This window comes from Giraffa tippelskirchi, chromosome 10, assembly GCF_054371585.1.
Source record: "Giraffa tippelskirchi isolate mGirTip1 chromosome 10, T2T-mGirTip1v1.2.pri, whole genome shotgun sequence".
NCBI lineage: Eukaryota > Metazoa > Chordata > Mammalia > Artiodactyla > Giraffidae > Giraffa > Giraffa tippelskirchi.
The window spans coordinates 46219933-46796648 of NC_137284.1; the positions used below are offsets into that span (position 1 = coordinate 46219933).

Below are 576716 nucleotides of genomic sequence, written 5' to 3' on the forward strand. Positions count from 1 at the left end.
ACCGAACATTGTAAATCAACTACTGAGAAAGTCAGTTCCTAGGCAGATTGACAAGTCTGGGGTCCCTGAGGAGGAGAGAGGGCTTTCGAAGAGGACACGGTCTGGAATTCTCAAGGAGGAGGAAAGGACAAACATCTTTTTTTTTTTCCTCTACATTCCTTAGTCTTTGTCACATAAAACGTTTTTATCTTTAAGCCTGGAACTGGTGATTACACAACAAACAACTCAGTTTAAACTTGGTACTAAGGATTATATAACAACAATGTATCCTGCTTGAGGACAGTTTCTCCTTCCTGCCAGCATTCTGGCTAATCCTGTTCTCTCAAAATGTAAATTATGGGAGTGGGTCTAGTAAGATCTTTACAACCTTGAGACACTCTTTTGATTTATTGTAATAACTAATTAAAAAAGTGTATAACTTCCTTGCTTAGACTAGCAAGGGGGGCACTCACTGTCCCCCTTCTGGTGACTATGTCAGAAGCTTTCTCTGTGCCTTTTTATACTTTAATAAAATTCTGCTACACAAAAGCTCTTGAGTGATTAAGCCTGGTCCCTGGTCCCGAAGCTAAATCTTCGAAGATCACAAATCTGATATCGTTCACTGTAAGCTATCACTAAACTACAATGAAAAGTTTATTTTAATTAAAAGCAGTATAAATAGTGGACCCAGTAACTGTGTTCTCAAGGGTTGGAAAAGCTTACAGTGGGGACGGGTGATGGATGTGCAGACAGGCGCACGTGCTGGAGATTCACGTCGTTCCTTATCAGAAGCTGAGCTGTGGATAGACACACTGCCCATAACCACAGGGACATACTCTGCCTTCAGCAAACTAGAAGCATCTGAGTCTTGGAAACTGGGCAGGAGAAAGAAGCTGGATATATAAAGGCTGATGATGGAGAGAGGGTTTTCCTTCACCCAAGGGCCCTGCCTGCAGTTTCACTCCATCACATTTGGCTCCTCGTGGTTCCATCCCCTAGCATTCTAGTCTGCCACCTCTTCTCTGCCCTCATTACAGACACCTAGCTTTTCTGAGCCCGATCTTCTCTCAGGGCTTGTCTATGCATCCCTGAACTGAGCCAGACATGCAGATAACCTTCCTCTCTCACTGCCTGGGCTCCTCAGCTGTGTGTGGCTTGATTTCAAATCGGAGCATGAAGTCCCGCGGGGTGTTTAGCGTCTCCCTCGGACTCCACAGGACCGAGGTTCTCCTGCAGCAATCCTCGCCCATCTGGAACATCATGAAATGAAAGAGAAGCGTACACGCCTTCTGGGTTTCTGAGATCACAGTCTCAGACAGGACATTCTGCCCACAGGGCACGTACGTTCTGTCCCACATCCTATGCACCATTGATCAGGTGATACACCTGCCACATCCTCAATTTGGCCCCTTCCAGAAGCAGGAAGGGCTCTACTGAATTGTAAGTCACATTCTGGAAGCAAGAGCTTCAAATTAGTCTTCTGGTTATAATGCAGGGGAGAATAATGGTGTTTTTCTGAATTGCTGAAGAATGTTTATGGTTAGAATCAATGTGATTAATTCCAGTGTCATTTAAAACTCTGCCAGGCCCCTGGCTCTGGCTGAGGGTTTTGCTTGTCTGTGGCTGACGGAAACCTCCTCCAAGCCTCTGAGTTCTCTGCAGGGATAGGCTCACAAATAAAGGATCAGCATTTTATTTTCAGGTTTTATTTCAGCCTTTAAAACAGTTTATTTTTTTTCACAGCTTGAAACATAACTTACAGTTTAACATGTTCAGTGGCTAAACCTCTATGATTTAATATTTTCTTTTTTGGAAAATAGAACTCCCAGGCTCAAGAATCAAAAACTTTCCACAGGAATATTCAAACTGGGGGGAGCTTTCAAAGTGAAAAATAGAAACATGGAAAGCTGAAGGAACAACCTTTGGTGAAGATTTGGGGTGGGGGAGCAAATTTAATTTATATCTGGATTGGTACCTCTCGCTGGGTATTCTTTTCCACTTCTCCTTTTATACAAAGATTACCACCCCTGACTTCTGAGAAGCTGAGAGGCAGAGTTTGGGAAAGCAGGTAAGGTGTCAAGAGGACAAAGGTTCTGGCAGCTAACTAGATTTAATCCGATTTCCTGATGGGCTTGCTGTGCGAAAAAGGAAGAGTCAGGTTATCCTTGGTCTTTTCTGGTGTGTCTCATCCTGCTTCCTTGTGGTGCTGGAGAATAGTGCAAGAAACCGGTCCTCCACGGCGGAGGTCTGGTTCCGGGGCTGCTGCGTGGGGAAAGGGCACAGGTGTATCTGTGTACACCTGTGTCTGTCATGCGCTTGGGCTATAAGCCAGTCATGCAGATTAGCTGCTATCTGGCATTCTGAATCAAGTAATGCCTTTGGATCGATGATAGCTCCCGTAACCTAAAAGATTCCTTCCTGTAACCCTGGAGACAGTATGTAGGCAAAAGCCTTATACTAATGTCTCTAGGTAACTTTCTGGAAGCAATGTGGACACTGGGGACTTGGAGGGAGTGAGAAGAGAATGTTCTAGGTCTCCTTCATTTGTGCATGGGTGAATCTGCAGCTGAGGGCTGGGGACACAGCTAATAAGGTCAAATCCCACCAATAAATGGAGTGGTATCTTTGATTTGTAGCTAAGAATGTTGGAGAGAAAAAGGAGAACAGAAGATAAATTCAGGCCTGCTTTAGAGCTTGCTGAAAGGAGGCTGGCATGGAGAGATACAAGTACCCACGGTGGCCAGTGACTTCGGAGTCTAAGGGCCGGGGCCAGCTGTGGCCCATCCCCAGTGTCACCTGGAGCCCCAGTACTCCAGGGCGCTTGACTTTCTCCAGGACCCAGCATAGCGCTCATTGCATCCTAGACTCTGGAAGATTCTTCATAGCTTCCTTTAATTGCTCTGAGTGCTCTGTGTTACTGTGGGCTTCGCTTGATACTCTGAGGGTGAGGTAGGTGAGGGCCAGGTGTTCCCCAGCCCGCTGGGAGCCAGCGAGGCCCTGACGTGCCAGGAAGCGTGAGTGACTGAAGGGGCAGGTTCGAAGCCTGCGCTGACTTTCCTGCCCATCCTGCAGCCACAGCCTTCACACAGGTGGTGTCCCCAGCTTGTCAGGGGGCTGCCCGCATGGAGATGAGCTGCTCTCCTCACAGTGGCCTCCCCCGGGGCCTCAGGAAGGAAAGTCTAATTAACGCTGGAGTGAGAGAGGAAAAGAGGCGATTCTCTCTCTGTCCCTTGTTCCCAATGGTGGTCCCCCCCAGAACAAATTTAGCTCTTCTCCCTAAAGCTCCAAGCCACAGGGAGGAGGGGGGTGCTCTGGGAGGTGCTCCCAGCAGTCCCCACGGGAGAAGCGGGAGGCGGCCACAGGCAGAGAAGACCAGAGCACAGAGAGTGTGTTATAGCACTGCACGCTTGGTCTGGAAACACTCCTGCCTCTGCTATGGGGCTTCCCGATGGCTCAGGAGGTAAAGACCAACCTACGAGGCAAGGAGCCACAGGAGACCCGGGTTCGATCCCTGGGTCAGGAAGACCCCCTGGAGGAGGAAACGGCAACCCTCTCCAGTGTTCTTGCCTGGAGAATCCCATGGGCAGAGGAGCCTGGTGGGCTACAGTCCATGGGGTCACAGAGTCAGATATGACTGAGCACAGAGCACACAGGCATGGGGACCCCTCCAGTGCCCCCCGCCCCGCTGGAGCAGGGTGCAGTGAGGAAGCAGACCGGGCACTGGGCCACCATAGCCCCACGGCCGAGCACAGTGCCGGCTCACAGCACCCGCCCTCCCAGTCTTTGACCTCCATGCCACTGGGACTGATGTGGTCCAATCCAGAATCCAGCTCCAGGCAGTCAGCTTCGTCAGCATGCAGCTACCCCAGCAGCAATAGGTGGCTACGGCAGAACAAGAGGCTCGGGCAGGACTGGCCACGTGTGTTCCTTTTGTTGGAAAATCACATCTTCCTCTTGAGGTAGGAATGTCACTGGGTCTGGCCTTGGCTAACACTCTACATCCTGCAGCTCAATCTCCTCCATTGTGCTTTCTGCAAAGCAAAAGACACACTGACTGCAAGTTGCCACTCAGCTGGGGGTGCTTTCTTGGTGAGAAGAAGGTAACATAGGCCTTGATCATCACAAGGCCCGGAGAATTACCTTTGAGCTTGTGTCTTCTCTTCCTTTGGAATTTATAGGCACACTTATTACAAACCCACATGAGGCTGATCAGCAGTGCGGCCACAGCAACGAGAAAAGCAAGGAAGACAGCAACAAAGTGGAGGTCTTCATAGAGGATCTCTACAAGGCAGGGGGGAGGTAACGTCTCTTAATATCAAGTTGGCCTCCCACACACTCCAATTTTCTAGAGGCCCTGGGGGCCCCGGAAGCGTCTCACCTGACACGTGCAGCACGATGGTGCCAAATCGGCTGCTCCCAAGGCGCTCGGTCACCGTGATGATGTAGGAGCCGGAGTCCCGCACGCCCACGCTGAAGAGCTGGATGGAGCCATTGTCAAAGGTGCACACCCTGTCCTTGTGGCTCTGGGAGATGTTGGCCTGAGTCCCCGGCTGCCACTCCACGATCTTCTGCACTCCCCAGCTGGACGTGTACTTCCATTCGATGGTGGGGATCCCATGGCAGGAGTAGTCAACTGAGAGCAGGATGTCCTCTGCCACCGTGGCGTTGATGGCTGGCTGGGGAATGTACAGTGATACGCCCTGACCTGCGGGATGGAGTGCTAGACGTGGGGCCACTTACACAGGCTCGAAGGGAAGTCAGATTCTCTCCTGCATTCCTTTACTCAGCAAGTATTTATTGAGTTACATGTCAGGGGCTTCCCAGGTGGCGCTAGTGGTAAAGAACCCACCTGCCAATGCAGGAGACATAAGAGACACGGGTTCGATCCCTGGATTGGGAAGATCCCCTGGAGGAGGGCATGGTAACCCACTCCAGTATTCCTGCCTGGAGAATCCCATGGACAGAGGAGCCTGGTGGGCTACATACAGTCCATAGTGTCACAAACAGTTGGACACAACTGAAGCAACTTAGCACACATTACACGTCAGGCTCTCTTCATTACATGTCAGGCTCTCTTCTGGGTTCTGATGCTAACACTACCAAGGTGAATATTACGGACTGAATGTTTGTATTCCCCTTCCCCACAATTTCTATGTTGAAGCCCTTCCCTGCCCCACCCAGGTGGCTATATTTGGAAGTGGTGTCTCTAGGGAGGTAATTAGGGTTAAATGAGGTCATAAGTGTGGGGTCCTGCTCCAGTAGGTTTAGTGGTTTGGTTTTTCTGGGTTTTTCTTGCTGTTCCACACAGCATGTGGAATCTCAGTTTCCCAACTAGGGATCAAACTCACACCCCATATACCGAAAGTGTGGAATCTTAACCACTGGACCACCAGGAAAGTCCTCAGGGATTAGCGTCCTTGTAAGAACAGTCTCTCTCTCTCTCATACGGAGAAAGGACCATTTGAGGTCACAGTGAGAAGGCAGATGTCTGCAAGCCAGGAAGAGTGCTCTCCTTGGAAACCAAACCCTGCCAGAACCTTGATCTGAGACTTCACAGCCTCCAAACTATGTGAAAATAAATCTGTGTTGCTTAAACTCCCCAGTCTGCCATATTTTGTTATGGCATTCCAAGCTAGAACACTGAACAAAACACAAGGTTATCCCTCACTATTTCCTAGAGCTTCCATTGTATAAGGGAGACATACAAGAGTTAAATAAACACACAAGAGCACTTTATAAGCACTTTAAAGATAATGAAACAGGTAGGTGGGGATGGAGGCGGTACACAACATTAGACAGGATGGTCAGAGAGAACCTCTCTGTGGAAATGAACTGGACCCAAGGGACAGAGAGGAAAAGGAGGTAACCATGTGAAAACATGCATTTCAGGCAGAGAGAGCAACTGAAAGAGTGAAGTGAGAGTGAACAGGCGCGTCTGAGGGACAGAAGGAAGGCCAGAATGTAGAGTGCAGGTAGCCAGGGGTAGTTCAGGAGGCGAGGCTGGAGGGCTGGGCGGGACTCAGGTCGTGATGTGAGAGTTGAGGTGATGGGAAGCCGTAAGAAGGCTGAGAAGATGGAGAAGGAAATGGCAACCCACTCCAGTGTTCTTGCCTGGAGAATCCCAGGGACGGGGGAGCCTGGTGGGCTGCTGTCTATGGGGTCGCACAGAGTCGGACACGACTGAAGCGACTTAGCAGCAGCAGCAGCACACTGTGGGACAGCCAACACAGACTGGTTGTTCTTGCCCAGTAACTTTTCTCACACGAGGAGGTTAATAACTAGCTGAAAGAAGCAAGTAGCAGAAAAAACAACCATGACCTTTAGAAAGAAGAAAGAAGTTGTTTGTTTCTAAGATAAATCCTTGATGATGTTAAAAAGTTTAATGTCTTGGAGCCCAGCAATGGAAGACATTGGGACAAAAAGGAAGCATCTTACTGGCATAGAAAAGGAAGCCTGGAACATACTGAATTGCAAAGATTATATTAACTGACTATTAGGTATATATACCATTTTTTTGGTCATACTTCAGTTAGTTTTGGAATCTGCCTTGAACCTAATATTTAATTAACTTATTTATTCACACTCATAGAAACTCTCAGTGGTAAATTTTAGCTGTATCTTGTGCTTAAATTCAATGGAACCTAATATTTCCTTTTGTAACTAATCCATGTAAAATGTTAGATCACCCATGGAAAGGGGAGAAATGGCAATAGCTGCTCTTAAGGTATTACTTGCCTTCCATCTCTTCCTAAAGAACAGAATTTGAAGTTTCTCCTTTATATAGAAGTGTAAGTTAGAGTATTCATATTTGCAATTAAATATTCATCAGTATAAGAAACCTATGTTTACCTGGAATACAATCCTGTACATTAAATATGTATATTTAAAAAAAAAAAAAGAAGGCTGAGAAGAAAGGTGACATTCTCCACTGAGCTTGAGAAAGCCCACCATGGAGAACGTCTTGGGGTAAGGGAGTCACTGTGGAGGCAGGAAGAACAGTCAGGCGGCTGCCGCAGGGGCTAGAGCTGGAGACAGCCTTGGAGACAGTGACGGGGGACTGACTTAGGATGCATGTGGGAGCAGAGGACAGAACCTGCTGATTACAGCTGTGGGGTGGGTGAGGCAAAGAGGCATCAAGCAGAGACTTCTGCGTGAGTGTACAGATGAACAGCTGAGCCACTGGCTAGGATGGAACATGTCATGATACATTATTAAGTAGGTGCCATGCACAGGCCCTGTGCTAACTGCTTCACACACAACCGTGTCTTTAAAGCATCATACAACCCCCTGCAAATCTATCCAGGCTGTAACAAACTCCAGCGCCAACAGGATTCACTAGCTGGTCCAGGTTCACCCTGCAAGGCTGAGATTCTCACAAAGATTGCCAACTCCAAAGCTCAAATATTTAACCTCTATGCTCAAGTCAGTGGGGTTGCTGGGAGTCAGACATGACTGGGCGACTTCACTTTTACTTTTCACTTTCATGCATTGGAGAAGGAAATGGCAACCCACTCCAGTATTTTCGCCTGGAGAATCCCAGGGACGGGGGAGCCTGGTGGGCTGCCGTCTATGGGGTCACACAGAGTCGGACACGACTGAAGTGACTTAGCAGCAGTAGCAGCAGCATGCTCAAGTCAAAGGTCAGTGGTTGCCAGTGGAGGGCACAGAATGTGACAAACCTGTACCAGCCCCCTCTCCCCACCAACCACACACACACACAGAATGGTCAGGGCTGGCTGGAGACGGGGTAGGGTAGGATTCAGGCTTGGAGCCCATGCCTGGGTTTTCACCTCCACTTCCTGTTTAACCCCTTTACTTGTTGGGTGCCCAGTTGCCTCAGGGCTCCTGCTGTGTGGCTCCAAGTAACCACATCTGTTACTTATCCAGACTTTTCTCATTGTCCTCTCCTATCCCCAAATATGGGCTTCCCCGATGGCCCAGTGGGTAAAGAATCTGCCTGCAATGCAGGAGACACAGGAGATTCAGGTTCTATCCCTGGGTCGGGAAGATCGCCTGGAGTAGGAAATGGCAACCCATTCCAGTATTCTTGCCTAGAGAATCCCATGGACAGAGGAGCCTGGTGGGCTCATGGGGTCCATGGGGTTGCAAAGAGTTGGACACAACTGAAGCAACTTAGTACATGCACACGTATCCCCAAAATATGCTATTACCATTCCTCTCCTAAATCTTCACTAAGTGGCTGGGGATAATCCTATAGGTTCCATGCTAAAAAACTGGGAGGTAATAATAGCTTTTAAGAATTACAGCTGCCAAGTAACAGAAAAATACTTTCTCCCCAACTTCATTTTTAAAAATGTTAAACTCACAGAAAGGTTGAAAGACAAGTATAATTAATATCTACGCACCCTCTACTAAATTCACCAATTACTAACATTTTGCCACATTTGCTTTCTCTCTCTCTCAGGAAGGAAACAGAGGTTAAGTTTCAGGTCAGCCCTTGGAGGGTAGGAAGTAAGTGCTTTCTTCATCTCAGTGTTCCCTGTACCCAGCATAAGGTCTGACACCCAGCAATTGGCCAATAAATGTTTGTTGAATGAGTAAGTGAATGACTAATTATTATACGAACAAGGAGGTGAGCCTTGTTGAAATGTTCTCATAGAAATGTTGCTGCTTGGGTGGTTTGGCTTCCCTGGTGGTCAGTGGTAAAGAATCTGTCTGCAATGCAGGAGACACAAGTTTGATCCCTGGGTTGGGAAGATCCCCTGGAGAAGGAAATGGCAACCCACTCCAGTATTCTTGCCTGGAAAATCCCATGGACAGAGGAGCCTGGCAGACTACAGTCCATGGTGTCACAAAAGACACGACTTAGCAACTAAACAACAACAACAAACAAAAGCTTCTACACACATAGAAAAAAAGTGAAGTGTGTTAGTCGCTCAGTCGTGTCCAACTCTTGTTGACCTCTCTCCATGAGATTCTCCAGGCAAGAATACTGGAGAGGGTTGCCATTTCCTTCTCCAGGGGATATTTTGGACCCAGGGATTGAACTCAGATCTCCCGCATTGCAGGCAGATTCTCTACCATCTGAGCCACCAGGGAAGTATTTTAATAGGGACTTCAGGAACCTCCATTTCAAGCCTTTCAGTTACTTTGGCTCAAGAAACAGCAAAACTGAAAAACAAAAATAGTAAGCCCAAGTTTTTCAGATGCTGACACAGCTGGAAACTGCCCAACTGGTCCTTGTTAGTTTCTGTATTTTCTTTTGACCAGAGAAACCTCCTAATCTGACAAATGAATCAGGCATTTAATTAGGTTTTAGGAACAAAGAGTTCCTCCTCTTCCTGATACATAGAATTAGGAATAAACTGTCTATGGCAAAGATTAATAGGAAAATTAATAGTTCTAAGTGTTTAAAGGCAAACTGTTTGTCAATTGTTTAAAAAGTTGAATTAATGAGTAACCACCCCTGCACCATATGTCAAAATCATTCCAGAACAAGTCCAGAGGAACTGAGTGGCCAGGCCAACATTCAGACCTGGCTCAAATGTTCTACTCAAGGAAGTTGATGCAGTAAATTAGATTTTACTTGTAAAATGGATGCCAGGCAGCCATGAGCAAGAATGAATTTTGTGTGGACGAAAGAAGATATCTATGACATGTTATTCAGTTAAAAAATAAATTTACAGGCCTTCCCTGATGGTTCAGTGGTTAGGAACCCGCCGGCCAATGCAGGGGACCCGGTTTCATCCCTGATCCGGGAAGAGTCTGCACGCCTCAGGGCACCTAACACTGAGTACCACAACTATGGAAGCCTGCATGCTCTCAAGCTCATGCTCAGCAACAAGAGAAGCCGCAGCGACAAGAAGCCCATGTACCACACTTTGAGAGAGCCCGTGCACATCAGTGAAGGCCCCGCACAGCCAAAAAAATGTTCTTTTATATTTATAAAACAGTATGCTATGATCTTATTTACATATGAGTAAATATGTGCTAATATGTATATATTCTGTATTGAAAAATGTTGGAGTAATATGTGCTATATTAATAGGGATTATGCACTAGAGATTGGATGGCAACAGAAAATTTAAGTTATACATTTACATTATTTGGAACTTTCACACTAATTAAATTGATAATAAAAAAAATGTTTAAGAAATCTTTTAAAGTTCTCCTGATTAGACCAAACAATCTGGTGAGCAAAGTTTAAAAGTTTACCTTGCTCTTCATATTTACTTGAATTCTATATGGAAAGAAGAAAAGAACTAAATTCTACCAATTTCCAAGATAGATGCAGATGCTTCCTTTGAGGAAGAGGTCATGAACTGACGACATCAGCAGGACAGAAGTCAGTGGAACCTGAACCAAGGGGCTTCCTGAAAACCTGACTTCCTAAAGCTGCTGACGCCCCCTGGAGACCAGTCAAAGAGAAAGACCAGGCAAGCGCCACCAGCTCCCGAGCAACAGGCTGGAATATAACAGGATTTGTCCTTATTCCTTTCTGTACAAGTAAATTACAGGGTAGTGCTTTGCTGCCTTTAAAAACTGATTATTTAAGGAGGATATATTCCCTTAAATATATCCTCCTTGTGAGAAAGCCAAGCCAAATCACAATAAAGGATAATACTGCTTAGTATTTGGGCCACAGTTTTGGGAAACAAGAACATGAATTAATGGGGAGATACATATTACCCATTATGCAGGATGCACTTTAATCAGCACAACTCATTTTCACCTCACTTATCTGGAAAGCCACCTATCCAGCCTGTGTAATCATCAGGAGAGACCCAGGAAACAAGCGTCATCGTCATGAGCCTCCTTATCAAGACTGTATGCAGCTAAGGGGCTTCCCCGGTGGTTCAGTGGTGAAGAGTCCACCTGCCAATGCAGGACCCATGGGTTTGATCCCTGATCTGGGAAGATCCCACATGCCTTGGAGCAACCAAGTCATGTGTCACAACTATTGCCCCTCTGCTCTGGTGTCTGGGAGCCACAGCTACAGAGCCCATGTGCCCTGGAGCCTGCACTCCACAACAACAGAAGCCACTGCATCGAGAGCAGCCCATGCAGCAGTGAAGACCCAGCACAACTAAATCTAACTGAGTAAAAATTAATAAAATTACATTTTAAAAAAGACTGTATGCAGCTAAACCATGAGTCAGAAAGCCACATCTCGGAGTCCTAACTTGGAAGGACTGGAGCAGGGTGCTGGAGCGATGAGTCCCATCACAGAAGGGTCATTCCAGGTGTGGTGAGGTGTGGTGGAGACACCTGATATGGGCGGATCTACAGGAGCTCACGGGAGGGACCTCCTAGCTGTGAGACCTGGAGACAGAGCCTTCACTACTAAGAGCCTCGCTTCCTCCGCTGTGGAATGAGGACTGGAACACCTCCGGAGGAGGGCTGCAAGGATGAGGCTCAGCACACGGAGCCTGCTCCGGGCCTGCAGCCCCCCATACCCTCCCCATTAGTTGGTCACTGGCCTTGGGGGACCAAGACTCCTGGTTTGCCAAGGCTGCAAGTTTTCCCAGGTTCAAGAGCTTCAGGGCTAAAATCATGGTCATGGGCAAAACAGGACAGCCGGTCACCCTATCTGAGATTCACAGAAACACTGAAGAATAAACAAGACAGCAGCTGCTTCCTGAGGTGCTCAAGAGGGCTCGACAGTGGGTACAGAGGCAGCCAGCTCTAGGTAAGCGGGACAGAGTCATCTGCCCTGTGTTCTCTCGGCCGTGCTGAGTTGCGGTGCGTGGGCTCCAGATGCGACGGTTCAGTACTTGTGGTGCTCGGGCTTCTCTAGCTGAAGCTGTGGGCTTAGCTGCCCTGCAGCATGTGGGCTCTCAGTTCATGACCAGGGGTCAAATCCTCATCCCTGGCATTGGGAGGCAGGTTCGCAACCACTGGACCACCAGGTAAGTCCCAAGTCATTCTTCCTTAACCCTCTGTCTCCCAAAGGCATCTCCACAGCTCAGCAATCTCATTGCATCCCCTTTTTAGTGATCAAGCCCAGCCCTGCACTCCCCATGCCCCCTCCACAGCAGGGCACTGGCTTGTGTGTGTTGGCCTGGAGGAAAGTATACCATCATCCCCATTTTAAAGAGAAGGAAAGGCACTGAGGTTAGGTAATTTGTGCAATATCACAGTTTAAGTGTCAGAGCATAGGTGGAAATCTGGGGTACTCTTCAAGTGTCCCGGTAATAAGCCAGGATATTTGCAGGAGCTGGGGAGAGGCAAGACATCATTAAAGCTGAGGCTTGAAGACTAAGATTTTGAAAGGGAGGAAGGGTCCAGCTGAGAAAACAGCCCACCAGAGGGGCATGATGGATGCTTATGTTTGAGGCCTGGTGAATCAGAAGCACAGACAAGCTGTACCACGAGGAATCTGTCACAGGCTGGGATCAACTGAACGTGTTATCTGCAGGCAGTGAGGCCCCAGGATGGTATTCAAGAGGAAGCATGTGCTCAGTTGCTCAGTCATGTCTGACTCTTTGCAGCCCCCTGGACTGTAGCCCACCAGTCTCCTCTGTCCATGGGATTCTCCAGGCAAGAATACTGGAGCGGGTTGTCACCTCCTCCTCCAGGGGATCTTTCTAACCCAGGAATTGAGTCTGCATTTCTCATGTCTCTTACACTGGCAGGAAAATTCTTTACCACTAGTGCCATCTTCACGACATATCGAAACTGGGCTTCAGGAAGGGCAATCTGGCTGCAGAATTCACAATCTTATCATCTATGCACCTCACCTGCACTGCCCTGGGCCCACCACATGTTCCTGTCCTATGCACCTCCAGGAGAACTCATGGCTGGAGCCCAGTTGGGAGCACCCTGCAATGCTGAGTGTGGACAGACCTGGACCCGCCTCTGACCAGGACTGGGGAGACAGCAGTGGGGGTGGGGCAGGAAATGCATACACGCAGGGCAGAGCTGCCTTGGAGAGATCTCTGCTGGGATAACTCATCCTCAGTTCATTTCAGAAATACTACTGCCCAGCACAGGGCCTGGTACTTCGTAGGTGCTCACAATATATTCATAGGAAAGAACAAATAAAGGATAAATAAACACACATGCTCTTGCCTGGAAAATCCCTTGGACGGAGGAGTCTGGTAGGCTACAGTCTATGGGGTCGCTAAGAGTCGGACACGACTGAGCAACTTCTCTTTCACTTTTCACTTTCATGCATTGGAGAAGGAAATGGCAACCCACTCCAGTGTTCTTGCCTGGAGAATCCCATGGACGGCGGAGCCTGCTGGGCTGCCGTCTTTGGGGTCGCACAGAGTCGGACATGACTGAAGCAACTTAGCAGCTGCAGCAGCAAACACACACGCCCTGCCGCTTGAACTGCTGCCCATTTGGAAAGATCAGGAAAGTGTGGGGTTGGACCTGTGCTGAGGCACAGTTCTGATTGAGGGAGGTTCTGACAAGACTCCTTTCCCAACTAGAGTCAAATAGCTAAGACGAGAAATAGCACAATTTTAAGTTGGAACTGAAATATGCATGTCCCCTTCATTCTTGAAACAAGCAAGCCTGGAGTTTAAGAAACATAGCTTCATGAGGGGCCAATACAGCAACCCCAAATACTGGCTTTCTGGTTTAGATGCCATGAATGGTGTTAATGATTGACATCCACACATAATTTATAGGGTACCTATCCCTTCTGTTAGCTCAGGTAGTAATTCCCCAGCTTGGTGCCTGATTACTCAGAGACCAAAGCTCACCTCCTCCCTGAGGGAGCTCCTCCCATCCCCTTGACAGTGCTGTATAATGGCCTTGGGAAGTCACCCAAATGTCAGCCAAGCCCAAACAAAAGAGATGCAAGCTGAGATCAAGGCTGGCAGGCTGCTTTCCTTCAGGTTCCTGTGTTTGTACTCCAACCAGAAAAATCACTCAAAAACAGCAAGAGCCACCATTTCTAGTGGCAACACTCGTTAAGTACTACCTGTCATATACATTTATCCCAGTCCAGTGAAACCTAGGCTGGGAAAGCTGATTGACTTGGCTGCTATCAGACTAGGAACAGTGAGAAAGTTTGATAACATTATGTTGTCAGGAGTGTGTAGAAGTTATACTGAATCATTACTGTGGTGATTATAAGTGGGCGTGATCTGCTTGAAGGGCAATATGGTGAAACCTATAGAAATATTAAATAGCACATATCTTTTGACCCATAAATTCTATTTCTAGGAACTTATCCTACAAGTAGTAAGGGCACAGAGATGCAAAGATACAAGTGCAGATATTGTCACTGAAGCATAGTACAGTCAATTGCAGTAGCCAAAGACTGGTGACAACGTATGTGTTAATTGGTAAGGAACCAGTAGATGAAAACTGTTTCTTACTCTATAAAGAATGCTTCTGACACTTACTACCTGAAGTTAGTGTAGATCCCACAGGTTAAGGGCTCAGTCTCACAAGACTGCTCCCCACTTCAAACACCAATCATAAGTCCAAGCTTTCTGTACTTCTGACCAACTGGGTATAAACTGGAGGTTTCCATGGTTCCTCAGGTTTGATAATTTGCTAGAACATCTCACAGAACTCAGGAAAGCACTTTACTTACTATGAGCACTTTATTATAAAGGATACAACTCAGGAACAGCCACACAGAAAAGATACCACAGGGAAAGGTATGTAGGAGGGACATAGAGCTCTCATATATCCTCTCTGGCCACACCACTCTCCCAGCACCTACATCTGTTCACCAGCTCAGAAGCTCTCCTTTTCCAACTTATTCAGTTAGTGTTTTAGGGGGAGGTCCCATAATGCTCTCTGGTGGCTCAGACGGTAAAACGTCTGCCTACAATGCAGGAGACCTGGGTTTGATCCCTGGGTCAGGAAGATCCTCTGGAGAAGGAAATGGCAACCCACTCCAGTATTCTCGCCTGGAAAATCCCATGAACGGAAGAGCGTGATGGGCTACAGTCCCTGGGGTCACAAAGAGTCACATGACTGAGCGACTTCACTTTCCCTTTCGACTTTCACTTTTACATGAGCATGATTAAATCATTGGCCATTAGTGATTAACTTAATCCCCAGTGTTTCTTCCTTCAGGGGTAGGGGCTAAAAGTTCAGATTTTCCTTTTTTTCCTTTAAGCTATTATTTACAGCTGAGCTGGGTTTTTGTTGCTGAGTGGGCTTTTCTCTAGCTGTGGTGAGCTGGGGGCTACTCTCTAGTTGTGGTAAGCAGGCTTCTCATTGTGGTGGTTTCTCTTGCTGTGGAGCACAGGCTTTAGTAGCTGCAGCACATGGGCTTAGTAGTTGCAGCTCCCAGGCTCTAGAGCACAGGTTCAATAGTGGTGGCACATGGGTTTACTTGCTCTGTAGCATGTGGGATCTTTCCGAATCATGGATTGAACCCATGTCTCCTGCATTGGCAGATGGATTCTTTACCATTGAGCCACCAGGGAAGCCTTGAAAGTTCCAACTTTCTAATCCGTGCCAATGAGCCCTCATCTTCCAAGAGTCACATCATTAACAAACAAAAAAACCATTCATAACTCTGGAGAATCCAAGGGTCTTAGAAGCTTATATGTCAGGAACCAGAGAATAGACCAAATATGGTAACAAAAATGGTCCTGGGACTTCCCTGTTGGTCCAGTGGTTAAGACTCTGCACTTCCACTGCAGGGGCCTTGGGTCTAATCCCTGGTCATGGAAGTAAGATCCTGCATGCCACATGGTACAGCCAAAAAAAAAGAGAAGTTCCTATCATTGATATCACCCAGGAAATTGCTAGGTTTTCAGGAATCAGGAGCAGAAAACAAATACATATTTCTTATTATGTCACAACCGATTAAGTAAATCATCAATATTCATACTTTGGAATATTACACCAGCACTTTAAAAATGAGATAGATCTGTAAGCATTGATATTAAATGATCTCAAAAATAATGAAAAAGCACAGAGCAGAACAGTGTGTACAAACTGTTCTATTTGAGTAAACTAATGATATGTATATATGCATGTGTGCACACACACAGATATGCACATTTATCCATAACATGCACAAAGTATCTCCCAAGGGTATTCTAAAAATCAGGTGTCTTTGGTTGTCTTCAGCGAAAGGACTGAGTGTCTGGGATAGGAGAAAACTTTACATTTCACTTTATATCCTTTTGAACAGTTAGAATATTTTAGTGAGTATGTGTATTATTTAAATAAAAACAATAAATAAACAAAATGCATGCTAAGATTGGGTCAGAGTCCTAGATTTTTCACATTTGAAAATGTTAGCAATTCACATTTATATCAATACAATTGACGAAGTACTTCACAAGTACTATCTCAACTTGTGAGGCAGGCAGGGGATTAGGGTAAAGGATTCATGCTTTTTGCTTCACAGGTACTTGCTTATTTGATCACTAAATATATATGCACTCAACACAGGAGCACCTAAATATAAAGCAAATATGAAAAGACATAAATGGATAAATTGACAGTACCACAATACAGTAGGGTGCTTTAAAACCCTACTACATCAATAGACAGATCATCCAGACAGAAAATCAATAAGGAAACACTGGCTTTAAATGACACATTAGACCAGAAGGACTTAATAGATATATAAATAATATTCCACCTCAAGGCAGCAGAATACACATCTTTTCAAGTGCACACAGAATATTCTCCAGGATAGATCACATGCTAGGCCACAAAACAAGTCTCAGGTAATTTAAGAAAAGTAAAATCCTATCAAGTATCTTTTCTGATACAACACTATGACACTAGAAATCAACAACAGGTGAAAAACACTGCAAATATCACAAACACATGAAGGCTAAATGATACACAACTAAACAACCAATGGTTCACTAAAGAAATAAAAGAAATACCTGGAAACCAAAAAAAAAAAAAGAAAACATAATGATCCGTATTCTATGGGTTGCAGCAAAGGCAGTTCTTAGAGGGAAGTTTATAGGGATACAAACTTAGGAAACAGAAAAAAATCTCAAATCAACAATGAAACAAAAAAAATCTCAAATCTACAACCTAACCTTGTACCAAAAGGAATTAGAAAAAGAATAACAACTCTCTCCCAAATTAGAAGGAAAAAATCATAAAGAACAGAGCAGAAATAGAGACTAAAAAAACAATAGTAAAAAAAACAATGAAACTAAGAGCTGGTTCTTTAAAAAGACAAACAAAATTGATAAACCATTAGATAGAGTCATTGAGAAAAAAAAGAGAGGGCCCAAATCAGTAAAGTCAAAAATGAAAAAGAAATTACAACTGACACTATAGAAATATAAAGACTCATAAGAGATTACTACTAACAACTATATACCAATAAAATGGATAATCTAGAGGACATGGACAAATTCTTAGAAACATACAATCAAGATTGAGATAAGAAGAAATAGAAAATATAAACAGAATTCACAGTAATGAAGCTGAATTATTAATTTAAAAAACTCTCAACAAACAGAAGTCCAGAACCCGATGACTTCATAGGTGAATTCTACCAAACATTTAAAGAAGAATTAATATCTATCCTTCTGAAACTATTCCAAAAAACTGCAAATGAATGAACTCTTCTGAATTTATTCTACTAGGCAAGCACCACCATGATATTAAAGCCAGACAAAGATACCACAAAAAAAAGAAAATAGGCCAATATCACTGATGAAGAACACGGATGCAAAATTCCTCAAAAAAAAATACTAGCAAACCAAATCCAACAATACATTAAAACAATCATACACCATGATCAAGTGTGATTTACCCCAGGGATATAAGAACAGTTCAACATTAGAAAATCAGTATGATATGCCACATTAATAAATTGAAGAATAAAATATGATCATCTCAATAGATGCAGAAAAAGCTTTTGACAAAATTCAACATTCATTTATTATAAAAACTCTCTAGAAAGTGGGCATAGAGGGAACATATCTGAACATAAAAAGGTCATACATACATAAAAAAGGTCATACATGACAAACCCACAAATAAAATCATACTCGATGAAAAATTGAAAGCATTTCCTCTAAGATAAGGAATAGGACAAGGATGTCCACTCTTGCCACTTTTATTCAATATACTATTGTAAGTCCTAGTGTCAGCAACCAGAGAAGAAAAAGAAATAAAAGGAATCCAAATTGGAAAGGATGAAGTAGAACTGCGACTGTTTTCAAAAGATGTGATACTATACATAGAAAATCCTAAAGATGTCACCAGGAAAACTACAGGGCTGATTAATGAATCTGATAAGATTGCACATACAAAACTGATACACAGAAATCTGTTGCAATTCTGTACACTAACAACAAGCTATCAGAGAAAAATTAAGGAAACAATCCTATCAAGTATCTTTTGATATATATCATGATAAGATGGACTGAAAGAGCTAATATTGTTAAAATGTCCATACTATCCAAAGCAAGCTACATATTCAATGCAATCCCTATCAAAACAATGGCAATTTTCCCAGAACTATAACAAATAATTTTAAAATTGGTTCAGTTCAGTTCAGTCACTCAGTCGTGTCTGACTCTTTGCGACCCCATGGACTGCAGCACACCAGGCTTCCCTGTCCATCACCGACACCCGGAGTTTACTCAAACTCATGTCCATTGAGTCAGTGATGCCATCCAACCATCTCATCCTCTGTCATCCCCTTCTCCTCCTGCCTTCAATCTTTCCCAGCATCATGGTCTTTTCAAATGAACCAGTTCTTCACATCAGGTGGCCAAAGTATTGGAGTTTCAGCTTCAACATCAGTCCCTCCAATGAATATTCAAGAGTGATTTCCTTTAGGATAGACTGATTGGATCTCCTTGCAGTCCAAGGGACTCCCAAGAGTCTTCTCCAACACCACAGCTCAAAAGCATCAATTTGTATGGAAACTCAAAAGACCCTGAAGAGCCAAAACAATCTTGAGAAAGAGAACCAAAACTGGAGTATCATGCACCCTGATTTTAAACTATACTACAAAGCTACAGTAATCAAAACAGTGTAGTACTGGCACAAAAATAGACACAAAGATTAACAGAACAGCATTGAGAGCTCAGAAATAAACCCATGCACCTATGGTCAATGAAGAAAAGGCAGTCTCTTAAGTAAATGGTGCTGGAAAAACTGGACAGATAGATGTGAAAGAATGAAATTAGAACATTTTCTCACACCATACACAAAAATAAGCTCAAAATGTATTAAAGATCTAAAGGTAAGACCTGAAACTATAAAACTCCTAGAAGAAAACATAGGCAGAACACTCTGACATAAATTGTAGCAACATTTCTTTAATCTAAGGTAAAGTAAACAAAAATAAACAAAGAGGATCTAATCAAACTTAAAAACTTTTGCACAGTAAAGAAAACCATTGACAAAGTAAAAGGACAACCTACTGAATGGGAAAAAATATTTGTAAATGATATAACCAATAAGGGGCTAATATTCAAAATGTATAAACAGTTCACATAACTCAGTATAAAAAGAAAACCCAAAGAATCCAATTAAAAAGTAGACAGAAGACTTGAATAGACATTTTCCCAGAGAAAACAGGCAGATGGCTAACAGGCCCATGAAAATCAGATGCTCAACACGGCTAATCAGGGAAATGCAAATCAGAACCAAAATCAGTTACCACCTCACACCTGTCAAATGGCCCTAATCAAAAACTACAAATAAATATTGGTGAGATGTGGACAAAAGGGGACCCTTGTACAGTGTTGGTGGGAATGTCAACTGGTACAGCCATTATGGAAAACAGCATGGAGGTTCCTCAAAAAACTAAAAATAGAATCACTATATGAACCAGCAATTCCACTCCTGGGTATGCATCCAAAAAATAATAACACTAATTTGAAAAGATATGTGTATCCCAGTGTTTACTGAAGCATTATTTGCAATAGTCAAGATATGGAAGCAACCTAAGTGTCTATCAACAGATGAATGGATAAAGAAGATGTGGTATAAATACACGGTTTATACTGAAAATTACTCAGCCCTGAAAAAGAATGAAATTTTGCTGTTTGCAACAACACGGATGAACTTGGAAAGTATTATGCTTAGTGAAATAAGTAAGACAGAGAAAGACAAACACTGTATGTTATCACTTACATATGGACTTTAAAAAATTAAACCAACTAGTGAATATAACAAAACAGAAATAGACTCACAGATATAGAGAATAAACTAGTAGTTATCAGTGGGAAGAAGAAAGTGGGGGGAGGCAAGATAGGGGTAGGGGAGTACAAGATACAACTACTATGCATGAAATAAATAAGCGACAAGGATATATTGTACAGCACAGGGGATACAGCCAATATTTTAAATTATAATTGGAATATAATCTATAAAAGTTTTGAATCATAATACCTGAAACTAATCAACTATACCTCAATTTAAAAGATAGCCTGTGATCAGAATGTTTTACAGCAGAATCTTATTAAACCAGCAGTACATTTATTCATTGAAAAGAAAAAGAAAAACACGAGGTATGATATGTGTCCAAATTCCTGCCGAGTAGATCAGAGCTGGGACTGGAGCCCAGCCCTCCCTTCACCACTCCACAGCTTACTCTAATAAGACAGGCACTCAGGGTACAGAGGTGGAGGTTTTCACTCTCTCGTTTCCCACATAGCACATCGCTCGGTGCTGGTACAGACTTGGGAGGCAGATGTGACGAGAAGCAGGAGTCCAGGCCTGGGCTTTCTGAGACAGGAGCTGCACATCACAGTACCTACTGAGGGCTTGAAATTAGCCAGTCTGACATGAGATGTGCTCTAAATGTTAAATGCACACCAGATTTGGGAGACTTTGAAGATTCTGTCTAATGTATTAAGATATGTTAAACAAAACGTAAAACAGCTCATTAATAATTTTTATATTGATTACATGTTGAAATAATATTTTAGACATATTAGGTAAAACAACATATATTTTAAAATTGACTATGCCTGTTTATTTTTTTTCTTTCTTTTTTTAAGGTAACCACCAGAAAATTTACAATTACATATGTGGCTTGTGTGTGTGTGGCTCACATTATATTTTTTTTGGATACCACTTGTTTAGACCATCACTCTTCCACCCTCTCCAGAAAAATCCTATACCTTTGAGTTTGGTCCATCCACCCTCATCAATGTAAGTGCTCTGTTCCCCCAGACTTTCCTCTTCATTCTTCCAACAGGCAGAAATCTACTGCAAGGTCAGGCATCAGCCCCCACGCCTGCAGCACCCTCATCTACAAGAACCTCCTCCCTCTCCTCGGCCAAGATTCTTCAAACTCTAGCAGCCTCTCTCTTTTCATCATCTGTGCCTGGCAAAACCCTCACCCTGGATCAACAGTTCTTCACTTCCTCTCTGCCCAGACCTGAGGCCTGAGCAGTCAACACGGCGGGACAAAGTCCCACAGCAGACGGTCTCCAGAGCAACGGAGCACAGTGTACCCTCGAGATGGCCCTCCATACTGCCCATCTTACTGTACTTCTCATGTAAATTCACTCCTCCTTTCTCTATGATTATTATGAGCAGGTTCCCCCAATCTGTCAAGACCTCCAAATTCCTCCTCATTCCCAGCAGATAACTTTGTCCATCTGGGACACTGCAGAGCACTCTTTCCTGCTTGAAATGCCCTGTGGCTTCTACACCGTATTCACCCGGGGCTCTTCTCAGTTCCATCTCTGATTGCAGAGTGGAAATGCTGCCCTTCTCTCCAGATGACCACAAGGCACACCTGCCTGTAGAGGCAGAGGGTGGCAGAGGAGTTCAAGATGCTGGCTGGGGAAGCCCTGGAATCTGAAGACCCCGGTCTTGTTTTGGCTGTGCTGTGCCCTATCTGGGCGACTGTGCAAATCCCCTCCCTCTCTGCATCATCCTTTCCTCATTTGTAACTAAGGATCATCATGGCTTGGCTTCAGTGCTTCAGTCTTTTAAAAAGCCCACACACATGTGAATGAGAGAGCTTGAGTGCCAGGACAATCCCAAGGGCGCAGAGGAGCTCCCTTGTGTGATTTTTCATCCAGACTTAATCCAGTCTCCTCTCATTCAACAAGCATTCGGGAAGGAAGTGAAGGGGTCTAACACTGATAGAGCAACAACCCAGAGTCACACACGCCACATGCAAGTCCACCCTTAGCTACTTCGCTAATCAACTACTCTGCATCCAACCTCTTCTCAGAGCCCCGCAGAGAGGGCCCTGCAAACCCACTTCCCCTGTCAGAGGAGGCTGAACCCAGATGAACCACCTGACCTAATCTAATTATTATCAATCTGTGAATATCAGACCATCTGGGGAAGTTTTTAAAAAGCCTACCTTGGACTTATGAGTTCAGAATTTTTAGGGGTGAGACCAAAGCCTCTGTGCTTTTTAAAAGTCCCTATGTGATCCCAGTGTGCAGCCAAAACTGAAAACCACTGAGTGAATCCATACTAAAGACTTAGCAGCTGAAGTGCAGACCCACTTCCTAGGGGCATTAACAATGCCTAAACCAAAAGAATGAAGGGCCATTGTGTGAAAAGGAATGCTTGACACCCTTTGACAGCCTTTCAGCAAGATTTCTGGGGGAAATGGACTCTTTCTGGCATCAGTCAAATTTGATTGCATCCAGTCCTATTTCTAGAGATGCTTTGGGGTTAGAAAGGAAGAACAAGTGAGCTAAGCAACTTCCTTTGCCTCCTTCACACACTGCAACTCTGTAAAGCAAAGGTTCTCAACGTCTGTGTGTGGGCTAAGTCTCTTCCGACTCTTTGTGACTCTATGGTCTGTAGCCTGCTAGAATCCTCTGCCCATGGGATTCTCCAGGCAAGAATACTGGAATGGGCTGCCATTTACTCCTCCAGCGGATCTTCTCGACTCAGGGATCAAACCTGCGTCCCCTGGGGCTCCTGCATTGGCAGGAGTATTCTTTACCACTGAGCCACCTGGGAAGTCTGAATGAAGTTTAAGGGAGGCAATACATATAAGGAGCTTATCATAGTTTCTAACACTTGGTGACCATTCAATAATATTAAAATGAATATTATTTTCTTTAAAGATAGTTTCTCTTTTATTAAAGAGAATTCTTTGAAGATGCATTGAGTTGCTTATTGAGGTAGTGAGCTCCCCATCCTCAGGGGTATGTAAGAAGAAGCTGGAGTTGTACCAGGGACTAAAGCAGTAAAGCTGAGGCTGGGAGCTGGAGTGTTGAGTGAAGGGGGCTCATTCTTCCAGCCCAAATTACATAACAGGTTTAGAACTTGAATCAGCATTTGTAAATCTGTGATTCACTTGCAGAATGTGGCAAGAATTGGGTGACCTGAATTTCCACCCTGTGGAATTCCTTCTGGAATCTTTTTAACTTAAGCAAGAGCCACCCTTACTGGAAAGTGGAACACTTTTGGGGACAGCCACAGGCTACAGTCACATCACTGCTGTGTCTCTACTTGGAGGTCAAGAAAGCCAGGTATGGCGGAGGTGGCTGCCTGCCCTTGCCCAGTCTTGGAGAGTGAGGTGCCCCTGGGTTTACCCTCCGCAGAGCTGGGCTGCAAGGACTTACGGTGGGCCTGAGCCAGGGGCCAGCCTGGGAAACTGGGAGGTGGGCGCCTCCTCGGACACTTCTGTGGAAATGTGTGTGCAACAGGAGCATGAAGGCAGAGATGAGGCGCTGACCTCCAACAGTTCTTCTGGGAGGACTTCCCAGGATGCCTGAAGGCACTTGGGAGACGGGTGCAGAGTGAGCAAAAGACGATTCAGACACATAAGTGACTGGGTACCGCGATGAGAGTACAAAGCTTCTCCTTCAACGAGACTGAAGTGTCAGCCCCTCTCCAGCCTACAGGTCTTAAACGTCACTTCTTCCAGGGAGCCTTCCGCAGTCCTTCAACACCAGAGGAGTTCCAGCTCTGGGTTCCCAGAGCTCCGTGTTCGTCTCTATCACCTTAACCCAGGCCGTTGTAATTTCTCTTTTTTTTTGGCCACGTCACATGGCACGCGGACCTTCCTCGTTCCAGGATCTATCCCACACCCCCTGCAGTGGAAGTGCAGTCTCAATCACTGGGCCATAGGGAAATCCCCTGCTGCAGTTCCTCTTGATCATGGAGAAGGAAATGGCAACCCATTCCAGTACTCTTGCCTGGAAACTCCCATGGACGGAGCAGCCTGGTAGGCTGCAGTCCACGGGGTCGCTAAGGGTCGGACATGACTGAGCGACTTCACTTTCACTTTTCACTTTCATGCATTGGAGAAGGAAATGGCAACCCACTCCAGTGTTCTTGCCTGGAGAATCCCAGGGACGGGGGAGCCTGGTGGGCTAGCGTCTATGGGGTCGCACAGAGTCGGACACGACTGAAGCGACTTAGCAGCAGCAGAAGCAGCAGTTCCTCTTGATCAATGGTCCATCCTCCCAGATCAGCTGTCAGCTACGAACCCACGGGGCTAGTCTGCCTTGTTTTCCATGGAATCCCCAAGGCCTGGCACAGTACCTGGCACTGTGGGCTTCCCATAAACACATGATGAAAGAATGAATGTCTTTAGGCAAGTCCCTCAATCTCTCTGAGCCTCAGTTTCCCCATCTATAAAATGGGGACTAATAGTCCCCATTGGCAGGATTACTATGAAGAGTGCTTCCCAGGGGGCATTAGTGGTAAAGAACCCACCTGCCAATGCAGAAGACTTAAGAGACACAGGTTCAATCCCTGGGTCAGGAAGATCCCCTGGAGGAGGGCACAGCAACCCACTCCAGTATTCTTGCCTGGAGAATCCCATGGACAGAGGAGCCTGGTGGGCTATACAGTCAATGGGGTCACAAAGAGTTGGACACGACTGAAGTGACTTAGCATGCACGCACGCATGCATGGAAGGCAGCAGTTCATAGTGCTTGGTACAAAGTATGTGATTGATAAATAGTCACAGGTATCATTGTCTTATTGTTAAAAAACAATTATAAATACTTGGGAGGTACTGGCTTTTCTTCTCTTCGTTGGCTGGAGGCTATTGTTAGTAATCTTTCTAAACCCACCTGGCTGTGTCTCCTCTGAAAGACCCAAGAAACCTGGCCTCACCCCCCTTTTCCTGCCCCATCCCCCAAGACTCATCACTTCTCCCCAGTTGCTGTTGCACAGACTGTGGCCCACTCCCCCCTGCGGCCTCTCCTCTGTAACTCAGCTCAGACCACCCTCCCCATTCTCAGTCTTCTGCCCACTTGCAGGGTCCATCCTCAATGTCCCCTCCTCCGCCAGGCCCAATCAGCCCACACAGTGCAGCTCCCAGCGGGCTTTCCATCCAGGCTGGGTGAGGGAGTGCCTGTTCCACGGCTGGAAGGAGCAGGCGAACACACAGTTCGGTCCAGATCGCCTGGCAGGGTGGGATGTGATGGACGGTTCACTCAGACTGAGGTGGTCACGCTGAGCTGACAGTCTACCTGCATAAGGGAACCAGTTCTGGTTGAAGGACCCCTGGCCGCCCATCCCAGAGCATGTGGAGGGCTTGCTTGATGGTGAGAGGAGAGGGAGGGTCTGGTGCCCCGCTTCTGGGCACCGGCTTACAAAAGGAATGCGCCCCAGCCCCACAGTGAGCCTGGGCTTGTAACCCTGCCACAGGACCGACAGCCGGGGTCCACTGCGGAGGACGCACGTCTCCCTCCTGACCCCCTGGCACTGCTCTATCAGAGGAACTATTCTGGCACCTAAGATCCAAGACTTTGCCAATCCCATTTCTCTAGACAGTTTATCAGATTGAATTTGAAGAAACTGACCAGAGCTGAAAAACCTGATCTAACTAAGGCACTGCCACCAGCTACTGGCCCCAAGGGCGAGAAGACGGTGCAGCATCTGTGCTCATCATTCCTGTTGCTCAGAACCTGCTCCTCCCCGCTCACCTGGCTTCCTCCTACTGTGACTTCGAGGCTGCTGCTCCACGAAGCCTCCTTCCAGCTCTCAGCTGAATGCCCCTCTCCTACTCCCCGGGCATCTGACCGCCGAGTGTCCAGGCAGGACCCGACCCTCCCCACAGGGCCACATGATCCCTGCTGCAGGGACCATGCTCGTTGTCCCTGGCTCCCGGCACAGTGCCCCTTCCTCACTAGGTGCTCAGGAACCATTTACTAAACCAAACCAAACTTCAAAGCGAAACATTCTTGTCTCCTGACCTAAGCCTGGTGGCAGAGTTTCCGTGGGTTTGTCAGGATTAAACTGACAATAAGGGAGAAGCGAGACTCTCCTGCACACAGTGGTAGATGTTCTGAGAATGGAAGATGGGAGAGAGGTGCGCATTTCCTGCCAAGCTGTTTCCTTGAGACAAGAAGGAGGGGCGTAGGCATCTGTAGGTCTTACAAGCCTTCCAGGAGGTTCTTATGTGCAGCCCGGGTTGAGAACCATGAACCCAGCCCACCCTCCTGACCCTGTACACTCAGAGAAGGAAGGTGACCCAATATATAGGGCTTACTGCCAGCACTGGGACCAGACCTCGGGCCCTGCCCTTCCCAGCCGTGGGGTTCCTCTGGGGTCCAGATGGTATCAGCCTGAGCTGCCCCCAGGGATGTGCCTCCACAGGGGCAGGCCATTGAGCTTCCTGGACCACAGTGAACAGCAGGAATATTCTGTGCTCTCTTGATGGTCTGGTCCCTTCCCCTTTGCCCACAGGGCTGACTGGTGCCTTCCAAGCACGGCAAACCAGTTACAGAAGAAAATCATTGCCCAACGTTGTACTTGCCAACTGTGCCTCTCTCCTATTCCCATTTCTGCCGGATAGATAAATACTTTAACCCGAGCCTGTGTTCTAGGAACAACCCAGGTGCAGGCAGACGAGGGTCCTGAGAGCACAGGCTATGGGGGTGCAGTGTCAGTGGGTCTCAGATGAGGGAACCGGTTAAATCTCCAGTAAGTGCTTCCTGAGGCAACACCCTTACTACTTCTGTCACTTAGCACGCCCAGACCGTGTCAGGCTCCATGAAGATCTGTTCTCCTAGCTTCTGAGCACCTGCTGTATGCCTGGAGCTCTCTTCTCCACCCTGTCCTGCTGTATGCACTGGCTCATCCTCCAAGACTCAACCTCAGTTTCTCCATCCCACCCTCCACGGAGGAGGACGCTTCCTGCTGACCGGGACCGACAGAAGCAACACGTGTTCTCTTGGGAAGAACTCAACTTCAGTCCAGGCCACAGAGATTACAGCAAAGCTGATTTATAATATGCACCATGAGTTTAGATATATCAGAATACTAAAAGGAAAAAAAGCCTGCGAGCAGATGGAAGAAATAAGTGGCCTGAAGCCCTGGGGATGATAGCAGGGTCTCCTGACTACAGCCCCTTCCCAGCCCAGCACGGAGTAGCCTCAGGACTCTCTTGGAGACCAGGGATGAAGCCATGAAGGTGACTTTCTGGTGATGCTGCCCCTCCCTCAGTAACTTCAGTGTATGCCCCAGGCATTTCTGAGCACCACCCCCAGGGGAGGCATGTGGAGAGGGCACCCATCAGCCTGGCTCGCCCTCCACACGATGTCACATCAGCAATGCCGCATTCACCCCATATCAGGGCTCTGCTCTCCCCACAGAAAGGGCTGCAAGCTGGAAGAGGCCATGTCCCTCAGGACGGGCTAGTTAAGGAGAAAGTAGATATGGATACGACATACGCGTAGTACCGATAGTTGAGAGGAATGAGCAAGATCTTGGCTATCAACGTGGACAGAGCTAAAAAAAAAAGATTGCTGTAAAAAGTAAGCTGCTGAGTAACAAGCACAGCATGATTCCATTTTTTATTGCATTTTTTAAAAGCATACCCAAGCACCACTCTTCTGGGTGGGTAGGTTTATAGGTATGCAAGACCATTGTCTATAAATCAGAGAGAGCCCACGCCTCATCGGTCGGTTTCGCCTGGGTCAGTGGGGCGCACCTTAAGTGCTCAGTAATAATACTCGTGTGCCAACATGGATGGCCGAGCAGGCGCCAGTGGGACTGTGTCCTGCGGAGATGGATCCTGAGGTCTCCCCAGGGGATTCTCCCTAGGCCGGCCCTCCCTCCTGCCCGCCCCATGCCACCTCCAGCTAAGCTGGAACCACGGCTCCATGCGGCTGTGGCCGCCCCGGCCTCCCGGCCGGTCCCCAGGCCAAGGCTCTGCCCCCGCTGCTCCTCCATTCTCCTAGGCTCCAGCCAGGAACGACTCAGCAGGGCCAGCTCCTCCATCTCAGCTTCACCTGGAAAAGCAGGGATGCTAAATACTTGTGTGTATGTTCACGTGTGCATGTGTGTGAGTGGGTGTGTGCGTATGCTAGGGGAGCAAGCTGCTTTTTAGAAGCTGGGGTTGAAATGCAGGCAGTAAGCTGACTTGGCTCAGGCCACCAACTAAATTGTTCTACTTAGCAACAGGTCCTACTATATAGGTTTATATCCTAGGATAAACTACAATGGAAAAGAATATTAAAAAAAGAATGTATATATATGTATACATATATATATGTATAACTGAATCACTTTGCTGTATGGCAGAAATTAACACAACATTGTAAATCAACTGTACTTCAATTAAAAACAACCAACCAACAACGAAAAAGCCCAAGGCATTCCTACTTGAGTCTTGGATCATCTGTGTCCAGATGAGCATGGCACCGATACTCAGAGGCCTGATGGCTAACTTCTTGTGCTGAGAGCTGAGAAAGGAGATGGACAAGGTCCTGGAAAAGCACTCCACCTGGCCAGGTGCAGGAGACCTGCCAGCTTTCAGGGCTTTTAAGGCCCTGTCGTAGTCAGCTGGAGCTGCTGTAACAAAATACCATGAACCAGGGGCCTAAACAACAGACATTTACTCCTCACAGTTGTGGAGGCTGGAAAGTCCAAGGTCAAGGTGCCAATAGACTCAGTTTTCACTGAGGGCCCTCTTCCCGGCTTGTAGATGGGCATCTTCCTGCTGTATCATCATATGCAGAGAGTGGGATCAGTGGTCTCTTTCTCTTCTTAGAGAGACACTAACCCCTCACAGAAGTCCTACTCTCATGACTTCAACTCTAAACTTAATTGCCCCCTCAAGGCCCCACGTTCACATACCATTACATTGGGAGTTAGGGCTTCAACATAATGGCTTTCTGGGGGGACAGAAACATTTAGGGACATTCTGTCCCTGGTCCCCTAAAATTCATGCAATGAATTCCTGCATGCAAAATATATTAATTCCATCCCAACAGTTCCCAAAGTCTTAACTCATTTCTCCTTCAACTCTAAAGTCTCATCTATAATAAATCAGACTGGGTAAGACTTGAGGTATGATTTTTCTTGAAAGAAAATTATTCTCCAGCTGAGAACCTGTGAAACCAGATAAGTTATGTGCTTCCAAAATGCAGCGGTGGAACAAGCATAGGATATACATTCCCATTCCAAAAAAGGAGAGAACAGAAGGAAGGCGTGACAGGTCCCAGGTGAGTCCAAAACCTAGCAAGGTAAATCCATTAGCCCTTAAGGCTCACTCATAATCCTCTGTGGTGCCAGACTCTGCCTTCAGGACCCACCGAGGCAGGGGTCACCTCACCCCTGCAGCTCCGCTGGACATCCCCAGGCCCCCCCGCAGGGCTCAGCAAAGCCTGTCTTGCCTGTTGAAATCAATACCCCGCCCCCGCCCCCCCTACATTTGAAACCAAGGAGACAACTCTGATGCTGGCTGAATTGCCTTCATTCTTTTCTTATCCTGAAAAATAGCATACACAGCTAGACAGTGATACAGTCAGCCCTGCAGGATCCATCAAGTCCGACAGCCTCCCCTCACTTCCCTCTGTCTTCACCCCTTCAGTTACACTGGAGTTGTTCCTGCTGGGCGGCTGATTAGGCCCATGGTTCACACCAGGCTAATCTTATCAAACAGTGGTTTGTCACAATCTCCGTGCTCTCTCTGAACATGCTCTCTTTTTTATAACATAGACAGGTTGACAATTTTCCATATCTTTAAGTTCCTGTTCCTTTTTGCTTAAGAATTCCTTCTTCAAGTAATCTTTCTCTTCTTGCATTTTACTCTAAGCAGACAGGAGGAACCAACCTGCTCCTTCAACACTTTGCTTAAGAATCTTCTCAGTTTATTATCTAATTTCATCATTCCCAAGCTCCACCTTCAACGGGAACTCTGGAACATGAACACAGCTCAGCCAAGTTCTTTGCCACTTTTTAACAAGGATCACCTTTTCCCTATTGTCCAATAATTTGTTCCTCATTTCCATCCGAAACCTCACTAGAACGGCCCTTAGTGTCCGTATTTCTAGCATGTACTTCAAAACTCGTCCAGCTTCTACCCATTACTCAGTTCCAAAGCTGCTTCTACATTTTGGGGGTATTTATGACATCAGCACTTTTTACTTCTGTCTTAGCTTGGGCTGCTGTAACAAAATACTATTGACTGCGTGGCTTAAGGAGCATAGCTCTGGAGGCTGAGACAGCCAAGATCAAGGTCCTGGCAGATTTGGAGGACTCTTTCCCTTCCCTGCAGACAGTGGCCGTCTCGCTGTGTCCTCCCGAGGCAGCAAGAGAGGAGGGGCTCTCCGGTGTCTCTTCCTCCCCGTCAGGGGACCGCAACATCATGACCTCCTCTAAACCTAATGCCTCCCAAAGGCTCCACCTCCAGATACCATCACTTTGTGGGTTAGGGTTTCCACATGGAAATTTCAGGGACACAAGCATTCAGTCCGTAACAGTCTCATTTACAGAGAAAAGGCTTCACATGCAGGGGTGTGTGTGTGTGTGAGCTTGCGGCACGTGCTTTCACGCAGGCTTCAGTGTCAGTGATGCGTATCTGGCTTTCTGGGTGGAGGCTTTGGGCAGAGGCTGTAGAAGAAGAGAATGGAGGGAGCTGGTGAGAGGGCAGACCCCTCTCCCCGAGTCATGGGGGCTGGCCTGGAAACACAGCCCCCCCTCAGACAGGGGCACAGGGCAGATGCCCGCTGGCACTAGGCAAGTGCTAGGGACCTGCCTTCCTGTTTACAGCTCTGCAGGAGTTGCTCCTCAATGGAGAAATGCAAAACGTTGACCCTTCCTCCCAGTTTTGCATGCGTTTCCTCTTCATCTAGGAGGCCCTGTGTCCCACTGTCCCATTCCCGGGCCTCTCTGTCCATCTGTCATTGGGTAGGCACAGCTCCCTTTGGGAGTCTTGGTCTAATTCCCGTCTGGGTTCTGATCCTCTAGAGCTTCCAGAACTTTGGCACTCCCTGCCTCTCAGGACTGGCCACTCCCAGCCAGCACTCTTGTTTGCTTGTCTGAGGGCAACACTGTGAACCACAGAATCCCCAGTACCACTGTGGCCTGCTTCCTGGAAGCAGAGGGGGCAGTGAATGACTGAGTGAATAAATGAACTCCACACTGTGGTGAACAGCTGACACCTGAATGTCAGGGACAGCTGTACAGATATTACATGAAAATGTCTGGTTGGAAACACCTTGGAGGGGTGCAAAATGATAGAAGAGGTCACTGCGACGCCAGACGCACCCACTCATCTGATGGACTAACCTACTTCCTGGTCCACAGACAGCTAGAGGCACATGGCCCCTACCAATCTTTGTGGGTTCCTGAGATTCGCAGCCTTCGAAGCTGGGCTGTAGCTGGAGAGGTGTAAAGGTCAACCGTGCCAGATTAACCCAGGTTTAAATACTAACTCTATCACTGCTTAGGTGGCAACAGCTGTGCCTCAGTTTCCTCACTTGTGAAACAGGCATGAGAGCGGCACTTTTTGATTCCCTTTGCTGTACAGCTGAAACTAACACAACACTGTAAAGCAACTACACGCCAATGAAAATTAAGGGACAATAAGAAGAGGGGCACTTTTTACATAGAGTTGCTCTGAGATTCAATGATAGAAGTGCCATCAAGCCCTGGGGACAGTGAGCGCAAAGGTGCTTAGTAAGCACCGGCTCTTTCTAGAGGTCCTCCCCCGCCAGCGGCCCTGCGCTGGTCATTCTAGAAACCTCGGATGACTAATCTGTAAAATAGGAGTGATCATAAGGAGAATGACTACATGAAAAGGTGGAGCTGCGCTCTGATCTGTGGTCTGGGTCCCCGGGATCCAGCCATCCGAACCCTCCGCCCGCGGCAGAGCGGTGAGGACCATCTCCAGCCTGAGGAGTTCAGACCCCGACCCCGGCCCCGACCCCCTTTCCTCTTTGAGAGGGTCTGCTGGGGGTTCCTCTAAGAGGTGGGGGGCCTAAAGCACGAGGGATCAGCGCTGGAGACCCGAGAAGGCGCGGAGGGAGAGGGGCCCCACAGCAGGGGCGGGGCGTGCGTGCGCCGGGGGACGAGGATGCCAGGGCCGCAGCCGGGTTATTCCAAGATAAAGGAATACAGAATGCAGCGGCGGAGGCGGCCACCCAGCAGCCGGCTCTCCCCCGGCGGCTTCCGGCTCCGATCGCGCCCGGGGCCGCTCCCCGCTCCAGGCCGCGCCCCGCCCCGCTGGCTGGATGGCCACGACCCCCACCCGGGACGGTCCGCCGCCCGCCCCGCCCGTCCCGGCCCGCGCTTACTCTGCAGACAGCGGGCGGCGGCCACGCAGAGGGCGAGGACTCCCAGCGAGAGGCCGCGACTCCGCGTCCTCCCGCCCGGCCGCGGCCTCATGAGCGCGCCCGCCGCGCCGGCCGCCCCGCACCGGCGTCCCGGGCGCGAAGGCGCGGCCCGCGCGCGCCCCGCCTCCTCGTCTGCGTCCCGCCGGCTCCGGGGGCAGATGCCGGGCGCTGGCGGTGCTCCGGTTGAACCAGTTCCCCGGGAGCAGGGAAGGAAGAAGAGCGAGGAGAGAGGGAGGGAGGAGAGGAATGCACACGCTCGGGGGTAAATCATAGCAAATCATGTAGTCTCCTTCCGTTCACACCCACTTTACTGGTGTTGATACAGGATTCAGCTGGGCGGCAGAAGGGAGGGAAACTATTAGCTGTTGCCTGAGGACCGAGAGGGACCATCTAATGGCTCCATGTGAAACGAGAAGGCTTTCAGAAAAGTGAAATGACAGTCTGAAATGAAAGGGATGAGAAGAGGATGAGGGAGCCTCAGGCTGCTCTGGGTGGAGCCGTTGGGCAGTGGTGATAGCTGTCCACCAGGTACCATCTATGCATCTGAACACCATCCATCCATCCACCCATCCTCCGTCCATCCACCATTCTTCCATCCACTATTTATCCAGCCACCATCCACACCTCCATTCATCCATGCATCCAAGATGTGTTCACTGAGAGCCTATTTAGTTGCACAGGGCCTAACACATGGTTAATACTCATAAAACACTGATGGAATGAAGCTGGGCACTGTGCTAAAGGCTGGGAATACAACCATGAACAAGATAGAAGATTTTAGAAATCCTAGCAAGAGGTAGGGGCTAGAAAAACAAACAACTGCTGTACAGAGCATTTGTGTCTTTGATGAGGGAGGCCCAGGAGGCTACGCAGACTCAGAGCAAGAGTAATTACCTGCCGGCGGAAGAGTACAAGGTGAGGGAGGATTGGTCCTGGTCCCAGCTAGTCGTGAAATTCAATTCCAGTTTGTTTAAACTAGATTTCCTCGGCTCCCTTGCAGCTGGGCGTTCATCACTGGCCAGTGATGTTTAAAGGGAAGTCTTCCTGGGGTGTTTCTCAGAAAGTTTTGCTTTCTTGATTAAAGTGACGGGTAAGGCTAGGGCTGCTCCTCTCCCTTTTTCCCCTGCCCTGAAAACATATTGTTTAGATCTGTGGCACTTACCTTTTTCTTTTCCTTATTCATTATTGTAATTATATTTATTTTGATTTCAAAGAGCTCTTCATGAGCCTCTCCTGCAACTATCATGGCCCCCAGACACTGTGATTCCTGGGCCTTGTGCCTCTCTTGTATCCATGAAGTTACATGGTGGTGGTGGTTTAGTCACTAAGTCGTATCCAACTCTTTTGAGCCTATGGACTGTAGCTCACCAGGCTCCTCTGTCCATGGGATTTCCCAGGCAAGAATATTGCAGTGGGTTTCCCTTTCTTTCGCCTGGGGGTCTTCCCGACCTAGGGATTGAACCTGAGTCTCCTGCATTGCAGGCAGATTCCTTACTGAGAAGCTGCGGTGAACTTAAAATGGATGAGGACAAAAGCCATCATGCCAAGTAGGATGATGGAGCAAAAAGATGGAAAGATAGAAGACCATGGCAGTCTGGCACACTTTCCTATCTCCTTCTTCTGGTTCCTAAGGGGGACTCCTTGCCAGTTTCATGTGTTCTTGGTGAGGCTGACTGTTGTGGTTCCCTGCCAACTGCCCCTGGGTGGGCTTGTGAGCCAGGCTAACCAATCAGAATACACTTTCAACCAACCAATGTTTGGTGCAGGGACGGGTGAATTGAGCCCTCAGAGTCTTTCCTGAGAATGATGTGTGGTCATTGTTGGGATTGCTAAAATCAGAGGATACGAACCTGGGAATGCTGGGAATATTGGAAAGGCCCTGACTTAAGCATGAAGCCAAGATGGCACAAACTAAGGTGGGAGCTGAGAGGAGAGATAGAGGCCCTGTGACATGGTTTGAGCTCTGGGATTCTACACACTTGCGTTTGCCAGTTATGAACAGATAAATACCCTCTTTTGCCTCAAAAAATTAAAGCTGGATTTCTATGACATAAAAATGAAAAAGTCCTGACTCATGTAAGGGATCTTCTTGACAGTCTTCTGTTCTTTTTCATTCCATGTAAGGGGATTCGGGAACCACTTGCATTCATTTACTTATTCATTAAATTTCCATCACCGCTGCCCCTGTTCCAGGCTGCCCCTGCAGCTCCAAAGATGAATGACTCGTGGCTCCTGGTCCTGAGAAATTCAAAGTAGATGGTATGATCCAGACTGGGAAAGGCCTCCAGATATATGGGCTCTTTCTGCTGAGGCCAAGATGGGAGCAGACCGGCTGTGTTGCTCACTGCCGTTTACCTGGCACCTAGCTCGTGGCTGGTGCTTAATATGAATGAGAAAAATTGCAGTCTGAAAGATATAAGAGAGAAGGAAGAATGTCATGAGAATGAAGGCTGATAAAGGCTAGAGTGACTCAGTGATGCTCTGAGTTCCTGTCCTATCCCTGTCACCCACCAGCTCTCTGGCCATGGAGAGGTAACATCCGCTCTCTGCACCTCGGAGGGGGTCAGGCTGTACCAGAAATGCTCAACCCTGTCTGCACATTAGGTAGGAAAAAAGCACTACGACCTGGGTCTCACTCTACTTCAATTCAATCATATTTTCTGGGGTGGGACCCCGGCATTACTGTTCTTTGAAAGCTCACTGGATGATTCTAATGTGCAGCCAGGGTGGAAAACCACTGCTCTAGGTTAGTTAGAAGCTTCTTGTGTCATATTTAATGACACTTTGATCTGAATCTATCAGATCCTTTACTTAGAGTAGGATTTCATAGAGGGGAGGAGCATGATAGCATGAGTCTATTTAAGCCGTGATTATATCTACTGTTTCATTTGTTCATTCTCTCTCTCCATCCCTCCTTCCCTCCCTTCCTTTCTTTTTACAATTACTAGTTAAGTGCCTACAAGGTCCCAGGCATAGCAATAAATCTGGTTGAGGCAGAGAGGAAGAATAGGGAAGAAAACTAGAAAAGCATGTTGGAACTAAGATTTGAGAGGTCTATATACTGATACTGGGGGATTCCTTGGTGGCTCGGTGGTAAAGAGTCTGCCTGCAATGCAAGAGATGCAGGAGATGTGGGTTTGACCCCTGGGTCAGGAAGATCCCCCGGAGGAGGGCAAGGCAACTCACTCCAGTATTCTTGCCTGGAGAATCCTATGAACAGAGAAGCCTAGTGGGCTACAGTTGGTAGCCAAAGAGTCAGACATGGCTGAAGAGACTGGGCACACACACATACCAATACTGAGGATGCTTGTTTTTTCTATAAGGATATAATTCAAGATTCATAGTGAGTATGAAATGTAGTCTTCTTTGCAACCTTTGACATATACTTTATCCCTCAGGTATTTGGTAATTCTTCTCACCAATCAACCACTTGGTTTAAAAAGAAAACCCACCAGAGTTTATTTTCTCAAAACCTTAGGAGCCATTCTTCACTTCCAACAGAAGCAAACGATGTGTGTTTATAGTGACCTAGCTTTATGATAGTCATATATCCTTAAACAATTCTCATGTTCAGAGACAGTTCTGATTTTTAATATGCTATTCTGTTGTTCCTGTAAGGACATATGAATTTGTGGGACATATGAATATCTTGGTGTTTGGCTCTGAAAAACTGGTCATCACATTCAGATAACCTGTAAGTTCTGGGGTTTGTTTGTTTTTTGGTCTCCTTTGAAAATGTACTTGTTGTTTATTGTGTACATGGTGTTAGGGTGCCAGGCAGGTGGTTGAACTGGGAGGGAATTGTGTTGAATGCTGCAATATGAAAGACCTGTACAAATCTTTATTAAAATTGGTTGCTTTGAGCTGAGCTTTTATAGTGTCTTAAGGTTCCTAAGCTGAGCTGATACATATTCCCCATGTCACCCTGCAGACCCATGTAGGCCAAGACTTCTAAGAGGGTAGATCCAAAATGAAATTCTTTTTCTCCCTTGAACTTGGCTGGTCCAAACTGCCTGTACCTCACAGCCTGTGTTAGCCTCTATGACAAGAAGTTGTGGAGTTATGATGCAGACAAGCCTTGTTCCCTATTAGCTTATGGTCCCCTTAGGGATGAATACCAAAGCTTAATCTCTTAATATCCCTTCTGCATGATAATAGTACATCTGGGGAGTACATTGGGTAAGAACTCTGGCTCTGGAGTCAGATCCAGGAAAAGCCCAGCTTTTCCACTTCTAGCTGTGTGACCTCAAGCAAGCTGTTTAGCATTTCTTTCCAGCAGTTTCCTTCTCTGTAAAATGGGATTCTGATATTCCTACTCAGTAATGCTGCTGGGAGAGTCAAATAAAACACAATCATGAAGTGGGACAGTTGCAGGGGAACCCCTGATTCACGTCAGTTATTATCACAGTGTCTAGCACTGTGATAATAGATGCTTGGCAACTGAACATATTTCTCTGGTGAGTTCATGCTTTTTAGTCTTGATCTCTAAGACTATACTTCTTGTCGGGGGAAGGTGTAATTTCCTCGGCTCTGTCTTGCCACAGCAAAAATCTGAAGCGATGGATGGACCAGTGTTACAGCTCGGTGTTACAGCTCAGTTTGATTTGGCAAGCAAAGGAAAATACGTCCTCAAGGCGTGAGGGTGGGCCGACCCAAAAGATGCGAAGAGAAGAGAGGCAAGAGGCCCAGTTTTGGCTCCTCTTTTTATATGTTTTTTCTCCTCCCCCTGAGCCTGCCCTATGTAAACTGGGCTAGCCAGGAGGGGTGTTTGCTTCACCTGAGGTTCTCACTCCAGTCCTCAGACCTTTCTTTATTCTATTTTCACGGACTTGTCCCTTCTTTGTCTTTTAGCCACCACCATTCTGGACTCCTTTTTCCAATTCTAATTACCTAACACTTCTCAAAGGCAGAGATCATTTCTTCCACATCTTCTCTGGGCTGTCTTCCTGCACAGTGCCCAGTATATAGAAGGTGTTCCACAAATATGTGGTGGACGGGAAAAGTCTAATCCTAGTTTAGCTGTTCTATTACAGAAATGATTTCATATCTCTGGGTCTCAGTTTCTTCATTAGTAAAAATGAAGGGTTAGCCATTGAATACAAGGTCTGGAGCAGATGCCATGTGCTTGATTCCAGAATATGATCTGCAGGAGGTTTTCAGTCAAAAATAACAAAACAAACACATGGATTAGAAAAACAAACAAATAACAGTTTTTCTGAATTAGCTAGCATTTTTGAGCTAGTTGACTAGCAGGATCTGACATCATCGTTAGGTATCAGGATGAGCTGGATATCTCCTATACAGGATGGGAATTGAGCTAGTCAAGTCTAATTTCAATAAAAGTCAATGAAAAAGCCACAAAGTCAGGGCACAATGAAGGAAATTAAAACAGGCATGATGAGGGACTTTCATGGTGGTGTATTGGTTAAGACTCTGTGCTCCTAATGCAGGGAGCTCAAGTTTGAGCTCTGATTAGGGGAATAGATCCCACATACTGCAATTAAGAGTTCACATGCTGCAACTAAAAATCCTATGAGTCACAACTGAAGGTTCCGAATGCCGCAACTAAGATCTGGTATAGCCAAATAAGTAAATTAATTAATTAATTAATAAAAAATAAAACTTAAAAAATATAATAGATATGATGAAAACTTAGCAGTCATATTTTAAAAATCATGGTTTGCCATCGTATTAAAAAAAAATTAAGGTGACCTATATGCCATGTTGTATGGATCTCCTGCCATTTGTGTCTTCATTCACCATTTAGGTTATTTTCAGTCTTTGCCTATTGACGTCAGTCTGTTTCATTATCTTCACTGCATTGTCACTGCCTGAAATTACCTTCTTCATCTGTTGGGTGGTGTTTGCCTCCTCTCTTCTCCCCCAGCTGAAACCTCTTCCAGTTCTCCCACTTTTTCTGTAGGGTTGCCATCCACTGGAGTAGGAAATGGCAACCCACTCCAGTATTCTTGCCTGGAGAATTCCATAGACAGAGGAACCTGGCAGGCTACAGTCCACGGGGTCACAAAGAGTTGGACACGACTAAAGTAGCTTAGCATAGCACACACAGCATAGTTCTTCACTTTATCTGCAGTGCTTGACACATGACGAGAGCTCAGGAAATGAATAATACCAGGAATTTCAGTGTTGAGCTGTGCTTGGAGCATTCTTGAGTTCAAATATCAGCTCTGGCAATATTAGCTTTGTGACCTTGTGCAAACTGTTTTCATGTCTCTGATTTTCTGTTACTTCATCTATAAATTGAGCATTATCACACTGTCTCACAAGGTTGTGCAATATAAAGGTAGATTATTAACCATGGAAAGTCAGTGCTGTCCTAAGTGCCTTAAAAGTAATAATTCATTATTTCTTTAATCAGTTCATCAACCCCATGAGGAAAATACTATTGTTATCATTCAAACCATTTCACAGATACGTGCTAAGTCTCTTCAGTTGTGTCCAACTTTTTGCTATCCTATGGACTGTAGCCCGCCAGGTTCCTCTGTCCATGGGATTCTCCAGGCAAGAATACTGGAGTGGGGTGCCATGCCCTCCTCCAGGGGATCTTCCTGACCCAGGGATTGAACCTGCATCTCTTAAGTCTTCTGCATTGGCAGGCAGGTTCTTTACCAGTAGTGCCACCTGAGAAGCCCTGATTCACAGATAAGAAACATTTGAAAATATACATGTATGTGTTTGGCTGTACCTGGTCTTAGTTGTGGCATGCAGGATCTAGTTCCCTGATCAGGGATCAAACCTGGGCCCCCTACATTGGGAGTGCAGAGTCTTAGCCACTGGGCCACCAGGGAAGTCCCCAGATGAGGAAATTGTGGCACAAGTTAGTAAGAACAGAGCTTCACTTGTACCCAGCTGTTGAGTTTATGAGACTGTTCTCCACATCACTGTTATTCTGCTTCTCTAGGCTGTAAAGCCAGATAATGTGTGAAATGTCCAGCACAGAATCTGACACATACTAGCTTCACAGTAAATATTCGTTTCCTTCTTTCTTAAGTATAAAGTCACAGAGCAAGATGCCAAACATCTCACCATTCACTTATAATTTCAGGACCATACGCACAAAGTTGCAGCAGGTAAAATTCAATGGAATTTTGTAGACTGTGATTTGTTGTTGTTGTTGTTGTTTAGTCATGTCTGATTCTTTGCGACCCCATGGACCGCAGACTGCCAGGCTCTTCTGTCCATGGAATTTCCTAGGCAAGAATACTGGAGTGGGTTGCCATTTCTTTCTCCAGGGGATCTTCCCAGCCCAGGGATCAAAACTGTGTCTCTTGCATTGGCAGGTAGATTTTTTTTTTCCTTTTTTTACCATCTGAGTCACCAGGGAAGATCATAGACTGTGCTACACTGCATTATTTTCATCCTCTAGACAGTTCAATTTCTTTCATCTCATGAGACCTGATTTAAGCACTTGCAGGATAATAAATGTGCCAAGTAGATGAATTTGATTACATACTTTTCCAGTACATTATGAATTTTTGTTCATACTTTGGCCCAGAAGTAGAGTTCCTAGTTCCTTTTAAAGCACATCTAGGGGCTGGCCTGAGAGTAGTATCTGATCCCGAGGGTGTCCAGGTTAGCATTGTAAGCAATTCTTAGGCAACCACAGGAAACCAATTGATGTCAAATGATCAGCTAGAGCCTCAGGGAAGGAACAGCTACTTTCTTTTCTTTTCTTCTTTCTCCCAGTTTTATTGAGATATAATTGACAGACAGCACAGTATAAGTTTAAGGTGTACAGCAAAATGATTTGACTTCATACATCATGAAATGATTACCACAGTTAATGTAGTGAACATCCACAATTTCATACAGGTATAAAATTAAAGGAAGAGAAAATATTTTTTCCTTGTGATGAGAACTCAGGATTTCCTCTCTCAGTATTTTTTATATGTAACATATGGCAGTGTTAATTATATTAGTGATGCTGTATTAGCTCTGGTAGTAAAGAACCTGCCTGCCAATGCAGGAGACATAAGAGATGCAAGTTTGATCCCTGGGTTGGGAAGATCCCCTGGAGGAGGAAATGGCAATCCACTCCAGTATTCTCACCTGGAGAATCCACATGGAGAGAGGAGGTTAGAAAGAGTCATACATGACTGAAGCGACTTAGCACAACACAGCACGTTGATAATAGTACATTACATCCTAACACTTATTTTATAACTGGAAGTTTGTATGTTTTGACTGCCTTCATCCAATTCTTCAGCCCACTACCCCTGGGAACACCCTTTTCTGATATAAACCATAAGCACTCTGCTGAAAATAACTATTGAGGAACATCTTTGGAACTACAGGCTCCAACTCGGTTCATAGCCTGTTATTGGGGTGACCGATCTGGGAGAGGCCCACAGATCCAAGGAGGGGATGGAGGGAGGGAAAGCAGGCTGCTGTAGCTCAAGGTAGCACAGATCTGCCTTGGCACAGGGGAGACAGGTGCAGGAGAGGGACCCAGGCCAGGCCAGCACCCTGGCGGACTGAACAAGGCACTCCCAGTCTGCTATGAGACCGAGTGGGTGGGTGGGGGGATAGCAAAGCAGTGTCTGCCCTCCATCAACTTCCAGTCTCACTGAGGAGCAGCCACAGGAGCCAGCAAGACCAGTGCCTTATGGGAGGAGAAGGTGGGAGGGAGCCCCGAGCACAGAGCAAGGCAGAGGGGCTGGCACAGGGGGTATCAGGGTCACCAAAGAGAGTCTCTTGGAGGAGGTAAGTCTTGCTTTTGACAAATCTGTCCCAGAGTGTATGACTCATGCTCAGAGGGCCTCCCACCCTTGAATTAATGCTCTGCTCTCACCATCTTGGAATTCTTTATTTGGCTGTACTGGGTCTTAGCTGCAGCATATGGGGTCTAGTTCCCCAACCGTGGTCAAACCCGGGCCCCCTGCTTTGGGAGCACAGAGTCTTAGACACTGGACCACCAGGTAAATCCCTTGAAATTATTAATAATTAAAAAAAATTATTTCATTGAAGTGTAGTTGATTTACAATGCTGTGTTAGTTTCTGGTGTACAACAAAGTGATTCAGTTATATATATATATAATGTATATATATATATATATATAACTGAATATATACATGTTATAACTGAATATATATATATAACTGAGAATATATATATATCTTCTTTTTCATATTCTTTCCATTATGATTACAGGATATTGAATATAGTTCCACATGCTATACAGTAGGACCTTGTCTATCCTTTCCATATATAGTGTTATAGTTTGCATCTGCTAATCCCAAACTCCCAGTTCATCCTTCCTCCCCCCCACCCCACCCCCACACCAGGCAACCATATGTCTGTTCTCTATGTCTCTGAGTCTGTTTCTGTTTTGGAGATAAGTTTGATTGTGTCATATTTTAGATTCTGCAGAATTCTTAATAATTTTGAACAAGGGGCTCCACATCTTCATTTTATACTGGCTCCCATAAATTATGTCTTGATCATATATATCAGGTTGCTTCCATCATGGATTATTTTTTTCTCCCAATCAGACTTCTTTTAAAATTCCTCATCTCACCTAAAAATGCCAGCTTCTTCCCAGTTCTCTGGACTTCAAACCTTAAGATAGCTGCCCTCCTTGCCTCCACCCTCCAAGCCCAGTTGATTGCCAAGACCTGAGGAACATTTCTTCATGCACTTCGCACCCTCCTGCTCCACACTATTTCCAGAGTCATACACTGAGCCCAGGCCTGTCTTATCCTGTGTCTAGAGTCTCTAGAGCTTTGCTGCTTTGTGTAGTCTTGGGAACCATCAGCATCAGCATAACCTGGGAGCTTGTTGGAAATGCAAAACCTTAGGCTCCACCCTGTGTGTACATTTTGACAAAATACTTAGATGACTCCTCTGCACTTTACTGTATGAGAAGAAGCCTAGTCAGTGGGGTCTGGCTATATATTAGAATCACATAGGGAGATGTAAAAACTACCAATGATTGGGTCCTAACCTTAAAAAAGAGTTGGACACAACTGAGCGACTGAACTGAACCTTAGAAATCCTATTTTTGAAAATTTTAATTTTATTGGAATATAGTTGATTTACAATTTCATGTGTACCACAAAGTATTTCAGTTTCACATATGCATATATTCATTCTTTTCCAGATTTTTTTCTCATATAAATTATCACAGAATGTTGAGTTTCCTGTGTTATTCCTTGTTGATTATCTAACTTATACACAGTAGTGTGTAAGCTCCTGATTTATCTCTCCCCCAACCCATGTTTCTTCTTTGGTAACCATAAGTTTGTTTTTGATATCTAGAAGTCTGTTTCTGTTTTGTAAATAAGTTCATTTATTTCATACTTTAAAATTACATTCCACCTATGAGTGATATCATATGACATTTGTTTTTCTTTGTCTGACTTACTTCACTTAGTATGATAATCTCTAGGTCCATCCATGTTGCTGCAAATGGCATTATTTCATTCTTTTTGTGGCTGAGTAATATTCCGTTATATATATGTACCACATCTTCTTTATCCATTCCTCTATTGATGGACATTCAGGTTGCTTCCATGTCCTGGCTAATGTAAGTAGTGCCGCAATGAACATTGGGGTGCATGTATTTTTTTGAATTATGGTTTCCTCTGGATATATGCTCAGGAGTAGGATTCCTGGGTCATATGTTAACTCTATTTTCAGTTTTTTAAGGAACCTCCATACTGTTCTCCATAGTAGCTGTACCAATTTACATTTCCACCAACGGTATAGGAGGGGTCCCTTTTCTCCATACCCTCTCTAGCATTTATTGTTTGTGGACTTTTTGATGATGGCCATTCTGACTGCTGTGAGGTGGTATCCCTTTGTAGTTTTGATTTGCATTTCTCTGATAATTAGTGATGTAGAGCATCTTTTCATATGCTTTTTGGCCATATGTCTTCTTTGGAGAAATTTCTAAGAAATCCTGATTTAACTAGTTAGTGGTAGTATGTATTTAAAAAACAAACTTTCCCACTTGTTTTCGCTATTTGTTGCTGTATAACAAATTACCCCAGTACTTAGTGGTTTCAAACAACATGCATTTATTATCTCACAGTGTTTGTGTTCATGAGTCCAGACACAGCTCAGCTGGAGCCTCTGCTTCAGGGTCTCTCACAAAGTTGCAATCAAGGTGTTGGTCCAAAGTCTCTCAGAGGCTTCAGTCAAGGTCAACTGAGCAAGGTCTGCATCCAAGACGAAAGTCACGCTCCTTTCTAACCCATTCATGAAAATGACACTCCATTATTTTTGCATATTCTATTCACTAGAAACAAGTTACCTAGTCCAGCCCACAGTAGAAGGGAGAGGATTACAGAGGGACATGCCCACCAGGAAGTGGGACTCATTGAGGGCTATCTTTGAAATCTGCCTACCCCTCCTCCCAGGTGATTCCAGCATGTACCAGGGTTGAGAACCATTGCTCTAGAACAAGGATGTAAAGAAGTCCATCCCTTATCTCAACTTTTAAAAAAATTATTTTCTTTCTTTATTTTTGGCCATGCTGGATCTTCATCACCGCTCAGGCTTTTCTCTAGTTGTGGCAGGAAGGGGCTCCTCTTCATTGAGGTGTGCAGGCTTCTCATTGCTGTGGGTTCTCCTGTTGTGGAGCACAGGCTCCAGAGCACGGGGGCTTCAGGAGTTGCAGTTCCCAGGTTCTGGAGCTCAGGCTCAATAGTTGTGGCACACGGGCTTAGTTCAGTTCACAGCATGTGGGACCTTCCTGGATCAGGTCTTGAACTCATGACTCTTGGGTTAGCAGGTGGATTCTTTACCACTGAGCCACCATGGAAACCCCATTATCTCAACTTGATTGAAGATGAATGAATCTAGAGTGATGAAAGGGATTATGAGGCTATATCTGGGCTCCAAGGGAGCAGGGTCGTAGTTGAGCAGTAACATCTGCCAAGGTCAAGGCATGTGGCAAATGTGGGTGATGCCATCCCTAGTCTATAGTCTTCCAAGCCAAATGTAGACTTTGGGGGTAGTCTGAAAACTCCAGTCTCCCCTCGTCCAACAGCAATAATTTTTAAAACTTGTTTGCAATATCAAGTACTCTAAGCCCAGTTGTATTTGTTTCCTGATAATACTATGCACATGCTAACTCACTTCAGTTGTGTCCGACTCCTTGCGACCCTATGGACTATAGCCCACCAGGCTCCTCTGTCCATGGAATTCTTCAAGTAAGAATACTGGAGTGGGTTGCCATTTCCTTCTCCATGGGATCTTCCTGACCAGAGACTGAAGCTTGGTCTCCTGCATTGCAGGCATGTTCTTTACTGCTGAGCCACCAGGGAAGCCCTGGGAGTTAACATATTGGATTTTATTTGGCTTTCCCCCATCCCCAGAGATAGAAAGACTAGGAAGTCCTCATTAGCTGGTGCAGCTGGGCTTCCAGGCAAATTTAGGGGAAAACCAACCAATCAAGTTTAAGTGGGAGAGAGTAGGGAGGGGTTTGAGGGGAAAGAACATTACCCATAATTCTCTGAGGTGGTTTTCTACCTCTTGCCTGTAACCCACTTGGGGAACTTCAGTGTCTGTGGGCGTGCCCTAGCCTCAAAGCTCAACTTTCTCCCCTTCCCTCCATCTGCTTCAGACCCCACTCTCAGGGCCCATCTCCGACTCTGCTTTCACCAAGACCACCCTACCTCTGACATTTTAAATGACTTTCTTACCTCCAGAGCCTGTAGTCTGGGCCCTGATCTCTCGGTTACACTTCGTTTGTCAGTGTATATTAACAGAAATTGTCCAGTGTGGGAACCCAGTTTATGCTTGCTTAGAGAAGAAGTTTTGCTGGTTTTTTTAACTGGAAATGGCAGAGGTACAATAGGGTGAGAGGAACTTGTCAGACTCACGGTTCCTGCATACAGTTGTTCAGGTTGTGCACTGCACAAGGGCACTGCATCTTAAGGAAGCACCATTCCCAAGGCATTGTATGTGAAACACATGTCATTCACATACTCACCTACATGAGATCTGAAACTATCTCAGCTGGGTCCTGGCGCAGTGAGCGAGAATCCCCTCTTTAATAAAGCCACATTGGCATAGGAAGCCCTGAACAAGCTCAGGAGAATATGTGCACACAAGTGCAATCTGTGCCCTGACCCAACTACTCCCTGCCTCCTCAACGGCTGCTTCTGTCACCTATGACTCTCAGAGGTGTGTTCCTGTCCCCCTACTCTCCAATTCCAGCCTTCCTAAGATGTCAGGATGACCCACTGGGGCTGGAACACTCCTTCAGAGTGTCCACGAGCAGGGTTACTGAGCACAGCAGAGGGCATTCACCTTTGTTCCTATTTCCAGGGCCTATGACTTAGGGTTGTTCAGGTTGTACTCTGATCTCTGTATCTCTGTATCTATATCTATAGATATTTATTTATTTGCTTAGTTTTCCTGAGTTCTACCAGGATTGACGGATCTTAGTTCCCTAGCCAGGAACTGAACTCAGGCCCATGGCAGTGAAAGTGCTGACCCCTAACTGCTAGACCACCAGGGAATTCCCTGTACTCTGATGTACAAACAGCTTTTTAAACCAGTGGTAAAGGTGCTTTTCCCTAATTCACACGAAGGTGCTGTGTAGTCTCGGATGTCCCTGGATAGTGTTTCACTCAGCTCTCAGCCCACTGCTGTCGAGGGGGTTTCTCTGTATGGTGGGGAAGATGGCTGCGGGGAGCCCAAGCCTCTCATCCTCCTGGTATAACTCTACAGGCCTAAGGCCACCCTCCAGCTTCCCCGCTGCAGCCGGGGAAGAGCACGGACAGGCCTGCTGTAGTTACGTTACCCTCTCAGACCTATCCCTGCGTGAGGGAGCTGGGGAGCGCTGATTGGCCAGCCTGAGATCACGTGGTCACGTTTGTGGTCAGGAGAGTGGGTGTGTCTTACTGAAGACACAGTAGAAGAAGGAAGTAGTAGAAGAAGGAAGAAGAGGCACCCTCCCTGGGAGTTAAACCCGTGTATCCCTCCACTCACCATTCCGCAGAAATGTACTGAGCCTCACTATGTGCCAGGCACTGTGCTAAGCTCCCTCTTCCCCAACCTGCACCTTGTGGTGAGTCCTCAAAGTTAATGGCTCACAGGGGCTTCCCTGGTGGCTCAGTGGTAAAGAATCTGCCTGCCAATGCAGGAGACACAGGTTCGATCCCTGGTCTGGGAAGATCCCACATGGCAGAGAAACTAAGGCCGAGTGCTGCGACCACTGGGTCTGCGCTCTGGAGCCCAGGCGTCACAACTGTGGAGCCCACGGGCCACAACTACTGAAGCCTGAGCTCTCTAGAGCCCAGTGCAGCAACAAGAGAACCCAGTGCGATGAGAAGCCTGCGCGTGGCAGCTAGAGCCTCTGCTCTCTGTGACAAGAGAAAAGTCCGTGAAGCAATGAAGACCCAGAACCGCCAAAAATAAACCAATAAACCTTTTTTTTTTAAAGTTACTATGTCATCAACACCCTTCACTATCAGGTCTCACATGGCAAAATTCCAACTCTGTATCCATCTCACAGACGTGACTTTTTGCTGCTTACTAGAGAAAATGACACAGCGGTGGAGGTTGACGTCATTGCAAATTCGTGATTTGTCATCTCAGCTGCATCCTCAGTGCAGCTTGACAGCTTTTCTCTTTGTTCTAGAATAACTCTTCTCATTCATTCACTCATGCATACTATGTCATTGGATTTGTCCATTAGAAAGACCACTCTGGAACCTAGTAGTTTGAAGGTAGGCATATAGAAATTGATGATACCTGTTGCAATTTGGGACTCTATAAATCGGCCGTACCCCTACTTAAAGTCTGTTGGGCCTCCTTATAGCTTATAGAATAAAGTCTAACCTGTTTACTAGTTTGATCACAGAGCCTGGCCCCTCCCTCTCACTACTGGCCTTAGCTCCTTGCCCTTCTATCTTCCTATTTTCTGACCTATGAACTCTCAGCTTGTTTCCTTAACTCACCCATGCTGTTAATGCTTCTGGGCCTTCACTTACACCATTGTTCCTGCCTGAATGTTTGTCTCACTTTCTTCCATGAGTAAATTCTTTTTAAAAAGTTAAATTGATTCATTTTTGGCTGCACTGGGTCTTCACTGCTGCTCGGGCTTTTCTCTAGTTGCGAAGAACGGGGGCTACTCTTCGCTGCAGGGCACGGGCTCTAGGGTGCACAGGCTTCAGTAGTTGCGGCACGTGGACTCAGTAGTTGCGGTTCCCAGGCTCTAGAGTGCAGGCTCAGTAGTTGTGGCACACAGGTTTAGTTGCTCCACGACTAGTGGGATCTTCCCGGATCAGGGCTCAAAGTCATGTCTCCTGCATTGGCAAGTAGATTCTTTACCACTGAGCTATCAGGGAAGCTCTCCAAGAGTAAATTGTTGCTCATACTTGATCAGCTCAAATGTCAATTCCTTCCAGTAGCCAGACTCCTTTGTGGGATGGGGTGTCCTGCCACCAGGCTCCTATGGCACCCTGAGTATGTTTCTCTCGCAGCACTTGCTGTTATTGATATTGTCTATTTCCCCCACCAGTCCTTCCGTTCTGAGACGACAAGGGCTGTGTCTTGTTTATCTGTGCGCCTCTGGGGCTGGTACATAGAAGAGAATTGATCTGATTGGAAGTGACCTAGGATCCACTAAGCTTTTCTAGCCATCTCTCTCTGGAAGAGACAATCGCTCACCTTTTCTCTTTCATGCCCTTAAGAGCTGTGGCCCTCACTCCAAAAGGACAAGCACATCTCACTCCCACTGGCTCTGCATGGCGTTTCCTGCACCGCCACAGAGCAGATGTCCTACAGAGGTATTAGACACACCACTCATTGGCTTCTTGGTCCACACTCCTCATCACAGCTCCCAATGTACGATCTGAGAGGTAGGCGTCACCCGACATTGAGATTCATGTCTCTCTCTATTGTTGCTGAACCACCTGCCCCCAAATAGGAGGGGTTCTTCTATTAGGATGAATCATTTCCCAAGATGCAGTTTGTTCCTGATATGAAAGAGGTCCCTGGCCAACAGTGGCCCAAACATGCTTGATAGGTTTGAACCCACAAGTGGTTGTGGCTTAGCTTTTCTAAGCAAGGGACTCTCCTTCACATGTTGTTCAGTTGCTCACTTGTGTCTGACTCTTTGTGACCCCCATCAACTGAAGCACACCAGGCTTCCCTGTCCTTCATCAGGCCACTAGAAACATGGGAGAGAGAAGGCTTCTCTCTGCAGACCTTCGAGCCACAGGATGACTGGTGGTTTTTATGTGCCCAGAGAGAAGGGAGGCCATTTATGATACAGGAGATTGCCTGTTTTAGCATTAAACATCCCCAGTATAGTTCTCCTCAACAGTCTAGTACAAAGAAATTAATTTCCAACACAGTTCATTATTCTCATTAGGAGGGTGAAACAGGTCAGGGCTGTAAGGCCCAAGTCTGGCAAGCTTGGGCTTAGTGCCTGGGCCACCCTAGAACAGAGGGAAAGTGAGGAGCAGCTACAGAGAGTGGTGTGGCTGGAAGGAAAGAGGCAGGCATTGGAATCTGGAGATGGGGCAGACCCAGCCTTGATGCTAATTACTGAGACAGGTCAGTCAATATGGCCTTGCCTCATTTTCCTGGCTGTATGGTGGGAACAGTAATGTCGCCATGCTTCCTACCTGAGACACCTCCTAAGTCAACTCAATCACCATATGTTAGGCCAGTCTGTCAAGGGGAGGTGGGTCCTCATGTCCAGCTGTGATGGTTAATTTTATGTGTCAGCATGACTAGGCTACAGGGACTTCCCTGGCAGCCCAGTGATTAGGATTCAGGGCTTTCAATCCCTGGTTGGGAAACTAAGATCCCACAAGCCGTATAGCATGCTTCCCCTGCCAGAATCCAGCTCCAGCAGCCAGGGAATTGCCCTGAAGGGATGAACGGTGTCGGTGGAGAATGATGCAGCCTCTCACTCAAAGTACTGGACTGCATGTTTATTTTAAACATCAGGTTTTCCTTTATACTTTTACAAAATCATTAGGTCAGAGGTTTGACATCTTCAGTTTCCCCTCACTCAGATTTACTGTCTCCATAAATCATTGCTGTCCTTCAGAGTTCCCTCTTAAGTGTCCTTGTGATTACATTGTAACTCATGCTTGTCTCTGGGCTGCATACCACATTCCTCAGTTTATTTCTTATCTTTCTAAATCCTGCTATCTCCTAGTATCCTAAGCTCATTCTCTCCTAAAAAGGCTTCTAGCTATTAGTATCTCTAAAATTCCTAGTCTCTATAAGCTATAGTAAAATATGCCAACACTACAACATTCCTTAAACTTTTAGCTTCTAACTATTCTTAATTATTCCTAAACCCTAAACTCAGCAAACTTCTTTTGCCATAAACATTTCCCTCACAAGCAGGTCTCAATAACAATCTTTCCCTTGGCCTCAAGCTGCAGCCTATGTGCTCATCCTGGAACATTCTTTGTAAAGATCCTTGAACAAATGTAACTTTATGGATTATTTCCTGGGCATAACTGCAGAAGGCTTTGTGCTTTCTCATGCTCCTTGCAAGAACAATAAGCACCTTAACATTTTTTTTCCCCAACCAATTCAACTGAAGGAAGGAAAGGACAAATCAGAATCACAAGACCTAACTCCTTCATCCCGGGATTGTGCCTGCTGGATGAGGAGAGGGGGTTGGGGCCGTGCCTCCATTTTGTCAGTAATGCCTAACACAGCTCCCGACATCTCCCCCTTTCTTATTTTTTACAGCATAAGTGTGAAACTCAGTGGATAAAGCAGAAACACTTCGGTTGAGTATTTGGAAAAGGCACGGGGCTAACAGACAAATCAGAACCAATAGGCATAAGCAGATGGCCGCACTAATCATCATTGTAAAAAATGATCCATGGGAAAGATATTCCTCCAGATTTTTAAAAAGGGAATTAGAAAGCCAGTGAGAGGAAAAGTCAGATTCCACCTGCCTCATATTCTGGATATCCTGATGTAACTTAGAAATATCAATACTAAAATCTGAGTGATTCCGAATGCCTAAAATAGGATTCCTAATGCGTTCCTAAGAATGAACGGAATCATTCACTTGTAGAGGGGTAATGCACATCCATTTAGATTCAGCATGGCACCTTAAAGGCAACTTAATTTTTAAATTTGTAATTTCTTGCCCTATAAGCATGACTGCTTTTTCTAAAGCATTGACCTTATTTTCTATCTTCCTATCTATAATTTCCTGTGCACTAAGAGCTACGGAGACATTTTTGGACAGGTGATCAACAAACGAGGCAGTATGCACTTCTTTTGACAGGGCAACAGCAGAAACCATAACTGAAGCAATTATGGCAATCAAGACAGTTATTCCCACAATCAGAGCTGCAATGAATCTCTTAGGTCAAGAAATTAAGCCATTAAATTCATACAAAACTTTCAGTGCATAATCATCAAACCATTGTCCCTCTAATTTTACAGGAACCATCAAATATGGTGGTTGCTTTACAATCATCACAGCCTTATAATTACTATAATCATTCCCATCAACACAATTTGATATAAAACAATTCACACCTTCAACATTATAAACAGTTTCTCCTTTAAAAACTCCCAAATCATTCTGATTTTTGGCCAACAGAAAGGCATGGGGAGAATGTACGCAGGCCCGTACAATATATCTTTGTTCATTTAAAGGTCTGTGTAAAATTGCATGTGCCATAGCAGCCAATGCTCTCCATAATTCAGGTTGCATGGGACCTGTTCCATCGAAACTCACTAAAGGAGGAACCCATCCATTAACATGCCACCTAGTAATTGCTAAAGGATAAGGGATAAATGAATCATTCCATATGGATCTATAAGATTCTTCAAAAGTTAAATTCAATCATTGATCTGAAAGATAGGGGCACCCCCATTCAATCAGAAAATGTCTGGTGGCAACAATGGGAATAAATAAATTTAGGGCATACATGCATTCTTTCTAACGAGGAAAGCCAGAAATTCTGCTTATGCTTTCCCAGGCCTGTAGTCCTGTTCATCAGAATCTGGGGGGTGGGAGGTTGGGGGGGGGAGTGTACAGCTCGGAAAGTCCTTTAAATGGAGGGCTGCCTGTTTTATGGCATCATATTGTTTTACTTGCACCCCCGGCATCAGCATCTGTAAGGACCAAAAGTCTCTCTTGCCATTGCTTCTCGGAGAATCAGTAAGCATGCCTTTCAAGGAAGTGCTAACACATCCATTCAAAACCGGAGCTGATCCTTGTAAGGAGGAAGGTATAACAAAGCAAATAGGTGGATAAACAGGCACACCTGAAAAATTGAAGGGAGTGCTGACCACTGTTTTAACATTATTAGGATAGATGGAAACCCCGCCCCAAAGATGAGTATCATTAACAAAAACACGAATGGGCTCATTCATCCAATCTACAGGCTGGAAAGAAGGTGGATTAGGCAAATAGGCCCAATGAACTTTTTCTACGCTGGAGGGCCTCGGCCAACAAGCCAACACAGCAAGCATAGCCACAAACATTACTATAGGAGTGACCTTATATCTCCCCCTTTCTATTAATTCTTCAGCCTGCTGAGCGAGGTGTTTCAGCTGGCCCCATGTTGGCACTGTGCTGGAGGTAGTTGCTTGAGTACGATGATGGCGACAAGGTGCAGCAGAATACAGCTGGACTCGATCAGCATGTCTCTCTTGAAGCACTAGGTGTCTGAAGTGATGTACTAGCAGTGAAGCCTCAGGTGAAGGGTCACTCGCCCTTTGGCTTCTCCTTGGTTTCCTCAGGTCCAGACTCGATGAGCTTCTGATCGCCCCATTTTCCCTCGGTCCCGGACTCCAGCACTCCAGGGATCTCAGTGACCTCAGGGGTCTTTGTGATCTTGGAGAGCTCATGGGGTTGGACATGTCGAATCAGTCTGTCAGGAATCTAAACAGGAGAAGTGGAATCCTGCGGAAACACACAAGCATACCCTCTCCTGCAAGTTAACAGCACATCTGGCCCTTTCCACTCTCCAGTAAGGAGGTCTTTCCACTTGACCAGGGGCCGAATCATAGCTCCTTCAGGAATCCAGAGTCTCATCATTGCAGTCTGCCCCTGTGTGTCTACGTTTAAATGATTAATTACAAACAAAGCGTGGTGTAGAACATGATGTGGAGAGGAATACTTAAATTCTACCTGTCTTAATTTAGCTATCTGATTTTTTAAAGTCTGGTTCGCCCTTTCCACTATGGCTTGGCCTTGGGGATTATAAGGTATTCCTGTTGAATGCAGTATAGAAAATTGTTGACAAAAATCTCTTAAAGGCCAGAAGTATAAGCTGGGTCATTATCTGTTTTTATCTGTTCAGGGAGTCCTATTTGGGAAAAGCATTGAAACAAGTGCTGAATTACATCTTTTGCTGCTTCACCTGATCTAGCAGAAGCTATAATAACATGAGAAAAGGTATCCACGGTAACATGCACAAAGGACAGTTTTCCAAAGACCGGGGTATGAGTTATGTCCATTTGCCAGAGAGCATTAGGCCTAAGGCCTTGGGGATTTACTCTTAATGGTAGAGATGGATTAGATGTTGGGCAGTTTGGACATAACTTAACTATTCGTCTAGCTGCCTCCCTAGGGATTTGAAACTCATACCTTAAACCAGCTGCATTTTGATGATGAATTTTGTGAGAATTTTTAGCCTTGTCAATCTTTTCATGTAAGTTTAAAGCAATTACTTTAGTTAATGCATCTGCCAAAGCATTTCCCTCATGTAAAGGGCTGGGCAAGCTGGAATGGGCTCTAATATGTCTCACAAAATATTTTTTATCTCTATGCTTAATCTCCTTCTGTAAATCAAATAACAAGGAGAAGATGGTAGTCTTATTTTCCAGAATATTAGCTGTCTCAATATGAGGAAAAACCCTACAATATATTGGGAGTCAGTCAAAAGATTGAAGGCACGGTCTTTCAAATGTTGAAAAGCCCAAATAATTGCTCTTAACTCAACTCTTTGGGCAGATGTCTCTACAGTTATCTGGACATGGGATTTTCCATTAATAATTGTGACTGCTTTACCATTAGAGGAACCATCTGTGAAAACTAAAATTGCCCCTTCCAAAGATTGATTAGAAAATTTTCTCGGAAAAATCACAGACTGTGTTTTCAAAAAATGCAAAAGGGGGCTTGAGGGTAAATGAAACAAAATTTGTCCCCCAATCTATCAGGGCAACTTGCCAATCATCACTATTTCTAAACGAAATTTCACAATTTCTAAAAGAAATTGCAGTTGATAATTATTGAATGGAATCACTATATTTGCTACCTCCTTTCCAAAAATTTCCACACTTTTTTTTTACCTTTTATAATTAATTGTGCCACCAAGCTGAGATAAGATAAAACTATTTTTCTTGGGATCACTGGTAGATGGAGCCATTCCAATGGACCTTCTTGCCACAAGCATCCTGTAGGTGTATGTTCTGTGGTGAGAATAATTAAATCCCATCCTCTGGTAATATTAATTCTAGTTAACTGATCATTCAAAGCCTCATCTACTTTAACAAGAGCCGATTTCGCCTCACTAGTCAATTCTCTCTTAGAACTGGGATTAGGATCGCCCCTTAAGCAATCAAATAAAGGCTTTAAATCTGCAGTAGTCAGTCTTAAGTGTGGGTGTATCCAATTAATATCCCCTAATAATTTCTGGAAATCATTTAAAGTTAGTAAACGATTTCTTCGCAGCCGTAAACGAGCATGACTCACAGTATGGGTATTTAACACCCTTCCTAAATAAGAAAAAGGAGGATTTATTTGTATCTTATCTGGAGCTATCTTTAAACCCCAGTTTTTCAAGGCCTCAATCAATTTAGATAAGATTTGTTGCAATAAGGCTCTATCCTTATGGGCAGCCAAAATATCATCCATATAGTGTATCAAATATAAATCTTTATACTTTCCTCTAACATTTTGTACAGCTTGATCCACAAATTTTTGACACAAGGTGGGGCTATTTTTCATTCCCTGAGGCAAAACCTTCCATTGAAACCTCTATAGGGCTGTTTAAAATTAACTGAAGGGAGACTGAAAGCAAACCCATTACAATCTTGAATAGCCAGGGGGATGGTAAAGAAACAATCCTGTAGCTCTATGACTATCACATTATATTGAAAGGGCACAGCTACTGGGGAAGGGAGACCCGGCTGAAGAGCCCCCATGTCTTCCATAGTTGCATTTATAGCTCTCAAATCTTGTAACAATCTCCATTTTCCTGATTTCTTCTTAATGACAAAAATGGGAGTATTCCAGGGGCTATTAGAAGGCTCTATATGGCTGGCCGCCAGTTGTCCATAATTAAATCCTCAGCTGCCTGCAGCTTTTCAGCTGTTAAGGGCCATTGCTCCACCCATACTGCATCATCAGATTTCCAGGTAATAGCATCAGCAGCAAGAGCAACAGCCTCTAGGATAAATTTGAATATCCTAAACCTTTTCTATTCTTGTTAGGGACAGTTTTTAATGGAGAAACAATGCACTGCTGATCTTTACCAAGCCCCTTGTCAGCATTATACCTCATTTGCAGCATTTGGCTAGTAACTTTTCATCTGGGCTATATAAAAGTATTTTCATCTGCGATAATATATCTCTCCCCCATAAAGAAAAAGGCAGTGAAGGAATCACATATGGGAAAAAGGTGCCTTGTGCCCCCTTCTCATCTGACCATGTCAAAATTTGTGAGCTCTTAGCAACCAAGGGCACTGACCCTATTCCTACCAAGCCGGCATTGGTCAGACGTGTTGGCCAGGACGAGGGCCAATCTTTTCCAGCAATGCAAGAGGCATCTGCACTAGTATCCAACAGCCCTGACATTTTATTTCCTTGAATTAAAAGATCTTTTAAAGGCCTTGAAGCTGTAATTCCCTGCACCCAAAAGGCTAGATCACTAGATCCAAATCCTCTGGGACCCCTAGCTTGAGAAGTCAAGGTTCTTCCTGTCTGATAATAGGATAAAAGCAAAAGCTGTGTTATTCTTTGACCTTTATTAATTTGCACAGTTTTGGCAGGTGGCGACATCAAAACTTTAATTTCCCCAGTATAATCAGAATCTATTACACCAGGCACCACCAAAATTCCTTGAAGGGAAAGCGAGCTACGCCCCAGCACAAGTCCTACAATGTCCTCAGGCAGGGGGCCAGCCACTCCCGTTGGAATCGGAGTAACCGATACATCAGGGGTTAATATTGTTGCGGCAGTGGAACTGAGGTCCAGTCCTGTGCTACCTGGGGTTGTTCTGAGGTGTTCCGAGACAGAACAAAGGGAATAAAGGGATTCAACGTGACTACCCCTATTGTTGTCTGGGGCCAGGGCTGCCCCTGTTGTCTGTTTCCCTGAAACTGGGGAAAATTACTTCCTTGTACTTGGGGGGTGAGCATAGTCCCATCCTTATGGAATTTAGATCTACAGTCTTTTACCCAATGATACCCCTTCTGGCATCGGGGGCAAGGTGTCTTTGGAGGGTTAGTTTTAGTCTGTATTGGCACAGCTTGTTGTCTCTGCTTGGGAGGACATTGTCAGCAAAAATGCCCTATTTGGCCACAAGAGAAACACTTTTTATTTGTAGAATCGTATCCATCAGGGTTAATCTTTTTTCTCATTCCCTGAATAACTTGGGCAGCAGTTTCTCCCCTCAAGGCTGTGGCTAAGGCAACCCCCTGCATAAAGGAAGTTTCTACTTCCTGGCAGGTCTGTATGTAAGTCCAAAGACTTCCTTTACTTCTAATAGGTCTAAGCAATGCCTGACAGGTAGAATTGGCATTCTCATAAGCCATTTGTTTAAGAACTATCTCTGCTGGCTCAGTACTCTTAATAGTTCTTTCTACACCAGTTTTCAATCTGGCCATAAAGTCTTCATATCTCTCATCAGGTTCCTGTTTGATATTACTCAAAGTGGATAACTTTCCATCTGAAGGGGGCAAAGATTTCCATGCCAAGATACCTATGGCCATAATCTGATTAAGAGCTTCTTTAGACAACCTTGCTTGGGCTACGTTAGATTCATATTCTCCATCTCCTTTTAATGCCACAGATCCCGCTGTCCTGAGCTGTGCATCATTAGAGGTTTTGTTTTCTGCTGACTGTAGTCTAGCCAACTTGTCACACTCTGCCAACTACAGGAGGAACTCTCCTCCAGGAAGGCAAGCCTTTGCAACCGTTCTCCAATCATATGGTGTCATCCATATTCCAGCCAAGGCATCTAGCAGGGTAAGTATATAGGGGGAGGTAGACCCATAATCATGACAAGCTTGTTTAAGCTCTTTCAGTAGCTTATATGGGACCGGTTCCCATTTTTCCTCTTCCTCGCCTTCCCTTTCTGTTTTGGTAAAAACTACTGGAAAGGCCATAGAGAATTCTAAGTCTCCCTGTTGCTTCATTTCTCTTCTAGCCTGGGTGAGGCCCCCCTGAGGGGGCTTTCTCCAAGGAGCATGCTCTGTATATTGTGCATGCGTCTGTTTCAAAAGCTTCTTTGTTTCAGAAAGCTCCTCATCTTCCTCAGCCTCAGGCAATGCTCTGGGAGGCTTTGGGAGCAAAGTGGGTAACTCCTGGGCCCTGGGAGGTGCAAACGGAGGTGGCTGCGATCACCTTAAATCAGAAAGTGATGGATAAATTTTTAAAGGTTTGCATAGAAGAGAAGGGGTCTCACTAGGGCACCCGGCCACAGCGCCCTGCAAGTCCTCTCCTTCCTCAGGAGGTTGAGCACAGTCTCCTTCCTTTTCTTCGTCAATGGCAGAAAACATGATCTGCGTGGAAGGTGGAGGCCCACCATCCACCGTTGCAGCCTCTCCCATAGGCTGTCTAACAGTCTCATGCTGAGGGTCCAGGACGTCCCTAATCATATTCCACAGAGCAAAAGCATCTACAGGAAGCTTTTCTGGCCCATGCAAAGTATAAAACAAATGTAACTGATCTCTAACCTTAGTGCAGGTTTCTAGATTTATGGTGCCCTCCTCAGGAAACCATGGGCATTGTTTTTGGACAAAAATTAGAAATTTAGACAGTTTTCCTTTGTTTACTTTAATGCCTCTATGGGCTAACATATGAAGTAATATTTCATTAAACATTTGTCTATTCTTGGATGCAGAGAGACCCATTTTCCTAGAGAATATTCTTATTGATTCTGTACCCTCCTCACCCTGCCTAAACTGCAGAGGGGCGCCAGCCACCCATAGGTACAATCCTAACTGCTCCACGTTACATTCATGAAATTACTTACCCTTCAGGTGTCCCTGTTCGGGCACCACTTGCCGGAGTCCAGCTCCAGCAGCCAGGGAATCAGCCTGAAGGGATGAACGGTGTTGGTGGAGAATGATGCAGCCTCTGACTTAAAGTGCGGGACTGCATGTTTATTTCAAGCATCAGGTTTTATTTTATACTTTTTCAAAGGCATTAGGTCAGAGGTTTGACATCTTCAGTTTCCCCTCACCCAGATTTATTGTCTCCAGAAAGTGTCCTTGTGATTACATTGTAACTCATGCTTGTCTCTGGGCTGCATACCACATTCCTCAGTTTAATTCTTATCTTTCTAAATCCTGCTATCCCCTAGTATCCTAAGCTCATTCTCTCCTAAAAAGGCTTCAGGCTATTAGTATCTCTAAAATTCCTAGTCTCTATAAGCTAGAGTTAAACATGCCAACACTACAACATTCCTTAAACTTTTAGCTTCTAACTATTCTTAATTATTCCTAAACCCTAAACTCAGCAAACTTCTTTTGCCATAAACATTTCCCTCACAAGCAGGTCTCAATAACAATCTTTCCCTTGGCCTCAAGCTGCAGCCTATGTGCTCATCCTGGAACATTCTTTGTAAAGATCCTTGAACAAATGTAACTTTATGGATTATTTCCTGGGCATAACTGCAGAAGGCTTTGTGCTTTCTCATGCTCCTCACAAGAACAATAAGCACCTTAACATTTTTTTTCCAGCCAACTCAACCAAAAAAAAAAAGGACAAGTCAGAATCACAAGACCTAACTCCTTCATCCCGGGACCATGCTTGCAAGATGAAGGGAGGGGGTTGGGGCCGTGCCTCCATTTTGTCAGTAATGCTTAATGTGGCTCCTGACGAGGAGGGAGTGTGGAGAGTGAGGCACAGAAAGGGTACAAACTGCTCACCATTTCCACTGTTCATGCTGCTCCAAGCTGCCTTGTCCCACACTATCAGTCCTGTTCTTTCTTTCCAGTGGCCCTTCCAGCCTGTCTGGTGTGTGTGCTTTGGTGGAATCTGTAGAGTGACTTCCCAGTCCCAGTTCCCATCAGGACCAGAAAAATTAGGCAGCCCTCTTGCCACTGCCCATTCAGGTATGACCTAGATCAAATCCCTTATGAGTATACAGTGGAAGTGACAAATAGATTTAAGGGACTAGACCTGATAGACAGAGTGCCTGATGAACTATGGAAAGAGGTTCATGACATTGTACAGGAGACAGGGATCAAGAAAATCCCCATGGAAAAGAAATGTAAAAAAGCAAAATGGCTGTCTGAGGAGGCCTTACAGATAGCTGGGAAGAGAAGAGAAGCAAAAAGCAAAGGAGAAAAGGAAAGATATTCCCATCTGAATGCAGAGTTCCAAAGAATCGCAAGGAGAGATAAGAAAGCCTTCCTCAGCGATCAGTGCAAAGAAATAAAGGAAAACAACAGATTGGGAAAGACTAGAGATCTCTTCAAGAAAATTAGAGATACCAAAGGAACATTTCATGCAAAGATAGGCTCGATAAAGGACAGAAATGGTATGGACCTAACAGAAGCAGAAGATATTAAGAAGAGGTGGCAAGAATACACAGAAGAACTGTACAAAAAAGATCTTTACGACCCAGATAATCACGATGGTGTGATCACTCACCTAGAGCCAGACATCCTGGAATGTGAAGTCAAGTAGGCCTTAGAAAGCATCACTATGAACAAAGCTAGTGGAGGTGATGGAATTCCCGTTGAGCTATTTCAAATCCTCAAAGGTGATGCTGTGAAAGTGCGGCACTCGATATGCCAGCAAATGTGGAAAACTCAGCAGTGGCCACAGGACTGGAAAAGGTCAGTTTTCATTCCAATCCCAAAGAAAGGCAATGCCAAAGAATGCTCAAACTACCGCACAGTTGCACTCATCTCAAATGCTAGTAAAGTAATGCTCAAAATTCTCCAAGGCAGGCTTCAGCAATACATGAACCGTGAACTTCCAGATGTTTCAGCTGGTTTTAGAAAAGGCAGAGGAACCAGAGGTCAAATTGCCAATATCCGCTGGATCATCGAAAAAGCAAGAGAGTTCCAGAAAAACATCTATTTCTGCTTTATTGACTATGCCAAAGCCTTTGACTGTGTGGATCACAATAAACTGTGGAAAATTCTGAAAGAGATGGGAATACCAGACCATCTGACCTATTTCTTGAGAAACCTGTATGCAGGTCAGGAAGCAACAGTTAGAACTGGACATGGAACAACAGACTGGTTCCAAATAGGAAAAGGAGTCCGTCAAGGCTGTATATTGTCACCCTGCTTATTTAACTTCTATGCAGAGTACATCATGAGAAACGCTGGGCTGGAAGAAACACAAGCTGGAATCAAGATTGCCAGGAGAAATATCAATAACCTCAGATATGCGGATGACACCACCCTTATGGCAGAAAGTGAAGAAGAACTAAAGAGCCTCTTGATGAAAGTGAAAGAGGAGAGTGAAAAAGTTGGCTTAAAGCTCAAGGTTCAGAAAACTAAGATCATGGCATCTGGTCCCATCACTTCATGGGAAATAGATGGGGAAACGGTGGAAACAGTGTCAGAATTTATTTTTTTGGGCTCCAAAATCACTGCTGATGGTGATTGCAGCCATGAAAGTAAAAGACACTTACTCCTTGGAAGGAAGGTTATGGCCAACCTAGATAGCATATTTAAAAGCAGAGACATTACTTTGCCAACAAAAGTCCATCTAGTCAAGGCTATGGTTTTTCCAGTGGTCATGTATGGATGTGAGAGTTGGACGGTGAAGAAATCTGAGCGCAGAATAATTGATGCTTTTGAACTGTGGTGTTGGGGAAGACCCTTGAGAGTCCCTTGGACTGCAAGGAGATCCAATCTATCCATCCTAAAAGAGATCAATCCTGGGTGTTCATTGAAAGGACTGATGTTGAAGCTGCAACTCCAATACTTTGGCCACCTCATGCGAAGAGTTGACTCATTGGAAAAGACCCTAATGCTAGGTAGGATTGGGGGCGGGAGGAGAAGGGGACCACAGAGGATGAGATGGTTGGATGGCATCACCAACTCGATGGACATGTGTTGGGATAGACTCCAGGAGTTGGTGATGGACAGAGAGGCCTGGCGTGCTGCAATTCATGGGGTCGCAAAGAGTCGGACACGACTGAGCAACTGAACTGAACTGAACTTGCCACTGCCCAGTGCTGCTTCTAACCAGGGCTTCTCTGGCCCAGTGGATACCTCACCTTTTATTTCCATATGTTTGGACAGGACCAGCCTCCTCTTTCCTCAGGGACATCATCCGCGCTGTTCCTCTTCCATGTTGCTTGAGCAGTAGGTCATCTGACTGTAGGTTTCTCTTTGGTTGTTTCCTGTACTGTTGTCTTTGTCAACCTCAACTTCAACCTTATTCGATACTGTCCGAACACAATATCCACAGGAAAATGCATAAAACATAAACACACAGTTTGAGAATTAACAAACACAAACACATGAGTTAACAAATAATGATAATGCCAACACCTCTGTTACCATCGTCCAGGCTGAGAAATAAAATTTTGCCAGAGCCCAGAGGTCCCTTTCAGGTTACAGTCCCCTCCCTCACATGTAAATGTCCATGATCCTGATGTGTATGGTAACTACTTTCCTGCATTTCTTTGTGGTTTTAAGGCCTCTTTGTGCATTTCTAAATCCTATAGTGTCATTGTGCTTGTTTTATGTGAACAGAAGTATATTTTTGTAGGTTTTGATTATGATTTTCTATATATGATTTGTATATATGTGCATATTTGTGTTTTTCTTTAGCTCAGTGTCATGTTTGTAAGAATCATTCACAGGGTTGCAGATAGCTGTAGTTCACTTATTTTCAATGCTGTGTAGTTCTCCTCTACATTAAGGGTTGGACCCTATGGTCCATGGGCCATGTTTTCATATAGCCCACGAGTTAAGAATGCTTGTTTATACTTATAAACTTGGGGAGAAAGAAACTAAGATTTTGAGACACAGACATACAAAGCCTAGAATGTTTATTCTCTGGACCTTCACAGGAAATGTTTTTCTGAACCCAGCTGTATATGAATATACCATCATTTACTTTTCTTTTACATTCTTGATGGGTATTTGAGTGGTCTGCAGTATACGTGAAGAAGGCAACGGCAACCCACTCCAGTACTCTTGCCTGGAAAATCCCATGGACTGAGGAGCCTGGGAGGCTGCAGTCTATGGGGTGGTGAAGAGTCGGACACGACTGAAGCGACTTAGCAGCAGTAGCAGCAGCAGTGTTTTGACTCCTGAGAAATGCTGCTGTGAATATTCTTATACATGTTTTCTGCTACAGTTGTACATATGTTTCTCTAAGAAATGTATCTAAGAGTGAAAATATACATGTTGTTGTTCAGTCACCCAGTCATGTCTGACTCTTTGGGACCCCATGGACTGCAGCACATCAGGCCTCTCTGTCCCTCACCATCTCCCGAAGTTTGCCCAAGTTCATGTCCATTGCATCGGTGATGCCATCCATTCATCTCATCCTCTGATGCCTTCTTCTCCTTCTGTCCTCAATCTTTCCCAGCATCAGGGACTTTTCCAATGAATCAGCTGTTTGCATCAGATGACCAAAATATTGGAGTTTCAGATTCAGCATCAGTCCTTCCAATGAGTAGTCAGAGTTTATTTTCCTTAAGATTAACTGGTTTGATCTTCTTGCAGTCCAAGGGACTCTCAGGAGTCTTCTCCAGCACCACAGTTCGAAGGCATCAATTCTTCAGTGCTCTGCCTTCTTTATGGTTCAGCTCTCACGACTGTACATGACCACTGAAAAGACCATAGCCTTGACTATATGGACCTTTGTTGGCAGATTAATGTCTCTGCTTTTAAACACACTGGCTAGGTTTGTCATAACTTTCCTGCCAAGACAATATACATACATTAAAATTTAGATATACAATAAAACATACATGCATTCAAATTTAGTAGATAACTCATTTTTCCAAAGCAGTTGTACCAATTGTATTCCCAACAGCAATGTACGAAAATTCCAGTTTCTATACATCCCCAACAACACTTAATAATACCAGCTTTAGAAATGTTTGCCTGTTTGGTGGGTCTGTAGTATTGTATCATTGTCATTGTAACCTAGGGTTTCCCTGAAAAGGTTATTATATATTTAAAAATACTGATTCCACACCAATACCTTTACTATTTTTCTATGGGATTTTTTTTCTCACTGATTTGAAGGAGTACTTTATTTTGAATATGAATCCTTTTGTTAGTTATGTATGTCTTAAATATGTGGCTTGTCTTTTCATTCTCTTATTTTGATGAATAGAACTTCTTAACTCTGATATAGTCAAAATTTATCAGTGCTTTCTTTAACAGTTAAGGCTTCCCTGGTGGCTCAGATGGTAAAGAATCTGTCTGCAATGTAGAAGACTCAGGTTAAATCTCTGGGTCAGGAAGGTTCCCTGGAGAAGGCAATGGTCACCCACTCCTCTATTCTTGCCTGAAGAATTCCATGGACAGAGGAGCCTGGCAAGCTACAGTCCATGGGGCCCCAAAGAGTGAGTCAGATGCGACTGAGTGACTAACACACACACACACACACACACACACACACACCTATTTTATACTTATTTTAAAAAGCTTCCTGCTCCAGAGTCATGGAGATATCCTCCTATATTTATCTTCTTAAAGCTTTATAGTTTTGCCTTTTACCTTAAGGACTTGGATACACCAGGAATTGATCTCTGTTTAACCTATGAAATGAAAGTTGCTCAGTCATGTCCGACTCTTTGCGACCCCATGGACTGTGGCCCGCCAGGCTCCTCTGTCTATGGAATTCTCCAGGTAAGAATACTGGAGTGGGTTGCCATTCCTTTCTCCAGGGGATCTTCCTGACTCAGGGATTGAACCTGGGTTTCCTGTATTGCAGGCAGATTCTTTACGGTCTGAGCTACCAAAGAACCCAGTCATAAATTTAAAAAAGTCGCTCAGTCGTGTCCGACTCTTTGTGACCCCATGTCCATGGAATTCTCCAGCCCAGAATACTGGAGTGGGTAGCTGTTCCATTCTCCAGCAGATCTTCCCAACCCAGGGATTGAACCCAGGTCTCCCACATTGCAGGCAGATTCTTTACCAGCTGACCCACCAAGGAAATGCAACCTATGTGTTTAACTTATATGGGGAGTTAATTGTCCCAGCAGTGCTCACTGAAAAAACGGTCTTTTGCCTGCCTCTATGATGTATCAAGTGCTCATATATTATAAAGTCCTTTTTCTGGATTTTATTTTGTAGGTCTGTCTGTTGACCCCATACCAATACATACTGTTTTAAACATTATAGCTTCACAACAAGCCTTGATACCTGGTAGTCCGAGCCCTCCGTTTTCCCCTCTTCTGGTTCTTCTTGTTCTTGCTGTCCTTCTTCTCCTCCTTCCTCTTTTTCTTGCATCTTGGCTGTCCCTTTCCCTTTGCATCTCCACAAAACTTTGGGAATTAACTTGTCAAATGTTACTAAAAAACCTGCTGTAATTTTGACTGGAATTGCATCAACTCTATAGTTGATTTGAAAGAATTGTCATCTTTACAATATTGCGTCTTCCAATCCATGAACATTATCTATCTTAAATTAATTCAATTAACTTTAACATGTCTCAATAAGTTTGGTAATTTTCTTTCTTTCTTTTTTTTTGATGGTTAGAAAACCCTATTATACAGTTACAGACGTAAGGCAAAATAGTCATTTAACCAAGTTAAAATCAAAATGAAAAGTCACATGATGTCCATAGTTACATCAGTCCATCTTAAGGTTGTTAGATATCATCAGTTGAAGAAGAGGCATTACATATAATTGTTGTTGAAGGTATTCGCAGACTTGGAGAAAATCTTTTCCTTGAATTGGAGATGTCCACCACGGGAAGCCTTCCACTGATGAAGAGGGGAATGAGTGCTCCACAGACCCAGCAGTTAGACCGATTATGAAATGCTGCATAGGCGTGAGCCCAGGACAGGAAGGCATTGTCTTGAGGATCAAACAGCAGACTCAGAATCTTTGGCGTCAGCAGAAGTAGGCTCACATAGATTATCAGGCCCATCTTTTGGCTCGTCCAGACAGTCCCATTACGGAAGCGGGTCGGGAAGAAAGTGGGCCAGGGGCTTCAGTAAGCACTGAATAAGTCGCCCCCATGTCTAAAAAGAAATCGACGGATTGGCCTCCCACAGCTATTAGTACCCGGGGTTCCTCAGGTGTAATTAGGACAGGAGCTTGTGTGGGGACCCCCGGGCACCTTCAGTCCTGATTGTCTTGAGAGTTTGACCCGTGAAACATACGCCTCTGGGGGCAGTCTCTCTTCCAGTGTGGTCCTTTGCAGACGGGACATGGAGCCGGGGGGGGGGGGGTGCTTAGATGCCTGAGGGCAATCCCGTTTGAGGTGCCCCTCCTTTCCACAGTAATAGCAAGCCCATCCCTTTTCACCTGGGTCCCTCTGGGCATTTTTCTCAGGCTGTTTAAGAACGGTTCTTACAGCCATTGCGAGGGCTTCCGCCTATTCCTTTGTCTTTTTCTGCCTTTCTTTCTTTTCCTCATATTCCCTACCATAATCGACTGTCTGAGCCAGTTGTAACAGATTATCTAAAGACTGGTTAGGTCCATATGCCCGTTTTAATAGCTTAATAGTTTGGTAATTTTCTTTGTTAAAACCTCGCACAACTTTTATTTATTCCCAAGTGCTTCATATTTTTGATGTGATTATAAAAGGTAGACTCTATCTGCCATACATACAATTTTTCTATGTAGTTTTGATTTTTTTTGTGAAATGCAAACATTCTTAGGACTTCCCTGGTGGTCTAGTGGTTAAGAATTTGCCTTTTAATGTAAGGGGCATGGGTTCGCTCCTTGGTCCAGGAAGATCCCACATGCCACAAGGCAACTAAGTCCATGTGCTGCAGTTACTAAGCCTGTGAGCCCTAGAACCCACACGCCACAACAAGAAAAGCCACAGCAATGAGAAGCCCATGCACTCCAATGAAGAGTAACTCCTGCTCGCTGCCGCTAGAGAAAGCCCTTGAGCAGAAACATAGACCCAGTGCAGTCAAAATTAATTAATTAATTAAACTAAATAAATTTGCAAAAAATCTTTGATAAGATGTTCACAGCATTGACCTCGCCTTTCCTTCATTTATCTGGGTCAGTGATAGCTCGTCAGTGAGAAAGGGATGCATTTTTCCTTAATGGAAGGTACACTTCTATGGACTCATACCAGTAATAACCAAATTTTGAGCACTTTGAAGTGTGTTTCCTGCCTTATTACTTTATTTAATCCTTGTAACCATCCCGAAAGGTAAATATTTTAATTTTCATTTCACTAATAAGGATCCAAGCTCAGAAACGTAAGAAGCCTTTCTCAGGACTTCCCTGGTAATCCAGCAGTTAAGAATCTGCCTTCCAATGCAGGAGACGGGTTCAACCCCTGGTCAGGGAACTAAGATCCCAAATGCCAGGGGATAACTAAGCCCGAATGCCACAACTACTGAGCCCACGTGTGCAGCTAAGACTCAGTGCAGCCAAAAAGAGACTTGCTCAAGCTCACTTTTCTTTGTTTAGCTCAAGTTCAGGACTTTTGTCTTCAGTTGGTTCTCCCTCTTCTGCCTAGAGTTGCCTTGCCTGTTAGCACCTTTGAAGATGTGGGGTTTTGTCATACCTGGCTGGAGTAAAATTTGGGGAGACAGAGGAGATGAGAGTAGGCTCAGAAACCAAAACAGTTTACATGGATGGACTAGACTTTTTATTTTCTGTTTAATAGTGGACACTATGTTCTCTTCTATAAGGAATCATAATTTAGCCATCAGGTCTTCAGGTCTTAGTTCTTATTAAATTTGAATTCGTATACACTTTCAATTTATAAATTAATATAAGTCCTAATAAACTATTACATTTTTTCTTATTAAGTTGGAAGAAACTTCAAAGTACCTATTTGTATTTCTTGTGACTGTTACAGAGTTTTAGGAAATAAATATTGCTGAATGAATGTACTTTTGTTCTCCTGGTCTTATAATCTATGAATAGAACCTTTTCCTCTGGAGGCTAAATATGTAATACCTTGAAATCCCACCTGGAGAAGGAAATGGCAACCCACTCCAGTATTCTTGCCTGGAGAACTCCATGGACAGAGGAGCCTGGTGAGCTACAGTCTGTGGGGTCGCAAAGAATTGGACACGACTGAGCGACTAACACTGTACACTGAAATCTCAGCAGGTGGCGTTCCAGGACTACTGAGTGTCAGTCATATTTTCTGAAAAAAAATTCCAGACATGAAGACAAGGATGTGAATTTTGGTTTAAAAGGAGAATGAAAAGGGAGAAGAGAAAACACCTTTGGTCTTTGCATCCTTTGCATTCATAATTGAGTCGCAGTTGAGACTTCCCGTGGTTTTACTTAGGCATTTATGACTCTCCCGTACTTGAAGCATTTTCGAGCTCCTCCAAATCTAGACCACTCCAATTTTTCTTTGTACTCAGTGAGCACGTTTAGCACATAGTAGGAGCCTCACAAATTCTTGATCTGAGTTGACTATCTCTATCTGCAAGTCTTGCCCCTCATTACTCTTCCCGGAATTAGGCTTTGTCCCCTCTGTTCCCTTTCTGGGCTGATGGCATCTGCTGCCCTGGCATCATGGTTGGCTGGGCCACTGTGCTGCCCAGGAATCCCTCCACGAGGCTCTAGTGTACACTTAGTCCACTCTCCACAGTAACTGTTTCAAACCTTCACTTCTGTCCTCAATCCTCTCTCCTGTTTCTTGCCAGTCCTCCCTTTCAGGAGACAACCCCTCACCCCCAATTCAAGATAAAGAAAGAGACATCTTGTGGAGACTAACTCTGTTTCCTAGCTCTGTCCCTTTGAATTTGCCCAGATTCCCACCTATCGCCCTGTGCTCTCCTCTCATGATACTGTTGATAGAAGAGATGTCTTTTCTTTCACCCCCACTTTCATTCTTTCATTTTTGTTCACTTATTCATTCTTCAAAAAATTCTTTTATTGTTATTATGTGCTAGTCTCTGGGAAGGCAATAGTGAGTAAAACTGACAAGGTCCAGTAGGAGACACAGTGGTAAGTGAATAACCCACCCTCTCTTTGAGGTGGGGTCAACGTTTTCATACTACACTAAGGTGTGCTAAGAAGACATGGTTTTTTTAGTTCCTAAAACTGATAAATCTTTATCACCAGCTAGTTGTGATAGCTCAAGTTTAGACTGAGGAATCAGACCAGACTCACTTGGGCAGGCAATGCTGTCTGACAGAGTCAGCTTTACCTAGGGACAGACCCTGTACTGTGCTGTGCTCTTTGAGGTGGGGTCAACGTTTGGACACATTTCAGTCGTGTCCAACTGTTGTCACCATATGGACCAGGCTCCTCTGTCCATGGGATTCTCCAGGCAAAAATACTGGAGTGGGTTGCTGTGCCCTCCACTAGGGGATTTTCCCAATCCAGGGATTGAACCTGAGTCTCTTATGTCTCCTGCATTAGCAGGTGGGTTCTTTACCACTACTGCCACCTGGAAAGCCTGGGGATAGGCCCTACTTGACCTCAAAAGAAGGGCTTTGCTGGGTATGAAGACAGGAAAACCCACCAAATGGCTGGTGACTTGAGTTTCATGTGTTTGTGGTTCAGCTGCTCTCATAGGTTGTGGATGGGGAGCAGAGGGGAGATCTGGGTGGGTCAGAGTAGACGTGTGGTACCCAGGGATTCTGGGAACAACAGAGGCAGGGCCCAGTGGGTTTTCAAGCAGCTCCATGATCCGGTTATTAAATCCCAGGTGTTACAACATAAGGATGAGTGTTAAAAGAACTTTCCTGGCAGGCCATAGCTATGACTCCACTTTCCTAACTCAGGGGGCCTGGGTTCGATTCCCACATGCCACAACTGAGAGTTTGTATGCCACAACTAAAGATCTTGTACACTGCAATTAAAAAACAAATCCCACATGCAACAGCAACTAAAGATGCCATATGCCACACTGAAGATCGAAGATCCTATGTGCCACAAGTAAGACCTGTGCAGTCAAATACATAAATATATACACATACATATATTCTAAAGAAGGAATGAAACTTAAGAGGGAAACCAAGTGAGTCAGTGACTGAGGGATTCAAGGGTGAGGAGATTGTGAGCAGAGAGTGGGAACACTATGCCTGGCTGAAGGGCATGGACTGAGGAGTGAGGATCTGTTTCATAGCTCCTTAGTAACATGTAATCCACATTTGCAACTCCACCAGCAGCTACTTGTTCTGCCTCAATATTCCCCCCTATGGGAATTGGAGATTTGGGGGAAAACTGCTCTCAGCTCTTATTTTCTTACCATCAGATTCAAATAACATTTGCTGAGCACTTTTGAGATGCCAGAGACCATGCTTGTTTTTCCATCCTGCTATAGACTGAGTGTATGTTCAGTTCAGTTCAGTTCAGTCCCTCAGTAGTGTCTGACTCTTTTTGACCCCACGAACCGCAGCACTCCAGGTCTCCCTGTCCATCACCAACTCCCAGAGTCCACCCAAACCCATGTCCATTGAATCGGTGATGCCACCCAACCATCTCATCCTCTGTCGTCCCCTTCTCCTTTTGCCCTCAATCTTTCCCAGCATCAGGGTCTTTTCAAATGAGTTAGCTCTTCACATCAGGTGGCCAAAGTACTGGAGTTTCAGCTTCAAAATAAGTCCTTCCAACGAACACTCAGGACTGACCTCCTTTAGGATGGACTAGTTGGATCTCCTTGCAGACCAAGGGACTCTCAAGAGTCTTCTCCAATACCACAGTTCAAAAGCATCAATTCTTTGGCTCTCAGATTTCTTTATAGTCCAACTCTCACATCCATATATGACCACTGGAAAACCCATAGCCTTGACTAGACAGATCTTTGTTGGCAAAGTAATGTCTCTGCTTTTTAAAATGCTGTCTAGGTTGGTCACAACTTTCCTTCCAAGTGTATGTGCCCCCTCCCAATTCATGTGCTTAATCATGAGCCCCAGTGTGATGGTGTTAGGAGGTGATGATAAGGTAATGAGGGTGGAGCCCTCTTGAATGGGAGTAGTGACCTTATAAAGGAGACCCCAGAGATTTCCCTTGCCCCTTGCACCATGTGAGGGCACACAGAAAGAAGGCAATCATGGTTCAGTGGTAAAGGATTCGACTGCAATGCAGGAGATGCAGGAAATGCAGTTTTGATCCCTGGGTTGGGAAGATCCCCTGGAGAAGAAAATGGCAACCCACTCTAGAATTATTTGCCTGGAAAATCCCATGGACAGAGGAGCCTGGTGTTCTACAGTCCATGGGGTTGAAAAGAGTCAGACATGACTTAGTAACTGACCACCCACATGCATAAACCAAGAAGGAGGCTCTCACCAGACACAGAATCTGCTGATACCTTTATCTCGGGCTTAACCAGCTTCCAGAACTGTGAGAAGTAAATGGTTGTTGTTCAAGCCAGTCTATGGTACTTTTGCGATAGCCCCCAAATGGACTAAAACCTATGTTAAAATAATTAATTCCTGCAACAAGTCTGTGAAGATGGCATCATTATGTTTATTTTGCAGATGAGGAAATTGAGGTCAGAGGGGTTGCCCCAGTCACATGGCTGGAAAGTGGTGTCAAGTTTCTGGCTCTGAGTCCAGAGTTCCTTCTCCTGTATCACATTGCCTTTATAGCCAGAATGGGTCAAGTTGTCATATGTAGAAAGAAAGTCCCAGAATGTGGGGCCAAGATGAGGCAAAAACACCCCAGTGAGAGACCAGGTAATAAAACCTGACACACAGTGATGAGTGCCCCCCACCCCCAGCCTCTTTCCTGGAACACACTTCAGGAGACAGTTCTCAGTCTGGACAGTGTGGTGTGTAAGGCGTTTAGAGCTGGTGTGACCCAAGAGAGGGTGCATGGGAGTGGAGAAGAAGAATGGGGGGCTGTGGGAAGGCTTCAAACCACAGCTCTCTGACACCACTGTTTCACCCACTGCTGGCCCCATTCATGCCCCTCCGTGGCTCCAAAAGTCCTTTCCACTGACAACTCTTATTACACCCACAGTTCCCAGACTCAAGAATTTCATGGAAATGTCAAAATTTTAACAGGTAGGTAACAGAAGGTCAACAATGTTTTATTTTGCTGAGAAACAAAAATCAGCATTAAAAAAATCAGATAAACTCTAAAATCTACTCTTTCCAGCTTGGCATTAAAATAATTTAACACTGAAACTGGCGGGGCTAAGATGGCAGAGGAATAGGATGGGGAGACCACTCTCTCCTCCACAAATTTATCGAAAGAACATCTGAACGCTGAGCAAACTTCACAAAACTACTTCTGAACGCTGGCAGAGGACGTCAGGCATCCACAAAGACAGTGTATTATCTTCGAAAGGAGGTAGGAGAAATTATAAAAGATAAAAAGAGAAAGAAAAGAGTTAGGGAGAGACCCGTCCCGGGGAGGGAGTCGTAAAAGAGGAGAAATTTCCAAGCACCAGGAAACCCTCTCACCAGCGGGTTTGGGGGAAGATTTCGAATCTCAGAGGGCAACATAACTGGGAGAAAAAATAAATAAAACCCACAGATTATGTGCCTAAAGGCAACTCCCAGCAAAGAACCCCAGACGCTCGCATCCGCCACCAGCAAGTGGGGGCTGAACGGAGAGGAGCGGGCGGCACTGCTTAGGGTAAGGACTGGGCCCGAACGCCCTGAGGGCAATCTGAGGGAGCTAACGTGAGATAGTAACCTAAACTGTGGGACAGCCAGAGAGAGAGAACTATCCCACAAAAAACCCAAATCTAAGGCACTGCCGGCCCGCTCACAGAACAAAGGACTGAGCGATACCAGAGGAAAGCTAGCCGGCTGCGGACCACCCCATCCCCCGCCGGACACAGAAGGCAGGCGGGGCCAGCCAGAGCCGGAAAGGGGCAAATTCGGCCCCAGAGAGGGCATCCCCTACCAATCTGCAAACAGGCTCCCAGTTTCTAAGCAAAGACTGCCTGAGATCCCGGAGGGTCGGCAGCCGCCGGGAGGGTCGCAGCCAGAGACCAGCTCCCCAGAACCGATACAAAGCACACCGGAGCCAGGCGCGCCCATAAACCGAGGCAGGGACCAGGGAGGTGATAAGCCGCATCGCCCCAACAGAGGAGAGTGCGCTCACCAAACTCCTGGCTGCCTGAGCTGCTCCGACCGGGAATGGCACAAACCACGGGCGCAACCGAGTCTGCGCCTTTGTGAAGTACCCAGGAACCTGAACCTGAGCAGCTTAGACCTGGGAAGTGCACGCAACTCAGGGCCCACTCCCTGGCCGAGTAACCTGAAGCCTGAGCAGGGTAGACGGGGGAAGCACACACGCCGTGAGCGGGAGCGAACCCGGTGCGGCCAAGACACTGCGAGCTCTGCACACACACGCCAGTGATATAGGTTTGCAGTGTTCCTCCCTCCCCACAGCACGACTGAACAAGTGAACCTAAAGAGACCACCTCCACCCCTTTGTGGCAGGGCGGAAATTAGATACTGAAGAGACCTCCAAACAGAAGCCAAATAAACAGAGGGAAGCGCCTTGGAAGTGACAGGCCAACAGATTAAAATCCCTGTAGTTAACACCAACTGCATTGAAAGGGGCCTATAGATCTTGAAAAGTATAAGCAGGAACAAGGATCTATCTGAAACTGAACAGACCCCACACTGCTCACAACAGCTCCAGAGAAAGTCCGGGATATATATTTTTACTATTATCACTTTTTTTTTTTAATTTAAAAATTTTTTTTCTTTCTTTTTTCTTTAAGTTCTCTATTACACCTTTAACTTTCATTTTCATAACCCACTATTACCTTGCAAAAAAAAAATCCTATTTTTAAAGCAAACTGCATATATATATCTTATACCTTTTGTGTTTTCTTTTTTTTTTACTGTTTTTTTCCTGTTTTACTTTTTTTCCTGTTTCTTTTTTTTTTTTTACTGTTTTACTGTTTTTTTCTTTTTACACTGTTTCCTTTTTTTCTTTTTTTTATATTGTAAGTTTTGTAAGAGTCTAACCTCTACTCTAGATTTTTAATCTTTGTTTTACATATATGATATCAATTTTGTACATTTAAGAACCCAATCTTTAGTACCCATTTTTACTCAGAAGTGTGATTACTGGCTTGATTACTCTCTCCCCCTATTGACGCTCTTTCTTCTCCCCCAGGGAACCTCTATCTCCCACCCTCCTCCTTCTCTTCTCAACCCAATTCTGTGAATCTCTGAGGGTGTTCTGGGTACCGGAGAACACTTCGGGAACAGAATACTGCCCAGATCTCTCTCTCCCCTCTTGATTCCTCCCTTTCTACTCATGCTCACCTCTATTACCTTCTTCCCCCCTCTCTATGTATCTCTGTGAACCACTCTGAGGGTTCCAGACTGTGGAGAGCACAGAGGGAAGTGCTTACTGGCTAGACTGCTCTCTCCACATTTGAGTCCCCCTCTTCTCCTCCTGGTCACCTCACACCGCCCCACTCCACCTCTCCATGTAACTCAGTGAACCTTTCTGGGTATCCCTCACTGTGGAGAATCTTTTCACCATTAACCTAAAAGTTTTATTATTGATGCTGTATGGATGGAGAAGTCTTGAGGCTACTGCAAGAATAAGACTGAAAGCCAGGGGAAACATTAATTAATAAGAGATCATCCAATAGCCTCCACATATACACTGAAACCAAGCTCCACCCAAGAGCCAATAAGTTCCAGGGCAAGACATATCACGCAAATTCTCCAGCAACACAGGAACATAGCCCTGAGCATCAATATACAGGCTGCCCAGAGGCACACCAAATCCATAGACATCTCAAAACTCAATACTGGACACTCCATTGCACTCTGGAGAGAAGAAATCCAGCTCCACCCACCAGAACACCGACACAAGCTCCCCCAACCAGGAAACCTTGACAAGCCACCCGTCCAACCCCACCCACAGTGAGGAACCTCCACAATAAAGAGGAACTTCAAACTACCAGAATACAGAAAGGCCACGCCTAACACAGCAATCTAAACAAGATGAAAAGGCAGAGAAATACTCAGCAAGTAAAGGAAAATGAGAAATGCCCACCAAACCAAACAAAAGAGGAGGAGATAGGGAATCTATCTGAAAAAGAATTTAGAATAATGGTAATAAAAATGATCCAAAGTCTTGAAAGCAAAATGAAGTTACAGATAAATAGCCTGGAGACAAGGATTGAGAAGATGCAAGAAATGTTTATCAAGGACCTAGAAGAAATAAAAAGGAGTCAATATATAATGAATAATGAAATAAAGGAGATAAAAGACACTCTGGAGGGAACCAACAGTAGAATAACGGAGGCAGAAGATAGGATAAGTGAGGTAGAAGATAGAATGATGGAAATAAATGAAGCAGAGAGGAAAAAAGAAAAAAGAATCAAAAGAAATGAGGAAAACCTCAGGGACCTCTGGGACAATATGAAACGCCCCAACATTTGAATCATAGGAGTCCCAGAAGAAGAAGATAAAACGAAAGGCCATGAAAAAATACTCGAGGAGATAATAGTTGAAAATTTCCCTAAAATGAGGAAGGAAATAGTCACAGAAGTCCAAGAAACCCAGAGAGTCCCAAACAGTATAAACCCAAGGCGAAACACCCCAAGACACATATTAATAAAATTAACAAAGATCAAACACAAAGAACAAATATTAAAAGCAGCAAGGGAAAAACAACAAATAACACACAAGGGGATCCCCATAAGGATAACAGCTGATCTTTCAATAGAAACCCTTCAGGCTAGAAGGAAATGGCAGGACATACTTAAAGTAATGAAAGAGAATAATCTACAACCCAGATTACTGTACCCAGCAAGGATCTCATTCAGATATGAAGGAGAATTCAAAAGCTTTACAGACAAGCAAGAGCTGAGGGAATTCAGCACCACCAAACCAGCTCTCCAACAAATGCTAAAGGATCTTCTCGAAACAGGAAACACAGAAAGGATGTTTAAACATGAGCTCAAAACAACAAAGTAAATGGCAATGGGATCTTACTTATCAATAATTACCTTAAATGTAAATGGGTTGAATGCCCCAACCAAAAGACAAAGGCTGGCTGAATGGATACAAAAACAAGACCCTTATATATGCTGTCTGCAAGAGACCCACCTCAAAACTAGGGACACATACAGACTGAAAGTGAAGGGATGGAAAAACATATTTCATGCAAACGGAGACCAAAAGAAAGCAGGAGTCACAATACTCATTTCAGATAAAATAGACTTTAAAATAAAGGCTGTGAAAAGGGACAAAGAAGGACACTACATAATGATCAAAGGATCAATCCAAGAAGAAGATGTAACAATTATAAATATATATGCACCCAACACAGGAGCACCACAATATATAAGGCAAATACTAACAAGTATGAAAGGGGAAATTAACAATAACACAATAATAGTGGGAGACTTTAAAACTCCACTCACACATATGGATAGATCAACTAAACAGAAAATTAACAAGGAAACACAAACTTTAAATGATACAATAGATAAATTAGATTTAATTGATATTTACAGGACTTTCCACCCCAAAACAATCAATTTTACCTTTTTCTCAAGTACACACGGAACTTTCTCCAGGATAGATCACGTCCTGGGCCATAAATCTAGCCTTGGTAAATTCCAAAAAATTGAAATCATCCCAGCCATATTCTCTGACCACAATGCAGTAAGATTAGACCTCAATTACAGGAAAAAAACTATTAAAAATTCCAACATATGGAGGCTAAACAACACGCTTCTGAATAACCAACAAATCACAGAAGAAATCAAAAAAGAAATGAAATTATGCATAGAAAAGAATGAAAATGAAAACACAACAACCCAAAACCTATGGGACACTGTAAAAGCAATACTAAGGGGAAGGTTCATAGCAATACAGGCGTACCTCAAGAAACAAGAAAAAAATCAAATAAATAAACTAACTCTACACCTAAAGCAACTAGAGAAGGAAGAAATGAAGAACCCCAGGGTCAGTAGAAGGAAAGAAATCTTAAAAATTAGGGCAGAAATAAATGCAAAAGAAACAAAAGAGACCATAGCAAAAATCAACAAAACTAAAAGCTGGTTTTTCGAGAAGATAAACAAAATTGACAAGCCATTAGCCAGACTCATCAAGAAACAAAGGGAGAAGAATCAGATCAACAAAATTAGAAATGAAAATGGAGAGATCCCAACAGATTCCACAGAAATACAAAGGATCATAAGAGACTACTACCAACAGCTATATGCCAATAAAATGGACAACTTGGAATAAATGGACAAATTCTTAGAAAAGTATAACTTTCCAAGACTGAACCAGGAAGAAATAGAAGATCTTAACAGACCCATCACAAGCACGGAAATCGAAACTGTAATCAGAAATCTTCTAGCAAACAAAAGCCCAGGACCAGATGGCTTCACAGCGGAATTCTACCAAAAATTTAGAGAAGAGCTAACACCTGTCCTACTCAAACTCTTCCAGAAAATTGCAGAAGATGGTAAACTTCCAAACTCATTCTATGAGGCCACCATCACCCTAATTCCAAAACCAGACAAAGATGCCACAAAAGAAGAAAACTACAGGCCAATATCACTGATGAACATAGATGCAAAAATCCTTAATAAAATTCTAGCAAACAGAATCCAACATCATATTAAAAAGATCATACATCATGACCAAGTGGGCTTTATCCCAGGAATGCAAGGTTTTTTTAACATCTGCAAATCAATCAATGTAATACATCACATTAACAAATTGAAAGATAAAAACCATATGGTTATCTCAATAGATGCAGAAAAAGCCTTTGACAAAATTCAGCATCCATTTATGATAAAAACCCTCCAGAAAGCAGGAATAGAAGGAACATACCTCAACATAATAAAAGCTATATATGACAAACCCACAGCAAACATTATCCTCAATGGTGAAAAATTGAAAGCATTTCCCCTAAAGTCAGGAACAAGGCAAGGATGCCCACTTTCACCACTACTATTCAACATAGTTTTGGAAGTTTTGGCCACAGCAATCAGAGCGGAAAAAGAAATAAAAGGAATACAGATAGGAAAAGAAGAAGTAAAACTCTCACTGTTTGCAGATGACATGATCCTCTACATAGAAAAACCTAAAGATTCTACCAGAAAATTACTAGAGCTAATCAATGAATATAGTAAAGTTTCAGGATATAAAATTAACACACAGAAACCCCTTGCATTCCTATACTCCAATAATGAGAAAACAGAAAGAGAAAATAAGGAAACAATACCATTCACCATTGCAACAAAAAGGATACAATACTTAGGAATATATCTACCTAAAGAAACAAAAGACTTGTATATAGAAAACTATAAAACACTGATGAAAGACATCAAAGAGGACACAAACAGATGGAGAAATATACCGTGTTCATGGATTGGAAGAATTAATATAGTGAAAATGAGTATATTGCCCAAAGCAATCTATAGATTCAATGCAATCCCTATCAAGCTACCAATGGTATTTTTCACAGAACTAGGACAAATCATTTCACAATTTGTATGGAAATATAAGAAACCTCGAATAGCCAAAGCAATCTTGAGAAAGAAGAATGGAACTGGAGGAATCAACCTGCCTGACTTCAGGCTCTACTACAAAGCCACAGTCATCAAGACAGTATGGTACTGGCACAAAGATAGAAATATAGATCAATGGAACAAAATAGAAAGCCCAGAGATAAACCCACGCACCTATGGACACCTTATCTTCGACAAAGGAGGCAAGAATATACAATGGAGAAAAGACAATCTCTTTAACAAGTGGTGCTGGGAAAACGGGTCAACCACCTGTAAAAGAATGAAACTAGAACACTTCCTAACACCATACACAAAAATAAACTCAAAATGGATTAAAGATCTAAACATAGGACCAGAAACTATAAAACTCCTAGAGGAAAACATAGGCAAAACACTCTCCGACATAAATCACAGCAGGATCCTCCATGACCCACCTCCCAGAATATTGGAAATAAAAGCAAAAATAAACAAATGGGACCTAATTAAAATTAAAAGCTTTTGCACAACAAAGGAAACTATAAGCAAGGTGAAAAGACAGCCTTCAGAATGGGAGAAAATAATAGCAAACGAAGCAACAGACAAACAATTAATCTCAAAAATATACAAGCAACTCCTGCAGCTGAATTCCAGAAAAATAAACGACCCAATCAAAAAATGGGCCAAAGAACTAAACAGACATTTCTCCAAAGAAGACATACAGATGGCTAACAAACACATGAAAAGATTCTCAACATCACTGTTATTAGAGAAATGCAAATCAAAACCACAATGAGGTACCATTTCACGCCAGTCAGAATGGCTGCTATCCAAAAGTCTACAAGCAATAAATGCTGGAGAGGGTGTGGAGAAAAGGGAACCCTCTTACACTGTTGGTGGGAATGCAAACTAGTACAGCCACTATGGAGAACAGTGTGGAGATTCCTTAAAAAACTGGGAATAGAACTGCCATATGACCCAGCAATCCCACTGCTGGGCATACACACCGAGGAAACCAGAATTGAAAGAGACGCGTGTACCCCAATGTTCATCGCAGCACTGTTTACAATAGCCAGGACATGGAAGCAACCTAGATGTCCATCAGCAGACGAATGGATAAGGAAGCTGTGGTACATATACACAATGGAATATTACTCAGCCATTAAAAAAAATACATTTGAATCGGTTCTATTGAGATGGATGAAACTGGAGCCCATTATACAGAGTGAAGTAAGCCAGAAAGAAAAACACCAATACAGTATACTAATGCATATATATGGAATTTGAAAAATGGTAACGATAACCCTATATGCGAGACAGAATAAGAGACACAGATGCATAGAACAGTCTTATGGACTCTGAGGGAGAAGGTGAGGGTGGGACGTTCTGGGAGAATAGCATTGAAACATGTATATTATCATATGTGAAACAGAACACCATTCCACGTTCGATGCATGAGACAAATGCTCAGGGCTGGGGCAATGGGATGACCCAGAGGGATGGGATGGGGAGGGAGATGGGAGGGGGGTCCAGGAAGGGGAACACATGTAAACCCATGGCTGATTCATGTCAATGTATGGCAAAAACGAATACAATATTGTAAAGTAATTAGCCCCCAACTAAAATAAATAAATTTATTTAATAAAAAATATAAAATAAAATAAAAAGCAGACCTTAGAAACTAATTTTGTTAGGAGTAAGATGAATAAACAACAACAAACAAAAGGAAAAAAATGCATGAAAAAAAATAATTTAACACTAAGGTGGGAGGGATTAACAACAAAGTAGCCTTATACATTGAATGTATTTCACTGAATGGACATTAATACAATGTCCTATTTTTCTCATTTTGTTGTGAATTGATGGAAACCCTTGTGGATGGGTGTTTGAGAGTCTCTGCATTAGACAACTCCCCATAGAAAGATAACTGAGTCCCACTCTTCACTGATCATCCAATCCATTCATTTGATTGATAAGTAATGTGATTAAACATGGATATGACAGATACTTAGCCTAAAAAGGATTTTTCTGAAGTGCAGGCCATTAAAGGCAAGTCCTTTTTGGGATAACACGTGAAATCTTCATGGAAAGTGGTGGAGACAGGTGTCACATTTCTCAGATGATGAACACCATCCATTCTGCTCCCAAACCCAGGTCTAGAGTAAAAGACTTCTGGGCAAGTTTAAGGACATGTACATGGTAAAGAATCTGCCTGCAGTGCAGGAGACTTGAGTTCGATCCCTGGGTCAGGAAGATCCCCTGGAGAAGGGGATCTTCCCTTCCCTCCAGTATTCTTACCTGAAAGATTCCATGGACAGAAGAGCCTTGTGGACTGAAGTCCATGGGGTTACAAAGAGTTGGAGATGACTGAGTGACTAACAGTTTCGCTTCAGTCTCATGCTCAACCAAAAGTGATAAAGTGATTGAAGTTTATTTATTTATTTATTTATTTTTTCCTTAAAAATTTTTTAATTGGAGGCTAATTACTTTACTTTATTGTAATGGTTTTTGCTATACATTGACATGAAGTTTATTTAAAATGGGGACCAAAACCCAGGGCCTGGACTTCTGATTGAAGGAGGCAGGATGAACCCACCCATTCATATCTGTTCCCTCTTGAAATCTCTCTAAATTAACAATGATAAGAGGATTTTTTAAAAAGCATGCATTCTTAAGGATTACTAGAAGAGAAAAGAGATGATAGAAACAAAATTTTGGAAGATGGAATGGAATGGGGCTAATTCTGGGTGAGCAGAAGAGAAATTCTGGGGAAAAGTCAAGGGCCTGTTTACACTATGGGACCCTTTACAGACTCAGACAGGGGTGGTGCCAAGTCCTTCTGGAGAGAGGGGTAAATGTGAGGCTAAGCATTGGAGAACAGGCTACAAGTTTGTTTAAGCAGGAGGTAGACTCCAGGTGCATCCACAAAGTGAGGAAGATTGTAGATGCATTCTCTGAAGAGTTCAAAGAAGAGAGTCTGCGCAAAAGAGTAGTGGCAGGGTTACCATGTAGAAATTGGAGGTGTAAAAATACTATTAAAACAACTAGGACACAATGTCTGTCAAAAGTATGTGTAATATGTTGACTACGGGAGAGAATATTTGAAACTGGGAAGAACTGAGAACATTCTAGTTTTACTGTTGTTTTTTTTTTTTCTATAAATGGGCCACCCTTTATATGAATATAAAGAGCCCTTAATTCTTTTTCTGTTTTAAACTGTTGCCTTCTTCCAGTTTTCTATCACCCTCTGTGTTTCATTCCAGGGTCTCTTGACTTCTGGCTCAAAGATGTTCTATTTGGAATATTCAAAGTCTCAGACACTCACAGTCATAGGAGAATGCGCCTGCTGACATCTCTCATCATCCTGTCCCTCTTCAGACATAGATTCTCAGTGTAGCAGAAGTGACTCTGCTAATAGTAATTTATAGACTTCTCTGTAGTTAGGATTCTGCCTGTGACCTAGACATGCCTTCAGAGACCTGGATGACAAAATGCAGGTGGTGAGTGAGGAATGCAGATGGTGGGTGAGGGACGCAGGCGCTGGATGAGGGATGCGGGCAGCGGGTGAGGGGCGCGGGCAATCTATGAGGGATGCCAGTGGCGGATGAGGGACCCGGGCAGTCTATGAGGGACGCCGGTGTCGGGTGAGGGACGTGGGCTGTCTATGAGGGACGCCGGTGGTGGGTGAAGGACGCGAGTGGTGGGTGAGGGACGCAGGCAGTCTATGAGGGATGTGGGCGGCGGGTGAGGGACGCGGGCGGTCTATGAGGGACGCCGGTGGCGGGTGAGGGACGCGGGCGGCGGGTGAGGGACGCGGATTGTGGGTGAGGGACATAGGCGGCGGGTGAGGGACGCCGGTGGCGGGTGAGGGACGTGGGCAGTAGGTGAGGGACGTGGGTGCTGGGTGAGGGACGTGGGCGGCGGGTGAGGGACGCAGATGGTGGATGATGGATGTGGGCGGTGGTTGAGAGACACGGGCGGTGGATGAAGAATGCAGGCGGTGGGAGAGGGATGAAGGCGGTGGGTGAGGGATGTGGTTGGTGGGTAAGGGACATGGTTGGTGGATGAGGGACGCAGGTGTTGGATGAGGGATGCTGTGTGGATAGGCTAGATCTTCCTGGATGCTGTGGTGGAGCATCTGTTCTCTGGTCCCTGCTTCATAGATGCAAATTGCAGGCAGAAGCAGCAGTGGGGTTTCTACAAGAATAGTCTCACGGTGTAATTGTGTGTATCTCTTGGATGACTTGTCTGGAATTTGTAGCAGTCAGGCTTAATTCTATGTCTCCCAGAAATAACTCTGTAAGTCACTCTGTAGCAAACATTACCTTTCTGCTTAAACTAGCTGGATGGAGGAAATCTGAGGACTCTCTTTTCCACCACCTCACCTCATGTTCTTGAATCTCTTGCTCTGAGAAAAGCCAGCTGCCATGCTGTGAGCTACCTTCTAGAGTGACCCACGTGGCACGGAACTGAAGCTTCCGGCCAGTAGCCAGTGAGGAGCTGAGGTCTACCAACAACCATGAGAATGAACCTGGGGGCAAAATCTTCAGCCTTACCCAGTCCTAGAGGTGACAGTCGCCTGCGCTTTCAGTTTAACTAGCATCTTGTGAGAGACCCTAAGTTACTTTCAGATTCCTGACAGTCTGAAACTCTGTGAGATAATAAATGCTTAATAAATAATTAATTAATGTGCTGAGATTTGGAGCAATTTGTTCTAAAGCAGTAGATAATGAATACAGATTTTAGTTCCTGGGAATGGGGTGTTGCCATAAAAAAAAAAACCTAAAATGGATGTGCCTTTGGAAGCAGGCCATGGGTTTTGAAGAGAATGTTAGTGAACCATTAGGTGCACATGACTTGTAGAATTGAGGGCTTAAAGTAAGGAAAATCTTTTATTTATTTATTTTTTTTTTGAGAATTCCTCGAGCATAGAAATTTTTAAATTTTATTTGGAAAATAATTTTGACTTACAAAAAAATTGCAGAACAGTTCCCAAATAGTTTTCACTCAGCTTCCCCCGGTGTTAACACCTTATATAATCATAATACAATTATCAAAACCAGGAAATAAAGTAACATTGCTCTAATACCAGTAATTAAACTATAAGCCCTTTCCACTGATGTTCTTCTTCTAGTCCCAAGATCCAGTCCAGACCCTGTGTTGCATTTATTTACCTGTTGTTTCTCTTCAGTTCCTCAGTCTTTTCTTGTTTTTCATGACGTAGACACTTTTGAACAATACTGGCTGTTATTTTGTAGAATATCCCTCCATTTGGGTTTGATTTAGCAGGTTATGCGTTAATATTACAGAAGTGATGCACCTTCAGTGCATTTATCAGTGGGCACATGAAGTAAGAAAAATCTTATTGGAAACTTGAAGAGGAAAGGAGATCTTCATTATGTAGTAGCAGAAATCATTAGCAACATGGTTTTCAGCAGCAAGGTGGAAACTAGAAAATATACTTAATGAAGTAGGTGATCTACTCAAGGATTTCTAGGTAAAGAGTGGAATGTGCCTCCTGATTTTTCCTGGATGCTTGTTGTGAACTTTGAGGAGAGAAGGGAAAATCAGGGGAGGGATTATTAGGCACAAAGAAGCTGGGATGTATGGGTTGGAGGATTCTCAGCCTCTCCAAATGGCAAATGGTGCTAAAGCTAAGAAATGGCTTCTAAGCAGAGATCAGATCCAGAACATTGCTAGGAAAACCTGAAGGTGAAGCCAAGGGTGTGACCATAAAACTTTGGTTATTGCAGTAGAAATAGCAAAGGTGGTGCCTCACAGTACCTTTTTGTCAAGCCAAAGGCCCTCTAGAAAGACTAAGAGTGTGCCTTACAGATCCTCTCAACCAAACAATAGGAAGTTTAAGAGTACGGTTGCTCAGTGGTTTCAATAGAAGCCAAAGATAGATAACTCATCTCAGAGATTTGTGAATGTGGCTTTTTACACTAATGGGGTAAGCCCTACTCCTGATACCAAGTTCAGAATGTGTGTGTGTGTGTGTGTGTGTGTGTGTGTGTGTGTGTAAAGAAATCTGTTATATGAACATGACCGCATGCAGTTGTGGGAGCTAGTTAAGCCATCTCTGTAAGGATGGTCTGTGAGGATCCTTTGCCTTGGATGCTCTTGCTTGAAGTCTTGAGGGCAGCCAGTGAGGACAGGCAGATAGATTTAACAGGGGTGAGAGCACGAAAAGGCTGGCACTCACAGAAGCTGGACCCACAATGGTGGGCTGCAGCCTAGGAGTGCCTGTTGCCTTTGATCTCGATGGAATGGGTGTCCTGCAGAAGCTGGGGCTCTTCTTCACGGACCCCAAACACACACCTGGCCTAGGAGTCAGAGAATCTTAAGGGAGTCTAGGGTTGGTGGAGCAGCTGACACTGCTGCCTCACGCCGGTGCGGTGACCCGACAGACAAGTAACCAAGTGGGCAAGCTGACGACGGCCACTGCTCCACTGCCACCCTCCACACAGTGCACTGGAGTCTCCCTGTGGCCCATCCGTGCTGGGAGTGTACAGGAAAAGGATTTCTGGGAAATGTAGTTCAGCTGAGCCAAGTTGGAACATCACAAACCAAACACATCAACATCTTATTTTGAAGAATTTCAAAGTGAAGATGATTTTTAAAATACAGTACAATGAACACCAGCATGCCTTTCATCTAGACTCATTAATTGTTTTGATCTACTCACGTCTCAGTATTTATATGTTGCTGAAACATTGGAATGTAAGTTGTGGATATCAGACATTTGCCCTCCTAAATACACCATCCTCTGTCTCCTAAGAACAAGGACATTCTCCTATATAACTTACATAATTACATTCAAGAAATTTCATACTGGTACAGTAATATTATATAACATAGAATACATATTCAAGATTTCCCATTTGCTCATTAATGATCTTTATATCTTTTTTTTTGTGAACCAATTTAAATTAGCTAAAACTGAATACTTTCCCTGCACAAGGCACTGTTTAAATGATTTTTTCAAAAAATATTCATTGACCACCAGTATGTACTAGGCCCTGCTCCATTGTAGAGAATACAGCTAACTGGTAAGAATCCTGGTTTCATTAAGCTTATATTTTAAAGCTCTCCAGGGAGTACCACATAATCTGTGGGACTAAAGCCATCAAGAGCTATGAAAGAGGGGTTGGGGAGGGAATGGGAGTAAGAAGGTGGGGTGGATGATGCTAAGGTGGGTTGGCAGTGTAGGCAGCAGAGGAGGCTGCAGTTTTAAGTAGGTGATTGGGAATGGTGATTCGAAGATGACTGTAAGCAAAGGCTTGGTGAGGTCATGAGACGGGAGCAGGGCTTGCTTGAGAAAAGAATAGCCAGAAGGCTGAGTGAGGGAAGAGGGTGCGAGAGGAGGGCAGAGAGGAGGCGGGGCGAGGTCACGTGGGGCGTCGGAGCCCGGCCTGGTCTCCAGCTCGCACTGCCAGTGCGGCGGGGCTGCTGGGCTCCAGCAGAGGAGCCAGGGGTCTGACTTCCGTTTCAGCGGGAGTTATCTGGGTGCCCACTGAAGATAGACCATAGGGTGCAAGGACAGAAGCTGGGAGACCAGTCAGCAGGCTGTGACCAAATCCAGGAACGAGATGGTGACTTGGCCCCAGGTGGTAACAGCCCTGTGACTGGACCCAGGGAGGTAGCCCTCCCTCCTTCCCTCCCTCTTCCCCTCCCTCTTTCCCTCCCTCCTTCCCTTCCTTCTTCTGTTGCTCCTTCTTTCAAACAATTATGTACGAGGTATCATGCTAGTCCTTTTGAAAAGACACAGTTTATATAGTTCTCTAAGAAAGCCTACTTTAAAAAAATTAAATTATGATTTTAATACAATGTTGTGTTTATTTCGGGTGTTGTTCAGTTGCTGAGTTGTGTCTGACTCTTTGCGACCCCATGGACTGCAGCACGCCAGGCCTCCCTGTCTTCACCATCTCCTAGAATTTGCTTAAACTCATGTCCATTGAGTCGGTAATGCCATCCAACCATCTCATCCTCTGTCGTCCCCTTCTCCTCCTGCCTTCAGTCTTTCCCAGCATCAGGCTCTTTTCCAGTGAGTCAGCTCTTTGCATCAGGTGGCCAAAGTATTGGAGCTTCAGCTTCAGCATCAGTCTTTCAGTGTATATTCAGGGTTGATTTCCTTTAGGACTGACTGGTTTGATCTTCTTGCTGTCCAAGAGACTCTGAAGAGTCTTCTTCAGACCACTGTTTGAAAGCATCATTTCTTTGGTGCTCAGCCTTCTTTATGGTCCAGCAATTCAGGTTTTTGCATGCTATGTTTTGTTATATGTTATTACAAGCTATTTAATATAGTTCTCTATGCTATAGAGTAAATCTTTGTTGCTTATCTCTTTTATGCACGGTAGTGTGTATTCTATTAATCCCATACTCCTCATTTGTCCCTCACTTTCTGCTTTGGTGACCGTAAGTTTGTTTTCTTTTTTTTTTTTTTTTTTTATAAATTTATTTATTTTAGTTGGGGGCTAATTACTTTACAATATTGTATTCGTTTTTGCCATACATTGACATGAATCAGCCATGGGTTTACATGTGTTCCCCATCCTGAACTCCCCTCCCACCTCCCTCCCCATCCCATCCCTCTGGGTCATCCCATTGCCCCAGCCCTGAGCATTTGTCTCATGCATCGAACATGGAATGGTGTTCTGTTTCACATATGATAATATACATGTTTCAATGCTATTCTCCCAGAACGTCCCACCCTCACCTTCTCCCTCAGAGTCCATAAGACTGTTCTATGCATCTGTGTCTCTTATTCTGTCTCGCATATAGGGTTATCGTTACCATTTTTCAAATTCCATATATATGCATTAGTATACTGTATTGGTGTTTTTCTTTCTGGCTTACTTCACTCTGTATAATGGGCTCCAGTTTCATCCATCTCAATAGAACCGATTCAAATGTATTTTTTTTTAATGGCTGAGTAATATTCCATTGTGTATATGTACCACAGCTTCCTTATCCATTCGTCTGCTGATGGACATCTAGGTTGCTTCCATGTCCTGGCTATTGTAAACAGTGCTGCGATGAACATTGGGGTACACGCGTCTCTTTCAATTCTGGTTTCCTCGGTGTGTATGCCCAGCAGTGGGATTGCTGGGTCATATGGCAGTTCTATTCCCAGTTTTTTAAGGAATCTCCACACTGTTCTCCATAGTGGCTGTACTAGTTTGCATTCCCACCAACAGTGTAAGAGGGTTCCCTTTTCTCCACACCCTCTCCAGCATTTATTGCTTGTAGACTTTTGGATAGCAGCCATTCTGACTGGCGTGAAATGGTACCTCATTGTGGTTTTGATTTGCATTTCTCTAATAACAGTGATGTTGAGAATCTTTTCATGTGTTTGTTAGCCATCTGTATGTCTTCTTTGGAGAAATGTCTGTTTAGTTCTTTGGCCCATTTTTTGATTGGGTCGTTTATTTTTCTGGAATTCAGCTGCAGGAGTTGCTTGTATATTTTTGAGATTAATTGTTTGTCTGTTGCTTCGTTTGCTATTATTTTCTCCCATTCTGAAGGCTGTCTTTTCACCTTGCTTATAGTTTCCTTTGTTGTGCAAAAGCTTTTAATTTTAATTAGGTCCCATTTGTTTATTTTTGCTTTTATTTCCAATATTCTGGGAGGTGGGTCATGGAGGATCCTGCTGTGATTTATGTCGGAGAGTGTTTTGCCTATGTTTTCCTCTAGGAGTTTTATAGTTTCTGGTCCTATGTTTAGATCTTTAATCCATTTTGAGTTTATTTTTGTGTATGGTGTTAGGAAGTGTTCTAGTTTCATTCTTTTACAGGTGGTTGACCCGTTTTCCCAGCACCACTTGTTAAAGAGATTGTCTTTTCTCCATTGTATATTCTTGCCTCCTTTGTCGAAGATAAGGTGTCCATAGGTGCGTGGGTTTATCTCTGGGCTTTCTATTTTGTTCCATTGATCTATATTTCTATCTTTGTGCCAGTACCATACTGTCTTGATGACTGTGGCTTTGTAGTAGAGCCTGAAGTCAGGCAGGTTGATTCCTCCAGTTCCATTCTTCTTTCTCAAGATTGCTTTGGCTATTCGAGGTTTCTTATATTTCCATACAAATTGTGAAATGATTTGTCCTAGTTCTGTGAAAAATACCATTGGTAGCTTGATAGGGATTGCATTGAATCTATAGATTGCTTTGGGTAGTATACTCATTTTCACTATATTAATTCTTCCAATCCATGAACATGGTATATTTCTCCATCTGTTTGTGTCCTCTTTGATGTCTTTCATCAGTGTTTTATAGTTTTCTATATATAAGTCTTTTGTTTTCGTAAGTTTGTTTTCAATGTCTGTGGATCTGTTTCTCTCAGGGACCTAGATCCCACATGCCACCATGACAGCACCTGCATGCTGCAACTAGCACCTGGTGCAGCCAAAAAAAGAAAAAGCTCCTTGCATTCCTCATCCTCATGCTCTCGCATGTCTAGAGCTCCCCGCCCCCTCTGCCAACTTGCTCATGCTCTTCGTTTGGGCTCTCCTGGAGTCTCCAAGGCTAGATCAGACATCCCTGCTATGTGCTCCTATGGTGTGGGGTTGGGGACCCAAAGCTGAGGAGCACAGAGGGAGAAGAGGGAGCCCTGGACATAAGGAGGAGCTGCTACAGAACATCTGCTTATTCAGATCAACTTGGACACCCTGTGCTGTGACTCCATTGAAAGGAGCATCTTTGTCACAGCCCAGGACAACTGAGTCGTAGTCTGAGATGTGTCTCAAACATTCCGACAGTCACTGGCCACCTTTAGCCTGAGGGACAATGCCCAAAGCATGATAATATTCTGCTTTTATGCTTTCCATAAAGAGGGCACTTTTCTTTTTTAAGAGTGATCAATCCCATCGGCCCTTAGAAGTGGTACCATAATAGCATCTTTGATTCTCTCCCAGAGCCCAGTCCTTTAGAGGGAAGCGCCAATGAAAACAGGGTAGCCTAGGTCCTGACCTGGGGCTGAAATTGCTTACTCTGCCACTGGCTTATGTGTGGCCCCAGATAACTTGCCCCTCCTCCCCAAGTAGTCCTTTATTCACCTGTAAAATGAGTATATTAGTTTTCACCTGCCTCAGAGGTATACTGGGAGGTATAATTAATGATGATTAAGATACTTTGAGAGGCACAGATTAAAGGCCCCATGTAAGTACCCATCATGATTAATGGTATTTTTTCCTTCGAACACACTGGGAGATGCCCCTCTTAACTTATTTAACTGCATCTTAGCTCCCCATGCAGACAAGAGACATTATAACCACCAGGCTGGCCCCACAAGAGACCTTTAATGCCTTGGGAATCTGAAGACCTCCTAAAAGTGATTTGAATCTCTCTTATCCACCTTCTTGGGACATACCCTCAGAATGAGCTGATTTGAAAAGTGGCAGTTTTATGTATCATGAATAATCTGCTTAATTCCAGGCATTTCACTAAGTGCAAAGGGGTGGGGAGGGGGAGAGAAAAATGCTCATTGTTGATAATTAATATGCACTGATTAACTTAACAGTGGTGCAAGCTTTTCCCAGGCCACAGAGAAAACCCAGACATCTGTGAGCCACCCAAGGACCCATTTCTCAAGATGGGGAGAAAAGTGACTTATTAGAGGGCAGGGCTGAGACCCTATTGGGTCCTGGGATTCCTGGGCATCAGGGCCTCTGCTCCTGAGAAAGGGCCTGTTTGGTGATTCCCACTAGAACACCCAGCCTCGTCTCACAGGGCAGATGTTCAGCACAGGCTGCCACGGAGAGTGCTGACCACCTGGTCTCCCTGGTGGGCCTGTCGTGAGAATGCGTGACCTTGGGCAGCAGCGTTCTCATACCACCTGCTTCTAACCAGCTTCAGGGCCTTGGCCTTACATGCCCACTTGAGCCCTTTCAGGACAACACGCATCCCTCAGAGATGGGGAGGCACTAGGAGACAGAAGGCATGGAAGCCGCACAGTGCCTGCCGTACACTAGAGCTCAGCACATGCTCCTTCCCTTCCTCTCAGAGGCCTGAAGAGAGCGGACTCTGCTTTTACAAAGTGGCTGAGCAAGTGCCCAGGAGGTCTGAGCTCAGGGCCTGCCCCCAGGAGAGGCTGAGTCCTGTTGCTGCTTCATCTACACAAAGTCATTACTGTGTGTCATGGAGTGAGGCAGACCCTGCCTCCCGGCCCAGTACCCCAGTGGGGAGAGACATCCCTGGGTTCAAGCAGGAGGACCTGGGGCAGCTCCTGTCATGGCCCTGAGGGTCTCTGAAATCCCAGAATCTTTCAACCAGCTGCTGCCGTGCTCATGATGCTAACCGAAGTGGGAGACAGAGAGGAGCATGGGAGGGGTGAGGAAAAGCCATGTGTTTTTAAATCGTTAAAAATATTTTTTGAGTATTTAAATATGTTTTTTATTGTTTAATAGACTCCTGGTATTTAGAGTTTATTTATATGTGTGTATTCAGAAATGAACTCTGGGGACTTCCCTGGTGGTCCAGTTGTTAAGGCTCCATGCCTTCGCTGCAGGGGGCACAGGTTTGAGCCCTGATTGGGGAACTAGGATCTTGCATGTCACACTGTGTGGCCAAAAAAAAAAGTTAAAAAAATGAACTCTGTTTCTGTGACTATAAAGACACATCATGATGGCATTAACTATATTTGTATCAGTCCATCAGCTGGGAGGGGATTGCTTTGTTCTTCTTCTTGATCAGATCTGTCCTGGAATATAGACTCAGTTTTGGTTACCACATGTTAAGAGGGACACAGACAAAACTGGGGTGAGCTTGGAGATGATGCTCAGCTGGTAGAAGGAATGGCAGAGCTGAGAGCTGGAAGGAAGGCTTGGGGAAGACATGCTCACCGTTTTCAAGCACCTGAGGATAAAGTGAAGGACAGATTAAACCCAGGGGTCAAAGTATGAGACTTCAGAGAGATAGCCCTTGGCCCATAAGAATGAAGATCTTTCTAGTATCTGACATGGAATGGACAACCATGGGGATGGATTCCCATCAGTTAATGTCTGAATGAATGACAGACCAAGACCATGATCAGACGACCCAGGGAAGGTGTCTTGACTTAAATCAGAAGGTCTCTTTCAAATCTCCAAAATATATGCTTTATGATTCTGGAATTTTTCTCAAGTAACTCTCCATGGATAGGACATAGGCAACTTTCCATGAACCAGACATTTTGGCTAGTGGGAACAGTCCTCGGTGATTGCTTCTGCTTTGTACTAAATACTACTACATACTAGCTAAATATTAGCTAGTAAATATTACTACTAAACTACTACTAAATATTAGCTTAATAATTAATATTTCGTACCATGCTCTACAAGGTTGGAAAGTGGGGTCAATGCAAACTCTAAAAGCAATCCACAGTTCCCTTGAACTCTTAGGTCAGTGTAGGTGGGAGCTGCTGAAATAGGTTGACCAAATTACTTGGTTTAGTGATGCTGGCAGCACACCTCTGAGGGCTCACAGGCCCTGGGGGAAATTACTCTGGAAGCAAACACACCCAGCAAGCCACAGCCAGCGGGGGCCAGTGAAGCTAGATGTGGTCCCTGGAGGACACTTCAGTCCACCATGGGTCCAGTCAGCCTTCAGGACTGAGGCCCAAGCAGCTCATAAGTTAAGAGAAGGCCCTACAGGCAGTACGGTGGTGGGGGTTTGACTCTGGAACCAGGTTCCCTGAAAATGTCTTCATTTCGTTGCATTGCAGTTTCCTGATCTTTGAAATAGTGACAATAATAATCATACTTGGATTATGGGATTTATAAGGATGAAAGGAGCTGATAGTGGGTGTTCCAAATGTCTTAGTGCCGTTTTAAGCCATATTGTCTTCAAAAAGATAAACACTACGAACTTAGGAGAAAAAATCACTTTAAATGAAATCGAACACATGTCATTAAAGCACTTTAGAAGAGTACCTGGTATATAGCAAGTGGGATTCACATTTTGAAAAACTCTGGTTTGCTGAGAAACCAACCCTGAAATCTCATAAGTGGAATCTCACAGGTGCCGGAGTCCTGCTCCAGCTGGTCCAGGGGTTCCCTCAGGATGGACGGCGTCGGCGATGTGAATGAGAAGACACAGCGGGTATCGGTGTTTCCAAGTGTCTCCTGCCTTTATTGTTTTTTAAGACAGCTTTTATATCTTTAGTGGTACATAGAAACAAATGTATAGAGTCGTATCAAATCAGCTTAATGGGTCAACAGTGTTGACCTTTACCGACATCGTTTGCATATCTTAGTTCATTTTGTTTACATCATCTTCTGGCCTGGGGGCCTGCCAACATCTTGTGACTCTCCTATTGATAAGGGTTGATCAGTCAGAACACTTTTGTATCAGGCACAGAGGAAAGAATCCATCAATAGAAAGTTTCAAGGTAAAACCTGTTTTCGGTAATTTACTTTACGCCTTGAGCTTAACAGAAAAGAATGTGGTCCCATAAAGTCATAGAACAGCAAGCTGAAGGTCAGCTCTAAGTAAGAATCTTCAGTTAAATCAACAATTGTCTCACTATTTGTATTACAGCTAAACTTCTATTTATATAAATCTTCAACTATTATGCTTTTATTATATAGGCTAAATACGTTAAGAGTAAAAACATAGCGAGTAAATATAGACTAAGCAACAGTTTCACAAAGCAACATTTCCTTTATTTCCCAACAAGCCTTTTTTCCTGCGAAGGGTTTTGTGCCCATAGGGGCTTTTCGTGTGGAGGCTCTCAATGCTGTTTTATTATTAAGGAACAGTCATGCACATTAGCTCCAAAGGCACAGGTACATTATTAAACCAACCAATATGTTAGCAAAAGGAATTTAGATCAGCATACTCTATATCCCAGATAATTTTATTTAGGGTGCTACCGTTCAGGGGCCTTGTTGATTGAGGTTTCAGACTGATCTATTTCAGAAGAGAATCAGGAAAAGCCTTTTGTCCAAGTCACAGAAGACAAGAAGAGGTCTATTATAGCAAGCGTCAGAAAGAGAGATCTAATTTTTAAGGTGAGCGCTGAGGCAGCCTCTCGAGAATCCCCGAGGCCTGAGAAGCTGTGCTCAAATCAGTCCTCTTTCTCATGACTCTGTCATGGGTGGGATCTCGTGAGCTGGCTCCCAGCACACAGGCATTCACTAGGTGGTTCAGAGTGTATCTGGAAAACGAGTAGAACGCTGGGGGCCCAGGAGCTTATTTCCTACAGCACCTGTTGGACTTGTTTCTGCTCTTAAGCCAGTGGTCTTGAGTGTGTGTCAGAATCCCCTGAAAGGCTTTTAAAAAGCAGATTTCTGGGCCCCACCCTGGAGAATCTGAACCGCTTTTTCAGGTGATAACAACATTTAAATCAGTAGACTTTGAATAAAGCAGAGTAGCCTCCATAATGGGGCTTGCATGCTAAGTTGCTCAGTGATGTCTGACTCTGCGACCCCATGGACTGTAGCCCGCCAGGCTCCTCTGTCCACGGGATTCTCCAGGCAAGAATACTGGAGTGGGTTGCTGTGCCCTCCTCCAGAGGATTTGCCTGACTCAGGGATTGAACCCGCATCTCTTAAGTCTCCTGTATTGGCAGGTGGGTTCTTTACCCTCTTCCGATTAGTTGAAAGTCTTTCTGAGAGAAGGGGGAATTCTGTCAGCAGATGGCCTCAGGCTTGAACTGTAACTCTTCTTTGGATCTCCAGCCTGTCAGCCCACCCTGTAGATTTGGGGCTTACCAAGCCTCCATAATCATGTGAGCAAATTCTCTCTTTTTAGGCATCCCTGTTCGTCCTGTTTCTCTGGAGAAACTTGACCTAATAGAGCACTCACTGCAATATGGCCATGGATATATTAGGATGCATGTTTACTCTTTTATTTTTGCCAAAAATTTGAAAGCACATTGAAAAAAATTTTGTTTGAAATACTCATTGCCCACCTGAGCTGGAAGTGAGTGATGGATGGCAGTGTGTCATATGTTGTTAGTCACTCAGTCGTATCTGACTCTTTGCAAACCCATGGACTCTAACCCACCAGGCTCCTCAGCCCATAGGATTCTCCAGGTAAGAATTCTGAAGTGGGTTGCCATTCCCTTCTCCAGGGGTTCTTCCCGAGCCAAGGATCAAACCCGGGTCTCCTGCACTGCGGCAGATTCTTTACAGTCTGAGCCACCAGGGAAGATTGTGGTATTATTTGAATTGATCTCACTTAGCATTAGTCAAAGAGGGATATTGCTGCAGGGGCTATATCTCTGGTGACAAGGGCAGGCACATGCTTGATGTTTTTCCCAGAGATGTTTGCCTAGAAATATTTGCCTAGAAATGTTTTGGTAGAAATGATATACTTTTTTTTTTTTAAAGGCACTGCTCATTCCAGAAAGATTCTTTTTTATTATTAAACTTATATTTTGTATCGGGGGCTTCCCAGGTGGCCCTAGTGCTAAAGAACTTGCCTGCCAGGAGATAAAAGAGCTGCAGGTTCCGTCTCTGGGTTGGGAAGACCGCTCCCCCCTCAACCCCGGAGGAGGGCATAGCAACCCTCTCCAGTGTTCTTGCCTGGAGAATCCCACGGACAGAGGAGCCTGGTGGGCTACAGTCCACGTCCACAAAGAGTCGGACGTGACTGAAGTGACTTAGCACAGCATTTTGTATTGGAGGATAGCTGATTAACAATGTTGTGATAGTTTTAGGTGGACAGCAAAGCGACTCAGCTGTACATATACATGTATCCATTTTCCCCCAAACTCCCCTCCCATCCAGGCTCCCACATAACTTTGGGTGCTAAGTAGGTCTTTGTTGGTTACCCATTTTAAATATAGCAGTGTGTACATGTCCATCCCAAACTCCCTAACTATCTCTTCCCCTTCATCCTTCCCCTGCCAAACATAAGTTCATTCTCTAAATCTGTGAGTCTGTTTCTGTTTTGTAAACAAGTTCATTTGTATCATGTCTTTTTACATCCCTCAGTGATGTTTCTGCTTCTCCATCTGACTTATTTCACTCAGTATGACGATCTCTAGGTCGGTCCATGTTGCTGCAATGGCATTGTTTCATTCTTTTTTAATGTCTGAGTAATATTCCATTGTATATATGTACCACATCTTCTTTATTCATTACAAATGTTAAATTTTCAATTTTCTATCTTAGAATATTTAGTCAGCATTTTCAGCTTCAAGGGGTCTTGCAAAAAGTAACTAATATATTCTGACAAGAGCTCTAGGAGGCAGCAAGTGTTGTTCCTATTCTATATCTGGTGAGACTGAGGTCGTAAGATTGACACACATCTGAAGATGCAGCTGGAGACCATACTTGGGACTCCCGGACACCTAGGTCTGTGTCCTACTTACTTACTACTGGCCTTACTTCTTTCTGAAGAGATTCACAGTTAGGGGATCAAAATTATTCTTATTAGCAATAACAGGTACCATTTATTGACAGCAGGCATGTGATGTGCATGCTCAGTCCCTCAGTCATGTCCAATTCCTTGCAACCCCATAGACTGCAACCCCTCAGGCTCTTCTGTCCATGGAATTTTCCAGGCAAGAATACTGGAGTGGGTTGCCATTTCCTACTCCAATCAGTGACAAGCACCATATAAAATACTCTGCATACATGACCTCATTCAGTTCTCCCAGCAACCACATGTAGCTAATGAGATTGCCATTGATACCTTGCAGATGAGAAGGACTCAGGGAGGTTAAGACATTTTGTTCAAGGTAGCTCAGTTGGGAAGTGATGGAGTTTGAACTCTGGTCTCATTTGCTCTAAGTCTCACCCTACACCATCAAACCCAAATGCCTTTTATAGTTCCTGAGGATCCACCGGAGAACAAGAGCTTTGAGGCCAGAGACTGAGCGTTAAAGCTTTTGAGTATCAGTGGACTGTGAACAACACAAGGGCAAGGCTAGTTCATAATACAGCCCAGGACTTAGCATAGACCCTGACTAGCTCTAGGAATGCTCACCCAGTCTGTTTCAAAGAGGAAAGGGCAAAGGAGAATATATATAAATGTCATCAATAGACCAGCTTCTGTTGGCCCAACCTAGTCCATAGAGGGAAGGCCCTGATGGGTTTTATCATGCTTCCCTTTGGGTTGGATTTGGTTTATGGTGGTAACAGCGACTTCTGGACAGTGTTTTGTTTGGATGAGTTACCGTATTTTATCTCCCAGGAAAGCTGGAGAAGTACTATTAGGATTTAAGATGTCATGCCAACAGGATGGGGTGATGCCTACTTACAACATCACAAGGAGTGAACTCTTTTGACAGTGCTTCTCCCCAGTTTCTGTCCATTAAAGCTGAACAAGTTCTCTGCCCTTTCCCCTCCACCAACTTGATATCTTAGAATCCAGAAGCTTAGCTCTCATTGTCTTCTTCCTTCCTACGGCCCAGATAGTGAAGAGGAGGCCTTCTTGTTATTGGCTCCAAGATACTATCTTACCAGGAAGTGCTGAGTTGAATAAAATTATTTCAAATTAATAATGTATTTTGATGAATGATATTTTAAGTCAATGAATCTTTAAATTGTGGTACAATGTACATAACATGTAGCTTACCATTTTAACCATGCAGCTCAGTGACATCAAATACATTCACACTGTTGTGCAACCATCACCATTATCATTATTATCTACTTCCAGAACGTTTTCATCATCTCAAACTGAAATTTCATACCCATTAAACAATAGCTCTCCATCAGTCCTCTCCCCAGTCCTTGGTAACCACTATTCCACTTTCTGTTTCTAATTTTATCTCTCTTAGTCTCTTTGTTTTTAATGGAGACTAGGAAGTGCCAGCCCCCAGTGAATGGCCGTGGAAGTCATCCATGCTGTGAAGAGATGGGAGACTGTTTTTCTCCTGCTCTCGGGGAGGAAAGAATGAGTGTAGCTGGTGGAAGAGGGAGGGGAGAAGAGAAGGTGCCCTGGGAAACCTCCCTGAGCCAGGCCTTGGCCATACAACACAAGATAAAACCTGTCTTCCTGATGAACTTTGAAGCTAGCTTCATATCTGGGCATAAAATGGTGTTTGAAATACACTTCTCGCCTCAATAGTCTGAATGGATCCTGTTACAGTTCTTGAAGAAAACAAGACCCAAACGGCTGCGAGATGTTCAGAGCTTGTCGTGACCATGAGCTTCATGCATCGGTCAACCACGTCTGCTATTGCTTCCCCACCGCCCTTCTGCCCAGAATGTTCCCTGCACGTCTCTGCACGGAGGGCTGGGCATGGCTAGTTTGGGGTGGTGACCATAAGCCCCTGGGTTGTGGTACCGTAAGGCCCTCCACACGTACGGTGGTTACCAGCATGGATCTGGGTCAGTCACACGTCTATCGAGTCTGGGCTCCGTCACTTATATTTAGTGGCCTTGGTAAATGACTTGATCTCTGAATCTTATTTCCTCATCTGTAAAGAGGATCTGCTGCTGTGCTGTGCTCAGTCACGTCTGACTCTTTGTGACCCCATGGTCTGTAGTCCGCCAGGCTCCTCTGACCATGTTATCTTCCAGGCAAGAATCCTGGAGTCGGTTGTCATTTCCTTCTCTAGGGGATCTTCCTGACCCAGGGATTGAAATCACATCTCTTGTGTCTCCTGCATTGGCAGGCCGATTCTTTACCACTGTGCCACCTGGGAAGTCCAAGTGGTCTCAGATACTTGTTTCATGGTGTTGTGGTGAACTTTAATATTGGTTAATATTTATTGAGCATTTAAATTGTGCTGGGCATATGTTAATTAACTGCTTCACATGAGTTTATTCATCTAATTCTCACAACAACTCTTTGTGATTGATAGGATTATTATTTCCATTTTACAGATGAAGAAACTGAGGCTCCAAGGGTAACTAATCTTGTTTAAGGTCAAATACCTATTTTAGCAATAGCTATTTTATGAGGAAAATGCATGCACCCACATCTTTCTGATTCCAGAGGTAATCTCTTAGGCAGATAATGGAATGATGTCTGCAAAGCACTGAGAACACAGTAGGCACTCAAACAAGCGCCTTACTATGATGAATAGAAAACATGGAGTGTGGTGAGACAGATGCTTCTTTAGCCTTGGGGGATGAACAAATGCTCTGAGGATAAAAGCCAGAAACTCACCTCAGTCTGTGCTACTCTGTTTAAAAGTTTTTTGTTTGTTTTTTTAAATTGAAGGTGTAATCACTCACCTGGAGCCAGACATCCTGGAATTTGAAGTCAAGTGGGCCTTAGGAAGCATCATTACGAACAAAGCTAGTGGAGGTGATGGAATTTCAGTGGAGCTATTCCAAATCCTAAAAGATGATGCTGTGGAAGTGCTGCACTCAATATGCCAGCAAGTTTGGAAAACTCGGCAGTGGCCACAGGACTGGAAAAGTCAGTTTTCATTTCAATCCCAAACAAAGGCAATGCCAAAGAATGTTCAAACTACTGCACAATTGCACTCATTTCACATGCTAGCAAGGTAACGCTCAAAATTCTCCAAGCCAGGCTTCAACAGTACATGAACCGAGAACTTCCAGATGTTCAAGCTGGATTTAGAAAAGGCAGAGGAACCAGAGATCAAATTGCCAACATCTGTTGGATCATTGAAAAAGCAAGAGAATTCCAGATAAACATCTACTTCTGCTGCATTGACTATACTAAAGCCTTTGACTGTGTGAATCAGAACAAACTGCGGGAAATTCTTAAAGAGATGGGAATACCAGACCACCTTACCCACCTCCTGAGAAGCCTGTGTACAGGTCAAGAAACAACAGTTAGAACTGGATATGGAACAATGAACTGGTTCAAAACTGGGAAAGGAGTACACCAATGTTGTATATTGTCACTCTGCTTATTTAACTTATCTGCAGAGTATATCATGCAAAATGCCAGGCTGGGTAAAGCACAAGCTGGAATCAAGATTGCCAGGAGAAATATCAATAACCTCAGATAGGCAGATGACACCACCCTTATGGCAGAAAGTGAAGAGGAAGTGAAAAGCTTCTTGATGAAAGTGAAAGAAGAGAGTGAAACAGTTGGCTTAAAACTCAACATCCAGAAAACTAAGATCAAGGCATCCAGTCCTATCAATTCATGGCAAATAGATGGGGAAACAATGGAAACAGACTTTATTTTCTTGGGCACCAAAATCACTGTGGACAATAACTGCAACCATGAAACTAAAAGATGCTTGGAAGAAAAGCTATGACTAACGTAGACAGCATATTAAAAAGCAGAGACATTACTTTACTGACAAAGGTCTGTATAGTCAAAGCTTTGGTTTTTCCAGCAGTCCTGTATGAATGTGACAGTTGGATCATAAAGAAGGCTGAGCACTCAAAAACTGATGCTTTCAAGCTGTAGTGTTGGAGAAGACTCTTGAGAGTCCCTTGGACTGCAAGGAGATCCAACCAGTCGATCCTAAAGGAAATCAGTCCTGAATATTCATTGGAAGGGCTGATGCTGAAGCTGAAACTCCAATACTTTGGCCACCTGATGCAAACAACTGACTCATTAGAAAAGACCCTGATGCTGGGAAAGACTGAAGGGAAGAGGAGAAGGGGACGACAGAGGATGAGATGGTTGGATGGCACCACCGATTCAACAGAAAAGAGTTTGAACAAACCCCAGGAGATGGTGAAGAACAGGATAGCCTGGTGTGCTGCAGTCCATGGGGTCACAAAGAGTCAGACACAACTGAGCAATTAAACAGCAACAACATAATTGATTTATAATGTTGTATGTGTATACACATACACACACACACATATATATTTTTTCATATTCTTTTCCATATCATTTATTACTGGATATTGACTATAGTTCCCTGTGCTATGCAGTAGGACCTTGTTGTTTGCCTATTTGATACATAAATAATCATTGGTGTCTGCTCCTCTTTCTTGTTGTGTCTACTCTCCTGCAGATCATCGTACACTTCTTAGAAAAGAAGGCCACTCTGCAGGAACACGGCTGCTTCCTTGTAAAGATGGCACCTGGCTTGCTCCCCTGAGGGCTGTAAAGAAGAAGTAGTAAATGAGTAGAGCAAAATACTTAATTAGATCCTACTGGAAGGAGGCGATTGTGTGATTGGGCTGGAAGAGATACAGAGTTCAGTTTATGGCTTGTGTTGGGTTTTCCAACCACTGCCTATGGAATGGGGTTGGGCCTAATGAACGTTTGCAAAGGGTCTTTGAAATTCCTGAGATGAAAGGCCATGGCCCATTTTTCAAGGAGTTTTGCCAGTTCTCATTGATCTGTTTGTCTGCTATTGCGGATGCAGGGCAATTAAATAATCTGTGAACATCAAAGATATGTTACACCGCACAGAGGTGTGTTATCCTCACTGCCTAACCCAGTCTCCCGTGTGTATAATGGGAGGGATCTCTATAGTAGTTTCCTTCATTAATGTAGATGGGGGTCATCTGGGTTTTCTCACTGGCTCTGGCTTTCTTCATTAAGCCAATCCCCTCTTCTGTTAGCTGGGTATGCAACTGTGAGGTGCTGTGGAGGGATAGAGGGGTGAGAAGGAGAGGACTAGAGTGTTCTTCTTTCTATTTGCATGGCAATCAGAGCTTATAATAGTCAATGCATGGGTGTTCCTAGCACTAGGGGCAAGTGTGTGTGTGTGCTGGTGTTTGGGTGTGTGAATAAAACCAAACACAGAGCAAAAATGAAGTTGCCAACTCTAAAGAAGTCAAAATTCAGTGCTATAGTGAATGTCAAGAGGTCAAAATTCAGTGCTATAGTGAACGGTCTTCTGAAGAGTCTGTGAATCTGAGCAAGGCATTTGGACCAAAGTTAAACTCTCAAGAAACCAGTCTGGGAACCGGTCTGCACCTCTGAGGCAATGCTTGGGAGAATTCCATGCATCTCTCAGAAGCCATGGCACTTACTTGGCCAAGGTTAGATAGATTATATATATACATAATGTGTGTATATATATAAGTATATATAATCTATATAATCTATACAACATATATACATATATTATATATATACACACATATTTGTCTACATATTTACTGTTTCTATTGGCTGAGCAATGTCATTGTTGATACAAAGAAGCCTGGGTGTTCTTTCAGAGAGCTCTCAGATTTTCTTCATCGTGAACATGGTGAGGCTCTCTGTTGTCCTTAGTTTGCTAGGAGGCTGCCCAGCATCACCTTCCTGCAGCATTTCAGGTGAGATGCCATCTGTATTCAGCCAAGAGAGGCGGCCTGGCTGGCTGTGTGCACTGATGTGGGGCTACAGGTGCCCTATGCCTGCTTGGGGACAGTATGGAATAATTTCTGACTTTCCCCCAGGAAGTCTACACCATCAGCCAATCTGATACAGTAATTTGTGCAAAAGGCATCCCGGTGTGGTGGGCAGTCCTGAATATTAAATCAGAGCACCTGGGTATAAATACTAATGGCTCAGCTTCTTACAAAGCTGCATGAGCCTTGCTTTCTTCGCTTAGTGACATAGGTATATTTGAACCTCTCGTTCCCACAAGCCATTTTGCGGGTTGATGAATGTAAATGTAAGGGACCATATGGAGGAAGGGGTTGTGGATAGTGTTGGGAGAGCAGTAGAGGACGAACCAACATGCCAGCTCAAGTCAACATTTCAATTATATTTTCTGGAGAAAATACCCTTTCCTTCATCATCCAACCAGAGGAACTCCATTTCAGATGACTTGCTCCTTGAAAGAAAAGCTATGACCAACCTAGACAGCATATTAAAAAGCAGAGACATTACTTTGCCAACAAAGGTCGATATGGGTTTTCCAGTAGTCATTTATGGATGTGACAATTGGATCATAAAGAAGGCTGAGCACCAAAGAACTGATGCTTTCAAACTGTGGTGCTGGAGAAGACTCTTGCACTGCAAAGAGATCAAACTAATCAATCCTAAAGGAAATCAACCCTGAATATTTCTTGGATGGACTGATGCTGAAGCTGAAGCTGCAATACTTTAGCCAGCTGATGCGAACAGCCGACTCATTAGAAAAGACCCTGATGCTGGAAAAGATTGAGGGGAGGAGGAGAAGAGGGCTACAGGGGATGAGATGATTGGAGGGCATCATCGACTCAATGGACATGTGTTTGAGCAAGCTCCAGGAGATGGTGAAAGACAGGGAAGCCTGGCATGCTGCAGTTCATGTCACTGCAAAGATTTGGACGTGACTGAGTGACTGAATAACAACAACTCAAAGTCACATAGCTAAGAACCCAGAACCCAGAATAACAGATGATACAGGATAAGCACTCAAACAGTTGACTAGGTGACAGAATAATTGGGCATGTAATGAAATGTGATTATAAAGAGCCTCTTGATGAAAGTGAAAGAACAGAGTGAAAAAATTGGCTTAAAACTCAACATTCAAAAAACAAAATCTTGGCATCTGGTCACTTCACTTCATGGCCAATAGACGGGGAAACAATGGAAACAGTGGCAGACTTTATTTTCTTGGGCTCCAAAATCACTGCAGATGGTGACTGCAGCCATGAAATTAAAAGATGCTTGTTCCTTGGAAGGAAAGCCATGACAAACCTAGACAGCATATTAAAAAGCAGAGACGTTACTTTGCCAACTAAGGTCCATCTAGTCAAAGCTTTGGTTTTTCCAGTAGTCATGTACGGATGTGAAAGTTGGAATATAAAAAAAGCTGAGCACTGAAGAATTGATGCTTTTGACCTGTAGTGTTAGAAAAGACTCTTGAGAGTCCATTGGACTACAAGGAGACCCAACCAGTCCATCCTAAAGGAAATCAGTCCTGAATATTCATTGGAAGGACTGACACTGAAGCTAAAACTGCAATACTTTGGCCACCTGATATGAAGCACTGACTCATTTGAAAAGACCCTGATGCTGGGAAAGATTGAGGGCAGGAGGAGAAGGGGATGACAGAGGCTGAGATGGTTGGATGGCATCACCAGCTTGATGGACATGAGTTTGAGTAAACTCTGGGAACTGGTGACGGACAGGGAGGCCTGGTGTGCTGCAGTCCATGGGGTCGCAAATAGTTGGACACGACTGAGCGACTGAACTCAACTGAATGAAATGTGGTAAGTAGACACCTTCCCGGTATTATTGGAGCATATATTTACTAGTCTTAAAAGCATAACGTTAACTGTAAGAACTCAGATCCGTTAACGATAAATAAAAGATGCTCTAGGTTTCTCAATAGATAAGTTTAAAAAAACTTCATTATGTATTATAGATTACATACCCAGTATTGTGTTTTAGCTTCAAAATAACTGTGTCAGTTATTAAGCTATTGTCTCCGAGCTTCAAGTACACTTTTCTGTACTTGGCTCCGACACTGCTGCTGCTGCTGCTAAGTCGCTTCAGTTGTGTCCGGCTCTGTGCGATCCCATAGATGGCCCTGTCCCTGGGATTCTCTAGGCAAGAACACTGGAGTGGGTTGCCATTTCCTTCTCCAATGCATGAAAGTTAAAAGTGAAAGTGAAGTCGCTCAGTCATGTCCGACTCTTAGCGACCCCATGGACTGCAGCCTACCAGGCTCCTCAGTCCATGGGATTTTCCAGGCAAGAGTACTGGAGTAGGGTGCCATTGCCTTCTCTGGGCTCCGACACTGGGGCTCTACAAATCACCTTCTGCAAAGCGTCTTCGCCAGCGGCTCCGGGTAGCGCCAGTAGGGGGCGTTGGAGGCAGGCTGGAAGGGACGCGGACATGGCCCTTCTGCTTGGGTCTGGCTGCCTCTCAGAATTGCCGCAGCGGTGCTGCTTCTCCAACCGCCAGGGCAAGCGACTCCAGCTTGCAGCGCTCCTGATGCCCGCGGCCTCAGCCTCACGGCCGCCCCGCCCTCCTGCCTGGCCGTCAGCCCCCGTTGGCCCGCGCCCCCTCCGCAGAGGCCTGGCCCCGTCTCGGGCGCCGCTCCTCCGCGTCTTCCAGGGGAAGACGCCCCTCCGCGTCTGCGTCTCAGCCGTTCCACCCTCTTCTCCTTGCTTCCCCACCGCAGGGGCTGAGACTACATCTGCGCTTGTTATCTCTGCGGTACCTTAGCCTTTTCTTTTTGGCTTTTTCAGGCTTTCAGACGGCTAAACATTTTTTTTTTTTGTATCTAGATTCTTATACTTAGCATAATGTTTTTAAAAATATATATGCATATATATTTTATTGAAGTATAGTAAATTTCCAATATTTCAGGCACAAAGCAAAATGATTCGGAATATGTATATTCTTTTTCAGATGCTTTCCGTTATAGGTTATAACAAGGTATTGAATTTAGTTATCTGCGCTATATAGTAGGTCCTTGTTGTTTATCTGTTTTATATATAGTAGTGTGCATCTGTTAATCCTAGACTCCTAATTCATCCCCCACCCCTGTTTTCCCTTTGGGTAACCACAAATTTGTTTTCTATGTCTATGAGTCTTTTCCTGTTTTATAAGTTCATCTGTATCATTTTTTTAGAATCCATGTTTAAGTGGTATCATATGATATTTGTCTTTGTCTGACTTCACTTAGTATGCTCATCTCTAGGTCCATCCATGTTGCTGCAAATGGCATTATTTTGTTCTTTTTTATGGCTGAGTAACAGTTAATTTCCCTGGTGGCTCAGGCGGTAAAGAATCTGCCTGCAATGCAGGAGACCCAGGTTGGATCCCTGGGTTAGGAAGATCCCCTGGAGAAGTAAGTGGCAACCCACTCTAGTATTCTTGCCTGGAGAATCCTATGGACAGAGGAGCCTGGTGGGCTACAGCCCATGGGGTTGCAAAGAGTTGGACACAACTGACTAACACTTTCACTTTCAACAGTTCATTTAGCTAGCCATTTTTCATATTAAGTCATCTCTGTTCAAATATTTTTCCAGGTGGTACCAGTGGTAAAGAACCTACTTGCCAATGCAGGAGACATAAAAGAGGCAGGTTTGATCTCTGTGTTGGGAAGATCCCCTGGAGCAGGGCATGGCAACCCACTCCAGTATTCTTGCCTGGAGGATCCCATGGACAGAGAAGACTGGCAGGTTAAGAGTTGGACATGACTGAAGTGACTTAGCGTGCACACAACCATTCTTAATAGTAAATTGTCTCTGTTCAAATAACTGGTATGTTAGCTGATGTGTGTGGATCACACTTTGAGGGATACCCTGAGTCTTAGAAAACCCTGAGAGCTCTAATGAGAAATCTCTCCCTCTGTAAGGGTTGGTGGGTCCTCTCTGGGTAACCACCTTTCTGGGAGGGAGGCACAGGGTGCAAGGAACAGTTAGATACATGAACAGACACTGCTTGTTCCTGAACATTTGGAGAGAGTATTTGGCAGATATTTCCGTGGGGATGGAATTACAAGTATCTCTCTTCTGATGGCTCAGATGGTAAAGAATCTGCTTGCAGTGTGGGAGACCTGGGTTCTATCCCTGGGTTGGGAAGATACCCTGGAGGAGGGCATGGCAACCCACTTCAGTGTTCTTGCCTGGAGAGTCCCATGGACCGAGGGGCCTGTCGGACTACAGTCCATGGGGCTGCAAAGAGTCAGACATGACTGAGCGACTAAGCATAGCTCTTTCGGTCTTTAGAATTTTTTCTCTAGGATTTTTAAAATAAAAAGCTGGAAGAGATATTAAGGACCACTTTGTTCAATCTCTTCATTTTATAGATGAAGAAACTAAGGTTCAGAGAGCTTGATATTTGCTTGAGTTCAGTTAATTAGAGCCATTGTCTGGACAGGAATTCACATCTTTCTTCCCCCTGGCCGCACTGCCAGTATGTGGGATCTTAGTTCCCTGACCAGGGATTGAACCCTTGCTCCCTGCAATGAAAGAGTCTTAACCACAGGGAAGTCCCAGGAAGTCACAACTCTTGGTGCCTCTTTCTATTCATTTGTCACCACAACATGCTATACTTTAGTTACACACACACCTTGGCCCTGCCTGGGCTGATTAGACGGGTGTCTGGCACACGCGGGCCGTGGAGGCTGGTTGTACTTTCTGGCGTTGTTGGCATAAGATATGACTCTTCGAGGCTGCACTGTGACATGTGCCTGGATTCTGGAGCTTTGTAAGATAGTAAGTAATTAAGGACAAGCTCCCAGTTTCTCCCCGAACAGTCCAGCTCAGAGAGTTTGATTTGGCTTGTAAGAGGTTCATGAGAGGCCAACCCAACTTCATCTGGGCATGAAGGAGGTGAGTCAGGTCATCCGGGCTGGCAGCTGGGCTGGTTTCGTTTTTCCTCTGAACTTTGCTTGTTTTGCTGCTGCCTTGTCACACAAGGCCACCGGATTTGAGTTATGAGAGTTACTACAGCAGGCTGGTGTCAGCATCATAACATGAGAGCATGATAAAGACACTCTCCAGATTGGAAGGAATGCTCCCTATGGGCTACGTCTAGGGCACATCTGGCTCATGGGAAGCTCCAGAAAACACCAACATTTGAGGTTTATCAGCAGCCCATGCAAGGCAAAACAGATGCCTCTGTTTTCTGCAGATTAAATGAGAAAGAAAGAAATTATCACCATTTACCATTCTCAGTGATGAAGGTTTTGGAGACCCAAGTGACAAAAGGGATTTCTGTTTGTATTTCCCAGATGGTTTGCACTTGATAGAAATGTGCTTTAAAATCAGATACACTTGTCATCTCAGTGACGGCTGTATCATTGTGCTTCTTTTCTCCAGGCCAGCCTGATTCTGATTACTATTGGCAGTGGGAGGGAGCAGAAGCAAAGCAGGTCAGACCCCTTGCTCCCTGAGAATCTCTGTGAACGTGAGAAAACTCTGGCAGCTATCGTATCCATACCACTGCTTACAGGTCATTTTTATTTTTTTTACTGAAGTATAGTTGACCCACAATATTGTATGAATTTTATATGTACAGCACAGTGATTCACTATTTTCATGATTATACTTCAGTTAAAGTTATTACAAGACAATAGATATAATTCTCTGTGCTGTACAATATGTCCTTGTTGCTCATCTGTTTTATGCATCATATTTATATCTATTAATCCCCTCCCCCTTCCCTTCTCTCCACTGGTCATCACCAGTTTGTTTTCTTTGTCTGTGAGTCTGCTTCTTTTTTGCTATATTCACTATTTTGTTGTATTTTTAGATTCCACATATAAGTGACATCATACAATATTTGTCTTTCTCTGTCTGACATCTCACTAAGCATAATGTTCTCTAGGTCCACCCATGTTGTGGTTTATATAGGTCTTCTTGATGTGACAACATTCCTGGGGCTTTGAACCTACTGGACTTCTGTGTCTTGCAGCCTAAGTCCACTACCCACCAACCCCAACTAAATTAACAAAAACTTCACAAAATTTAAAGAAAACTTAAATAGTTTAAACTTTTAAATTTCAAGAAGTTTTATTGGCAGCATTTTCATTGTGTTTAAACTTACAGATCTCAAAGAATCACTTCTTCATTTCCTTTAGGTCTGTGATCAAAGCCACTGTATCTGAGAGGTCTTCCCGCCCTCTGATTATGATTACCCATGTGTCTTTGCTCTGCGCACACCATTACTGCCTGATTCAGCTGCTCTGTTGTTTTCCTCCATAATACTTAACAGCACCCAATATGTATGTTGGTTGTTCATCTCACCTTACTAATTAAAAGCTCCAGAGGGCAGGGGCTTAACTTTGTTCACTGCTCTACCCCCAGTATCTAGAAGAGCTCTTGGTACATAGTAGATGCTCAACAAATATTTGTGGGGTGACTGAGTAAGTAACCACTAGCTTACTTTTTTAAAAATTTTGGATCATCCATGCTGTTTGCGGGCTTTCTCAGTTTCAGTGAGCAGGGCTGCTCTTCGTTGTGTTGCGTGGGCTTCTCATCTAGGTGGCTTCTCTTGCTGCAGAGCACAGGCTTCCAGTGCATGGGCTTCAGTAGTTGCAGCACGCGGGCTCAGCGGTTGTGTCTCATGGAATGAGTTGCAGCACAGCATGTGGGATCTTCCTGGACCAGGGATCTAACCTATGTCCTGTGCATTGGAGGTGGATTCTTATCCATTGGACCATCACGGAAGTCATAGTCTACTTCTAATTACATTAGTCTAAGGTGTATTCAGTTCAGTCTCTCAGTTGTGTCTGACTCTTTGTGACCCCATGGATTGCAGCATGCCAGGCTCACCTGTCCATCACCAATTCCCAGAGCTTGCTCAAACTCACGTCTATTGCTTCCAAGGAGCAAGTGTCTTTTAATTGCATGGCTGCAGTCACCATCTGCAGTGATTTTGGAGCCGAAGAAAATAGTCTGTCACTGTTTCCATTGTTTCCCCATATTTGCCATGAAGTGATGGGACCGGATGCCATGATCTTCGTTTTTTGAATGTTGAGTTTTAAGCCAACTTTTTCACTCTCCTCTTTTACCTTCCTCAAGAAGCTCTTCAGTTCCTCTTCACTTTCTGCCATTAGGGTGGTGTCATCTGCATATCTGAGATTATTGATATTTCTCCCAGCAATCTTGATTCCAGCTTGTGCTTCACCAAGCCTGGCATCTTGCATGATATACTCTGCAGATAAGTTAAATAAGCAGAGTGACAATATAGAGCCTTGACGTAGTCCTTTGCCAACTTGGAACCAGTCCGTTGTTCCATGTCCGGTTCTAACTGTTGCTTCTTGACCTGCATACGGATTTCTCGGGAGGCAGGTCAGGTGGCCTGGTATTTCCATCTCTTTAAGAATTTCCCACAGTTTGTTGTGATCCACACAGTCAAAGGCTTTGGCATAGTCAATAAAGCAGAAATACATGTTTATCTGGAACTCTCTTGCTTTTTCGATGATCCAGCGGATGTTGGCAATTTGATCTGTGGTTCCTCTGCCTTTTCTAAATCCAGCTTGAACATCTGGAAGTTCATGGTTCATGTGTTGTTGAAGCCTGGGTTGGAGAATTTTGAGCATTACTTTACTAGCGTGTGAGATGAGTGCAATCGTGCAGTAGTTTGAGCATTCTTTGGCATTGCCTTTGTTTGGGATTGGGATGAAAACTGACCTTTTCCAGTGGCCACTGCTGAGTTTTCCAAATTTGTTGGCATATTGAGTGCAGCATTTTAACAGCATCATCTTTTAGAATTTGAAATAGCTCCACTGGAATTCCATCACCTCCACTAGCTTTGTTCATAGTGATGCTTCCTAAGGCCCACTTGACTTCAAATTCCAGGATGTCTGGCTCTAGTTGAGTGATCACACCATCATGGTTATCTGGGTCATGGGAGATCTTTTTTGTATAGTTTTTCTGTTTATTCTTGTCACCTCTTCTTAATATCTTCTGCTTCTGTTAGGTCCATACCATTTCTGTCCTTAATTGTGCCCATCTTTGCATGAAATGTTCCCTTGGTATCTCTAATTTTCTTGAAGAGATATCTAGCTTTTCCTGTTCTGTTGTTTTCCTCTATTTCTTGGCATTGATCACTTAGGAAGGCTTTCTTAACTGTCCTTGCTCTTCTTTGGAACTCTGCATTCAGATGGGTATATCTTTCCTTTTCTCCTTTGCCATTTGCTTCTTTTCTTTTCTCGGCTATTTATAAGGCCTCCTCAGACAGCCATTTTGCCTTTTTGCGTTTCTTTTTCTTGGGGATGATTTTGATCACCACCTCCTGTACAATGTCGCGAACCTCTGTCCATAGTTCTTCAGGCACTCTGTCTATCAGATCTAATCCCTTGAATATATCACTTCCACTGTATAATCGTAAGGGATTTGATTTAGGTCATACCTGAATGGTCTAGTGGTTTTCCCTACTTTCTTCAGTTTAAGTCTGAATTTTGCAAATAAGGAGTTCATGATCAGAGCCACAGTCAGCTCCCAGTCTTGTTTTTGCTGACTCTGTAGAGTCACTGATTGACTCTTGTCATCTCCTGTTTGACCGCTTCCAATTTACCTTGACTCATGGACCTAACATTCCAGGTTCCTATGCAATATTGTTCTTCCAACACCAGTCACATCCACAACTGGACGCTGTTTTCATTTTGGCTCAGCCTCTTCATTCTTTCTGGAGCTATTTCTCCACTCTTCTTCGGTAGCGTATTGGGCATGTACTGACCTGGGGAGTTCATCTTTTAGTGTCATATCTTTTTGCCTTTTCATACTGTTCATTTATTAAGGTGTATTAAGTTAATGCTAATCTTCAAGCTGTTTGTTCAAAAGCTGTCCCTTTTATTCATCTCCTTTCAGGTCCTGCTGGTTGCCAGACATTTGCAATGTTCCCACACCTCACACATTGTGGAATTTTCTTCCATTTGGGGAATCATTTATGTTGTCAAAGACTCAGCCATTAGAATGTGCAACATTATCCTTTTCTTTTCATTTTAACCTCCTTTGCAATCTTACTTTTTTCCATTTATAATGTAGGATATTTTTCTTAATAATCTTAGTAAATTCTTGAAATGATCTGAGCCCAGCAATATGTCAGAGGGTAAAACCATTGCTGAGACCTCACGCTGGTCAAAGGCACTTTGGCTCTGGAGTTCAGCTTTGCTTTTGTGGGAAGACTTGTACATACCAAGTAGACAAATAGACGAGCCTCTCCACCCCCAGGAATGCACAGGGTCACGCCACTGTCTCTGTTACCTGCCTTACTTTTGGTGCCTCCACGAGGCCCCGGGACGTCCTGTTTCTTTGCTCTGCTGCTGCTGTTCCCTCTGCCTGGAAAGGCCTCTTCTCTCCCCAGCTCCAGCTCCTCTCCTCCTGCAGCCCCCCTTACTAGTCCAGCCGGTAGCACTGTGCCCTCTGGGTCTTTCAGCTGTGTCTGCTTAAGCAGATTCGTGGAAGGAACCATGGACTTGGAGTCAAAAGTTCATATTGGGGTCAGAAGTTGAGCCTCGTGTCTGCTTCATCTTGGGCAACCACCTCTGAGCCACGGTGTCATCCTTGGTAAAAGGCTGATAACAGTTTGTCCTTGGACTGTGTGATGTTCCTGTTTTAGTGTCAAGCATGACCATACAGAAAAAGGGCTTTGGAAATGATTCAGCTTATGTAAAGATCCCAGACACCATTAGAGGATTTTCATGTGTTATGCTTATAAAGAGAAGAAAAACTCACTGATTTCCTTCACTCTATCCCATACCATGCTCTGAATGCTTCCATTCTTGTCACCAAATGCGTGGTTATTTCCCCACACCAGGTAATTCTGGGACACCAGGGAGGTATCCTGGATCTCACTTGGCTCTGACCCTGCCTGGAGGTGGTGTGGGATCCTCAACATGAATCAGCCATAGGTGTACATATGAATCTCCCTCCCATCTCCCTTCCCATCCCACCCCTCTAGGTTGATACAGAGCCCCTGTTTGAGTTTCCTGAGCCATACAGAAAATTCCCATTAGCTATCTATTTTACATATGGTAATATAACTTTCCATGTTACTCTTTCCATACATCTCACCCTCTCCTCCCCTCTCCCCATGTCCATAAGTCTATTCTCTATGTCTGGGAAACTGAGTTTTAATTTTTTTAATTTTTAAAATTTATTTATTTTAATTGGAGGCTAATTACTTTACAATATTGTAGTGGTTTTTGCCATATATTGACATGAATCAGCCATGAATGTACATGTGTTCCCCATCCTGAACCCCCCTCCCACCTCCCTCCCCATCCCATCCCTCTAGGTCATCCCAATGCACCAGCCCTGAGCACCCTGTCTCATGCATCGAACCTGGACTGGCTATCTGTTTCACATATGGTAGTATACATGTTTCAGTGCTAGTCTCTCAGATCATCCCACCCTCACCTTCTCCCACAGATCCCAAAAGACTGTTCTATACATCTGTGTCTCTTTTGCTGTCTCACATATAGGGTTATCGTTACCATCTTTCTAAATTCCATATAATGCGTTAGTATACTGTATTGGTGTTTTTCTTTCTGACTTACTTCACTCTGTATAATAGGCTCCAGGTTCATCCACCTCATTAGAACTGATTCAAATGTGTTCTTTTTAATGGCTGAGTAATATTCCATTGTGTATATATGTACCACAGCTTTCTTATCCATTCGTCTGCCGATGGACATCTAGGTTGCTTCTATGTCCTGGCTATTATAAACAGTGCTGTGATGAACATTGGGGTACATGTGTCTCTTTCAATTATGGTTTCCTTGGTGTGTATGCCCAGCGGTGGGATTGCTGGGTCATATGGCCATTCTATTTCCAGTTTTTTAAGGAATTCACACTGTTCTCCATAGTGGCTGTACTAGTTTGCATTCCCACCAACAGTGTAGTAGGGTTCCCTTTTCTCGTCACCCTCTCGTTTACTGTTTGTAGATTTTTTGATAGCAGCCATTGTGACCGCCGTGAGATGATACCTCATTGTGGTTTTGATTTGCATTTCTCTGATAATGAGTGATGTTGAACATCTTTTCATGTGTTTGTTAGCCATCTGTAGGTCTTCTTTGGCGAAATGTCTGTTCAGTTCTTTGGCACATTTTTTGATTGGGTCATTTATTTTTCTGGAATTGAGCTGCAGGAGTTGCTTGTATATTTTTGAGATTAATTCTTTGTCACAAACTGAGTTTTTAAAGAGCTGGGCATTCTGTCTGTATAAACTACTTTATTTAATTACATTTCCGGAGCCTTTTCCCTTTGTAGTTTGGAAGGTTTACTCATTCATTCTTTGGTTTATTCACTCACTAAGCATTTATTGAGAACTTATTATGCCCTGGGCATGATAATTAAGATGCATAAGCTACATCTTGAATCATAGCTAGGTTGAGGGATCGTACAAGGGTGCAGCAATGGAGATCTGTCCAGGGACAGAGAGGGAACCTACTTCAAGCCAGGGGGTTACCAGTTACTCTCAGAGTATGTTTGCAAGGAGGGTAGGAGGCTACAGTGGGCGTCAGACAGCATGAGGCGGGGCAAGAAGACATGCAGGATCGAGGAGTCCAGCATATTCTACTGTTGTACTCACAAGGATATGAATCCATTTTCTCAGCTACTTTAGGGCTGAACTGCTGGTTCATCGGGAATCAGGTGGCATGGTCCTTGGCTCCATGGCATGACACAATTTCTTTAAACCTACTTTTAGCATAGCCTTGGAGGAAGAGGCCAAGTCAGGGTCCCTACATAAAAAGCCCTGTGTTTCTTGACAGTTTTACTCATTTTAGGCATCTGTGGATAAGGTCTGCTACTTAAACACAGGGAGAGCTAGTTGAATCTGTCCATGAGGAAGAAAATTTCTTCTGCCTTTCTAGGTCTTTCTGACTTAAGGATTAAAGTGATACAAGAGAGATTAACAGGAGAAAATCAAACAGAAGTTAATAACATGTATACATGGGAGAGCCCAGAAAAGCAATATCTTACCAAAATGGCTGAAAGCCCTTAAATATCACCATCAACTAAACACAAAGGATGATTTTAGGGGTAGTGGCTTGGAAATTTGGATAAGAAGAAGGTAATGCACATGATGATGAAAAGGCAAATGTTTGGTAAATAAATGTTAGCTGGGCCACACAGAGACAATGGGACACAGAGTGGACTTTGATCTCTAGGTCCTGCCTAAAGTTTCCCCACCACTCCTGGATGATATTCTTTGCAATATTCTCTAGTGATAGGTCTATTCTGGGAACAGAACTAAATTCGTTTAGGAATTTAAGGTGAAAGTCAAAGTTTCTTCCCGCATCTTTCAAGGCCTTGATTTTTTCAGTTGGAAATAATCCACATGCAGAAGAGACATTTTGGGGTGTAAAATTTTGCTCCCCTGCAAGTCTGTGTCCAATTTTGGACTGCTGCTTGGATAGGTTGGGAAGCTCAAAGCCTCTTAGTCAAAGAAACCCATTTCTTTCTTTCTTCCTTTCTTTTTTAATAATTTTAATAAAATTTAAATAATAGATTATTTTAAAATAAATAATAAAAATGAGCACTGGGTGTGCTCATTGTTACTGGGATATCATTGCTTCTAGCTCTTTCAGCAGACACACCAAGGAAATATATATGCAGTTATCCCTTGGTATTTGCCTAGGATTGGTTCCAGGACTCCTGCAGATCTCAAAATTTGAGGATGCACATGATCCTTACATAAAAGTGGTGTAGTATTTGCATATGACTTACACATATCCTTCTGTATACTTTCAATCATGTCTAGATTACTTATAATATCTCCTACAATGTAAATACTATGTAAAAATTTGTAGCCACAGCAGATGCAAGTTTGCTTTTTGGAACTTTCTAGAATTTTTTTCCCTAAATATTTTTACTCTGAGGTTGGCTGAATCTGTGGTTGTAGAACCTGTGGACATGAAAGGCCAAATGTATATATAATTAACCCATGCATATACACACATTTGAATTTCTGTAACTATTCTTGTGTATCTATATTAAGCTAAACATGAGTTTATACTGGTGTCTCTACTCATTTTAGAATAATTTTAGAATTATAGAAAAATTGCATCAGTAGTGCAGCCAGTTCACATATTCCCCTCACTTTTTTTCCCCATGTGAACATCTGACATTACCATGGTAATTTTGTCACAATTAAGAAATTAATGTTGGTACATTTCTATTAACCAAGCTCTACATTTTATTTGAATTTCACTAGTTTTCTGACTAATGTCCTTTTTCTCTTCCAAGAACCCATCTAAGATCTGATATTGCATTTAGTTATCATGCCTCATTAGGCTCCTCTTGGCTATGACAGTTTCTTATATTTTCCTTGTTTTTAATGACCTTGATAATTTTGAGGCATGTTGGTCAGATATTTTATAGAATGACTCTCAGTTTGTTTGTCTGATATTTTTGTCATATGGATTTTGGGAGGGAGATCACAGAAGTGAAGTGCCCTGCTCATCACATAATATAAAAAGTACTTGTTATCAACATGATATATTACTGATGATGTTATAGTCACTTCAGTCGTGTCCAACTCTTTGTGGCTCTATGGAGTCCTCCAGGCTCCCCATGGGATTCTCCAGGCAAGGATACTGGAGTGGGTTGCCGTTATCTTCTCTAAGGGGATCTTCCTGACCCAGGGATCAAAGCTGCTTCTCTTATGTCTCCTGCATTGGCAGGCAGGGTCTTTACCCCTTAGTGCCACCTGGGAAGCCCCCTGTTAATCTCAATTAAAATGTCACCTGGCCAAGGTGGTGTTTTCTAGTTTGCTGCACTATGAAGTTACTTTCCCCTCACTTTTCACACTCTATTTTTAGAGCCACTGGGGTGGGTAGCCATTTCCTTCTCCAGGGAATCGTCCTGATCCAGGGATCAAACTCATGTTTCCTGCATTGCGGGCAGATTCTTTACCCACCAAGCCATGGCGGAAGCCCTTTGGAAGCACAGTCCACACTTAAAGGGGTGGGGGACTGAAGTCCATTTCATAGAGACAGGAGTATCTATAAAAATTATTTGAAAATTTTCTTAAGGAAGATTGGTTTCTTTCTCTCTATTTATTTAACCAATCATTTATTTTTATCAGCATTGACTTATTGATATTTATTTTATACTTGGGCTCTAATCTGATACTTACTTATTTTGTTGCTCAATTTGTTTCTGCTTTGGCTCTTGGGAGCTATTTCAGATTGGCTCCTGTGTCCCCTTAGTTTGCTTACTTCATGTTCTGTGTTTTTTCTTTTTGAGCATTTTCTTGCTTTCTGGCACAGTGATATGCTCCAAGCTCTTCTTTATTCTTTATCCTCATCCTAGGATCAGTCATTTCTTCAAGGGGCCCTAATTGCTTTTAGTAGAGAATGGGATTAGAAACCAAGATCTTGGAACTGGGTGTGCTCATTGCTACTAGGGTGTCACTGCTTCTAGCTCTCACAGCAGGAAATACACACGTGTATAATAACCCATGCATACACACATATCTATATTTCTGTACCTATCCATCTTTATGTATGTTAAACCAAACATGAGTTTCTATTGATATCCTTGACTCTAATCCAATACTACATGGATTATTCTAGACTTCCCCTCTTTGCTTATCTGTGAGAATTATTCCTACAGCAGTGGGAAACCTGGCTTCCACCATCCACCATTCAACTTCATTATACATGGATAGCAGTTCCAAAATTGTTCATTCATGTTCCTGCGAGAAGCAGTTTTAGAGGACAGTGTTTATATACAATTCTCTTCGTCTTTAGCCTTATAGTTTCTAGTCAAAGAAACATTTCCAATTTTTCCAAAGCTACCTAGATCCCCTCCACTCCCTATATTACATCTCCCTCCTTTAAAATTATATCTTCCCATTTGACTTGGGAGAAATACTTGATGCTGGTTTGTCAATGAGCCTTTGAACCATGATGTTTCTCTCAAATCAGTGTCAGAACTATAAGAGCTTTTTGCCAGACACAGCAGACAGGTGAGTATTCTAGAAGATTTTCATAAAATGGTAAAATCTATTTTCTCACATATTTTATAATTATTAAAGTCAAAGTTCTCATTCTGAAAAGTGTGGAAACTGTTATACTATAGCAAAGCATAAAGGGTAAAGAATCTCTAAAGTCATCATGAAGAGCTATTTTCTATATATTTTCAATAACAGACGTTTCATGTTATATGAACACTGTAAATATCCAGAATATGAGTTTGGAAAAAACGATGTCAGTTAACTCTGATCTGGAAAACATGTGGCTTTTCTTGAGAGAGTAAAGAATTATAAAAAGTGTCATATGCTTGAAGACACAGAGATTGAAGTAGAAGTGACCATCTCCCCTGCTTCTGCCTTACATCATGGTGGCTGTGCACTAAATTTCCTTCTGCTTAAACCCCTTTTCCAGAACTGAGAGCCCTGACCATCTCTCCTTTCTTTAGACACTTTGTTTTGCACATTGTAAAAACTTAGGAAATAATTGTCCTGTAGCTGAAGTAGACCTAAGTCAGCTTCGAAAATCAACTGCTTCTATTTAATTTCAGAGACTTCTTCTTTTTTTAATTAGTTTATTTTCTATTTTTTAACTTTACAATATTGTATTTGTTTTGCCATACAGAGACTTCTTTTCCATTTGGCAATAAACACTTTTTTTAGTGGATTGATCATGAATCATTATCTGGCTGGCCCCACCTTTAAAACATTGGTGGTGCTCTTTCTGCCCTCCAAAGCCCTTGATGGAGTGCATTAGCTGAACTCTGCTGTCTTTATGAGCTGGGGCCACACCCCAGGGCAGCTCAGTGCCTCCTCCACCCTCTTTATTGGCCACAGAATGTTTGTGTCTTTAACTCCAAGTTCCTTTTACTCACCAAAGGAAGAACCACAAGAAGGACTTTTGCTGGAGGCAGAAAACCTTTCTCCTCCCTTGCTTCAAATCCATCACTTTACACAGAGGGTGTTTTAATGGAGAAAAGCTAATAAAACTTTTTGCTTTGGATTTTTTCTCCACCCAGGGAAACAGTATTTGGGCCATATAGAGACATTCAATGTGATGGACTGACTCTTTTAAAGACATTCCCTCCCTAAAGCCCGTTTTCCCAAGGGGATGACACCTCAGCACTGTCAGGGCTGAAAGCACAGTCTCAGGGGCCACGCAGTGCTGGGCTCATTGCAGGTTCTGGGTACCTCCCTTTCTGGGGGCTGTGTGTCTGCTTCACGTCAGCGGGAGGGCTAAAGGGAAGCTGAAGGAACAGCCTGGGGTAGCAAGGCAGACAGGCATTTGTGACATCAGCAGAGCCCCCTTCGTGTGGGTAGGATGTTTCTGTACAAGGCTATGAGAGATCCAGGTGAGTGGGGGCTGGAATGCAGCCTGTGCCCACCTTGCCTGCGCCCTAGTGTGGGACAATGTACGTGTATCTGAGAGCTGCTATACGACTAACTAGTTGACTTAAAACCACAGAGATTTGGGACTTCCCTGTTGGTCCTGTGGTTAGGACTCTGTGCTTTCACTGCTAAGAGCCTGGGTTCAATCCCTGGTCAGGGAACTAAGATCCTGCAAGCCACACGGCATGGCCAATCTCCCCCAGTATAACCACCACCAAAAAGAGCAGAAATTTATCCACTCATAGTCCTGGAGGCTAAAATTCCTGGAGGCTCAGGGGGAGAATCTGTACAATGTCTGTCCTCTAGCTGCTGGTGGTCCCTGGTGGTCGCTGGTGGCTGCTTGTGGTTGCTGGTGGTCCCTGGTGGTCGCTGGTGGCTGCTTGTGGTTGCTGGTGGTCACTGGTGGTTGCTGGTGGTCACTGGTGGCTGCTGGTGGTTGCTGGTGGTCACTGGTGGTTGCTGGTGGCTGCTTGTGGTTGCTGGTGGTCACTGGTAGTCACTGGTGGCTGCTTGTAGTTGCTGGTGGTCACTGGTGGCCGCTGGTGGCTGCTGGTGGTCACTGGTGGTTGCTGGTGGATGCTTGTGGTTGCTGGTGGTCACTGGTGGTCATTGGTGGCTGCTTGTAGTTGCTGGTGGTCACTGGTGGTTGCTGGTGGTCGCTGGTGGCTGCTGGTGGTCGCTGGTGGTCGCTGGTGGTCCCTGGTGGTCGCTAGTGGCTGCTGGTAGCTGCTTGTGGTAGCTGGTGGTCGCTGGTGGCTGCTGGTGGTCGCTGGTGGTCGCTGGTGGTCACTGGTGGCTGCTTGTAGTTGCTGGTGGTCACTGGTGGTCACTGGTGGCTGCTGGTGGTCGCTGGTGGTCACTGGTGGTCCCTGGTGGTCGCTAGTGGCTGCTGGTAGCTGCTTGTGGTTGCTGGTGGTCGCTGGTGGCTGCTGGTGGTCGCTGGTGGTCGCTGGTGGCTGCTTGTAGTTGCTGGTGGTCACTGGTTGTCGCTAGTGGCTGCTTGTGGTTGCTGGTGGTCACTGCTGGTTGCTGGTGGTCACTGGTGGTCACTGGTTGTCGCTAGTGGCTGCTTGTGGTTGCTGGTGGTCACTGCTGGTTGCTGGTGGTCACTGGTGGCTGCTGGTGGTCCCTGGTGGTCGCTGGTGGCTGCTGGTGGCTGCTGGTGGTCGCTGGTGGCTGCTGGTGACTGGTGGTGGTCGCTGGTGGTCACTGGTGGCTGCTGGTGGTCGCTGGTGGCCGCTGGTGGTCACTGGTGGCTGCTGGTGGTCACTGGTGGCTGCTAGTGGTCGGTGGTGGCTGCTGGTGGTCACTGGTGGTCCCTGGTGGTCACTGGCGGTTGCTGGTGGTCCCTGGTGGTTCCTGGTGGTCACCAGTGGCTGTTGGTGGTTGCTGGTGGTCACTGGTGGTTGCTGGTGGTCACTGGTGGTCGCTGGTGGCTGCTCGTGGCTGCTGGCCATCTTTGGCATCACTTCATTTGTGGCAGCACAACTTCATTTTCTGCCTCCACCATCACGTGGCCTTCTCTGTGTGTTTCTTCTGTTCTCACAAGGTCATTGGTCCCATTAGATTTAGTGCATGTGCTAAGTAATTTCAGTCATATCTGACGACTTTTAGCGACCCTGTGAACGGTAGCCCACCAGGCTACATGGGATTCTCCAGGAAAGAATCCTGGAGTGGGTTGCCATGCCATCCTCCAGGGGATCTTCCCGACCCAGGGATCGAACCTGCATCTTTTATGTCTCTTGCATTGGCTGGTGGGTTCTTTACCACTGGTGCCACCTGGGAAGTCCATTAGATTTAGAGTCTACTCTAGTATGACCTAATTTTAATTAACTACTTCAACAAAGACCCTGACTACAAATAAGGTCACATTCCTGTTAAATATGAATTCTGGGGGGTGGGGGAGGGGGAAGACATTATTCCACCCCAAATGGGCATTAATCTGTAGAGAAGGCACCTCTTACAAATTTGCCATCAGCTCTGTCTACTTGCCAACTGTAACATTGGCTTTGTTTCCTATTAGTAATTGGTACAAATGTGTCATGTGGGCTAGCAAGGGCCCTGGATATGATCATTTATGGGAGCAGTCAGCTATGCAAGGTCCATTAGTTTGCTTCCTAAAGCAGAAACTGATGCCTCTTTGGGAACTGCCATGGCTTGTATGGAAGACTGAGATCTTAAAAATGTTTGTTTCATGTGTACTTATGGCTGATTCACGTTGTTGTATGGCAGAAACCAATACAACATTGTAAAGCAATTATCCTCCAATTAAAAATAAACTAAAAAATGTTTGTTTTGAGAAAGATAAATATATGATATCACTTATTTGTGGAATCTAAAATAGATGTAAATAAACTTACCTACAAAATAGAAACAGACTCACAGACATAGAACATAAACTTGTGGTTACTGAAGGAGAGGGATAAAAAGTTACGAGTTTGGGATTAACAGATATACACTACTATATATTATAATATAAAAAAGATAAACAACAAATAAACAATAACCTACTATATAGCATAGGAAACTATATTCAATATTTTGTAATAACCTATAATAGGAAAGCATCTGAAAAAGAATATATGTACATACATTCAGATATATACACATATATGTATATCTGATATACATATCTGAATCTGAAAGTGTTGCTGTACACCTGAAGCTAACACAACACTGTAAATCAACTATACATCAGTAAAAATTAACAAATGTTTTCTGCAAAGACAGCAAGGAAGTCTGAAAAGCAAACTTCTGATTCTAGCAATTATAGCAAAACTTTTTTTCTTTTTTTAAAACACAGGAGAGCAGTCTACCTAACCTGTTTTGTCCCATATTTTCTTCTGTTCTCTGGTGGTTTGGAAGAGTCTCATGAGGTAGAGATGAGGTAGATCATACCTCATACAGTCCTTTTCAAAGTATGCTCCATGGAAATATTAGCCCCGTTAAAATTTTTTCTGTAGAAAAGTGTTTTGTGGTCAAATAAGATTTCTTGGAAATTGTGCATTTGCTATTCTCCACCTAGATGTTAGCTCTGCACACTGGCTTTATAAAGGTTCTGACAAGTCTTGCAGCAGAGAAACCTATTACACATTGCTTAACTTGGTCACAGAATCTCCTTCACCCTCTGTTTGGTAAATGAATAACATCTATTACAATCCATGGAGCTAGTCCAGTGGTTTGAATACTACTGGAGAGAGTGGTTAAGAATATAAATGTTGGAAACAGGCTCAAGTTCAAAACTTAGATTTACTGACTTTGGATAAGTAACTGAACCTCTCTGAACCTGAGTTCCTCATCCATATGATAACATTGTAATGCTACTTGCTTTGTAGGATTAACTGAAATAATGTAGATAAAGTGCTTAGCACCTGGCCTGGAATATGGAAACAACTGAATACAATTAGGTCTCTATTATTATTGTTATTAAAAATCTTAAAAAGTATTTACAGCCCTATGACTTCTTATATTATTCTCAGAGAATATCTGGGGGAAATGACAATCCTGATTCAAGCAAAGAAGATAGAAACTGATGACTTTTATAAAAACTGGGGACTTCAGCTTCTCAGTACGCTGGGGATTGATATTCACCAAATCCAGTCCTTCTGATCCAGGAAACTCTGCCAATCAGTTGCAATTTCTTAGGCTAGTCATAAGCCAGTTATGTTCTCCTGAAAGAAAATTAAGCCCCAAGTGGCAAATGAAGTTATGCATTTCAAAAGGCATTTCCCAATTACTGGATTACCTCTGGGAGTGTGGGGTCAGGGCAGGAGGGAAATGTGAGGAGTAGGTCAGGGATATGACTCAAAAATTCCTGGGGTCTAGACGCACCGACCTGTCCTTTTCGGACACATGTACTGCAGAAGATGTCAGAGTCCGCTGACAACACGGCTGAGGCAAAGGACAGCTTCCACCATTCTGATGCCTAGGAGGATGGAGAAGAAGACTCTGTTCTTGAGGACGATGTGCTCAGGCTCTTGGCAGGTGGCCCAGGTGGGCTGGTTGGCTAAGTAGCTGTTCCTGCCAGGACAGGGGAGACCTTTAGCCTGGTTTTGAGAGACAGGAAAGGGAGAAAGCTGCTACTTGGAAGCGTGTGAGAGGCACTAGTCTAATACAGCACTCTTGTCTTTGTGAGGACGGCACGCTTATGATTGCCCATTGGTAGAGGATCAAACTTTCCTGTAACAGCGTAGCATCTCAGCGAGGCTCTGTGGTACAGACATAGCTGCACAGAGGGGTGCAGGAAGAAATGGGAATCACGTAACACAAGGTGAGAACTACCCTAAAACTCTCAGGGGCAGTGAGGACTGGTTCAGAGCTCAGGCTAAGCTCGTCCCTTGCGGTCCAGTGTCTAAGGCTCTGTGCTCAAACTGCCGGGGACACGGGTTCAGTCTTGGCAGTGGGAAACCATGCAGAGATCCTGCAAGGTGCCTGGCGTGACCCCAAAACAAAAGAAGGAAATAAAAGATCAAAAAAAAAAAAAGGTCTGAATTTCCACAGACCTGGATCTTAGGAAGTTCTTGATACACTTTATTGAGGAGGGGGAAATGTTCCCTCTGCACATCTTCCGTTCTTGTCGTTGGAGTAAGACTAAAAACTGATACAACACAGGTTAATAGGAGAAAAAGAAACACATTCTAATTCATGCCCATGGAGGTCTCATAGAAATAAGACCTGAAAATGGCCAAAGAAGGCAGCTATTTTTTGGGGGGGTGCAGAGCTGCATTATGCAGCTTAAGGAATTTTAGCTCCTGGACCAGGGGTCGAACCTGTGCAATGAGAGTGTAGAGTCCTAACCACTGAACCGCCAGGGAATTCTCTAAAGGAGGCAGTTTTTATACTCTTTAGACAAACAATAAATTTGTGAGGATTTGACAGGACAAAGAAACTTAGGTTTAGGTGCTTGATTAGTAAAGAATGTGAACAGTTTGAGCTTCCTAGTAAATTAAAGAAGTAACAAGATCTGTTTATACAGGATTCTTGGCCCTGAACTCTCTATCTCTGGTGATAAGGGTGTCCTTCTACCCTCAGGTGTAAAGAATACACCTTTGATGTGAGAGATTTATTTTCTGCCTTCAGGGAGACAGAGAGGAGTGTCAGAATGGCCTTGCCTCATCTCTTTCTCAAGTTACTTTCATTCAAAATAATATGCCATTGATTGATATATGTATCAATATGCAGCCTACCCTGGTCCCAACAGTGAAGTGTTTCTGTACATCAGCTTTTGTTGTTCAGTTGCTCAGTTGTATCCGACTCTTTCCTACCCCAAGGACTGTAGCCCACCAGGTTCCTCTGTCCTTGCCTGGATTTCCCAGGCATGAATACTGGAGTGGGTTATCATTTCCTTCTCCAGAGGATCTTCCCACCTGACCCAGGGATCGAACTGAAGTTCCTTTTTTTGGCAGGCAGATTCTACATCAGCTTCCCTACATATAAAACAGGGCTCAAAGTAGCATGAATACCAGCGACTGGGTTGGGAGGATTAGATATCAGCACAGTAACTGCCATGCGGTAGTAAATCTATTTATAATTATCATAGAAAGCGGAGGCCTAGAGTAACCAGAGTTGTCGTGCAAAAAGATGGACTCACCTGGCCTTGAAGGAGGCGGCAGCATTGAGGGCATTGAGTTGTAAGAGGAAACAGCATATAAGCAAACACTGTAAGGAAAATGTGAAATCAGAGGGTACTAGTAGGACAAAGAAAATGGAATATGTTTTCAGGCCCTGTCTCTGTAGAGTTCCATATTATTTGGTATCTCTGCCTTTAATCTCTGCCTTCGCCCATATCCTTACTCATCTGCTGAGTTCTCAGTGAGATTCCAAGTTCCTGCAATGCAAAGATTTTTTGACCTTCATCAGCACTTTTACATTTTACAGCCTCCTCCCCAGACCCCACCCCCAGCCCTGGCTCATCTCCAGCAAAGGACTGACGGGCAAGACGGAACCAAGGTGTTCACTGGAGGTGTAGGCATGGAGGCAGAGGGTGCTGCAGATTCAAGCGGGGTGAAGACAGACCGGATGGAAAGCAGAATCAAGGTGTACGGTCGAGGCGAAGCCGATAGGACCTGGGGGTGGACTGAATGTGGGGCATGAGAAGGGGGAAGAGTCAAAGACTCACGGGTCTCAGGTGCCTTCTAACGGGCTGGCGAGGACAGAGCAGAAGTGGAGAGGGAATACCAGAGTTTGAACATACTAATATTGAAATAATGTGAGACTCTCAAGAAGAGATTTCAAAGAGATCATTTGATATTTGGATCAGGAATTCAGAAGAAAGATCTGGGCTGGAGACAGACATTTGGGGATTATTTATATGAATAGATGGAGGGTTCTGAAAGCCACGGGGGTGGATGAGCTCTACTTGAGACAGAACGTGAAATGAGAAGAGAAGCAGAGTCTTTCTCAACCAGTGACACTGGGTTTCTTTCCCTGTTCCTTGAGGAAAAGCTGCGGGCGTCACCAGGCCTGCCATTCAGGATATGTGTGCATCCCTGCAGTGTCAACCCTGACAGCTGATATTTCATTTTGCAATGCAAATGCATGACTTCAGCTTTGATTGCCTGGCATCCACTACCATTATTGAATAAACACAGTGCAGGCCTCCTGCCCAGGTGTAGAGTTGGGCCTCTTTGCCTGACTGAGGCACCTTTGTTTCACAGATCTTAGTTGATTTCAATAACTGATTGTTGGTGCCACCTGTCTTTTCTGTTCCTGTGCTTTAAACTCCTTCTTTTTTATTTTACATTCATCAATAAAGAGTGAGCCAGGGAAACCCTACACCCCCACCCTCAACCCCAGTAAAAGCAAAATTAAAGGCACACACACTCCCTCTCCAGCATCCCTCTCCCCACCTCGCTGTGGGCTGTGTAATCTCCAGGTCCTGGAAGTAAAAAACCTTTGTTTTTTCAAAGTTTCTTGATGGTTAATGCTAAAGAGCATCTTGCAATCATAATAAGAACGACAAGGGCTGGTCTAACCACAACAATGCTTATTGATAGGCTTGAGATCATCACAAAACAAACTCTAAATTTGGCTATTGTCTCCCCAATTAGATTGTGAACAGGCAAGTTAAAAATAAGCAACTGGTCTTGTCCTTCCTTTGTAACCCCTCCCCTTATCACAGTGCCTAGTCAGTGCTAAGCAGGCCCTTGGCACATACTCAGTTGAGTTTAATAATGAGGGCTAATGAAGTCAAGCGTGTGCGAGCTCAGTTGCTTCAGTCCTGTCTGACTCTTTTTCAACCCCATGGACTGTAGCCCGCCAGGCTCTTCTGTCCATGGGATTCTCCAGGCAAGAATACTGGAGAGGATTGCCATGCCCTCCTCCAGGGGATCTTCCCTAACCGGGGATTGGGTATTGTATTAAACCCATTGGGTGAACTGTTTATTTCATGGGGCACTCTTTGCCTTGGCCAATCAGAGATTCTTCTAGAGATTGGTCATTTGGGAGCAAAACTGTTGATTTTGTATGGAGAGAGGAGCAAGGTGCCAGGCATTGATGGAAGCGTCTGGCTCCACAACTGCACAGTCCATTCTGAGAGCACACACAATTTGTTGTCATCACTGCATCATCTTTACATGTTAGACACTGACCCAAGGCCATAGATGCTACTCATTCCAGGGAGTCATTCCTGAAAGGGTAGGTGTAGTCTCCACTGCCTGTGTCGCAGAGGGGGCCGCTGAGCAAACCCAGTGAAGAAACAACCACACAATACAGAGCCCCCACCATGCCCTGTATGGCCAGCACAGGGAACAGCATCTGCAATGGAATAGAACCAGAAGGTCAGTGCAGCAACGTGCAGGGAGGTGGTGATCCTTTCTAAAGATCCATCATGAGTTTCCCAGCAAACTGAATCTTCTCTTATAGATGCCAGACCATATAGATGTCCTTGTTTTGCTTTGCAATTGTGCTCAGTCCTCTGTCGTGTCTGACTCTTTGAGACCCTTTGGACTGTAGCCCTCCAAGCTCCTCTGTCCATGGGACTTTTTCAGGCAAGAACACTGGAGTGGGTTGCCATTTCCTCCTCCTTTCCTTCAAATGGAGGATCGAACTTGCATCTCCTGCTTTGGCAGGTAGATTCTTCAGCGCTGAGCCATTTGGGAAGTCCCGTGCTTCCTGAATGCACACACAAAAAATGGGGCATTTGAACTGAGAAGCTCTCTGTCCATTTATCTGCTCCATTTGCAGTTCTAAAGAATGAACCATCCACTACAAAATTGTGAGTGGGAAATGGGACTTATTCACCAGTGAACTCTCAGTGCCTTCACACTCGCACATAATGTAGGCGTGCCGCCAGTACCCTAGTCTGCACTCGCAGCAGGGATCAGTAATTGATCTCAACGCTCTTCCCCTGGAAGAGAAAAACCACACAGTCCCTCTCAAAATTGTTATTGGCAATTGTTATTGGCTCTGTGACCTAAATGAAACCTACTCACCATCCTGGTGTTGGGTGTTCAGTAAATGTTGCATGACTGGATGAGTAAATGAATAATCATTTTTCTAATGCCTGAGTCAGTGACTAACACAGGGCTTGTACTGCATATAAACTCCTTAAATATGTGTGGACTGGATGGATGGGTGAGTGAGTGTGACAGGAGGCAGGTGTCGGGGACGGGCAACCTCCTGGCATATTAGCACATTAAATTTGGGCAGAGCTGAGGGATTTGCTGGCTTCAAAGCCTGAGCTTTTGCTCCCAGCACGTTCTATATCACTGAAGTGAGGGAGGCCAGGCCAGAGCTGAATGGAATGACTCAGGGAGCTCCTCAGAGATGGTCCTCAGACGGCCTGGTGGCTGAGGGCTTTATCGAGCGTCTGGGGGAGGGGACTATGGGAGCAGAAAAGACGTGAGATGGCATATGAACTAGAAATATAAGAGCAGTCAACAGCTGGCTGTGAACAGGGGTATTGGTAAGCAGTTTTGTGTGTGGGAAAGAGCACAGTCTTGGGGGTCAGGATACCAAGAGAAGTCCTAGGTTGGCCAGACCTTCATTGGGTGTTTCCTGAAATCTGACTGTGTGTCAGGCACCTGGGGATACATAGATGATAACATGTGCTCCTTGCCTTGAAGAAAGCAGTTTACGCTCTACCTGGAGTTGGGAAAACAGTCCTAAATGCCCATTCCAGCTCTAAGATCACAGTCATGAGAATCTGGGCAGGTCACTCAGCCTCTCTGAGCTTTTCCTTTCCTATTTGTCAAATGCAGACGTGTTTGTAAAATAGTGGTGACATCTCCATTGGTTTCTTCCAGAAGCATAAGGCAGGAGAAATGGCAGTGGTATAAGAGGGCCACGTGTCAGGAACAAGAAATAAATACATAATGGAAGAACGTACACAGTGTCAACCTTTTGCTCTTCATGAGGCCATTGTGAGAGAGTATCTGCAAAAGGCTAAAGGATGGAGGGCCCTAGGCTTCCCACAGACAGACAGACAACCAACCAACCCAACCCTGGCAGGCTAGTCCACCAGAGATCGTAGTCTTTGTGTGTAAACGTTTTCTTCACGCCCTCTCCAAGCTCATTCTTCCTATGATCTCCCTCAATAGCCCTCATCACTGCTGGGGGGAGCCCGGCAAAATACCATGTTATTTTAAAAGGAAGTATTAGTCACTTAGATGTGGAATCTAAAAAATGATACAAGTGAGTGTTAGTTGCTCAGTCATGTCCGACTCTTTGCGACCCCGTGGACTGTAGCCCACCAGGCTCCTCTGTCCATTGGATTCTGCAGGCAAGAATACTGGAGTGGGTTGCCTTTCTCTTCTCCAGGGTATCTTCCTGACCCAGGGATCAAACCCAGATCTCCTGCATTGCAGGCAGATTCTTCACCGTCTGAACCACCAGGGAAGCCCAATACAAGTGAATACATATGCAAACAGAAACAGACTCACAGATACACAGATACAGAAAACAGACTTGTGGTTACAAAAGGGGAGAGGGAAGAGGAGTGGGACAATTAGGGGTATGGGATTAACAGATACAAACTTTTATATATAAAATAGATAACCAACAAGGATATACTATACAGCACATGGAATTATACCTATTACCTTGTGATAACCTGTAATGGAGTATTATCTGCAAAAGTACTGAATCATTATGCTTATGCCTGAAACCAACACACTATTGTAAATCAACTGTACTTTAATAAAAATACATGATGTTAGAAGTACCAGACTATAGTCACAGGGCTAATAGTCTGGCCTTCAGAAGAGAGAAAGCTCCCGCCTAGAAAGCGAGCCCCTTAGGGGATAGGGGAGGGAGGTTAGCATTCTGCAGACCCCACCGTGCTCCCCCCACGTCTGGGAGCACAATGGGCCTCCTCACCTCCTCTCCACAGCACCAGTGCTGGGACTATAGCCTGCGGCAAAGGAGATGCTCTTGTAATGAGGGCAATGTTACCTTTTTGGAACAAACGTCCAGAACTGGAGCTATTTAAACTGTCTAATGATTCTTCACTGCCTGTAGGATGTAGCAACAGCTTGGACACTGTGCAAGAGCGTTTCGTGTCCTGCTCCTGACTTGACACCAGAGCCTCAGGCTCCTCCTGAGCTGCCACCAGAGCCTTAGGCTCCTCCATTGAGACCCCCTAAAACACCAGCTTCTGGGGTCCCAGGAGGACTCGGGACTCTCCTGTCTCCACATCTCTGAATGTGCCCCTCATCCTTTGCTGTCGGGTAAGCTCCTGTTCACCTTCAAAGGGCCAGCTGCAATGCTGTCTTCTGTGGTAGGCTGGAAAAGCCCTGTCTCCTCCCATCCTCAAGATACATTCACTTCCTAATCCCAGAGCCTGTGATGTTACCTGATATGATGGAAGATATGACTGAGTTGGGATCTTAATAGGAAGAGTTTATCCTGGATTATCTGGGTGGGCCCTAAATGCAATCATACGTGTCCTTATAAGAGAAGCAGAAGGGGATTTGAGAGACACACAGAGGACAAAGTGATGTGGATCCAGAGACAGAGACTGGAGTGATGTCTTTACAAACCAAAGAACGCCAATAGCCAACAGGAGGTGGAAGAGGTGAGGAGTGATTTTCATCCACAGCCCAGATCACGGGGCCCTGTCAGTACATTTATTGAGAGCTTCAGACCTCCAGAGCTGTGAGACAATCAACTTCTGATGTTTCAAATCATCGCCTGTGATAATTTGTTATAGCAGCTACAACAAGCCAGTATTTCTTCTCTTGTTCAGTGAACCCGCCAGTCCGCCCTGCTGCACCGAGCAAGCTCCTTCTCCTACCACTGCATTCTGAGCTCTGGATCAGCAGCTCTTACCATGGAGCCCAATGTGGAATCAAGACCCAGTGGTGTGGCGGTAAAATCTATGATGACATTTCCCCATGTTTCTTCTGGCACTGTGGGCTGGGAGGAAGATAGGGGTGTGATAGGGGAATGGGTCAGGAACAAGTAATACCGAAGGATGAAGTTAACTTTATGAAAAAAAATCTCCTCAGTCTGAGAGATGGTTGGCAAATGTGTTCGTTGATGCAGACATCTGGGAAATCCCAACTTCTCACCAAGGTTACCAAGATGTACCCTGGGGAATATGTGATTGACACTAAAGATGATCAGTGCCTACATGGATGTATTCTTTCACCTGATAGCCTGAGTAGGAGGGTGGTGTTGCAAACTCAAGCAGGTAATTTTTTTTTTTTGGCTGTGCCTCGTGGCTTGTGGGATCTTAGTTCCCTGACTACTGATCGAAACTGTGCCCCCAGCAGTGACAGCTCAGAGTCCTAACAAGTGGATTGCCAGGGAAGTCTCAAGCAGCCAGTTTTAAGTAAGAAAATGTGTCCTGGTATGACACAACAGGGAGTGGTGGGGACCTTGGAGAGAACTGTAGGTAGAATACCCCTCCTAGAGGTATCCAGTTCTATAAAGCAAAATAGACAGACACTGCCCCAAACAGACTTCGGCCAACTCCTGGGTAGTTTGCAAACTTTAAGAAGCCCTGATGGAGGCTGGAGTAGCAACCTGACATCTAGTAAGAGGAAAACCACAGTTTCAGGGTTTGGAGGCAGGTGTCCTCTGTGCTGAGGCTGCCTTCTCAGCTCTCTCCCTGTAGCAGGAATGGGGCAGCTCCACAACCCTGTGTAAAGTGACGATCAGGCATCCCTAACTTCAGGTGTCTTACAGTGGCCATTGTATGAGCACCAGCCACGAGCCAGGTTTGGGACCGGGCACTCTCCATGTGATCACCTACAAACCTCATCATCACCGCACGTGGTAGTTCTACTGATATCAGTCCCACATCTCCAAGAGGGAACTGAGATGTGGAGAGACAAGTGCCTTGCCTAGACTCTCTCTGCTCAACTACTGTAGAGCTCCATTTGGCTCCCAGCACCCACATGTCATATCCGTGGAGACTGGGGAGAGAAGACCCTGCACATCTCCAACCTGCTTTTCCTGGCAAGAGTGATTCTCCTTGGTTCTCCTTGGGATAAATACACTAATGTTTTGATGTATCAGTTGAACTTTGATGAGTTTGGCTAGTGTTGTTCAAAGTCCCTGAGAGGACTTTCCACAGAAGAAATGGAATACCTGATCTGCAATGCTGCTCCTCAGATGTTGGCCAGAACAGAGCTGATCCCACCAAGCACTGGTCCTCTGAGCTGCTTCTGTCCTCTGCTTTGGGCATAGGGCGAGTGGGCTGACATAGTTGTGGCTCGTGGGCTCAGTAGTTGAGATTCCTGGGTTCTAGAGCACAGACTCAAAAGTTGTGGCTCACCAGCTTAGTTGATCCAAGGCATGTGGGATCTTCCTGGACCAGGGATTGAACTCGCATCTCCTGCATAGGCAGGCAGATTTTTTTTTCTTTCTTTTTTTTTTTTTTTAACAGCTGAGGCACCAGGGAAGCCCTGTTTGGACTTCTTTTAATCATTAACAGATGAGAGCCCTGAGACCTGCATTCTACACCTGGCTATGCCATATATTAGCTCTATAGCCGACATCTAGCCTAACTGCTCTTGGGCCTCTGTTTTAACTCTATAAAAACAACAAGGACCTACCGTATGCCACAGGGACCTCTAGTCAAAATCCTGCAATAAAGCATAATGGAAAAGAATGTGAAAAAGAATATATATAGGTATAACTGAATCACTGCTCTACAGCAGAAATTAACACCTTGTAAATCAACTGTACGTAAATGAAAAAGTTTTAAAAATTTTTTAAAAGGAAAAAAACCCCAGGGGCTTTCCTGGCAGTCCAGAGGTTAAGACTCTGTGCTTTCACTCTTGCGACTGAGGTCAGTCTTGGTTGGGGAGCCAAGATCCCAGAAGCTGTGCAGTCTGGCCAAAACAAAACAACAGCGAAAACCAGAGTTGAAGATGAGATGGGATAAATGACAGCTGGATGCAGAACGAAAGATGGTAACAATAACCCTATATGCAAGACAGAATAAGAGACACAGATGCGAAGGGCTAGTAACTTTCATTTGTGGGAAATGGACAGTGTTAGTCTGGTGGCTGCCGTGACAAATACCACGATCTGGGTGACTCGTGTGCGTGCGTGCTCAGTTGCTTCAGTTGTAAGAGCAGTTACAATATTGACGTCTGAGATGTTTTCCAGTTCAAATATTCAGTTCTAAGATGCCTTAAACAGAGTATGATTTTTGGAGCTGAGGAGGTGAGAAAGGAGAGAAAGCATTATTAAGGGCCTACCAGCCAGACCCTTCCAGGTCTTAGGCCTTATTTTCTTTTATCCATACACTGACATAAATCAGGTCACATACCTGAATTCTTAGCCTCAGAGGAGGAGACAAAGATCAGAACTGCTGATGTTTTCTGTGGACCTCATGCAAATTATTGAATGACTGTATGCCCTGTGCTGTTTTATTGGATGAAGTAAAATATACTAAAATTTTCTAGAAAAACCTGACTGGTATTATGGGCATGTGTATTTCCCATTTATTCAATGAAACATATTTCTTTAAGTGAAGTATTTTCACTAAAATCTCAGATTCTCCAAGTCATCTCTTGATAGCTCAGTGTTGGGATGTAAAAATGATGAGGACTTCCCAAAGAAGAAGAGACGAGCCGGGACCCCTGGCGTCCTGAGAGGCTTCGTGTGAGCAGCTTCAAGCCTCAGGTCCCTGTGCACTCATACTCTGGAGGATGATGTAATGCTCTCCCTTCCTTGAGTTTCTTTTCCTAGTTCTGTTGACTCTCTGGCAGCAGGAATGACTGATTCTTGTCTTATGCTGGGTCTTTGGGAGACCCAAAGCTTGAGTCAAATGGGAGGGTCCACTGCAGATTGTATGACAAGGGTACAAGTCTGGGGCTGACAAATGAGAGTTATTGGAACCACCCTGGAAGATATGGGTGGTAAGAGTCTTCCCAAGCATCTTCTGGGGAGCATAGCTTGGCACTTAGAGCAAGTCAGGCTCCTACGTGGTGGTCAGGAGCCAGTGATGGCTTCAGATTGTCATAGCTTGATATAAATACCAATAGCATGAATAGTGTGCTTTTCTCCTGCTTCAAAGTTACCGTGGATGCTCATTTCTCACTCTGACCTCTTTCCCTCATCTCTTTCCCAAACCTTCTTTTACATGGTTCTGGCTACATAGAGGGCTCCTCATGTCCTCAGTCTTTCCCAGCATCAGGATCTTTTCCTGCGGATCAAGACACTATCCAGTCCATTCCCAGTTCAGGGCCTTAGAATGTGTCAGTCCTTCTGTTGGGAAATGCTCCTCCCTCAAATACCAGCATGGCTTTCTTCAACTCATTTGAGTGGCTCTAAAATACCACCTCCTCAGACAGTATTCTGCTATCTATCTATTCCTTTACTTTCTTCCTAGCACTCATCACCTGACATCATATCATACTGTTGATTATTTATGATCTTTCTCTTCCTCTAAAATGTAAGCCTCGGGAGAGTAAGAATTTTCCTTTTTTTTTTTTCTCTGTTGTGTCCCTAATGCCCGGAACAGTGCTAGACCATAGTTGATGCTCTGTATTTGTGGGCCACTACTCAAGGAAACAGTGACAGACTTTATTTCTTGGGCTCCAAAATCACTGTGGATGGTGACTTCAGCCATGAAATTAAAAGACATTTGCTCCTTGGAAGAAAAGCTATGACCAACCTAGACAGCATATTAAAAAGCAGAGACACCACTTTGTTGACAGAGCTCCATCTTGCCAAAGCTATGGTTTTTCCAGTAGTCACGTATGGATGTGAGAGTTGGATCATAAAGAAGGCTGAGCACCAAAGTACTGATGCTTTCATATTGTGGTGTTGGAGAAGACTCTTGACAGTCCCTTGAACAGCAAGGAGATCAAACCAGTCAATCCTAAAGGAAGTCAATCCTGAATATTCATCGGAAGGACTGATGCTGAAGCTGAAGCTCCAATACTTTGGCCACCTGATGCTGAGTCAACTCATTGGAAAGATCCTGATGCTGGGAAAGATTGAGGGCAGGAGGAGAGGGGCTCGACAGAGGATGAGATGGTTGGATGGCATCACTGACTCAATGGACATGAGTTTAGGCAAACTCAGGGAGATGGTGAAGGACAGGAAAGCCTGACGTGCTATAGTCCATGGTGTCACAGTCAGACACAACTTAGCAACTGAACAACAACTCAAGGGTCAGGAGTTGGCTCATCAGCATGGCACACAAGGTCTTATGGTATGTTGCCCCAGGCTGCCTGTCAGTACCTGTTCCTGTCCCTTCTTCACTTCAACGGCCTGTGCTCCAGTCACACTAGACTGTGCGTTTCCATGAACGCACTGTCCTCTGTAATGTTCCTCTGCCTTTATACAAACAGCTCCTTTTTCCCCTCCATCAGTTCATGAGCCCTGGACAAACTTACTGCTCCCAGGGTTCTACAGCATCTCCCTGTGGTAGTTCTTATGGTCACCTCTCTCTCGGCCTCTGCTCTCTCAGGGGGATCGTAGAATGGAGCTCAGCCTCTGCCCGCCTCCTGAGGCCCCTGCCGCAGGGAATGCCACCACTGCCTCCCTGCACCAGAATGTCTGAACCTGGTTGTTCCTTGTTTGCCCCTTACTCCCAGCATTTTTCAGATCCTGCCAACTCCATCTTTTTATGTGGAATGCCTTTTAAAAGTCTTTTCTGAATTTGTTACATTTCCTCTGTTGTTTATGTTCTGGTTCTTTGGCCACAAGGCATGTGGGGTCTTAGCTCCCAGACCGTGTATTGAGCCCACAATTCCTGCTCTGGAAGGTGCAGTCTTAACCACTGGACAGCTGGGGAAATTTCCTGACTCCAGCTTTTAGTGTGTGTCAAATGCAGCCCCGTCTCTCCAACTTCATGGCCACTGCCCTAGTTTGCCTTAGAGCCAGGTATGAGTGAAGGCACAGAGTAGACACTAAAGTGTACTGAATGGAAAGAAGGAAAGGAAAAAAAGAAAAGGAAAGAAAAAAAGGGGATGGTGCATTCATTGTTACTTTATTCAGCTTCATAGACAGGTTAGGTCCTGTTTATTTTATTCCCATTTCACTGTGAATACGCAAGTATAACCATCTTTCTAGGCGATACTAGGAGGTTGTGTTGGAAAACTGGAGTGAGGTTTGAACTAGTGGCTAGTATTAAGAGGAGATGCTATGCACACAGGGTGTCTGGTCCCTGACTGAGCCAGGCTCCACTCTGCTTGCCCCAGGACCAGGGAAAGTCTTCTCTCTCATCACTTTCTTTCAGTGAACGTTTTAAGATTCTGCAAGTAGGAAGCCTACATTTCCTCAAGCTGCTTGACACCTTCCAATAGTCACTGTATTTGCTCATCTATCTCTTGAGAGAAGTTGGGTGCAGATGTTCCTATACAGTCTACAGACAAGAAGAGTGAGGCAAGGGTTGTGAACGATTTGCCTGGTGGTGGAGCTGAGAGATGCAAACCTGTCCTGCAGAAATCAGCAAGGGAGGTAAGAGGCAGGACATGGACACTTGACTGGGTACAGGGAAGACATTGGGGAGCAGTTATCTGGGCCAGAAAGGAGGACAGATTGCATTTTACTGGCTGCAGGTTTGTGCAGGGTACTCTCTATATATTATCTCATTTAATGCTCCCCACCTCTTGGTGAGATGATGTGCTGCTGCTGCTAAGTCGCGTCAGTCGTGTCCAACTCTGTGCGGCCCCATAGACGGCAGTCCATCAGGCTCCTCCATCCCTGGGATTCTCCAGGCAAGAATACTGGAGTGGGTTGCCATTTCCTCCTCCAGTGTATGAAAGTGAAAAGTGAAAGTGAAGTCGCTCAGTTGTGTCCGACTCTTCGCGACCCCATGGGCTGCAGCCTACCAGCCTCCTCCGTCCATGGGGTTTCCCAGGCAAGAGTACTGGAGTGGGGTGCCATTGCCTTCTGTAAGATGATGTGAGTCTCCTTTTACTAAAGCTCAGGGAGCTTTAGCCAATCAGGACAGTCTTACGATTTGAGCAAGGTCTGTTAGATAACTAGATCTATAGTGCCTCTTGGGTAGGATTCCGGCGAGGCGTTGCTGATTTAGAGATTCTCCTGTGGAGAAAGAGAAGGCTCAGCTCTGCCAGGACGGGGAGTACAGCAGGCAGTTATCGGATGCAACCTGAGACATCACTGCCTCTGTTACTGTGTGCGGAGGAGAAACAGGAAGGGAGGTGGTCACCTTTTTCTGAGGGTTCTTTCTCCTTCATACATTCATCCTTCCATTTGCTGAGCTCACTGCCCAACACTTGTTTTGGCATTTTTTGGGGGGTGGGGGGTCACACCACACAGCATGTGGCATCTTAGTTCCACAACCAGGGATTGAACCTGTGACCCTTGCATTGGAAGTGCAGAGTCTTAACCACTGGACCACCAGGGAAGTCCCAGTGCCTGGCACTGGGATCTCACATCAACACAATCTTTTCCTAAGGGACCCTGGATGCCTGGGAGAGGAGGAGCCAGATGAAAATAGAGGGGGAGAGGAAGGAAAAACACTCAATATTTACCTCAGGGGGCAACTAATTACAACTTGTAGGCTAAATCCAGCAGGTTGCCTGTTTTTATAAATAAAGTTTTACTGGAACTCAGCTCCACCCATTTGTTTACATATTGTCAATAGATGCTTTTCGCCCTATGGTGGCAGAGTTGAGTAGTTGAAACGAGACCATGTGGCCTGCAAAACTGGAAATAATCACTGTCTGGCCTTCTATAGAGGAAGTTTGCCAATCCCATAATCTAGCCTAGGGAAGCTCTGATGGGAGCTACACAGTTTATTTTTTGAGATGACGCTCTTGAAACTTGATGAAACTGACAAATGCTCTGTTATTGTGCTTTTTGTGAAACATCTTTCATAACAATCACATAATAAGCTCTGGTCTAAGCCAACACTTTGCTTGGTACGTACATTAGAACAGGGATTCCCAACCTCTGGAATCTAATGGTTGATGATCTGAGGTGGAGCTGATGTAATAATAATAGGAATAAAGTGCACAATAAAAGTAAAGCTCTTAAATCATCCCAAAGCCATCCCCTTGCCTGTCCCCAGCCTGTGGAAAAACTGTCTTCTACAAAACCGGCCCTTGATGCCAAAAATGTTGGGGACTGCTGCTTTAGAGGCAAAGGTGAAAGAGACTTGGGCTGTGTTCTAAGGAGCTCATAGCGAATGGGGGAGGCAGGCGCATACAGAGACGTTTGCAGTACGATGAGCCAGTGAGAAGGGCGTTTATGTCTCAGATGTTGTGGGCACAGAAGCGGGCAGTTGGCCATGCCCGGGGCCCCAGGGCGGGCGGTCCCAAGAGGAGATGAGCTGCTCTATGACTTGAAGGTTGTTCAGGAACATCCTTCTTCTGGAGGAGGTAAGGTAGTTAAACCTCATTCTTACCAAGAGTCCAGCTCCAAGAAAGCCATGGAAAAACCAGACCAAGTCTGTGATCTTGGTGGGCCAGCACCCGCCCATTGGGAAAGTCCCGCAGGCGGTTGGCGATGGCTGCGGTAGCCCAGGCCGAGAGCAGCAGGCCTGTGCACGTGAGCCCATCTCCGAGCACACGGTGAAGCCTCCCGGGAAGGGACAGAGAAACAACCCATGCCAGGACGCTGCCTGCCCCAGCCGCTGGGGTGTCAGGAGACAGGCCGCATCCTCCCAGCAGGAAGCCAAGCCTGGCTCTGCCCCCGGTGGGTGGGGCAACTGGGGAGCCTTCTTCGGTAAAACAGAGAAAACATTGACTTTACAGGTGGTGGCGCATTGACTAAAGGAAGTAAAATCAGTGTGAAAGCACCTGGCTCTAGGAGGTGTTCAAGAGGCTTTCTTTAAAGGATTGGGGTAGTTAACGTAATGTTTGCATGCATGCGTGCCTGGGCGATCGATCGTGTCTGGCTCTTTGTGGCTCCCTGGACTGCAGCCCGCCAGGCTCCTCTGTCCATGGGGTTTCCCCAGCAAGAATACTGGAGTAGGCCGCCATGCTCTCCTTCAGGGGATCTTCCTGACTCAGGGATGGAACCTGCAGATTCTTTACCACTGAGCCACCTGGGAAGCCCAGGTAATGTTTAGGAACTTGTCATTACCCTGTTCAGGTCCTTTTGTCCACTCCCAGAGGAATTCCCCTCGTGATTATGAACTACATCCCAATCCAAACCCTGGCTTCATCACCTGGTGGCTGTGTGACCCTGGGCAAGTTGTTTTACATCTCGCGCCTCAATTTCTTTGCCTGTAAAATGGGACTGACAATAGCACTCACCTTATGAGATTGTAGAGGGTATGAAAATAATATTTTCAAAGCGTTCTCACACAAGGCTGTCCCTGTGTGGGAGCTGGAGAAGAAGAACTAAGGGAGCTCTGGATCATCTTGGCCTCTCATTTTATTCATGTAGAGATTTCCTCTCTGACTGTTGCTGTCAACTGAGGTTACTGAGCCTGGTGATTTCTGAGAAGCCAAGATGGAGGCACAAGGAAAGAGGAAAGGTTTTGCATCTTGTTTTTCCCTCTGCGTAATGACGCTTTTTTTTTTTTTTTTCTGCTGAGCAGAAAAGGGACTGGAGGAAGTTCAGGCTCTCCTTTGCTGAGGGAAGACTGCTGAGAAGTATGCCCAGAATGTTCCTCTGTGACTCAGGAAGGGGTTCCTGTTTTGTTAAGATGGCACTTTCCCTTTGTGCCCATTCTCGTCTCAGATTCACCCGGAGATTGTTAACTGACTCCTGAAGAGCAGCTCAGTCACTGCCTGGCTGCCAGACAGCCGTGAAGGACGCTTCCCCCTGCAGGGGGAGGGGGAGGTGGGGAGGGGTAGATGAGGGACCTGGAGCAATCTGCAGAGCCAGGTCCTTTTAGGGCACAAAACTGAGAAATATCCAACCTGAGCTTCCTATTCCCCCAGAAGAGTCAAAGTTATTCATGCACCATGGTTTAGGCAGGATAATGATGCTTGGGTTCTCATTTCTATTTGATATCCAATTTTGGGGCTACAGAAGGTTGATGCCTGAATGGGGGGAACTGCCTCTGGCTCCTCTGTTTGGATGAAGGAGACTGAAACTGCTAACCTCACTACCATTATGATCACTAAGAGAGGTGATAATAAAAATTTTTTTAACACTTACTTAAAACTATGCTGTATCATGGGTAACAATAACACACATGCAACTGCTGCCACTTGTTCAGACACATCGTAGACATCATTTCAAACACCCCCATGATGTAACAGCTCCATGACTCTGAGAGGAAACAGGCGTCTGGAAGCTAAACAGGATTGCAGTCTCTCCCAGCCTGTAAACGGCAATGCCAATCCTCAAATGTAGGTCTGCTCTTGTCCACTTCTAGCTATTCCCAGGTAGGGCAGGTGATTAGGAACTGGGAATTCAAAGCTGATGAGCCTTCCTACACCCTGTAAAAGGAGGCAAAGCCAACAGCCCTCATTGCTCCTGGACACCTAGTTGTCCCAGCTCTTACAGTAATGAATACAGTTATGCTCACTCTCCAGGGGTGACTGCAGGGAAACTGCAGATCTTCTTAGGAAGAGGAGAAGGGGTTGAGACTGGCCACTTTTGGCCAGGGGGACTATACAGCACCCAAGGTTGGCATGACTGCAAATGCTGTATCAGTAAACAAAGGAAGTCTCAGCCATCAAGCCATCATGTTACAGCCACCCTGACAGTGAGCCCTCAGGGAACTCAGGATGGAGGCAGGGTGGGCTCCCCATCTAGCAGTCAGCCACTGCAGCCACTCCTGATGATGTACCCCGAGGATACTCAGAAGGAGAAGCGCAGGATACTGACCCCATGTAGCTGACGTGCCTATCAAAGGAACAACTCCAGTGAGCCCAGACTTTGCTTCCTCCCACGCATAGAAAAAGCTAAATTCCTTAACTTAAGATGCCTACTTTTCTTTCATTAACAGTAATCTTTTGATGTTCTGATTTCCCAGGTGGCTCAGTGGTAAAGAATCCACCTGCCAATGCAGGAGACATGGGTTCAATCCCTGGGTCGGGAAGATCCCCTGGAGGAGGGCATGGCAACCACTCCAGTACTCTTGCCTGGAGAATCCCATGGACAGAGGAGCCTGGTGGGCTACAGTCCATAGGGGTTGGAAAGAGTCAGACACAACTGAAGCAACTTAGCACCTTCTACGTTGCAAAAACTGCTATACATCCTGGATCCTTTCCTTGCCTCTTTGGAACAGTCTATCTGAGTTATCTGAGAAGCTGTGTCTTGGGCTTAAGTCCTCAGTTTTGTCCACCAAATAAAACATGACTCTCAAATTTTAGGTTGTACATTTTTTCAGTCGACAGCACTTAATTAAAACTGCAAGAAGTCAATCATTCCCTTGGGCTGAGAATGCTAGAACTGCTAAGAACTATTGGAAATTTAGTCCCTTTCTTTTCTAGGCAGCAGAGCCCTAGGGAGTTTAATTTACTTGTTCAAGGTTTTACTGCTAGGTAGTTCGAAATCACAACAAAATCATTGCATAGGCATTACCTCACTTGATCCTTCAATAGCCTAGTGACAGAAACATCATGATCATACCTATTTACTTGTTATTCATTTTCTGCTGGACATTCTGAGTCTCAGAGAAACCCAAGAGCTGGTAACAGGGCAGCTCATCTTCCGAGTCTGTTGCTCCCCATAGCTTGTGGCTTCAGCAGGTGGGACAGTCACAAGCCCTTGAGTTCTTTGACCACAGACTTCACATCAGATAATCTGCTTCACGCTCCCCATAGCATCGTATTTGTACGTGCCAGACAACGATACCCTAAGTTTGGGTTTGGACAGCATGGTTGTCACACTGAGTTTTTATACCAGCTGTGCAGCTCCAAGGGCTTCCCAGGTGGCACTAGTGGTGAAGAACCCGCCTGTCCATACAGGAGACACAAGAGATGTGGGTTCGATCCCTGGGTTGGGAAGATCCCCTGTAGGAGGACATGGCAACCCACTCCAGTATTTTTGCCTGGGAAATCCCATGGACAGAGGAGCCTGGTGGCCTACAGTCCATGGGGTCTCAAAGAGTCCGATATGATGGAAGTGACATAGCATGTATGCATGCAGCTCCAGGCTATGGGGACTGGCTCTCAGCACCAATCCTGCAGATTGGTGATCCTGCAGATTGGAGATCCACTGATCTCCAGCAGAAACATACAACATAGCCGTCTGACCAGTACCCAGTCAGTGGGGGTTGAGCACAGGCACGGTGGCCGCTTCCCCCGGGCTAGGCACCCTGGCCTGGCCAGGCCTGCAGCAGTTCTGGGACTCCAGAGAATCTTCTAGCTCAGCTGCTGGCAGTTTCTGGGTGAGCTCTGGATCCTTCCACCTTTCAGGAGGCATGACGTGAACAGTTGGCAGATGCTGGACCGCAGTAAGTCCCAGGCCCCAGAGTTGATGCGTTTAATCTCAGCCTTCACCTCCTCTTGCCTGAAGACCCTGTGAAGAAGCCGCTAGTATCTTTAGAGCCCGAAGGCCTTTCCGGGCCCTTCTGCAGCCCCTCAGCACCGAGAGGCGGAGGGCTCCCCACTTTCCGTCCGACCCCAGCTCTCTCTCCTCTCTCCTAGTCTGGGCAAAACGGCTCAGATCCCCCAGTAAGAGTCAGCCCTACCTCTGCCGCGGGGGCCCCAGGAGAAGGGCGCAGCCACCTGCTGCAAAGACGTTTGCACTTTCTGCGTGGGGCTCCTCTCCCCAGGTCACCCCTGACAACCTCTGAAGGGCTTCCCTGGCCCCTGTGTTTCCGCTGAGATGGAGGAGGGTGCAGGACATGGATGGGCAGGGAGGCCGCCAGCCTGGCGTGGACGCATGGGAGAAGGCCCGGCGACTGAGGAGGGGTGCCTGGCCTCGCTGCCCTGCCGCAGACCCCAGCTGTTAGCTAACTGCTGCTCACACAGATGCGGGGGTGGGGGGAGGGCTCTGGCTGTGCTTCGGTTTTCTAGCCCCATTTGGTCCCCCAGTCCGCCAAGGAAAGGCAACAGACAGTCAAGGGGGCCCTCTCCCCGCTTCTCACCCATTCCTCCAGCCTCCGGAGCTGTGACTTTGACACGATACGGAGGAAGTGTAACCACGTGGGGCTTGGTGCCGGGAATCTAGTTACCTAGCCGCCCAGTGGGATAAGCCCAAAACTGCTTTGCAACACTCCCTCCCACCCCCACCCCCACCCCAACCCCACCACCCCCACCCCCACCCCAACCCCACCACCCCCACCCCCGTCCATCCAAGCTTTCGCGGAAAGTGCATGGCATGGCCAAGGGAGAAAGCCGTTTTGTCTCTGGCCTTGCTGCCACCCCTTGCTGCAGTGAGAGCTCATTTCTCTGTGGTCATCTACCAAGTTTAATGTTTTCTACACAGCGACCCCCAGGGTGCTGCAAAACCTGTGCTGCAAAACCAAGTGATTCTATGATCAGACACCTGGTTCCCAAAGCCTAGTTGGTAACTTACCTGGGCAGCCAAGTGCTTTGCTCTGCGGTGCCTACACTGTCTTTTTGGCTGTGCCAGGGGGCTGTCAGGACGGTTTTATTTTTTCCTTATTATTCAGATGAGGAAACAGGATCAAAGAAGAACCAGCTTTCCCAAGGGCAGGGAACCGAAAGAGTATTCACAGTTCTCATTGTGTGCTCTTCTTATGGTATCCAGATGACCTTCTGATCTTGGGCTGTTCCATCAGCATCGATTTTGGGCCCTCAGGCCTCCCCACACTGCTTGTCCCCTGTAGAGAGTGTCCAGAGGTGCTGCCCTCCACGGGGAGGGTAGTCCTCAAAGTGTTAGTCACTCAGTCGTGTCCGATTCTTTGTGACCCCATGGGCTGTAGCCCTCCAGGCTTCTCTGTCCATGGGATTCTCCAGGCAGGAATACTGGAGTGGGCAGCCATGCCCTCCTCCAGGGGATCTTCCCAACCCAGGGATCAAACCCGGGTGTCCCGCATTGCAGGCAGACTACCATCTGAGCCATCAGGAAAGTTCAGGCCTCAAATCTGGAAGCCTGGCATGCTGCAGTTCATGGGGCAGAGAGTCAGACACGACTTAGTGACTGAACAACAAATAAATATATATATTATATATATGCAATAACTTACATTCTTGAATCAAGCTTCTGATGTATAAAGAAGTTTCATGTACATTTAATATAGTGACCCTGTAAGAGAAGCATTATTTTACCGAGGAGAAACCTGAGATTCAGAAAGAATTTAAAAAATTGCCTGAGGTCTTACAATTAACTAATAGATGGATCTCTGTCCACATACTGGTCAATGCCGAGAGGGACCTCACAGAGATAAAAGAAAGGCTTCACTCCTGTAATTCTTAGCACAAACACAGATGGACCCATAGCTCTGAGTTCTATACAGAGTTCTCCCACATTTCCAGTTCCATCCCTCTAAAGATACAGTCTAAATGCACAGCCATAGAAGTGGTTTCCCTGGCGTCCAGTCCAAGCTTCTTCTCCTCTCAGGCCCTGTTGATTCTCTGCTACGTTTCTCACGATGTTCATGTCTGTTTTTTTAAAAATAATATTTATTTTTGACTGTGCTGGGTCCTGTTGCTGCCCGTGGGCTTTCTCCAGTTATGGCGTGCAGGCTTCTCACTGCAGTGGCTTCTCTGGCCAGGGAGCACAGGCCTCAGGTGCGCGGGCTTCAGTGGTTGTAGCAGGTGGGCTCAGCAGTGCACACGGCTCATTGGTTGCAGCTGGTGGGCTCTAGAACGCGGGCTCGGTGTTTGCAGTCCACGGGCTTAGTTGCTTCGTGGCTCGTGGAATCTTCCAGACCAGCAGTTGAACTTCTGTCCCCTCAACTGGCAGGCGGATTCTTATCCACTGTATGACCAGAGAAGTCCAGTGTTCATGTCTTACACTGTTGCGTAGCACAAAGCCTTTGGGTACTAATAGCCTTGCTTGGTCATTTGGATAAGTTACTTATCTTTTCCTGTGTTGCAGTTTCCTTATCTCCAAAATGGGGAGCATCATAATAACAGGATTATAATGCTCATATCTCATAGGGTTGTGGTGAGGATACAGGGTACCTGTTCATCAATATGCAAATCCCTGTTCATCAATAGAAAGGTACCAGTCACAAAACATCATGTGATGGTGCTTGATGCAGATTAAATGCTCAGTAAATGCTACCCACTCACATTACACCAGGGAACAATGACTCTGATCATCCTCTCTGAGGAGGTGTTTCCATTTAAGAGCATAGACTTTGGAACCAGATCAGCTGACTTCTCATCTCAGCTCTGCCACTTAGTTGCTGAGTGATCAGGGCCAGTTACCTAATTGCCTCTCCAGGTCTCAGTTTTCTCCTTTTTAAAATGGGGATAATTACATCTATCTCACAATGTTGCTGTGAGGATTAAGTAATTTTATGTGTATAAACATAAAATGGAGATAATCAGAGAACTCTGTACAGAACGCAGTTAGAGTTATGCTTTTATTTGTGTTTGTGCTGATAACTACATCAGTTAAATCTTTCCTTAACCTCTATTATACACTTAAAACCATGCCTGACACAGGGTAAACACTATACAACATTATTGTTACCCATACAGAGTCAACCTTGGGTAGAGTTGTGGTTTATCCTTTTGCCAAAGAATCTAGTGTTCAGAGAGCACCCATAATAGCATTGAGAAGGTTTAACTGAAATGAAATTGGTTAAGTTCCTTGCTTGAACTTTATAAATTGCTCTATCAATTAGAAGAGTTTAGCCTGTGGCAGGAACTGCTATACGACGATCACCAAAACCTTTTCCTCCTGGGAACAGAGCTAGCCTACATTTCCCAGCTTCCCTTGTGGAAAGGTGTGGCCATGTGCTTACATTCTGGCCAGTGGAACACAGGCCATCGTGATGTGTGGTACTTGTGGACCTGGCCCAGGATAACTTCTCATGTGTGATTCTCCATCCTTTTTTTTTTTTTAATTGTCTGCTGGCTGGATGCAGAAATCCTAGGTGGGTGCTTGGACCACAAGATTTTTTCAGTTTATCTTCCACACACCCCCGCCCCCATATTCCAAACCAGGTAACTCCTTTCTAGATTGTAGGGCTGGATTCCGTGGGATTCATGTTGCTGTCCTCCTCTGCAGATATTTAGAATTCAGCTTTCTCCCTTCTGACAAAGTTAGGCACCACACTTGCCCCTGCTTTTCATCTTCCCGAAATACGTTGGCATTTCCTGCTCTGTGATCTCATCTCCTATTCTGTCCTTTTCCATTATTTTTCTCCGTTTTTAGAAGGAGCTTCCAGGGGTGGGCAGAGACAAACAATCCTTCGTGATTAAAGAGCAGTCCTGTCTGCTTGTCTTCAGAACTGACACTGGAGATGCAATATCAAAACCAACTTCAGAATTACTGATGATTTTTCTTTTAGTAGTTATCGTTTAGTATTTTAAGCACAACTACACATGTATGATTCATATGTCTTAATAAACTGGATAATTATTAAATAGGAAATTAAGAGTATATATATAATGCCTTTTCTTATTTATTTATTCATTTATTTTTTAAAAGGACAATAGGAACTTCCTCTCCAGTTTACCCCACAAGCAGCTGACTTGTCTACTTTGATCATCCGCTTGGACTCACAGGCCACAGTCAGGCTACGGGAGACTATCATGTTCTCTTAGCGGGAAGGAAGGGAGAATCAAGTGGGCAATCCAATCAAAACCTGGATTTTGATTTCTCTCAGACCTCTGAGGTTCCATGACTTTGCCTAAAGTTTAATGTCAATTTGTAATTTCCTGCTCCTCTGATTCAAGCATGAAAGTCTCATCACCTCAGCCTCTCTACTGAAGTTACTGAATAGCTTTCATGTGTATTTAAAAATTTTATTTTAGATTCCACATATAAGTGATATCATATGATATTTGTCTTTCTCTATCTGACTTACTCAGTATGACCATCTCTAGGCCTATCCATGTTGCTGGAAATGGCATTATTTCTTTCTTTTTTATGGCTGAGTAATATTTCATCATATATATGTATCATATCTTCTTTATCCATTCACCCAGCAGTGGGCATTCAGATTGATTCTATCCTGGCCTTTGTAAATAGTGCTGCAATCTAAAAAAAATTATACAAATGATAGTATTTATAAAACAGAAATAGAGTCACAGATGTAGAAAACAAATTTATGATTAAAAGTGGGAGGTATAAATTGGGAGACTAAGACTGACATATACACACTAGTCTATATAAAATAGATAATTAATAAGAACCTGCTGTATAAGCACAAGCGACTCTACTCAATACTCTGTAATGACCTACATGGGAAAAGAATCTTAAAAAGAGTGGCTATATGTGTGTATATAGCTAATTCTCTTTGCTATATACTGAAACTAACACAACATTTAAAATCAACTATGCTCCAACAAAAATTAGTTAAGAAAACAAAAATTTATTTTAACTCCTTTTTCAAAGATCAGGTGAGAGAAATTTGGACTGAACTTCACCTTTTTTAGGGTTTTAGTACTTGCAGAAGGCACTCAAGAGTCTAATAGCCTACTCATGGCTACTGTGTGTCCCTCCAAAGGACAGCTTAGACCAGATTTCTTGGTGAACATGAACAACTCTTCTGTAACCAAATATGGGTTTCCCAGGTGGCTCAGTGGTAAAGAATCTGCTTGCCAATACAGGAGATTCAGGAGACTCGGGTTTGATCCCTGGATCAGGAAAATCCTCTGGAGGAAGACATGGCAACCCACTCTAGTCTTCTTGCCTGGATAATCCTATGGATAGAGGAGCCTGGTGGGCTACAGTCCAGGGGGCTGCAAAGAGTCAGACAAGACTGAGCATGAAAGCATGACCTTTAGAGGCAGCTTAGACCTCATAAGAGCATAAAACACCAGTGAGGAAAGAACTGCAAGAACAAAACAGCAGAGCATAGATTCTCTTATTTAGCTTTTAATTTAACTGAAAAAAAATTATCCCTGGGACACTACATGCCTGTCTCCTAAGAAGGTGAAAGTCTCTCAGTCATGTCTGACTCTTTGTGACCCTATGGACTACACAGTACACGGAATTCTCCAGGCCAGAATACTGGAGTGGGAAGCCGTTTCCTTCTCTAGGGGATCTTCCCAACCCAGGGATCGAACCTGGGTCTCCCACCTTGCAGGTGGACTCTTTACCAGCTGAGCCAAAAGGGAAGACCAAGCTCATGGGCAAATCCAAGAACCCTTCAGGATTCTTATGAAACAATTAAATTTACAACAATTAGTAATGATTGTAGTGTAAGTATTTATGCTGATTTTGATAATGTTATAGTAATAAAATATTAATAAAAACATTATTAATAGTAATAATGTCAATCATCTTGCAAATAAATCCTTGATCTGACCTTGGTGTCTCTTGTCAGATTCAGGATGTAACTTTGTGGTGATGGAAATGATTGTGGGCAATGAAGTGAAGTCACACAAGCAAGAATATATTCTTAATAAGGAATTTTTAAATACTTAAAAAAAACAAACTCACTCTCTTGATGCCATTGTTCAAGGTAGGCAAAAATAGAGAAAGATAGATTTGGAGATAGAGCAGGAACATTTTCTTAGAAGCTTAATTAGGCAAAAGAGTATCAGTGGAGGAAAGAGTCCTGGCCTAAGAGGAGAAAGCTGGGTAACCTCGGGAAAGGTTCTTAAAGTCAGGCACAAGCTCTTTGTCCCAGATGCCCATTTCTTCCCTGTCCTACCCTGCTGAGCATGCCCTCCCTCTACCCAAAAGCTCTCTGCTCACTTCAGAGACACCACATCCAATCTTTATTTAGGTCTCAGTTTATAGATACTACTTTCCTGGGGAGGCTTTTCTGACCACCTCTTCCCACCACACACTCCTGTCAATCATTGTGAACCCATGAAAACAGGAACTAGATATTATGTATTCAGCCTATATCACAGGGCCTGGTCTACAGTGGATGCTCAGTAAAGAAATTCAAGATGAAAAAATGGCTGTTGAGCCCTGGCTCTCCTTATTCTCCCCTGACAAGTTATTTCACTTGCTGTTCTGATTCTATCTTCCAGTGCAGCATTGTTTCCATCTTTTTCAATATGCATATTTCTTATGAATCCAAGTAAATTACAAACTACTGATCAATGAACACTAGTTCTATTCTTTGAATTCTCACTGGTATCAAGCATTGAGCTAAAAACCTATTGAGGGTTAAGTGAAGTGAAAGTCACTCAGTCATGTCTGACTGTTTGCGACCCCATGGACTCTACAGTCCATGGAATTCTCTAGGCAAGAATACTGGAGTGGGTAGCCTACTGGGAGTTGAGGGGGCTATAAATACTTTCTGGTCTATTTAGTGAATGGTACGGCTACCCACAATTAACTAGATCTTCCATTCTCCATCCTCATCTTCTCTTTCCTTCTTAACTTCCTGACTTAACTCCCTTCTCGCCATGGCTCCACCCTTCATTGGCCCCAGATCACTCAGCCAAAAGAGGGAAGAGATGAAGACCATAATTAAGCCCACTCACTAGTGTCTACAGAAATAATCCTTTACAGGACTTAAAAAAAAAAACAAAAAACCCCCCAAAACCAGGTAAATCTCCCAGAGTCCCTTATAAGGGTCCTGAGGCTCAGCAGGTACCCCCTTAATTCTGAGTGATAGAACCAACCCAACAGGTTGGTTATGAGAGTACATTGTGCCTCAGTTTTCCCATATATATAATGGGGTTAATAGCAGCTGCCTCTTACCTGCTCCACGGGAAAGTGGTAAGATAGTGTTGTAACATGAGCCGCAGTCCTCAGATGAAAGACAATATATAAACCCAAAATGCTATTAAAGGCCCTTGACCTGTGGAAAATCACGGGAGCTAAATTACTTATAGTGTTCATAGAAAGGTGGATGAAAAGACAGGGAGTTGAGCCCAAGGACTTTTTGGTACTAGGACCTGGCCACTGCCCATGAGAATTAGGATCTGTACATGAAGCAAGGGCCTAAAAGCAATTTGGCAGTGATCCCATGGGAAACTTTAAAAATTTTAGAATAAATTTATAAGATAACTGACCTTGGTTAATAAATGAAGTGGTATAGAACTCTGGTAATAAAACCACAGTCTCTTGCCTCATCTCTTCTGAACGCCTGTCTTTTTCCCTTGGGCAGCCACTTGTAACTTTTGCTCTTTCTTTTGGAATTACTTTCCATTTCTCTAAATAAAGCATTTTGACTTCCCTGGTAGCTCAGACGGTAAAGCGTCTGCCTACAATGCGGGAGATCGGGGTTCAAACCCCGGGTTGGGAAGATCTGGAGAAGGAAATGGCAACCCACTCCAGTATTCTTGCCTGGAAAATCCCATGGATGGAGGAGCCTGGTAAGCTGCAGTCCATGGAGTTGCAAAGAGTCGGACACGACTGGATGACTTCACTTTCACTTGCCTCATCTCTTCTGAACGCCTGTCCTTTTCCCTAGGGCAGCCACTTGTGATCCTTTTGCTCTTTCTTTTGGAATTACTTTCCATTTCTCTAAATAAAGCATTTATAGTCTTGCTTTTTGATTCACCAATTTTAGAAAATAGTTATTGAATTTTTGCCATTGATCTATTAAGGATTTTATCATCCTCCATCTCTCTTCCCTCAACCTTTTAATTTAGCTATGTCACCATTCCAGTTCTTTTTTTAAAAAAATTATTTATTTTGGCTGTTCTGGGTCTTCATTGTGGCTCATGGACTGTTCAGTGAGGTGCAAGGGTGTTCTCTAGTTGTGGTTCATGGGCTTAGTTGCCCCACAGCGTGTAGGATTTTAGTTCCCTGACCAGGGATGGAACCTGCACTCTCTGAATGGGAAGGCAGATTCTTAACCACCAGGGGAGTTCACTATTCCAGTCCTTTTATCAATTTCCTTTGAAACTTTGTCATAAACTTATCACTTTGTTCCTTATTCAGCTATAGACATTATTTTTGACTCCCCTGCTTAGAAAATGAGACATTTTAGGGCATCGTGACCCTTCCTTTCAGTTTTCCTCCCTGTCTTCCCCTCTCAACTTCTGTCATTCTAACTTCCACATTGTCAAGATTGACATTTCTATTCTGTATCAGAGCCATGACTGAAATCTGTGCTTTGTATGTGGGTTAAGTTTAAGAACTGAAGGTCATTTTAACTGCTTAGTGCAGAGCCTGATTCTGTACCGTGATTATATTTTCTCTCTTGTAGAATGTTTTAGAGTCCTTAATTCCTTTCTTTTCCTGGCATTGTTTGTTTTTATTATATCCTTAATTTATTCCCAAGTACTTAATCTGAGTAGGCATTCTATTAAATAGCCTCCCTTCTCTGCTGATTGCTTCCTAGATACTGTATGGCTGTCACTCTGGGACTTCCTCACTGCTTTGGTTATTTGGAGCCCACAACTTCTTTATTCTTGGTTTACTCTTGGTTTGCTGGAGCATATCCTCAACAGCTTTCCCAGAAAGACATGTTGAAAATAAATTTTGGGCTTTGAATGCCTTTGAATTTTGGGCTTTTTTATTTTGCCCTCAACATAAGTGATAGTTTGTCTGGCTAGAGAATTCAGGATTGAAAATGCATTTTTCCCTAGAACTTTGAGGGCATTATTCCACTGTCTTTTTTTTTTTTTTTTTCCATTTTCAATTCTGTATGCCTAAATTTTCTTTATATGTGCGTTTAGTGTGTGGTTTTTTATAATGAAATTTATTTACTTTTAATTGAAGGATAATTGCTCTAAAATATTGTGTTGGTTTCTGCCAAACATCAACAGGAATCAGCCATAGGTATAGCTATGTCTCTTCCCTCTCCACTGTCTTCTAATTCCCAGTGTTGCTGATGCCAGTTTCATTTTTGTTCCTTTGTGGGTGACCTATAACTTCACTCTAACATCTCTTTTGGTCTTTTTCTTTACCATTTTGAAATTTCACAATGGAGAGTCTAGATGAGAATCTTTTTTCATTGTGCTGCAGAATTGGTGGACCCTTTTGGTTTAGAAATGCTTATCTTTCATCTCTGGTAAATCCTTTTATATAGTTTCTTTGATAATTTTCTTCTGTTTGTTTTTCTGAACTCTTTTTTTCCCCTTTCTTAAAAATTGAAGTATACTTGACTTACAATATTATGTATCAGGTATACAGCAGAATTGACTCATTGGAAAAAACCCTGATGCTGGGAAAGATTGAGGGCAGGAGAAGAAGAGGGCGACAGAGGATGAGATGGTTGGATGGCATCAACGACTCAATGGACATGAGTTTGGGTAAACGCCGGGAGATTGTGAGGGGCAGGGAAGCCTGGTGTGCTGCAGTGCCTGGGGTTGCAAATAGTCGGTTATGACTCAGCGACTGAACGACATATGGATTTGATATTTTTATACATTACAGAATGATCGGCAGTCTGAACTCTCCTTTTGACTCTTCCTGGTGATTACAGGCAGAACTGTATCTGCTAAAATTCATATGTTGAAGCCCTAATCCCCAAGTACTTCAAAATGTGACTCTACTAGAAGAGAGGGCCTTTAAAGAGGTGATGAAGTTAAAAATGAGACCATGAGAGTTGGTCCTAATCCAGCATCCTCATGAGAAGAGGAAATTTGGACATATAAAGAGAGATAGCAAGGATGAATACACAGAGGAAAGACCGTGAGAGATAGCAAGGATGAATACACAGAGGAAAGACCGTGTGAGGATATGGAGATAAGGTGGCCATTTGCCAGCTAAGTGTCATCGGAAGAAGCCAAATCTGCCAACACCTTGCTCTTGGATTTCTAGCATCCAGCACTATGAGAAAATAAAATTCTGTTGTTTAAAGCACCTGGTATGTGATACTATTTTAGCAGCCTGAGAAGTCTAATACGCTAGCCAAGTTCAAGTGATAAATGTAGAAATAAACAAACTTGAAACAAACCCTGCATAGGGTTCATTTAATAAGGAGAATTTATTGGTCCATGTAACTAAATACCCAAGGGTGGTAGGCTGACTTTGACCACTACTGAGTTCAGGGGGCCAAGCAACATCATTGGGATGTGGCTTGTTTCATCTTTCAGCTCTGTGTTCTACTTTCTGCCTTTACGCTCAGGCCCTGGGTGAGGTTGGGTTACATGCTCCCAGGTTTAAGTCCAGTGGAAGAGAATCTCGACTTCTTCATCTGCAGCTTAAGGAAAAAGTCTCTTTGCTTTTATTGGCCCCTTTGTGTCACATGTTCTGAGCAAATTATTAAGACCAGAACAACATGATGCTCTAACTATCTAGTCCTGTGTCACCTACTCCCCCCATGTAAAAGTTATTTGTATATTTATTTGGCTGTTCGGGGTCTTTGTTGCTGCAGGTGGGCTTTCTCTAGTGCAGGGAGTGGGGGCTTCTCTTCGTTGTGGCGCCCAAGCTTCTCTTCAGGCGGCTTTTCCTGTTGGGGAGCACAGACTCTAGGGCACGTGGCTTTGGGGCAGGCTCAATGGTTGTGGCACACAGGCTTAGTTACCCCATGGCACGTGGGATCTTCCTGGGCCAGGGATTGAATCCATGTCCCTGGCGTTGGTCCCACTGGACCACCAGGGGAGTCCACATTCTCCCCTTTTGAGCTAAGGGTGTCATGTCATTCCCATCCAAATTGCCTGAGTGAGAAAAGAAGGGTGATTGTCTCATCAGAGGGAATTAATGTGGGGGACTAAATGACAGAAGAGGTTTAGATGTACCAGGTTACATTTTAATTGCAATTTTAAATGTGTCTGGTAGCAGCAACATAGCTGCATTCAGTTATCTAGATCTAGAGATTTAATGGTGGCATAACAGTGAGAGGCAGTATGGGTTTGATCTAGCTGGTATTTTTTGAAAAAAGCTGTTTGTATATTTATTTGTTTGGCTGTGCTGGGTCTTAGTTACAGCACACAGAATCTTTTAGTTGTGGTATGAGGGCTATTTTAGTTCCTAGTTCCCTCACCAGGAATCAAACCCAGGACCCCTGCATTGGGAGCACAGAGTCTTAGCCACTGGACCATCAGGGAAGTCCCTGATCTAATCATTATGTAGTGAACATTTACTGTGTATCTTGAAGGTAAATGAAGATGAGGGCAAAGCACTTAAAGAAAAAAATCTCCAGTGAGTGTGTGCATGATCAGTGATTGGTGCAGTGTTTCTGTTTGTATCCAAGTAGGTCATTCTATAGCACTTTTCCATGACCTCTATCTTTGTAGTGGGATAAACGGTTGTGGCTCATCTTATTCATCAACATTCTGAGGCCCCATGAAAGCTCTAAGAAGAGCAATTTATTTCAGAGAGTTTATCATCCTTTGTCTTCACAGTCTTAAAATTTGCTCATTCCTGTACCTTCTGTCATCAATGCATGTGTCCATGTGACTTTCTGTGCTTGATGGCCTTCAAGCTGATGCTAAGGTAGAGAAAGTGGGACACCCTTCTGTTAGGAAATCTCATAAGACTAATGAGACTTGAACACCTTTTATAATTATCTTCAGGAAACCCATTTCTGGGCTGGGTGCCAAGTTCCATTACTGACTCACTGGGTAGCCTTGGTCTGCAATGCCATAGCTCATTGCCTCAGTTTCCCTATTAAAGAACAAGCCCCAACAAGACCTGTTTTCTTCTCTAAGATGTTGTGATATGTAAATAGAGTTTTACTTTTTCTTCCTCTACTAAGTTTATTTCTTCCTCCAAGCTGTTCTCACTGCTAACTAAACTCAGAAAAGAAGTGGTAGCAGTAATAATAACAAAGACTAACGACAACTACAGTAACAATGACTTACATCTGTTAGTGCTTTCTATGTATCAGGAACTCTGCTGAGTAATCATTTTTACTCACAACACTACTTTGTGTACTGTGTGGTAAGTGGTCTCTCTACATTGCTGCCATTTAACATATGAGGAAACTGAGACATAGAGGGGAGAGGGGCTCACCTGGGTTTCCCTCACCCTGGAGCCTTTGTTCTTAACTGTTGGTCATAGCTTCCTCCCTAAACTGTATGATGTTGTAGGACTTATGGACAAGGACTGGACAACTTCTGGAGAACTAGTACTAGTTGGTGGGTTTAGAAAAAAACTTTTGTAGTCAAACCTAATTCTGGGTCCACAGGTGAGGAAACTGAGATAAAGAGATTGAGTGATTTGCTCAAGTTCATACCTAACAAGACCTCTTTGTCAACAATAATTTCAAAATACTATTTGATGAGTGGAAGATCTAGATATTTCTCCAAAGAAGACATACAGGTAGCCAAGAGACACATGAAAAGATGTTCAATATCTCTAACTATTAGAGAAACACAAATCAAAACTACAATGTTGCCTCACTTCACACTGGTTACAATGGACATCATCAAAAAAATCGACAAACAATAAATGCTGGAGAGGGTATGGAAAAAAGGGAAGCCTCCTATACTGTTGATGGGAATGTAAACTGGTACAGCCACTATGGAGAACAGTATGGAGGCTTCTTAAAAAACTAAAAATTGAATTACCATATGATCCAGCAATCCCACTCCTAGGCATATACCCAGAGAAAACCATAGTTTGAAAAGATATATGGACCCCAATGTTCATTGAAGCACTATTTACAATAGCCAAGAAATGGAAGCAATCTAAATGTCCATCACCAGAGGAATGGGTAAAGAAGATGTGGTACATCTACACAGTGAAATATTACTCAGCCATAAAGAATGAAGTAATGCCATTGGCAGCAGCATGGATGGGCCTAGAGATTGTCATACTGTATGAAGTAAGTCAGACAGAGAATGACAAATATCATATGATATGGCTTAAACGTGGAATCTAAAAAAAATGTACAAATGAACCTGTTTACAAAACAGAAATTGAATCACAGATCTAGGAAACAAACTTATGATTATCAAAGGGGAAAGAGTGGGGAAGGGATAAATTGGGAGACTGGGATTAACATACATATGCTACTATATATAAAATAAATAACTAAGTAGGAACCTACTGTATAGCACAGGGCACTCTATTCTGTGCTCTGTAATGACCTATGGGAATAGAGTCTAGAAGAGATTAGATATGTGTATATGTATGACTGATTCACTTTTCTCTACAGCAGAAACTAGCACAACATTGTAAATCAATTATCTTCAATAAAAAAACTAATAATGAAAAAAACTGAAAAATAAAACATCAGTTGGGTGACTATCAGAGCTCAAACATTAATTGTTTTTTAGTTGTTTAACTTAATTAAAATTTTTTAAAACAATGTAAGAGATATTTTTCCTCCTTCCAGTATGGCTCTGAGAGAGGGTGTAGCATAGACATGAAGCATTTGCTCACCCAAATCTGCAGAATTCGCACGTGTAGGGTGGGGTGGGGGTGGGGCCCCATGGCCCCTCTGCACCTCCAGACCACGAAACACTGCACATTCCTGTGGAGCTCCACCCCACTCCGTGGCACCTGTGATATCCAAGGTGGAGGGGGCAGTGCATTTGGAGTCTGCAGACATCTTGCATCTCATCAAGGTGCCCAAAGAGTGGATTCAGGGATATGAGCATAATAAGAAATTTCTGAGCAAGACGTACCACGTGCTGGTGAAGGGCACCCTGCAATGCCCTGAGTCTGGACATCTATTCCTCATCATCCATGGAATCCCCAACATGCTGCTGAGTGATGAGGAAGCTGAGACTTAAGACCATGCCCGGCATGTTTTCCATTTGTTGGCCATGTGTATCTTTGTTTACACACATCCTATTCACTAGTTCTATCCTGTGTATCCCCAATGCTTCACTGAGTGATACACCAAACATACAGTGTTTTTGAGCTCAATATTATGTATATTTTCCTCATTAAATGTTCAAAAAATAAAAGGTTACTTTCCATTTATAGTTATTGCAAAATATTGGCTAAATTCTCCATGTTGTACAATACATCCTTGAGCCTGTCTTACATCCAATAGTTTGTACCTCCCTCTCCATCACCCCTGGACTGTCTCTTGCTCATCCTCCCCACTGGTAATCACTAGTTTGTGCTCCATATCTGTGAGTCTACTTCTTTTTTTAATATTCACTAGTTCGTTGCATTTTTTAGATTCCATATATGTTACATCATACAGTATTTGTCTCTTATTTCGCTTAATGTAATATTCTCCAAGTCTATCCATACTGCTGCAAATGCCAAGATTTCTGTTTTTTATGGCTGAGTGGTATTGCATTGTATATATGTACCACATCTTCTTGATGGACACTTAGGTTACTTCCATATCTGGGCTATTGTAAATAGTGCTCTACATTAATTTTTAATTAACAAAATATTTTGCTTCTGTAACATTGACTTTCAATGATAAAATAGAAAAGTTGCAAGAACATCTTTCTGGGTACTTTCCATTGAAATAACTGAATCACATTCTTCACGTCAGTATTTCATCCAACTCATAGGCAAAACTTCTGCTAGAATACCTCATGGGCTTGGCATTGATCTTCCACAGTGTCTGCTATGGATGAGATCTGATGCCAGCAGCATCTTCTGATTCAGGGACTTTCTCATTAGCTCTTCTGTTCCTCCTTCAACAGAGGAAATAGTATTGTTTTTCTGAAATTTGGAGCTGGTTTTAGAAGCTTTTGAAAATATCTGATTTATTTACTTATTTTTGTCATGAGGATCACATTTGAGCCATGCTTCTGTAGGTTTTTTCTCTTCTGTAATAACTAAATTAATCAGTTTCTTTAAAAACAAGGTCACTGGGCTTTGTTTGAACACAAAACAAGAGCATCAAATGGTTTTGTATTTCAGAAGTTCCTTAAGAGACAGAGCACTGGGCACCAGAGATGAGCGTATTGCCTCATCATTAAATCAACTTTCTGGATAGCAATGGTGATATTTCACAGAGCTAACTGTCTTTATCAGCTGCTGTGGAAAATCATCATGTTCAGAGGTTCACTTATTCTAGTACAAAGCCGGTGCAGTCTACATTTATACTGGAATCCTTTCTATTCTTTACATGTATAAATTTTGAAATGTAGTATTGCTGTTACTGTTTCTTTTTAGTATTTTTTAAAATCATGGCTTTTATACTTCAATGAATCACATTTGAGGACTTGACCCCATTTTCAAATTGGTAGCATAATATAATACCTTAGTTAAAGTAAAAATGCTAATTTAATGAACATGAACAATAACTTGCAAATTATGTAAAATATTTTAGCTAGTACAAAGTATTTCTATTTTTTTAAATTGAAGTGTAGTTGGTGTATGATATTATATAAGTTACAGGTGTACAACATGGTAATTCACAATTTTTAGAGGTTATACTCCACTTACAGTTATTATAAAATATTGGCTATATTCACTGTACTGTACAACATATCCTGTAGCTTATTGTATACATAATAATTTGTATCTCTGACTACCCTTCCGCATCTTCCCCTGTTTCTTTTTTGTTATAGTCATTAGCTTGTTGTATTTTTTAGATTTCACATTTAAGTGCAATCATACAGTGTTTGTCTTTCTCTGTGTGACTTATTTCACTTAGCATAATACCCTCCAAGTCCATCCCTGTTGTTACAAATGGCAAAACCTCATTCTTTTTTTATGACTGAGTAGAATTCCATTATATACAATATGTGTGTGTATATGTATATATACATATATATATATATATATATATATATATGACATCTTCTTTATCCATTCATCTCAAGCCATGCTCTGTTAATCAAATGATGGTCAGAAGTCAATCCAGTCCTGGAAGAGCATGAACAGCCTTTAAAACAGGTATGAGATTTCTGTGACAATAATAATCAATCCTGTATTTCCAAATCTGCAAAATAACATAAATGAAAAAATTCTACTGCAATTTTCCACCTGAAATCACCAAGGTGTCTGTAGCCAACTTGATAGACTGATGGCCAGCTTCTGTGACCAGTGAGACTTGTTGGAGAAATGATACTCTAAGCATTTATTTGGGGAGGATCTGTTGGTCTTCTGGGAATTCAACCATTAAAGTTAGGTTCACACACCCCAAACACCCTTGTGGTCTTTCACAAAGCCATTTGAATTTGTCTCAGAAAGGTCAAACTTAAATACGTCTAATATAGAGGTGCGGGTGGGAGGTTTAAGTGAAAACTGAAATAGCTCTTTTGTCAGCATCCTGCCTTTGGTACCCACATGGACATGTGAAGGAGGATCCCATGGGCTATAGATCTGCTTTCCCCTTTATTATGGGCTGAATCGTGTCACTTCAAAATTCATATGCTGAAGTCTTAACCTCTAGGATCTCAGTATGGAGGAAGGAGCATTAAAGCGGACTTAAGTTGAAGTCATTAGGGTGGGTCCTAATCTGTTAGGACTGGTATCCTTATAAGGAGAGGAGATTAGGACACAGACACATGTGAGGACCATATGAAGAAAATGCAACAAGAAGACGGTCATCTACAAGCTATGGAGTGAGGTCTCAGAAGAAATCAACCCTACTGACACCTTAAATTCAAACTTGTAGGCTCCCGAATTATGAAAGAATAAATTTCTGTTGTTTAAACCACTGAGTTTGCTGTTCTTTGTTATGATATCTCTAGCAAACTAATATACACTAATATACACAACCACTTCAATTTGTCTGTGGCCCTGATACCTAGACACAGAAGGCAGTGTCCAGCTGAGGGTCTCATTGATGAACCCTGAGGCAGTGTAGTGGTGAGGTGCCTTCACACAGCTTCTAAAACACCAGGGCCTGCTCCATGAGCAGAAGATGCTTACAATTGAGAATTTACGTAATAGCTGAATAGGGTTTGTTCATGAGCATGAAGGAGGCACTACCTGAGGATCCCAGATGCTGGGTGAGGGCTTTGTGGGAGAATGGGACTCAGTATTAGCACATGAAAATAGGATCCTGTAAAACTCATTGTAAAATCATGACTAAAATATTAATAAAGGTAGAATCTCATATTTGTTAAAATTTGCACTTATTTGATGATTGGACCTGAGGTTTTTTTTGTTTCCAGATTCAGTTCAGTTCAGTTCAGTTCAGTCACTCAGTCGTGTCCAACTCTTTGCAACCCTGTGGACTGTAGCATGCCAGGCTTCCCTGTCCTTCACCAACTCCTGGAGCTTGATCAAACTCATGCCCATCCAGCTGGTGATGCCATCCAACCATCTCATCTTCTGTCATCCCCTTCTCCTCTTGCCTTTGATCTTTCCCAGCATCAGAGTCTTTTCCAAGGAATCTGTTCTCTGCATCAGGTGGCCAAAGTATTGGACACTCAGGACTGATCTCCTTTAGGATGGACTGGTTGGATCTCCTTGCAGGCCAAGGGACTCTCAAGAGTCTTCTCCAACACCACAGTTCAAAAGCATCAATTCTTCGTTGCTCACGTTTCTTTATAGTCCAACTATCCCATCCATATATGACCACTAGAAAAACCATAGCTTTGACTAAAAGACTTTTGTTCGCAAAAGTAATGTCTCTACTTTTTAATATGCTGTCTAGGTTGGTCATAGCTTTTCTTCCAAGGAGCAGATGTCTTTTGATTTCATGGCTGCAGTCACCACCTGCAGTGATTTTGGAGCCCAAAAAGATAAAGTCTCTCACTGTTTCCATTTTTTCCCCATCTGTTTGCCATGAAGTGATGGGACTGGATGCCATGGTCTTAGTTTTCTGAATGTTGAATTTTAAGCCAGCTTTTTCACTCTTCTCTTTCACTTTCATCAAGAGGCTCTTTAGTATTTCTTCACTTTCTGCCCTAAGGGTGGTATCTGAGGTTATTGATACTCCTCCCAGCAACCTTGATTCCAGCTTGTGGTTCATCCAGCCCAGCATTTTGCATGATGTACACTGCATGTAAGTTAAATAAGTAGGGTGACAATATACAGTCTTGACCTACTCCTTTTCCGATTTGGAACCAGTCTGTTGTTCCATGTCCAGTTCTAACTGTTGCTTCTTGACCTGCATACAGATTTCTCAGGAGGCAGGAAAGGTTGTCTGGTATTATGGCTTGCATTTACGTGGCTTTTTGAGCAAAGCTGTATCTATTTTTTAAAATCTGCTTGTCTCACTTTTTGCGTTTGTGTTTCCTGCATTCTTTTCTTTAAAACCTGTGTGCATGTATATATGTGTGCATGTGCACGCACACACATGGACACTGAAATATAATGCAAACTTAAAAAGTTTTCAGCAACATCTTAGAGCCTGGTATGCTCTCTTCACACCTCCCAGGTGGTGCTAGTGGAAAAGAGCCTGCCTGCCGATGCAGGAGACATAAGAGACTCAGGTTCAATCCCTAGGTTGGGAAGATCCCTTGGAAGAGGAAATGGCAACCCATTCCAGTATTCTTGCATGGAGAATCCCATGGACAGAGGAGCCTGGTGGGCAATAGTCCATAAGGTCACAAAGAGTTGCACACAACTGAAGCGACTTGGCACAGCACACAGCACAGAGACCAGTATGTTCTCCTCACACCTCTCCATAAACTCAAAGTGTATTTCCTTCAAGATGTATCTCATGACCTCACTTCCTCTATCATGTGTTAGTGATAATAGCTATTTTTTGAGCGCTTATTGTGCTAAGTGCTTTATATTTTCTAATATGCGTTATTTACCTCCCTACCTTTAACAGATGAGGTAATGTATACAGATAGTTGTAAATTGTTTAGGGTTGTCCTGAAGTAGCCAACTCTCTATTGTTGTATTTTTAGATACTTAAAAAAATGTCCAAGTTGGTAAATGAAGGAATTAAAATTTTCAAAATTAACTAACTGAACATGGAACAACAGACTGGTTCCAAATAGGAAAAGGAGTACGTCAAGGCTGTATATTGTCACCCTGCTTATTTAACTCATATGCAGAGTACATCATGAGACATGCTGGGCTGGAGGAAGCACAAGCTGGAATCAAGATTGCCAGGAGAAATATCAGTAACCTCAGATATTCAGATGACACCACCCTTACGGCAGAAAGTGAAGAAGAACTAAAGAGCCTCTTGATGAAAGTGAAAGAAGAGAGTGAAAAAGTTGGCTTAAAGCTCAACATTCAGAAAACTAAGACCATGGCATCCGGTCCCATCGCTTCGTGATAAATAGATGGGGAAACAGTGGAAATGATGGCTGACTTTATTTTGGGGGGCTCCAAAATCACTGCAGATGGTGATTGCAGCCATGAAATTAAAAGATGCTTACTCCTTGGAAGGAAAGTTATGACCAACCTAGACAGCATATTAAAAAACAGAGATATTACTTTGCCAACAAAGGTCTGTCTAGTCAAGGCTATGGTTCCAGTGATCATGTATAGATGTGAGAGTTGGACCATAAAGAAAGCTGAGCGCCAAAGAATTGATGCTTTTGAACTGTGGTGTTGGGGAAGACTCTCCCTTGGACTGCAAGGAGATCCAACCAGTCCATCCGAAAGGAGATCAGTCCTGAGTGTTCATTGGAAGGACTTATGTTGAAGCTGAAACTCCAATACTTTGGCCACCTGATGCAAAGAGCTGACTCATTTGAAAAGACCCTGATGCTGGGAAGGATAGAGGGCAGGAGGAGAAGGGGACGGCAGAGGCTGAGATGGTTGGATGGCATCACCAACTCAACGGCCATGGGTTTGGGTGGACTCTGGGAGTTGGTGATGGACAGGGAGGCCTGGTGTGCTGTGGTTCATGGGGTCGCAAAGAGTCGGACACGACTGAGCAGCTGAACTGAACTGAACTGAACTGAGAAGTACCTAACATTTTTTGAACACTTACTATGTGCCAGGGACTGTGCTAAATACTTTACAGGGTTTACTTCATGTAGTTCACAACCCAGTGAAGTATTATCTCTTCTACAGGTGAGGAAACCAAGGTTCAGAAACCTTAAATAAATCTCCTAAGATGACACCAGTGATTGATACAGCTGGAATTCAAATTCAGATCTCTCTGACACAAAAGCTCAAGTTCTCTAACTCTTATTTGGAATGATATTTTCTTTGTTCTGAATTCCTGCATCATTTGCATATATACCATCTGTTTTTGCCCTGTCTGTATTTTTTTCCATTTTCTCATCTAGATTGTAAACTCTTTAAAGCTAAAGTGTGCAACCATTTTGTTCTGTCCCCTGAAGACTACCTAATAAAGTACTGGATCCATACCTGTCTCTTGATATGTGTATATTGGATGGATGAGTCGTGTCTGGAGCCCTTTTTGTCAATAGACTTGCCAATGGTTAGCAGACATTAGTGAAACCCCTCAGATGCTGATGTCTGCTGCAGGAAATTGTGTTCATTCTCACTAGACAGAGAAAGAGTCTAAGAGATCTGGGGAAGATTTAGGCCCAGAATGTCTGTCTTAGTGAATGTTCTATGTGCACTTGAGAAGAATTGTACACTGGTACAACTCTACAGTTGTTAGGTATAGAGTTTGGTAACTACCAACTGATTTTTAGTGGATTTGAGGATAGCTGAGATTCTGTGTGTTCTTACTGGTTTTTGTCTCTTTGTCCTATAGTTACTGGGAATAGGATGCTAAAATTTCTAACTATGATGATAGATGTGTCTATTTCCCTCTTTGGTTTTATCATTTTTACTTTCTGTATTTTGAAGCTCTTTTATTACAAGCAGGTAGCTTTATGCAATTTTTGATTGATATGTCTTCATAAGGAATTGGCAATTATATTATTATGAAACATCCTTCTTCATTTCTTGTGTTACTTTTTGCCTCGTAGTCTATTTTGTCTGATAGTAACACAACCACAATGGCTTCCTTATGTTTATTGATTGCATATTGTAATAATTTTTGCCATACATTGACATGAATCAGCCATGGGTTTACATGTGTTCCCCATCCTGAACCCCCCTCCCACCTCCCTCCCCATCCCATCCCTCTGGGTCATCCCATTGCCCCAGCACTGAGCATTTGTCTCATGCATCGAACATGGAATGGTGTTCTGTTTCACATATGATAATATACATGTTTCAGTGCTATTCTCCCAGAACGTCCAGGCGACCCAGGAGCTGCCGGGCTTTCTCCTGCATGAACAGCTGGTCCCTGGTGCCCCCGCAGGCCACTGTCTTCCAGGCGGTGGTCATAGGGGCAGGGGTGGGAAAGTGGCCCTGGGGCTTCAGGGCCGCCGGCTTCTCGGGCTTGGCCTGCAGGAAGCCCTCGTTGAGCAGGTTGCTGTCCTCTCTGCTGCCCGATGGGGTGAGGCCCAAGGAGCCCGCTGCTTTTTTTTTTTTTCATTGCTCACCTGACAATCTCTTTTAATTGGAATACTTATTTCATTTACATTTAATGTAATTATTGATAGTTTCTGGTCTCCCAAACTGCTACTTGTTTTCAATTTGCCTTTTCTTTTTTTTAAATTCTTCTGTTGATCACTTTCCTTCTTCTTTTTGGTTAATCAAAATTTTTTTAGTATCGACATACCTTGGAGATATTGCAAGTTTGGTTCCAGACCATTTCAATGAAGTGAATGTCACTATAAAACAACTCATAGGAATTTTTCTTTGTTTTCCAGTGCATATAAAAGCTCGTTTGCGCTTTACTATAGTCTATTAAGTGTGCAATAGCAGTATGTCTATGACAATCAATATTACACACCTGAATTAAAAATTGCGAATCATTATTTGACAATGCACCATTGACATAAATCTTCAATTTGTTAAAAAAAAACCCACAGAATCTGTGAAGTACAGAAAGCAAAGCACAATAAAATGAAGTATGCTTCTTTTCCATTTAACTTCTTCTGTTGGCTTCTTAGACATGCTTAATTTATTTCATTTTTTGTGTGTCTGCTCTAGTAATAGCAATATGTATCCTTAACTTGTCAAAGGCTGTTTAAGTCAGTATTGTAACCCTTCATATTTTCTTTATACCTTACCCTTCACTTTCCAACTTTCTACTTTATACCTGACACTTTCTACTCCTCAAGTATAATAAATTTTACATCTGTGTTATTCCACTTACCTACTCTTCTATCCTTTGTTTTATTGTTGTCCTAATGTTTAGTTGTATACATATATAATACTACAAACCATTCTTTATAATGTTATTATTTTCACCTTAAATAGTCAGCTGGCTTTTAAGTAAATTATAAGAAGACAGAAATGTAATATTTTACACTTACCTACAATTTCTGGTGTTTTTTCTTTCTGAAGAATCAAGTTTCCATCCAGCAGTATTTCCTTCAATCTAAGAAGGAAATACACTACATTCATGGTAGTGTGGGTATACTGGTGACAAATTCTCTCAGCTAACTTTTATCTTAAAATATCTTTATCCATACTAATTTTTGAAGACTTATTTTTCCCATGTGTGCATTAGAAGTAGAAGTTGGAAGAATGTTTCTGGACTGAATTTTATAGGGAACTTTTCTTCTAAGATGCGTTAGCTCAATACTTACATCAAACAACAAATTTTGAGAAGTTGCAATGATTGTGAGAGCACTAAGGCTACTAAGTCTATCTGGAAAGGATTGCTTTTGATGTGAAGAAACAGCAAGTAACCTTTTAGACAGAATGGGAACCACTCTGTTGGTACAAACATCTGCTTTAATACTGAGGGTCCTTGGTTGTAAAATGACTTGGGCAAAGAAAGTCTTTGATGAAGGCGTGTCCCTTTCTCAGATGGCATGAAAGGTGATGTGCCAGATGTGGTCTCACACCACATGAAACACATCAGTAGGCAGCAATGTTCTCTTCTAGACATGTCTTTCATTAGGGTTTATTATAGTATCGACTGTTCATTCTCAAGCATTTATTAAGTGCTACAGAAGGTGTTGTTGGGGGATATAAAACTGAGCAGGCATGGTATGTTCTGTGGGAACCTGTTGGCTACGTGAGGCACCATAATAGGCAAGGGCAGCTTGCACAAGAGCTGTGACCCAGCAGCTAGATACATTGACGCTGTGCCACAGCGGGACCTAAAGGTCCTAGCCACCAAGAGTGAGGCAAGGGGCAGCGAAACTCTGGCCACCTGATGCGAAGAGCTGACTCATTGGAAAAGATCCTGATGCTGGGGAAGATTGAGGGTGCGAGGAGAAGGAGATGACAGAGGATGAGATGATTGGATGGCATCACCGACTCGATGGACATGAGTTTGAGTAAACTCCTGGAGTTGGTGATGGACAGAAAAGCCTGGCATGCTGCAGTCCATGGGGTCGCAAAGAGTCAGACATGACTGAGCGACTGAACTGAACTGAACTGAAAGGGGGCAGGGCTCATGTTATTATTGGAATGATTTCTGGAATACTTGGCTTTTGATACATACCTTGAAGGATGTGGAAGCTATGGATTAGAGAGGTGAACTTATGGAATTTAAGGAAAGGAGAGTTTGGGGAAGGGATAAACGTATAAAGACACTAAAATTTGGCAGAGCATTTGATTAGCTGGAACAAAGGCAGTATCCTTCCTTGTGTGTGTGTGTACACACATACTCAGTCGTGTTCGACTCTTTGTGACCCCATGGACTATAGCCCACCAAGCTCCTCTGTCCATGGGATTTTCCAGGCAAGAATATTGGAGTGGGTTGCCAATTCCTTCTCCAGGGGATCTTCCCAACCCAGGGATTGAACCTGAGTCTCTTGCATTGGTGGGCAGGTTCTTTACCAATAGCACCACATGGGAAGCCTCAAAGGCAACATGGTAGGAAGTAAATATGAGATTGCAGAGGTACAGTCTGTGGGGAGGTGTGGCCTCTGTGGAGCTGAGACACTGTTGGGAGTCCTGACTACAAGCCTAGAGATGATAATTTGTTATGACAGGTAACTGCAAGGAAGGCACTAAATGGAAAAAGACAATGTGAAAAAGAGAACTTGAATAGGAACTTTCTGGTACAGAGAGATGAAGGAGCAAACTTCATCAGATGAAGGAGTCCTTGGAGGTTGAAGATCAACTAGGAAACTGTAATAATTCTAGAGCAGTGCTGTATGCTAGAAATATAATTCAAGCTGAAGTGAAATTGATTTAAGTAACCTACTTTATTCTAACATATCAAAACAATGACATCAACATGCAATCAATGGCAAATTAATAAACTACTTAACAGTTTTTTTCATACTGAGTCTGAATTCCAGTGTACATTTTTAATTATGGCACATTTTGATTTGAATGTTAAATCTTCATGGGAAAACTTTGACCTGTATTTTGTTGTTGTTCAGTTGCTAAGTCATGTCCGACTCTTTGCAACCCCATGGACTGCAGCAGGCCAGGCTTCCTTGTCCATCACCAACTCCCAGAGTTTACTCAAACTCAAGTCCATTGAGTCAGTGATGCCATCCAACCATCTCATCTTCTCTCACTCCCTTCTCCTCCTGCCCTCGATCTTTCCCAGCATCGTTCTCTTTCAATGAGTCAGCTCTTTGCATCAAGTGGCCAAAGTCCTGGAGCTTCAACTTCAGCATCAGTCCTTCCAATGAATATTCAGCGTTGATTTCCTTTAGGACTGACTGGTTTGATCTCCTTTTATTTAGATTTTATAAAATTTGTGGTTAAAAAAGTCAATTCACACACTCAAGTTATTCCAAAGACACCTAAATATTTCCCGATAACTGGATTGAGTGTGTGGCGTTTAGTTGCTAAATCGTGTCTGACTCTTTGTGACCCCCTGGACTGTAGCCCAACAGGCTCCTCTGTCCATGGGATTCTCCAGGCAAGAATACTGGAGTGGATTGCCATTTCCTCCTCCAGGGGATCTTCCTGACCCAGGGATCAAACCCCCATCTCCCGCCTTGGCAGGCAGATTCTTTACTGCTAAGTCACCAGGGCCTGGATTGAGTATAAGCTATTAAATGAAAATTAAAGTAAAAAAATTAAGTTTCTCCAATATCCAAGGCATATTTTGAATGCTCAGTGGCCTTGTGTGGCTAGTTGTTACCATATGGACAGCTCAGGAGCAGAGGCTGGTCCTGGGGTGATAGCTTGGAATAGGAACTTGAGTGGAGGGAGTTTCCATCAGAATTGTTCTTATCTTGATACACTAAAGCACGGTGGCAGCAAGTTGATTTCTCCCAAGAGGGAATAAAGATGGTCTCCTAGGGTCTAAATATGTTACTTCATAAGTTCCCTGATGACAGGGACACACGATTCTGCTTGCTTTCCTCAGCTTTGCCCAGCACAGGGCCTGAAAGGTGGTAAGCTCTTGTTAAATCTGCACTGATCTAAGGAAGGAAGCCACTTCAACTGAAGTCTTGAGTTCCTTTCTGCCTTCTGAGAGCACAATGGCCTGTGTATTTTTGTCTGAACTTCACCTTCAAGTCATACTCAGCCTCTGATCGCAGATAAGGGACAAAGAAGTGTGTTTCTGCTGCTTCTCAGAGGCCCTGATTTAGAGAATGTGGAGTGAGAGCAGGAAAAGCAGATGCAAAGAGCTCGATCTGGGTGTTTGCTCCCTTTTCTCTCTTTAATAGCCCTTCTTCCCTTCTTACCCTTGTTTCTCTTCCCTTGCATTAGGATCAGTCTCTGGAGTAAACACATAAAGTTATTCCACAGTATTTAAAAAATCTGGAGACTTCTGATTCTATCTGCTGATTTCTGCAGAAAACCTTGGTTACTGCTCTGTGAGAGGACGATGGGCAGGTCAGCACCCTGACTCATCTCCGTGAAGACCAGAGTGAGTGGTGTCCCTGACTACCTGCCAGACTACTCCCATCACTTCTGGGCCCAAATAAATCACCATGCTACCTGGGGACTCACAAAACAGCCTTCACATGATACACACACACACACACACACACACACACACACACACACACACATATATATTTAGTGTAGTTTTGGATTTACAGAAACATGGAACAAATAGTACACAGAGTTCCATGTACCTACCTCCCCCAGCTTGTGACCTCTGGCACACAATTTCCCCTATTCATATCTTACCTTAGTGTGGTTTATTTGTTAAAATTAGTGAGCCAATATTAACACTTCATTATTCACTAAAGCTCACAGTTTACATTCTTTGTGTTGTACGTTCAAAGAGTTTGACAAAGGTACCATTACAGTGTTGTACAGAATGGCTTCACCTCCCTAAAAGTCCCCTGTGCCTCACTTATTTAAGAAACAAAAAGGGCAATAATATTTCATGACATGTGAAAATGTGTAAGGTAGCATTTAACAGTAGGCTTCCCATGTGCTGTTTTCGGTCTTGCATAAATCCTTTGTTCCTCATTAACACCTGAATGTAGGTGCTAGAGGAACCGGCACGCGGTTCCTGGGATAATAGGAATTTATGCATCTGGTTCATATGGAAAGTAGCCTCTCCATATGGTGAAAAGCAGCCATTTACAACTCTCTTCCCTTCTGACATGGAAAGTAACTTTTACAATCCCCTCCCTTGAAAATGATTCTAGCCTCAAGCTTTCTGAATAACTTGTAAGATTTTTTTATCCCTGTCTCTGCTAAAAAGGGCTATTTGTAAGAGAGCATATATATGCCCACAATATGTTGAATAAACGCCTTTGTTCCATCAGAACACTGGTCCCTGTGTTTTTCTCTCTCTCTGTCCCCTTCAGGCTGCTCAGCCTCTTTCCTTCTTTCACTTTCTAATCGATTGACTCTGCAACCCCAAGTTCCAGTCCATTAAAGGACCACAACAATTGGCGCCCGAACACGGACTTGGAATACATGGCAAGTCAGGCAGAGTGACCCCAGAAGCTTATTGAAGCGGGTAAGTACTAAAGACATAGGTATAACGGCAAGCCTATTTAGGCTGGTAAATACTAAAGACGTAAATATAATGGCTGGAAAGCCCAATCACTTTTTTACTTTACTTTATCACTTATTTAAAGCTCAGGGATTTTTAGTTTTGCACCAGGAAATAGAGGCTGGCCTTCAAACAGTGGTTGAATGTAACCCTTGGTTCCTTGAGGAAGACAGTATTGATTTAGAAATTTGGCACCAGGTCAAAAAGAATGCTAAACGAGCCACCAGACAGGGAAAAAACATTCCTACAGATTTCTGGCCTTTATGGGCTCCTATTGAAACTATGATTCTGCCACTTCCAGGTAATCCTGGCCCTCCTGATATTCAACAACAGGCAGAACACTTATTACATAAATATAAACTAAATAACAAAACCTTACAAAAGGCCCAGATGGAACAACATAATATATTTACAAACCCTCTCCAGGTTGTTTCAAGTGCTCCTAGTCTGCCAGCAGACACAAATCTAAAAGCCTCTCCTTTGCTAAAACCTAATGATTCTGGCAACGACTCCTCTAGGACACCTTTTGACATTAAAATTAACACCTTTCTAAATAACAATGATGAGTTTTTACCACATACTCTTAATTGTAAAAATTTGCTACCTGCCCACTCTCCTTCATGACAGAGGCTTTCTAAATTAATGGCTTTACAATCACAGGTCTCTGAAGCCGATGGTTTTTCCATTTTTCCAGTTTTAATAAATCCTGACACTCAAGGGCACGTGATACCTCAATATAAGGCTATTAACTTTTATCATATGCAACAAATACAAAAGGCTATAAATATGTACGGCCCACATTCTCAAATACAGTGCCCTCCTTTGTTGCATGAACAAGTAAAAACAGTGGCGCATAAGGCTTGGGAGCGAATTACTCCTCAAGGGGAGCCTACAGGTAGCTACACTAAAATATTGCAAGGGCCTAATGAAACGTATGCTGATTTTTTAGCTAGATTACAAACTGCTATTTCCCATACTGTTATTGGAGAAGAAGATAAAAGACAACTAGAGAAACTACTTGCTTATGAGAATGCAAACCAGGAATGCCAAAAGGTCATAGCTCCTATTCGGGAGGCAGGGACTATTATAGATTATTTGAAGGCTTGTTGCAATCTAGGATCAGAACTCAAAAGATGCAATTGCTAGCTGAAACAATGGTTGCTGCCTTTAAAAAGAGAAATAAAGGATGTTTTACATGTGGAGATAAAAGCCATTTAAAAAGGGATTGTCCTAAGAGGACTAATAGAAAACCTCCCAAAATCTGCCCTCGCTGCCATAGAGGAATGCATTGGGCCAAAGATTGTAAATCTAAATTTTACATTAAAGGGAAACCTATTCTGAAAAACTCCAAGCAGGGGAACCACCAGGCCGCCTCCAACAATAACCAGGGGCAAATTCCATCTTTTCCCTCAAACCCTCAAACAGTCCCCTCTTGAATACCTACCAGACTGTCTGAAGCCCTGCCCCCACAAACTCTTGGTCTTTTACTTGGCCGCTCTAGTTTGACTTCTAAAGGAATTACTGTTCACACTAGAGTAATTGGTTCAGATTATAACAGAGAAATTCAAATTGTGATGTCATCCCAGATTTTATGGCAATTCAAAAAGGGAGACAAAATTGCTCAACTGCTTCTTTTACCTTACATTTCTATTAACTTGTCTAAAGAGGTACAAACGAGCAGATTTGGCAGTGCGGATCAAAAACAATCCTTGTGGACTTCATTAATATTTGAATTTGCCCAACCGAATATAAATATCAAAATTAATGGTAAAAAATTTTCTGGTCTCCTTGACACTGGATCTTTATTATTATTATTTCCAAACATTTATGGCCCAAATCTTGGCCTATACAAAAAATTTCTTGCCAAATTTCAGGAATTTCTCAAACTAAAGTACAAGAGGTTTATCAAAGTACTCAAATATATCCATGTGAGGGACCAGAAGGCCAACCTGCAACATTAAAATCTTATGTGATTGAAGCCCCCCTTAATTTAATAGGAGAGACTTACTTATACAATGGCAAGCTCAAATTCACATTCCACATTTTTCGTAGGGGCCACTGCTCATTTAACAAACAATGCAATTATTATAATAACTTGGAAAAATGATGAGCCTGTTTGGACAGAACAATGGCCCCTCACAAAAAAGAAACTACAGACGGCTAAAAAACTTATAGATATACAACTGAAATTAAAACATATTAAAAAATCTTGTTCCATGTGTCAATACTATGTAGCTAAAGCCCTTAGGTGATATAAATTAGATTAGACCTTCTTTAGGCATTGCTAATTACCAATTAAATAACCTATTTAATACTTTAAAAGGAGATCTTGATTTAAATAACCCTCCTTCACTTTCTCAAAAGGCACGAGAGGAATTCTATTTAGTACAAAATAAATTACAACAACAATTTCTTACATCAGACTAGATTAACCTCTAGATTTATTTATACTCCTTTCTCTCCATTCTCCCACAGGACTTCTTGCTCAACAAGAGCACCCAATAGAATGGATCTATACCCCTTTTAGGGGAATAAAGTCACTTACACCCTATCTTGATTTAATTGAACTAATCATTATCGATGGTAGAAATAGGACTAAAACTCTAATTGGCTCTGATCCTCATAAAATTGTAATACCAATCAATAAATCCCAATTTGAGAATGCATTACAAACTTCTACCAATTTCCAAGTAGCTTTTCTGGAATATTTTGGAGAAATTTCATTTCATTATCCTTCGGGTAAACTGTAAAATTTCTTCAAAAATACTAAATTTATTAGTTCCCATGTTATCAGCACACAGCCTATACCACAAGCTGAGGTTTTTTTATATAGATGGGACTAAAAACGCCAAAGCCTCATTCTGGTCTCTCAAGGAATATAAAGTCTTTTATACTAAAGTTCATTCTGCTCAACAAAATGAATTATATGCTCTTATTCAAGTCATATGCCTGCATCCTTACCCCATTAATATAGTCTCTGATTCCTTATATTCAGTTTTTGTATTAAAAAATACAGAAACCTCCACCATAAACTCCAATCAACCTATTATTCAACAACTTTTTTTCAAACTGCAATCCTTAATCAGAAACCGCACCTATCCCATTTATATTACCCATATTCGAGCATACTCCTGTCTTCCCGGCCCTATGACTTATGGTAATGTACAAGCTGACAAACTCGTTTCTTTTGCTACTCCAAAAGAACAGCATGCTCCCTAATATAACAATGCTGGCTCCCTATACCAGCTATAAAAAAATCACATACCACCAGGCTAAAAAAATTATTAATAAAATACTCCACTTGTAGACTCTTACATCTTTAACCCATCACACAAGAAACTAATCCTTGCAGTTTGCAACCTAATAAACTATGGCCCTGCCTATATTTCTAGACGCTTTAGACAATTTTTATAATCATTCTCTATTAAACATATTACAGGTATTCCCTATAATCCACAGGCACAAGATAAAATTGAACGAGCACATCACACACTAAAATTACAAATAAAAAAAAAATTTAAAAAGGAGGAATACACAGGAACAGTACTGTCTTCCCTATCTAAATCAGACTTTACTAGATTCCAACATAAGACATTTTCTAAACCTATAACTTTGTTAATACAGCTTTATTTGTTTTAAATTTTTTAAATTTACCACAGGGAGATATCTTAACTAGAGCAGAAAAACATTTTGAGGAATTGAAGGACACTGCTCTTCCTCTGCCCATTTGGTACCTAGACGGGTTAACAAAACAATGGAAATCTGGGAAACTAATCTTACAGGGAAAGGGGTATGTTTATATCTCCTCAGATGGATCCAGCGAACTCATGTAGCTTCCTCTTCGGAAAATTCAACTCAAGGGGGCCCCCAGCCTTCAAAACAGAGATGAAACAACAAAAATCCCAGGAGGAAGAAATTCCAATATGGGCCATGGCAGCTCTAAAGATCTCCAGGAAGCGCTGCCCTCAGCAACATCAACCTTATAACCTCCCCACTTGGGGACAAATAAAAACCCTTACTAATTGAGCTGAAAATTTGGTCTCTCAACAGGGAATGCTGCAGAATCCAGAAAACATTTTCCTAGCCATGCTTAGCTTGGTCGCCTGTGCCTCCCCCTCGCCTGAGGCAAATTAATTATTCATATCCAACCCCCATCTTTACTACAGGTGGTAAAATGGATGGAGAGAAGATCAGTTGTTTCTACTATACATATGCCTTCTCCCTAGAGCATTAAAGGGCCCTCACACCTTGAAGCAGAAGAAAAAACTAATTAATATTTCTCTAGGTTATGAAGTCCTTCCTTTGTGCATGGAAACAACAGAATTATGCATAAATATTAACCAACAAACTTGGGCCTTCGCCCTGCCTCCCAAAAAAGACTTTCGGACTTTGCTTGAATTGTGAACCATGGTTACACTACAAAAACCTTAGGGAAAGAATTCATTACCATGACAAAGGACTTCTTGAGTGACTTGACAGAAAAAATCTCCCCACTTCGCCTTCAAATCAATAAACAGATTGGGCCTAAACTTCGAGACACCTGGAAACCTGTTGTGAGCACCGAAAAACTTGAAACTTAGAACGGACATTTTACAAGGACTGGCTGTGGTTTTAATAACTATTCCTTTTGCTATAATCAATCCTATTTTTTATAGGCCTGTGCTCCACTTCCTTTTGTTATAGGAAACTCACATGCTAATAAGACTTTACCTTCTGTAACCTGTATTAATTGCTAACTATATACTTTCTAAGAAATGATTCCCTTTTGATTGTGATTGGTATTCTACTCAATATTGTGTTACTCCTGTTCAATCTAATTATAGTACCTACAAAGGGGAAAAATCAAAATTCATTTATGAAACACACATAATAATGCCTCGCTCTATGTACAAAAAGAACTCCTTGTTAAAATGTCTGCCTTCTTCCACTAATCTAGAGACTTTAGCTGAGCAACTAGCAGTTTAATTATCCGGGTTAAACCCATGAGGTTGATTTCAAAATATTATTCACAGCATCGGGTCTGAAACTGTAACTTTGGTGTTTGTCTTGGTGACTTTATTTGTTATTTACCATTGCCTTTCTATGAGATTGGTTTATACTAAACAAACTCAAATGGTCAGGACCTTGTTTACAAATATAATAAAATAGGGGGAATTGTAAGGTAGCATTTAACAGTAGGCTTCCCCTATGCTGTTTTCAGTCTTGCATAAATACTTTGTTCCTCATTAGCACCTGAATGCAGGTGCTAGAGGAATAATAGGAATTTATGCATCTTGTTCATATGGAAAGTAGCCTCTCCATATGGTGAAAAGCAGCCATTTACAACTCTCTTCCCTTCTGATATGGAAAGTAACTTTTACAATCCTCTCCCTTGAAAATGATTCTAGCCTCAAGCTTCCTGAATAACTTGTAAGATTTTTTTTATCCCTTTCTCTGCTGAAAAGGGCTATCTTGTAAGAGAGTATATATATGCCGACAATATGTTGAATAAACGCCTTTGTTCCATCAGAACACTGGTCACCGTGTCTCTCTCTCTCTCTCTCTCTGTCCCCTTCAGGCTGCTCAGCCTCTTTCCTTCTTTCACTTTCTTATCGGTCGACTCTGTACCCCCAAGTTCCAGTCCATTAAAGGACCACATGGAGAAGGCAGTGGCAACCCACTCTAGTACTTTTGCCTGGGGAATCCCATGGATGGAGGAGCCTGGTGGGCTGCAGTCCATGGGGTCGCAAAGAGTCAGACACCACTGAGCGACTTCACTTTCACTTTTCACTTTCATGCATTGGAGAAGGAAATGGCAACCCACTCCAGTGTTCTTGCCTGGAGAATCCCAGTGATGGCAGAGCCTGGCAGGCTGCCGTCTATGGGGTCACACAGAGTTGGACACGACTGAAGTGACTTAGCTGCAGCAGCAGCAGCAGCAGCAGCAAAGGACCACAACAAAAACGATGTGATATTCAAGTACCAACATCCATAAACAGTTTTATTGGAATGCAGTCACACCCATTTGCTTACATATCATCTATGGCTGCTTTTGCTCTATAACAGAATTGAGTGGTTGCAATGGGGTCAGCTGGCCTGCAAAGCTGAAAATATTTACTCTCTGGCCCTATACAGAAAAAGTCTGCTGGCCCCCAGCTTTGTTCATGAATTCTGGAAAATGTGAGTTGTTGCCTCTCAGCACTCAATGAGGGGTTGTGAACCTAGTAGGTTTCTGCTCTAACTTGACCACTACAAAATATCCTGTCTGGAATGTTAGCAATTGTTTCCATTGTCAACTTTCTCCCAGGACCCCAGAATCCCTTCTGCCATTTTTCTGATAGGTCTTTACCACTAATGTCTTTATTTCTAAAAAGTGAATCTCTGACAAGAGGTGTGTAGTTGATATGTTTATTAACAACAAAAATTTGGATCAAAAAATTCATTCATTTGCTCATATATTGTCCCTGCCTCCCTCCAACAAACAATCACTTAGTACAATTGGCCCTTGAACAACACAGGTTTGAACTGCACTGGTCCCCTTATGTGCAGATTTTTTCAATAGTAAATACTCCATAATCCAAGCTTGGTTGAATCCTTGGCTTCAACTGGGATTGAGAGGTTGAATATAGACAGGACTGAGTATAAATTATACATGGATTTTTGACTGTGTGGATGGTTGGCATCCCAACACCTGTGTTTTTAAAAAATTAATTTAATTTAATTGGAGGTTAATTACTTTACAATATCGTAGTGGTTTTTGCCATACATTGACATGAATCGGCCATGGGTGTACATGTGTCCCCCATCCTGAGCCCCCTTCCCCCCTCCCCCTCCCCATACCATCCCTCAGTGTTGTCCCAGGGCACCGGCTTTGAGTGCCCTGTTTAATGCATCGAACTTGGACTGGTGATCTATTTCACATATGGTAACATACATGATTCAATGCTATTCTCTCAAATCATCCCACCCTTGCCTTCTCTCGCAGAGTCCAAAAGTCTTCTTTATATCTGTGTCTCTTTTGCTGCCTCACATATAGGGTCAATGTTACCATCTTTCTAAATTCCATATATATGTACTAATATACTGCATTGGTGTTTTACTTTCTGACTTACTTCACTCTGTATAATAGGCTCCAGTTTCATCAACCTCATTAGGACTGATTCAAATGCATTCTTTTTAATAGCTGAGTAATATTCCATTGTGTATATGTACCACAGCTTTCTTATCCATTCGTCTACTAATGGACATCTAGGCTGCTTCCATGTCCTGGCTATTATAAACAGTGCTGCAATGAACTTTGGGGTACACATGTCTCTTTTAATTCTGGTTTCCTTGCTCTGATGCCCAGCAGTGGGATTGCTAGGTTGTATGGCAGTTCTATTTCCAGTTTTTTAAGGAATCTCCACACTGTTCTCCATAGTGGCTGTACTAGTTTACATTTCCACCAACAGTGTAAGAGGGTTCCCTTTTCTCTGCACCCTCTCCAGCATTTATTGTTTGTAGACTTTTTGATAGCAGCCATTCTGACAAGCCTGAGATGATACCTCACTGTGGTTTTGATTTTCATTTCTCTGATGAGAGATGTTGAGCATCTTTTCATGTTTGTTAGCCATCTGTAGGTCTTCTTTGGAGAAATGTCTGTTTAGTTCCTTGGCCCACTTTTTGATTGGGTCATTTATTTTTCTGGTATTGAGCTGCATGAGCTGCTTGTATATTTTTGAGATTAATCCTTTGTCAGTTGCTTCATTTGCTATTATTTTCTCCCTTTCTGAAGGCTGTATTTTCACCTTGCTTAAGTTTCCTTCCTTGTGCAAAAGCTTTTAAGTCTAACTAGGTCCCATTTATGTATTTTTGCTTTTATTTCCATTGCTCTGGGAGGTGGGTCATAGAGGATACTGCTGTGATTTATGTCAGAGAGTGTTTTGCCTATGTTTTCCTCTAGAAGTTTAATAGTTTCTGGTCTTACATTTAGATCTTTAATTCATTTTGAGTTTATTTTTGTGTGTGGTGTTAGAAAGTGTTCTACTTTCATTCTTTTGCCTGTGGTTGACTGGTTTTCCCAGCACCGCTTGTTAAAGAGATTGTCTTTTCTCCGTTGTATATTCTTGCCTCCTTTGTCAAAGATAAGGTGTCCATAGGTGCGTGGATTTATTTCTGGGCTTTCTATTTTGTTCCACTGATCTATATTTCTGTCTTTGTGCCAGTACCGTACTGTCTTGATGACTGTGGCTTTGTAGTATAGCCTGAAGTCAGGCAGGTTGATTCCTCCAATTCCATTCTTCTTTCTCAACATTGCTTTGGCTATTTGAGGGTTTTTTGTATTTCCATACAAATTGTGAAATTATTTGTTCTAGTTCTGTGAAAAATACCGTTGGTAGCTTGATAGGGATTGCATTGAATCTATAGATTGCTTTGGGTAGTATACTCATTTTCACTATATTGATTCCTCCAATCCATGAACATGATATATTTCTCCATCTATTTGTGTCCTCTTTGATTTCTTTCACCAGTGTTTTATAGTTTTCTATATATAGGTCTTTTGTTTCTTTAGGTAGAATTATTCCTAAGTATTTTATTACTTTTGTTGCAATGGTGAATGGAATTGTTTCCTTAATTTCTCTTTCTGTTTTCTCATTGTTAGTGTATAGAAATGCAAGGGATTTCTGTGTATTAGTTTTGTATCCTGCAGCTTTACTATATTCACTGATTAGCCCTAGTAATTTCCTGGTGGTGCCTTTAGGGTTTTCTATGTAGAGGATCATGTCATCTGCAAGCAGTGAGAGTTTACTTCTTCTTTTCCAATCTGGATTCTTTTTATTTCTTTTTCTTCTCTGATTGCTGTGGCTAAAACTTCCAAAACTATGTTGAATAATAGTGGTGAGGGTGGGCACCCTTGTCTTGTTCCTGACTTTAGGGGAAATGCTTTCAATTTTTCACCATTGAGGATAACGTTTGTTGTGGGTTTATCATATATGGCTTTTATTATGTTGAGGTATGTTCCTTCTATATTTGCTTTCTGGAAGGTTTTTTATCATGAATAGATGTTGAATTTTGTCAAAGGCTTTCTCTGCATCTATTGAGATAGTCATATGGTTTTTATCTTTCAATTTGTTAATGTGGTGTATCACATTGATTGATTTGTGAATATTAAAGAATCCTTGTATCCCTGAGATAAAGCCCACTTGGTCATAATGTATTGTCTTTTTAATATGTTGTTTGATTCTGTTTGCTAGAATTTTGTTGATTTTTGCATCTATGTTCATCAGTGATATTGGCCTGTAGTTTTCTTTTTTTGTGTCATCTTTGTCTGGTTTTGAACACCTGTGTTTTTGAAGGGTCAACTATATTTGGTTTTTGTTGAGTGCAGTCTTGGTTAGCAGAGATTAAGGAAACAGACCCCATCTTCAGGGAGATCAGAAATGAGTATGGATGACAGACAGATAAAATAGCAACTACAGCACAAGGTGGTAAGTGCTCTAATAAACCCCAGGCAGCAATAATAGAATCATAAATCCAAGAATTAAAGAGCCACCAATCATTTATTTAACAAATATTTACTAGGTACCTGTTAAGTGCCAGGTACTCTGCTATGTGTTGTAAATATTATGGTGGGCAAGACAGATCTTAAACAGCTTTAGGTCTAGGTTGCATTTATCATAAACATAGAAGGGATTTTTGAGGCCATGTGATATAACCCAATTATCCAATGAAAAATCCTTGCCACAAGCTTCTTGGCAAGTGCCAGTTACGTTAATGTGGCTTATCTCCAGTAATAGGAAACATACATTAATTTATGTGTAAAGTTGAATGATTGTAAGTGTTGACTAAGCTTTATTTGAGTGAAACTGTGCCTCTGAGTAAAAATTATATATTTCAGAGCTGAAAAGAACCTGCTAGGAAATGTAAATTCTTTCTCTTTTCCATGTGATGAAAAAGACATTAATCTTCACTAAAGTATTAGCTCAAGGAAGATAGGGATTTTGTCTTTTATTTGTCATAGCCTTTTGTTTATTCATAGCCTTTACCATAGAACAGACTTTGATATGTGATAGGCCCTAAGACAGGGAAGTCTTGTGTGCTGCAGTCCATGGGGTCACAAAGAGTCAGACATGACTTAGCTATTGAACAGCAACAACAAAGGCCCTAAGTATGTACGTGAATGAGTGAATAATAGTGGTCATCGTATACCGAGCATAACTCTATCAAACAGTGTAACTCTATATAACTCTATCATAACTGTATCAAGCTCTTTACATAAGTTATCTCATTTCTTTCTCACAATAAGATTGGAGTATTGACTAGTTTGCATCCTACTGGTGGTCAACTGATAATAACTTGCTGAAGCTAACAGACTTAAGTGGTAAAGCTTAGGCTAAAGTTTTCTTTGTACCTTCTTATGGCCAGTTGTCAGGCTTCCCCAGTGGCTCAGACGGTAAACAATCTGCCTGCAATTCAGGAGACCCAAGTTTGATCCCTGGGTTGGGAAGATACCTTGGAGAAAGGAATGGATACCCACTCCAGTATTCTTGCCTGGAGAATTCCATGGACAAGGGAGCCTGGAGGGCAACAGTCCATGGGTTCACAAAGAGTTGGACACAAGTGAGCAACTAACACACACACACACGGCCAGTTGTCATTCTTGCTTGTAGTCTGGAGACTTAGGATGTGAGAGCATTCCACAAACTTGTCTTTCTTTCCAAAGTAGGGTAACTGGACAAGGGCAGACAAAGGTATATTGAGGAAATAGTCAAGCAAAGGTTGAACAATCTTTGTGGAACCACTGAGCCCAAGGAAACTCCATGGGGACCACGCCAAATATATTAAGGATGGTAATACAGCTGGCCAATTTCCTATTTTCTCTCAGATCCATCCTCTGCCTTCCCCCATCCTTTTACATATCACAGAGAATAATATGTTACAAACTTTCTTATTGACTGGCTTCCATGTTGTGAGATGAATGGGATATGTTGACAGAGGACAGCAGAAGCCAAGATAATTCTGACTTTCCTAATCTTCTGGCAATGGCTGTCTCCTTTGAGCCCTAGATTCTGCAAGATTGCCTCTAACTTTGTGGTCCCACCTCTGAATGGCAGCTCCTACAGGGATTCCAGCTTCAGCCAGGCAGTTCCAGTACTGAGTTCTGACAAAGCTGCCTCCTCCTGTCATCCAGCCAAGACTAGGAATGAACTATCACCAGTTGTTGCTAAAAAAGGGTTGTTTCCCCACCTCACGTTTGGGTTCTAAGCTCTTTCATCTTTCCTGTGACCAATTCCTTATATTAAATTCCCTCTGTTGAAAGACTTAGAGTTGTTTCTGCTTCCTCACTAAGTGGAACTGACTGATACACAGTTAAGTCTTCAAATTTCAAGGTCTTAGAACAATATTGATTCACTTTTTGATGTGTGGTTAAAACTCAATCAGTGTTCACTGGGAAGGCTGCCACATGATTCAGGACCCATGGTAGCTCTCTTGTGACACTGCCTTTCTCTAAGGGCCTTGGAGCCCTCTCTTGGATGCTCCCATGGCAGAGGGGAGAGTCAAGAATCACACAAGAGAGAGGTTTATAGGCCAGTCTTGGAAGAGTCATGTAACACTACCTTCCACAATCCATTGGGCAGAATGTTTAGGGACACGGATAAATGTATTTTTGGTGTGGGTCCATGAGGAGGAGATAGGTTATACCACCATCTAGTCAATCTCCACTGCATTGGGATGCTGAGACTTTGGCTGAGCTGGTCTGTGTGTGCACACACTTCTCTCTTCTCATCTCTCCCATTTGCTCTTCTCATCTTGCCTTATTCACACATAACTCAGTTGAAAGACCCTTAAGGAAACTCAATATAGGGTGATGCCTATGCTCTGGGGGTCAGGATGAAGTGTATATGAATATATTCTTAACCAACCAGTCAGACCACAACATGCCCCTTCATATCCTAGAACGTGGTGCCTGGAAGCAGCCATGGGCAGACTAGTGACAGGTGAATATTCTCTCATACACTCCACCGAAGAAGGTAAGAATTTGCTTCCCTATGCTTTGACGGTGATGTATCCTTTGCTATTCAAAGAGTGGATCCCTTCAGTCAGCAGAATCAACAATGTCTGGGAGTTTGTTCGAAATGTAGCATTTCATGCTCCAGCCCAGCATGATGGAATCAGGAATCTGTAATTTAATAACATCCCTAGTGATTTGTACACACATTAAAGTTTGGGAAGCATTAGTGTAATTCATAAAGTTAATACTTTGCTCAGCTGGTGTCACAGACGTCTATGTGGGACATACTGTGCTGTTTCATGGTTTCGGGAACTCTTGTCTGAGCTCCCACAGAGTAAACTCATCCTGCCTCGCCTCTTGGACAAACTAAGAAATTGGACAGCAGGAGCATGTTGATAATTCTAACAGCAACACGAAGAAGAAAGAAAGAAAAGAAGAAGGAAGGAAGGAAGGCAAGGAGGGAGGGAGGGAAGGAGGGAAGGGAAGGAAGAAAGGCCAGGTTTACAGAGTAAAGTGGTCTTGGGGCCAGAAACGCCCAGATTACCCAGCAGTGGACATGCATCAGTGAATATGCATGAGCATGAGTAAGAAACTTAAAACTGTCTCCCTTTTTTTCTTTAAAGTTTACTCTCTAACTTTATTTTACTTCATATTGAGTTAGCATTCTCTGGTTACTTTTTTTTTATTGAAGTATAATTGATTTACAATGTTGCATTATTTCAGGTATATAGCAAAGTGATTCAGTCACACACAGTAATACATATATATATACACACATACATACATATACATTCTTATTCAGATTCTTTTCCATTATAGGTTATTACAAGATACTGAATATAGTTCCTTGTGTTATATGCTAGATCCTTGCTGCATATCTATTTTATATATGATAGTTTGCATCTGTTAATGCCAAACTCCTAATTTATCCCTGCCCCCACCCTTTGATAATCAGTAAGTTTGTTTGCCGTGTCTGTCAGTCTGTTCTGTAAATAAGTTCACTTTTCTAGATTTCACATACAATTGATATTTGTCATGTGATATTTGTCTTCCTCTGTGTGACTTACTTGACTTAGTATGATTATCCATATGTGTGCACGTAGTTACTCAATCCTGTCCAAGTTTTTGTGACCCCATGGGATGTAGCTTGCCAGGGTCCTCTGTCCATGGGGATTCTCCAGGCAAGAACACTGGAGTGGGTTGCTATGCCCTCCTCCAGGGGATCTTCCCGATCCATGGATAGAACCCCAGGTCTCCCATATTGTGGGCAGATTCTTTACCATCTGAGCCACCAGGAAGACCAAGAATACTAGAGTGGGTAGCCTATACCTTCTCCAGGAGATCTTCTTGACCCAGGAAGCAAACTTGGGTCTCTTGCATTGCAGGTGGATTCTTTACCAGCTGAGCTCCCAGGGAAGCCAGATAATCAATATAAAATCCCCTATCTCTTGCTAACAGATTTGGGCCATGGGCAATGGGTTAACTCTTAGGAATCTCTGAAACAAACTGATTTTAATTTCTTCTTGCCTTCTCTGCCAGCATGAAAATTGAAAATTCCTACTTATTCTTAAAACTGAGGTTAAATGCCAAATCTCCTATGATTGTCTGAATCCAAAGCTTACCCCAGGCTCTTGGTACCCTTCTAGACTGACTTTCCAGGGCATGAAGCTAGGGGTTGTCTTCCACTACTAGCCCCCTCATAACTCTGATAATCAATCCAGGCTGGCCTCTGACACTCTCCCCTTTTCCCAAGGAGAAAGGTACCAACTAGATCTTCAGGTAAATACATCGTCACACTTTGGTGCTATAGGGAGAGCTTAAGAATGGCTCATGTGTTTTAACAGAGGGCTTCTGCAGTCTTAAATGACATCCTGTAAGCATCCGAGGGAAGGCTTCTGCCCAAGTAGAGAGAAGCAGTGAGAGAGAGGCAGGGGATTTCATTCTGGTGCTGCTGGGGCAGCCACATTCCCTGCCTGCACACAGGGCTTTGTCCCAGACAAAGTGAACTTGGCAAAGACCAGTTCTTTCTTAGCCCAGGTCTCCCCCAGGCAACACAGGGCGATAGTGCATTTATCCGTGTATCAGAGGGCAGAGAGATCCCTACACACGGCAGCTCTTAACCCAGGGATGGGTGGGGGTGGGGGAGGCAGCTGCATGTGCTATGAGGGCAGTGGTGCTGTATACTCACAGTGGTATTGAGTACTGGTATATTCACAGTTGATTTATTCTAACCTTTACGGGCTGAGCAGGACTAATGGGCTTGTGTATTTTGGGAAAGATTCCTTGGTGTTTCTAATTCATTTACCTGCGGACAACTGCCTTAAACAAATCGATTGCTCTCATTTACTGATTCATTCATTCATATTGCAAACATGATGGACTGCACACACACAGGTTAATAAAACAGTCCCTACCCTCTAAATGCTTACAGTCCTATTTGCTTGGACCTTAACCATTTACGAATTAGTCTAATACTTGCTTGTCTTACCTCCACTTTACCCCGACCTTGGGAAGACTCTGCATCCCCTCCCCACTCTTGGGAGGGGGTGGTTGACTTATGATCCTTTAATAGAATTGAAGAAAGTAGGAAAAACCACTTAGAGAAGGAAATGGCAACCCACTCCAGTATTCTTGTCTAGAGAATCCTGTGGACAGAGGAGCCTGGTGGGCTGCCGTCTATGGGGTCGCACAGAGTCGGACACAACTGAAGCAACTTAGCATGCATGCATGCATTGGAGAAGGATATGGAAACCCACTCCAGTATTCTTGCCTGGAGAATCCCAGGGACAGAGGAGGCTGGTGGGCTGCCGTCTATGGGGTCGCACAGAGTCAGACACGACTGAAGACACTTAGCAGCAGCAGCAGCAGCAGCAGGGAAAACCACTAGACCATTCAGGTATGACCTAAATCAAATCCCTTATGGTTATACAGTGGAAGTGACAAAAAGATTCAAGGGATTAGATCTGATAGACAGAGTGCCTGAAGAACTATGGACAGACGTTTGTGACATTGTACAGGAGGCAGTGATCAAGACCATCCCCAAGGAAAAGAAATGCAAAAAGGCAAAATGGTTTTCTGAGGAGGCCTTACAAATAGCTGAGAAAAGAAGAGAAGCTAAAGGAATAGGAGAAAAGGAAAGAGATACCCATTTGAATGCAGAGTTCCAAAGAATAGCAAGGAGAGATGAGAAAGCCTTCCTCAGTGATCAGTGCAAAGAAATAGAGGAAAACAATAGAATAGGAAAGACTAGAGATCTTTTCAAGAAAATTAGAAATACCAAGGGAACTTTTCATGCAAAGATGGACACAATAAAGGACAGAAATGGTATGGACCTAACAGAAGCAAAAGATATTAAGAAGAGGTGGCAAGAATACACAGAACTACACGAAAAAGATCTTCATGAGCCTGATAACCACGATGGTGTGACCCAGAGCCAGACATCCTGGAATGCAAAGTCAAGTGGGCCTTAGGAAGCATCACTATGAATAAAGCTAGTGGAAGTGATGGAATTCCAGTGGAGTTATTTCAAATCCCAAAAGATGATGCTGTGAAAGTGCTGCACTCAATATGCCAACATATTTGAAAAACTCAGCAGTGGCTTCCAGTGGAGTTATTTCAAATCCCAAAAGATGATGCTGTGAAAGTGCTGCACTCAATATGCCAACATATTTGAAAAACTCAGCAGTGGCTATAGGACTAGAAAATGTCAGTTTTCGTTCCAATCCCAAAGAAAGGCAATGCCAAAGAATGCTCAAACTACTGCACAATTGCACTCATCTCACACGCTAGTAAAGTAATGCTCAAAATTCTCCAACCCAGGCTTCAACAGTACGTGAACCATGAACTTCCAGATGTTCAAGCTGGATTTAGAAAAGGCAGAGGAACCATAGATCAAATAGCCAACATCCATTGGATCATCAAAAAAGCGAGATAGTTCCAGAAAAACATTTAATTCTGCTTTATTGACTATGCCAAAGCCTTTGACTGTGTGGATCACACCAAACTCTGGAAAATTCTTAAAGAGATGGGCATACCAGACCACCTGACCTGCCTCCTGCGAAATCTGTATGCATGTCAGGAAGCAACAATTAGAACTGGACATGGAACAACAGACTGGTTGCAAATTGGGAAAGGAGTACATCAAGGCTGTATATTGTCACCCTGCTTACTTAACTTATATGCAGAGTACATCATGAGAAACACTGGGCTGGATGAAGCACAAGCTGGAATCAAGATTGCTGGGAGAAATATCAATAACCTCAGATATGCAGATGACACCACCCTTATGGCAGAAAGCGAAGAACTAAAGAGCCTCTTGATGAAAGTGAAAGAGGAGAGTGAAAAGGTTGACTTAAAATTCAACATTCAGAAAACTAAGATCATGGCATCTGGTCCCATCATTTCATGGCAAATAGATGGGGAAACAGTGACAGACTTTATTTTTTGGGGCTCCAAAATCACTGCAGATGGTGATTGCAGCCATGAAATTAAAAGATGCTTGCTCATTGAAAGAAAAGCTATGACCAACCTAGACAGCATATTAAAAAGCTGGCATTAAAAAGAGACATATTAAAAAGAGACATTATTTTTCCAACAAAGGTCCATCTAGTCAAAGCTATGGTTTTTCCAGTAGTCATGTATGGATGTGAGAGTTGGACGGTGAAGAAAGCTGAGCACCGAAGAATTGATGCTTTTGAACTGTGATGTTGGAGAAGACTCTTGAGAGTCCCTTGGACTGTAAGGAGATCCAACCAGTCCATCCTAAAGGAAATCAGTCCTGAATGTTCATTGGAAGGACTGATGTTGAAGCTGAAACTCCAATACTTTGGCCACCTTATGCGAAGAACTGACTCACTAGAAAAGCCCCTGATGCTGGGCAAGATTGAAGGTGGGAGGAGAAGGGGACGACAGAGGCTGAGATGGTTGGATGGCATCACCGACTCAATGGGCATGAGTTTGAGTAAACTCTGGGAGTTGGTGATGGACAGGGAGGCCTGGTGTGATGCAGTCCATGGGATTACAAAGAGTAGGACATGACCGAGCAACTGAACTGAACTGAATAGAATTGGGAAATTTAATATTATAACTAAAAGGAGTTTTGTTTAATCTGTTCTGGTCCCTCCCATTCTGTCAAAACACATTTGATAAGGAAACTGAGACCTTTCTCCCTTTTTTAAATTAGAAGACTTGTTTTTTTTTTTTTTATTTTTGAGCAGTTTTAGGTTTACAGAAAAAGTGAGCAGAAAGTATAGAGAGTTCCTGTATCCCTCCTCACCCTCCACCCAGTTTATCCTATTATTAACATCTTGTATTAGTGTGGTGCATTTGTTACAAGTGATGAACCAATATAGATACATAATATTTTTGACTACTAGAGTTCATTCCTCGTATACAACCTATGGGTTAGGACAAATGTAGAATGACATATACCCACAATTGTAGTGTCATACTGTAACCATACATAGTTACATTATCCTAAATAGTTACACTGTCCTAAAATCTCATCTGTAGCCCCTTTTGCTCATTTATCTTGATGTTCTCAGGGTCTGCCTCCCTACCTCCCCTGCCCATGCCACAAGGTAAGATTGTACTCCCCTAGATGCAGATCAAGGTGCAGCTTATATTGAGGTCACGTTGCCCCACCCCAGTATCTTGGCTACCTCACTTCCCAGACATCTCTGAATTTCCGCTGAACTTGACAAAGAAAATCACGCTGCCTGCTCAGTGGAAAGACCCACAGGGAGATGAGTAAGATTGGCTCTCTAGGCTCTGAAAGTTACAAAGAATCCAGCTAGCTAGCAGGGCGATTTAATTTTCTGCTGATCAGTCTCAGGGAATTTCTCAAGAAATGCCAAGATTGTGGAAATGGCTTTTCTTTAATCTTTATGACTCATTCCTCCTAAGCCAGCCCTAGTCCTTTAATGAAGCATTTTTTTTTTTGCAGATGTAATTTTAGTGGTGCTACAATGTGTCTAATGAAGTAATAATTTGTGGGTGTGCAGGGTGTTATGAGGCAGCAGGGGGCCAGTTTAGGCAGTTCCTGCAGGAAGCAAAGCCAAGGCACCCACCCCATTTAGAAGCTGCGCATTTCCCAGGCCCCACTGGCTGCTGCATGTTGGGCATTTGGAAACCCATGGTTGGCAAGGATCTGAGCAATATATTCTATATTTTATCTTGCAAATCATTGTTCCAGGAAGGCAGCAGGGCAGACAGTAATCATTTCAGTTTGAACGATATTATCTGAACCTGCTGGCAACAGGTTCTACTGGGCTTGGGAGCTGCTAAGTTCCTCCTTAGAAGGACACTGATCTTTGGAAGGCAAGAAAGAAGTAAGAGTCTTCATGGTCTGCAAGGCCACTCCACGTGACAGTTCAGGAGGCCAGGACAGTCCTCAGGGCTCTTCCAGGCCCTACTGCTGCTGCTCCCCCATTCTAGATTCCATGACCTCTGCTACAGACCCCCCCTCCCCCCCACCCCCCCATCACGGAACTCTTCATAACCAATTGTCACTTGCTCCTTACTTGTCCACAGGTCCCTTTGGACTGTTTCGTCACTGAGGTATGGACAGCTCTCTCCACAATAATGTTGGCAAAGTATACAGATTAGTTGAACAAATGAATGAACTGAATGGCTGTGATGGTTCTTTACCTCCATGGATGGCCCTTCTGTGTTGTAAAACAGAAGCCTCAATGCAATTCATACTTCCTTTCTTTTCAGCACAAGCTCATTCCATTTGGTCACCAAGTCCATCAGTTTTAATCCTAAAATATCTTCCTAACCCTCTTCATTACTTTGTCCCTATCTGAGTTTAGGTTCTGAGCATCTCTTGTGAGGGTTGCCACATAAAATACAGGATGCCCCATTACATTTGAATGTTAGGAAAACAATACATTAATTTTTTTTAGTATAAGTTTATCCCAAATATTACAAGGGACTTATGCTAAAAATTATTCATAGCTTATGTGAATTTCAAATGTAATTTGGTGGTCCTGTATTTAAATTTTCTTGTTATAAAATAATACATTTTTATTGTTATAAAATACATAAAATTTTACTCATTTAGCCATTTTCACGTGTACAATTCAGCGGTGTTAAGTACATTCACAATATGCCACTACCACCACTATACATTTCCAGAACTTGTCCATCATCCCAAATAGAAACTGTACCTCTTATAAAACAAATCCTCACTCCCCACTCCTTACATTCTCTAGTAACATCTACTATAGTACTTCCTGTCTATATGAGTTTGCCTGTTCTAGGTACTTTATGTAAGATGAGTCATACAATATTTGTTTTTTGTGTGTGGCTTATTTCACTTAGTGTAATATCTTTCAGGTTCACCCATGTTGTAGCATATACTAGGATTTCATTCCTTTTAAAATCTAAATAATATTCCATTGCATGTGTATACCATGTTTTGTTTATCCATTCATCTGTTTTTCCATCTTTTGGAACATTGTTCCATCTTTTGGCTATTGCAAATAATTCTGCTATAAACATTGGTGTGTAAGTATTTGAGTCCCCATTTTTCCTGGTGGCTCAGAGGGTACAGTGTCTGCCTACAATGCAGGAGACAAGGGTTCGATCCCTGGGTCAGGAAGATCCCCTGGGGAAGGAAGTGGCAACTCACTCCAATATTCTTGCCTGGAAAATCTCATGGACGGAGAAGCCTGGTGGGCTACAGTCTATGAGGTCACAAAGAGTCGGACACGAATGAGCAACTTCACTTTCTTTCACTTTTTAAAATTCTTTTGGATATATACCTAGACATGGAATTGCCAGATCATAGGGTAATTCTATACTTAACTTTTTGAGGAACTGTCAAACTGTTAGCACATCATTTTTTATTTCCAAGTTTTTCACTGCAAGGTCAGCGGCTCTCATGTCCATGACTCTCATGCCCATGTGTTAAACGATCAACTATAACTGAAAACTCAGCTGCCAAAGAAGCTGCCACCAAGCTGAGGTGGACTTCTGTGTCTACCTTGCTGATGAGAACTGGTTTTAATTTAGTAGTGGCACAGCAAGGATTGAAATAGTTAGCAAGCATTCTCAATGTTGGAAGAGTTCAATATTTGACATCAAAATCATAGCAATCAACATTACATCTTTTGAAATTATCATGTAAATAAGTAAAAATAGAATAATATCTGCATAGGTCAAACTAATATAGGAGGTACTAATAGGTATTGTATCAGCAGGTTAACCAAGAACACATCCCAGAGTTGATTTCTGATTGTCCAAATTTTGAACAAAAAATTCATTCAACAAATCGAGTAGACCAGCTAAAGCAAAAACTCCTAATGCAATATGAAAATCTCTGGTAATCAAATAGCACCAAACTGGAGACAAGCCAATTCTCATTCACAAAACATCTGGAGTTGTCCATGGATTTTCACGTACGACTGGTTGTGCTTTCCTAGCCTTGTCATTGCCTGGACACTCAGCAGTGATGACCACCTTTTCCCTCCAAGAAGGCCCTCCAGTTAATTTTTAAAAATTTGTCATTTGGGTGCTTTATTGTCTCTTCATGTATCTAATAACCTATTTTACTCATTTGTTACTTGTAATTATGAGAGCTATAGTTTTATTTCTAGAAATTCTATTTTTTTTAAACTACTTATTATCTTGCTTTCTTTTTTTCATTAACAATTATTTATTTATTTATTTGGCTGCACTGGGTCTTAGCTGTGGCACATGGGGTCTCTCACTGCAGCATGCAAACTGTTAACTGTGGCATGTGGGATCTAACTCCCCAGCTAGGGATCAAACCTGGGCCCCCTGCAATGGGAGCTGGGAGCTTTAGACACTGGTCTACCGGGGAAGTCCTTCATTGTTTTTCATAATGACACTCTTTTCTTAGTGTTTATTCCTTCATTGATTAATTTAAATATGCTTATGCCATAACTTTTAGAGTTACGTTGTACTATCTTAAGTCTTTAGGGCTCTAATCCTGCTATTTACTGTGTCTGTTAACTCATGCATAGTTTTTCCTTATGTGTTTTTTAAAAATTTTTATTGTGAGCTTATCATTTGATTGATGAGACTAGCTTATGGCCTGGATTGTGAAAGTCTCCTCATAGAGAGATGTTCCATTTAATTCTGGGGTATCACTGGCTTGGTGAAAATTGTGTCACTGGTTGTATAAACTGTTTTAAGAATTTCTTGGTCTAGAGGTTCTGGGACCATGAGAATAACCAAAAATGAAATAGCCAAGAGAAAAGCAAAACCAAAGCCCCATGAAACAAAGCTCCAGGTTTTCCATCTCAATTGAAAGTATTTTATTTTAATATTTTTCCTCATTTAGATTCTAAGCAAAAAGTAGTGATGTTCCTTGTTATTCAGTACTGGTGGATGGATTTTTTTTTTCTAGGTCACATTTTTTACTGAACATACTGCTTATAGATGATCCTGGCTGTGTGTGTGGGTCTTAGTTCCAATTTCCTAGTCTTTGCAGAACTAAAAACTCATCTCCAGATCTTACAAGGTGGTAAAACCTAAGCCTTTAAGTTACTGAGTTCTATCATCTTCCTTGGAAGCCCCAGAGTCTCAGTATTCTAACTACTCTGTGTCTTTCTCTTGTCTCTATGTGCTTTTCTTCTTGTGTGTCCATCTATGTGTGTGTGTATTTGCAACCTGATTGACTAAATCCAGCTTGAACATCTGGAAGTTCTCAGTGCATGTACTGTTGAAGCCTAGCTCGGAGAATTTTGAGCATTACCTTGCTAGCATGTGAAATGACTGCAATTGTGTCTGACTCTTTGCGACCCTCTGGACTGTAGCCAACCAGGCTATTCTGTCCATGTGATTCTCCAGGCGAGAATACTGTAGCAGGTTGCCATTTCCTACTCCATGGGATCTTCCTGACCCAGGGGTCCAACCTGTGTCTCTTGCACCTCCTGCATTGGCAGGTATCTATACATTTAAGCTTTTATCTTTTCAATCATAAATTTATCCAACAATTCCAGGGCATGAAAATGGAGAACTTTAAGGTACCTTACCTAGTTCTTTCTTATTTTTCAAAATTAGAAGCCACTAGGAATTTTCTGAATCCATTGAACCGCAAATCTCTTATCTTTAAAATAAGAATAATGATACTATCTCACAGCCTTGTTTGGACAATTCAGTTAAAATATTCACCTACTCACTTAGCCCAGAAACTGGCATGTGGTGAGTCCTAAGTGGTCCCCTAGTGTTTATTCTCTTCATGGAACTCTAAAGTATTACAGCTACATCACACCCTACTCTGCAATACTGACCAAGGAAGGACCTAGGGTGGCAAATACCATGACCTCTGGAGTCTTCTAGTGTATTAACTGATATTGCTGCTGACACCAGAAGCATTGAACAGATGTATTTTTAGTCCATTCTAGCAAGTAAAAAGTAAACATATAAAGAAGCATTTTAGATAGTCATTCTATTAAGCAGGGCTCGGTAGTAAGAATAAACTAGGAGCTTCATCCAGGTGAGAATTTTTTTTTCTGTTCCTTTTCAAACATTTCCAGGCTGATTTGTTCCTGAACCCTCAAGGTAGGAGGTATTTCTGTGCACTTTTTCATTTTTCTATACTTTTTTAAAAAATTCAAACTCAAGATTTGAGAAAGGGGTAGAGTAGACAATCACTGTCTAATGACATCAAAAATGCTATACCAACATTATTAAAATTACAAGCAAAAGAAAGAAAATTTTCATGTATAATCCCATAGTCTTAAAGTACTATAATTTTAATTATCCTTGATCCATGTACTCCTTTTCACCTGTATACATTTTGCATTCTTAAATCATTCCAATCCCAAAGAAGGGCAATGCCAAAGAATGCTCAAAGTACCACACAACTGCACTCATTTCACATGCTAGCAAGATAATGCTCAAAATTCTCCAAGCTAGGCTTCAACAGTACATACACTGAGAACTTCCAGATGTTCAAGCTGGATTTAGAAAAGGCAGAGGAACCAGAGATCAATTTGCCAACATCTGTTAGATCATAGAAAAAGCAAGAGAATTCCAGAAAGACATCTACTTCTGTTTCATTGACTACGCTAAAGCCTTTGACTGTGTGGATTACAACAAACTGTGAAAAATTCTTAAAGAGATGGAAATGCCAGACCACCTTACCTGCCTCCTGTGAACCCTGTATGCAGATCAAGAAGCAACAGCTAACACCGGACATGAAACAATGGACTGGCTCCAAATTGGGAAAGGAGTGCATCAAGGCTGTGTATTGTCACCCTGCTTATTTAACTTATATGCAGAGTACATCATGAGACATGCTGGGCTGGATGAAGCACAAGCTGGAATTAAGATTGCTGGGAGAAATACCAGTAACTGCAGATATGCATATGACACTACCTTTATGGCAGAAAGTGAAGAGGAACTAAAGAGCCTCTTGATGAAAGTGAAAGAGGAGAGTGAAAAAGTTGCCTTAAAATTCAACATTCAAAAAACGAAGATCATGGCATATGGTTCCATCACTTCATGGCAAATAGATGGGAAAACAATGGAAACAGTGACAAACTTTATTTTCCTGGGCTCCAAAATCACTGCAGATGGTGAATGCAGCCACAAAATTAAAAGATGCTAGGTTGTAGCATCTTGGGAGAAAAGCTATGGCCAAACTAGACAGCATATTAAAAAGCAGAGACATTACTTAACTGATAAAGGTCCATCTAGTCAAAGCTATGGTTTTTCCAGCAGTCATATATGGATGTGAGAGTTGGACTATAAAGAGAGCTGAGCACTAAAGAATGGATGCTTTGGAACTGTGCTGATGGAGAAGACTCTTGAGAGTCCCTTGGACTGCCAGGAGATCAAACCAGTCAATCCTAAAGGACATCAATCCTGAATACTCATTAGAAAGACTGATGCTGAAGCTGAATGCTTTGGACCACTGATGCGAAGAGCTGACTCACTGGAAAAGTCCCTGATGCTGGGAAAGATTGAAGGCAGGAGGAGAAGGGGAAGACAGAGGATGAGATGGTTGGATGGCATCACTGACTCGATGGACATGAGTTTGAGCAAGCTCTGGGAGATGGTGAAGCACAGGGAAGCCTGGCGTGCTACAGTCCATGGGGTCACAAAGAGTCAGACATGACTGAGCGACTGAACAACAACAATGACAGTATGGATACAAGTTTCTGGCATCCTTTATATCAGAAATATTTTTCATTATTCTTTATAACTCTTTTTTACAGACTTGAAGTATATATAACACAAAACTTACTGTTTTAACATTTTAAAATATACAATTCAGTGGTAAATACACTCATATCATTGTGCGACCATCACTGTTATCTATTAATTTCCAGAACATTTCATCATCCCAAACTGAAACTCTAATCTCTGAAACACTAGCTTCATGTAACCTCCTTACTTCAGCCCCTAGTAACACTATTGCACTTTCTGTCTCTGTGAATTTGTAGGTTTATAACCTTTATGATTAAACAATATTCTATCAAAGTATTATACTATAAAAATCCTCCTTTTACTTAATTACCTAATTTTTGGTTATGACAAGTTCTGTTGTGTTGACCATAACTGTACATAATGCTGTCTCCTTTTGGACTGTCTTGGACTTTTTTCTTATATGCAGTGAACAGCATCTTTTGACCATGCTTGCCTCACCCCATATTTGAAGAGTTTTGCACATACTGAGAAACACCTCCCCAAAGTGGATGCTAAAGCTCTCTCTCCCAGTCTCTCTGCTGTGTGAAGGACCTGGTCCTTTCCACATATACATCTATAAGAGATTCCAGTTTGGAAAGGAGCAGCGTGAGGGGACAGCGTAGGGTCTACCCACTGACAAGCTTGCGGGGAAAGGCTTCGGGCACCTTGGAAGCAATATTTGGTGCTGGATGTCCAGGACCTGAGCTGTCTGGAAACTCAGGTCTGTCCAGGCAAAGTGGTGGTGCTTCTGGAGTACCTCCTGGTGCCCCATGATGTGGTTGGCCCTTATCCCTAGATGCATAGCTCCCAAGGCTCTTCTTTACCTTGCATCCCAGACAGACTGTAAGTTTCCTGAAGTCTTTTAATAAATTCCCTTCCTGCTTGAACTAGCCAAGGTGGATTCTGTTGTTTTCCATTAATCATATAGATTATTACTTTAGATTGTAAAAAACAGAGGTTACTGCCTCAAAGGGTATAATTTTTTAAAAATGGCTCTGCTACACGTTTCTATTTTCTTCCAAAAGGGTTGAACCAATTAATAATATGTTACCAGAAATGTATCATTATGCTAGATTCAGCACTATTTTCTAACATGTATTAATTAACACTTAAAAAAATCAAGGTATAGTTGATTCACAATAGCATGTAAGTTTCAGGCATACAATACAGTGATTCACAATTTCAAATGGGTATATTTCACCTGCACTTATTATAAAATATTGGCTATATTCCCTGTTGCTGTACAATATACCCTTGTAACTTATTTTATATGTAGTAGCTTGTATCTCTTAATCTCCTACCCGTAACATTCCCCCCATACTAGTAACCACTAGTTTGTTCTTTGTACCTGTGAGTATGTTTCTTTTTGTTATATTTATAGTTAGTTTAATTTTTTTAGATTACACATATAAGTGGTATTATATAGTATATATCTTTCTCTAACTTATTTCACTAAACATAATACCTTCCAAGTCCATCCATGTTGTTACAATTAGCAAAATTTCATTCTTTGTTATGGCTGAGTAGTATCCTTTTGTAGTAGTATTCTTATCTTCTTTATTCATTAATTTGTTGATGAACACTTAGGTTACTTCCACATCTTGGTAATTGTAAATAATGCTGCTATGAACATTGGGGTGGAAGTATCTTTTTTTCTAATTAGTATTTTCACTTTTTTTCTGTATTTATACCCAGGAGTAGATTGATGGATCATAGGGTAGTTCTATTTTTATTTTTTTAAGGAACTTCCATACTTTTTTCCATAGGGTCTGCACCAATTTACATTTCCATCAATAATGTATGAGGGTTCTCATTTTTTTTACATCCTCTCCAACATACGTGATCTGTAGACTTTTTTATGATAATCATATTGAGAGGTGTGAGGTGGTATCTCTGTGGTTTGGATATGCACTTCTCTGATGACTAGCAATGTTGAGCATCTTTTCATGTGCCTGTCAGCTATCTGTATATCATCTTTGGAAAATTGTCTATCCAGGTCTTCTGCCCATTGTTTAATCATTTTTTTTAATGTTGAGTTATATGAGCTGTTTATTTATTTTGGATATTAAACACTTATTGATCATATAATTTACAAATATTTTGCTTTATTCAGTTGGCTCTATTCCATTTTGTCAATGGTTTCCTTTGCTGTACAAAAGATTTTCAGTTTAATTAGGTCCAATTTATTTTTGCTTTCATTTCTTTTTTGTTAGGAGACTGAGTGAAAAAAAAATCCCCCATGATTTGTGTCAAAGAATGTTTAGCCTATGTTCTCTTCTAGGAGTTTATGGTTTCAGGTCTTACATTTAGGTCTTTAATCCATTTTGAGTTTATTTTTGTGTGTGCTATTAGAGAATATTGTGATCTCATTCTTTTACATGTAACTGCCAGAACCACTTATTGAAGAGATTGTCTTTTCTCCATTGTATATTCTTGCCTCCTAAGTTGGAGATTAATTAACCATAAATATGTGGGTTTATTTCTGGGCTCTCTATTCTGTTCTATTGATCTATGTGTCTGTTTTTGTGCCAGTACCACGCTGTTTTGATTACTGTTACTGTGTGGTATAGTCTGAATTCAAGGAGGATAATATCTCTAGCTTTGCTTTTTTCTCAAGGTTGCTTTGGCTATTCTGGGTCTTTTGTGGTTGCATATAAATTTCAGGATCAATTTTTCTAGTTCTGTGAAAACTATCATGAGCATTTTGATAGAGGTTACATTAAATCTGTAGATTTTTCTGAGTAATATGGCCATTTTAACAATATTTATTATTCCAATCCAAGAACATAATATATCTTCCCAGTTTTCTGCATCATTTTCAAATTTCTTCATCAAAGCTTTTATAGTTTTCAGAGTATAAGTTTTTTACCTTCACTATTAGTGTACAGAAAAAGCAACAAATATTAATCTTGTTTGCAGAATCCATCTATTAGCTCTAATGGCTTTTGGGTGGAGATGTTTCTTGTTGTTCAGTCACTAAGTCGTGCCTGACTCTTTGCGCCCCATGGACTGCAGCACACCAGGCTTCCCTGTCCTTCACTATCTCCCAGAGTTTGTTCAAATTTGTGTCCATTAGCCAGTGATGCTATCTGACCATCTCATCCTCTGCTGCTCCCTTCTCCTTTTGCCTTCAATCTTTTCCAGCATCAGGGTCTTTTCCAATGAGTCAGTTATTCACATCAGGTGGCCAAAGTATTGAAGCTTCAGCTTCAGCATCACTCCTTCCAATGCATATTCAGGGTTGATTTCCTTTAGGATTGACTGGTTTTGACCTCCTTGCAGTCCAAGGGACTCTCACGAATTTTTTCCGGCTCCACAATTTGAAAGCATCAATTCTTTGGTGCTCAGTCTTCTTTATGATCCAACTCTCACATCCGTACCTGACTACTGAAAAAACTATAGCTTTGACTCTATGGAAATTTGTCATCAAGTGACGTCTCTGCTTTTTAATATGCTGCCTATGTTTGTCATGGCTTTCCTTCGAAGGAGCAAGCGTCTTTTAATTTCATGGCTGCTGTCACCATCTGCAGTGATTTTGGAGCTCAGGAAAATAAAATCTGTCACTGCTTCCACTTTTTCCCCTTCTATTTGTGATGAGCCTCAATGAAGTGATGAGCTTGAATGCCATGATCTTAGTTTTCTGAATATTGAATTTTAAGCCAGCTTTTTCACTCTCCTCTTTCACCTTCATCAAGAGGCTCTTTAGTTCCTCTTCAGTTTCTGCCATTAGAGTGGTATCATCTGCATATCTGAGGTTGCTGATATGGATTTCTCTGTATAGAATATGTCATCTGCAAATAAAGACAATTTTACTGTTTGCTCTTCCAATTTGGATGTATTTTATTTCTCTTTCTTGTCTGATTGCTGTGACTAGGACTTCCAGTACTATATTAAATAGAAATGGTGAGCCTGGGCATCTTTTCTTCCTCTTGATTTGAGTAAAGGATTTCAAGTTTTCACTATAGAATAAAAAGTTGTTAGTTGTGAGTTTGTCATAAATGGTTGCTATTGTGTTGAGATATATTTCCTCTGTACCCACTTTTTTCTTTCCTTCTTTTTAAAATTGAAGTATAATTTATTAACAATGTTGTGATAGCTTCTGGCGTACAGCAAAGTGATTGCTCTGTTCAGATTGTCTACTTCTTCCTGATGCAGTCTTAATTGATTGCTTGTTTCCAGAAATTTATCCATTTCTCCTAGGCTGTCCAATTCTTGGTAAATAATTGCAGTATTCTTTTATTATTCTTTATATTTGAAACTTAATTTGATGAGCCACATTCATCATTTGCTTTAGAAAGTAATTATTTCATTCATGGGTTATGCTTTTTATTTCTTATCTAATTTATTGATCATTTTATAAATACTTATTTAAATAATACTAGTAATAGTGGTCTAATTCAATTTAGTATCAGTTCAGTTCAGTCGCTCAGTCATGTCCGACTCTTTGTGACCCCATGAACCACAGCACACCAGGCCTTTCTGTCCATCACCAACTCCCGGAGTCCACCCAAACCCATGTCCATCGAGTCGATGATGCCATCCAGCCATCTCATTCTCTATCACCCCCTTCTCCTCCTGCCCTCAATCTTTCCCAGCATCAGGGTCTTTTCCAATGAGTCAGCTCTTCACATCAGGTGGCCAAAATATTGGAGTTTCAGCTTCAACATCAGTCCTTCCAATGAACACTCCGGACTGATCTCCTTTAGGATGGACTGGTTGGATCTCCTTGCAGTCCAAGGGACTCTCAAGAGTCTTCTCCAACACCACAGTTCAAAAGCATCCATTCTTTGGTGCTCATCTTTCTTTATAGTCCAACTCTCACATCTATACATGACCACTAGAAAAACCATAGACTTGACTAGATGGGCCTTTGTTGGCAAAGTAATGTTTCTGCTTTTTAATATGCTGTCTAGGTTGGTCATAACTTTCCTTCCAATGAATAAGCGTCTTTTAATTTCATGGCTGCAATCACCATCTGCAGTGATTTTGGAGCCCAAGATAATAAGGTCAGCCACTGTTTCCACTGTTTCCCCATCTATCTGCCATGAAGTGATGGGACCGGATGCCATGATCTTAGTTTTCTGAATGTTGAGCTTTAAGCCAACTTTTTCACTCTCCTCTTTCACTTTCATCAAGAGGCTCTTTAGTTCTTCTTCACTTTCTGCCATAAGGGTGGTGTCATCTGCATATCTGAGGTTATTGATATTTCTCCTGCCAATCTTGATTCCAGCTTGTGCTTCCTCCAGCCCAGCATGTCTCATGATGTACTCTGCATATAAGTTAAATAAGCAGGGTGACAATATACAGCCTTGACGTGCTCCTTTTCCTATTTGGAACCAGTCTGTTTTTTCATATCCAGTTCTAACTGTTGCTTCCTGACCTGCATACAGGTTTCTCAAGAGGCAGGTCAGGTGGTCTGGTATGCCCATGTCTTTAAGAATTTTCCAGAGTTTATTGTGATCCACACAGTCAAAGGAGTTGGCATAGTCAGTAAAGCAGAAATAGATGTTCTTCTGGAACTCTCTTGCTTTTTCGATGATCCATCAGATATTGGCAATTTGATCTCTGATTCCTCTGCCTTTTCTAAAACCAGCTTGAACATCTGGAAGTTCATGATTCACGTATTGCTGAAGCCTGGATTGGAGAATTTTGAGCATTACTTTACTAGCGTGTGAGATGAGTGCAATTGTGCGGTAGGCTGAGCATTCTTTGGCATTGCCTTTCTTTGGGATTAGAATGAAAACTGACCTTTTCCAGTCCTGTGGCCACTGCTGAGTTTTCCAGATTTGCTGGCATATTGAGTGCTGCACTTTCACAGCATCATCTTTCAGGATTTGAAATAGCTCAACTGGAACTCCATCACGTCCACTAGCTTTGTTCATAGTGATGCTTCCTAAGGCCCACTTGACTTCACATTCCAGGATGTCTGGCTCTAGGTGAGTGATCACACCATCGTGATTATCTGGGTCGAGAAGATCTTTTTTGTACAGTTCTTCTGTGTATTCTTGCCACCTCTTCTTAATATCTTCTGCTTCTGTTAAGTCCCTACCATTTCTGTCCTTTATTGAGCCCATCTTTGCATGAAATATTCCCTTGGTATCTCTAATTTTCTTGAAGAGATCTCTAGTCTTTCCCATTCTATTGTTTTCCTCTATTTCTTTGCATTGATCACTGAGGAAGGCTTTCTTATCTCTCCTTGCTATTCTTTGGATCTCTGCATTCAAATGGGTATATCTTTCCTTTTCTCGTTTGCTTTTCACTTTCTGTCTTTTCACAGCTATCTGTAACTCAGTATATTATGATATAAATCTTAAAAGTTCTTTCTCCATTAAGTAAAATGCAGACTGCTCTGAGTAAGTATTATTTAATTGGCCTAAAACATTTTAGCAGCATACTCACAAGTTATGAGATAAAATCTTGGTATCATTCAAAATGAATATAGATGGGTAGAGCTTAACAACCCTATGGAATTCCAGTGACTTGGTTTTGCCTATGATTTTTACAGATAAGATCATCATCTAACAGTGAGTTCCCCTGTCTATCTGAATAAGAGAAGTGTCCACTGGAGGCCATGAGGACTAAATACTGGGAATATAGGCCGAGTAGCCACTACATAGTGTCTTAATTAAGGCCAAGTCAAACAGGAAGTAACTTAGCATGGACATGGGCATGGTTAGCAATTCAACAGACCCTGCAACTAAGAGACCAATAATAAAGGACTTGTCATGGGAATACAGACAGGTGTTTGAGGAATGGCAAGCTAGGGTGTGTGTCCTTTTAAAAATGTGGTTTGGGGTTTTCTATCTACAGCATAGCTCCTGGGCACTTGGAATATGTATATTCATATTCAATACATTTCAGCCAATATTTAGTGAATCCCTGATGTGTACTAGGGCACTGTGCAGTCGGGTAGGGATATACAGATCAACAAGATCCCTGACACCTCCCCTGGTCTCAGAGAACCACAGGGTTACTGCAGGTGGGCAGAACCACCCCTCTCCCCCCACAAAAAACCACAGTAAAGAACAAAAGAAAAAGTTGCTGAAATAAAACACTTCTTCCCACAACTGTTTCACATTTTCTCATGTAATCCTTTCAACAACCTGATGAGATACAGTATTATTTCCATGTTAGAATTAAAAAATACTGAGACAGGTCTTCCCCAGCAGTCCAGAGGTTAAGACTTCAGACTTCCAAAGCATGGGTGCAGGTTTGATCCCCAGTCAGGGAACTAAGATTCCACATGCTGTGGGGCATGACTCCCCAAAAAGTACTCTTAAAAAAACCCACTGGGATACACTTTATGCCTTGGTTTGTAAGTTAGAATGTTTTCAGGTATCAGACAGATGACAAAACTGAGATAGCTAGACCAGGTGTCAGATGATAGGAATTGGCAGGGATTGTGAAGAACTGGGACTAATGTGCTTTACTTGAAGATGTTCAAAGTCAAGACTAACCAAAATAAAAACAACCTTGTAGGCTGCCAGATCTCAAACAAAACAGAGCTGTAGGATAGTGTAGCAGCCAGTCTCTGATGTCTGCTCTTCTCCATCACAGCTACCCAAATTCTGCAGATGGGGAAGAAAGTTAAGGCTCCTTGACCACTCTAGCTTTCAGCCTTCTCACCCTCCAACCCTGAGATGTGGGGGCAAGAATATCAAAAGTGTCTAAGATCGGTAATAATGCTCCTCCCACTCTAGTAGATTGTAAAGTGTGTTGCAAAGTACCAGTGATTAAAACCATATAGCTTTGGGTTTGGAAGATTCATCATTGCAGTAGAATAAGATTTCAGAAATTCGAAATTGTACATAGCTTTATAACATGCTAGAAACAGTATCACGATAGGAAACAGATTTACTATTCAATGTTTTGAAGAAATCAAATCTCAGTAGGGAAGAGAGCAAATTCAGAGCTATACACTAAAATAGATTCTCAGTAAGTCAAAGAATGAATGATTTAAAAGCCACCTGTCAAAAAGAGCTTGAAGTAAACAAATTAGCTTGGTTGAATGCTATTGAAGACTGTCATGGGACATCTTGAATGACAGTATTGCCTGACTCCTGGGGCACATTCCATGTACTAAAATCTGTGGTAGCCAAAAATGCTGTAAAACACATATCAAAAAGAAAATAAATAGATTAGAGAAATTTATACCTGAAGGAGAATAAAGATGATATAAATATATAACATTGCCATTTGATTCCACTATGAGTGTAGTAAAAAATGAATAGATGTTTTTGCTGATGAAAAAAATACAGTATCTTATCATGTTATAAAATGTCCATCCTCAGAGTAATTAAAAGAATACAAATAAGAACAACTTGGAGGTACTATTATATCCCCATTAAAGTAATAAAGCCAGTGATAAAATTCAGTGATGACAAGTCAGGGGGAGAAATAAGTTCTTGAGAAATTATATATTTGTCTGGTCTCTTTCGAGAGCAATGTGGTTCTCTCTCTCAAAAACTATGAAAGTGTTAATATGTTTTGATCAAACAATTCCTTACTCCCACAAGGGAATATTTTTTAATGCCTAAAATGTTTATAACAAAATCAATTATAAAAATATAAAGGGAAATAAATAAACACATACATAACTACTTAAATGGCAAAAGTGTGAATGATATAAAGTGAAAGATTAAAATATGGAACAATGTTCTGTGCTGACTTCATTGATAGATAATAGAATTTTGAGTCATATTGAGACATACCAAAGGCTATAATAAAGGTCGTATAGGTCAAACCCACAACTAATATCATATTTAATGGTGAAAAGCTGAAAGTATTTTCTCTAAGATCAGGAACAAGACAAGAAAGTCCTCTTTTGCCACTTTCATTCAATATAGTTTTAGAAGCCTTATCCACAGCAGTCAGAGAAGAAAAAAAAGAATCTAAATTAGAAAAGAAGAAGTAAAACTGTCACTATTTGCAGATGACATGATGGTATACATAAAAATTCCAAAAGATACCTCCAGAAAACTACTGGAGCTCATCGATGAATTTGGTAATGTTTCAGGATATAGCATTAATGCACAGAAATCTGTTGCACTTCTGTACACTAACAACAATAGATCAGAAAGAAATTAAGGAAACAATCTCATTTACCATTGCATCAAGAAGAATAAAATGTCTAGGCATAAAGCTATATAAGGAGGTAAAACACCTGTACTCTGAAAACTAAGACACTGATGAAAGAAATTGAAGATAACACAAATAGATGGAAAGTTATACCATGTTTTTTGGTTTTGGATGGGAAGAGTTAATATTGTCAAAATGACTATACTACCCAAAGCAATGTACAGATTCAGCACAATTCCTGTCAAATTATCTCTATCAAGTTATCAATGGCATTTTCCACAGAGCTAGAATAAAAAATATTAAAATTTGTATGAAAATACAAAATACATCAAGTAACCAAATCAATCGTGAGAAAGAAAAATGGAGCTTGAGGAACCAGGCTCTGTGACTTCAAACTATGCTATAAAGCTATAGTAGTCAAAACAGTATAGTACAGGAGCAAAAACAGACATAGAAAGTGAACGTAAAGTCGTTCAGTCCTGTCAGACTCTTTGCGACGCTATGGACTGTAGCCTACCAGGCTCCTCCATCCATGGGATTTTCCAGGCAAGAGTACTGGAGTGGGTTACCATTTCCTTCTCCAGGGGATCTTGCCAACCTAGGGATTGAACCTGAGTCTTCTGCATTGCAGGTAGATGCTTTAACGTCTGAGCCACCAGGGAATTTATAGATCAACGGAACAAGAGAGAAAGCCCAGAAATAAATCAACACACCTATAGTCAATTAATCTACAACAAAGGAGGCAAGAATATACAATGGACAGCCTCTTCAATAAGTGATACTGGGGAAACAGAGAAGCTAATGTAAAAATAAGGATTTAGAATATTCTCTAACACCATACACAAAAATAATCTGAAAATGGATTAAAGAACTAAATGTTTAAGACTGGATACTCTAAAACTCTTAGAGGAAAACATAGGCAGAACATTCTTTGACATAAATCACAGAAATATCTTTTTTAATCCACGTCCTAGAGCAATGAAAATAAAAACAAAAATAAACAAATGGGACATAATTAAGTTAAAGGCTTTTATACAGCAAAGGAAACTATAAACTAAAGAACAAACAAACAAAAAATCCCACAGAATGTGGAAAATATTTGCAAACAAAGCGACCAACAAGGGATTAATTTCCAAAATATACAAACAATTTTTGCAGTTCAATTTAAAAATTCCAATCAAAAAATGGGCAGAAGATCTATATAAAAATGTCTCCAGAGAAGACATACAGATGACACAAAAGCACATGAAAATATGCTCAACATCACTAATAATTGTAAAAGTGAAAGTCACTCAGTTGATTCCAACTCTTTGTGACCCCATGGACTATACAGTCCATGGAATTCTCCAGGCCAGACTACTGGAGTGGGTAGCCTTTCCCTTCTCCAAGGGATCGTCCCAACCCAGGGATCAAACCCAGGTCTCCCACATTGCAGGCAGATTCTTTACCAGCTGAGCCACAAGGGAAGAAATAATCAGAGAAATGCAAATCAAAACTACAATGAGGTACGACATAACACCAGTCAGAATGGCCATCATCAAAAAATGTACAAATAATAAATGCTGGAGAGGTTATGAAGAAAAGGGATCCCCCTACACTACTGGTGAGAATGTAATTTTGGTGTAGCCACTATGGAGAACAGTATGGAGGTTCCTTAAAAAACTAAAAATAGAACTGTCATATGATCCAGCAATCCCACTCCTGGGCATATACCTGGAGAAATCCATGATTCAAAAAGATATGTGCATCCTAATATTCCTTATCACACTGTTTACAATATCCAAGACATGGAAGCAACCTAAATGTTTGTTAACAGATGAATGGATTAAGAAGAATATGCCAATGAAATATTACTCAGCCATAAAAAAGAATGAAATAATGCCATTTGCTGCAACATGGATGGACCCAGAGATTATCATATTAAGTGAAGTAAGTCAAAAAGGGAAAAGACAAATACCATATGATATCACTTGCATGTGGAATCTAAAAAAATGATACAAATGAACTTATTTACATAACAGAAACAGACCTACAGACATAAAAAAGCAAACTTATAGTAACCAAAGGGGAAAGATAGGGCAGAAGGATAAATTAGGACATTGGGATTAATGTATATTCACTAACATATACAAAATAGATGATCAACAAAGACCTACTGCATAGCACAGGGAACTCTACTCAGTATAATAACCTATAATAGAAAGAATCTGAAAAATAATAGATATGTGTGTTCAGTCACTCAGTTGTGTCCAACTCTTTGTGGCCCCATGGACTGTAGCCCACCAGGCTTCTCTGTCCATGGAATTTTCCAGGCAAGACTACTACAGTGGGATGCCATTTCCTCCTCCAGGGGATCTTCCCAACCCTGGGACTGAACTCATGTCCTTGGTGTCTCCTGCACTGGCAAGTGGATTCTTTACTACCAGTGCCATCTAATAGAAAGAATCTGAAAAATAGATTCTACTATTCTTAATAGATAAGAATCTACTTATCTGTGTAAATAGATATATGTATATGTATATACATAGATAGGCTCCCCTGGTGGCTCAGTGGTTGGCAACCCACTCCAGTATTCTTGCCTGGGAAACCCCATGGACAGAGGAGCCTGGCAGGCTACAGTCTATAGGGCTGCAAAAGAGTCAGACACAACTTAGTAACTAAACAACATACACATAGACATGTATAACTTTGTATAATGTATACATAGATATGTGTATGTATAACTTTGCTGTACACCTGAAACTAACACAACATTGGAAATCAACTATACTCCAATATGAAATAAAAATTTAGAAAAAGAGTTACTTTAGTTTATAGAACACTTGCCAGTGACCAGAAGGTCTGGCTAGGTTCTTGGAGACAATGGAAAAAAAACAGAGTTGTAGAACTTGGAACAAGATGGTGGAGGAGTAGGTGAACATGGAGTACCTCTCTCTCCTTGGATACATCAGGAATACACCTTTAGACACAGAAGTGCATGCAGAACACCAGCTGAGAGCGGACAGGAGTACCTGACCACCAGAAAAGAATATGTAGAACCACGTAAAACTCGGTAGGATGAAGGAACTAGGGGGAAAAACAGGAGTGTTAGTAGGACTTGACTTGCCCTCAATGGGTGGGGGAACAGAAGCAGAGGTCTGATCCCCACATCAGAGCAATTGTCTGAGTCAGAGGAGAAGCATTTAAGGCTGAGAGTGAAACAGCTGACCTGTGGCAGCCTAAATGGAATGAGAATCAGACAGTCCTTGCTGCAGCCATGCATACCCCGGACAGGAATGCTGGTCTCCTGGAAGGCGCAGCGGCTGGGAGCTGGAGTTTAGGGATTGTGGAGCAGTCCCAGGGCGAGGGCTGCTGTTGAGTGCAGAGAGATGGATTGAGGGGATGTGAAGGAGGAGATCGTGGTGGGAAATGACTGTGGAGGAAAGCCAGGCACCATGGAAGCAAGGCGACACTGCTGAGTCCCGCGTAGGGGGTGGAGCCATCACCATAGCCTCTCTCCCCCAACACACCAGCATCGGCAGCTGAACAATAGAGAGGCTGGCCCATCAAACACCTGACGCACTGACCTCCAGAGCAGGACCCCACCCAGGGGGCCCCTTTAAGTGACTGACACGCCAAGCAACAGAGAAGGACCCCAGGCAAGGGAGCCTTCTAAGTGCCTGAACGGGCAGAGCTATGGAGAAAGACTTGCCAAAGAGGCCTTCTGATCTCCAGCTACAGAGGCTGGAAAAAAGACTGATCTGGCCATAACTCCTGAGGCGGAGGCAGTCCGCGTCCCTGCACACTTGGTGCCACCAGGGTCCCCACAAGCTAAGCAGCTGCACCACCTTCACACTCAACCCTCACTGGAGCAGAGCTGCCACAGGCAAAAAAGTCTTGCGTCTATGCACACAGGGTCACTTCGGTCTTGTCTAACTCTTTGCGTCCCTATAGACTGTGGCCTGCCAGGCTCCTTTGTCAGGGATGGGGGTTCTCCAGGCAAGAATACTGTTGCGTATTGGCCAATACTGGTTGCCATACCCTTCTGCTGCTGCTGGTGCTGCTGCTAAGTCGCTTCAGTTGTGTCCGACTCTGTGCGACCCCATAGACGGCAGCCCACCAGGCTCCGCCGTCCCTGGGATTCTCCAGGCAGGAACACTGGAGTGGGTTGCCATTTCCTTCTCCAATGCATGAAAGTGAAAAGTGAAAGTGAAGTCGCTTAGTCGTGTCCGACTCTTCGCGACCCCGTGGACTGCAGCCTACCAGGCTCCTCCGCCCATGGGATTTTCCAGGCAAGAGTACTGGAGTGGGTTGCCATTGCCTTCTCCACCATACCCTTCTAGAGCACTCTATTTCCTGCTGCCCTAGCCGCCTTGCCTTCTCCACCATACCCTTCTAGAGCACTCTATTTCCTGCTGCCCTAACCGCCAACTGCCTTGAGTACCTGGTGCTGCCAGAACCCCTGAGACCCAAACAGCTGCACCACCTCCACACCTGGCCCTCATGGGGCAGACCCAAATCCTCCAGGGCAGCCTCAGGAGCAAACCGCAGTGGATGACCAACATGCAGAAGTGGAAATAAAACCACAACTGAAATCCAGGGGCAGTGTGACTAAGGAAGAAGACCCAAAACCTTCCCACCAGCTGTACAAGCTGCAGATTAAATCCACACAATCAACTAGGCAGACTCTGTGTCTATGGAATATATGAAAGGACATTGAGAGCTCCCACAAAAGTAAACTCACTAGTTTTGATAGCTGTGGACATTGGAGGCAAGAACACACAGGACTACTAGGACTAGATTACAGTCCGAGCTGCCTCCACAGCAGGTCCAGAGACCAGCACAGTGTTGGAGGGCATCCTAGGGAGGTGAGGTGTACTGTGACTCCCAGCGTGGGAAAGGACTCTGGCAGCATTGATTCAAGAAAAACATTTATTATTCTTATTTTATGACTTGTTCTGTAGATTCTTTTGGATTTTTTTCTTTTTTCTTTTCCTTCCCCTCCCCCCAGCCCGTTGTAGTTGTCGATTTTATTGACACTAAGAAATCCAGTTAAGCTTTTGAACTTATTTTTTCTTCCCCCAGTCACGTTTTTTTTATTGTTGTCATAAATGTCTGCCTCTACAATGGGCTTTTGCCGTTCTGTGGAGTTTTCCTCTTTAGTTCTTTTCCCTTTTTTTAATTTTAATTTTTTTAAAAACTTATTATTATTTTTTCTACATTTATTCCTTTGTTTGCTTTTCCTACTGTTCTTTTCCCCTTGCAGTTAATCTTTGATGTATATAAATCTTCTTCATCTACCTCTGTTTAACTTTGCATGCTGCTGCTGAGGCTAAGTCACTTCAGTCATGCCCAACTCTGTGCGACCCCATAGACGGCAGCCCATCAGGCTCCCTCATCCCCGGGATTCTCCAGGCAAGAATACTGGAGTGGGTTGCCATTTCCTTCTCCAATGCACAACAGTGAAAAGTGAAAGTAAAGTCGTTCAGTCACGTCCGACTCTTCGCGACCCCATGGACTGCAGCCCACCAGGCTCCTTCCTCCTTGGGATTTTCCAGGCAAGAGTACTGGAGTATATCTATTTTTTATTTTCTTTCTTTCCTTTCCTCTCAACATATTTGTTAGTTTTGTTTTCATTGATTTATTCTCCACTTGGCACCTTGCTTTAGTTTTGTTTTCCAGTTTGTGCTTAAGTTAGCTTTGTTCTTAACTGGTAAATATAATTTTTGATTTCCTTTGTTCTCCAGGTCAATCTACTGTACTTTATTTTTGTTGGACTGTTTTCACTGTGCTCATAGGTGTATATGTATATGTGCATATTCCATTATTTTAATTATTATTTGACTGATTTTGTAACTGTCATTTGTCTGGGATTCGTCTTTGGTTTCTCATTTTTGGATATTTGTTTTAATCTCACTTAATGCCATAACAAACCACTGTGGGATCTTAATTCCTGACCAGAGATCAAGAAGTGAGTTTTTGGAGTGGGAGCACTGACTCCAAGACCCTAGACTACCAGGGAACTAACCCTAGGGGGTATCAAATAGTGAGAACTCACACAAAGGAAACTACTTGAATACAAGACCCTGTATCACCCAATCACCAGTAGCACCCTGTGCAGGATGCCTCATCTAAACAACAAACAAAACAAAAATGCAAACCCAATCATCAGCAGACAAGATTACCACCTCACTCAGCCTTGCCAATCAGAGGAAAAACAAACAAACAAATAAAAACTTCACACAAATCTCACCCTATAGGGAGCTCACACACATACAAACCACTGGACAAATCTTAGGAGGGCAGAAACCAAAAGGAAGAAAGAATTCAACTTTCCTTAAGCCTGGGAACTGCTGCTGCTGCTGCTGCTGCTGCTTGCTGCTGCTAAGTCGCCTCAAAGGAGACCTCAAACACATTAACTTAAAAAAAAAAATGAAAAGGCAAGGGAATACTGCACAAATGAAGGAACAAATCAGAAACACAGAACTCTAAATAAATGAAGAGGAAATAGGCAAACCACCTGAAAAAGAATTCAGAATAATGGTAGTAAAGATGATCAAAAACTTTGAAAACAAAATTGAGAAAATGCAAGAATCAGTTAACAAAGACCTAGAAGAATTAAAGAATAAATATACAGAGAAAAACAACACAATTATTGAAATTAAAAATTCTCTAATAGGAATCAATAGCAGAATATGTGAAGCAGAAGAACGAATCAGTGAGCTGGAAGATAAAACGGTGGAAATAACTTCTGAAGAGCAGAATAAAGTAAAAAGAATGAAAAGAGCTGAGGACAGTCTCAGAGACCCCTGGGACCATATCAAATACACCAGCATTCGAATTATAGGGGTCCCAAAAGAAGAAGAGAAAAAGAAAGAGTATGAGAAAATTTTTGAAGTGATTATAGTTGAAAATTTCCCCAACATGGAAAAGGAAATAGTCAAGTCCAAGAGGCACAAAGAGTCCCATACAGGATAAACCCAAACAGAAACATGCCAAGACACATATTAATCAAATTAACAAAGACTAGACACAAAGAAAGAATATTAAAAGCAGCAAGGGAGAAGCAACAAGTAACATACAAGGGAAACCCCATACACTCAACAGCTGATCTTTCAGCAGAAATTCTGCAGGCCAGAAGGGAATGGCAGGATATATTTAAAGTACTGAAAGGGAAAAATCTACAACCCAGATTCCTGTACCCAGAAAGGATCTCATTCAAAATTGATAGAGAAATAAAAAGCTTTTCAGACAAGCAAAAGTTAAGAGAATTCAGTACCACCAAACCAGCTTTACAACAGATATTGAAGGGACTTATATAGTCAAGAAATACAAGAGAAGAAAAAAGATCTACAAAATCAACCCCAAACAATTAAGAAAATGGCAATAGGAACATATATATCGGTAATTACTTTAAATGTAAATGAATTAAATGCTCCAACCAAAAGACACAGACTGGCTGAATGGATACAAAAACAAGACCCATATATATTCTATCTACAAGAAACCCACTTCAGACCTTAAGACACATATAGTCTGAAAGTGAGAGAATGGAAAAATATATTCCATGCAAATGGGAAGCAAAAGAAAGCTGGATTAGCAATCTTCATATCAGACAAAATAGACCTTAAAGAAGGTTACAAGAGATAAAGAAGGACACTACATAATGATCAAGGGATCAATCCAAGAGGAAGACATAACAATTATAAATATCTATGCACCCAACATAGGAGTACCTTAATACATAAGACAAACACTAACAGACATAAAAGGAGAAACTGACAGTAACACAATAAGAGTAGGAGCCTTTAACACCTCACTCACACCAATGGACAGATCATCAAAACAGAAAATTAATAAGGAAACACAAGTCTTAAATGATATGTTAGATGAGATGGATCTCATTGATATCTTCAGGAAATTCCATCCAAATGCAGAAGAGTACACCTTCTTCTCAAGGACACATGGAACATTCTCCAGGATAGACCACATCTTGGGTCACAAATCTAACCCCAGTAAATTTAAGAAAATTGAAATTGTATTAGGCATCTGCTCCAACCACAATGCTATGAGACTAGATATCTATTGCAAGAAAAAAGTGTAAGAAACACAAACACATGGAGATTAAATAACACATTTCTAAATCACCAACAGTTTACTGAAGAAATCAAAAGGGAAATTCAAAAATTTCTAGAAACAAATGACAATAAAAACATGACAACTCAAAACCTATAGGATGCAGTAAAAGCAGTTCTAAGAGGGAAGTTTATAGCAATACAATCCTACCTCAAGAAACAACAAAAACATGAAATATACAACCTAACTTTACACCTAAAACAACTGGAAAAAGTAGAATAAAAAACCCCAAAATTAGTAGGAAGAAAGAAATCATAAAGATCTGAGCAGAAATATATGAAAAAGAAATGAAAGAAACAGTAGTAAAGATTAATAAAACTAAAAGCTAGTTCTTTGAGAAGATAAACAAAATTGACAAACCTTTAGCCAGACTCATCAAGAAAAAAAGAGAGAAGAATGTAATCAACAAATTAGAAATGAAACAGGAGAGATTACAACAAACAATGCAGAAATACTAAGGATTATAAGAGATTATTATGAACTACTATATGGCAGTAAAATATATAGCCTGGAAGAAATGGACAGATTCTTAGAAAAGTTCAATCTTCCAAGACTGAACCAGGAAGAAATAGAAATTATGAACAATCCAATTACAAGCTCTGAAATCGAAGCTGTGATCAAAAATCTCCCAAAAAACAAAAGCCCAGGACCAGATGGCTTCACAGGAGAATTCTATCAAACATTTAGAGAAGAGCTAATGTCTATCCTTCTAAAACTCTTTCAAAAAAAATTGCAGAGGAAGGAACAGTTCCAAACTCATTCTACGAGGCCACCAAAACCCTGATACCAAAACCAGACAAAGACAACATAAAAAAATAAAACTACAGGCCAATATCAGTGATGACAATAGATGCAAAAATCCTCAAGAAAATTTTAGCAAACAGGATTCAGCAACACATCAAAAAGCTTATACACCATGATCAAGTTGGGTTTATTCCAGGAATCAAGAATGCTTCAATATATGCAAATCAATCAATGTGATACACCATATTAAAAAATTGAAAGATAAGAACCATATAATCATCTCAATAGATGCAGAAAAAGCCTTTGACAAAATTCAGCACCCATTTATGATTAAAACTCTTCAAAAAATGGCCATAGAAGGAACCTACCTCAACATAGTAAAGGCCATATATGATAAGCATACAGCAAACATTATTCTCAATGGGAAAAATTGAAAGCATTCTCCCCAAGATCAGGAACAAGACAAGGGTGTCCACTTTCACCACTATTATTCAACATAGTCTGGAAGCCCTAGATAAAGCAATCAGAGAAGAAAAAGAAATAAAAGGAATCCAGATCAGAAGAGAAGAAGAAAATTTCTCACTGTTTGCAGATGACATGATATTGTACATAGAAAACTTTAAAGATAATATCAGAAAATTACTAGAGCTACTCAGTGAATTTAGCAAAGTTGCAGGATACAAAATCAAGACAGAGAAATCACTTGCATTTCTACATACTAACAATGAAAAATCAGAAAGAGAAATTAAGGAATCAATCACATTCACCATTGCAACAAAAAGAATTAAATATCTAGGAATAAACCTACCTAAGGAGACAAAAGAAATGTACACAGAAAATTATAATACACTAATGACAGAAATCTAAGATGACATAAACAGATGGAGGGATATTCCATGTTCCTGGGTAGGAAGAATCAATATTGTGAAAATGAATATACTACCAAACTCAATCTACAGATTCAATGTGATCCCTATCAAACTACCAATGGCATTTTTCAAATTACCAATGGCAGAACTAGAACAAAAAATTTCACAATTCATATAGAGACACAAAAGACTGCGAATAACCAAAGCAGTCTGAGAAAGAAGAATGGAGCTGGAGGAATCAACCTTCCTGACTTCAGATTATACTACAAAGCTACAGTCACCAAGACAGTATAGTATTGGCACAAAAACAGAAATACAGACCAATGGAACAAGATAGAGAGACCAGAAATAAACCCATGCATCTATGGGTAGCTTATTTTTGACAAAGGAGGTAAGAATATACAGTGGGGCAAAGACAGCCTCCTCCATAAATGGTGCTGGGAAAACTGGACAGCTACATGTGAAAGAATGAAATTAGAACACTTCCTAACACCATACACAAAGATAAACTCAAAATGGATTAAAGAACTAAATGTAAGACCAGAAACTATAAAACTCTTAGAGGAAAACATAGGCAGAACACTCAATGACATAAATCAAAGCAAGATCCTCTATGACCCACATCCTAGAGTAGCAGAAATAAAAACAAAAGTAAACAAGTGGGACCTGATTAAACTTAAAAGCTTTTGCACAGCAAAGGAAACTATAAGCAAGGTGAAAAGCAACCCTCAGAATGTGAGAAAATAATAGCAAGTGAAACAACTGGCAAAGGATTAATTTCCAAAATATGCAAGCAGCTCATATAACTCCATACAAGAAAAACAAACAACCCAATTAAAAAAAGTGGGAAAAAGACCTAAACAGACATTTCTCCAAAGAAGACATACAGATGGCAAACAAACACATGAAAAGATGCTCAACATCACTCATTATTAGAGAAATGCAAATCAAAACTACAATGGGATATCACCTCACACCAGTCAGAATGGCCCTCATCAAAAAGTCTACAAACAATAAATCCTGGAGAGGGTGTGGAGAAAAGGGAACACTCTTGCACTGTTGATAGAATGTAAATTAATGCAGCCATTATGGAAGACGGTATGGAGATTCCTTAAAAAACTAGAAATAAAACCACCATGTGACCCAGCAATCCCACTCCTGGGCATATACCCTGAGGAAACCAAAATTGAAAGAGACACATGTATCCCATTGTTCATTGCAGCACTATTTACAATAGCTAGAACATGGAAGCAACCTAGATGTCCATCAACAGATGAATGGATAAAGAAGTTGTGGCACATATACACAATGGAATGTTACTCAGCCATAAAAAGGAACACATTTGAATCAGTTCTAATGAGGTGGATGAACCTAGAACCTATTATACAGAGTGAAGTGAGTCAGAAAGATAAAGATAAATACTGTATTCTAACACATATATATGGAATCTAGAAAAATGGTACTGAAGAATTTATTTACAGGGCAACAAGGGAGAAACATACAGAGAATAGACTTATGGACATGGGGAGAGGGGAGGAGAGGGTGAGATGTATGGAAAGAGTATCATGGAAATTTACATTCAGTTCAGTTTAGTCACTCAGTTGTGTCTGACTCTTTGCAACCCCATGGACTGCAGCACGGCAGGCCTCCCTATCCATTGCTAACTCCCAGAGTTTACTCAAACTCATGTCCATTGATTCAGAGATGCCGTCCAACCATCTTATCCTCTGTCATCCCCTTCTCCTGCCTTCAATATTTCCCAGAATCAGGGTCTTTTCCAATGAGTCAGTTCTTCGCATCAGGTGGCTGAAGTATTGGAGTTTCAGCTTCAGCATCAGTCCTTCCAATGAATGTTCAGGACTGATTTCCTTTAGGATGGACTGGTTGGATCTCCTTGCAGTCCAAAGGACTCACAAGAGTGTCTTCTCCAACACCACAGTTCAAAAGCATCAATTCTTCAGTGCTCAGCTTTCTTTATGGTCCTACTTCCACAACCATACATGACTACTGGAAAAGCCATAACTTTGGCTAGATGGACCTTTGTTGGCAAAGTAATGTCTCTGCTTTTTAATATGCTGTCTAGGTTGGTCGTAACTTTTACATTATCATATGTAAAATAGATAGCCAATGGGAATTTGCTGTAAGGCTCAGGAAACTCAAATAGGGGCTCTGCATCAACCTACAGGGGTGGAATGGGGAGGGAGATGGGAGAGAGTTTCAAAACAGAGGAGATATATGTATACCTATGGCTGATTCATGTTGAAGTTTGACAGAAAACAGCAAGATTCTGTAAAGCAATGATCCTTCATAAAAAATAAATTAATTTAAAAAAAAGAGCTAAATACCCAGATAAGTGCACAGATATTTTCAATGTGGTAAGTTCAACCAAAGTAGATATAATACCTATTATGTAAAGATTGACTAATATGTCCCAGGCACTATTCTAAGCACTTTACATAAATCTTAAGTAATTATCTCAATAAACTTGTGGGGTTGAAACTATTATTATCCTATTTTACTGATTAAAAAACTGAGGTGAGAGAGGTCAGGTCCTGGGCCAAGGTCATGTGACTCTGATAGAGGTCAGACCAAGAGTCCATGAGAGGTTCAAGATGGATCAGCTAACCTAAACTGGGGAGGACCAGAGGCATTTCCAGAGAAGGTGGTACCTGCTCTGAGTCTGGCAGGACAGGAAGGAGTTAGATGGGTCAAAGGCATTCCCAGGAGGTGATTTAAGTGCATGAAAGAAAAGATGACAGGCATGATGTATTCAGGGACCATCAGCAGGGTATATTGCTGAAATACAAAATTTCATGAGGAGCATAGCAGCTTTCTGACGTGATCAGGGGTCAAATCAATAGGGCTTGGCATGCCATGCTAAAAACTCTGCCCCCCTCTTTTTTTGTTTTTTTGGTTTTTTTGCTTCACCATGTGGCTTGCAGGATATTGGTTTCCTGACCAGGAATTCAACTGGGGTGGTGCCATGTCTTAAATTAACCACCAGACCACCAGGGAATTCCCATGAAAACTCTGGACTTTGTTCGTTGAATTTTACCTTAATGGTAGGGAGAAGAACTAGAATTTATTGTTCACTACCGTGTTACAAACCCCTCTTTTAGGTGCTTGATGCAAGTTATTTCAATCTTTTTTTCTATAAAATTTCCTCTCTTAAGAAATAGGGATCACAAATTATTTTAACTAGACCAAAGGCTCTGTGGCAAACTATCCCATTTCATCTTGACACTGTAAGAAAGATTAATTAGTGTCACAAAGAAGAATTGTTTTTAATGAGAAAGTAATAAGAATAATATTAATGCATTCTTTATACTAGATAAAAGCTTCCTAATGGCACCCTACTCCCGTACTCTTGCCTGGAAAATCCCATGGACGGAGGAGCCTGGTAGGCTGCAGTCCATGGGGTAGCGAAGAGTCGGACATGACTGAGCAACTTCACTTTCATTTTTCACTTTCATGCATTGGAGAAGTAAATGGCAACCCACTCGAGTGTTCTTGTCTGGAGAATCCCAGGGGCGGGGGAGCCTGGTGGGCTGCCGTCTATGGGGTCGCACAGAGTCGGACATGACTAAAGCGACTTAACAGCAGCAGCAGCAAGTACCATATTATTAACCTTAAAGTGACAGAACCGACTAACCAGAACCCAATTTATTGGAACCACAAGTTATCTCCATCTCATCCTGTGATTCCATTTTAAGGAGAGACAAACAGGAAACAAGAAAATAGTTGGTATGAAAGATATATGAAGAGTAAAACAACTTCTAGGTCAAGTACTGAGGCCCATAAACTCTTGTTCCAGCTCACTGTCTCTACCTACAGAGTGTACATTGAGGTCTGGTGTCCAAAGCAAAGACCACTACCTCTGCAGGATGGCAATTATCAGTTCAGTTCATAATGCTACAATTGATAAAGCACAGAAATTTAACAGATAACATAGAATGGTGTTTTCCAAGATTCATTCATTTATTTTAACAAATGCTTACTGTCTGTTTAACTTTGTACTAGGCCTTTCCAGGAGCTGGGATTTCTTCCAGAAGAAGGGAGTTCCAGAGCTAAGACCTGAGGTACGGAGTTTGCCAGGTAGATAAGCAGGACAATGTGTGTTCCAGACTAAGTGAAAGTGGAAGTCACTCAGTTGTGCCTGACTCTTTGCGACCCCATGGATTATACAATTCAGTCCATGGAATTCTCTAGGCCAGAACACTGGAGTGGGTAGCCTTTCCCTTCTCCAGGGGATCTTCCCAACCCAGGGATCCAACCCAGGTTCTTTACCAGCTGAGTCACAAGTGAAGCCCAAGAATACTGGAGTGGGTAGCCTATCCCTTCTTCAGCGGATCTTCTTGACCCGGGAATTGAACCGGGGTCTCCTGCATTGCAGGTGGATTCTTTACCAACTGAACTATCAGGGAAGCCCATTCCAGACTAGGGAAATCCAAACCTTAAGTGAAAAGTCCCTGAGCCCTTCAGTGGGTTGGAGACATACAAATAACTCTCAGTGCTGCTGTTGCTCAGTCACTAAGTTGTGTCTGACCCTTTGAGACCCCGTGGACTGCAGCACACTAGGCTTCCCTGTCCTTCACCATCTCCCAGAGTGTGCTCTCCATGGTGGAAGATAAAGTCGTAAAACATATGTGCAAGTGTTGAGGGCAGTTTGCGCTCAGGGGCCAGATTACAGGAGAGCTTTAATATGACAAAGAAAGTTGAGCAGGGAGGATGCTCATGATCAGATTCAGGCAATACAAAGGTTACTCTGGGGACAGAGAGGAGCTGCCATGGATGGGGGGACTACAGAAGACCTGCGCCTAGGGAAGACAAAAGGCCCAATTCCAAGCCCAAGATAAAGGCAGTAGAGCTGCTGCAGTGCAGTAAAGGCAGTAGAGCTGCGGGGGAAGGTGGCAATGATGAGTGTGGCAGAAAGCAAGAGGAGAGACTGAAAAAGGAGCCCTGGTCTCAGGCCTAGGCCCCTGGGATGGTGGCACTTGTCTCTAAGATGAAAACAGGAGGACGACATTTGGAGGCTGAGACCTAAGTCCAAATTAAGTACACCAGACCTGATTCCATCCTTCGATATCACACGTCCAGCCTAACTCCTGGTCTTTGGTGGTGGAAGGGCTCAAGTCAGACTGAGCCTGGACATAAGTCTGTCATTTTGCAAGGCCCCATTTTTCAACTCAAAGAAACCAAAACAGATCCCCATTCACTTTTTTCCTTGTTAAAAATTTAAGCAACTTATATATGAATATATGCTTTGTGAAAAAGATCAAGTAATACAAATTTGTCTTTGCTAGATTTATCAGAATAGATTAACAGATATCAAACTTTTGAACTCAAGACCTATTTATACTCTTAAAAATTATTGAAAACCCCAGAAAGCTGTAGTTTATGATGGTCATATCTACTGATATTTATTAATATCAATAATCAACTGATCCACAAGGGAAGCCCAATATTTATTAATACCATATCAGAATTTGAGTGAGAAATTTAAAACTGTGTATTCATTTTTAAAGGATAAGGATAAATGTTAACAGAAGGCCTATTAAATATTAATATAAATAGCATGTTTTTAAATAAAAATATATTTTATGAAAAATTTTAATGAGAACAGTAGCATAGTTTAGTAACATATGCCTAGGCAAACCTGTTTAATTACAGGCTTAATATTCTCATATCTACTAATATTCTTAGTATCTACTTCTACCTTGAATTTGTTGCAATATCACACATCTTTTTTTTCTTTTCTGTTTTTATTGATGTATAGTTGATTTACAATGTTGTACTGGAAAATTTTTTTAAATTTAATTAATTTATTTTAATTGGAGGCTAATTACTTTACGATATTGTAGTGGTTTTTGCCATACACTGCCATGAATCAGCCATGGGTGGACATGTGTCCCCCATTCTGAACCCTCCTCCCACCTCCCTCCCCATCCCAACCCTCAGGGTCATCCCAGTGCACTAGCCCTGAGCACCTTGTCTCATGCATTGAATCTGGACTGGCGATCTGTTTCACATATGATAATATACATGTTTCAATGCTATTCTCTCAAACCATCCCACTCTCACCTTCTCCCACATAGTCCAAAATTCTGTTCTTTACATCTGTGTCTCTTTTGCTGTCTCGCATATAGGGTCATCATTACCATCTTTCTAAATTCCATATATATGCATTAATATACTGTATTGGTGTTTCACTTTCTGACTTACTTCATTCTGTATAATAGGCTCCAATTTCATCCGCCTCATTAGAACTGATTCAAATGCATTCTATTTAATAGCTGAGTAATATTCCATTGTGTATATGTACCACAACTTTCTCATCCATTCATCTGCCAACGGACATCTAGGTGCTTCCATGTCCTAGCTATTTGTACCTCTGGAAAACTTCAACATACATTCACGAGAGTGAAGGTGACAAAAGCAAATAATAGTTTTGTACCATTATGAAGACAGCTTTGACCTCATAGCTGCCATGAAAGGGTCATGGGGACCCCAGAGATCCCTGGGCTTCACTTTGAGAATCACTGAGCTAGGCATTGGGAAATGTGTGGTCATAGCGTAACTGGGTGTTAGAGAAGTCCCTGGAAGTCTCAAGAGAAACAGCCACAACCACAGAGAAGCTTGGTGGTGCCACATGTCATGCAGCCACCTGCACCTCACTTGTATTACCCGTGAAGTGGTAAGCGAGAGTATCTCCAAGGGCTCTTCATGCTCCAAAATTCTGTGTATTAAAAGTCAACCTATACTAGCTACTCAGTACATATTTTTTAAGGAATATATGAAAAATGAAAGAGCAAAGAATGTATGATGTTGTTGAAGGGTTTTTGCATTGAGTAAAAAACTGGACTAGGGATGGAGAGGGAGGTGGGAGCAGGGTTCTGGAAGGGGAAAACATGTACACCCAAAGTGGATTCATGTCAATGTATGGCAAAACAAATACAATATTGTAAAGTTAAAAAATAGATAAATAAACTAATTAAAAAACAAAACAAAAACAAAAAACTGGACTAGAATTCAAGGGTCAAAAACACACACAGCTTTAGGGCAGCTGTCTTGAACAGAAGTAGATGCAGGCTGGTGAGGGTGGTGGGCTCTGTGATGGACTGGGGAGTTCATATCCCACTCAAAAGACAGAAAGTTCAGATCTTGTATTAGATGTCACTCTAGACCAGCAACACAGTTTGGGTTTGCCCTGTGGACTGTGAATTGGGGCTTTTTTTATTGGCGTATAGTTGATTTACAAAGTTGTGTTAGTTTCATGTGTACAGCAAAGGGTATCAGTTATACATATACATATATCCACTCTTTTTTAAAGATTCTTTTCCCATGTAGGCTGTTACAGAGTATTGAGTAGAGTTCCTTGTGCTATACAGTAGGTTCTTGTCAACACACCACTATATAAAAAATATGTGTATATGTCAGTCTCAGCCTCCCAATTCCCCCCCCCTTGTTATCCCTTGGTAACCACAATTTGTTTTCCATGTTTGTGACTCTGTTTTGTAAATAAGTTCATTTATACTCTAGTTTTTTTTTGGATTCCACATATAAGTGATATCATATGATGTCTGTCTTTGTCTGACTATGTCTGACTCAGTATGACAATCTCTAGGTTCATTCGTGTTTCTGCAAATGACATGATTTCATTCTTTTCAATGACTGACTAATATTCCATTGTATATATGTACCACATATTCTTTATCCATTCCTTTGTTGATGGACATTTAAGTTGCTTTCATGTCCTGGCTATTATAAATAGTGCTGCAATGAACATTGGGGTGTACGTATCTTTTTGAATTATGTTTTTCTCTGGGTATATGCCTAGTTTTTTTTTAAGGAACATCCATACTGTTCTCCACAGTTGCTGCACCAATTTACATTCCCACCAACAGTGTAGGGGGGCGCCCTTCCAGCATTTATTATTTGTATATTCCTTGATGGTGACCATTCTGACCAGTATGAGGTAATACCTCCTTGTAGTTTTGATTTGCATTTCTCTGATAACTAGTGATGTTGAACATCTCTTCATGTGCTTTTTGGCCATCAGTATGTCTTCTTTGGAGAAATGCCTTGAATTGGGACTGCTGAGCCAGAAAGTCACTTACATTCTTTTTGACTTGTCGCAGAGCCTTATTAAACATCTTCTGGAAGACAGGTACCTTGTGGTGCTTCTTCTCTTCCTCCTCCCAATCTAAACCTATTCATGAGAAAGGATGTAGTTATCTCATTCATTGAAGAAAACTTCAATCAGTGAGACTACTATCATGAGGTATTTCCATTTTTACATGGTTTACCTCAAGTCAAAACCAGGATGCTCTGATTGTGGAATCTGGGCAACAGCCATCAAGCCAGAATGGGGAGCCTTGGCTGTGCCCCAGAATCTACCACATGTGTCTATGTGCCCAAACCTGGGAGCTGAAGTGCTGCCTATAAAGACTTTTTCTACAGAATCACTCTACAGGCGCTTTGATGGTCAGAAGCATTTTTTCCAGGGAATCTATGTCTCAAGAAGGTCTCAGCGAAGGCAAGCCCCACCTGGAGCCAGTTCCTCCTTTCTAACAGGAATTTACTTCCTACAGCCACCCAGACCCAGAAATTTGCTATAGTTAACCAGCATCTTTGATGCCATATAACAGGGCTTCCTGAAGAGCTTCGCTCCTCAGATAGGATTTTTAAGAAGTGTTGAGAAGAGCAGTTTGTTATTTTCCCAGAAAACAGGTTAGGAAGTTGGCAAACTCCTTCCTGAGTGCCCACCCTGCTCCTCTGCATTTCATAGCCCAGGTCACTGAGGTTGAACTGAGGACAGTTCCACTGAGCCATTACTGGAAGAACCACAGAAGAGTGGGAGAAGGGAGTGGAGCCTTCCATCTCCTGAGAAGTGGGGGGATCTAGAGTCTGGACTGACCTTCCAGCCAAACCTATATGGTCCCCTGATTTGCCAAATACTTTCACACAGACATCACTCTAAAACACGGGGGCCTCAGACAGCAGAACTCTCTCTGCCTCTAAGACTTCTTCTCTGGACACTAATGATGAAAGGAAATGAAATTTTCTTCACAAGTTCAACCAATGCAAGATCATTATAAACCAAGCTGCAAGACTCAGGAATACCCACCTATTTTGAGAATGTTTTGTATACACACAAAAAAATTCAAGGTTCATAACAGAATCCTGAAAGTTCTATTGCAATGGAATCAACCCAGATTGTTAGACTATTGCCTTCTTTGCTTCTAAGCTGCAAGCACATGGAGAATCTCAGAAGCATTTAGTGACTGGGTTTAGGAGAAGTTTTGACTACCCACCCATCACATATTCAAGTGACAACACAGCTGACTGTGAGGTTTGAGCATGGAGAACAGCAGGACATAGTTAGGCTGTGACAATGGTTGTGAAGGATAATCCCTGCCCTACGGAGGAGTAAACGAATGCCTGAGCCTTTAGTCATGGAAAGAGGCAGTGGATGGGTCTCTGGGGGCTTTCCAGCTCTTTGCTTTGGTTTTTCTCTTTTAATGAGAAACAGAGTGTTACCCTAAACGGTGTAGAAGAGTCACCAAAGAGATGGTATGGGAAAACCCTTTGTTGAACCCACAGAGGCCAGATTGTTCCCCTCCCTACACACACACACACACACACACACACACACACACACACACACACACACACACAGTGGAGCTGGGAGGAGAGCTAAACCCAGTACTGTCCTTAGACTTGAGCAGTGGGACCCTCCTCTGAGCCCTGGTCCTGAGGAGGTCCTTCATTTTGGAGTGCCTTTCTTAAAGAAGATTCCCTTCTGGTGTCCAGGAATATCTGGATGGGCAGTGGCATTGGGACAGGGTGCCTTGGGCCCAGACAGAAACCTACATGGACCTTGGTCTCTGGTCCTTTTTTCCCTCTTCACAGCACTCTCCAATCCTTCAGGGTGTGCATGGGGTTGACCAGTTGCCTCTAGGGCTCTAGACCTTGTGTCTATGTGGTTGTCCCAGGGCCCTGTAGTCAGTTCAATTCTAGGAGGGTGGCCTGGTGGGCAAATCGCTGCTGTTGGCAGGCACGCTTGTTTTGTGGGATTGTGTAAGGCTGGCCATCAGAAAGGGGCAGCTTCTGCTGCTGCTGCTGCTGCTAAGTCGCTTCAGTCGTGTCCGACTCTGTGCGACCCCATAGACGGCAGCCCACCAGGCTCCCCCGTCCCTGGGATTCTCAAGGCAAGAACACTGGAGTGGGTTGCCATTTCCTTCTCCAATGCACGAAAGTGAAAAGTGAAAGTGAAGTCGCTCAGTTGTGTTCGACTCTTAGCAATCCCGTGGACTGCAGCCTACCAGGCTCCTCCGTCCAGAAAGGGGCTAATACTACTATTATATTTAGATTGCCCTCCTCCTGATGCTGCCACACACCCCAAGGGGGCAGTCCTGCTTGAACCCCTCAAAATCCATACCTCAAAGGCGCATTAGGGATTCGAATCACACCCTCAGCTGTGTTGGTTTGTGTGTAAGGAGGGAAAAACAAAGAACTTTGAGGAGAGAGTGTTTGCTTTTCTTTTCACTATATCTGTGATTGAAGGCCAACTTGCTGGAGTGTCTGGCACCAAGGTTTGCCTCAGGCATGTGGGCTCTGAGGCATCATCAGGCACTTTCCCAGCAGAGGGACCACAGATGCCTGAAAGTGGAAGTTCCCACTGGGTAGGGATGTGGCCCATCATTAACTTTCCTCCCAGAACTCAACCAACTTGCCTCTTAGGTCAGACCTTGTACTTTTCCCTCCTCCCTCCCTTCCTCCCTTCTTTCTTTCCTTCCTACATTTCTTCCTTCCCTCTTCTCTTCCTCCCTCTCTGTTTCTTTCTCTCTGATGGCGGTGGGGAGGTGGTTATGGATGGGATTTCCACATATTTTATCCCACTCTATAAAATGTCAGCATGCTTCAGAGCACGCTGCCGGAACATCTCCCCAAACACCTCAAACACCTGGTGCAGCCCTGATGTTCTCCCCACGCCATTCACGTTGGGTTTAACTTGAACCTCACTAAACTCATCACGGTATTTAGTTATACTTTAAAAGTTGTTTTGTATTGACAGTCTGTTTCTCTCACTAGAACATAAGCTCTTTGAGGGCAAGGACCATGCATGTCTCATTCTCAGTTAACAAAATAGGTGCTCAGCAAATATTTTCAAATAGTGACTCGAATGATTTCATCACTGGGCTTGCATTTGGTGGAGTGTTTGTCCATGTGCATTCTACATTCCGTTTCTTTAAAAATCTTAGATCATGTTCATGTTTGGAGAAATTTCTTGTATATTGCTAGTGTTTTCTTCCTTGAAATGGTCTCCTGAACTGACCTCCAGTTCCACTAATATTGATTGAGTGTGCTGGTCTGGATTATAGGCTTCTGTATCAGATAGACATGTATTTGAATCCTGGCTCTGGACTATTTTCTAGCTGTGTGACCATGGACAAACCATTAATCTTTCCAAGCATTAGTTTTCCCACCTGAAATACAAGGACAAAAATTTCTACCTCAAAGAGTATTATGGTGGCAAGGAGTATGAGATGATGTATGCAAAGCAGTTTGTACCTTGCCTGGTGTATTATAAACACTACAGTCATTAATCCTGGTTTTTCTTCAGTTCTGTGTGCTTGCTGTTCATAGTTTCTCAGTTGTGTCTGACTCTTTGCAACCCCCATGGACTGTAGCCTGCCAGGCTCCTTTGTCCATGGGATTCTCCAGGCAAGAATACTGGAGTGGGTTGCCATGCCCTCCTCCAGGGGATCTTCCCAACCCAAGTATCAAACCCAGGTCTCCCGCATTGTAGGAGGATTCTTTACCATCTGAGCCACCAGGGAAGCCCCAAAATACTGGAGTGGGTAGCCAGGGGAAGTTCCCCTGGCTAGGAATTGAACTGGGGTCTCCTGCATTGCAGGTGGATTCTTTACCATATGAGCTACCAGGGAAGCCCAGGGAGGGGAGAGGGGAGGACAAAATCCCATCCCAGGTGAGTGGATGGTCCACAAAATGATGGGCAGAAGAGAGACATAGGAGAATAAGAGTGAGGAGATGGGGGCCACAGAGGTGTCAGGTGGAGGTTGAAGCCGGCCCTGAGTGGTGGATTCTTTTACTAAGTCTTAGTATACTTCAGGCAGAGTGGGAAGAAGGTGTTGAGGGCTGGTCAGACACTGTTCTCAAGGAGTTTAGAGCCTAGTAAGGGAGGCTGCCACATAAGCAAATAACCATATAAATAAGGATAAGCATGTGTGCAAAGTCCGGAAGCACAAAGGAAGGACATATGGGAGGAAAGCTGTGTGGTGGGTGTGACAGAGGAACCAAGGCAGGCTTCCCAGCGGAAGAGCCTAGGAGGGTTTAGGGGGACAAGAAGGAATTTACTGAGAGGTGGGATGGGTGGAGGGTCAAAACATTAAAAGGAAGAATTAAGTAGAATGGCATGCTTGGGTGTTCCATAATAATTAGGGCTTTCTCTGACTGTCAGAAAAAGAAATGCAAAAAAGGTAAAATGGTTGTCTGAGGAGGCCTTAAAAATAGCTGAGGAAAGAAGAGAAGCTAAAGGCAAAGGAGAAAAGGAAAGATATACCCATTTGAATGCAGAGATCCAAAGAATAGCAAGGAGAGATAAGAAAGCTTTCTCCATGATCAATGCAAAGAAATAGAGGAAAACAATAGAATGGGAAAGACTAGAGATATATTCAAGAAAATAAGAGATACCAAGGGAACATTTCATTCAAAGATGGACACAATAAAGGACAGAAACAGTATGGACCTAACAAAAGCAGAAGATATTAAGAAAAGGTGGCAAGAATACACGAAAGAACTATACAAAAAAGATCTTCATGACCCAGATAATCATGATGGTATGATCACTCACCTAAAGCCAGCATCCTGGAATGCGAAGTCAAGTGGGCCTTAGGAAGCATCACAACAAACAAAGCTAATGGAGGTGATGGAATTCCAGATGAGCTATTTCAAATCCTGAAAGATGATGCTGTGAAAGCGCTGCACTCAACATGCCAGCAAATTTGGAAAACTCAACAGTGGCCACAGGACTGGAAAAGGTCAGTTTTCATTCCAATCCCAAAGAAAGGCAATGCCAAAGAATGCTCAGCCTACCGCACAATTGCACTCATCTCACACGCTAGTAAAGTAATGCTCAAAATTCTCCAATCCAGGCTTCAGCAATACGTGAACCGTGAACTTCCAGATGTTCAAGCTGGTTTTAGAAAAGGCAGAGGAACCAGAGATCAAGGTGCCAACATCCATTGGATCATCGAAAAAGCAAGAGAGTTCCAGAAAAACACCTACTTCTGCTTTATTGACTACGCCAAAGACTTTGACTGTGTGAATCACAACAAACTGAAAAATTCCTAAAGAGATGGGAATACCAGACCACCTTACCTGCCTCCCGAGAAATCTGCATGCAGGTCAAGGAGCAACAGTTAGAACTGGACATGGAAAAGCAGACTGGTTCCAAATCAGGAAAGGAGTACGTCAAGGCTGTATATTGTCACCCTGCTTATTTAACTTATATGCAGAGTACATCATGTGAAATGCCGGGCTGGATGAAGCACAAGCTGGAATCAAGATTGGCAGGAGAAATATCAATAACCTCAGACATGCAGATGACACCACCTTTATGGCAGAAAGTGAAGAAGAACTAAAGAGCCTCTTGATGAAAATGAAAGAGGAGAGTGAAAAAGTTGCCTTAAAACTCAACATTCAAAAAACTAAGATCATGGCATCCAGTCCCATCACTTCATGGCAAATAGATGGGGGAACAATGGAAATAGTGAGAGACTTTATCTTTTTGGGCTCCAAAATCACTGCAGATGGTGACTGCAGCCATGAAATTAAAAGATGTTTACTCCTTGGAAGGAAGGTTATGGCCAACCTAGATAGCATATTTAAAAGCAGAGACATTACTTTGCCAACAAAGGTCCATCTAGTCAAAGCTATGGTTTCTCCAGTAGTCATGTATGGATGTGAGAGTTGGACTATAAAGAAAGCTGAGCACCGAAGAATTGATGTTTTTGAATTGTGGTGTTGGAGAAGACTCTTGAGAGTCCCTTAGACTGCAAGGAGATCCAACCAGTCCATCCTAAAGGAGATCAGTCTTGAATATTCATTGGAAGGACTGATGCTGAAGCTGAAGCTCCAATACTTTGGCCACCTTATGCAAAGAACAGACTCATTGGAAAAGACCCGGATGCTGGGAAAGATTGAGGGCAGGAGGAGAAGGGGATGACAGAGGCTGAGATGGTTGGATGGCATCACTGACTGGATGGATATGAGTTTGAGTAAGCTCCAGGTGTTGGTGATGGACAGGGAGGCCTGGCGTGCTGCAGTCCATGTTGTCGCAAGGAGTTGGACATGACTCCTTGGTCTAAGTGGACCAGGTAGAAATGCTGACACTGGAGTCTCACAGAACTCTTCTGCTTACCACTGTAGGAATTGAGAAAGTTCCAGAACCCCTCTAAACTCTGGTTTCCTCATCTGTAAAGCAGATAAAATGATGCACACCTGATAAGAATGTTGTTATAATTAAATGAGATAATGTATGTAAAGAATTTTGCATAGAAACCACTATACAACATGCCCTTGGTACATACTGGTAGCATCTAACATATTTATTTATTCGTTCATTCATTTATGCATGTGTTGATTCACCATTTAACATCAAACACTGGGAACACAGGGATTATTAAAGTTTAGTCTCTGCCCAGAAGAAGTCTCTGATGGGTGTTTGTGTGGGAGGGCTGACTAACAAACTGATGATTACTGTGCTGTGTGAGGGTGATAAGTGTTATGGCAAAGGCATCTACAAAGTGATGAAGGCAGCGCAGATGAAGGGCACATTGGTTGCCATGGTGGCGATGATGATGATCAGAGCCTGGGCTAAATGTTGAGGAGAGGGCTCTCGCCCGTAGGAGCCAGATCAGGGCCAGCCTTGAAAGTCAAGTCAAGGCCATCAGCCCGTACCCTAAAAGCCATAGGAGCCTTCCAAAAAGTCTTAAGTGGTGGAGAGACCTGATCCCATCTGTGTACAGGAAGGTCACCCTGGCCTCTGTGAGAGCAGCCAGGAAGCCCTAAGGCCCTGAGTGAGAAATATCAATAAAGAGGTCACATCAAGAAACCCCCCCAAGGAGGTTGAAGAGCCAGGGTCTACTGTGGCAGGGCAGTTAGAGGCCTGGACTGGTGAGAGTTTTTGGTCAGAGTTTGGTATATCAAAAATCTCTTAAGAAGTATTTAATATTTCTCTTAAAACATGCATAAAGGCTAAAGAACAAGACAGCCAATATGGTATTCATAGTTTATTTTTTATTTAAAATGACACCTCAGCTAAGGCTAGCAGGAATATTATTTATCTGAATTGGCTTCTCACACTAAAAGTTTTATTGTCTAAATATTCCATACTATGTTTCAGAGAAATATGATTTGATTCAAAAATATGTTTCTCTTCTACTGATGCCTGACATCGAGATTTATCATATCTTAAACCTGAGCATATTGAAGAAATCATGGAGTGAATATCTGGATTGTCCATCTCACATAGTGGGTGCTTTATAAATCTTACATTTCTCTGCTTTATGTATGTCTGAATAGTGTCGAATGGAATTGAAAGTATTTGTTCACCTGGTTACTTACAGAGTTCCTAATCAAATTCTTGACATTGTCCTTGACACCTTGTATTTATTTATTTATTTACTTGTTATTTGAATACTTATTTATTTATTTGGCTGCGTCAGATCTTACTTGTGGCACACAGGGTCTTTGCTGTGTCATCCAAGATCCTTGTTGCCTCTCATGGACTCTCGCTGTGGTGCCTGGACTCCAGAGCACTTGGGCTTGGTAGTTGTGGCCTGTGGGCTTAGCTACTCCGTGGCATGTGGGATCTTGGTTCCCAGACCAGGAACGAAAGGTATCCCCTGCACTGTATGGTGGATTCTTATTCACTAGACCATCAGGGAAGCCCCAACACCTTGTATTTAGCAATGGGTTTTCAGAGATGAATGTCATAGGAACACAGCATCCACTCACACACTTTTGTACTCCTGAGAGCTTATGTAATTCAGGTGCTTGTTGAGTAGCAACTTTATTGTCTGAGAGTAAGGAAGAATGTCAGAGAACTTTTCAGAACTTTATTTCATTGCTTTTAGTAAACTCTTTCCCGGGCCCTTGTGCCCCTCAGTAACCATGTTCTCTGCTTCAAATAGATTGCGCACTCTGATCTCATCAGCTCCAGCACCTCCCGTGCGTTGGGTCCTCTCTGTGGGCTTCGTTTTGAGTCAGAAGCTAGGTGGTGCCTGCCTCAGGCGGTATCCTGGACAGAAAAGTTAACTTGTGTGTTTTTGATCGATGTTATTTATGCATCTCCTTCTCCTGTCTAAAAGAATCGTGTGGCATATGTTCTAATGATGTTTTTGATACCATACTAAGCCTGTGTGCTTCTTTGTGGTGTAAACGAAAAGCTATTTGGTCTGGGATAAGTCCAAATGTCCACGCATGCTCAGTCATGTCCTACTCTTTGTGACCTCATGGGCTGTAGCCCGCCAGGCTTCTCTGTCCGTGGAATTCTCCAGGAGAGAATACTGGAGTGGGTTGCCATGCTGTCCTCCAGGGGATCTCCAGCAAGTGACTTAGCAAGAGTTATATTTTTGGATAAAAGTTCTTTATCTGACATGTCTTTTGCAAGTATTTTCTCTCAGTCTGTGGCTTTTCTTCTCGTTCTTTTGACAGTGTCTTTCACAGAGCAGACATTTATTTTTGAAGTTCAGCTTATCCATTATTTCTTTCATGGCTTGTGTCTTTGGTGTTATATCTAAAAAGTTATCAAGCCTAAGTTCATTTGCTCTTATGTCATCCTTTAAATTTTCTGAACAGTCCCTCCATCCCCATTTTACAAACCCAGACTCAGAGAGATCCAGTTATTATTCAGTGCTACTCCATTAGTAAATGGTGGGACTGGATTCAGACACAAGTCTGTTTAACCTCAAAGCCCAGCCAGGAGGGCATCTCCTTCCCTCCACGGCTGTGGTCTCAAAAGCAACTCTGCAAGGGAATCAGACTGGCTGTCTTCCAGGGTTGGATGAGGTCTCTTTCAACCCGGACATTCTAGGTCACAGATCCGAGTAAAGAGGTGAATGGCCACTCTCCTTCTTCTCCCTTATGATTTTTATTCATCCTGAGAAAGGCAGCTCTCTGCCCTTTGGGATGATGGACTGTAAAATTTTGACTGAACAGGGGGTTTGAGTGCCTCGTTTTTGTTGATGGGATTTGAGAGAACCTGAGGGAGACGGTGCATGGGCAAATGGAGAATTAGTGAGGTTTTACAATGTTGTTATAAACTTTATGATGTGAGTTGATTGTTTCATGTAGCCTTGTAAAACAAGTTGGAGATGGCGGGGGAGGGGGTGGGGGGGCGGCGATTACATCACTCCCTCTGCCTGTGGGACAGAAATGAAGTCTTCTTTGGTGCTCAGGATTGTTTCCTGGTGCTCCATGCAGACCAGCCTAGTTTTCCAATCTTAATATATTCCTTTAAGTAGGTGTAGAGAAAAAAAGAGGAAGCAGGAGGAACCTCTCAGCTTAACTTGTTGCACTGACATTCTTCCTGGAGGAGGAGATGGCAACCCACTCCAGTATTCTTGCCTGGAGAATCCCAGGGACAGTGAAGCCTAACTAGCTACACACAATCCATGGGGTTGCAAATTCTTGGCAAAGATAAAAGACCAATGTCACAGCAGAGCACCAAAACTTACAGAACCAAACCTGTTTGGTTTGTACAGTAAGCAAATAAGCCATTTATGTGTTTCCTGGACAGCTGGCAAAAGTTTTGTCAGCATAGCCACTGCCCCATCGAGCTGCTCTGCTTACACAAGTTGTCAGCCTCTGTCCCAACCCCAAACTCCCTGAGGAGGAGGAGCTGGGCCTTGTCCATTCCTTATTTATAACTGGCTCCAAGTGAGGGGGAGGGACAGGCAGGGTTGGTCCCTGTGCAGGCTGCTGGCCTGAGTTACATCCACAAATGCCTTGGAAGCGGCAGGCTGACAGCATCCTTCTTCTTACATTCCTGGGTGTGTCTGGGCTGGTTGGCGCAGTTACCAGAACATACCACATTGGGATTGTGGAAGAATACTGGAACTATGTACCCCAAGGGAAGAACATTATTACTGGGAAAAGTTTCGCAGAAGACAAGTGAGTGAAATTGGAGTCCTCAGAGACTCCAAGTTTATATTCCTTGGGCCTCTACAATGGATGATGTTGTTGTTGTTTAGTTACTCAGTGGTGTTCAACTCTTTGTTACTCCATGGACTGTAGTTTACCAGGCTCCTCTGTCCATGGGATTTTCTAGGCAAGAATACTGGAGTGGGTTTCCATTTCCTTCTCCAGGGAATCTTCCCTACCCAGGAATCAAACCCCTGTCTTCTGCATTGGCAGATGGGTTCTTTATCACTGAGCCACTGAGCCCATATAATGAGTGTGAGCTGATCTAAATCAACAGGAAGGCTTTGTGTTTGCTTAGAGAGTGCTTGCATGGATGAGTGTGTAATTTGGGAGAGATAGTCTTAGTTCTATCTGTTCACTTTGTCTGTAAAGAGTCATATACAAAACCAGGTGTTCTGAATAATGACCTATTTTTTTTTATGGGCAATTTTCCCTAGATACCACTAAGAATTTCCAGGGACTCTGGACTCACTTTGTCAAAAACAAGATAAACTTTGGGATAAAAATTTGAGAATTTTCAAGAATTCTTCACTGTTAAAATATACCGTGTTTTCTTAGTTTTAATTTTTGGAATGAAACATAATCATTAGAGATAAATATGCTGTAGGTTGTTACACCTTGGTTTTGGTTTGCAGTGTTTAAAACAGGGGGGCAGTTGTAGTAGATTTGGCTGGTATTTTAAGAGTTTCCTTGAGCCCACTTAACAATGGCTTTATTTTGCTGGTGAGAAATTTGTTCTAGCCCCAATCCATTCGGTCTGAGGGCAGTATTTATCCTCAGAGCCCAGGACATAGCTGGGTGAGATGGTGCCTCAACATTCTCTGTCCCTGACTTTTTCATTTTTGCACAAAACAGCCCTTGCTCCCCTTCATCCTCCCAGGGTGCTGTGTCTTAAATCTTTAATTTATTCCCTTGAGCTCCCTCTGAAATCACCTTCTGATTCCACAAGTGTCATCATGCATATTTTCAACATCGCAGCTCCTAGAACATCTTTGGAGATATTTTGGCAAATAGTTGTATATTGGGATACTTGTTCCTTTCCTTTTTTTTTTTTTTTAAAAAAAAAAAAACCCATTTATTTATTTAGGTTGTGCTTGGTCTTCATTGAGGTGTTCGGGCTTCTCTAGTTGTTGCACATGGGCTCCAGAGAGCAGAGGCTCAGTAGTTGCCGCTCGTGTTCTCCGTTGCAGTGTGTGGGATCTTAGTTCCCTGAACAGGGTTCGAACCTTGGGCCCCTGCCTTGGAAGCTGAGAGGCCTAACCACTGGACCACCAGGGAAGTTCTGTTCTCTCTTTCCTGATAGGCAGTGCCCAGCGCATTCAACATCCAGGTTTATAATCTTCTAGCTGCTAAGATTCATGGGGTCTGTCAAATCCATAAGAGTCAGGTCTTCCTGCCCTGGAGGAAGACCAAAGATCCAGTTGGCTTGGACCCATGGCTTCCAGGCTTTCTAACAACACAAAAGGGGCATAGTCATGTTTTGTTTATTCAAAAAGGATGATGCTCATGCCAGGCTACCGAGAAAGATTTTTTCTTGAGCTTTGTACCAGGAAATTTCATGTCCAGGGGGCTATTTCCAGAGAAGGCTCTTGACTTCTTTGTATTTCACATCTGCAGACTGTTGATGCCACGTGGTAGTTTGTACTGTGACAAATGGAGCTGAGATTGTAAGGCTACCCTAACTCCCAGCAGTCTTCCTTAAAAGTAGAGCTTGGTTATTCTCAAAAAGGGCTCAATAGAAAAAAATGATCATTGTGAGCTGCTATTGGATGGGAAACTATTCAAAACATGTGTGTTGAGGGCACTGAGCATGGACTTTAAGCTCAATGGGATACTAGACTGCCTTTCCATAGGCACAGAATTCTTTCTCCTAAAATGCGAGTCATTATCACTGTTTGGTAGCATTGATTCTGACCCAGGGATTCCATCAGCGACTTTCAATTCATTACTGGGTACAGCTGTTATAATTCCCACTCTACAAACAAGGAACTGAGGCTCCAAGGTTAAGCACATGCCAGAGTTTACAGTGTAAAATGCATCACCAAGCTCACATTCCTTTGGCTTCCAAGCTAATATTTTTTCACTGCGAAACTTTTTCTTGGCAAAGGTGATCCTTTCCCATTGAATTAAACTCAACTTTGAGGGAAGTGGGAATTCCAGTAATAACTTTCTAGAGAGACCCAATTCTTTACCAAGGCAGGTTTAGTCTCACTAGTCACGTTTTTCAGAAAAACGTTGAAAATGATCACTGGTGTCAGTGACCAAACCAGTCACCTGGGTTTATTCAAACACCCAAAGTACTTTATCTATTTTTAAAATGTTCTTTTATCTGGGACTACAGTTGATTTACAATGTTGCGTTAGTGTCAGTTTACAGCACTGATTCAGTTTCACATATATCTATTCTTTTTCAAATTCTTTTCCATTTGGGTTATTACAGAATACTGAATTCCCTGTGCTACACGGTAAGACCTTGTTGGATATCTGTTTTGAATGTAGTAGTGTGTATATGTCAATCCAAAGCTCCCAGTTTATCCCCCCACCCACTTCCCTTTAGGTAACCATAACTTTGTTTTCTATGTCTGTGAGTCTGTTTAAAGACTCAACGTACTTTAAATAATCAAATACGAAGATGCCATTTCCACAAGGCTGGGTGCAGGAAGAAGTTAGGGGCTTTCTGTTGATCATTTCACCCAGAAGATGGGGCTTTGAAGAAACTACAATAAAATGTACAAAAATAGTTACGGTGAAAAAGAAAAAAAGAGAGCAGGCATGACTAAAACACAGTTTGGCATCAGATTAGAGTGAGGTTGTTTAACAAATGCTGTGGCTCCCTGCAGGAGGATTCCTGCCCTTTAGGAGCAGCTGACATGCTAGACATCATACCTGGAATGCCAAGGTTCCCACATGTTTCCTTCTGGGGTGTCGAGGGGCAGTGTTTATGCAGGGCAGACTCCTGACTTGAAAGAGGAGCCTGGATGAGGCTGTGACATGTGCTGAATTTTAGCAGTAATCATGCCAGGAAGCAATCATGCCACTCATGTAGCTTGTTCAGGGCAAGTTTCTAAGAAGGCACAGCTGTGGTTGGCTGCCGACTCTTGCTTGAAGACCACAGGACACATGTCTCAGGGGCTATGATTCACAAGTGTCATGGTGCCACAGGTGACACCCATGAAGACGTCACAGAATATGGAGTTCACTCTGTGCACTCTGAGTTATGACGCCTTTCCCTGGAGCAAGGGGTCATCTTGGGTGATGTGACCATGCCTCTCACTAAGCTTCTGCAGGATGAGTAGACAGCATTTCTGAGGACACTCTGCTGCTTAGATATTCACACCTGGAAAATGCCCAGTTTTAGAAATCCATGACAGCTGGGAACCTAGTATTTCATCATGAGTGGAAAGAGCCTAGAACAGAAATCAAGAGGCCTGACTTCTAGTCCTTGCTTTGTCCCCAATCTGCTGTGTAACCTTGAACATGTGGCATAATCTCTGTGAACATCAGTTTCCTTACTTTGTATAACATGCTTGTGTGTGCTAAGTCACTTCAGTCATATCTGACTCTTTGTGACCCTATGGACTAGGGAGGCCTGGTGTGCTGCAATTCATGGGGTCGCAAAGAGTCAGACATGACTGAGCGACTGAACTGAACTGGACTGTAACCTACCAGGCTCCTCTGTCTGTGGGGATTCTCCAGGCAAGAATACTGAAGTGGGTTGCCATGTCCTCCTCCAGGGGATCTTTTCGATCTAGGGGTTGAACCCATGTCCCTTACATCTCCCGCATTGGGAAGCAGGTTCTTTACCACTAGCACCACCTGAGAGGCCCAGAAATATAATCCTTGAAGTCACTTGAGAAGTATAATTCCCCGGCATCAGAAATAATTTTCAAAACTAAATGAAAAATATCTTATCTGACTTGCTGGTTGGAGAAAGTTTTTTGCAATGCAAGGAGAAAGATGCTTTACAGATGTTCACCCTAGAAATCAAGATTTGGAGAAGTTGAGGTTTGACAGAAAACTACAAAATTCTGTAAAGCAATTATCCTTCAATTAAAAAAATAAATTAATGAAAAGTTAAGAGTTGGGAAAATCCTGAGAGTGGGGATATATAACGATTTTTAAAATATTCTATACTTTTATTTACCCATTGATTTCCCCCCTGCTCTTTAATAATGATCTACAATTCTTTATCGACAAAGTATTTTCTTCCCCAGAGTCCTGCCTTATTCTGATTAAATTCCTTCCCAACCCCTCATGCAGCTTGGCGACTTTATCTGGCCTTGGACACAGCATGTACCCCTCTCTGCTTTGCTCTTTAGGGGTTTGGTGTACCACAGTTACCTCCTTAGCTGGAGGAGGAGGATGGTGGAGAAGAAGGTCCAGAGTATGTATAATAAACTCCCCAGCCCTACACAGAGCTATGTCAGTGACAATGACCCATGGAGAACTAAGCAAGGCCAGTCACTTGGGATCCTTACAGTAAGAACTGTCACTTTAGTTGTTCTGGTTGCTTTGTGCTTAAATATGGGAAATGGGCAAAAATTAGGGGGAAAGGAAGGTGAATGCCAAAGTTTCAGTGATATAAAAAAGCTTGGAAACCAAAATTATGCAAGGCCAAGAGCCTAATAAATCCTGATTCACAGGGATGAGATAGGAAATAAATCAAAATTCTTTCATCAAGATATGATAGCAGTCAGATGGTGCAATTTAACTTCCCAAGTTGGTACCTTTGCTTGATCATAGGGGTCAAAAATATAATTGAGACTATAAGCACTAATGTTTCCTAGAAAGTATAAGATTTAGGAGTCATAGTATATTTAAAAAATTTTTCTCCCAATGAATGTATTCCTCCTCTTCCCCAGTGGGCGTATGAGGACACACGGCTCCTTTAATTTGCCTGGGGATGATATTAGCATTTGATTCACTCCTTGCTGCTCATAAAATGCTTAATGAAGGTGTGACTGTGCTTCCGTGGTGAAGCCTGGTCTTTAATGGAGCCAGAGAGGATCACCTCACTTAAGCTACAATTCTCACCAAGTTTTCCTTAGGCCACTAACACACAGGCAGGCTTTTTTTCTTCCCAGTGAAATATAGGGGTTTTCATGGGTGCTAACTCATGGGCTCCAAAATCACTGCAGATGGTGATTGCAGCCATGAAATTAAAAGATGCTTTACTCATTGGAAGGAAAGTTATAACCAACTTAGACAGTGTATTAAAAAGCAGAGACATTACTTTGCCAACAAAGGCCCGTCTAGTCAAGGCTATGGTTTTTCCAGTGGTCATGTATGGATGTGAGAGTTGGACCATAAAGAAAGCTGAGCACAGAAGAATTGATGCTTTTGAACTGTGGTGTTGTAGAAGACTCTTGAGAGTCCCTTGGACTGCAAGGAGATCCAACCAGTCCATCCTAAAGGAGATCAGTCCTGAGTGTTCATTGGAAGGACTGATGTTGAAGCTGAAACTCCAATACTGTGGCCACCAGATGTGAAGAGCTGACTCATTTGAAAAGACCCTGATGCTGGGAAAGATTGAGGGCAGGAGGAGAAGGGGACAACAGAGGATGAGATGGTTGGATGGCATCATCAACTCGATGGACATGGGTTTGGATGGACTCTGGGAGTTGGTGATGGACAGGGAGGCCTGGTGTGCTGTGGTTCATGGGGTCGCAAAGAGTTGGACACAACTGAGTGACTGAACTGAACTCATAGGCAGAATCATTCTTGGACACAAGTGAAATTGATCACTGCTCAAACTCCACTTAGGGTTTGTGAAGGGAGTTTACACCTCCATCATCACCATGGCAGCCCAGTTGATGGCAAGGGGTTTTGAGCATCGCCTATGAGCAGGCCCGATGATGGGAATGAAGACGTTCCTGTATGTTTATCTGTAAGAAGAGCCAATGAAGGGAAGCAGGTGGGGAAGAGAAAGGCTTTGGTAAATTTTGAAATAAAGAGAAAGATATCACCTCATTAGTACTTGTTTTAGACAGACGATCACTTTCAAATCTCGGCTTCTATCTTGTCAGCAGGAAAAAAATTATGTGTTTGTCCTGATGCCTTGTGAATCTCTTGGGGTTGCTGTTATTTTCTATATCAATTAGTGGTTGATTTGGCTGCCAGTAAAGATAAGACTAGAGTGGCTTAAATAAATGAGGGTTTGATACTCTTATGAAAGAAATTTAACAAGCTGCCAGAGTAGCCTGGCCTGCTGGTTAAGTGTGGGGCTCTGGCATTAACTGAGAGGCCTAGAATTCTTGCTCTGTTTACTCAGCAAGTAACTGAGTCTTTTTGAAAAAAGTTATTTTTTGTCACGTTGAGTCTTCATTGCTGTGTGAGCTTTCTCTACTTTCTTTGAGCAGGGGTTATTCTTTGTTAAAGTAAGTGTGCATCTCATTGCGGTGACTTCTCTTGTTGTGGCTGGTGGGCCATAGCTACACAGGCTTAAGTAGTCATGACGCACTGGCTTAGCTGCTCTGCCACATGTGGAATCTTTCAGAACCAGGAATCAAACCTGTGTCCCCTGCATTCACAGGTGGACTCTTATTCACTGTACCACCAGGGGAGTCCCAGTTGAGTCTTTTTTTTCTCTTTTCCTTAATTTTCTCATCAGTGATATGGTGATAATGACAGCACTTGCATGGGAAAGGGATATATTCATTTCCTGTAGATATTGTGACAAATTACCACAAACTAGGTGGTTTAAAACAACAGAAGTCTGTTCTCACCCTGTTCTGGAGGCAGGAAGTCTGAAATGAAGCTGTTGGCAGGACTTCCTCCGCAATTCCTCTGGAGGTGCTGAGGGAGAACATCCACCCGTTGCCTCAGCTTCTGGGGGCTGCTAATAATCCTTGGTTTGTGGTTGCATCACTCCAATCTCTGCCTCCATCTTCATATCTTCCTCCCTGTGTGTGTCTAATCTCCTTCTTAAGAGAACATTTTTGCGTGTCATCCTTGCGCAGGGGCCATGCTAATCTTCTCTGTATCATTCCAATTTTAGTATATGTGCTGACACGCAAATTCGTGAAGCGTTCCATATTTTAAAAAAAAAAAAATTAATTAAAAAAAAAAAAAAAGAGAGAACATTTTTGGAGCAACCAAGATGCTTGCTTCTTGGAAATAAAGCTATGACAAACCTAGACAAACCTAAAAAGCAGAGACATCACTTTACCAACAAAGGTCTAACTAGTCAAAGCTATGGTTTCCAGTAGTCATATATGTATGTGAGAGTTGGACCATAAAGAAAGCTGAGCACCAAAGAACTGATGCTTTTGAATTGTGGTGCTGGCGAAGATTCTTGAGAGTCCCTTAGACTGCAAGGATTGGATTATCTAGGACCATCTCTTCATCTCATAATCCTTAATTACACCTGCAAGGACTCTTTCTCCAAAGAAAGGGATTAGGATGTGGACTTATCTTTGAGAGTCATCATCAGCTATCACAGGGGGTATCAGGAGATTTGCCAGTGCTCAGGCGTGGTGCCTGGCATTAGGTTAGCACTCAGGAAATGTTTGTTATCATATTGCTCACGTGCCTCGAGGGGCTCTCTGGAGAGCAGGATATCTGTGCCAGAGATACCTCAGATGGTCACATTTTCCTCTTTCCTTTGAGGTGGACCATTTTTAAAGTCTCTATGAATTTGTTACAATATTGCATCTGTTTTATGTTTTGGTTTTTTGGCATGTGGGAGGCATGTGGGATCCTAGCTCCCCAGCCAGGAATCAAACCCACACCCCAGGCTTTGGAAGGTGAAGTCTCAACCACTGGACTTTCAGGGAAGTCCCACATTTTCCTCTTTTCTAATTAGAGCTTTGCCTGAAGCGATGGCAGCTCCCCTGACTCCCACTGACTAAGTGCTCGCTCTCCCAGACGCCATGCATGAGGCTCCACATCTCACTCACCCCTCGTGTTGGTGCTGCCATGCTCAGTCGTTTACAGCCAAGGAGACTGGGCTTCAGAGAAGTCAAGGAACTTCCCCCAAGATCTCACAGTTGTCAAGTGGGGCATTGGGATTCAGGCTCCTTCTACTTTCCCTTTACCGTGTGGATTTGGCACCTGGGGAGCTTCTGTGGAAATGAAGTGGGAGAAGGGGGAACTCAAGACTTAAGTGATGTTGGAGGAACCAGGGTGAGTTCCCCCTTGAATTAATAGTTCAACAACTATTCATCTAATTAGGAAGGGTGTGGCTGCCTCTGAAGTGCAACTTGAAACCACCATCTTCACCCTTCTTTTGCCAAGTAGCACTCATCCCAGTCTAGTCCTGGTGAGAGCGTTTTCTCCTTGGTGAACTGTGTCCTATCTCAAGCTCAGACAACACCACTTATCCTTACTGTGACTGTATGATCTCACATGTTTGCTCTGACCACACCCTCCACTGATGTTACTTTGCCGCTCATCCTCATCTGCAGTTCAGTTCAGCTGCTTAGTTGTGTCTGACTCTTTGTGACCCTATGGACTGCAGCACACCAGGCCTCCCTGTCCATCACCAACTCCCAGAGCTTGCTCAAACTCATGTCCATCCAGTCAGTGATGCCATCCAACTATCTCATCCTCTGTCATCCCCTTCTCCTCCAGCCTTCAATCTTTCCCAGAATCAGGGTATTTTCCAATGAGTTAGTTCTTTGCATCAGGTGGCCAAAGTATTGGAGCTTCAGGTTTAGCATCAGTCCTTCCAATGAATATTCAGGACTGATTTCCTTTAGGATGGACTGCTCGGATCTCCTTGCAGTCCAAGGGACTTCCAAGAGTCTTCTCCAACACCACAGTTCAAAAGCATCAATTCTTCAGCACTCAGCTTTCTTTATAGTCCAACTCTCACATCTGTACATAACTACTGGAAAAACCATAAATTTTACTAGACGGACCTTTATCAACAAAGTAATGTCTCTGCTTTTTAATATGCTGTCTAGGTTTGTCACAGCTTTTCTTTCAAGGGGCAAGTGTTTTTTCATTTCATGGTTGCAATCACCATCTGCAGTGATTTTGGAGCCCAAGAAAATAAAATCTGTCACTATTTCCATTGTTTCCTCATCTATTTACCATAAAGTGATGGGACCGGATGCCATGATCTCAGTTTTTTGAATGTTGAGTTTTAAGCCAGCTTTTCACTCTCCTCTTTCACTTTCATCAAGAGGCTCCTTAGCTCCTCTTCGCTTATCCCATATTCCCCCAACACTCACTCAGACATCTGGGCTCTATATGGTTGCATACATGCTTAGTGGCTCAGTCATGTCCTACTCTCTGCGATCTTTGGACTGTAGCCGTGGACCAGGCTCCTCTGTCCATGGGATTTTTCAGGCAAGAATACTGGAGTGGGTTGCCATTTCCTGCTCCAGGAAATCTTCTCAACCCAGGGATTGAACCCATGTCTCTTGCATTGCATGCGAATTCTTTACCCACTGAGCCATTGGGAAAGCCCACTATATGATTAGTTGTCCCTTAATATAGAAAACTTTTTGTTGCTATATATTTGCCAAAGCATCTGTTTTGTCTTCATAACCAGGTGGGACATATCTTGAATACAAGGGCTGATAATTATACATCTTGGCTCCAGTTTAAAGTCTCATTTATAGTACAGGTTCAACAACTGCTTGATGGTTGAATGGATAAGGAAAAATTTCCACTAAAAGATCCAGGTTGTGGGGCAGTGGTGATACTGGTGAGCTGCACAGCCCCTGTGAGCTACAAAGTCCTTGGAATTTAACCTGGCAGCCCACCTCTGTACTGGTTAGATGGTCCCACAGGCAGGGTCATTCTGACAATGGTTGATCTAGCCTGCCTCTGGGAGGTGTCTCCCTTCATGGTATTGCCCTTGGCCTTGGCATTGTGAGCATCTTGTCTTTAAAGCAGTAGCTAGTCTGAAACTTCCCACTCCACTGGATTCCTTCACAGCAGGAAATAGACACCTCCCCAGCTTGAGTCACAATGTTAAAATGTAGATTGGGGATGAATTTCAAGGTTGGTGATTACTCAGTTGCTCACAGTGGGATTATCCTGCGACTGCACTGTAAATATAATATACAACACATCGACGTGGGCATTCTAATGAGTGCACTCAAGCTAAACTGGAGGCTGCTTCCTATGGATGGCTCCTTGAAGTCACCCAGTTGCTTTGTTGCTTGGGCCAGATTTGCATCTTCTAGAGCGCCTAGGAGCTGGAGCTTCTGTCCTACTGTCACAAATGCAAGATGTATTCTTTGGGGTGGTTTGTTGCATAGACACTGAAAAGACTGTCTCTTGTCTCCACCCCTTTTTCCATTTTCGATAGATCCTATGGATTTAAATAGCTTCTATGGTTTCAAATAGCTACTGTGGTTTTATTTTAAGCACTATTGTTATTGTTGTTCAGTTGTTCAGTTGTGTCAGACTCTTTGTGACTCCACGGACTAGCACACCAGGCTTCCTTGTCCTTCACTGTCTTCCAGAGTTTGCTCAAATTCATGTCCATTGAGTTGATGATGCCATCCAGCCATCCCATCCTCTGTCGCCCCCTTCTCTTCCTGCCCTCAGTCTTTCCCAGCATCATGGTCTTTTCCATTGAGTTGGCTGTTCGCATCAGGTGGCCAAATTATTGGAGCTTCAGCATCAGTCCTTCCAATGAATATTCACGACTGATTTCCTTTAGGATTGACTGGTTGGATCTACTTGCTGTCCAAGGGACTCTCAAGAGTCTTCTCCAGTACCACAGTTCAAAAGCATCAAATCTTTGACACTCAGCCTTCTTTACGGTCCAACTCTCACATCCGTACATGACTACTGGAAAAGACCATAGCTTTTACTATACAGACCTCGGAGTGATCACTGGCTGTTTAGGTTGTCAACTGAAAAAAATATACGCAATCTAAAAGTTGCTAGTTATGTTTATTCAGTGGGGATTGTTCGGACTTTAAACCTAGGATATTGCATCTCAAGTGACCCTGAGAGAACTGTTTCCAAGGAGGTGGATGGGCGAGGAGTCAGACTATATAGAAGTTTGCAGCAAGGTGCAGGTAATTTGCATATCAAAAGATTATTGTTATTTAAGGAAAACCAGATATCTCAAACTAAGGAATTTAGCACTCTTTTTATGTATCAGAAGATGCAGGCATCTGGGATCACTGAAATCATTCCTTTCATTTGCATCTCACCTGTCTGGGACAAGCGACCTGCTCTGCATCCTTGAATCGCTGCTCACTGCAGGGAGTGGCAGACTTGGCCGCTTTCTCACGTTCCCCCCTTCCACCCCAGCTGCTCAGCACTTACCGGGGAAATGGCTAATGGCTGTGGAGAGATGACATTGTTCTTCCAGGTCTCAGAAATTTACATTAGAAAGGCTGAAATTCCTGAGGGCTGTGACATCCTTGTTTACTGATATGGCAGGAAATACTTCATTTCACAAGGTATCCATCCAGCAATGTGCAAAACAAGTCAATAGATAACTCACTGCTGAAATATGCAGTATATGCGCTTCCCCTCCCTCAGATATCCTCACCTTCTGTTTGGGTGGCTCTGCAGACAACTCACAGTGAGAAACTCTTGCTCAGCAGACATTTGCACATGGGTATATGTACGTGTGCATGTATGCACACACTGCGAACCCAGAGCAGAGAAGTGAGGAGGGGCAGAGGTGTGTCTTTCCCTGCAGAGCCTGCAAGCTCCTATGAATAACTTCACTATAACTCTTTACCCATCAAGCTGAGCTTAGAGAGGACACCAGAAATTCTTAATCTAACCCTTGCTCAAGCGTTGGCTTACTTGGTGACCAATGTAAAGCCAGGCAACTCCGCCTGCTCCGGGACCAGTTAGTGAGGATGACTCAGTTTTCTCTCTGCCCTTCCTCCTCCTTCTCCTTCTGAGCAGCCTCCTCAGTTAGGATTTATACTCAGCTGCTAGTCAACAGAAGCCCCCAAAACACTGGCTTAAGTCTATTTATTGACTTACACAAAAGAGATCCAGAGGTTGGCAATCTTCAGTGTCCCAGGTTCTTTTGGCTTTCCACTTGACCATCCCTAGGGTGTGACCTTCTTCTTCAGTCTCTCAGGAAGGCTGCCAAAGATCCAGTGATCATGTCTTCATTTTAGGCATGGATAATGGGAGATCAAAGGACAGAAAGGGTCTCTACCAGCTGAGTTCAGAGACACACCAAGGAGTGATATGTGTTCACATCTCTTTGGCTAGAACTATGTCACATGACCATCCAACCTGCAAGTGAGGCTGGGAAACACAAGAGCCTCTATAATAGAGCCCCACTGTCAGGCATCCAGACTTTTGATCCCATTCCCTTGCACAGGGAAATGTAGGCTTCTGCCCTATGGACCAGAAGAGGTGAACACCTCCAGCTGGGCTCACTGGGGGATGAAGACCAAGTGTGCACAGATCCAAGTGTTCCCAAGGCCTCAGTCCTGAGGCTGAGAGAGTGGACGTAGACTTGTCAGTCCAGAGGCTGAGCAGGTGTGTGCTCCCAGGTCAGGATGCCAAGTCTTCCCTGCAGGGAAGGAGAGCTTGTCCTCACAGCACACTTCGTGGTATCAGCTGGGTTTTCAGAGGTAGAAGTCACACAGGAGGAAAGTTTGACCCCTCAGTGCAGCCAAACAGGCTGCACTCTCTTGTCAAAATAAAATGTGGGCTTGTTTTTATTATGAAAGTAAATACAGTTGTACAGAGTAAAACACTCCCACGGTAGGGAAGAGGTTGAGTAAAAGAAAACTCTCTAAAATTTTTTGTTGGAGTATAGTAGCTTTATAATGTCTTGTTAGTTTCTGCTGTACAGCAAAGTAAATCAGCTATACGTATACATATACCCTCCCTTTTTAGATTTTCTTCCCTTTAGGTCACCATAGAGGATTGAGTAGAGTTCCCCGTTCTACAGAGGAAGTTCTCATTAGTTATCTGTTTTATACATAGTAATATAAATGTGTCAATCCCAGTTTCCCAATTCATCCCACCATCCCATTCCCTCCTTGATGTGCATGTTTGCTCTCTACTTCTGTGTCTGTATTTCTGCTTTGCAAATAGGTTCATCTGTACAATTTTTCTAGATTCCACATATGTGTGTTAATATACAATATTTGTTTTTGTCTTTCTGATTTGCTTCACTCTGTATGACAGTCTCTAGATCCATCCACATCTCTGCAAATGGCTTGATTTTGTTCATTTTCATGGTTTAGTAATATTCCATTATATGTATGAGTCACATCTTAATTTTAAAAAGTAGCATGGAGAAATAAAAGGAAATACATAGAATTAAATGTAAAAAAGTAAACTTCTCTTCCCTTCTTGCTCCTGTCTGTGGCCACAGTCTAAAGTCCCAGAAGCTATACTTTATGGTTTCCCTGGCCACTTTTCAAATGTTTTCTTTGTGTATGTGTGTATATACACTGTTTTAAAAATACACAAATGGCATACTTTACATACTTTACATGCTGAAATTTGCCTTTACCATTTAGTATTTGATAATCACACCATCCTGCTACCTGTAGAAACATCTAATTCTTTTGTATGGCTAAGTGGTATGTGAGTGTGTATACTCAGTCGCTAAATCATATCTGACTCTTTACAGCCCCTTGGACTGCAGCCTGCTAGGCTCTGTCCATGGGATTTCCCAGGCAAGAATACTGGAGTGGGTTGCTGTTTCTTCCTCCAGGGGATTTTCCCGACCCAGGGATCGAAGCTGTGTCTCCTGCATTGCAGACTGATTCTTTACCACTGACCACCTGGGAAACCAAGTGGTATGACTGTGCCATAATTTATTTACCCAGTCAGCAGCTGAAGAAATTTTGATATGTCAAGGCTTTTGATATGAAAATCATTGTTATAATTCTCCAGTCCTTTTGTCAGGATTCCTGTCTCATTGGCTCCACTATCTGGATTGGAAGCTGAAGCTGGCATCTGGGCAAGAGAGAGCTTTGCTTCCCCTGGGAGGACTGGCCCTGTGATTTCTAGAGTGCTGGCCTCCTCAGGTTGGGCTCACCTGCGGCTCTTCTTTGGGGGTCCTGAACCCATGGCTTCCTCCTTTGTCATAGGAACCTCCCTCCATAGTGACTCTACCACAAGGGCAGGGCAAGTTGGCACATGAGGGTGCCTGGGCAGGCTAGTAATCTGATGCTCTGGGCAGATTAACAATATGGGGCTCTTTCAACTGATATTTGCTAAAACATTTGTTCAACTCTTATTTGAAGGAAAGGTTGAGTGCTGAAGTGTGGAGCGCATATATCTCTGGTTCTATCATCCTGAAAAGTCTGCAGGGTGGGCAAAATTACTATTCACACTAGAGATTGCTGGGATCTTTGTCAAAGAGACTGCTTGGGAGCTTGTATCTGAGATGAAGCCTTGAAAATACCTGTTATTTAACCTTTTGGCCTATAGTGTTTCAGTTCAGTTCAGTTCAGTCGCTCAGTTGTGTCTGACTCTTTGCAACTCCATGGACTGCAGCACACCAGGCCTCCCTGTCCATCACCAACTCCCAGAGTTTGCTCAAATTCATGTCCATTGAGCCTGTGATGCCATCCAAACATCTCATCCTCTGTCATCCCCTTCTCTTCCTGCCTTCAATCTTTCCCAGCATCAGAGTCTTTTCAAATGAGTCAGCTCTTCGCATCAGGTGGCCAAAGTATTGGAGTTTCAGCTTCAGCATCAGTCCTTCCAATGAATATTCAGGACTGATTTCCTTCAGGATTGACTGGTTGGATCTCCTTGCAGTCCAAGGGACTCTCAAGAGTCTTCTCCAACACCACAGTTCAAAAGCATCAATTCTTCGGTGCTCAGCTTTCTTTATAGTCCAACTCTCACATCCATACATGACTACTGGAAAAGTAGTGTTTAATGAAGTGCTAATCTTAATGAGGTTAACAGAAATTAGCTAATGGTAGCTAATGGAGTCACACAGAGTTGGACACAACTGAAGCGACTTAGCAGCAGCGGCAGCTAATACAGAGACTATCAGACCTGCTATGGATCCATCTACCAAGAAATTCTAGGGAGATTCCTCATAGTCCAGTATTTAGGACTTGGCCCTTTTACTGTTTTGGCCTGAGCTCAATCCCTGCTTGGAGAACTAAGATCCTGAAAGTCTCTCAGTGTGCAGCCAAAATATAAAAGTTATCCGCTTGAATAGGACCCAGAAAGAGGGAAGAAGAGAGGAGGAGAATTGAGGAAAGATGATGTAGAAGTAAAGAGAGACAGTGAATTTTCTCCAGTTGGCTAAAGAAAGAACCAGATCCGACAAGGCAAGCAGATGCTGCATTCAGGCCACTGGGAGAGGGGGTCTCAGCCAAGCTGGGTCAGATACCAAGGAATAAAATCCCGCAAATCAAGCATGAAGGTAAATAGTCTCTGTCAGCCAGGCAGCCTTGGTATTCAGAGGTGGAAGCTCAGGAAGTTTGCTCAAGTGAGCAGAAGCAGGTGGGTGAAATCAGGTGAAGAGAAGTTAGATATGGGAAAATTGTCTTCCTGAAACAAAGATATATGGTCAGATTTCTCTGCTCAATAATCTTCAGTGACTATTAATTATAGATATAATTATACTCTGGGCTTCCCAGGTGGTACTAGTGGTAAAGAATCTGCCTTCTGATGTAGGAGACCCAGGTTCGATCCCTGGGTTGGGAAGATCCCCTGGAGGAGGAAATGGCTACCCACTCCAGTGTTCTAGCCTGGAAAATCCCATGGACAAAGGAACATGGTGGGCTACAGTCCATGGGGCCATGAAGAATCGGACACAAATAAAAGAGAAAAGAAGATACAGTAAATGAGAAAGAAAAAAGTGAAGAGTTATATCATGATGAAAGCAAGTAGGAGTTGATTAGAGAGAAGAAGCAGATAGCAAAATTTAAGAGATGAGAGGAATGTGCAAGTCCCCAGCAGATTCTCTCCTTGGGCTAGCCATATGGTTGCCAGAAGCTCTAGACTCATTCCCAGTTCTGAGTACACAAAAAGCTATTCTTCACAAGTTCCTAGATTCCCTCGGATTTAACCAACCAGCCATGCTATGGCTGTCCCTGAACTAATCACTGTGGTCCAGGGTGGCTTGGTTGGTTGGAATTGTCCTGACCTGGATCACAAGCCATCCCTCCACCAATGCCGGAGTGCTCCACCAATGATGTGGGGCTTGGTGTGCTGATAGGTTAGGTTGAGTCACTTTCTCCATTGCTGGAGGTGGATGCAGAGCCCCACCCATGCATATAGAATGAGAATGGAGAAGGTTTGCTCTTAGACCAAAGAATGTGGTACGGGTGCTAAGTTGGCAGAATGTCTGCCATATCAGCCCTTTCCATCTTCTTTGCTGGGTAACTTGTCTCTGCTCTTTGAGACCATATTAAGGCATTACTTCATCTAGGAAACTTCACCTGATACATTTTATGCCCCAGATTAGATGCCTGGGTTCTCATAATGTTACTGAACCAAACATGGATCCACTTATCCAATGCGTAGCAAAGCATGTCTACCAATACCAGGCTGTGGTGAAGGAGAGTACAACATTTGCTAAAAGTTGCTCAACGTGGGGCAAGCAAAGATAACAGGCAGCTCATGCTCAAAGACTCAAATGCCCTAGTGGTTTTCAGGGAGGGTTTTTTAAAGTGAGATCGAGGAGTGTGAGATCAGTTCATGTACATCCTTATGACTGACTGGTGGTGAGGTAATGGTGTTTGGGAGTCAACACCATCAACCTTCTGTTTCCTACTCGTCTGGGGTTGACATGCTGGTGGTCAGCACATAGTTAACTTCTTCCTCTTGATGCAGGTTTTAGCATCTGCAAAACAACTCAAGGATATAATGCAGAATATTGTCTGTAGCTCTTGAGGAGGAACTAAAGGTCCTTGACTTTGTTTTATAGCTAAACTATTATTTTGTCTTACTTGTCTTTGTTTCTGCATTTTCTCACTTCTTTGGTTAAACTTGCTCTTTGGATCTTGGGGAATACCTAAGAGACTAAAACTTTTCTACAGACAAGAGGCAGGGGACACCAGGGATCTGTCACTAGGAAGGCCCCACAGAGTCCTGCTTGGTTTCAATAACTCTTCCTTCTATAATGAGAGCTCCTTCAAGTGCCTTTTTTCTGTGTATCCCCAGAACTGAGTACAGGGCTTGAGATACTTACAGTTTGTTGAGTGACTGAGAGGGAATGCACACAGGCAGGAGTGTATGCCACAGTGGGACTTGCCTGTCATCATCTGATTAGACACAGCTACCCTGGGATGGCTGTGCCCAGGAGCTTTTGTTCAAGCAGAAGCTAGTACTTCTGAGATTGGAGTCCCACACTAAACACACAGGTTGGGAACAGGGATGGGGGTTCCATCTCCCAGGAGAAGAAGGTATGGCCACCTCCAAGTAGTGTCACTAGCACTGCTATCGTCTCAGGCTCCCAGACTCTGGGACTGAGTCTTCCTTTTACCCTAGAGTTCCAGGAGGGCATCTGGTCACTTCACGTCCTAGAATCTTATTTTTTTCACATCCATCTCTTTTCTATTGCACCACATCCTCCTGGTCTCCAAACAGCCTCCCTGTCCCCTATCTTTGCTATTCTCTTTGCCTGACTCCTTTGAAACTTGCACACCACTGCAATAATACTTATTGCACCATCCTTAAATACTGATTATTATGTCACCCTTTTTATGAAAAACCTCAGTGAGTCTTCAGAGCTTCCAGGATCAATTCTAAATTCTTCAACCTATGATAACCATATGATAAAGTTCATTACCAGTCTTTCCCCAGATTTTACATGCAGCTATACTTCTCACTCCTCTCCATCCACCCCTGAGCCCCAGCTTATAAAACACTCTTCCCCATATCACCCATACTTCTCACTCCTCGCCATCCACATCTGAGCCCCAGCTCATAAACCACTCTCCCCCATATTACCCATACTTCTTCCTCCTTGTTGCTCAAGCTCCACCTCTGCTTAGTGTCTTCAACTTTTCCATTTTGTTACCCAATCTTACTTCTCCTTAATCTCTGCATTTTTCATCAGGTGTTTCTGACCTCTTTGATCCACAGCAATCTTTTCCTTCTGTGAATAAATATATCCCTAGAAAAATAGAGCTTATATCCATTGCATCAAGCAGTCAGTTGGCACTTAATCATAAATTGCTCTGTGTAGTTACTTAATTTTTTCAATATTAGATCATAAACTTTTACCTAAATGCAGTAAGTGCATAGGAAGTGTTAAATGAAAAAGCGAATGGGATTGTATTGAATGAAAAGGGGCAAATGGACAGCAAATATCTTGGTTCTGTTTTAGTTTAGTTGTGAATACTATTTGTGCCTTTCAGTTGTCACTTGATGCTTAGCCTCCATTTCCTCTCTAATAAATTGAGGCTAATCTTACCAACTCTACAGAGGTTGAAGTGTTATGGTGAACACCAAATGAGAAATCATACTTGTAAGCACTTGATGGACTATTAAAGTAAGCTATTAAGATTTCTCTTTTAGCTTTAATTATAAAATATTTTCCTTCTTACTTTCAGGCTTGCAACCTTATATCTGGAAAGAGGGCCCAACAGGATAGGAAGTCTTTACAAAAAGGCTGTTTACAGACACTACACAGATGAGACCTATTCCAAGGAGATTCCCAAGCCTCCCTGGCTTGGATTCTTGGGTCCCATCTTGAAGGCTGAAGTGGGTGATGTGATTGTCATCCACTTAAAGAACTTTGCGTCCCGCCCTTACTCCTTGCATCCACATGGCGTTTTCTACAACAAGGACTCAGAAGGTAAATATCAATCTTATATTATAGGTGTCTTGTCTCTCCTTCCTAAGTAAGGCAATTGTCAGTTACGGTGAGCAGAATTTTAAAAGCACAGTGGTAACACGTGTTCTTTTAACCTCTCCCTGCCTCCTCCTCACCCCACCTGCCTCTGTCCCCACCTTCTCTTCCTCTTCTTCCTTTTTCTTTCCCTCATTTCCTCCCTTCCTCCTTTCTTCCTCTATGTTGCTACATAGGTAGGTGCTGAGGTCCCTTGGCACGTGCTCCAGCACAGCCCCAAGGCACACTAACCTTCCTTGTCAATCAGTCATGACCGCGTCCCACGTTGGATAAAGACCAGTGTGCATGATGCAGTCCCATGTCCTGTCACCAGTAACAGCCTCGGCTGTGGAGAGAGTGTCTCGGTGCCCATGGGCCTCAACTTCCCTGCTTAAAGCTACTGTCTGCAGTGCTTCCTTTCTGAAGCTGCCCTGTCTTCTTGTTTGCACTTCAAGAGTTACAATAGTGCAGTTTCCTGAGTCCTCCCTAAAGTTTAAAAAAAATTATAAGCAGCACTCTTGGACTTTTGAGATGGGAAACATTTCTCAATCTTCAGAAGTATTTTTCTCATCCCTCATTGCATTCTTGCTTGTGATCAGGTGGAATGGGTTAAATGGTACTAAACCTGCCACACCCTGACTCTGAGAAATGTGCCAGGAACAGTAACATTACCTCGGATGCAGTTCACTTTCTCATAAAGGGCAGCTTCTGGATTGTGGTGAATGTCCTAAGGCAGCCAGACTAGCTTGGCAGCTGCCACGACCCAGTCTGTCTAAGCTGCCAGAAGAGGCACCGCGGACGGTGGACACGAGATGGGGGGGCCCTTTGCTCTCAGCCATTTTCCTCCACCTGAAGTGCAGCAAAGCTCCTGGTCACAGATTTGGTTAATTCTGAATAGTTGAAAGTGAACACAAAAAATTCTTTACCTTCATGAACTTTCCACTGGGTGCCCACAAGATGCCAGAGACTGACTCTAGGTATCGGGAAAAAGATAAATGAATCATAGGCTATAGTTGAAAATCAATGACTATATAACTATAAAGGTTTATTTCAGGGTTCTCAATACTGTTCTACTGATTCTATATGCTTATCCTTTCACCAACGCTGTATTATCTTGATTACTATGAATTTATAGTAAGTTTTGAAATTGGGAAGTATAAGATCTCCAAATTTGCTTTTTTAAAAAAGACTTTTAAGCTTTTCTAGGTTCTTTGTATTTCCATATCAATAAATATCAGATCAGCTTGTTAATTTTCACCAAAAAAGTTAATTGGATTTTGATGAGGATTGCATTGAGTTTATCAATCAATTGGGGAAAAACTGTTATGTGCATTGAAAGATGAATTACCATCTTGAAAATATTGACTCTTCCAATCTGAGCATGGAATTTAGATCATAAATGTCTCTAAACAATGTCTTAGATTTTAGTGCACAAGATTTGCATTCTTTTGTTAAATTTATTCAGAAGTATTTTATTCTTTGTGATACTATTATATATGGAATAGTTTACTTAATTTTGTTTTTGATTGTTGCTAGTGTGAATAAATACAACTGGTTTTTATATGTTTATCTTGAATCCTATTATCTTGTTAAACTTGTTTTTTAATAGATGCATAAAGTGTTCCTTGGAATTTTCTAAATACTGAATCATGCCACTATGAATAAACCTAGTTTTATTTCTTCCTTACCAATTGGTAAATGTTTAATTTTTTCTTTTGCCTTATTGCACTGGCTAGAACCTTCAGGACAATATTTAATAATATTGGTGAGAGTAGACATTCTTGCCTTGTTCTCAATCTTAGGAAGAAAGCATGTTGTTTCCCTCCCATTAAGCAAGAGGCTAGCCATGGATTTTTCTTAGATATATTTTATCAGGTTAAGGAAGTTCCCATCTACTCCTAGACTGTTAAGAGTTTTTAACTTGATAAGTACTAGATTTTGTTTGTTTTCTGCCTCTATTGAGATGAGGGTGTAGTTTTTGTCCTTTATTTTATTAATATGTTGTATTACCTTAGTTTATTTTTGAATGTTAAACCAATTTCGCAGTCATAGGATAAATTCCATTTTGACATGGTGTGTAATTGTCTTTATATGTTGCTGGGGTCTGTTTGCTAGTATTTTGTTAGAATTTTTTGGTGTACACTTATGAGGAATACTGGTCTATAATTTTCCTTTATTGTGATGTTTTTAATCTGGTTTTGGTATCAAGGTACTGTTTGCTTCACAGGGTGAATTTGAAACTATTCCTTTCTCTATTCCCTGAAAGATTCTGTAACAGACTGGAATCATTTCTTCTCAGTATTTCATAGAATTTATAAGTGAAAGCATCTGAGCCTGGGTTTTCTTTGAGGGGAGAGTCTTAATTGTGAAACAGTTTCTTTGTGTATTAAGTCTATTCCAATTCTTTATTTATTCTTAAGTCAGTTTTAGCAATTTGTTTCTCTCCAGAAATTTGTCAATTTTATCTAAGTTGTCTAATATTTTGGCATAAAATTATTTGTAATAGTCCCTTTATAGTCTTTTTAATTCCTGTAAGTAAGAGTGATCCCCCATTTTTCATTTCTAGTTTTGGTAACTGTGGCCCTCTCTCTTTCTTGGCAGTTTATATGAAGTTTTCTCAGTTTTGTTGATCTTTTTCAAAGAACTAACTAACTTCTGGATTCATCTATTTTACAGTTTTTTTTTTTTACTGATTTCTGCTCCAAAATTTATGTGTGTGTGTTAGTTGCTCAGACATGTCCGACTGTTTGGCTGTAGCCCACCAAGCTCCTCTGTCCATGGAATTCTCCAGGGAAGAACACTGGAGTGGATAGCTATTCCCATCTGTAGACCATTTTCAATGCTGTGTGGTTTTTATCTTGTGCTTCCCAGGTGGCGCTAGTGGTAAAGAACTTGCCTGCCAGTGCAGGAGACATCAGAGACTCGGGTTCAATCCCTTGGTTGGGAAGATCCCCTGGAGAAGGGCATGGCAATGCACTCCAGTATTCTTGCCTGGAGAATCCCATGGACAGAAGAGCCTGGTGGGCTACAGTTCATAGGGTCTCAAAGAGTCGAAATGAAGTGATTTAGAATGCACGCACACAGTTTTCCTCTACATCAGGGATTGGCAGTCTGTGGTCCATGGGACATGTTTTTATGTGGCCCGTGAGTTAAGAATGCTTTATATATACATGAAATTGGAGAAAAAACTAAGATTTTGAGACAGAAACCTGCAAAGCCTAAAATATTTATACTCAGACCGTTCACAGGAAATGTTTTCTGAACCTAGATGTTTATGAATATACTATCATTTACTTTTCTGTTACATTCTTGATAGATATTTGAGTGGTCTGCTGTATTTTGACTCCTGAGAAATGCTGCTGTGAACATTCTTATACATGTTTTCTGCTCCAGTTGCATATGTTTCTCTAAGAAACATATCTAAGAGTGAAAATAGACATACATACATTCAAATTTAGTAGATAACTCTGGTTTTCCAAAGTGGTTGTACCAATTATATTCCTAACAGCAGTGTATGAATATTCCAGTTGCTGTATGTTCCCAACAACACTGAATAATACCAACTTTAGAAATTTTTGCCTATTTGGTAGGTCCCTAGTGCTATATCATTGTCATTGTAATCTAGTGTTTCCCTGTAATGAAATTTATTAAATTTATTAAATTAAGTTTTTTTTTTTCCTAAATACTGATCCCATACCAATATCTTTACTATTTTCCTATGGGATATTCTGTTTTTTTGTCACTTAGTTGAAGGAATACTTTATTTTGAATGCGAAACCTTTCACCAGTTATATATGTTGTGAATATGTGACTTGATTTTTCATTCTTTTAAGGTATCTTTTAATGAACAGAACTTCTTAACTTTCTTTTTTTGTTTGTTTTCTTTTTAAAATTAATTTATTTATTATAATTGGAGGCTAATTACTTAACAATATTGTAGTGGTTTTTGCCATGGCTGATACATGAATCAGCCATGGGTGTACATGTGTCCCCCATCCTGAACACCCCTCCCACCTCCCTCCCCATTCCATCCCTCAGGGTTGTCCTAGTGCACCGGCTTTGAGTGCCCTGCTTTCATGCATCGAACTTGGACTGGTCATCTATTGCACATATGATAATATACATGTTTCATTGCTAGTCTCTCAAATCATCCCACCCTCACCTTCTCCCACAGAGTCCAAAACTCTGTTCTTTATATCTGTGTCTTTTTTGCTGTCTCGAATATAGGGTCATCATTACCATATTTCTAAATTCCATGTATATGCGTTAATATACTGTATTGGTGTTTTTCTTTCTGACTTACTTCACTTTGTATAATAAGCTCCAGTTTCATCCACCTCATTAGAACTGGCTCAAAAGTGTTCTTTTTAATGGCTGAGTAATATTCTACTGTACATATAATATGTACCATAGCTTTCTTATCCATTCGTCTGCCAATGGACATCTAGGCTGCTTCCATGTCTTGGCTATTGTAAACAGTGCTGTGCTGAATATTGGGGTACATGTGTCTCTTTCAGTTCTGGTTTCCTTGGTGTGTATGCCTAGCTGTGGGATTGCTGGGTCATATGGCAGTTCTATTTCAAGTATTTTAAGGAATCTCCACACTGTTCTCCATAGTGGCTGTACTAGTTTGCATTCCCACCAACAGTGTAAGAGGGTTCCCTTTTCTCCACACCCTCTCCAGCATTTATTGTTCGTAGGCTTTTGGATAGCAGCCATTCTGACCAGCATGAGATGGTACCTCATTGTGGTTTTGATTTGCGTTTCTCTAATAATGAGTGATGTTGAGCATCTTTTCATGTGTTTGTTAGCCATCTGTATGTCTTCTTTAGAGAAATGTCTGTTTAGTTCTTTGGCCCACTGTTTGATTGGGTTGTTTATTTTTCTGGAATTGAGCTGCAGGAGTTGTTTGTATATATTTGAGATTAATTCTTTGTCCGTTGCTTCATTTGCTATTATTTTCTCCCATTCTGAAGGCTATCTTTTCACCTTGCTTAAGTTTCCTTCATTGTGCAAAAGCTTTTAAGTGTAATTGTGGTCAAAATTTGTCAGTGCTTTCTTTAACAATTAGTACATTTTATAATTATTTTAAAAAGATTCCTACTCTAAAATCATGAAGATATTCTCCTATTTTACCTTCTTAAAGCTTTACAGTTTTGCCTTTTACCTTAAGGACTTGAATACACTTGGAATTGACTTCTATTTAACCTGTTGTTGTTGTTGTTCAGTACTAAGTAGCGTCTGACTCTTGTGACCCCATGAACTGCAGCACACCAGGATTCCCTGTCTTTCACTATCTCCTGGAGCTTGCTCCAACTCATGAGTCAGTGATGCCATCTAACCATCTCATCCTCTGTTGTCCCGTTCTCCTCTTGCCTTTAGTCTTTCCCAGCATTAGGATCTTTTCCAACGAGTCAGCTCTTCACATCAGGCGGACAAAGTATTGGAGCTTCAACTTTAGCATCAGTCCTTCTAGTGAATATTCAGGGTTGATTTGCTTTAGGATTGACTGGTTTGATCTCCTTACTGTCCAAGGGACTCTCAAGAATCTTCTCCAGCACCACAGTTTGAAAGCATCAATTCCTCAATGCTCAGCCTTCTTTATGGTCCAATTCTCACCTCTGTACATGACTACTGAAAACAAAAATATAGCTTTGACTAGATGGACTTTTACAGGAAAAATGATGACTCTGCTTTTTAATACGCTGTCCAGGATGGTCATAGCTTTTCTTCCAAGGAGCCGGTGTCTTTTAATTTCATGGCTGCAGCCACTGTCTGCAGTGATTTTGGAGCCCAAGAAAAGAAAATCTGCCACTATTTTCATTTTTTCCCCATCTGTTTGCTGTAAAGTGACGAGCACAAATGCCATGACTTTAGTTTTTTTGAAAGTTGAGTTTTAAGCCAAGTTTTTCACTTTTGTCTTTCACCTTCATTAGAGGTTCTTTAGTTCCTCTTCACTTTCTGCCATTAGGGTGGTGTCATCTGCATATCTGAGGTTGTTGATATTTCTCCTGGCAAACTTGATTCCAGCTTGTGCTTCATCCAGCCCAGCTTTTCACATGATGTTCTCTCCATAAATACACAAGGTGACAATATACAGGCTTGATGTACTCCTTTCCCCATTTTGAATCACTCCACTGTTCCATGTAACGTTCTAACTGTTGCTTCTTGACCCGCACACAGATCTCTCAGGAGACAGGTAAGGTGGTTTGATATTCGCATCTCTTTAAGAAGTTTCTGCAGTTTGTTGTGATCCCCACAGTCAAGTCAAAGGCTTTCATGTAGTCAATGAAGCAGAAGTAAATGTTTTTCTGGAATTCCCTTGCTTTCTCTATGATTTAATTTATGTTGGCAATTTGACCTCTGATTCCTCTGCCTTTTCTAAGCCCAGCTTATACATCTGGAAACTCTCAGTTCACATACTGCTGAAGCCTAGCTTGAAGGCTTTTGAGCATAATCTTACTAGCATGTGAAATGAGCACAATTGTCTGTTACTTTGAATATTCTTTGGCATTGCTCTTCTTTGGGATTAGAAGAAAACCAGTCTTTTCCAGTCTTGTGGCCACTGATGAGTTTTCAAATTTGTTGGAGTTCTGAGTGCAGCACTTTAATTAACAGCATCATCTTTTAGGATTTTAAATAGCTCAGTTAGAATTCCATAACCTCCACTAGCTTCGTTTGCAGTAATGCTTCCTGAGGCCCACTTGACTTCATACTCCAAGATGTCTGGCTCTAGGTGACTACACCATTGTGGTTATCTAAGTCATTAAGATATTTTTGGTATAGTTCTTCTGTGTATTCTTGTATACCTTTTATTAATCTTTTCTTAAAAATTTATTAAGTATCTGCCTGTGCAGGACACAATATACAGTGCCTCACATAGTTCTTACATCTCTGTGGGGTAGATGTAAACATTCCAACTTTATTGGTAGAAAACCAAGGCAGTGAGAATTTAAGTAACAAGTCTCAAGTCCCATAGCAAATAAATTTTAGCTGATATATGTTTGATTTCAAAGCTCTAGCTCTTTCCACTATAATGTGTGATCTCTGTGTTTTAACTGTTTCATTTTTCTTGAAAGGAGCCCTATATCCAGATGGAACATCTGGAAGGAACAAGGATGATGACATGGTTCCTCCTGGCAAAAACTATACCTACGTCTGGCCAGTGAGAGAAGAATATGCTCCTGCCCCAGCAGATGCAAACTGCCTGACTTGGGTGTACCATTCACATATTGATGCCCCTAAGGACATCTGTTCTGGGCTAATTGGCCCACTGCTTGTATGCAAAGAAGGTGAGAGGTGTTTTCTCCCCCTCTGTGCCTAGAAACCTCTTCCCAGGTGTGCTGAAAAGTGTATATAGTCTTCAGGTCTTGTCTTGCCCACCCTCCTTGCATCACACACAGTGTGTCTCTTCTTCCAATCTTTCTGCAAGATTAAAGAAATTCTCCTAACATAGAAGATCCATAGCAGGGACAATAACTCATACTTCTGCCTAAAAACATCATAGCATTCTGAAACCTATATGCAAAAACTACACACTGACACCACACATAGGAAAGTGTAAAATGTACTCAAATAACCAGGGATTCTTTGCTTTATTATTTCACCCACATTATCACCTTGCTACTTTGTACTCCATTAATTGATTTAATGTATCTATGTTGTATCAGTAAAGTATATTTCTTTTAAGGATAGCCAGGTTTCCATGTCTGCGGTTGTGAGGACTTCTGTTTCATGACTTTTCTATGGTCTGTCATTTCCATCAAAGCCCTTCACTGCTTTTATGTTGTGGGTTACTCTTGCACATATAGGTCTTAAAAAATCTTCAAATTTATCTGATACTATCGACAGAAAGAAAAGCTCATCTTGGTTTAGCCCACTTTGAACTTTTTCCTACTCTTTTAATGTGCCTGATAGGTATCCTGCACAGCTATTCAGGAACAAGGACTGATGTAGACCAGGAATTTGTTATAATGTTCACTCTTGTGGATGAGAATCAAAGCTGGTACCTCGATGAAAATATCAGACAATTCTGCACTGATCCTGGTTCAGTTGACAAAGAAGATGCTGTTTTCCAGAGAAGTAACAAAATGCATGGTGAGTGTCTCCTATGTTATCAAGTACATACCAACTGCTTTTTGTGTCTCTGGCACTACAAGGGATACAAAACACACAGACATAGCAAACCGAGCTTTCCAAGATTTATAACTTAGTGATGAGAATAATAAGAAAGTGATGAAACATAATACCAGTCAGAACCTAAAGTGAAGAAGAAAGGAGCAGAGAGAAGTCACAAGAATGAAGAGCAATGAACAAAATGGTAATAAGCACATACTTATCAACAACTAAATGTAAATAGACTGCATTCTCAAATCAAAAGACACAGAGGGATTAAATAGATTAAACAGCAACAACAACCAAGTCAAGACCTATCTACTACATTACCTACAAGAGACACACTTTAATTGTAAGGACACACATAGATGGACACTGAGTGGATGGAAAAAATTATTCCATGCAAATAGAAACCAAAAGAAAGCTGGAGTAGCTACACTTATAACAGACTTTAAATTGACTTTAAAACAAAAGCTATAATAAGATACCAAGAATGGTGTACATAATTATAAAGGGGTAAATTCAACAAGAATATGTAACATTTAAAATATTTATGCACCCAACATAGGAGAACTTAAATATATAAAGCAATTACTAACAAACATAAAGGGCAAAACAGACAGCAATACATAATAGTAAAGTACTTTAATACCCTACTTTTATCAATGTAGGTGTCCAGAAAGAAAATCAATTAGGGAATACTGGCATTAAACAATATGTTAGATCAGATGGACTTAACAGATAGTTACAGAACATTCCATCCAAAAACAATAGAATACTCATCCTCAAGAGCACATGGAACATTTTTCAAGACAGATCATATGTTAGGCCACAAATAAGTCTTAATACACTTAAGAGGACTGAAATCATATCAGGCATCTTTTCTGACCACAGTGGTGTGAAACTAGAAATTAATTATATGAAGAAAACTGGAAAATTTACAAGCATGTGGAATTAAACAGCATGTTACTGAACAATCAATAGGTTGAATAAGAACTCTAAAGAGAAATTTTTAAAAAGCTTGAAACATTACAATATTGTATTTGGTTAAAAAATAGATAAATAAATTTTTTAAAAAAAGCTTGAAACAAATGAAAATGGAAATGTAATGTATAAAAATTTATGGGATACAGCAAAAAGAATTCTAAGGGGGAAGTTCATACTGATAAATGGCTACCTCAGAAAACAAGAGAAGTTTCAAGTAAGCAAGCTAACTTTACACCTCAAGAACTAGAAAAAGAACAAATTGAGCCCAAAATTACTAGAAGAAAGGAAATAAAGAAGGTTAGAGTAGAAAGGGCAAAACAAAAATGAAATAGACACTAAAATCTTTAATTAGACTCACTAAGAAAAAAGAGAAAGAACTCAAATAAATAAAATCAGAAATGAAAGATGAGAAACACAAAGGATCATAAGAGATTACTATGAACAAATATATGCCAACATGTTGGATAACCTATAAGAAATGCAGAAGTTCCTAGAAACATACAGCCTACCAAGACTGAATCATGATGGAATAGACTCTGAACAGACTGATTAACAGCAAGTACTAATCGGTAATCAAAAACCTTCCAACTAAAAAAAGTCCAGGAACAGATGGCCTCTTTGGTTAATTCCATCAAACATTCAAAGAAGAATTAATACCAATTCTTCTCAAAATCTTCCAAAAAACAGAAGAGGGAGAAACTCTTCCAAACATGTTTTTTGAAGCCAGCATTGTGTTGATACCAAAACCAGACAAGGATGCCACACAAAAAAAGAAGAAATACAGGCTAGTATTCCTGATGAACATAGATGTAAAAATCCTCAACAAAATATCAGCAACCCAGATTTAGCAATACATTAAAAGTTTCATAACCATGATTAAGCGGGATTTATTCCAAGTATGAAAGGATGGTTCAGCTTCCACAAATCTATTAAATAAAGTTGTATGCCACAATAATAAAATTAAGCATAAAAATATATGATTGTTACAATAGACATAGAAAAAGCATCTGACAAAATTCAACATCCATTTAGGATAAAAACCCTTAACAGAGTATAAATGGAACCCACCTCAACATAATAAAGATCATATATGACAAGCCCACAGCTAAGGTTATACTCAATGGCAAAAGCTGAAAGCTAATCCTCTAAGATCAGGAAGAAGAGAAGGATGCACACTGTTGCTACTTTTATTCAATATGGTATTGGAAGTCCTAGTCAGAGCAATTAGGCAAGGAAAAGAAATAAAAATCATCCAAATCTGAAACAAAGAAGTAACTGTTTCTATTTGCAAATGACATGATATTACATATAGAAAAGCTAAAGACTCCAGTAAATTTGAGGGATATAAAATCAATACACAAAAATCTGTTGCATTTCTTTACATTAATAATGAATTATCTGAAAGAAAAGTTAAGAAAGCAATCTCATTTACAATTTCATCAAAAGGACTAAAATATCTAGGAACAAATTTAGCCAAGGAGATGAAAACCCCATATATTGAAAACTATGGTATTAATAGAAAAAATTTAAGAAGACACAAATAAATGGAAAGATATTTTGTGTCCATGGATTAGATGAATTAATATTGTTAAAATACTCATTGTTAAAATATTCACGGCAATCTATAGACACAGTGCAATCCCTATTTCAACAGAAATAGAAAAAAACAATCTAAAAATTTGTATGGAACCACAAAAGACCCTGAATAGCCAAAGCAATCTTGAAAAAGAACAAAGCTAGAGGTATCGTGCTGCTTGATTTTATTACAAAGTTATACTTATTCAAACAGGATGATATTGGCATAAAAACAGACCCAGAGATCAATGGAACAGAATAGAGAGCCATGAAATAAGCCCATGCAAGAATATATAGGAAGAAAAGGACAGTCTCTTCAATAAATGGTGTTGGGAAAATTGAACAGCCACATGCAAAAGAGTGAAACTGGACCACTATCTTACATATATGCAAAAATTAACTCAAATTGGATTAAAGGCTTGAACGTAAGATCTGAAAGTATAGAAGTCCTATAAGAAAACATAGGTGGTGAGCTACTTGACATAGGTCTTGGTAGTGATTTTTTGAATCTGACACCAAAAGCAAAAGCAATAAAAGCAAAAATAAACAAGTAGAACTATATCAAAATAAAACCTTCTGCACAGCAAAGGAAACCATCAAGGAAAAAGCAACCAACTGAATGGGAGAAAATATTTGCAAATCATACAACTGATACGGAAATAGTATCCAAAATATATAAAGAACTCATACAATTCAATAGCAAAAAGCCCAACAATCCTATTTTAAAAATCTCAAACCCAAAACAATAAAGTAAATGGCAACGGGATCATACTTATCAACAATTACCTTAAATGTAAGTGGGTTGAATGCCCCTACCAAAAGACAAAGACTGGCTGAATGGATACAAAAACAAGACCCCTATATATGTTGTCTACAAGAGACCCACCTCGAAACAAGGGACACATATGGGCTGAAAGTGAAGGGCTGAAAAAAGATATTTCATGCAAACAGAGACCAAAAGAAAGCAGGAGTAGCAATACTCATATCAGATAAAATAGACTTTAAAACAAAGGCGATGAAAAGAGACAAAGATGGACACTACATAATGATCAAAGGATCAATCCAAGAAGAAGATATAACAATTATAAATATATATGCACCCAATATAGGAGCACCACAATATGCAAGGCAAATGCTAACAAGTATGAAAGAGGAAATTAACAATAACACAATAATAGTGGGAGACTTCAATACCCCACTCACACCTATGGACAGATCAACTAAACAGAAAATTAACAAGGGAACACAAACTTTAAATGATAGACCAGTTAGACCTAATTGATATCTATAGGTCATTTCACCCCAAAACAATGAATTTCACCTTTTTCTCAAGCGCACATGGAACCTTCTCCAAAATAGATCACATCCTGGGCTGTAAATCTAGTCTTGGTAAACTCAAAAAACATTGAAATCATTCCAAGCATCTTTTCTGACCACAGTGCAGTAAGATTAGATGTCAATTACAGGAGAAAAACAATTAAAAACTCCAACATATGGAGGCTGAACAACACACTGCTGAATGACCAACAAATCACAGAAGAAATCAAAATATGCATAGAAATGAATGAAAACGAAAACACAACAACCCAAAACCTATGGGACACAGTAAAAAGCAGTGCTAAGGGGAAGATTGATAGCAATACAGGCTCACCTGAAGAAACAAGAAAAAAGTCAAATAAATAACCTAACCCTACACTTAAAGCAACTAGAAAAGGAAGAAATGAAGAACCCGAGGGTTAGTAGAAGGAAAGAAATCTTAAAAATTAGGGCAGAAATAAATGCAAAAGAAACAAAAGAGACCATAGCAAAAATCAAGAAAGCCAAAAGCTGGTTCTTTGAGAAGATAAATAAAATTGACAAGCCATTAGCCAGACTCATCAAGAAACAAAAGGAGAAGAATCAAATCAACATAATTTGAAATGAAAATGGAGAGATCACAACAGACAACACAGAAATACAAAGGATCATAGAGACTATTATCAGCAACTATATGCAAATAAATTGGAAAACTTGGAAGAAATGGATAAATTCTTAGAAAAGTATGACTTCCCAAAACTGGACCAGGAAGAAATAGAAAATCTCAACAGACCCATCACAAGCACATAAATTGAAACTGTAATCAGAAATCTTCCAGCAAACAAAAGCCCAGGACCAGATGGCTTCACAGCTGAATTCTACCAAAAATTTAGAGAAGAGCTAACACCTATCCTACTCAAACTCTTCCAGAAAATTGCAGAGGCAGGTAAACTTCCAAACTCATTCTATGAGGCCACCATCAACCTAATACCAAAACCTGAAAAAGATGCTACAAAAAAAGAAAACTACAGGCCAATATCACTGATGAACATAGATGCAAAAATCCTTAAAATCCTAGCAAACAGAATCCAACAACATATTAAAAAGATCATACATCATGACCAAGTGGGCTTTATCCCAGGAATACAAGGATTCTTCAATATCTGCAAATCAATCAATGTAATACACCACATAAACAAATAGAAAAATAAAAACCATATTATTATTTCAATAGAAGCAGAGAAAGCATTTGACAAAATTCAACATCCAATTATGATAAAAAAAAAAAACCCTCCAAAATGCAGGAATAGAAGGAATATACCTTAACATATTTGGGGGGGGGGCGGCCTCCAAAATCACTGCTGATGATGATTGCAGCCATGAAATTAAAAGATGCTTACTCCTTGGAAGGAAGGTTATGGCCAACCTAGATAGCATATTTGAAAGTAGAGACATTACTTTGCCAACAAAAGTCTGTCTAGTCAAGGCTATGGTTTTTCCAGTGGTCATGTATGGATGTGAGAGTTGGACGGTGAAGAAAGCTGAGCACCGCAGAATTGATGCTTTTGAACTGTGGTGTTGGAGAAGACTCATGAGAGTTCCTTGGCCTGCAAGGAGATCCAATCAATCCATCCTAAAGGAGATCAGTCCTGGGTGTTCATTGGAAGGACTGATGGTGAAGCTGAAACTCCAATACTTTGGCCACCTCATGCGAAGAGTTGACTCATTGGAAAAGACCCTAATGCTGGGTAGGATTGGGAGCAGGAGGAGAAGGGGACGACAGAGGATGAGATGGTTGGATGGCATCACTGACTCGATGGACATGGGTTTAGGTAAACTCCGGGAGTTAGTGATGGACAGGGAGGCCTGGCGTGCTGCAATTCATGGGGTCACAAAGAGTCAGACATGACTGAGGGACAGAACTGAACTGAACCTCAACGTAATAAAAGCTATATATGACAAACCCTCAGCAAACATTATCCTAAATGAGGAAAAACTGAAAGCATTTCCCCTAAAATCAGGAACAAGACAAGGGTGCCCACTCTCACCACTACTATTCAACATAGTTTTGGAAGTTTGGGCCATGGCAATCAGAGCAGAAAAAGAAATAAAAGGAATACAGATTGGAAAAGAAGAAGTAAAACTCTCACTGTTTGCAGATGACATGATCCTCTACATAGAAAACCCTAAAGACTCCACCAGGAAATTACTAGAGCTAATCAATGAATATAGTAAAGTTGCAGGATATAAAGTTAACACACAGAAATCCCTTGCATTCCTATACACTAACAATGAGAAAACAGAAAGAGAAATTAAGGAAACAATTCCATTCACCACTGCAACGAAAAGAAGAAAATACTTAGGAATATATCTACCTAAAGAAACAAAAGACCTATATATAGAAAACTATAAAACACTGGTGAAAGAAATCAAAGAGGACACAAATAGACGGAGAAATATACCATGTTCATGGATTGGAAGAATCAATATAGTGAAAATGAGTATACTGCCAAAAGCAATCTATAGATTCAATGCAATCCCTATCAAGCTACCAATGGTATTTTTCACAGAACTAGAACAAATCATCTCACAATTTGTATGGAAATATAAGAAACCTCGAATAGCCAAAGCAATCTTGAGGAAGAAGAATGGAACTGGAGGAATCAATCTGCCTGACTTCAGGCTCTACTACAAAGCCACAGTCATCAAGACAGTATGGTACTGGCACAAGGACAGAAATATAGATCAATGGAACAAAATAGAAAGCCCAGAGATAAACCCACGCACCTATGGACACCTTATATTTGACAAAGGAGGCAAGAATATACAATGGAGAAAAGGCAATCTCTTTAACAAGTGGTGCTGGGAAAACTGCTCAACCACTTGTAAAAGAATGAAACTAGAGCACTTTCTAACACCATACACAAAAATAAACTCAAAATGGTTTAAAGATCTAAACGTAAGACCAGAAACTATAAAACTCCTAGAGGAAAACATAGGCAAAACACTCTCCGACATAAACCACAGTAGGATCCTCTATGACCCACCTCCCAGAATATTGGAAATAAAAGCAAAAATAAACAAATGGGACCTAATTAAAATTAAAAGCTTTTGCACAACAAAGGAAACTATAAGCAAGGTGAAAAGACAGCCTTCAGAGTGGGAGAAAATAATAGTAAATGAAGCAATGGACAATTAATCTCAAAAATATACAAGCAACTCCTGCAGCTCAATTTCAGAAAAATAAACGACCCAATCAAAAAATGGGCCAAAGAACTAAGCAGACATTTCTCCAAAGAAGACATACAGATGGCTAACAAACACATCAAAAGATGCTCAACATCACTCAGTATCAGAGAAATGCAAATCAAAACCGCAATGAGGTACCATTTCATGCACATCAGAATGGCTGCTATCCAAAAGTCTACAAGAAATAAATGCTGGAGAGGGTGTGGAGAAAAGGGAACCCTCTTACACTGTTGGTGGGAATGCAGACTAACACAGCCACTATGGAGAACAGTGTGGAGATTCCTCAAAAAACTGGAAATAGAACTGCCATATGACCCAGCAATCCCATTGCTGGGCACACACACTGAGGAAACCAGACTTGAAAGAGACACATGTACCCCAGTGTTCATTGTAGCACTGATTATAATAGCCAGGACATGGAGGGAAGCAGCCTAGATGCCCATCAGCAGATGAATGGATAAGGAAGCTGTGGTACATATATGCACAATGGAATATTACTCAGCCATTAAAAAGAATACATTCGAATCAGTTCTAATGAGGTGGATGAAACTGGAGCCTATTATACAGAGTGAAGTAAGCCAGAAAGAAAAACACCAATACAATATACTAACACATATATATGGTAATTAGTCAATCGGTCAAGATAACCCTGTATGCGAGACATCAGAAGAGACATAGATAAATAGAGCAGTATTGTGGACTCTATTGGAAAGGGCAAGAGCAGGATGATATGGGAGAATGGCATTGAAGCATGTAAATTATCATATGTGAAACGAATCGCCAGTCCAGTTTCATCACATGATACAGGGTGCTCGGGGCTGGTGCACTGGGATGACCCAGAGGGGTGGGGAGGGAGGTGAAAGAGGGGTTCTGGAAGGGGAAAATACGTACACCCATGGTGGATTCATGTCAATGTATGGCAAAACAAATACAATAATGTAAAATTAAAAAAAAATGAAGGGGAAAACATGTACACCTATGGTGGATTCATGTCAATGTATGGCGAAACAAATACAGTATTGTAAAGTTAAAAAATAGAAAATAAACTAACTTAAAAAAAATGAACAGAATATCTGAATGATATTTTTCTAAATAAGAAAAATAAGAAATACAGATGACCAATAGGTATGTGAAAAGATGCTCAACATCATTACTCCTCAGGGAAATGCAAATCAAAATCACAATGAAATATCATCTCATAACTGTTAGAATGGCTATTATCAAGAAATAACAAATGTAAATTGGTGTGACCACTATGAAAATCAGTATAGAGTTACCTGATAAGACTAAAAATAAACCTAACATATGATCCAGCAATTCTGCTCATGGGTATTTATGTGAAGAAAATGAAAACACTAATTCAAAAAGACATAAACACCCCTCCATGTTCACTGCAGCATTTTTTTTTACAATAGCCAATATATGGAAACAGCCTGTGTCCACTGATGGATGAATGGATAAAGAAATTGTGGCATATAATAAAGGAATAATAAGTGGAATATTCAGCCATAAAAAAAGAATGATCTCTCCATTTGCAACAGCATGATGGAATTTTAGGGCATTATGCTAAGTGAAATAAGTCAGACACAGAAGGCAAATGCTGTATAATCTTTTTTATGTGTGGAATCTAACAAACAAGCAAACTCCTCGAAACCAAGCTCATAGATTCAGAGATCAAATTGGTGGTTACAACAGGCAGGGGATGGGGATGGGAGAAATGGCACACACACACAAAAAAAGTAATGTGCCTCATTCCTTTAAGTTGGCTTAAAACTCAACATTCAGAAAACTAAGATCAAGGCATCTGGTCCCATCACTTCAGGGCAAATAGATGGGGAAACAATGGAAACAGTGACAGACTTTATTTTCTTGGGCTCCAAAAATCACTGCAGATGGTGATTGCAGCCATGAAATTAAAAGACTCTTGCTCTTTGGAAGAAAAGTTATGACCAACCTAAACAGCATATTAAAAAGCAGAGACATTACTTTGCCAACTGAGGTCCATCTAGTCAAAGCTATGGTTTTTCCAGTGGTTATGTATGGATGTGAGAGTTAGACCATCAAGAAAGCTGATCACTGAAGAATTGATGCTTTTGAACTGTGGTGTTGGTGAAGACTCTCGAGAGTCCCTTGGACTGCAAGGAGATCCAACAAGTCCATCCTAAAGGAAATCAGTCCTGAACATTCATTGGAAGGACTGATGCTGAAGTTGAAACTCCAATGCTTTGGCCACCTGATGCAAAGAGCTGACTCATTTGAAAAGACCCTGATGCTGGGAAAGATTGAGGGCGGGAGGAGAAGGGGATGACAGAGGATGAGATGGTTGGATGGCATCACCGACTGGATGGACATGAGTTTGGGTAAACTCCGGGAGTTGGTGATGGACAGGGAGGCCTGGCGTGCTGCGATTCATGGGGTTGCAAGGAGTCGGACACGACTGAGCGACTGAACTGAACTGCCTCATTCCTCCCTTCTAATCATTTATTTTTCTTCTTGCTGCATGCTTTTGTCACTTAAGTAGCTACTATATGTCAGCTTTCACAACATGAGGTAAGACAGGGTTTCTAGTTACACAGATCTGGTGGGGAAGGTAAATATGCAAATAGAGATGGAAGTAGGAGGTGGCCAAGCTGTCCTGGAATTGTAAACAGCGCTTTGGTTTACTCCTGATCTCATTGTGTTCACAAAGCAGCTCAAGGCTGTGTTCCTATTGCTGATCACTTTTATTGAGTGCTTTACTCTTAAAAAGACTAATGCTTTTCATTCCTTTGGGGACTGAATTTTATCAAAAAAGCCATAATCTTTTTCTGCACAAAAACATTACAACCCAGTGATCTGTGCCAGTTTTTCAGCTGTGCTAGAGTATGTATTACCATTGTTTCTGGTTCTGCTGGGCTCTGCAGGGGAGTGTCTTTCACTGGTGTTTCTGTTTTTCAGCGCTCAATGGATACCTCTTTGGCAACTTCCCTGAACCTGATATGTGCGTTGGTGAATCAGTGTCCTGGCACCTATTTGGGATGGGGAATGAGATAGACATCCATTCCATCTATTTTTATGGTAACACCTTCATCAGCAGAGGGCATCGGACTGATGTCGTCAACCTGTTCCCAGCCACCTTCCTAACAATAGAAATGATAGTTGAGAATCCTGGAAAGTGGATGATAACCTGCCAAGTCAGTGATCACCTCCAAGGTAAAAAGGATGGAGGCCAGTGTGGAAATGCTTACAATGGTACAATTAAACCACACAGTCAACGGTGTTCATTCAGTGCATGCTATTGGATGGATTCTTGTCTGTGTTATATTTATTATAATTAAATATTAAACATAGGAAAATGTATAATGCCTATTTGGCATCTTATCGACAGATATTTATTAATTAATTACTTCCTCATGAACCAGGTAAGAGGTGATTGAAAAAATTGATAAGACTTTCCTGGAACCTGGAATCTAGTAGTTAAATATAGTTATACATTTACAAAATGAATAAAATTTGAGGCAGAATTATAAATGCTCTTGGAGCTTTGTCACTTCACTGGAACAGTCAGAGAGGGTACCTAATGAGGGAGTCCCTAATCTGAGCCTAATCAGGAATTTGATTAGATGAGGAAGAAGAAAAAGGCTTTCCAAGTAGGAGAAGCAACATGAACTGGGAAAAACACACGGGCAATTATAAATAGAATAAAATTTACTACAGAAATTGGAATTTATAGATAATCTGGACCAACCAGAAAGGGATTTCTAGATAATCTGGGCCACCCCCCTATCCAATTCTTGAATTCCCTTTTGGAAATTTATTTTAAAAAATTTTTTTAAATTTTATATTGGAGTATAGTTGATTTATGTATGATGTGTTAGTTTCAGGTGTACAGAAAAATGAGTTATACATATTCAAATATCTATTCTTTTTCAGATTCTTTTCCCATGTAAATTTCCCATATTACAGAGAACTGAGTATAGTTACCTGTGCTCTACAGTATGTCCTTGTTGATGATTTATTTTATATAGAGTGGTGTGTATAACCCCAGCCTAGTAATTGTAGCAGCCCATTTCGTCTCTGGGCTGTTCTGTGAGAGTTCTTCTTTGTATTGAGACATAATCCAATGACAGGTGCAAAATCCTTTGAAAGGTGAATGATAAGCATTTGTTGACTTAAATACCTGTCGAATGATTCTGTCCAGGTTCCTTGGGACCACATGGAATAAGTCTACTTAGCTGGACCTAAGGCTCATGTCAGAGGAGTGATGAAGCAGAAGTTTTAGAGAGGCAGTTTGGGCCTCAGGGGAGCAGTTTTGAATGGCAAGGCTAAGGAACGTCTGGAAGGTAATGCGTGCGTGCATGCTGAGTCCCTCCAGTCGTGTCGACTCTTGACGATCCTATGGACTATAGTCCATCAGGTTCCTCTGTCTGTGGGATTCTCCAGGCAAGAATACTGGAGTGAGTTGTCATGCCCTCCTCCAGGGGATCTTCCCAACCCAGGGACTGAACTCATGTACATTACTTCTCCTGCATTGGCAGGCGGGTTCTTGACCATTAGCACTAGCTGGGAAGCCCCTGGAAGGTAATAGTGAGCCCTTATAGTTCATTAGACACAAGTGATTTAGAAAGATTTAGGAAGCTAAATATGTCTTTGTGCAGAGAAGACTCAATGGAGAGATTCTGGCTACTGGACACCAGTTAAGAAACACTGGCAACATTAGAGTTACGACATATTAAAGGTTTGGCCTAAGAAGAGAAAAAGAAAATGTTATCAATTGGATAAACATGGAGTAAATAATGTATGATTCAGTTTGGATCCTAACTACACACAGTCACTGCAAGGACAGCTATGCAGCACTTCAGGGCTGCTTTCATAACACATTTTGTTCCCCTCAACCTTAAAGCAAACCTCACATTTGTCCACTGGGTTATTCCAGTTAAATTCAATTCAGCGAATGTTGAGTTGCCCAGTTAATATGTATCAGACACTCTCCTGAGAAGACAAAGATGAACATGACAGTTACTATTCTCCACCCCCACTCCAGACTTTATTGAGGTATAATTGACAAATAGGAATTGTATATAAATTCCTTGATGTTTTGATATAAGGTGTAAACTCTTTAAACTACACACGAGGTAATTAATATATCAACTACCTCACATAGTTAAACTTTGTGATGTTGGTGATGGTGACAACTCTTGAGATCTCAAAGAATACAAAGTTTCAGTTATGCAAGACAAATGGGTCCTCGAGATCTAGTGGTGACTACTATCAACAATACTGTGTTGTATACTTGAAATTCCCTGAAAGGGTAGATTGTAGGTGTTCTACACATAAGATCCTTAAATTTGAGAAGAAATTAGTTTTAAAATCAAGGCTTTAGCACTTTTGAAATTAGTTAGATTCTTAAGTTTGGCCAATAGTTGCAAACATAAGCTGGAATACATTACTGAAATACAACATTTATTAAATTGTCCATACCCTCAGAAAAAATGTTTAAAATTGGAAGATATGTATAATTCAATTTTAAAATTAGCAATCACCTCTAGAGATAATGGTGTTACATTTTGATGAATATCTTCCCTATTTTCTAGACCTTTATATATAAATGCATAGTCTTTCCAAACTTTACCAGTTTGATAACTGAACAATAGTACCACTTGATTACTATTGAGGTTGGACTTTTTTTTGTTTGTTCTTGGGCCAGTAGTATTTCTTTTGTGAATAACCTATAAATGTTTTGTTCATTTTCTATTGAGATATTTACTTTTCTCTTTCTTATTTATCAAAGATATTTACGTATTAATCTTTTGTCATATGTGTTAAAACACTCCTCTACCCACTGTTTATTTTTACTTTTAACTTTGTTTATGGTCCTACTTTCTGTACAAAAGTTTTAAATGTTCACAAAGTCAAATAAATCAGTCTATTCTTCCTCTATGATCGCTTTTGGAGCACTTATACATTAACTCATGGTTTTCCTCTGTTTTATAGCTGGCATGCTGGGGCAATACAATGTCGGTAACTGCAAAAGTGGTATTTCTCACCTCAAGATGAAGGGTCAACAGAGGCGCTACTTTATAGCAGCTGAAAAAATTCTTTGGGACTATGGTCCTCAAGGCTATGACAAATTCAGTGGTCTTCCCCTAAATGCCTCTGGCAGGTAAGCTCTCTTTGCTGATGTTTCTAAGGCTCTCATAAGAGAGGCATCTATTAGGTTTTTTGCTGTGATCTCATTTGTGTTCTAGGCACTGTTCTTATGAGTACATACTGTATAGATGGCATAATAGCATCATTTAAGGAGCTCTGAGTCCCATAATGTATATACTACTGAGAATTGGCAGAGTATCTCAAAGCTATGGTTTTTCCAGTAGTCATGTATGGGTGTGAGAGTTGGACTATAAAGAAAGCTGACCACTGAAGAACTGATGCTTTTGAACTGTGGTGTTGGAGAAGACTCTCGAAAGTCCCTTGTGCAGCAAGGAGATCCACCTAGTCTATCCTAAAGAAAATCAGTCCTGAATATTCATTGGAAGGACTGATGCTGAAGCTGAAACTCCAATACTTTGGCCACCTGACATGAAGAAATGACTCACTAGAAAAGACCCTGATGCTGGGAAAGATTGAAGGTGGGAGGAGAAGGGGATGACAGAGGATAAGATGGTTGGATGGTATCACTGACGCGATGGACGTGAGTTTGAGTAAGCTCCGGGTGTTGGTGATGGACAGGTACGACTGGCGTGCTGCAGTTCATGGGGTCGCAAAGAGTCGGACATGACTGAGCGACTGAACTGAACTGAACTATTGCTTTATGATTTGCTGGCCAAATCAAGGCACTAGATTCATTAATTCACCCATCAAACACTTCAGGAGCATCTACTATGTGCAAGCTGCAGCATTAAGTGCCATGAGAATTACTAATCTGACAGAGAACAGACTAAGGTCTTACACATATTAAGCAGACAATTTTGAAAAGGGAAAAGCCAGGACTCTCTTTCAGTGGAGGTGAACTAGCCAAGAAAGGTTACCATTTTTGGTTCAAGGGCAGCCTGATATAAGTGAGGCCCCTTCTGCCCAGACTTCATTTTCCTCCCTGTTCAGTACAATGCCACTTTCCCCCTTCAAAATCTAACTATACTGTAACTTCTTAAGTAAAGTCTCCCTGACACCTGAATAATTTTCTCTGGGCTTCCATAGCACGTAATATTTTTCAAATTGAATCTAACAATTTACTAAGTGGATGAAGGCCCCTGTGACTTTTATTGTAGGATCATATGCAAATATGTCTAGGAAAGCATTACAAAATATACAGTATGATAAACAAGTATTGCTCTTACCCTGTAATCCTTTTCATGTTTGAGGGAATGTTTAAAAAATTGTCTTTATGGTCAATAAGATTCCTTTTGTTTCTTTCATTATAAATTTCATTCATTCTTCCACCAAAGTGATAACCTTTAACCTTGCCTAAAGAATTTGTGTGGATCACCTATGAAAAATTCTTTGATATCAAAATTCCCTATTGACTAGTATTTTCCCACAAACAGAATAGTGAAAATTAACATTGAGAATTATGTCTTAGAAGCCTTCCAAAATTAGAAAGCACCTTATAAAATGTGAAATATTAAGCTATATTCAGTGGATATTTAATGTAATATGTGAAAACACAATGTACTAAGTGACATGAGAGATGCAGGAAAGTCTAAGATAATGTTCCTGTTCTCAGGTACAGAAAGAGCTGAATAAACAGGAGAAGAGAAGTGACTTTCCAAGTTACAAGTAAGATTAAGATGAGCTGTCCAGACAGTGTGTTCTCTTGGCATTTAGAGAGAGCTAAGATAGCCAGAAATACATCACAAAGGAAATGGAACTTAAGTAGGGTCTTTTGAATGATAGAATTTATGTAAGTGAATTGCAAAGAGAGGGAAATTTTAGATGCAGGGGTTAATGCAAAGCATCTGCCATAAAGCAGAGTGATTAGATCAGAGAGTGAATGACATGTGAGGGATTTGCACGGGGCATGAGCACTTACACAGAACAATGGAGAAAGGATTGGAGCAAGCTGGATATCCTTTGCAGAGGTCCTCCAATCTGTTTGAAGTTTACTTGACTGGCAATTGGAAGCAACTAAAGATTTTGGAGCAGATAAAATGACAATGAAAATAACCATTTTAAAGGTTTTGGAGTATCAGTGCGTATGCTGAGAAAAAAAGTCAAGGGAGCCAATGTGAGACAGAGGATGCTGCATGGATAGATAGGAGGTTCATACTAGGATAGATAGGAGGTTCACAAGGCGAGGAGCACATGCATGTAGTGTGGGTTGTGGGAAGAAAGGAAAGGAAAAGATGAAATAAATGTGAAGAAAAGGAAGGGTGCAAAATAAAAGGTTACAAAGCCAGGATGACCAAGATAAGAGGGCGAGGCAGAAAAAGAAGACACAGCAGGCATGTCTGCAGGAGTGGTGGTACCACTGATGAAGCAGAGGAGGGATAGTACTAGTTGGAAGTTATATTATTGTATTTCACAAGTTTGAAATTTGGTATTTCGTATATATAGTTTATATGGTAACTACACTGATCAAACTACTTGATTAACTAGATACTCCATTCCTTAATCATGCCAGATATCAGAGCTTACTATTTGCAGAGACTATTCCTATTGACAACAGCAAGAGATAGAGGGATGCTCATTCTGCAAAGAAAACAGTTAGCTCTTTGTTACTTTGTAGGACACCATCTGGGACTCCAATATTGGTAAGTAAGGAGTTTATCTGTGCCTCCTTCGGTTGCTGGACCTCTGAGGAAGAAAGTACAATGGCTAAGAGAGAAATGAGCACCAAACAGCTTCTGAAGACTTTTAAGGCTGGTTGACTATTCCTGGGAACTTGGCTGAAGACCGGCTATCTTTTCTGGGGAGATGGGTGGATGAATGGGCTAGAGACAATACAATAAAGCTCCATAATTAAGGCACTTAATTATGGATGTGCAGAGGTGTATTCCCAGTCAATTCCCTTCTCTTTCCACAGTGACTCTGAGCTCTACTTCACACAAGGGGACAACAGAATAGGAGGGAAATACTGGAAGGCTCAGTACACAGAGTATGTTGATGCAACTTTTACTCGAAGAAAGAGATTCTCTGAGGCAGAAGCCCACCTTGGAATTCTGGGTACAGTGAAATTATCTGTCACGTTTGGAACGAGGGAGATGTTTCAGTGGGGCATGTAATCTAACAGGGAATGACTATTCTGTTCCATTAACTTCTCTGTCTCTTTTCTTTTCTTTTTTTTTTTTTTTCAATAAATTTATTTATTTTAGTTGGGGGCTAATTACTTTACAATATTGTAATAGTTTTTGCCATACATTGACATGAATCAGCCATGGGTTTACATGTGTTCCCCTTCCTGGACCCCCCTCCCATCTCCCTCCCCATCCCATCCCTCTGGGTCATCCCATTGCCCTGGCCCTGAGCCCTTGTCTCATGCATCGAACATGGAATGGTGTTCTGTTTCACATATGATAATATACATGTTTCAATGCTATTCTCCCAGAACGTCCCACCCTCACCTTCTCCCTCAGAGTCCATAAAATTGTTCTATGCATCTGTGTCTCTTATTCTGTCTCACATATAGGGTTATCGTTACCATCTTTCAAATTCCATATATATGCATTAGTATACTGTATTGTTGTTTTTCTTTCTGGCTTACTTCACTCTGTATAATGGGCTCCAGTTTCATCCATCTCAGTAGAACCGATTCAAATGTATTTTTTTTAATGGCTGAGTAATATTCCATTGTGTATATGTACCACTGCTTCCTTATCCATTCGTCTGCTGATGGACATCTAGGTTGCTTCCATGTCCTGGCTATTGTAAACAGTGCTGCGATGAACATTGGGGTACACGCGTCTCTTTCAATTCTGGTTTCTTCGGTGTGTATGCCCAGCAGTGGGATTGCTGGATCATATGGCAGTTCTATTCCCAGTTTTTTAAGGAATCTCCACACTGTTCTCCATAGTGGCTGTACTAGTTTGCATTCCCACCAACAGTGTAAGAGGGTTCCCTTTTCTCCACACCCTCTCCAGCATTTACTGCTTGTAGACCTTTGGATAGCAGCCATTCTGACTGGTGTGAAATGATACCTCATTGTGGTTTTGATTTGCATTTCTCTAATAATGAGTGATGTTGAGCATCTTTTCATGTGTTTGTTAGCCATCTGTATGTCTTCTTTGGAGAAATGTCTGTTTAGTTCTTTGGCCCATTTTTTGATTGGGTCGTTTATTTTTCTGGAATTCAGCTGCAGGAGTTGCTTGTATATTTTTGAGATTAATTGTTTGTCTGTTGCTTCGTTTGCTATTATTTTCTCCCATTCTGAAGGCTGTCTTTTCACGTTGCTTATAGTTTCCTTTGTTGTGCAAAAGCTTTTAATTTTAATTAGGTCCCATTTGTTTATTTTTGCTTTTATTTCCAATATTCTGGGAGGTGGGTCATGGAGGATCCTGCTGTGATTTATATCGGAGAGTGTTTTGCCTATGTTTTCCTCTAGGAGTTTTATAGTTTCTGGTCTTACGTTTAGATCTTTAATCCATTTTGAGTTTATTTTTGTGTATGGTGTTAGGAAGTGTTCTAGTTTCATTCTTTTACAAGTGGTTGACCAGTTTTCCCAGCACCACTTATTAAAGAGATTGTCTTTTCTCCATTGTATATTCTTGCCTCCTTTGTCGAAGATAGGGTGTCCATAGGTGCGTGGGTTTATCTCTGGGCTTTCTATTTTGTTCCATTGATCTATATTTCTATCTCTGTGCCAGTACCATACTGTCTTGATGACTGTGGCTTTGTAGTAGAGCCTGAAGTCAGGCAGGTTGATTCCTCCAGTTCCATTCTTCTTCCTCAAGATTGCTTTGGCTATTCGAGGTTTCTTATATTTCCATACAAATTGTGAGATGATTTGTTCTAGTTCTGTGAAAAATACCATTGGTAGCTTGATAGGGATTGCATTGAATCTATAGATTGCTTTGGGTAGTATACTCATTTTCACTATATTAATTCTTCCAATCCATGAACACGGTATATTTCTCCATCTGTTTGTGTCCTCTTTGATGTCTTTCATCAGTGTTTTATAGTTTTCTATATATAAGTCTTTTGTTTCTTTAGGTAGATATATTCCTAAGTATTTTATTCTTTTTGTTGCAATGGTGAATGGTATTGTTTCCTTAATTTCTCTTTCTGTTTTCTCATTATTGGAGTATAGGAATGCAAGGGATTTCTGTGTGTTAATTTTATATCCTGCAACTTTACTATATTCATTGATTAACTCTAGTAATTTTCTAGTAGAGTCTTTAGGGTTTTCTATGTAGAGGATCATGTCATCTGCAAACAGTGAGAGTTTTAGTTCTTCTTTTCCTATCTGTATTCCTTTTATTTCTTTTTCTGCTCTGATTGCTGTGGCCCAAACTTCCAAAACTATGTTGAATAGTAGTGGTGAAAGTGGGCATCCTTGCCTTGTTCCTGACTTTAGGGGAAATGCTTTCAATTTTTCACCATTGAGGATAATGTTTGCTGTGGGTTTGTCATATATAGCTTTTATTATGTTGAGGTATGTTCCTTCTATTCCTGCTTTCTGGAGGGTTTTTATCATAAATGGATGCTGAATTTTGTCAAAGGCTTTTTCTGCATCTATTGAGATAACCATATGGTTTTTTTCTTTCAATTTGTTAATGTGGTGTATTACATTGATTGATTTGCGGATGTTAAAAAAACCTTGCATTCCTGGGATAAAGCCCACTTGGTCATGATGTATGATCTTTTTAATATGATGTTGGATTCTGTTTGCTAGAATTTTATTAAGGATTTTTGCATCTATGTTCATCAGTGATATTGGCCTGTAGTTTTCCTTTTTTGTGACATCTTTGTCTGGTTTTGGAATTAGGGTGATGGTGGCCTCATAGAATGAGTTTGGAAGTTTACCATCTTCTGCAATTTTCTGGAAGAGTTTGAGTAGGATAGGTGTTAGCTCTTCTCTAAATTTTTGGTAGAATTCAGCTGTGAAGCCATCTGGTCCTGGGCTTTTGTTTGCTGGAAGATTTCTGATTACAGTTTCGATTTCCGTGCTTGTGATGGGTCTGTTAAGATCTTCTATTTCTTCTGGTTCAGTTTTGGAAAGTTATACTTTTCTAAGAATTTGTCCATTTCTTCCAAGTTGTCCATTGTATTGGCATATAGCTGTTGGTAGTAGTCTCTTATGATCCTTTGTATTTCTGTGGAGTCTGTTGGGATCTCTCCATTTTCATTTCTAATTTTGTTGATCTGATTCTTCTCCCTTTGTTTCTTGATGAGTCTGGCTAATGGCTTGTCAATTTTGTTTATCTTCTCGAAAAACCAGCTTTTAGTTTTGTTGATTTTTGCTATGGTCTCTTTTGTTTCTTTTGCATTTATTTCTGCCCTAATTTTTAAGATTTCTTTCCTTCTACTGACCCTGGGGTTCTTCATTTCTTCCTTCTCTAGTTGCTTTAGGTGTAGAGTTAGTTGATTTATTTGATTTATTTCTTGTTTCTTGAGGTACGCCTGTATTGCTATGAACCTTCCCCTTATCATTGCTTTTACAGTGTCCCATAGGTTTTGGGTTGTCGTGTTTTCATTTTCATTCGTTTCTATGCATAATTTGATTTCTTTTTTGATTTCTTCTGTGATTTGTTGGTTATTCAGAAGCGTGTTGTTTAGCCTCCATATGTTGGAATTTTTTTTTCCTGTAATTGAGGTCTAATCTTACTGCATTGTGGTCAGAGAAGATAGCTGGGATGATTTCGATTTTTTTGAATTCTGTCTCTTTTCGTGTCTTCTCCCTCCTTCTCTCAATATTTCTCAGGTCCCGTCATCAAGGCAGAGGTGGGTGACACTCTATTAGTGACATTTGCCAACAAAGCTGACAAGGTCTACAGTATTTTGCCCCATGGTGTGATCTATGACAAAGCTTCTGATGCAGCCCCAAATGTAGATGGTAAGTCCTAGTTTGCGCCTTGGGAGGATCCTGGGCCCTTTACTTGCCAGCCCTGTGAGCTTGAGCAGCTATTTCAATTTTCTGAACCTTACTCTTCTCCTCTATCAAGTGCAGAGAATAATGCTCACCTCACAGGGCTTTGGGAAGGGATAGACGGGCTTCCTTGGTGGCTCAGACACTAAAGAATCTGCCTGCAATGCAGGAGACCTGGGTTCAATCCCTGGGTCAGGAGGATCCCCTGGGGAAGAGAATGGCTATCCACTCCAGTATTCTTTTGTGGAGAATTCCATAGATAGAGGAGCCTGGGGAGCTACATATAGTCCATGGGGTTGCAAAGAGTCAGACACAACTGAATGACTATCACTTCACTTCAGACAGAATTCAGGACAGGGTCTGGTGCACAGTAGATACTTAGGAAACATTAATGCCATTCTTTACTCTCAGTAACATAATAAATCTCAAAGTGGGTTACTTTCACAGCCTCACCCACTTCTCTAAGATGGAGAGTTTTTTTTGTTGCAGTTGCATGGGATTCTCTGGGTAAGGCTAAGGAGAAAATCTGATTTCCAATGTTTTGTTGAAATGAAAATCTTACACATGGGTTTTGCTTTGTCTCTATGGGCAAATATTTATATAAAACTTTTGTGGGTTTACATATGTATCCCCCAATCACAGAGGCTGTCTACATGTAAGAAAAGCAGCTTCTATCCAGTGGCTACAGGAACTATCCTTCCATTCATGATATTGTTCTTGGGAAATCCTGGCTGTGTGGGAAGCCTTTCTCATCGCTACAGCAGATACCATGACTCCTGAGATACTTCTTTATTCCCAAGTATGAGGCTGGTCCCAGTCCAGAGCAGGCTTTGCGGTGCTGGGGAGGGAACAGAGAAGGAAAGGATGGAGGCAGTATTCCCCATTCCCTCATTGCACCCACCCTGCACCCCCCTGCCTGCTGCAGCAATGTCTCCTGTGCTGCATTTTCTTCCTTGGTCAAAATGCTCATGAAGACTTTTGCAGAAAGAACCCTAATGACAGCTGAAATGTCTACATTTCTATTGTTTATCTCAGAAAACTTACTGCATACCTTACTGCATACTTGCTTGTTTGCAAGCCCTGGACAAAATGCAGAAAGTCTCTAGCCTCAGTCTAGTTGAAGAGATTCAATGTGTTCATTTGACAATACAATGTGAGGGTCAAGTACAAAGTCTTTGGAATCAGCCCTGGGTTTAATCCCAGATCTGCCATTTACCAGCTTTGTTACCTTGCGCCTTTGCTTACCTCCTCTAACTTGTAGTTATTTGGGTTATTTCCTAGTTCAAACTTCTAGATTTAAAACTCTTTAAAGGTAGGTCTCTTGTTTAACTTTTTGGGGTAACCGCTAAAGGGCCGAATATAATAAACTCCCCATCATCAGTTCAGTTCAATTCAGTTCAGTTCAATCGCTCAGTTATGTCTGACTGTTTGCAACCCCATGAACCGAGCATGCCAGGCCTCCTTGTCCATCACCACTTCCCGGAGTCCACCCAAACCCATGTCTATTGAGTTGGTGATGCCATCCAACCATCTCATCCTCTGTCATCCCCTTCTCCTGCCCTCAATCTTTCCCAGCATCAGGGTCTTTTCTAGTGAGTCAGCTCTTCACATTAGGTGGCCAAAGTATTGGAGTTTTAGCTTCAGTATTAGTCCTTCCAGTGAATATTCAGGACTGACCTCCTTTAGGATGGACTGGTTGGATCTCCTTGCAGTCCAAGGGACTCTCAAGAGTCTTCTCCAACACCACAGTTCAAAAGCATCAATTCTTCAGTGCGCAGCTTTCCTTATAGTCCAATTCTCACATCCATACATGACCACTGGAGAAACCATAGCCTTGACTAAATGGACCTTTGTTGACAAAGTAATGTCTCTGCTTTTCAATATGCTGTCTAAGTTGATCATAACTTTCCTTCCAAGGAGTAAGTGTCTTTTAATTTCATGGCTGCAATCACCACATACAGTGATTTTGGAGCCCCCCAAAATAAAGTCAGCCACCGTTTCCACTGTTTCCCCATCTATCCGCCATGAAGTGATGGGACAAGATGCCATGATCTTAGTTTTCTGAATGTTGAGTTTTAAGCCAACTTTTTCACTCTCCTCTTTCACTTTCATCAAGAGGCTCTTTAGTTCTTCTTCACTTTCTGCCATGAGGGTAGTGTCATCTGCATATCTGAGGTTATTGATATTTCTCCTGGCAATCTTGATTCCAGCTTGTACTTCCTCCAGCCCAGCGTTTCTCATGATGTACTCTGCATATGAGTTAAATAAACAGGGTGACAATATACAGCCTTGACGTACTCCTTTTCCTATTTGGAACCAGTCTGTTGTTCCATGTCCAGTTCTAACTGTTGCTTCCTGACCTGCATACAGGTTTCTCAAGAGGCAGGTCAGGTGGTCTGGTATTCCCATCTCTTTCAGAATTTTCCACAGTTTATTGTGATCCACATCATAGATGGTATTAAATGATATTTTATGGATTTACATTTATATATAAATGGGCAATTATCACTCTTTAAGATAATTTAAAGACAATTACTACTCTTTTAATGTCAGCTAAACCTGAGATTTGAGTAAGAAGTAGTATCTATGAAGATATTAAGTATAAACTGTGAAGAAGATAGTCCTTTGATACAAGCATCTATCTCGTAAAACAGCAGATGGTGGCACTGACCTCTCTGATAGGATACAGTGGAAACAACTGTCCTTCCACAAAGCACATCATCAGACAGAGGCACACCCTGAGCTGGAAGACCCAGTCTGACAAGCTTCTCATTCCTAGCTGTTGCTTTGAGTAGCTGTTTTACTTGTCTCCACAGGATTTCTGAAGCCAGGGGCACATGTTAAGCCAGGTGAGATCTTCACATACATGTGGATGGTGCCTGAAAGTGTCAGCCCAACAGCTGATGACCCACCCTGTCTGACTTATCTTTACTTCTCAGCCGTTGAACCGATCAAGGACACGAGCTCTGGCCTTGTAGGGCCTTTGCTAGTCTGTAAAAGGGGTGTTCTCAATGCTGATGCGACACAGGTAGGCCTCAAAGGTCACCAGGCTCACAGGGTTGTATGTGAGAGAGATCAGGAATGTGGCTAGAGAGTAAATAGTAATCCTCCATTACAAAAAGGTGAATTTTTTCCTCATTGCTCTTGAAATCAACTTCTATATAATGAGGATTTTATTTTTCTTAAATTTAAGATGCAAATTTTAATTTAAGGTAATTTTAGTGTAAATTTAAGATCTGAAAGTTACTGATGCCTATGCAGAAAGCCAGGATCTCTGCTTGTTTGGCTGGAATTTGGTGACTTTCTTTCCCTGGGCATTGCTTTGGTTCTAGAATATCCAGAGACCTATATAGAATGTAAATTGGGATTTTTTGGGGGGGGGCAGGGGGCAAATTTTCTCAAGGGGTTCCCAGGTGGTGCTAGTGGTAAAGAATCTGACTGCTAATGCAGGTAGACATAAGAATTGCAGGTTAGATCCCTGAGTCAGGAAGATCCCCCAGAGGAGGGCATGGTAACCCACTCCACTATTCTTGCCTGCAAAATCCCATAGACAGAGAAGCCTGGCAGGCTGCAGTCCATATGGTTGCACAGAGTTGGACAAGACTGAAGCAACTTGGCACACATGCAGTTTTCTCAAACTTGTCTACACATTAGATTTACCTGCCCCCCGCCCCTTTTAAAAAAGAAACCTGGGGCCCTTTTAAACATCCTTTATTCAGGTGTTTCAGACCAATTAAGTCAGAATCTCCAGGTGGTTCCAATGTGCAACCAAGTTTGAGAATCACTGTAGCTCACCTCCGGAGAAGGCAATGGCACCCCACTCCAGTACTCTTGCCTGGAAAATCCCATGGACGGAGGAGCCTGGTAGGCTACAGTCCATGGGGTCGCTAAGAGTCGGACACGACTGAACAACTTCACTTTCACTTTTCCCTTTCGTGCACTGGAGAAGGAAATGGCAATTCACTCCAGTATTCTTGCCTGGAGAATCCCAGGGACAGCGGAGCCTGATGGGCTGCCGTCTATGGGGTCGCACAGAGTCGGACACGACTGAAGCAACTTAGCAGCAACAGCAGCAGCAGTAGCTCACCTTTATAACCCAGGAGTTAATCACTATGACCAAAGAAACAAGAAAACAAATAGATATTTTCTTGCAAGTTCCAACTTAGAGGCTTTGATTAAGCCACACTGATTAGTGTGGCAAAGCATAGCATTTCAAGCTATATCTACATGATATTAAACACACTGATGAAAAGAGGAAAAGTCAGCTCCTTAATCATTTTGAATTACTTTATTAATCAGAAATAGCAAGCTATTTGTTTAAATGGTATATTTTATATTTGACATTAATCCTAGTTCTGTAGAAAAGAAGAACCATAGATATATAGATAGAAAGAAAATTATGATAAGGAGCAGGCTCACATGACTATGGCAGATGACAAGTTTCAAGATATGCAGGGTGAGTCACAGAAAGAGACTCAGGAGACCCAAAAGGCCAGCAGGGTCTTGAAAGGAAGAGCCTGTGTTTGAGTTTGAGTTCAAAGGCAAGCAAAAGCTTCAGTTTCAGTTCAAAGACAAGAAGAATCCCCTTTTACTTGTGAGAGGGTCAGATTTTTGGTTGTTCTGTTAAGGCCTTCAAATGATTGGATGAGGCTCACCCACACTAGGGAGGGTGATATGCTTCACTTAGTTGCTGAATCAAATGTTAGTCTCATCCAAGCACACCCTCATGGAAATAGCTAGAAAAAGGTTTGACCAAATATCTGAGCACCCCAACAAGTTGACACAAAATTAATCACTACACAGGGTCCTATACCTACCTTCTAACCTCCTCCTGGGCTAATTTCCCCTTTCATAGACCCAGTTACCTTACAGATGACTCTCAGATGATGAAGCTCTCCAACAGAATTCCTCTCAGTGTTTCCTTCTCATCCTGTGTACAAACACAACCACAGTTAATAACAGTTAACACCAGGCACTTAGTATTTGCTAGAGGATGCATCAAGTGCTTTGCCTATAGTATCAAATTTAACCCTCCAAAAAATATAAAGTAGGGACAACTCATAGCCTCATTTTGCAAATGAGGGAATTAGGACGAAGACAAGTCATTCGTCTCAGTTGTCATAACATGTAAGCAGAATGGCACTAGAACCCAATATCTTCCCAAATATATATGATCCCTTATTCCCCCTCCAGTTTTAATATTTTATTTTGAAAAATCTTAAGCCTATATTGTTTCTTTCCATAGCTCATGATCTAAAACTATTGCCTTCTAAAACACCATGTGATAAAAGCAGTAAGTGTACATAAGGTATAGTAAGAACGTAAAGCAAAGAATAACCTCCTTCAATGAGGAGTTAAGAAAGCATCACAGAGCTGGGACAGCTAAGCTGCCCCTTGAAGTTGGATTAGGGTGGCAGACCATCAGAGTTGAGGGAGAACACGCATAAAGGACAGAGGCCTGCTGAACACGGCAAGTTCAGATTGCTGCAAGGATCTTGGGCTTGCTTTGGTTCAGGTGTTGGGAGGGAAGGGTCAAGAGATGAGGCTGAAAAGGTAGGCAGGGATCTATTACTGTGAATTACATTGTATTGTCCAGATTGAGAAGGAGAGAGATGTGATCAGATGGCACTGGTGAGGATCCCTCTGGAGTAGATAACAGAATGAAGGGTAGATTGGGAGGGAGTCTGTTAGAGGTGGGAAGATGGTTGAGAGACAGGAAACACAGTTATCTCTCTGGTTCAGCTTTAAAGAAAAGTAGATTTTGACAATTCAGTATGCTGTGTGGTTAGTAATATTCAAATAGATGGTTTAGGAATATCCGCAATGGGAGTTAGTCCCTCATTATCAACTCAAATTAATATAATTTAGCAAAGCCATGAATTACATGAATTCATTATCTCACTCAAAAACATGTATTAAGTGCCTAGTTTTCCAGGCATTTTTGTTGGAGCTGGGAACACAGAGAGATACCCAAAAGTTCCCTGCCTTGTCAAAGCCTACATTACAGTGGGACAACAGTCAAAAATTTAAGTGCATACATAAAATATTTTAGGTGGAGATAAGTGCTATGAAGAAGGGTAGAGTGTGGAAAAGTGAGTGAGTTTGCAGGCAGGAAGGAAGATGAGGGACTTTTAGCTAGGGTGGGGTGAGGGCACTCCGAGGAGGTGATATTGGTGCAGGGAATGGAACAGAATAAGGGAGGGAGCCGGGCAAGACCTAGGAGAACCTTCTAGACAACGGGAACAGCATGTGAAAAGGTCCTGAGGCAGGAATGAAGTAGTTGTATTCACAGAAGAGAAAAAGACCAGGGTGACTGGAGTGAGCTAGGGGGTGAATACAAGGAGATGAGGTCAGAGAGGCCGAGGCCAGGACACAGAGCCTAGAGTGACAAAAATAACATGGTGGTGACCAGCCTGAGAACAGGAGTACCGCAGATTAGGAAAGCTTCTGAACAGGGACTTACTTCCTCTGAGGAGGTCACAAGGGGAGGGAGAAGGATGTAATGAGGAACATGAATTTATCGGGTGTAGAATGAATTTATCAGAATCTTGATTTACAAAATGATCCAGTAAATCTGTGGCTGATGTTGATACTAACTTACTTTGTGTTACTTCATGTTAACTTTGAAAGCGAAGTAGAGCTAAGAAGTCCTCCAAGCTAAACTTTAATACATTCATTTCTTTCTTCTCTGTAGAAAGGAATAGACAAGGAATTTTACCTACTAATCACAGTCTTTGATGAGAATCTGAGCAGGTATCTTGATGAAAATATTCAGAAGTTTACCTGGCGTCCCTTCAGCGTTGACAAGGAGGACAAAGAGTTTGTGAAGTCCAACCGAATGCACGGTATGAAAAATCTTTTCCTCTTGTAAAGTCAAGTCGTAATCACATTTGAAGTGAAATGTTTGGAATGCTTTAGTTATCTTAAGCTTGGTTTCTTGGTTATTGTCCTTGGTCATGAGTAAAATATTTTGTGGCTTCAGCCTCACAAGTTATGGTGAAACTTCTCCATCTCAAGAGATGTGAAACTTAATTAATACTTCTAAAGCACTTCATCAGCTTTAGATAAAATAATACAAAATTTGAACTAGCAAAGGTCACAGTACATAATAAATGTAGAAAATTACTGTTTTATATATATATATATATATATATATATCTGTGTTTGTATATACAGATACATATATATATGTATATATGTATCATTTCATCCAAGAGCAACAGAATACACATTCTTTTCAAGTGCAAACAGAACATTCTCCAGGATAGATTATATGCTAAGCCACTAAACAAGCCTCTGAAAATTTAAGAGAATTGAAAATACATCAAGCACCTTTTCTGAAAACAATGCTATATAAGACTGGAAATTAACTTTGAGAAAAAAACTATGAAAAAAACACAACAGGTGAAGGCTGAACAATATACTACTAAACAACCAATGCATCACTGAAGAAATCAAAGAGGAAATAAAAATATACCTAGAGATAAATGAAAATGAAAACATGACAATCCAAAACTTATGAGATAGCAAAAACAGTTCTAAAACAGAATTTAAAAGCTTACTTCAGGAAAAAAGAAAAATTTTAAATAAAATCATAACTTTACACCTAAAAAAGCTAGAGAAAGAGCAAATAAAACCTAATGTTAGTGAAAGATAAGAAGTCATTAAGATAAGAGCAGAAATAAGTGAAATAGAGACAAAAATAGAAAGGATCAATGAAATTAAATGCTGGTTCTTTGAAAAGTTAAATAAAACTGATAAACCTTTAACTAGACTCATTAAGAAAAAAATGGAGAGGACCCAGATCAATAAAATCAGAAATGAAAAAGGAGAGGTTACAATGGGCACCATAGAAATATAAAGGATCATAAAAGATTACTACAAGCATCTATTTGCCAATAAAATGGACAACCTGGAAGAAATGGACAAATCCTTAGAAATGTACAATCTACAAAGACTGAATCAGGAAGAAATAGAAAATATGAATAGATCACTTACCAGTAATGAAATTGAGTCAGTAATTTAAAAACTTCCAACAAACAAAAGTCCAGGACTAGATGGCTTCACCATATGGTAGAATTGGAATTCTACCAAATATCTAGAGAAAAGTTAATACGTATGTTTTAAAACTTTCCAAATAATTGCAGAGGAAAGAATGTTTCCAAACTCATTCTATGAGTCCACCATCACTCTGATACCAAAACCAGACAAAAGTATCACACACAAAAAGGAAAATTACAGGCCAATATCACCAGTGAACATAGATGCAAAAATCCTCAACAAAATATTAGCCAATTGAATCTAATAATACATTAAAATGATAATGCACTATGATCAAGTGGAATTTATCTCAGGGATGCAAGGATTTTTTAATATCCACAAAACAATCAATATGATATACCACATTAACAAACTGAAGAGTAAAAACAGTATGGTCCTCTCAACAGATGCAGAAAAAGCTTTTGACAAAATTCACCACCCATTTTTGATAAAAAATTCTCCAGAAAGTGGGCATAGAAGGAATACAGCCTTAATATAATAAAAGCCATATGTTACAAATCCACAGCTAACATTATACTCAATGGTGAAAAGCTGAAAGCATTTCCTCTAAGATTAGGAGCAAGACAAGGATACCCACTCTTGCCACTTTTTTTTTTTAAATAAATTTATTTATTTTAGTTGGGGGCTAATTACTTTACAATATTGTAGTAGTTTTTGGCATACATTGACATGAATCAGCCGTGGGTTTACATGTGTTCCCCTTCCCGGACCCCCCCCACCTCCCTCCCCATCCCATCCCTATGGGTCATCCCATTGCCCCAGTCCTGAGCATTTGTCTCATGCCTCAAACATGGAATGGTGTTCTGTTTCACATATGATAATATACATGTTTCAATGCTATTCTCCCAGAACGTCCCACCCTCACCTTCTCCCTCAGAGTCCATAAGACTGTTCTATGCATCTGTGTCTCTTATTCTGTCTCGCATATAGGGTTATTGTTACCACCTTTCAAATTCCATATATATGCATTAGTATACTGTATTGGTGTTTTTCTTTCTGGCTTACTTCACTCTGTATAATGGGCTCCAGTTTCATCCATCTCAATAGAACCGATTCAAATGTATTTTTTTAATGGCCACTTTTATTCAACATAATAATGGAAGTCTAAGTCACAGTAATCCAGAGAAAAGGAAACAACTCATCCAGATTGAAAAAGAAGAAGTAAAACTGTTACTGTTTTCAGGTGGCATACAATACATAGAAAATCCTAACGAAGTCACCAGAAAACTACTAGAGCTCATCAATGAATTTAGTAAAGTTGCAGAATACAAAATTAATATACAGAAATCTGTTGCATTTATACACATTAACAATGCATTATAAGAAAAAGAAATTAAGAAAACAATCTCACTTACCATCTCATCAAAAAGAATTAAATACCTAGGAATAAACCTATCTTAAGAGACAAAGGACTTGTACTCGGAAAACTATATGACATTGATGAAAGAAACTGAAGATGGAAAAGACAAAAACAGATGGCAAAGATATACTGTGATCTTGGATAGTAAGAATCAATATTTTTAAATGACCCTTCTGCTCAAGGCAATCTACGGATTCAATGCAATCTCTATCAAAATATCAAGGGCATTTTTCACAGAACTAAAACAAATAATTTAAAAATTAGTATAGAAACACAAAAGATCCCAAAAAGCCAAACGAATCTTGAGCAAGAACAGAGCTGAAGGACTCAATGCTGCCTGACTTCAGACAATCAAGGGGCTTCCCAGGTGGCGCTAGTGGTAAAGAATCCCCTGCTGATGCAGGAAACATAAGGGACACAGCATTTGATCCCTGGGTTGGGAAGATCCCCGGAGGAGGGTAAAGCAACTCACTCCGGTATTCTTGCCTGGAGAATCCCATGGATAGAGGAGCCTTATGGGTTACAGTCCATAAAGTCGCAAAGAGTTGGACACGACTGAAGTGACAGCATAGTAATCAAAATATAGTTTGGCACTGGCACAAAAGCAGACACAGATCAATGGAACAGAATAGAGAGGCTAAAAATAAAGCCATGTGCTTCTGGTCAATTACTCTATGACAAAGGAGGCAAGAATATAGAAGGGAGAAAAGACAGTCTCTACAATAAGTGTTTCAGGGAAAACTGGACAACTACATGTAAAAGAATGAAATTAGAAGATTCTCTAACATCAATATGCAAAAATAAAATGGATGAGGGAGGCGTAACACTCTTTGACATAAATCCCAGCAATAGTTTTTTGGATCTGTGTCCTAAAGTAAAGAAAATGAAAGTAAAAATAAGCAAATGAGATCTAATTAAATTTAAAAGCTTGTGCACAGCAAAGGAAACCATCAACAAAATGAAAAGACAACCTACTGAATGGGAGAAAATGTTTGCAAATGATATGCCTGACAAGAGAGTAATAGTCAACAAATATAAACAACTTGTACAACTCAAAATCAAAGAAACAAACAATGTGATTAAAAATGGGGCAGAAGAACTGAATAGACATTTTTCCAAAGAGGAAATGCAGATGGCCAACCAACAGGCACCTGAAAAGGTGCTCAACAACATTGCTACATCAGAGAAATACAAATCAAAACCACATTGAGATATCAGCTCACATCAGTCAGAATAGCTATCATCAAAAAGAACGCAAACAGCAAATGTTAGAGAGGATGTGGAGAAAAGGGAACCCTTATACACAATTGGCAGAAATGTAAATTGGTGCAGCCATTGTGGAAAACAGTATGGAAGTGTCTCAAAAAAATAAAAATAGAACTACCATATGACCCAACAATTTCAGTTCTGGAAACAAAAAACCCCAAAACCACTAATTCAAAATGATGCGTGCAGCCCAATGTTCATGTATATATATATATACACATACATACATATACATATATATATACACACACATATAAGGAACAAAGTGAAAGTGAAGTTGCTCAGTCGTGTCTGACTCTTTGCAACCCCATGGACTGTAGACCACCAGGCTCCTCCATCCATGGGATTTTCTAGGCAAGAGTACTGGAGTGGGTTGCCATTTCCTTCTCCAATAAGGAATAAAACTCAGACATAAAAAAAGGAATGAAATTCTGCCATTTGCAACAACATGGATGGAACTAGAGAATATTATGCTTAGTGAAATAAGTCAGACAGAGAAAGTTGTATGCTTTCACTTATATGTGGAATCTAAAAAATAGAACAAATGAATATATACAACAACAACAAAAAAACAGATTCACAGATATAGAGAACAAACTAATGGTTATCGGTGGGGAGAGGGAAGGGTGAAGGGGTAAGATAGGGCTATGGGATTAAGAAAAAAATACCACTATGAATAAAATAAATCAGCTACAAGGGTATATTATACAACATATGGAAATATTGCCATTATTTTATATTAACTTTAAATGGAGTATAATCTATAAACATATCGAATCACCATGTGGTACACTTAAAACTAATATAATATTATAAATCAAATATGTTTCAATAAAAATTTCTTTCAATGCCTAAAGCAAACATGGCAAGATAACAGACCTTGTTTTAAGACCAAGCATAGCATCTGTTTATTGCCTTTAAAACATTATGAGAAAATAATGAAATAGCCTTCCCCTTCTCTCCCAAAGAAGTGCAAAACAAAGTCTCTCTTTCTCCCATGGAAGTCCAAAAATGTTCAAGGTTCCAAGTGACCCACAGCACCAGCTCAGACTTCTGTGGTCTCGGATGCTCTGTTCCAACTGAACCCCTTCTTGGATCAGTGGGAAACAAGGAATAATGCACTTTCAACATCATCTTCTACAAAAAAAAAAATTTGTTATAACTCAAGACAAAATTTGTTCCCAATCTTTCTAATAGCCAATAAAAAGGTAAACTAAGCTATAAATTAGGAAACATAGCAATTCCTTAATGGAAAAGCTAGGCTTCAAAAGGGATCTATATACAGAGAAACTTGTATATAGAAAACAGAAAACAACCTAATGTATCATGCCAAATCCAATCCCTTCCTGGTTTGGCAATTTGAAATACATTTGTATGTTTTAAACCTGCAGAATATGTCATATTTAAGGCAAAATTCAAGGAAATTTTATATTTAGTTTAAGCTTCACATTAATTAGAAATTAAATTTTGTCTCCAGTCTTGCTTGCATGAGTAGGAGAAAGTTGGCCATAATACCAAAGAGAAAATGCCTTACATGGCATACAATATTTGCATTGCTCGTGTTATACAGTCTATGTTCCAATCTGCTTGTTGAATATATAAATGAATTAATGAGTGTTCCAGAAAAAGAGGCTTTTCCAGAGGGGGTGAGGGCATGCCACACAGCTTTGTGGTATCTTAATTCCCTGACCTGGGCCTCCAGCAGTGAGAATGTGGAATCCTAACTACTGGATCACCAGGGAATTCCCAGGAAAGAGAAGTGTTAAACTGGAGTTCCAAGGCAACAGAGAATTCTCTACCAGCCAGCCAAGGACTAAATTGTTAGCACTACAATTTACAATGGGATGGGGAGGGAGGTGGGAGGGGGGTTCGGGATGGGGAACACATGTACACCCATGGCTGATTCATGTCAATGTATGGCAAAACCCACCACAATATTGTAAAGAAATTATCCTCCAATTAAAATAAATAAATTAAAAAAAATTTACAAAGATACTCTTCAACATTCAACGGACAAGGCAGTTTATTTGCAACAGCATGATCAAAGATTTTCTTCAGAAAGTGTGATATTCTTCTCAGCAGCTACAGAGCTTCTTGGAATTTCTGCTAATAATTCCTGACATTTGAGTAAAATAACCAAACACCACTCATTCCGCAGGTAAAGAAACAAAAGGTAATTTTATTTGACAATGAGATTCTAACAGGAGACCATTTATGTGTGTGGTGGATGGGCCATAGAAGGAGTGGAGTGGGGGTGTCTCTCTCTCGGAGACATCAAGCGTGAGACACAATTAGGCGCAGTCACCCCTCAACGTACTCAGTCATAGCGGTCATCCCCCAGACGACACGCGCGTAGCCGCTGTCAGTGGATTGAGGTTGATGTCAAAGAGAAAAGCAATTTGCATTTCTGGAGGTACAAAGACTTCATATCTAAGTGATCATTATTCAAAGTCTTGCCAGCTATTTTACTGAAGTTGGAAAATCAAAATTATCATAAGGCAAAATTATTTATTCAAAGGCTAACCTCTTAAAACTTAGTGTCCCTTCCGCACTCCTCAAATCCCTCTTCACTGATCAGACATGCAAATATAATTCAATCAATTGCAAGTCTTTCAAGTGATGCAAGATCCATAAAATCAGTGAAGGGATGTCTGATAACTTCTTTTTTTTTTTTTTTTGATAACTTCTTGAATGAAATGCAAAGCCATTGGGAAAAGAGGATCTGACAGAATTAAATAAATAACTGAAGAAAAGACACTTAACAAGGGAGATGACAGGATAAGAACCTTAAAAGAAAATGACTTCCATATCAAGAGTTTTAAAAAAAGACTTTGGGGAAATTCAAGAAATCTGTAAATATTTTTTCAAGTATGATGCCTTTATAATCTGCAAAACTAAAATGTGAAATGAAGGATATTATATAATGCTATCAAATAATTTTGTCAGAAAAAAATTGCTTCAGAAAACAACCTGTTTATTTCTTATTAATTCTTAGAATTCATGTCCTGTGTATACATTGTTAAATAGAACAGTTTCACATTTTTAGTGTATTTTCATTATTCATTATTAATTTCAGTCTCCATCTAAATTTGATACACCACCTGACTTTTTCCCAGTACTCTTTATTCTCCGATAACAGGATCTTTTGTAAATTTTGAACTTGAACACCACTGCCCCCATATGCACTGATAACCTTTCACTAAGGTGATGTGTTTTCAGTACATCTACAAAATAACAGTGGGCTCTGCTCTCCTTTTCCTTCCATTTAGCTATTAATGGCTACATGTATGGCAACCAGCCAGGCCTAACCATGTGCAAAAAGGATAGAGTCTCCTGGCATCTGATTGGAATGGGCACCGACACAGACATGCATGGAGTTTATTTTCAAGGGAACACCATCCACCTGCGAGGGACTCATCGTGACTCCTTGGCCCTGTTTCCCCACGTCTCCACAACGGCATTCATGCAGCCAGACCGTGCAGGTAAACTTGGCAGAGCTAGCTCAGGCGGCCAGATTCCTATCTTCAGGCAGGTACTCTTAGGGTCTTCCCCCAGAAGAAACTGGTTGAATTTGGGCACTTCTTGGTGTGCAGAAGGAAATATAGCCTTGATTAGAATCAGAGAATCCTGACTGTTGTATTTCAAACACATAATATGAAGGACAGAGGAAAAGCATCTAATAACATCCATAAAGCAGAAGTAGGAGTCCTCTAAACGACCTGGCCTCAAAAATCCTAGGAGAATGCTCTTGATTTATATCCATGAACAATTTAGCCCCAAGAAAGAGTATTTTTGTTTGCTTGTTTATTCTCTTTAAACACAAACTTCATTTTAGTTGCTGCTCGGAAGCATCAACCAGACATGAGCAGCCTGGTGATTGCTTCCAGGTTGTAAATGTGAACTTGTCTCCCTTCTCTAGAGATTGATAGTGGTCTCTTCACAAGTCCAAACAGGGACTTGCCTATTGTCATTCTCTCGGGTGCCCAGAAAGCAAGCTGTGCTGGATCCGAAGTCCATGGAGAGCCCATTGAAGTGCCAGTACCCATCCCTTCTCTTAGAGATTAACAAGTTAATTAGGTCACTGGGGCATTTTAATAAAAGATAAAGAGTAATATATGGCAACATATGCTCTCTCATGAAAAATAAGAATAGTAAATGCTGTGGATATTCAACATGTTTTTCCAAACCAACTTTTTATTGGTCTTAAAATGAAACCAATATGCTACTCAAGATAAGTACTTGCCTGCTCTGTCTCCTTTATGAATAGGTATTTACTTCTTTCCTTCACACTGGAACTGCATTTTAGATGCTACTCTCTGTCACTGGTTAAGAATTTGAGACTTGAGGGGAAAAAAATCAAAGAGAAAAGAAGATAGAACTCTTCAAAGCCACTCTTTTCTATTAACAAGTAGCAAATATGACTTATGTCACCTCTTTACATGTTAAACATTTCTACCTGAGACAAATCTAAAAGTTTAAATCATCAAAGAAATATATAGAAAACATATGGACCCTGGGAGCCACCTAACCCCGCCTCAACATTCACTTCTGGATGCTGTGAGTGTAAATGCATCTTTTCTCCATGATTTTACATTCAGTTATCTGGTTGAGAGAGGAAAAGTCTCCATGACTTACCTACCAAATAAAATACATGGATTTTTAAAGAAAAAAAAATAATAAAAGCAAAAAAAAAAAAAAGAGGCTTGAGTTTCAAAACTTTTGCCAAAGAACTGCCTCAGACTAGGAGCTCCATTAATCCTTGCCTTGTAAGCTTCTAGTATTCAACCTTTCTCTATTAATTGATTGGTCAATTATGAATCACCTCAAGGGATACCTTTGGAACAATTACGTTTTTAAAATTCACTCTTCAAGACCAAAGAGGGGACAAGGAGGAAGCAGCCAAATAGTTTTAATCCATAGACACAGCATTCAAAGCTAGAGATGGGTGGAATAATTTTAGGGACATGGTTACTTACTCATGGGCCCTTCAGGCTTCTAAAGAGCTACATGACAATGCTTTCCAGTTTATGTTTGGCAGTGAGTATAAATCAGTGACTGCTGAAAAGCTAAGTCATTTCACCAATTGCCATCCCATCCTCTAGGCTAAAAGGAGTACCCAAAAATGGGTAGAGTAGCCTGTCAGCTGAAAGTCAAACATTTCCTCTTAGATCTTCTTTTTTAAAACCACTTTATTGATGTATGACTGAAGCACAAAAAGCTGTATATTAAATACATGTAAATTGATGAATGTGGAAATAGTATGCATCTGTGAAAATATCACCATAATCAAGGCTTTAAGCGCCTCTTTGTTCTTAGAAAAGAAAATTCCTCCTCTGTTGAAGGGATGATGAGCACACAAATAGTGGGCTGCCTGGAGACCAGCACAGGCAGAGGAAGCTCTGGACACCTCTGTTGTCAGAAGGGTCTTCTCTTTGTTTATACAGAGAGTCACCGTTTGTACCTGGGTGCACTGGGGTACCCTATGAACCAATGGTTTGGGCTCATCCTGAAGGGATAGTTTGGCAATATTTAGACATGATAGATGCTGTCTCTGTGCATTGTAGATAGTTAATGAGACCCACACTCTCATTCACCTCTGAGAACAGAGTCAACTAGAGAAGATTTGTTGATCCAATAATTTCCCTGAGTTAACATCTTCCAATAATTTGATTTTATATGATTTTATTGTGAATTTAATTAAAATATGTATATCTGATGCCAAGGCATCTAGAAAATTCAGCTGAAAAAATCATATAATTCTCGGTCAGATATGATTGTTCCTATTTCTTTTTCCTTTTCCTCTGGCATAATGTAGACCTACCACTGGAAATGAGACCCTCCTCTGCTCAAGGGCTTAATGAAAAAGTACATTCAGCTTTAAGAGTAATAGCTTATTTGTATATTTCACCTTATAGCTTATGAAAGCCTTCAGGGCAAAAGACACGACTTCAGAAGCGTGACCTAATTTGAACTTTGTCTAGACAGGTAATTAGTTCCTTTTAAACTGGGCTGGGAGAAGATACCCATCAATGATTTTTCCAGGAGTGACTATCCTCTAATAGGTGTGTACAACAGGGGAGACCCAGAGAAGTCATTTCTTGGCAGCAACATTGCAAGTTTGTTTTTTATTTGTTTTTGGACATGACAGATGAATTTCAGATGGTATTTTTTTCCCCGTACGTAAATATATTTACAAGTAATTAAATGCTATAGAAGGTTGATATCTTAAAAATCCACCTGACCGGTTATTTTGTAATAATTACGGAGGTTTGCTAGCAAACCAAAAGCAAACGCTCGAGCATCGCTCTGAATGAACCCCAAGCCATGTCTCTTCCAGGCGTCTTCAGGGTCTTTTGCTCCACCCTGCACCACTTGGCAAGAGGCATGCATCAGATATATGAGGTCAGCAGCTGCGGCAATAAGGACTCTCCTGAGCAGCCCTATGGGATGATAAGAACCTTTTACATCGCCGCTGAAGAGGTAGAATGGGATTATGCCCCTAACAAAAACTGGGAGTTCGAAAAGCAGCACTCGGACGCAGGAGGGGAAAGGTACCACAGGCCGAGCCGCCGCCCTCTCTGGGGTGGGTTCGCACACTTGCCTACACGTTCGGCAAACACGGAACCTAAAAGGGCCCCGGGTGTTGTCTGCCCAGTCCTGGCAGACAGACATGTCACCCAGGAACACGAAAACCTAGGCACGTTGCCGTCCCCCTCCGAGGGAGCAGTCTGAAGCCAGTCTGGTCCCCGGGAGGCTGGCAGGCCACGCACGTGGGTCTGAGCTAGCGCAGGGGAGGGTCCTCGCAGGGGCTCTCCTGCCGGGGACCCGGGGAACGCTGTGCGGAGACGCAGGGCCGCTGCGCAGAGCTGGTAGGGGCCGCCGGCAGCCACTGGCCGCGGGGACACCCGAGGAGCGGGGGGCGGGGAGCCCCGGGCTGGGGCAGGAAGGGCAGGTCCCCTTGTTGGCCTGGTCCCCAGAGCATCCGCGAGGCTGGCCCTCCTGTGGAGGCGCTGCCCGTGCTGAGCACCGAGGAATCCGCGGGCTCGAGGAATCCGCGGGCTCGAGGATCCTGCACGCTGCTGAGCACGGGTGCCCTCCGGCCCGGCCTTCAGGGCTGGCTGAACTGTCTGGGGGGCAGGCCTGCAGGCCTCCTCCCCGGGGTTAGCACCTTCTGCCTGGGTGGCACCGCTCCATGTATGCAGGTGAGGACTGGTTCACTCAGTCACTGGCAGAGGTGGAGTTGAATGAACACTGACCTTTTTGAAGGACAAATCCATGCTCTCATCACCATGCCATGCTGACGTTCATGCCCTGTTCCTCTTTGATATTTATTATCACACTTCCCTTGCCCTTCTTCCCCAGCCTTCGTGCAGACCTTCTGTGGTTATGACCCCCACCAACTCCTCTACACCAGCTATTAGGAATAACCTGTTCTGTTTTTCTTACTCGGCCTGTTTTGAGGGTTCAGGCTCATGGAAAGAGTATAATGGTGCCACCTTGTGGATAAATGAAGAAACAAAATCACTCTTCAGTTTTAAAAGATTTGCCTCAAGGGTAGGAAGATTTAAAATTCATTCAAAGGTTCACCAGGTTTCCCTGGTAGCTCAACTGGTAAAGAACCCACCTACAAAGCAGGACACCCTGGTTCAATCCCTGGGTTGGGAAGATCTGCTGGAGAATGGATAGGCAACCCACTCCAGTATTCTTGGGCTTCCCTGGTGGCTCAGACAGTAAAGAACCCACCTGCAATGTGGGAGACCTGGGTTTGATCCCTGGGTTGCGAACATCCCTTGGGACGAGCTGCTGCTGCTAAGTCGCTTCAGTCATGTCCGACTCTGTGCGACCCTATGGACAGCAGCCCTCCAGTCTCCTCTATCCACAGGATTCTCCAGGCAAGAATACTAGAGTGGGTGGCCTGGATGGGTAGCCCTTCCCAGGAAGAAGGAAATGGCAACCCCCTCCAGTATTCTTGCCTGGAGAATCCTGTGGACAGAGGAGCCTGGCAGGCTACAGTTCATGGGGTCGCAAAGAGTCGGACACGACTGAGTGACTTTCGCTTCACTTCACTTCAATTATTCACCAACATGTTTTGTTAAACCAGACACGCCCCCTGCCAAAGTAGTGCTGCTTATACAAGTTAAAGACAGATAATTCAGTATAAAGTGAAATAAATACTAATTTGGTCTTTTCTAAAATAATTATTTCATTAACAGGCTGCTATCTCTGAAGACATTATTGTATAATAATTGTCACATGTACAGTCCTAACCCATGAGTGTGTAAGAAATATATCCTTCATTATTTTCTTGAAACTCAGTGTAATTTCTGTTTTCAGCCCCATCCCTCCAGGCTGGCAGAAAGAGCCAGCTTTAATCTTCTGGGATTGTCTTTCAAGCTTCTTAGAGAGATAGAGGGCAGTGGGTGTGTCTGCACCCTGTTCCTGCCATTCTGGTCTTGCTCATAAATAAATGACAACAAAGTGAAACGAGAGCATTTCCACCTATTAAAAATACAACAGAAGAGCCACAACCACAGTCTTCTAGATCAGCACTAATATAGTAGACTGTATCCATACTTGGCTACAGAACACTTGAAATGTGGTAGTCCAAATTGAGATGAGCCATAAGTATAAAACATACCTTGGATTTCATAGAATCAGTATAAGCAAAAACATAAACTATATAACTAATAAATATTTTGCAATTATCACATGATGAAGTGATAACATTTTGGTTGTGTTGGGTTAACTGAAATTGTTAAAATTGATTTCACCTGTTTAAAAAGCAACAGCTCTGTAGATTAAAATGCAGGACAGAGCTGCAGTGACAGTTTGTCCCAGTGGCAGTCTGTGGCTCCCCCGTAGATCAGAGCCCAGGAGCAAAGGCCCTCCCACCCCAGTTACTATGCGTCTGCCTTTGACCCGAAGCCATATCTTAGGACACCTCTGGGTTTCAAACCACCCCTCAGTATGGGTTTTCCCTGAAATATTTATTGTCCTGGTCAGTACAGACCCTCTGCCTCACCTTGGAACCTGGAAGTCTTTCCCTGTGGCTTCCTAAGAACATAGTGGGGAGAACTCAGGATCCCAGAAAGGCAACAAATGGGACTGTCAGCACAATGCCAGGCTCTGTGCAGTGGGAGGGAATTTGAAATCAGAGAGTAGGTTCTATAGAGAATTCCCTTATAGCTCATCTGGTAAAGAATCTGCCTGCAATGCAGGAGACCCTGGTTCAGTCTCTGGGTGGGGAAGATCTCCTGGGGAAGGGAAGGGCTACCCACTCCAGTATTCTGGCCTGGAGAATTCCATGGAGACTATACAGTCCATGGGGTCGCGAAGAGTCGGACATGACTGAGCGACTTTCACTTCACTTCCTAGCACTCTTGAACTTGTGGACTGATGCGCATGTCATTTAACTAACCTGGGATTTGAGATAAGACTCAGCATCTATTGAGCAGCACCCCTCCTAAGCCATGAGCATTTCCCGTTCCATCAGTTTTGGCCCAGTTCACGTGAACTCCCAGTGAGATGATGATGGAGTGAGCACTCAGGTGGCTCTTAACAGGTGTCTGATGCTGACACAGCTTTACAGCTCTCAACTCCTATGATCCTCACATCACTCCTGGGAGCTGGGTGAATTATTATCACCTCATTTTGCAGAGGAGGGAAGCTAGAAAACAGCACAGGTAGCTTAAGAGTCTAGGCTTGTCACCACCACACATACTACTAGGACTCCTGGAAAATAAAAGTACGAGAAAGTTTTCTTCCTTGGAAAGCACACAGTGGGGGGTAGAAGGTATACAGGCATTTGTAAAATGCCTACTGTGTGCTCGGCATTGTGCAAAGTGCTGAGAAGGGCACACAAGGTCCTTTCCACACAGATTTCATGTTTCAGGGGGAAGACATTAGAGCAAACACGCTGAGTCATGCAGTCACTGTGGGAGAGGGAGAGGGGGGTGGTCAGGGAAGACTTCTGGGAGGAGGTGGTCTTTGAAGGGAGGGCCCATTGAAGAGGTGGACAGCACACTGCCAGCACAGGAAGGCAGCATGGGGAAGCCCTGCAGGTGTGGAGGGCCCTCGGGGTTCACGAGAAGGAGTGTATAGAATGGTGTGAGCATAGAGCGTGTGGGCGGCGGTGACGGGAAACCAGGTTTGGGAGCTTGGCAGAGGCAGGTGGGGAAGTTTTGTTGTTGTTCAGCCACCAGGTCATGTCTGATTCATTGCAACCCCATGGACTGCAGCCCTCCAGGCTCCTCTGTCCTCCACTGTCTCCCAAAGTTTGCTCGAATTCAGGTCTGTTGAGTCGGTGATGGTGCCTAACCATCTCATCCTCTGCTGCCTCCTTCCCCCTTTGCTTTCAGTCTTTCCCAGCATCAGGGTCTTTTCCAATGTGTCAGCTCTTCACATCAGGGAAGGGGGTATGAAAAGCTAAATCAAGGAGTCTGCCAGTGGAAGCCATAAAAATCTTTTTGACAAGGACTGACATGTTCAAATGTGTAGTTTAGGATCTCTCTGCCTGTAGTGTAGAGAGGAGAGGGAAGGCTGGAGAATCGGGAGCAGAGAACATGGTTAGGAACAGTTTCAGTTAATATGGGTAAATCAACAGATGAAGTTGGTGACTTAGGTTATAGTGTGGGCAGTTTGACCATGGGAAATGGAAGGATGTGAGACACAATATATTTTGGAGATGAATTTGATAGATTTGTTTCTGTCTTTTGTAGTGCTTGGGATTGTGCAAAGGCATAAAATAAATAAATAAATAAAAGTAGGCATAAAATATAGAGTTGATCCTGATTATTTGCAGATTTCATATTTGCGAATTTGCCCACTTGCTGAAATTTATCTGTAACCCTCAAATCAATTCTTGTGGTGCTTTCATGGTCACTTGTGGAGCAGTGAAAAATTTGTGTCACCTGATGTTCACATTCCCAGCAGAGGTCAAACCAACAAGGCATCTCTCTGTTTCCTTGTTTTAGCTCTCCCAACTGTCCTTTTAGTCATCTATTTAGTGTCACTTTTTTCTTCTTTGTTCTTTTTGTTGGTGACTTAGCTGTTTAAAATGTCCCTCCCCACCCAGAGTAGGGCTGAAATGCTGTCTAGGATTCCTAAGCACTGGAAGGCTGTAATATACCTAATAGAGGAAATACAGGTTTTAGATAAGCTTCATTCAAGCATGAGTCAGTGTATTATCGGTCATGAGTTCAGTGATTATGGATCAGCAATATATATCACATGAGATGTCTTTAAACGGAAACACACATCTATCAAATTTATATATTGATCTGTTGATAAATATATTGTAACCAGAGATTCGAAGGAACCTAACCCTGTATTTCCCTTAGGAACAATGGTTCAGTATTTGGGGTGACTCTCTAGAGCCTACTATTGTGACTAACAAGAATCAACCATATTTATATTTATATATAAGTATATGCAGAATACAGGGCTTCCCTGGTGGCCCAGAGGTAAAGAATCCGCCTGCAATTCAGGAGCCACAGGAAGCACGGGTTCGATCCCTGGGTTGGAAGATCCCCTGGAGAAGGGCATGGCAACCCACTCCAGTGTTCTTGCCTGGAGAATTCCATGGACAGAGCAGCCTGGTGAGTTACAGTCCATAGAGTCGCAAAGAGTCAGACCCGACTGAAGAGACTTTGCATGCACGCATATGTGCAATACACAACCCACAGACTTTGTTGAGATCTTTACAGTGGAAAAACATAGCAAGGTACAGAACAACGTATGAAATCTGGAGGAATGCAGGGTGGTGGGGTGTGCGCATGTGCGTGGGTGAGCATGTGCGTGAGCTTGGTTGGTCCCAGGAAGAGAATGTAATCTCAAAGTACCTCTAGAGTCTCTGACTAAGTCTGGCCCTATGCAGCACCCAGCAAGGTTTTTTAAAAAAAAAAATGAGAATAATTGCTTTACAATGTTGTGTTGGTTTCTGCCGCACAACATGAATCAGCTGTAAGTATGCATATATCGCCTCCCTCTCGAGTCTCCCTCACCACCCTCTCTCCATCATTGGTCCCTCCAGGCCATCACAGAGCTTCAAACTGAACCCCCTGTGTTATAGAGCAGCCAGCTGGCTATCTATGTAGCACCAGCTCTCTATTTTACACATGGTGGTGTGTATGTATGTCAGTGACATTCTCTCAATTCGTCCTGCCCTCTCCTTTCCCCACTGCATCCACAAGTCTGTTCTCTGTGTCCCAGCAGGGCTCTAGAGCAGTGGTTCCCAAGAGTGGAACGTAGGCCAATGCTGGACTGCCACATCTAAAGCCCCAGAGATGCTTTCAAATGCAGATTCCTGGCCCTACTTTCACAAAGCCTGATGTAAAGGCCCAGCTCCCCAGGGAGATTCTGATCATAGCCAGGTTTGGGAAGCACTGCTCCAGTGCCCGCACCTCCAAATCATGCAGAAGCACTCAAGGATTTTCTACCCTCTAACAACTTTAATTCCTGTTGCTTCTGATTTGCAGACACGGAGATATATTTATGAACCACACTGAAAACTGGATCGGCTCTCAGTACAAGAAAGTGGTTTACAGGGAATACACCAATGGAGAATTTGTGGAGATCAAAGCTCGACCGCCACAAGAGGAGCATTTGGCACTCCTGGGTATGGCACAGATCACAGCCGTGCACTGCCAGCACACGCCCGCGCACACACACGCGCACGCACACACACACACACACACACACACACACACACACACACACACACACACACAGTTAGACATCTGCCCAAGAAGGAATGGAAGGAACAGAGTAGCCTGACTGCATTCATCCAACGGAGACAGCTTTCTGCTCTCCCATCATCAGGGAGTGTGCTGTGTGCTTAGCTTACACAAACAGTAGCATAGGAAGACCAGCAGATGACAGGAATCCCTGTCATCCAGGCAGTCTAACCAGCACCTGCTGCCCTGAAGGTCCTTGGCCACCCCTCTGCTGAGCCAGGAAACTTTCATCTGAAACACTGATGCCTCAGAACAGCAGGCAGAGTGTTTGCATAGCTTCTCTAAGGTTCTCAGTTATCCATGGCCAGTGCCTTGACAACACACCATGAAAATCATTCTGACAAAAAAGGAACCTTGTACTCGAGAAGCAGTACTTGGGTGAACAGCATGGATTCAGTTCTGGGGGCCCTGACTTCTCAGAACCGACACCTGTCTGACGCCCTGGGCTTCCCAAGAAATCGGATAAGCTCTTCCTGCTAACCTTCCCACTTGTCATCTCCTGAGTGTCACCCCATTGTGAAGATGAGATCTTAAAGCAGAGGGCTAATCTAGATGACTTTTCCATTTTTAAATGTACAAGGGAACTTATATAAATACTAAGGCTTTAGTATGTTTCTTATTATCAAAATAATGCACCACACGATTATTAGATTCATAAACTATTAACTGCCCCATCCATCTTCACCATCTGCTAACATCAGCTCCCAAGCTTGTTTTTCATACCAATGAGTCATCCCCATGGGAACATTCCTTCTTTTGAGTCTCTGAGTCAGAGAATAGATCTCTGAAGAACAGGTGCTGATTCTGCAGGGGTGGTGGGGGTGGCTGGGCTCAATTTGATTTGCTCAGGAAAATGAAACAGACCAGCAACTTCATCAGAGGCAAGCTCAGCACCACTTCAGTCGGGGGCGCAGAAGGCCTATCTGTTCATTCGCTGCAGATCAGGGAGAGGCCTGAACCCCGGAAACTGCCAAGGCCCCAGGACAGGCACTTTGGTCATCACTGCTCCCTGTGACCCACCAGGGAGTAAACCAGAAGACATTCATCCCTTCTCACCAAAACAGCAAAGCATGTGCAATTTAAGTGGTAATGAAAATATATTGATTTTATTACATGTATGCACATGCCCCATCTGTAACTCTACCCCAAAACTACTTTTAAAAACATACCTAAATTTTTCTTTTCTAGCTTTATCATTAAAAAAAAAAGTGTGCTTTTCAGACACTGTCTGATTCATACTAAATATTTGTTTTAAAGATAATAATAGTTCAACAAATTTTAGATTTATTTAGGCCTTTATCAGTACAGTCCAGGACTGGTTCCAGGAGGTTGGTTCCGGGAACTTTACGGGCACCAAAAGGCTCAAGTCTCTTGTAGTAAATGGCTTAGTGCTGTTGGCCCTCTATGTCTGCATCCATGAATACCGACAGCCAACTGCATTTCTCAGGAAAGCACTAAAACCACGGTTGAACCAGTGAACAATGGATGAGTGCGGTCAGACTCTCAAATGTGAGTGTATCTCCCTGTGAACATAGTGTGCAGATACATCCCAAGAACCTCAGGGATCAGATCTGTGGTGCTTCCACTGGAAGTCTGTTTCCACTTCTCTCAAGTGATCCCTGTGTGAGTGATGCTCTGTCAGTGTGGCTGAGCAAACTGCATTTGTGCCTTGTTCTGGGGACCAAGGGGCACCTGTGCTGGGTGAGGGCATCCCACAGCAATGAGGGTACAGACCTCTCCAGGGATGTTGTGTGCCGATTTCCACTGGCGCTCATGCTGGTTGCTTCTAACAGAAATGTGTACACACAACTTTCTAAAGAGTGCATGTCTCATGCAGGTATCCAAATACTGAGAAATAGCACTGGATGTTTGGACATGCATTAGTGAAATCACCATATTGATCATAAATCAATACGTATATGTTTTAATTTTGTTGTCTTAGAAATTCCTTTTATACTCATTATTTCATTGCATCCTCACTATTATTATATCTATTTACCAGATAAGGAGCAATTTTAAACTAACCAAAGGTTACACACAGGGGGATTATAATGGAAAGTCACTATGTGTTGTGGATATAGTTTTTCCTGGAGAGTATGTCTCAGCAGTAGTAAAAATTTAAGCATTTGTTGAGTACTTACTATGTCTCAATTTACTGAAATTAGCACTTTACATATGTTACTTTATCTAATCCTTACTGTAACCCTTTGAGAAAGGTAATATTAAGACCATGTTACAGATGAGGAATTTGACTCAGGTAGGTTACTTAACTTACTCAAAGCCTCTCTAATAAGTAAGTGAAGGAGGCAGGATTTGAATCCAGATTGATCCAGCTGCAAAACATGACATGATATTTAATGCTACCCAATGTTACATGCTAGAGGAAATACACTAATAACAAGGCTAACGTTTATTTTGTCAAATACTACCTCCACGTGAATTACACCAGTGTTGAAAAGAGCAACGATAATGCACACAGACCTGCGTTTTGCCTTTAGGCCCAATGATTCACGCCGAGGTGGGGGACTCCATCCTGATCATATTTATGAATAAGGCCAGTCGGCCCTACTCCATCTCAGCCCAGGGCGTGGAGGACACGGATAATGGGAAGCGGCTCCAAGTGCCCATCACAAAGCCAGGTAACTTACCACAGAGGTCTGCTCCATGCTGATGAGCACTCCAGGCTCAACTCCTTTCTTTTCTGATCTCTGAAGGGTCTTGGAAAGCTCATTGTAACATCATTACTCCATTACGTTCCATCCATTACCCCAATATGAAATTACTATTCAGCCAATGACTGTTTGTGGAGTTTCTAGGGCTCTATTAGAGACCTTAAAGTGTGTTAAGACATAATAACAGCTAGCACATATTGAATGTTAACCTTGTGCCAGCTTTTAAATTTAGAAAAAAATTTAAAAACTCACTTATTCTTATAATAACTCAGGGAGGTAGACACTAACATATTTCATTGAGCCTGATACCATTGATTATAATGGCCATCATTACTTAAAAAAAGTGCTATCAGGACTTCCCTGGTGGTTGAGTGGTTAAGAATCTGCCTCCCAATGCAGGGGACCTGGTTCAATCCGGGACCGAGGAGGTAAGACCCCATGTGTAACTAAGCCTGCACACCGCCATTACTGAGCCCTTGAGCTCTGGAGCCCACGCACTGCATCGAAGGTCCTGTGTGTTGCAACTAAGACCTAAAGTGGCCAAATAAATAAATATATTTTTTAAATGCTGCCATTTAAACTTTAACATGCCACTGATGGAAAGATACATCTTGGCATCAGATATGCTAAATTGTGAAAATGCACATCCTGTTATTGATGAAATCTAGTAGTGTTACATTCATTTAACAGGTGACTGAAGCAAAGAGGAGTAAAGAGTTCAACCAGAACAGACATTAGTAATGGTGGAGCCTGTTTGACCTCAGGACCATGACCTCTTAACCATGCATTTCTCTCAAGATGCTTAAAATGAGTTTGGAAGAAAAAAAAAGACAGACAAGATGAATCATTTCAGCAATAATACAGATTATACATGTTGAAATTCTAAGTGTAAAGATTTTCAAGAATATATCTGAGCAGGTTGATAAAATTTCAGAGAAAGAAAATCCATTAAGACTAGTTTAATTAGGAACAATTAGGAAAAGCTTTATAAAAGAGATAGAACTCTAATTGTTTTTTTTAATTGAAGTATATAGTTGATTTACAATGTTGTGCCAGTCTCCAAAGTATAACAAAGTGAATCAGTTATACACATGATATCACTTATATGTGGAATCTAAAATATTGCACAAGGGAATCTATCTACAAAACAGAAACAGACTCATAGACACAAAGAACAGATTTGTGGTTGCCAAGGCACAGGGTGGGAGAGGGATGGACTGGAAGTCTGGGGTTACTTCAGTTCAGTTCAGTCACTCAGTCGTGTCCAACTCTTTGTGACCCCATGAACTGCAGCACGCCAGGCCTCCTTGTCCATCACCAATTCCCGGAGTTTACCCAAACTCATATCCATTGAATCGGTGATGCCATCCAAGCATCTCATCCTCTGTCTTCCCCTTCTCCTCCTGCCCTCAATCTTTCCCAACATCAGGGTCTTTTCAAATCAGTCAGCTCTTCGCATCATGTGGCCAAAATATTGGAGTTTCAGCTTCAACATCAGTCCTTCCAATGAACACCCAGGACTGATCTCCTTCAGGATGGACTGGTTGGATCTCCTTGAAGTCCAAGGGACTCTCAAGAGTCTCCTCCAACACCACAGTTCAAAAACATCAATTCTTCTGTGCTCAGCTTTCTTCACCATCCAACTCTCACATCCATACATGACCAGTGGAAAAACCATAGCTTTGACTAGACGGCCCTTTTTGGCAAAGTAATATCTCTGCTTTTTCATATGCTGTCTAGGTTGGTCATAACTTTCCTTCCAAGGAGTAAGCGTCTTTTAATTTCATGGTTGCAGTCGCCATCTGCAGTGATTTTGGAGCCCCCCAAAATAAAGTCAGCCACCATTTCCACTGTTTCTCCATCTATTTGCCATGAAGTGATGGGACCGGATGCCATGATCTTAGTTTTCTGAATGTTGAGCATAAGCCAACTTTTTCACTCTCCTCTTTCACTTTCATCAAGAGGCTCTTTAGTTCTTCTTCACTTTCTGCCATAAGGCTGGTGTCATCTGCATATCTGAAGTTATTGATATTTCTCCTGGCAATCTTGATTCCAGCTTGTGCTTGCTCCAGCCCAGCGTTTCTCATGATGTACTCTGCATATAAGTTAAATAAGCAGGGTGACAATATACAGCCTTGATGTACTCCTTTTCCAATTTGAAACCAGTCCTCTGTTTCATGTTCAGTTCTAACTGTTGTTTCTTAACCTGAATACAGATTTCTCAGGAGGCAGGTAAGGTGGTCTGGTATTCCCATCTCTTTAAGAATTTTCCACAGTTTGGTGTGGTCCACACAGTCAAAGGCTTTAGCATAGTCAATAAAGCAGAAGTAGATGTTTTTCTGGAACTCTCTTGCTTTTTCTATAACCCAATGGATGTTGGCAATTTGATCTCTGGTTCCTCTGCCTTTTCTAAATCAAGCTTGAACATCTGGAAGTTCACAGTTCATGTATTGCTGAAGCCTGGCTTGGAGAATTTTGAGCATTACTTTCCTAGCCTGGAGATGAGCGCAATTGTGTGGTAGTTTGAACATTCTTTGACATTGTCTTTCTTTGGGATTGGAGTGAAAGCAGACCTTTTCCAGTCCTGTGTCCACTGCTGAGTTTTCCAAATTTGCTGGCATATTGAGTGCAGCACTTTCACAGCATCATCTTTTAGGATTTGAAATAGCCCAACTGGAATTCCATCACCTCCACTAGCTTTGTTCGTAGTGATGCTTCCTAAGGCCCACTTGACTTTGCACTTCAAGGTGTCTGGCTCTAGGTGAGTGATCACACCATCGTGGTAATCTGGGTCATGAAAATCTTTATTGTATAGTTCTTCTGTGTATTCTTGCCACCTCTTCTTAATATCTTCTGCTTCTGTTAGGTACATACCATTTCTGTCTTTTATTGTGCATGGGGTATCCTTGTTTGGTGGGACCCAACATTCTCCTGTCAATGGTTGTTCAGAAGCGAGTTGCAATTTTGGAGTTCTTCTAGGAGATTAGTGCAATCCAATCCAAGATGGCAGAGTCCTGAGGGAGCTTACTTTTCTTAAAATGCTAACTTGCACTCTTCATCACATGCATGCCCTGATTAAACTTTCTTATCCAACTTGCCTGAACTAAGTTAGTGTCTTGCTCCTAGCCCCAGTCTCTGGGTTCTCCCAAACCTTTCAGACTTATTTGAGACTCCTGTGGTGACTGAATCCCTCTGGCTACAATTAAAAAAAAGAGAAAATGCTCCATTGACACAATCTATAATCATTTTTCGTTCTACTCGGTCAACCCTCATATCTGGGACTCTTAGAAGTCCAGTCAGCCTAGAGGAGCGGAGCTGTGTCCCTTGTCACTCTTCACCATCAGGGCACATCCACCAGGAGGGGTCACTCCAGCTTGCCCGCAGCCCTACCAGAGCCCCCCCTCCCAACCCTCATGCCTTTCTTCCTCCCTTTGAAGCTGCTTCAACCATCAAAAATAAATATATTTAATAGTTTTTTTGATCCATTTTAAACCATTTCCCTCTTCGTCAAAGCAAGAAGGTAGGAAGAAAGTAAAAAAAAAAAGTGAAGTAGAAAAGATGATCACGTTGCTGTTTAAAATACCACCATGAAGATAAAACCATGATTAACATTTTGGCTTATTTCCCTTCTGGTCTTTCTTCTATACTTGTATTTTGCTTAAAAAGCCTTTCTCATGTAATTTAAAACTTTGTTTTTCATTAAAGCTTGTTCATTAAATCTTTCTGAAATGTCATTTAATGGCTACACAATGGTCCACTATAAAAAGATTCCAAAATTTACTTGTTTCTCTGTATATAGACATTTAGATGTTCATGAAAAGTTTCTTGAAGCAGGTTGAAGCAGCTTTTGATACTAGGAGTAGGGAGTGCCAGAAATTGGAATAGTAACCAGTAAATATTTTCCTTCCCACAATCCCATCCTTGAACAGGTACCTTGCTAACTTTTTGATTCATTAGACTGTTTTCTTTTCTTATTTTTTACATCTTTAAATTTTTGATTTAATGATCTTTATTGTAATTGCTATAGCATTGTTATACTTCTTCTGTTCTTCTGTGTCTTCTTGCCACCTCTTCTTAATATCTTCTGCTTCTGTTAGGTCCACACCACTTCTGGAAAAGATCAGTTTTCATTCCAATCGCAAGGAAAAGGCAATGTCAAAGAATGCTCAAACTACCACACAATTGCACTCATCTCACACGCTAGCAAAGTAATGCTCAAAATTCTCCAAGCCAGGCTTCAACAGTACATGAACCGAGAACTTCCAGATGTTCAAGCTGGATTTAGAAAAGGCAGAGGAACTAAAGATCAAACTGCCAATATCCATTGGATCATCAAAAAAGCAAGTGAGTTCCAGAAAAACATCTACTTCTACTTTATTGACTATGCCAAAGCCTTTGACTGTGTGGATCACACCAAACTGTGGAAAATTCTTAAAGAGATGGGAATACCAGACCACCTTACCTGTCTCTTGAGAAATCTGTATGCAGGTCAAAAAGCAACCGTTGGAACTGGATATGGAACAAGACTGGTTCCAAATCAGGAGAGGAGCACGTAAAGGCTGTATATTGTCACCCTGCTTATTTAATTTATATGCAGAGTATATCAGGCAAAATTCCAGGCTAGATGAAGCACAAGCTAGAATCAAGATTGCCAGGAGAAATATCAATAACCTCAGATATACAAATGACACCACCCTTATGACAGAAAGCAAAGAGGAACTAAAGAGCCTCTTGAAAGAAGAGAGTGAAAAAGTTGGCTTAAAACTCAACATTCAGAAAACTAAGATCATGGCATCCGGTCCCATCAATTCTTGGCAAATAGATGGGGAACAATGGAAATAGTGAAAGACTTTATTTGTTTGGGCTCCAAAATCACTGAAGATGGTGACTGCAAGCCATGAAATTAAAAGACACTTGCTCCTTGGAAGAAAAGCTATGACCAACCTAGACAGCATTTAAAAAGCAGAGACATTACTTTGCCGACAAAGGTACTTCTAGTCAAAGCTATGGTTTTTCAGTAGTCATGTATGGATGTGAGAGTTGAACTATAAAGAAAGCTGAGCACAGAAAAATTGATGCTTTTGAACTATGGTGTTGGAGAAGACTCTTGAGAGTCCCTTGGACTGCAAGGAGATCCAACCAGTCCATCCTAAAGGAAATCAGTCCTGAATATTCATTGGAAGGGCTGATGCTGAAGCTGAAACTCCAATACTTTGGCCACCTGCTGTGAAGAACTGAGTCCTTGGAAAAGACCCAGGTGCTGGGAAAGATTGAGGGCAGGAGGACAAGGGGACAACAGAGGATGAGATGGTTGGATGGCATCACCAACTCTATGGACGTGAGTTTGAGTAAACTCCTGGAGTTGGTGATGGGCAGGGAGGCCTGGTGTGCTGTGGTTCATGGGGTCACAAAGAGTCAGACACGACTGAGCGACTGAACTGAACTGAACTGATTGGGTGAGGATGGGAATCAGATAGTTCATTTCAGTTCAGTTCAGTCGCTCAGTCATGTCCAACACTTTGCAACCCCATGAATTGCAGCACGCCAGGCCGCCCTGTCCATCACCAACTCCCAGAGTCTACCCAAACTCATGTCCATCAAGTCAGAAATGCCATCCAACCATCTCATCCTCTGTCGTCCCCTTCTCCTCCCGCCCCCAATCCTACCCAGCATTAGGGTCTTTTTCAATGAGTCAACTCTTCGCATGAGGTGGCCAAAGTATTGGAGTTTCAGCTTCAACATCAGTCCTTCCAATGAACACCCAGGATTGATCTCCTTTAGGATGGATAGATTGGATCTCCTTGCAGGCCAAGGGACTCTCAAGAGTCTTCTCCAACACCACAGTTCAAAAGTATCAATTCTGCGGTGCTCAGCTTTCTTCACCGTCCAACTCTCACATCCATACATGACCACTGGAAAAACCATAGCCTTGACTAGACGGACTTTTGTTGGCAAAGTAATGTCTCTGCCTTTAAATATGCTATCTAGGTTGGCCATAACCTTCCTTCCAAGGAGTAAGCGTCTTTTAATTTCATGGCTGCAGTCACCATCAGCAGTGATTCTGGAGCCCCAAAAAATAAAGTCTGACACTGTTTCCACTGTTTCCCCATCTATTTCCCATGAAGTGATGGGACCAGATGCCATGATCTTAGTTTTCTGAATGTTGAGCTTTAAGCCAACTTTTTCACTCTCCTCTTTCACTTTCATCAAGAGGCTCTTTAGTTCTTCTTCACTTTCTGCCAGATAGTTCAAAAAGAGATAATTTAAATGAGCCTTTTACAATGTGATTATCTTGATAACTCATGAGTAATATATGGCTCTTCTGCAAGGCTCTGGGTCAGTCTCAGGGGATTCACGGATATGGGGCCTGACCAGAGGGAGTGGATGTATTTGTTCCAAGCATACATACAAATTAACTTTTGCATGGTGGCTCAGATGGTAAAGAATCTGCCCGAAACATGGGAGACTCAGGTTCGAATTGCGTTTAGTCATTCCCTAAATGACTAATATTTAGGGGTTTTCCAGGTGGTGCTAGCAGTAAAGAACCTGCCTGCCAATGCAGGAGACATAGAGACAAGGATTTGATCCCAGGGTCAGGAAGATCCCCTGGAGAAGGGCATGGCAACCCACTCCAGTATTCTTGCCTGGAGAATCGCCATGGACAGAGGAGCCTGGTGGGCTATAGTCCATTGGGTTGCACAGAGTCGGACACAACTGAAGTGACTTAGCATGCACACATATATACAAATTAACTTGACTGACCTCAATGTGAGGCACTTTCCTAGATATTTTATTTCATTTAATCCTCACAACAGTTTTAAAACTGGGTTGACAATCCACTTTACAAACAAGGAAACTAAAGGTCTGTGAAGGTTAAGTAGCTTGTCAAAAGCTAAGTGAAAACCAGGCATGGGTCTGGAGTGGGTAGCCATTCCCTTCTCCAGGGGATCTTTCCTATCCAGGGACCAAACCTGGTCTCCTGATTTGCAGGCAGGTTCATTACCATCTAAGCTACCAGGGAAGCCCTCACTTTTCAAAGGTCAGTGAGGTAAAGTAGCTTGTCAAAAGTTGAGTGGAAACAAGTCATTAGGGTTGAGATTTGAAACTAGGTCTCTCTGAGTCTCTCTGGTTCCAGCTACATCTCACTTGCCTGCACATTAGAATTGCCTGAGAAGCTTAAGGAATATATTTGTACACTGATAATAGATTGCAGATATTCTAATTTCATTGGTTTGGGATGAGGTCTGAACAGCGAGGGTTTACAAAGCTCCCTGATGATTCCACAAGAAGCCAAGGCTGAGGCCCATGGCAACTCAAGTGTGCTCAAGCATAACTCTTGGGAAGGAGATACAAAATTTGAGGAGAAAAACCATCAAACTAGGATGGAAGGCTATAGGCTGAAATGAAAATCTGTCATGGTGAACCTGCAGAAAGTCAAGGTATGAGTTTAACAGGGACTTTTCTATTGAATGGGTAATTCTCCCCAGCAGTAACTTTAATCAAAATATACAAAGAATCTGTTTGTATTTCTTCAGGTAATTGTCTGGAACAGAGATCACATAATTTAAAAAAAATTTTTTTTCTATTTCTTCTTATTTGTTTCAGGAGAAATAAAAACCTACAGATGGAATGTCCCTAAAAGGTCTGGTCCAGGGCCATCTGACCCAAATTGTATTCCATGGGTTTACTATTCAACAGTAAACTTTGTGAAGGTAAGGTAGAGAGAGCCGCCAAAATGCTCGAAGTGATATGGTTTTCAGTTGACCATTCAAATTATCACAATTACGGTGGGTATATATGAAGAGGTGTATTGGTTTCAAGCAGGGGTCTCAAACTATGGCCATGCCCATTTGTTTCCATTATTGATGATGAAGTTGAATAGCTGTGATGGAAATGGTGTGGTTCACAAAGTAAAAAATTCTTGCTATATGAAGTGAAGTGAAGTTGCTCAGTTGCTCAGTTGTGTCTGACTCTTTGCGACCCCATGGACTATACAGTCCATGGAATTCTCCAAGCCAGAATTCTGGAATGGGTAGCCTTTCCCTTCTCCAGGGGATCTTCCTAACCCAGAGATTGAACCCAGATTTCCAGCATTGCAGGCAGATTCTTTACCAGCTGAGCCACAAAGGAAGCCACTTGCTATATGGTACTTTACAAAAACAAAGTTTGCTGGCCCTTGATCTAAAGTGTAGGGGAAAAAAATAAGATCTCAAATTACTAAATTTAGAACTTATAAGGAAGTTTGAAGCAAGAGAAGATATGTAAATTAGATAACCAAAAAATAATATATATTTTAATTTTTAACATGGTTTATGATGTTGCCCATTTTTAAAGGCCTTACCATTACCATCAGGGCTCAGGAAAGAAAGCACACTCCACAAAAACTTAGTAACTGAAACTGCAAACTATTTGAATGATAAATAGGCTAACTTTACTTAGAAATTAAAGGCAAAGATTCAATATTGAACTTGAGTCAGACATGTATGTATAAAACATCTAGTCTCGAATTATATATCATAATTGAACTCTAAACTAAGGTCATATCTGATATAATTAGTGTCTTTGAGGTATACTGGACAGCACAAGAATTCAGGAGAACAAACTAGACACTTGAAAAACAACAACAAAAAATAAAGTAGAATCATGGGAAGTCCATATTTTTTGTTGATTGCTTTGTACATCCCAACAAATATATATTGAGCTGTTGTGATGTGCAAATGACCTCACCAAGTACTATGAGGGCTGAAAATATTCTTGTCTTGAAGGAATTTATCATCTTTCGGGGAAATAATACATGTGCGCATCCATAATTATATCACAATTCTGAATCCGGTGAGTTTTGTAGGACAGGTTCGATCCCTGGTCCGGGAGATACTATCCCACAGGCTGCAGGGTGGGGCCAGGAAACAAAACGATCTGACACTAGAAGGATGGTGGACAGAATGAAGAGAAAGTCACAGAATGGAGAGACATTGTGAGGGGAAAAAATGTATGATTTGATAGCAAATGAGATGGGACGGCCCCTGGCAGAGGAAATGGCAACCCACTCCAGTATTCTTGCCTGGGAAATTCCATGGGCAGAGGAGCCAGGCAGGCTAAAGTCCATAGGGCTGCAAAGAGTCCAACATCACTTAGCAACTGAGTGTACACACACGCACAACATGGGACAAAGTGAGGAAAATGAGGAATTAAACACTGATAATCAAGTTTCCTGACCTAAGTAACAGGGAATATCATAGTGCTACTAACAGAAATAGAGAATTCAGAAGGAAATGATTTGAGGGAAATACTAAAATTCACCTTAGAAAGGCTTATTAGCATAGTGAAATGTTGCAGGAGGCACATCCAGGTGGAATATCTAAATAGGCAGATGGAAATGTGGGAGTTCAAAAGAAAGCTCAGGGCTGAACAACTCGATATGAAAATCATTCATGGGCTCATATCAGTTCCCAAGAAACCTTTATCCATAAAAAATGGAATGTAAGCATTTGTATATAGTTATAAATACAATCCCACTTGGGTATCACTTCACACTGGTCAGAATGGCCATCATCAAAAAGTCTACAAATAATAAATGCTGGAGAGGGTGTGGAGAAAAGGAAACCCTCCTACACTGTTGATGGGAATGTGAATTGGTGCAGCCACTGTGGAGAACAGGATGGAAGTTTCTTAAAAAACTAAAAACAGAGTTAGCATATGATCCAGTGATCCTATTTCTGGGCATATAACCCAGAGAAAACCATAATTCAAAAAGATATGTGCAGTGTTCATAGCAGCACTATTTACAATAAACAAAACAGGGAAGCAACCTAAATGTCCACTGACAGATGAATGGATAAAGAACATGTTGTGTGTGTGTGTATATATATATTTATATATATATATATATACACACACACACTCAATGTCTGAATATTACTCAGCCATTAAAAAATGAAATAATACCATTTGCAGCAACATAGATGGAACTAGAGATGATTACACTAAGTGAAGTCAGTCAGACAGAGAAAGACAAATATTGTATAAGATCACTTATATGTGGAATCTAAAAAAATGATACAAATGAACTTATTTACAAAACAATATATGCTTACAGACATAGAAAACCATAAATTTATGGTTACCAAAGAGGAAACGAGGGGTGGGGCATAAATTAGGAGTTTGGGATTAATAGATACACACTGCATACAAAATTAGAGAAGGAATTGGCGACCCACTCCAGTACTCTTGCCTGGAAAATCCCATGCACAGAGGAGGCTGGTGGACTACAGTCCATGGGGTCACAGAGTTGGATACGACTGAGCACACACCACCACCACATACAAAATAGATAAACAACAAGGACTTATTGTATAGCACAGGGAACTATATTCAATATCTTGTATTAACTTATAATGGAAAAGTATCTGTAAAAGAATATATATATATATGCATAACAGAATCACTTTGTTTTAGATCTGAAACTAATACAACATTGTAAATCCACTATACTTCAATTAAAAAATATAGTCTCACTTGAAAAACACACAGGAAAATAGAAATAAGCATTCATTTATTCAACAAATATTTATTGCACACCTTCTATATAGTAGACAGCCAGGATCTGGAGACTCAACAATGAGTAAAGGACACAGCCTTAGCCCTCGTAAAGCTCACTCTCAGCAAATTTTTAGAAATAATCTTAAATTTTAGCAAAGATTGCCCTGATTCTTCACGGTTTCTTAGTACTTATTTCACGGCCAATTGTCTTTTAGTCTTTTTGCAATGACTCTTACAAGCAACTAGTCTGTGTTATTAAATTATTTAAAGGCTCTTCTAATTCAGGTTATTTTTCTTTCAGGATACATACAGTGGTTTGGTGGGTCCTCTGATTACATGCAGGGAAGGAGTGTTGAATGAAAAGGGAAGAAGAAGCGACGTTGATTATGAATTTGCTCTCTTGTTTTTGGTATTTAATGAGAATGAATCCTGGTATCTGGATGACAATATTAAGAAGTATCTTAATAAAGATCCACGAGATTTTAAGCCCTCTGATGATTTTGAGGAGAGCAACAAAATGCATGGTATATCAGAGGTTTAAAAAGGAGACCCTTGTTGAGATAAGCCCATAGAAATCTGTGGAAGGTCCCAGCCTCCTTCTCTGAGCCCTTCTCCATCCCCAAGGGCACCTTGACAGAAGAAAGTCCTCCAAAGCTTTCCTTCAGAGGGAACCAGCCAAGTCACTCACTGGCTGCCAGCATGGTCCAGTGAGGTTTCGGACCATCTGTTTAGGCAGCTGTTTCTCTGAATGCTGGGATCCCTAAACTATAAGACTGTAAAGTAATTCCTAGGAAATGAATGATCACTTATTGGTATATTTCTATAAGAATACAGGGTAACCTGTACTTGATCAAATTTAAGGGCCTGGTTTAACTGTCTCTGGAACATGAAACACTATCACCAAATTTCTGTTTTAATGTGTCTATGTTATTTAATTTTTTGAAATTTAAGGTACTTCTTGTTTTTTAAGTGGAAGTAATGTATTCTAATTGACATATCTACACTCTCTTACCAAGGTCTACTTTTGACCAACAGTGTGCAAAAAGATAGGTCTTGCCCAAGAAAAGAAAGCTAGTTAGTTGCTAATGTTGATTAGAATATAGCAACCTGATTTCTGATTCAGCTACTCTCTCCCCTACAATTTTGCCTCCCTCTACAGCAAAGTTTCCTAGGCTCTCTCCTTTTAATGAATGTAACTCATTTGGTTGTGTCATGATGCACAGAATAAAAAGCTCGTAGAAAACAGAGGAGTGAAAGTCCCCATCATGTCAGCCTAGCTTGAGCTTGCTTTGGTCATTTTTAGATCATGGGCTCAGGCCTGTGGGAACCTTTCCTTCTTTTGGCAATTTAGCCAAGTTTAGAAATTTTCCCCAAGCTAGTTCTCAGAAAATGAAATATTAATTGAACCTTCTAATTGGTTCAATTTTGATTTATATAAACTTGATTCTCCATGCTTGTGTTCACTCAGCTGTAGAATGGTGTAAATCTGGTGACCCCACACGAGTCTGTAATCCCCTCCATAAAAAGAATATTGCAAGTAAACAACCAACCAACCAACATGTACTGCTATCCAAAAGACAGCTTTTAAAAACAAACTGCTATTTCTCTTTTCTGGCTCTCTTTTATAAAGATTTCTTACTAATCTGAATTTTGGGTCTATAATAATGGGGCCATTGGTAAGTGTGAGTAGGATGGTTACATTTTTATCAGGCAAATGAAAATGTTGGCGACATACAGATCTTCTTGAATCGTTTCTAAAACCAGATTAAGTAATCATCACTAACAAGAGGCTGTTTTCTTTTACCTTCTTAGCTATTAATGGCAAGATTTTTGGGAACCTCCATGGACTCATCATGAATGAAGATACAATGACCAACTGGTACCTGTTGGGAGTAGGAGACGAAGTGGACATACACACCATTCATTATCATGCTGAGAGCTTTCTTTTCAAGGTATGTGTAAGAGAAATGCTTTGGGGAAGACATTAAATTAACAGATTCAATTTCCATTGTGAAATTAGAGTTATTTGGCAATAAGGCTTTCACAAGCCACAAGAGGTGGTAGTGAATGCTAGAGAATGGAACAGAGAAATATGATTATGTCCTTCCCCTGACAAATATTTCTTAATATGTATTTTATTGTGCTTTTTTAAAAAACAAAACAAAGCTCTCTGAGCTTCAGATGAGAGTTTTCCTATCAGTTATATGGGGATAATTCCAACCACTCTGGAGTATGCTATTAATATCGCAAATGAAGCAATCTACAGTAGTTTGTCCCTTTTCCTTTTTTTTCTTTTCTCTTTTTTCTTTCCCTTTCCCTCTCCTGTTTCTTTTCTATGTAATTAGCCAACAGAATAGCCCTCTCTAGTAAAGGAGATATTTCAAGTTTTGTCTTGGGTCTGAAATGTGACCTTGACTTTTGCCCTAGTGGACTGGGCTCTACCGTATGTGGTTTCCTGCCTTTCAAGCATCGAGCTGTACCATCTGAGTGGTGAATCACCTGTGGAGTGGTTTAAGAAACAGGTTGCGAGGCTCCACCCCAGACCTGATGAATCAGAATCCCTGGGATAAGGTCCAAATGTCTGTCATCTCAGGTTCTGTGCAGTCTACAAGGAAGTAGAAAAGAAAAGAATAATCATGTCTAACCTGCAAGGAAAACCTGCACTGCTCCTTTTCCAGTTACACAGAAATAAATAGTAACTAATGAAACATCTAATATCCTCTCCCCTCAGTATATTTATTCAACACAGTTTAAGATAGAAATACTAACCTACAGTGATTATATTAAATTAAGTTTCACATATTAAATGCCTATGATGCTTTTCAGAACTTGGCGGTTTTAATCCACATTTAAAAAATTATATTAAAATATATAAAATTTAGTAAAATTCAAAAAACAAAATTATTTTATATACATATAAAATTATTATATACATATACATAAATATTTCAAACTAAGGTATAATTTACACAGAGTAGAATGCACCCTGGGGCTTCCCTGGTGCCTCAGCAGTAAAGAGCCCAGCTGCCAACGCAGGAGACATGGGTTTGATCCCTGGATTGGGAAGATCCCCTGGAGAAAGAAATGGTAACCCTCTCCAATATTCTTGCCTGGGAAATTCCATGGACAGAGGAGCCTGGGTGGCCACAGTCCATGGGGTTGCAAAGAGTTGAACGTAACTTAGTGACTAAACAACAACAACAAAATTCACCCTGTTTAGTATACACTTCTATTGTGATAAGCACATACAGTGGTGTAACCAACCCTAATCATAATATAGAACACCTCCATCAACCCCTAAAATGTCCCCTTTGCACCTTCTAGAGTCAGCTCCTTTCCCATGTTTAACCCCTGGTAACCACTAATCTGTTTTTGTCTCTATAGTTTTGCCTTTTCTGAAGTGTCTTATAAATGAAATCATACAGTCTGTAGCATTGTTAATCTGGCTTGTTTCATTTTGTATCAGCATTTGAAGTGCATCCACCATGTTGTATCAGCAGGTTGTTCCATTCCATTGTTGAACAGTATCTCATTGTATGAATGTATTGCAGTTTGTTTATTTGTTCCCCTATTTAGGGACATTTGGGTTGTTTCCAGCTTGGGATTATTAAAAATAAAGTCATTATAAACATTTGTGAATATGAGTTCATGTGAACATACGTTTTCCTTTCCCTTGAGAAAATACCTAGGGGGTAGATTGCTAATTGTTGTTGTTGTTAAGTTGCTAAGTTGTATTTGACTGTTTGCAACCCTGTGGACTGTTGCCTGCAAGACTCCTCTGTCCATGGAATTCTCCAGGCAAGAACACTTGAGTGGGTTGCCATTTCTTTCTCCAGGGGATATTCCTGACCCAGGGATTGAACTCATGTCTTCTGCATTGGCAGGTGGATTCTTTACCACTGAGCCACCAGGCCATGTGGTACATATATGATTAACTTCAAGAAAACTGCCAAACTTTGTTTCAGAGAGACAGTATGCTTTTCTCTCCTACCAGAAATCTATGAGGGTACCACTTTTCCACATCCACACAAGCACTTGTTATCTTTCATTCTTATTTTTTCTTAGCTATCCATTTAAGCATTGGGTTGACCACAAAGTTTGTTCACGTTTTTCCATTCCATCTTATGAAACCTGAATGAACTTTTTGGCCAACTCAGTATATATATTGGTATCTCATTGTTTTTCATTTGCATTTTCCTAATGGCTAATGATATTGAATATCTTTTCATATGCTTTTCTATCATCTGCCATCTGTAAATCTCCAAAGATGTAGAATTCATGGATAGTTGTTCATAACATTCCTTTCTATTCTTTTTAATGTCTATAAAGTCTTAGTGATAGACCCCCTTCATCTCTGATATTTGTAATTTGTGGGTTTTTTTGTCAGTTTGTCTAGAGTTTTGCTGCATAACAAATTCACCCTAAGATGTAGTGCCCTAAAGCAACACACTCTTATGATCTCACAATCTCTCTGGGTTAGGCTGGAAAGAGTTTAGTTAGTTGATTCTGATTCAGCATCTCTTGTGAGGGTACAATCAAGATGTCAGCTGGAGCTACAGTCATCATGTTTGACAGCAGCTGGAGGATCCATTTCCAAGCTCACTCACAGGACTATGGACCAGAGGCTTCTGTTCTTTACCATGACATGGGAGCTGGCTTCCCTAGAGTAAGCGATCCAGTGGGGGAGAGAGAGAAAGGGAAGCAGAATGCCATTTGCTTCTGCCATATGCTGGTAGCTTCAAGGACCAACCGTCAGTCAGTAGTGTGAGAAGGGACTACCAAGGTAATGAGTGTCAGAAGACAGGGGTCACTGGGGACCTTCCCAGGTTGGTTTCCATACAGTTCATCAATTTTACTGATTTGTTCAAAGAACAAGCTTTTGGTTTATCTTTATTATGTTTCTATTCTTCATTTAATTGATTTCTGCTCTTATCTTTATTATTTCCTTCTACCTGCAGATAGGTAAATCTTACCGAGAAGATGTATATGACCTCTTCCCCGGGACATTCCAAACCATTGAACTGTTTGCAGATCACCCAGGGACGTGGTTGTTACACTGTCATGTGTCTGACCATATTCATGCTGGCATGGAGACGACCTACACAGTCCTTCGAAACATAGGTACCGTTTTCTGTCTGTGATGCCAGCTGATAGTACCAGGCTTCCTGCAGACCTTGCAAACAGGAAGCATGAGGGCCTCCAAGGAGCTCAGAGTCAAGTAAGAGAGACAGACATGTAACTGTAGTAGACTATGATATATGCCAAGATAAAGTGCCAGGGTACAGGGTTCAGTGACAGCAGGAGGAGGCAATGATTAACAGGTTGGGGGACATGAACCCAGGTTCCACGGGTGGATATCTTAACAGGTGAGCAGAAACTTGCAGGGTGGATGGGGTAAGAACAGCATGTATACTGGCATGAAATAGGGACAGTGACTATCCAACAAAGACTTACAGATATTGATAGGATCAAGTCTTTGTTGGTGAAATGACTTAACTATGGAAACAACTCATGTAGTGAAAAGAATCTGCTTCTATTGTTTATAAACCATCACACTGTCTTCTTTGTCCAGACAACAGGATTCCATACTCCACCAAGTCTCCTTCCGGAGGTGCATCCGGATCCGCACCCTCTAACGGTAATGATACCCGCCCCGACCCTGTACTCAATGGTCGGGATTTACTCCGCAGGGAAAGTGGCCTGACCGCTCCCTTTTCTTTTGCACAGAACCCGGCAAGGAGCAGCTCTACTTGTTTGGCCGGAGTCTGGACCCCAGAGGAGCCAGAGCAGCGTTGGTCATCCTCTTCGTCCTCGGCCTCCTCCTCCTGGTCCTCTCGGTGGTCCTCTCGCTCAGGCTGTGCTCCGCGAGGCCGCGGGCGGCGTACCAGGAGGTGCAGTCCTGCGCGCTCCCCACCGACGCCCTGTGACCCTGGCGTCCTGGGCACCGCTCCCCGAGGACCCTGCCGCCGCTTCCCGGGTCAGGCTCCGATCCTCTGGAACACATTCAAAGCAATGTGCTTTTCTTTCCTTATTTTTAAAGGGGCTGTGAATAATCCTCAGGTATAAAATAGAAAAAGAAGAGTGGGCATGACTGAGAAAGCAGACCCAGTCTCTTCTCTGTATGAGCTCGTCGAAGTGCGAAGACCCTCTGAAAGATACCTTTGTTTTCCATCTTTCATAATTCTTAGATTAGACAGTGCTTCCTTACCATCAAAATCTCTATAGATAGACAGTTTCGGGAAAGAGTTACACTGCCTCAGACATCTAACTGGAATGGGACTGATTTTTCATCTCTGTTATGGAAGGCGCTTCCCTTAGTGGTTCCAGGAAAAATAACTTTCTGGGGTGTGCCTGAAAATGTCTAAATCAGTATCTGCTGATAAAATTTGACCAAATGACTTTTTTGGAGGCTTTAGCCAGCTCCCCTGGCCTTCTCCCTTCAAATATAAATAGCCTGTGCACTGTTTGCTACAAGAAGCAAAATTACATGCATTTTTAAAAAAAAATACTGTTTTTATGCAAACCTGTAGAGATACTTGAATGTTTACATTGAGTTGAATGTTTACAACTCACTTCACTTATACATTTTTACAATATGTTTCTGTGGCAATGTTTGTATTTTCAAAAATCAGTCAGAGAATTTGTATTTCAGAATGTGGAGGGCTGGAATCTGAAATAGCAGGCTAGGTTCTCCCACTGTGAGTCAAGACACTCCCTAAGAGTTTAGTGGGAGCTTCCAAGTGGAGGGAAACTTTGCAGGAAGCAAGCCTGGCCTTGACTCGTGAGTCTGATTTTTCACTGTTAGGAGGATCTTTCCCAGGCTCCATCTTTTATGAAATAAAGACAGTGTCATCATGTGAAAAACACCAGAAGGAATTCATCAATGCAGCTGGCTGGCTGGGAGGACAAAGACATAGTCTTGATGGGAAGAGGAAAGAAAAGGCTAATAAAAGAGAGTCCCAGTAGCAAATTTTTAAACCAATAAATCAACTTTGAGATATGTTTTTACAATTTTCAAGTCTCAAATGCCAAATAAAATATTGAACAACTAAACTCAACCCATTAAGAGGCAATCCATACTCTCTATATGTATGCCTCAGCTCTAGGTGTAAGATTAATAAAAGCAACATTGTTTATTACTAGACTGAGAAATTGCCCTTAGCCCATGCTGCTGCGAGATGGGGGCTGTTAGTATATCTGCCTTAGCAGTGGATCACGGGGCTGTCCAAGTGAATAAGTAGGACCTAATAAATACTGGTGGAGGGCCCTTTCATACTGTCTCATCTTCATCTTGGTGAGGGGAAATGGGTAATTTGATAGAAGCTATAGTCTTACATAAACAGGATGCAAATGCTAATAGTTCTGTTCATAGTTTGCCTGATTGTCATATCAAACATGGTACCCAGGGATCTGAATTCCAGGCTGCTAACCACTGATAATGTGATTTGGTAGTATGTGCTTGGTTTTCAGACATGTGTAGGCTATATAATTTCATAATAACAATCATGATAAATGTGTTATTTATAACTGAAGTAGAAAACAAATTATTTAGTTGTCTTTTCCTTTTCTCTTAGTTTATTTTTTTAATGAAAATGAAACCACAAAGTAGTTTGATTATATCATTTCTCTTTTTAATAAAGTTTCACGTATCATAAAGATAGCTATTTACATTTTTTTTTTCAACGCCCTACCTCAGGTCTAGTAATAGGTAAATTTTTTACCTGGAGCAGGCGGTTAGTTAAAGGAGAATTATTTTTTAGATATTTAGCAACTATCCTAGTTGTACTCGTTAGAGGAAATGAAACAAAGTGACAATATATGTATACAGATACCGCTGTTGTTGTTTAGTTGCTAGGTTGTGTCTGACTCTTTTACAACCCAGTGGAATGTAGCCCGCCAGCGTCCTCTGTCCATGGAATTTCCAGCAAAAATACTGGAGTGGGTTGCCCTTTCCTACTGCAAGGGATCTTCCCAACCCAGGGATTAAACCCATTTCTCTTGCATTGACAGGCAGAATCTGTACCGTTGAGCCACCTGGGAAGCTCACAGATAACATGACTCTAAGTATTGTTTTCTCAGAGGTACCACACTTCTTCATGCTCAGCCTCACTCTCCTGAGAAAATCAATCACACTTATACACATCTTTTCCTCTTGTTACAATAGAAGATGTAAGCCTGCTCCTAGCAGGGCCAGTCTCTCCCTGGACTCTGGAGACTGCATCCCTTCTTGCTTTCTCAAGAACTTAATACCCTTAGTCATCAGTTTTCCCTCCTGCATGAAGTTATCAGCAATACCTTCCATTAGAAACGGACAGAAACAAACAATCGTTGTCTTTAACTCCATAACCTGCTCCAACCCAGGTCCTCTGTTCCCTTGATAGCAGAACTGAAAGTGCTGTCCACACTTGTCTCTGTCTCCTTACCTGATGCATGCCTCCACCCGTTCCAATGATTTCCCTTCCAGAGAGCCCTGTCCAACTCTGCACCCCAGTCTGCTGTTATCAAAACCATCACGACTATAATAATGATAATGGAAATGATTCCATGTTCTGTGGCCTCTTCCCAGTCTTTATCTTACTTAACCTCTCAGTAACACTTGGCAGCTCCTTCCTTCTGGATACCCTCTAGTTCCCTGGCTCCATAACATGGCCTGCCAAATTTCCTTCTTCCTCAGCAGCTATTTCCTTTCAGTCTCTTGCGAGTTCCTTTTCCCCCCTCTGACTTACATCTTGGCATGCCTCCCGACTTGAACTGGGCCCTTTTCTTCGTTCGGCCCTCCAGGGCAGGCTGAATAATATCGCCAAAGATTCCAGGTCCCACTCCCTGAACCTGTGAATGTTATCATGTACAGCAAAAAGACTTTGCAGCTATGATTGTTACAAATCTTGAGATGGGACGTTTATGTTGGATTACCCAGATTGGCCCTAAATGTAACCACAGTGTTCTTATGGGGCTTCCCAGGTGGCACAGTGGTAAAGAATCTGCCTGCTGATGCAAGAGACAGGGGTTTGATCCCTGGGAACACGAAGATCCCCTGAAAGAGGAAATGTGGCAACCCACTCCAGTATTCTTGTCTGGGAAATCCCATGGACAGAGGAGCCTGATGGGCTACAGTCCATGGGGTTGGGAAGAGTTGGACACAAAAGAGTGACTGAGTATGCATGCAATCACGGTGTTTTTATAAAAAAAAGACAAGGGAGATATGGGACACGTGAAGGAAGATGCTATGCTGCTGGCTTTGGAGATGCAGGAATGCTTTCTCAAGGCTGGAAAAGGCAAAGGATTGGATTCTCCCTTAGAGCCTCTGGAGGCCTGCTGGCACCTTGACTTTATTGCAGTGAAACTGATTTTGAACTTCAGATTTCCAGAACTGTTAAAAAATAAATGTGGGACTTCCTTGGTGGTCTGGTGGTTAAGAATCTGCCTTCCAATGCAGGGGACTCAGGTTCAATCCCTGACTGGGGAACTAAGATGCAACATGCTGAGGGGTAACTATGCCTGAAACATGCAACTAGAGAAGCCTGCTGCGCTGACATGAGGACCTGGTGCAGACAAGGAGATAAAAGATAAACGTGTGCCACCAAGTCAGCGGTAGTTTGTTATACCCCTTCCATAGGTTATGTCACTCATCTTCCCAGATTTGAAAATCTTCTTTATGCTAATAAACTCAAAATGTATTTCTTTCTGGGCTACAGAGTACAAATCCTGCTCAAGCAGATCATGGTGGCAGTCCCTAACCAGCCTCTCCGGGTCACTTCTGTCCCTCTAACCACAGTCCACACAGCCGCAGCTGTGTTCTTCCAAATCTGATCACAACACAACCTGTTGAATTTCCTTTACTGTCTTTTGGTTTCACTTTTAATAATATCCAAACTCCTTACCTTCATCTATAAAACTCAGACTGATTTGGCTGCCCATCATGTCCACATCTCCAGCTTTACCTCTGACTCCTGTTTCAGCTTTTATCAGTTCCTGTGCCCTGCTAGTTCCTTCTTGCCTCAGGACCTTTGCACATACTGCTTTCTGTGCCTGGAATGCTCTTTCCTTCCAGCACCCTCACCCTCTTTCCTAGTTCAGATGTAAGCTCCCCAGACTGCCCTCTCTTAAGTGTACCCCTCCCAAGTTATTTCCAATTTCCATTATTTTCTTTAGTTGCTCTTATCCTGGGACATATCCATCTTACCTGTTAGTTTGACTTTTGTCTGTCTCCTTGAGATCTAGGCTCCATGGAAACAAGGACCTCAAACCTGTTTTGCTCACTGCTGCACCCCAGCACAGACCACAGTGCAGATACACAACAGTTGTTCAGCAAACATTACTTAGATGAATAAATGAATATATAAACAGAAAAGGCCATGTAGTGGGCTTAATTCTCTTGACTTTGACTATTTTGGTCACAAAAGATTTCATATCCAAATGTCAAGGGTCTCTAACAAACAAAACAAGAGTTTTGGAACCACAGCTATGAGGCCCACAGCTGCTTTGGCTTGCTTCTAACAAATGACACTGGAGTAAGGAGAGGAGGCAGGGAGGATTTAGGGGAGGATGTGTTATTTAATCCCTACATGCACCTTATAGCTATAAAGGGGGAGACAAACACTAAATCAATGGACAGTTAAACACATACTTGTTGAACTGTAATTGTGATCTTCATTAAGAAGGAAAAATAGAGGGGAACAGTAATGGATAACATGGACACAGCACTTATCAGTCACCAGGCAATGTCCTAGGCACCTTATGTATATTAACTCTTTCGATCTTTACCTCAATCCTAAGCAGTATAATCACCTTACTGATGAAAACACTGAGGTACAGAGGGGCATGTAACTTTCCCAAGGCCCACAGCTAGTATCAAGAATATTTAACAAAGGGGCCTAATCCTGTTTAGTGTTCACAAGGAAGACTCTCCAGGGGAAGTGACATCCAGCAGAACAGGCCAGGCAAAGAGGCTACTGTGGAAGCGTTTTGGGGCAGGTAAGGTCTGGAGGAGGCAAGAACTGGCTAAGTTGAAGAACTGAAGGGAAGGTAGTGAAACTGGTAAGGCAGGCAGTGGCCATGCTAAACAATTTGAATTTTATCCTAAAAACCAGGTACACTTTAAGTAGGGGAGTGATAGGATAAGACTGGAGGTTTTACAAGCTCCCTTTGGCAGCTGCTGGGGAGAAGGGCTTGCGGGCCTGCAGGGCCTATCTGTACGTGGTTAGGAGAGAGGATGGCAGCGCAGGTGGAGGAAAATGATCAGATGTTCAATATTTAGGAGCGGGAAGGCAGAGAATTTGGAAATGGATTAAGGCAGCTGGGAGAGACGGCACTGTTACACAGGGCAGTCCAGGTGTCTGGTTTAGGCGCATGGGCGGATGGCACTGCTTTGAGCAAGATGGGGAAGACTGGAGTTCAGGCCTAGAGGAGATGAGGGCTGTGGTCCTGGTCCCATGAGTCCCCTAAGAGGAGGGTCGGGCAGGCCATGGGACGAGGGCTCCGAGGGCAGGGCGGGGTGGAGATGTACACAGGGCAGGTGAGCGCACACAGAAGAGGCTTGCCTGCACGGACCTGCCCGTGTACAAAGAGCAGCGAAGGCAGCCCCGGTCCAAGGAGCCCTCCTGTTCAAAGGTCCTGCCAGCTCCAAATGTTGCTGATCACAGCATCTCTTGACTGTCTCTCAGCATTCCAGACCGAGGCTCCTGCGGGCAAAGCGGGAGACGAAGCACAGACCCTTGAGACCGAGTCAGGCGCAGGCTCGCCACCCGGAGCCTGCGCCTCTCTGGCCCCCAGTGTTCCTGCAAGAGTCCAGCGCCCCCCTCCCACGTTCGCTCGGTCTAACCCCTCGATCGCCTTTTATGGCGCCCGTTGTTCTCTGAGGCCTTTGCACCGCCTTCTGACCTGATCCCGCCGTGTAGAAATGCTGGGGGGCCGTCTGGTCCACAGCGTGACAGGTCACTTTCGGAAGGGACTTCAAACTTCCCGGCGCCCGGAAGAGGAGGGGATGAGGGTGAGAGGGGCGCGAGGACTCGCCGGGGTGCCGCTCGCCCGGACGCCCCCTTCGGGGGTGGATCCCAGGGCTGCCGGGCGCTGCCGCGCCCACCGCGCCCCGCCCCTCCCGGAAACGCCGCGCCCCCTCGGCGCTCACGCTCCTCCGAGGTTCCGGGAGAGCGCGAGCGCGCGGGGCGACGGCGGCCGCAGTCGGGGCCTCGCGGCGTGGCTCGCGCTTTGTTCGGCCGCGGACTCCCGCCCTCGGGCGCGCGGCGGCGGCGGCGCGGAGCCCGGGGACCTGCCGGGGTGGCTGCGCCTCGGCCGACGGTGGAAGAACGGGCGCAACCCGGGCTCCCGTGCCCGCGGAGCAGCCCCGGGACCCGCCAGGCCAGGCGCCCGGAGAAGACGGCTGCGTAGCATCACGGTACAAAGACCTTCGGAATGTGGGAGCCACCGGGGAGCCGGCAAAGGGAAAGCGAAACCCGCGGGCGGGGCTGGTGACGGGCGAAAGCGCCGCACCGCCCTCCCGACGCCGGCGGGCCCCAGGCCGGCTTCGCGAACCTGCCCGGCTCAGCCCGGCGCGCAGCAGCCATGGCCATTGCCCACCTTGCCACCGAGTATGTCTTCTCGGACTTCCTGCTGAAGGAGCCCTCGGAGCCCAAGTTTAAGGGGCTGCGGCTGGAGCTGGCTGTGGACAAGATGGTCACATGCATCGCCGTGGGGCTGCCTCTGCTGCTCATCTCGCTGGCTTTCGCGCAAGAAATCTCCACTGGTGAGGCCCGGAGCTGGCGGGATCGGGGCGGGCTGGGCCGGCGTTATCAGAGGTGCCCTGGTCTCTGGTTGGAAGTGATTTTACCGCGCGCCCCTGGCGGTGCTCGCGGTTGTCATGGGCATGCACGTTGGGAAGGAAGGTAACCAGATTGGTCTGAAGCATTCTTTGTCCACGTGCTCCCCGCCCTCCACCAACCGTGGACCCTGCTCGTATCCCACAACCCAGTTCGCCTGTACCCTGCTGCCCACTGCTGGCTTACTGGCAGTGTGCCCGCTCAGTGCCTATTGCTGACTGTGGCTTAGTGTTCAAGCCTCACTCCTAAGACCGGCGCCGTTGTCATTAGATTTGCCTGGAACAACTGTCTCCTCTCCCCCCAACCCCCACATTTCTGCAGTCACCCAAAATTTGTGTCAGAGAAGCTCCCGAGTGTCTAAATGGAGGATATGAGGAAAAGTACCCCAATCAAAGTTCTCCCTTGTCTTAATTTAATTAACGTATACTGAGACTTAGCCGCTGCAGGGTTGTGAATGGTGGGAAATAACAGCTCTTGGCCCGTATTAGAAGGATATCCAAATCCTCTACCTGGATGGTCTTGTTTTGAATGTGAGATGAATGAATCGCCTTCATGTAAATTCTCATGTGTCATAGCAACAGTTCTGTGAGATTCTGAAAGTCTGGTGGTCTGGGCAGGATCACGTGGTTAAGAAGCAGCTGGTCTTCCTTACCAGCTGTTCTGACTTTGGCAGGGGCGGGGGCGGGGTGGGGAGGAGAGTGTTTGAGTCATCAGAAAGGCAGTGTGTGAGGCTAGACACAGCTCTGTGGAGCGGAGGTGGGCGGGTGGGCTGAAGGATGGGGAAAGCTTGTATGAGAAGCTGGGCTGGCCCTGAGCCCCTGCCGGTGGGTGGGATGTGGATAAGCAGAGTTGAGACTTCTGCCAAGATTTTGAGTTGGCTGAGAAGGCCCAGTTCCTGGAAGGAGAGACACAGCTAGCAAGTATCCTCGCCGAGGCAGAAGGATTGGTCAGGGTTTCCGGGATATGAGAGTGAATATGGGCCTGAGTCAGTGAGAACAGAACAGAAGACTTGATGTTTTAAAAAATGAAAAGTTATGATTTGAGTAGAAGCTGGACTAGCCTAAAACAGCACTTAATAAGTAATAGGCTGAGGGTAGTGTGTAAGGTCTGTGAAAGGGAGGAGGTTAAAGCTAGGAAGGATGCCATAAAGATGCGGTGTCAGTTGAGGTCTCTTGTGAGTGTGGGCCCCACGACTAGAAGGGAAAGGATGGGAGGTTTCCTGGAGCAAGGAGCCACGCTCTTGGGCATGTAGCTTTCCAGAGGCCCCAAAGAGTCGAACTGATCAGAGATACTGGAAAGGCTGCAGGCCTGCTGACTGGGGAGTGATATTGATGGAAATAGTGAAGTTGAGGGAAGAGTTGGTTAGAAAAAGGTTACAATGAGCTTGATTTTGTGATCTGCACCACAGAATTGTTCAACTTGGCAGGAAGTCACCAAATTCATTTTGAAAAGTAGTCTTCAGTTTTCCATGTCATTGGGCAGGCATTGATAGTCGAAGCTTTCCCTCTGCCTTCCTGTGAATTGAGGCTTCCAGGAGAAAGGAAAACCACAAAGTAGCATGGATCCTGGAGATGATCTTCCCCTTCAGTGAATGTTTCCTGAGTACCCAGTGCTGGGCGCTGAGGACCCAGGAGTTGGGGAGATGTGGGCCCTGCTGTGGGGGAGCAGCCATCTGATACCAGGAGCTGGGTACCCTCTGTGATCAAACCTCACCTCTAGCCCATGTATTCCAGGGACTCTTAAGAGTGCTGTCGACCTCTTCTAACTGATGGGCCTGAAAGGTGTTTGCTTTGGATAGGTTTACCCAGTAGGAGGCTGAGCCTATGCTGTTTTTATTGGAGGGTGGGTGTTGAAGGAGTGTGAAGTGTGGTCCTCTCCCCGCTCTGTAGGAGTTTACCATCCAGCTGGGCACAGGAACAGACTTGCTGGAGATAACGTGGTTCAGCAGTGTGTGATTCAATGACAGGACAGTGTTAAGCTCTGAGCACCAGGTGTCAGGGACTTGGGTGAAGCTGTCAGCAGACTCCTGTATACTGAGAGCTTTAGGACATTGGAGAGGAGGAAGGCAGGACCAGGGACGACATTAGATGAAGCCAGAAGACAGACTTCAGAGAGGAGAGAAGACGTACAGGAAAGAGTGCGTGGAACTGGTCTGGTGGGGTCCTGCATCCTCTGGGAGGTGGGAGCAGAAGGGGCTCTGCCTAGCCGTCCGTCCAGCATTTGTGGGTCATCACAGAGGTGATGTGGTACGGAAGGGCAGAGAGGGGCTGGTGCCCACGGGCACGGTGGAGGGCACACTGGCGGCCTTTGCAGCAACCTGGAGCTGTCACTGCTCATTGGTCCTGACTGCCCTGCCATGGCCGGAATTACAAGCAGAGCCATTCTGGAGGGCGTTGCTAGGAGAATCGTTTGATTTCTGAGGTGTGGCTGGAGAGTTTTAAAGGCTTTTGCACAGTGAGCTGCTGATGTTGGATTGATGTAAGAATTAAAATAGGCCCCTGGTCTGGTTAAGCCTGATACTTCGCTCGACTCTTCTAAAGCATTGCATGCCTGGCTCCCCTAGAGGGTAAGCAGGGTAGGGGGACAAAAACCCCGATTCCACACTAACTGTGCACAGCAGAAGACGGTTTAAATTTGACCGTGACTCTGGGCTGGTAAGACTGTGCGATGGGAGCCAGAGAAGAGGGAGTCGGCGCTGACGCGTATTTTCAGCCCTTACTTTTTCTCTCCCCTTGCCTTGCATCATGTCTTGTATACAACAAGTGCTCAATTAAGATGCGGTGAAAGAAATGCAGGAGCATGTGAGAGAGCTCTCCTGGGTCTGCCCTTGGAGAACGGCTGGGCTGAGGCGGGGAGGGGCATCCAGGGAGGGAGGCCAGGTCAGGATCGAGGTTGCAGTGGCCAGGTCCCAACCTGGAATTCACCAGCTCGAGGTGAGGGGTCCCTGGCGTGCTGCGGTTCATGGGGTCACAAAGAATTGGACACGACTGAGAGACTGAACCGAACTGAACTAGAACATTAGTTCTTGTATGTTTTTTCACTGACACACGTCATTGAAATTTTATTCACTGGACAGTCATCAGGTTTCACATTGGATTGATACAAGTTCTTCTTTTGTGTGGTCTAGACGTTCTGGGTGTGCTAAGGGACTTGGTTCTCCACCACAGGAAAGCAACCCCTCAAACCACTGCTTATTTTTCTAGTCTGTTCTTGTGGGTATAATGCTGGCCTCATGGGTCCTTCAAGTTGCGGTCTCTGTCTGACTTCCATCTCGCTTCTGCTCCTGCACGTAGTAGACTGTATAATATTATATGGTTCACAACATTATTCTTGATTGAGTTAAAGCAGCCCTGCAGTTTTCACTGGAGGCTCGCTAACTTAATTGTATGGTTCCTTGGCTGTCCACTCTGTAGTCAGAAATCCTGGACCATGTAGTCAAGGCTGTTAATTCCCCTCTCTTACGAGATCATTGTACACTGATGGGCCTTTGTCTAATTTGGTAGACCCAGAAGCAGAAAACTATCAATGCAGAAATGCCATGCAGTTTATTGCTTGGATGGGTAGTGAAATATCTAGACTCTTTTAGAAAATAACATTTGATTATGTTAAGGGGCTTCCCTGGTGGCTCAGTGGAAAAGAATCCACCTGCAATGCAGGTGATGTAGGTTCAATCCCTGGGTTGGGAAGATTCTTTGGAGAAGGGAATGGCTACCCACACCAGTATTCTTGCCTAGAGAATTTCATGGACAGAGGAGCCTGGCAGGCTACAGTCCATGGGGTCACAAAAGAGTCAGACACATCTTAGTGATAAACAACAACAGCAGCAATCTTATCAAGGAGCAGGTGTTAGCTCTGGTTGGGTTCTCTTTAAAAGCCAGGCTTAGTTGTGGAAAGAAAAGAGAACTGGTGAATCAGTTTGGTTTAAAGGAAAATGAAACTGTCATTCCAATTCAGTATTTCTTTTCTTCCATTTTGGATTACGAGAGCATACTTACATTTTCACACTATTTTAAAATTCCTCTGCTGTAGGGTCAGTTCCTGCAAAGCAAAAGTCAGAAATGGACCACGTGGGACTTGTAGAATTCATTTATTTGCTTGTGTTTGAAGCTAGAAGTTGGTTTGGGGTGAAGTTAGCTAGAGAGGTTAAAGGGGAGGAATTTGGTCCTTTTTTAGAGAGAGAAGTAATCCTGAGATTCTTGGTATTTTACTTTATTTTATCAAGGTTGGGAGTATTTGGCAAGAAAGGATCCTTTAGGGCAGACTTCCTTTGGTCTTATGTTGGTGTCAACGATACTGAAACAGATTCAGATCTGTTTCATTCTTAGGAGTGCTTGTTACTATTTCATGTTTATTTTTCAGTGCTGACCACTGCCCATCTCTTTCTCTGCCACACAACCAGGGTCCCTTTCTATATGGTTATTCTCATCGAACCTGAGAGTTTATAATAGAATTGTTTCCTTTTTTGGCAACCTTAAAATATAGCAAGAACTTTCAAGTCCAGTCAGTGCTTCACAGGTTGTATTATGACCTACCTGGACCCCGTGTGTGTGTGTGTGTATGTGAGAATGATGTGTGCATGTATGTAATTTATATTAAAGTCAATTAGAACTGTTTTTTTTTTGTTTTGCAAAATTAAAACACTTTGCAAACTTTTAAAGCACTATATCAATAATAATGAGTGTAATTGATATAATTAGAGTCTGTTTTCCTTTTCTGCTTCCCAGGACAGCAAACCCAGGACTTAATGTTTTCTTCAAAGAAAGTCTCCTGTCTCCCTCCCTCTCTTTTGACCTTCTCTCACTCAAGTTTCTTCAGTAACCTGTGCTTTTTGCCTCTTCTTTCTTGCGTTTGGAAGATAAAGATGGAAACCCCATTGATATGCCAGCTCTACAACCCACTAGTCATGAGATCTCAGGGCCCACCTTTCCTGATCCTTAAAATAGGGTCAAAGTCCTCAGCACTGGAAGGGTTCCCTTCCTTGCTTTTTGCTGCCCCTCAGTCTCTTCACTGTGCTGGTGACCAGTTTAGAGTCTCTTCCATTTGCAAGTTCCTCTAAAGTCCTCCCAGGCAGTGAGCTAGCTCTTTCCCTTGGTGCTTTGTTAACCCTGTGGTTTTGGTGAGTTTCATCGACTTTGCAGGAAGCCCAGTTCTTGTATCACCCTCAGTTGCATGTAGCCTTTAAATGGGGAAGCAACGCAGAATTCCCAGGTAGGATGGATGTGTTTTTGTCAGAAGATGCTGAGGGCTTGCCCAGGACTCACAGCCCTTCAGATGCTAGCAATAAGAATGGAAAGAAAGCTTATCAAGAAAAAGAGGGACAGCAGAATCCTACCTCTGACGGGGGTGGACCAGGCACAGAGCGACCTGCACTGGCCTGGCGCTCTCTGGCCCGCCTCCCTGCTCCCGTCCTGTCTCCCCTTGGGCTGGGAAGCCCTCTGGTTGTGCAGTGGCTGCGGCTGCAGCTCAGAAGCAGGCCTTGGCTGGGCTGCCACTCAGGGAGAAGGTGTGACCTGCGCCCTGGGCTCCAGTCAGGGGTCTGGAACATGGGTGGGGGGTGGTGTGATGCAGTCTCTTGTTAGCAGATGCTGAACCTGCTGCCACGGGGCCCCAGGACTGCATGTTTCCTGCCTGTGACCTTTCATCCTCTCTGGCCAGACTCAGATGGAAAGCCCACGGCTCTGTGTGCACTGTCAGCGGATGGACATGGTGGTGTAAACTGGACACGCATTTCTTGATTTCCGTACAGTTGTGCAAGGCAGTGCAGATCTCACGAAGCTACCCCCTAGAAATCAGAGTGTCTTCATTCAGCCAACGCGTGGCAAAGAGAGGCAGGCAGAGCACAGGACCCAGGCTGGAGGGTCACTGCCAGTCAGGGACTCTGTTTCCTCAGCTGTGAGAGTTGGTATCTTACCATTAATTGAGATACTATTTATCACAGTACTTGGGAACATCTTGGGCCTTCCCAGGTGGCTCAGTGGTAAAGACTCCACCCGCCATTGCAGGAGATGTGGGTTCAATCCCTGGGCCAGGGAGATCCCCTGGATAAGGAAATGGCAATGCACTCCAGTATTCTTGCCTGAGAAATCCCATGGACAGAGGAGCCTGGCGCGCTGCAAGTTCATGGGGTAGCAAAAGAGTCAGACATGATTTAGCGACTAAACAACAACAACAGAAGCACCCAGATAGGTGTTATTTATTCATACAGGGTGCTGTATGAAGCTGAGAGAGAGGGAGGGAGGAAAGAGAGACTGTTTGTCTATGTGGGTGTTCTGTGTGTGTGACTGTGTTCACCCTGCCAGCCAAGAGCTGAGAGATTACTAGAGGGGATAATGCATGCGTGTTTATACAACCTGGTTGAAGGTGATTATCTGCATGTTTCTGATGGCTTTAAAGGGCCATGAGAGCTCAGTGGGGACAAAGCTTTATGGAGAGGGTGAGCTGGTCTTTAAAAGATGGACATGGAGAGGCACTGACTTTAACAAGTACTAGAGAGAGGGCCCCCTGGGCGGAGGCAGTGGTGCAGTGGCACAGATTTAGGAGCCAATGGGGCCTGTACCTGCCGCGGCAGTAATGGGTTGCATTGCAGCATCAGTTTGGATTTGTCCTCTGGGTGGTTGGGAACCAGTGAAAAACCCTGAGCTGAAGGGGTGTCAAGATGAGAACTGAGCTCTGGGGCAAACGATGTGGCCGCAGTTTGAAAAGGTGGAGTAGAGAGACCAGAAACTGTCTTAACTGGAAGACTGCTAGGAAAATACATGAAACACCTGCTCACCTCCCAGTAGTAGTATTTTTTCCAGTTTTATTGAGTTATAATTGACAGACAGTACTGTTTAAGTTAAAGGTATACGGTGTAATGATTTGACTTACATACATCATAAAATGATTATCACAGTAAGTTTAATGAACATCTATGGTCTCAGAAAGATGCAGTGTAAAAGAAATTTTTCCTTGTGATAAGAACTCTCGAGATTTGCTCTCTTAACCGCTTTCATGTATGACAGGCAGCAGTGTTAAGTGTGTGTGTAGGTCGCTGGTTATGGCCCTAACCCTCATAATCGGAAGTTTGGACATTTGACTGCCTCCATCCAGTCCCCTGTCCCCCACCCCTCACTCCTGGAACCACAGATCTGATCCCTTTTTCTATATGAGTTTGTTTCTTCGTGTGTTTGTTTTTGAAGGATAATTGATCTGCAACACTGTTAGTTCCTGGTGTACAACATAGTGATTTGATATTTCTTCCCTTACAAAATGATCATCCCCCAATATTATTTTGAAGAGTAAATAAGACAGAAGACGTGGCTTTCCATTTGAAGATGAATCAGGATGGTCCCGGTCTGAGCACCCTAGCCCCATGGCAACAGTTGAGTATCCCGACAGAGGAGCTTGGTTGGCTAGTCAAAGGGATCGCAAAGAGTCGTACACAACTGAGCAACTTCACTTCTCCTGAATCAGGTTGCTTGACACCTCTTTCTGCAAGGTTATCTGACAGTATGTTTCACCTAATCAGAGTAAAAACAGGCTTGGCCATCTACATTCAAAGAGCACTCTCCCATGATATCTTGGCTTCTCAAATGGGACAGTGTCTGTGAACTAGGAATGTCTTTACCCAGCTCTAAATGTGCAGGGAAAGTGTTAACTTGAAGCTGGAATTACAGGCAATATGGCAAAATCAGTATATTCTTCCTGTGAAAGCAGGAGACTTGCAGCCTCAAACCAGCCAGGAAAAGACACTGGGTTATTTTTCTGTGCATTATGACAGAAGCTTTGGTCCATTCTTTGAGTTTTCTGAAAGGAACATGCTGCTGGCCACTTCTTACTGGGAAGGCAAGGCCCAGTCCAGCTTCACCGAAATAAGCTAACAACAGGTATGGCAGCCAACACTTAGAGAACACTCCCCCCTGGACTCTCAGAGCACTCCCCCTGAACTCTTTACTCATGGAATGGTGCTATCTGTCCTTGGGCTCTTTCAGACAGCTTTCTAACTACATGGACATTTGTTTTTGTTAGCATGGGATTTGGAGCCTAATGGCAGAAGCGGCATTTCTTTGTGTGACTGCTGGGTGGTTGCAGTCTGACGCCTGGAAGAAACACACACTGGAAGAAACACACACGTGTTCATTTCTCTCTTCCTTACACTTGCAGCTTTGCTGAAGTATCTGTGTTTTCTGAAAGCACACGCCCTTGCTTATTAATGCTACAAAGTCATCTTAACAGTATAAGTTTGCCCACTCAGGGTAGCAACAGGTAGAGCAGAAGCCCTCATGGAACATTCTTCCCTGAATCCTTTTCTAAGGTAATAGTGCAGTGTGATCTAGGTGTGCCTTTGCACAGCTCTGAACCTGTGGGGCAACGTTTTTCTGCACCTAGAACTCGGTGCATGAAGAGAAGCAGCATTTCTGTCCCCCGCCCTGCCCCCGCTCTGCCGGAGGCCTGCCTCCCAGGACCTCCTCTGTCTCAGCCTCCCTGGAGGGACTGGTCTCCACTGTGCTTGGTCAGTCAGTCATGTCTGACTCTTTGTGACCCCATGGACTGTAGCCCGCCAGGCTCCTCTGTCCATGGGATTCTCCAGGCAAGAATACTGGGGTGGGTTTCCATGCCCTTCTCCAGGAGATCTTACCAACCCAGGGATCGAACCAGGGTCTCCTGCATTGCAGGCAGATTCTTTGTCAGCTGGGCTACCAGGGAAGTCCAGGGAATGGTCTGGATAGGAGCATTTTAAGAGCCTAAGAGTTGAGTACAGATTTACGTTCTGGCACCCCCATTAACTTCACAGACTTCACTGGGTGGGGGTTTGCTGAACTACTTTGAGCTTCAGTTTCCTCCAGGATGAAGATAAGATCTGTCTATCCCCTTTCCGCATTTGGTTATGAGGTTAAAATGATGTGATGATTTAAAGGTGGCATAGTGTCCTGTGAGTATCAGTAGTCTTTTCTTCTGATCTTCCATTCCAGGGGAAGAACATTTGAACATACTTGTACTTATGAGTGGGAAGGACTGAAGGCAAAAAGAGAAAGGGGCAGCAGAGGATGAGATGGTTAGAGGGCATCACTGACTCAATGGGACATGAATTTGAACAAACTCAGGGAGATAGTGGAGGACAGAGGATCCTGGCATGCTGTAGTCCATGGGGTCACAAAGAGTCGGACAGGACTTAGAGACTGAACAACAATACTTATGAGGCTTCCCTGGTGGCTTAGTGGTAAAGAATCCACCTGTCAATGCAGGAGACACGGGTTTAATCCTTGGGTTGGGAAGATCCCCTGGAGAAGGAAATGGCAACCCACTCCAGTATTCTTGCCTTGTAAATCCCATTGTCGACTGAAAAATATTAGTCACAGTCTGTAAATAGAGAGTTATTTTATTCCAGGAGGCAGCATCTCAGTAGCTCTGAGGAGGCAGGAGAGGGGGTCAGGCTGTGTACAGGTTTGTAACCAGGGGAGCAGGCAATCTGAACATCAGAGATTATTAAGTAGTAAGGAAAAACAGATATTAAGCTAAGGAGTTTAGCGTTCTTCTGTGTATGAGAAGATGCAAGCTTCTGGGCTCACTGAATTCATTCCTTTCACGTGCCCCTCAGCTATCTGGGGCCAAATCCTATTTTATTTTTTAATTTCTCATCCCCACCTCCCCCGCCCTCCACACTACTCCCCCTGCCCCCAAGCTCTGCAGTGGGTGGTGGCATCTGCTGGAGCACAGGCATCGAGCTCCCTTTTGGGAGCCCTGGTTCCCATTTGGAGGCTTGAAATCGCTGATGGCTATCACATCCTTGTTTGGCTGGAGATATTCCATTTCCCACCTGGAGGGGGGAGCCTGGGGGGAGCCTGGCGGGCTACAGTCCTTGGGGTCACAGGCACGACTGAGCGACTAAACAACAACAACATGCTTACGAACGTAAGAACTTAACTGTGAGCTCAGTGCATCCCCAGCGCCATCTTTAGACTTGGTTTCCTTTCTTTCTCTTTTCTTCCAAAGCTTGCAAAAGGTTTGGTGTGGAAAGTTTAGTTATTTATGCTCCAGCGCTTTCCACCACTGCCCTGGGGGAGGCACCTGTGGTCCCAGGACAACCTGCAGCATTTTCCTTTGGAAAGAAGATTACTACGTGTTGGCTCCATGCATGACGGGACTGTACCTACAGGAACTTCTGGGCCAGACAGGTTTCCATGAAATCCTAGCAGCGTGGTCCATTTTCACAAGAATGTGTTTGAACAGATGCTGCCAAGCAAGCAATGTGCCCGAAACCATTTATAACCCAGGGCCTGTCTGTCTCATCATATCTGCAGATTTATGTAAGCCTTGGTGTCTGGAACCTACTTGGAAGCATTTGACAAAGGAATCCTGATACAGGAGCAAAGCGAGGTTAGCCTGGGGGCCTGTGCTGTCCTGACTGATCTCTTGTTGATAGAATGTTTAACTCAGGTTTAATGGGGTCAGAATTGGAAGGGACCTTGACATGTCTTTCCCATCCCTGGCTTATGTGTAAGCCATTCCTGGTTGGCAAGAACTTATGCTATTAGAGGACATTTTCAGATGGTGTGTGACTTTTCACAGTGATCTCCAAGGGCTCTTGCTGAGAAGTCTTTCTTTGCATCTTTGAGCAAATGAAGAAGGGGGTGTCCTCGGTTGTAGCCCCTTCGCCCCAGGAATCTGCTCTGCAGCCAGAGTAGCCACCCTCACTGCCTTCTCCTGCCACGAGAGTGAAGGCTAGCCCCTCCCCAGAGGCTTCCCTGCTGGCTCCCTGCAATGCGGGAGACCCGAGTTCAGTCCCTGCATCCGGAAGATCCCCTGGAGGAGGGCCTCCCCGTGGGTCGGGCACCCAGCCCACTCCCAGAATCCTGGGATATCCCCTGGACAGAGGAGCCTTGCGGGCTGCAGTCCGTGGGGTCACAGAGTCAGACACGACTGAGCGAGTAACTCTTCACTCCCCAGCGGAAGGCGACCGTTTGTGGGTGTTAGTGTCCCTCATAAAGGGACCAGGGACGTCCAGCCAGTGTCTTCCTGCTGTCCTGTGCCCTCTGCAAGGTGGGGAGGGAGAAGGTGGGCATCCCTCTCCCATCTTTAAAGCTGTAACTCAACCTGCTGGCCACTTTGTACAGGAAGAGGTAACGCTCAGTGTGTGACTGTCGGGTACCAGGTCCTCTTCTCAGAATGCAGACTTTAATGTCGTTCCCGTTTGGAGATCCCAGGAGTTGTAAGTCAGTGGCGAGGCCCCCGGCTGTGGGTGGCAATAGGTTTAGGTGCAGCATCGTCAGAGCCATGTGGTGGGGAGGGTGAGCCTCTGCCCCCAGGGCTGGTGCCTGTGCCTCTGCGGGTGGAGGGGCGATGCTGGGCCCACGGCTGCCAGCAGAGCGTCAGCGCCAGCCGTCTGCCTGCCAACGAGGAGGGGAGACGCGGCGTCAGCCCTGCACCCCAACGTTTCATTGGCCCGTTTTCCACAGTGGCCCCTGTGAGTCAGGAGGAATCTACCAGGCAGTAAGTAATAGCAGGAATCGTGGGGAGATGCAGGCCTCTCTTTGCAGAGGAGAGAACGAGGTCCGGAGCCCCTTCACAGAAGAGCAGCAAGTTATGAGAGCCTCAGGGGGCCAGCTCCCCAGTCCGCACCCCACACCCCGCTCCCTGCCTGCGGGTTGGCAGTTGGGAGCATCTGCCTTCTGAACATACACCACTTGGGCTGCAGTTCTGGCCTTGGCCTTCTTTTAGCTTAGAGGAGATGGAAAACTCGATTTTCCGTTTGGGGATTGAATCTACATCTCTTCCATCTCCTGCATTTGGCAGGCGGGTTCTTCATCACTAGCACACCTGGGACCGCCCCCCTCCCCCAAATCCTCACCCTAAACGAAACCAACTCTGCCTATTTCCTTAATGCATGTTTGGCTCTGGTTCCTTTCCTGCTCACTTTTCCCTTTTAAAAAAATGTTCTGTTTGTGGCCACGTGGGCTTTCTCGAGTTGCAGTGTGTGGGCCTCACACTGTGGTGGCTTCTCTTCTGCGGAGCACAGGCTCCAGGCCCCATGCGCTTCAGTAGTGGCGGCGCCTGGGCTTAGCTGCTCCACGGCCTGTGGGATCTTCTGGAGCAGGGATCGAACCTGTGTCCGCTTCATTGGCAGGAGGCTTCTCATCCACGGGACCACAAGGGAAGTCCTCACTTTTATGATGGTGTCTCTTCTTTCAAGAGTTCTTCCCCAACTGAGCCCAAGCTGCTGTCATGTGCAGCACTGGCCAGAAAGCTCACAGTAGTCAGCTTTACCGCAGACTTGGATGTTTGGTTTCGGTGCTGGCCTCGCTCCTGTCCTGGTGCTTGGTGACTCAGCAAATACTTGCAAGCCTGAGGCCGGCAAGGGGGCGGGGTTGCGGCGGGAAGGGTCCACACACCTGCACTCACACTGACTTGAAACACTCTGTTCTTGCTTCTTAGGTACCCAGATAAGCTGCTTCTCCCCCAGTTCTTTCTCGTGGCGTCAGGCTTCCTTTGTGGACTCTTATTGCTGGGCGGCTGTCCAGCAGAAGGACTCCTTGCAGGGCGATTCTGGAAACCTTCCATTGTGTCTGCATAAGGTAACGGGGGATATTGCAGATCTCATCTCTTTGCTTTGCCGGCGTGGGAACTGAGGTCCGGAGCGGCTGCACCAGTCCACAGCTGCCTTTGGCCAGGCAGGGCTGTAACTCAGATCGTAAAGCCATAGCACATTACAATCGGAAGGAACCTCCAAGATGACTAGATCCAGTGCCTTCCTTTAGCAGATGGGAAACTGAGGCCCTCTGATTCTAGCTCTGTAGTGGCTGGCACCTCATGTGTCTCAGTCACCTTTCTACCCTTGATGCCCAGGGATGTCTGACCCATAGGAGGCTCTCAGGCCATTTTTTATGCCTCAGGGAGCTTTGTTAGAGAACAGCAGAGCTGGGACTCAGAGCTTCCACCAGCTCCTATTCCACCACATGCGGGACCTCTTGGAAAAAGTAAAAGACCAGCCTAGAGGTCAATAGCTTCCAGCCTGTGTGTTACTCCACCATCAAGAAGCCCAGGAATGAATTCATTTGGGGGTATTGGTTGCAGCACAGGTTTTGGCATACACGCCTTTGCTTTCTGATGGGTCCACGTGCTGCAGGGAAGGGGAGATTGTTGCCCAGGAGATGGCAGTGTCCTGCAGAGAAGAGGAGCAGGCCAGGAGCCTGCCGGGGGAGTGCAGGGGCAGGGCGCACAGCGGCTTCGCAGTGTGGGGCTTGGGCCAGAGCCCCAAGGTTTGTGCAGGAGAATGTTCTCTGCATAATGAAATGGTTCCACTGGGTCTTCTCTGTGCTTGTGAAAGTGGGACTTTGTTTCAACTTGTCATTATTTTCAACCACTGCTCTTTTTGTCCATCATGAAAACAAGTAGAATGTTTGTGTATCTTGGGACTTCTCATTCACCAAGGAAAGCATGGTATGTTAGCTGCTAAAAAGCCAGAGGCCAACATTTGAGGCTCTCCTGCCTTGAGCACATAGCATCCTTCTTTTGTGAAAAAGAACAATGTAAATCATTTGCTGTGACTCAGACTTGTCCCCTTATGTCTGTGTATCACGTGCCATTTGGCACAATGATGCTCTCCACTGACTCCCTTCTTTTTGGGGGTTTGGCTTTTCTGCCTTGGCGTTGATTGGGTCCCCATCAACTTTGCATGACTTAGTAGCCACGGCAGCAAATAATAAGGATCTTCTGCATGAATGGGCACAGTTCTAGAAACTGAATATCTTTGTTTGCACATCTAAATGCATGCTGTTGTAGTTTGGTGGTGGTTTAGTTGCCATGTCGTGTCTGACTCTCGTGACCCCGTGAACTGTAGCCCACCAGCCTCTTCTATCCATGGGATTTCCCAGGCAAGAATACTGGAGTGGTTGCCATTTCTTTCTCCAGGATTATCTTCCTGACCCAGGGATCGAACCCACATCTCCTGCATTGGCAGACAGATTCTTTACCACTGAGCCATCAGGGAAGCTCTCTTGTGGTAATTTAAGTCCATTTATTTTAATGGTCTTCTGAGAATGGAAAGTTGTGATCAGCGGCTGGGCTGGGCGCTGATGGATCCACAGAAGAAAAATGTATATTCTGTGATTGTCCATTGTGGGAGGTGGCAGGGAGACTGCGAAACTTCTAGAGCAGGAAGAGGTTCAAAGATTCTGATCCAGATGCATTTTACATGTGAGGATAAGGGCATCTTGGGAGGTCATGCCTAGGAGTCACAGAACTAGTTGCTGGCTGTAAGGTGAAAATCAGGTCTCTAGGCTCCTTTTGCCTCTGCAGGGTTGGGGAAGTCTTATAGAACAGTGTGGATAGCCAAGCCGTAAGTTTTTGATGTCAGTGAAAGATGGAGCTCTTTTTCTGGTGGTGGTAGTTTGACTTGTTTTGGTAGAAGTTTGGCTGAAACTCTGAGCAGAGGTCTTTCCCGATTCACAGGACTGGAGACAAAAAATTGAACAGGCCAAGTTGGAAGGACCCTGGTCAACACCGTAGGCCTGAAAGGCCATTGCTGAGTGAGGGGTAATGCAGAGTTCAGCCAGCCCTCATAGGGTCTAGAGCCTTGGTTCAAAGCATTTTAGCACCAATTAAATGAAGGGAATTTGGGATTGTCAGTGTCTTTAGTCTACTGCCAGCCAGAAGCAAAATTCAAGCAGCCCTCACAGGAGGAAGTCACTTCATCCAGAGCCTCAGATCCTTGCTCCAGTTTTTCACATGTGGTGTTCAGCACTCAGTCAGAAATAACTGGAGAACAGGAGAAATCCCAGAACTAGAAACAGACCCTCAGACCATGAGAGCGTCCTCAGCTCCTGGCCATTGTGCGTGCCCAGTGTCCCCATGCAGCATAACCCCCTCCTTTGGGTGAATGGAGGAGCCCCTTCTCCTGACCGAAGCCAGATCCCCGTGTGACCCACTTGTGTTCTGGATCCCCCTCCCAGGTTATAGGTGTCAGGATACATTTAATAGGAGGCTTCCTGTGTGCTGTTTTCAGTCTTGCATGAATTCTATGTTCCTTAACAGCACCTGAATACAGGTGCCAGAGAGCTGGCAAGCCGGCTTGGCTTTCGGGGGTAATAGAAATTCATGTATCTCATTCATATGGAAATTCCATATGGTGAACAGCAGCCATTTACAAGTCTCCTCCTTTCTGATATGTAAAGTAACTGTTACAACCCCCTCTCTAGAAAATAATTCTAACCTCCAGCTTTCTAGATGACTTGTTAGACTTTTGATCCCTATCTCTGCTAAAAAGGGCTATCTGGTAAGAGAGTATATATATGCCCACAATATGTTGAATAAATGCCTTTGTTCCACCAGAGCAATGGTCACCGTGTCTTTCCTCATTTTCCTCATTCTCTCTCTCTCTCTCTCACTCTCTCCCTCTCGCTCTCTCCCTCTCTCCATTTCAGGCTGTTTCCACGGAGCACAGGTGTCCACCGTGTCTACTTATTTGCCCGGGCTTTCAAGACCTCTTCGAGAGGGCGCCCTGAGCCTACGTAGACGGTGCTAGCTCTTTGTCCTAGAGTTATATTGGCATACTGTGTAAACCAGGGAATATCAGCCTCTTTTCTTCCTTCTTTTCTTATCGGTCGATTCTGTACCCCCAAGTTCCGGTCCATTAAAGGACCACAACAATAGGGACTCCTCTCCCCATCTTTTTCATCTGCATCCTCAGCACTTCCCTTCCCAAGGGCTCTCTTCCCAGTGACGTTTTAGCGAGTCCGCCTCTGCAATGCGTGGTCTTGCCGAGGTCACCTACGCCCTCCTTGTTGCTGAGTCACTTCTCACTCAGGGGCATGTGCTGCTTGGCTTCTCTGGCATCCAGCCCTGTGGGCCATGCCCTCCTGCAGGTGCTGTCTTGTCTCTCAGGGCAGAGTCACCCTTCGCCCGTCCCTGAGAAGCTAGGGTTCTCTCCCAGGGCACCTCTTTGGCACCCCTCCCGGAACCATCCCAGGCCCCGGTTCCTCTTTCCTCCCATGGGCCTTTGACACCCATGTCTTCACCCCCAGCCTGGCCTTCTCTCCTGAGTTCCAGATCCGCATGACCCACTGAACTTGGACCCTTGAAGGTCTGGCTCGCGCCTCCAGCACAGCTTTAGAGCTGACCTTCCGTCCCCTGCCTGTCCGCACTGTGATCTCTAGCTCGGTTCATGACACCAACCACCCTGTTAGATCAGCCACAGATATGAGGGCCACTGTGACTCTGTCTCCCTCCCTGCATCCTGTCCGTCATTGAGCCCTATTAGGTCTGTTCCTTAGGCAGCTCTGAGCCCTTCACCCCTTGGTCTGGCCCCTGGGACTTCCTGTCATCTTGGCCACGTTCCAATCACAGGGGCTCTTTTCGGCCTGACTGTCATTTTCCTGGCTTCCCTGATAGTTCAGTTGGTAAAGAATCCGATGCAGGAGACCCCAGTTCAATTCCTATGTTGGGAAGATCTGCTGGAGAAGGGATAAGCTACCCACTCCAGTATTCTTGGGCTTCCCTTGTGGCTCAGCTGGTGAAGAATCCGCCTGCAATGCGGGAGACCTGGGTTCGATCCCTGGGTTGGGAAGATGCCCTGGAGAAGGGAAAGGCTACCCACTCATTTCCCTAAACAAACACCTCCAGTGTCCTTATGAAATGTCTCTATTTCTTAAAAAAAAAAAAAAAACAAAACCTATTTTGGCTAACAAATTCACTCTCCTTTCTGGCTCTGTGAACCATCGCCCCAGCCTCGCCTCCATACCCAGCCTCACCCCTCTGCACCCAGGGGCCTTGATTTCCTGCAGGTCTCATGTTCTTGGTTGTTTCACTCACGTTCTACTTTGAAGAGCTTTCCCAGCCCCGAATCCGGGGAACTCCTAATTAAGTTTTCTAGTCTTAGCTTAAATGTCATTTCCACCTAGAAGCTTCCCCTGAACCTCTCTCCAGACTGAGGGCTGTTGCTAGTTCAAATTGCTTCAAGGGCCAAGTGGGTGAATGTGAAGCTTCCAGGAATAAGACTGTGGGCCAGCTGAGTAGACAGTAGACCATACGCCACGCCTCAGACATTCAGATCCTAGAAATGGGTCACCAGCCGAGCAGACTATCATCTGTACCCCACCCTGGTCTGCGTTGCTTGGTTGTGTGTTCCTAGAGCAGCCTGCCCTTTTCCTGAAATCACCTTTTCCTGGGATACGGTCATGACTTGCCTTATGTGCCAAGTTGCTTTAGTCATGTCCAACTCTTAGTGACCCCATAGACTGTATCCCACCAGGCTCCTCTGTCCATGGGATTTTCCAGGCAAGAATACTGGAGTGGGTTGTCATGCCCTTCTCCAGGGATCAAACCCATATGTCTCCTGCATGGGCAGGTGGGTTCTTTACCACTAGCGCCACCTGGCACTTGCCTTAATTCTTCTCAATTAATTCTTTATTTCCAAGACTCTTAAGTTCCATGAAGGCAGAGACCATGGCGTGTCTTGTTCATCCCTGTGCCCAAGGACTATGCACCGTCCATAGTGGGTGCTTGGAATACATGTGTGGACAAGACGTGAGGAATGAGGTGGCTGCAAGTCCTGATCAGAACCAGACTTGGTTCTCCAGGAGGCTTCTGACTTGTGCTCACGATGAGGGGGTTAGAAGCACAGGGTTTATGTGAACACTTCTCAACTCAGTTCTGATGTCAGAGCTAAAACCAGAAGACCCAGGGACTTCCATGGTGGTCCAGTGTTTGAGAATCTGCCTTGTAGTGCAGAGGATGCAGGTTCAATCCCTGGTCGGGAAACATGCCATGAGGCATGCCATGAGGCAGCTAAGTCCATGCACCACCGTAAAAGATCCCACATGCCACAACTAAGACCTGATGCAGTCAAAAAAAAAGAAGACCCAGAATCCCCCTGAAGAAGTTCCTCAGTGGAGCACTGACATGGGCGTGACTGACGGCGGTGGTGTGATTCATGCTGGCACTCCTCCACACCTGCTTTCTTCACATCTCGCCCTTCTCCTCCTCCCTTTCTCTCCCACCCCTTATTTCTGGTGACTCTAGTACCTGAGTTGGCTCTGGTTGAAATGTGGGTGCACTCAAGGGACCAGCAGCTGGCACTCCAGGACTGTTTGATAACTGGTCTTTTTTTGAGTGCTCTGTTCTCTTTGTTCAAGTTCATAAAGTAGGCAACTGTTAGGCATGATTTCTTTCTGAAACAGAAAAGCCAGTTTTTGACTGAAACAAACAGACAAAAACAAGAACCTTAAAATTAACAGAGTTGTCAGATCTTGCTATGTTTCCTTTAAGTGGATTCAAAGAAGCTTACTTGGAGGGGTTCTCTGAGGCTACCAGACCAGAGGTTTTCAAACCTTAGCACTATCCATGTGAAAATACAGGACCCAGGGCCCCAGCCAGACTACTGAGTTGACACCTGTGGGTTTGAAACCTGTGGCATTAAGGCGTGGAATGTGATTTTTATCCACTTTTCAGGGGAGTCTGCTTTTGCTAGGCCAGATTAGGTTCCACTGTAGACACCAGTCATCTAAACCAGTGTTTCCCAAATTCTGTGTGCACGCAGATCACCTGGAGATCTCGTTGAAATTTAGATTCAGACTTTCGTATTTCTTTGCTTGTCTTATTTTGTAGTGGTGGTGGTGGTTCTTGTTGAAAACTGGACATTGTTGAGAATATATTGTAGCCCAGCCAGATAAGTTACTAAACAGAAAAGCAAATAACAAAGCAGTCTTGGATGAGGGAGGGATCAGAATCTAGAATCCAGAGTTGCTGCAATGTAGACTCAGATTCAGTAGGCCTGATGGGGGCCTGCATTCTTCATTTCTAACAAGCTCCCAGGTGATACTGAGGGTGCTTGTCTGTGGATCACTTGTTGCAAAGCAAAGATCCTGGGCAGGGGCTGGCAGACTGACATACATGCTTCAGCCAGATCCAGCCAATCACCCATTTCTGCAGACAGTTTCATTGGAACACAGCCATGCTCATTCCTGTATACATTACCTGTGTCTGCTTTTATACTATGACAGAATCACCTAGTTGTGACAGAGGCCATATGGCTCACAAACATTTCCTGTCTGGCCCTTTGCAGGAAAAAGTTTCCCACCCCAGATCCAGAGCTCCTAAGCCCTCCCAGATGATCCAGTGAAACAGAACTCCCCACCTCATAGAACACTCCGTGCCATGTTCTTGCAATCTTTAGGAAAGTTTTTCCTTGCTTCCTTATGACTTGGTTCTAATTCTGTTAACAAGAGTCTTTTCTTATTTCATACACAAATGCTCTGTTTGCCCTCTTCTCTTTTCCAAGTCTCTCTTCCTGTTAGGTCCCTCCCAGAATGTCACCCAGCATGAAGCCTGCTGCCTTGGGTGTCTTCCTTTGAGTGCAGAATAGAATGACATACCACCTTTCTTCTCTCTCCTCTGTAAACCGCTGATGTAATGCATTAGTCTTTCTGGGGAGCCCTTCACTCATTGGGCTTCGTGTAATTGAAGTTATCTTTAAGTGCGTTACTGTCCAAGCAACAGGCATGCAGGAACAAACATAATTTGTGAACCTTATATGTCTCCTCCCCTATGGAATTTGTTCTTGATTAACGTGACTCCTGCTGACTGATCCTGAAGTGTGAGGCTGTCACATCCTCCGTGGTTTGCTTGTCTTTTCCTGCACGTTCTGCTTGGATCCTAACCATGCTCTTGGCTTCTTTGACCATCTCTATGCTGCAGAATCTGAAATTTGAAAGAAATGGTCAGATTTTCCTTTATTTTTAGTTATCTACTACACATCTCCACCAGGCTACTCTTGACTGTAGTGTCTCATGTTCAGACTTTCTCATCTCAGCTCTGTCTCCCACATCACTCCTTTCTGCCCTGAGTCTGTTCCTCCTTGTTTCTTTATTTTAACTGATGGCACTACCACCCACACCCTCACCTAAGCTGGAAACCCGGGATTATTAGCCCTAGTTCTTCCCCTTTTCTATCCATTGCTTACAGTTGGGCACTGGAAGATATGTTTTTCCCTCTGTGTATTGAGTTGGCCAAAAAGTTCTTTCAGATTTTGCCATAAGATGTTACAGAAAAACCCAAACTAACTTTCTGGCTGACCCAATAGCTCTCAGATCCATCTTCTCCGCTGCTGCCACCTTGTTAGTGCTCCTCACTGCCCCTCTCTGCTGCAGTAACCTCCTGCCTGCTGTCTCCTCTCCAGTGTCATCTTTTCTTCACGGCTGTAATAATCTTTCTAAAATAAATTTCCATCATGCCCTCCACCAGTGGCTTCCCCATACTGTGGGAACTTCATAATTCAGTTCATGCTTCTCCTTTGTGTGGATTTCCTGGGACTGCTCTGACAAGTGACCACACACTCAGTAACTTGAAACAACCAAGATTTCCTCTCTCTTAGATTTGGAAATCAGGGTGTCAGCAGAGTCGATTCCTGCTTTGGGGCTCAGAGGGGGAGGATCTGTTGGTGTCTTGCTGCTGGTTTCTGGTCATGGCCAGCGGTCTTGGTGGTCCTTGTCTTGTAGGTGCATCACTCTAGTTTCTGCCTCCGTCTTCCCATAGCTCCTCCCTGTGTGTCTCTGTGTCTTCTTATGGCCTGCTTAGAGGAATACCAGTCACTGGATTAGACCCCACCTTAAGTTAGTTAGCTTGCCCCTTGGAAGAAAAGCTATGACAAACCTAGACAACATACTAAAAAGCAGAGACATTACCTTGCCTACAAAGGTCCATCTAGTTAAAGCTATGGTTTTTCCAGTGGTCGTGTGTGGATTTGAGAGTTGGACCATAAAAAAGGCTGGGCGCCAAAAAATTGATGCTTTAGAACAGTGGCATTAGAGAAGACTTTTGAGAGTCCCTTGGACTGCAAGATCAAACCAGTCAATCCTAAGGGAAATCAGTCCTGAATATTCATTGGAAGGACTGATGCTGAAGCTGAAGCTCCAATACTTTGGCCACCTGATCCGAAGAGTCAACTCACTGGAAAAGACCCTGATGCTGGAAAAGATTGAAGGCAGGAGGAAAAGGGGATGAGAGGATGAGATGATGGTTGGATGGCATCACAGACTCAATGGACATGAGTTTGAGCAAGCTCCGGGAGATGGTGAAGGACAGGGAAACCTGGCATGATGCAGCCCATGGGGTCACAAAGAGTCAGGCATGACTGAGCGACTGAACAACAGCAACAACAACTTTAGTATGACAGGCTTCCCAGGTGGCTCAGTGGTAAAGAATCCACTTGCTAATGTGAGAAATGTGCAAGATGTGGGTTTGATTCCTGGGTTGGAAAGATCTCATGAAGGAGGAAATGGCAACCCATTCCAGTATTCTTGCCCGGTAAATTCCATGGACAGAGAAGCCTGGCGGGCTGCAGTCCTTGGGGTCACAGAGTCAGACGCAACTGAGCACACAATGCTAAGTTAGTATGACCTCATCTTCACTCGTTACATCTGCAAAACTCTGAATCATGCAATCACGACTTTGAAAGATGCTGAGACCTCAGAACTAACTGGGAGTAGATAGAGCTTAGGAACAAAGCCGTTCCCCTCCAGCAAATGCACTTGAAAGCCTGGTAGTTTTTCCATTTTCCTTATTTGGACAAAAGGATTTTAAAGAATATAATTTCATGGCCTTTTTTTTAAATTCCTGTCTCAGTGGAATTAATTTTAAAACCATCTTGCTGCAGTTTCATTGAAAATCATTAAAAAAATAAATTTATTAAAAAAAAAAAAGAAAATCACTTTTTTCTTTCTGATGGAAAAGAAAGAGAGGTTTAACTATGAAGAAAAACTAAGAAATGGGACATTCCTCTACATTCCACTACAGGTGATCAAAGTACAAGGATATTTAGAAGAAAACAAACACTTGATATGTAATACCTTTAAACATTCATTTTTCTAATTGCAGTGAGTGGTGTTGAACTATTCATTGGTGCTAATTATTGCATGGTTTTGGCATGTTAGAAAAATTGTCACAGGCTGTAAACAGTTACTTTTCAATTCAAAAGAATGCTTGGAGGTAAAATGCTATTATTCAAATAGCTTTGAAACACAAGTGACTTAAACACATATTCCATAGCCCCAAGTTAGAAACTGTTCCCTCCATGGTTCTCAAAGGAAATCCCTGTTTCTTCTGGTTATGGAAGCAACACAAACTCATTTTTATACTAATGGGCACCCTTCAGGGCAACTAGGAGTGAAGGAACTGCATCTCACTGTAGCCAACAATAAATCATGTGGCCAAAATGCAGCTAATCACAGCCTCTTATGTGTATCATTGTGTAACAACTCTTTGTAAATTGGGTTAGTAATTTTGAGGACGCCATCCCATGCCAGAACCCCCAAGGGAAGCAGCTGCTTTGGTGAGACTTTGTGGAGTTTCTGAGCCATTTCTGCTATTTCTCTTGCCCCTGGGGCAGGGCTTCGTAATGTGGGCTCCATGATAGCATCAGGAAGGCTATGAACTGGGATAAGAAAACATAGGGCAACTTTATTTTCTGTCTACTTCCAACTAAAACTTTAAAAACCATGTCTGTTAAGTAGTCAAGAATCTATAGTGGTATTGGTACCACCTGTCAGTGTCACCCATAGAAATCTCAGCTGTCTTGAAGTACTTTTTACTGTTCATCACTTCCAAGTTACTGTGTTGTTGGGCCATCTGTTAGATCCCATCAAGTGTGCTAATAAGAACCATATACAAATCTGTCTTTTAATGTTATGATAGCTGTATATCAGTGTCATCCATTTCCTTTGTGAATTTGTGTTATTTTAAGCATTTAAAAACGCTATTCTTCATGAAAAACAAGGCAAACTGAGGAACTGTCACAGAACCAGGGTTTCTAGGGAGACATGACAGGAAAATGCAATGGATACCCTAGATCTTGAAACAAAAAGAAGGCAGTAATGGGAACACTGGAGAAATCCAAATCAAAGCCTGAAATGTAGTTAATGGTGATATATCAACAATGGTTTCTTCCTCTTAACAAGGGTACCATGGAGATGTCCAGTGTCAGCAGTGGGGCAAACTGAATGAGGGTCATTTGAGAACACTCTGGACCATCTTTGCAACTTTTCTGTACATCTGTTAATAATCTATAGTGGCTTCCCAGGCTTCCCCAGTGGTGCTAGTGGTAAAGAACCCACCTGCCGATGTAGGAGACATAAGAGATGCGTGTTCAGTCCCTGGGTGGGGAAGATCCCTTGGAAGAGGGCATGCCAACCCACTCCAGTATTCTTGTCTGGAAAATTCCGTGGACAGAGGTGCCTGGCAGGCTACAGTCCATAGGACCAGAAAGAGCTGGACACACCTGAATGACTAAGCACACACACACACAATCTATAATGAGTCACACTCTCACTTGGTCTGCTGCCGGCTTCCAGAGATGTTGGGGTGGGGAGTTTTGTGTCAACTCAAGGCCTTTGTAGCCTCTGTCTGTTACAGGTCTGAGGAGCTGTGGAGAGAGACCAGTCCAAAGAGAGGGAGAAGTTTTCCAGAGAAATAAAATAATCTGCAGTGTATTATGGTGGAAGAGGCATAGTTCTGGGATCAGAAAGGTCCAGCTTTGTATTCTGTCTCTGTCACCAGTTTTGTGCTCCATGGCCAGAAATTGCTCTGGGCATGCTCTTCCACTTTGCAAAATGAGGCCATCAGTAATGGCTTTGCCGGGGTCATTGTGAGGATCGACATTCACGAGGCCACTCAGTAGCCCTTCCGTTGGTTCTGGCTGTGTTTTGGTGCCTGTGACATGCCAGGCACCATGCAAAGCATTTTTCATAAGGTATCTAATTTAATCTTCATAACACCTGTGTTACACAACCATTTCATAGATAGGGAAACTGAGGTCAGAGGCTCAGTAACCTTGCTGCCAAGGCCACTACCTGAGCTTGCCTTCACATTTGTGCTGGCTGCAGCTTCCTCTGTCTTTGAAGCTAAGCCTTTCCTCCCTTCCCCAGGGGTCTTGGTTACAGGATGCTCTTCGCTCTCTCTTACTTCTGAATTCTCTCTCGTTGGTTTTGCACGCCATCCAGATTGGGATGCTCCCCATGACTGTTGTTCATTAAGGTTGGCTTCTCCAGACTTGAGATTACCTGGCTGTAAAATGAGGATGTTGTGTGGTCCTCACGGTCTGTCCCTCTACAGAAGGTCCGTTCTGCACTTCGTAGATTTTATCTGCTTATTTCTGCTATTTACTAGGTCACTGAAACCAACATTTTTCTAATTTGTTTTGAGCAAAGTTGTGCATTTCTGTGTCATTCTCCCAGATTCCAGAGAGGGAGAAAAACAGAGTTCCAAAAGCCTTAGTGATCTCCTAAAACCATAGCGATTAAAAAAAGAAAAAAAGAACCCGGAGGCCACTGTGACATTGACATCTTCCTTAATTGTGATTTTTCTGAGGGATTATTTTAAAGGACTGGGGAATAATTTTATTTTTTCTTTCTTTGATTAGAGCAGAGACATCATGTGTCATGATGTACTTGCCAATTATTTCAAATTAGAGTCTAGCAAAGTTGAGGGAGGTGGGGAGGGAGTTACTAGTGTCAAGTATTACCTGGACAGGTGAATTTAGCCATAAGATGTAACTACTGGGTAAGGAGCCTGATTTTCACAAGCGATGTGGGGATGCACTTTAGTGTAAAAATGAGAAAACTGCTAACAGTGCTTGGCATGGTTACTTCAGTGGGGGCTTGGGTGGGGGGGGTCTGTTGATTGCATGATCTGCTCCCCTGTTTTTCAGTTTTTCCCCTACATCCTGTTGCTGGTGGCCATCCTGCTGTACTTGCCCTCCCTGTTCTGGCGTTTCGCAGCTGCTCCTCATGTTTGCTCGGATTTGAAGTTTATCATGGAAGAACTTGACAAAGTTTACAACCGTGCAATTAAAGCCGCAAAGAGCATGCGTGACCTTGACTTGAGAGATGGTGCCTGCCCAGCGCCAGAAGTTAATGAGAACATGGGGCAAAGGTAACTCAGCCCCCAGCCCATCGGGATTTGGGAGTACCAGTTTGCTGCCCTTCTCCTGTCCATCTGGGCTCCGGGTTCTCACTACCAGTATGTGGGGGACTGGCATCCGCCTCGTGACACCTGGGGGGAGCCAGGAAGGCCCGCCCTTCCCAGATCACACTTCACCTGTCTGCCCCAGCAGCGGTCCTCACCTCAAGTCCTTCCCTTGTGGAGTGAAGCATCACTCTCTCACATTCTCAAGTGCAGGGCGAGTTGCTTTGATTTTCCCCTTCATGGAGAAGCACAGGATTATGAGGGCACCAAGAATGTACGTGAGGGAACTAGGGAACAAGTAGACAGCACCTTGCTTTTTTGACATTCTTCCTTTGGTTTTTGTTATTGACAATAGCAATAATAACATTAGTAGGTCTCATTTTGGGCAAGGTGGCACTAGTGAGTGGTAAAGAATCTGCCTGTCAGTACAGGAGATCCAAGAGACGTGGGTTCAATCCCTGGGTTGGAAAGATCCCCTGGAGTAGGAAATGGCACCCCACTTCAGTATTCTTGCCTGGAGAATTCCATGGGCAGAGGAGTTTGGCACATTACGATCCATGGGACTGCAAAGAGTCAGACACAACTGAGCATGCAGCTCTCATTTTAAAAAGTTCTTAATATAACTCAGGCACGTTGAGTTTTCCAAAGTGCGTTATCTCATTTAATATTCAAAACATCATTACAGATAACTGCATTTATTTATCCCCCTCACCGCTGTTGTTCCCGCCCCACCCCCACCCCCGCCAATTGAAAACTCTGTCCTGTAGCTTTAAGTGGGAGACCGGGAACCAGGACCAGGTTTAGCTAAACCCACACCCTCTCAGCTGTCTGCCTCCCACTGCTGGCCTACAGGAGGCAGATGTGTTCTAGTTAGGCTGGAAAAATTGTCTTTATTCTACACACTTGAATGGAAAATTATAGTTTAAAAAAACAGCAGTAGAATAAGAACAATCAAATTTATGTAACAAACATTTACCATTCACTAGGATGCCAGGAGTTGTTCTAACAATTTACGATAGCACATTTAATGAATTAGACCTTCCTTAAAATATTAAGTTGAGGGGAGAAGAGTTTTATTATTACTTTTCCTTCTTTTTTAAAAAAAAAATGTAATTTTATTCCCTGGGTACTGTAGTGAAGTTACAGGTAGAGAAGTATGGAAGGGAAGGTGATGGAAATTTTCCATATGGTACCATTGAATTTGTTTATATTTGACGGTCTTGGTGAGGGTTTAAATTATTTTTATTTGTTTCTTTTCAGTTCACAGGAAAGCCACTTCAGGTACCCAATTGTGGAACAGTATTTAAGGACAAAGAAAGCCTCCAGACATTTAATTGTCAAGTACATCAGCTGCAGGGTGCTGTCACTTGGCACAATACTGTTAGCCAACATCTACCTGGGCTATTACCTGAGCCTCTCCTCCCTCTCGGATGAGTTCGTCTGCAGCATCAAATCCGGCATCCTGAAAAATGACAGCGCCGTCCCTGATAAGTTCCAGTGCAAGCTCATTGCTGTTGGTATCTTCCGGCTGCTCAGTTGCATCAACTTCGTGGTGTATGTTATGCTGGTTCCAGTGGTGGTCTACTCCCTGTTTGTTCCCTTCCAGCAGAAGACGGATGTTCTCAAAGTGTATGAAATCCTGCCCACTTTCGACATTCTGCATTTGAAGTTGGAAGGGTACAATGACTTGAGCCTCTACGTTCTTTTCTTGGAGGAGAATATCAGTGAACTCAAGTCGTACAAATGTCTTAAGGTCCTGGAGAATATTAAAAGCAGTTGTCAGGACGTTGACCCCATGCTGCTCCTGACCAACCTCGGCATGATCAAGATGGACATGGTTGACGGCAAAAATCCCGAGCCTGTGGAGATGACGGTGGAGGAGCTGGGGGACCAGACGACAGAGCTGCAAGGTGGGCGTGGCCCTCGGGGTGCCGGGGAGCCCACGGAGCCCTCTGTGCCCTCCTGTGACTGACTGTGTGCGCCCCGCCCACTGTCGGCCCATTTCTCCGGAGTGATTAGCGGAGACCCCTCAGTGCTGGGAGAGGGGGACGTTGGTGCTGCCTCAGGTTTCCAGGGGAAACACTTGTTGCTCTTCTCATTCTCTTCTGTCTCATTCTCTACCTCTTGCTCGAGCATCCCTCTCTGACATCACTCTTGCTTATTTTCGTTCTGTTTTACTGGCTTGTCTCCCTGTCCCTCTGATCGTCTTGTTGGTCGTTCTCCATCTCTTACAAAAGCGACTGGGAGTTTATTGAGTTACTTGTCACCCTGACCCACCTTCAGCTGCTCTGCAGTGAAGCTAAGATTAAGTGGATAAGGCAGAAACCAACAGCTTGATTGATAGCAGAGAAGTTAGTGCCAGTGGAACCTGCCATGGGATTTCCATCATAAATGCTTGTTTTCTGTTCTGGCAGATTTGAATGTACACAGTGAAACGAAAATAAATAATAGAGAGAAGAATGCCCGACAGAGACTTCTGGACACTTCATGCTGATGATTTTTGTCCCGTGAACTTCAGATCGGTGACTTTGACCTGGGATTTGTTTTGGCCGCAGCACCTCTGGCAGGCACCCAGCTGATTGGCAGTAAGTGGTTCTCGGCAGAGGTACTGAGCATGTCTTACCGAGTCCCTGGTGGAAACGGTGGTCAACAAACATTGTGGAGGGTGGTTTATGAATTTCCTACAAGACAACGCAGAAACAAGTAAGCCTCAGCAAATGTCGACTCGAACGTTCTCATCAGATGGAAAGTGGTAAGGCTAATCCCAGGAAGAGAAGTAGTGCTTTTAGTGCCGCAAACAAAACGCTTTTCTGTGCAGATGGTGCAAAGAGCCTCTGAACTACAGAGAGCAAGGACTTGGGGAGCTTTTTGTTTTGTTTTATGGGATGATAACATCAGGGTATAATTTAATATGAATCTCGTCTATGTCCCAATGACTGTTGGACGAGAAAACATTCAGACTGACTCTGGACCTATGGGGCCCTCTTCCTGGCAGTGCCCTACGCTGGAGGATCATTGGTGCTTCCGTTCTCATAACCAGGCTCTGGGCCCTGCTACCTGTCACCCTTGGCCAGCTGAGACCCTCTAACCATCATGTGATGCCCTGCGCTGCAAAGGGCAGTGGACCCAAGTGCTGCTGTGGCTGAGAACTTTGTTAATAAGGTAGAGTTGAAAGGATGTTTAATTGTTGACTTCCATACAGGAAGGAATGCTTCTAAATGAACCCAGTGGGGAAAGCCAACGTATAGAACAAGTTAAGGTGACTACTTTAGAAGAGGTTGTCTGCAGGGCATTCCTCTGTTATCAAAAGCATTTGAGATAGGATGTTACTGAGGCAAGTTCACAGAACAGAGAAGCCTTAAAGTAAGGGACATTTTTTGCCTTTTAGGATCAGAATGTATAAATGACATTTGCCATGTGCACATTGACGTGTGCTCAGAGCCAGAACAGTTTTGCAGTTTATTTATATTTAAAAACATCTTTGAAAAATTCATTTAATTTTAGAATTGTATGATACCAGAATTGAGGCCATTTGGGAAGAACATTCTTGCATTAATGTGGAATTATAGAATAAATGTTACAAATGGGTATATCGTGTATCAACCAAGCATTATTTTGTAAACATTCAAGGCTGACTGGGAATATCAAATACCTTTTCCCAATTCCAGTCATGTAAATAGACCCCAACTATGTTTACATTTTATTCAAAATTCTTAAAAAGGACATCGGTGGACCTCCCTGTTTTTATTCTTGGAAAGTTAAAATTAGTACATTGCTACTGAATAATCCTCAGGAGCCTCAAAGTTTATATGTGGCTCTTAGGGACAGTTGTTTACCTGATCTAATTACATAAGCTGCTCTCTGCCTTTCAGAATATTCGCAGAAGTGGATTCTTTTGTGCTTCTGATGGTTTCTGAGATGAAAAGCTAATAATAAATATCCAGCATGCAATCAGTGTTTTAAATTATTCTTACTGTATAATATTTATTACCCTTGAATAATAGTGTGACTTAGAAATGTCAGTAATCTAAATTTTGCTACTTTTTTATATCACTGTATCAGATGTTTTATCGTAGTTCTCTCCAGCTGTTTCTTTGTGTAATTTGAGACTTGAGTTTTTTCCCCAAAGCCTCAGATTCTTTATAGACTGCCCCTAATTTATAGTTTGAAGTGGATATGTTATTTTAGGAGATCAGGAACTCTCTCAGCCCTGTTGCATGTAATTCTTTAATTAGAGCCCTTAAAGGCTGTGCATCCCCCATCCCTACTCTCTGAGTTCCAGTAGCATCTGTGATGTCCCAGAGGTCAGCTAGTGACTGGCTGCGTGGATGTGAATGAGGCAGGTGCCCACCTTTGAGGAATTCAGAGACTAGTAAAAGGCAGTGAAGACAGAGGCAGGTACCAAGAGGAAGAGTAATAACCACAATGAAGGTCCTTCCAGACAACTTCCAGTAAACACTGTGTTCTTGGGGGACGCAATACTGTTTTTCTCTTTCCCATCATTTCTAGCTGATAGTTTTGAGAGTCTAGTTATTGCTTTTCCCAGAAGTTCTTTAGCCACGTATCCCCCAAGCTGAAGCTTGAACAAAACAGTAACACAGACAGTGATTTTGAATAGAAAGAGCTCCAATCTCTCTTTGTATCTTACCTTGCGGGACGTGGGGAACACAAGCCGGAGGTACATGATACTGTCCGTGAACAATCACGGCGCTAAGAGGCTAATGGGGACGTCTGGCCATACATTTTGACTTGAGGAAGAGCGTTATTAGGAAAGTTAACTCCTCCATCCACTGCTGGCTTAGGTGAGGACTACCTTTGAGCAGATTCCCAAGGATGAGGAATCAATCATTGCTTTACAAAAGGGGGCAAACAGACCCTAAATGACCACTGCTGGGAGCAGCTAACTTTGTTTCCAGCCAGTGTCTTCCTAATAAACCACCACAAGTTCTCTAAACCAGGCTTGTAGCACCAGTGTTGCGTCTGCAGTCTGACCAACCGTTCTCACAGCAGTGTCCGGCTCCTCCTTTAATTTCACCAAATGACAGGCAGACACCCTATAAGACAGAGGCTCTTAAACTTTTGGGCGGTTACAAACCCTCTTGTAAGTATATTTTCTAAAGCTAGGGACCCTCTCCTCAGACACACACACAACACTAAATACCCTTCAGGGGTCTTCATGGTCCATACACCCCAGGTTAAGAAGCTGGGCTTGAATGGCTGGGGACCAAGCCACATGGCAGGGAGATTCCTGTTGCCCTTGTGGAAAGCTGCTGCTTCCAACAGTAAGTCTCAGCTGGTCATTTAGTCATTAATGTTTGCACACTTAGAATGAGCTGTCCCCTTGAGTAACTAACATCGTTTCCTCAAGTCAGACTGAAAGAGTCCGTTAAGGGAGCAGCGGGCTGGCAGTAGCCCGGCCTGATCAGGGGTCTGTGCAGACCGCATCCTCTCAGCCTCCAGACTGTGGCATTGTCCCCTGCAGCCAGCCTCGCTGGGCCGGGGCAGGGTGGGCATGCCCCTGACAGCCACACGGTGCTTTGTCCTACTTCATAAGCATCCTAGGAGAAATGGAGAAATGTCCCACATTGTATGGCAGGCCCTGTTGGGTGTTCGTGTTTCTTTTGTGGAGGCTTCCTGTTCTGAGCACCCTCTCCTTTGCAAGGATGAGCTAAGCTGGGATGGTGGCAGGGCACTGCAGGCCTTGACCCTGTGAGAACTGTTCAACTCTTAGAGGTGGATTGTTGCACAGCTTTTAAAATGCATGTTAAAATGTTGGTTTCTTTTTTTTTTTCAGCATAGCATGATATATTTTTTTTTAATAAATTTATTTATTTTAGTTGGGGGCTAATTACTTTACAGTATTGTAGTGGTTTTTGCCATACATTGACATGAATCAGCCATGGGTTTACATGTGTTCCCCCATCCTGAACCCCCCTCCCACCTCCCTCCCCATCCCATCCCTCTGGGTCATCCCATTGCCCCAGCCCTGAGCATTTGTCTCATGCATCGAACCTGGAATGGTGTTTTGTTTCACATATGATAATATACATGTTTCAATGCTATTCTCTCTGAATGTCCCACCCTCACCTTCTCCCTCAGAGTCCTTAAGACTGTTCTATGCATCTGTGTCTCTTATTCTGTCTCGCATACGGGTTATCATTACCATCTTTCAAATTCCATATATATGCATTAGTATACTGTATTGGTGTTTTTCTTTCTGGCTTACTTCACTCTGTATAATGGGCTCCAGTTCTATCCACCTCAATAGAACTGATTCAAATGTATTCTTTTTAATGGCTGAGTAATATTCCATTGTGTATACGTACCACAGCTTCCTTATCCATTCGTCTGCTGATGGACATCTAGGTTGCTTTCATGTCCTGGCTATTGTAAACAGTGCTGCGGTGAAAATGTTGGTTTCTTTTGCTTATTTCCAAGATAAGTCGAAGATCTAGGAGGGTGGGAGTTTTAAACCCATTGCCATATCACAAGCTCCAGGAGAACAGTGACTGGCGTGGACTAGGCATTCTGTAAATATTTGAACAAAAGAACACACTGTTATAATAAATCCTAGTTTGTGGACAACTGTAACTTTATTTTAAAAGGCAGATGGTCCTCTGCAGGTCAGGGGAGGGGAGACTTATTTAGCCTCTTAATGGAGAAAGGACCAGTTCTGCAAATGGATAGATTTCTGCACGTAAGTAGTGACAGTTCTTAGCTTTTTATTTTGGAGTAAATTGTGATCCTTTCCATGTTAAATACAAGTTTTCAGTGTTGTCTCCCAGTGATTGGGGCAATTGAAGTTATAAAGGTCTCTGTAATTTCCCAGAATAATTTGAAAAGGGATGTTGACTGAAATGTACAATTCTGAGTAATTTCATCTGCGGGTACTGGGATGAAATGGCTCCTCCTGGGCAGTCATTGGCATTTTTGTCCTGTTTTTCACAAGTAAAGTAAAACCTTTGAAAAAGTTTGGCAAAGATGACATTGTGTCATTTATGGAATGTAACAGATGCTCATCCGTGATTGGCTTGTCCTGCCTGCTTTAGTTGAAATGTATTGTGTTTGGGGGTTCTCTTTTTTGCTATAAGAATACTTGTCTCTTAAAGCACATGGTTTGATCAGTCATTGTTCCTGAAAGTTGTAAAAGTTTCTCATGCCTTGAATGCTTTCTCTGTGCCTCATCAGAAGAGGAAAAAAGAATTCCACACTGTCCCAAGGGTTTTCTACAAAAACTGAAGTCATCAGCTCCTCTTTAACAAGTTGGCTTTTTTTAAAAGCACAATAATGACTGAAGGAGTCTTTTGGGCCTAGAAAAGAAAACAACAGTCTCAAAGGCCCTTGCTGAATCATCTTAACTTCGGAGAAAACAAAACAGAACTTTAGGTCCCGCCCTGATGCTCCAGGCCGGTTGCATCTGTCTGAGACTTACCACCCCCTGTCCGAAAACCCTCCACCCCCTACACCTGCCCAGAAGACTTATCACCCCCTGTCCAGAAACCTTCCACCCACTACACCTGCCCAGAAGACTTATCACCCCCTGCCCAACTACAAATGCCATCTCAACTAAAAAATACCCAAAACATCCCACCTGATTAACGTTTCCCTTATCCCTTCCACAAACCTCCTATAAATATGGAGCCTCCTTGATCCCTCTCAGCGCTCAGCCTGGTTGTTAGGCCAACTGTCGCCCCTCCTTGCCTAAATAAAGGTAACCTACTTCTGTTGAGGTCGTCTTTCCTTTTCTGCCTCCTCCAGAACTCTACCCTACATTCTTGGTGCCAAAACCCGGGACGGGGCGAGGCACTTGTCTCACTCTCTCACTCTCCCTCCCTCTCATTGTTTTCCCTTTTCCTTGAGCCCAAACATGCGCGGAGCTCACTTTTCTGCCAGGGCTCTTAGGTTCCCCTCGGGGACACCTAGTGCCTTCATGAGCAGTGCAAGCCTTGTGCAAAGACTTTATTGGTGCTTTGCGTACCCCCAGGCCTCGGCTGTACCCCCTTTCCCTCTCTCTCACGACCACCGAAATAGGGAACTCTTGCCATTCGACTGCTCTACATGCAACACTCCACTCAAGCCGGCCTAAGGTAAGATCCGGACGGTGTTCTAGAGGCGCCCTAGAACCCAGTCCTCTCTGAGTCCCGGGGACCCCCGGCCCAGGGCCACTCTGTAGGCGACGGTGAGAGACGCTCCACCTCGACACAGAGCTCTCTTCTGATAACTCCTATTGCGACTACGGGTGATGACTCAAGCTCCCAATAGGAGCCTCTGCTTGTCTTTCAATTATGGGGTCTGGCCAGTTTGTCCCAAAAGATTCCCCTCTGACCTGTGTTCTCAAAAATCTCAAACCACTCTCACTCACTGAACTCAAAGCTAACCGCTTAAAACAACTCTGTACACAGATTTGGCCTCAATACCAATTAGACAATCAAGACCGCTGGCCTGAAGCCGGCACATTTGACTTTAGCGTTCTTCAAAATCTCACTGACTTCCTTAAACGGAATGGCAAGTGGTCGGAGATCCCATATGCCCAAGCCTTTTGGGCCCTTCGGAACAGGCCCTCCCTATGCCAGGCCTGCTCCACCCACGAGGTCCTTCTATGCACCTTGCCTGCCAAGCAAAAGGGCTCTTTTTCCTCAACTAACTGCGGACCTCAACCTTCCGCACCCCCGGAATTCGACCCCGTGGACAAGCCCCCTCCCTACCCGCAACCCCGCCAACCCTCTCCTTCCCCTTCATCCAACTCACCGACTGACCCCGAAACCTCCCCCGACTCCCCCTCCCCCTTTCCTTCCCCCCCTGCCACGCAGTCACGTACCGAACACATTTCCCCTGAGAGAGGTGGCAGGACCAGAGGGCCCCACCAGAGTCCATGTGCCAGTTTCATTGTCAGATATGAGCCAGATAGAAGAAAAGTTAGGATCATTTTCTGAAAATCCTACCAGATACAGAAAAGAATTCCTGAGACTCTCCCAGACCTATAACCTCACATGGAGTGACATATATTATATCCTAAATGCCACTCTCACCCCAGATGAAAAAGACCGTATCTGGCAAGCGGCAAAAGCCCATGCTGATCATTTACATAACCAAGACCGGGATAGCCCAGTTGATGAGGCAGTGCCTCAGTTAGATCCCCACTGGACTTACCAGTCTGGTGACCCAGGTATCAGGAGACTCAATCATATGATTACCTGCATTCTAGAAGGAATGCAGAAAAACACTCATATCCATGTCAGTTATGATAAAGTCAAAGAAATCACCCAAGGAACAGACGAAAATCCAGCCTTATTCTTGGCACGCCTCACAGAGGCAGTCCAGAAATATACCAACCTAGATATCACTACCGGAGAAGGCAATGGCACCCCACTCTAGTACTCTTTTGCCTGGAAAATCCCATGGATGGAGGAGCCTGGAAGGCTTCAGTCCATGGGGTCGCTAAGAGTTGGACACGACTGAGCTACTTCACTTTCGCTTTTCCCTTTCATGCACTGGAGACGGAAATGGCAACCCACTCCAGTATTCTTGCCTGGAGAATCTCAGGGATGGCAGAGCCTGGTGGGCTGCCGTCTGTGGGGTCGCACAGAGTCGGACACGACTGAAGCGACTTAGTAGCAGCAGCAGCAGCATATATCACTACCCCTGCTGGGTTACTCTGCCTTCACATTCAATTCATCAGCCAGTCCGCCCCGACATCAGACGCGAGCTTTGACAACTAGAAAAGGGCCCTGAGACCCCCCCAAAAACACCTTCTAGAAGTAGACTTCAAGGTGTTTAATAATAGGAACAGGCTAAGAGAGAAAAAGAACGTGAGAGAAAAGCTAAATACGCCTTTTTAGCGGCAGCAATTAAGGGAAGAGATCTGCTTGGCCCAAGTCATCCCAGAACGGGGCTTAAATCCCCCACCCCGGACCCTGCTTCCGATGCCACCAGTCAGGACACTGGGCAAAAAGGCCTGCCCAAACCCCTGGCCCCCCACAAAAGCATGCCCAACCTGTGGCCAATGGAGACACTGGAAGATGGACTGTCCCCAGGGACGCCCTGGCACCCCTGGGGAGGTCCCCACCTCCCAGACCTGGAGAGTGGAATGTCCACAGGGACTCCCTGGCACCCCTGGGGAGGTGCCCACCTCTCAGACCTGGAGAGTGGAATGTCCACAGGGACGCCCTGGCACCCCTGGGGAGGTCCCCACCTCCCAGACCTAGAGAGTGAATGCCCACAGGGACGCCCTGGCGCCTCTGGAGAGATCCCCACTTCTCCCCAGAACCCTAGCCCAACTCTACGAGAGTTGTTCCAATGACGGGGCCCGGGTTCCAGCCCCCCGGCCCGTGTCCCAGACACGAGCTCGGAACTTAGGGTAGATGAGGTAGTGGCTGGAAAAAAGACCTCTTTTATAGTAGACACTGGAGCCACTTTCTCTCTCTTAACTTCCTACTCGGGCCCAACTCAAGACTTAGAACTCACAATCAAGGGTGTCTCTGGAGTTCCCCTAAGGCCAAAAATCAGCCCTCCATTACTCTGTCAGTTTGGAAAATCGACCCTTATACACTCATTCCTCATAATGCCTCAGTGCCCGATGGCACTCCTAGGGAGAGATTTGTTATCCAAATTGGGGGTCTTTATTACCATACCCCGCCTTGATACAGTCTCTATATTCTGCATGCAGATGGCACCTAGATGGTCCCTATCCCTCACCCCTGACCTTGCCTTGGATCTACCTGCCTTAGACCCCCAAGTCTGGGACACTGATCACCCATCCATAGCCAAACATCATCCCCCAGTCCACATTACCCTAAAAGACCCCTCGACTATAATCACCCAGCAACAGTACTCTCTCACCCTGGAGGCCCACAAGGGACTTAAGCCTATCATAGACTGTCTTCTTCAAGCCTCTACCCATTCACCACACAACACCCCTATTCTGGCAGTAAGGAAGGGACCAAACTCTTGGAGACTGGTCCAGGATCTGCAAAAAGTCAATGAGGCCACCATGTCGACATTTCCAGTAGTCCCTAACCCTTACACCCTTCTGTCTACCATACCCCTGACTGCAACCCACTTCACAGTATTAGATCTCAAAGACGCCTTTTTCACCATCCCCCTCCACCCACTCTCCCAACCACTTTTCGCCTTCACCTGGCAAGACCCCAAGACTCGCGTTTCCCAACAACTAACACAGTTCTCCCCCAGGGGTTCAGAGACAGTCCCCACTTTTTTGGACAGGCTTTTACAAAAGGACCTACAGACACTCGACCTAGCCCCGAGTCATCTCCTCCAATACGCAGATGAGCTCCTCCTTTGTAGCCCAACCCGAAAACTCTGCCTCCAACATACTGCCAAACTCCTTGGGGCCCTGGGATCCTGGGGTTATCAGGTATCCCAATCTAAGGCCCAAATAGCCCAGACAGATGTCACCTACCTGGGGCTCTCCATATCCCATCAACAAAGAACTATTCCCCCAGATAGAATCCAGGCCTTAATTAACGAAAAGGGAACTCTTGTCTATCCTTGGCCTCCTGAATTTTTTCCGTATCTGGATCCCTAACTTCCTCATTGCAAAGCCTCTCTATGAGGCAACTAAAGGATGTCTGGATGAACCCCTCTTTAATCCCTCCTCGCTGGCCAATCCTCTTCGCCAGTTCACCCAAGACTCCTCCAAGTGCCAACTCTCCACCTACCAGATCACACCAGACCATTCTTTCTCTTTGCACATTCCAACCAAGGACAGGCCCTGGGGCTTGTATGTCAGTGGGCCGGAGACACCTAGGCTCCCATAGCCTATCTATCAAAACAGCTTGACATGGTGACCAAGGGGTGGCCTCCCTGTATACAGGCCATGGCTGCTATCGCAGCCCTTGTACCCAAAGCAAATAAACTCTCTAGACATGCCCCTTTAACAGACTGTTCTCCATACACCTTCCGAGACTTACTATCACATCAGCTTTCCTCTCCCTTCCCCCTTCCAGGGTACAGGTCCTACATGCCTTTCTCCTCAACCCTCAGCTCTCATTCTCCCCCTGCTCTCCCCTTAATCCCGCCAGCTTATTACCCATGTCCTCTACAACAGACTCCCTCCCACATAGCTGTAGCCTAACAGTAGATCTTACCCAAAACCCCTTCCAACATTTGACAGATCAGCCCATCCTAGACCCAGACACCCCACACTGGTTCGTTGATGGCAGCTCTCAAAAATCCCCACCCTTTGCAGCAGGTTATGCAATCATCCAGGGGGACCTTCGTCACAATCATAGAATCCAGCCAATTGAAGCTTCACCTCTGCCACCTCACACCACCTCCCAACAGGCAGAACTGATAGCTCTCATCAGAGCTTTAACCCTGGCTAAAAATCTAAGGATTAACATCCACAACAGACTCCAAATATGCCTATAACATACTTCACTCAAACATCCTAATATGGAGAGAAAGAGGTTTCCTAACCCAAAAGGGATCCCCCATTATTCAGACCTGATCCACAAACCTCTAGAGGCAGCTCTCTTACCAAATAAAGCTGCCATCCTCCACTGTAGGGGACATCTAAAGGGAAGTCTCTTTAGAGAATTCCAGAAAAATAAACGACCCAATCAAAAAATGGGCCAAAGAACTAAACAGACATTTCTCCAAAGAAGAAATACAGATGGCTAACAAACACATGAAAAGATGCTCAACATCACTCATTATTAGAGAAATGCAAATCAAAACCACAATGAGGTATCATTTCACACCAGTCAGAATGGCTGCTATCCAAAGGTCTACAAGCAATAAATGCTGGAGAGGGTGTGGAGAAAAGGGAACCCTCTTACACTGTTGGTGGGAATGCAAACTAGTACAGCCACTATGGAGAACAGTGTGGAGATTCCTTAAAAAACTGGGAATAGAACTGCCATATGACCCAGCAATCCCACCGCTGGGCATATACACCGAGGAAACCAGAATTGAAAGAGACGCATGTAACCCAATGTTCATCGCAGCACTGTTTACAATAGCCAGGACATGGAAGCAACCTAGATGTCCATCAGCAGACGAATGGATAAGGAAGCTGTGGTACATATACACAATGGAATATTACTCAGCCATTAAAAAAAATACATTTGAATCTGTTCTACTGAGATGGATGAAACTGGAGCCCATTAAACAGAGTGAAGTAAGCCAGAAAGAAAAACAACAATACAGTATACTAATGCATATATATGGAATTTGAAAGATGGCAACGATAACCCTATATGCGAGACAGAATAAGAGACACAGATGCATAGAACAATTTTATGGACTCTGAGGGAGAAGGTGAGGGTGGGACGTTCTGGGAGAATAGCATTGAAACATGTATATTATCATATGTGAAACAGAACACCATTCCATGTTCGATGCATGAGACAAGGGCTCAGGGCCGGGGCAATGGGATGACCCAGAGGGATGGGATGGGGAGGGAGGTGGGTGGGGGGTCCAGGAAGGGGAACACATGTAAACCCATGGCTGATTCATGTCAATGTATGGCAAAAACTATTACAATATTGTAAAGTAATTAGCCCCCAACTAAAATAAATAAATTTATAAAAAAAATAAAAAATAAATAAATAAAAAATAAAGGGAAGTCTCATATCAGCCTACAACAGTGCTGCAGACCAGAAGGCAAGGGAGATAGCGCTGTCCCATCCTTCCCTCCAGTCCCCTGTCATCTTAGCTCTGACTCCACCCGACCCTCCCACCATCAGAGAAATCCTCTCTTATCTACACTCACTTTTTCATCCCTTGTCCAAGACACTCCAACAGTTCCTCCGTAACCACGTCCCCATATCCAATGCTGACTAACAATATTACCCACTCCTGTCAAACATGTCAACGTACTAACCCCAATTCCAACCTTAAACCGACATCCTTTCCAACCCATCAAATGCGAGGCAGCCTCCCAGCACAGGATTGGCAGATAGACCATTCATATGCCCCCGGTCAGGAGAGTCAGATACCTCCTGGTCCTTGTGGACACCTTTTCGGGATGGGTAGAAGCACTTCCCACTACAAACAAAAGAGCCCACGCCATGGCCCAGATCCTCCTCACAGCAATTATCCCCAGGTTTGGCCTGCCTTTATTCCTACAGTCTGATAATGGCCTGAAATTTACATCCAAGGTCACCCAGCAACTTGTCCAATCCTTACAGATACCCTGGAAATTTCACATTCCATACCGTCCCCAGTTCTCAGGAAAGGTAGAAAGGATGAATAGAATAATCAAAGAAACCCTTACCAAACTAACCCTCAGGTATATCTGGATTGGACTAAACTTTTGCCAATTGTCCTCCTCAGAATACGGGCTTTTCCCAGAAAGCCCCTGGGGCTGAGCCCCTTAGAGGTGATGTATGGAAGGTCCATGCTCCCTCTTGGACTCCCCCCTGAACCTCCTCCCATACCAAGCTTCCTACACTCCCCTCTGCTGGCAGAACTCCACAATGCCCTCTGGAAATACGTCAACCACAACTTGCCTGCCCCTGACCCCCAAGCCTCCCTGCCCCCTTTACAAATTGGGGATATGGTCTATCTGTCTGATAATCCCCAGGGTGACCTAACCCCAAAGTGGCAGGGACCATTCAAAATCCTCCTCCTCACCCCAACTGCAGCTAAACTCGAGAAGGTCACGTCCTGGTTACACAAACTCTCTCGTCTAAAACGGGTCACCTCCGATCCTGCACTGCCCTCCTTAAATGACACCTATCAGGTCTCTCTCACAGGACCTACCTCCTTAACATTCACCCGGCGACAACCTCTGTCAACCATCCAAGAAGACATTGAATGTCCTGGACTCTCTTCAACCTACAACTGTTCCTGACCCAACTACTACAAGACCTCTGGACCAGCGCCCCGACAGGAACCTCCTTCAAAGTCCCGACTACACTGGTGTCTCAACTGTGGCTCCAGGGAAACTTCTACAACCTGACTCCAGACAAAATTGATTTCTTTACTCTCATTTTCTACATCATTCTACATACTAATGAACACTGTTCCTCCTCAGATTCAAACAACCACCAACTTGGGGCCTTTGGCCCCTCACCCTGACTGGCCTCTCCCTGTCTCTCTAACTATAATTGCACTCTTAATCTTAACCCTTGCTATAGGCCTAGTAACTGTCTCCCCTCAAGACTGGCCACCTATCCTTCGTCTTTCTGTGGGTATCGCCTACATTGCTAGCTGTGTTCCACTCCTAGGGTGCTATTTCCTCTGCACTGCTTAACTAACAGCCCCATGACTCCTCTGTTCCTTATCCTTGCTGCACTCCCCAGCCTTCTGGCTACTCCCTGCCTCTGCTCAGACATTTATTCCTATGTACATTCCTCATGATATAATACAGCTCCAAAACCATGCACCATGAATCTCGGGGGTGGGAAGTCCAAATGCCTACTCATTGTTAAGGTACAAAAGAGAGGGAGTTTCGTGAGTACCTGCCATAAGCCTAATGGGAGAAAGATATGTTTCTATCCCATTACCCGCTGGGGGGTACTCAGACGGGGGCAGGGTACTAGATCAAAATTGGGAAAAGAAACAAGAACAAGTCATAAAGAACATAATTTCCTGGTTACAGGCAACCCCTGAGCCTTATAATTGCCTAGACCTCCTTTCCCAATTACGGCTTCTCCTAAAACTTCCCTCCGGCAACCAACACCTTACCCACCTTCTCAACTCTTCCTTCCAACTCTTCCAGTACACACACCACACATCCCAGTGTTGGATATGCATGTCACTGTCTCCCTCACCGCACACAGCAATTCCTTTACCTTCAACCTGGCTGTTACAAGGCAACTATACCTCCCCTTCCCAACAAAAAACTACACAACTCATTGGGCCAGTCTCTGACAATGTCCTACTCTCAGCCTCTTCAAACCTAACCTGTATTACCTTACTCTAGTCCCAACTACACTGGTCTTACAAACTCCGCTCCCTCCTTCTGTTCCACTTGGGTTCTCTGGAACAGCACAAATAATTGCACCAATCCAGGAATCTTCATTATCTGTGGGACCTATGCATATTCACGCCTCCCCTTGAACCCCCCTGGACCCTGCATCTTGGTCTTCCTGACCCCAGGCCTAACATTCTTCAAAGAAGAAGAGGTAGAATAAATAGTCTACCCCCAAGGGGAACTTTCCCACAGAAAAAGATGAGCTGTCATAGCCCCCCTCCTGATTGGGACTGGCAGAGCAGCAGCCCTAGGCACCAGGATTGGAGGCATCTCGACCTCTGCCCATTTCTACTACAAGCTGTCCCAAGAACTTAATGAAGTAATGGAGCAGGTAGTGGAGTCCTTCATTTCAATCCAAAGACAAATTAACTCATTAGCTTCTGTGGCCCTACAAAATAGGCAAGCCCTGGACCTTCTCACCGCAGAAAAGGGAGGGACCTGCCTCTTTCTAGGAGAGGACTGCTGCTATTTTGTTAATGAAATGGGCATAGTCCAGGGCAGAGTCAAAGAACTTAGAGACAGAATTGAACGCCACAGAAAAGAGTTACAAAACCTTTACAGTCCCCAAAACCTAGTACAACAGATCCTCCCTTGGTTGCTCCCTTTCCTGGGACCATTGGTACTTATCATTCTATTCCTCTCATTTGGACCTTATCTCTTCAATCTCTTTCAAAAGTTTCTCCAAGAATGGATTTGGGCCATCTCTCGAGATCAGGTCAAGACCATCCTTCTTCTCTGGAGCCTCACCCCAAGCTCAGAAAAAGGAGGCCCTGGGCCCTAGGACGATCCTCCATTCCAGACCCCAAATCGTCGCCTCTATCCAGTAGGAAGTAGCCAGAGAGACACGGCGCCCTTTTTTCCAATTTTTTTATGATTTCAGGGTCTGGAATGAAGGAGTCTTTTGGGCCTAGAAAAGAAAACAACAGTCTCAAAGGCCCTTGCTGAATCATCTAACTTCGGAGAAAACAAAACAGAACTTTAGGTCCCGCCCTGATGCTCCAGGCGGGTTGCATCTATCTGAGACTTATCACCCCCTGTCCGAAAACCTTCCACCCCCTACACCTGCCCAGAAAACTTATCACCCCCTGTCCAGAAACCTTCCACCCCCTACACCTGCCCAGAAGACTTATCACCCCCCTGCCCAACTACAAATGCTATCTCAACTAAAAAATACCCAAAACATCCTGCCTGGTTAACGTTTCCCTTATCGCTTCCACAAACCCCCTATAAATATGGAGCCTCCTTGATCCCTCTCAGCGCTCAGCCTGGTCATTTGGCTGCTGTTGCCCCTCCTTGCCTGAATAAAGGTAACCTACTTCCGTTGAGGTCATCTTTCCTTTTCTGCCTCGGCCTGGATACTATACCCTACATCTTCAGCAACAGTGGTTGGGGCACAGACTTGGATTACTGTGATGTTGCATGGTGTCCCTCGGAAATGAACTGAGACCATCCTGTCATTTTTGAGACTGCACTCAAGTACTGTATTTCAGACTGTTTTGTTAACTATGAGGGCCAATCTATTTCTTCTAAGGGATTCTTGCCCACAGTAGTAGATACAGTGGTGAAAGTGAAAGTCGCTCAGTCATGTCTGACTCTCTGCGCCCTCATGGACTCTACAGTCCATGGAATTCTCCAGGTCAGAATACTAGAGTGGGTAGCCTTTCCCTTCTCCAGGGGATCTTCCTAATCCAGGGATAGAATCCAGGTCTCCCACATTGTGGACGGATTTTTTTTTTACCAGCTGAGCCACAAGGGAAGCCCAAGAATATAGGAGTGGGTAGCCTATCCCTTCTCCAGTGGATCTTCCCCACCCAGGAATCGAACCAGGGTCTCCTGCATTGCAGGTGGATTCTTCACCAACTGAGCAATCAAGGAAGCCAGATATAATGGTCATCTGAATTAAATTTGCCCATTCGCATCCATTTTAATTCACATTCCTAAAACATCAATGTTCACTCTTGCCATCTCCTGTTTGACCACTTCCGATTTACCTTGATTCATGAACCTTCCCTTACAGGTTCCTATGCAACATTGGCCTTTACTGCATTGGACTTCATTTTCACCACCAGATACAACCACAACTGGGCGTTGTTTCTGCTTTGGCTCAAACTCTTCATTCTTCCTGTAGCTATTTTTCTGCTCTTCCCCAGGAGTATACTGGACACCTACCAACCTGAGGGGATCATCTTTCAATGTCATATCTTTTTGCCATTTCATGCTGTTCATGGGGTTCTCAAGGCAAGAATACTGAAGTGGTTTGCCTTTCCCTTCTCCAGTGGACCATGTTTTGTCAGGCCCTAACTAGCAAGGACATGCCCTTCAGCTGCTCCCTGTACCTGATGACATGCCCAGTGCCCTGGTTCTCCCACCATTGGTCCTTGTTGATCATGTAAACCTTCACTGGTCATCAGGTGTTGGTCAATGTGTGGTTGGGGGTGAAGGCCAAGGCTCTGCTGGAATGGCTGGGAAGTGGGTCTGGGGACAGCTAGGGCTGATGTTGAAGGATGTCCAGGAACAGACGGCCCCCCACCCTCTCTGCTGTCACTGGTCACCCTCGGGCTGATGTGCCACCCGGGAGGTACTGGTCGCCCTGGAGCCGATCTGCTGCCAGGAGTGGAGGGCACCCTGGCCTTTCTGCTGCCGCTGGCCACCCAGGAGTCATTGGCCACCCTGGAGCTGACCTGCCACCCAGGAATCACTGTCCAACATGGAGCCCACTCACCTCCCAGAAGTCACTGTCTGCCATGGAGCTAGTCAGCTGCCCAGGAGTCACTGTCCACCTAGGAGCAGAGAGCACCCTGGTCTCTCCACTGCTGCTGGCCTCCCTGAGGCCCATCCACCACTACCACCTGCTCCACGCTGGGAACTGGGAGTGCTGGTCACTACCCTACTCCTGCCTCCGTCTTGGCTTGATCTCTGCAAAGCCGCTTCCCAGGCCACCAATGCCCCTTCAGGTATTGATTTAAACACTGCCATGACAGTCCTGGTTAGACCCTATAGAGCCAAAGGAGGATTAATGATGTAAGCCTTGACATCTGTGCAAAATTGAGGAAGAAAGTGGTCCTCTCCCCCTCCCTTCTTTTCTTTTGTTTATAAAAATAAAGCCTTCTCAGTCCTCTGGGCAGAGCCTTCTCACCTGCCCGTTTGTATCTGTCACAAGTGTGCTACACTAATAAACTCATTCTTTGACTCCCACTTTGCCTCTCTGAATTTTTGTGCAGACAAAAGGACCTAAGCTTCAGTAAGTCCTGACACCAGGTGAGTAGTTTCAATTAAAAGCAGTGGGCTCAAGTCCCCTATTAATCCAGGGATTATGGGTTCAAGTCTCAGCCCATGGGTTTGATACCAATCTGAATTTTGGTTGGGTTCAAGTTCCACCTGAGAAGGGGTGAGGGTTCAGACACATTTGTTCTATAGTGGTCTGATTTTTACAGTAGCATTGGGCTTTTTATTTCACAATGGCCCAGTTCACTAATTCTTATGTGAAATCTTTCACCTCAGTTTTGGAGTTACTTCATACTGTCCTCATTGACTTTATATAAATGTTTCGAACTTATAACTAAATCCTATCATATATTGTAAAGTTTACCGAGACTAATATCACCTTTAATCCACACAACCCACATCTTATAGGTTAATCAACTATGGGATTTTTCTGTTGGTTTTAGGCTTTTGTACTCAGAAACTGGAAATAAACCATGTCATAGTAAGCCATATTATAATGAGACTTAATTAACTTAATTGGATCCTACAATATTTCATTATTTCATATCTACATATTTCACTTCGTAAATTTTGTCTACAACTTGTCAGCATATCCTTAAATTTGGGAGCTCATTTTTTTTCCTAGCTAGGAACCAAGAACAAGAACCAAGGATTTTAGTATTTAGCAAGACCATCCCCAAGAAAAGAAAATGCAAAAAGGCAAAATGGTTGTCTGATGAGTCCTTACAAATAGCTGAGAAAAGAAGAGAAGCAAAAGGCAAAAGAGAAAAGGAAAGATATGCCAATTTGAATGCCAAGTTCCAAAGAATAGCAAGGAGAGATAAGAAAGCCTTCCTCAGCGATATGTGCAAAAAAATAGAGGAAAACAATAGAATGGGAAAGACCAGAGATCTCTTCAAGAAAATTATACATACCAAGGGAACGTTTCATGCAAAGATGAGCACAATAAAGGACAGAAATGGTATGGACCTAACGGAAGCAGAAGATATTAAGAGGTGGCAAGAATACACAGAAGAACTACACAAAAAAGATCTTCACGACTCAGATAGCCACGATGATGTGATCACTCACCTAGAGCCAGACATCCTGGAATGTGAAGTCAAGAGGGCCTTAGGAAGCATCATTACGAACAAAGCTAGTAGAGGTCATGGAATTCCAGTTGAGCTATTTCAAATTCTAAAAGATGATGCTGTGAAAGTGTTGCACTCAATATGCCAGCAAACCTGGAAAACTCAGCTGTGGCCACAGGACTGGAAAAGGTCAGTTTTCATTCCAATCCCAAAGAAAGGCAGTGCCAAAGAATGCTCACACTACCACACAATTGCACGCATCTCACACGCTAGCAAAGTAATGCTCAAACTTCTCCAAGCCAGGCTTCAACAGTACATGAACTGAGAACTTCCAGATGTTCAAGCTGGATTTAGAAAAGGCAGAGGAACCAGAGATCAAATTGCCAATATCCACTGGATCATCAAAAAAGAGATTTCCAGAAAAACCTCTACTTCTGCTTTATTGACTATGCTAAAGCCTTTGACTGTGTGGATCACAACAAACTGTGGAAAATTCTTAAAGAGACGGGAATACCAGACCACCTGTCCTGCTTCCTGAGAGATCTGTATGCAGGTAAATAAACAACAGTTGGAACTAGACACGGAACAACAGACTGGTTCCAAATAGGAAAAGGAGTACATCAAGGCTGTATAATGTCACCCTGCTTATTTAACTTATATGCAGAGCACATCATGTGAAATCCCGGGGTGGATGAAGCACAAGCTGGAATCAAGATTGCCAGGAAAAATATCAATAACCTCAAATACACAGATGACACCACCCTTATGGCAGAAAGTGAAGAAGGACTAAAGAGCTTCTTGATGAAAGTGAAAGAGGAGAGTGAAAAAGTTGCCTTAAAACTCAACATTCAGAAAACTAAGATCATGGCATCTGGTCCCATCACTTCATGGCAAATAGATGGGGAAACAATGGAAACAGTGACAGACTTTCTTTTTGGGGCCTCCAAAATCACTGCAGATGGTGACTGCAGGAATGAAATTAAAAGACGCTTGCTCCTTGGAAGAAAAGTTATGACCAACCTAGACAGCATATTAAAAAGCGGAGACATTACTTTACCAACAAAGGTCCGTCTAGTCAAGGCTACGGTTTTTCCAGTAGTCATGTATGGATGTGAGAGTTGGACTATAAAGAAAGCTGAGTGCCAAAGAATTGATGCTTTTGAACTGTGTTGTTGGAGAAGACTCTTAAGAGTCCCTTGGACTGCAAGGAGGTCAAACTAGTCAATCCTAAAGGAAATCATTCCTGAATATTCATTGGAAGGACTGACACTAAAGCTGAACCTGATGCAAAGAATCGACCCATTGGAAAAGACCCTGATGCTGGGAAAGAGTGAAGGTAGGAGAAGAAGGGGATGACAGAGGAAGAGATGGTTGGATGGCATCACCGACACAATGGACATGAGTTTGAGTAGGCTCCGGAAGTTGGCGATGGACAAGGAAGCCTGGCATGCTGCAGTCCATGGGGTTGCAAAGAGTCAGACATGACTGAGCGACTGAACTGAACTGAATTCTAGGATGTATCCAGAAATTGATCCCATTAACACAGTGTAATTGAACAGGGCCCTACAGTTCTTCCCAGAACAGACCCCATCCCATCCTTGGCCATATTCTCCAACTGCCTTTTGTTTGTAGAAAACTTTTAGTCTCCCAGGCCTCACAGGAGTCACAAAAGCCTGGCTCAAGAATTAATGACTTAAAGAATGAGAACATGTAGTAATAAAAAACAGCTGTAAAACCAGAACTGAAAAGAAACAACAGATCAGCCAAGCCATCCCATCTAGCAGTCACAGACCCTAGTTCCTCCATGAAGGACATGGATAACAATGTCTGATGCACATTCTTAAGTTGTTTTATAGATGCTAAAACTCTCAGCAAATGGAAGAAGCTAACTACATGATGACAATGAGCACCTTCTAGCACTTGGAAAAAAGATACACAGTGCCTCTGGTAACAAGTCATACATTCTTTTGGCTTTTACAATAAAAATATTTTTTAAATGGATATCCAGTTTATGATTTGATGTCCAGTATCTCCACATTAGCGACTGCATCCCTTTAAATAGCTGAAATAGTCTTGTTTGATGAAGAATGTCCCGGCAGCAGGATCTGATGGATGGAGACGGTGGTTAGGAAGACTCTATGTGCACCTAGTTTATCAAACAACTCTGGTCCCTTCAGGAGCCCAGGGTAAGAGTGGGGCTTGGGCCACTGGTGCCTCCTCAGCAGGGAGCAGCACAGCTCAGAGGGCAGAAAGGGGCGGGGGCAGGAGGGCTGGAGGCACTGTGCAGGCCCAGAGGTCCAGAAAATGAAGGCTAGAAAGGCCCCATGTCTATGGAGGGCCATGCATACAACACCTGAGAAATGTCCCTCATTCCCTCATATTATTTTGGAGGCTACTCTGTCCTCTGTGCCCTCATATTCTCTCACAGTGTACCATCAACGTGCATAGATTTAGTCATGATCTTTTTGCATGTCCACCAGTTTCTCCAGGTCTAGTGTCTCACTCAAATTCTAGTCCTATTTCTTCACATGGGACACTTTTATTTAGCTATTTCACTATCCCTGCAGACCCCAAGGACTACAAAACCTCATGTGTCATCACCTTCTAACACCAGGTCCTCACTTGTCCTGGGCTCCCTCTCTCTTCACTACATGTCCTCTTAGACACAAAATTCTGCCACATGTCATGTATTTGTCTCTTCTTTTCAGATCCAATTCTATTACCTTGTCTGGCCCTAATCTTCACTCTTAAGTTTTTGCAAGAACTGCTAAGCTGACCTATTCAGATATGGATTCTGTTCCCTCCAAACACCTTACACAATGTGACTAAAAGAATCCTCAATAATCACATTGGCTAGTGATTTTCTGTTTCCTATGAAATGAAGGGGCACTTCTTCTGTCTCTCTTTTTAGGTCATCCATATTTTTTACTGTCTTTTCTCCTTCCATCCCCCAACCCTGACATGTGTACTAAGGTGCATATAACAATGCTCCACCCAGACACCCTTTTCAGGGCTGATGCACCCATCTCACTCCACCTCTGACCCTGGTGAAAAGAGAAGTTGCTGGTGGCACAAAGCTGGCTGCCTGGACTTTCCTGGTGGTACAGTGGATAAGAATCTGCCTGCCAATGCAGGGGACACGTGTTCAATCCCTGGTCTGGGAAGATTCCACATGCCGTGGAGCAACTAAGCCCATGCCCCACAACTGCTGAGCCCAGGCTCTAGAGCCTGGGCTCAGCAACAAAAGAAGCCACCGAAATGAGAAGCTCGAGCATTGCAATTACAGAGTAGCCCCTGCTCTCAGCAACTAGAGAGAGCCCACACTCAGCAATGAAGACCCAGTACAACCACAATATATTAAAAAAAAAAAACTGGCTGCCTCCCAAGCATTGCCCCAGAGAAGGAAAACACACCCTCCCTGGGGATGGTCGGAGGCCAGCAGCCACCTGCTGTGGGCTATAAAGCCTGTCTTTCCTACTTCAGTTTGGGACAACTCTATATGCCGCCCCAGCCCTAGAATGCCCGTAGGATCAGATGAGGCCTTGACTGCAACCAGACTGCTTTTTCTGATCCTGTTTTCTTCACTTCCTTACAGGTCTATGTTGTGTGAGAACTTCCCAATAAACCTGCTACACACAACAGCTGATCTTGGAGTCTGCGAAACCATCCTAAGACAGGCAGTTCCAGGAGTGATCCAGAGTGTGTTCTCTAAAACCGGATCTGGAGATGGATCACTCACTAGTCAGCGGCCAAGGATGGCCCCTAGGATGCCATGGCAGTGCACCATTAGTGTTTTTCCCCCAGGATAAACTAAGGAGGGGTACTGGTTGGGGGACTCTTGGCTGGCACAGTACTTTAAGAGTTGTAACAGAGTGACCATAAAGACCTTTGAATTGGGTACCAATTTCTAAATGGAATAAAACAGACTTAGGGCAACTGTTGGTCAGTGCAGTCAGAACATGAAAGTCATGGGGCCTCTGGCATCCCCTGATTAAGCCTAGTCTCCTGCAGGAAGGCTGAACTGTTGTACAGGTGGGTCTATTTCAGAAAGGCCTGGATTCTTCAACAAGTCTTCTGTGCCAAAGTTAGAATCCTAATAGGCAGTGAAATCCCTAAAATTGGATGGGAATACCTCGGTAGATACAGTTGAGGATCTCAAATTCCCCAACCCGTCTGAAACTGACAGGCCCACGATTAGGCTCTCACCCCTACTGGGGATGGTCTGAGTTGACTAAAGGAGAGTTAAGTTGCTGTAAGCGGCAGGAAAGTAAGCATGGGATTGCGTTCAGAGAGCGCTGAACCAATGAGGGGAACAGAACACTGCACTGGATATCACCATGAAAACACCACAGAGCAACCAATTCCTTATATTTTTAGCTATTTCTCTTTTAACAGGAAGTAGTTTTTGCTCAGTGTCACGGCAGGAAACTCGTACCTCTTTTCTCCCCACGCCTGCGTCTTCACTGTCATGGGGGCTTTCGAGTTTCGGTTTAACTAACCCCTGAGGAGTTCCCGCTCCCCACGCCATCCATCCCAGCCCAAACCCTGAGACATGCTATGATGCTTCAGCATCTTCAGTGAAATATTACTCAGTATATAAGCCCTGCTCTTCCATTCTCCCAGCCTTGTGAAAGGCTCTCCAGGCATTACTTCTGGGGAGAACAACTGGTAAGTCATCACCTGCCCTGGCCCTTACCGAGAACCACACTGTGAAATCAAAACACGTGTAACAATACCTGGATGTGTCTTGAACACTTATTAGTAAAAGCAGTTTACGCTTTGGGGCAGCTCTAAAACCCACATTCGCATGCAGCCCTTAGCGTGACTATGCTCTAATCACAATGATGGAAGTGTGCAGAGCCAAGATCATCTTCACTCACTGATTGGAAGGCCAAGAGGAAGGGGAAGGTGCAAGCAAAGTGCTCAAGCCGTGTCCTTGGTATCAGCTTTGTCAGGAGAACCTCCCTGGCTGCAGCCGTGGGCCCAACCCACCTAGCAGGTTCGCAGAGGGCGACCACTGGAGGTGTTAGGATGAAACTGAGGGACAAGACTTAGCATCCAGGGTGGAAGGGCAGAAGGGCGGAAGGGCGGCTCTGTGTGTGAGCAGAGTGGGAACTGCGCATCACCGGATCCCTGTGCACCACCCGTGAGTCCTCACCCACGAGGGACTAGGGGTGGGTGGTGACTTTCCAGCACGTTTCAGGGCAGCGCACAGCCTGATGGGGGGCGGAGAGGCACAGACTGGGATGGGGCTTCGGAAACTTGTGCAGCTGCACCAGGCTGCTGTGGGGCTGGGGTAGGCGGGGCCTGGCACTGGGACTGCTTCACTTTCTGGATTTTTCGGAGGCAAAGGGGCGGGTCCTGGTAGTGCCGAGGGCCCCAGGAGCAGGGTGGGACTGGAGGCCACTGAGAGTGAAGGCTGGAAAGCTTCCAGAACCTCCTGCAATGTGAGAAGAGTCAAGGGGTCTGATGAGGAGCTACGTGTGGGCGGGCGACTGAGGAGAAGGAGGGCTGAGCAAGCGCCCGAATCTGTGAATGATGAGCCGAGCGCTGAGAAACCAGAGGCTAACATCTCAGGCCAGCTCTGTGGAGCAGAGGGAGAGAAATTTGCCTAGAGTCGCACGGCTGCTGATTAAGAGCCCGGGGTTCAGAGCTAGGCGTCTGTCTCCCATCAGAGTGAACCGCTGGACTTGGGTGTGGTCAGGAAAATTAACAACACGGAAAGAAAAGGTGGTCATGAGTCACATGTACAGTCCCCAACTTAAAGAAGATTACAGTAACTTTTTCAATCCAGTGAAGAATTAAAGACCCAAAACAGGTTTCCCAGGGAAGCAAATTTTGCCTCAATACTGTATTATCAAAGCCTGTCCTCTGAATTTCAGACACACCAGACACCAGGAGCACCAGAATCAGTTTACTGGTAAAACTCTCATCTAGTATCTATAGAATATACGCTGCTGCTGCTGCTAGGTCGCTTCAGTCGTGTCCGACTCTGTGCGACCACATAGAAGGCAGACTACCAGGTTCCTCCGTCCCTGGGATTCTCCAGGCAAGAACACTGGAATGGGTTGCCATTTCCTTCTCCAATGCATGAAAGTGAAAAGTGAAAGTGAAGTCGCTCAGTCGTGTCCGACTCTTAGGGACCCTATGGACTGCAGCCTACCAGGCCCCTCCGTCCATGGGATTTTCCAGGCAAGAGTACTGGAGTGGGTTGCCATGTCCTTCTCCGGAATATATACTAAATAAACATATAATTGTATATTCTGTATTTATGTGTGTATACATACATTCTGTGTTTATGAATGTATTTGTACTTATTACATGTATGTATTCTGTATTTCTACATTGCTGGAGAAGTCTGAATAGTACAATGTCAGATCCTTTTGTTCTTTCCAATTACATTTAAGAATTACCATTGTTTACGGGAGTCTAAAATTCAGTGCTGTAAATATATGATTTAAAAAAAAGTATCTAATTAGATCTTGAACATACTTTCTGGCACATACTCCCTGGTATCAGCAGCCACTGGGAATTCTGAGAAAAGTCTGGAGGACGTCATTCTAGTTGACAGCATGCAAATGACTTCGTAGAACCCCCTTCCCTACAACAGGTCAAGATATAGAACAGAATACTCAAGTGTTTGAGAGTGGCAGGCAAAGTGATCAGCACTCAGACTCCTGAAATTAAAAAGGGAAGAAGTAAGAATTCAGGAGATCTGGAAGCATAATCACAAAATGCAGGCACACACATCAGAAAGACCTGGCATAATATACTTAACACATTTTTGCTAAGTTTTTGTTTGTTTCATTTTATCAACACACACCTGATATGTATTATACCCTACCCAGTCCTCTTCTCTGATGCTAGTATGTTCAATTCTACAATATGCTGAGAAGAAAAAATTATAGCCTATACAGGTTATAGATAGCCATTCCCTCTGGAAGTCACCTTTATTAATATTAGAACATGTAAATTCAAGTTTGTTTCAGCCAGGTTCCAGGATAACAGGAACAAGATGTCTTGGCTATTCCTTTATCTATCTTTAAGCAAGTTCTTAATAATTAGATTGTAATTGGTTTTCAGTGAGGTTCTGTGTGTTTATGGACTTCCCTGGTGGCTCACTGTATACACTGCAGTAGAGCATACATACTGCACTGTATGTCCAGTGCAGGCACTGCAGGACATACAGGTTTGATCCCTGTGTCAGGAATATCCCCTGGAGAAGGAAATGTCAACCCACTCCAGTATTCCTGCTGGGATAACCTCATGGACAGAGGAGCCTGGCGGGATACAGTCCATGGGTCTAACTCCCAAAGAGTTAGACATGACTGAGCATGCACGCGTTGGTTCTGTGTGTTTCTGAGAGAAAGAGGAAGGGAGAGGAGAATAAAGATGATATCATTAATGAAGGAAAATTACACAGCTCAAAATAGCCTGCAATTAAAACTCCCCTCCGGGTCCTCCCCACCATTCTATGCAGAACAAAGAACTCTCTCACCTGAAGGAAAAAAAAAATGTACACTAAGTTTAATTACGCCCAGCTCCCAGCCGGTCCCAGCCTCTGGCCAATCTCCAGAATTCCTTGCCCCAGCCATTTAAGAGATAACTAACCCGAACAACCTTGGAGAAGAACAGGCCCCCTAAAGACAGTAGATTTCCACATATATGCCTATATATACTTACTCTTTTCTTGGGTTAGTGCAGCAGCTCACTAATCTGACTGCTGCCCCTTCTCGCCTCATTAAAGGTGATCTGTTCCTGTAAAGTGCCGGACCTTTTTCCGAACCTCACCTTCTTTAACTCCCTTACCCTACAATTGATGTTAAGACTTTTGTAAAAGTTGTACTTCAGTGTGTGCAGAAAACTCATTTAACAAGACCCATTTCCAAATTATGATAAAAATTATTCAACAAACCAGCAACAGGAGGGAATTAACCTGATAAAGGGGCAGTTCCAAAGAATGTTCAAACTACCACACAATTGCACTCATTTCACATGGTAACAAACCAGTGCTCAAAATTTTCCAAGCCAGGCTTCAACAGTACATGAACTGAGAATTTCCAGATGTTCAAGTTGGATTTAGAAAAGGCAGAGGAACCACAGATCAAATTGCCAACATTTATTGGATCATAGAGAAAGCAAGGGAATTACAGAAAAACATCTGCTTCAATGACTATGCTAAACCCTTTGACTGTGTAGACCACAATCAACTGTGGAAAATTCTTAAAGAGATGGGTATAACAGATCACCCTACCTGCCTCCTGAGAAACCTGTATGCAGGTAAAGAAGCAACAGCTACAACCGAAAATGAAACAACAGACTGGTTCAAAATTGGGAAAGGAGTACATCAAGGCTGTATATTGTCACCCTGCTTATTTAACTTCTATGCAGAGTACATCATGCAAAATGCTGGGCTGGATGAAGCACAAGCTGGAATCAAGATTGCTGGGAGAAATATCAATAATCTCAGATATGCAGATGACACCACCCTTATTGTGGAAAGCAAAGAGGAGCTAAAGAGCCTCTTGATGAAGGTGAAAGAGGAGAGTGAAAAACCTGGCTTAAAACTCAACATTCAAAAAATGAAGATCATGGCATCTGGTCCTGTCACTTCATGGTAAATAGATGGGGAAACAATGGAAACAGTGACAGACTATTTTCTGGGGCTCCAAAATCACCGCAGATGGTGACTGCAGCCATGAAACTAAAAGACGCTTGCTCCTTGGAAGAAAAGCTGTGACGAATCTAGACAGCGTATTAAAAAGCAGAGACATTACCTTGCTGACAAAGGTCCATATAGTCAAAGCTATGGTTTTTCCAGTAGTCATGTGTGGATGTGAGAACTGGACCATAAAGAAGGCTAAACACTGAAGAATTGATGCTTTCAAACTGTGGTGTTGGAGAAGACTCTTGAGAGTCCCTTGGACAGCAAGGAGATCAAACCAGTCAATCCTAAAGGAAATCAATCCTGAATATTCATCAGAAGGACTGATGCTGAAGCTGAAGCTCCAATACTTTGGCCACCTGTTGCAAAGAGCCAACTCATTAGAAAAGACCCTGATGCTGGGAAAGATTGAAGGCAGGAGGAAAAGGAGATGACAGAGGACAAGATGGTTGGATGGCATCACCAACTCAATGGAAATGAGTTTGAGCAAGCTCTGGGAGATGGTGAAGGACAGGGAAGCCTGGTGTGCTGCAGTCCTTGGAGTCACAAAGAGTCGGACATGATTGAGTGACTGAACAGCAACAACATGAGAAATCTGGATAACATCATACTTTGTGATGAAAGACTGCATGCTTCCATACAATGAGAAGCAAGAAAGTCAACAAGAAAGGCACCATCTGCTTTGACAAGTTTCATACAGCTTTATATGGAGGTTCTAACCAGGGAAATTATGCCAGAAATGAAGAACAATATGGCCATGTATGCAGGAAGTCCTATGGGATAAAGGAAAACTACTGAAACTACTAAAGGAGCTATCAAAGTTGCAGGATACAGTCAATATAAAAGAACTAATTGTATTTTTTCAAAAGTGCAATAAACAAAACAAGAATAAAATAAACAATTCAATTTGTGATAGCCTTTTTTTACAAAAGAGTAAAATACTTGGGAAGAAATTTAACTTAAGAAGTATAGAACTTTCACACTGAAAATACAAAACATTTTGAAAGTAATTTTAAAAGACAAGTAAGTGGAAATATAGCCCATATTAATGAATCAAATTACTTAATATTATTAAGATAACAGATCTACAGATTCAAGACCGTTCCTATCAAAATCCCAACATATTATATTGCAGTGCATATTAAATTGCACAAATTTAAAAGCTAGTATGATGCTGAGCGGGCTTCCCTTGTGGCTCAGCTGGTAAAGAATCCACCTGTAATGCAGGAGACCTGGGTTCGATCCCTGGATTGGGAAGATCCACTGGAGAAGGGAACAACTACCCACTCCAATATTCTGGCCTGGAGAATTCCATGGACTATGTAGTCCATGGGGTCGCAAAGAGTCAGACAGGAATGAGTGACTTTCACTTTCACTTCACTATGCTGAGCAGTTTTTGACTACCGATTCACTCTCTTTACTTGTTATTGATCTGTTCAGATTTTCTACTTCTTTCCAGGACCAGGAGTCTTCTCTGGCAAATTTGATCAATTTTTTAAAAAATAATTAATGCCAGTCCTTCTAAAATTATTCAAAAAAATTTAAGAGATGGGAATACTTTTCAATTCATTCTATGAGGCCTGTATGATCCTGTTACCAAAGCCAGTTAAGGACACTACAAGAAAATTATATATCAATAATTTCAATGAATCGCAACATTTTTCAACAATGTTAGCAAACCAAATTCAAAAATATATTAAAATAATTATAGAATGTGACCAGCTGAGATTTATCCCAGTGATGCTCTGATAGTTCAAAATACTCAAATTAATAAATGTAACATGTCACACTAATAGAATGAAAGAGAAAAACTGCATGATTGGCTCAATAGATATAGAAAAAACAGCTAACAAAATACAACATTCTTTCATGATAAAATTCCTCAAAAGACTGGATATAGAAGAAACATACTTCAACATAATAACGATCAAATACAGCAAACTCACTGCTAATATTATAGTAAATGGTAAAAACATTGAAAGCTTTTCCTCTAAGATTAGGAGCAAGATAAGGATGCCCACTCCCACTTTTATTCAGTATAATGCCAGACCGATTAGGTAAGACAAAGCAATACAATTCATCCAAATTGGAAAGGAAGAAGTACAATCGTCATTTTTGCAGATTATATGATTTTATCTGGAAAACCCAAATATATAACCAAAAATCTATTGGAGCTAATCAATGATTTCAGTAAAGTTGCAAGATATAAAATCAATAATCATAAATCAATTGCATTTCTATATGCTAATAATGAAACATGTAAGAAAGAAAGTTTAAAACTATCCCATTCAGAATAGCATAAAAGCAAGATACATAAACATAAATTTAACCAAGGAAGTGAATGATGTGTGTGATGAAAAATACAAGAGTTTGTTGAAAGAAACTGGAGAAGACACAAATGGAAAGAGATTTCTTGTTCATGAGTGTAATAATTAATATTGTTAAAATGCCCATGGCTCCCAAAGCCACCTATAGATCCAACACAATCCTTAATAAAATTCCAATGGCATACTTCATAGAAACAGTAAAAAAAAAAAAAAAATTTTTTTTTTTTCATTTATATGGAACCATAAATGATCTCAAATAGCCAAAACAAATCAGAGGGGAAAAAACAAAGCTAGCAGCATCACACTTCCTAATGTCAAACCATCATACAAAGTTATAGTAATTAAAACTATATCTTACTGGTATGAAGATAGGCATATAGACCAATGGAACAGAATAGAGAGCTCAGAATTAAATCTCCACATATATAGGGGAAACTAGATAAATACCCAAGAAAATTGAAAGTGGACTCCAATCTTACATCACCCTCAAAAATTAACTAGAAATGGATCAAAGACTTAAATATGAAAGCTGATAGCATAAACTCCTTAAAAAAATGTAAGGAAGAAGTACCTTGACATTGGTCTTGGCAATGATTTCTTAGATACGATATAAAAAGCAAAAAAAATTCAACAAGTAGGACTTAATCTCAACATTAATCTCAAAAGCTTCTGCACAGTGAATGAAACAATTTAAATGAAAAGGCAGCCTACAGAGTAGGAGAAAATATTTGTGAGCAATATATCAGATTAGGGGTTAATATCCAAAGTATATAAAGAACTCCTACAACTCAACAACAAAAAACAAACGATCCAACTAAAAATTGGGCAGAGAAACTAAAAAGACATTTTTCCAAAGAAGACAACCAAATGGTCCAAATACATTAGAAGGTGCTCAATATCACTAGTCATCAGGGAAATACAAGTCAAAACCACAATGAGAAAAACCTCATGCCTGTCAGAATGGCCATCATCCAGAAGACAGGCAACAACAAGTGTTGATGAGAATGTGTAGGAAAGGAACCCTTGATGGAAAGGTAAATTGTTTCAGCTACTATGTAGAATAATATGGAAGTTCCTCAAAATTTAAAATAGAACTACTATAGATCCAGCAATCCCACCTCTGGGTGTATACCTGTAGGAAATGAAAACAGGATATCAAAGAGATGTATGCAGTCCCATGTTTACCACAGCAGTATTAATGAAAGAGAAGATATGGAAACAACCTTAGTGCCCATCAATGGATAAATGGCTAAAACTGATGTGGCATTTATACATGTTGTTCAGTTGCTAAGTCAAGTCCGACTCTTGAGACCCCATGGACTGCACCATGCCACGATTCCGTCCTTCACTATCTCCCGGAGTTTGTTCAGACTCGTGTCCATTGAGTCGGTGATGCTTTCCAGCTATCTCATCCTCTGTCGCCCCCTTTTCCTCCTGCCCTTAATCTTTCCAACCATCAGGGTCTTTTCCAATGAGTCGGCTCTTCGCATCAGGTGGCCAAAGTATTGGAGTTTCAGCTTCAGCATCAGTCCTCCAATGAATATTCAGGGTTGATTTACTTTAGGATTGACTGGTTTGATCTCCTAGCAATTCCAAGGGACTCTCAAGAGTCTTCTCCAACACCACAGTTCGAAAGCATCAGTTCTTCGGCGTTCAGCTTTCTTTATGGTCCAGCTCTCACATCCATACGTCACAACTGGAAAAGCCATAGCTTTGACTATATGGATCTTTGTCGGCAAAATTATGTCTCTGCTTTTTAATACACTGTCTAGGTTTGTCATAGCTTTTCTTCCAAGGAACAAGTGTTTTAATTTCATGCTGCAGTTACCATCCACAGTGATTTTGGAGCCCATGAAAATAAAGTCTGTCACTGTTTCCATCATTTCCCTATCTATTTGCCATGAAGTGATGGGACCAGATGGCACGATCTTCATTTTTTGAATGTTGAGTGTTTTTTAATATATTGGAAATTTTATTTTATTCTTCTCTTTATTTATTTTTTAATTGAAGGATAATTGCTTTATAGAATTTTGCTGTTTTCTGTCAAACTTCAACATGAATTAGCCATAGGTATACATATATCCCCTCCCGTTTGAACTTCTCTCCCATCACCCTCCCCATCCCACCCCTCTGGGTTGATACAAAGCCCCTGTTTGAGTTCCCTGAGCCATACAGTAAATTCCCATTGGCTATCTATTTTACATATGGTCATATGAGTTTCCATGTTACTCTCTTCATACATCTTACCCTCTCTTTCCCTCTCTCCTGTCCATAAGTCTATTGTCTATGTCTGTTTCTCCATTGCTGCCCTGTAAATAAATTCTTCAGTACCAGTTTTCTAGATTCCGTATATATGCATTAAAATACAATATTTATCTTTCTCTTTCTGACTTCATTCTGTATAATAGGCTCTAGGTTCATACTGAGTTTTAAGCCAGCTTTTTCACTCTCCTCTTTCACCTTCATCAAGAGGCTCTTTAGCTCCTCTTTGCTTTCTGCCATAAGGGTGGTGTCATCTGCATATCTGAGGTTGTTGATATTTCTCCCAGCAATCTTGATTCCAGCTTGCGCTTCATCCAGCCCAGCATTTTGCATGATGTCCTCTGCATAGAAGTTAAATAAGCAGGGTGACAATATACAGCCTTGATGTACTTTCCCGATTTTGAACCAGTCCATTGTTCCATGTCTGGTTCTAACTGTTGCTTCTTGTCCTGCTCCAAGTTTCTCAGGAGGCAGGTAAAGTGGTCTCGTATTTCCATCTCTTTTAAGAATTTTCCACAGTTTGTTGTAATCCACACAGTCAAAGGGTTTAGCATAGTCATTGAAGCAGATGTTTTTCTGTAATTCCCTTGCTTTCTCTATGATCCAACAGATATTGGCAATTTGATCTCTGGTTCCTCTGCCTTTTCTAAATCCAACTTGTATATCTGGCAGTTCTCGGTTCACGTACTGCTGAGGCCTAGCTTGAAGGATTTTGAGCATTACTTTGCTAGCATGTGAAATGAGTGGAATTGTGTGGTAGTTTGAACATTCTTTGGCACTGCCCTTCTTTGGGATGGAATCACTGTGTTGATGTATAAATAAATGTATTGATTTCTAGGCAGTGACATGAGCTCACAGCAGCAAAGTCATTTCTCCCCCAGCCCTTTGTAAACAACTAATTAGATAGACATACAGAAACTAAAGTACTTAGCACCCTTGGCCAAAGGACTCGGAGGGCTATCCAAATATAAATCCAAAAATAAATAAATGAGACCTTGGTAAGGGCTGTGGATTCAAGGAGTCAGAGAGGCTTCCCTCAATAGGTCAGGAGAGGTCTGACCTGGGCAAGTACAGGCAAGAGATTTTGTGCAAGCCCAGCCTGTCTGGAGAGAGAGACTAGCAAGCCACTGCCATGGACAGACAGATGGAGAACTATACCAAAACTACCCCCCGCCCCCCTCCCTGGATACTGCCTGGGGAGAGAGCAACTGCAACCTCTCCTGAGAGGAGGTGGAAAGTGGTAACCACCCAGCTAACCATTTAGGGATTATGGCTGGAGAAACTTGTTTCTCTCCAACAGCACCCGGGTTTCTGGAGGGAGGATGGAGGACGGAAAGAAAGCAGATAGAAATATTAGAACATTATATGATCAGGTTACTGCTGTCTGCTTCATAAGTCAGCATGGGATCTGCCCACTAGGCTTGGATTACCACACGTAAGAATCTCCACCTGGCCTAAAGATATCCTCAAAGCTCCAGTGCTAACCCCACACCTCCCCTCCATTCTGCTGTCAGCTCCTGTGTGCATCCCCGGTGCCACTGTGAGAGAGGCATCCAGGATACAGGGCGCTTGCTCAGAAAAGAGACCGCAAACGGTGGGCAAAAGCGAAATCACAAACCTGACTTATAGCGCCACCTTCTGGAATACAAAATAAATGCTTCTAGTAGCCCTGGTCCATTGTGGCTCAGACAGTCAAGAACCCGCCTGCAATGCGGCAGACCTGGGTTCAATCCCGGGGTTGAGAAAATCCCCTGGAAAAGCAAATGGCAACCCACTCCAGTATTCTTGCCTGGAGAATCCCCATGGACAGAGGAGCCTGGGGTCGCAAAGAGTCAGACACGATTGAGCGACTAAGCACAGTACAACACAGTTTGTAAGAACCAAAGTAAACATAAATCCTTAACTAAGAAAGGTGTCTGCTACTTCAAATGTGAATGCACAGTTGCATATATGCAAATACTATGGAAACTCAGGGAAATATGTTATCACAAACAGAAAATTCTCTAGCAACTGAACACAAACGCATGGAATATTATGATCTGACTGATAAAGCATTCAAAATAGCTATTATGAAGAAATTCAACAAGCTACAAGAAAACTCAAGAAGGCAATTTAATAAACCCAGAAATAAATAAAAATGCAAGGATTTCCTTAGCAAAGATTTTGAAATTATTTTTAAAAATCTGGACTGAAGGACTCAATGAATGAATGAGATGAAGAATGCAATGGAGAGCATCTGCAGCAAGGCAGACCAGGGGGAGGAATGGTCTCCTGGAGGATAGGGCTATAGAAAGAATACAGTTAGAAGAATGGAAGACTTAATAATAGTGAAAAAGCCTAAGAAAGCCATGGGTTTCCATCAGAAAGGCAAATATCCAAATAATTGGGATTCCAAAGGAGGGGAGGAAAAAAGGGGACAGACAGTTTGTTTAAAGAAACAGTAGCTGAGGGACTTCCCTGGTGGTCCAGTGGTTAGGACTCGGCACTTTCATTGCCATGGGCCTGAGTTCATTTCCTAATGGGGGAACTAAGATCTCACAAGCCAAGTGGTGCAACCGAAAAAAGAAAGAAATGCAGCTGAGAACTTTACAAATATGGGGAAAACACAGACATGCAGTTCTACAAAACTACTAAAACATTCTACCATTCCAGTGCAAAAAGAGACCATCCCTGTGTCTGGAGGATTCCCTGGAGGAGGGTATGGCAACCCACTCCAGGATTCTTACCTGGAGAATCCCATGGGCAGAGGAGCCTGGCGGGCTACAACCCATGGAGTCGCAAAGAGACGCGACTGAAGGGACTTAACACGCACATGCACGCGGCTTTTTCCAGTTGCAGCCAGCACGGCTAAACTAAAATATTAGGTTAGTTTCAGGTAAACAACAAAGTGATTCAGTGATAAATATAGAAAGTTACATGTTCTTTTTCAGATTTTCTACATTATAGGTTATTATAAGATCTTGAATATTGTTCCCTGTGCTATACAGTGAATCCTTGTTTATCTGTTTTAAATAAAGTGGCATCTATTAATCTCATATTCCTAATTTACCCTTTTCCCCTTCCCCTTTGGTAACCATAATTTGTTTTCTGTGTCTGTGAGTCTATTTCTGTTTTGTAAATAAGTTCACTTGTATTATTTTTTAGATTCCATATACACATGATGTGATATTTGTCTTTCTGACTTCACTTAATACGATAATTTCTAGGTTTATTCATGTTGCTGCAAATGGCAATATTTCATATTATTTTTATGGCTGAATAATATTCCATTGTACATATGTACCACATCTTCTTTATTCATTCATCTGTTGGTGGACATTTCGGTGCTGCTATGAACATTGGGGTGACTGTATCTTTTCAAATCAGAGCGTTCTCTGGATAAATATAGACTTTTTGATGATGGTTATTCTAGCCAGTGTGAGGTGGTACTTCACTGTAGTTTTGATTTGCATTTCTCTAATGATTAGCAATGGTGAGCATCTTTTCATGTGCCAGTTGGCCATCTGTATGCCTTCTTTAGAGAAATATCTATTTAGGTCTTCTACTTTTTGACTGGGCTGTTTATTTTATTGACATTGAGTTATATGTGCTGTGTGTATATTTTGAAAATTAACCCCTGTTGGCCTCATTATTTGCAAATATTTTCTCCCAGGCCATATATTTCTTTTTGTTTCCTTTGCTGTACAAAATCTTTTAAGTTTGATTAGATCTCATTTCTTTATGTTTGCTTTTATTTCTGTTGCCTTGGGAGACTGACCTAAGAAAACATGACTACAATTTTTGTCAGAGAATGTTTTGCCTATGTTATCTTCTGAGTTTTATGATGTCACATCTTATATTTAAGTCTTTCAGCCATTTTGAGTTTATTTTTGTATGTGGTATGAGGGTGTGTTCTAACTTCATTGATTTACATGTGCCTGTCCAACTTTTCCAACACCACTTGCTGAAGAGACTATCTTTTCCCCAGTGTATATTATTGCCTCCTTTGTAGAAGATTCATTGATTGTAGGTATGTAGGTTTATTCGTATTCTTGTCCATTGATCTATATGTCTGTTTCTGTGCCAGTACCATGCTATTTTGATTACTACAGCTTTGTGGTCAAATCCAAAGTCTGGGAAACTTATGCTTCCAGCTTTATTCTTTTTCCTCAAGATTGCTTTGGCAATTAGGGGTTTAAATGGACTATTTTGTCTATTAGATATTTTATATAATTCATGAAGTAATCACAAAGCAAAAACCTAGAGTAGACCCACAAAGGGCAAAGAAAGGGGAAACAGAGGATACCACCATGGAAATTAACCAATTTATGAATTAGGCTGAGAAAGACAGGAAAAGAAATAATGGAAGTACAAAACATGAAAACCAATTGGCATTAGTAAATCCCTACATATCAATAATTACTCTAAATTTAAGTGGATTGATTTCACCATTAAAAAGCACAGAGTGGCTGAATGAATTTTTTAAATGACACCAAACTGTAAGAGAGATCCATTTCAGATTTAAGGATAAATATACTGTCAAAGTGAAGGGATGGAAAATTATATTTCATATAATTGGAAACCAAAACAAGTGGGAATAACTATACCTACATCTGACAAAATACTTTAAGCCAAAAATTGTAACAAGGGACAAAAGAGGCTGATTATAAAATGACAAAGTGATCAATCCATCCAAAAGATATAACAATAACAAATAACACACCCATCACCTAAATATATTAAGCAACTAAATATGTTAAATAAATACTAATAGATATGAAGGGAGACAATAGAACGGGAAAAGGTGAAAACCATGACAGATTTTATTTTCTTGGGCTCCAAAATCACTGCAGACAGTGACTGCAGCCATGAATTTAAAAGACGCTTGCTCCTTGGAAGGAAAGCTATAAGAAACCTAGACAGCATATTAAAAAGCAGAGACATCACTTTGCTGACAAAGGTCCATATTGTCAAAGCTATGGTTTTTCCAGTAGTCATGTATGGATATGAGAGTTGGACCATAAAAAAGGCTGAGCACTGAAGAACTGATACTTTTGAATTGTGTTACTGGAAAAGACTCTTGAGAGTCCCTTGGACAGCAAGGAGGTCAAACTAGTCAATCCTAAAGGAAATCAACCCTGAATATTCATTGGAAGGACTGATGCTGAAGCACCAATACTTTGACCACCTGATGCAAAGAGCCAACTCATTGGAAAATACCCCAATGATAGGAAAGATTAAGGGCAGGAGGAGAAGGGGCGACAGAGGATGAGATAGCTAGAGAGCAACACCAACTCAATGGACGTAAGTTTGAGCAAACTCCAGGAGATGGTGAAGGACAGTGAGGCCTGGCGTGCTGCAGCCCATGGGGTCATCAAGAATAGGACATGACCTAGTGACTAAACAATAACATGAGAGGAGACATAAAGAACAATACACTAATAGTAGGGTATTTCAATATCCCACTTTCAACAATTGTTAGAACACCCAGATGGAAAATCAGCAAGAAATGATGAATGTAAAATATACATTAGACCAAATGAATGTACCAGACATCTATAGAACACTGCATCCAACAGCAGCTGAACACAACATTCTTCTCAAATGTACACTGCACATTTTTGAGGGTTGATCATCTAATAGGACAAAGAAAAACTCTTAACAAATTTAGGGAGATTGAAATCATAATAGGTATCCTTTCCAACCATAATGATTTAGCTAGAAGGCAACAACAGGAAGAAAGCTAGAAAATCCAAATATAAGGGAACAAACAAAACATTCATGAAAAACCAATGGGTCAAAGAAGAATTTTTAAAAGTCTCAAATGAAAATAGAAACACAACTTACCAAAATCCCTAGCAGTCCACAGAGGGAGGTTTACAGAGTTAAATGCATAGATTAACATTAGAAAAGTCTAAAATACACAACCTAATTTTAAACCTCAAAAACAACAAAAAGCGGAAGAAATTAAACCTAAAGTTAGCAGAAGAAAAGAAATAATGAGAATAGAGAGTAGAAAACAAAAGAATGGATCAATAAAACTAAGAGATGGTATTTGTAAAAAATAAAATTGTGGGGATCTCCCTGGTGGTCCAGTGGCTAAGAATGCATCTTCTAATGCAGGGGGTGTGGGCTCCATCCCTGGGCAGGGACTAAAATCCCACATTCTGCTGAGCAAATAAGCCTATGTACCCAATTACTGAACTGGCACGCTCTAGAGCCTGAGAACCACAACTAGAGAGAAGACAATGAAGATCCCACATGCTGCAACAAAGACCCTGCATAGCCAAAGAAATATTTTTTAAATAAATAAAAATGAAAAAACTTTTCTAGATTAACTAAGAAGAAAGAGAAAAGAAAGTTAGAAACGAAAGAGGAGACATTAAACTGTTAATATAGAAATACAAAAAATCATGAAAAACTACTATGAAAAACTTTTTGCCAAAATGACCTAAAAGAAATGGATAATTATGTAGAATTATACAACCTACAAAGACTGAACCAGGAAAAAAAAAAGCAAATAACAGACAAATAACGAGGAAGGTGACTGAATCAGTAATCTAAAACTTTCCAGCACAGAAAACTTCAGGACTAGATGGCTTCACTGGTAAATTCTACCAAATGTTTATGGAAGACCTAACACCAATCCTTCTTAAAGTCTTCCAAAATTTGAAGAGGTAGAAACATGTCCAAACTTTTCATATGAGGCAAGAATTGCCCTGATACAAACAGATAAGGACACTACAAGAAAACAAAACTACAGACCAATATCCCTGATAAACATAGATACAAAAACTCTCAACAAAATATTAGTAAATCAAATTCAAGAACATCTTAAAGGGATTATACTACCATGACCAGGTGGGGTTTTTCCCTGGGATGCCAAGGAGGGTTCAACATATGCAAATAAAATGTGATACTCCACATTAATAGAATGAAAGATAAAAATAATATGATCATTTCAATAGATGCAGTAAAAGCATTAACAAAATTTAACATTGCTTCATGCTTTAAAAAAAAAAAACCTCAGTAGACTGAGGTTAGAAAGAACACACCTCAACATATTAAGGACATATACAACAAACCCAGAGCTAACATTATACTCAATGGAGAAAACATGAAAGCTTTTCCCCTAATATCAGGAACAAAATAAGAATGCTAACTCTCATTACTCTTATTCAGTAGAATTCTGGAAGTGCCAACTATAGCAATTAGGCAAAACAAAGAAATAAAAGACATCTAAATGAGAAAATAAGAAGTTGTTGCATAACAAAGGTAACTCAGCTGGATGCTCTGGGACAACCTGGAGGAGTGGAATGGGGGGAGGAGAGGGAAGGAGGTTCCAGAGGGAAGGGATATACATATACTTATGGCTGATTCAGTGTGTTGTACGGCAGAAACCAATACAACACTGTAAAGCAATTATCCTTCGATTAGCCAAAGCAATCTTGAGAAAGAAGAATGGAACTGGAGGAGTCAGTCTGCCTGACTTCAGGCTCTACTACAAAGCTACAGTCATCACGACCGTATTGTACTGGCACAAGGACAGAAATATAGATCAATGGAACAAAATAGAAAGCCCAGATATAAATCCATGCACCTATGGACACCTTATCTTTGACAAAGGAGGCAAGAATATACAATGGAGAAAAGACAATCTCTTTAACAAGTGGTGCTGGGAAAGCTGGTCAACTATTTGTAAAAGAATGAAACTAAACACCATACACAAAAATAAACTCAAAATGGATTAAAGATCTAAACGTAAGACCAGAAACTATAAAACTGCTAGAGGAAAACATAGGCAAAACACTCTCCGACATAAATCACAGCAGGATCCTCTATGACCCACCTCCTAGAGTAATGGAAATAAAAGCAAAAATAAAAAAATGGGACCTAATTAAACTTAAAACTTTTGCACAACGAAGGAAACTATAAGCAAGGTGAAAAGACAGCCTTCAGAGTGGGAGAAAATAATAGCAAACGAAGCAATGGACAAAGAATTAATCTCAAAAATATACAAGCAACTTCCGCAGCTCAATTTCAGAAAAATAAATGACCCAATCAAAAAATGGGCCAAAGAACTAAACAGACATTTCTCCAAGGAAGACATACAGATGGCTAACAAACACATGAAAAGATGCTCAACATCACTCAGTATCAGAGAAATGCAAATCAAAAACACAATGAGGTACCATCTCACTCTGGTCAGAATGGCTGCCGACCAGCTGACCAGATTCTGCTGACCAGAATGCAAAAATCTACAAACAATAAATGCTGGAGAGGGTGTGGAGAAAAGGGAACCCTCTTACACTGTTGGTGGGAATGCAAACTAGTACAGCCACTATAGAGAACAGTGTGGAGATTCCTTAAAAAACTGGAAATAGAACTGCCATATGACCCAGCAATCCCACTGCTGGGCATACACACCGAGGAAACCAGAAGTGAAAGAGAAACATGCACCCCAATGTTCATCGCAGCACTGTCTACAATAGCCAGGACATAGAGGCAACCTAGATGTCCATCAGCAGATGAATGAATAAGAAAGAAAAACACCAATACAGTATACTAATGCATATATATGGAATTTAGAAAGATGGTAACAATAACCCTATATACGAGACAGAATAAGAGACACAGATGCATAGAACAGTCTTATGGAATCCGAGGGAGAAGGTGAGGGTGGGACGTTCAGAGAGAATAGCATTGAAACATGTATATTATCATGCGTGAAACAGACTGCCAGTCCAAGGTCGATGCATGAGACAGGGTGCTCAGGGCTGGTGTACTGGGATGACCCAGAGGGATGGGATGGGGAGGGAGGTGGGAGGGGGGTTCAGGATCAGGAACACATGTACACCCATGGCTGATTCATGTTAATGTATGGCAAAAACCACTACAATATTGTAAAGTAATTAATTTCCAATTAAAATTTAAAAAATGGATTCCAAAAAACAACAAACAAAAAAAATAGATAAAATGAAAAAAAATAAAATTTTGAAAAAAAAGATGCAAATGTTTTCTATTTACTGATGAGTATGATCTTATATGTTGAAAATTCCAAACTCAACTAGAAATTTGTTGGATATAATCAAAGAATTCAGAAAATTTGCAGGATATAAAAATCAATGCACAGAAATCAGTTGTTTTTCTATAAACGAACAATGAAACATATGAAAAATAATTAAAGAAAACTCACAGAAAGATTCACAATAGCATCAAACACAATAGAATAGCTAGGAATAACTCTAACTACAAAAATGAAAGATCCGTACAACAAAAACTGCAAGACTCTCTGGAAAGAAATCAAAGAAGACACAAATAAATGGAAAGAAGATATCCTGTGTTCATTATTGGAAGAGTTAATTTTGTTGAATGTCAGATAACTCCTTATCAAAATCCCAATGGCATTTTTATAGAAATAGAAAAAACAATCCTAAAATTTGAATAAAATGACTAAAGATCCCAAATGGCCAAAACAATCATGAGAAAGAAAAACAAAACCATAAGCATCATAGTTTCTAATTTTAAACTATACTACAAAACTATAGCAATTAAATCAGTATAATACTGGCGTAAAAATAGACCCACAGACTAATGGAAAGCCCATAATTAAACCCCTGCATATACAGTCAGCTAAAATCTAACAACGGAGGCAGGAACATCCAATAGGAAAAGAAGACAATTTCTTCAACAGTGGTGTTAGAAAAATTGAAGAACCACATGCAGAAAAGTGAAATTGGAAAAGTGAAATTGGACTATTTTACACAATTCAGAAAATTAATTCAAAATGGATCAAACAATTAAACATAAGATCTGAAACCATAAAACTCCTAGAAGGAAACAATAAGAAGACACTCCTCAATATTGGTCTTGTCATTGATATTTTAGATATGACATCAAAACCACAAACAACAACAAAATCAACAAATGGAACTACATCAAACAAAAGCTTCTGCACAGTAAAAGAAACAGTAAGTGAAATGAAAAGACAACCTACAGGATGGGAGGAAAATTTTGTAAATCATGTTTCAGAATAGGGGTTAATATCTAAAACATAAAAAGAACTCATAAAACAACCTGATTAAAAAATGAGTAGAGGAACTGAACAGACATTTTTCGGAAGAAAACATGTAAATTGCCTACAAGGACATGAAAAAGTGCTCAATCTCATTACTAATCTGGAGAAGGGAATGGCTACCCACTCCAGTATTCTTGCCTGGAGAATTCCATTGACAGAGAGGAACCTGGCAGACTCCAGTCCATGGAGTCACAAAGAGTCAGACATGACCGAGCAACTATCACTAGTCATAAGGGAAATGCAAATTGAAACCATTATGAGGTCTCACCTCACACCTGTTAGGATGTTGATCCTCAAGAAGATAAAAATAACAAACATTGGAGAGAATACAGAGAAAAGGAGACTTTTCTTTGTGAACTGCTTGTGGGATTCTAAGCTGGTGCAGCCACTATGGAGCATAGTATGCAAGTTTCTCGAAAATTAAAAGTAGAACCACCACATGATCCCCTAGTCCTGCTTCTAGCTATAAGCTCACAGAAAATGAAGACTAGTTACTGAAGAGACACCTGCACTCCCATGTTGATAGTAGCATTATTAACAACAGCCATGGTATGGAAATAACATAAATGTCTACCAACAAATAAACTGATAAAGAAAATGCGAGGGACTTCCCTGGTGGTGCAATGGATAGGAATCCGCCTTCCAATGCAGGGGATGTTAAAAGAGGAAAAAGTCAGTCCCACCCTGATCACCTTTTCCACAAGTCTCCCCTGTTTAACAATAAAGAAAGTCACTCCACAGAAGCAAGGCATGAACTACTAAATGGGGCCCAGGGTTAGTTATATGTAAGAAAATAACCGTTTCCATAAACTAGTGCATTTTCCTGAGAAAAGCTTTTCACTCATCATTAGAGGAAATAGCTCCTGTCAAATTCTAGTCAAAGACAGCCTGTGTCCAATGGGCAATGCCTTCCCAAACTGGCACATGAGGACCCAGGGAGTGTGGGAGTGAAAGATGGGGAGAGGAGCCCCCAGACCAGCAGGTTCCCAGGTGTCTCCCCGGCCCAGGGCCAGGCTCCCCGCCGACCAGACTCCATCATATCCCACAAGTTCATCCAGCTCCTTTAGCTGTAATAGTTTGCATAGGAGTGAATAAGGCCTGATCTAGATTCTGAATATGTTTCAGTGGACCCCCTGGTCCCCAAAGTCAAACAGGTTATGCTGAAGAAACCCGAGCAGTCTTAACTCCCTCAAAGGGGAGCTTCTGTGCAGCTTTTTGTGTGGGTTGCCGAGTTATTGTTTCCCCTGCATTAAACTAAGAAAGCTTTCTCAGTAATTTTTAGGTCTTTTTCCCCCACAGAAATCTCTTAATACTCATTCCTTGAATATATTACAAGCCCATTTCCCTAATCATGTAAATTCCTCAACTCAGCCTTTTAAAAGCCTTTTATATCAGATTTTAATTTGACATGGAAAATTGTTTAAGATAGTTATTAACTGGCAGAGATAACTGGGAAAAAATAATCAACACCAGATTATTCAAGAGAATTTACAGCAATAACTACCAATTTCTAATATTTCTAACTTGAACTGATATCGCCTAAATTTAGTTCCCTATTACATAAGTTCCTCTCAGTTGGCATACATTTTTACAGAATGTAAAAGAAACATACTGAAACAAAAATGCCTCCTGACTCCCTGCTTCAGCTGGTGGTTTATAGCGGTCTGAGGAGAAACGATAGAGCATCTGGAAGTTTTTCAATCCCCAGTGATGGATCTCTCCAGGATGGTGATTTATCTTCAAGTTCCAAATCATTTACAAGATGTGAGAGCACAGTCACTCTGCTAGGAACCTGAGGACAGTGGGCGATTGGTGACTCTGACCTGCCCTCGAGATTAAAATGGAAGAGGAGAATGAAGACGTAAGCAGAGAAGCTCTGAATCAAAACACACACTGTGTGCTGCTAGAGTGATGCGCACTCTGGGAGATCAGGAAATAAGAGAGGTGGCTCCTGGCCAAGGGAATCTTGCAGGAGATGACAATCCACAAGGGGCCTGATGGGCTGGGACTGAGTTGGGAAAGGCACAGACAGGAAAGCTAAGTTAACGCCAGGAAATGCAAAGAGAACACTTTGCTTGGAGTGGAAACTTTATGTCAGAGTACTGAGTGACCATGGTGTTTAAATAACAGTTGTCCAGACAACAAGGTCTGACTGTATAGCACAGGGAAATATATTCAACATCCTGGGATAAATAATGGAAAAGAATATAAAAAAGAATATATGTATAACTGAGTCACTTTGCTGTACAACAAACAAACATTAATATCAGATATTTAATACTGAATATTTTCCAGTTCACATGAACCTGGAATTTATTGTTTAATTTAGAATTATTTGATTTGTAAGCGTTTAACTTTCTTTAAGCCAATTAAATAGAGCTCATTTACAAATTAACCTCAAAAATATTACCCAGAGACAAAGACATACCAAGACATATTTAGACAGACTCAGTGCAAGATCTAGCTTCATTTTTTAAGTTTAGTCATGAATTATCTATTACAATATAAAATTTACCAGTTTATAAAAAAATAGTTGAAATAAATAAAAATTTTAAAGGCTTTCCCCCCTTTTCCCTCAGTCTCAGGAGTTAGAGATGGTCTAAATAAGTGTTCCTGAGAGCCCTGGTCTCAAGGCACAGGGAAAGAAAATCAAGTTCTAACAAAATGGCAGTAGGTCTAAACCAAATGGTGGCCAGACAAAGCAAAATGGCCATCAAAAATCACAACACAGAACACAAGAGTTAAAACACACACATATAAACCTGGCAGTCCTCATCAGACACTCCCTTAAATACAAGAATACAGTCTCTCAGAAAACCTCCTATAGAGACACAGAACTTCAGATCTAAGTACTAACAGAGTAAAGGAAAAATATCTCAGGTCTTCAAAGATTTCAAAGGGAAGAAAGGAAGCCAGGTTGAAAGAAGAAGGGGCAGGAGGCGGGAGAGGGGGGCAAATGGGGTGGCCCTACAGACTTCTCCTGCCACCTGCAGATACCCAGGCGTTATGGGACTTTACCCTGGGCCTCCAGAGAAGGGAGGACTGGAACTCGGCCCTACCAGAAATCAGACCAGACCAGAACCAGAATTCGAGTTTTCTGACAAGAGGAGGTGATCAGTCTCCAATCCTCAGCTCAGGCTGAGGCCCTTCGACCAGATTCCTGCATCCAGGACCAGGGGACTAGAAAAATGGGGAAGGATAGGAAGGGTTAAGGAGAGGAAAGAGAGGGAAGGGGAGAAAGGTCAATAAAGTCTCTTGTTCCTTACCGGTCAGGGCACTCTGGCCAGTTGTCCGCGTCAGGAGGAGACCAGGGACAAAAGAGTCCCAGTTGTAGCCACTGGGTCTGGTCCATTGGCAGGCAAGCTGGCCCCTGAGTACCCCGAGTGGTCAGGATGTCAGTCTCAGAGAAGAAGAGTCCCCTCCAGAGTTGCCATTTGTTGCAGGAAGGAGGACCCCTTCCAGGGCCCGAAACTGGGCTCTTGTCTAACACTCGGAAATGAATTGTCCGAGGAGACACATGTGCTGACAAAGCAAGAGATTTTATTGGGAAAGGGCACCCAGGTGGATAGCAGTAGGGTAAGGGAACCCAGGAGAACAGCTCTGTCACACGGCTTGCAGTCTCGGGTTTTATGGTGAAGGGATTAGTTTCCGGGTTGTCCTTAGCCAATCATTCTGACTCAGAGTCCTTCCTGGTGGTGCACACCTTGTTCAGCCAAGATGGATGCCACAGAGAAGGATTCTGGGAAGTGGTCAGACAGGTGGTGTCTCCTTTTGACCTTTCCCGAACTCTTTTGGTTGGTGGAGGCTTATTAGTTTCCTGTTCCTTACCAGGACCTCCTGTCATAAAACAACTCATGTAAATGGTTACTATGGTGCCTGGCCAGGGTGGGCGGTTTCAATCAGTGTGCTTCCCCTAACAAATCCAGGAGTTGTGTCCTGGTACCTTGACTGCTGTGGGGGTAGAAAGTATTACAGGGTAGAGGCCCTTCCATGTGGGCTGGAGTTGAGCCTTTGGGGACCCATCTTTCCAGACTTTAATAGGGCTTGAGTCCCTGGACCATATAGTGGTGATTCTTTAGAAAAATCTTTTGAGTCCTGGTTGACACCCCCATAAGCGTATATCCTGTTGGAATTGCCCAATGGCCATGGTATGAGATTGGAGGGTCTGAGCCTCTGGATCTAGGAAGAGGTCATTGAGATAAACAAAAGGTCTCCCATATAGCATCTCATAAGGACTAAGACCAACCTGTTCCTTAGGGGCAATACAGGGGTGGAGGACAGCTATTGGTAAAGCCTCCTTCCATCCCAGGGAGGTCTCCTGGGTTATCTTTTTTATCTCTGATTTTAAGAATTCGTTGGCTCTTTCTACTTTTCCTGAAAACTGAGGCCTGCAGGCACAATGGAGATAATAAGTAATGCCCAATGCTTTAGAGACCCTTTGGATGACCTTAGAAGTAAATGATGTCCCATTTTCACTTTGTAATGACCTGGGCAGGCCAAATCTCGGGAAGATTTCATGGGCCAATTTTTTTTACCACCTCCTCAGCCTTCTCAGTCTGGGTGGGAAAGCCTTCAATCCATCCTGTGAATGTATCTGTCATGACTAATAGGTATTTATACACTTGAGAAACTGGCATCTGGGTGAAGTCCATCTGCCAGTCCTCTCCTGGGTAGGTCCCATGCCATTGGAAGGGCTGGGCCAGCTGGGGTCTTCAAGCTCTGTGGGGGTTGTTTAATTGGCAATGGGACAAGAGGAGACCACTTGCCTTATAGTCGTTTGGAGGCCTGTTCCTCTCAAGGAACTTTCTAGTAATCTTTGGAGGGCCTTCTCCCCTAAGTGAGTGGTGACATGTAAGGAGTTAACCAACTTCCATTAGAGGTTCCCAGGCAGAAAAAGGAGTCCCTCCCTTGGGAACCACCCCATATGATCTTCTTTTTTTTTTTTTACATTAATTATCATCTCTTTTATTTATTTATTTTTTATTTAAATAAACTTATTTATTTTAGTTGGGGGCTAATTACTTTACAATATTTTAGTAGTTTTTGCCATACATTGACATGAATCAGCCATGGGTTTACATGTGTTCCCCTTCCTGGACCCCCCTCCCACCTTCCTCCCCATCCCATCCCTCTGGGTCATCCCATTGCCCCAGCCCTGAGCATTTGTCTCATGCATCACACATGGAATGGTGTTCTGCTTCACATATGATAATATACATGTTTCAATGCTATTCTCCCAGAACGTCCCACCCTCACCTTCTCCCTCAGAGTCCATAAGACAGTTCTATGCATCTGTGTCTCTTATTCTGTCTCACATATACGGTTATCGTTACCATCTTTCAAATTCCATATATATGCATTAGTATACTGTATTGGTGTTTTTCTTTCTGGCTTACTTCACTCTGTATAATGGGCTCCAGTTTCATCCATCTCAATAGAACCGATTCAAATGTATTTTTTTAATGGCTGAGTAATATTCCATTGTGTATATGTACCACAGCTTCCTTATCCATTCGTCTGCTGATGGACATCTAGGTTGCTTCCATGTCCTGGCTATTTAAACAGTGCTGCGATGAACATTGGGGTACACGCGTCTCTTTCAATTCTGGTTTCCTCGGTGTGTATGCCCAGCAGTGGGATTGCTGGGTCATATGGCAGTTCTATTCCCAGTTTTTTAAGGAATCTCCACACTGTTCTCCATAGTGGCTGTACTAGTTTGCATTCCCACCAACAGTGTAAGAAGGTTCGCAAATTCGTGAAGCGTTCCATATTTTTAGAACACTTCCTAACACCATACACAAAAATAAACTCAAAATGGATTAAAGATCTAAATGTAAGACCAGAAACTATAAAACTCCTAGAGGAAAACATAGGCAAAACACTCTCCGACATAAATCACAGCAGGATCCTCCATGACCCACCTCCCAGAATATTGGAAATAAAAGCAAAAATAAACAAATGGGACCTAATTAAAATTAAAAGCTTTTGCACAACAAAGGAAACTATAAGCAAGGTGAAAAGACAGCCTTCAGAGTGGGAGAAAATAATAGCAAACGAAGCAACAGACAAACAATTAATCTCAAAAACATACAAGCAACTCCTGCAGCTGAATTCCAGAAAAATAAACGACCCAATCAAAAAATGGGCCAAAGAACTAAACAGACATTTCTCCAAGGAAGACATACAGATGGCTAACAAACATATGAAAAGATGCTCAACATCACTCATTATTAGAGAAATGCAAATCAAAACCACAATGAGGTACCATTTCACGCCAGTCAGAATGGCTGCTATCCAAAAGTCTACAAGCAATAGATGCTGGAGAGGGTGTGGAGAAAAGGGAACCATATGATATTCTTGAAAGCCCTCACTCTCACCTTCAGTATATGAAGGAGTTTCTGGCAAATTAGTCTGTGGAACTAAGGTGGCAACCCCTATTAGGTCATTGTTCTGTAACGCTGCTCTCTTAGCTGTCTGATCAGCTGCTTGGTTCCCTCGTGCCACTTCCATGCTCCCTTTTTGGTGTCCTTTACAGCGGGAGACTGAAACCTCAGCAGGCAGATGGATTGCTTCCAAGAGTCTAAGGATTTGATCACCATATTTGATTGGGGACCCTCAGGTGATCAAGTGGCGTCTTTCTTTCCAAATAGCAGCACACGCATGTAGCATCAGAAAGGCATACTTGGAGTCAGTGTAAATAGCTACTCTTTTTCCTTTTCCCAGCTCTTCTCAGCTAATTGGGCTGAAGTACCCAGTGGCAGAGGCTTAGCCTCTATGGTCTCAAAATTGGAGACTACTGCATACCCGGCTCTTCTTTTTCCATCCAAGACAAAGCTGCTTCCATCAGTGTACCAAATTTCCTCAGGATTGGCCAGAGGATCTTCTGACAATCCCTCTTGGAGTTTTGTCCAGTGGTCCAAGGTTTCTAGGCAAGAGTGAAAAGGGAGAGAGCCCTCAGGGGTAGGCAGGAGGGTGGCTGGGTTAAAAAACTCACAAGGTGATCTAGTGAGGCCTGGATTTTCCATCAGCACTACTTGATATCTGAGGATTCTTTGATCAGACATCCATAAATGGCCTCTCCCATTTAGGAGTTATTTCACTTGGGGGCTGGTAAAAATAGTTACTTTACCCTCAAAAGAGAGTTTCAAAGCATTTTCTAGGACTGCAATAGCTGCAAGATTTCGAAGGCAGGGAGAGCTTTCTTCCCAATAAGAGAGGACAGTCAGGGACAACTAGAAACTGGTGGGAAAATATTTGTCCATCCCAGCAACAAAGTGTTCAGGTGAATTTTTTTGTAATTCTTTTTCCTGTAGCACCCAAAATGGTAAAGGTTTGGGAGAAGAAGGCTCTGGAGTAGGAGGTCAAGACAGAGTAAGTAGCTCCTGTGTCAACCAAGAAATTCTCGGGCCTATCTGCCACATCCAGTTGCACCCTTGGCTCCAGCCCTGTGATGGTTATTTGTGACAGATGGGCTGGCTGGAGCGGGCTGCTTCAGTCTTGTTGAACCATCATGAGGGAAGGCTTGGTGCTTGACCTTGAGGTTCTTGGGTCCCGAGGGCAGAGAGCTGTCCAATGTCCCAGTTGATGGCATTTGTAGCAAGCCATTTTAGGTAACTTGTCACGGTTTTGACACTCTTTGGCTCAATGACCCACCTGTCTACAGATTAGGCATTTGCCTGGTGCCTTGTCCTTCAAGGACTCAGGGTTTACCATAGGGCTTCCCTGCAGGGCAGCCAGCATCTGGGCATGCCTTGTCTCTTTCCTTTTCTCCCTTTCCTGGGCCTTGGCCTCCCTCTCCTGTTCTGTTATAAAAGGTGTTGGTGGCTGTCTGGACCATCTCATCTGAAGAGGCAGCAGGGTCCTGCTGCTGTAGCTGTTGTAACTTTATCCTGATGTCTGATGTGCATTGGGACAGGAATTTGTCCTTTAAAATCACCTGTCCCTCGTAAGAGTCTAAGTCCAGATTGGTAAACTTTTGGAGGGCCTCTTTTAGCCTTTCCAGAAAGGCAGTGGGGTTCTCATTGGGCTCCTGAGTTATTGCGGAGACTGGGCACAGTCCCACAAGTAATAGGCTTCCTTCTATTTCCATGGGTGGACTTCCTTAGGGGTGAGTCTTTCTGAAGTATATCCTACCCAGTACTGTTGCAACCCGAGAGCTAGGCATCCATGGGTCAGGGTGCAGATCCCCAGGCAAGCTAAAGCATGACAGCCTCCTGGAGATCAAATCTCTGGGCAGGTCAAGGCATGTCGACCTCCTGGGACCCCTGGACTGGCAGATCTCAGAGCAGGTTGAGGCATGACAACCTTTTGAGGACCAGATTCCTAATCAGGTGGAGGCAGGTCAACTTCCTGGGACCCCTGGACTGGAGTTGGGCATCCCCAAGGTCTCCAGCATGACCAGTGCTGGGTGGGATTAAGGGGTTGTAATTTTAATTCATTGCCAGTTTGTTCATCACAGATGGGAATAGATATCATGATGTAAAAGAATCCAAGCCTGTGCCCTGAGACTGGGAACCTGGTGAAAACAGTCAGAAGCCTTATCCTCTTACTGCCCTAAGGGAATATAAGTCACTGATTTCCTCCCCTAGTTCTCCCTAAGAGCAACTTAGAGTGTTTCCAATGGTAGACATTTCATTGTCATAGACCCACTTTAGGTAATAACAGGAGTAATGACAAAGGAGTGGGTTATTTGGACCTGTTAGAGGCATTAGAGTATTTTAATAATAAGCAGGGTGGAGCTATGTTGCCTACAAGGGGGCAGGGTCCTGGTTGTAGGAGTTAGTAAGTGGCTTAAGAACAAATTGATGAGAGGCAACAGACCAGATGTTCCATAAAAGTGGAGTGGAGATTTGATCCAGGGGTATGTTTGTAACTTTAGGAGAAGGGTGGTAAGGGTTTGGGCCCAAATGGCCTGCAGGGCTAACTCCCAAAGTGGCAAACATTATCCCTGGATGCCCAATTGCTTTTGAAGGGATGCCAACAGATGGACTTCTAGCAGGCACTGTGTGCCTCTCTCTCGCCCTAGCGGGTTCACTGAGAGATGCTGATGTTGCACATGTAGGAAACATGGAAGATGAAGGCCTGAATATCTAGAGGGATTGGATATTATATAGTATTTCCCTCCCAAGGGCCAGCTATTATCTGGTTGTCCCTCCAGAAGATTGTAGAGGCAACACTGTGGGCCTGGACGGGGCTCAGGAAAAGAGCATGAAATAGGAGGGAAGAGGGGCAGGGCACAACTTTTGAAAGAATCACATAGCACAAGGGCATAACATAAACCAATTAAAATCAAATGGGTCCAAAATGACAAGTCAAATTCAACTAAACTTTGATCCCCAATCTGTAAGCTAAATGACACACCCAGAGGTGGTAGTATAGCTCCAAGGCACAGTCAAAAGACAGAGGAGTGGGTGGTTCTCCAATGGTTGGAATGATCCTCCCACTTATTAGCATATGAATTCACCCAGCAAAAACTAGCCATACCACATTCCATGGCCAAAACACTTGCCCTCTGCAATGGCCCACACCCTGCAGAGTGTGTTTCTCTCTGAATCCAAACAAATCACTCTCTTACCTATCGCTGTGTCTCTAACTGAATTTTTGCAATGAGACATCAGAGCCTGAGCTTCATTAGGTCCTGAAGCCAGGCATCATGGGTTTTGGCCGGGCCCAAGTCCTGGGAGAGAGGAGCTGAAGGATTGGAAGAAAAAGCAGTGGGGAAAACGTACTAAGCAATCCTCTTCATAACCTGCTGGAAAATCTGCTAAATACCTGACCTGTGCTCAGTTTTCATTGGCTTGATCCTTGGCACAAACAAGATTAAGGACAGAAGAACCCCTACTGGCTTGGGTAACAGCTACTGGGGCCCAGCAGATAGTGGAGCCTTTGGGACATACTGAGGAGTAGACCCTGCCATAGTCCCTCAGTTGCACACACTGCTGCTTGCCTGTTCACGGGTGGTTTGAGGAAAAAAGAAACAAGAGATTGTAAAGGAATTAAGATTTTTGTTAGGGATACGTCCTTCCAGCCATAGAAGTGAGGACCTCCTACCTTAACGGGAGCTCTTTTGGAATCTGAGAGTGAGCCACGTGAACTTTCTGCTGAGTTTGTTTTTCAGTGTTTCAGTTCCCAGCACGCTGGACTTCTTGTAACTTCCCCTCTGCTGGGTTTTCTTTGCATTCAGCTTCCACCGTGGGAGCTTTTGCTGAGTTGGGCTCCTAATGTGCTTGGCCTCTTCCTTGTGGGGACCATGCCGAGGTTGTTTCAGCCAGGTAAAATCCGAGAAAGGACACCATAGATGGCGGGGGAGTTTGTAGTTTCCTTGGTTTTGTCTTGTCACAACAAAAATTTGAAGCGACGGACCAGCGTTACAGCCCTCACATGGGACAGCGTTACAACTCTCGGACAGACCAATGATACAGCTCCGTGTTACGGCTGTTTTATTTAGAAAATAAAAGAAAATACATCCTCTAGGCGTGAGGGCATGCCGGCCCAACAGAGGTGAAAAGAAGAGACACAGACAGAGATGCACGGCTTCTTGACTCCTTTTTTTTTATGTTTTTTCTCCTCCCCCTGGGCCGTCCGTCCTACCTAAATTGCATTAGCTAGTACCGTTTGTTCTACCTGAGGTTCTCACTCTGCTCCTCCTGAGGTTCTCACTCTGCTCCTTGGACCTCCTATGTTCTATTTTCCTGGCTTTCCCTTCCTTGTATTTAGTCACCATCATTCTGGACTTCTTTTTTCTATTCTCACTACCTAACAGAAGAGACGGGAAGCCGGGTGTAAGGAGAGACAGAAGCAGAAAGAGAGGAAGGTTAAGAGACAGACTCCAGACGGTGAGAGGGAGAAGCAGGCAGGCAGACAGACAGACGCGCGCGCGCGCACGAACACACACAGGGAGGCAGAGACAGAGAGAGGAAGACACAGAGCGACTGACAGAGAGACGGCAAACGGGAGACACACGGGGGAGAGAGGATGGGGTCCGATCCGAGACAGACACTCTGGCACACACTAGGACACACGTCAGAGAGAGGCCATGTGGAAGAAGCAGCTTCCCCAAGGGAAGGGGCGGCAGCCCTGGGCCGGGCCCGGATGGACGCGGTGCCCTGGGGCTGGCAGTCACCTGTGGGGAACCCAAGACTTCCTCGCAGCCAAGGTCTCAAAGTTCCCCTTCAGCTTGGCTACCTAAGGCGAGACCCAGCCCCCCCCCCCCCAGGCCAGAGGGTGAGTATGTGAGAGTGTGTGTGTGTGTGTGTGTGTGTGAGTGTGTCAGAGGGCGAGGATGGGGTCAGGTCCACTGGGGAACAGGTGGATACCCAGAATTGAGGGGCGAGGGTGTGGAGGCCTGAGGTTGGGAAGGCTGCGTGGTCCTCTTGCTGTCCCTCTCTCCCTCTTTCTCAGTCTCCCTTACCTGTGGATTCCGGCTCTTAACCTGTGTCAGCAGCAAGGTGTGTCTGTGTGTGTGTGTTTGTGTGCGCGCGCGAGCCCGAGCGGTTGCCTGCGAGGATGGGGCTGGGGCCGCCTGGGATTGCCTGAGGAGTGCCAAGGGAGCCCCAGACAGAGACCCCCGACGGTCGTCTGGTTTCCTGCAAGCCAAATGCGGAGGGGCTCGCAGGCCATGCAGAGGCAACCTAGGTCTGCAGCGGGAGTCCGGCCACCCACCCCGGGAGGGGCTGTGGCTGCGGGGGCCCAAGAGTTGGGACGCCGCTGCCTGAGAGGGCCGCCGGCTGGAAGGCAGGCGGCGGCTCTGAGCGCGGTGGGGTGCGAGGGGCCAGGGGCAGGTGCCGCGCCAGGGGAGTGGGGGAGGCGTGGGCTAAAGGAGAGAGGAGGCACAAAGCCTACAGCACCCGGTATTCGCAGGCAGTCTCCCATCCAAGTACTAACCAGGCCTGACCATACTTAGCTTCCGAAATTAGATAAGCTTGGGCGCGTTCAGGGTGGTATGGCCTTAGATGTAGGCGGCTGCCGCCAGGCGCCCTAAGAGCTCTGCGCTGCGCCTCCCATTCCCTCTGACCTGCCGGTCGGCCCAGCCAGCCACAGCTCTCCATGGAGCTCGCGATGCACTTGAGCCTCAGGACCCGCGACCGGACTCCGACCGGCCAGGGCCGGCAGCCCCGCGGCCGGCCGATGCCGCCCCGCCCCCGCACACTGCCAATCCTGGCCAGCACCCGCCTGGCCCGGGCCGGGGGCCCAGAGGGCTTCAGGGACCCCGAGCGGCCGGGAGTGCGTGTAGGGGGTGGGGGGTGGGATGAGGGGCGCGGAAGTCTCGGCGCCCTCCCACCCTGGGCCTCTCCAGGCCCGACCCCGCTCGGCGGCCCGACCCCGCTCGGCGGCCCCCCCTCCGTCGTGTTCGCTGCTCAGGGCCACGTGGCCCCGGAGGTGTCTGGCTTGAGCCTCCTGTGGGCCTAGGCGCAGCCCAGCCGGTGCCCTGAGCGCCCATCCTGCCCGGCACCTACTAGGTGCCCAAACCCACTGGAGCCTATCAGCCCCGCCCCTTCGCCCTACCGAGGCCCCCTTTGCCCACTCTGTGGGGCTGCCTTTCCTGCCTCCACGGCAGATAGCGTCCCCAGCCGCCTGTGGTCTGAGGGTCACCCCCAGCTGGGAATCGCTGGCTGGGAGGTCATTTTACAGTGGCAATGGCCCCTGGGGCCCCACACCCTGGGAAGTCTCCCACACTCCCAGGGAACGTCGAGGCAACCTCCACACGGCTGTTCCGTCACATTTGCTCTGCAGGAGAGAGCTCCCAAGCCAAGGTCTGTCTGCACCGTGCTCGGCTCCTGCGGGCAGAAAACCCTGGGCGCCCGCCTGGAGCCCGGACCTAGAGGCCCAAACCGGCATTTTTCGCCTGGGAGCCCTAATGCGGGGCGGCGCAGTAACTGCTTGCAAAGGCCTCCGGTGGTTGTTTGCTTCCTTCTGCCAGAGCTAGCTTTGCTCCCTGCTCCAGCATTTGGCACGCCAGGGGCAAGCCTGCCACCCCTCACCGGGAGCCCGTGGGAGGTGCCAGGTGCCCTCAGCCAGGTGACCCCAGCATGGCACCCGGCCCCCTCAAATGCACTCCCGCAGCCTCCTTCTCCATGCGCAGGACCGCGCTGACCTAGGAATGTGTTTGCAAGGCTCCCAGACCACCGGCAGACACACGGCCCTGACTCCAGAATTGAGGCCCTGGGAGCAGGCCCGGAGGAGCTACACTCTGGCTGCTCGATAGAGACCTGAAAACCCACTCTCTGGGGCTGCCTATCCTGCCTCCAAGGACGATAGTGTCCCCTGCCGCGTGCGGGCTTAGAGTCACCCCACGCTAGGAAGCACTGGCTGGGAGGTCATTTTTCAGTGGCAATGGCCCCTGGGGCCTTGCGCCCAGGGAGGTCTCCCACACTCCCAGGCAATCGCCACACGGCTGTTCCGTCACATTTGCTCTGCAGGAGAGAGCTCGCGAGACTTGGCCTGTCTGCACCATGCTCGGATCCTGCAGGGAGAACACCCTGGGCGCCCACCTGGATCCCGGGCCTAGGGGCCCAAATTGGCATTTTTCTCCCGGGGAGCCCTAACGCGGGGCGGCCCAGCAACATCCCGTTGCTGTTTGCTTCCTTCTGCCAGAGCTAGCTTTCTTCCCGGCTCCGGCATTTGGCAAGCCAGGAGCAGGCCCGCCACTCCTCCCTGGGGGCCCATGATGGGGTGCCAGGTGTCCTCAGCCAGGTGACCCCAGCATGGCACCCGGCCCCCTCAGACGCACTCGCGCAGCCCCCTTTCCCATGGGCAGGACCGCACTGACCTAGGAATGTGTTTGCAAGGCTCCTAGAGTGCGGGCAGACACACAGCCCTGACTCGGGAGTTGAGGCTCTGGGAGCAGGCCCGGAGGTCTGGCGTCTGAGGAGCCCCACACTTGCTGTGGAAGAGATGCCTGAGAACCCACTCTCTGGGGCTGCCTTTCCTGCCTCCAAGGAAGAAAATGTCCCCAGCCGCCTGTGTGCTGAGAGTCACCCCCAGCTGGGAAGCACTGGCTGGGAGGTCATTTTTCAGTGGCAATGGCCCCTGGGGCCCCGCGCCCCAGGGAGGGCTCCCATACCCCCAGGGAACGTCAAGGTAACCTCCAATCAGCGGTTCCGACACGTATCCTCTGCAGAAGAGAGCTCGCAAGGCTAGGTCTGTCTGCACCATGCTCGGATCCTGCGGGGAGAATCCCCTGGGCGCCCACCTGGATCCGGGGCCTAGGGGCCCAAACCGGCATTTTTCTCCTGGGGAGGCCTAATGTGGGGCAGCAAAGCAACTGCTTTAAAAGGCATCCCATTGCTGTTTGCTTCCTTCTGCCAGAGATAGCTTAGCTCCCCACTTAGGCATTTAGCAAGCCAGGGGCAGGCCTGCCACCCCTCCCTGGGGGCCCATTGGGGGTGCCAGGTTCCCTCGGCCAGGTGACCCAGCATGGCACCCAGGCCCCTCAGAAGCACTCACGCAGCCTCCTTCCCCATGGGCAGGACTGCACTGACCTAGGAATGTGTTTGCAAGGCTCCCAGAGTGCAGGGAGACACACAGCCCTGACTCGGGAATTGAGGCCCTAGGAGCAGGCCCAGAGGTCTGGCGTCTGAAGAGCCTCACACTTGTTGCGCGAGAGAGGCCTGAAAACCCACTCTGGGGCTGCCTTTCCTGCCTCCAAGGAAGACAGCGTCCCCAGCCGCCTGTGGGCTAAGAGTCACCCCTGGCTGGGAAGCGCTGGCTTGGGGGTCATTTTTCAGTGGCAAGGGCCCTTGGGGCCCCGTGCCCAGGGAGGGCTCCCACACTCCCAGGAAATGTCAAGGAAACGTCAAGAAAATAATGAATTCTATCTTAAGATAATTCATGGAAGCTGATAACCAAAATGCTCAGCAAAGATCAATAAATGTTACCTGCCTCTTTTGGCTTCACAGATCATAGAATCACAGATTTAAATGCCTGAAGAGGCCTTAGAAGTCACCTAGGTCGAACTCCTAAATTTAGAAATGAGTGAACTAAGGCTCTGAGAGTTAAGATACTTGCCAAACAGCACAGAGCAGGAGCCAGTGCTGAAACCTGTTAGCAATCTGTGCAAAGACACAGTTAGGTCATTCACAAAAGGCTGGGGGCTGGGAGCAGCCTAATATCACCACTGGGAACTAGCTCCCTAAATACACAAAGCCTCCCTGTATAATGGGCTTCTCAGATGCCTCAGCAGTACAGAATCCCCCTGAAGTGCAGACGATGAAGGAAACGCGGGTTGGATCCCTGGGATGAGGAGATCTCCTGGAGAAGGAAATGGCAACCCACTCCAGTATTCTTGCCTGGGACAAGAGGTGGGACAATCCTAAGGACAGAGAAGCCTGGCGGGCTGTGGTCCATGGGGTCGCAAAAGTGTTGGACGTAATTTAGTGACTAAGAAACTACAATCCTGTATTTATGTACACATATTTATTGAGCACCTACTATATGCCTGAAACTGTTCTGAGTGCTTTGGATAAAATGACATACAAGAAAGATAAGGTATCTCTTTTCATGGAGGTTATACTCTAGTGGAAGAGATAGATTTTTTAAAAAGCAAACAAATTTCTAAATATGAAAATTAAAGCTCTAAGTGCTATAAAGTAAATAAACAGAAGGATATGAGAATAAAGTTGGGAGAGGGCTGTTTAACTTTATATAAGAAGTGGGGTGCTAGAGAAGGCTTTTGAGAGTCTCTTGGATGGCAAGGAGATCAAACCAGTCAATCCTAAAGGAAATCAACCCTGAATATTCATTGGGAGGACTGATGCTGAAGCTGAAGCTCCAACACTTTGGCCACCTGATGCAAAGAGCCAACTCATTGCAAAAAGACCCTGGTGCTGGGAAAGACTGAAGGCCAAAGAAGAAAGGAGGAGACAGAGGATGAGATGGTTGGATGGCATGACCGACTCATTGGACATAAGTTTGAGTAAACTCCAGGAGATAGTGAAGGACAGGGAAGCCTGGTGTGCTGCAGTCCATGGGGTCACAAGAGTCGGACATGACTAAACTGACTTAACACACACACACGTACTAGGTTCCAGGGAAGCCTGGTTCCAAGATCATCATCCGTTTATCCCCATCATCTTCTCTGACCCTCCCCACCCCAACTCCCTTCAGCTGTCTCACCTCCTTAAGCCCCAATGAGCCTTTTTTTTTTGTTTGTTTTGCTGCTGAAATTCGATTGGGTAAAATGACATGTGTTTGCCTTACAGTTTGTTCACTGTATTCCTATTCCAGGCTTCTGCCTCTCCCCAAAGGCATCTCAGTGCAGCATTGTGGAGGCAGTTCCAGAAGGCTGAGGGCTGTGTCTCCATCATGTCTGTGTTCCCCATGGAGATGTCTGGTGTGATTCAGTGAGAGTCTAAGACTGATGGCCACACTACCTGAGCCATGCAGGAGGGGGCAAAATTTCTCACCAAACCTATTCTGTGGGAATTAAAGGCTACCAGTTCCTGAACTAGGGCTTCCCTGATGGCTCAGACAGTAAAGAATCTGCCTGCAATGAGGAAGACCTGCGTTTGATCCCTGGGTCGGGACGATCCCCTGGAGAAGGGAATGGCTACCCACTCCAGTATTCTTGCCTGGAGAATCCCATGGACAGAGGAGCCTGGTGGGCTACAGTCCACGAGGTCTCAAAGAGCCAGATATGACTGGATAACTAACATTTTCACTTTTTCTTTTCAGTCTCTGAGCTAGACCAGATTCTTTCTAGGCTCACATCACACCCCGTGTCACTGATAAACTGATTTTACATTCACCTCTCTTGATCAAAATCCTTCCTCCCAAGTCAATTTTCAATCCTGTGGGAGTTGATGCTGCAGCCTGGTGCAGTCCAAGTCCTCTCCAACTGTGGTGGTCATTGTGGACCGCTTCACATGTTTGTGTGAAGTCTGAAGTGCTGACCTACCTGTAGCATCCTAGGATAATGAAAGCTCAGTGCTGGAAGGGACCTTCTCAGTAATCCGATCCAGCCTGTCCCCCTCAGCAATCCTGCCCGATGCCCTGTAGTCTCTAAGTGAATGCGTTTATGACAAGGAGATCACTCCCTCAGAAGGCAACAGGGGTATGTCAGAATCTAGCAAACTAGGGTTGGGAGAAATTGTGAGACTGGGATTGATACAGCTTCTCTGGTGGCTCAGCAGTAAAGAATCTGCCTACAATGAAGAAGATGCAGGTTCAACCCCTGGGTCAGGAAGGTCCCCTGGAGGCGGAAATGGCAACCCACTACTCCAGTATTCTTGTCTGGAGAATGGCATTGGCAGAGGAGCCTGGTCGGCTACAGTCCATGGGGTCACACAGAGTCAGACACAACTGAAGCAATTGAGCCTGCAAAACGCACAGCTAACAGATGACTGACAAGAACCTACAGTGCAGCTCAGGAGACTCTGCTCAGCACTTTGTGGGGACCTGATTGGGAAGGAAACCCATAGGAGAGGAGATATATGTTAAAACAAAAGATAAAAGGAATCTAGCAAACTATGCTCCCCAAGGGTGGAATGAGGCACCTTTCCACTTTCTGTCATCCTCCCCTTCAGCCTTCCCCTGTCTTCCCCTCCCCTCTAGCAAACACACATATACTAAGTTGAATTCTAAAGTCTAAACCCAGCAGAGTCTAGGCAGGGACTAACATTTGAGTCACAGATCTATATAACTGGAAGAAACTTTTGCTGTTGTTGTTGTGCAGCCACTAAGTTATTTCCAACTCTCTGCGACCCCATGGACTGTAGCCCAGCTGCCAAGTGAAAGTTCACCCTCATCCCATCCCCCCAGCTCCCTCCATGGGGACAGTATTAGGAAAACCAGACTTTTCTTTAAGGAGAAATGGCTAAGTTCTCTTATGACTTCAGAAAGCAAGCAGCCTGGGCAGCAACGAACACACACTGACATTCTCACCGGATAGGGAGCCAACTTCCTAAATGTTGGGAAGACTTGGTGGCAGGTGGCACCTCACAGGACAGAGTGACTGAGGAGGTCAGGCCTCTTAGGCAGCAACAATTGAAGGGAGGACGGGGAGGTGGGGTGGGGGAAGGGAGGCTGGACCAGGATATGTGCAAGCTTCCCATGACACAGATCCAGAACCAAGGAGAGAAGCTGCCAAAATGCATCATCCCACCAGCCACTGTCCACAGCTGCTGAGTCACCCAGGCTGGGGGTCAGGAGGAATCCAGATGGCCTCTTCAGGGACCCGAGGATGCAGCTTACTCACCTCCTCCTCCAGCTGAAGGCTTTGACTTTGGCAGGAGAGAAGTATGGGATGGTGATTCAAGGACAAGATTTGATTCCATCCATATAATCAGAGCTATGGTTTTTCCAGTAGTCATGTATGGGTGTGAGGGTTGGACCATAAAGAAGGCTGAGAGCCGAATAATTGATGCTTTCGGATTATGGTGTTGGATAAGACCCTTGAGAGTCCCTTGAATAGCAAGGAGATCAAACCAGTCAAGCCTAAAGGAAATCAATCCTGAATATTCCTTGGAAGGACTGATGCTGAAGCTGAAGCTCCAATAACTTTGGCCACCTGATGCAAAGAGCCAGCTCATTGTAAAAGATCCCAATGTTGGGAAAGATTGAGGGCAGGAAGAGAAGGAGGGGACAGAGGATAAGATGGCTAGATGGCATCATCGACTCAATGGACATCAGTTTGAGCAAACTCTGGGAGATGGCCAAGGACAGGGAAGCCTGGTGTGCTGCAGTCTATGCAGTCGCAAAGGGTCGGGCATAATTGAGCTACTGAACAACAACAAGCCTCCATCAACCCCCTGGGTAGGATAGAGAATGTCTCTCAAGACTTGGCAAAAGGTTTGGCTGACATGATGGAAGGAAAGAGAAGTGGAGGAGAAGTGGGTGTTTCTATACAAAAGAATGGGAACCCAATATGCCTCAAAAGTCAAGTGGTCACTGTTGACATTATACAGTGGGATTCCCACTGAATTTCAACAAGTCAGTTTAAACCCTTCTCCCGAGCTTGGTCTGAACACTATAGGTGGATGTCCATCTCTCTCCAGAGCATGAACACAGCCAAACACCACACCACTGATCTCTACAGAACTGTGGTCAATAAAGGTCACTAAGGTTCTTTCCTGGGCTTCCCTGGTGGCTCAGACAGTAAAGAATCTGCCTGCAATGCAGGAGACCCAGGTTTGATCCTTGGGTCAGGAAGATCCCCTGGAGGAGGGAATGGCTACCCACTCCAATATTCTTGCCTGGAGAATCCCATGGACAGAGAGGTCAGGCAGGCTACAGTCTTACAGGGTTGCAAAGAGTCGGACAGGACTGAGCGACTAACACTGACTTTTCAATTTCACCTTTCAAGGCTCTTTCCTACCTGTCACTGTGAAGTCATGTCTGTACTGGAGAGCTGGACTGTACTATCCCTGATCATCCAGGCTCTCTTTGGATCTGACCCATCACCCCAGCCTGCCAAGGCTCTTTTTGGATCCTGACTCCATTTATCAAGGTTTGCATCGCTCTCTCCCTGCTTCGTGTCAGCCCGAATTTGAGCAGGCGCTCTGCCTCCTTGTTTCAGCCACAAACACTTTGCTGGGACAAGACTGAGAATGAGGCTCTTCTCCAGGCTGACAGGGACTTTACCAGCCTTGAGTCTCCTCATTTCAGAATCCCCAACTTGGTCACTAGAGATTCAACAAACAACTTGTCAGATTCTGTAGTGACACAGACAACACATGGAAGTAAGACGCTAGTTCCAAGAACTGAGACTCCAGCTGGGCTTTATAGGTCAAGACAAAAGCCAAAGGGTACCAAGGCATAACCCTGAGTCACTATTTTTTAGATTTTTTTTTTATGTTAACCATTTTTAAAGTCTTCATTGAATTTGTTACAATATTGTTTCTGTTTTATCGGGGTTTTTTGTTTTTGTTTTTTGTCATGAGGTATGTGGGAGCTTAGCTCCCCAACCACGCATGGAACCCATACCCCCTCTGCATTAGAAGATGAAGACTTAGCCACTGTACCGCCAGGGAAGTCCCCTAAGCCACTATGGCACTACAATTCCCTGTGACACCGGGGTTTAATAGAGGCCAATTAAAGTCACCATCAGGAATCTGAATGCATAAGAAGTCAGTCTCAATTAACGGCAGCTAAGGTCTACAGGGGAGAGTTCACCACCAGGATGGAAGGTGCAGACCACTCCTACAGGTGAAAGGTCCCTTTATATTTTTTTCCTTTTTTTGGCTACACTGTGTGGCATGTTGGATCTTAGTTCCCTGACCAGGGATCGAACTTCTACCCCCTGAATCCGGAGCACAGAGTCTTAACCACTGGACCGCCAGGTAAGGGAGTTCAGCTCAGTCATGTCCAATTCTTTGCAACTCCATGGAGTGCAGCACGCCAGGCTTCCCTGTCCATCACCAACTCATGGAGCTTGTCATGTCCATGTCCATTGAGTAAGTGATGCCATCCAACCATCTCATCCTCTGCCATCCCCTTCTCCTCCTGCCTTCAATCCTCCCCAGCATCAGGATCTTTTCCAGTGAGTCCTCTTAAATGATAATATTTGGTGAGTCTTAAAGTGTATGTTTTAGACAGAATCCCCAGACTCTAGGTCAGCCTATAAGGAATACATTCCCTGGAGGGTCTCTGGGTGTTACTCCTCCCATCCTGGATTACACATGAGATTTTACAGTTTCTACCTTCCACAGTCCATGAGGGAATAATCAAGTTAACCAACATTATGTAAATTCAGGATACCAAGTGCATTTTTGTTCCAAGAAGCATGATGTGCATTTTGTTTCCTAAACCTGAAATGAAGGCTCAAAAAGAAACTTTCTGGGTCATTTTGGTTTTTCAAGTAGGATATCATCATCACAAGATGTTTTACTTCATAATTAAATTTAAAATATATTAACTTTGCCAAGGTTGACAGGATCAGCTGAAAGAAAATGAGTTTTCACAATTATTTGAGTCTTTAAAAAAAATGATGTTAGGAATTTAAGGTTCCTCTTCTCTATTTACCATCAACAGATGAATACATTGGGCTTCCCCAATGACTCAGTGGGTAAAGAACCCACCTGCAATACAGAAGACACAGCAGATGCAGGTTCAATCCCTGGTTCAGGAAGATCCCTGGGAGGAGGAAAATGGCAATCCACTCCAGTATTCTTGACTGGGAAATCCCATGGACAGAGGAGCCTGGCGGGCTACAGTCCATAGGGTCATAAAAAGTCAGACATGACTGAGTGAATACATTCTATCTTACTGGGTTGAAAGGCCTATCACTTGAATAAATACCTGAGTATGAATACATCTCAGCTAAAATATTGGATTAGACAAAAAGCTCGTTCAAGTTCTTCCATACCATGTTACAGAAACACCAACACCAAGTCGTTGCAAACTTCACCTTCACTCTGAGCCACGTTTTCCAAAGAAACATGAGTGGCAGACCCTTCTGGGTCCCTCCTAGTGCTGAGAGGAGGGTGATGCCTTGTGGGTGTGCATATTCGGAATGAGATGTTCTGTGGAGAAGGTCTTTCCTTGAGTTTAAATTAATCCTATTAAGACTCTCTTTAGCAAACTGGAATGTGGATCTTATCAATGTCATTCATAGCAGCACCCTTCCACCTGCCACTAAACACATGGTGTAGTGGTGTTTAGTTGCTGAGTTGTGTCCCACTCTTTTGTGACCCAATGGACTGCAGCTCACCAGGCTCCTCTGTCCATGGGATTTTCCAGGCAAGAATACTGGAGTGGGTTGCCATCCCCTTCTCCAGGGGATCTTCCGGATTGCTGCATTGGCAGGCAGATTCTTTACCACTGAGCCACCAAGGAAGCCCCACTAAACACATAGTCTCTCTCAAATTTCTCTCTCTTTCTCTCTCCTTCCATCTCCTTCTCCTTCCCCTAAACACACACACACACACACACACACATCTTTAATCAACCCTGGCAAGCAGGGCCAAAAGTAATCTGTGAAAAGATCTTGCTGGAACAGACTTCACCTTGTATTAATAGTTCCTTGAAAGGAGAAAACCTGAACATGAAATCACAATACTTCTTTATACATGTGAACCCTCTTCAGTCCTCAGCAATAGGCTTGGTGCATACAAGAAAGTCCATAATTAATTGTCTTTCCTAGAAAAACCAACATAGGTTGCCCTTCTACCCCCACGGAGAGCCTGGCATGACTGATGTTTGAATATTCTTTCTGCCACAGAAAGACGAGAATGCTCTGGCTGAAGACCACGCTGGCACTTCACAAGGGGTTATTCAAAAACTAGACTATTACTCTGAACGGGGAGAGGAAAGAAAGCCTGCCTGTGCCAATACACACAATATAGATCCTCTTTCCCTGGAGCCCACCCCTCCCACAAAACGGTACTTAAGAGCCCATTTTTCAAGGACTTGAAGTAAGCTCACCCATTGGAAAGAGCCTCAATCACCAAAATGTCATGTGGAAATAATTCTAAAACACCTCAGGGGAAAGAAATTGAAAATTACATTCCCTGAACAGGGCTCCACATGTAAAGAAAAAAGCTAGATGGATGATCATCACAAATCTTCATCAGTTGTAAACTTCCTACCCAACTCTTTTCCTTCTCCCAGTCCCTCCCCTCCTCCTGGTCCAGTCATACTGGTGACAGTCAGTATAGAGAAGGAAGTGATCATTTATTTGAGGAAAGTGAGCAAAACTGTGGTTGCTGAGAAGTGCTGTGAGAATGATCCAGAAGGGAAAAGTGCCATGGAGAAGGGAGGGGTTTCCTGGGAGAATCTCTAACTCCCTCCCCGGCATCATGTCCACCCTATCAGGGGTACAAAGTTGAGGGAGGACCAGTCTCGGGGGGTCCAGTCTGGGAAGTGGAATCTACCCTTTGATCTCAAAGTGAAATATGTATTTTTTCCACAGCCTCTTCCCCGTTGACACTCATGATTACCTCCCTGGCAAAGAAAAGGCCTCTGCTTTTTAAATAGAGTACAAATCACTATTTTACTTTATCCCAAATGGCAGGAGGAGGGACTTCCCAAAAGACTGCTGTCCAGATACTTCTTGATGGTATGTCCAGGGTTTGAGCCCCTACTAGGCACTGAGGCTGTTTTAGACACAGAGAATTCATCAGTCAACAAAACAGAAATCACTTTTCTCAAGGAGTTCCTATTCTAGTTAGGGGAAACAGAAAGTGAACATAATATATAAGTTGTATAATGTCATATGGCTTTCCAGGTGGCATAGTGGTAAGGAATCCACCTGCCAATGCAGAAGATACAAGAGACGTGGGTTTGATCCTTTGGTTGGGAAGAGCCCCTGGAGAAGAAAAGGGCAAGTTGCTCCAGTATTCTTGCCTGGGAAATCCCATGCACAGAAAAGCCTGTTGGGCTACAGTCCATGGGGTCACCAAGAATTGGACGTGACTGACCATGCATGCATGGCATGGCATAATATCATATGGGAAAAAGAAGTTAGAAGTGCTGGGGGGTATAAATTGCAATGGCTTTTTGTTATATTTAAAGGTTTTTTTTAAATGTGGATCATTTTAAAGTTTTTATTGGATGGATGTGTTATTAATACAGTATTGCTTCTGTTTTCTATGTTCTGGCTTTCTGGTGGCAGGGCATGTGGGATCTTTGCCCCGCAGTCAGGGATCCAACCCGTACTCCCCTGCATTTAAAGGCAAAGTCTCAACCACTGGACCCACTGGACCACCAGGGAAGTCCCTGCAGTTTTCAATAGAGTGGTCAGGGTAAGGTGGGGGAGCAATATAGGCGAGGGTTTCTTAGGGAAACACTTATTTTCCACTTTTCTAAACACACGAGTTGGAGCCTGCCCTTTTCCTTGCAGGCATCACAGCGTTGACTCTCTCTAGGAACCTGGCTGGGATCTACCAGGCTCTGGAGTTATTTGCTTCTACCTACAGCAGCGCTGTGACGTTTTGCTCCTTGGCCCCAAGTGCCTGTCTGCCTCCACAGCTCTCCGACTCAGGCCAGGCCCCAGCCCTCCTCTCTGGCTGTTCCAATGTCTCCTGCTCCCAGCGAGCCACAGCCCACTCCGCCCAGGCCCCAAGAGCACAAGTGCAGGCCAACGTAGGCAGAAAACACCATTACTGGACAACAGATTGATTACATGGGCACAGTGTCTTTGTTGCCAACATCAGAGTCCATCACTAAGCATAATGCAAATCAGCGTATATCCCAATACATGAGCTTGTATAAGCCCATCAGTGAGAGAGGAAAAGGAAGGAGGGAAGGGAGGGAGGGGGAGAGAGAGGGAGAGAAAGGGAGGAACAGAAGGAAGGAAGGAAAAGAGGGAGGAAGTGGGAAAGAGAGAGAGCAAGAGACAGGGAGGAGGGAAAGAGGAAGGGAGGGAGGGAGAAAGAGAGAAAAATGGAAGGAAGGAGGGAGGAAGGGAGAGAGAGGAAGAGAAAGACAAAGAGGGAGGGAGGGAGGGGAAGGAAGGGAGAGAGGGATGGAGAAAGAGAGGAAGAAAGAAGGAAGAAAAGGAAAAAAGGAGGAAAGAGAAAGAAAAGGAGGACAGGGGAAAATATTACCAGTGCTTCTCCATTTGGCAATGAGACATCACCCAACCTGACACAGTCCAGAAATACATCGGGGACACAGCCATGTTTATTCAAGGTCTTTCTCACCCTCACAGCTTTCTTTCTTTCAGGAAACAGCTCATCTATGTGGCTGAAATCCTATAGACTTTCAAAACACAGGCTTCCAAGAGAAGAAAAAGACAGAAATGTGCTGTTTGCACATACTCCCAGAAACATTTATATTCATCCTAAGCCAGTTTGTTTTTCTAAGCTCAGCAGGGCACAAAGTCTTCAGTGCTAACACGTTAGCAGAGCTGCCAGATTTGCCTTTTGGATGCTCCTGCCTTTCAGAATTCTTAAACAAGCAAGGTGATAGGAAGATGGTGACTTACAGTCAGGATGCCTTTGCTCCCTGTGTAGAAAATGGCATCACTCGAATTCCCATAAACTATCCAAAAATACTGGGGGTTTAGCATCAAATGGTAAAGAACTTCTTGAAAACCCAAAGTGATGCTTTTATAAAATAAAGATGCTAACATTAATCCCTACAATTCAATGGTTAACAAAGCTACACTGGAGGCATAAATCAGAAGAAACTGTAACAAACAGATTATCTTCTGTTCTTTCTTAAAAGGAGAAAGGCAAACTACAGTGTTTGTTCCAAGCAGGACATTGGGTGTGACACAGGTTTGGGGATTTAAGTTGGCATATTTTTAAGGTACAATTTTAATTTTTTAATGATGCACAGAATGATAGTAATTTTCTTTTGTAGGCTTAAAAACACAACCCCATCGTTCCACATTTGTTTGACATGAAAATGTCACTGAGGTTTAAATCCTGAATAAACATAGGATTAGTTTTACGAACAGTACCAGACACATGGGAAGTCACACTCATAAGCCAAACTTGGAGATGCTGGACACCCGTTAAAAGTGGTGATGGATATTCACATTTAGAAAGGGGTCCAGATTTGTGGTGGGAAATCCAGGGGTCCAGCCCACCTCCCCAAAAATTCCATGGGCCCTGCCATTGTTCTTTCATGTCTCTAGTTCTTGTTGTTTTGTTCTTGCTGTTTGTTGTTTAGTCACTAAGTCAAGTCCAACCCTTTTTGACCCCATGGACTGTAGTCCACCAGGCTCCTCTGTGCATGGGATTTCCCAGGCAAAAATACTGGGGTGGGTTGCCATTTCCTTCTCCAGGGGGTCTTCCCAACCCAGGGATCAAACCCACATTCACCTGCATTGCAGGTGAATTCTTTACTGCGGAGCCACCAGGGAAGACTGGTAGTATAATTGCAATTACTCAATTAATCACTTAATTTGTAAGAAGCTGTACCAATGAATGCCACGATGATTCATGTTGTCACAAAGTTCCCAAAACAGTAGAAATGTGTATATGTATGGCCAATTCACTTTGCCATACAGCAGAAATTAATGCAACATTGTAAATCAACTCTACTCCAATTTAAAAATTAATTGTAAAAAAGAAGTTTGAAATCCATTGATGACTATGGAAATTTCTCAGTGTAACTTTCCATCTTAATCTAACTTGCACAATATCTGTTACAATCCCTCTATATTTCAAATGACTCCTTAAACTTCTTCTAGCAAACATGAATTTTCTTTGACAAAAAAAAAGTTCCCAAAACAAGTTTTTGATGTCAGCAGTAATATAAGAATGTATTGAGTATCACCTCAATGGGAGTGTTGAGCTAGTCATCAGAGACTGAACAGGAGACAGTCCATGTTCTCAGGAAGCTCACTGCCTAGGGTTGGGAGTAGACTGAGAAGAGATCAGTAAGTAGATCATTCAAAGTCAGGTGATGAGAGTCATCCAGGAGAGGGAGGGACAGGATGCTGCAGGGGCACATGAGAGGGACATGCCCGAGGCAGTGGAGATAATGGGTGTAATGAACAACAGAGCAAGCTGGATGAACAGTGTGTCCACCTGGAGTGAGAGAGGAGAGGAGAGAAGTCAGAGAGGCAGACTTAGGCTGGATCTTGATGTGGGTTTGGTGAGGCAGGTAGAAAAGTCAGTGTTTATTCCTAGGAGGCATCCAAGGGATATTATGTAGAAAAGTGAAACTATTCTTACGGAGAATGAATTGGAGGGGAGTGAGACAGAAGGCAAGCTCCTGTCATACTCCAGGAGGGAGAAGACAAGAATGATAGGCTACAGAGAAGAATATGAACCATAACAAATTAATGTATCTCAGAACTTGGGGGGACACATGTGCACCTGTGGCTAATTCATGTCAATGTATGGCAAAAACCACCACAGTACTGTAACTATCCTCCAATTAAAATTAATTAATTAATTAAAAAAAGAAAACAATTATGCCAGTATATTTGAAATACTGGTATATTCGAAATTTTAAAGCTTTAGAAAAAAATTCTAAATAAGCAAAACTGACTAAAATAAAACCAAACAGAAACGGACTCCCCTGGTGGTCCAGTGGTTAAGACTCTGCACTTTCACCACAGGGGATGTGGGTTCGATCCCTGTTTAGGGAACTATGATCATATATGCAGTGCAGCTAAAAATAAATAAATAAAACAGAAAAACCTCAATGGTCCTTTAACTATTACAAAAACAGATTCAGTATTTAATATTCTTCCCATGAAGAAAACAAAAGATCCAAATGGTTTTAAGGTGAGCTCTACAAAACATTCAAAGTATAAAGAATTCCAATCTTAAAAAAAAAAAAACTCTTTCAAAGAACAGAAAACAAGGAACACCCATTAATTCATTTTTATGAGATTATACACTTGATAACAAAACCAAACAAGAAAAAAAATACATATCAATCTCACTCTTGAAATGAAGATAAAACTCCTAAAGTAGATATAAGCAAAATAAATCTACCATCATATAAACAGAGACCATCAACAGCACGATGCATCAATAAACTTTGGTCTATTTATACCCTGGGACACAATGGAGCAGTGATCAAACCCATCCCCCTGCCATGGAAGTGCAGTGTCTTAACCACTGGACCACCCGGGTAAGTCCCTACGGTATATATTTTTATGATACAAAAGTGTTTGCTTAGTCTGCTTGAATTTATAAGTATTTTCCTTTGTAACTTATGCCCTTTGTTTCTTAGTTAAGGATACAAAGATCACCCAGAGATCATACAGATATTCTATATATTCTTCTAAATGTTTTCAAGATTAGCTTTTCATAAGCAGATTTTAATCTACCTGGAATTTATTCTTTAATGGATTGACATTTTCCAATATTTTCCCTTTGGATATTAATAATCATATTTGAGCCCCACGTATTGAATATTCATCCTTCCTCCACCAATTTTTAAATTGCCGTATGGTTGACATTAATTCAGTCAATACAGAACACTTCTTGTATTGAGGGATCACAAGGATCCCTCAAATTGCCTTCTGTAGTCCCTACCTTCTTTCCACTCACCCCACCTCTTCTTTAATACCAGGCAATTACTGATCTGTAATCTTTGCATTTCTAGAATATTATATACAGTTCCGGCAGAGAGCGCAGTGAGAAGCGGATGGCGGCCTTCAATCCGGCGCGCTCCAGGTCCTCTGGCCTCCGGTGGGCAGGTGAATTAGGGGCCCCCAGGCCGGGACCTCCTGCGGGCGGGCGAACCGGGGGCCCCTGGGCCGGGACCCCCGGTGGGTAGGTTAACTGGGAGCGCACTCACTCGGACAGCTTGGGCTGTATCTTGCGGGGCCTCAGAGCTCTCACCACCGCCACCCACTGGAAGCCGCAGCAAACCTCACCCTCACCTAATGGCGGCCGCTCAGAGTCCGGGTCTCGCTGACCAACCACCCGGTTTCTTGACCCAGGGCTGCAGGGCTTAGGCCAAGCCTCTGCCAGGAACCCACGCGGATCGGGTACCTGAGGTGACCGCTCACCGCGTGGGGGCTGACAAAAGGCTTTCACGACCCAGAAAGTGAGCGGAGCCGCATTGGGTGACGGGTAGAAATTAACGCTTCAGCAGTTGGTGGTGATTCTACCAAGACCTTGACGTCGAAAGATACTAATAGAAATGATGGAATAACTTACCATGCAGCCAATAGTTACTGACCATTGCCCTTTGGGAAGATTTACTCTCTATTTATAGAAAGCCTGTGTCTATAATATGAAAAAGCTGCTCTCAACTTTCCCCTCAACCTTTCAAAAGAAAACTGTATCTAGGCCTTCTAGAGGCAAACAGGTTGCTAAAGTATGATAAAGTCAAGTTAGAAAATCACCTATCTTGTAAATGCCCCCCCCCCTCTTTTAAACCATAGAAAAGACATGTCTTCTGGAAATGATGTTTCTAAATGGAGTTGTTTGACCACCTCTAGAAGTGACCTCAGGAGCCCCCAAGGTCCACATTTGTCCAGTGGGTTAGAAGACATGGAATGGATGACAGTGAGGAAGTAAAACTGGTTCTAGGGCAGACTGGCCATCCTTACAAGATATTTCCATATTATAACCATTGTTTTGTGTGTGCATTTTATTCCTCACTACTGTATAAATATAGTTGACAATAAGTCAGTACTTTTTGGCAATATCTAGTCTTTCTAAATGTTCTGAAGTCCTGGTATATGTTAAAACTACAAGTAGTAAAAAGACATTTTGTAAACATCTTTATGTTAAAATTCCTTTGAAATATTGTTGGCTGGGGGCAGGGGTTGGGGGGGTGGAGGGGGGGCCAAACCATCTCTGAACATTGCATTTTATCTATGCACTGGTTGAAGGTTGGGGGTGGTGGGGGAAGAAGGAAGTGCAAAGAGCTCTGTGCCTGAGTGTTTATAGTGGGGCAAGACTAAGCACTATGTTTTTTATGTTTGTGCATTTTATTTCACTTTGCTGTGTATATAGTGCATATAAAGGACAAGTGAGTCCTAATTTACAACATTTAGTCTTTCTAGATGTTAAAGAGATTGCTAATGTAAGACAGAAATAGAGTTAGTAAATTAATACATTTTGTACATTTTGTGTGAAAATTTCCAGGAAGATTGTCTTCTGAAAAATTGAGCTTTATTCCCCTCTGGGTTGGTGGAGGGGGGAGAGATGGGAAGGGGGTTGGTCTTAGGCTAGAATGCCTGTAGTTTGAAGACATTTTCAGAATATAACTGTTTCATGTGTGCAGTTTATTCAAGACTGCTTTGTATATAGTGGACAAATGAAGTCCTTATTTGAAACATATAGTCCATCTAGGTGTTTAGAAGTGCCTGACATAGGTTAAATGTAGAAGTCATAAAATATCATTTTGTATCTTTTTGCTCAAATTCATAGGAACTATTGTCTTTGGGAGTGTTGAATGTTAAACCACCTCCATGAACAAGTATACTGTTGTCTGTATTTGTTCTGTGGTTTGGAGGAGGTCGGAGAGAAAGAACTGCAAAAGGTAATATGCTACTGTGTTCGTACCTGGACATATTCAGACCAAACTATTTTCTGCATTTTCTTTTTTTAAGTCTCTTTTTCCTTTTTTTTTAAACCAGTGAAACTAAAACAGCCCCAAACCACCTCCCCATCCCCCCCCCCACAACAGCCAAGAAAGCTCTCCCAGATCAAAAAGCCAATTTCAGATGATGTTTCAAGACCAGACTACTTGACAGTATTCTTTTAAACTGGATTGAGAGCAGCGAGGCGTTTTCGCCCAGCCGCCCCTCACCCGGCCCCCTCCCTGCAGATGCAGAAACTGGTGCGGGCCGCCCGCAAGGGCACCAAGGACGGGCTGGAGAAGCCCAAGGCCGCCGTGAAGCGGGGCGCTCCTTCATCAGGACCAAATCCTTCATCTCTGCTGGTGCGTCTCCTCACTGGGTCCCCTGCGGCTGCGCACGGGGTGGGGGAGCTCTCTCCCCGCGGGAGGAAGTGGGGGCATTCTCGCAGGCGGTAGATTTCGCAACCCCACCCCCCCAACCGGCTCCTCCCAGCAGTTGGGTGACGGGGGTCCCTCGCTGTCCCTCCCGGAGCCCCTGGGTTCTCAGCATGGTCGTTCATCATAGAACCATTTTCTGCATGTTATATGCATTTTGTTTGGTGGTGTATATAATGGACAAATGAGTCCTAATTTTGCAACACCTAGTTTCCAGATTGAAGGCAGGAGGAGAAGGGGATGACAGAGGATGAGATGGTTGGATGGCATCACCGACTGAATGGACATGAGTTTGAGCAAACTCCAGGAGGTGGTGAAGGACAGGGAAGCCTGGCATGCTGCAGTCCATGGGGTCACAAAGAGTCGGACACTACTGAGTGACTAAACAAAAACAAAGTCTGCTTTTGTAAACATCTTTTTATTAAAATTCCTGTGAAATATTGTTGTTTGAGGGGAGTGGCCAAACCACCTCTTTGAACACTGCACTGTATTTGTGCACTGGTTGAAGGTTGGGGCTGAATGAGGTTGCCAGTGAAAGGCAAAGTAGTCAGTAAAAAAATTAGCACATTTTAAGAATTTTAAGCACATTTTGTACACATTGTGTGGAAATTCATAGGCCAGCTTGTCTTCTGTAAATGACTTTTGGATATGAATTTGTTCAGTCGCCTCTAGGCATTACACATGCCTGTATGTGTCCACTTGATTGGTAGTGGAGAGAGGAAGTGAGGGAGGGAATCATTCAAGCCAAACTGGTCATATTGAGAAGATACCCTAAAGCTCAGACGGTAAAGCATCTGCCTACAATGCGAGAGACCCAGGTTCAATCCCTGGGTCGGGAAGATCTCTTAGAGAAGGAAATGGCAACCCACTCTAGTATTCTTGCCTGGAAAATCCCATGGATGGAGGAATCTGGTGGGCTACAGTCCACGGGGTCGCAAAGAGTCAGACACGACTAAGCAACTTCACTTTCTTTCTTTCTTTTCTGGATGATAAGCACTGTTACGTGCCTCCTCTTGTGCTCACGCTCAGTCGTGTCCGACTCTTTGTGACTTTTTGGACTATAGCCCACCAGGCTCCTCTGTCCATGGGATTTTTCAGGCAAGAAAACTGGAGTGGGTTGCCACTTTCTCCTCCAGAGGATCTTCCTGACCCAGGGATCAAACCCACATCTCCTATGTCTCCTGCATTGCAGGTGGATTCCTTACCTGATGAACTACTGGAGAAGCCCTCAAATAATTATTATTTCTTGTCTTGTTCAAGACTTAGATGGGTGAAAGTTTATTTAGCAGTGCTGTGTACATAGCAGACAAGTATCTAGTCTACTTTTACAAGTATCTAATAAAAGACAATATCTAGTTTTTTAGATATTTAGAAGTGCTTAATGTGTTTAAAAGTAGAAGTAGTAGAATAATGCTTCTTGTAAACTTTTAAAAACTGATGGGAAATACTGTCTTTGTAAATGGGATTGTTAAACCTCCTCTCTACACAGTACACGCTGTGCTTGTCCATTGGGTTGAGGAAGGTAGGCGGGAAGATTGCAAAGATGTTTTGCTAGTGTGTCCTAGAAACCTTTCAACTTATCCATTGCTCTATGTGTTACATGTATCTCATTTACCTTGACTGTATATATTAATGTATGTACTGGACAGATGGGTCCCAATTTTACAATAGCTAGTCTCTAGATACTAAAGAGGTTGCCAATGTACGATAAAGTGAAGTGAAAGTTGCTCAGCCATGTCCGACTCTTTGTGACCCCATGGACTATCCATGGAATTCTCCAGGCCGGAATATTGGAGTGGGTAGCATTTCCCTTCTCCAGGGGATCTTCCCAACCCAGGGATCGAACCCAGGTCTCCCGCATTGCAGGCGGATTCTTTACCAGCTGAGCCACAAGGGAAGCCCAATGTATGATTAAAGTGGAGTTAATAAATTAATATGTTTTGTATACTTTGTGTTATAATTCATTGAAAGGCTGTCTTCTGAAAAGGAAATTGTAAATCACATCTAAGTGAAACATGTGAGTGTACGCCGCCCACTGTTGGATGCATGGCAAATAGGAGGAATTGGGAGAAATGAAGGGTTCTAAGCTAGAATATTCCTTCATAGAAGACACTTTCGGATATATCCATTGTTATACACGTGTAGTTTATTCAATACACACATGTGTATACAGTGGACAAATAAGTCCTTACTGGAAACATCTAGGTTTTCTAGATGTATAAAAGTATACGGCCTATGTTGAAAGTAGAGTTAAAGTAACACCTTTTAAGTATTTTTTCTGTTAATTCATAGGAATGGTTGTATTTGGGGAGTGGAATTGTTGAGTAAACTCTCCAAGAAAAGTAAGTTCATTGGGTGGTGGGGAAGCAGGGGCAGGGAAGGAAGTACGGAGAGAAGGGTTCTGTACCCATCAGTCTTTAGACAAGTTCAGACTATCTAACCATTATTCTGTTTATGCATTTTAGTTAATACTGCAGTGCTTTAATCATAATTCTGCCAATATCTTTATCTAGAAGCCTGTTGCCATTTTTGTACTTGCTGAAATTTTTGTTGCTAAGAAAGTAGGATTACATTTTTTACCTTCCAGATTGAATTGGTATAGTATATTCTTAGTTATCAAAATACTCCTAGCCTTGGAACTTTGAAATGGTAAATATTCATGATGTGTGAAAAACACAATACATAACTGTATGGTCATCCAGATCATTGCATCTATCAGTGGTTCATTTCTTTTTATTGCTGTGTAGTATTCCATGGTATTGATATACTATAGTTTGTTTACCTATTCACCCACTGAAGGGCATGTGGGTTGGTTTTTTTTTTTTGGATGTTATGAGTAAAGCTGCTAAAAACATTCAGGTTTCCATGTGAAAACAAGTCTTCACGTCTCTGGGATAAATGCCTAGGTGTACAACTTCTGGGTTGTACAGCAGTTACATATTTAATTTTTTAAGAAACTGCCTGTGACCATACTGTTTTACATTCTCACTCCCAGTATAGGAGTGTTCCAGTTTATCTGAATTCTTACCAGCATTTCATGTTGTCAAATTTTTTATTTTTTTAAAAAAGCTATTCTGTGGCACTGAAACATGTATATTATCATATGTGAAACGAATGTCCAGTCCAGGTTCAATGCAAGAGACAGGGTGCTCTGGGCTGGTGCACTGGGATGACCCAGAGGGATGGGATGGGGAGGGAGGTGGGAGGGAGGCTCAGGATGGGGAACACATGTACATCCGTGGTGGATCCATGTCAATGTATGGCAAAACCACTACAATATTGTAAAGTAATTAGCCTCCAATTAAAATAAATAAATTTATGTTAAAAAATTTTATAAAAGCTATTCTGATACATATGTAATAATGTCTGATTGTGACTTTAACTTGCATTTCCCTAACAGCTAGAGATATTAAGCCCATTTTCATGTACCTATTTACCACATGTGTATCCTCTTTAGTGAAATATCTGTTCAGCTCTTTTGTTCATTTTCTAAGTGGATTGTTTTTTTTAATTGTTGACTGTTTTGTTCTTAATATAAATCCTGGTCCTTTATCAGATACATGGTTTGTAAATATTTTCTCCCATTGATCTAGGTACTAATATTACAGTTTTCGCTATATAAGTCTTATATCAGGTGGACTGGTTCCTTTTACTCTATTTTCAAAATTGTTTTAAATATTCTGTGGCTTATACCTTTTGATATAAATTTTAGAATAATCTTATTTAATTTATAAAAATAAAACTTTGCAAGAATTTTGAGTGAAATAGATCTATAGATCAATTTGGGCCCAGCTTTATGCCCCACTTGTCTCCTAAAATATTGAAATCAGAGGACCCTTGACTGAGAAATCAGAGCAGCACAAATAAAAATACCTAAAAAACATCATCAGGCAATGAGATAGACCAGCCGCATCTCCTTAAAATTAAGCTCACACCTCTTTTCCTTAAATATGAACAACAACCAACAAGGATCACCATAAATCTTAGAAAAGTCTTTATCATGAAATATCATGACATAAACAAGACAGAAAACAGTAATTCAAAAAGAATTGAGACAAGGCAAGGGAAAGAACCCCTCCCCCCAACTCTATTTATATGCTCAAAGATAGAAGATGTTGCATCTGAAAACCAGGGACAGATTGCTTTAAAAAATAATAAATTAAGGAACAAAAAATATCTCAGAAAAAAAAAAAAAGAGAAAGAGTAAAAATGAAACTACCTAGAGAATTGGAATGTAAGTTCAGGTAAATGTCCCAGAAAATAAGGCAAATGGACAAAGAGGGAAAAACAGTAAGTCTAATATCTGAATAATACATACATACAACTTTTTAAAAATTATAAATAAAAATTAAAACTTAAAAATATCTTTTTGTTAAAATTCTATAATCTCTAACATAGTTTTCGATATTCTTCACAAAATTACCCATTCTAACCTATCCCCTAGAGCCATACTATAGTTAAGAAGGCTTTTTAAAATCAGTCTGGGATTGATTAATTCATTCATCTATTCATTAATGGAATAAAATATACTAAATTTCCACTACATGCCAGAAGTAATGTGGGGCACAGCACAGAGAGGAAACATACATCTATACAACCTAAAATTTTGTTTCCATTATTTAAAAAAAATTTTAAAACAATAAAATAAACACTCTGATAAAACTATATTCACAAGATCCTACAGAAGCACAGAAGTACTGCATCTAACCTAGAAAATGGTAGAAACTGCCAACAAATGCTTTAAGGAAGAAATGGAGATTCAAAGGAGTTTCCATGGTCAACTATGTGTTAACAACCAAAAGGAGAAAAAGGATGCTTCAGATAGAAAGAAGAGCATTGACAAAAGATGTGAAATGATAGGTGAGCACACATTCACTTATTTACCCATTCAAGTAACAATGGTTGAGTCCTAATCACATGTTAGATGTTAGACCTTAGAGTGGTAAAGTCAATGTCCCTTCCCTAAAAGGAGTCTAACCTGCCAATAATGAGAAGCATAAGAGAGGAACATCAAAGTTAGACTCAGATGTCAAGATAGATTTCCTAAATGAAGATGACCATGAAGAATAAGTAAGAAGTAACCAGGTATCACATTAAAAAAAGACACAAAAGAATACATGACAAGATGCAGATGATTAAGACAATAGATACACAAAGAAGGACCAAGTTTAAAATGAAGGAAAGAATGTAAGGTAACAAATACACCATAGCAGTATTTTCAAACATCATTAGAAAATAAATTAGAAAACAATTCAAGTGGCAAGGATCTTGAAAATCATTCTCAAACACACAGGAAAATAAATAGATGAAAGTGGCTGGAGTAAAAGTAGGTGAACAGAAATAACTATCATTCATGAAAAAGAGGACAGAACAAAAAGGCAAGAACCAACAGTAAATGATATAACAGAAGAAAATTTTTCCTATAATGAAAAAGGATCTAAATCTGTACAATAAAAATGGCCACTATGTGCCAAGAAAAATGGCCACCATGTGCCAAGAAAAAAGAGACTGATATATAGAAACAACATTGGAAAACTCTTGAGATAAAAAATAAAGACTTCCATCAGCAGCCAGGCAGAACAAATGTGTTATCTACCAAAGAAGAGCCAAAAAAAAAGCCAGCCTGAGAGGTCTATGAGCAACACTGTATGCCAAACTTTGTGGAGAAAAAAATTCTGAGGCTTGAGAGGGAAAATTTGTGTCTCAGGAACTTCATACCCAAATAAGCCATTCACTGTTTATGTGTGAAGTCAAGAGAAAAACATTTTCATATATAGAAGGATTCATAAAGTATAAGACCCACAACTTTTTCCTGAAATGAAGAAAGCTATAAAGTCTTACTACTTGAAGTGTGGTCCACAGAGAAGCAGCATTGACATCACCTGGGAATTCATTAGAAATGAAAACTCCTGGGCCTCACTCCAGACCTACTGAATCAAAGTTTATATTTTAACTAGATCCCTAGGTGATTCATATGTACATTAAAATTCCAGAAGCACAGCTCAAAACATATCCCTGCCAACAAAGTGATGATTCAGAAAGAAGAACTGAAAGTACTGACAATGAACATTGAAATAATATATGTACACAAACTCAATTAAGTTTCAATGATGGTTTGAAATATGATTATGAAAGAAAAGATAAAAAGGGGATAAATGCTGCCAAGAAATTGAGTATAAGATCCCAAATTATAATAACAAAATCCAACTGAGTGGAAATAAAGAAGAAAAGCATAGAACATGCATTGACGTACAAATAAAGAGAGACTAGTATTTTATTATTGGCATTGATAGTTATAAAGCAATTATTAAAGTATGATTTTCAAATATCTTAAACTTAATCATCAGAAATATAGAAACAGAATGGCTCAGCAAGTAAAGAATCTGCCTGCAATGCAGGAGACACAGGAGACTTGGGTTCAATCTCTGGGTCAGGAAGATCCCCTGGAGAATGAAATGGCACCCCACTCAAGTATACTTACTTGCCTCTGTCCTATAGACAGAGGAGCCTGGTGGGCTACAATACAATGTGTCACAAAGAATCAGACATGACTGAGAAACTAAGCATATATATATATAATTTTGAAATTACCAGAGTTCAGCAAAATAAAAGAAAGAATGAAAGATTTTAAATAGAGAAGGTCATCCAAGCACATATATTGAACTCTCTCCCTCTTATAACTGCCTAGTGAAATAACCAACAAAGCATATTAATACATTAACATCTCTACATCATAGCTAAAAATTCATAGAGGCTATACACAAGCCAGAAATTTCAATATACATATGAATAAGACTGAATTAAAGGATGGTACACGTGTGGGGCCACCCAAGACGGATGGGTCATGGTGGAGAGGTTTGACAGAATGTGGTCCACTGGAGAAGGGCATGGCAAACCACTTCAGTATTCTTGCCTTGAGAACCCCATGAACCGTATGAAAAGGCAAAAAGATAGGACACTGAAAGATGAACTCCCCAGGTCAGTAGGTGCCCAATATGCTACTGGAGATCAGTGGAGAAATAACTCCAGAAAGAATGATGGGATGGAGCCAAAGCAAAAATGATACCCAGCTGTGGATTTGACTGGTGATAGAAGCAAAGTCCGATGCTGTAAAGAGCAATATTGCATAGGAACCTGGAATGTTAGGTCCATGAATCAAGGCAAATTGGAAGTGGTCAAACAGGAGATGGCAAGAGTGAACGTCGACATTCTAGGAATCAGCGAACTAAGATGGACTGGAATGGGTGAATTTAACTCAGATGACCATTATATCTACTACTGTGGGCAAGAATCCCTTAGAAGAAATGGAGTAGCCATCATGGTCAACAAAAGAGTCCGAAAGGCAGTACTTGGATGCAATCTCAAAAACGATAGAATGATCTCTGTTCGTTTCCAAGGCAAACCATTCAATATCACAGTAATCCAAGTCTATGCCTCGACCAGTAACGCCGAAGAAGCTGAAGTTGAACAGTTCTATGAAGACCTACAAGACCTTCTAGAACTAACACCCAAAAAAGATGTCCTTTTCATTCTAGAGGACTGGAATGCAAAAGTAGGAAGTCAAGAAACACCTGGCATAACAGGCAAATTTGGCCTTGGAGTACAGAATGAAGCAGGGCAAAGGCTAATAGAGTTTTGCCAAGAGAACGCACTGGTCATAGCAAACACCCTCTTCCAACAACATAAGAGAAGACTCTACACGTGGACATCACCAGATGGTCAACACCAAAATCAGATTGATTCTATTCTTTGCAGCCAAAGATGGAGAAGCTCTATACAGTCAGCAAAAACAAGACCGGGAGCAGACTGTGGCTCAGATCATAAACTGCTTATTGCCAAATTAAGACTTACATTGAAGAAAGTAGGGAAAACCACTAATCCATTCAGGTATGACCTAGATCAAATCCCTTATGAGTATACAGCAGAAGTGACAAATAGATTTAAGGGACTAGATCTGACAGACAGAGTGCCTGATGAACTATGGACAGAGGTTCGTGACATTGTACAGGAGACAGGGATCGAGACAATCCCCATGGAAAAGAAATGCAAAAAAGCAAAATGGCTGTCTGAGGAGGCCTTACAGATAGCTGGGAAGAGAAGAGAAGCAAAAAGCAAAGGAGAAAAGGGAAGATATTCCCATCTGAATGCAGAGTTCCAAAGAATCGCAAAGAGAGATAAGAAGGCCTTCCTCAGCGATCAGTGCAAAGAAATAGAGGAAAACAACAGATTGGGAAAGACTAGAGATCTCTTCAGGAAAATTAGAGATACCAAAGGAACATTTAATGCAAAGATAGGCTCGATAAAGGACAGAAATGGTATGGACCTAACAGAAGCAGAAGATATTAAGAAGAGGTGGAAAGAATACACAGAAGAACTGTACAAAAAAGATTTTCACAACCCAGATAATCACGATGGTGTGATCACTCACCTAGAGCCAGACATCCTGGAATGTGAAGTTAAGTGGGCCTTAGAAAGCATCGCTACGAACAAAGCTAGTGGAGGTGATGGAATTCCAGTTGAGCTATTTCAAATCCTCAAAGGTGATGCTGTGAAAGTGCTGCACTCGATATGCCAGCAAATTTGGAAAACTCAGCAGTGGCCACAGGACTGGAAAAGGTCAGTTTTCGTTCCAATCCCAAAGAAAGGCAATGCCAAAGAATGCTCAAACTACCGCACAATTGCACTCATCTCACATGCTAGTAAAGTAATGCTCAAAATTCTCCAAGCCAGGCTTCAGCAATACGTGAACCGTGAACTTCCAGATGTTCAAGCTGGTTTTAGAAAAGGCAGAGGAACCAGAGATCAAATTGCCAACATCCGATGGATCGTCAGAAAAGCAAGAGAGTTCCAGAAAAACATCTATTTCTGCTTTATTGACTATGCCAAAGCCTTTGACTGTGTGGATCACAATAAACCGTGGAAAATTCTGAAAGAGATGGGAATACCAGACCATCTGACCTGTCTCTTGAGAAACCTGTATGCAGGTCAGGAAGCAACAGTTAGAACTGGACATGGAACAACAGACTGGTTCCAAATAGGAAAAGGAGTAGGTCAAGGCTGTATATTGTCACCCTGCTTATTTAACTTATATGCAGAGTACATCATGAGAAACGCTGGGATGGAAGAAACACAAGCTGGAATCAAGATTGCCAGGAGAAATATCAATAACCTCAGATATGCGGATGACACCACCCTTATGGCAGAAAATGAAGAAGAACTAAAGAGCCTCTTGATGAAGATGAAAGAGGAGAGTGAAAAAGTTGGCTTAAAGCTCAACGTTCAGAAAGCTAAGATCATGGCATCTGGTCCCATCACTTCATGGGAAATAGATGGGGAAACAGTGGAAACAGTGTCAGACTTTATTTTTGGGGGCTCCAGAATCACTGCTGATAGTGACTGCAGCCATGAAATTAAAAGACGCTTACTCCTTGGAAGGAAGGTTATGGCCAACCTAGATAGCATATTGAAAAGCAGAGACATTACTTTGCCAACAAAAGTCCGTCTAGTCAAGGCTATGGTTTTTCCAGTGGTCATGTATGGATGTGAGAGTTGGACAGTGAAGAAAGCTGAGTGCCACAGAATTGATGCTTTTGAACTGTGGTGTTGGAGAAGACTCTTGAGAGTCCCTTGGACTGCAAGGAGATCCAATCAGTCCATCCTAAAGGAGATCAATCCTGGGTATTCATTGGAAGGTCTGATGATGAGGCTGAAACTCCAATACTTTGGCCACCTCATGTGAGGGGTTGACTCATTGGAAAAGACCCTGATGCTGGGTAGGATAGGGGGTGGGAGGAGAAGGGGACGATAGAGGATGAGATGGTTGGATGGCATCACTGACTCGATGGACATGGGTTTGGGTAGACTCCGGGAGTTGGTGATGGACAGAGAGGCCTGGCGTGCTGCAATTCATGGGGTCGCAAAGAGTCAGACACGACTGAGCGACTGAACTGAACTGAATGTTTCCCATGGAAATCAACAGTAAATAACCATGTTACTTGATTAACATTTTGCCTTTTAATACTTTTTTTGTAACAAAATAAGGGGCATCCTGGTGCTGCTTTCCATTATCTTCATCTGCAAAAGGAAATGAAGGATCAGAGGGATTAAGTACCTCGCCCAAGGCTACAAGCTGAAAAGTTGCTCAGCTGGAATTTTAACCCAGAGAATCCTATTTCTAATCCATATACTTCATACTTCTCCACTCAATAGCATAAATTCTATAAAATAGCACCAATGGGGTCAAAGAAAGACATTAACACTGTCTTCTCTTCTGATCTTTTAAAAAATCAAATTAGATGAGGTGTAAAAAAGGTAAAAAGAAAAATAAAACAGGTGTCTTGCTGTTACCTGTTCTTCAGAGTGGTTGTACCAATGTACAAATTACATCAAAAGGTTATAAAAGTTTCCAAGGCCTCATCCCTACAACATAGGATATTGCCAGATTTTAAGAATTTCACCATTCTAATAGCTATCATGATTGAAAAATAAATGCATTTCCTTGATTACATTCACATCTAATGAGTCTGCCACAGTTTAGTCATACTAGAAACGTATTTCTCCCTCCAACATCACACCTTCCTCTCAACCACGTTTGTCTTTTCTGAAAAAACCAAGAGATGTTGAGCCTTTATAATTACTGCCACCACTCAAAATCCACAGTGACTGTTATCACTCAAAATCACTGCAAACTATTTCAAGAGACTTTACAAATACTTTCTTTTTGGAAAAATTTTTTTAAATTCTATTGAACCATTTACCCTCTCTCCCAAGACTATAATAAATATCACCATAGCCAAATCATTGTGTACAATATTAATAATTTCCCTCTGAATCAATTCATAAAGATAGCACTTTTGGGTCAAAGGATATGATGATTTTCCAAGGTGTAATTATCTTTAAAACTCTTGATACATACGCCAAGTTGTACGCCAATGGAGGGTATCAATTCAGGGGTATATGAGTGTATCCTGACAGTCAGTCGTCAGCTGGACAAAACTGTATTTGGCCTTGTCAACCAGACTACTGTGTGACTCATCACAGATATCTTCCTAAAGTGCATAAGCCATTTACAGAAGTCAAATTATTTCCCCATTCTGGCAGGCATTAAAAACATTAAGAGGACCAATGTCTCACCATCAGCTTTTAAACTTGACCTTTTCTTCATCCATTACCACCTACTCTTTCCTACTTCCTATATCTGACATTTGATTTGTTAGTCTCTTGGAAACTTAGCTAACTTCCAGGCTTTGACTTCCCTGACCTCCCCAGTGTTGGCATGAAAATTATGCAGATTCAGCTCACAAGTATGTTTCCAATATCACCTGAAGTGGAATATGATCTGCAGTACATTTACTATTATGTGTAAGTTCTAAACACAACTGTTCACTTTTTCAATTACTGTATCTGAAATAGCCTTGGCAGGTAGGGCCAAAATCATATAGAAATGAGGAAACTGCAACAAGCTGATGAGCTGAGTCTGTTGAGGTGGCTCAGTGATAGGTGAGCTCGCCCCTCTCCCTGCCAACTAGGTCTCAGTGGTATTTCCTCCAGGTTTACACCTGGGACAGCTCCAAAATGTCTAAGAATAGTCTACAGTCCCTCCCTGACAGGCACTAGACTCAGAGCAAACTTCTATTTCCACATCTGAGCAACCCTCACTAAACATCCCATCTCCACTTCTTCCCAAACCATCTAGCAGTCCTTTAGATCCTCTAGATCCCCTAGAGGAAGAAATGGCAACCCACTCCTGTATTCTTGCCTGCAGAATTCCCATGAACAGAGGGGGCTGGCAGGCTACAGTCCATGGGGGTCACAAGGAGTCAGACACGACTTAGCAACTAACATTTTCACTTCCTGGAGGTGTTTACAGAGGGGTGAACTTACAAGTGGATCTGTCTGCAGACAGCCTCCACATCCTTGGTCTCCACATTTGGAGCACATCTAAGCTACAGTATGGCTGCTTCTTGGGTAAATACTGAGTGTCGCCCTGAACCAGGCTGTCAGCTAGCACATATGCCTGAAGTACAAACTGAAAGCCTGTTAGTGAAAGCCCACTACAATTTGCTCTATACTGTACTATACCATTTTTTAATAATTGCCAGTTTTTTTAAAAACTGGATGAGTTTATGAAAAATCTTGATGCCTTTTCTAGGAAAAAAACAAAACAAAACAGAAAAACACAGGGCATCTGTCAGTTGGAGCTAAAAAGCACTAGCCCCCACCCAGGTAGAGGGGGTGTTTCATGGGTGGACCGAGTCTACTCTCTGGCTCACAGTGGTCCCACCCAGACTGCCTCATTCATGTAGAGGTGCTGACGCCAGCACCACGCCAAGAACTAATGATACAGTACTTAATAATCAAATGAGACACGTGTTGGAATAAGTAGTTAACTCTTTGCGTGGGGGCGGGGGGAGGGGGGTTAAGTTAGATACCTACCTCACAGCTTGCAAGTACATACATACACATGTGCAGTTACGACAGGATTAAATGTGAAAAAATAGAATAACTGGGGGTAAAACTAGAGCAATTTTTATTTCAATCTTGTGTTCTACTGTAAATTTTCTACATACTGAATTTTCTACAACACATATAGAACTTGTAAATTTTTAAAAAATTTTTAAAAAGATGAATCAGAATGAAATCTTCATTTTAGAAGTTCTTTGATAGCAATTATTTGTTCACAGGTATAAAGAATGGCTACAGAGTAGAAATGACAATAGGCCTTTTGAGACTATTTAAAGAACAGTCCATGAACTTCTAAACTCTTCAAGTTCATAAAAATAAGGAGAGATAGGAAAAAAACTGACCACTGAGCCATTTGCTGGATCACAGAATGAGGACATACTCTTTAAAATGTGAGAGACAGTTTTTTAAAAATTAAGGCATTACTTTAAATACATTGGGAATTCATGTACCTAAGAGCTTCAAAACTGGTTTAGTTCAAAACAGTTTTAAAGACTGACCTCAAAGAGAAGAGTCACGCCCCACACAGCACAACCCTTGGTGTTAGTGTCAGAGACATGACATTGTGAAGGATAAATCACAGGCCAGTCCATTAGGGAAATGAAATACATCTTTACTACTTTCTTCCACTTATCAATACTCACATGTTGTGTAAAACTTCCAAACGGTACAAAATGAATATTTTGGAAACTGTGAGTTTTCACATAATCCAGCCCCTAATAATTATGGTTAAGGTTTCGGTATACAGCCTTCCAGACACCTTCATCTACATACTTAATATATTCTTATCATCAAAACACATTTGTGTCTTATAAGTATTTACTTTGTAACTTGCTTTTTGTCTCTGACTTTATCTTTTCTATATAATCACACAGTTGTTGGAACAGCTGCAGAGCACTTCACAGCATGGATGTATCAGTCTACTTAACTATTTTCCAAAGACAGACACTAAGGCATTCTTTTCATTGATACAGACATTGGGGTGAATATCAGTGAACATATATCTCACATGCTCATATGACTATGTCTGTCAGACAAATCCCTAAAAGTATTACTGTCAGAGTGGCATCCTGATCTGCGGATAAAAGCTACAGTGACAATGGCAATGCAGAGTCAAGTAAATAAGACTCCATATCTAACAGGCAGGCCAGAGGACAGAATGAGGACCCAACGAGGAAACGGGACGATAAGACTGATCCAGCAAGGTCCTATGACTCCAGACCTTCCCAGAGAAGATATCTCCAGAAGCACCTGGGTGGACGGGGAACAGGTGTGAACTGCCAGTGCTTCTGCCCTCAAGCCAGTCAGAGGTCTCCATCTGTACCCTGACTCTGACCTGAAAATTGATCATCTGGAAAGGCCAGAATGAAGTTTGTGGAAGGTAAAGCGAAAAAACCTGAGGCGTGAAACTGATTTGGAAAGAGAAAGGAAGACACAAAAGATACGAAACCATTGTTCTGTAAAACGCAGATCGACTTACCTTCCGCATAATGCAGTAAGATGGCACTGGATTTCATAGTGATCCCTTGGACCTGTTCATCTTCTCTGCTGTCCATGTACCTCAACTGTAAAAACACAACCTTAACGTTAAAACGGACTGATGTGGACTTTTCTTTTAAATATTTAAATTTTTAGGCTTATTACTGCCGTGAAGTTGTTCATTAGGTCCCACTATTATTACCTTTTAAATCTCTACAGCATTTTGCTTGCCTAGTATCATGTATTTCTTTCTCCTTTCCTTTTTCCTTGACCAGTTTTTGGATATTTATCAGTTGTAATGTAAGATAATCATACAATCTCTACATTGCTAGTAATTCTTTTTAAATTAATAGACTTTCTTTTCAGAGCAATTTTAAGTTTCTAGAATAACTGGAAAGTAAAGAGGTTCCTAAGTACTTCTACACACAGTTTCCTCCCTGTTATTTACATCTTACATTGTGTGCAGTGTGGTACATGTTACAATCAATGAACCAATATCAATACGTTACTATCAATTAAGGTCTATAGTTTACATTAGGATTCACTCTTTAAATGTGTAATGACGTGTCCATCATTACTGTATCATATTTGTTAGTTGTATGAATCTTTTGAAGAACAAATTTGGCTTCTTTGATCTTTTCTACTTAATTAATTTATGCTTTATTAGTTCATCTACTTACAAGAGAGTTATTGTACTTGTTCTAACTTCTCAAGTAGGAAAAATAAAAGCACTTTATTACTTTATTCCACCCAGGTTTTTAAGCCTCCTCTAGACAGTATCTTGGGCCAATTTCCTGGGGACCTGATCTGCCTCAAAGGCCCCATTCTTCCTGTAGTATCTCAGGTCTACTTTTCAAATTCAATTTTGCTTCTCCATCTTCTCTTCTCTGTATTACCAATCACTGGATAAATCCTGCTGACTATATCTTAAATTCACTGAAGGAAGGAATATCTTTATTTTTCTACTACAAATAAATCATTCCAAATCCTTTCAATCCACAGCTAGAAACAAAGGTCTCTTTCATTTCATTTCCTAAAACACGATTTTCCTCACAACCCTCATACTTCAGAAGCCTTCTTTTGGTACTCAGGTTAGCCTTCAAGATCTTCATAATCTGATACATTTTTTTTGTACCAGCACATTTTCCTTTCTCAGTAATTGCTAGGCAAATGCTCCACTCGAATCAAGTGCAACCCACAAATTAGCCTTTAGCCATTTTATCCACGTTATTTCCTGCTGTGAAGCATCTATTCCACCTGTGAAATCTTCCACAATCGTGCCAGGTTATCATCAGACTTGCTGCAAAAACTCATTCTTGCACTTATAAAATATTAATATAAACTAATATAAAAGCAATACAGAAATAATTTTTTCTCAACAATCTATTTTATCTTGCTAAATGGACTGCCAGTCTCTTAAATACATGAACTATGCTCTATACTTTTGGGGTCTTTATGAACACAACAAATGCTTCATCGCATTGTAGATTTGCTAATACTTACTGAAATGCAAGTATATATCAAATACAATAACATACCTTGCCTGCCAAGTGGCTGGAGATGATTCCATTGCTAGATATAAGATAGTCAGCCAGAGTAGTTTTTCCTGTTCAAGTAACAATATTAATTTAAATAGACTTCTTTTCTTAAAGGGGGAGGTAGGTAGATTGCATCTACATATTTAACATTTAACCATAAGAACTGCTTCACCAAGTATTTCCTATTTACCTACAGTATGTGAAAGAAGACACAATGAGCATTTTAACTAGACTTTTGAACAGTGCACTGTCTGGAATGGCAAAGATTCTAGCACTCCACAGTGCTATAATCTGTATCTCCAACACTGTGGATCAGCCTCATTTTAAAAGCTGTCCAATAACTTTTTTTTTATTGAGGCATACTTTACACAGGGGCTTCCCTGGTGGTTCAGTGGTAAAGACTCTGCCTGCCAATGCAAGAGATGTGAGTTCAATCTCTGGAGGGTGGGGAAGATCCTCTGGAGAAGGAAATGGCAATCCACTTCAGTACTACTGCCTGGAGAATCCCAAGAACACAGGAGCCTGGCGGGCTACAGTCCAGGGGTTGCAGATGCAGATACGACTGAGCGACTAAACAACAACCCTTATCCTAGTGCCTCGCTGGCAGGAAGGGGTCTTTAAGATACAGCATAGCCCATCTCTTCGCTTTTATCTACTCTTCCTTCACTTTCAGGATGGTATATAGGTTTTATTTCACACTCCCACCTCCTATCACTTTGCTGTGACTGGGTGAACAAAAAGCAGTTTGAAACCAAGAGCAGGCTTAGCGGGAGGTGATGCTGTGGCATGAAAGCAATGTTTGTCAGGAGCTAAGCACCATGGATCAGCCCACCTTGCCCTCTTGTGTCCCAGCCTCTAGTCACATACATTTCTTTCTCCCTTTCTGACACTATTACCACTTGAAATGAGTGTCCCCATCTGCCATCTTGAATCACCCTTCAGGGTTCATCTCTAATACTAATTATGCTATAAAGCCTTTTCTTAACCCATTCCTAGCTTCCTGACTCTCCAGCTCTCTCAACCCTTATCATCTACTTTTTGCCTGTCTCACTTTGTGTTGCCTCAACCCCCAAATCACCTCTACAGCTGAGGGGGTGCCCTGTTCATAAATTTCTACGGTCTGACACAGAGGGCAAAGAATCCTGAACTTAGAACACAGGTTCTGAGAATATTATGTTAAGACTACAGACGTGTTATATTAGAAAGCCATTTCAAAAATACTTGATAGTTTAACAAAAACTCAACTTCTCATTTAAAAACCAACACAGTATACTATCTAGAAGAACACCAATCCCTAGTTGGCTGTGTTCTACCACATCAAACTTTTAAAAGAAATAAGACTTGCAACTAAGCATCACTCCAATGACACGTGCGGAGACACACCCCCTTAATTACTGAAAACAAGTTATTTAGAAAGGGTTCTTACCATGGTCTGCTGCTGCTGCTAAGTCGCTTCAGTCGTGTCCGACTCTGTGCGACCCCATAGACGGCAGCCCACCAGGCTCTCCTGTCCCTGGGATTCTCCAGGCAAGAACACTGGAGTGGGTTGCCATTTCCTTCTCCAATGCATGAAAGTGAAAAGTGAAAGTGAAGTTGCTCAGTCATGTCCGACTCTTCGCGACCCCATGGACTGCAGCCTACCAGGCTCTTCTGTCCATGGGATTTTCCAAGCAAGAGTACTGGAGTGGGGAACCATGGTCTACGTGAGCCAAAACACAGATATCCCTAATGTTAGCAGTGTTTTTCTGGAGTTGAATCATCTTATCCAAACTATTGAGCACCATGATCAGTTACTTCCTGTGACTAAAAATTAAAGACGTAGTACAAATGACTAAAGATCAGGACAATAAAAAAGGGTTTTTAATACTGGGAACTGACAAGATTTCTCAAGTTCCTTCAAGTAAAAACCCAACGAACCGCTTATTAAAGGCAGATACCCACCCAGACCTAAGTCCAATTTGAGAACTTCAGCAACTACTGTACTACGACTGTGGATTTTACTCATCCTTCCAGATCTGCGATGAATCACAGAGCTCCTTAGGGCTGGGTGCCCAGTGACACCAGGAACTCTGCCCTGTACTCTCTACTGGGGTGAATTTCTCCAGGTCAATGATGACGTATCGCAAGGGTCATAAGCAGGAGAGAAGATGCCGACATCTCTCCTTCCGCTCCTCGATCTTTTTCCAAGTCCTTCCTCCTATCACTCCCGGTTGCTTTCACTGGAGGGGGAACATTCAGCTTGATGACCGCTACGGAGCCCGAATAAAGTTTTGGGTCATGTGCTTATTTGCTGAGCAGGTGCAATGAACGCCTTTCATTCCTTCCCACATTGGGGAAAAGAAAAAATAAACCCTCATCTCCACCTTCCCCTCTTCATCACTCCCTTCTTCTCTGAGGACTCCGGGTCTACAGTGAAAAGCGGTCGGGCTCGAGCGGACACTTAAACTCGGGCGGTAGCCGCTCCCACCCCGGGTTCGCCCCCGGCCCCGCCCCGCCGCCGCGGGGCCCTGGGTCCCTCCACCGCCTGGAGGTGCCAGAGGAGGACGCCCAGCGCCCGTCGGGCCCGCACTCGCCGGCTCCCGCCGCCCAACCAGTCCCGCTCGGACACCGGCGCCGACGACGCCACGCACGTCGCAGACGCCCACAGTTAGGTGTCTCCCGAACGCCTGCGGGCCGGGGGCGGGGCTAGCGACGCACGACCTTTGACCCGCGCGCCTCTCTGTCGCCGCCGGAAGCCGGCGCCACATGCGTCTCCTGGCCTCCCTCGGTTGCCTTGACTACGGAGGGCGCGGTGGACCGGCGGAAGCTGCGAGTTTGTAGCCGCTGAGGAGCCGGAAGCATGAGGACCTGGTGTCTGTGTCAGATTTGTACTGACACAGTTTTTGCGGGGAAGGAACGGCCGGCGTGGCGGCGGCCGGGCTCGGAAGTGAGCTAGGGCCGCGGAGGGACGAAGCCCTCAGAGTGGCCGCCCCGCGGAAGTGCGGGGACCCGGGCGCAGCGACGTCCCCACTTATTCCCGGGTCCCGAATGCTGGCTGCGCACCCCGCCAGCTATCTCAGGTTAAGCAGTTCTGCTTTGTGGGTTCCTGGCACTTTCCAGGTGGCGCTAGTGATAAAGAACCCGCCTGCCAATGCAGGAGACCCAGGAGAGGAGGTTCCATCCCTAGTTTGTGAAGATCCCCTGGAGGAGAACAGCAACCCACTCCAGTATTCTTTCCTGGAGAATCCCATGGACAGAGAAGCCTGGCGGGCTACAGTCCATAGGGTCGCAAACACGATTTAAACGACTTTGCACGCACGCACGCATTTGTGGGCTCCTATCCAGGGCGCAAACTCCAATGCCTTCCAGCGTGGGGATTTATATGCCTGTGCAGCAGCGGCTGGAGGTCAGGCTGGTAAATGGGGGAGATCTGATTCGACTGGGAGAGTGTATGCCCCACACTATTTTAAAAATTAATAAAAGGAAATAGAAGAATAGAACGATGTGCAAGTCGATGAGTTTTCGACCCATGTTACGCTTTCTTTTATCCCTTGCTTGCTTTTTTTCCCCCAACCCCTGCCTGACCGATATTTTCTTTCCCAAGCCCATCCTGCCTGCGCTCCTTTGGAATCTGACTTCGTGAAACCTAGAATTGGTCAGTGAGTCCTGCCTGACAACTTCCCATCACCTAAGAAATAGTCTTCTCCTTCCTCAACTTCCCTGTTGACCCAGGGATTAGATCACTGCTCAATGAATATTATGAATATGTCAGCCCTGTGGTATTGTAATCTCCTCCAAAGGAGACACTTAGAATGTTGATGAAAGCAGTTTTCCCCTTAGTTTCATGGTAAATGTTTATAATTAATAATCCAATGTGGATTAAAAGATAAATCGACATTTGAGGATTTGATTCATATTTGAAAACCCTGATGTGCACGAAAAGTAATTATTATTTCTAATCTTTCATTTCTATCCAACCCAAGTTCCTTTCCCATCCAGCTGTCAGGAATTTTCCGTCTTCATGATGTAGGAGGCTCCCTTTCAGGCAATTAAATGATCCGGGGAACCGAGGCATTGCCAAAGCAAGGAATCTTTTCTGGGCTTTAAACATTGGTAATGCTTCCCACTGACAAGTCTCTTGCTGAGGTTCTAAGAATCCTCTCAGCAGTGGTGCCACCCCTACTTTCAAGTGTATGTTTGAGGTACAAGAATCTTGCCAAAGCCAGGAGCCACTATTGAAGGGTTCACCTAGCCAACTCTTGAGATCTGGCCACCACCTGCAACTGTGATAGAGTGGGGCAAAGATCCTTGCTCTTCTAAGAGAACAAACTCATTGATGTTTCAATACACTGCCTCTGTCTATTAGGATCAAGATTGTTGGACCCTTTTGGGAAATTTTGACCTGTGTCTGTTACTTTTTCGTCTTGCTATTTTAATCTTTTTTTCCCCCTACTATGTAACTAAAAATTTCCAAATGTTTATTTCTTTCACTTTATCAGTCAAAACTGCCATCTATCATATTTTCCTCTGCAGTGTGCACATACAACTACTCATGTGAGTTAAACTGTGATGAGTTTTTTATGTTTGCATAGGTGACATCATTGCCTACATGGAACCACAAGGATTTATGAAAATTCTGGCGGGTCTTGTGCCACAACTGAATATTTGGAAAAATATCCTACATACGGCAGTGTTCTTCCACCTCAGAGTCTGAAGCCCAAGCAAGAATTTCAAGCATATCATGGCAAAATGGAAGGAATAACAACATTTAAGTAAATATCAAGAAACAATTTGCTTCACTTATTTTTTCACCACTCTCCTGGTTTTAATAAAGTTTTCTTTAAACTATTTAGTTTAATTCCTTAAACTATTTAGTTGATTTAAGTTGAACCAATCTAAAAAGCAAGAAACTGGTTGAGTCACAACTTGAGAAAAACAGAAAGACGAGAACTAAGCTAGAATGACAAAAATGAGAATGTAAAAGGGAGATATAAAAAGTTCTGTTGATTTCTTTTTTAACCTAAAATCTCTGTGTTTGTCTGCTTTCCAATGTGACCAGAATGCAATAACTTCCTAAGGGTTATGTTTGTATCTACTCCAGCTTTTGTATCTCTGATCTGTTTTCTAACTTTAGGTGACCAAGATGACCTCTTTCTTTTTTTTAGTTTTATTTTTCCCTGAAGTATAGTTGATTTACAATGTTGTCCCAATCTCTGCTGTACAGCAAAGTGACTCGGTTATACACTTACAGACATTGTTTTTTTTTTAAATAATAGACATTGTTTTTTTAACATTCTTTTCCATCACAGGATATTGAATATAGTCCCTGTGCTATACAGTAGGACTTTGTTGTTTATCCATCGAATAGATTAATATAATAGATTACAATCTGCTAATCCAAAACTCCCAGTTTTTCCCTCCCCCACGCCCTTGGCAACCACCAGTCTGTACTCTATGTCTGTGAGTCTGTTTTTGTTTTATAGATAGGTTCATTTTTACCATATTTTAGATTCCACATACAAGTTATATGGTACTTGTCTTTTTCTTTCTGACTTACTTCACTTACTTATGATAATCTTTAGTTGCACTCATGTTGCTGTAAATGATGTTATTTCATTCGCTTTTATGGCTGAGTAGCATTCCATTGTATATATATGTACCACATCTTCTTTATCCATTCATCTGTCACTGGACATTTGTTTCCATGTCTTGGCTATTGTGGATAGTGCTGCTGTGAACATAGGGATGGTGCATATATCTTTTTGAATTATAGTTTTGTTGGATATATGCCTGGGAGTGGGACTGCTGAATAATATGGTAGTTCTATTTTTAGTTTTTTGAGGAACCTCCATACTATTTTCCATAGTGGCTGTACCAACTTACATTCCTACTAACAGTAGAGGAGAGTTCCCTTTTCTCCACATCCTCTCCAGCATTTGTTATTTATAGACTTTTTAATGATGACTATTCTGACTAATGTGAAGTGGTACCTCGTTGTAGTTTTGATTTGAGTTTCTCCAATAATTAGTGACGTTGAGCAAGATGACCTTTTTACAATGCAGATTCAATCCTATCACCTCCCTGCTAAAACTGCTCTTGTATTTTCCCATTATATTTAATATACAATCAAATCCCTTCATTGCTTGGTCCCCACTTTCTTCTCTGATTTATTTTCACTGTAATGCCCTTTGCACTCTTTTGGTTACATCCCATAGGACATTTTTAATTTCTTGAATGTACTAAGTTTCCCTTGTCACATAGCCTTCCAAGATACTATTTTACCTGTCTGAAATTCTTCCTGCAAATGTACCCTAGTTTACATTTGTTCAACCTATGGATCTCAACTCAATTATTACTCTGAAAAGCCTTCTTTGACACCCAGTTTTTGGTGAGGTAAATGTCCCCTACATAAGTTCTCAAAGTATCTGCCTGTTATTTATCATTAGATTAGTCTTAGTGAAAGCAGGAACTGTGTGTCTTCTTATCTCAGCATTCTATTTCCAGAAACCTATTACATGCCTACTAGCTCATAGTAGGTGCTCAATATTTATTCAGTGTGTGAAAGACAGAAAAGTTCTTTTAAGCCTCAGCTTTTCACTTGGCTCAGCACTTTTGATCTCTTTCTATCTTTGTCAATTCAATTCTTTTCTTTATTCTGTGCACACTATATTCAAGGCACAATCTAAGGCATTAAAAAATATCAATAAACATAGGTTCTTGCTTTCAAGGAACTCATACATCAGATTTCTATAATTTAGGGTTTTTAAAATGCTATAGGACAGTGTTCACTTTTAGTATTATCCATTTTCATTTCAACAAAAGATCATTTTACTTACATAGCAAAGATGGAGACCTTCAAACTTTTAGTCCAATACTTATACCTTTAACATTTCAGGCAATTCTTGTGGTTCCTTCTGTAGGTGTGTGGCTCTTCCAGAAATGTGAAGATCTCCCATAGTCCTCAGACTTTTGTGTGATTTGGAATCATCAAGAAAGTTTACAGTTATAGGTTCCAGACCGCCACCTAAAACAGTCAGTAGCTAATGGAGTGGATTCCAGGAATATGCATTTTTAACCAGCATCACTGGTGATTCTGTTGCTACAGACTCAATGCAGTGGGCAGGTCCTGGACTGTCCATTGGGTCTGATGTGGAATGGAAAGAAGGGCTTCCCCACCAATGTTTATAGTCTTGTGACTATAAGCGGTCCCCAAACAAAAATCAGACAAATAAGATACTCCCAGATCATAGCAAATGAGATGAAGAAACTAAGCAGCTGGTTGAGATAGTTCAGTTCAGTTCAGTCACTCAGTCGTGTCCGACTCTTTGTGACCCCATGAATTGCAGCACACCAGGCCTCCCTGTCCATCACTAACTCCCGGAGTCTACCCAAACCCATGTCCATAGAGTCAGTGATGCCATCCAACCATCTCATCCTCTGTCGTCCCCTTCTCCTCCTGCCCCCAATCCTACCCAGCATTAGGGTCTTTTCCAATGAGTCAACTCTTCGTATGAGGTGGCCAAAATATTGGAGTTTCAGCTTCAACATCAGTCCTTCCAATGAACACCCAGGATTGATCTCCTTTAGGATGGATTGATTGTATCTCCTTGCAGTCCAAGGGACTCTCAAGAGTCTTCTCCAACACCACACTTCAAAAGCATCAATTCTGCAGCGCTCAGCTTTCTTCACCATCCAACTCTCACATCCACACATCACCACTGGAAAAACCATAGCCTTGACTAGATAGACTTTTGTTGGCAAAGTAATGTCTGTTGAGATAGAGCCAAGGGGAAAGGTTGCTCTTTTTTTCTCTACCTCTACTCCTTTCTTCCTTGGTGCCTTAGTGATTCATAATGGAGATTTGAAATAAAGTTCACAATATTCATATTTGTTGAATAAAGATTTTGCATTTAACCAACTCTAAAAAATGAAGAAAGTTTAACCTGCCACATGTTTCTTTAAAAAAGTCAGTTGCTTTTCAATTCTGGGTTTTCTCCATTGCCTTGTTCAAGTAGCCTTAATAGTAAAAATAAAACTAAATAAAGATTCAAATATACCAACAAAACGAAACCTTCTATTTCTTAAATCATCTTTCCACTTAGTAAAACACTAAATCTTTTCTTTGTATCTTGACTAGGGAATTAGCAGTATCGTGGCTCAGATGGTAAAGAATGCACCTTCAGGAGACTCGGGTTCCATCCCTGGGTTGAAGATCCCCTGGAGAAGGAAATGGCAACCCACTCCAGTATTCTTGCCTGGGAAATCCCACGGACAGAGGAGCCTGACAGGCCACAGGCCATGGGTCGCATAAAAGTTGGGCACAACTTATCAACTAAGAACAGAAGTATTTCCAAGGACCTCAAGGGATTTGGAACTTTTGCTTGACTCCCTCATGTTGACGATGTTGACTAGGCAGCAGGTAGCAGCTGATTCATCTGTACAATTAAAAAATAATGTGTCTTTCTGTTTTATACTTTACTGAACTGTAGGAAGAGACTGTAAAGAGCAGATGTCTGGACTTGTACAGGGCTTTTGGTCCTTTAGAGGACTACAGTTGTAGCACAATCAATGACTGCCAGAGTTGGCAGGACGGCTGCCCTGAAAGTCTGGGTCCAGACAAGTCCAGTGTTTTAGGATATATCAGATGAGTAAGAGTGCATTTACCCTTCACTACGTCTCCACAGAAAGTTGGTTTGGGTTTGGAGGTACACTTTCTAACATGTAACTAATCTAACTAGAGAAATTAAGACTTCTAAGTTTCTCTGTCCTCTCCCTGATTCTTCCACTTCCTGATTGCATTTTAGCCTGTTCCTCTCTAGCTGGTATTTGGGAAGAGCAAAGAACAACTCAGATATCTTGAGAAGCAGAGGTATGTGATGTCTACTGTTGTTCATCCTCTAAATAGTATTTCTCAAGCTTTTGTTAAGTGTCAGGCACTATGCTTAGTGCCTGGGATACAGTGATCAGCAGAAATGGTCCTGATCTCTGTGCTTACAGACACTGCAGTCTAGTGGAGGTGGCAATCAAAAACATCATTCAGAATGAGTATAAAATTGCAACAGTGATCAAATATAGGAAAGGTAGGCACCAGATAACTTGAGAGCCAGAATAAGAGGCTTGACTTTATCAGGGAAATGAGAAGAATGATCTAAAATCTGAAGGCTGTAAAGCATTTAACTGGATTAAGGATGTAAGAAAGTGTTTTCCAGGCAGAGAGCAGCATGAAGCAGGAAGGAGAAGGCCAGCAGGGGCAGAGGAAGCATGAGGTGAGTTGAAGCTAGTGGAAAGGGCCATGCTCAGTTTCTTCTATAGCCTTAGAGCAGTAAGAAGCCACTGAGGGTTTCTTTTTGGAGTGTGTGTGTGTGTGTGTGTTGCAGGGGGTATGGAAAGATTGGAGAGAGAACTAGTGAGTGAGTTTAGGAAGCTACTGAACTGATGTGGATGAGCTATTACAAAAGCTTAGAATATCAGGGTGGTGGATGAGACAGAAAAGCAGTCAGATTTAAGAGAGATTTAGGAGGCAAAGCTGATAGGAGGTAGTGATAAACTAAATTTAAGAGGGAGATGAGGCATGAAGGGGCTTCCCAGGTGGTGCCAGTGATAAAGAAACCTGCCTGTCATTGCAAGAGACATACAAGACAATGAGTTCAGTCCTGCGAGGCATGAAGAAGGGTCAGGCTAGGTTCCTGACTGTGCAGCTGAAGAAGTGGTGGTGCCATTCACTAAGATAAGGAACAAGCAAAAGAGGCCAGATTTGTTGGGGAGAAATATTTTGATTAGGAGTGTAGTACATTTTGAGGTGCTGTTGACTATCTGAGAGGCCTTGTGAAAACTGGTCTGGATCTAAGAGAAGAAGTCTAAGTAGAGATGTAAGTTTGAGACGCATTTCCATCTAGTTAGTTATGGCAGCTGTGGGGGTGAAGGAGCTGTGCTTAGGCAGGAACATGGGATGAGTAGAGGAGTGTGTGCAGACCCAAGTGCTGAGGAACTCGAGCACTTCCTGACTGAGTCTAGGAGAGTGGAGCGACATAGGAGACTGAGAAGAAATTATGAGGAAGACAGGGAGAAAGAGATTTCCAGAAATAGAAAGAGTGGTCAGTAATGAAAGTTACTACTGGAGAGGTCTGGTAAGATGAAGACTAAGACTGTCTGATGCATTTCACCATATAGAAGTCACTGTGGATCTTTAAACTGTACTAGAGAGGGCTGTGCTGAAAAACCAGGTTGAAGTGGGTCAAGGAGGTGGGTTGAAGTAGATTGACAGGGGTGAGTTAACAAGTCTAAGAAGTTACATTGTGGACAGAGAAGGGATTCAGTGAGTTTTCTTTTGGGGAGGTTATGACCACATACAGAAAATACTGATTTGTAAAAAAATGGTTTGAATAAATCATAAAATAAGTGACCACAGCCAACAGAAAAGAAATGCCAATAGAAATGTCAATAGAAAGTCAATGCCACTGGGTCAAAAGAAAAGAAAGCAATTTGGAAGACTTTTAGTAATAGTAGTAGTAATCAAAATAATCATTCTTTATATGTACAAAACAGTCATGTGTATGCTGTACATGCATATATGTGTCAGTCCTTAAAACAATCCTGCATGAGGTAGACGACATTATGGTTCTATTTTATATATAAGGAAACTGGAACAGACAGGTGAAGTTATCCAATATAATACATATAGCGAATGACAGAGCCAGGATTTGGGCCCAGGTGGTCTGATCAGTCCAAGTCTGTGGTCTTCTCCAATTCAACAGACAGCCTCAGTGTCTGCAATAACATAATGTTTATCAAATGCCCAGGGTGGCCAGGGTACTCTATGACCCCCATCCCTGGCAAGAGCTGCTGGGGGATCAGAAGGTGAGTAAGACTTACATCCATGCTATGAATATGATTGATGTCTAAATGCCAGAGTCAGATGTACGTGACTCCTTTAACTGATTATTTAATGATGAGCAGGAAGACAGCATGACTCAACAAAAAGACAGCACACCCAAACAGTTCATTAGAATCTTTAATAGGATGAATAAGGGTTTTGACAAAGTGGACCCAGGGGATATAGTTAAAAGTTTTTCAGATTCATTTAAACCTTTAACCTGTGATTTCCTTCCAGATTAGACCAAAAATTCAATTCTTGGAAGATTTTATTTCTGTAAGATCCAATTAACCGATGATCCATTGTAAAGATGTTTGGAAAACTGGGATTTTTAAAAAAATATATATTTAGTTTTCTTAAGATATTTAGTCACTGTGTAGGACATAAAGGAATTCAATAATCTCTCTCAAGTAGTTTACCAACTATCACCATTTTAATATCTTCTAGACTTTTCTAGTGAAATTCTTGAAAACTTTAATACTGAATTGAAAGAGTTAAAAACAAAAGAACCTGTGAGGCTATGTCTCAAACTTATATATTTCAGGTTGAATTATCATCCTTATGAAATAGACAAACCAGCCTCACCATGCACCAGAAGAATATAAACCAAAACAGGGGGTAATAGATCTTGGCACCACCTACAAACGGGATTTTAATTCTTACAAAGTGCATCCTGTGGTGATAGTTCGGCCTCTGAAGAGACAACAAGTTAAAAAAGGAAAGCTGGACACTGTCCCAACCTAAAAAGTTAACTTGCCATTTCCAAAATTAAAGCGCCAAAAAACAAAACTTAACCTTCAGCTTTGACATCCAACATTGAATCGCAATTCTGGCAAATTGCCAAACTTAAGTCGCCAAGGCTTAGGAGAAAACTTCTTTCTCTTTTGTCAAAATAATATTGTATAGTGAGGAAAAAAGACCATTTGCCTGGTTGAGAGTTAAGAGACCTGGGTTCCTGTCCAAATTCAGCCACTTAGTTTTCTCTATCTCAAACCATGAAAACAAAGGATACTACTGAACAAGCATTATGTCCTATTTGTCACATTATGCCATTTTGAGTTGGCACTTCTCCTTTCCTTCCAATATGAAACTACTGAGCATACTGCAGCCTTTGAGAAAGTCATATAAATAGCATCCCTCTTCACCATTCAAGTTCTGAACCAACTCAAAGAGTTAGCAGGGAGAGAACCAAAATATTGCCTTTTATACTGATAAAGTTTGGGATAGAGGATGACACTTACCTCTGTTAGCAGATGGTCCCTGATACTGAACTTCAGAATAAAACAGGCGTGTTCACCCAGTGAGACGATGTTGGATCCTCACACAGGCCACCTGCTCCTCTAGGCCTTCCAGCATGGAATACCTTCTGCCTGCTGGCAACCAACTGCAGGGAGGAAGGGGCTGGATGATGTGTGACCAGTTTCTTTCCAAAAATCAATCTGGTCTTACAGCACTGTTGCTTTGGGCAGTTCTTTATTTTCCAACAATAGGCTATCTGGTTAGTTCATACTATTTCTATATTTTTTGTTAATAATGTAATTGCATATTTAGGCTTACAGTCTTTTCACTTGTATGTGATATAACTGAATGGCTATGTCCTAATATGAAACCTTTTTCTAAAAGTGATGCCATCCACAATAACAGTAATGATTTATATTTTAAATAGATAATAACTGAATACACACTTATTCTTTAAACATCACTCTTAGCAGTTTAATGGGTAAATAAAGTGTATGTTCCCTGGAAAAGGAAATGGCAACCCACTCCAGTATTCTTGCCTGGGAAATCCCATGAACAGAGGAACCTGGTGGGCTACAGTCCATGGAGTCACAAAAGAGTCACTCTTTTTAAGACCGAATGACTAAACAACACAGTATATGAAATTGGTATAGTATGATCTATAAGTCAGCTCAGTAGGGAGATCAGGAAAAATGTTCTTTATTGTTTTTTTTAAGCTGTGAGCATATAAGACACCATACAAGGAACAAATTTTTAAGACAACACATACAGTGAATATATCAGGGCTTCCCTGATAGCTCAGTTGGTAAAGAATGTGCCTGCAATGCAGGAGACCCTGGTTCGATTCCTGGGTCAGGAAGATCTGCTGGAGAAGGGATAGGCTACCCACTCCAGTATTCTTGGGCTTCCCTTGTCTCTTAGCTGGTAAAGAATCCACCTGCAATGTGGAACTAGAGATTGAATTGCCAACATTCGCTGGATCATAGAGAAACCAAGGGAATTCCAGAAAAACTTTTACTTTTGCTTCCCTGGTAGCTCAGACGGTAAAGACTCTGCCTGCAATGCAAGAGACATGGGTTCAGTTCCTGGGTCAGGAAGACTCCCTGGAGAAGGGAATGGCAACCCACTCCCGTATTCTTGCCTGGAAAACCCCACAGGCAGAGAAGCCTGGCAAGCTACAGGCCATGGGGTTGCAAAGAGTCGCACATAACCGAGTGACTAACACTTCTACTACTTCTTTGCGTCATCGACTATGCTAAAGCCTTTGATTATGTGGATTATGAGGATCACAACAACCTGTGGAAAATTCCAAAAAGAGAAAGGAATACCAGACCACCTTACCTGTCTCCTGAGAAGCCTGTATGCGAGTCAAGAAGTAACAGAACAGGACATGGAACAACGGACTGGTTCCAAGTTGGGAAAGGAGGACGTCAAGGATGTATATTGTCACCCTGCTTCTTTAACTTATGCATAGAGTCCATCATCCAAAATGCCGGGCTGGATGAAGTACAAGCTGGAATCAACATTGCTGGGAGACATATCAACAACCTCAGATATGCAGAGGATACCACTCCACTCTAATGGCAGAAAGTGATGAGGAACTGAAGAGCCTCCTGATAAGGATGAGAGAGCAGAGTGAAAAAGCTGGCTTGAAACTCAACATCCTTAAAGCCTAATAAGATCACGGTGTCCAGTCTCTTCATGCCAAATAGAAGGGGAAAAGTGGAAGCAGTGACAGATTTTCTCTTCTCAGGCTCCCAAATCACTACAGGTGATGACTGCAGCCATGAAATTAAAAGATGCTTGCTCCTTTGAAGGAAAGCTATGACAAACCTAGGCAGCATATTAAGAAGTAGAAACGTCACCTTGCCAACAAAAGCCCGTACAGTCAAAGCCATGGTTTTTCCAGTAGTCATGTATGAATGTGAGAACTGGACCATAAAGAAGGCTGAGCCCAAAAGAACTGATGCTTTCAAATTGTGATGCTTTCAAAAGAAGACTCTTTCGAGTCCCTTGGATAGCAAGGAGATCAAACCAATCAATCCTAAAGGAAATCAAGGTGATGAGATGGTTAGAAAGAATCACCGAATCAATGGACATGAATTTGAGCAAACTTTGGGAGATTTGAAGGACAGGGCTTCCCTCCAGACTGCATGCTGCAGTCCACAGGGTTGCAAAGAGTCAAACACACCTTAGTGATGGAACAGCAACAGCATAACCTACACCACTGAGGATGGCACCATAAGAAATCATAATTGAGTAGGAACTGTGCATTATGAGAGGTGGTGTACGGGAGGGATGATGCCATTTTCAGACATCATAGTGCTTATCTGAGGTGGGAGAGGTTGTATGCTACCCTAGGGTGGGGCCAGTATCTCTTTGTGTCATCACAGCCGGACTCAGAACTGTTGGGGTGCTGACAAATTATGTGATGCTGCTGCATCCTCACAATGCGACCCAGGCAACGTCCAGGACACTGAAACAAAAGCACAGTGCAGTATAAACAACCTTGTGAGAAACTTCCCTGTCGGTCTACTGGTTAAAACTCTGTGTTCCCAATGCAGGAGGCATGGATTCGATCCCTGGGTGGGGAACTAAGATCCCGCATGCGGTGAAGCATGGCGAAAATAAATAAAGACTGATCTTAAAAAATTAAAGGAAAGCAACCTTGTGAACTCATGCGTGCTGGGGTACCAAAACCATGTGCTATGGCAGCATTGCCAGAGACCAGCTACAGGGGGTTAGCTGGCCAAAGGAAAGTTGTTGTTCAGTTGCTCAAGCTTTTCAGATTCTTTGTGACCCCATGAACTGCAGCAGGCCAGACTTCCCTGTACTTCATTATCTCCTGGAGTTTGCTCAAACTCTTGTGCATTGAGTTGGCGATGCCATCCAACCATCTCATCCTCTGTTGCCCCATTCTCCTCCTGCCCTCAATCTTTTCCAGTATCAGTGTCTTTTCCAATGAATCGGCTCTTTCCATTAGTGGCCATTGTATTGGAGCTTCAGCTTCAGCATCGGTCCTTCCGGTGAATATTCAGAGAAGGTAGGGAGAAGGGAAGCCCAGCTGTAAGGATCAGATTACCCTCCTTCAGAGCCAAACAGCTTCCTAAGTTTCCTTTCATCCTCTTTTCCTCCTCAGAAACTGAGACCTGAAAACCCACTCTCTGGGGCTGCCTTTCCTGCCTCGAAGGACGACAGCGTCCCCAGCCACCTGCGGGCTGAGAGTCACCCGCGGCTGGGAAGCGCTGGCTGGGAGGTCATTTTGCAGTGGCAATGGCCCCTGGGGCCCCGCGCTCCCACACTCCCAGGTAATGTCCAGGCAACCTCTGCACGGCTGGTCCGACACGTTTGCTCTGCAGGAGAGAACTCGTGACCCAGGGCCTGTCTGCACGGTGCTCGGCTCCTGCGGGGAGAACATCCTGCGTGCCCACCTGGATCCTGAGCTCTTGGGCCCCAGTGGGTATTTTCCTCCGGGGAGCCATAAGGCGGGGAGGCCCCGCAACTGCTTGCAATGGCATCCCATTGCTGTTTGCTTCCTTCTGCCAGAGCTAGCTTTGCTCCCCGCTTCGGCATTTGGCAAGCCAGGGGCCGGCCCGCCACCCCTCGCCGGGACCCCATGGGAGGTGCCGGGTGCCCTTGGCCAGGTGACCCTCCACCCTGGGCCTCTCCAGGCCCGCCCCAGCTTGGCGGCCTCCCCCCTCCCCCTCCCCCGTCGCGTTGGCTGCTCAGGGCCACGTGGCCCGCGGGCCTCTGAGCCTCCTGCGGGCCTAGGCGCAGCCCAGCTGGAGCCCTGAGCGCCCATCCTGCCCAGCACCTGCCCGGTGCCCAAACCCACCAGGAGCCACCAGCGCAGTCGAACGGAGCACCTCAGCCCTGCCCCTTCTCCCTGTCGAGCCCACCCCCACCCCCCTTGCCCCCATGCCGCCCGCCAAGCACAGGACCTTCCTCAGAGAGCAGACGAGTGACAGGCAGGCACACGGACAGACACACTGACACTCGCACGCACCCACGCCAAGTGAGACAGCCGGCCGGCGCAAGCTCGTCAGCCAGAGATAGAGCCATAGCACCTGTGAGAGGCCGGGGGTCAGGAGAGACAGCGACAGAAAGAGAGGGACAGAAAGAGACAGAGACAGAAAGAGACGAAAGTTCTGAGACAGACTCGAAGACAGCGTGGGGGCAAGGGAGGCCTCGGGCAGGATGCCTGGCAGGTGCCGGTGCCACGTGGCTCTGAGCAGCAAACGCGATGGGGGGGGGGTGCCGCCGAGAGGGGGGCGGGCCTGGAGAGGCCCAGAGTGGGAGGGCGCCGAGACCTCCGTGCCCCTCACCCCACCCCCCAACCCTGCACACACGCCCTGCCGGCCGCTTGGGGTGCCTGAAGCCCTCCGGGCCTCTGGGCCGGGCCAGGCGGGTGCTGGCCAGCGGTGGCGGTGTGCGGGGGCGGGGCGGCATCGGCCGGCCTGCGGAGTCCGGTTGCCGGTCGTGCGGCTCAAGTGCAGCGCGCGCTCCGTGGAGAGCTGCGGCCGGCTGGCTCGACCGGCAGGTCAAAGCGAAAGGGAGGCGCAGCGCAGGGCTCTTAGGGCGCCTGGCGGCAGCCGCTTCCGTCTAAGGCCATACCACCCTGAACGCGCCCGATCTCGTCTGATCTCGGAAGCTAAGCAGCGACAGGCCTGGTTAGTACTTGGATGGAAGACCCCCTAGGAGTTAGGAGCTCCAGGCCTTTGCACAAAGTAGATGACAAGCCAACGTATAGGTGATGAGAAATTTATAGTGAAAAATTAAATTAGACCTAAATTCAAAGATGGTTTATGGAGTAAAAGCAAATCTCTTCCACTAGCTTTTTTCCCCCCATTAACTTCCATAATGTTTTTCCATTAGCATAACGCTTCCTTTTTATTCCTTCTATTTCCTTGTCTATATCCATCTGTTTGCACCATAATGTGGTGCCTTATTGGCATAATTTTCTGCTTTATTGTCTTTCGATAACGCTGATGTAGGAGATAGATGGACTTCAGGTTAGACATTTACAGCTAGCCTGTTTACATTTCCTGAGACAAGAGATAGGTGGGCTCCAGTTGAGGCATTTACAATCAGACTCCTGTTTGCCCTCTGAAATGGAAGTAACAATAGAAAAGGGGTAAATAGCCAGTGTTTGCCTCTTATAAACACTTTAATAGTCATGGCAAGGACAAAGAGGGACGAAATACTGCTTGAGTAAAGGATTAAGAGATCTCCCCTCCCCCCACACCCTTTTGGGACAAGGGAAACACTACACATGCGCAGAAAGGCTGCTTGTGGGTCAAAAGTCAGGCGAAAATGCCAGACCATGATGAGTCTTGCTTCTCCCAGAAGCCTCCACTTCGAGATCCATCTTAGCTGAGGGATGTGTGCACACCAGGGGAGAGTCCCAGGATAGGTCAGATGTGAAAAAAGAAACCAGAAAATTGGTAGAAAGGAAGACAAAGACCCAGAAGAACTGGCCTGTATAAATGACTTAACCACCTCTTTATTGTGCTCCTTCTCACTAGGGGGATGCCCATAACCTTTCTCTCCAGGTGGGTATCTCTGTTTTGCTTCTGTCTTAACTAAACCAACTGTTTCTCTATGTTCTTTCCCATGTGTTGCTGTGCTGTCTCTAATAATAAACTTTGTACCTGCATTTACAGTTTCTCCCTCCATAATAAATGCATTTTTCACTGGGGGCAAAGATCCAGGGAAAATTAGCTTCTAGCCTCTAGGCCTTGCTGGCCTGGTGGCTAGGATTCCTGGTTTTCCTTCAGGCTACCCAGGTTCAGTTCCTGGGCAGGGAATTACATCTCACTTCACGCCACTGCTGCCTCACTGAGATCAACTCAATTTTTAACACCATTTAATCTACATGATATAAATTTTTGCTACTAATTTGTAACTTTTAGAAAAAGGACTCCTTAGGTATTAACATACTGGTATTTCCATAAGGGGGAAATACTTCTTCCCTAAAACTGCATTAAGAAAATTTGAACTTAAGAAAATATGTTTTGATGTAGCAGAATTATTATTTTATCTTTACAAACCATCATTTGTTAAATACTTAACTGCTAATAACTGTTCAGGCTTCCCTGGTGGCTCAGCTGGTATAGAACCCACCTGCAGTGCAGGAGACTTGGGTTCGATCCCTGGGTTGGAAAGATCCCCTGGAGAAGGGAACGGCTACCCACTCTAGTAATAGAGCTAGAGGTGAACTCATCCAGTGGCTCTTAACTTGGAATCAAAGAAGGTTGAATGGAATAGGACACAAGCACGTTTATATTTTTAGACATACTACAGGAGTCTTACACACAGGAAAATAAAGAAATATGCATCATAGTCAGGTGAGGGTGCTGAGATTGGCTCCATTACATAAACAGGGATGGCACTACTACATAAATCAGAAGCATTAATGAAATAAGCAGTATCATATAAGAACTCATGTTTATTTTAAATGATCTCAGATTCAGTTTCCACGTTATGTTTCCCCAGGCATGGAAATCTATACAATGAATACTTGGGACAGCTTTCTTTCTTTTTTTTAACTGAGCTTTATCAAGCATGGGAACCAGTCATTTGAAAACAGAAAATAGAGACTGAGCAGTAATGTTTGCACACATCTAGGATTTCCTTTTAAACACATGCTCCAAGGAAAACAGCATTGAATTTACCAGAGGAACAGTTAAAAGAGGACATCATTGGAAGGGAGGTTGCACAGCAAGTCTGGCCCTGCGGTCTGATGCTGGGGTAGCATTTGCTCGCTTGGCCCCTATGTCCCTCAGGGAGGACAAGGGCTCAATAATGCAGAACAGTATCACTACTAGGACTGCCCAGAGCTGCTGCAAACATCCAAAAAGTTTCACTTTAAGAGTTCTTTAGAGGGCTTCCCTAGTGATCCAGTGGCTACTTCCAATGCAGGGGCCTGGGTTCAATCTCTGGTCAGTGAACTAGATCCCATACACTGCAAGTAAGAGTTTGCATGCCACAATTAAAGATCCTATGTGTGGCAACTAAGACCTCGTGCAGCTAAAAAAAAAAGGCACTAAAAGTTCTTTATAAAATACTATAAAATGTTGTGAATGATTGCTTCTACTAAGCAAATAGTAAGAAATATATGTGTTAGTTGCTCAGTTGTGTCTGACTCTTTGTGACTCCATGGACTATATAGCCTTCCAAGTTTCTCTGCCCATGGAATTCTCTAGGGAAGAATACTGGAATAGGTTGCCATTCCCTTCTCCAGGGGATCTTCTCAACCCAGGGATTGAACCCAGGTCTCCTGCATTGCAGACAGATTCTTTACTGCCTGAGCCACCAGGGAAGCCCAAGAAATATGTAGACTGGAATTCTATTAATAAAAACAGGTGCCATTAGAAAGAAAATAACCTACTAGATTAATTTATTTTATTATTGTGGTTCTCTTTGGGAATTAAAAATAGAGTACTTCTGGAGACACTGACAAAGCTGTGATTTATCTTAATAGAAGACTTCTTATGGAGATCTTGAAACCTGTTTCCTGAAAGAAATGAGTTATAAATATATTTCTTAAGCCTGATGGCAAAGTTTCTAATGACAGAATTCATCTCCTATGTAGCTGAATGAATCCCTGTTTTTAAACAACAAACAAATCGTTGAGTGCAGCAGCTATGAGGTTACTGTTACAGCTCACAGTAAGGCACGATGGATCAAAGTAACTCTTTTTTTTTTTTTTTTTTTTAGCAGTTAGTGAAAAGCCAGTAGATCTTCTCTTAAATTTACTTAGAACTCTTTAAGGCATTTTGTAATATTAAAAAACGTGTGCTTCACAAGTACTTAGACCACCAAAGCATCTTAATTTCCTTACTATCTTATTTTCTAAGTATCACAGAAAGCTCAGTCTAATACAAACATTTTAAGTTTTACACATAAAACAAGTGTGGCCGTTCCTACAGCAGGAGAACTAGAGAGTGTGGTCAGGATGCCTGAGTTGGCCGCAGGGCTGAGGGCCCTGAAACACAGGCAAGAGTCATAGGTGTGCGCCGATGCCAAGGATGTTGCCCTAGCTCAGGGTTCAGGACAGTTGTGACCCGAGGGGTTTCAAAGAGAAATATTAGTTTTCCATATTTTCCTTAGAAGGGGAAATGGGGCTGAGAGCAAGGACTCTGTACGGAATAACCTGGGAGCACTGTGGGGGACCCTGTGGCCCTAGGACTCCCCACCGAGGCCAGAGCTTCCTCCACCCTACTGGTTCAGGCCCTGGATGTGAACATGACTGATGGGGCAAGTGGCTCCTGTGTCCCCAGACTCTTGGCTGCACACATGGCTGAGCTAGGAGCTGGGCCCTGGGCACCAGACGGCCGAGAGGATTCTCAAAGTCAGGTGCAGAGGAATTTCAGAAAAGCAGCTCCTGGGCCAGGTGGCTCTGTTCCAGGTCAGTCCTCCGGGATGTGCTTGCTTGGAAGCAGGAGATGTGGGCACTTGTGGGTAGCTCTGCGAGTGGGCGCATCTATCCTAAGCCTCCTAGCAAATGCTGCTCCCAAATGCCAGTTCTCTTTCAACAAAACTCTGACAAGACTTTCCTCCACACTTTAGGCAGGAAAAAGAACGTGTCCCCGGAGGTGAGCCGGCAGAAGTAAGAGGAAAAATACTGAGGGAAGCGGGGATGGAGAGGCCCCAGTCCCCTCCTGCTCAGGCATTCCTCTGGGCACTAGTGATAGCCCATGAGCTCCAAGTGTGAGCCTGCTAATAACCCCCTTTCCTTCTGCCTCACCCCTCAGTCAATGACTCCTAAACTTTCTTAAACTGAGTAGGAAAGAGAAGTTCATTACATAACTAGATACTAAGTGAAAAGGCACAGTGGTAATAACATTTAAAATAACAAACAAAAATGACCTATACGTCCAATCTGGAAAGGAGAGGGGATAGGACCTCCTTCACAAAGGGCTTCCCTGATAGCTCAGTTGGTAAAGAATCCGCTCACAATGCGGGAGACCTGGGTTTGATCCTTGGGTTGGGAAGATCCCCCGGAGAAGGGAAAGGCTACCCACTCCAGTATTCTGGCCTGGAGAATTCCATGGACTAGTCCATGGGGTCGCAAGGAGTTGGACACAACTGAGCGACTTTCACTTCACTTCACTTCACAGAGAGAAAGCAGCCTGGTGAGCAAAGAAGAAGCCAGAGCTTGGCACTTGAGTTTAACTTCCAGTGAGGATGGGGATGAGGGTCTGTGGATGGTGTTCAGTTCAGTTCAGTTCAGTCGCTCAGTCATGTCCGACTCTTTGTGACCCCATGAATTGCAGCACACCAGGCCTCTCTGTCCACCACCAACTCCCGGAGTCTACCCAAACCCATGTCCATCGAGTCGGTGATGCCATCCAACCATCTTATCCTCTGTCGTCCCCTTCTCCTCCTGCCCCCAATCCTACCCAGCATTAGGGTCTTTTCCAGTGAGTCAACCCTTCGCATGAGGTGGCCAAAGTATTGGAGTTTCAGCTTCAACATCAGTCCTTCCAATGAACACCCAGGATTGATCTCTTTTAGGATGGATTGATTGGATCTCCTTGTAGTCCAAGGGACTGTCAAGAGTCTTCTCCAACACCACAGTTCAAAAGCATCAATTCTGCAGCCCTCAGTTTTCTTCATCGTCCAACTCTCACATCCATACATGACCACTGGAAAAACCATAGCCTTGACTAGATGGACTTTTGTTGGCAAAGTAATGTCTCTGCTTTTCAATATGCTATCTAGGTTGGCCATAACCTTCCTTCCAAGGAGTAAGCGTCTTTTAATTTCATGGCTGCAGTCACCATCAGCAGTGATTCTGGAGCCCCAAAAAATAAAGTCTGACACTGTTTCCACTGTTTCCCCATCTATTTCCCATGGAGTGACGGGACCAGATGCCATGATCTTAGTTTTCTGAACGTTGAGCTTTAAGCCAACCTTTTCACTCTCCTCTTTCACCTTCATCAAGAGGCTCTTTAGTTCTTCTTCACTTTCTGCCATAAGGGTGATGTCATCCGCATATCTGAGGTTATTGATATTTCTCCTGGCAATCTTAATTCGAGCTTGTGTTTCTTCCAGCCCAGCGTTTCTCATGATGTACTCTGCATATAAGTTAAATAAGCAGGGTGACAATACACAGCCTTGACCTACTCCTTTCCTATTTGGAACCAGTCTGTTGTTCCGTGTCCAGTTCTAACTGTTGCTTCCTGACCTGCATACAGGTTTCTCAAGAGACAGGTCAGATGGTCTGGTATTCCCATCTCTTTCAGAATTTTCCACAGTTTATTGTGATCCACACAGTCAAAGGCTTTGGCATAGTCAATAAAGCAGAAACAGATGTTTTTCTGGAACTCTCTTGCTTTTTTGATGATCCATCGGATGTTGGCAATTTGATCTCTGGTTCCTCTGCCTTTTCTAAATCCAGCTTGAACATCTGGAAGTTCACGGTTCACGTATTGCTGAAGCCTGTCTTGGAGAATTTTGAGCATGACTTTACTAGCATGTGAGATGAGTGCAATTGTGCGGTAGTTTGAGCATTCTTTGGCATTGCCTTTCTTTGGGATTGGAACGAAAACTGACCTTTTCCAGTCCTGTGGCCACTGCTGAGTTTTCCAAATTTGCTGGCATATCGAGTGCAGCACCTTCACAGCATCACCTTTGAGGATTTGAAATAGCTCAACTGGAATTCCATCACCTCCACTAGCTTTGTTCGTAGCGATGCTTTCTAAGGCCCACTTGACTTCACATTCCAGGATGTCTGGCTCTAGGTGAGTGATCACACCATCGTGGTTATCTGGGTCATGAAGATCTTTTTTGTACAGTTCTTCTGTGTATTCTTTCCACCTCTTCTTAGTATCTTCTGCTTCTGTTAGGTCCATACCATTTCTGTCCTTTATCGAGCCCATCTTTGCATTAAATGTTCTTTGGTATCTCTAATTTTCTTGAAGAGATCTCTAGTCTTTCTCAATCTGTTGTTTTCCTCTATTTCTTTCTTTCTTTTTTTTTTAAATAAATTTATTTATTTTAGTTGGGGGCTAATTACTTTACAATATTGTAGTAGTTTTTGGCATACATTGACATGAATCAGCCATGGGTTTACATGTGTTACCCATCCTGAACCCCCCTCCCACCTCCCTCCCCATCCCATCCCTCTGGGTCATCCCATTGCCCCAGCCCTGAGCATTTGTCTCATGCATCGAACATGGAATGGTGTTCTGTTTCACATATGATAATATACATGTTTCAATGCTAGTCTCACAGAACGTCCCATCCTCACCTTCTCCCTCAGAGTCCATAAGACTGTTCTATGCATTTGTGTCTCTCATTCTGTCTCGCATATAGGGTTATCATTGCCATTTTTCAAATTCCATATATATGCATTAGTATACTATATTGGTGTTTTTCTTTCTGGCTTACTTCACTCTGTATAATGGGCTCCAGTTTCATCCATCTCAATAGAACCGATTCAAATGTATTTTTTTAATGGCTGAGTAATATTCCATTGTGTATATGTACCACAGCTTCCTTATCCATTCGTCTACTGATGGACATCTAGGTTGCTTCCATGTCCTGGCTATTGTAAACAGTGCTGCGATGAACATTGGGGTACACGCGTCTCTTTCAATTCTGGTTTCCTCACTGTGTAGAATCAGATCAACAAAATTAGAAATGAAAATGGAGAGATCACAACAGACTACACAGAAATACAAAGGATCATAAGAGACTACTACCAACAGCTATATGCCAATACAATGGACAACTTGGAAGAAATGGACAAATTCTTAGAAAAGTATAACTTTCCAAAACTGAACTAGGAAGAAATAGAAGATCTTAACAGACCCATCACAAGCATGGAAATCGAAACTGTAATCAGAAATCTTCCAGCAAACAAAAGCCCAGGACCAGACGGCTTCACAGCGGAATTCTACCAAAAATTTAGAGAAGAGCTAACACCTATCCTACTCAAACTCTTCCAGAAAATTGCAGAAGATGGTAAACTTCTAAACTCATTCTATGAGGCCACCATCACCTTAATTCCAAAAACAGACAAAGATGCCACAAAAAAAGAAAACTAGAGGCCAATATCACTGATGAACATAGATGCAAAAATCCTTAATAAAATTCTAGCAAACAGAATCCAACATCATATTAAAAAGATCATACATCATGACCAAGTGGGCTTTATCCCAGGAATGCAAGGTTTCTTTAACATTCGCAAATCGATCAATGTAATACACCACATTAACAAATTGAAAGATAAAAACCATATGATTATCTCAATAGATGCAGAAAAAGCCTTTGACAAAATTCCTCTGTTTCTTTGCACTGATCGCTGAGGAAGGCTTTCTTATCTCTCCTTGCTATTCTTTGGAACTCTGCATTCAGATGGGAATATCTTCCCTTTTCTCCTTTGCTTTTCGCTTCTCTTCTCTTCCCAGTTGTCTGTAAGGCCTCCTCAGACAGCCATTTTGCATTTCTTTTCCATGGGGATTTTCTTGATCCCTGTCTCCTGTACAATGTCACGAACCTCTGTCCATAGTTCATCAGGCACTCTGTCTATCAGGTCTAGTCCCTTAAATCTATTTGTCACTTCCACTGTATACTCATAAGGGATTTGATCTAGATGGTCAAATGGTGTGCAGAGATATAACTAGATATAACTAGATGGTGTGCAGAGATATAACTCTTGCAAAATTCATGAAGATGATTTCTTTCTAATGTGGCTGTGCCCTTGATTAAGGGCATTCCCTAATCAAGACTTTACCTTGTTAGTCAGTCTCCCAACAGAAACAAAAGCCATAGATACACTGATGTTGTCATTCAATTGAAAGGAAAGGGAGCCATTCCTCTAACACCGAGCAGTAATAATCCAGTCTAAGTGAGTGTCCCAGGAGCTAGGTTTGAGCATCAGGTCGGGGGAAGAGAAGAGTCTTCCAACCACAGGCTGAGAGCAGTGCGCTCCTCCCCGACCAGCTTAGCAGAGTCACCTGGACTATTCGGTCTAAAAAATAATGCTACCTTTCCTTCTTTCTAGTCTCTCTGCTTTTTGTGATGCTGTTTTTCCAAAACCACTGGAAGTGATGAGAGAAGAGTTTTCATTATCACATGGTTTGTTTTTAAAAATAATGCTACCTTTCCTTCTTTCTAGTCTCTCTGCTTTTTGTGATGCTGTTTTTCCAAAACCACTGGAAGTGATGAGAGAAGAGTTTTCATTATCACATGGTTTGTTTTTGTTCATATTTTCTTTGCTGACTAAAAGTTGAAGTTCTTAGTATTAGCCTACCAAAGATGTCATCTGAAAAAATTTTACTTCCTTTTATAGTTCTCTATTGGCAGCCTGGGAGAAGGCAGTGGCACCCCTAGTGGACTGAGTCCCAGCTCGGCCCGCCCTTCTTTATAAGCGCGATGATCACACACCCACACACCCACAAAAACCCTGAAAATACAGTGGAAACAATCAACCACAATATTTCTAATGACTACAGGTGAAAAGCGGAGAAGGCAATGGCACCCCACTCCAGTACTCTTGCCTGGAAAATCCCATGGACAGAGGAGCCTGGTAGGCTATATAGTTCATGGGGTCGCTAAGAGTCGGACACAACTGAGCGACTTCACTTTCACTTTTCCCTTTCATACACTGGAGAAGGAAATGGCAATCCACTCCAGTATTCTTGCCTGGAGAATCCCAGGGACGGCAGAGCCTGGTGGGCTGCCGTCTATGGGGTCGCACAGAGTCGGACACGACTGAAGCGACTTAGCAGCAGCAGCAACAGGTGAAAAGAACTTAAGTGTTGTCAGGGACATATTTCTGAATTTGAGCTGGATTTATGAATTTTAACACTGACAGTCTGACTCAGTGAGAAAAGCAACCACATCCAGGCCTCCAGGGGTGATGACGCAGTTAGAACAGCTCACAGCGACTTCTACTCTTCTGACCAGACTTCACAGGAGCCTCAGAACTCTGAGGGACCGGCCTGTGGGACCCGCCTCAGGATGCTGGGCTGGCAGAAGGCAGCTCTGTGCAGCCCACACCACATGCGCCACTCAGCGCGCAGACGCGGGAGGGGAGTCTGCCACTTAGTTAACAAGACCCGCTCAACTTTGGGGACTATTCATAGTCCAGAGTCCAAGATTCCATGACAATTAGATATATATGTTTTGTGCTTATGCTCTAAAAGCTGCAAATATATTCCTTTCATGAGTATAAGGCCAATAAGCAGAGATGATGTACATCAGAGTTTCCTGAAACTGTTATTGTGAAGAGGTGGGTCCAGAGAGATGGATCATTTCTTCATAAGAAAACACATTCAAGTTATCAGGATTGATCCCCTAGATTAAGGACCTCTTTGATACCTGTCTAATGTCCTATAAATGTAGGACATTATAATTCATGGATGAGCTACCACAGAAAGAAACAGCTGTTTCATAGGTTTGGAAAGGCTGTAGGTAAGGAAATATGGGTCCAGAGGACAAGGCTGTGTGCTTACTTCGAGGCAAAGGAAACAAAATATCACACACACACACACACATCTCAGAATAACCTCCTGAGGTACATATTGTTGTTACCCAACTTTTACCATGAAGAAGCTGAAACTTAAAACGGTCAAATCACTCACTCATGGTCAGAGTGAGTGGCAGATCCAGCCAGACACAGACAACACCTCCTCAGCCCAAGCTGTAAGCCTCACTCTGTATGGCCTCCTCACAAGGCAAACACACAGGACGGTGAAAAACATGGCCACCAAAGTCTTCCTCCAGTTATTAACATGAACATAGTTATTTACACTTATGCATTTATATTTATCATATATTTACATTCATTATAGTAATTTATACTTATTATGTTTGTTTTTATTTCTTTTTATTTAGAAGTATTTGATTCTGAAAGGCTGAATCTCCTAGAACTCTGAATATATAAAATGTGGCAGGTTAAAATAGTTTTTGATAAAAGAAAGTACCTAGAAAAATGGGTGCATGTGTTTTACCAGATCCTGGAGACTCCAGGTTCAATCTCTGGGTCTCCCACATTGCAGGCAGATTCTTTACTGTCTGAGCCGGTAGGGAAGCCCAATCCTGGAGAGAAGTAGTCTGACTGGACAAATTCTGAGCCCTATTCAAGGGAAAGTATTAATGGAAACACAATGGGCTACAGTGTTCATTTTTGAAAAAGGAAAGGATATAAGATCATCCAGAGAAAACAAAACTACAACCACATTTTCTTGATTCTAATATGTAGGAAGAATTCTTGATGTGGCTGTCTACACAAGGGATGTGAACTGTAGTTAGTGAAAATGCAAAAATACAGAAGACAGAAACTTTTCCATTAGGCTTTTTGTTTGTTTACACAACTCCTGACTATAAACAGACTAAATTTTAAGCTTCAACTCAGTGAAGGTATTTGTGAGGAGAGGCAAGTCAGCACACACTTGGAGTGTGTAGAGCCCTTGCTTTTTGGTGATATATTCTGAGAAACCTACAAGGACAGTGAGCACATTTCCCCTGTTACCTCAGATCATAGTAGCCTTACCCAAACGGCAGCCAGTAGGTGCTTAGAGTCACTGATAAGTGTTGAAAATGCTGACATTCTGTGCTGCTGAACATGGGAGATGTATCTATTTTAGAGACTAGATGATTAAACTGTAATGTTCACACTCCACTGTGTAAATAAGACCCTGAATTATATTCTGTTAAACCAGAGCATCTTCTCCTGTTCTTCCATAAGAAATTTACTATGGTATCAGAAAGTTGAGAAATCTGGAATATGCCATTTAGAACTTTTAAAAATGCTTGGATGATACATTTTAAACATTCACTGAAAATAGGAATGTTTGTATTCATAAACATGTTGGGACTTTAAAGCCCTGATAACATAGTTTTCGTGGTTAATTTAAAATCTCTCAGGACTTCCCTGGTGATCCAGTGGTTAAGAATCTGCCTGTCAGCACAGGGGACATGAGTTGGATCCTTGCTTTGGGAAGATACCACATGCCAATGAGCAACTAAGCCCTTGCACCACAACTACTGAGCCCGCAGGCCCTAGAGCCTGCAAGCTACAACTACTGAAGCCTGCACACCGTGGAGCCTGTGCTCTGCAACGAGAAGCCACTGCAATGAGAAGCCCGTGTACCACAAGAAAGAGTTGCCCCCACTCACTACAACTAGAGAAAGACTGAGCACAGAGAGCAAGACCCAGGGCAGCCAAAAAACAACAACAACAAAAATCCTCTCATAAAAAAAAAAAAAAGAGCTTGCTTTTCTCATGGCTTTTGTAGTATTGTTGTTCAGTCGCACAGTCATACCCGACTCTTTGTGACCCCATGGACTACAGCATGTCAGGCTTCCCTGTTCTTTACCATCTCCCGGAGTTTGCTCAAATTCATGTTCATTGAGTCAGGGATGCCATCCAGCCATCTCATCCTCTGTCATCTCCTTCTCCTCCTGCCCTCAATCTTCCCCAGCATCAAGGTCTCTTCCAATGAGTCAGCTCTTCGCATTAGGTAGCCAAAATATTGGAGCTTCAGCTTCAACATCAGTCCTTCCAATGAATATTCAGGGTTGATTTCCTTTAGAATTGACTGGTTTGATTTCCTTGTGTCCAAGGGACTCTCAAGAGTCTTCTCTAGCACCACAGTTCGAAAGCAGTAATTCTTCAGTGCTCAGCCTTCTTTATGGTCCAGCTCTCACATCCATACATGACTACTGGAAAAACCATAGCTTTGACTATATGGACTTTTGTCAGCAAAGTGATGTCTCTGCTTTTTAATACACTGCCTAGGTTTGTCATAGCTTTTCTTCCAATGAGCAAGCATCTTTTAATTTCATGGCTGCAGTCACCTTCTGCATTGATTTTGGAGCCCAAGAAAATTGGAATTCTCCAGGCAAGAAACTGGAGTGAGTAGCCACTCCCTTCTCCAGGAGATCTTCCTGACTCAGGGATGGAACCCAGGTCTCCTGCACTGCATGCAGATTCTTTACTGTCTGAGCCACCAGGGAAGCCCCCAAGGACTATTGGACATAGGAATTAGTTTATAGAGAGTTTATCACGTTTCCTCCCGTGACATTCAAAAGGGAGTACAACAGAGCTATTTAGACCACAATGGTTTGGAATTATGTGTGAGAAAGATGTGGGCGATACAAGGCAGGAGTGCATCTAGGAAATATACATGTTAAGGGAGAACAAAACCACATTTTTTTTCCTCTACTGGATTATTCCTTTCAGGCTAAAAATATGCTGTTGATTCCTCCATAAAAAATTTTTTTTCACTGCTTCTCTGCTGACCTCCAAGTGTACTGGCTCCTCCAGAAACTACCCATCATCCTCTTCTCCTGCGCCCATCTAACCAGGTGTCTATCACTGACTAACTAATGGCACCTGCCCCTGTGAAGACACTGATTCCTCCTGCTCCTGTGAGCACCACAGCATGTCACGTGGCTCTGGTTTACGCCCTTCTTCTGGAAGCCTCTTCCACGTGGTCCACCAGGCTCCATGATCTGGCCCAGCACCCCTCTGTGCAGTCGTCTTCCACCCCTTTCCTCCTGCTCACTCTGTTCAGGATGCTCACTGCATCTGCCTCCCTCAGGCTTTGCACTTGCCACTCTCCCTGGCTGGAATGTTCTATCTCCATAGCCCTTGCTTTATTCCTTCACTTCCTTCAAGTCCCTGCTTACCCATCACTTCTCACAGAATACTGCCTGACAGGTCCACATATACTGCCGTACCTCCTTCAACTCTCTCTTCCCTTTGCCCTGAGTCCCCAAAGGATAGGGCAGGCCTCTTTCCTCACTGAGCACTAACACAGGACAACTTCACTCCCCTCTTAGCCTTAGTTTTCATGTTGTCAAGCGTAACCTCTGGATAACACGATGGCTCATGCTGGGAGAGGGCCATCTGCCCTTTGAGTAAATGCAGAGTGACCAGGGCTTGGTGGGGGAGGTGGGGAGAAAGCTGGTAGATTATCCAGAGAATGTCAACATTGCTCAGTAAGATAAAATGGCAGATGAGATTGATTAAAGTTTTCAAACTTAGAAAGATACTCAAAGTATTGGAGATTCTGGGTGTTTTATTAATGATTTTAATAAACAAATAAACAAAACACCCGGAAGCAAAATAAATCAAAATAGAATGAAATAAAATAAAATGCTCATGGGCTTCACGTAAGGCAACATTCAGAAAGAGCAAGCATGAGTTGGTGCAGTCACCATGGAGAACAGTATGGAGATTCCTCAGAAAAACAGAACTACCATGAGATCCAGCAATCCCACTCCTGGGCATAGAGTCAGAGAAAACTGTAATTCAAAAAGATACATGCACCTCAATGTGCACCCCAACAGCAGCACTACTTACAACAGTCAAGATACAGAAACAACCTAAATGCCCACAGACAGATGAATGGGTAAAGAAGATGTGGTACATATACATTCAATACAATGGAGTTTTACCATTCTCTAGGTCCATCTAGGAACATGGATGGGTGAATCCATACTAAGTGAAGTAAGTCAGATAGAGAAAGACAAGTAGCATATGATATCACTTATATGTGGAATCTAAAATAAGACACAAATGAACATATATTTGAAACAGAAATAGATTTACATAGAGAACAGACTTGTGGTTACCAAGAAGGAGGGGGCTGGAGGAGGGATGGAGTGGGAGTTTGGGACTAGCAGATGCAAACTATTATATATAAAATGGATAAACAACAAGGTCCTACCGTATAGCACAGAGAACTGTATAGCACTGAGAATATATATCTCAGGATATATATTCAGTATCCTGAGATAAATCATAATGGAAAAGAATATATATATGTATGACTGAATTAATTTGCTGTATAGCAGAAATTAATATATTATAAATCAACTATGCTTCAATTAAAAATTTAAAGAATAAAGAGAGGAAGCAGACAAAAGCATCTGAATTTGAGTTTGATATGGAATTATAATATGCAGATAAGAAATATGAATGTATAATAATTTTGATGATGATGATGACAACCATGGTGCCAATGATCTAAAGGTCTTTTTTTTTTTTTAATAAATGTATTTATTTTAGTTGGGGGCTAATTACTTTACAATATTGTAGTGGTTTTTGCCATACATTGACATGAATCAGCCATGGGTTTACATGTGTTCCCCATCCTGAACCCCCCCTCCCACCTCCCTCCCCATTCCATCCCTCTGGGTCATCCCATTGCCCCAGCCCTGAGCATTTGTCTCATGCATCACACGTGGAATGGTGTTCTGTTTCACATATGATAATATACATGTTTCAATGCTATTCTCCCAGAACGTCCCATCCTCACCTTCTCCCTCAGAGTCCATAAGACTGTTCTATGCATTTGTGTCTCTTATTCTGTCTCACATATACTGTTATCGTTACCATCTTTCAAATTCCATATATATGCATTAGTATACTGTATTGGTGTTTTTCTTTCTGGCTTACTTCACTCTGTTTAATGGGCTCCAGTTTCATCCATCTCAATAGAACTGATTCAAATGTATTCTTTTTAATGGCTGAGTAATATTCCATTGTGTATATGTACCACAGCTTCCTTATCCATTCGTCTGCTGATGGACATCTAGGTTGCTTTCATGTCCTGGCTATTGTAAACAGTGCTGCGATGAACATTGGGTTACATGCGTCTCTTTCAATTCTGGTTTCCTCGGTGTATATGCCCAGCAGTGGGATTGCTGGGTCATATGGCAGTTCTATTCCCAGTTTTTTAAGGAATCTCCACACTGTTCTCCATAGTGGCTGTACTAGTTTGCATTCCCACCAACAGTGTAAGAGGGTTCCCTTTTCTCCACACCCTCTCCAGCATTTATTGCTTGTAGACTTTTGGATAGCAGCCATTCTGACTGGTGTGAAATGGTACCTCATTGTGGTTTTGATTTGCATTTCTCTAATAATGAGTGATGTTGAGCATCTTTTCATGTGTTTGTTAGCCATCTGTATGTCTTCTTTGGAGAAATGTCTGCTTAGTTCTTTGGCCCATTTTTTGATTGGGTCGTTTATTTTTCTGGAATTCAGCTGCCCCAACCAAAGACAAAGACTGGCTGAATGGATACAAAAACAAGACCCCTATATATGCTATCTAATGGTCCTTTTAAGGAGGAATAAATTATAAACAAGAGCTTTCCACAGAAACTAAGGTGCCTAGACTGGAGGACACTTATTTGCCATGATGGCTGTTCATCTGGACAGCTGAATAGACTAGAAATGCCCCTGTCCAAGGCCGTGCTGTGCGTCCATGGCCAGTTCCACAGCACCAGGATGGCCAGTCCTCACTGAGGGCCCACTGGCTAGGAAGCACCATATAAAAGGTCTGTCCTTGCCTCAAGAAATGTCTGCTTTCTTCACAAGGGCTCAGACTTCCTCTCCTGACCTAGCAGTTGCCCATGGTTCATGCTTCTAAGCCTGTTTATGATGAGTAGAAGCAAAGATCTTGAGCAGCGACCTGGTCAGGGGCCCATGGGGAGGGGTCCTAAGTGAAGATTCAGATGCCAGGCAAGGGCCCAGTGGGCGGTAGATGGGGACATTCTGGTGAGAGGGTGGAGGCCCAAGAAACGGAAGTGAGAGATGGGGCTTTACTCCAGAGCAAAGGCGAACACATTTCTTCCCCCTTTTATTTATTTTAACCATTATCATAGCCACTCTTTGTTCCTAAGGATTTATTGCTTCTCCATTAGAACTACAGACTGAGAAAACTTGGACAATCTGACTCCTCTCATGGAGATTAGTTCTGAAAAATGTTTATTTGGAATAGATGAGTCATATCAGATCACATACACACATATTACCTATTTTGTGTGTGTGTGTGTGTGTTTTAACATGACTTAAGATTTCCTGAAGTTTATACAGAGAAATACTGATCATTTCATCACTACAGAGTCATTATTTAAATAGATGGAGATCTTTTAAATTTTGGAATGAACTCTGCTACTTATTTTCCTACAAATTTGTGCCAGCAGATATATCTCTCAAATTTTGATTTAGCTCATTTAGTCATATTAGCAGTTGAAAGACTTTGTTTCCTTGAGTGTATCTCCTGAGCACAGGGGAAATGGCCAGGAGTGGACCAGGCAGGAAGAAAAGTAACCAACGTACGATTTCAAAACTGTGACCAACCTGAACATATTGCTGAGGGCAGGTGGGATGTTCAATTGTGGTCCACGATTAGGCCTAGAGGCTAATGTGAGAAATTCTATTTACTTGCTTTTTTTAAAAATAGCTTTATTAGGATATCATTAACATATTTTTAAATGTCCACTTAAAGTGGACAGCTCACAGGACTGAACAGGGAATTCCCTGGTAGTCTAGTGGTTAGGACTCAGCGGTTTCAGTGCTGAGGGATGGGGAAGGATGAGGGGACTGAGACCCTGCAAGCTGCATGATGTGGCCAAAAAAACAAACAAATAACAAAACAAAACAAACAACAGAAAAACCCATACCCCACACCCCACAAGGCTGTGCAGCTGTCTATTTTTAAAACATTCCACCCAGCAAAGGAACCTTGTCAGAGGTCAATTCCCATTCCTTTCTGCCCCCAACCCTCAACAAGGGCTAATATACTTACAGATCCTATATAAATACTTGCCAATTTTGGGTGTTTCATATAAATCAAACCATACCATATAGTCTTCTTCTGTGACCATCTTCTTTCACTTAGCACAGCATTTTGAAGGCTTACCCATGTTATAGCATATATCAGTGCTTCATGTCTTTTCATCGCTGAGTGCTATTCCATTGTAAGGATATGCTGTATTTTATTTATCCATTCATCTGCTGATGGACATTTGAGTTTGTTTCCAGTGTTCAGATGTTATGAGTAACACTGCTGTGTGTCCTCTTCCTCGGATCCCAGGAGGGAGCTGTGGACCTCATGGCAACTCTAGGCTGACCTTTTAAAAAATATTTTGGCCATGTCCTTCCAGCATGAGAGTCACAGACATTCAAAATTGAGTTTGATGTCTTATAACTATTGTTTCTTAAGTGTTAATCAGACTTCAGCAGGCAAAACCAGTGAGTTAACTGCTCTTTGTCAAATAAAATGACCCAGCATGGCTGGGTCTAATGCTGCCATCAGCTTCAAATCTGTTGTAGAGACTAACACCTATGTCTTGGAGGTGATCCTGCCCAACCCCATCTCTCACAACTAGCTTCTGAATACACATTACTGACACCATTATCCCAAACTTTTTAAATTTTATTTTTAATTGGAGGATAATTGCTTTACAATGTTGTGTTGGTTTCTGCCATACAACAATGTCTATCAGCTATAAATGTACACATGTCCCCTTCCTCTTGAATTTCTCTCCCAACACCTACTCCATCCCACCTCTCTAGGTTGTCACAGAGCACTGGATTGAGCTCCCTGTGTTATACAGCAACTTCCCACTAGCTATCTATTTTATATATGATTTACATACTTATGTTTCAGTGCTACTCTCTCAACACTTTCCATTTCTCTCAGCTCCCCACTGCTCCACCATGTCTGAGTGTGCAGTGCCAAGCAGACAGGAAGAAGGATGTTTGGCCAATGGATTCCTTTGTTTGGGGGGCTCAGAGCCAGTCAGGAAGATGTCACAAGGGGTTGACTGGCGGGGGCCCTGACTTCCTACATTTTTCACTACCTAAAAAATCCAGGCTCCAGTGAAGTCCACACAAACCTAAGAATTTAGTTTTAGACAAATCTGGCCCTCCTCTTCCCACCAGTTATAACCATCACATTGAGAGGCTCCTAAAGAAAGTGAAAATGACCCCCAGAATAATAGCTTGCTGGTAAAGGAATAGCTTACTTTAGGAATTATTTTCAGTTCACTGTTGTTTAGTCACTAAGTTGTGTCCAATTCTTTTGAAACCCCATGGACTGTAGACTGCCAGGCTCCTCTACCCATGGGATTTCCCAGGCACTATTACTGGATTGGGTTGCCATGTCCTCCTCCAGGGTATCTTCCCAACCCAGGAATTGAAACTGTGTCTCCTGCATTGACAGGGGGGTTCTTTACCACTGAGCCACCAAGGAAGCCCATTTTCAGCTCTTATAAGATGCATAATGTTATTTCTAATGAGTAATTTTAAACATCTTTACTCCATGAACCATAACTTGATCCAAATATATTTTACTACAAACTTTGCTAATACATCAAAAAAACTTTTTAGCAAATGCTGAAGAGAAATTAATAATTGCTCAGATACCTTCATAAGTCTATACAAATACACCAGAAATGTTTAAATCCTTTTTCAAAGCAAAAAATATCAGTAGACAAGCTCGAACCAGAACCTTTCAGGGTGAGTTTTTTCCATTTTTGAACATGAGGCTTTGAGAAAGAATTTTCCCAAAATTTAAAAATATCTCTTGAAACATGATAAGATAAAGAAGAAAGTGCAATGACTTTTTTCATCTAACCTTCGCCTTAGAGTTTTACATCATTTTTTGAGAACTAGGTTTTAGAAAATAAATTTTTTAAATTTTTTAAATTAATTTATTTATTTTAGTTGGAGGCTAATTACTTTACAATATTGTAGTGGTTTTTGCCATACATTGATATGAATCAGCCATGGGTGTACATGTGTTCCCTATCCTGAACACCCTTCCCTCCTCCCTCCCCATCCCATCCCTCTGGGTCATCCCAGTGCACAAGCCCTGAGCACTTGTCTCATGCATCGAACCTGGACAGGCATTCTGTTTCACATATGATAATATACATGCTTCAATGCTATTCTCTCAGATCGTCCCACCCTCACCTTCTCCCACAGAGTCCAAAAGACTGTTCTATGCATCTATGTCTTTTTTTCTGTCTCGCATATATGGTTATTGTTACTACCTTTCTAAATTCCATATATATCCATTAGTATACTGTATTGGTGTTTTTCTTCCTGGCTTACTTCACTCTGTATAATGGGCTCCAGTTTCATCCACCTCATTAGAACTGATTCGAATGTATTCTTTTTAAAGGCTGAGTAATATTCCATTGTGTATGTACCACAGCTTCCTTATCCATTCGTCTGCTGTTGGGCATCTAGGCTACTTCCGTGTGCTGGCTGTTATAAACAGTGCTGCGCTGAACATTGGGGTACAAGTGTCTCTTTCAATTCTGGTTTCCTTAGTGTGTATGCCCAGCAGTGGGATTGCTGGGTCATATGGCAGTTGTATTTCCAGTTTTTTGAGGAAACTCCACACTGTTCTCCATAGTGGCTGTACTAGTTTGCATTCCCACCAACAGTGTAAAAGGGTGCCCTTTTCTCCACACCCTCTCCAGCATTTATTTTTTGTAGACTTTTGGATAGCAGCCTTTCTGATTGGCGTGAAATGGTACCTCATTGTGGTACCTCACTGAGTGATGATGAGTATCTTTTCATGTGTTTGTTAACCATCTGTATGTCTTCTTTGGAGAAATGTCTGTTTCGTTCTTTGGCCCACTTTTTGATTGGGTTGTTTATTTTTCTGGAATTGAGCTGCAGGTGTTGCTTGTATATTTTTGAGATTAATTCTTTGTCCGTTGCTTCATTTGCTATTATTTTCTCTCATTCTGAAGGCTGTCTTTTCACCTTGCTTATAGTTTCCTTTGTTGTGCAGAAGCTTTTAATTTTAATTAGGTCCCATTTGTTTATTTTTGCTTTTATTTCCAATATTCTGGGAGGTGGGTCATAGAGGATCCTGCTGTGATTTATGTCGGAGAGTGTTTTGCCTATGTTTTCCTCTAAGAGTTTTATAGTTGCTGGTCTTACATTTAGATCTTTAATCCATTTTGGGTTTATTTTTGTGTATGGTGTTATAAAGTATTCTAGTTTCATTCTTTTACAAGTGGTTGACCAGTTTTCCCAGCACCACTTGTTAAAGAGATTGTCTTTTCTGCATTGTATATTCTTGCCTCCTTTGTCAAAGATAAGGTGTCCATAGGTGCGTGGATTTATCTCTGGGCTTTCTATTTTGTTCCATTGATCTATATTTCTGTCTTTGTGCCAGTACCATACTGTCTTGATGACTGTGGCTTTGTAGTAGAGCCTGAAGTCAGACAGATTGATTTCTCCAGTTCCATTCTTTTTTCTCAAGATTGCTTTGGCTATTTGAGGGTTTTTGTATTTCCATACAAATTGTGAAATTATTTGGTCTAGTTCTGTGAAAAATACCATTGGTAGGTATTGCATTGAATCTATAGATTGCTTTGGGTAGTATACTCATTTTCACAATATTAATTCTTCCAATCCATGAACACGGTATATTTCTCCATCTGTTTGTGCTCTCTTTGATTTCTTTCATCAGTGTTTTATAGTTTTTGATATATAGGTCTCTTGTTTCTTTAGGTAGATATGTTCCTAAGTATTTTATTCTCTTCGTTGCAATGGTGAACGGTATTGTTTCCTTAATTTCTCTTTCTGTTTTCTCATTGTTAGTGTATAGGAATGCAAGTGATTTCTGTGTGTTAATTTTATATCCTGCAGCTTTACTATATACATTGACTAGTTCTAGTAATTTTCTGGTAGAGTCTTTAGGGTTTTCTGTGTAGACGATCATGTCATCTGCAAACAGTGAGGGTTTTACTTCTTCTTTTCCTATCTGGATTCCTTGTATTTCTTTTTCTGCTCTGATTGCCATGGCCAAAACTTCCAAAACTATGTTGAATAGTAGTCGTGAAAGTGGGCACCCTTGCCTTGTTCCTGACTTTAGAGGAAATGCTTTCAATTTTTCACCATTGAAGATAATGTTTGCTGTGGGTTTGTCATATATAGCTTTTATTATGTTGAGGTATGGTCCTTCTATGCCTGCTTTCTGGAGGGTTTTTTTTTTTTTTTTATCATAAGTGGATGTTGAATTTTGTCCAAGGCTTTTTCTGCATCTATTGAGATAATCATATGGTTTTTCTTTCAGTTTGTTAATGTGGTGTATTACATTGATTGATTTGTGGATATTAAAGAATACTTGCATCCCTGGAATAAAGCCCACTTGGTCACAATGTATGATCTTTTTAATATGTTGTTGGATTCTGTTTGCAAGAATTTTGTTAAGGATTTTTGCATCTATGTTCATCAGTGATATTGGCCTCTAGTTTTCTTTTTTTGTGGCATCTTTGTCTGGTTTTGGTATTAAGGTGATGATGGCCTCATAGAATGAGTTTGGAAGTTTACCTTCTTCTGTAATTTTCTGGAAGAGTTTGAGTAAGATAGATGTTAGCTCTTCTCTAAATTTCTGGTAGAATTCCACTGTGAAGCCATCTGGTCCTGGGCTTTTGTTTGCTGGAAGATTTCTGATTACAGTTTTGACTTCCATGCTTGTGATGGGTCTGTTAAGATCTTCTATTTCTTCCTGGTTCAGTTATGAAAAGTTATACTTTTCTAATAATTTGTCCATTTCTTCCAAGTTGTCCATTTTACAAGCATATAGTTGCTTATAGTAGTCTATTATGATCCTTTGTATTTCTGTGTAGTCTGTTGTGATCTCTCCATTTCCATTTCTAATTTTGTTGATTTGATTCTTCTCCCTTTGTTTCTTGATGAGTCTGGCTAATGGCTTGTCAATTTTATTTATCTTCTCAAAAAACCAGCTTTTAGCTTTGTTGATTTTTGCTATGGTCTCTTTTCTTTCTTTTGCATTTATTTCTGACCTAATTTTTAAGATTTCTTTCCTTCTACTTACGCTGGGGTCCTTCATTTCTTCCTCCTCTAGTTGCTTTAGGTGCAGGTGTTATTTATTTGACTTTTTTCTTGTTTCTTCAGGTAAGCCTGTATGGCTATGAACCTTCCCCTTAGCACTGCTTTTACAGTGTCCCATAGGTTTGGGGTTGTTGTGTTTTCATTTTCATTCATTTCTTTGCATATTTTGATTTCTTTTTGGATTTCTTCTGTGATTTGTTGGTTATTCAGAAGCGTGTTGTTTAGCCTCCATATGTTGGAATCTGTAATAGTTTTTTTTTTCCTGTAATTGAGATCTAATCTTACTGCATTGTGGTCAGAGAAGATGACCTGGATGATTTCAGTTTTTTTGAATTCACCAAGGCTAGATTTATGGCCCAGGATGTGATCTATCCTGGAGAAGGTTCCGTGTGCACTTGAGAAAAAGGTGAAATTGATTGTTTTGGAGTGAAGTGTCCTATAGATATCAATTAGGTCTAGCTGGTCCATTGTGTCATTTAAAGTTTGTGTTTCCTTGTTAACTTTCTGTTTAGTTGATCTATCCATAGGTGTGAGTGGGTTATTAAAGTCTCCCACTATTACTGTGTTATGGTTAATTTTCCCTTTCATACCTGTTAGCGTTTGCCTTACATGTTGTGGTGCTCCTATGTTGGGTGCATATATATTTATAATTGTTATATCATCTTCTTGGATTGATCCTTTGGTCATTATGTAGTGTCCTCCTTTGTCTCTTTTCACAGCCGTTATTTTAAAGTCTATTTTATCTGAAATGAGTATTGCGACTTCTGCTTTCTTTTGGTCTCCGTTTGCATGAAATATGTTTTTCCATCCCTTCACTTTCAGTCTGTATGTGTCCCTAGTTTTGAGGTGGGTCTCTTGCAGACAGCATATATAAGGGTCTTGTTTTTGTATCCATTCAGCCAGCCTTTGTCTTTTGGTTGGGGCATTCAACCCATTTACATTTAAGGTAATTATTGATAAGTAAGATCCCATTGCCATTTACTTTGTTGTTTTGAGTTCATGTTTAAACATCCTTTCTGTGTTTCCTGTTTAGAGAAGATCCTTTAGCATTTGTTGGAGAGCTGGTTTGGTGGTGCTGAATTCCCTCAGCTCTTGCTTGTCTGTAAAGCTTTTGAATTCTCCTTCATATCTGAATGAGATCCTTGCTGGGTACAGTAATCTGGGTTGTAGATTATTCTCTTTCATTACTTTAAGTATGTCCTGCCATTTCCTTCTAGCCTGAAGGGTTTCTATTGAAAGATCAGCTGTTATCCTTATGGGGATCCCCTTGTGTGTTATTTGTTGTTTTTCCCTTGCTGCTTTTAATATTTGTTCTTTGTGTTTGATCTTTGTTAATTTGATTAATATGTGTCTTGGGGTGTTTCGCCTTGGGTTTATCCTGTTTGGGACTCTCTGGGTTTCTTGGACTTCTGTGACTATTTCCTTCCCCATTTTAGGGAAATTTTCAACTATTATCTCCTCGAGTATTTTTTCATGGCCTTTCCTTTTGTCTTCTTCTTCTGGGACTCCTATGATTCGAATATTTGGGCGTTTCATATTGTCCCAGAGGTCCCTGAGGTTTTCCTCATTTCTTTTGATTCTTTTTTCTTTTTTCCTCTCTGCTTCGTTTATTTCCACCATTCTATCTTCTACCTCACTTATCCTATCTTCTGCCTCCGTTATTCTACTGTTGGTTCCCTCTAGAGTGTTTTTGATCTCATTTATTGCATTATTCATTATTGATTGACTCTTTTTTATTTCTTCTAGGTCCTTGTTAAACATTTCTTGCATCTTCTCAATCCTTTTCTGCAGGCTATTTATCTGTAACTCCATTTTGTTTTCAAGATTTTGGATCATTTTTATTATCATTATTCTAAATTCTTTTTCAGGTAGATTGCGTATCTCTTCCTCTTTTCTTTGGTTTGGTGGGCATTTATCATGTTCCTTTACCTGCTGAGTATTTCTCTGCCTTTTCATCTTGTTTAGATCGCTGTGTTTGGGGTGGCCTTTCTGTATTCTGGTAGATTGTGGTTCCTCTTTATTGTGGAGGCTCCTCTCTGTGGGTGGGGTTGGACGATTGGCTTGTCAAGGTTTCCTGGTTAGGGAAGCTTGAGTCCATATTCTGGTGTGTGTAGCTGGATTTCGTCTCTCTGGAGTGCAATGGAGTGTTCGGTAGTGAGTTTTGAGATGTCTATAGGTTTGGTGTGACTTTGGGCACCCTGTATATTGATGCTCAGGGCTATGTTCCTGCTTTGCTGCAAAATTTGCGTGGTATGTATTGCTCTGGAACTTATTGGCTCTTTGGTGGAGCTTGGTTTCAGTGTAGGTATGGAGGCTTTTGGATGATCTCTTATTAATTAATGTTCCCTGGAGTCAGGAGTCCTCTGGTGTTCTCAGGTTTGGGGCTTAAGCCTCCTGCCTCTGGTTTTCAGACTTATTCTTGTAGTAGCCTCAAGACTCTCCATCCATACACCACTGATAATAAAACCTACAGGTTAATGGTGAAAAGATTGTCCACAGTGAGGGATACCCAGAGAGGTTCACCGAATTACATGGAGACGAGAAGAGGGAGGAGGGAGATAGAGGTGACCAGGAGGAGAATAGGGGGACTCAAGCGGGGAGAGAGCAATCTAGCCAGTAAAAAATTCCCTATGTGCTCTCCACAGTCTGGAACTCTCAGAGAGGTTCACAGAGTAGGGAGGAATGAGATAGAGGTGAGCAGGAGTAGAAAGGGGGGAATCAAGAGGAGAGAGAGAGATCTGGGCAGTACTCTGTTCCCTAAGTTTTCTCCACTGCCCAGAACACCCACAGAGATTCACAAAATTGGGTTGAGAAGAGAAGGAGGAGGGGGGAGATAGAGGTGCCCTGGGGGAGAAGAAAGAGAGTCAAAAGGGGGAGAGAGTAATCAAGCCAGTAATCACACCTCTGAGTAAAAATGGGTACTGAAGATTGGATTCTTAAATGTACAAAATTGATATCAAATACTACAAAACAAAGATTACAAATCTATAGTAGAAGTTAGACTCTTAAAAAATACAATATTAAAAAAACCCCAAATCACAAAAAGTTTAAGAAATATATATGAAGTTTGCTTTAAAAATAGGGTCTTTTTTTTTGGAAGGTAATAGTGGGTTATAAAAATGAAAATTAAAGGAGTAATAGAGGACTTAAAAAAAAGAAAAAATTAAGAAAATTAAAAAAAATGATAATAGTAAAAATATATCTAGGACTTTCTCTGGAGCTGTTGCGGGCAGTGTGGTGTCAGTTCAGTTTCAGATAGTTCATTGTTCCTGCTTATGCTTTTCAATATCTGTAGGCCCCTTCCAATGTAGTCGGTGTTAACTACAGGGATTTTAATCTGTTGCACCTGTCACTTCCAAAGTGGTTCCCTCTGTTTATTTGGTTTCTGTTTGCAGGTCTCTTCAGTGTCTAATTTCCACCCTGACACAAGGGGGCGGAGGTGGTCTCTTTAGGTTCACTTGTTCAGTCATGCTGTGGGGAGGGAGGAACACTGCAAACCTATATCACTGGCGTGTGTGTGGAGAACGCACAGTGTCTCGGCCACACTGGGTTTGCCCCCGGTCACGGTGTGTGTGCTTTCCCAGTCTACCCTGCTCAGGCTTCAGGTTATTCTGCCGGGGAGCGGGCCCTGAGTTGAGTGCATTTCCCATGTCTAAGCCACTCAGGTTCAGGTTCTCAGGTACTCCACTTCATTTTGTGCCATTCCCTGGTCAGAGCAGCTCAGGCATCCAGGTGCTTGGCGACTGCACTCTCTTCAAGTGCAATGCGACTTATCACCTCTCCGGTCCCAGCCTCGGTTTCTGGGTGTGCCCGACACTGGTGTGCCTTGTGTCTCTTCTGGGGAGCTGATCTCTGGCTGCGACCCTCCTGGTGGATGTCAACCCTCCGGAATCTTAGGAAGCCTTTTCTTAGAAACTGGAAGCCTGTTCGCAGTTTGGTTGGGGATGCCCTCTCTGGGGCCGAGTTTGCCCCTTTCAGGTGGTTGGCCCCGCCTGCCCACTGTGTCTGGCAGGGGATGGGCCGGTCTGCAGCTGGCTAACTCTTCTCTGGTATTACTCTGTCCTATGTTCTATGAGCGGGCTGGCAGTGCCTTAGGTTTGGGCTTTTCGTGGATTAGTTCTCTCTCTCTCTCTGGCTATCCCACAGTTTAGGTTGCTATCTCACGTTACCTCCCTCAGATTGCCCTCAGGGCATTCGGGCCCGGTCCTTACCCTAAGCACTGCCACCCACTCCTCTCCGTTCAGCCCCCACTTTATGGTGGTGGATGCAAGTATCTGGGGGTACTTCACTGCTGGGAGTTGCCTTTAGGCATATAATCTGTGGGTTTTATTTATTTATTTTTCCTCCCGGTTATGTTGCCCTCCGAGATCCAAAAACTTCCCCCAAACCCGCTGGTGAGAGGGTTTCCTGGTGTTTGGAAACTTCTCCTCTTTTATGACTCCCTCCCTGGGACGGGTCTCCATCCCTGACTCTTTTGTCTCTCTTTTTATCTATTTTGTCCTACCTCCTTTCGAAGACAATGGGCTGCTTTTCTGGGTGCCTGATGTCCTCTGCCAGTGTTCAGAAGTTGTTTTGTGAAGTTTGGTCAGCGTTCAAATGTTCTTTCAATGAATTTGTGGGGGACAAAGTGGTCTCCCCATCCTATTCCTCCACCATTTTAGGACCGCCCCTCTAGAAAATAAATTTTCTGATATCCACAGTTTCAGATCTTTTCTTAGCCATGGCTTTTTGTAAATCATTTTAGGAGAAAGAAAGGGGGAAGTCTGCTTTCCTGATCTCTAGAATCTGGTTAACATACTCTTGTCATGATGCAGCTGAGACTTAGACTTTTCTGACCGCCAAAGTTGCTCCAGTCAGGAACTCAAGATAATGTGTGTGCAGAAGGTCCACTTCCTGTCACTTCTTGCTGCCTCTCCTGGTCCAGAGCATCACACCTTTCACCTGGGCCACCACAGTTACTCCCAACTCGTTTTTCAATATCATGGTCCCCCATCTCCTACCCACTTGGACCAATCATCTCTTCTGTGCATGAATCGCATCAGATCATTCCCTTTCAAAAGCCTGGCGAGAGCTTTTACTGTACCCACGATAAAAGTCAGTCTCTTTGCATGACTGCAAGGGCCTGAAGGGTCAGGCCCCTGCCTGTTCCCTCAGTTTCATCTCATGATCTGGAGAGCAGTCAGTCTTTTCTGTCAGGCTCTGTGACCTTCCCACACCTCTGTCAGCCAGGCTCACAATCCTGCCCCTCACCAGCCTCAAGTTCTTTAGGTGTCAGCATAAATGTTGCCTCTTCTGAAAGGCTTCCTCTGACCACACTTTCTAAGTGAAACTCTTCTGCTTTTCATTCTGCAAAATTGGTTCACTCTTTACTTTCCTCATAGTGCTAATTTCAAGCTATAATTTAAAAATGTATGTGTTCACTTTTTTATTGTCTGCCTCTCTCACTAGACGGTAAGGTATACATAGCCAGGAAATTGGCTGAACACATAGTAGGATGTAAATATTTGCTGAATTAATAAATTCATGAATTTAGTTGCCTATTATATCTTAATGAATATGAGTTACTCCTTTAATGAGTGTACATCATATCCTTACACATTCCCAGGCTCTACTGGCCTCTGTTCTGTCTTGTCATTTTCCAGCCAAGGCATCTGCTACAGGGATCAGAACTAGGAAGAAGGTTTCTTTATGTGTCGTTTCTCTAGAAACTGACGTCTGAATTAAAGGGGTAAGTGGTTGGCCAACTTCACGTACTGCTCCATATGACAGTGCTGAGTGGAGGTGCAAGAGGCAGCTCCACTTAGGTGTCCAATGAACACATGATTACAGAACAATAAGTCTGTCTCTTTAGCTCGTTTATTTTTCATTGCTTTGAAAAGGGTTGCTTCCTTCTACTCTTATGATATCCCATTTCGATCTGAACACACAGCTCATATGCATAAAAATGATGGAAAAAGGAATGTTAACAGTGTATGAGGCACCTTCAGTTTAATGTGCAATATGCTAAGGCAGGGAACACAGACATTTTTCCTCCAACCACAGACCAGTGGGGTTGACACCAGATCTGACTGCCCCTTGCCTGCACGGTGGGAGGAATAGCTTCCCTTTTTCCTTGTTCCTCAGAGTAAATTAAACCAGCAAATTAAGCTAGACAGCACTTTAAGCACAACTCTTACTAATGCCATCACTGATTTATTAAATTAAAACGTCTTAAGCTGTTTACAAACGAAATAGTGACAGGCCTCACTGCTTGGTGGGGCTTGAGGCCTGGCTCCTGGAGATTGGTCTCCTCATCTAGGACACTCTTACCCCCAGGACCACCTGCTATGCTCCTAATCAGATCTGCATCAACAGAATTCTGGAGAAACTGATCCCCCCTTGTTGCTTCCCCTGCCCATCACACTGTACCAGGGCTAGGCTGTCAGCTCCAGAGAGACAGGGTCGCCATCAAATGACTGAGGGTCTCCTGGGCCTGGAAACTCAACATGGAATGAGACAATGACCACACGTCACACAACTGGACTCTGCCTGAAAACCGAGTCCAGCTATAACAGAGCATTTTCTGGCGATGAAGCTGTCTTGGGCACAACTGTCTCCCCCAGGACCATCGTCCCTCCATCACTGTGGAAAATCATGTGTCAACAGAGGGGATATTATACACACACACACACACACACACACGTATAGCTCATTCACTTTGCTGTATAGCAGAAACTAAAAAAACATTGCACAGTAACTATACTCCAATACAAATTTTTTTAAATGCAAAAAAAAAAAAAAAGGAAAGAAAAGCACCAGTGCCTCCATCACCCTGTACTAAGTCACCTAGCTCCTATCACCCGAGCTCTCTGGGCCTCCCAAGTTGTTGGTGATGCTGACGGCCTCCTGGAGATGAGATGGATCCCCTGGGTCCTCACACACGGACAATGTGCTTGGGTAGCATTCATGTTAGTTTGTCCCCATCCTCTGGATAGAGTCAAAGTGACATTTAAAAAAATTACTTTTCATATTTTGTGTTGCTCAATAATAATGAGTCCAGATTTCTCTGGAGATGGACCTCTAATTAATAAGTGTACAAGCCTAGTTCCACATACATGAAAAAATTTTTTTCTGACTCAAGACAAAACCAATGGGTCAGCTGTCTAAAGCATCAAAAGAGGAGTAGAGCATGATTTAAAACCATGAAAGGACAGGTCACTTCAGCATCTTCAAACAAAAGTTCATCCTTGTACTCAGAATCAAGACATTTTACCAACCAAGAAGGCAACTGCATCACAATAATGCCTTGTATTTACAGATATGTTCTTAACATGTCTTGTCAGAATGTCACATGACCTTGTAGGTCATCATAATCGGAAGGTCATTTATATTAAATGTTGGACAACAGCCACTGAATATTGAGCATGGAGACACTACCCTACATACTCTAATATAGCACCTCGTTCAGTTATAGTCTCTCTGCAGGACAGCTATTACTGTCTCCACTTTGCTAACTCTGAAGCCATGCCTGTCTAGGGCTCAAGCCAGCAAGCATGTGTGTATGCTAAGTTGCTTTAGTCATGTCCGACTCTTTAAGACCCCATGGACTGTAACCCACCAGGCTCCTGTCCAAGGAATTCTCCAGGTAAGAATACTGGAGTGGGTTGCCATGCCCTTTTCCATGGGATCTAGCCGACCCAGGGATCAAACCTGAGTCTCTTATATCTCCTGCCTTGGAGGTGGATTCTTTACCACTAGCACTTACCTGGGAAGCCAATAAAAATTCTGATATGAAAATGCTGGTGTTTTCCACACCCCATTGATTAGAAAGACAGCAGACCTTTTCCCCATAGACTAGAAACTCACCATTGCAAGAAATATATCTATTAAATCATATAAGTCATCAGAAAAAGCCAAAAATATATTACTACCACTCCATACTCAAACAACAATTAGTAATGATTTTTATAGAGTATTTACAACCTTAAAATATTATTCAATTTATACATTACAAATTAGAGCAAGGAAAACTTGATCAGAAAGGAAAATTTCAACCATGCCATTAAAGCATCTTTTGAGTTTAAGACATGCTAAGACATTCTGGTAATTACACAGGTTATTTTTAAAGGCTTAATAAATTAGGGCTAGTAGATTATCATTTATTTGCGCCTCCCTAACTCCAATGACAGTGCTAAGAAGGGGGTTGTCACTCACGGCAATCCTCCTCTCTGGCTGCAGGACTGCTGAACAAATCACAGTCCCCACAGAAGCAACCTCTGGCCAATGTGGCTGATCCAAAGATGAACATGACTCATCTGGAATTCCTCTCTGGGATTTCTCTAGAAGCTCGAGAATGCCCTCTCCTCCTGAGTTGGGAGAATGTGAGCCACGGCTGGACTGATGGCCAGGGGTCCACCCTTAAAGAAACAGCCTGGCCTGGAAATTGTGCTAAAGCACAGAGTGATGGGAGGGAGGGAGTTGAAAGGCAAGAGAAGGTGAGAGTGCAGATGAGAGAGAGAAAGAGAGGAGAAGAGGGAGGACAGGAGGAGGAGAGACACTGAAAAGACAGGTGGAGGGTGGCAGATACAGACACACGTGACCAACGCCCCCCAACCCCAGGCTGCGGTTGGCATTTCTGCAGCGAGGCATCCACAGACACCTTCCATCCTGTCCTTTAGAGGGCTAAAGATCTCTCTCACCTGCCACGTGCTCCTCCTCAGTTCAGTTCAGGTCAGTTCAGTCACTCAGTCGTGTCCAACTTATTTACAACCCCATGAATTGCAGTACACCAGGCCTCCCTGTCCATCACCGACTCCCGGAGTCTACCCAAACCCATATCCATCGAGTCGGTGATGACATCCAGCAATCTCATCCTCTGTCATCCCCTTCTCCTCCTGCCCCCAATCCTTCCCAGCATTAGGGTCTTTTCCAATGAGTCAACTCCTCGCATGAGGTGGCCAAGGTATTGGAGTTTCAGCTTCAACATCAGTCCTTCCAATGAACACCCAGGGGCGATCTCCTTTAGATGGACGGGTTGGATCTCCGTGCAGTCCAAGGGACTCTCAAGAGTCTTCTCCAACACCACAGTTCAAAAACATCAATTCTTCGGCACCCAGCTTTCTTCACCGTCCAACTGTCACATCCATACATGACTACTGGAAAAACCCTAGCCTTGACTAGACGGACCTTTGTTGGCAAAGTAACGTCTCTGCTTTTCAATATGCTATCTAGTTTGGTCATAACCTTCCTTCCAAGGAATAAGCGTCTTTTAATTTCATGGCTGCAATCACCATCTGCAACGATTTTGGAGCCCCAAAAGATAAAGTCTGACACTGTTTCCACTGTTTCCCCATCTATTTCCCATGAAGTGATGGGACCAGGTATCATGATCTTAGTTTTCTGAATGTTGAGATTTAAGCCAACTTTTTCACTCTTTTCTTTCACTTTCATCAAGAGGCTCTTTAGTTCTTCTTCACTTTCTGCCATAAGGGTGATGTCATCTGCATATCTGAGGTTATTGATATTTCTCCTGGCAATCTTGATTCCAGCTTGTGTTTCTTCCATCCCAGCGTTTCTCATGATGTACTCTGCATATAAGTTAAATAAGCAGGGTGACAATATAGAGCCTTGACGTACTCCTTTTCCTATTTGGAACCAGTCTGTTGTTCCGTGTCCAGTTCTAACTGTTGCTTCCTGACCTGCATACAGGTTTCTCAAGAGACAGGTCACATGGTCTGGTATTCCCATCTCTTTCAGAATTTTCCACGGTTTATTGTGATCCACACAGTCAAAGGCTTTGGCATAGTCAATAAAGCAGAAAGAGAAGTTCTTCTGGAATCCTCTTGCTTTTTCGATGATCCAGTGGATGTTGGCAATTTGATCTCTGGTTCCTCTGCCTTTTCTAAATCCAGCTTGAACATCTGGACATTCATGGTTCACGTATTGTTGAAGCCTGGCTTGGATAATTTTAAGCATTACTTTACTAGCGCGTGAGATGAGTGCAATTGTGCAGTAGTTTGAGCATTCTTTGGCATTGCCTTTCTTTGGGATTGGAATGAAAACTGACCTTTTCCAGTCCTGTGGCCACTGCTGAGTTTTCCAGATTTGCATATTGAGTGCAGCACTTTCAAAACATCATCTTTCAGGATTTGAAATAGCTCAACTGGAATTCCATCACCTCCACTAGCTTTGTTCGTAGTGATGCTTTCTAAGGCCCACTTGACTTCACACTTCAGGATGTCTGGCTCTAGATGAGTGATCACACCATCGTGATTATCTGGGTCGTGAAGATCTTTTTTATGAAGGTCTTCTGTGTATTTTTGCCACCTCTTCTTAATATCTTCTGCTTCTGTTAGGTGCATACCATTTCTGTCCTTTATCGAGCCCATCTTTGCATGAAATGTTCCCTTAGTATCTCTAATTTTCTTGAAGAGATCTCTAGTCTTTCCTGTTCTGTTGTTTTCCTCTATTTCTTTGCATTGATCACTCCTCCTCAGTCCTCTGTTAAAAGAAAACGAGCAGTGTGCACTGGATAGCATCTGTCACCTTCTCCTTAATATCACTGCCGAGATGAAATGAAGTCACCTCCAGTGAGTCAAAAAGCCCACTGTATTTTTTTACGTGCAGGAGGAAGTATAAAAAAAGGATCGGGTTGATTATGAGATTTTCAGTGAGCATGTCCAATGCCTAACATCTCATAACTAGTGGACTGTTGTCAACAGCGTTACCTGGAAACCCAGCTCTATCTCAAGGACAAGACCTTCGCCATTCCTGACAGTGAATGACTTGCTCCGGGCCAACATCGTCTCCATGGGAGCTGCTCAGCACTTCTGGACAGGCCACGTGGTGGAGAGAGCTTGGATGAGAGACCCCCTGCGATCTCATGCCAGGACCTTAGCTAAGAATCCCTTGCTCACTATGTGCCCTCAGGCCCTCTCCACTCCTGCTCTGTCAGTGCCTACCTCTCACCATTTCCACTCTGTCAGTATTGAGGTAGGAGATAGCAGGCCTCTGGGCCAGACACCTGGAATTTGTCAAGTGGAGTAAAATTCAAGCTTTGTTCTCACCCAGACAGTCCAAGGACAAAGCTAGTGGTGAACGCTGAGTTCTGCTAAAACAAAGAGAAAAGGTGCCCACTCCTGAAGTCAAGGAAGACTTCCCTGTCTGCACATGTCCAGGAAGTCTTCTTTGGGGTTGAAAAGGGAAGGGACCCCACCCCATAGTAAGTGTGGACATGCACCCATAGGCCTCTATGGAGGGATACATCTTAGAAGAAAGTTGCACACACATCTTTGGGAAGGTGCGTGGACCAGTCAGGTGTGAAGAAAGAAACAAGATAATTGGCCAAAGGTGCTGCAGTTCATGGGGTCGTAAAGAGTCGGACACAACTGAGCGACTGAACTGAACTGAACTGAAACAAAGACCTAGAAGGGCTGTCCTATATAAGTGATTTAAACATGTCCAGACTGTGTTTCTCCTCTCCAGGTGTGTATCTCTGCCCTCCTTCTGAGCTGGATGAACAAACTGTCTTCCTGTGTGCTCTCCCATATGCTGTGCTATGTATCTAATCATAAATATTGGACCTGTTTTTACAGTTTTTGCCTCCTTGAAACAGTCTTGCTTACAAACAGGGGCAAAAGCCCGGGCCACTTTTGCTTCTCACTTTTAGTCCCTGGTGATCTAGTGGCTAGGACTCTTGGTTTTCATCCAGGTTCCTCAGGTTTAATTCCTGGGCATGGAACTAGGATATCTCCCTCTGAGATCAATATCATCCCAGCTCCTGTGCAAAGTGAAACACTGATCTTTCTACATTGTTTCCCAGTGTGAATGAGCTCCAGGCCCTTCCCAGGCTTAGGTCCGAGCTGAAAGGAGACATGCGTGGAAGCAGTGAGCACCAGGAAGGGAGGCTGTCTGTGACACGCCAAAGTTAAAAACAGTTTCCTCCTCACCATTTTCCAAGCTGAGCAAGCCTTGCTCGGTGAAAAGCTAAAAACATCCACGTCTGAACAGTGGTCCAGATAGGCCCATGTTCACTCAGTTCTCTCTCCTGCCTCACCAACCTGGACTCCTGGCAAATTCCTTTATATTAACCTGGGTGATGCATCTTGAGGCAGAACAAGTTCACTATCTACAAGGAGATGTTTACAGTGTTTCCCTTCCATTCAGACTGCTCTCTTTTCCATCCACTGGTCACTGAGGCAGACTTCCTGCTCTGATGGAGTCACAGGCTCTAGGTAGGTAATTCTATTAGTGAGAACAGTCCACTTGCTCAGCAAGTGTCAGCAATTAATCTCACCTGATTTAAAGACTGATAGAAATCTACTTACAAATGAAAACTAGGTGAGCCAGCATGGTTTTGTATATAAGCAAGACCAAAATGAAGACGACAAGAAAAAAAAATTGTGGAAATTTATACTATGATGAATAAAGTCCCTTAAGATGTACGTTTTCTAAAGCAAAGTCATTGTTAGGGTCAGGATGTGGGAAGTGCACTAATAGGCTCAGGATTAGGGTTTGGTTTCCCTTTTATTTTCCCTTCAGACCCCACAGTTTGGGGACATGCTTCCCAACTTGGTAACAATGTACTTGTGTAAGCTTCATAATCAAGGAACAGAGACTCTATTCCATGTACTTAAGAAGGGAAATTTCCCTTCATTTCTGAAGATATACTTAAGGAAATGTGATAGGATCTGATAAGAGTCTTGAAAATATCTCTTAAAAATATTGATCATCTTTTTCTTGGTGACACCTGGGAGAAATTTTGATATGAATGGTGAAATGTGTGACAATATCCCATGAATTGAACAAAAGTTAAACCAAACTGATTCATCTTACCTTATTAAGGTTTTTTGGAAATCAGTGAGTCTGTCATCTCAGCAGGGTTCTTTCACTTCTCTTCTTACCTTTCTGCTTCTGTGTGGCTTCCTCACCACATAATCTGGTCTACCAGACAGTGGTCCTAGCAAACCATCACCCCAGCTGCCCTTTGCAGCATCACAGCCACTGTGCTGACTCTTCTTACTTGAACTCCAAGTACTGCCCAACCTCAGGACCCTCTTAGACTGGAAACCCCAGAGTGAGGACCTAGTTTTTCATTCAGGCTGTGAAAGTTGGCAACCCCTAACAGGTCACACCTGAGAAAACACTAGTTTTAAAATGCCACTGTGTAAATGAAAAACACCTACCTTTCTCGTAGAATAAGTTTGTTCTTTTTCTTCCGAAAGTCTTTAAAGTGAGAACTGAATTCATGCCAGATACCGAAGAAAACGTTTGGGGACACTTCCTTCTCTCCAATTTTTGGTCTCATGGAGAAATAGACTGTAGTTTCCAAAAAGCTGTGAAAGTGTGTGTGTGTGTGCACGCACATACACACACACACACAAGTATAAAAGCTATAATTACTTTCCAATATGGGGTATTCTTTCTCCGTCCAAAGGCTGATTTCATTCAGGCAGTTACTATTACCAAGAGGACTCAACTCCTCAGGCACCAACAGGAGTTCTCTTAAGGTTTCATGTTAGAGTTTTTGGACACAGATGTTAGCAGTGGATAAGAGTCCTCCATATACTGCCAACTATCCCTGGTCCATCTATTTTCAAAACTAATCACTATGTGTCTGACCTATTTCAGAAATGAACCTGTAATCAAGTTGGGACCTAAGGGAAGTTGTGAGTCTATACCTCTTTTCTAGACTCTAAACAAATGAAATATCAGCCCTCTGCCCCTAAACTAACATGTATGTATACTGTACATGTTAGTTTAATATGTGTACATGTTATGTAATACATGTATTGTACTGCTTCTATACTATTTGACTTCCTATATTGCTGGTGGGGGGAAAATCAACAGCCCTGGGAGATACTGACAGAGGCTCCCCCTGAAGATCATGGTAACACAGCTGAGTGGGTATTAACACAGCTGAGTGGGTATGAGCAGGGCAGCCAGCATCCTGACAGTGGCAACAGTGCCCATCTCCAGAAGGTGTCATCAAGGCTGCTTCATAGTACATGTACACGATGCTCAGAAGAGTTTCAAAGGGTTGACAGACAGCACACAACTAGTAAATCGTAGATTTATGCTGCATATTGACGTGGACCTCCCAGACTCCAGAAGTGTTCACTGTTTAAGCCATCTGGTCTATGGTATTTTGTGGTAACACTCAGAACTAAGGCAAATGATCTAGATTTTTAAATGCATAAATTTCAGGGGGCAAAGTCTATTATAAACACTTAAAAGACACTGTCTAATTATAATGGCTTGAATTTCTCTATATCTTGCTCCCAACAAACTGTAAGAAAATAAAATCATTTATTACATATATGAACTAATTGGAGTTTTGGAAAGAAACTGGATATTTGATGAGATTAGAGATTATTATTATTGTTGGGGATGAAACTGCTGGTGGTCATTTTTTAAAGAGGATCTTTTAGAGATACATACTAAAATGTACATGAATGACATTATACCTGTTGAAGACTTTCTTCAAAAACAGTGTGGGAGGGGGCAAGTGGGCAGGGATATAGATGAAACCAATTCAGGAACTGCTGAAACTGTGTGATGAATGCATGATGATCACTGAACATTCTGTTTACTGCCTCTGAATCACAGTTAAGCTCTTCACCTGCATGATGTTTAATTTACCTACCCCTGCTTCCTTTAGCAAAATATCAAATCATTGTCTTCTATTTCTAGCATCCCAGATGTCTTATTATTGGATTTTCCTCCAGATCCTAAGAGCATATGCAGATTTCTGCATTTATAAATAATATTCTCTCAGCCATGCAAACTCATTGAAAGACACCATTATTTATATACAAATGTTATTTGTATTCAATGTTCCCACATCCTCACTCATTTTAAAATCTGGCTTCATTGACCACCATTCCACTACTTTTCTCTCAAGAGTTTCTGATCTAAACCCATAATTTTTAGCATTTTCCTTCTCATGACCTAGAATAATGGAACCATTACTGTCTTGTTTACTTGAACTTGAAAGTGAGAAATTATTAACAGCTTTCTTTTGTTCCTTTAGGTTAAACTGATGCAAACTGAATTAAATATATTCCATTTTCCCCTTACAAAAGTCTCAGGAGTTTAAAGGAGATAGTTGACATAATGGTCACCTATTTCATGGCCTAACTTTGTATTAACTTTAGATTTTTTTTAAAAAGTTGAAAAGATAATATAGAGAATTCCAATATAGCCTCCATTCAGCTTCTCCTAATATTAACATCTCACACAACCACTAACAGATAACATTGTAAACAAGAGGATGCTCTTGTTAGGAGCCATTGCAAACTATCTTCTGAGTAAAGTGAGTGAAACTGTATAGATGAGTAGGGAGGACAGGTAAGTGTGGTCACCCCATTGTGGTGCTGGCCTGATGACCCTAAGAGACACAGACAGACAGACACACAAAGGTATATACATTTAATTGAAGTATAGTATTGTGCTAATTTCAGGTATATATCATAGTGACCCAGTTATTTTTTCAGATATTTTTCCATTATAGGTTCTTACAAAATACTGACTATAATTTCTAAAATACTGACTATAAAGTAGGTCCTTGTTACTAATCTATTTTATGCACAGTGGTTGTATCTGCTAATCCAAAACTTCTAATTACTTATATTACATGTAAGTAAGATCATAATAGTATTTGCCTTACTCTGCCTGACTGATTTCAATAGGTGTAACATTCTCTAGTTATATCTAGCTCTTTGAAACATGGACTGCAGCACGCCAGGCTCCTGTTATTCACCGTTTCCTGGAGTTTCCTCAAATTCATGTCCATTGAATCGATAATGTCATCTAACCATCTCATCCTCTGTCACCCCCTTCTCCTCCTGCCTTCAAACTTTCCCAGCATCAGCGTCTTTTCTAATGAGTTGGCTCTTAAAATCAAGTAGCCAAAGTATTGGAGTTTCAGCTTCAGCATCAGTCCTTCCAATGAATATTCAAGATTGGTTTCCTTTAGGATGTCCCTGCTGTCCAAGGCACTCTTAAGAGTCTTCTCCAACACCACAGTTCAAAAGCATCAATTCTTTGGCATTCAGTCTTCTTTATGGTCCAACTCTCACATTCATACTTCTGATGATGACTGGAAAAACCATAACTTTGGCTCTACAGACCTTTGTCAGCAAAGTGATGTCTCTGCTTTTTAATATGGTATCTAGGTTTGTCACATCTTTTCTTCCAAGGAGCAAGCATCCTTTACTTTCATGGCTGCAGTCACCATCTGCAGAGATTTTTGGAGCCCAAGAAGATAAAGCCTGTCACTGTTTCCACTTTCCACTATTTTCCCATCTATTTGCTACTGTTTCCACTTTACCCCCACCTATCAGGTGAAATAATGGGCTGGATAAAGCACAAGATGGAATCAAGACTGCCGGGAGAAATATCAATAACCTCAGATATGCAGATGACACCACCCTTATGGCAGAAAGCAAAGAGGAACCACAGAGCCTCTTAATGAAGGTGAAAGAGGAGAATGAAAAAGCTGGCTTAAAACTCAGCATTCAAAAAATTAAGATCCTGGCACCCAGTCCTATCACTTCATTGCAAATAGATGTGGAAACAATGGAAACAGTGACAGGCTTTATTTTCTTGGGATCCAAAATCACTGCAAGATGGTGACTGCAGCCATGAAATTAAAAGACACTTGCTCCTTGGAAGGAAAGCTTTGACAAACGTATTGTGATAATCGCTCAGTGGTGTCCAACTCTTTGCGACTCCATGGACTGTAGCCCACCAGGCTTCTCTATCCATGGAATTCTCCAGGCAAGAATACTGGAGTGAGTTGTCATGCCCTTCTCCAGGGCATCTTCCTGACCTAGGGATCGAACTGGGGTCTCCAGCATTGCAGGCAGATTCTTTACCGGTGACAAACATAGAGTATTAAAAAGCTGAGTCATTACTTTGCTGACAAAGGTATGTACAGTCAAAGCTATGTTTTTTCCAGTAATCATGTATGGATGTGCAAGTTGGACCATAAAGAAGACTGAGTGCAAAAAAACTGATGCTTTTGAGCTGTGCTGTTGGAGGAGACTCTTGAGAGTCCCTCGTACTATAAGGAGATCAAACCAGTCAATCCTAAAGGAAACCAATCCTGTATATTCATTGGAAGAACTGATGTTGAAACTGAAGCTCCAATATTTTGGCCACCTGAGGCGAAGAGATGACTCATTAGAAAAGATCCTGATGCTGGGAAAGATTGAAGGCAGGAGGGGAAGGGGATGACAAATGATGGGATAGTTGGATGGCATCACTGACTCAACGGACATGAGTTTGAGCAAGCTCCAGAAGATGGCGAAGGTCAGGGAAGCCTGATGTGCTGCAGTCCGTGGGGTCACAAAGAGTCAGACAGCACTGAACAGCAACATTTGCCATGAGGTGATGGGACTGGATGCTATGATTCTAGTTTTTTGAATGTTGAGTTTTTTTTTATTTTAATTTATTTATTTATCTGTTTTTTACTTTACAATATTGTATTGGTTTTGCCATACATTGACGTGAATCCGCCATGGGGGTACATGTGTTCCCCTTCCAGAACCCCCCTCCCACCTTCCTCCCCATCCCATCCCTATGGGTCATCCTGGTGCACCAGCCCCGAGCACCTTGTATCATGCATCGAACCTGGACTGGAGATTCATTTCACAAATGATAATTTACATGCTTCAATGCCATTCTCCCATATCATCCTGGCCTTGCCCTCTCCCATAGAGTCCAAAATACTGTTCTATACATCTGTGTCTCTTTTGCTGTCTCGCATACAGGGTTATTTTTACCGATTTACTAAATTCCATATATATGCGTTAGTATGCTGTATTGGTGTTTTTATTTCTGGCTTACTTCACTCTGTATAATAGGCTCCAGTTTCATCCACCTCATTAGAACTGATTCGAATGTATTCTTTTTAATGTCTGAGTAATATTCCATTGTGTATATGTACCACAGCTTCCTTATCCATACTTCTGCTGATGGGCATCTAGGCTGCTTCCATGTTCTGGCTATTATAAACAGTGCTGCAATGAATATTGGGGTACACGTGTCTCTTTCAATTCTGGTTTCCTCAGTGTGTATGCCCAGCAGTGGGATTGCTGGGTCATATGGCAGTTCTATTTCCAGTTTTTTGAGGAATCTCCACACTGTTCTCCATAGTGGCTGTACTAGTTTGCATTCCCACCAACAGTGTAAGAGGGTTCCCTTTTCTCCACACTCTCTCCGTCATTTATTGCTTGTATACTACCCAAAGCAATCTATGGATTCAATGCAATCCCTGTCAAGCTACCAATGGTATTTTTCCGAGAACTAGAACAAATAATTTCACAATTTTTATGGAAATACAAAAAACCTCAAATAGCCAAAACAATCTTGAGAAAAAAGAATGGAACTGGAGGAATTAACCTGTCTGACTTCAGGCTCTACTACAAAGCCACAGTCATCAAGACAGTATGGTACTGGCACAAAGACAGAAATATAGATCAGTGTAACAAAATAGAAAGCCCAGAGATAAATCCACGCACCTATGGACACCTTATCTTTGACAAAGGAGGCAAGATTATACAATGCAGAAAAGACAATCTCTTTAACAAGTGGTGCTGGGAAAACTGGTCAACCACTTGTTAAAGAATGAAACTAGAACACTTTCTAACACCATACACAAAAATAAACCCAAAATGGATTAAAGATCTAAACGTAAGACCAAAAACTATAAAACTCCTAGAGGAAAACAGGCAAAACACTCTCTGACATAAACCACAGCAGGATCCTCTATGACCTACCTCCCAGAATATTGGAAATAAAAGCAAAAATAAACAAATGGGACCTAATTAAAATTAAAAGCTTCTGCACAACAAAGGAAACTATAAGCAAGGTGAAAAGACAGCCTTCAGAATGGGAGAAAATAATAGCAAACGAAGCAACAAAGAATTAATCTCAAAAATATACAAGCAACTCCCGCAGCTAAATTCCAGAAAAATAAACAACCCAATCAAAAAGTGGGCCAAAGAACTGAACAGACATTTCTCCAAAGAAGACATACAGATGGCTAACAAACACATGAAAACATGCTCAACATCACTCATTATCAGAGAAATGCAAATCAAAACCACAACGAGGTACCATTTCACTCCAATCAGAATGGCTGCTATCCAAAAGTCTGCAAGTGATGAATGTTGAGTTTTAAGTCAGCTTTTTCATTCTCATCTTTCACCCTCATCAAGAGGCTCTTGAGTTCCTCTTCACTTTCTGCCATGGGTGGTGTCATCCGCACATCTGTGTTTATTGACATTTCTCCCGGCAATCTTAGTTCCAGGTTGATCTTCATCCAGCCCGGGATTTTGCATGATGTGTTCTGCATAAAAGTTAAATAAGCAGGGTGACAAATATTGCTTTGACATACTCCTTTCCCAATTTTTAATCAGTTTGTTGTTCCATGTCTAGTTCTAACTGTTGCTTCTTGACTTGCATACAGGTTACTCAGGAGACAGGTAAGTTGTTCTGGTAACCCCATCCCTTTAAGAATTTTCCACAGTTTGTTGTGATCCACACAGTCAAAGACTTTAGCATAGTGAATGAAGCAGAAGTAGATGTTTTTCTGGAACTCTTGTTTTTTCTATGATCCAATGGATGTTGGCAATGTGATCTCTGGTTCCTCTGCCTTTTTAAAATCCAGCTTGAACATCTGGAAGTTTTCGGTTCACATACTGTTCAAGCTTAGCTTGAAGGATTTTGAGCATAACCTTGCTAGCATATGAAATGAGTGCAGTAGTTTGAACATTCTTTGGCATTGCCCTTCGTTGGGATTGGAATGAAAACTGACCATTTCCAGTCCTATGGCCACTGCTGAGTTTTTTCTTTCATATTGAGTGCAGTACAGCATTATCTTTTGGGATTTGAAATCATACAATAACCCTATTTTTAGTTTTCCAAGGAACCACCATAATGTTTCCCATAGAAGCTGCACCAGTTTACATTCCCACCAACAGTGTAGGAGGGTTCTCTTTTCTCTCTACTTTCTCCAGCATTTATTATTTGTCAGCTTTTTGAAAATGGCCATTTTGACAGGTGTGAGGGGATACTTCACTGTAGTTTTGATTTATGTCTCTCTAATAATTAGCCACACTAAGCATTTTTCAGGTGGCTGTTGGCCACCTGTAAGTCTTCCTTGGAGAAGTATCTGTTTAGGTTTTCTGCCTACTTCTTGGCTGGGGTGTTTGTTTCTTTAATACTGAGTTGAATGAGCTATTTTTATATTTTCCATGATAGCACCCTGTTGGTTACATTATTTGAAGATACTTTCTCTCCTTCTGTAGGTAGCCTTTTCATTTTTAAAAAATTTTTATGTTTTCGTTTGCTGTGTGAAAGCTTTTAAATTTGATTAGGCCTCACTTATTTTATTTTTTACAATATTTATTTATTTCTGGCTATGCTGCCTCTTTGTTGCTGTACTCAGGCTTTTAGTGGTAGCAAATGGGGACTAATCTCCAGTTGGGGTGCATGGGTTTTTCATTGTGGTGGGTTCTCCTTTGTGGAGAATGGACTCTAGAACACGGGCTCAGTAGTTGTGGTGCATGAGCCTACTTGTTCCATGGCAGGTAGGATCTCCCCAGACCAGGGATCAAACCCATGTCCCCTGCATTGGCAGGTGAATTCTTAACCACTGGACCACCAGGAAAGTCCAGGTCTCATTTATTTTTTATTTGTCATTTTTATTTAGTTAATTAATATTAAAATTTTATTTTTTTAATTTTTATTTACTTTTTATTTAAGTTATTTTGTTTATTTTGAATTTTTATCTTAAAATTTAATTACTTTTTATATTATTATTTTCATTTTTTAATTTATTTTAATTTTATTTAATAAACTATTTAAAAAATTTTATTTGGCTGTGCTGGGTCTTAGTTGTAGCACACAGGATCTTAGTTGCAGCATGTGGGATCTAGTTCCCTGACCACAGATCAAACCTGGGACCTCTCAATTGGGAAGTCAGAGTCTTAACTACTGGACCACTAGGAAGTCCTGGTCTCATTTATTTTTGCTTTTATTTCTTTTGTCTTGGAAGACTGATCTAAGAAAATGTTGCCATGATTTATGTCTGAGAATGTTTTGCCTATGTTCTCTTCTAGGAGTTTTATGATGTCATGTCTTATATTTCAGTCTTTAAACAATTTTGAGTTTATTTTTGTATATGGTGTGAGGCAGTGCTCTAAAAAACACAAATTAGTAATGTAAATAGTGAAAGAAGGGTGGTCACTACTAATTCCATGGACATTTAAAGAAATGCTATGAATAATTCTTTGACAAAAATTTTGATAACTTAGATAAAATAAGTCAAATCTTGGAAAGACACTAACTACTAGAAATCTCACAGTAGAAATAATCTGAAAACATGTACATCTATTAAAGAAATTAAGTCAATAATTTATAACTGTCCAGAAAACAAACCACAAGGATTAGGTGATTTCCCTAGAGAATTCTATCACATCCTTATAGGAAAAAAAAAAACAAAGAATCTCTCTCAGAAAGTAGCAGAAGAAGAAAGAGTTCCTAACTCATTTCTATGAAGCCAGAAATTGTCTCATACCCAAACAAGATAATGGCATTACAAGAAAAAAAAGTGTAGGCCAATGTGCCTCTTCAGAATAGATTTAAAAATTCACAACAAAATTAGCCAATAGAATACAACATGAATAAAAAGAGTTATACACCATGACCAAGTGATGTTTATTCTAGTTATGCAAATGAGTTCAATATTCAAATTAAAATGTAATCTATTGCATCAATAAAAGAATTTCCTTGACTTAAGAAGGAACATCTACAAAAGAACCCCTATAGCTAACACCATACTAAATGTTAAGAGACTGAATGTTTTCCTCCTAAGAGTGGTTATAAGGTTAGGGTGCCCTCTCTTTTACTTCTATTTCACATGACACTGGAAGTTGTAGCTAATGCAATAAGACAAGAAAAGTAAATAAGGTTTACATATTGGGAGGGAAGAAATAAAACTGTATTTGCAGATGAATATGCCTATGTAGGGGCTTCCCTGGTAGCTCAGCTGGTAAAAGAATCCACCTGCTATGCAAGAATCAAACTGACCCAGTTCAATTCCTGGGTCAGGAAGATCCCCTGGAGAAGAAGTAGGCTACCCACTCCAGTATTCTTGGGCTTCCCTGGTGGTTCAGACAGTAAAGACTTTGCCTGCAATGCAGAAGACCTAGATTCAATCCCTGGGTCTGGAAGATTCTCTGGAGGAGGGCATGGCAACCCACTCCGGTATTCTTGCTTGAGAATCCCAATGGACAGAGGAGCCTGGAGAGTTACAGTTCTTGGGGTCACAAAAAGTCAGACATGAGTGAACCATGAAGCACACAGCACAGCATGTCTATGTAGAAGTGCCAAAGAATCTGCAAAATAATTCCTGGAACTAATAAACAAATATAGGAACATTGAAAGATACAGGTCAATAAACAAAACTCGAATGTTTTCTGATATTCCAGCATTGAAAAATTAAATTTTGAAATTAAAAACATAAATAACTTCCTATAGCACAAAAACATAGAATACTAAGGTATAAATCTAGTTACAGATATAAAGTCTATGAGGAAAATTACAAAACTATGATGAAAATATCAAATAAGTTCTAAATAAATGGAGAGATATACTATGAACATGGGTTGTTGTTGTTCAGTTGCTAAGTTGTGTCTGACTCTTTGTGACCCCATAAACTGCAACATGCCAGGATTCTCTGTCCATCACTATCTCCCTAAGTTTGTGCAAACTCATGTCCATTGAGTCAGTGGTGCCATCTAACCATTCATCCTCTGTCACCCCCATCTCTTCTTCCCCTCAATTTTTTCCAGTATCAGAGCCTTTTCCAATGAGTTAGATCTTCACATCAGGTGGCCAAGTATCAGAGCTTCAGCACTGGTTCTTCCAATGAATATTTAGAGTTGATTTCCTTTAGGATTGACTGGTTTGATCTCTTTGCTGTCCAAGGGACTCTCAAGACTATTCTCCAGCAACACAGTTCAGAAGTGTCAATTCATTGGCACTCAGCCTTCTTTATGGTCCAACTCTCAGATCCATACATGACTACTGGAAAAAACATAGGTTTGACTACATAGACCTTTGTCAGCAAAGTGATGTCTCTGCTTTTTAATACACTGTCTAGGTTTGACATAGCTATTCTTCCAAGGAGCTAGTGTCTTTTAATTTTGTGGCTGGACTCACTGTCTGCATTGATTCTGGACCCCAAGAAAATGAAATCTGACACTGTTTCCACATTTTCCCCGTCTATTTGCCATGAAGTGGTAGGACCAGATGCCATGATCTTAGCTTTTTGAATGTTGAGTTTTAAGCCAGCTTTTTCACTCTCCTCTTTCACTTTCATCAAGAGGCTCTTTAGTTCCTCTTTGCTTTCTGCCATAAGGTGGTGTCATCTGCATATCTGAGGCTGTTGATATTTCTCCCACCAGTCTTGAGTAAAGCCTGTGATGCATCTAGCCCAGCACTTCACATGATGTACTCTGCATATAAGTTAAGTAAGCAAGGTGACAATATACAGCCTTGATGTACCCCTTTCCCAATTTTGAACCAGTCCGTTGTTCCAATGAACATGGGTAGGAATAGTCAATATTGTAAAGATGCCAGTTCTTCCCAACTTAATTTTATTCATGTAATTCCAATAAAAATCCAAACAAGTTATTTTGTGGATGTTGACAAACTGATTCACTACCCAATTTTAAGACACACTATAAAGTGGGACAGTGTGATATATTAGTGAAAGAGTAGACATATACATTAATGAAACAGAATAGAGTGTCCAAAAGTAGGCTCAGAAATACAGCTGACTGATCTTTGAAAAAGGAACAAAGGTAACTCAATGGAGAAATGATAGTCTTTTCAACAAAGGTGCTGGGACAGCTGAATATTTATATGCAAAAAATCAACAAAAGAAATCTATAAACAGACATCACATCTTACACACACACACACACACACACACACACACACAAACACACAAACCTAAAATACTGATCAACAACCTGTGGTGAGAAAAGTTAAACAATTTGAAGGTGTTATGTAATTTTGGGAAGGGGCAAAGATATTAAATAAACATTGGTTAATTTAAAGGTATTAAAAATAGGAGAAATAAAATGTATCATGTTTGTGGCAGCCACAAGTATGCATCTTTCAGATCTCCTAGGTTCCAGCTGCAGAAATTGGAAATGACCAAGGGCCTTGGATGCTGTTCTGAAGCCCATCACTTCATCTCTACAGAGGCCCAGGGTTGCTTCTGGCCAGCATGTGCACTCAGCAGGGATGCTGGTGTAGGTGTCATATAGGAGACACAAGCTCCTCTAAATGGTGACTTTGGCTCAAGGACTTTCAATTGGCTTTGCCAAAACTTTCTGATAACTTCACTGCAGTCTAAGGCTTTTGCTATTTAGGCTTTCTTCCTTCCCTCTCCACCATGAGAGCTCGACCTGCACCTGGGTCTAATAGCTGCCAAAGCTTCCTCTGCCTCCGTTACTGTTTTTCCCAGTAAATCCAGTCTTGGCACCAGGTTTGTGGAGAACTTGAAATAGTATAAGTGGAGCCACGAGGAGCCTGAGAAAACAAGCAGTAAGATGAAGTCTGAGACACAGTCAGCCAGCACCCCACTGTCCTTGGTGGTACACAGGGCAGACCCTGGCACAGTGGAGGAGGCCATGAACTGCTAAAGATACCAGGAGAGTGGCCTAGGAAATGTCCTCACAAGTGTGATGATTCAGGTTGTTGAAGATATGGTGAGAAAAAGCCACAGAAACAGTGGAATTGGCTGACTACAGCTGAGTTGGACTGACACCCCACAGAGAGATAATGAGGGATCCTGAGCATTAATAAACAGCTAAAGACTAGGGGGCAACTGGATAATTGGAAAGAGGCCATTATCACCTGTAGTGAGAGAACAGAAACAGCGACACAGCAAAAAGAAGATCTAACAGAACTGAAGAGCTCCTGACACATTTAGAAGCACAGCCAAGCAGGTCTGCTACACTAAAATCAGATCCTTGGCTAGGAAAATCTGGGATCCTGAAACAAGTGAGAAAGATATTAGTCACCCTTACAGATCCCTGAAACTATCGGTAGTTTGTAAAGGGGGCCTACTCTTCTCTAGTAAAGGTGAGCTCCCCATCTAGAAAAGTGCCAGACCTGATGAAGGAAAAGAGATTATATACACAGGTTGCTGCAAAAATTAACTTTCATGAGGTAGCAGGACCCAGGGGTGACTCTTACAGGTCTAGAGTAAATGGTGGCCAATGCAGAGAAAAGCAGACATGACTCAGCTGCTCTGGAAAACAGAAGAGGGAGTGAGGAGGCTGAGATCTGTGGGAATGCCCATATATAGTAAAAGAATCCAGAACACAAAACAAAGGAACACTCCATGGAAGATCCCAGAGGGCCCACTGTGCACCAAGGCAGTCAAGACTGTGCTGGTAACAGGGATAGTTTTCAGTCCATGCCGTGGGCCAGGAAAGGAGCCCATTAACATCCATGGAGATGATGATAAATTAAAAGGGGCCAATGGTGAAGCCCAGGGATCACAGTTACCATCGTGTCTGCCCCACAGAGAGTGTGGAGATAGTTAATAGATCATAGTATCCTCAGAAGTACATGGGCATGTGCACACACACACACACACACACACACACACACACACACACAACACTGTTTAACATCTATAACCAAAGGAAAGGGCAAGAACAGAGAAAAAGGAGGATAACAGTTGCTCTAATAAAAAATCAAGATGCCTTGCTCAGTTCCTGGAGTTGAGCTGATTTCAGATCCAGAACTCACTGACCAGAGGGATGACCCTGAAACACTGTGGGGAGCATGTACTGTACTAATCCCTTTGCTTCTTCTCCACTGCTCAGGGACAAAGGGAACTATTCAGGCATTTCAAGAGGTGTGGGACCCAGGGTCTGAGCAGACACTACAGCTCCATCATGGTCACCTGCACTGGAGGGGGTCCCACACACCAGTATGCAGACACCAGTCTCAGAAGTCCCTGGGCCTCACCCCACCCATCAGCAAGAAGGCAGGACTTGGCAATCAAAGGGACCAGGGCCGAGCAATGCCTAGGAGACCATCCACAATGGCCAGCCTGCCTCAAGAGAACGACCAAGGCAACCCAACAGGGGTACTTCTGGAGCATGCAGCTATGGTATCCAGAGAAGAATGTGCTGCTGGAACCTACAGGATGCCACTTCTCCCAGGTTGGGAAATGTAACCAATCCACTAGATACATAGAAGTAAGAACAGTGAATTAGGAAAAATGAGGTGACAGAGGAACACATTCCAAGAAGAAAAAAATAAAACCCCAGAAGAACTAAGTGATGTGGAGATAGGCAATATACCTGATAGAGTTCAAAGTAATGATCATAATAATCAAACAATTTGAGAGAAGACTGAATGAACAGAGGGAGAAGTTAGTTTTTAACAAAGAATTAGAAAAAAATAAAGAAGAATCAAACAGAGATGAAGAATACAATAATTGAGTTCCAAAGAAGAGACTCGAGCAGTTAATGATGAAAGAAGTGAGAAAATGCAGAAACAAAGGAAGACTGGTTAAAGCATGAAGATTGTTGATGGAGATTCTCAAAACATCACCCTGTTACCTCATCACCAATCAGTCAGAAGAATAACTATGACATGATCATGTACCCTGTGACTCTTACCCCTAATGTGGTCTTTAAACCCATGTGTGAAAGCCATCAGGGAGTTCTAGTCCTTTCAGCATGACCTGCCTGTTCTCCTTGCCTGACACCTGCAATAAATGCTGTATTTTCTTTCATCATAACCCAGTGTTAGTAGATTGACTTTTCTGCACATTGGTGAGCTGACCCAAGCTTGATTTGGTAACAAGGTGAGTTAAAACTTCACCTACCTTTATTACAAATTAATAATGAACTAGGAGTACAAGCTTATTATTGAGAAATATGGCAGAAATATGAGAGGAAACTGCTCAGAGAAATGTAATCGGGTGTAGGGAAGGGTAGAGCCGGGGGAGGCTGTTTTTGTTACAAGCCTGGTGGTACTAATTGACTTTTTCAATTCTGTCTACAATTAAAACCTTAAGAAAAATAAAACTTAATCAAAAGCAAAATGAACTGGAGAAACAGTGTATGTCTGGAAAATATGAGGACAACAAGCTGAAAAAACTTTCCTAAATGAACCTGACTATGTAGCCTCTGCAATTTGCTGCTTGGACCTTTGAAAGAAAGTGCTGTTTGAAAAGTAAAAAAAAAAAAAAAGCATAATGTCTAGGTGAAAAGCTATGTGTATGGTGGATCTACTGCATGTTTGGCTACTGTGTTAAAAACAGTGTCTGCTTGACTATGTTGACCTCCGATGCAAATGAAGGAAACAGATCAGAAAGATAGATTGGCCTGTGGTCAGCCTAGGTGTTTTGCTGTCTTCCTCTGGGACACTTTCTGCAGATGTACAACTTCAGTGGGGCAAGAGTCTATGAGGTGATTTCCCGCCAGCTCTGATGCAAAGTTTGCAAAGTAAGTGCAGCTGAAACTTCCATTGGTCTAAGTCAGTAACTCTCAGGACAAATGGTGAGCAAACCACGCAAAACAATTCTTCATGCTACTTTTCATGTAAATTTACTCACACCTGATGAATGCAACTATAGTCACAAAAAGTGAAATGATGCACTTTGTGATGTAAAATTCCCACAAAGAAGCAACTTCAGTCTATAAAAGGTCATTGGCTATTCACCAAATTATCTCTTTTTAACCCTTACTGTTACACTGCCTATGCCCCCTGAGTCAATGGGCCATTACTTCTTAGCTTGGCAAGACTTGCCACACCAGCCACCCACAGCCCGAACTGAACTTCGGGAGCCCATGCCACCTGTCTGGAAGTTAATCAGACTTATCCTTTTCAGAATCTGCAATAATAGCCACAGGAAAAATTCAGACTTGGGTCATTAGTGGCAGGCCCCTATAGTAAACATCATGAAGTGAGAAGAATACCAAGAATACTAAGAATATCAATACACAGTGCTGATATTGTGCCTGGCACTGTTCTATTATTCTCCTCATTTTAGAGATGAGGAAATGGAGGTATGGTTTCAATAAATGTCTCCAAATCAGACAACTTGAAACAAAGTGAAACCACTATTTGCCAGTGAGTCTAATCTGGCCAGGGACTGGGCCCTGTGCTCATCCCTGCCGGGTTCCCACACCTGGAGGCTATTTCCCTTTACTGTGCAGCCTGGAGGCCTCCAAGAAACCCCATGAGTTACTTAATCCCATGTGTTACTTAATTGAAGGTGGTTCTCTGTAGCTTGTAACCAAATATACCCCTCTAACAACCTTCTGAAGATTTCTAATTTGCCTTATGAAATGTGTGTATAGGTAGAATCACCAATAACTTTCATTTTTCTCTTAGTTTCATTCTAGCCTGAAAAATATTTTCTTTCAATATGAAAGTGACTACTTTTATTCAACTGTTTTTTCTAGAACATCTATTGGGCTAGCAGCATAGTTTCTCAAAACATACAACTCTAATGGATTTGAATCATGATATGATTGAATACAACTGTTATCTTAAATTACTAAGACTAGAGATCTCTTCAAGAAAATTAGAGATATCAAGGGAACATTTCATGCAAAGATGGGCACAATAAAGGATAGAAATGGTACGGACCTAAGAGAAGCTGAAGATACTAAGAGGAGGGGGCAAGAATACACAGATGAACTTGTACAATAAAGGTCTTAATGGTCTGCATAACCACAATGATGTGGTCACTCACCTAGAGCCAGACATCCTGGAGTGTGAAGTCAAGTGGGCCTTAGGAATCATTACTGTGAACAAAGCTAGTGGAGCTGATGGAATTCCAGCTGAGCTATTTCAAATCGTAAAAGATGATACTGTTAAAAGTGTTGCACTCAATATGCCAGCAAATTTGGAAAACTCAGCCGTGGCCACAGGAATGGAGAAGGTCAGTTTTCATTCCAATCAGAAAGAAGGGCAATGCTAAAGAATGTTCAAATTACTGCACAGTTGCACTCATTTCACATGCTAGCAAAGATTATGCTCAAAATCCTTCAAGATCAGCTTTAACAGTATGTGAATTGAGAAATTCCAGATGTTCAAGCTGGATTTAGAAAAGGCAGAGGAACCAGAGATCACATTGCCAACACCCACTGGATCAGAAAAACATCTACTTCTGCTTCACTGACTATGATAAAGCCTTTGATTTTGTGGATCACAACAAACTGTGGAAAATTCTTAAAGAGATGGGACTACCAGAACACCTTACCTGTCTCCTGAGAAACCTGCACGCAGGTCAAGAAGGAACAGTTAGAACTGGACGTGGAACAATGAACTGGTTCAAAATTGGGAAAGGAGTATGTCAAGGCTGTATACAGTCACCCTGTTTTTTTAACTTATATACAGAGCACATCATGTGAAATGGCAGGCTGGGTGAATATTAAGCTGGAATCAGGATTGCCAGGAGAACTATCAATAACATCAGATATGCAGATGACACCACCTTAATCACAGAAAGCAAGAGCTTCTTGATGAAGGTGAAAGAGGAGCATGAAAAAGCTGGCTTAAAACTCAACGTTCAAACAACGAAGATCATGGCATCCGGTCCCATTACTTCCTAGCAAATAGATGGGGAAACAACGGAAACAGTGACATACTTTATTTTCTTGGACTTCAAAATCACTGTGGACAGTGACTGCAGCCATGAAATTGAAAGATGCTCCTTGCAAGGAAAGCTATGACAAACGTAGACATGGTATTAAAAAGCAGAGACATCACTTTGCCAACAAAGGTCCACACAGTCAAAGTTATGGTTTTCCTAGTAGTCATGTACAGATGTGAGAGAGTCTGACCATAAAGAAGGCTGAGTGCTGAAGAATTGATGTTTTTAAATTGTGGTGCTGGATAAGACTTTTGAGAATCCCTTGGACAGCAAGGAGATCAAACCAGTCCATCCTATACGAAATCAACCCTGAATACTCATTGGACGGACTGATGCTGAAGCTCCAATACTTTGGCCACCTGATGCAAAGAGCCAATTCATGGGAAAGGACTCTGGTGCTGGGAAAGATTGAGGATAGGAGAAGGGGGTGGTGACAGAGGATGAGATGGTTGAATGACATCACCAATTCAACGGACATGAGTTTGAACAAATTCCAGAAGATGGTGAAGGACAGGAAAGCCTGGCTTGCTGCAGTCCATGGGGATGCAAAGAATCGGATATGACTGAGTGACTGAACAATAACATCAAAGGTTTTCTATAATTTTCTATTGTCTAAAACATAAAACAGTGGGCAAGATAGTGTATACTTTCTTACGTGTCTCTTTTCCCCACATATTGCAAGAACATGGGGATCAAAATCTCTAATAAAAATGTGGCCATTTCTTTTCTTCTTTGTTATAGAGGACAAAAATTTTGGAGTTCTAAACTCTTTTAAGTTGAAGAACTTAGTTTCTGGAAACACTTTAGGCCCAAATATATTTTAAAATATTGTAGTGGGGAAGATTTTATCAACCCAACACAATAGGAACTTTTCCATTTTTAAAACAAAACTCTGCACATGAGCAGAAATTATTTGATGCATATTTCCCCTTTATAATTACAAACCAAAACTGGAAGGAAACATATAAAACTCTATAAAGCAGAAGGTTCTGAAGCTGTTCTACTCAGAATACATATAAGCTAAAATATAAAAAAATTTCAGGAGAGATAACCACCTCAGAATGTTTTTTATAATTGACAGAGGCCAGCAAATCTGCAGTGGGTTTCACAAGGCCCCACACTGTTGAAAGTCAGTGGGTTTTGTAAAAATTCCAATAATGTAGCTACTGAAGAAAATGCCTTTGTACAAAGAAAACTGTTACACCCCAAATGTGTGCCAAAGCCTGAGACTAGAAGGCGTGAAGCAGTTTTCTTCCACTGCCTTGGAAGCCTTCCTCCTTCAGGCCACCACATTGTGACTCTTCTGGCAGGATTTGAGATGGTTAACGTTCTGAGAGAATAGCATTGAAACATGTATATTATCATATGTGAAACAGAACACCATTCCAGGTTTGATGCATGAGACAAATGCTCAGGGCTTGGGCAATGGGATGACCCAGAGGGATGGGATGAGGAGGTAGGTGGGATGGGGGTTCAGGATGGGGAACACATGTAAACCCATGGCTGATTCATGTCAATGTATGGCAAAAACGACTACAATATTGTAAAGTAATTCAGTTCAGTTCAGTTCAGTCGCTCAGTCGTGTCCGACTCTCTGCGACCCCATGAATTGCAGCACGCCAGGCCTCCCTGTCCATCACCAACTCCCGGAGTCTATCCAAACCCATGTTCATCGAGTCGGTGATGCCATCCAACCATCTCATCCTCTGTCGTCCCCTTCTCCTCCCGCCCCCAATCCTACCCAGCATCAGGGTTTTTTCCAATGAGTCAACCCTTCGGATGAGGTAGCCAAAGTATTGGAGCTTCAGCTTCAACATCAGACCTTCCAATGAACACCCAGGATTGATCTCTTTTAGGATGGATTGATTGGATCTCCTTGTAGTCCAAGGGACTCTCAAGAGTCTTCTCCAATACCACAGTTCAAAAGCATCAATTCTACAGCGCTCAGCTTTCTTCACTGTCCAACTCTCACATCCATACATGACCACTGGAAAAACCATAGCCTTGACTAGACGGACTTTTGTTGGCAAAGTAAGGTCTCTGCTTTTCAATATGCTATCTAGGTTGGCCATAACCTTCCTTCCAAGGAGTAAGCGTCTTTTAATTTCATGGCTGCAGTCACTATCAGCAGTGATTCTGGAGCCCAAAAAAGTAAAGTCTGACACTGTTTCCACTGTTTCCCCATCTATTTCCCATGGAGTGATGGGACCAGATGCCATGATCTTAGTTTTCTGAATGTTGAGCTTTAAGCCAACTTTTTCACTCTCTTCTTTCACTTTCATCAAGAGGCTCTTCAGTTCTTCTTCACTCTCTGACATAAGGGTGGTGTCATCCCATATCTGAGGTTATTGATATTTCTCCCGGCAATCTTGACTCCAGCTTGTGTTTCTTCCAGCCCAGCATTTCTCATGATGTACTCTGCATATAAGTTAAATAAGCAGGGTGACAATATACAGCCTTGACGGACTCCTTTTCCTATTTGGAACCAGTCTGTTGTTCCATGTCCAGTTCTAACTGTTGCTTCCTGACCTGCATACAGGTTTCTCAAGAGACAGGTCAGATGGTCTGGTATTCCCATCTCTTTCAGAATTTTCCACAGTTTATTGTGATCCACACAGTTAAAGGCTTTGGCATAGTCAATAAAGCAGAAATAGAAGTTTTTCTGGAACTCTCTTGCTTTTTCGATGATCCAGCAGATATTGGCAATTTGATCTCTGGTTCCTCTGCCTTTTCTTAAACCAGCTTGAACATCTGGAAGTTCACGGTTCACGTATTGCTGAATCCTGGCTTGGAGAATTTTGAGCATTACTTTACTAGCGTGTGAGATGAGTGCAATTGTGCGTGTGTGTGTAAAGTAATTAGCCCCCAACTAAAATAAATAAAGTTATTTTAAAAAAATTTTTAAAAAAAGAGATAGTTAACTAAGAAATCCAAATCGGAAAATACAAACTCCAACTTTGTTTTACTTGATCAATATTGTTGAGAGAATGATAGTAACTGTTTGGGGGATTTTTCAGAGATATTCCATATCACTTCACTTTTAATACCAGGTTGCAACCTGCCTGGTCTGTCAGCCCAAGCCAGATAAACACAGATTATTCATCTCTAGATAGTTACTCAGAAAGATCTGGAAAAAAGGCGTATCATGAACTGAACATTTCACTTCTCATTTTATCCATATCCAGAGGTTCATTCCAGGAAGAACACTTTAAAAGCTGACCCCTTAAAAGTCACCACACATGATAGAGTATGCATATGTCATTTCAGGAGTGATTCAGTATTTTCTCCATCATGATGGTGAAAGTGACATATTACATATAATGATTAAAACTAATGTTCTTTTCTTCCTTCACTTTGTCTACTTTTTGGGAAATATTTTCCATTTAAATTCATATGTTATACAATCTTGACTTTGGTAAAATACCACTCAGTTAAACTTACATGCAGAAAAATAATATTCATTTTTTAAGATGTGTAATTTAAAATTCTTTCACACATGTGTTTTCTCCCACTCTATTTTTTTCCTTTGATTAGTGGTTACTTCCAGTTGCCTTTGTTATTAATCAAATAAATGAGGGGAGAGAAATAGTGTATTCAAAATTTAAAAAAATTGGTACTATGAGGTACACTAACTATATTTTTAAACTATACAGTCAAACCTTCATCTCATAATAATGCTCAAATAAGGTACATTAATTTTTAAATCTGTAAGTATGGCTGCAAAAATTGCTTCTCCATTCAACAAATTTACTAGTCTTACTTATAAAAGATTAATTATATTCAAATCTTTTCATTGTCTTTAATTTCTGGTAGAGAGGGAACATAAAAAAAAGGACTTCCATTCTGAAATATATTTTAAAAACAGTTTTATGTAAAAATTTCAGTAGCATATATGTCCCATTAGAATAATACAAACATCTTTAAACCAAATGTTTTAATCTGTAGGGAAAGTCACAAGCTTCCTAGAAAAATGAGACAGCCTAATTTCCTTTATCTAGTACAACATGTAAATTAACTGAATAAGGTAAATTATCTAACGTGATTTTTGTAATATAGTTCAAATTTTACCTTTAGCCATTTCTATCTCCTTTATTGATGCCAGAACTAAATTTAGTGAAACTGAAGAAACTCATAGCTAAAACAAACTGTTTCTAAAATCTGCTCTTTCTCAGCTACTGTCTGGCTGTCCACTTAGGCATCGGGGTTCCCTTAAAGGGCCTCTCAAATTACTGGAGACATTGGATCTATTCTTTTCTACTAAACCCAATGCTGGTTCTTGACACCACATCTAGCAACGAGCCTTATGGTTTGATGTCATTGAGTGAGACAGTCAAGTGGGCCTGAGGAAGCATCACTACAAACAAAGCTAGTGGAGGTGATGGAATTCCAGCTGAACTATTTCAAATCCTAAAGATGATGCTGTTAAAGTGCTGCACTCAATATGCCAGCAAATCTGGAAAACTCAGCAGTGGCCACAGGACTGGAAAAGGTCAGTTTTCATTCCAGTCCCGAAGAAAGGCAATGCCAAAGAAGGTTCAAACTATTGCACGATTGGACTCATCTCACACGCTAGTAAAGTAATGCTCAAAATTCTCCAAGCCAGGCTTCAACAGCACATGAACCATGAACTTCCAGGTGTTCAAGTTGGATTTAGAAAAGGCAGAGGAACCAGAGATCAAATTGCCAACATCCATTGGATCATAGAAAAAGCAAGAGTTCCAGAAAAACCTCCACTTCTGCTTTATTGACTGTGCTAAAGCCTTTGACTGTGTGGATCACAACAAACTGTGGACAATTCTTCAAGAGATGGAAATACCAGATCACTTGACCTGCTTCCTGAGAAATCTGTATGCAGGCCAAGAAGCAACAGTTAGAACTAGACATGGAACAATGGACTGGTTCAAAATTGGGAAAGGAATATGTTAAGGCTGTATACTGTCACCCTGCTTATTTAGCTTATATGCAGAGTATCATGCGAAATGCCAGGCTGGATGATGCACAAGCTGGAATCAAGATTGCAGGGAGAAATACCAATAACCTCAGATACACAGATGAGACCACCCTTATGGCAGAAAGAGAAGAAGAACTAGAGAGCCTCCTGAAAAAAGTGACAGAAGAGAGTAAAAGAGCTGGCTTAAAACTCATTCAGAAGCTAAGATCATGGAAGCTGTGGTACATATACACAATGGAATATTACTCAGCCATTAAAAAGAATACATTTGAATCAGTTCTATTGATATGGATGAAACTGGAGCCCATTATACAGAGTGAAGTAAGCCAGAAAGAAAACCACCAATACAGTATACTAATGCATATATATGGAATTTGAAAGATGGTAGCGATAACAGTATATGTGAGACAGAATAAGAGACACGGATGCATAGAACAGTCTTATGGACTCTGAGGGAGACGGTGAGGGTGGGATGTTCTGGGAGAATAGCATTGAAACATGTATATTATCATATGTGAAACAGAATACCATTTCAGGTTCGATGCATGAGACAAATGCTCAGGGCTGGGGCAGTGGGATGACCCAGAGGGATGGGATGGGGAGGGAGGTGGGAGGGGGGTTCAGGATGGGGAACACATGTAAACCCATGGCTGGTATGGCAAAAACCACTACAATATTGTAAAGTAATTAGCCCCCAACTAAAATAAATAAATTTATAAAAACAAAAAAAAAGAAACTAAGATCATGGCATCTGGTCCCATCACTTAATGGCAAATAGATGGGGAAACAGTGACAGACTTTCTTTTTTGGCCTCCAAAATCACTGCAGGTGGTGACTGCAGCCATGAAGTTAAAAGATGCTCCTTGGAAGGAAAGCTATGACCAACCTAGACAGCATATTAAAAAGCAGAGACATTATTTTGCCAACAAAGGTCCATCTAGTCAAAGCTATGGTTTTTCCAGTAGTCATATATGGATGTGAGAGTTGGACTATAAAGAAAGCTGAGTGCCGAAGAATTGATGCATTTGAACTGTGGTGTTGGAGAAGAGTCTTGAGAGTCCCTTGGACTGCAAGGAGATCCAACCACTCAGTCCTAGAGGAAATCAGTCCTGAATATTCACTGGAAGGACTGATGCTGAAGCTGAAACTCCAATACTTTGGCCACCTGATGCTAAGAACGGACTCTTTGGAAAAGACCCTGTTGCTGGGAAAGATTGAAAGTGGGAAGAGAAGGGGAGGACAGAGGATGAGACGGTTGGATGGCATCAGTGACTCGATGGACACAAGTTTGAGCAAGCTCTGGGAGTTGGTGATGGACAGGAAAGCCTGGCGTGCTGCAGTCCATGGGGTTGCAAAGAGTTGGACACGACTGCGCAACTGAATTGAACTGAAATGATTCAAAGTGCCCTGGAAATTTTTCCTATTGCATTTATAGAAGCAATAAATTTACTACACATGAGAGGACAAGATTATGGAGTAGAAAGACTTGAGCTCACTTCCTCTTATGAGGACACCAGAATCACTGAATAACTATCATTAAAAAAGACTGCAGTCTATCAACAAAAATATTCTGCATCCAAAGACATAAAGAAGAAACCCAAGTAGATAGTTGGAGGGGTGCATCTGTGATATAATCAAGTCCCACACCACTTGGGTGGCTGGCCCACAGACTGGAGAATAATTAAATGGCAGCTATTCTCCCTCAGGAGTTAGAATTCTGAGCCCCCTGTCAGGATCCTCAGACTGAGGAAGTGGCATTCAATAGACGAGTGCCCAGATCATTTGGTTTGATGGCCAAACAGGGCTGGGGTGCGAGAGCTGCACAGGAGTGTGGTAAAACAGAAACTATACTCTTGGGGAGGGTGCACAAAAGGACTCAAATCCACCAGGACCCATGACAAAAGGACTAACTTTATAGGAGCCTGGATCAGACCTACTTGCTGGTCTGGGAGGGTCTCCTGGGGGGTAGGGGTGGCTCTGGCTCACTTTGGGGACAAGGACACTGGTAGTGGAAATATTTACCAGCATGAGCTCTCCTGGAGGCTGTCATTTTGGTACCAAGACCTGCCCCCCACTCAACAGTCTTCAGTGTCTAGTGCTGGAATGCCTCAGGCTAAACAATCAACAAGGTGGGGACATAGACCTATCCATCAGCAAGTAGGCTATCTAAAGTCACCCTGAGCCCACAGCCACTTATAAACACACCTCTTCACATGGCTCTACCCACCAGAGGGACAAGACCCTGCTCTCTCCACCAGTGGGCAGACACTAGTCGTTCCTACCAGAAAGCCTGCACAAGCTTTTCAACTAGCCTCAACTACCAGGGGGCAGACAGAAGCAAGAAAACTATGATATAGCAGCCTGCACATGAGTTTGAGTAGGCTCTGGGAGTTGGTGATGGACAGGGAAGCATGGCATGCTGCAGTTCATGGGGTCGCAAACAGTCTGAAATAACTGAGCGACTGAACTGAACTGAACTGAGCATCCTGCAGACTGAGTCCCCAAATGTAGATCAGAACCTACTCTGGGACCAGCTGATCCCTGGCCCTTGCGACAAGAGAGGAGTGCATTGCTGGGACACATAGGACATCCCCTACAGAGGGCCACATCTCCCAGGTTGAGAAATATAACTAACTTTCCACATACATAAAAATAAAAATAGAATTTTAGATAAAATGAGACAGCAGAGGAATATGTTCCAGAAGAAGGAACAAGATAAAACCCAAGAAGAACAACTATGTGAAGTGGAGTTAGGCAATGTACATGAGAAAGACTTCAGAGTAATGATTATAAAGATGATCTAAGAACTTGGTAAAAGAATGGATGAACAGAGTGAGAAGTTACAAGAATTTTTAAAAACAAAGAGTTATAAAATATAAAGAACAACCAAATAGAATTGAAGAGTAAAATAATTGAAATGAAAAATACACTAGAAGGTGCCGAAGTCCAGCTTTGGCAGCCAGGGAAACGTTCTGAAGGGATGAACGGGGTCGGCAGAGAGAATAATGCAGCCTCTCACTCATAGCACTGGGCCGCATGTTTATTTTAAGCATCAGGTTTTCTTTTATACTTTTACAAAAGCATTAGGTCAGAGGTATGGCATCTTCAGTTTCCCCTCACCCAGATTTACTGTCTTCATAAATCATTGTTGTCCTTTAGAGTTCCCTCTTAAGTGTCCCTGTGATAACACTGTAACTCAAGTTTGTCTCTGGGCTGCATACCACATTACTCAGTTTATTTCTTATCTTTTTAAATCCTGCTATCCATTAGTAACTTAAGCTCATTATCTCCTAAAAAGGCTTTTAGCTATTAGTATCTCTAAAATTCCTAGTTTCTATAAGCTATAGTAAAATATGCCAACACTACAACATATCTTAAACTTTTAGCTTCTGACTATTCTTAATTATTCCTAACCCCTAAACTCAGCAAACTTGTTTTGCCATAAACATTTCCCTTACAAGCAGGTTTCAGATAACAGTGTTTCCCATGGCCTCAAGCTGCGGCCTATGTACTCATCTTGGAACATTCTTTGTAAAGGTCCTTGAACAAATGTAACTTTATGGATTATTTCCTGGGCAACTGCAGAAGGCTTTGTGCTTTCTCATGCAAGAACAATAAGCACCTTAACATACTTTCCAGCCAACTCAACCAAAGGAATGAAAGGACAAGTCAGAATCACAAGACCTAACTCCTTCATCCCAGGACCTTGCCTGCGGGATAAGGAGAGGGGGTTGGGGCCGTGCCTCCCTTTTGTCAGTAATGCCTAACGGGGCTCCCGACAAGAAAGAATCAATAGCAGAATAAATGAGGCAGAAGAACTTACAGTGAACTGAAAGAGAGTAGCGGAAATCACTGCCATGGAACAAAATAAAGGAAAAAGAATGAAAACAGTTTAATAAACCTCTGGAACAACATCAGATACACCAACATTTGCATTATGGGGTCCCAGAAGGAGGAGAGAGAGAAAGAGAGAGACAGAGAAGGCCTGAGAAGATTTATGGAGAGATACTAGCAGAAAACTTCCCTAAAATGAAAAACAAAAGAGTCACCAAAGTCCAGGAAGCGCAGAGTCCCACACAGAATAAACTGAAGGAGGAACACAATGAGACACAGAATAATCAAACTGACAAAAATTAAAGATAGAGAAAATTAAAAGCAATAAGAGAAATGCAACAAATAAAACACACGGGAATCCCCATAGACTACCAGCTGATTTCTCATCAGAAACTGCAGGCCAGAAAGGAGTGGCAGGATGTATTTAAAATGATTAAAGGGAAAAACCTACAAACAAGAAAACCCTACTCAACAACATTTTCATTCAGATTTGATGAAGAAATCAATTGCTTTACAGACAAGCAGAAGATAAGGGAAGTCAGTACCATGAGACAAGCTTTGCAACAAATGCTAAAGAAACTTCTCTAAGTGGAAAAGAAAAAGCCACAACAAGAAGCAAGAAAATAACAAAATGAGGAAGTTTGCTGGTAAAGGCAAACATATAGCAAAGATGGGAAATCACCTATACACATGTATGGTATCTAACCCAGTAATTGTGAGAGGAGAAGAGTACAAATGCAGGATATTTGAAACACATTTCAATACACACAAAAAGAAAAAGGAATCCAAATCTAATACTAAAGATAGTCATCAAGAGAACTAGAGAAGAGAAGAGAACAAAAGAGAAAGGGAAGAAAAAAGACCTACAAAAACAAATCCAAAACAATTAAGAAAATGACAATAGGAATATACATATTGATAATTACCTTAAATGTAATGGATTAAATGCTCCAACCAAAAGACACAGATTGGTTGAGTGGATACAAAATCAAGACCTGTATGCATGCTTTCCACAAGAGACCCACTTCAGATCTAGGGACATATAGAGACTGAAAGTGAGAGGATGGAAAATTAGTCTATGTAAATCAAAATCAAAAGAAAGCTAGAGTAGCGATACTCAAAGCAGACAAAGGACTTTAAAATAAAGACTGTTACAAGAGACAAAGGAGGCACTATGTAATCATCAAGGGATCAGTCCAAGAAGAAGATACAACAATTGTAACTATATGTGCACCCAACTAGAGAAGGAAATGGCAACCCACTCCAGTATTCTTGCCTAGAGAATCCCGTGGACAGAGGGGCCTGGTGGGCTGCTGTCTATAGGGTCACATGGAGTTGGACACAACTGAAGTGACTTAGCATGCATGCATGCATGCATTGGAGAAGGCAATGGCAACCCACTGCAGTATTCTTGCCTGGAGAGTCCCATGGACAGAAGAGCCTGGTGGGCTGCTGTCTATGGGGTCGTACAGAGTTGGACATGACTGAAGTGACTTAGGAGCAGCAGCAGCAGCAAAGCTAGCTGAAAACAAGTTTGTGCAGTTTACAACACATTTTCATATGAATATGCTTTTCTAGAAAAATCTCTTACTGTTCACACTTGAAAAACTTATGCATACTGCAAAAAACAAGGTATTCTATCCCGACAACCCTGGATGGTGGAGAAAGCTGGTCTAGGCAGATGGTGTGATTTCCCAGGTGCCATTCAAGATGGACCATCAGGGCCCTGGCACCTCACTGGCCGCCTTCCTTCATAGCAACCTTGGTGAGAATGTAAAACAACACATGGCCTCAAAACCATTGGGGACCTTCTCTTTTGGTGTAGGAAAGATGCCCAGGACATTTATAGCCCAACTCAGCTATCACAGTCTGCAAATGACTCTCAACTTGTTCTAGAAATTACACCACATACATCTCCCACCAATTTGTCACTTGGTCTCTGGTGAGGTGCAAAGTAAAACTACATGTCTTGTTATAAGAACACCACTGCCCCAATACAGGGTCAACTGCAGAGGATAATGAGGAAGGCCAGCTCTGCTCTGATGACGGACTAAAATCACGATGGAGGGATAACTGTTTATAAAATGAAGTCAAGGCAGCCACTGTTGTGAGCAAATTCCTTAAAATCAATCTCTCTCTCTCTCTGGAGAACTGTGGAAAATTCTTAAAGAGATGGGAATACCAGACCACCTTACCTGCCTCCTGAGAAATCTGTATGTGAGTCAAGAAGCAACAGTTAGAACTGGACATGGAACAACAGACTGGTTCCAAATTGGGAAAGGAGTACGTCAAGGTTGTATATTGTCACCCTGCTTACTTGACTTATATGCAGAGTACATCATGTGAAATTCTGGGCTGTATGAAACACAAGCTGGAATAAAGATTGCCAGGAGAAATATCAATAACCTCAGAAATGCAGATGACACTACCCTTATGGCAGAAAGCAAAGAGGAACTGAAGAGCCTCTTGATGAAAGTGAAAGAGGAGGATGAAAAAGATGGCTTAAAACTCAACATTCAAAAAATGAAGATTATGGCATCCAGTCCCATCACTTCATGGCAAATAGATAGGGAAACAGTGGAAACAGTGACAAAATTTCTTTTTGGGGGCTCCAAAATCACTGCAGATGGTGACTGACATAGGGTAGATAGAGCAACAGTCAGGGTCCTTTACCTGGTCTTTGAACAGAGCAGCTCCACTTCTACCTTTGTATATGATTAGGTTGATTTTAATATGCCCCTAAGGAGAAGCATCCCATTGCCAAAAGATTCTGAAAAGATAAAAGAAGAAAGACTCCCACCGGAGGGGGAAAAAAACAACAATAACCCAGGTCGTTGCACTTAACTGTTGAAACACAAGTTTCACCTCTACCTGAGGGCAAAATTCATAGAGGTCTATCCTATCTCCGTGAATATATGAATTCATATTCTGTGTATTGCCTATGTCATTAAGATTTTCAGTTTTATTGGTATGTAATTGTAGTTCTTCTCTCATAATTAGGAAAACTCCCTGTTACTGTGAATCATTTTAAATGTTACATTTGCTTTCTAAATTAAACTTGTCAGATGTTTGATTATTTTATTGATAGTTTTAGGAGTTTTAATTTCTTTTTACTTGAGGTTGCTGCTTTTCCTCATTAGATGCTGGAGAAAACAAACAGCAGGATTCAATTTTGAGGAATGTGACTAAAACTCGTTTTCTCTTTTTCGACTGCAGGGATCAGCAAACTGTGCCCAGCTGCCCGTTTGTGAATAAACCATGAACTAAAAATGAGTTTCACCTTTCTAAATGCTTTAAAACAGGGATCCCCAACCTCCAGAATCTAATGCCTGATGTTTTGAGGTGGAGCTGATGTAATAATAATAGAAGTAAAGTGCACAATAAATGTAATGCGCTGGAATCATCCTGAAACCATACCCCGCCCCCTCAACCCAGTGAGTGTAAAAATTCCACGAAACCGGTCCCTGGTGCCAGAAAGGTTGAGGACCACTGCTTTAAAACCCAGCAGCACAAGAGAAGAATCCTGTCGGCTGTGGGAATTCTGTGAAATTGAAGTCAGTGTCTACATACAGAATTTCATTGGGACGCAGCCACATTCTTTTGTTTACACGCTATAGACGGCTGTGTTCCTGATTTAATGGCGGTATTACATAGTTGCCACAGAGACAGTAATGAGGCACTGTGATCACTTTACACCACAGATTGCAGTTACACATTTATAACACCATAGTGTTTTGAGGGCCATACCGATCACCATATCGTCACATTTTATTTTTGACAAATTGTTAGTGCATACTTTCATTGAAAAAAAGAGAAAACTGGGCCTTCAATGTTGTTAAGGTATGAGTGGCTCATTCGGTAGGTGGGCAGGGCAAGCTGTTATCAGTGCTGAGTTTGTTTTTTATGCATGTATTTCTTCCAGATAAATTAGTTTGTTTAAAACTGTTATTCTTTGGGTGAGAGTGGTTGTTTAAAGAGCTGAAAACATTGGGAGCAATATGAATAGTCAATTTAAAACAAAGTAGATAATTCTAAATGGTTTTCCTTGACTCTTGATAAGTCAAAGAATGTTACCAATACTGCTCAGTTATGCAAGAGTCAGTGCCAACTTTGAAGAGCCTGACAAATTAGTCTGTAGAGTAATCTGCATGGAACAGCTACTGGTGAGAATATTTTTAAAGATGATAAATCACTGATTCAATAGGACCTGAAGTGAGAATTGGCTGAGCTAATGTTATAGCTAATGTTGGTAGAAATGTGTGCAAAGCAGAAAGGACCTTATCTGGACAGAATTCAGAAATGTAAAGTGTTTAAAACCTAAGCTATTCATTGCGTTACTCATTAATATGTATTCTACAGAAAATAAATCTGTCAAATACTGAATCAGTAACTGTTCACAATGAATTTTACTCTCATAGACTTAACCATTATCACTTCCATGAAATTTGAGAAAGTGTTATTTAACTGTGGTAAAGTTTTTTTTAAACATATAATATTGTTTTAACCATTCATAAGTGTACAGTTTGGAGGCATTAAATATGTTTACAGTGTTATGGTAACCATAATTGCTATAGCTAAAGCTTTACATCATTCCCAACAAAAATTCTGTACTTGTTAAACAATAACTCCTTATTCCCCCATATCATATTTTGTTTATCCATTCATTGTATGGTGGGCATTTTGGTTGCTTCTGCTTTTTGGTCCTTGAGAATAATGCTGCTATGAACACAGTTGTACAAATGCCAGTTCAAACCCCTGCTTTCAGTTGTTTTGAGTATCTACCAAAAAGTAGATTTGCTAGATTATATGGTAAATCTATTATTAATTTTTCTGAGGAAGTGTTGTACTATTTTCTACAGCAACTGCACTGTTTTACATTCCTACTAGCAGTGCACAAGAGTTCTAATTTCACCACATCCTTGCCAAAGCTTCTTACTTTCTGAGTTTATTTTTTGATTTTTTAAAAAAAAGTATTTATTTTTGGCTGTACTGGGTCTTTGTTGCTATGTGGGCTTTTCTCTAGTTGCAGTAAGTGGGGCTGCTGTTTGTTGTGGTGTGTGGCCTTCTCATTGTCTTGGCTTCTGTTGTGGAACACATGGCTCTAGGTGTGCAGGCTTTAGTAGTGGTGGCACATGGGCTCAGTAGTGGTGCACACGGACTCAGTAGTGATGGTGCATGGGCTCAGTAGTGGTGCATGGGCTCAGTAGTGGTGCATGGCTCAGTAGTGGTCCACATGGGCTCAGTAGTGGTGGAGGATGGGCTCAATAGTGGTGGCTCATGGACTCAGTACTGGTGCACATGGGCTCAGTAGTTGCAGTGCCCAGCTGTAGAGCACAGGCTCAGTAGTTATGGCACATGGGCTTAGTCACTCTGCAGCATGTAGGATCTTCCCAGATCAGGGATGGAACCTGTGTCTTCTGCATTGGCAGGCAGATTCTTTACCGCTGGGCCACCAAGGATGCCTCTAGTAGGTTTATACACACACACACACACACACACACACACACACACACACACACACACACACACACATATTAGCCATACTCATGAGTGTGAAGTGGTATCTCATTGTAGTTTTGATTTGCATTTCCTTAATGATTAGTGATGTTGAGCATCTTTTAGTGTGTTGCTTGGCCCTTTGTATATCTTCTCTGGAGAAACATCTGTTCAAGTTCTTTGTCTATTTTTAAATTGGGTTTTATTGTTTTAGAGTTGTAGGAGTTCTTTGTATATTCTGGATATTAATTCTTTATCAGATATGATTTGCTTGTATTTTCTCTCATGCTGTGGGTTGCCTTCTCTGTTGATAATGTCCTTTGATGCACAAAAGTTTTAAATTTTGATGTAGTTCAATGAGTTATTTTTTTATTGCCCATGTTTTTGGTGTCATATCTAAGAATCCTTTGCCAAATCCTCATTAAGAATTACCCCTATGTTTTCTTTCAAGAATTTTATGGTTTTAGCTCTTATATTTAATTCTTTGATACATTTTGTATTAATTTGGGGGGGTGATTGTATTTTTTTAACCTCTAAATTTTATTTTGTATTGGGGTATAGCCAATTAACAATGTTGGGGTAGTTTCAGGTGAACACCAAAGGGACTCAGCCATACATATACATGTATCCATTTGTGTTAATTTTTGTATATGTAGTGACGTAGGGTGTCCAACTTCATTTTCATTGCATATGGAAGTCCAGTTGTCCCCAGTATCATCTGTTAAAGCAACTGTTCCTTTCCCATTGATTGGACTTGAGACCCTTATCAAAAATCTGTTAGCCATGAATGTATGGGTTTGTTTCTAAACTCTCAATTCTGTTCCACTGGTCTGTAAGTCTGTCCTTCTGTCAGTCCACAGTGTTTTGATTACTGTAGCTTTGTAGTGAGCTGTGAAGTATAAATCCTTCCACTTTGTTTTTTTTCAAGATTTTTTGTTTGTTTACCTGGTCTGTGTAAGTTTGCTAGAGCTGCCATAACAAAATACCACTGACTGGGTGGCTTAAACAGATTTATTTTCTTACCATTATGGAGGCTGGAAGCCCCAGATCAAGGTGTGAGCAGCTTTGATTTCTCCTGATTTTGATTTCTCTCTTCTTGCCTTGTAGCTGGCTGCCTTTTTGCTGTGGCCTCACGTGGTCTTCTTTTTGCATGCACAGCCCTGGTCTTACTGTAGGTCCAAATTTCCTCATCTTATAAGGACACCAGGAGGAGTGGATGAGGGCCCACCCTCAGGGCCTCATTGTGACATAGTTACCTCTTGAAAAGCCCTGTCTGCAGATGTAGTCACATTCTGAGGTATTGAGGGTTAAGGCTCCTGCATGTGAATTTTGGGGAATACACTTCAATCTCTTACATGGACTCCGTGCACTTCATTTGAGGATCAGCTTTTCTGTTTTTCAAAAAGATGCCCACTAGAATTTTAATAGGAGTTGCTCTGAATTTTGTAGATGACTTTGGGTAATATTGACATCTTGACAATATTAAGTGTTCTAATCCATAAGCATGTGATGTCTTTCTACTTATTTAGATCTTCTTTAATTTCTTAGAGGAATACTTTGTAATTTTTAGGGAACAGTTTCTTGTACTCCTTGTTTAAATTTATTCCCAGCCATTTTATTCTTTCAGATTGTGCTATTGTGATAAGTGCATGCGTGCTAAGTCACTTCAGTCATGTCCAACTCTTTGTGACCCTATGGACCATAGCCCGCCAGACTCCTCTATCCATGGGATTCTCTAGGCAAGAATACTGGAATGGGTTGCCATTTCTTAGTTTAGGGCATCTTCCCCACCCAGGAATGGAACCTGTTACCCGCATTGGCAGGCAGGTTCTTTGCCTGTAGCACCACCTGGGAAGCCCATTGTGATATAATAAGAAATATAATAATAAGAAATATATATTTGGTCTTTCTCCCCAGTTTCTGGCACAAAAATCTTCTAAAACCCTTGGAATTTCCTGAGTGTTAGAGATGGAAGGCCCATGATTTGTTTTTCATGAAGTGAAGAAAGGTAAAAATATTAATCCCTAAGTTGTGTCTGACTCTTTGCACCCCATGGACTACAGCCCACCAGGCTCCTCTGCCCATGGAATTCTCCAGACAAGAATACTGGAGTAGGTAGTTATTCTCTTCTCCAGGGGATCTTCCTGACCCAGGGATCATACCCAGGTCTCCTACATTGCATTGCATTTGGGCAGATGCTTTGCTGTCTTAGCCACCAGGGACCCTTTTTTTTTCCTTCCTATTTTCAGGGACCCTTTTCTGTTATTCATAATAAGCCCTTTTCAACCATACCTAAGTTTATGCTAATGAAATGACTCTTGGTAAGGTATCGATAGCTTCCAGATGAGAGCTGGTTGCTAAAGGAACCAACCAGGTGATTAGAGGATTGGAACTTTAAGCCCCACCCCTGATTTTTGTGGAGGGGAGTTCTTTAGTTGCTCAGTCATATCCAACTCTTTGTGACCCCATGAATTGCAGCATGCCAGGTTTCCCTGTATTTCACTCTCTCCTGGAGTTTGCTCAAACTCATGTCCGTTGAGTCAGTGATACCATCAACCATCTCATCCTCTACTACCCCATTCTCCTTTTGCTCTCAATCTTTCCTAGAAAAACAGTGCAAGTAGCAATCTTTATCATGGCAAGGGAGAAAGTTTTATAATTTGGGAATCCACTTTAACAATGAACAGTATAAGACTTTCCAGGCTATCATAAACCCTTTCTAGAAAATATTTTGATGGTGATATAATAGCTCATCAATAAGCATAGCGTAATTTATGTAACACAGTCATTGATATTTTCGCCGTTTTCAGTTTTTGGCCAACGGTGCTGCAACATGCATTTGTATCTATAAAGTTCTGGGAGAGGCTGTTTCCTTAAAGATATCTAGAATTGGAATTGTTGCATCAGAGGATGAAAGGTTGTAACTGCTCTTTTAAAAGGTGGCATCTCAGAGAATCTACTGAGGCAGAGAAACCTTCATCCAGGTATGCTGAGCTGCTTGCTTCCCCACACTCTCACCTCTCTCATTTGCCACTGCCCAAATTTCTTTTGTAATTAATTCAGTAGAAAAAAAGTTTATATGGCATTTCCTCTATAACTCACGAGGGAGATTATTTCTCCACATAACTACTCAGTTCAGTCACTAAGTCATGTCCGACTCTTTGTGACCCCATGGACTTGAGCACACCAGGCTTCCCTGTCCTTCACCATTTCCTGGAGTTTGCCCAAACTCATGTCCATTGAGTTGGTGATGCCATCCAACCATCTCATTCTCTGTCATCCTCTTCTCCTGCCTTGAATCTTTCCTAGCAGCAGGGTCTTTTCCACTGAGTCAGCTCTTCACATCAGGTGGCCAATGTATTGGAGCTTCAGTTTCAGCAGCAATTCTTTCAATGAATATTCAGGGTTGATTTCCTTTAGGATTGACAGGTTTGATCTCCTTGCAGTCCAAAGGACTCTCAAGAGTCTTCTCCAGAGCTGCAGTCTGAAAGCATAAATTCTCGTCAATTCTTCAGTGCTTAGCTTTCTTTATGGTCCAGCTCTCACACTCATACATTCAGAGGGCTGAGAGGCTAGAAATTGAGTTAATCACCAGTAGCCAATGACTTAATCCATCACATCTATATAATGGAGCTTCCATAAACACTCTTAAGTGATAGAGGTTAGTGAATGACTGCTGGCATTCCATATTCCTTGGAGACAAAAGATCCTGTACTTAGGCTTCTTCCAGAACCCACCATGTGTAACTCCTCATTGGGCTGTTCACCTGTGTCCTCTATAATAAATCCGTAATAATAATATTTTCCCTTGAGTTCTGTGAGCTGTTATAACAAATTACTGAACCTCAGATGAGGTCAAGGGAGTCCCCAGTTTGTAACCAAGTCAGACAGAAGTGTGGATAACTTGGGGGCTCATGACTGAAGTAGGTGGATTGAGATTTTAAACCGGGGGTGATTTTGTGCTAACTCTGGGTAGTGAGTGTCAGAACTGAATGAAATTGTAGGACACCCAGTTGTTGTCTACAGAGAATCTGAGAATTGCTTGGTGTGGAAAACACACACACAGATATTACTGTAAATGGAATTGATTTCTCAGCTTTCTTTTCTAACTATTCATTACTGGTATATAGAAACCACTGATTTTTGCAATTTTGAGAAACTGTTGATTAGCTTTAATAACTTTATGGTACATTCCTTGGGATTTTCTGTGTATAGGATCATGTCACCTGCAAATACAGATAGCTTTACTTCTCCATTTCCAATATGGATGCCTTTTATTTCTTGTCTAATTGCTGTGCTAGAATTTCTAGGACAGTGTTAAATAGCAGTGGTAAAAGCAGGCATTCTTGTCTCATTCGTTAAGTTACAAGTAAAGTTTGCCATCTTTTCTTTGTGGAGCATAATGTTAGCTGTTGTTTTTTCATAAATGACCTTTATCATGTTGAGGAATCGTCCCTCTATTCATAGTTTCTGAGCGTATTTATCATGAAAGAGTGTTGGCTTTTGTAAATGCCTTTTCTGTATTAACTAAGATGACAGTATTTTTTCCTTTCCTTCTACTACTGTGATATATTACATTCATTTTTTTCTTATGTTGAATCCTTGCATTTCTATAATAAATTACACCTTGTCATGGTGTATAATCTTTTAACACACTCAGTTTGATTTGCTAGCATTTTGTTGAGGATCTTTGCATTGCTTTTCATAAGCAGTAGTGATTTATAAGTTTCTTTTTTGTGATTATCTCAATATGGCTTTGGTATCAGGGAAATGCTGATCCCATAGAATGTGATGGAAAGTGGTCTCTCCTACTTTATTTCTTTGAAGAGTTTGAGAACTGGTGTCAGTTTTTCTTTAAACTTTTGGTAGAATTCACCAGTGAATCCACGTTGTCCTAGACTTTTCTTTGTTCAGAAGTTACTGATTACCGAATCAATGTTTTTACTTGTTATAGGTCTAATGAGATTTTCTACTTCTTCAGTCAATTTAGGTAGTTTGTGTATTTCGAGGAATTTGTCAGTTTCATCCAGATTATCCAATTTTAGAGCCCAAAGAAGAATTCTAGTTCTTTCTTTTGTTAGACCTTGGCTGTTAGGAGCTAGGGCATGAGAAACTATCCATGTATGGAGAGGTAAATATAAATATATAAAAATAAATTTGTGTTTATAAAAGTGCAATTTGATTTAGGACTTAACAGATTCAGCTAGCGAAGCAAGTTACAGGTTAAGACTATTTTCCTTCTTAAAAGAAAATGAATACTTTTCATTTTTAAAATTTTTTAAAATTATTTGAACAGGCAGCACGTACGTGGTTCACAGTTCAAAAGTTACAAATGAGTTTACAGTGAGCTTCCCTGGTGGCTCAGAGGTTAAAGCATCTGCCTGCAATGCGGGAGACTTGGGTTCGATCCCTGGGTCGGGAAGATTCCCTGGAGAAGGAAATGGCAACCCACTCCAGTACTCTTGCCTGGGAAATCCCATGGACGGAGGAGCCTGGTAGGCTACAGTCCACGGGGTCGCAAAGAGTCAGACACGACTGAGCAACTTTGCTTTCACTTTCACTTTACAGTGAGCAGTTTCCATCCAGCTCATGTCCTCCAGCCTGCTGGCTCCCCCTTTCACATGGAGCCCTGTTGTCAGCTTCTAATATGTCCTAGATATGTTACACGTACAAGTGGCAGGTTTTAAATTATTGTTCAGTCACCAAGTCATGTCTGACTTTTTGTGACCCCATGGACTGCTGCACGCCAGGCTTCTCTGTCCCTCACCATCTCCTTGAATTTGCCCAAGTTCATGTCCATTGAATCAGTGATGCTATCCAACCATCTCATTCTCTGTCTCCCTCTTCTCCTTCTGCCTTCAGCCTTTCCCAGCATCGGGGTCTTTTCCAGTGAGTCAGCTCTTTGCATCAGGTGGCCAAAGTATTGGAGCCTCAGTATCAGTTCTTGCAATGAGTATTCAGGTTTGATTTCCTTTAAGACTGACTGGTTTTATCTCCTTGCTTTCCAAGGGACTCTCAAGAGTCTTCTCCAGAACCACAGTTCGAAACCATCAATTCTTCAGTCAGTTCTTCATTGCTCAGCCTTCTTTATGGTCCAGTTCTCACATCCATACATGACTACTGGAAAGACCACAGCCGTGACTACGGACTTTTGTTGGCAAAGTGATGTCTTTGCTTTTTATACACTGTCTAGGTTTGTCATAGCTTTCTTGCCAAGAAGTAGCAGTCATCTTCTGGTTTCATGGCTGTAGTCACCATCCACAGTGATTTTAGAGCCCAAGAAGAGGAAATCTGATACTGTTTCCACCTTTCCCCCTTCTATTTGCTATGAAGTGGTGGTACCAGATGCCATGATCTTAGTTTTTTGAATATTGAATTTTAAGCCAGCTTTTTCACCCTCCTCTTTCACACTCATCAAGATACTCTTTAGTTCCTCTTTGCTTTCTGCCATTAGCGTGGTATCATCTGCATACCTGAGTTGGTTGATATTTCTCCCGGCAATCTTGATTCCAGCTTGCAAATTCATCTAGCCCGACATTTTGCATGATGTGCTTTGCATATAAGTTAAATAAACATGGTGACAATAACCAGCCTTGTCCTACTCCTTTCTCAATTTTGAACCAGCCAGTTGTTCCGAATAAGATTCTAATTGCTGCGTTTTGACCTGAATACAGGTTTCTCAGGAGACAGGTAAGATAGTCTGGTATTCCCATCTCTTAAAGGGTTTTCCACTGTTTGTTGTGATCCACACGATCAAAGGCTTTAGCGTAGTCAATGAAACACAGAGGTAGATGTTTTTCTGGAACTCCCTTGCTTTCACTTGGGCCCAGCAAGTGTTGGCAATTTGATCTCTGGTTCCTTTGCCTTGCTAAACCCAGTTTAAACATCTGGAAGTTCTCTGTTCACGTAATACTGAAGCCTAGCTTGAAGGATTTTGAGGATAACATTAATAGCATGGGAGAATTGTCCAGTAGTTTGTACATTCTTTAGTACTACCCTTCTTGGAAATTGGGATGAGGATTGACCTTTTTCAGCCCTGTGGCCACTGCTGGGTTTTCCAAATTTGCTGACATATTGAGTGTAGCATTTTAATAGCATCATCTTTTAGGATTTGAAACAGCTCTGCTGGAATTCCATCCCCTCCACTAACTTTATTGACAGCAGTGCTTTCTTAGGCCCACTTGCCTTCATACTCCAGGATGTCTGGCTCTGAGTGAGGGGCTGCACCATTGTGGCTATCCAGGCCATTAAGAGCTTTTTTGTACAGTTCTTCTGTGTATTCTTACCATCTTTTCTTGATCTATTCTGCTTCTATTAGGTCTTTATTGTGTTCTGTTCTTTATTGTGCTCATCTTTGGATGAAATGTGCCTTTGATATTTCCAATTTTTTTGAAGAGCTCTCTAGTCTTTCCTCTTCTGTTGTTTTCCTCTATTTCTTTGCACTGTTCATTGAAGAAGGCCTTCTTCTCTCTCCTTGCTATTCTCTGGAACTCTGTGTTTAGTTGAGTGTACCTTTCCTTTTCATCATTGCTTTTTACTTCTCTGCTTTCCTCAGCTATTTGTAAAGCCTCCTCAGACCACCATTTTGTCTTCTTGCATTTCTTTTTCTTTGGGATGGTTTTGTTCACTATCTCCTGTACAATATTATGAACCTCGGTCCATAGTTCTTCAGGCACTCTATTTACTAGATCTAATCCCTTGAATCTATTTATCACCTCCACTGTGTATTCATAGGGGATTTAGATTTAAGTTGGACCTGACTGGCCTAGTGGTTTTCCCCACTTTCTTTAGTTTAAGCCTGAATTTTGCTATAAGGAGCTGATGATCTCAGCCACAGTCAGCTTCCAGTCTTGTTTTTGTTAACTGTATAGAGCTTCTCCATCTTCAGCTACAAAGAATAGAATCAATCTGAGTTCAGTATTGACCATTTGATGATCCATGTGTAGAGTCGTCTCTTGTGTTGTTGGAAGAGGGTGTTTGCTATGACCAGTGCGTTCTCTTGGCAGAATTCAGTTAGTCTTTGCCCTGCTTCATTTTGTACTCCAAGGCCAAACTTGCCTGTTACTCCAGGTATCTCTTGACTTCCTACTTTTGCATTTCAATCCCCTATGATGAATAGGACATCTGTTTTTAGTGTTAGTTCTAGGAGGTCTTGTAGGTCTTCATAGAACCGTTCAACTTCAGCTTCTTCAGCATCAGTGGTTGGGGCATAGACTTGGATTATTGTGATGTTGAATGGTTTGCCTTGGAAATGAACCAAGATCATTGTCATTTTTGAGATTGCACGCACGTACTGCATTTTGAACTCTTGTTGACTATGAGGGCTACTCCATTTCTTTTAGGGATTCTTGCCCACAGTAGTAGATATAATGGTCATCTGAATTTAATTTGCCCATTCTGGTCCATTTTAGTTCACTGATTCCTGAAATGTCAATGTTCACTCTTGCCATCTCCTGCTTGATCACTTCCAATTTACCTTGATTCATGGACCTAACATTCCAGTTTCCTATGCAATATTGTTCTTTACAGCATCAGATTTTACTTTCATCACTAGACACATCCTCAATTGGGCATCATTTCTGCTTTCTCCTAGCCTCTCCTTTCTTTCTGGAGCTATTTCTCCACTCTTCCCTAGTAGCATATTGGACACCTTCCAACTTGGGAGGCTCATCTTTTGGTGTCATATCCTTTTACCTTTTTATACAGTTCATAGAGTTCTCACAGCAAGTGTACCAAGGTGGGTTTACTCCATTCCCTCCTCCAGTGGGTCACATTTTGTCAGAACTCTCCACTATGATGTCTTGGGTGACCCTGCACAGCATGGCTCATAGGTTCATTGAGTTATGCAAGGCCCTTCATCATGACAAGGCAGTGATCCATGAAGTGTGTCCACACATTGTTAAGACTCCCTCCCTTCAAGAGTTGTAGGTTTCATCCCTCTCCTTGGTTATGGGCTGGACTTAGTGACTCACTTAACAGAATGTGACAAAAGTGACAGTCTGTAACATCCAAGACTAGGTCATCAGAATACTTTGTGACTTCCTTGGATTAAGTGCTCTGTGTGAAGCCAGCTGCCTTGTTGGAAAGACACTTTAGCAGCCTTTGGGGAGGTCCACCTGGTGAGGGACTGAACCCAGCAACCACAATGGGAGAAAGTCACCTTGAACATGGACCAACCCTCCAGCCCCAGTGAAGCTTTCAGATGACTGCACCCCAGATAACATCTTATTTTTTTTAATTGAGATATAATTCACATATTATAAGATTTGCCCCTTTGAAGTATAAACATAGTGGTTTTTAGTATAGCCACAAGACTGTGCAACCGTCACCACTATCTAATTTCAGAACATGCCCATCATCCCCAAAGGAAACCGCTTACCAATTCACTCCCCATTTCTATACCCCCAGCCCTTGGCAACCACTAATCTACCTTAAAAAATGAATAAATAAAACAGTATTCTTTTGTTTTGGGCTTCTGGATCTTCATTGCTTTGCTTGGGCTTTTTCTAGTTGTGGCAAGCAGGGGCTGTTCTTCATTGCAGAGCTTTAGTAGTTGTAGCACGTGGGCTCGGAACTTGCAGCTCACAGGCTGTAGGGTGTGTGGGCTTCAGTAGTTGTGGCACACAGACTCAGCAGTTGCAGCTCATAGGCTCTAGAGCACACAGGCTTCAGTAGTTGTGGTGCATGCGCTTAGTTACTCCAAGGCATGTGAAATCTTCTCCGACCAGGGATGGAACCCATGTCCCCTGCACTGGCAGGTGGATTCTTAACCACTGAGCCAGCAGGGATGTCCCCACTAACCTACTTTTAATTTCTATGGATTTGCCTGGAAATTTCATATAAATAGAATTGTATAATATTATGGTCTTTTGTACCTGGCTTCCCTCACTTAGCATCATGTTTTCAGCATTCAACCATGTTGCAGTATATCAGTATTTCACACCTTTATATGGCTTGATAATACTCCAGTGTATGGATGATACCACATTTTGTTTATACATTTATCAGTCTATGAACATTTGGGTTGTTTCAACTTTTTAGTTATTGTGAATAGTGCTACTATGAACATATAAATTTTTTGTATGAACATAAGTTTTTCATTTCACTTGAGTGTGTATCTAAGAGTGCACTTGTTGGGGTCCCATGGTAACTTGATGTTTGATTTTTTTGAAAAGTTGCCAAACTGTTTTCCAAAGCAACTGCTCCATTTTACATTCCAACAAGCAATGTGTGGGGTTTCTAATTTCTCCACATTCTCAGCAAAACTTATTAACTGCTCTTTTTTTGTGTGATGTCATACTAAAGTGTGTGAAATGGTGTCTTATTGTAGTTTTGTTTTGCATTTCCCTGATGGTTAAGGATGTTAAGCATCTGTTCATGTGCTTATTGACCATATGTGTATATACTTTGAAGAAATGCCTATTCAAATCCTTTGCTCATTTAAGAACTGAATTATTTATCTTTTTATTGTTGAGCTATAAGAATTCTTTATATATTCTGTTTCAGTTCAGTTCAGTCGCTCAGTCATGTCCGACTCTTTGTGACCCCATGAATCACAGCATGCCAGGCCGCCCTGTCCATCACCAACTCCCGGAGCCTACCCAAACTCATGTCCACTGAGTCAGTGATGCCATTCAGCCATCTCATCCTCTGTCGTCCCCTTCTCCTCCTGCCCTCAATCCTTTCCATCATCAGGGTCTTTTCCAATGAGTCAACTCTTCACATGAGGTGGCCAAAGTATTGGAGTTTCAGCTTCAACATCAGTCCTTCCAATGAACACTCATGAGTGATCTCCTTTAGGATGGACTGGTTGGATATTTTTGCAGTCCAAGGGAGTCTCAAGAGTCTTCTCCAACACTACAGTTCAAAAGCATAAATTCTTCGGCCCTCAGTTTTCTTCACAGTCCAACTCATATTCTGCTTACCGGGACCTTATCAGATATATGATTTGCAAATACTTTCTCTTATTCTATGAACTGTTTTTTTTTTTTTTTTCACATTCCTAATAGTGTCCTTTGAAGCCCCAAGTTCTAGGTTTTGTTGAAATCTGATTTATCTGTTTTTTTCTTTGGTTGCTTGTGCTTTAAGTGTCATATCTAAGAAATCATTGCCTAACCCAAGGTCACTGTGATTTATGCCTGTGTCTCCATCTAAATACTATACAGTCCATGGAATTCTCCAGGCCAGAATACTGGAGTGGTTAGCCATCCCCTTATCCAGGGGGTCTTCCCAACCCAGGGATTGAACCCAGGTCTCCTACATTGCAGACAGATTCTTTGCTGAGCCACCAGGGAAGCCCAGGAAATAAGAACCACCAGGGAAACTTTTTCATCTAAACGTTTTGAAGTTTTAGTTCTCATGTTTAGGTCCTTGATCTGCTTTGTGTTAACTTTTTTATGTGGTGTGAGGTAGGGGTCCAACTTTATTCTTTTCATGGAGATATCCAGCTATCTTAGCCCCATTTGTTGAAAAGACTGTTCTTTTCCCCATTGGAAGATCTTGGCACCCTTGTAGGAAATCAGTTAATCATAAATGTAAGGGTTTATTTCTGGACTCTAATTCTATCCCATTAACCTATATACCTATCCTTATGCCAGTATTACACAGTCTGCTTTACTGAAACTTTATAGAAAATTTTGGGCTTCCCAGGTGGTGCTAGTGATAAAGAACCTGCCTGCCAATGCAGTAGATATAAGAGATGCAGATTCAATCCCTGGATCAGGAAGATCCCCTGGAGGTGGGTATGGCAACCCACTCCAGTACTCTTGCCTGGAGAATACCCATGGACGGAAGCCTGGTGGGCTTATGGTCCATAGGACCACAAAGAGTCTGACATGACTGAAGCGACTTAGCATGTATAGAAAGTTTTAGTGTGTGTCTTCCAATTTGTTGTTCTCTTTCAAGATTGTTTTGGCTACCTATGTCTTTAGTATGTCCATATGAGTTTTTAGGATCGGCTTGACAATTCCTGCCCCACCCCCCAGTAAAAGACAATTGGGCCTTTAAAAAGGATGGTGTTGAACCCATAGATCAATCTGTGAATTGTATTAGCTTCCTAGGGCTGCCGTAGTAAAGAACCACAAACTGGGTGTCTCAAAACAATAAGGATCAACTTTCTCATAGTTCTGGAGATTAGAAGACTAAAATCAAGGTATCTTCAGGGCCATGCTTCCTTATTCCTATAGGTAGATCCAACCTTGTCTCTTCCTAGCTTCTGGTGGTTTCCCAGCAACCTTTGGTGATCATTGGCTTTTAGGTGTATCACAGGTGGCACCTTTTTATAAGGACAACTATCATACTGATTTAGGGGCCCACCCTATTCCAGTGTGACCCCATCTTACCTAATTACATCCACAAATGACCCTATTACAAATGAAGTCACTTCTGAGGCACTGAGGTTGAGATTTGAACATCTGGCTATTGGAAGGGTATATATAATATACCAGGAGGAGCAGCGGGGTGACAGAGGATGAGATGGTAGGATGGTATCATTGACTCAATGGATATGCGTTTGAGCAAACTCCAGGGAATAGTGAAGGACTGGGAAGCCTGGAATGCTGCAGTCCATGGGGTCGTAAAGACTCAGGCACATATTAGTGACTGAACAATCACAACAGTAAACATTATATACATATATTTAATTATTTTCATTATATATTATTATAAGCTATTACCTATATTTCCCTAATTTCATTCTTAATCATTCATAGTGTATAGAAATAGATGATTTATTAATAGAAATATAATTGCTTTACAATGTTGTGTTAGTTTCTGCTGTACATACAGTGAAGTGATAGACTTGATTTTTAAATATTGATATTATACCCTGCAACCTTGCTCTTGAGACGAGAGAACAATAAGGCTGCAAGCAGGGCCTCACTTCCCGAGTCAAGAAAGGTCTAGTCTCGCGAGCTCTCTCCTGCAGAGCAAACGTAATGGAACAGCTGTGTGGAGGATGCCTTGATGTTCCCGGGCAGTGTGGGAGCCTAAGGGAACGCGTGCGCCCACCGGCCATGGCCCCCAAAAACTAACTTCACAGCTAGCACATCCCAGGCCCATGGGACTTTCACCCCGAAGGCGGCCTGGCAGGCTCTGTTCCTTGGAGGGAGGAAAGGAAGACCCAGAGAGTGGGCTTTCAGGCCTGCCTCGTGAAGAAAGTGTGGGGCTCTCAAAACGCCAGAACAATAGGGCTGTAAGCAGGGCCTCAATTTTGGAGTCAAGAAAGGCCTAGTCTCGTGAGCTCTCTCCTGCAGAGCAAATGTGATGGAAGAACTGTGTGGAGGGTGCCTTGATGTTCCAGGGCACTGTAGGAGGCCAAACCGAAGCCGTGGGACCAGCAGCCATGTCTCCTAAGAACTGACTTTCCAGATAGCACTTCCCAGCCCGATGTGACTTTCAGCCCGAAGGCGGCCTAGCTGGCTCTCTTCTTCGGAGGGAGGAAAGGCAGCCCCAGAGAGTGGGTTTTTAGTCCTCCCTTGCACAGCAAGAATGGGGCTCTCCAGACGCTAGTACACGAGGCCTGCAACCAGGGCCGCATTCCCGAGTCAAGAAAGGCCTAGTCTCGCGAGCTCTCTCCTGCAGAGCAAACATCAAGAAAGAGCTGTGTGAAGGGAGCCTTGATGTTCCTGGGCAGTGTGGGAGCCCTAGACATACAAGTGCACCGAGCTGCTATGGCCCCTGAAAACTGACTTCCCAGCTAGCACTTCCCAGCCCGATGTGAATTTCAGCCGGAACGCGGCCGGACAGGCTCTCTTCCTTGGAGGGAGGAAAGGCAGCCCCAGAGACTGGGTTTTTAGGCCTCCCTCGCACAGCAAGTGTGGGACTCTCCAGACGCTAGTACAAGAGGCCTGCAACCAGAGCCCCACTTCCCGAGCCAAGAAAGGGCTAGTCTCGCGAGCTCTCTCCTGCAGAGCGAAAGTGAAAGAAGAGCTGTGTGGAGGGAGCCTCGATGTTCCTGGGGAGTGTGGGAGCTCTACCCGTACACGTACACCCAGCGGCCATAGCCCCTGAAAACTGGTTTCTCAGCCAACACTGCCAGCCCGATGTGACTTACTGCCTGAATGAGGCTGGGCAGGTTCTGTTCCTTGGAGGGAGGAAAAGCAGCCACAGAGAGTGCGTTTTCAGTCCTCCCTCGCACAGCAAGTGTGGGGCTCTGGAGACGCTAGTACAAGAGGCCTGCAACCAGGGACTCACTACACGAATCAAGAAAGGCTTAGTTTCGCGAGCTCTCTCCAGAAGAGCAAACGTGAAGAAAGAGCTGTGTGGAGGGAGCCATGATGTTCCCGGGCAGTGTGGGAGCCGTAGACATACAGTTTCCCCCCACTTCTATGGCCGCTGAAAACTGACTTCCCAGCTAGCACTTCCCAGCCCGATGTGACTTCCAGCCCGAAAGCCACAAGGCAGTCTCTCTTCCTTGAGGGAGGAAAGGCAGCCCCAGGGAGTGTGTTTTCAGGCCTCGCTCGCACAGCAAGTGTGGGGCTCTCCAGAGGCTAGTACAAGAGGCCTGCAACCAGGGCCTCACTTCCCGAGTCAAGAAAGGCCTAATCTCGCAAGTTCTCTCCTGCAGGGCAAACGTGACGGAAGAGCTGTGTGAAGGAAGCCTCGATGTTCCTGGGCTGTGTTGGAGATCTACCAGTACACGTGCACACAGCTGCCATGGCACCTGAAAACTGACTTCTGAGATAGCACTTGCCAGGCCGATGTGACTTTCAGCACGAATGCGGCCGGCAGGCTCACTTCCTTGGAGGGAGGAAATGCAGCCCCAGGGAGTGTGTTTTCAGGCCTCGCTCGCACAGCAAGTATGGGGCTCTCCAGAGGCTAGTACAAGAGGCCTGCAACCAGGGCCTCACTTCCCGAGTCAAGAAAGGCCTAGTTTCGCGAGCTCTCTCCAGAAGAGCAAACGTGAAGAAAGAGCTGTGTGGAGGGAGCCTTGATGATCCCGGGCAGTGTGGGAGCCATAGACATACACGTGCACCCAGCTTCTATGGCCCCTGAAAACTCACTTCCCAGCTAGTTCTTCCCAGCCCGATGTGACTTTCCGGGCCAGACAGGCTCTCATCCTTGGAGGGAGGAAATGCAGACCCGGAGAGTGGGTTTGCAGGCCTCCTTTCACAGCATGGGTGCGGCATTACAAACACTAGTAGAAGAGGTCTGCAACCAGGGCCTCACTTCCCGAGTCAAGAAAGGCCTAGTCTCGCGAGCTCTCTACTGCAGAGCAAACGTGAAGAAAGTGCTGTGTGGAGGGAGCCTTGATGATCCCGGGCAGTGTGGGAGCCCTAGACGAACACGTGCACCCAGCGGCTATGGCCCCTGAAAACTGACTTCAGAGCTAGCACTTCCCAGCCCTAAGTGACTTTCACCCCGAATGCGGCCGGGCAGGCTCTCTTCCGAGCAGGGAGGAAACGAAGCCCCAGAGCGTGGGTTTTCAGGCCTACCTCGCCCAGCAAGTGCGGGGCTCTGGAGACACTAGTACAAGAGGCCTGCAACCAGGGCCTCACTTCCCGAGTCAAGAAAGGCCTAGTCTCGCGAGTTCTCTCCGGCAGGGCAAACGTGACGGAAGAGCTGTGTGGAGGGAGCCTCGATGTTCCTGGGCTGTGTTGGAGCTCTACCAGTACACGTGCACACAGTAGCCATGGCCCCTGAAAACTGATTTCTGAGATAGCACTTGCCAGCCGGATGTGACTTTCAGCGCGAATGCGGCCGGCAGGCTCACTTCCTTGGAGAGAGGAAATGCAGCCCCAGGGAGAGTGTTTTCAGGCCTCGCTCGCACAGCAAGTGTGGGGCTCTCCAGACGCTAGTACAAGAGGCCTGCAACCAGGGCCTTACTTCCCGAGTCAAGTAAGGCCTAATTTCGCGAGCTCTCTCCAGAAGAGCAAACGTGAAGAAAGAGCTGTGTGGAGGGAGCCTTGATGATCCCGGGCAGTGTGGGAGCCGTAGACATACACGTGCACCCAGCTTCTATGGCCCCTGAAAACTGACTTCCCAGCTAGCACTTCCCAGCCCAATGTGACTTTCAGCCCGAACGCGGCCGGGCAGGATCTCATCCTTGGAGGGAGGAAATGCAGCCCCGGAGAGTGGGTTTTCAGGCCTCCGTCGCACAGCAAGTGTGCAGCATTACAAACACTAGTAGAAGAGCCCTGCAACCAGGGCCTCACTTCCCGAGTCAAGAAAGGCCTAGTCTCGCGAGTTCTCTCCTGAATGGCAAACGTGAAGGAAGAGCTGCGTAGAGGGAGCCTCGATGTTCCTGGGCCGTGTTGGAGCTCTACCCGTACACGTACACCCAGTAGCAATGACCCCTGAAAACTGACTTCTGAGCTAGCACTTGCCAGCCCGATGTGACTTTGAGCCCGAAAGCCGCCAGACAGGTTCTCATCCTTGGAGGGAGGAAATGTAGCCACGGAGAGTGGGTTTTCAGGCCTCGCTCGCACAGCCAGTGTGGGGCTCTCCAGAGGCTAGTACAAGAGGCCTGAAACCAGGGCCTCACTTCCCGAGTCAAGAGAGGCCTACTCTTGCGAGTTCTCTCCTGCAGGGCAAACGTGACAGAAGAGCTGTGTGGAGGGAGCCTCGATGTTCCTGGGCTGTGCTGGAGCTCTACCAGTACACGTGCACACAGCTGCCATGGCCCCTGAAAACTGACTTCAGAGCTAGCACTTCCAAGCCAGATGTGAGTTTCAGCCCCAAAGCGGCCGTGCAGGCTCTCTTCCTTGAGGGAGGAAAAGCAGCGCCAGGGAGTGTGTTTTCAGGCCTCGCTCGCACAGCAAGTGTGGGGCTCTCCAGAGGCTAGTACAAGAGGCCTGCAAGCAGGACCTCACTTACCGAGTCAAGTAAGGCCTAGTTTCGCGAGCTCTCTCCAGAAGAGCAAACGTGAAGAAAGAGCTGTGTGGAGGGAGCCTTGGTGATCCCGGGCAGTGTGGGAGTCGTAGACATACACGTGCACCCAGCTTCTATGGCCCCTGAAAACTGAATTCTTAGCTACCACTTCCCAGCCGGATGTGACTTTCAGCCCGAACGTGGCCAGGCAGGCTCTCTTCCTTGGAGGGAGGAAGGGCAGCCCCAGAGAGTGGGTTTTCAGCTCTCCCACGCACAGCAAGTGTGGGGCTCCCCAGACGCTAGTAGAAGAGGTCTGCAACCAGGGCCTCACTTCCCGAGACAAGAAAGGCCTCGACTCGCGAATGCTCTCCTGCAGAGCAAACGTGACAGAAGAGCTATGTGGAGGGAGCCTCGATGTTCCTGGGCTGTGTAAGAGCTCTACCGGTACACGTGCCCCCAGGGGCCATGGCCCCTGAAAACTGACTTCTGAGCTACCACTTCCCAGCCCGATGTGACTTTCAGCCCGAATGCGGCCCGGCAGTCTCTCTTCCTTGGAGGGAGGAAAGGCAATCCCAGAGAGTGGGATTTCATGCTTCCCTCGCACAGCAAGTGTGGGGCTCTCCAGACGCTAGTACAAGAGGCCTGCAACCAGGGCCTCAGTTCCCGAGTCAAAAAAGGCCTAGTCTCGCGAGTTCTCTCCTGCAGGGCAAACGTGAAGAAAGAGCTGTGTGGAGGGAGCCTCGATGTTCCTGGGCTGTGTTGGAGCTCTACCAGTACACATGCACACAGCGGCCATGGCCCCTGAAAACCGACTTCTGAGCTAGCACTTCCAAGCCCGATGTGAATTTTAGCACCAACGCGGCCAAGCAGGCTCTCTTCCTTGGAGGGAGGAAAGGCAGCCCCAGAGAGTGGGTTTTCAGGCCTCCATCGCACAGCAAGTGTGGGGCTCTGGAGACGCTAGTACAAGAGGCCTGCAACCAGGGCCTCACTTCCCGAGTCAAGAAAGACCTAGTCTCGCGCGCTCTCTCCTGCAAGGTAAACGTGAAGAAAGAGCTGTGTGGAGGGAGCCTTGATGTTCCCGGGCAGTGTGGGAGGCCTAGCTGTAACCGTGCAGCCAGCGGCCATGGGCCCTTAAAACTGACTTCCCCGGTAGCATTTGCCAGCCCGATGTGACTTTCAGCCAGAAGGCGGCCGGGCAGGCTCTCTTCCTTGGAGGGAGGAAAGACAGCCCCAGAGATTGGGTTTTTAGGCCTCCCTCGCACAGCAAGTGTGGGGCTCTGCAGATGCCAGTACAAGAGGCCTGCAAACAGGTCCTCACTTCCCGAGCCAAGAAAGGCCTAGTTTCGCGAGCTCTCTCCTGCAGAGCTAACGTGACGGTAGAGCTGTGTGGAGGGAGCCTTGATGTTCCCGGGCAGTATCGGGGCTGTTCACATACACGTGCACCCAGCGGCTATGGCCCCTGAAAACTGATTTCCCAGGTAGCACTTCCCAGCCCAATGTTACTTTCAGCTTGAAGGCGGCCGAGCCGGCTCTCTTCCTTGCAGGGGGGAAAGGCAGCCCCAGAGATTGGGTTTTTAGGCCTCTCTCGCACAGCAAGTGTGGGGCTCTGCAGACGCCAGTACAAGAGGCCTGCAAACAGGTCCTAACTTCCCGAGCCAAGAAAGGCCTAGTTTCGCGAGCTCTCTCCTACAGAGCTAACGTGACGGAAGAGCCATGTAGAGGGAACCTTGGTGTTCTGGGCAGTGTGGGAACCCTAGGCATGCACGTACACCTAGCGGACATTGCCCCTGAAAACTGACTTCCCAACTACCACCTCCCAGCCAGATTTGACTTTCAGCCACAAGGAGGCCGGGCAGGCTCTCTTCCTTGGAGGGAGGAAAGGCAGCCCCAGAGAGTGAGTTTTCAGGCCGCCCGCGCGCAGGCAACGTGGAGCTCTCGAAACGCCCGGTCCATAGGTCTGCGAGCAGGTCCTCACTTCCCGAGTCAAGAAAGGCCTAGTTTCGCGAGCTCTCTCCTGCACAGCTAACGAGACGGTAGAGCTGTGTGGAGGGAGCCTTGACGTTCCCGGGCAGTATCGGGGCTGTACACATACACGTGCACCCAGCGGCTATGGCCCCTGAAAACTGATTTCCCAGGTAGCACTTCCCAGCCCAATGTGACTTTCAGCTTGAAGGCGGCCGAGCCGGCTCTCTTCCTTGGAGGGAGGAAAGGCAGCCCCAGAGATTGGGTTTTTAGGCCTCCCTCGCACAGCAAGTGTGGAGCTCTGCAGACGCCAGTACAAGAGGCCTGCAAACAGGTCCTAACTTCCCGAGCCAAGAAAGGCCTAGTTTGGCGAGCTCTCAGCTACAGAGCTAATGTGACGGTAGAGCTGTGTGGAGGGAACCTTGATGTTCTGGGCAGGGTGGGAGCCCTAGGCATGCACGGACACCCAGCGGACATTGCCCCTGAAAACTGACTTCCCAACTACCACTTCCCAGCCAGATGTGACTTTCAGCCAGAAGGCGGCCGGGCAGGCTCTCTTCCTTGGAGGGAGGAAAGGCATCCCCAGAGTATGTGTTTTCAGACCTCCTGCTCGCAGGCATCTTGGGGCTCTTGAGACGCCCGACCCATAGTGCTGCGAGCAGGGCCTCTCTTCCCGAATCAAGAAAGGCCTAGTCTCGCGAGCTCTCTCCTGCAGAGCAAACGTGACGGAAGAGCTGTTTGGAGGGAGCCTTGATGTTCCCGGGCAGTGTGGGAGGCCTAGCTGTAAACGAGCAGCCAGCGGCCATGGCCCCTGAAAACTGACTTCCCCGGTAGCATTTCCCAGCCCGATGTGACTTTCAGCCAGAAGGCGGCCGGGCAGGCTCTCTTCCTTGGAGGGAGGAAAGACAGCCCCAGAGAGTGAGTTTTCAGGCCTCCCTCGCACAGCAAGTATGCAGCTTTACAGACGCTAGTAGACGAGGCCTGCAACCAGGGCCTCACTTCCCGAGTCAAGAAAGACCTAGTCTCGCGCGCTCTCTCCTGCAGGGCAAACGTGAAGAAAGAGCTGTGTGGAGGGAGCCTTGATGTTCCCGGGCAGTGTGGGAGGCCTAGCTGTAAACGTGCAGCCAGCGGCCATGGCCCCTGAAAACTGACTTCCCCGGTAGCATTTGCCAGCCCAATGTGACTTTCAGCTTGAAGGCAGCCGAGCAGGCCGTCTTCCTTGGAGGGAGGAAAGGCAGCCCCAGAGACTGGGTTTTTAGGCCTCCCTCGCACAGCAAGTGTGGGGCTCTGCAGACGCCAGTACAAGAGGCCTGCAAACAGGCACTCACTTCCCGAGCCAAGAAAGGCCTAGTTTCGCGAGCTCTCTCCTGCACAGCTAAAGTGACGGAAGAGCTGTGTGGAGGGAACCTTGATGTTCTGGACAGTGTGGGAGCCCTACACTTGCACGTGCACCCAGCGGCCATTGCCCCTGAAAACTGACTTCCCAACTAGCACTTGCCAGCCCGATGTGACTTTCAGCCAGAAGGCGGCCGGGCAGGCTCTCTTCCTTGGAGGGAGGAAAGGCAGCCCCAGAGAGTGAGTTTTCAGGCCTCCCTCGCACAGCAAGTATGCAGCTTTACAGACGCTAGTAGACGAGGCCTGCAACCAGGTCCTCACTTCCCGAGTCAATAAAGGCCTAGTCTCGCGCGTACTCTCCTGCAGAGCAAACGCGAAGAAAGAGCTGTGTGGAGGGAGCCTCGATGTTCCCGGGCAGTGTGGGAGCCGTAGACATACAGTTTCCCCCCACTTCTATGGCTGCCCTAAAACTGACTTCCCCGCTAGCACTTCCCAGCCCGATGTGACTTCCAGCCCGAAAGCCACAAGGCAGTCTCTCTTCCTTGAGGGAGGAAAGGCAGCCCCAGGGAGTGTGTTTTCAGGCCTCGCTCGCACAGCAAGTGTGGGGCTCTCCAGAGGCTAGTACAAGAGGCCTGCAACCAGGGCCTCACTTCCCGAGTCAAGAAAGGCCTAATCTCGCAAGTTCTCTCCTGCAGGGCAAACGTGACGGAAGAGCTGTGTGAAGGAAGCCTCGATGTTCCTGGGCTGTGTTGGAGATCTACCAGTACATGTGCACACAGCTGCCATGGCACCTGAAAACTGACTTCTGAGATAGCACTTGCCAGGCCGATGTGACTTTCAGCACGAATGCGGCCGGCAGGCTCACTTCCTTGGAGGGAGGAAATGCAGCCCCAGGGAGTGTGTTTTCAGGCCTCGCTCGCACAGCAAGTATGGGGCTCTCCAGAGGCTAGTACAAGAGGCCTGCAACCAGGGCCTCACTTCCCGAGTCAAGAAAGGCCTAGTTTCGCGAGCTCTCTCCAGAAGAGCAAACGTGAAGAAAGAGCTGTGTGGAGGGAGCCTTGATGATCCCGGGCAGTGTGGGAGCCATAGACATACACGTGCACCCAGCTTCTATGGCCCCTGAAAACTCACTTCCCAGCTAGTTCTTCCCAGCCCGATGTGACTTTCCGGGCCAGACAGGCTCTCATCCTTGGAGGGAGGAAATGCAGACCCGGAGAGTGGGTTTGCAGGCCTCCTTTCACAGCATGGGTGCGGCATTACAAACACTAGTAGAAGAGGTCTGCAACCAGGGCCTCACTTCCCGAGTCAAGAAAGGCCTAGTCTCGCAAGCTCTCTACTGCAGAGCAAACGTGAAGAAAGTGCTGTGTGGAGGGAGCCTTGATGATCCCGGGCAGTGTGGGAGCCCTAGACGAACACGTGCACCCAGCGGCTATGGCCCCTGAAAACTGACTTCAGAGCTAGCACTTCCCAGCCCTAAGTGACTTTCACCCCGAATGCGGCCGGGCAGGCTCTCTTCCGAGCAGGGAGGAAATGAAGCCCCAGAGCGTGGGTTTTCAGGCCTACCTCGCCCAGCAAGTGCGGGGCTCTGGAGACACTAGTACAAGAGGCCTGCAACCAGGGCCTCACTTCCCGAGTCAAGAAAGGCCTAGTCTCGCGAGTTCTCTCCGGCAGGGCAAACGTGACGGAAGAGCTGTGTGGAGGGAGCCTCGATGTTCCTGGGCTGTGTTGGAGCTCTACCAGTACACGTGCACACAGTAGCCATGGCCCCTGAAAACTGATTTCTGAGATAGCACTTGCCAGCCGGATGTGACTTTCAGCGCGAATGCGGCCGGCAGGCTCACTTCCTTGGAGAGAGGAAATGCAGCCCCAGGGAGAGTGTTTTCAGGCCTCGCTAGCACAGCAAGTGTGGGGCTCTCCAGACGCTAGTACAAGAGGCCTGCAACCAGGGCCTTACTTCCCGAGTCAAGTAAGGCCTAATTTCGCGAGCTCTCTCCAGAAGAGCAAACGTGAAGAAAGAGCTGTGTGGAGGGAGCCTTGATGATCCCGGGCAGTGTGGGAGCCGTAGACATACACGTGCACCCAGCTTCTATGGCCCCTGAAAACTGACTTCCCAGCTAGCACTTCCCAGCCCAATGTGACTTTCAGCCCGAACGCGGCCGGGCAGGATCTCATCCTTGGAGGGAGGAAATGCAGCCCCGGAGAGTGGGTTTTCAGGCCTCCGTCGCACAGCAAGTGTGCAGCATTACAAACACTAGTAGAAGAGCCCTGCAACCAGGGCCTCACTTCCCGAGTCAAGAAAGGCCTAGTCTCGCGAGTTCTCTCCTGAATGGCAAACGTGAAGGAAGAGCTGCGTAGAGGGAGCCTCGATGTTCCTGGGCCGTGTTGGAGCTCTACCCGTACACGTACACCCAGTAGCAATGACCCCTGAAAACTGACTTCTGAGCTAGCACTTGCCAGCCCGATGTGACTTTGAGCCCGAAAGCCGCCAGACAGGTTCTCATCCTTGGAGGGAGGAAATGTAGCCACGGAGAGTGGGTTTTCAGGCCTCGCTCGCACAGCCAGTGTGGGGCTCTCCAGAGGCTAGTACAAGAGGCCTGAAACCAGGGCCTCACTTCCCGAGTCAAGAGAGGCCTACTCTTGCGAGTTCTCTCCTGCAGGGCAAACGTGACAGAAGAGCTGTGTGGAGGGAGCCTCGATGTTCCTGGGCTGTGCTGGAGCTCTACCAGTACACGTGCACACAGCTGCCATGGCCCCTGAAAACTGACTTCAGAGCTAGCACTTCCAAGCCAGATGTGAGTTTCAGCCCCAAAGCGGCCGTGCAGGCTCTCTTCCTTGAGGGAGGAAAAGCAGCGCCAGGGAGTGTGTTTTCAGGCCTCGCTCGCACAGCAAGTGTGGGGCTCTCCAGAGGCTAGTACAAGAGGCCTGCAAGCAGGACCTCACTTACCGAGTCAAGTAAGGCCTAGTTTCGCGAGCTCTCTCCAGAAGAGCAAACGTGAAGAAAGAGCTGTGTGGAGGGAGCCTTGATGATCCCGGGCAGTGTGGGAGTCGTAGACATACACGTGCACCCAGCTTCTATGGCCCCTGAAAACTGAATTCTTAGCTACCACTTCCCAGCCGGATGTGACTTTCAGCCCGAACGCGGCCAGGCAGGCTCTCTTCCTTGGAGGGAGGAAGGGCAGCCCCAGAGAGTGGGTTTTCAGCTCTCCCACGCACAGCAAGTGTGGGGCTCCCCAGACGCTAGTAGAAGAGGTCTGCAACCAGGGCCTCACTTCCCGAGACAAGAAAGGCCTCGACTCGCGAATGCTCTCCTGCAGAGCAAACGTGACAGAAGAGCTATGTGGAGGGAGCCTCGATGTTCCTGGGCTGTGTAAGAGCTCTACCGGTACACGTGCCCCCAGGGGCCATGGCCCCTGAAAACTGACTTCTGAGCTACCACTTCCCAGCCCGATGTGACTTTCAGCCCGAATGCGGCCCGGCAGTCTCTCTTCCTTGGAGGGAGGAAAGGCAATCCCAGAGAGTGGGATTTCATGCTTCCCTCGCACAGCAAGTGTGGGGCTCTCCAGACGCTAGTACAAGAGGCCTGCAACCAGGGCCTCAGTTCCCGAGTCAAAAAAGGCCTAGTCTCGCGAGTTCTCTCCTGCAGGGCAAACGTGAAGAAAGAGCTGTGTGGAGGGAGCCTCGATGTTCCTGGGCTGTGTTGGAGCTCTACCAGTACACATGCACACAGCGGCCATGGCCCCTGAAAACCGACTTCTGAGCTAGCACTTCCAAGCCCGATGTGAATTTTAGCACCAACGCGGCCAAGCAGGCTCTCTTCCTTGGAGGGAGGAAAGGCAGCCCCAGAGAGTGGGTTTTCAGGCCTCCATCGCACAGCAAGTGTGGGGCTCTGGAGACGCTAGTACAAGAGGCCTGCAACCAGGGCCTCACTTCCCGAGTCAAGAAAGACCTAGTCTCGCGCGCTCTCTCCTGCAAGGTAAACGTGAAGAAAGAGCTGTGTGGAGGGAGCCTTGATGTTCCCGGGCAGTGTGGGAGGCCTAGCTGTAACCGTGCAGCCAGCGGCCATGGGCCCTTAAAACTGACTTCCCCGGTAGCATTTGCCAGCCCGATGTGACTTTCAGCCAGAAGGCGGCCGGGCAGGCTCTCTTCCTTGGAGGGAGGAAAGACAGCCCCAGAGAGTGAGTTTTGAGGCCTCCCTCGCACAGCAAGTATGCAGCTTTACAGACGCTAGTAGACGAGGCCTGCAACCAGGTCCTCACTTCCCGAGTCAACAAATGCCTAGTCTCGCGCGTACTCTCCTGCAGAGCAAACGTGAAGAAAGAGCTGTGTGGAGGGAGCCTCGATGTTCCTGGCCTGTGTTGGAGCTCTACCCGTACATCTGCATCCAGCGGCCATGGCCCCTGATAACTGAAGTCTGAGCTAGCACTTCCAAGCCTGATGTGACTTTCAGCTCGAATACGGCCGGGCAGGCTCTCTGCCTTGGAGGAAGGAAATGCAGCCCCAGAGAGTGGGTTTTCAAGCCTCCCTCACACAGCAAGTGTGGGGCTCTGGAGACGCTAGTCCAAGAGGCCTGCAACCAGGGCCTCACTTCCCGAGTCAAGAAAGGCCTAGTCTCGCGCGCTCTCTCCTGCAGAGCAGACGTGAAGAAAGAGCTGTGTGGAGGGAGCCTTGATGTTCCCGGGCAGTGTGGGAGGCCTAGCTGTAAACGTGCAGCCAGCGGCCATGGCCCCTGAAAACTGGCTTCCCAGGTAGCATTTGCCAGCCCAATGTGACTTTCAGCTTGAAGGTGGCCGAGCAGGCTGTCTTCCTTGGAGGGAGGAAAGGCAGCCCCAGAGATTGGGTTTTTAGGCCTCCCTCGCACAGCAAGTGTGGGGCTCTGCAGATGCCAGTACAAGAGGCCTGCAAACAGGTCCTCACTTCCCGAGCCAAGAAAGGCCTAGTTTCGCGAGCTCTCTCCTGCAGAGCTAACGTGACGGTAGAGCTGTGTGGAGGGAGCCTTGATGTTCCCGGGCAGTATCGGGGCTGTACACATACACGTGCACCCAGCGGCTATGGCCCCTGAAAACTGATTTCCCAGGTAGCACTTCCCAGCCCAATGTTACTTTCAGCTTGAAGGCGGCCGAGCCGGCTCTCTTCCTTGCAGGGGGGAAAGGCAGCCCCAGAGATTGGGTTTTTAGGCCTCTCTCGCACAGCAAGTGTGGGGCTCTGCAGACGCCAGTACAAGAGGCCTGCAAACAGGTCCTAACTTCCCGAGCCAAGAAAGGCCTAGTTTCGCGAGCTGTCTCCTACAGAGCTAACGTGACGGAAGAGCCATGTGGAGGGAACCTTGGTGTTCTGGGCAGTGTGGGAACCCTAGGCATGCACGTACACCTAGCGGACATTGCCCCTGAAAACTGACTTCCCAACTACCACCTCCCAGCCAGATTTGACTTTCAGCCACAAGGAGGCCGGGCAGGCTCTCTTCCTTGGAGGGAGGAAAGGCAGCCCCAGAGAGTGAGTTTTCAGGCCGCCCGCGCGCAGGCAACGTGGAGCTCTCGAAACGCCCGGTCCATAGGTCTGCGAGCAGGTCCTCACTTCCCGAGTCAAGAAAGGCCTAGTTTCGCGAGCTCTCTCCTGCACAGCTAACGAGACGGTAGAGCTGTGTGGAGGGAGCCTTGACGTTCCCGGGCAGTATCGGGGCTGTACACATACACGTGCACCCAGCGGCTATGGCCCCTGAAAACTGATTTCCCAGGTAGCACTTCCCAGCCCAATGTGACTTTCAGCTTGAAGGCGGCCGAGCCGGCTCTCTTCCTTGGAGGGAGGAAAGGCAGCCCCAGAGATTGGGTTTTTAGGCCTCCCTCGCACAGCAAGTGTGGAGCTCTGCAGACGCCAGTACAAGAGGCCTGCAAACAGGTCCTAACTTCCCGAGCCAAGAAAGGCCTAGTTTGGCGAGCTCTGAGCTACAGAGCTAATGTGACGGTAGAGCTGTGTGGAGGGAACCTTGATGTTCTGGGCAGGGTGGGAGCCCTAGGCATGCACGTACACCCAGCGGACATTGCCCCTGAAAACTGACTTCCCAACTACCACTTCCCAGCCAGATGTGACTTTCAGCCAGAAGGCGGCCGGGCAGGCTCTCTTCCTTGGAGGGAGGAAAGGCATCCCCAGAGTATGTGTTTTCAGACCTCCTGCTCGCAGGCATCTTGGGGCTCTTGAGACGCCCGACCCATAGTGCTGCGAGCAGGGCCTCTCTTCCCGAATCAAGAAAGGCCTAGTCTCGCGAGCTCTCTCCTACAGAGCAAACGTGACGGAAGAGCTGTTTGGAGGGAGCCTTGATGTTCCCGGGCAGTGTGGGAGGCCTAGCTGTAAACGAGCAGCCAGCGGCCATGGCCCCTGAAAACTGACTTCCCCGGTAGCATTTCCCAGCCCGATGTGACTTTCAGCCAGAAGGCGGCCGGGCAGGCTCTCTTCCTTGGAGGGAGGAAAGACAGCCCCAGAGAGTGAGTTTTCAGGCCTCCCTCGCACAGCAAGTATGCAGCTTTACAGACGCTAGTAGACGAGGCCTGCAACCAGGGCCTCACTTCCCGAGTCAAGAAAGACCTAGTCTCGCGCGCTCTCTCCTGCAGGGCAAACGTGAAGAAAGAGCTGTGTGGAGGGAGCCTTGATGTTCCCGGGCAGTGTGGGAGGCCTAGCTGTAAACGTGCAGCCAGCGGCCATGGCCCCTGAAAACTGACTTCCCCGGTAGCATTTGCCAGCCCAATGTGACTTTCAGCTTGAAGGCAGCCGAGCAGGCCGTCTTCCTTGGAGGGAGGAAAGGCAGCCCCAGAGACTGGGTTTTTAGGCCTCCCTCGCACAGCAAGTGTGGGGCTCTGCAGACGCCAGTACAAGAGGCCTGCAAACAGGCACTCACTTCCCGAGCCAAGAAAGGCCTAGTTTCGCGAGCTCTCTCCTGCACAGCTAAAGTGACGGAAGAGCTGTGTGGAGGGAACCTTGATGTTCTGGACAGTGTGGGAGCCCTACACTTGCACGTGCACCCAGCGGCCATTGCCCCTGAAAACTGACTTCCCAACTAGCACTTGCCAGCCCGATGTGACTTTCAGCCAGAAGGCGGCCGGGCAGGCTCTCTTCCTTGGAGGGAGGAAAGGCAGCCCCAGAGAGTGAGTTTTCAGGCCTCCCTCGCACAGCAAGTATGCAGCTTTACAGACGCTAGTAGACGAGGCCTGCAACCAGGTCCTCACTTCCCGAGTCAATAAAGGCCTAGTCTCGCGCGTACTCTCCTGCAGAGCAAACGCGAAGAAAGAGCTGTGTGGAGGGAGCCTCGATGTTCCCGGGCAGTGTGGGAGCCGTAGACATACAGTTTCCCCCCACTTCTATGGCTGCCCTAAAACTGACTTCCCCGCTAGCACTTCCCAGCCCGATGTGACTTCCAGCCCGAAAGCCACAAGGCAGTCTCTCTTCCTTGAGGGAGGAAAGGCAGCCCCAGGGAGTGTGTTTTCAGGCCTCGCTCGCACAGCAAGTGTGGGGCTCTCCAGAGGCTAGTACAAGAGGCCTGCAACCAGGGCCTCACTTCCCGAGTCAAGAAAGGCCTAATCTCACAAGTTCTCTCCTGCAGGGCAAACGTGACGGAAGAGCTGTGTGAAGGAAGCCTCGATGTTCCTGGGCTGTGTTGGAGATCTACCAGTACATGTGCACACAGCTGCCATGGCACCTGAAAACTGACTTCTGAGATAGCACTTGCCAGGCCGATGTGACTTTCAGCACGAATGCGGCCGGCAGGCTCACTTCCTTGGAGGGAGGAAATGCAGCCCCAGGGAGTGTGTTTTCAGGCCTCGCTCGCACAGCAAGTATGGGGCTCTCCAGAGGCTAGTACAAGAGGCCTGCAACCAGGGCCTCACTTCCCGAGTCAAGAAAGGCCTAGTTTCGCGAGCTCTCTCCAGAAGAGCAAACGTGAAGAAAGAGCTGTGTGGAGGGAGCCTTGATGATCCCGGGCAGTGTGGGAGCCATAGACATACACGTGCACCCAGCTTCTATGGCCCCTGAAAACTCACTTCCCAGCTAGTTCTTCCCAGCCCGATGTGACTTTCCGGGCCAGACAGGCTCTCATCCTTGGAGGGAGGAAATGCAGACCCGGAGAGTGGGTTTGCAGGCCTCCTTTCACAGCATGGGTGCGGCATTACAAACACTAGTAGAAGAGGTCTGCAACCAGGGCCTCACTTCCCGAGTCAAGAAAGGCCTAGTCTCGCGAGCTCTCTACTGCAGAGCAAACGTGAAGAAAGTGCTGTGTGGAGGGAGCCTTGATGATCCCGGGCAGTGTGGGAGCCCTAGACGAACACGTGCACCCAGCGGCTATGGCCCCTGAAAACTGACTTCAGAGCTAGCACTTCCCAGCCCTAAGTGACTTTCACCCCGAATGCGGCCGGGCAGGCTCTCTTCCGAGCAGGGAGGAAATGAAGCCCCAGAGCGTGGGTTTTCAGGCCTACCTCGCCCAGCAAGTGCGGGGCTCTGGAGACACTAGTACAAGAGGCCTGCAACCAGGGCCTCACTTCCCGAGTCAAGAAAGGCCTAGTCTCGCGAGTTCTCTCCGGCAGGGCAAACGTGACGGAAGAGCTGTGTGGAGGGAGCCTCGATGTTCCTGGGCTGTGTTGGAGCTCTACCAGTACACGTGCACACAGTAGCCATGGCCCCTGAAAACTGATTTCTGAGATAGCACTTGCCAGCCGGATGTGACTTTCAGCGCGAATGCGGCCGGCAGGCTCACTTCCTTGGAGAGAGGAAATGCAGCCCCAGGGAGAGTGTTTTCAGGCCTCGCTCGCACAGCAAGTGTGGGGCTCTCCAGACGCTAGTACAAGAGGCCTGCAAGCAGGACCTCACTTACCGAGTCAAGTAAGGCCTAATTTCGCGAGCTCTCTCCAGAAGAGCAAACGTGAAGAAAGAGCTGTGTGGAGGGAGCCTTGATGATCCCGGGCAGTGTGGGAGCCGTAGACATACACGTGCACCCAGCTTCTATGGCCCCTGAAAACTGACTTCCCAGCTAGCACTTCCCAGCCCAATGTGACTTTCAGCCCGAACGCGGCCGGGCAGGATCTCATCCTTGGAGGGAGGAAATGCAGCCCCGGAGAGTGGGTTTTCAGGCCTCCGTCGCACAGCAAGTGTGCAGCATTACAAACACTAGTAGAAGAGCCCTGCAACCAGGGCCTCACTTCCCGAGTCAAGAAAGGCCTAGTCTCGCGAGTTCTCTCCTGAATGGCAAACGTGAAGGAAGAGCTGCGTAGAGGGAGCCTCGATGTTCCTGGGCCGTGTTGGAGCTCTACCCGTACACGTACACCCAGTAGCAATGACCCCTGAAAACTGACTTCTGAGCTAGCACTTGCCAGCCCGATGTGACTTTGAGCCCGAAAGCCGCCAGACAGGTTCTCATCCTTGGAGGGAGGAAATGTAGCCACGGAGAGTGGGTTTTCAGGCCTCGCTCGCACAGCCAGTGTGGGGCTCTCCAGAGGCTAGTACAAGAGGCCTGAAACCAGGGCCTCACTTCCCGAGTCAAGAGAGGCCTACTCTTGCGAGTTCTCTCCTGCAGGGCAAACGTGACAGAAGAGCTGTGTGGAGGGAGCCTCGATGTTCCTGGGCTGTGCTGGAGCTCTACCAGTACACGTGCACACAGCTGCCATGGCCCCTGAAAACTGACTTCAGAGCTAGCACTTCCAAGCCAGATGTGAGTTTCAGCCCCAAAGCGGCCGTGCAGGCTCTCTTCCTTGAGGGAGGAAAAGCAGCGCCAGGGAGTGTGTTTTCAGGCCTCGCTCGCACAGCAAGTGTGGGGCTCTCCAGAGGCTAGTAGAAGAGGTCTGCAACCAGGGCCTCACTTCCCGAGACAAGAAAGGCCTCGACTCGCGAATGCTCTCCTGCAGAGCAAACGTGACAGAAGAGCTATGTGGAGGGAGCCTCGATGTTCCTGGGCTGTGTAAGAGCTCTACCGGTACACGTGCCCCCAGGGGCCATGGCCCCTGAAAACTGACTTCTGAGCTACCACTTCCCAGCCCGATGTGACTTTCAGCCCGAATGCGGCCCGGCAGTCTCTCTTCCTTGGAGGGAGGAAAGGCAATCCCAGAGAGTGGGATTTCATGCTTCCCTCGCACAGCAAGTGTGGGGCTCTCCAGACGCTAGTACAAGAGGCCTGCAACCAGGGCCTCAGTTCCCGAGTCAAAAAAGGCCTAGTCTCGCGAGTTCTCTCCTGCAGGGCAAACGTGAAGAAAGAGCTGTGTGGAGGGAGCCTCGATGTTCCTGGGCTGTGTTGGAGCTCTACCAGTACACATGCACACAGCGGCCATGGCCCCTGAAAACCGACTTCTGAGCTAGCACTTCCAAGCCCGATGTGAATTTTAGCACCAACGCGGCCAAGCAGGCTCTCTTCCTTGGAGGGAGGAAAGGCAGCCCCAGAGAGTGGGTTTTCAGGCCTCCATCGCACAGCAAGTGTGGGGCTCTGGAGACGCTAGTACAAGAGGCCTGCAACCAGGGCCTCAGTTACCGAGTCAAGAAAGGCCAAGTCTCGCGAGCTCTCTCCTGCAGAGTAAACGTGAAGAAAGAGCTGTGTGGAGGGAGTCTTGATGTTCCCGGGCAGTGTAGGAGTCTTAGACACATACGAGCACCCAGCGACTATGGCCCCTGATAACTGACTTCCCAGCTAGCACTTCCCAACCCGATGTGACTTTCAGCCCGAATGCGGCCGGGCAGGCTCTCTTCCGAGGAGGGAGGAAATGCAGCCCCAGAGAGTGGGTTTTCAGGCCTACCTCGCCAAGCAAGTGTGGGGCTCTACAGACGCTTGTAGAAGAGCCCTGAAAGGAGGGCCACACTTCCCGAGTCAAGAAATACCTAGTCTCGTGAGCTCTCTCCTGCAGAGCAAACGTGAAGAAAGAGCTGTGTGGAGGGAGCCTTGATGTTCCCGGGCAGTGTGGGAGGCCTAGCTGTAAACATGCAGCCAGCGGCCATGGCCCCTGAAAACTGACTTCCCAGGTCGCCCTTGCCAGCCCAATGTGACTTTCAGCTTGAAGGTGGCCGAGCAGGCTGTCTTCCTTGGAGGGAGGAAAGGCAGGCCCAGAGATTGGGTTTTTAGGCCTCCCTCGCACAGCAAGTGTGGGACTCTGCAGACGCCAGTACAAGAGGCCTGCAAACAGGTCCTAACTTCCCCAGCCAAGAAAGGCCTAGTTTCGCGAGCTCTCACCTGCAGAGCTAACGTGACGGTAGAGCTGTGTGGAGGGAACCTTGATGTTCTGGGCAGTGTGGGAGCCCTAGGCATGCAAGTGCACCCAGCGGCCATTGCGCCTGAAAACTGACTTCCCAACTACCACTTCCCAGCCAGATGTGACTTTCAGCCAGAAGGCGGCCGGGCAGGCTCTCTTTCTTGGAGGGAGGAAAGGCAGCCCCGGAGAGTGAGTTTTCAGGCCTCCCGCGCGCAGGCAACGTGGAGCTCTGGAAACGCCGGGTCCATAGGTCTTCGAGCAGGTCCTCCCTTCCCGAGTCAAGAAAGGCCTAGTCTCACGAGCTCTCTCCTGCAGGGCAAACGTGACGGAAGAACTATTTGGAGGTAGCCTTGATGTTCCCGGGCAGGGTGGGAGGCCTAGCTGTAAACGTGCAGCCAGCGGCCATGGCCCCTGAAAACTGACTTCCCAGGTAGCATTTCCCAGCCCAATGTGACTTTCAGCTTGAAGGAGGCCGAGCCGGCTGTCTTCCTTGGACGGAGGAAAGGCAGCCCCAGAGATTGGGTTTTTAGGTCTCCCTCGCACAGCAAGTGTGGGGCTCTGCAGACGCCAGTACAAGAGGCCTGCAAACAGGCACTCACTTCCCGAGCCAAGAAAGGCCTAGTTTCGCGAGCTCTCTCCTACAGAGCTAACGTGACGGAAGAGCTATGTGGAGGGAACCTTGATGTTCTGGGCAGTGTGGGAACCCTAGGCATGCACGTACACCTAGCGGACATTGCCCCTGAAAACTGACTTCCCAACTACCACCTCCCAGCCAGATTTGACTTTAAGCCAGAAGGAGGCCGGGCAGGCTCTCTTCCTTGGAGGGAGGAAAGGCATCCCCAGAGTATGTGTTTTCAGACCTCCTGCTCGCAGGCATCTTGGGGCTCTTGAGACGCCCGACCCATAGTGCTGCGAGCAGGGCCTCTCTTCCCGAGTCAAGAAAGGCCTAGTTTCGCGAGCTCTCTCCTGCACAGCTAAAGTGACGGAAGAGCTGTGTGGAGGGAACCTTGATGTTCTGGACAGTGTGGGAGCCCTACACTTACACGTGCACCAAGCGGCCATTGCCCCTGAAAACTGTCTTCCCAACTAGCACTTGCCAGCCCGATGTGACTTTCAGCCAGAAGGCGGCCGGGCAGGCTCTCTTCCTTGGAGGGAGGAAAGGCAGCCCCAGAGAGTGAGTTTTCAGGCCTCCCTCGCACAGCAAGTATGCAGCTTTACAGACGCTAGTAGACGAGGCCTGCAACCAGGTCCTCACTTCCCGAGTCAACAAATGCCTAGTCTCGCGCGTACTCTCCTGCAGAGCAAACGTGAAGAAAGAGCTGTGTGGAGGGAGCCTCGATGTTCCTGGCCTGTGTTGGAGCTCTACCCGTACATCTGCATCCAGCGGCCATGGCCCCTGATAACTGAAGTCTGAGCTAGCACTTCCAAGCCTGATGTGACTTTCAGCTCGAATACGGCCGGGCAGGCTCTCTGCCTTGGAGGAAGGAAATGCAGCCCCAGAGAGTGGGTTTTCAAGCCTCCCTCACACAGCAAGTGTGGGGCTCTGGAGACGCTAGTCCAAGAGGCCTGCAACCAGGGCCTCACTTCCCGAGTCAAGAAAGGCCTAGTCTCGCGCGCTCTCTCCTGCAGAGCAGACGTGAAGAAAGAGCTGTGTGGAGGGAGCCTTGATGTTCCCGGGCAGTGTGGGAGGCCTAGCTGTAAACGTGCAGCCAGCGGCCATGGCCCCTGAAAACTGGCTTCCCAGGTAGCATTTGCCAGCCCAATGTGACTTTCAGCTTGAAGGTGGCCGAGCAGGCTGTCTTCCTTGGAGGGAGGAAAGGCAGCCCCAGAGATTGGGTTTTTAGGCCTCCCTCGCACAGCAAGTGTGGGGCTCTGCAGACGCCAGTACAAGAGGCCTGCAAACAGGTCCTCACTTCCCGAGCCAAGAAAGGCCTAGTTTCGCGAGCTCTCTCCTGCAGAGCTAACGTGACGGTAGAGCTGTGTGGAGGGAGCCTTGATGTTCCCGGGCAGTATCGGGGCTGTTCACATACACGTGCACCCAGCGGCTATGGCCCCTGAAAACTGATTTCCCAGGTAGCACTTCCCAGCCCAATGTTACTTTCAGCTTGAAGGCGGCCGAGCCGGCTCTCTTCCTTGCAGGGGGGAAAGGCAGCCCCAGAGATTGGGTTTTTAGGCCTCTCTCGCACAGCAAGTGTGGGGCTCTGCAGACGCCAGTACAAGAGGCCTGCAAACAGGTCCTAACTTCCCGAGCCAAGAAAGGCCTAGTTTCGCGAGCTCTCTCCTACAGAGCTAACGTGACGGAAGAGCCATGTAGAGGGAACCTTGGTGTTCTGGGCAGTGTGGGAACCCTAGGCATGCACGTACACCTAGCGGACATTGCCCCTGAAAACTGACTTCCCAACTACCACCTCCCAGCCAGATTTGACTTTCAGCCACAAGGAGGCCGGGCAGGCTCTCTTCCTTGGAGGGAGGAAAGGCAGCCCCAGAGAGTGAGTTTTCAGGCCGCCCGCGCGCAGGCAACGTGGAGCTCTCGAAACGCCCGGTCCATAGGTCTGCGAGCAGGTCCTCACTTCCCGAGTCAAGAAAGGCCTAGTTTCGCGAGCTCTCTCCTGCACAGCTAACGAGACGGTAGAGCTGTGTGGAGGGAGCCTTGACGTTCCCGGGCAGTATCGGGGCTGTACACATACACGTGCACCCAGCGGCTATGGCCCCTGAAAACTGATTTCCCAGGTAGCACTTCCCAGCCCAATGTGACTTTCAGCTTGAAGGCGGCCGAGCCGGCTCTCTTCCTTGGAGGGAGGAAAGGCAGCCCCAGAGATTGGGTTTTTAGGCCTCCCTCGCACAGCAAGTGTGGAGCTCTGCAGACGCCAGTACAAGAGGCCTGCAAACAGGTCCTAACTTCCCGAGCCAAGAAAGGCCTAGTTTGGCGAGCTCTCAGCTACAGAGCTAATGTGACGGTAGAGCTGTGTGGAGGGAACCTTGATGTTCTGGGCAGGGTGGGAGCCCTAGGCATGCACGGACACCCAGCGGACATTGCCCCTGAAAACTGACTTCCCAACTACCACTTCCCAGCCAGATGTGACTTTCAGCCAGAAGGCGGCCGGGCAGGCTCTCTTCCTTGGAGGGAGGAAAGGCATCCCCAGAGTATGTGTTTTCAGACCTCCTGCTCGCAGGCATCTTGGGGCTCTTGAGACGCCCGACCCATAGTGCTGCGAGCAGGGCCTCTCTTCCCGAATCAAGAAAGGCCTAGTCTCGCGAGCTCTCTCCTGCAGAGCAAACGTGACGGAAGAGCTGTTTGGAGGGAGCCTTGATGTTCCCGGGCAGTGTGGGAGGCCTAGCTGTAAACGAGCAGCCAGCGGCCATGGCCCCTGAAAACTGACTTCCCCGGTAGCATTTCCCAGCCCGATGTGACTTTCAGCCAGAAGGCGGCCGGGCAGGCTCTCTTCCTTGGAGGGAGGAAAGACAGCCCCAGAGAGTGAGTTTTCAGGCCTCCCTCGCACAGCAAGTATGCAGCTTTACAGACGCTAGTAGACGAGGCCTGCAACCAGGGCCTCACTTCCCGAGTCAAGAAAGACCTAGTCTCGCGCGCTCTCTCCTGCAGGGCAAACGTGAAGAAAGAGCTGTGTGGAGGGAGCCTTGATGTTCCCGGGCAGTGTGGGAGGCCTAGCTGTAAACGTGCAGCCAGCGGCCATGGCCCCTGAAAACTGACTTCCCCGGTAGCATTTGCCAGCCCAATGTGACTTTCAGCTTGAAGGCAGCCGAGCAGGCCGTCTTCCTTGGAGGGAGGAAAGGCAGCCCCAGAGACTGGGTTTTTAGGCCTCCCTCGCACAGCAAGTGTGGGGCTCTGCAGACGCCAGTACAAGAGGCCTGCAAACAGGCACTCACTTCCCGAGCCAAGAAAGGCCTAGTTTCGCGAGCTCTCTCCTGCACAGCTAAAGTGACGGAAGAGCTGTGTGGAGGGAACCTTGATGTTCTGGACAGTGTGGGAGCCCTACACTTGCACGTGCACCCAGCGGCCATTGCCCCTGAAAACTGACTTCCCAACTAGCACTTGCCAGCCCGATGTGACTTTCAGCCAGAAGGCGGCCGGGCAGGCTCTCTTCCTTGGAGGGAGGAAAGGCAGCCCCAGAGAGTGAGTTTTCAGGCCTCCCTCGCACAGCAAGTATGCAGCTTTACAGACGCTAGTAGACGAGGCCTGCAACCAGGTCCTCACTTCCCGAGTCAATAAAGGCCTAGTCTCGCGCGTACTCTCCTGCAGAGCAAACGCGAAGAAAGAGCTGTGTGGAGGGAGCCTCGATGTTCCCGGGCAGTGTGGGAGCCGTAGACATACAGTTTCCCCCCACTTCTATGGCTGCCCTAAAACTGACTTCCCCGCTAGCACTTCCCAGCCCGATGTGACTTCCAGCCCGAAAGCCACAAGGCAGTCTCTCTTCCTTGAGGGAGGAAAGGCAGCCCCAGGGAGTGTGTTTTCAGGCCTCGCTCGCACAGCAAGTGTGGGGCTCTCCAGAGGCTAGTACAAGAGGCCTGCAACCAGGGCCTCACTTCCCGAGTCAAGAAAGGCCTAATCTCGCAAGTTCTCTCCTGCAGGGCAAACGTGACGGAAGAGCTGTGTGAAGGAAGCCTCGATGTTCCTGGGCTGTGTTGGAGATCTACCAGTACATGTGCACACAGCTGCCATGGCACCTGAAAACTGACTTCTGAGATAGCACTTGCCAGGCCGATGTGACTTTCAGCACGAATGCGGCCGGCAGGCTCACTTCCTTGGAGGGAGGAAATGCAGCCCCAGGGAGTGTGTTTTCAGGCCTCGCTCGCACAGCAAGTATGGGGCTCTCCAGAGGCTAGTACAAGAGGCCTGCAACCAGGGCCTCACTTCCCGAGTCAAGAAAGGCCTAGTTTCGCGAGCTCTCTCCAGAAGAGCAAACGTGAAGAAAGAGCTGTGTGGAGGGAGCCTTGATGATCCCGGGCAGTGTGGGAGCCATAGACATACACGTGCACCCAGCTTCTATGGCCCCTGAAAACTCACTTCCCAGCTAGTTCTTCCCAGCCCGATGTGACTTTCCGGGCCAGACAGGCTCTCATCCTTGGAGGGAGGAAATGCAGACCCGGAGAGTGGGTTTGCAGGCCTCCTTTCACAGCATGGGTGCGGCATTACAAACACTAGTAGAAGAGGTCTGCAACCAGGGCCTCACTTCCCGAGTCAAGAAAGGCCTAGTCTCGCGAGCTCTCTACTGCAGAGCAAACGTGAAGAAAGTGCTGTGTGGAGGGAGCCTTGATGATCCCGGGCAGTGTGGGAGCCCTAGACGAACACGTGCACCCAGCGGCTATGGCCCCTGAAAACTGACTTCAGAGCTAGCACTTCCCAGCCCTAAGTGACTTTCACCCCGAATGCGGCCGGGCAGGCTCTCTTCCGAGCAGGGAGGAAATGAAGCCCCAGAGCGTGGGTTTTCAGGCCTACCTCGCCCAGCAAGTGCGGGGCTCTGGAGACACTAGTACAAGAGGCCTGCAACCAGGGCCTCACTTCCCGAGTCAAGAAAGGCCTAGTCTCGCGAGTTCTCTCCGGCAGGGCAAACGTGACGGAAGAGCTGTGTGGAGGGAGCCTCGATGTTCCTGGGCTGTGTTGGAGCTCTACCAGTACACGTGCACACAGTAGCCATGGCCCCTGAAAACTGACTTCTGAGATAGCACTTGCCAGGCCGATGTGACTTTCAGCACGAATGCGGCCGGCAGGCTCACTTCCTTGGAGGGAGGAAATGCAGCCCCAGGGAGTGTGTTTTCAGGCCTCGCTCGCACAGCAAGTATGGGGCTCTCCAGAGGCTAGTACAAGAGGCCTGCAACCAGGGCCTCACTTCCCGAGTCAAGAAAGGCCTAGTTTCGCGAGCTCTCTCCAGAAGAGCAAACGTGAAGAAAGAGCTGTGTGGAGGGAGCCTCGATGTTCCCGGGCAGTGTGGGAGCCGTAGACATACAGTTTCCCCCCACTTCTATGGCCGCTGAAAACTGACTTCCCAGCTAGCACTTCCCAGCCCGATGTGACTTCCAGCCCGTAAGCCACAAGGCAGTCTCTCTTCCTTGAGGGAGGAAAGGCAGCCCCAGGGAGTGTGTTTTCAGGCCTCGCTCTCACAGCAAGTGTGGGGCTCTCCAGAGGCTAGTACAAGAGGCCTGCAACCAGGGCCTCACTTCCCGAGTCAAGAAAGGCCTAATCTCGCAAGTTCTCTCCTGCAGGGCAAACGTGACGGAAGAGCTGTGTGAAGGAAGCCTCGATGTTCCTGGGCTGTGTTGGAGATCTACCAGTACACGTGCACACAGCTGCCATGGCACCTGAAAACTGACTTCTGAGATAGCACTTGCCAGGCCGATGTGACTTTCAGCACGAATGCGGCCGGCAGGCTCACTTCCTTGGAGGGAGGAAATGCAGCCCCAGGGAGTGTGTTTTCAGGCCTCGCTCGCACAGCAAGTATGGGGCTCTCCAGAGGCTAGTACAAGAGGCCTGCAACCAGGGCCTCACTTCCCGAGTCAAGAAAGGCCTAGTTTCGCGAGCTCTCTCCAGAAGAGCAAACGTGAAGAAAGAGCTGTGTGGAGGGAGCCTTGATGATCCCGGGCAGTGTGGGAGCCATAGACATACACGTGCACCCAGCTTCTATGGCCCCTGAAAACTCACTTCCCAGCTAGTTCTTCCCAGCCCGATGTGACTTTCCGGGCCAGACAGGCTCTCATCCTTGGAGGGAGGAAATGCAGACCCGGAGAGTGGGTTTGCAGGCCTCCTTTCACAGCATGGGTGCGGCATTACAAACACTAGTAGAAGAGGTCTGCAACCAGGGCCTCACTTCCCGAGTCAAGAAAGGCCTAGTCTCGCGAGCTCTCTACTGCAGAGCAAACGTGAAGAAAGTGCTGTGTGGAGGGAGCCTTGATGATCCCGGGCAGTGTGGGAGCCCTAGACGAACACGTGCACCCAGCGGCTATGGCCCCTGAAAACTGACTTCAGAGCTAGCACTTCCCAGCCCTAAGTGACTTTCACCCCGAATGCGGCCGGGCAGGCTCTCTTCCGAGCAGGGAGGAAATGAAGCCCCAGAGCGTGGGTTTTCAGGCCTACCTCGCCCAGCAAGTGCGGGGCTCTGGAGACACTAGTACAAGAGGCCTGCAACCAGGGCCTCACTTCCCGAGTCAAGAAAGGCCTAGTCTCGCGAGTTCTCTCCGGCAGGGCAAACGTGACGGAAGAGCTGTGTGGAGGGAGCCTCGATGTTCCTGGGCTGTGTTGGAGCTCTACCAGTACACGTGCACACAGTAGCCATGGCCCCTGAAAACTGATTTCTGAGATAGCACTTGCCAGCCGGATGTGACTTTCAGCGCGAATGCGGCCGGCAGGCTCACTTCCTTGGAGAGAGGAAATGCAGCCCCAGGGAGAGTGTTTTCAGGCCTCGCTCGCACAGCAAGTGTGGGGCTCTCCAGACGCTAGTACAAGAGGCCTGCAACCAGGGCCTTACTTCCCGAGTCAAGTAAGGCCTAATTTCGCGAGCTCTCTCCAGAAGAGCAAACGTGAAGAAAGAGCTGTGTGGAGGGAGCCTTGATGATCCCGGGCAGTGTGGGAGCCGTAGACATACACGTGCACCCAGCTTCTATGGCCCCTGAAAACTGACTTCCCAGCTAGCACTTCCCAGCCCAATGTGACTTTCAGCCCGAACGCGGCCGGGCAGGATCTCATCCTTGGAGGGAGGAAATGCAGCCCCGGAGAGTGGGTTTTCAGGCCTCCGTCGCACAGCAAGTGTGCAGCATTACAAACACTAGTAGAAGAGCCCTGCAACCAGGGCCTCACTTCCCGAGTCAAGAAAGGCCTAGTCTCGCGAGTTCTCTCCTGAATGGCAAACGTGAAGGAAGAGCTGCGTAGAGGGAGCCTCGATGTTCCTGGGCCGTGTTGGAGCTCTACCCGTACACGTACACCCAGTAGCAATGACCCCTGAAAACTGACTTCTGAGCTAGCACTTGCCAGCCCGATGTGACTTTGAGCCCGAAAGCCGCCAGACAGGTTCTCATCCTTGGAGGGAGGAAATGTAGCCACGGAGAGTGGGTTTTCAGGCCTCGCTCGCACAGCCAGTGTGGGGCTCTCCAGAGGCTAGTACAAGAGGCCTGAAACCAGGGCCTCACTTCCCGAGTCAAGAGAGGCCTACTCTTGCGAGTTCTCTCCTGCAGGGCAAACGTGACAGAAGAGCTGTGTGGAGGGAGCCTCGATGTTCCTGGGCTGTGCTGGAGCTCTACCAGTACACGTGCACACAGCTGCCATGGCCCCTGAAAACTGACTTCAGAGCTAGCACTTCCAAGCCAGATGTGAGTTTCAGCCCCAAAGCGGCCGTGCAGGCTCTCTTCCTTGAGGGAGGAAAAGCAGCGCCAGGGAGTGTGTTTTCAGGCCTCGCTCGCACAGCAAGTGTGGGGCTCTCCAGAGGCTAGTACAAGAGGCCTGCAAGCAGGACCTCACTTACCGAGTCAAGTAAGGCCTAGTTTCGCGAGCTCTCTCCAGAAGAGCAAACGTGAAGAAAGAGCTGTGTGGAGGGAGCCTTGGTGATCCCGGGCAGTGTGGGAGTCGTAGACATACACGTGCACCCAGCTTCTATGGCCCCTGAAAACTGAATTCTTAGCTACCACTTCCCAGCCGGATGTGACTTTCAGCCCGAACGCGGCCAGGCAGGCTCTCTTCCTTGGAGGGAGGAAGGGCAGCCCCAGAGAGTGGGTTTTCAGCTCTCCCACGCACAGCAAGTGTGGGGCTCCCCAGACGCTAGTAGAAGAGGTCTGCAACCAGGGCCTCACTTCCCGAGACAAGAAAGGCCTCGACTCGCGAATGCTCTCCTGCAGAGCAAACGTGACAGAAGAGCTATGTGGAGGGAGCCTCGATGTTCCTGGGCTGTGTAAGAGCTCTACCGGTACACGTGCCCCCAGGGGCCATGGCCCCTGAAAACTGACTTCTGAGCTACCACTTCCCAGCCCGATGTGACTTTCAGCCCGAATGCGGCCCGGCAGTCTCTCTTCCTTGGAGGGAGGAAAGGCAATCCCAGAGAGTGGGATTTCATGCTTCCCTCGCACAGCAAGTGTGGGGCTCTCCAGACGCTAGTACAAGAGGCCTGCAACCAGGGCCTCAGTTCCCGAGTCAAAAAAGGCCTAGTCTCGCGAGTTCTCTCCTGCAGGGCAAACGTGAAGAAAGAGCTGTGTGGAGGGAGCCTCGATGTTCCTGGGCTGTGTTGGAGCTCTACCAGTACACATGCACACAGCGGCCATGGCCCCTGAAAACCGACTTCTGAGCTAGCACTTCCAAGCCCGATGTGAATTTTAGCACCAACGCGGCCAAGCAGGCTCTCTTCCTTGGAGGGAGGAAAGGCAGCCCCAGAGAGTGGGTTTTCAGGCCTCCATCGCACAGCAAGTGTGGGGCTCTGGAGACGCTAGTACAAGAGGCCTGCAACCAGGGCCTCACTTCCCGAGTCAAGAAAGACCTAGTCTCGCGCGCTCTCTCCTGCAAGGTAAACGTGAAGAAAGAGCTGTGTGGAGGGAGCCTTGATGTTCCCGGGCAGTGTGGGAGGCCTAGCTGTAACCGTGCAGCCAGCGGCCATGGGCCCTTAAAACTGACTTCCCCGGTAGCATTTGCCAGCCCGATGTGACTTTCAGCCAGAAGGCGGCCGGGCAGGCTCTCTTCCTTGGAGGGAGGAAAGACAGCCCCAGAGAGTGAGTTTTGAGGCCTCCCTCGCACAGCAAGTATGCAGCTTTACAGACGCTAGTAGACGAGGCCTGCAACCAGGTCCTCACTTCCCGAGTCAACAAATGCCTAGTCTCGCGCGTACTCTCCTGCAGAGCAAACGTGAAGAAAGAGCTGTGTGGAGGGAGCCTCGATGTTCCTGGCCTGTGTTGGAGCTCTACCCGTACATCTGCATCCAGCGGCCATGGCCCCTGATAACTGAAGTCTGAGCTAGCACTTCCAAGCCTGATGTGACTTTCAGCTCGAATACGGCCGGGCAGGCTCTCTGCCTTGGAGGAAGGAAATGCAGCCCCAGAGAGTGGGTTTTCAAGCCTCCCTCACACAGCAAGTGTGGGGCTCTGGAGACGCTAGTCCAAGAGGCCTGCAACCAGGGCCTCACTTCCCGAGTCAAGAAAGGCCTAGTCTCGCGCGCTCTCTCCTGCAGAGCAGACGTGAAGAAAGAGCTGTGTGGAGCGAGCCTTGATGTTCCCGGGCAGTGTGGGAGGCCTAGCTGTAAACGTGCAGCCAGCGGCCATGGCCCCTGAAAACTGGCTTCCCAGGTAGCATTTGCCAGCCCAATGTGACTTTCAGCTTGAAGGTGGCCGAGCAGGCTGTCTTCCTTGGAGGGAGGAAAGGCAGCCCCAGAGATTGGGTTTTTAGGCCTCCCTCGCACAGCAAGTGTGGGGCTCTGCAGACGCCAGTACAAGAGGCCTGCAAACAGGTCCTCACTTCCCGAGCCAAGAAAGGCCTAGTTTCGCGAGCTCTCTCCTGCAGAGCTAACGTGACGGTAGAGCTGTGTGGAGGGAGCCTTGATGTTCCCGGGCAGTATCGGGGCTGTTCACATACACGTGCACCCAGCGGCTATGGCCCCTGAAAACTGATTTCCCAGGTAGCACTTCCCAGCCCAATGTTACTTTCAGCTTGAAGGCGGCCGAGCCGGCTCTCTTCCTTGCAGGGGGGAAAGGCAGCCCCAGAGATTGGGTTTTTAGGCCTCTCTCGCACAGCAAGTGTGGGGCTCTGCAGACGCCAGTACAAGAGGCCTGCAAACAGGTCCTAACTTCCCGAGCCAAGAAAGGCCTAGTTTCGCGAGCTCTCTCCTACAGAGCTAACGTGACGGAAGAGCCATGTAGAGGGAACCTTGGTGTTCTGGGCAGTGTGGGAACCCTAGGCATGCACGTACACCTAGCGGACATTGCCCCTGAAAACTGACTTCCCAACTACCACCTCCCAGCCAGATTTGACTTTCAGCCACAAGGAGGCCGGGCAGGCTCTCTTCCTTGGAGGGAGGAAAGGCAGCCCCAGAGAGTGAGTTTTCAGGCCGCCCGCGCGCAGGCAACGTGGAGCTCTCGAAACGCCCGGTCCATAGGTCTGCGAGCAGGTCCTCACTTCCCGAGTCAAGAAAGGCCTAGTTTCGCGAGCTCTCTCCTGCACAGCTAACGAGACGGTAGAGCTGTGTGGAGGGAGCCTTGACGTTCCCGGGCAGTATCGGGGCTGTACACATACACGTGCACCCAGCGGCTATGGCCCCTGAAAACTGATTTCCCAGGTAGCACTTCCCAGCCCAATGTGACTTTCAGCTTGAAGGCGGCCGAGCCGGCTCTCTTCCTTGGAGGGAGGAAAGGCAGCCCCAGAGATTGGGTTTTTAGGCCTCCCTCGCACAGCAAGTGTGGAGCTCTGCAGACGCCAGTACAAGAGGCCTGCAAACAGGTCCTAACTTCCCGAGCCAAGAAAGGCCTAGTTTGGCGAGCTCTCAGCTACAGAGCTAATGTGACGGTAGAGCTGTGTGGAGGGAACCTTGATGTTCTGGGCAGGGTGGGAGCCCTAGGCATGCACGGACACCCAGCGGACATTGCCCCTGAAAACTGACTTCCCAACTACCACTTCCCAGCCAGATGTGACTTTCAGCCAGAAGGCGGCCGGGCAGGCTCTCTTCCTTGGAGGGAGGAAAGGCATCCCCAGAGTATGTGTTTTCAGACCTCCTGCTCGCAGGCATCTTGGGGCTCTTGAGACGCCCGACCCATAGTGCTGCGAGCAGGGCCTCTCTTCCCGAATCAAGAAAGGCCTAGTCTCGCGAGCTCTCTCCTGCAGAGCAAACGTGACGGAAGAGCTGTTTGGAGGGAGCCTTGATGTTCCCGGGCAGTGTGGGAGGCCTAGCTGTAAACGAGCAGCCAGCGGCCATGGCCCCTGAAAACTGACTTCCCCGGTAGCATTTCCCAGCCCGATGTGACTTTCAGCCAGAAGGCGGCCGGGCAGGCTCTCTTCCTTGGAGGGAGGAAAGACAGCCCCAGAGAGTGAGTTTTCAGGCCTCCCTCGCACAGCAAGTATGCAGCTTTACAGACGCTAGTAGACGAGGCCTGCAACCAGGGCCTCACTTCCCGAGTCAAGAAAGACCTAGTCTCGCGCGCTCTCTCCTGCAGGGCAAACGTGAAGAAAGAGCTGTGTGGAGGGAGCCTTGATGTTCCCGGGCAGTGTGGGAGGCCTAGCTGTAAACGTGCAGCCAGCGGCCATGGCCCCTGAAAACTGACTTCCCCGGTAGCATTTGCCAGCCCAATGTGACTTTCAGCTTGAAGGCAGCCGAGCAGGCCGTCTTCCTTGGAGGGAGGAAAGGCAGCCCCAGAGACTGGGTTTTTAGGCCTCCCTCGCACAGCAAGTGTGGGGCTCTGCAGACGCCAGTACAAGAGGCCTGCAAACAGGCACTCACTTCCCGAGCCAAGAAAGGCCTAGTTTCGCGAGCTCTCTCCTGCACAGCTAAAGTGACGGAAGAGCTGTGTGGAGGGAACCTTGATGTTCTGGACAGTGTGGGAGCCCTACACTTGCACGTGCACCCAGCGGCCATTGCCCCTGAAAACTGACTTCCCAACTAGCACTTGCCAGCCCGATGTGACTTTCAGCCAGAAGGCGGCCGGGCAGGCTCTCTTCCTTGGAGGGAGGAAAGGCAGCCCCAGAGAGTGAGTTTTCAGGCCTCCCTCGCACAGCAAGTATGCAGCTTTACAGACGCTAGTAGACGAGGCCTGCAACCAGGTCCTCACTTCCCGAGTCAATAAAGGCCTAGTCTCGCGCGTACTCTCCTGCAGAGCAAACGCGAAGAAAGAGCTGTGTGGAGGGAGCCTCGATGTTCCCGGGCAGTGTGGGAGCCGTAGACATACAGTTTCCCCCCACTTCTATGGCTGCCCTAAAACTGACTTCCCCGCTAGCACTTCCCAGCCCGATGTGACTTCCAGCCCGAAAGCCACAAGGCAGTCTCTCTTCCTTGAGGGAGGAAAGGCAGCCCCAGGGAGTGTGTTTTCAGGCCTCGCTCGCACAGCAAGTGTGGGGCTCTCCAGAGGCTAGTACAAGAGGCCTGCAACCAGGGCCTCACTTCCCGAGTCAAGAAAGGCCTAATCTCGCAAGTTCTCTCCTGCAGGGCAAACGTGACGGAAGAGCTGTGTGAAGGAAGCCTCGATGTTCCTGGGCTGTGTTGGAGATCTACCAGTACATGTGCACACAGCTGCCATGGCACCTGAAAACTGACTTCTGAGATAGCACTTGCCAGGCCGATGTGACTTTCAGCACGAATGCGGCCGGCAGGCTCACTTCCTTGGAGGGAGGAAATGCAGCCCCAGGGAGTGTGTTTTCAGGCCTCGCTCGCACAGCAAGTATGGGGCTCTCCAGAGGCTAGTACAAGAGGCCTGCAACCAGGGCCTCACTTCCCGAGTCAAGAAAGGCCTAGTTTCGCGAGCTCTCTCCAGAAGAGCAAACGTGAAGAAAGAGCTGTGTGGAGGGAGCCTTGATGATCCCGGGCAGTGTGGGAGCCATAGACATACACGTGCACCCAGCTTCTATGGCCCCTGAAAACTCACTTCCCAGCTAGTTCTTCCCAGCCCGATGTGACTTTCCGGGCCAGACAGGCTCTCATCCTTGGAGGGAGGAAATGCAGACCCGGAGAGTGGGTTTGCAGGCCTCCTTTCACAGCATGGGTGCGGCATTACAAACACTAGTAGAAGAGGTCTGCAACCAGGGCCTCACTTCCCGAGTCAAGAAAGGCCTAGTCTCGCGAGCTCTCTACTGCAGAGCAAACGTGAAGAAAGTGCTGTGTGGAGGGAGCCTTGATGATCCCGGGCAGTGTGGGAGCCCTAGACGAACACGTGCACCCAGCGGCTATGGCCCCTGAAAACTGACTTCAGAGCTAGCACTTCCCAGCCCTAAGTGACTTTCACCCCGAATGCGGCCGGGCAGGCTCTCTTCCGAGCAGGGAGGAAATGAAGCCCCAGAGCGTGGGTTTTCAGGCCTACCTCGCCCAGCAAGTGCGGGGCTCTGGAGACACTAGTACAAGAGGCCTGCAACCAGGGCCTCACTTCCCGAGTCAAGAAAGGCCTAGTCTCGCGAGTTCTCTCCGGCAGGGCAAACGTGACGGAAGAGCTGTGTGGAGGGAGCCTCGATGTTCCTGGGCTGTGTTGGAGCTCTACCAGTACACGTGCACACAGTAGCCATGGCCCCTGAAAACTGATTTCTGAGATAGCACTTGCCAGCCGGATGTGACTTTCAGCGCGAATGCGGCCGGCAGGCTCACTTCCTTGGAGAGAGGAAATGCAGCCCCAGGGAGAGTGTTTTCAGGCCTCGCTCGCACAGCAAGTGTGGGGCTCTCCAGACGCTAGTACAAGAGGCCTGCAACCAGGGCCTTACTTCCCGAGTCAAGTAAGGCCTAATTTCGCGAGCTCTCTCCAGAAGAGCAAACGTGAAGAAAGAGCTGTGTGGAGGGAGCCTTGATGATCCCGGGCAGTGTGGGAGCCGTAGACATACACGTGCACCCAGCTTCTATGGCCCCTGAAAACTGACTTCCCAGCTAGCACTTCCCAGCCCAATGTGACTTTCAGCCCGAACGCGGCCGGGCAGGATCTCATCCTTGGAGGGAGGAAATGCAGCCCCGGAGAGTGGGTTTTCAGGCCTCCGTCGCACAGCAAGTGTGCAGCATTACAAACACTAGTAGAAGAGCCCTGCAACCAGGGCCTCACTTCCCGAGTCAAGAAAGGCCTAGTCTCGCGAGTTCTCTCCTGAATGGCAAACGTGAAGGAAGAGCTGCGTAGAGGGAGCCTCGATGTTCCTGGGCCGTGTTGGAGCTCTACCCGTACACGTACACCCAGTAGCAATGACCCCTGAAAACTGACTTCTGAGCTAGCACTTGCCAGCCCGATGTGACTTTGAGCCCGAAAGCCGCCAGACAGGTTCTCATCCTTGGAGGGAGGAAATGTAGCCACGGAGAGTGGGTTTTCAGGCCTCGCTCGCACAGCCAGTGTGGGGCTCTCCAGAGGCTAGTACAAGAGGCCTGAAACCAGGGCCTCACTTCCCGAGTCAAGAGAGGCCTACTCTTGCGAGTTCTCTCCTGCAGGGCAAACGTGACAGAAGAGCTGTGTGGAGGGAGCCTCGATGTTCCTGGGCTGTGCTGGAGCTCTACCAGTACACGTGCACACAGCTGCCATGGCCCCTGAAAACTGACTTCAGAGCTAGCACTTCCAAGCCAGATGTGAGTTTCAGCCCCAAAGCGGCCGTGCAGGCTCTCTTCCTTGAGGGAGGAAAAGCAGCGCCAGGGAGTGTGTTTTCAGGCCTCGCTCGCACAGCAAGTGTGGGGCTCTCCAGAGGCTAGTACAAGAGGCCTGCAAGCAGGACCTCACTTACCGAGTCAAGTAAGGCCTAGTTTCGCGAGCTCTCTCCAGAAGAGCAAACGTGAAGAAAGAGCTGTGTGGAGGGAGCCTTGGTGATCCCGGGCAGTGTGGGAGTCGTAGACATACACGTGCACCCAGCTTCTATGGCCCCTGAAAACTGAATTCTTAGCTACCACTTCCCAGCCGGATGTGACTTTCAGCCCGAACGCGGCCAGGCAGGCTCTCTTCCTTGGAGGGAGGAAGGGCAGCCCCAGAGAGTGGGTTTTCAGCTCTCCCACGCACAGCAAGTGTGGGGCTCCCCAGACGCTAGTAGAAGAGGTCTGCAACCAGGGCCTCACTTCCCGAGACAAGAAAGGCCTCGACTCGCGAATGCTCTCCTGCAGAGCAAACGTGACAGAAGAGCTATGTGGAGGGAGCCTCGATGTTCCTGGGCTGTGTAAGAGCTCTACCGGTACACGTGCCCCCAGGGGCCATGGCCCCTGAAAACTGACTTCTGAGCTACCACTTCCCAGCCCGATGTGACTTTCAGCCCGAATGCGGCCCGGCAGTCTCTCTTCCTTGGAGGGAGGAAAGGCAATCCCAGAGAGTGGGATTTCATGCTTCCCTCGCACAGCAAGTGTGGGGCTCTCCAGACGCTAGTACAAGAGGCCTGCAACCAGGGCCTCAGTTCCCGAGTCAAAAAAGGCCTAGTCTCGCGAGTTCTCTCCTGCAGGGCAAACGTGAAGAAAGAGCTGTGTGGAGGGAGCCTCGATGTTCCTGGGCTGTGTTGGAGCTCTACCAGTACACATGCACACAGCGGCCATGGCCCCTGAAAACCGACTTCTGAGCTAGCACTTCCAAGCCCGATGTGAATTTTAGCACCAACGCGGCCAAGCAGGCTCTCTTCCTTGGAGGGAGGAAAGGCAGCCCCAGAGAGTGGGTTTTCAGGCCTCCATCGCACAGCAAGTGTGGGGCTCTGGAGACGCTAGTACAAGAGGCCTGCAACCAGGGCCTCACTTCCCGAGTCAAGAAAGACCTAGTCTCGCGCGCTCTCTCCTGCAAGGTAAACGTGAAGAAAGAGCTGTGTGGAGGGAGCCTTGATGTTCCCGGGCAGTGTGGGAGGCCTAGCTGTAACCGTGCAGCCAGCGGCCATGGGCCCTTAAAACTGACTTCCCCGGTAGCATTTGCCAGCCCGATGTGACTTTCAGCCAGAAGGCGGCCGGGCAGGCTCTCTTCCTTGGAGGGAGGAAAGACAGCCCCAGAGAGTGAGTTTTGAGGCCTCCCTCGCACAGCAAGTATGCAGCTTTACAGACGCTAGTAGACGAGGCCTGCAACCAGGTCCTCACTTCCCGAGTCAACAAATGCCTAGTCTCGCGCGTACTCTCCTGCAGAGCAAACGTGAAGAAAGAGCTGTGTGGAGGGAGCCTCGATGTTCCTGGCCTGTGTTGGAGCTCTACCCGTACATCTGCATCCAGCGGCCATGGCCCCTGATAACTGAAGTCTGAGCTAGCACTTCCAAGCCTGATGTGACTTTCAGCTCGAATACGGCCGGGCAGGCTCTCTGCCTTGGAGGAAGGAAATGCAGCCCCAGAGAGTGGGTTTTCAAGCCTCCCTCACACAGCAAGTGTGGGGCTCTGGAGACGCTAGTCCAAGAGGCCTGCAACCAGGGCCTCACTTCCCGAGTCAAGAAAGGCCTAGTCTCGCGCGCTCTCTCCTGCAGAGCAGACGTGAAGAAAGAGCTGTGTGGAGCGAGCCTTGATGTTCCCGGGCAGTGTGGGAGGCCTAGCTGTAAACGTGCAGCCAGCGGCCATGGCCCCTGAAAACTGGCTTCCCAGGTAGCATTTGCCAGCCCAATGTGACTTTCAGCTTGAAGGTGGCCGAGCAGGCTGTCTTCCTTGGAGGGAGGAAAGGCAGCCCCAGAGATTGGGTTTTTAGGCCTCCCTCGCACAGCAAGTGTGGGGCTCTGCAGACGCCAGTACAAGAGGCCTGCAAACAGGTCCTCACTTCCCGAGCCAAGAAAGGCCTAGTTTCGCGAGCTCTCTCCTGCAGAGCTAACGTGACGGTAGAGCTGTGTGGAGGGAGCCTTGATGTTCCCGGGCAGTATCGGGGCTGTTCACATACACGTGCACCCAGCGGCTATGGCCCCTGAAAACTGATTTCCCAGGTAGCACTTCCCAGCCCAATGTTACTTTCAGCTTGAAGGCGGCCGAGCCGGCTCTCTTCCTTGCAGGGGGGAAAGGCAGCCCCAGAGATTGGGTTTTTAGGCCTCTCTCGCACAGCAAGTGTGGGGCTCTGCAGACGCCAGTACAAGAGGCCTGCAAACAGGTCCTAACTTCCCGAGCCAAGAAAGGCCTAGTTTCGCGAGCTCTCTCCTACAGAGCTAACGTGACGGAAGAGCCATGTAGAGGGAACCTTGGTGTTCTGGGCAGTGTGGGAACCCTAGGCATGCACGTACACCTAGCGGACATTGCCCCTGAAAACTGACTTCCCAACTACCACCTCCCAGCCAGATTTGACTTTCAGCCACAAGGAGGCCGGGCAGGCTCTCTTCCTTGGAGGGAGGAAAGGCAGCCCCAGAGAGTGAGTTTTCAGGCCGCCCGCGCGCAGGCAACGTGGAGCTCTCGAAACGCCCGGTCCATAGGTCTGCGAGCAGGTCCTCACTTCCCGAGTCAAGAAAGGCCTAGTTTCGCGAGCTCTCTCCTGCACAGCTAACGAGACGGTAGAGCTGTGTGGAGGGAGCCTTGACGTTCCCGGGCAGTATCGGGGCTGTACACATACACGTGCACCCAGCGGCTATGGCCCCTGAAAACTGATTTCCCAGGTAGCACTTCCCAGCCCAATGTGACTTTCAGCTTGAAGGCGGCCGAGCCGGCTCTCTTCCTTGGAGGGAGGAAAGGCAGCCCCAGAGATTGGGTTTTCAGGCCTCCCTCGCACAGCAAGTGTGGAGCTCTGCAGACGCCAGTACAAGAGGCCTGCAAACAGGTCCTAACTTCCCGAGCCAAGAAAGGCCTAGTTTGGCGAGCTCTCAGCTACAGAGCTAATGTGACGGTAGAGCTGTGTGGAGGGAACCTTGATGTTCTGGGCAGGGTGGGAGCCCTAGGCATGCACGGACACCCAGCGGACATTGCCCCTGAAAACTGACTTCCCAACTACCACTTCCCAGCCAGATGTGACTTTCAGCCAGAAGGCGGCCGGGCAGGCTCTCTTCCTTGGAGGGAGGAAAGGCATCCCCAGAGTATGTGTTTTCAGACCTCCTGCTCGCAGGCATCTTGGGGCTCTTGAGACGCCCGACCCATAGTGCTGCGAGCAGGGCCTCTCTTCCCGAATCAAGAAAGGCCTAGTCTCGCGAGCTCTCTCCTGCAGAGCAAACGTGACGGAAGAGCTGTTTGGAGGGAGCCTTGATGTTCCCGGGCAGTGTGGGAGGCCTAGCTGTAAACGAGCAGCCAGCGGCCATGGCCCCTGAAAACTGACTTCCCCGGTAGCATTTCCCAGCCCGATGTGACTTTCAGCCAGAAGGCGGCCGGGCAGGCTCTCTTCCTTGGAGGGAGGAAAGACAGCCCCAGAGAGTGAGTTTTCAGGCCTCCCTCGCACAGCAAGTATGCAGCTTTACAGACGCTAGTAGACGAGGCCTGCAACCAGGGCCTCACTTCCCGAGTCAAGAAAGACCTAGTCTCGCGCGCTCTCTCCTGCAGGGCAAACGTGAAGAAAGAGCTGTGTGGAGGGAGCCTTGATGTTCCCGGGCAGTGTGGGAGGCCTAGCTGTAAACGTGCAGCCAGCGGCCATGGCCCCTGAAAACTGACTTCCCCGGTAGCATTTGCCAGCCCAATGTGACTTTCAGCTTGAAGGCAGCCGAGCAGGCCGTCTTCCTTGGAGGGAGGAAAGGCAGCCCCAGAGACTGGGTTTTTAGGCCTCCCTCGCACAGCAAGTGTGGGGCTCTGCAGACGCCAGTACAAGAGGCCTGCAAACAGGCACTCACTTCCCGAGCCAAGAAAGGCCTAGTTTCGCGAGCTCTCTCCTGCACAGCTAAAGTGACGGAAGAGCTGTGTGGAGGGAACCTTGATGTTCTGGACAGTGTGGGAGCCCTACACTTGCACGTGCACCCAGCGGCCATTGCCCCTGAAAACTGACTTCCCAACTAGCACTTGCCAGCCCGATGTGACTTTCAGCCAGAAGGCGGCCGGGCAGGCTCTCTTCCTTGGAGGGAGGAAAGGCAGCCCCAGAGAGTGAGTTTTCAGGCCTCCCTCGCACAGCAAGTATGCAGCTTTACAGACGCTAGTAGACGAGGCCTGCAACCAGGTCCTCACTTCCCGAGTCAATAAAGGCCTAGTCTCGCGCGTACTCTCCTGCAGAGCAAACGCGAAGAAAGAGCTGTGTGGAGGGAGCCTCGATGTTCCCGGGCAGTGTGGGAGCCGTAGACATACAGTTTCCCCCCACTTCTATGGCTGCCCTAAAACTGACTTCCCCGCTAGCACTTCCCAGCCCGATGTGACTTCCAGCCCGAAAGCCACAAGGCAGTCTCTCTTCCTTGAGGGAGGAAAGGCAGCCCCAGGGAGTGTGTTTTCAGGCCTCGCTCGCACAGCAAGTGTGGGGCTCTCCAGAGGCTAGTACAAGAGGCCTGCAACCAGGGCCTCACTTCCCGAGTCAAGAAAGGCCTAATCTCGCAAGTTCTCTCCTGCAGGGCAAACGTGACGGAAGAGCTGTGTGAAGGAAGCCTCGATGTTCCTGGGCTGTGTTGGAGATCTACCAGTACATGTGCACACAGCTGCCATGGCACCTGAAAACTGACTTCTGAGATAGCACTTGCCAGGCCGATGTGACTTTCAGCACGAATGCGGCCGGCAGGCTCACTTCCTTGGAGGGAGGAAATGCAGCCCCAGGGAGTGTGTTTTCAGGCCTCGCTCGCACAGCAAGTATGGGGCTCTCCAGAGGCTAGTACAAGAGGCCTGCAACCAGGGCCTCACTTCCCGAGTCAAGAAAGGCCTAGTTTCGCGAGCTCTCTCCAGAAGAGCAAACGTGAAGAAAGAGCTGTGTGGAGGGAGCCTTGATGATCCCGGGCAGTGTGGGAGCCATAGACATACACGTGCACCCAGCTTCTATGGCCCCTGAAAACTCACTTCCCAGCTAGTTCTTCCCAGCCCGATGTGACTTTCCGGGCCAGACAGGCTCTCATCCTTGGAGGGAGGAAATGCAGACCCGGAGAGTGGGTTTGCAGGCCTCCTTTCACAGCATGGGTGCGGCATTACAAACACTAGTAGAAGAGGTCTGCAACCAGGGCCTCACTTCCCGAGTCAAGAAAGGCCTAGTCTCGCGAGCTCTCTACTGCAGAGCAAACGTGAAGAAAGTGCTGTGTGGAGGGAGCCTTGATGATCCCGGGCAGTGTGGGAGCCCTAGACGAACACGTGCACCCAGCGGCTATGGCCCCTGAAAACTGACTTCAGAGCTAGCACTTCCCAGCCCTAAGTGACTTTCACCCCGAATGCGGCCGGGCAGGCTCTCTTCCGAGCAGGGAGGAAATGAAGCCCCAGAGCGTGGGTTTTCAGGCCTACCTCGCCCAGCAAGTGCGGGGCTCTGGAGACACTAGTACAAGAGGCCTGCAACCAGGGCCTCACTTCCCGAGTCAAGAAAGGCCTAGTCTCGCGAGTTCTCTCCGGCAGGGCAAACGTGACGGAAGAGCTGTGTGGAGGGAGCCTCGATGTTCCTGGGCTGTGTTGGAGCTCTACCAGTACACGTGCACACAGTAGCCATGGCCCCTGAAAACTGATTTCTGAGATAGCACTTGCCAGCCGGATGTGACTTTCAGCGCGAATGCGGCCGGCAGGCTCACTTCCTTGGAGAGAGGAAATGCAGCCCCAGGGAGAGTGTTTTCAGGCCTCGCTCGCACAGCAAGTGTGGGGCTCTCCAGACGCTAGTACAAGAGGCCTGCAACCAGGGCCTTACTTCCCGAGTCAAGTAAGGCCTAATTTCGCGAGCTCTCTCCAGAAGAGCAAACGTGAAGAAAGAGCTGTGTGGAGGGAGCCTTGATGATCCCGGGCAGTGTGGGAGCCGTAGACATACACGTGCACCCAGCTTCTATGGCCCCTGAAAACTGACTTCCCAGCTAGCACTTCCCAGCCCAATGTGACTTTCAGCCCGAACGCGGCCGGGCAGGATCTCATCCTTGGAGGGAGGAAATGCAGCCCCGGAGAGTGGGTTTTCAGGCCTCCGTCGCACAGCAAGTGTGCAGCATTACAAACACTAGTAGAAGAGCCCTGCAACCAGGGCCTCACTTCCCGAGTCAAGAAAGGCCTAGTCTCGCGAGTTCTCTCCTGAATGGCAAACGTGAAGGAAGAGCTGCGTAGAGGGAGCCTCGATGTTCCTGGGCCGTGTTGGAGCTCTACCCGTACACGTACACCCAGTAGCAATGACCCCTGAAAACTGACTTCTGAGCTAGCACTTGCCAGCCCGATGTGACTTTGAGCCCGAAAGCCGCCAGACAGGTTCTCATCCTTGGAGGGAGGAAATGTAGCCACGGAGAGTGGGTTTTCAGGCCTCGCTCGCACAGCCAGTGTGGGGCTCTCCAGAGGCTAGTACAAGAGGCCTGAAACCAGGGCCTCACTTCCCGAGTCAAGAGAGGCCTACTCTTGCGAGTTCTCTCCTGCAGGGCAAACGTGACAGAAGAGCTGTGTGGAGGGAGCCTCGATGTTCCTGGGCTGTGCTGGAGCTCTACCAGTACACGTGCACACAGCTGCCATGGCCCCTGAAAACTGACTTCAGAGCTAGCACTTCCAAGCCAGATGTGAGTTTCAGCCCCAAAGCGGCCGTGCAGGCTCTCTTCCTTGAGGGAGGAAAAGCAGCGCCAGGGAGTGTGTTTTCAGGCCTCGCTCGCACAGCAAGTGTGGGGCTCTCCAGAGGCTAGTACAAGAGGCCTGCAAGCAGGACCTCACTTACCGAGTCAAGTAAGGCCTAGTTTCGCGAGCTCTCTCCAGAAGAGCAAACGTGAAGAAAGAGCTGTGTGGAGGGAGCCTTGGTGATCCCGGGCAGTGTGGGAGTCGTAGACATACACGTGCACCCAGCTTCTATGGCCCCTGAAAACTGAATTCTTAGCTACCACTTCCCAGCCGGATGTGACTTTCAGCCCGAACGCGGCCAGGCAGGCTCTCTTCCTTGGAGGGAGGAAGGGCAGCCCCAGAGAGTGGGTTTTCAGCTCTCCCACGCACAGCAAGTGTGGGGCTCCCCAGACGCTAGTAGAAGAGGTCTGCAACCAGGGCCTCACTTCCCGAGACAAGAAAGGCCTCGACTCGCGAATGCTCTCCTGCAGAGCAAACGTGACAGAAGAGCTATGTGGAGGGAGCCTCGATGTTCCTGGGCTGTGTAAGAGCTCTACCGGTACACGTGCCCCCAGGGGCCATGGCCCCTGAAAACTGACTTCTGAGCTACCACTTCCCAGCCCGATGTGACTTTCAGCCCGAATGCGGCCCGGCAGTCTCTCTTCCTTGGAGGGAGGAAAGGCAATCCCAGAGAGTGGGATTTCATGCTTCCCTCGCACAGCAAGTGTGGGGCTCTCCAGACGCTAGTACAAGAGGCCTGCAACCAGGGCCTCAGTTCCCGAGTCAAAAAAGGCCTAGTCTCGCGAGTTCTCTCCTGCAGGGCAAACGTGAAGAAAGAGCTGTGTGGAGGGAGCCTCGATGTTCCTGGGCTGTGTTGGAGCTCTACCAGTACACATGCACACAGCGGCCATGGCCCCTGAAAACCGACTTCTGAGCTAGCACTTCCAAGCCCGATGTGAATTTTAGCACCAACGCGGCCAAGCAGGCTCTCTTCCTTGGAGGGAGGAAAGGCAGCCCCAGAGAGTGGGTTTTCAGGCCTCCATCGCACAGCAAGTGTGGGGCTCTGGAGACGCTAGTACAAGAGGCCTGCAACCAGGGCCTCACTTCCCGAGTCAAGAAAGACCTAGTCTCGCGCGCTCTCTCCTGCAAGGTAAACGTGAAGAAAGAGCTGTGTGGAGGGAGCCTTGATGTTCCCGGGCAGTGTGGGAGGCCTAGCTGTAACCGTGCAGCCAGCGGCCATGGGCCCTTAAAACTGACTTCCCCGGTAGCATTTGCCAGCCCGATGTGACTTTCAGCCAGAAGGCGGCCGGGCAGGCTCTCTTCCTTGGAGGGAGGAAAGACAGCCCCAGAGAGTGAGTTTTGAGGCCTCCCTCGCACAGCAAGTATGCAGCTTTACAGACGCTAGTAGACGAGGCCTGCAACCAGGTCCTCACTTCCCGAGTCAACAAATGCCTAGTCTCGCGCGTACTCTCCTGCAGAGCAAACGTGAAGAAAGAGCTGTGTGGAGGGAGCCTCGATGTTCCTGGCCTGTGTTGGAGCTCTACCCGTACATCTGCATCCAGCGGCCATGGCCCCTGATAACTGAAGTCTGAGCTAGCACTTCCAAGCCTGATGTGACTTTCAGCTCGAATACGGCCGGGCAGGCTCTCTGCCTTGGAGGAAGGAAATGCAGCCCCAGAGAGTGGGTTTTCAAGCCTCCCTCACACAGCAAGTGTGGGGCTCTGGAGACGCTAGTCCAAGAGGCCTGCAACCAGGGCCTCACTTCCCGAGTCAAGAAAGGCCTAGTCTCGCGCGCTCTCTCCTGCAGAGCAGACGTGAAGAAAGAGCTGTGTGGAGCGAGCCTTGATGTTCCCGGGCAGTGTGGGAGGCCTAGCTGTAAACGTGCAGCCAGCGGCCATGGCCCCTGAAAACTGGCTTCCCAGGTAGCATTTGCCAGCCCAATGTGACTTTCAGCTTGAAGGTGGCCGAGCAGGCTGTCTTCCTTGGAGGGAGGAAAGGCAGCCCCAGAGATTGGGTTTTTAGGCCTCCCTCGCACAGCAAGTGTGGGGCTCTGCAGATGCCAGTACAAGAGGCCTGCAAACAGGTCCTCACTTCCCGAGCCAAGAAAGGCCTAGTTTCGCGAGCTCTCTCCTGCAGAGCTAACGTGACGGTAGAGCTGTGTGGAGGGAGCCTTGATGTTCCCGGGCAGTATCGGGGCTGTTCACATACACGTGCACCCAGCGGCTATGGCCCCTGAAAACTGATTTCCCAGGTAGCACTTCCCAGCCCAATGTTACTTTCAGCTTGAAG

The 576716-nt window shown here is 43.9% G+C and overlaps 4 protein-coding genes, 4 long non-coding RNA genes and 2 pseudogenes across 13 annotated transcripts; 3 read left to right on the top strand and 7 right to left on the bottom strand.

Annotated features, from left to right (window-relative positions):
- Nucleotides 1–1659: 1659 nt before the first annotated feature.
- VSTM5 (V-set and transmembrane domain containing 5) lies at nucleotides 1660–32467 on the bottom strand. The gene is made up of 4 exons (XM_081535598.1): nucleotides 32331–32467; nucleotides 4358–4684; nucleotides 4120–4260; nucleotides 1660–4010 (listed from the first exon to the last, which is right to left on the bottom strand). The coding sequence occupies exons 1-4, from the start codon at nucleotides 32419–32421 to the stop codon at nucleotides 3967–3969; spliced, it is 603 nt and encodes a 200-aa protein (XP_081391724.1). The 5' UTR covers nucleotides 32422–32467; the 3' UTR covers nucleotides 1660–3966.
- A 183448-nt stretch (nucleotides 32468–215915) lies between these two features.
- On the top strand, nucleotides 215916–317294 carry HEPHL1 (hephaestin like 1). Of its 2 annotated transcripts, none has more exons than XM_081537702.1 (20): nucleotides 215916–216090; nucleotides 246061–246305; nucleotides 253418–253630; nucleotides 254256–254435; nucleotides 264498–264752; nucleotides 267534–267702; nucleotides 270562–270701; nucleotides 274396–274527; nucleotides 277377–277588; nucleotides 281255–281405; nucleotides 288517–288729; nucleotides 291585–291798; nucleotides 297724–297863; nucleotides 300480–300620; nucleotides 308259–308365; nucleotides 311494–311716; nucleotides 313005–313144; nucleotides 316151–316313; nucleotides 316765–316830; nucleotides 316920–317294. In XM_081537702.1, exons 3-20 carry the CDS (start codon nucleotides 253465–253467, stop codon nucleotides 317117–317119), a joined length of 3012 nt encoding a protein of 1003 aa, XP_081393828.1. In that variant the 5' UTR covers nucleotides 215916–216090; nucleotides 246061–246305; nucleotides 253418–253464; the 3' UTR covers nucleotides 317120–317294. The 2 variants fall into 2 exon arrangements, with proteins under 2 accessions (XP_081393828.1, XP_081393827.1); XM_081537701.1 differs by lacking the exon at nucleotides 215916–216090 and adding an exon at nucleotides 227428–227597.
- On the bottom strand, nucleotides 234541–234638 carry LOC145524904 (U6 spliceosomal RNA; annotated as a pseudogene).
- Nucleotides 317295–318801: 1507 nt separating the features above from the next.
- On the bottom strand, nucleotides 318802–323755 carry LOC145522451 (uncharacterized). The gene is made up of 4 exons (XM_081531162.1): nucleotides 323724–323755; nucleotides 323073–323656; nucleotides 320334–322873; nucleotides 318802–319125 (listed from the first exon to the last, which is right to left on the bottom strand). Exons 1-3 carry the CDS (start codon nucleotides 323753–323755, stop codon nucleotides 322797–322799), a joined length of 693 nt encoding a protein of 230 aa, XP_081387288.1. The 3' UTR covers nucleotides 318802–319125; nucleotides 320334–322796.
- PANX1 (pannexin 1) lies at nucleotides 323336–368075 on the top strand. 5 transcript variants are annotated; one of them, XR_014067850.1, is made up of 7 exons: nucleotides 323336–323934; nucleotides 336419–336558; nucleotides 348681–348904; nucleotides 350198–350847; nucleotides 351352–351522; nucleotides 351933–352099; nucleotides 352810–352888. XR_014067850.1 is itself a non-coding variant. In XM_081537703.1 (5 exons), the coding sequence occupies exons 1-5, from the start codon at nucleotides 323754–323756 to the stop codon at nucleotides 351429–351431; spliced, it is 1275 nt and encodes a 424-aa protein (XP_081393829.1). In that variant the 5' UTR covers nucleotides 323336–323753; the 3' UTR covers nucleotides 351432–352888. The 5 variants fall into 5 exon arrangements, 1 of the variants encoding a protein (XP_081393829.1); XR_014067852.1 differs by having other exon boundaries at nucleotides 351978–352099; XR_014067851.1 differs by lacking the exon at nucleotides 352810–352888 and adding an exon at nucleotides 366898–368075 and having other exon boundaries at nucleotides 351352–352099.
- LOC145524800 (uncharacterized) lies at nucleotides 333348–347260 on the bottom strand. The gene is made up of 3 exons (XR_014067857.1): nucleotides 347089–347260; nucleotides 342005–342150; nucleotides 333348–335373 (listed from the first exon to the last, which is right to left on the bottom strand). It is a non-coding gene; the product is annotated as an uncharacterized LOC145524800 (long non-coding RNA).
- On the bottom strand, nucleotides 349997–440951 carry LOC145524798 (uncharacterized). The gene is made up of 6 exons (XR_014067855.1): nucleotides 440225–440951; nucleotides 439710–439982; nucleotides 438284–438351; nucleotides 436747–436831; nucleotides 355264–355465; nucleotides 349997–351618 (listed from the first exon to the last, which is right to left on the bottom strand). It is a non-coding gene; the product is annotated as an uncharacterized LOC145524798 (long non-coding RNA).
- Nucleotides 419533–420880, bottom strand: LOC145524799 (uncharacterized). Its single transcript, XR_014067856.1, has 2 exons — nucleotides 420718–420880; nucleotides 419533–420586 (listed from the first exon to the last, which is right to left on the bottom strand). It is a non-coding gene; the product is annotated as an uncharacterized LOC145524799 (long non-coding RNA).
- An 8309-nt stretch (nucleotides 440952–449260) lies between the features above and the next one.
- LOC145524801 (uncharacterized) lies at nucleotides 449261–452566 on the bottom strand. Its single transcript, XR_014067858.1, has 2 exons — nucleotides 451716–452566; nucleotides 449261–450519 (listed from the first exon to the last, which is right to left on the bottom strand). It is a non-coding gene; the product is annotated as an uncharacterized LOC145524801 (long non-coding RNA).
- A 2408-nt stretch (nucleotides 452567–454974) lies between these two features.
- On the top strand, nucleotides 454975–455091 carry LOC145525003 (5S ribosomal RNA; annotated as a pseudogene).
- Nucleotides 455092–576716: the final 121625 nt, after the last annotated feature.

Excerpts from the sequence above, each read along its gene's own strand:
- VSTM5 (XM_081535598.1), bottom strand. The coding sequence starts at position 32,421 with ATGAGGCCGCGGCCGGGCGGGAGGACGCGGAGTCGCGGCCTCTCGCTG. Across the intron at positions 4,261-4,357 it reads CATCGTGCTGCACGTGTCAG|AGATCCTCTATGAAGACCTC; the intron begins GTGAGACGCTTC and ends CCTGCCTTGTAG. Across the intron at positions 4,011-4,119 it reads GAGAAGACACAAGCTCAAAG|AAAGCACAATGGAGGAGATT; the intron begins GTAATTCTCCGG and ends TTTGCTTTGCAG.
- HEPHL1 (XM_081537701.1), top strand. The coding sequence starts at position 227,428 with ATGCCTTGGAAGCGGCAGGCTGACAGCATCCTTCTTCTTACATTCCTG. Across the intron at positions 264,753-267,533 it reads AGTCAGTGATCACCTCCAAG|CTGGCATGCTGGGGCAATAC; the intron begins GTAAAAAGGATG and ends TCTGTTTTATAG. Across the intron at positions 316,314-316,764 it reads CACAGTCCTTCGAAACATAG|ACAACAGGATTCCATACTCC; the intron begins GTACCGTTTTCT and ends TTCTTTGTCCAG.
- PANX1 (XM_081537703.1), top strand. The coding sequence starts at position 323,754 with ATGGCCATTGCCCACCTTGCCACCGAGTATGTCTTCTCGGACTTCCTG. Across the intron at positions 336,559-348,680 it reads TTCCATTGTGTCTGCATAAG|TTTTTCCCCTACATCCTGTT; the intron begins GTAACGGGGGAT and ends CCTGTTTTTCAG. Across the intron at positions 350,848-351,351 it reads CCAGACGACAGAGCTGCAAG|ATTTGAATGTACACAGTGAA; the intron begins GTGGGCGTGGCC and ends CTGTTCTGGCAG.
- LOC145522451 (XM_081531162.1), bottom strand. The coding sequence starts at position 323,755 with ATGGCTGCTGCGCGCCGGGCTGAGCCGGGCAG. Across the intron at positions 323,657-323,723 it reads CGCCGGGCTGAGCCGGGCAG|CCCCGCCCGCGGGTTTCGCT; the intron begins GTTCGCGAAGCC and ends GCCCGTCACCAG. Across the intron at positions 322,874-323,072 it reads TTTCTACACGGCGGGATCAG|GAGCCTCGGTCTGGAATGCT; the intron begins GTCAGAAGGCGG and ends CTTTGCCCGCAG.